Genomic DNA, 576,716 nt, shown 5'->3' on the forward strand with positions numbered 1-576,716 from the left:
GTTAGCTAGAATAATGTCTTTGTATTATTGGTCAGGCAAGGAGAGAAGGAGATAGACCATAAACCGAAACCGATAGGGGAAATTGTGTTTTTACACCAGGGAAAGTCTGGAATCAAGGTCAGGATGTTGCAGTTCTGGAACATTGCTATCCCGTGGAAAATTACTTAAGAGATTGTGCTCAGAGCGGATCACATGACCTGCAAGGACTCTAGGGAAAATACCTGTAATAATGCAATGCTAGAGTAGGGAAAGCGTCCATTTCTTCACTGCAGTTGGAGAGAGAGCAACTTAGAACGAACTCCATCTCAGTAGCTTTTTGCTATCTGACCCCTCAATGGTAGAGAAACTTCTTAGGAAGACTCCACACACGGACATCTTTTAGACCTTTCCTTAAAATGCCTAAGTTGGGATGTCATCCTTGTGTTAGTGTAGGGACAGACTCCCCAGACCTCAATGCAGTGAAACTTGGATTTGTGCTTCCTGATCTTTTGCATTATTTTTCTTGAATTCCTTGTTTTGTTTATGCTGCATCACTTACATTAAATGCAAAGATTTGACTTCAGGCCAATTCCAATGTATTTTTACACTCTCATCTTGAGGTGTCTTTGTGTCCAGTTGTTTTGGCTTTGTAATAAACCAATTATCTTTACGTAGTTGACTGTGGTTACTATGTGTCCAGAGAAATTCCAGGTGATGTGAATGGTGTTATTAACGATTTTCTCCTCTCTACGCTTGCATTCTGCTACAAAAGAACCATCGGCTTGTGATTCTAGAATAGGTCCAGAACTTATGGGCCTGGCCCTTTCAATATCCAAAACAGTGCTACATGTACCTTCACGATAAAACGCACACGACAACACAGGGACAAGCCCTGTCAGTACCACAAATGCTCAATAAATCTTTACTAGGGAATATAGAGGCTCACCAAAATGCAAAACCTGTTGTGCACAAGGTGCATGTCAAAATACCAAGCACAACATATCATGCAACTGAAATATTGTAGTTAAAATATCAGCTACCAAATTATTGTGAAGTATTCTAGTATTCTTTATAGCACATTTTCATACCTTGAACACATGTATATTGTCGAGGTACATATATGATACCATAAATCTACTTCCATGAGCCTCTCACACCCTCTCAACAGCATTTCTCCATAACCTGAGCAGGAACTTGCCTCTCAGAGACTACTATGGCAATGTGCGTTTTTTTAGACTAAATCAGGGGTGTCACGAACCCCTGCTTTAGCAGCCACAGTAGAGGTGGAGTTCTTGATGAATCTTTCTGTCTGCAGCTCAGCAGAAAAATACTAAATATGTGCGTGAAAGGGTTGGTGGGTAAGTAAGTGGATGGCTGATGGATGGATGGATGGTTTGTGGATTAGTGAATGGATGGATGGATTAGTGGAAAAGTGGAGGGATGGTGGATATGGGGTGACTGAGTGAAAGGGTGGATGGATAAGTGAAAGGTAGGATGAATGGATGGAGTTAAAGGGAAGATGGATGGATGGAGGAGCGAAAGGATTGATTGATGAGAGAAAATATGAATGGAGGGGTGGGTGAATGAAAGCATAGATGGATGAATATATGGATGAGTGTTGTCTTCATCTTCTTTCTATATGTATATTCATTTCTTTTGGCTTATATTTAGCCTTTACATATAGTTTGTACATATCAATAACACTTTTTTTATATTCTGTTCTTATGGTGTGGCCCCTCATTTTTTTAAATTGTTGTTGTTATTAGTTTTGTATATTCCAGGTTTGGACATTACCACTTATATTTGGCACTGCCTCTTATCGTCTCCAGTAAGACGTTGTTTGTATTCAATTTAGATGCAGGTAGGATTCTTCTTATTATTTCAATTGTTTACGTGTGTTGCCGATTCACTTCTATAAGATGGCGGCTGTTTATAAGATTTGGGCATTTCAACAAACAAGTTTGTTTGACGCTATTCAGTATATAGGTAGGTCAACCCGTATTTACACACCATGACTGGCCCATCTTCTTATTCATTCCTACTCATTTTAGTTCTCTATATGTTTTTGTTCCTCCCCATCAGAGCTATAGTTCCGATGGGATTGAGTTACTTTCCTTCCCAACATCCTCTCCGCCGATTGGTGACTTGGATTTAAGCAGTGGGTGCCACACGAACCTTGCAGTTGTGGCACAGTGCTCTAGTAACTTTATCCATTGGATATTCATTCCACAGTAGGTCCTACTTTTGCTTTATTAGAATCTTCTACTTTTACTCCTTACTCTATGTGCTATTACATACTCCTGGTTGTATTCATATCATGCACTATGTCTCTCTCTAGGTAGGCAATAGCCTGACTTGGACTGTACATGTGTTGTTCACCAGATGTACTTTGGTGTTACACTATGGTGTTTTTCTAATGGTGATGGCTTGCCTCATAAGACACAAAGTCCTCAGGTTGGCTCCTCCTCACCTATTCTATCTGTAGTGAATGTATCTAATTATTGAATTTTGTTTTCAGACTAGTGGTTGTGAAGATTGTGAGCCCCCTTGCCTAGTGCACAGATATGTATGATCTTAATTAGTATGGAAGGCCCCCTGCCACAGAAGTTATTTGGACAGACAGAGCCCTCCTGAAGGTTGATATCATCAATGACTAACTTCCGAAACGCATGTCAGCATTTTTCTGTCAGTTAGATTCAACATTCACTATGTTATTAATATTTACATATTGAGTAACTAAACTTATATATTGTGATTTGTTTACTGTTTGTGATGTAATATTGCTTTTTTCCAGTGTTCTGTATATTTGTTTTGATAATTGTTGTCCTTGTTATTATTCTATTGTGATTGATTATGTGTTTTTTGTTCTTGCTTGTGGAGTATTATACTTTAAATATGGACTGATTGTTTGTACTTGTGGGTGCTCACAACTACATCATTGTATGAACTTTTTTCCTTGTTTTTATAATAAAATATTCACATAAAAAGAATCTCTTTGTATTACAAATTGTAAGTATATTATTGTACTAGATGAATAAATTATACTTGTCTGATTCATGGCTTTCTGAATACTAAAGATGTAATGCATGTGATATATACAGTGTCTTGGAGAAGTTTCTATTCTTGTTTACTATGCTTTCTCCCCTAGCCATAACAGGGTGGGCTAACTCTGATCTGCTCTGGTAGGGTTGTCAAGCACTGAAGCAGAGCATTTCTTTCTTTAAACTTGCTAAATTCACTTTGTTTTCATTATGGAAAATTTACTTTTACCCTGAAATTGTGTTTTTTTCTGATAATAATATGAATATTTATTTAGGTACTTAATAGGTGAATACTATAAGAGTCATGGCTTTTGAGTAATGACCCTGCTCAAATAGTGTTGTTGTGCTATAGAGTAATTTGTCACAGGGCCATTAAGTTGAGCCAATAGGCCATTACAGGTTCCCTATCCTGTGACTGCATTGAGCAGACTCTTTTCCAGACCAGCCTTTGTCTGATGGAACCCTGACCAGGACCTGCAACAGTTTCTGTGGTAGCCACGCACAGTGAATGCATCCAAGCCTATAGTGCACCACAATGGTTTGTGGCTTCTTAGCAACTGCCCCCCGAGCCTGCAGTAATTAGTCAAACAAGCTTGACTCCTTTTGTGTCCTAAACAGCCCCAGCTTACCCATCTTTGCCACACACTACCAATCCCTGAGCTGGTGGCAAGCAGCTGATTGGAGAGCATTACTAGCTTCTATTCAGAAGCTCAGAAATTGAATTTCCATGTAGACTAGGTGCAAAACTGACATGAAGGTGGTGGTTTCTTCTTTTGCTTGAAAAGTGAATGCCATGAATTCCAACAAAGAGGCGTGGACAAACCTCATATACAGCGCCTTCTAAGATGGCGGTCTGTTCAGAGGATGCTCTCTGAAATCCGCAATCCAAGCAATGTACTAGAGTATTTTATGCAAAGTTAGTTCCTGTTTCAAACAAATATAAAAGAGGTGATCATGAGTGGAAGATGTGTTGTGATGCATTTGTTGCCTGAATTATCATGCATTCTTTGCTACCTTTTCTGTCCCTAATTGTTGCTTCCTGTAACTGGATTCTACTTATGGATTTAAGTCTGGCTCTTTTCTTACTCCTGATGTCTGGAGAATTCAATTACTCTGCGTTTCTCTTCATCTTGAATCAAGAGCTTCAACATTACCAAAGAGGATTTTGCCCTCTATGGGTTTTCCTCCTAAATGGGACCCTCTTACCTTCACCTTGCACATATACTGTTATGTGTAGGGTGGCACTTTGGCTACAGGGAGAAATCAACCTTTCCTTAGGTAATCAAGATGGGGACTCAACAGACCTTAACTCATCCATTCACTCATCCAGTGACACAACTATCTATCCATGCACTCACCGATCGCTGTACTCATCCATTCACTCATCCATCCACGCCTGCCTTCAATCACTAACTCATCTATTCATTCTTCCAGCCTTTTCCCTATCTCAATTTTACTGCTCACATACCCCCATACTTATACACAAGATCACCAATCGTTAAAGCTAATTTGCTAATAAAAATGAAAACCTACTGCCAATCATGCATTACCCAGGCTTCAGAACACAAACCTCTCCCACCTTCTTTCAGAGTCCACAACCATTGACAAGGAGCAAAGTCAGAGGAGTGACTTGACATTGGTACATGCACAAAACAAGTGTGTCCCTCTGTTAGACTTGACATCTTTTGGTGTGTTTCCCCAGTGTTTTTTGCTATCTGACCTCCTGGTTTTGACCTGTTTTTCCTGGTTTAGTATCTCTGCGCACTTTCTCACTGCTAAACAGTGTTAAAGCGCAAGTGCTCCTATTATAAATTGCATTATGGATTGGTGTTTCCATGATTGGCATGTTTGATTTACCGCTAAGTCCCTAGAAAAGGGCATTGAGAGGCCATGGCCTTTGAATCAAATGCTGCTAGTGGGCCTGCAGCACTGATTGTGCCACCCCCATGAACAGCCTCTCAAAGGGTTCTCAGACCTGCCACTGCAGTGTCTGCATGCAGTTTTTACTGCCATGCCGACTTGGAAAGTGCACCCACTTGCCAAGCCCTAACCTTCCCTTTCATTACATGCGAGTCACGCCTAAGGTAGGCCCACGGTACACCTGTGGTCAGAGTGCAGTGTATTTGAAAGATAGGACATGTACTGGAGTGTGTGACATGTCCTGATAGTAAAATATAAAAGTAAAATTTGTTTTTCACTTTTGACAGGCTATCTGTCCCATAGGATAGAATGGGGAATACTCTGTAACATTTTGCAAGTATATCTTCCCGTTGGTATAAGACAGAGAAATGGATTTTAGTATGCGTGAACTCATGATGTACAAATGCACCTTTTAGTAAAGGTGATTTTTATGTTCTGTGTTTGAAAACAGCACTTTTAGAAAGTAGGCCTTTTCTTGCTTAGCCATCCTGTGTGCCTCTGCTGAGTTGTGGATTGACTGTCTGGCTTTGGAGTGACAGGGGATGTGCATTCTCTTCAGACAGCCTCTGGGGGGTCGAGGTGTGTCCTGCCTTTTCTGGATGAGTCAGAACTTAGTTGAATACACATGGGCTGCATTTAAAATAGTGGGAAGAGATTTCCTTGCTCTGAATGGGCCTGGTCTGCCTTGGACAATGCTTCCTCCACCTCATGATAGGAAGCTGGGCCAGAGAGGACAAAACTGAGTTGGACTGAGCACAGACACTCTTTGTCCAAGAGAACAAAGAGAAATGCAGCATAAATATTTGGGCCAAGAACTTTAGAACTCACTTGGATCAAGGAACCTGCCAAGAAGAAGAGCTGAATGAACTGCCAGCCGGAGTTTTGTCCCATTGCTGTGTTGTTGCTTGGTTGGGTTGGCCTGCAGTTGCTGCTTCTGCCGTGGGCAGTCAAAAAGAACTGGACTGAACTTTCTTCACTTGTTGCTGAGGATCTCAAAGTGCTTGAAATAGAGCTGCCTCCTGTTCACGAAGTCTCAGGAACAGCAAAGACTTCACTTACCTCTGGAACTGTGGGTTTCAGTTGCCACAGAAGGGCAAAGCAGCCAACACGTCCTCGACACCGCTGCAGGTTGTGTGTCCTGAAGGCACCAAAGTGGGCACCACCGCAGTTTGCACCGCAACCCTGGTCTCACTGACAATGACGACCACCACCACGACTGAGCAGCTGCTACACCCTATCTTCTGGGCACTGCACTCCGCACCACCTCGCTCCACTCCGCCACCCTGGTCTCACCGACGACCTTGCTGCCCGCTGACCTCAACACCCGTGAACGCACCATGGTTTGGTGGCACAGTTTGTAAGTTACATGACGCACCGCCCCGTCCCACACCTCAGTCTAGGCCGACCGACGCCAGCTCCCATCAACCGGCACTGTCGCTTGACTGTAACTTGTCAGCGCCGCCACAAGCACTACCTAACTCCGCACTGCAGCCCTAGTCTCACCGATGCCGCTGGACACCTGTCATCGAGCCGCTGCCTGCACTATGTACCACACACTGGTTCTTTTTGGCCTATTTTTGATCTTGCCATTTGTTGAGAAATTGAACTTGCTATTGCATCATGCCTGAGTCAAGAGCATCATTTGTTGCATCCTTGAAAGTGGCTTTTTAGGAGGAGAGGTTAGAAACTCACAACTTGAAGGAGTTGATGGCTATTTGCAAGAACCTCTAAGTGTGAATGAGGGGACTTACCCAGAAAGAGGAGCTGCAAAAGGTGCTGAGAGCCTGGGTAGCAGCTAGACATGCCAGTGGGCAATCTGGAGATCTAAGTGTGAAGTCGGAGGAGCTTATTTCTAGGATGGATATGCTTTTGGGAGGGGGGAACCCTCCAGGCCAGGCAGCAGTGGCTTGTTCCCAGAGGAGCTGGAGGACAGGCGTGAGGCAAGGAAGTTCGAACTGGAAAAACTCAGGCTGGAGAATGAGAGGGAAGACAAAAAAATAGCAATGGAAGAAAGGAAGCTGATCTTGGATCATGAGCATGGTATTAATGAGCTGAAGCTCAGAAGTAGGTCCAGCACAGATGGTAGCAGCAATTCCTCAGTGTATGCAGATAGAATTGTGCACATCCCCAAGAATGTAGGCAAGGAATTCAAGAAGGGGGATGACATACAAAGGTGGTTTCAAGGTTATGAGGCATCTATACACATGAATTGGGTCCCTGAGAACAATAGGGGACCAACATTGTGGCCTCTTTTCCCAGAAGAGGGGAGGGACACTTTAGTGTCTTTGGGTAAGGGGAAGAGCCTGACCTATGCTGACACGAAGGAAGCCCTCCTCACCAGGTATAGTCTCACTCCTGACAAGTACAGAGATCAGTTTAGGTTCAGTAAAAAAACTGATGCAAACACTGGGTTGGAATGTGTGGATTCTTTTTGCAGGTCATTGGATGGTTGGATAAAGGGCAGTAATGTGACAGATTTTCAGGGTCTTTACTATTTGATTGCATGGGAGTCAATGTTTTCCAGAGCTGCACCAGCATTTGACTGATAGTAAGCTGACTGATCCCTGGAAGCTTGCTATGGAGGCTGACCACTGGGTGAGTACCAGGGTTCACAAGAAGGTGTATGGGGATGACTCCCCCTAAGGTGGGCAGGGTCCCCAGCAGAAGATTAGGGGGGACAAGGGTAAAGCACAGGAGTTCTCTAAAGGGCCCCAAACTAATACCTAGGGTAAAAGTTCCTATCCCCCAGGAGATAAGAAACAAGGGGTCTCTTCGGGGAAGCCTGCAGAGACCGGCCCACAAGTGCTATGCCTGTGAGCAGGGGGGCCACTCGAAGGGAACCCCAAATGCCCCAAGAGGTCACAGCCACCCAGCGGTGGGCAGTCCAAGGTGTTGGCTAGTGTAGCACTTGGGAAGGAGGGGTATTCACTGGAGGGTAGGGATCCCACAGAAATGACCCTTGTCTCACTAGGGGACAGTGAGATGGTCCCAAGAAACCAGGTGCCTGCTAACACAAAAAAATATAGTACCTGAGTGACCATCAATGGGAGAAAAGTAGAGGCTCTTGGAGATAGTGGGGCCAGTGTGACCTCAGTCAGGTGTCACCTGTTCTCTGAGGAGCAAGTAATCCCCGGGGCATTGCACCAAGTAGTTGCTGTGGACAACTCAAAGCACTAGTGTAAGGTGGTGAAGGTTCCCTTTGAATGGGGGTGGGTCTCAGGTCCCTTGAGGGTGGTTGTGAGTCCTTCCATGCCTGTATATTGTCTGCTAGGTAAAGACCTGGAGCAGTATTTGTGGAAGGATGTTGAGCTCAGGTCTTACTTGGAGATGCTTGGGTTGTCAGAGTGGGCATGCATGACCACTTGGTCAATGGCAGCCAAGAAGGGTGATCAGAAGGACCTAGAGCCTGAAACAGTGGCCTGGGTTCCTGCCAAGAGAAAGTGCAGGAGGGGCTGGAAACCCGCCCTGAGGTTCCCACGGTACGGGAGTAGGCTGACTTTGAGAGGGACTCCCCAGTACCTACAGGGGAGCGAGTAGCTGACTTACCCAAGCTGACCATTCGGCAGAAAGAAGGTGATCCCACCAGGAAATAATTCTGCAGGGAGCAGAAGGAATGACCTTCTCTGGAGTGTTTGTGGTAGGAGGCTGTAAACCAGGCAGCTGGTGATTTGTATGGATCACACTGGATCTACAGGGAGAATGGGCTCCTATACAGTGAGCCTAAGGTAGGTGAGCCATGGTATGCTGGTGGCACCCCAGCGCTTCAGAACGTTCTAACTGGGTCTGGTTCACGACATGCCTTTGGTAAGACATTTGGGGCAGGACAAGACCTTTGATTGTCACCCACTTCTTTTGGCCCCAAATGCGAAGGCAGTCAGAAGCACATGTAGGTTTTTCTAGACTTGCCAGGCTAGTGGTAAGAGTGGGAGGAAGCGTAAGTGTTGCTGTGTTGCTGCTTGGTTGGGTTGGCCTGCAGTTGCTGCTTCTGCCCTGAGCAGTGAAAGAACTAGACTGAACTTTCTTCACTTGTTGCTGAGTATCTCCAAGGGCTTGAAACAGAGCTATCCTCCTGTTCAGGAAGTCTCAGGGACAGCAAATACTTCATTTATCTCTGGGTACTGCCTCTGGAACTGTGGGTTTCAGATGCCACAGAGGGGGAAAGCAGCTGACACCGTCATCGACACCGCTGCGTGCTCTGTGTCCTAAAGGCACCACAGAGGGCACCACCGCACTTCACACTTCAACCCTGACTAGTAAGGAGGGTCCCTACTTGGACAAAGATGCAAACCATTGCCAACTAGAGATCCCCATTTCTAACACCTTCCAAGAGGAGAAGGGAGAAGGGTGGCCAAATCCTTTAAGAACAAAGATCTAAGCCGTGCTTATTTTGTCTTCCATGATAACCAGCAGACATGTGAGAAATATAAATCAGCACATGAGTGCCATTGACCCCTAAAAACCCCTGACCAGGCTAACTGGAGAGCGCTGACAGTCCAAGGGAAGACCTTTAGTGCTACTGTGCTCACTTTATGCTGTTCAGAGACAAATAAACCAATGTCAAGTAAAGAAAACAATTTGGTAAACTTTAAGTGTTTCACTCCCATAAATAGTGAGAATCAAAGCAGGTCAGGGGCTACTATTAAACTCCCTGAGCCATTTTACCAACTTGTTTACTAAGCATTAATAGTAAATATTGTGCATTTTCTCTGCCAAGGAGATCTGTTGCTGAAAAACGTGTGGTCATAGCTAGTGGCCTGGAAATATTTGCTATCTCTCAAAAAATGCCCTTCTGGTCCTGACAAAAATAACAGTAGTAATCACTTGCAAATGAAATAGGTCTGACTTTACTAATGCATGTAAACATCGTGGTGTTTGTATGTGTTAGCACATGAAATTCCGATCTATTTGCAGAAGAGCTCATAGTAAGGGGCATCGTCATAACCTTGTTTTTGTTTCTATAAAACAGAAATAATATCAGAACTATAAAAAAGTCTTTCTTGCCTTCCGAACGTGTCCCCACCGGCTGGGCCGGGGTCCGTTACTTGATGGTGGGACATGCTAATAGGCTTTGGGTGGTAAATGAGTCAGCCCAGACCTCATGGGGGCTATTTTCCGGATGGTTTTTGGGCTAGTAGCTCATAGTATAATCTGCCGTTTTTGCTGCCCCAACCACAGTTTTGGGAAAGTGACACTGTGGCAGGTGTGCAGCGAGCATTTTTCTAGTTAATTGGCGGTATTGTAATAGTGGCAGATAGAAGAGTGCAAGAAGCCATGCGCCTGTTGGCAGAAGCAGGATGCATGGACTTAATTATACTGAGTGCTCCTGGTGAGGCGGTAGCAGGTGGAGTGGCTGTGGCGGTTTTAGAATGCTCAGATGAGCCGTGAATTAAGGTGAGTGCATGAGCCACTCAAGAGCAAGGAGAGCGGCCCCTGGATCAGCGAAGGTTAGAGTTCCCCTCAAAGTATATGCATGCAAGGGATTTGAACAAGGCACCGCCCCTTCACAGCAGGGAGGTCACTCAGTGGGGGCGGTGCAAGCAGGAATGTGGCCCATAGGTGAGAAAGGATGCTTCATTTGTTGGTAGCTTCTCTGGCAGAGTTCACCAGGAAGTCATATGTACTGGGTTGGCAGGACATCATAGCTAGCGGGGCTAGACAGAGGGAGGTTCAGGATAAGGTGGAGGACATGGTTCAGTGCATTCTGTCCCTGACTGACAGAGGTTCATCGAAGATCACAATTGCAGGGAAGCTGGCGGGAATTACATTTATGGGCAAGCTCCTGTGGAGCCATGCTCCATCGACTGGGGAACTGGGAAAGAGGATGCTGGAGGGGTGGTCAAGGGAACTGGGTTGACAGTTGTTAGTGAAGAGCCAATTGTGAAGGCAAATGTTTGGAAAAATATTGGGGGGGCTACCGACTATATGGACAGGCAGGGAAGAGATGATTTTGTTTTCAACTTTAATGTCATGGATGTTTTTGGGGGCTTTCTGGGTGTCAGAACAGTTGGGCTCAAAGTGGTCTCAGGCTTGGACTGGAAGGATGTAGGGGGTATGACTGACAGGGTGGAATTGTGCCTTTGCCATTCTAAGACTGATCAGAGGTCTATCGGGAAGCCGGTCATTTTGCAGGCTTTCCTGGTTCTAGGCCTATGCCCAGTGAGGTGGCGCATGAAATTAAGTACCATTAGGGAAGCGAATGAGGGGTGGTATTTCACCACACTGATGGAACTTGGTGGCTTCTTGTAAAGCATTGACACCACTGGATGAATCTGCAGGGGAATATGGCTCCCATTCCATTTGGATTGGAGTAGCCACTGAAGCGGCACAATGGGGCTGGTGCAGGGGCAGGATCATACAACTGGGTTAGTAGTTGTCACAGTGCTTTCATCGCTATTTATTATTATTATGAAGTGACATTTATAGAGCGCGCTGACACCGTGAGTTTCCTGGCGCTGTAGAACAGAGGGGGAACAGACTGAGGAGGTTTACAAGGATTAGCAGGGTGGGGGGAAGAGGAAAGTTTTGAGCTGTTTCCTAAAGAGAAGGAGGGAGCTGCTGGATTTAATGGCCATAGGGAGGGGGTTCCAGAATTTTGGGGCCAAGGAGGCAAACCTTCGCTATCCGAGATTGGGAAGAGGTGATTGTTAGAGCTATCACGTTTTCTATTGTACTTCACATATCTTGTTCTTTTCAGGTGCGGTTGCTGGTTCAGAGTCGGTCGAACTGTCTATTTGGATGGTAGGACATTCTTTTGGAGGTGGAAATCCGGAAAGGTTGACGCACCAATCTTGGACTACATAACTATTTGTTTAAAGTTACCTGGCACAGAAAAGGTGGTATACGTATACAGTGGCACAAACTGTTGTACTGCTAGAATATGTTGTTGAGGCATAACAGATGTCCAGAAGTTTTGGTACTACATTTGGAGGAAAACAACATGGTGGTGTGTAAGGGACTGGCCATGTTGAAGGAGATAAAGAGGGCTCTCCTTGAAATTAAGCAACAGTAATTGGGAAGCTTTGTCATATTGACAGAATTCATCCTGAGAAGACAGTGGAGAGGGGCAAAAAGCAGCCCACCATTGATAAGGCCAGGTGCAGGATTAATAGAGACATGAGTGTTTTCTATAGCGTTGTGAGTTCTGGACAGGGGGCACACATGGAATTGAAATATGACACAGTGCATTCTTTTAAAGGGGACAGGGTTCACTTGTCTCGCTACGGGATGGAGTTCTATTGATGCAGGTCAAGAAAGTGTTGGAAAGGATATTGAATGCGAGAAGGGGATACAGCAATTCCTAGGGTGGGTCAGAAACATATTTGGGTGTGGTGGTGGTGGGGGAAGCCTTTTCTGAGTGGTGGTTGTCAGTTTAAGTTGCTATGGTTCTAGATTAAGATTCTTGTTGAGAATGTAGGTGAATCAGGACAATGGGGGTGGGGGGTAATAAAGTTAATAGACGTAGGTTAAAGTGTTAAGGAATTAACAGTCAATAGTTCAACATCAGGTTAAGAGTTACAAAGCTGCAAGATGAAGATGTAAACTGGGAGGGATTATTAGGGGTAGGGGAAGTGACCGTATGCGATTTGTTGTATAGTGAGGTCTAGTTTTGTAAGGCAAAGGCCTAGGTTTACTGTTGTAATGTGCATCTGTCTTCAATAAAGCGGCCTTTTCCACAATAAAAAAGTGAGCATGTACTCCCCTATTTGCCTAAATGCACACCACTGAGAGTAGTGCTGTAGGAAGCTGGTTCTCTATATAGTTCACTAGAATGAAGTACCCTGTGCAGAAAGTCCAGTGTGACCCAGATGGAATACAGAGGCAAAAGTAGATAATATAAACGCTCTTTTTGTGGTAGTGTGGGCGAGCAGTTAGGCTTATCAGAGGGTAGTGATAAGCATTTGTTGTATTCACAGAGGCAATACATGATACACACACCCAAGAATAAATCCAAGATTAATTTGTAAAAATAACATCGATTTTTATGTCATTTTTCAGACCAAGAACTTCATTCTACAGTAAGTACTCTTTTAGATATGAAGTTTGCAAAATAAATCTTTTTTGTGTGCAATTATGAACCATTGAAGATACTGGTAGAAAATAGAAAATTGCATTTAAAATCATACAGTTGGATTTTGAGGTTCACTTTCTGGATTTAATTAAGTAGGAAGGTCAGGTACAGTGTTTCACTAGCAGATTATTGGGAGCGTCCCGAATTTGACCAGGAGCAGGGTGCTGAGGTTATTGGTAGCTGGTGCACTGCGAAGAAGGGGGTCACCTGAAAACAAATTTCAAAAGGGGACTTAAAGATAAGTCCGAGGGGTCCCACTCAAGGGAGCAGGTCCCGAGCGACTCAGCATCATGGGAGAATGTTGGTTTATCTGTACCTAGGCCAAGCAGGCTGGATGCAGAGCAGAAGGGTCAGCTGGGTGGGGTGCATCAAGATGTCTTTGCAGTCAATTGCAGACAGGTTGCTAGGGTGATTCTGGACAGCTGGGCTACTCATGAAGTGGGTCTCAGGGGTCTCAACGTCCCTCAATGTGTACCTGCTTCCTGGGCAGTTGGAGTCCGAAATGGAATCTTCGTCTCGGTGCAGGTTGCAGGCAGTCTGGTACCATGGATATTAGAGTGGCTGGGCTCCAGTAGGTCCTGGTGTCCAAACTCGGTGGGGCGACAGATATGACCCTCTGGAGCTGATGTGCCTCTTTTTGCTTAGATGCAGCATCGGATTCACTGGGGAGCAGCAAGTCAGTAAACCAGGCTCTCTGGATTCGATACCTGCGGTCTGCAGGAGTGTAGTTCCCCTACCCCAAAAGGGGTCTCTGGCTGTTCATGAAGGGCTGGGGTTGCTCCGGGGTTCTTGGATTCCTCACAGAAGCTGCATGTAGGGTTTTGCTCCCAAAACTCTGTAGCAGGTCTCTTCTCAGGTGAGCAGCTCCTCTTTGTTCGTATCTTCTTTGCATTTATAAACTCTGAGGTTCAGGGTCTAGGGATGCCACTTGAATGCTAGATTTAGGGGTGTTAAAGGGGGTGACAGGTAGTAGCCAATGTGCTCCCTAACTTTAGGGTGTCTACACCCTCTAAGTGACCCTTTCCTGTGGGAAGTGGCCCTAACCTAGTCCTGATAGTCTAATTCCCTCTCAAATCAAGATGGAGAGAAATGAAAAGTGGGCTCCACATTACCTGCCCCTTAGGGGTGGTGCTGGCTGAATCCCCAATCAAAACCCACCTCCTAATTAAAATAATTTACCCGCCTGTCCTCCTGCCAAATGTGAAGCAAGACAGGGGATCTTGGCAACCTCCTCCAGCTGGAGCTGCCTGGGTTTTATTTCAAAGGCGGTATCGCCTCTGAAGCCTACCGCCCCGGAAGGCCATCCTGGCCTGGAGGAACTGTAAACCACCTCCACCCAGAGCAGGTTTTGTTTTGTTCCTGGTCTCTGAAAGCACCGGCTCTCTCCCCATGAGGTCAGAAACATGTCTGGTGGTGGCAGGCTTGCTCAGACTAGTCAGAGACCACACCAGTGCTTGGTATGTTTTTCAGGGGACCCTCTAATGCATGGGTACTCACTAACTTTCTCTTGGGGCCAAATTTACAGTGTGGTTTGTGTCCGAGGGCCGCACCGGTGGGGGTGGGGTAAGTGAGGGAGGGGAAGGGGCTAGAGAAACAAAAAAAACTGAGATTGAACACAGGTCCCTGCAGCGGACACCTTCGTCCACTGAGCCACCAGACCCGGCATACACACATCTCTCTCTCTCTCCCTCTCTCTCCCTCTCTCTCCCTCTCTCTCTCTCCCTCTCTCCCTCTCTCCCTCCCTCTCTCCCTCTGTCTCACTCCCTCTCTCTCCCTCCCTGACTCCCTCTGTCTCACTCACTCTGACTGTCTCACTCCCTCTCTCTCTCTCTGTCTCTCCCTCTCTCTCTGTCTCCCTCTCTCTCTCTCCTTCCCTCCTCGCTCTGTCGGCCTCCTCACTCTGTCGCCCTCCTCACTCTGTCGCGCTCCCCCTCTCTCCTCCCTCCCTCTGTCTGTCACCCTCCTCCCTCCCTCTGTCTGTCACCTCCCTCCTTACTCCCTCCCTCTGTTTGTCACCCTCCTCCCACCCTCTGTCTGTCACCCTCCTACACAGTGAAAAAAATATAATTAGAAAGATACAACCTCACTGGGACTTAGGAGTGGACGTGTTATCATTAATATGTCTACTATTGTGTAATTCGAGGAATACACTTCATGTATGCTAGGTGTATGTTTTATGGAGCACGTGTTGGAACCTAGTTCTAGTAGACATTGCCCCTATTTACGCTAAATTGGCTTTCCTCTACATGTTTTTTCTAGGTTCCCCCCCTAGAGTAGGACCAGTTGGCTTACTCCCTGATTGGCCCAGTGAGGTTGTATCTTTCTAATTATATTTTTTTCACTGTGTAGTACCCAACACTCGAGGTCCTGAAGAATTGCCAGACAGGCATGAAACATGTCGACCTTTTTAGAGGGTTGAGTTAGTTCACTGTAAATTAAGCAGTTCCCTTTCTCCCCTCCCACCCTTTTAATAAGGGAGTCAGCCACTCGAATAAAAGTCCTGTGTGGACTGACTCACCCTTTTTAACCTTACTTACCCTTCACGACTACACTTCACCAGACCCTTTACACGCACTCAAACCATTGGCTGGAACAAAAGATCTCCAACAAAGAGCGCCCTTTGGCGCCCGTCAGACATTGCAGCGCCAGTCTGACGAGGAGCAGGAGACCGATGATGAAGCCTGACACCTAGGTTCCTGGGTGTGTGAGGTCTCCTAGTTCCAACAAGGGAACACCTCGTTCCCTGCCTCTGATCTGTCTCCATATCCTTACACCTTCTTCCTTATCTTTTCCTGGGGAACTTGGTACTCCTTTGCCTATAAGTTGTCTGGACATGTACCCTGGACCCCGTTAAATATTGTCCACCATTGGTTCCTTGTTTTGTATTGTATTCTAAGCGTGGGTTCTCCCACGGAACCTTTAGGGTTACCTACAGTGACAATTTTCACTGTGATGACCAGTTGCCTGTGGAACCATCCTTGGTTACCCAATTAGGTGGCCTGATATTCAGTTTAATTTCTAAATTGCCTGAAGTTCAGTAGTAACTCTCACATACCGGTAGCGGAACTTCCTAATATGGAGGACGTTCCTGGTTTGAGCTTCGACGAAGAGGCTATAGCTGAGGCATTAAGATCAGCTGCTCCACCCTTTGGGGCTGGAGGGGCTACTGCTTCCAATTCCACTAATGATGACTGGTCTACACTAACTGGATTAAAAAAGGAATGGTTGAGGATAACTGTCCATGGTATCATGATGACGGAATACCTCAGGGCCAAAATAGCACCACAGGGTCTCCTGGTGACCATCTTACCAAGACTCTTCCTTGAGGATAGCCAGTTTAAGGGGGAGTGGTGTCAGGTTTCCTGGAAGTGCACCAAGGACCTTCTGTTCCTAATAGTTAAAACAGCCAAGAGATTGGCAGATACACTGCTAGCCAAGATCACGGCTTTGGAAACTGCCATCAGGGGTACCCTAACTAAAACTCCCTTCACTACTAAACTGGCGGAAATCAACCAAGAAATTTCCGACAGCCAGGAATTTTTGCTGAAACAGAAAATGACAAAACTCCAAAAGGATGTCTCTAAATTTGATAAAGAGAAGGTTTATCCTTATCTCAGGGATGGTTACACTAACAAAAATACTGGCTACTCTTCTGATGAGAGCTCTGAATTCAGTAACCGGAGGGGCTCCTCCAGCAGTGACTCCAGCGGGGGCCACCCAACAAATAACAAACGAAATCAGCAACAGCAGAGATGGAACCAAGGTTATAATCAAAGCCAAATGTTCCAAGGGCCACCGCAAATGATACCTCCTTGGCAATACCTGTTCTATCCCCAGGGTCCACCACCCCAGTTCTTCCCCATGAACCCTGCTTTTCACGACAGAGGTTGGGGCAGAGGAAGAGGGCGGAGGCGAGGAAATCAGAAAGGGGTACAATTCCAAGACCAACAAACAGCATCAACATCAGTGGAGACGAGGAGCACAACCCGAGGGAGAAGAGTTTAATAGTAAACCTCTCTAACAGACCACTGACCCCCACAGAGACGGTAGATCTTGAAAAGGGTCTAGGCTTCGTCCCCACTCCTACCCCAGATAATTTCAACGAAATCTGTGAGATTAAACAGCTCTTCAGAAAAATACGCCTTCGCGCTTATTTTGGAGATAGCCCGGTGAACGACTCATTGGACACTGGGTTGCGTAAACCATCTACGTTTACCCCTACTGATGGCATGGTCCCCCCGGATATTCTGGTTTTTGGGAAGGCAGTTCTCAAATCCTTGGAGATGAGGCCCAATAAACCTGTTTTCAATAATTTGACCAAAATGGAAAAGTTAGCTGTCCAGAGTCTGGGCAATGACAGCTCTATTATCATCAAACAAGCTGACAAAGGGGGCGCCACCGTGATTCAAAACACCATAGACTATGATTCTGAATGCAAACGTCATCTTGCCAACACAAGGCATTATAGACCACTAGCATCAGATCCCACTCCTAGACTCACCACCGCCATCACTAGTTTAGTGATGGAAGGAGAGACCAATGAATGGATTTCAAAAAACGAGGCTGACTTTCTGCTCACAAAGGACTCGGTCGTCCCCTATTTTTACACCCTTCCCAAAATACATAAGGGAATTACCCCAGTTCCCGGGAGACCGATAGTGTCCGGTATAGGCTCACTTCTTGAGCCGTTATCCAAGTTTTGCGACATATTTCTACAACCCATAGTGAGAAAGATACCATCCTTCCTCCAAGACACTAGGGATGTACTTCGCCTCATTGATTCCATCGAGGGAAAAGAGAATGTGGACCTCCTCCTAACTTTAGATGTGGAGGCCCTATATACAAACATTCCACAGCAGGCCACACTGGATGCAGTTGAGCACACCCTCCGGCTGGAGGATTGGAGCTCACCCACACCCATCTCTTTCATTATGGCATGTGCCAGTATAGCACTAACTGAAAACTTTTTCCAATATGGCTCCCAGATATACCATCAGATCCAGGGGACCTCTATGGGTTCGACTTTTGCCCCTAGCCTAGCCTGCATCTATATGGCCACTTTTGAAAACCACCACATCTACTCGGATAACAACCCTTACAACCAGAACATCATTATGTGGCGCAGGTATATTGACGATATCCTGGTTCTCTGGCATGGTAACCGGGAGAGCTGCGAAGCCTTCTGTGTGTGGATCAACCACCAAAACCTATTTCTTAAATTCACAGCTACGATATCAGATATCAAGATACCCTTCCTTGACCTCACAATCAGCCTAAATCAGGAAGGACTGAGTACCTCCCTATATAGGAAAGAGACGGACAGGAACAGCTTACTGCTCTTTAGGAGCCATCATCCTAGATCTCTACGGGAGAATCTCCCCTTCGGACAGTTTCTGAGGATTCGAAGGAACTGTACCGCTACCTCTGTTTACAAAAAAGAATCGATGATGCTTCAACACAAATTACAAGATAGAGGCTATCCCTCTAGACTGGTCAACAACTCACGCAAAAGAGCCCTCAATAATCCAAGAGAGGCACTGTTGGTGTCACGCCCAAAAGAGCCTGACGACGTGATCACCTGCGTGACTTGTTGCACACAAAATTCTACCAGTCTGAAGAAAACAATCAATAAACATTGGGATCTATTGAACACAGGGGATCTAGAAATAGCGCGCCCTCATTTTGCCTTTAAGCGTACGGCCAACTTAAAAGATTCCCTCATACACACAACCCCCAAAAAACAAATTACGACCAACCAGAGTACCCTGTGGAGGCTTCCACCGGTGGTTGGTCATTATCCTTGTGGGGGTTGTGTTGTATGTCAACAAACAACACAATGCAAAGAGATCAAACTCTCAGACAACTTCACCTGGCACCTGAACAAACATACAAACTGCAACAGCTCAAGATGCATCTATCTACTGACATGCCCTTGTGACAAACACTACATAGGCATGACGATGAGACAAGTAAAACTAAGAATTATGGAACACAAGAGCAACATCCGTTGTTCCAAGACCCACACCAGATTGTACGAACATTATGTTCAACACGGCCACCAAGCTGATAACATCAAATGGCTGGTTATTGAGTCCCACCCCTCCATCACCCACCAAGCTCTGTTCAGAATTGAACAGCGATGGATACATTGTCTCCGATTGGACACCCTTGGCCTGAACGACTCGGTGCCTTGGACATTACTAGCGAGATAACCTGACCCCTTAGCATAGAGTCATCTTCACTAGTGGTTACGTCATCTTGAACGTTAATCTTCAACGTGATTTACAGCCCTATAGGTTTGGTTTGTGGTTCATATTCCCCTTCACAACACTGAGAGCCACTGTGAATTCACTACATGGCTGCTACATATTGGGGAACATCATACTCTGCCATTACAAAGTGCACATATACTTTACAACACCATAGCTGGCCACTACAATATATGTGCACAACTTAGTACCATGGTGAATGCTCATTGGCACACACGCGCATTGCAAGACTACTCCCTTGCCATACCTCATTTTTGCCCTTGTTCCATGAGGGCTTCCCACTGCCCGTGCCATTACGCCTGTCCGTGGCTTGGTCACACCAGTCTTGGTCCCAGCATTAGGGGTCAACCCAACTGGTGTGCACTCCACTATACAGGACTTTTCCACCAAATCCAATCTCTTAGGGCCCCCACCAAACCGTGTTGACAATCAAAATTAAGTAGACCGGGCTATCCATGTTTCCCTTGGTAACGGGTATACCTCCCTCCCCCTTTTCAGGTATCCATACCCACTAGGGACGACGCCCTCTTATACAGATGTCAATTTACCTTGCTGACGAATACTGTAGTCGACACACCACTCACATGGTTTTGGGTCCTATTCCCCTTAAACAAATCACGCTGGGTAATACCCCCCTGTACATTCACCCCTCTTTAAGATGGCCGCCACTGTAATAGGGCTCTTTCCCATCTCGGACGTATTACACGCGTCCACGCTGATGCGCATGCGCGGCCGGGGACTCTCTGGCCACGCCCACTGATGGGGCGCCGCTCTGCGGTGTCACGGTCAAGCAGTATTTAGTCCCGATGGCCTCTCCGGGACGGGACAAGCTGTTCCGCGCCACCGGCTGGGGCGCCTCGCCTGTTGGGTAGGTTCTTCACCCAGGCTGTCCGTAGCTGCAGGTAAGCGTGGTCGCGGTAATGTTATCTGACTAGCAGTCATAACTGCGATGACGTGATTGGGTCCTCCGGGAGGGCACCTCTACGGGTTCCCCTCAGCTCTGTTCCATTGGACATGTCCACTACCATCAGGTGCCCTGCGGAGGATTTACACTTCAGGGCCGTGAATGGTCTGACTGTCCGGGCCTTGTTGCCGATGCTAGGGCGGGTGTGATCCTGACGGACCCGTCCGGCCGCCGTGCACGGAGGCGATGTGTGCAGTGTGCGCGCGGTCCTGTTGTAATTCACGCAGGACCCACCTCTGAGAGGGCTGTGCCGTGGGGCAGAGAGAGAGGGGGACTGTGATGGTTCTCCTTGGTCCCTCCATTCACTAACTCCCAGTCCTCTTAGCTAGGCCAAGTGTCCTCATTCCCAACTGGCCTCGCTGTAATAATAATCTACCTTACACGAACATACCCTCTGGGTGCCTGTATTTGTTTCTCCCTGACAGGTATCCTACCTTTCCGGACAGCCCCACGGGAACAGTCTGCGGGGCCCTTTAGGGTTGTTCTTAGGGTAAGCACACAACCAGTCATTATCTAGTGCTGTTTTAACCTCTTTGTTTTGTTTAATTTGTTTGTTCTTGCATCTTGCAGTTTATAAATTGTCGCAACCCTGTATTACACTGCCAAAATGTTAGGAGTGGACGTGTTATCATTAATATGTCTACTATTGTGTAATTCGAGGAATACACTTCATGTATGCTAGGTGTATGTTTTATGGAGCACGTGTTGGAACCTAGTTCTAGTAGACATTGCCCCTATTTACGCTAAATTGGCTTTCCTCTACATGTTTTTTCTAGGTTCCCCCCCTAGAGTAGGACCAGTTGGCTTACTCCCTGATTGGCCCAGTGAGGTTGTATCTTTCTAATTATATTTTTTTCACTGTGTAGTACCCAACACTCGAGGTCCTGAAGAATTGCCAGACAGGCATGAAACATGTCGACCTTTTTAGAGGGTTGAGTTAGTTCACTGTAAATTAAGCAGTTCCCTTTCTCCCCTCCCACCCTTTTAATAAGGGAGTCAGCCACTCGAATAAAAGTCCTGTGTGGACTGACTCACCCTTTTTAACCTCACTTACCCTTCACGACTACACTTCACCAGACCCCTTACACGCACTCAAACCATTGGCTGGAACAAAAGATCTCCAACAAAGATCGCCCTTTGGCGCCCGTCAGACATTGCAGCGCCAGTCTGACGAGGAGCAGGAGACCGATGATAAAGCCTGACACCTAGGTTCCTGGGTGTGTGAGGTCTCCTAGTTCCAACAAGGGAACACCTTGTTCCCTGCCTCTGATCTGTCTCCATATCCTTACACCTTCTTCCTTATCTTTTCCTGGGGAACTTGGTACTCCTTTGCCTATAAGTTGTCTGGACATGTACCCTGGACCCCGTTAAATATTGTCCACAATTGGTTCCTTGTTTTGTATTGTATTATTGTCCCCTTCCCTCCCTCCCTCGCTATCCCACCCTTTCTCTCCTTCCCTCGCTCTCCCTCTGTCTGCCTCCCTTTCCCTTCCTCGCTCTCCCTATGTCTGCCTCCCTTTCCCTCCCTCCCTCGCTCCCCCTCCCTCCCTCGCTCTCCCTCTGTCTGGCTCCCTTTCCCTCCCTTCCTCGCTCTCCCTCGCTCTCCCTCCCTCGCTCTCCCTCCCTCGCTCTCCCTCCCTTTCCCTCCCTCCCTCTCTATCTCTCCCTTTCCCTCCCTCCCTCGCTCTCCCTGTCTGCCTCCCTTTCCTTCCCTCCCTCGCTCTCCCTCCCTCGCTCTCCCTCCCTTTACCTCCCTCCCTCGCTCTCCCTTGCTCTACCGCCCTCCCTCACTCACCCTCCCTTGCTCTCCCTCCCCTTCCCTCCCTCCCTCGCTATCCCTCCCTTTCCCTCCCTCCCTCGCTCTCCCTCTGCCTGCCTCCCCTTCCCTTCCTCCCTCTCCCTCTGTCTGCCTCCCTTTCCCTCCCTCGCTCTCCCTCTGTCTGCATCCTTTTCCCTCCCTCCCCTGCTCTCCCTCCCTCGCTCTCCCTCCCTCGCTCTCCCTCCCTTTCCCTTCCTCTGTCGCTATCCCTTCCTTTTCCTCCATCCCTCGCTCTCCCTCTGTCTGCCTCTCTTTCCCTCCCTCCCTCGCTCTCCCTCGCTCTCCCTCGCTCTCTCTCCCTCCATCGCCCTCCCTCCCTTTACCTCCTTCCCTCGCTATCCCTCCCTTTCCCTCCCTCCCTCGCTCTCCTGCTGTCTGCCTCCCTTTCCCTCCCTCCCTCGTTCTCTCTCGCTCTCCCTCCCTCCCTCGCTCTCCCTCTGTCTGCTTCCCTTTCCCTCCTACCCTCTGTCTCCCTCCCTCTACCTCCCTCTGTCACCCTCTTCATCTCACCCTGCCTGTGTGTGCCCGGGCTGAGACAGCTTCTGGGCACACACAAACACACAGCCGCACCCGAGCACTTCACAGGTCTTTAAAAGACCATTTGTATGTTAATGAGGCTTCTGTATTTCACCTCTTAGGCCCCTGCAGCTGCACTCTGACTATCCCTGGAATGCCGGGCCTCCACAGAGCAGCAAAGTCTCAAAGTCGCGGCACGCAGGACACTTTAATTTTTTGTTGTTGATAAAATATGGCATGGGTAAATTGGCTGCAAGGTCCGCGGGCCGCCAGGGAAGGCTTGCCGGGCCGCTGCCGGCCCGCGGGCCATACTATGAGTACCCGTGCTCTAATGTGTCTCCTGATAATGATGATGATGAATGATTTATATAGCGCAACATATACCCTGAGGTGTCTAGGCGCTGCCTTTGGTATAGGTGCTCGGGGCACACACTGATGTACAATTAATCTGAGAACAGCCACATTTTAAGTCCCTTCCTAAATTTGAGGAGACTAGACTCTTTTTTCAGAAGTATGGGAAGAGAGTTCCACAGGCAAGCATTTGTAGCCGTCAAGCTCTTACCGCCCCATCTGGTCCTACTGACTCTAGGAACAAATACATTTGCCAGGTTAGTGGACCTGAGGGCTCTGGCAGGTGTGTAGGGCTTTAAACATTTTGTCAGCTGAGTTGGCCCCCTGTTAGTAAGGGATTTATGTGCAATACAAAGAAACAGGTAGCCAATGGAGTCAGGCCAGGGAAGGGGAAATTGAGTCAAATTTAGGGATACCCACCAGTACTCTAGCTGCCGCATTCTGCTGTACTGTTTGTAGCTTGTTAATGCTGCGCTTAGGGGTGCTAGAGAAGAGGTCATTACAGTAATCCAGTCTTGAGGCTATAAGCACTGTTACCACTGTCTTTCTTAATTCTAAAGGTATTACCAGGAGTATTTTCCTTAGCATTTTCAGAATGAAAAAATATGCTGAGGTGGTTACATTGATTTGTGCCTCAAAAGACAACTTGGTGTCAAAAATTACTCCAAGGTTTTTGGCCTTAAGCACTGGTTTAGGTAGGGCGCCAAGTTGATCTGGCCACCAACTGTTTGTCAGAAAAGTTGGATTATTCCCCAACAGCAGAACCTCAGTCTTAGCTGAGTTCAGCTTTAGGCAATTATCTGACATCCAGTTGGCAATGTGGCTCATACAATCATGGAACTTAAAGGCTCTCTGATCGGCTGGACTACTTACCGAGACGACAATCTGCATGTCGTCTGCATTTGAAACCAAAATAAATCCATAGCTTCTTACCAGTCTGGCCAAAGGGGTGACATACAAATTGAAAAGGGTAGGGCTCAAAGAAGAGCCCTGTGGGACTCCACAGGGCAGTTCAAAGGAAGCTGATACGATGTTACCCAGGGCCACCTCCTGTGTGCATTTATTAATACATCCAAACTGAAATCAGTAAGGATTTATTAAGACAAGAGTTTTGGAACCAAACATCTTAGGGTACAGTGAAGCCATCACAGAACTAGGAAACTTGTGATCACGTGTATTTTTTATGGCTAACCTGTGCACTTCTAATATCCACAAATGGACTTAGACGGTATAGGGTCACTCTGCCTTGAGGCAGGATGCCATATATTTCATGTGTGGACATATCTGTCCACACATGAAATATATGGTATCCTGCAATTCCTGCCTTAGGGCTGTAAGGCCTACAGTAGAGGTTTCTTACCTATACCTCATGCAGTATATACGGGGGTGGCACACAGATATGTGTATTGTGTCAGTTCTTCGGTTTTCTCTGTATAAGACATGCAGCCTGCAAAGACAGTTTGCACAGTCTTGGTGAGGGGTCTCTGGGGTAGCACAGTTTGTGCTGCAGCTCTAGTGGACCCTCTTCAGTCCCAATGACCTAGGTACCAGGGTTACGATTTACTAAGGACTTATAGGGGTTGCTGAAGTTGTGCCAATGGTGGTACCGTTTTTGGGAAAGAATACTGGTACTGGGAACCTGATCAGCACAGATCCAGGACACCTCAGTCAAAGTTGCATCAAAAACCAGGCAAAAAGTGCGGGGTGTGGAGCAACAAAAATCCAGTTTCCCACAGGCACTGACACCGCTGATCAGTAGCATTTGCAGGCACTAACTGCTAATGAAAAAGTAAATTCTGACTCACTAGGTAGGGTGCACCTTGGTAATGAAGAGAAAATTAAAATGACCAGAGCGACGAATGGGTGAGAAAGTGAATTTTCATACTGGCACCACTAAGACCAGGTTGTCCTGTATACCCACCAATCTCCACAGTGCCCCAGGGAAAATCCAACTAAATCAATTATAAGTCCAGCACAAAGGGTGCGTATATGAACCTATAACGATTATTGCCTGTTGTTGTTAGGTTCGGCATTGTGCAGAATATTTTTTCATCTTCTACACTAAAAGTACAGTCTAGTCAAGGATTGGTTATTTGGTTTCTGGATGTTGTGTTCAGTTTTGAACTTCTAATTCTACCCAATTTCCCTCAATTAACCCTTGGCCAACTCGACTTTACCACCTTAATGGTCAGTAGAAAGGGTAAGACTCCAGACACTAGTGATAAGTGACCCTGATTGACACAATATGAGCACAGTAACCCATGAATTCTTGGTGACTCATGAAAAAAGAATTGAGCAGGGCAATTACCAGAAGCTCCCTTGCAAGGAGTTAAAATTAGTTGGCCTATGCCCAACCGGAGATGAAAGAAACAAATTACTCTGACCCTGTAGCAGTGAAGAAAAGTTGATAGGAGCTTAAAAAAGAAAAAAAACAAGATGTTGGGAGACTTTGGATGGCTAGCTTGTGGTGATGTTACCCTGATGGTAAATTAGGAAATGCAATTAAGAGGCCATGATAGGGTCATGCTTAAAAAAAGTTTGACAAATTAATTTAAAAATGTCTTTGATTCAGGTGCTGCAGCAAAATAAAAATACAAATTCTGTTTAGAATCCATCAGTGACTGAGGTGACAAAAATGTGACAATTTATTGCAAGTGGCATTACACTTTTGAAAAGTAAAAAAGTCCCTTGTGCATTGCAACACAGCTCTCTCTAGGAGGTGCAATGCTACACCACACAGCCATTTACAAATGACGAGCGAGTCATTCTCCTCTGTAGAGTGTTTGTACATTTATAAAGAATTTGTAACACAACATATCTGTCTGAGAGACATCCAGAAAGTGACGGCTGGCATGACTCGTGGGTGGTGAGGTTGATGCAGGGGGCGGGGTGAGGGGGACACGGGGGGCGGGGTTCGGAAAACAAACAAAAAAATACAAACTTACCTTGCCACTGGGTCCCGCGTCAGAAACAGGATGCTAGGGACAACAGCCAGGCTCCCCTGATCAATCACAACACTGCAATGCAGCACTGTGATTGGTAAGTACCCAGGCTCCCCTGACCAATAAGAACCTTGCAATGCAGCGTTGTGATTGGTTTTCAGTGTGCTAGTTTGACCTAAGCTGGTCAGACCACTATCTGATCAGTTTTGAGATCCCTGTGCCTAGTCGACCTAACCTCCTACCGCCAGTATGGAGGATGGTACGGGACTGGCACAAGATAGAGGACGTCAGTTTGAGGGAGGCACTACATGAGACAGTTCCCCAGGGAAACAGTCTGGGGACCCGGATGTGGAGTATGAGAAATGTACGTACCAGTTGAGAACAACTATGGACAAGGTGGCTCCCGCCCGGAGGGAAAAGGTATTTAATAGAGCGAAGGGTGCCCCGTGGTACTCGGCTGAATTAAGAGGGGAAAAACAGGCCCTTCGCCAGTGTGAAAGGCGCTGCTGGAAATCGTACGATCCAAAAGCGCGGGAGAAATATAAAGAAAAATTAGCTCTTCATAAAACATCTATTATCGCAAAGAAATCTGCATACTATGAGCTGGGGCTCAGGGAAGCCACTGGTTCTCAGAAAGAGACCTTCAATGTGCTTAGGGAGTTGAGCCAGAAAAAAGAACAGAGGACTGTTGCCAACCCGGATGAATGCAATAAAATACAGGACTTTTTTCTAACCAAAGTTAAAGACATCCTCATAGAGATAGACAACACTAGTATTAGCCCGTGTCCCCTCTCTGTGTTAGATCCACCGGACTTCCAGGATGGGGCACTCGCAGGGTTTCCTGCTCTGGACTCAAACGGCTTAGCACACATCATGGACAAAGTGAAATCAGGGTCATCAGAAGACCCCTGCCCGCCGAGGGTACCCAAAAGGGTCCTTCCGATGATAGAGACAGAGACGCTCTCCTTGTTAAACCTCTCCTTGACATCGGGGAACGTCCCTCTTAAATTTAAGGAAGCTATGGTGACCCCACTGTTGAAGAAGGCTGGGGCGGACATTAACAACCTGAAGAATTTTCGACCTATTTCCAGACTTCCATTTCTGGCTAAAATACTTGAGCAGCATTTGCTCAGAGCACTGTCATCTTTCTTGGAGTAACATCAGCTGCTACACGTCCGACAAGCGGGCTTCAGGGCCCACAACAGCACAGAGCTGGTGATGCTCTCAGTGCTGGATAAGTTGAGGCTCGCAGCAGATAAGAAGGAATCGTCAGCTTTAATCCTGCTGGATCTCTCAGCCGCGTTCGACACAGTGAACCATACTCAGCTTTTGGCCCGTGTTCGGCGGCTGGGAATCAAGTCAAGTCATGTCAAAAGGTAAGTTTATTTAGATCATGATCTTTAAACCAATACATAGCACCTAATTGAGTTAAAATATTTCCCATCGACAACAATTCATACAAAATTCTAGTTAAAATCTCATTCCTTTAAAAGAAAGATGTAAATGGTCCTCCCCAAGTCATATAACATTTAAAACTGGGTGCACATATGATTGGTTCCTCCAAATGATTTTTATCCTAATAAAATTAATAAAACCGATTATCTCTAGACACAATTCTGTTTTAAAACATTTAAATCTATTTCTGACTTATTATAAAACTCTGTACAACCTTTATAAATTTCCCAAGTGCAATTGCAATGTCAATGCTGCTGTGAATCACTGGCAGAATCTTCCAATGGATCGCTTCCTTTCTGAAGGACCGGTCACAAAGGGTACAACTGGGGGAATGCTTGTCCGGGAAGGGCGCCCTGCCTTGTGGAGTCCCACAGGGCTCTGCACTATCCCTCCTGCTCTTCAACATTTACCTTCAGCCACTGATTGAAGCACTGGCAAAATTGGACTGTCAGGTGTTCAACTACGCCGATGACACACAGTTAATCATGTGGATTGACAGCTCTTCACAGGCACAGTCCAACATGCAAAATATTCTCCAGCTAACTATGAATTGGATGACCAATAACTCATTGAAAGTAAATCCTGACAAGACGGAGGTGCTTGCCATCACTGCAGGGGTTAACCTCTGGTCTAATGCCTTCTGGCCACAAGAGCTAGGCACCACTTCAACACCGGTGCCAGTGGTGAAGAGCCTGGGCAATAGGTTGGGCACCAAGCTAACACTGAATAATCAGGTGACCGCTGTAGTGGGGAGCTGGGTGAGCCTTCTGCGGCAACTCCGGACACTTGTAATCTTGCTGTCATTTTCCACCATGCGTACTGTGGTGTCGGCAATAATTGGGTCGCGTATGGATTACTGTAACACAGTATGTTTAGGGCTGCCTGACAAACTTTTGGGGAGACTTCAGGTGGTTATGAATGACTCAGCAAGACTGATTTTTAAGCTCCCAAGAAGAGCACATGCCACACCCCTGCTACAACAACTGCATTGCTCCCAATCAGGTATAGGGTCAGGTTCAAGAGGCTGTGCATTGGACACAAAGCCCTCCACGGAGCAGCACCCAGCTACATCAAAGACCATCTGAAGAAATACGTGCCAGGATGATGTCTTGGATCGGCTGAGGCAGCCTGCTGGCATGCCAACGCTTTGATAAAAACACTCTGGGGGGCATGCCTTCTCAGTTGTGATTCCTCAGCTTTGGAATAAGCTCCTGGTTAGCCTGTGCAGGAAAGCTATCTTACTCCTGTTTAGGAAGGGTCTCAATACCTTCCTTTTTACTCAGGCATTTGGATAGGCTCATCTGGAGATGTGAAGCTTTGGAAAGCATGTTAGGCTCCAGGTTTAGGGTTTGTCTTAGCGCTTAGAGACCTGCTGGTGATTTGGCGCTATGCAAATAGAAATTAACAATAACAATAACAAACAGTCATTGCGCACTTAGGAGAGGGCAAAACACTCCTGCCCTGCTCCGAGAGCAGAGCAGCCACGCCCACTCTCCCACCCCTCCACCCCCAAAGGAAACATAAAATGATAATAACTCAAAGTTATTATCATATTATATTTCCTTTGCTTTGCTCAAAAGCAGTGGGGTGACGCTCATCCGCCATAGCGGAGGATCTGCCACTGCCACCAGACCTGCAAAGGACCTCCTACAAATATTGATCATGAAAAGAGAGGAGAATAATTAAAATGTGGGGAAAATGCAACCTCTTTTTAAGACTTAACTTTAAGGCTCTGATTATGAATTAGCTGGATTGGGCAGAGTGTTATACCGCACCAGGTTAATTCTTGAAATTTCAGAAAGCAGAATTTACTGAGTGCAGTAAAGAAGTCTAGTTTTCCTAATGTAAATGATCAATTAATAACATTTAAAACGAGGTGCTTTTCACTGTAAATACTGCATATGGAGGAGTTTAACACATCTTTTCTCCTAGTAAATTTTGGCAGGTTTGACTTCCTGAAATTCACCAGGGGGAATTTGCATGTAGCGCAGTGTTTACCCTGCAATTTATAATTCCACCCCCTTCCGTAAGACTGGGTTTGTTCAGGGATTACAATTTAACCGCCCACTCGGAATCGGGACCATGTATCGATATGGAGTTGAAGTACTATAGGTCATATTTAGGGGAATGGTGGCGCAGGGCAGTGCAGCAAGTTACCTTGCTGTGCTGCCCTGCACCACATGGAAAGGGCAGGAATGCACCGTATTTATCCAAAACAGTGCATTCCTGTCCTATCCCCCAGCGCTGGGGCCTTTTTGGCAGCCTAGCGCCAACGCAGGAACTCTTGCACCATGGTGCAAGGGTGCCTGTGTTGTGGGCAGGATTGTTTTTGTGCAGGATGGGGCACCTTCCTGCACAAAAACAATCCTAAAAGGCGTTTTCCTCTTTATATGCGTGCTGCCGAATACAGAATGTAGAAAGAGGAAAAATGAGGAGAAAAAAGAAGTTTTTCCTTGTTACGCCTCTCCTGGGAGGCTAAAGATTTTGACGCATTCCAGATTTACAAGTCCTTGTAATTCTGGGAATACTTCAAAATCCAGGGAATTGCGTGGGAATACTCACCAGAATGCCCATGGAACGCGTCCCTTGCACAGAGCAAGGTAATGCAACCATTTGCGCGCCGTTGCCTTGCTCTAGATTTCTGAAGCCATTCAAAGCCATGCAATGTAATTTTCAGTGGCTACATCAATCTTACTTAGAGGCTTGTGCCATGCATGCGCCATTGTGCGTGGGTCCAAGTGATGCAAGTCTACTATAAATATGCTCCTATCTATTTAAAATCATTGAAGGCACTCTTTGACTAACTTGCTTTCTACTTCAATCTCTCAGACAGGGTTTAGATGTTTATGAATTGTACAGAAAAAATGCAACACTTACATGTCACATGGAGTTGTTTAGTAGTTGTGATTTGAGCATATCTCAAGGCACAAAAGTCATAAAAGCAGTATAATACGAACGTCAGGAAGGCTGCTCTGTTTACAAGGCAAGGCAGCCCTACTTATCTCGACTTATCAGCCAAGGATCAATGATTTAGTTAATTCAGCCAGACAGGAACATTTAGGAGCCGGTGGGTGATGCTCTGTAGCATTAATTAAACACAAAGTATAATATCAGAGAATTGCAGTGTTAGTGGTACACACGTTATCCTTTCAGTGAGCCAAAGAAATGCTGAGATGGTGTAGAATATCTTTACTCTTGGCTTTGCTGAGCAAACGCTAAGTTAGAACACTGAGACTTGGGCCTGAGGCATAGACCCATGACATGGATGGCTGCTTTCCCCTCAGATGTGGCTGATGGATCCTCACTTATGCACTTATGCCATGCAAAAAACTACCAAAAGAAATGTTAAAATACTTTTTTTAAATGCTGCATATTTCCTACCCTGTGGGCAGTTGCAATCTTTTACCCCCCCCCCCCCAGCTGTGTGAGCATCTCATGGGCCCTCCAGCTGTTCCATTCTTTCCCATCAATTATGGACACCACGTCCTTTATGGTGTAGAACGGCCGCAGCTTATACACAATATAGGCTGGCATAAAGGTTATCACAATGGCATCGATCATTAACATGCTCAGCTCTAGCCTATCTTGCTCTTCAATGTAACACATTCTGTTCATAACTGATTGTGTAGTGTACATCTCATCTTTACTGCATAATAATAACCATAACTTGTATAATCCTCCAATGCATCATCTTTAAAGTCATGACATCTCGTTAAGGGTTGTCATAAATCACTTTTGTATCAACTGCTGTGACAGCTCTCCTGTCGATTGTTTGGTACAGCCGGTCGCAGCTCCGAGGCTTCCCTGGCCACTGAATATCTACTGTTTGTAGCCTTGTGGATACGCCTGGGCTGCAAGTGTGGTGTCTGCTCAGCACTGACCATTTCTAACCCTTTTTTGATTGACCTCAAGTGTACCTCCTGTGAGGCATCCCAAGGACCTTGGGCAACTATCCCTTTAAGTTCTTGTGTGAAGATATTTATTGTTAAGACCTTGTGACTCCCTACCGCCTCCTCTTGTTATGGCTGCGAAGCCCCCTTCATCTGGAGTGGGTGGGTAGAATCAATTCTTCAATTCTTCCAGGTGACACCGCAATGCTGGGGACCGCTTGTACCGGTCACCTTTTTGGCTTTGCTCGTGGCCACGCCTCCTCCTTTGATTGTGCCATTCACAAGCAAACTTGTTTTGGTCACTAGCTGACCTACTTATTTGGCGTGCTTTCACCGCCCTGATGCTGCCTTGCCCTCTGTTTGCGGCACACGGTGGGAGTTGGCTACTCCTATTTTCTGCCCTCAAGCAGGGTACTAGGTACAGAGCATTAGCCAGTAGCGTCTGTGGGATACCCTACTGGTGTCTTTTATCTTTTCTGGCAGTTGGTTCCTTTTTACCTGCCTGTACTTAGGAGGCTTGGGGAATCAATGAAAACATACTCAGCATGCTCTTCATGATTCTGCAGTCTCACTTAGCAACTACTACTCCACAGCTCGAGTTAAGTGACTATCAAAGCAACCAAACTTCATGTTGTCTTTACAGATGAGACTTTCCCTGCTCAAGGTTCTCTCATTGATCAAAGGACCACGGGCCTTATTTATGAAAAGTGACGCATCGCTGCGTGAAAACAGCGATGCATCACTTTTCACTGCGCACTCCTTGCGACACCAATGATGCGTCATATTTAATGTATGACGCATCATGTTGCAAGGAGTTACAGATACGTCAGTATTTCTGACGTATCTGTAAGTGCAAAAGTGACGCATTGCTGGAGTGTGTCACAAAAGTGACGCAACTCCAGCAATGCGTCCTTTCACATGGGGAAAGCCCCATGTGAAAGGGCTTGCGTCAGTCTTACGCCTGCTGTGAGGCAGGCGCAACATTTTGACGCAACAGCGTCCTAAAAGTGACGCAGTGAAATCTCATAGATTTCACTGCGTCACTATTACGAGGCTTTTTGCGGGGGAACGCCCCCTCTGCATACATTATACCTGACGCAGGTATAATGTGGCGCAGGGGTTTAAAAAGTGACGCATCTACCTAGATGCGTCACTTTTTAAATATGGCGCAACAAGGTGCATGTTTTACGCCGCCGATGCGTCACAAAAAGTGACGCATCAGCAGCGCAAAACTGACGCAAGGTCTCATAAATGAGGCCCCACATTTGGGTGAATTGTAATGGTGGCTTGGAGAGTCACATATCCATCTGTGACTTTGCTAGCTGTATACTAGGAAGTAACTGTCTTTCTTTATGTGTTAGGACATTTATACTTTTTTATAGAGCTTAAAAGTATCCCTCATAAGCAAGTCATGACTTGGTCTTAGTGCTACAATAAAGTGTCCATTTTACTACAATAAAGACACTGGCTCTTCATATTTTAATGACATTCATCAATGTTGTTTAACTAAGCCCAGATATCACAAATGTCCAGCGGTTCAGAAAGACTTTTAATGTGTTTTCTTTTAGATTTTAGAAATGTATGACATAAATCAAAAGATAATTTACTTTGCTTTAAGTTACCTTTTCCCCCTGACTACTTGTGATCCAGGGGTAGAGTTAGATCAATTCTGATCCGGGTGGAGAGTGAGATCAATTCTGTGGGTTTCGCTGCCACCTTCATCAGCAAGTTTGTGAGTCAAATTTATGCCTGTTATGAAACCGGTGGAGTCCCGAGAGAGAGTGTGTGTGTGGGGGGGGGGGGGGGGGGGAGGAATGGAGGGGGGTGAGGGGAGAACTTCTTGTCAGCCCCTGCTCTTCCATAATGTAGTGCTCGGCAGGTGTCTGACAGGACCGACAGCTCTCACTTTATGACAATAAGATTGTACATTGGTCAGAAATCATGTCAATTTCAGGTTTGAATGTGATCCAATCACATATTATGCAGTCACTCTGCATTTTTTATTGAGGCTTCTGAATTTATTGAAGTAGCAATCTTTTCTCAAACTATGTTTTTTTCTTCTACAACTATCTTTTCTGGTAATCCTATTTTATGCCGTCTGAGAAAAGAACCAATACAGTGTCTCCAAATTGTTTTTAAATAACAAAGAAAACACACACTGCTCAAAAAACAGAAAACCTTCCTCACTGTATTACTGAGCAGACCTAGGCCATATGTATTACACAATCCATGATCTATATTGGGTAGATATGCCCCTCTCAGGAGCACCACAACAAATACCACACCAGAAACATGCATAAAGCTCTCATGGACCCCAGAACTTGTTGCAGTGGGTAAATGACAACTTCCTGTGATCTACAAAAGGCTTTGGCTACCCACTATACTTGGTGATGCATCATTGCTAGTCGCCTCCCCTCACTACATGGCAGAACCTATTCCAGAAACCACAACATCAAAGTCAGTGAAGACGGAAGGCTTGGGTCTGTGCACTGTCTGGACTAGACCACACTTTTAAATTTTACTAACAAACACAGTGTCCAGATAGGTCGTTTTTTAATTACTCATACCAGGCTTCAGTGCTTTGTTCTAAAGCCCATGTGTTTTTTATTTCCCTTTTTATACTTTTTTCAAACAAGATTATTCTCATGTCTTTTATCGGGTCACACAAATTTTTCACAAACATATTTACACATTCAAAACAATATATAGTATTGTAACATCACAAAATGCATAATAAAAATCACAGTGCAATACATATGTGTGTGGCCCGACAAAAGACATGAAGAAAATAGTTTAATCTTGTTTGAAGAAAGTATAAAAAGAAGTGGAATAGTAAAATAAAAAATACACAGGCACTTTAGAACAAAGCACCGAAGCCTCGTATGAGTAATTAAAAAACAACCTATCTGGACACTTAGGGGTTGATTAGGATGGCGGACGGATCCTGTCTGGGGCAGGGACCATCCGCCACAAGGGCGAAGGTACCGTGCCCCGAATTAGGATGCACCCGCCACAGTGGCGGGTGCATCCCGCATTTTTAACATTGCGGCGGACGGTGCTGAAAGCACCGTCCCCCGCAATGTCTAAAATGCATGTTGTGCGTTTCACAGCACGACATGACAGGCACCACGCGGTGCCTGCCATATTGTACTGTGACACGCAGGGGGGTACCATAGGTACCCCCATGTGCACCCCCCACCCCCTTCACCCTGGTGGCCCGCAACGGGCCCCCAAAGCAAAGCCCATATGCCTTTCCGTGGCGGCATTGCCAAGGCATCTGCATCCGGCCATCGTAATATGGCTGGCGGTGTCTGGGAGACACCGCCACCCGTATGAACCCTTTTACGCCCCGGCCGCAAGGCGACCGGGGCAGAAAAGCGGAGGACGGTGTTTCTTTCAGCCGCGGTCCCCCCCGCCATTGTAATGTGGCGGGGGGAAATTGGAGGCGGACGGGCACAGATGGTGGACGGATCGCCACCGCCTGCATGGCGGTGGCAATCCATCCGCCATCCGAATCGGCCCCTAAGTTTGTCAGTAAAAAAAAAATACAACAACAACATTAAAGTCAACATTTTGCATTAGTTAAAGCAACAAAGTCAGATATTGGGAATTGTTACTCTGTAGGTAGCCGTATTTTATTTATAAATAATGTTTTCGGAAAAAATATGAATTTATATCTTTTTTTATTTTTTTTATTTTTAGAACAAATAATAATATTAATAATAATAATATGAAGGCAATGTAGTGTGACCTGTAATATAAAATTAACCCTAAGTATATATAGAACAAGGTTGTATATAAGCATGGGCGGATTTTGCGAATTGGCAATCCGCGAACTTGCGTATTTACGGATTCGCAATCTGCAAAATCCGCGAACTCTCGCGAATTTGCAGATTTTTTTTTGTGTTCGCAAGGATTTCTGCCAGTTCGCGAGGGTTCTGTACCAGTTCGCAATTGCCAACTTACTTGTCGGCTCGCAACGGCCGCGACTATGTTGTTTCTACATCTGGTTCATCATCACAGGTTCACAGCACCCTCTGTTTCACCACTGCCACCCTGTGGTACACCCATGCCACCCTCTGGTACATCACTGCCACCCTCTGGTTGGTTTATCACTGTAGAGTATGGGGGTGAAAAAAAGCAAGCACACCTGCCCTGCTTCAACTGACATGAATTAATTTGGGGTTGATTAATGTGTCACTGAATTTAAACTTCCAGTCTGGCTGGCACCTGCTTCCTTATCTGTAATTTGCTTTCTGTTGCAGTGCAATTTTTTTTCACAGGACATTTGTGGCCTATAGTTGCAAGTAGGCAACTGAACTCTGAAGGGGCCCCTCAGGAAGCACTACAGGGAATGGTTACTAATGATAAGATTGAACTTTTGCACCTGCTGAGTGCTTTCAGTTTTGTCTGTAATTGCTTTCTGTTGCAGTGTAATTTTTTTAACAGGACCTTTGTTGTATACTTGTAGCTATTCTCTGAGCCTGCTGTGAGGGTCAGAGCAGGGTCATAGAATAGTTGCAAGTAGGCAAATGAACTCTGAAGGGGCCCCTCAGGAAGCACTACAGGGAATGGTTACTAATGATAAGATTGAACTTTTGCACCTGCTGAGTGCTTTCAGTTTTGCAAAAATCCAAATATCCAGCAGCATCCACAAAAAGTAATCCTTCCAGGTCAAGATCCAAATCAAAGTGACCAGCACATGAAGAAAGCACTGGGAGGAGCCTGGTGGACAGGAACAGGAAGTTGGAGACAGTGGGGCACTTCCTTCCTCCCACCCCCACCCCCCAAAATGGACTCCTTGCTAAGAAAAAGTGCAGGCAAATGTCAACCTGAGGAGTTATTCTGATAAAAATCATAATTTTCAAGGTTTATGCTGCCTGCTGGTGGATTTCTTGTGCGAAATTGCAAATTTTGCAATCTCGCAATTGCGAGATTGTCGTTGCCCGCCGCATCTACGTGTTCGCAAGTGTTTACTCCCGCGAAATTGTATAGTATTCTAGTTGGCAAGTGCGACCAAGCAAAAAATCCGCTTCGCACGGATTTTACGAATTTTCGGCAAGTTCGCGAGAGTTCGCGGATTGCGAATTTACCGAAAATCCACAAAATCCGCGAGCGGAACCGATTTTACGCCCATGCTTAGTTGTATATGCCTATACAATCTTTATAAAACTTTTAAATAGTATAGCTGTTTTTTAAAGTAACTGTTGAAGTATAAGCACTTTTTAATTATATATATGAGTAAAAAATGGATTTTTAAACTATAAAAATAATGTAGAAAAAGTATTTGTAATACTTAAATTATGCAAAATGGTTTTTCAGAAGCCAAGGAAGTATTAGAGATAGTCTTTTTTATGTTATTTAATGCCACCAGTTTTCTTACTTCGTAATCTGTACTTGTCATCCATTATCTATTTTGTCAGTCGCTGGAACATTGTGGTCCAGTACAGGAAGTTCCTGTTGTCGTGATTCAAATAACACTTTTGTACAGTTAACATAAAACCCACAATGAGTGGTAATAATAATTCAGTGGTTTTTAGGGTTGAATGTTCTTTTTTTGGGTGTGTCTTGTGTTGTTTGTTGTCTATTGGTGTAGTTATAAACCTACTGGAGCCAACACATGCTTCTGAATGGAGTGCTGTGTTTTTTAGGGAGGATGTTTTGGGGATCATCCATTGATTAACATATTCTCCTTTTCTTATTGTTTGGTTTTCAATTGTAGCTTTTCTTTTTTACATTTTTTAAAATAATTTTTTGGGGGGCATGGATTTTATTTGGATGGGTGAATTGGGAGATGAGGAAGTACTACGCTTTAAATGGGAATTTTTTGGGCCTGGTTTCTCCTCTGTTTGGATTCAGCAGGATGGTGGAGATGGATTACCTGAGAACTCTACGATTTTCAAGTATTTTCATGAGGTTTGGTTTATATTACATTGTATTTGTGGTAAATTTGGTTAATGGTGTAGTGATGAGGGTCATTTTGGGAGCATGATGTAATGTGGTAAGTTAGTAGAATGTAGAATATACATATTGTAGATTTAGAATGGTTAAAGTATTCTTTATTCTGGTTTCATGTAACAGAATGTTGATGTGTCAGATAAGGTGAAGCAGCGATCGTGCTCACACCTTTATACCAAGCTGTACGAGATTGCCAATAAAGGAAAAGTACACAATTTACCTGTTCCAGAGATGTTACTACAGAAGTTGGTGATGAGCGGAAGCTATCTCTGAACCCACATTTTTTTTAGACAAAGCACGCTAGATGGGATTTACAGCATGTTTTCCAATAGCAACGGCTTGGGTGTTTAAACAAAAAGAAATAACTGGAGGAATGGACCGCAACTTCGTGCACAATGTGGTAAGCACCTAAACTTTACAGAAAATAGCTTACTCACATTTGTGTTCTTCAGGATTTGCCTGCTGTGGTTTGTCCGTAGCCACGATCTGAAAACCGTCACAGCGTGAGGATATTGACTTTTGAAAGTCAAACGCATGGACAGAGATAGTTGTGTTCGACGCAAGCCTGATTCCTCTGGATTCTGCCTTCAGTGTGCTACGCCAGTTGAGGACGTGCAGGCAGCGCGCTACATCAATGACCTGCTGATGTCACAATGCGGGTCGCAACCCCAACGTGACTCCATATTGATTTTAAAAATAAAAAAAACCTTTATTGAATCCTCTGAAAGGAACTTCACAAATCTGAAGCTGACGTTTATTTACAGTTTGATGAGTTGTTTCGCAATGTACTATTTTTTTTCCTCATAAACAGCTTTTGGAGTAGGTGCACTGTTATTAGCAAGGATTTTGTTACAGTGTTTCTGAGCGGCTGCATTTATTTTTTCTCGCAAAGTTTTACGTGACAGACTTTTAACATGTCTACAGCAGAAGCACCTTCATGGAGTGATTCAGCATTACATCTTAACTCACCAAAGGATTTCTTATCATCACCAGGAGAGCCAGTAATACAATGGAGTGAATGGAAAGAGTACTTTTTAAATTATATAGCGAACCTAGAAGATTGCAGTGGATCTTTTTCGCTTGAAAAAAAGAAAAGAATCTTGATGTACTGTTTAGGTCCCGAAGGTCTCCGGCTCTTCAATCAACTACAAAAACATTATAGACCTGGTGATATAGATGTATTTAAAGTAGCATTATGAAATCTTGATGAACACTTTTCACCAACAGTTTGTATAGGAATAATGCACCATGCTTTCTTTCAAAGGAAACAAGAAAAGCATGAATCTATCAAAGATTACCTATCAGCTCTAAGGAAACTATCAATTACTTGCATAATTTATAAGGGAACAAACCGTTACGTATGCAAAAAACAAAGCTATTCAAGATAGAGTGTGGGTGGAGGGTGATTCTAGCTATTGCTATTGAATCTGGCTATTGTTAAGAAGGCTGAGTTGTCAGAGCGTTGTGCTAAAGTTACTCTAGCTAATGATAAAAAAGATAGTAGTGATACAGTCAACAACATTTCCAAAGGTAAAAGTAAGTTTACTCAAAGTTCTAATAAAAAAAATTAGAAAAGGAGAGAAAGAAAGGTGAACGTTTTATCAATACCAAAAATCCTAATTATGCTGGCTATCGCTGTGGTAGTAGTGTGCATTCTGCTAGATGTGACAAATGTCCAGCTAAATCTGCAAAGTGTTCAGAATGTGATATAATTGGGCACTTTGCTAGAGTATGCAAACGTAAGGACAACAAAAGAAGAGAGCATGTGTGAAAGAAAGTGATACAGAGGAATCCTCCTCTGATGACAGTAATGATGATACAAGTATCAAGTACAACTCAGAAACAAGGTGGCTTTGAAAATTTCAGGAGATGGGGATAGTAAACCTTTGTGTTGGGTTTCTTTTGGTGGTGTATCATTGCAAGTAGCTGCTGATTCTGGTTCGCCTTACACAATTATTGCTGAAAGTGTGTGGTTGCGAAATTTTTGAATGGCAATAGTGATCCATTTGGAGAGATCCGATATTAACCCAGAGAGTTACACAGGTGAGAAGATTGGAGTAAGACAACTTGTATTCAGGTTCAAGAGCAGACATGCCCTATGCAAATTATACATAGCCAAGGAATGACCATCGGGTGGAAAGATCAACGTAAACTCAACATTATTCTTGACCCAGTGCAGAACAGGTACTTGTAGTCTGTGAAGCTGAAGATACTAAAAATGGGTATTAGAGGAGTTTCTGTATGTATATAATGGTAAGATTGGTAAGTTGAAAGAGTTCTCTCATTCCATAGGGTTAAAACAAAATGCTATTTCTAAAGTACATAAAACGCGGAATATCCCATTCATTGTGAGGGATGAAGTGAAGCTGGAATTTATTGGATACACATATAATCAAACAAGTGGAAGCCTCAGAGTGGGTTTCTCCATTGGTCGTTGCAAGACGTGCCAATGGCAAGGACCGCTTATGTGTTGATTTGAGGGGACTAAATGACAACATCATAGTAAATCAATTTCCGTTACCTCGTATCGACAAAATGTTATCATTAACCCGAGATGAAGAATGGTTTTCCACATTAAATTTATCTTCTGCATATCATCAAATAGTTTTGAATCCTGAATGTAAACACTTGACTGCTTTTTGTACACCTTTTGGATGTTTTCAATTCCGGCGCATGCCGTTCGGTCTAGCGTCGGTGGCTGCTGTCTTTCAAGGACTTATGACACAGCTGTTTGGTGACATCCAAGACGTGGTATTTTTTTCAAGATGATATATTAATCTTGGGAAAAACTAGAAAGCACCATGATAACATTTTGAGAAAAGTCTTACCTGTATTGTGCAAAAAAGGATTAACTGCTGAATGTAATAATTATAAATTTGCTGAAAGAAAAGTAACGTATCTAGGACATGAAATTAGTCATTAAGCTATTAAACAAAAGGAAAGGTTGGTGGAAGCTATCGCTAAAGCTCCTTACCCTAAAAACAAGGATAAGCTTTGTTCTTTCTTGGGTTTACGGAGTTTTATTCTAAATTTGTTGAGAAGTTTTCAGAGAAAACACATGAAATGTGGGCTTTACTAAAAAATAAGAATAGGGTTGAATGGTCAAGCCAACGTCAAGGCTCATACTTGGACATTAAATCTGCAATCGCTAAAGCTCCGACTTTTGAAAGGATATAATCATTACCACAGATGCCAGTGGAAAGGGATTGGGTGGCGTTCTCACTCAAAAGAATGATTGTGGGGGCAAGATTGTTATAGCTTTTGCTTCTAGATCATTGTCACCCACCGAAGAGAAGTATTCGGTTATAGAAAGAGAGACTCTAGCTTGCGTGTAGGCTCTCGAGCATTTCAGAAAATCTGTGTGAGGAAGAAAGTTTGTTGTTAGAATAGATCATAAACCGTTAACGAAAGTATTAGCCACAGAAGGTTTATCTAGGGCATCTGCTAGAATTGCAAGACTTTCTAAGAGTTTACAAGATTTTATTTACGAAGTGCAATATGTTCACGGGAAAATTAATGTTACCGTAGATTTCTTAAGCAGATTGTATTTGCCCCTCAGGGAGATTGATTTAAATCCCTGGAATGATGTGTGCGTAATTAGTATTTCCTTGACGAATGCAAGGGTTTGCAAGAAAATTAGTGGAAGGATGCTCAAAAGGATAATAGTGTCTTAAAAATATCATAGACAAGGTGGCTTGGAGGGCGAAGATGGCGGTTGCAGCTTAGAGGAGCTCCCGCCGGCCCGAACATTATCCGATTATTATCCTGGCCCCCGAGCCCCGCAAACTGCCCTACCTGTGCTGGGAGTGTTCCGGGTGGCACCGAGACCTGTCCGGTGTGCCGCCCCGCTTCATCAGCGGCTCCAGTGATCCGCGATTGTTGGCGACGCGGTGCGGCCTACTGTCCACGAGTGGAGCCGGGGCCTCAATTTTCAGGACCCGGGGCCGACGGCCAGTGGTCGGGCCGGTCCGGGGGATTCCCCGCCCAGAAGCATCGGCGCCGGAGCTCACGAGACCCACTGGGTGTACCTGGGAAGTCAGAGGCTGCACCGGGGTGTTCCTGGGACGGAGTGGGGGCACCGCGGCCTGTGCGGACCTCGGGCGACCGGGGCCTCGAGTTTCGTGACCCCGGGCCGGTCCGAGTCGGAGGGACCGGGGGTCGCTGAGGCTTGCTCCTAGTGTCGGTGTGGCACCTACTGTGCGCGGCAACCGCTGAACACGTCCAGGAGGACCCTGAGGGGGTGAGTCGCGGCTCAGGGCCCGACTGCCCGGTGGCCTCGTATTTTGCCCATAACGTGCACTCTGGGGCGCGCCTCCCTTGGCCAGTTCCCGGGACTGCTTGGGGCCAGTGACACGACAGAGGGAGTCCCCGCTGGATCGTGCCTCGAACGCTGGGGCTTTGGAGTGACATTGAAGCCTGCCTGGCCCTGGGGACGCCGGGGCCTCAAGTTTGGTGGGCCTCAGCCGGACGGTGTTTTCCTTGGCTCCTGGTCGGGGAGGTGGGCTCAGTGCAGCTGGAGAGCTGGAGAATTGCACGCCACATCGGACTTGGAGGGCTGGAACGGGTGTTGCCTGGAGGGACGAGCCTACTGCCCGGATGGTGCGTGGAAGCCTCCCACGGATAGCCCGCGACAAACAGTGAGTGGCCCCCCTCCTCCTCCCCTCTGGTGGACCTACGCTAGGGCGCTGTGACGGGACTTGTGACCCGGGAGGTGATCTGGGCTAGTCAGTTTGAAGACCTGCGTGCCTGCCCTGCATCGTCAGCTGCTGTGAGACACGAGTGGGGTGTGGGGTGGCCAGGAGGACGACAGGGCTGGACGTCCCAGGTTGTTGGGACATTCCTGTGCGCGTCCTGGCTCGCAGATCCTGGGCGAGGTCCGGACCGGGGTTCCTGGAGGCCCTAACCTGGTGAAGAGACTATCCTGCTGAACGTTCCCGCTGGGGCTTGCTGCCCGGAGCTGGGCTGCGGTGTCTGTGATCTAGGGGTGCCCACTGGGGACGGCGTGCAAGCCCCGACGGAGTCTCCGTGGCCCCCCCCGAGTGGACGCTACTGTTGAATTGCTGTAGACGAGGGGCCCACCGCAAGGGCAGTGAGGCCCTCTCCCTTGCCACTGAACATGACGAGAGGTGGGGGCGGCACTGGGTCCACCAAGCAAGGGCCGATCGATAAATTCACAGGGCCCGGCGGAGGATCTGGGGCCTCCGGAGGTGGCCAGAACACAGGCCCTGATAACGCGGCCCTGATGTCCGCCATTACGCAGTCCAGAGACATGCTTGATGCCAAAATTGGGGCGGTTGGCGCCGATGTCATGCTGCTGCGTCAAGATCTCTGCAATGCTGTGGCCCGCATCACGGAAACCGAAACTCGGATTACAGGGGTGGAGGATGATGTGGTGACTCTGAAAAAGAAAGTGGAGGACATGGCCAGGATCCAAAAGGGGCTAGCGCTCCGTGTCGAGGATGCGGAAGGGAGGGCGCGAAGAAATAATCTACGCTTTGTGGGCTTTCCGGAGGATTGTGAGAAGGGGTCCATGGATGTATTCTTGACACGCTGGTTGGAGAGTTGGCTTCCCCCGGACGTCTTGTCGCGCTGCTTTGTAGTGGAGCGCGCCCATAGGGCCTTGGCGCAGAAACCGCCGGCAGGAGAGCGACCACGTCCAGTCATCGCCAAAATCCTCAACTTTCATGACAGGGATGTTATTCTTCGAGAAGCGAGAGCAAAGGAGGACTTGTTGTTCGAGGGTCACAGGATTATGATTTTCCCGGATTATACCAAGCTGGTGCAGCAGCAGCGCCGATCCTTCCAAGATGCGAAAGCCAAGTTACGTGGACTGAAAATTCAATATGCACTGTTGTACCCAGCTCGTCTGCGTGTTGTGTTTCATTCCAAGACCCACTTTTTCGACACCCCGGAGGCGGTGTTTAGCTGGACGGATGAGACAGTCAGGATCCGACCGAATGCCCAGCCGGGCCTGAACTCCGGAGCATCGCGTGGGTCGTCGCAAGAGAGGGGCGAATCTTCCAACAGGAGCAGGAGACACAGGAAGTCTAGGTCACGGCGACGCTCCCAATCCGGGGGTGACCTGCTGGATGGTGCACAGTCGGACACTGCTCGGTCTGGAACTGGGACCTGAGGGCCGTGGAGCCCCCCTCTTGTCTCCTACGCGACATTCGTCTCTGGCCTTTGCTGGTGGCCATAGGGGTAACGCTACTGATTGATGGGCCGGCGCATGGTATGGTGTGGTCTAGGCCATGGCTGGGCACAGGAGGGGCGTAATGTATGTTATAGTTCTGTCCCGCTGCGCTTAAGCGGTGGGTCACATGCGATTAATGGGGTTCGGGGTGCTGACCCATGGGCGGCCTATTCCTCTCATGTTCGAGGGGGGCCCTAAGGGGAGGTACTGTTAGTTGGGGAGTATAGGGGGATCCATTGGCTTGGGGGGCTTTGGGCGCTCTGTTTTGGGCCCGAGGCTCTTTATGCCGCGACAGGTACTTCACTGTTCCATGAGGTATAGGGGTGGGGGAGGGGGGATAGGCGAGGGTTTGGTAGTTGGGGATGTTGTGTTGGTGAACGGGGAGGGGGGGGGGTGCGGGGTAGTTGGGTAGGGATGCACGTGATTTTTGCTGCTGTGATTTCTGTACTGCAAGGTGCTTGGGCTAGGTCCGAGGGTTTCCAGATGCTCTCCCACCGAGACTATGGGTGATTCCCCGGAGACGGCGCCTGTTAGTGGCTCCATGAGAATTCTTAGTTGGAATGTCAGGGGAATGCTAGACAAAATTAAACGAGGGGCAGTACTGCGCTGGGGTAAGAGAGACTCGGCGGATGTCATGTTGTTGCAGGAAACGCATATGTTAGGAACGAAAGTACTGAGTTTACAACGTTTTGGCTATGCCCAGGTGTTCCATGCAGGCTTTACCAGGGGGTCGAGAGGGGTAGCTGTCCTCATTCATCGACGACTGTCTTATACTCACGAACGCCATTGGCTTGATCCCCAGGGTCGGTTTGTGTTTGTCAAGGGCATGATTGGTGTAGAACCTGTGGTGTTCGGCAGTGTGTATGCTCCCCCTCCCCTGCAATGGTCTCTGGCGGAGCGCCTGTTTGAATTGTGGGCCGAAATCCCGGACTGCCTGGCTGTGATAGGGGGTGACTGGAATGATGTGGTGGATGTGGGTCTGGACAGGCAGAGAATGCAGGTGGCCGCAGTGGCGCCTACCCCTACACGTCTGAAAGCGATGATTGATGGGTTGGGTTGGGTGGACGCATGGCGACATCTGCATGCCAGGACGCGTGAATACACGTATGTGTCAGCAGTGCATGGCTCCTTCTCCCGGTTGGACTGTGTGTTTGTACCCGGGGCCTTCCTCGATAGAGTGAAGCAGGCCGTGATTCAACCTCGAGGACTGTCGGACCACTCCCCGGTCGCAGTACGGATTGCACTACGTAAACCACATCAGCCGTTCCGTTGGCGGATGTCTTCGTGGCATCTCCAACGGACAGACTATACGACACACATGCGCGGAGCAATAGCCCAGTATTGGCGGGAGAATTTGACTGAAGGCATGGACAGCGTGACGGTCTGGGAGGCCATGAAACCCACGATGCGGGGTGTAGACATCGCCTGGTGTGCTGCCGCCCGTCGGAAGCGTCAGGAGGCCACTGTGGCAGCTGCGGCTAAGGTGAGAGCTTTGGAGGGGCAGTGTAGTGGAGATACAGGCGATGTGGCGCTCAGGCTACTCCTCCAGGCACAGCGATCATATGCTTCGATCCTACTAGACGAGGCTCGACAAGCCTGGCTGGCCACGCGGAGTAGGGTGTACCAATGGGGCGACAAATCATGCACTATGCTCCACCGGTTGTGTCAGCAAACTCTGCAGCCATTCGCTCTGCCGGGCCTTACGGACGGGGAGGGGATTGCCATGACGGACCCTGCTGCGCTTGCGGCGAGTTTTGCCGACTATTATAGGGTACAATACGCTTCGCGAGATTGTCTCCCACCGGAGGCAATTGACAAATTTATAGCTGACCTCCCCCCCCGGGTGATATCGGATGAGGCCAGGACAGCTCTAGACCTTCCCCTATCGGCGGAGGAACTGGGCGACGCGCTAGGACAACTTAACACGGGTAAGGCGCCCGGACCAAGTGGCTTTCCCAGTGAATTTTACAAGAAATTTCATTTGCAGCTGGGACCGCACTATCGGCAGGCTTTGGAAGCAGCTCGGGAGGGTGGTTGCTTACCGGTAGACTGGCGTCAGGCTGAGATTGTGGTGTTCCAGAAACCGGGCAGGCCCCCTGACAGACACGAGTCGTATCGCCCGATTTCTCTCATTAATTTTGAAGCCAAATTATTGGCTGAGGCGTTGGCGAATCGTCTTCTCCCATATGTAGCAGATCTGGTCCACCCGGATCAGGCGGGATTTATGCCGGGCAGAGCGACAAGGCACAACATCAGACGGGCACAGGTAGCGGTGGGTGCGATGGGGGCGACTGGGGAGCGGGCGGCGCTCCTACTGGCAGACATCGACAGAGCGTTTGATTCTGTCAGCTGGACTTACCTCTTTGCTCTGTTACCGCGCCTCAACTTGGGTCCAGTTTTTGTCTCGTACGTCAAACTGTTGTACACCGACATCACAGCCTCGGTACGTGTCTCCGGAGCCATTTCGGAGAAATTCCCGGTTGCTAGGGGGACCCGGCAAGGGTGCCCCCTGTCCCCGTATCTCTTTGCGCTAGTCATGGAGCCGCTGGCGGCCTGGGTGCGCATAGACGCGCAGCTTCGTGGCTTTGTATGGAGTGCGAGCCTCACAGACAGGATTGCACTGTATGCAGATGACGTTCTTTTCTTTTTGACGGACCTTGATCGTTCGGGCCCGCGTATTTTGGAGATATTGCGCTTTTTCGGGGACGTCTCGGGACTCTACCTTAACCCGCGCAAATCGACTCTCTGGGTGCTAGGGGGCCGGCGCGAGGTGTCTCCTTGGGCAGCGGATCTGCAGGTAGCGATTGGTGGCCTGAAATATCTAGGAGTCTTCCTATCAGAGTCTGCCGCTATTGCGTGGGAGCGTAACATACAACCGGTGAGGGACAGGGTTCAATCCGACGTCAAAACGTGGTCACGCATGCCTCTTAATATATATGGCAGATCTGCTATTTTTAAGATGGTGGCCCTCCCTAGACTACTATACCAGCTACAAAACCATCCGTACAGAATGGACCCGCAGTGGTTCCGGCGTGTAAATTCCTTACTAGGCAGGTTTTTATGGGCTGGGGGTGCTTCTAGGGTAGCACTGCGGACCTGCTTTTTGTCCACGTACTGTGGAGGTCTCGCGACGTCAGACATCTTGTCATACTACCAAGCCTCTCATTTATTGGTCTTAAATGAGTGGTGGTACGGTGGCCGTGACGATCCGGCGTATGCCCTAGAACATTTTCTGATGGGAGATGCCACGCTCCATACACTCTTGTATTCGGCAGGACGGCGTAAGACACTGCCACATGTGACTCAAGTGGTCTTCCTGATTTGGAGGCAGGCACTGCGTCGCATGGGCTGGTGGGGAAGGCTGACAGCCGATACTCCACTGTGGAACAACGGACGGCTCCCTGCACTGGCCTCATTGCAAGGGTTTGGAGGCTGGGACTCCATAGGGATCTCGTCGCTTGGTCATATACTTACCGGGACTACCCTTAAATCCTTTGAAGCGCTCGGCGCTGAGTTTGACATAACCAAGACCCAGTTTTTTAAATATCTACAGCTTCGTCATGCTCTGGCGCCGAGTCTGGTGGAGCTGGACCAGCTTCCAGACTTTAGCCCCGTGGAGGCTAAGCTTTTCATGGGAGACCTGGGGGATAAAAAAGTCTCAAAAATCTACCAAACACTGGTCACTCACTGCTCCTCTTCCCTGGTGTCGTTGAAGGCCTCTTGGGAGGTGGATGTTGGTCCGTTGGATGAGGATGACTGGCGGGAGGCGCTGGAATCCCCCCGAGGCACGGCTATAGCAGTGAGGTTGCGATTCATACAATATAAATACTTGCATCGGGCCTATTACACTAGAGAGAGACTGTGGAGGGCGGGCCTTATTGCTTCCCCAGATTGCCTGCGCTGTGGGGCCGAGAGAGGCACATTGGTGCATACTGTGTGGTCGTGTGTGGGCCTGGTCCGGTTCTGGGGTGGGGTGTGGGACTGCCTATCGGAGGTGCTGGGATGGGATCTACCTCGTACACCTAGGTTGGGTCTTCTTCATGTCCTAGATCAAGTGGGTGGTAACATTTATAAGCGCCATCTCCTTCTGCTAGGCCTTGTTGTGGCCAAGAGGGATCTAGCGAGGGCCTGGAAGAGTGACCGCGCCCCCCCGCTTAGCGCCTGGAAGGCGGGCTTAGACTTCCTCATGGGGCTGGAATTGCCAGTGTTTGAAGCCAGGGGCTGCCCTCGGAAACATTACAAGATCTGGAAGCGGTGGGCGGACTATAGAGACCTGACATTGGAACCTCCCGCTGAAACAGAAGATGGTCTATCCGCTGATTGAGACCTCGGGGCCTGGATAGCTCCAAGACACTTAGTTGTGTTTCCTTATGTATACTGCAGCTGATTGTGATCACGTGCATCGGGTTAGGGTGGGATAAGGGGTGGGTAGTGGGAAATGTTGCAGTTGTGGGGGGATAATGGGGCGGGTAGGGGCTAGTCAAAAGTTTGAGCTATAAGTATATTCTACTGTATTTTGCCTGCTGACGTGTTCTCCTGCTCTTGGAGGACTGTACACTTGATCTGCTTGAACTTCTAATAAATACGGTTATGGAAAAATATCATAGACAAGATTGAAAATGGTTGGGAAGAGTTTGTCAAAACTGAACTTCTTGGTGATCTTAGAGCACGCTGGGAAATAAGAGATGAGTTGGAAATTGAAGGAATGTTTGTTGTAAGAAGTGAAAAAATAATGGCCCCTTCAAAACTGAGAAGAATGATAATTGCACTTTGTCATGAAGGACATACTGGTATAGCACGGACAAAGCGTAATATCAAGTTGTGGCTAAAAATCAATGTTGAAACTGAACGTTTTGTCAGATCTTGTATGGAATGTGAAACAGCTCATAAATCTCCGAAAAATCTTAATCCTCCTTTAAGTTCTTTGGGCTCCCCTGATATGCCATGGGAGGATGTAGCCTTAGACATTATGGGACCTGTGTCATGGAGTGATGGTTTACAAAAGTATATTATTGTACTTATGGATATGTTTTCTAAATGGCTTGAATTGGAAATAGTAGTAAAGGTAGACACCGGTTCAGTGATTACATTTATGGAAAATATATTCCTACGGGAAGGTTTCCCCAAATCCTTACTTACTGACAATGGTGTTCAGTTTAAATCTCTGGAAATGAAAAACTTTATGGAATGTGCTGGCATTAATCATAAATTTGCAGCACTGTATCATCCATGGGGTAATGCTGTCATAGAAAGAGTTAACAGAGTTAATAAAGGTACTTTGCAGTTAGCTATGCAGAAGAAGAAGAATTTGGAAGTAGAATGAATGAAAATGGTATGGAACTAAGGAGGTACGATTCATGATTCAATTGGTAAAGGTTCTTTTGACATTATGAGAGGTAGAGTACCGTTCTCCAAGGTTAAACCTAGTTGGATGACTAAAGGAAAGAAAGTGGAATGACAGGTGGAGGATGTGAGAAATTGTATATTGAATTCTCAACAAGAGAACAAAAAGTATTTTAATAAAAAGTATGGAGTAAAGAAGGTGAATTTACAAGTGGGCCAATGGGTACGTGTGAAATCCAGTAGAAAAGTTGTGAAAGGGAAAAACAGATTTAGTTGCCCTAGAAAAGTTGTTACGGTAAATAGAAACACTGTGGAGTTAGAAGACGGTTCTATTTATCACATGAATCGACTAGCAATTGTGAAGAACCTTGTTGCATGTAAAAAGGATCGGGTTGAAAATGTTTGTAATAGATTTGATAAGTATTGGTGGATTACTATTGATCCCACCACTGATCTGGATGTACTTCCTGTTATCAATTCAGATGTTGGGAGGTGTTCTGATCACAGAAATGAGTGCAATCAAAGAATTGACTAGTGCAATGATAGTAATGTTAAAACTTGTTTTGAAAATCAAAAAAAGTGCATTTTTCAAAGAAATCGCAAATTACCACCAACTTGAAGTTGGTGGTAATTTCCGATTCCTTAAGGCTAAATTGCACTTTTTTGGTGCTTCTTACATTTTTATTTAAGGAATCGCAAAATGTGCGATTCCTTAAATGCAATCGCAAAATATGGAATCACAAATTTTGCGATTCCTTATTTTGCACGCAGATTTGCTTCATACATACCATTTAGCACAAATGCGATCGCAAACGCCGAAATTCTGTGAATTTCAGCGTTTGCGAACGCATTTGTGCTTGATACATATGGCCCTGAGTATATGCCACTTAGTTGATAATTTATAAGTAGCATTTTTAGCTTAGTAGTATTGCACTTAGGATATATTTATATATATATATATATATATATATTTTAATTCTTTTTAAGGGAGGAATATGGGTGCAAATGTAATTAAGGGAGAGGGGTGTGTAGTAATGTGGTAAGTTAGTAGAATGTAGAATATACATATTGTAGAATTAGAATGGCTAGAGTATTCTTTATTCTGGTTTGATGTAACAGAATGTTGATGTGTCAGATGAGGTGAAGCAGCGGTTGTGCTCACACCTTTACACCAAGATATACGAGATTGCCAATAAAGGAAAAGTACAGAATTGACCTGTTCCAGATCTGTTACTACAGATGGTAATGATATGCATGTATATCGAATTGGTTTCTGAAGGACACAAAAGGTAATATTTGCTAAAACGGCTAATGCTTTAGTGGAAAAGCTATAATTTCCCGATATTCGATACCTAAAAGTGTAATACATTGTTGCAAGGTTAATTGGTTGGTTTTGAGCATTGTTTTCCCTAAGTTGTTTTTTAAAGCATTGGTTGCAGGATTCCTGAGATTAACTGTGTTAGTCTTGTTTACTAGAAATGTGGTTCTTTTTGGGAATTTCCTGGAAATTGTAGACAGTAGGATGGGTTTTGGAAATGGAAGATGCCAAGGAATTATGCTAACCATTAGTAGCATTGTTAGCTTTTGCATCTCCCTGTAATCAGGTGGGGTAGTAGTTTGATCACTCAAATCAAATCAAATCAAACCAAATAACTTTATTCGATTCCACAGAGGAGTCATAAAAGTATACACCAATATCATAAAACCGCAATACATATGTTCATATTTAAAATTTACAATACATTAAAAATAACCTTAAGTTGATTTATCAACAGGGCGACAGAAGAAACATTTATGAATGGTTTACTTTGGGTAGAAGTCGTGTAAATCCCAAACGGATATAGGGCCGTCTCCTTTTTGGGGTGGGTAAGCTCGTAAAAGGGGGACAATGTTCCTATCTCTAAATTTTACTAGGACCAGATCCCCACTAATATCTTTAGTTAAAGACCCTAGCCAGCCTACCCTTCTAACACTCAGGATACCTCCGTCATGATCATGTGCAAGTGGTCTGTTTTTGGAAAGCCAGAATATGACCTTATTTAAAAGTTCCTGACGGCTTTCAAATTTCCCACGACAGGGTGCCGGTATTCCTGATAAAACAAGAACAAATGGGGCGGCTTCAGGGGGCAAGTGTATCGATTCTACGCTACTTGGACTTGGGTCCTCTCTGGCGGCAATATGCCTATTAAACCCTGGTTTAGGAACGGCTTTGGGTATGGTAGGTTTTTTAAGGAGCTGTGGGGAAGTTTGGGAGTATTTAGTTAGATTAGTAGACAAAGGAACTTTTGTTGAGGTGGACAAATCAGAGCCATTGGGTATTGCCTTCTTGAGGGTGGAAGGTGAATTAATTGTAGTATTTATCTCTTTTGTTATGGAGATAGCCGTAAGGGGTCTTCCCCCGTTAGATGGGTCATTATTAGGTGGTTTGAGATTGGCTAAAATAATTCTCTCAATCCCCGTTATCCTGTCACCCAGGGCGTTGATTTTTCCTACCTGTGGTGATACGATAGAATTAAATAATAACTCTATCTGAGACAGTAAAAGTACTTGGTCTACGTAAGTGCCACTCTCCGCCGTAGTTAGGGGAGGGGTCGGTGACTGGCGCTATAGGACCATCGCACGATTTTGGTGTGTTTAGATGATTCCCACTTTCAATAATCTCATCATGCTTCCTTTTCTCATTAGGGCCCTGAGACGAGGCAACACCTTGGGTATTGTCTATTAGAGATGGTAAGAGTAAGTCACATGGTTTCCTAATTGGGGAAGAACTGCTAGTGCGTTTAACATGGAATGGGGATGCCACTAGGGCATACTTAGTGCCACATAGAGAATTCATTTCCTCCCAAAAAGATCAATTCTGTGAGCTAACAAGGTTCAGTGGGGAAGATTGCCTAATGTCTATCAATTGTCGCGACTCGTTCGCATCTTCACGAAGAGTGGGCAGTGATCCATTGGTCACCGTAAAGTTTAGGGTCCCCTGTCCTGGGTCAAGTGTTTGAGAAGATTTCTTATTGATCCGCTTAAGTGACATAGTGCAACCTGCGAAGGAAACAGACACACTAACCAAAAAGTAATAGGGGTATGTATCAAACAAAGTGCTACCACAGGTTGCGGCGCCAAGGGGGGTGGCCCGTCCCGTCCTCCTCGGACCTATGAGGGCCTTAGAGGGCCCGCCCTTTGCCCGGGCTATGTCCCGCGCGCGTCCCGCGTCGCGGGGATAGAGGCGAGATTTAAACCTTACAGGCGGGGGGGGGCGGGGACGCCGAGGGAAGAGGCAGCAGCTGGGGATCAGAGAGCCTGCTGGTCCTCGCAGTCCCTCGGCGTCTGGTACAATCAGAGTCCTTTTCCCCTCAGCAGCACACCCCTCGCAGCCCTCACAGAGTCTCTTGCGCTGGCAAAAGAGCTGGAAAAGCGCTGGAAAAGCGCTGGAAAAGCGCTAGGATCCCCGTCGTCCTTCCCAGGAATCAGCACACTGTGAGTGGCACCCGCGGAGGGGGGGCCGCGATCAGTATTAGTAATGTCCAGGCGGGGGGGGGGGGCGGGGACGCCGAGGGAAGAGGCAGCAGCTGGGGATCAGAGAGCCTGCTGGTCCTCGCAGTCCCTCGGCGTCTGGTACAATCAGAGTCCTTTTCCCCTCAGCAGCACACCCCTCGCAGCCCTCACAGAGTCTCTTGCGCTGGCAAAAGCGCTGGGATCCCCGTCGTCCTTCCCAGGAATCAGCACACCGTGAGTGGCACCCGCGGAGCGGGGGCCGCGATCAGTATTAGTAATGTCCAGGCGGGGGGGGGGCGGGGACGCCGAGGGAAGAGGCAGCAGCTGGGGATCAGAGAACCTGCTGGTCCTCGCAGTCCCTCGGCATCTGGTACAGTCAGAGTCCTTTTCCCCTCAGCAGCACACCCCTTGCAGCCCTCACAGAGTCTCTTGCGCTGGCAAAAGCGCTGGAAAAGCGCTGGAAAAGCGCTGGGATCCCCGTCGTCCTTCCCAGGAATCAGCACACCGTGAGTGACACCCGCGGAGCGGGGGCCGCGATCAGTATTAGTAATGTCCAGGCGGGGGGGGGGGGGCGGGGACGCCGAGGGAAGAGGCAGCAGCTGGGGATCAGAGAGCCTGCTGGTCCTCGCAGTCCCTCGGCGTCTGGTACAATCAGAGTCCCTTTCCCCTCAGCAGCACACCCCTCGCAGCCCTCACAGAGACTCTTGCGCTGGCAAAAGCGCTGGAAAAGCGATGGGATCCCCGTCGTCCTTCCCAGGAATCAGCACACCGTTCTTCTTAGATCTCAGTTATCTTGTGTGACCCAACCTGTTTCGCTTGCTAGACCAGGTGTCCTTATAATAATTAAGTATTTGTGCTAATTTTTCTTTATTGTCACTGTAATATCCATTTTGAATTGCTGCAGTAATCTGCTCCTTTTCGTGGCTGGGAGTACAAACAAACAACAAAGATATTGTTTTGTTTTTTAAATCTAAATTACCAACTGACACCCAGTTACTAACTTATGGCACTTTTCTGTATTTTTCTCCAAATTGCTGGTCATATGTCGACAAACCACTGTGTATGTGTATGGATAGCTGCACCTTTTAATTATTTTATCATTGAGAGTTCAAAGGCAATTATGATTTTGCTTGGGAGTACTTTGTTTCTTTTAGCTACACAGAGGCAATAAATAAGACACATATTGAAGAAAAAAATCCAAGATTAATTTATAAAAATCAGCCCTGACTATTATGTAATTCTACAGGCCGAGAACTTTGTTCTACAGTAAGTGCTTTTTAAGGTATGAATTTTTCAAGTCCGCACCATTTATGTCAATAAGGAAAAAGGGAAAAATGCATATAAAATCACAGTTGGATTTCAAGGTTCAAGGTTGGAATATAAGTTAGTAGCAAAGCTAGGCCCAATGCTCCACCAGTGCTTTCTTAGCAGAATTTCAGATTCGGCCGTAAGCAGGGTGCTGAGGTCGTTAGTGACTGGTGCACTACGAAGAAAGGGGGCCACCTGAAAAAACACTGCACAAGGGGACTTAAAGGTAAGTCTGGGGGGGTCCCACTAGAGGGAGCAGGTCACAAGGGCTGCAGGACCACAGGAGCACAGCTGGATCATCGGTACCAAGGCCGGTCAGACTGGGTGTAGAGCAGATAGGTCAGCCGGGTGATGTGCATTAAGATGGCCTTGCGGTCCAGTGGCAGGCAGCTTAGAGAGGTGATTTCGGGACAGCTGGGTCACTCACAAATTGGGTATCAGAGGTCTTGGCATCCCTCAGTGGGTGCTTGCTTCCTGGGAAGTTGGAGTCCGGAATGGACTCTTTGTCTGGCTGTATGCTGTAAGGTGTCCGGTCTCCAAACATGATGGGGAGACAGATATGATCCTCCATAGCTGATGTACCTCTTTTGATTCAAGTGATGTGTTGGAATCGCCGAGAACAAAGTCGAAAAACCGGACTTCATGGGTTAGGTGCCTGCAGACTGCAGGAGAGCATTACCTCCACTCCAAGGAGGTTCTTTGGTGATTTGTAGAAGGCTGGAGGAGTTCTGGGGCGGGAAAACAACCATTTCAACGCACTACCTTTACAACAAATCTTTTACAACGCAAGATCCTTCACAACGCATGCTATTACAACGCATGCTATTACAACGCATCCTATTACAACGTAAGTATGGGTAAGTTTAATCTTATCTTTTTTTTTATAAAAGTTTTTGAATCTTTTTTGTTTATTATTTATTTTTAAATGTAATTTTAATGTGTTTTACACCCCCCTAATACCCTAATTTTAAAAACCCATGTAGTAAGAATAATACTCCAATACTATCCAGCACTTACCCTACTTTTACACCCCCCTGGAGTTAGAATAGTAATTAATACTCCTACACTATCCAGCTCTTTCCCTAATTTTACACCCCCCTGGAATTAGATTAGTAATTAATACTCCTACACTATCCAGCACTTACCCAACTTTTACACCCCCCTAGAGTTAGATTAGTAATTATTACTCCTACACTATCCAGCATTTACCCTAATTTTATGCCTCCTTGGTTTTAAAAAAGTAATTTAAAAAACTGTACTAGTTTACACTTACAATAATTTTATTCCCTATTTGAGTTTTAATAGTAAATAATACTCAACAGTATTCTAACACTTACCCTACTTTTAAAACCCCCTAAAACTATTGTTTGACATTCCAAAAAATACTTTTTAAATAACAAAGTATAATTAAAAAGGTTTAAATTCATTTTATTTTTTAGATATATTTTTATTTGTTTTCTAATGTACTTTATTTTAAAAAAATATTTTAAAAAATTTGACATTTTAAAAATATTTTAAAAAATGTATTGAACATATTTTCTCATGCTTTTCAATGTAATGTTTTGTCCTTCATTTATTTCCATTGATGTCTATGTGTTTGCCGGGTGTATCATTGTTGATTTCATTTGAAGATGGAACAGAAGCAAAAGGGAGCATCATAAAGGTAAGTACATTTAAAAAAAAATATTTACATGGTTAGAATATTACTAGTTCATTATAAAAAACAATTTTATTTAAAATAATAATTGCAATGCAAGACTGTTTTATTTTCATTTTTTCAAAAAAACGTATTTTTATAAAACAATAATTTTTAATTTTTTTTTTAAAAATATAAAAATAATTTTGATGTATTTCATTATATAACAAAATAATCTTTTAAACATATATTAGTTTTAATAATAAATAGTAAATAAATTGTCCTTTTTCATTTTTCATAGCTCCGGATGACGTGTACGCGTAGACGTGCTTCATCGCGGCCATATTGAGGAGCGTCGCTGAACAGAGCAGAAGCAAGGAGACCTGCGCTCAGGTAGGAAACTTTTAAAACTTTATTTATAATTTGAAAGTTGTTGAAAGTGACATATATTGCAAGGAGAGAAGAGGGAGGATTAGATAAGATGGATATATATGTTGTAGTTAGCTTTTTAGCATGTCGCCGATCGTGTTGTTAGAGTATGCCGTTGTCGGGTCACGTGTTATTAGTTAGAAAAATGAATTTATTGTTTGATTATATTAGTTACGTTAATAATACTGTAAATATTTGCTTTTGTATGTATTTTTTCGTATAATAATTTCTATTGTCAAAGACCGCAGAAAGAAGAAGATCGATTTCGTTGGATTGGATTTATTCTTGAGAAAATGTTTTTTTTTTCAATTTTTTTGAATCGATGAAGCTGTCTATTTTTTTGGGTATTCTTTGGATTACGGATTTTGAAGACTTGGATTTTTAATTGAAGAAAGAAGATGGATCATTGTTTGTTTTTGATTTTCATTTCTCGATAGTTTGGATTTGGAGAAGATTTTTTTGGGTGGATTTGGTTTAATCGATCTTTTTCAAAAGGTCTTTTTAAATTTCGAATGGATTACCAATTTTGGACAATGGATCTTTTTTTTGTTGAATTTATCTTACAGTTGAAGAATTCCCTATTGGATATTTTTTTTGCTGCTTTTTTATAATAGATTTCAAAAAGCATGGACATGGTTTGGATTTATAAAGAAAAGAAAAGAAAAATGAAGACATCTAAGGTAAGGTGACCCAACTTTTTAATTTGAAAAAATGTTTTTGAAAAATGCCAATTTCATTTGAATGTTTATTTAATTTAGGGCAAAACAGGAAAGTAATGGTGTAGGAAGAGTTAGTAATGTAGTATGTGAGCAACATTATCCAGGTAGTCTGAAGCCACACACAACGAAAATTGTTGTAATGCTCCCAATAGTCTTCCAGACATTTCTTTTGATCTTTTAGAAATGCGTGGGTATAGACTACCTGTTAATGCTTGTGACATTCTCATTTTTTGGAAACTTTGCTCCTTCCTCAAAGTTTCCAAAAATGATAAAAGTTAGGGTGAGGTTTCCCAATTGTGTGGTTAAAGGAGATGTGCCATCCCTCTATGGCATTGTTTGTCTTTGCTCCTCCTTCTAAACAGCTCGTGTAGCAGTTCCACCACTCCACATGGTAACGTGGCTTCCTCCGGCGACCCGACCTGCTTAGATGCCCAATCCATGTGTCTTCAAAATAATTTAGTAAGGTGCCAATTTTTCTTCGTTTGCTGTGTAAAAGTCTGATTCAGTAATTGCAGTGTAGTACTCGTCTACACTATCAGGAGGAACGAAGCAAAGTGCTGTTAGTTTTTTAAATTCGAATTGCAATTTGCTATCTGGAGAAGTGGAGAAGTGTGGCTCACTGGTTAGAGGAGGCAGACCTGGAAGCAGAGGTCAGCCCGGGACCAGGGTTCAATTCCAGGCTCGGCGGGGTCTTGAGTCCTAAAATGTCCATGGACTCGACAATTCTCGCTCCGGTGCCTACTCGATTCACGGGTTCACACTCTGCGACTCTGGGCAATAGCTTGCTTAATCTCCACAACGGCCCCTCGCGGCGGGATGCCTGGCTTTCACCTTGCGGATACCCTGCCGGGGTTATCTCACAGGGGAATACCAGGACGGGTTCCCTAAGCAAGCGCTTAGAAACCGCTTGGTGATTTGCGCTATATAAATTCCTGTACATTTACATTTACATCTGATGCATAATCCACAACAAGAGATGTTTTTTGTATTTTACGCCAAAATGCCTGGGAAAAATGGAAAAAACATCCCTGAATTTGGGTATCTGTGTATGTTTTTGTAATAACATTTATCATTGCGAATTCAAAATCAATTATTATTTTCCTAGGACTTTCTTTTTGATGTTTTAGATTTAATCACTGTCAAAAGTTCAGTGTACGTTGTGGATTGTTCATCAGGTAGCAAACTGTAAACTAAGGGGACTACTGTATTGTTAATTTTTGCATGAATAGTGTATATTTGGGTGAATGGATGGGGCGTGCTTTTAAATGTCCCATCCATCATCCAAATTTCACTATTCTCTAACTTGGCAAGATTACGGGGCGTGCTAAAGATAATTATTCGTTTTTGAGGGTTTTGATTATCATGCAGGATGAAAGGTTCGTTAGATATAGAAACAGAGAGTTCAGGAGGAATTTGAATATCAGAGTAGGTTTGAGGTGTTGTTCTTTGTGGGTTACTTGCCTGTTTTTTTCTTTGAATTATTCTCCTCAGATTAGGTATGATAGGCATACTGCTAGCAATATGACTAGGGACATGCTGAGCTACCTCCCTCATAGTAGAACCAGAGGAGTCATTGGAGGTGCTTGCAATATCCTTCATTTCATTAATTGTTTCTCTTACCTCAATATCCATTGCAGAGGCACAGTGGTTATGTTCAGATGCTTTAACAACTGCGTCACCCAGAATAACCGCTCTGCCTTTGCAATGGCTTGAGTAATATTGCACGCACCTCCAATGTCTTCTTGGTTCTGTAATTCTCTCCTTGCAATATATGTACCCTGCATGTTTCAAGAGTCGGTTTCCTTTGCCAGAAGTTATATATTATCTGTGGACATTATCTGAAATTAAAAGAATGTTTTTAGAAAAATATTAGAAATGTAAATGTTTTTTTTTAAACAGTCTGTTTTACACCTTTCTAGACTACACTACACATACTCTACTTTCTCACCCCCTTGGAGATAGAAAAGTAATTAATACTCTTACACTATCCTGCATTTTCACTACTTTCTCACCTCTCTGGAGTTAGAATAGTAATTAATACTCCTACACTATCCAGCACTTTCCCTACTTTTAAACCCCCCAGGAGTTAGAATAGTAAATATTATTCCTAGACAATTCAGCACTTTCCCTACCTTTTTACCCCTCAGGAGTTAGAATAGTAATTAATACTCCTGCACTATCCAGTACTTACTCTACTTTTACACCTCGAGGGATTTGGAATATAAATGAATACTCCTACACTGTCCAGCACTTACCCTACTTTTTCACCCCCTTTGAGTTAGATTATTAACTAATACTCCTACAGTATCCTGCACTTTTCCTACTTTTACACCCCCTGGAGTTAGAATAGTAATTAATACTCCTACACTATCCAGCTTTTTCACTACATTTTCACCCCCCTGGATTTAGAATAGTATTTAATACTCTTGCTCTATCCAGCACCTACCCTACTTTAACACCGACCTGGAGTTACATTAGTTAATAATACTCCTACACTATCCTGCACTTATGCTACTTTTATACCCCCCCTGGAGTTAGAATAGTAATTATTGCTCCTACACTATCCAGCACCTACCCTACTTTAACACCACCCTGGAGTTAGAATAGTAATAAATACTCCTACACTATCCAGCACTTACCTTAGTTTTACACCTCCCCGGAGTTAGATTAGTAATTAATATTCTTACACGGTCCAGCATTTACCCTAATTTTACACCCCCCTAGAGATAGATTAGTAATTATTATTCCTACACTATCAAGCACGTTCCCTACTTTTACACACCCCTGGTGTAAGAATACATTTTTTATTCTCCCTATACTATTCAAGATTTTACCTACTTTCAAACATATCTCGTTCTTTCCTTTGAAATTAGCTTTCTAAAAAATGTATTTGTATTTTTTACCTTTTTTAAAGTTGCTTGCTGGTTTTTGGGGATGTAGTTTTTTGATCCTCTGGTTGCTTTGTTGTCCTTTGTATTCGTTTAGCTGTTACAAAGTAAAAAAGAAAATATACATTTTTTGTGCTTTTTTGTGATGTAACTCTATGAGGAGTTCAAAGAGGTTAATTGATTTCTTTCAATATTTTTAATTAGTATTTACCTTGAGATTTTTAGTTTTGTTGTTTTGTAGATGGTGTCGTATTCAGAAGAAGATGGTCTTCAGCTGGTTATTTTTCGCTTTTTAGAGCTGATATTTATTTGATGATATCTGTAGTGGGATATAGGTATAAAAACGTGTTTATTTTCTAAATATTAATTCTCTATTTTAAGGATAAAAAATTATTTCATTAGTTCATGGTTATCCTGCTTTCAGATATTTTGTCCTAAAATTGTTTATCAATATTTTATTCCACATTTGTTATGTTATAGCTTGAAAACAGTTGCAAAATTAATTCTGGTTATTTTCAAAAATAATTTTAAAAAACATACATTTTTTACTTAAATTATTAATTCTGTATTCTCATTCATTACCTTTCAAAGAGATGTCTTTATACATTGTTCGTGTCCTTTCTTCAATCTTTTTTTCAAAAGGTTTGTTCCAAAATAGTTTATTTTTCCTGTAGTTTCGAATACGAGACATGGTTTTGCTTTGTAAATATGTTTACATTTTGTAGAAAAAAATATATTTGTGGCTTTCTTCTTTTCATTTTTAAAAAATACTCTTTGTACTTGTTTTTTTCTAAAAAATACAAATGTGCCTCTTATCATTGCTTTATTTGAATTCTTTTTAAAAGAAAAAATTCATTTTGAGTGACATACTACTTATAATGTTTTTAAAAAAATGTACTTTCTACTAATATCTTTATTGGCTTTTCAATATAATGTTCCTTGTTTTTTCGATTTTCAATTGTGTTCAAAACTGTAAATTATAATGAATCTTATTTTAAAAATGTTGAATATTAATTTATTTTTAGATAATATTAATACTTATTTGCGTTATTCTTACCTGTTTTTGGGAGAATTGTTGTATGGCATTTGTTAAGAATTCGTTCTTCTGTGAACGTCAGAGTGTGTGGAAAATCCGTCTGCTCACGCTGGTAGTCTGTTGACCACTGGCTTCAAAATGGTGTCTTACCCTTATTTATAGTTTTTTGTGTCTGTCAACATATTTTACGGGAAAAGATTCAATTTTATTCGTGTTTTTTTGTGATTCGTTTGATGTGAGAACCTGTATTTTAATTTTATTCTTTTAAACTTACTGTTTATTCTCTTCGACAGTGTTTACTCCTACATTTTGTTTTCTGTGGTTTAGAGTTCTCGTCATGAAAACTGTTGTAGGACTTGTTCTTCACGGAGGTTTTAAAATGGTGGCTCTTTTTTTGGTTTATTCTCTATTTTCTTGTTGACTTAGCTCTCTGTGAATTTTTACTGTTTCAAAATTAATATACTTTCCTCCTGGTGTTTTGATTATTTTTGTAAAAAAGAAATTTGTTAATCGATCAATACTTGAGTATTAATTTTAATACCGGAGTATTAATTTCTTTAAAATGTTCGTGATTTCATAAATATGTGCTCAGTTGCGTTACACTATTTAATACACTTCCCCACACAAAACCCCTATTTTCCCTGCACCCCCGTGCCAGGAGTTATTTTACAAAGTTTAATAATTCTATTTTTTTTTATGCGTTGTAATGGCATGCGTAGTATTGTTTTTCGTTGTAATGGTACTTTCAATGGTTTCTAATTATATTGCGTAGTAATGGTATGCGTTGTTGAAACATTCGTTGTAATGGTTTTGGGGTTGTGAAAAATGCGTTGTAATGGCATGCGTTGTAATAGCATGCGTTGTAATGACATACATTCTCTGGGGCTCTTGGAGACTTCACAGTTGCAGGATTAGACAGCACACTATGATTGTCGAGTCCTTAAGGCAGCAGGCAGGGTTTGGCACCAATTGTCTGCATCAGGGCTTCTGTCCTCGGGTCAGCAGTTCTTCTTTGTCCTTTTCTTCTTTTTGTCCATTGTATCTGAGTTCAGGGTCCAGGGATGCCACCAAAATACTACGTTTAGCAGTGTTAAAGGGGAAGGCAGTTAGTAGCCAATGGGCTACCTACCTTTAGAGTGTCTACACCCTCTACGTGACCACTTCCTGTTGGAAGGGGAACTACCCTGACTGTAATTGGCTACTTCCCTCACAAACCAAGATAGAGGGGAATGGAAAGCGGGTTCCACATTACCTGCCCCACCTTAGGGTTGGTGATCACTGAATAGGGACCCATCTTCTAATTTACCTAATTTTCCCACCTGTCCTCTCACCAAATGTGGAGCAGGAAAGGGGGTTTGGCATCCTCCATGAACTGGAGCTTCCTGGGACGCATTTCAAATGCAACATCGCCTTTGAAGCTTCCCGTCTCGGAAGGCCATTCTGTCCTAGGAGAGGTGTAGAGCGTCCGCCCAGAGCAGGTTTTGTTACTGGCCTCTGAGAGTGCTGGCCCTCATCCCATGAGGTCAGAAACATGTCTGGTGGTGGCAGGCTAGCTAACACTAGTCGGAGATCATACCAGTGCTTGGTATGTTTTCAGGGGAAACTCTACAGGGTCTTGTGTGTTAATTTATTAATGCATCCAACACTGGCATCACTGAGGATTAATAAGGGCAGGATGTTTGGTACCAAACATCTTAGGATCCAGTGAAGCCATCATGGAGCTAGGAAACTAGAAATGATAAGTACCCAGCCCATGTACTCTCTATGGCTTCCCTGGGCAATCTCCATGAATGGGCCTGAGACTGTAGGGTCATATCTACTCATGCAGATATGTCCACACATGGTATATAGTGCACCCTGTCTTAGGGCTGTAAGGCCTGCAGTAGAGGTGACTTGTCTATACCTCGTGCAGTGTATGTGGACATGGCACACAGGGCTTTGTTAAATAGTAGACAAGGAGTCGGTAAACTGCACTCCTTCCCTTTTATTTTCAACAAATTCTCAACAGTTTACAGATGCTGGTGGCCAATTTTTTGCGTGCATGCTCGTAAACGTGCTCTGTCCCGCTGCCACAAATTCAATGTCAAAAAGTGCCTGGTGCGTCGTCACGCACCAATTTAAAGCCGCAGTGCTTACTGACTATCCATAATCCCAGTAAACAATCCAATAAACTTGTAAGTAATACTTTTCATCCATTTTTGTCGTCTTCAATATAAAGTTCAAAGGAGGCGATGTGATGTAAAACCTTTTAATGCTATAAGAATGCCCATCCAGGCTTTTTCCAACAGCTCAGCATGTCACATTTCAGTTTGAGTAACCAGATTTAAAATCCACCTGATGCATTTTGGGCAACATGGATTATGGTTTGTCCGTAGGCAGTGCAGCTTTAACCTGGTGCGTGACGACACACCAGGCACTTTTTGACACAGGGCTTTGTGCCATGTCAACTATTCAGTTTTCTCTGCATCAAGACACACTGCCTGCAGTGGCAGTGCGCATCGGTCTTGGTGAGGGGTCTCTGAGGTGGCACAATTTGTGCTGCCCAATGGACCCTCTTCAGTATCAACGCCCGAGGTAGCAGGGGTACCATTTACTAGGGACTTACAGGCGTTGCTGAAGGTGTGCAGAACGGGATACAGTTCTAGCACTGGGAGCCTGGTTGGCTGGGACCCAGTGCACCTACAGTGCAAAATCACATTACGTATCAGCCAAAAATTGGGGCGGCTAACCATGCTAAAAGAGGCACTTTCTTACATGACCTCCCTCCCCCAAATGTCAAAAAGTCCATGGAAGTTGAGGAATGCCTGTCTGTTAGTAAACTGTATATTAAGGTAATGCTTGTGTGGGTAATTTTACTATGCACTGTGCAATTTTGGGTGAATGGATGCGGACAAGTTTTGAGCATCCTATCCATTATTAAAATATTACCTCTTTCAAGTGCCGACTGATTTTTGGAAGTGTAATTAGAATTCATGTATTTGAAACCTCTCCTTACTAAGGGTTAGTTTAAAATATCCATAACTTAATATCAGGTAAATAATGGGGGTTATTGAGGATGCTCCTTAGCTAATAGCCTTTTTCCTATAAAAGGCTCTTTTTAACCCGGGTAATGCTAGGAGTTAGCCTCCTAAATATTTCAACTTCGTACCTTGCTATACTTTTCATTTGTTGAACGGTCTCTCTCTAACATTTATTTCAACAGCTGAAGTTGAATGATTAGGCTGCCTTGCTTCTTCAATTCTGCCCTCAAAGTAATTTCCCTTCCCGTGAAATTACTTCAAAACAAGCTTAGAAACTTCCAGTTTGCCCTGATGTGGTTGCTATGCTCTTAACTGTATAAGCAACACACATAACCTCAACGATGTTTCCTCTTCTTGTAGTTGTGCATGTAGCTTCATAGGTATTCTCTATTCTAATTTATTCTCAACGTTTTAGTCAAATTAATTAGTGAGCTTGTTTAATTTGTTTTTTTCATATATCTTTCTATTTTTCTTCCTTACCTTCTGACGTTTTTTTTCTTGAAATGTCTGAAAAAACTTTTTATTGCATCTTTTTTTTAAACTTTGGCCATTAAAAGAAAATAGTTTTAACTTATATTTCTTTTTATTATTTAAAAAAAAAAAAAATTCCTAATCAATTTATTTTTGTGTCTGTGGCTTCTCAGCTGCCTGGGCACCCAAGAACTGCGCCTCTTTGCATTCCTGGTCTCAGAAGGTGGGGTAAGAAACCCTCAACTGCTGGGCTCCTCGCTGCGGCTCCTTCTTTCTTCAACTCTAAGATACCAAGTGCTGGATCTGGTCCTTTCTGCATAGTTACCCAAAACTGTTCCCTCCTCCTGTTTTGCTGAATTAATTTTTGTTGCTTTAAGAGTCCGTGTACTATACCACTGCTAACCAGTGCTACAGTGTTTGTGCTCTCTCATTTAAACATGGTACATTTGGCTTACACCCAATTGGCACAATTAATTTACTTATTTGTATCTAGTAAATTGGTTTTAGAGATACCTGGGGCATGGAAATTAAATGCTGCTAGTGGGCCTGTAGCACTTCTTGTGCCACTCACTTTTAATTAGCCTTTTAAAACTTGTCTCAGGCATGCCATAACAGCCCGTGTGTGCAGTTTTAAATTGCCATTTTGACATGGCAAAATAAATCTTTTGCTAGGCCTAAACCACCCTTTTTAGATCATATAAGTAACCCCTAGTTTAGGCCATGAACGGCCCATAGGGCAGGATGCAGTGTATTAAAAAGGTTGGCTAACATTGGGTTACCTTATTGCATTTAATAAGTGATACATTTGTTTCAGAGCAGGTAGTTTGTTGGGTGTCTATGGAACTGTAATTTGAAACCCTCTTTAATGGTAAAGCGGTATTTTTGTCAAAATTCAGAAAATGCCACTTTTAGAAAGTTTACATTTTCTTGTCCTAACCATTTGGTGTCTGCATCTTGGTTCCTGAGTCACATGACTAGGTGTAGTTGGCAGTTGTCCTTTGTGTATTCCTCTGAGACAGCCACATAATGGAAGGACAGGGTGGGGGCAGGATGGGCCATCCCGACTTGATATGAGGGGTGGAGGTGTCACCTGTCACACTTGTAGTTCAAAGACACTGCCTCAACACACCCATGATGAACTTCACACTAGGCCATTGCGGCTGGAGACATACTGGGACCAGGGCAGAGAAGCAAGACCTTTCAGACAGCGCTGTGGGGGGAATCTCCAGTAAAGCTTCTCTCACTTCAAAGCTAGCACCAGATATAAAACTAGCACTCTCAGACCCACTCTTCAGTACACTCCTGAACTTCTGGACACTACAGATAAAGCACTACCCTGCTGACTGAGGACAGTCCTGCTGCTTTAGGCATGTCCTGTTGTCTAATGAGCAAGACTAGACCTGCTCCCTTCATCTCAGGCTACCTTAGTGACTCCAAAGGCTATGTAGGTGGCCTCCTGTTTTGAGTTACAGGGACACAAACAGCTCCAAAAGTCTCCCTGCAACTGCCCAGTTGACCTGCCACACTGGACCTGCCTGGACCTCAACCTGACCAGCTTGGTGTAGGAGAGTAGGGTCTGCTTCCTATTGTTACCCCCACTTTTTACTGTGAGTCTCTGGTTTTTCGACTTTAGTGTGGCTGTGGACCTGCTAATCAGACCCACAGCTCAGGTGTTCTCTATCTAAATTGATACCATGTGCTTTAGGTACATACCAGATTGGTTACTGGGTCATCCTTGTGAGCCCCTGTATAGTGTACCATTGGTACCCAGGGCATAGGTACACCCTAGACCTACCAGGGACTGCTGCATGTATTGTGCCACCCCTGGTTTGCCTTTGACACTGACACCATAGGTCTGTTCTTACAGCCTGGGTAAGGTGGTGTAATAACCCCTTACTTAGATATAGTATACCTATATCTATATACATATATAGACAAATATACACCTATAAGCCACTCCTAAGGCAGACCTCGACAATCCTGGAGGTAGAGTGCCTGGGCTTATGTGAGAGGGTGCCCTAGCATGAGCTGAGCTCCTCTGAAGATTTTGGAACCATCTCCTTATAGCTGTTCTATGATATAGCCATACCATATACTCTTAAGTGCATTATAATCCTCGCAGTTAATGCTAACTTTGGTTTGGCTTTATCAAAACATGTCGTGTAAGGTGTAAAGCACTTTGGAATACTACCCCCCCCGCCAGTCCTGGCGGCGGGGGTAGCATTCCACCCTTCTAGAGGGAGAAGACATGTAGTTACTGGTTTACCCGGTTAAAGTTAAACAGAGCCTCAGCATCACAAAATGAATGCTGCTTCCACAGACAAAAGTCTGCCCTCCTACTGCTGGATGAAACTTCGGCAGTGGAGGCCTGGACAATAGGTTTCCTGTCCAGGGAGGTGCTGGCACCTCCCCAGACAGGCTCTTAGTGTATTGGGGCAGGGAGGGCTGCATTCAGTGAATGCTTTCCAGACACTGCCTGGGGCACACAAGGTGCTCCATGCATTTCCCAGTTCAAACCGATTGCTGGGGCACTCAGCCCCAGCTCTGGCTTGAAACTGGACAAAGGGGAAGGGGTGTAACCACCCCCACCACGGGTCCACCCAAAGGACGGACCTTAGAGTTAGTCCAACCCCTAAACTTACTATAAGTATAGAACCCCAGTCCCTAGGACTTTAGATTACCCTGGATGAAACTCTGCAACATATATCCTGGACCTTCGACATTCCATTTTGACTGGAAGACAGAAGAAATCTCCCTTGTGGTCAAGGAGTGACCACCCTGTTCAAAAAGGCACCAACAGCATTTTTGCCAGTCTGCATTTTCGAGGCTCCCGCCAGACCCTGTAGAATCTGCGACACAGGACATGGATTTCCAGACATCTCTGACCCGACCTTCGCTCAAAGCAAAGCTGAGACCCTTGGCGGAAATGAGAGACGTGGGACCGGAACTGTATCCTGCATTTTGCTACCTGCATCAACTTCCGGAGGTATCCCAAAGTTGTGCATTGGGGTGCTTGAAGCCCCAGCCCGAGCACCTTTTGCACCGAAGCTCAGAAGCCCACACTCCACGAGTGTCCCGTGGGCCCGCTTTGTGCATTTCAGCTTGGCCCGTCTTTGCGGTTCCTAGTCCATTGGCTAGTGAGCCCCCAAGAAGACCAACCTTTGATTTAACTTGCTCTCCTGGTTGCCCCAGGCTTGCTCCAACTTCCCTGCAAAGGAAAAGTTCCACAGACCTTGCTGGTCTGCACCGAAGCCAATCTCGACATCCTGTGTGGGTTGCGTTTGCCAAGGCTTGGTGGGTCCAATCCGGATACCAACACTGTAGTCAACGAGATCCTTCATGGGACAGCTCGAATCCAGCTCCTGGTCATCATCAATGCCTCCTGGACCTCATGGCTGAAGAGACAAACTTCACCTTTTCACCTGAGATCACCCGACATCTGGTGGCATCTTTCTATCACTGCCCTGGTCACTGGCTAGTGGCCCAGACTCTGTCTCCTCTGCTTTCAGGGTTTTCACATCTCTGATCCACCCTTGGATCTACCAGGACACTCTTCCTCTGGTCGCCTGCAGCACTTCTTCGCAGCTCTCCATTGGAATCAACGATTGAACCCTACACGAAAAGACACCTATGCACCTGGCTTCCCTGGGTGAGGTAACACGAGTACTCCGGTGCTCCGGTGGGTATTGACTCTCCAAGTGTCCTAGTCTAAAAGGGTTCCATCGTAGTTCACCTCCTTGTACCCTTAATCTTTAAAATTGTAACTTGTTCGTTCCCCATAGAAAGTCAATGGTAACCCGCGGCTGTTTTTAGACACTGCACGTGTCTCCCGTGGGCCTCCTACATCCTAACCTTTGGTTGTTCTGAGTAGCCCCAGTGATTCCACAGGCCCCAGGCCTGCTTTCTAATCCTCACATGGTTCTTATACCACTATTTTAGTATATGGTTTGTGAGGCCCCTAGGGCAAAACGTATACTGTGCAACTTATCGTATGCTAATTAAGTTCCTTGTATTGTACTTTTACCTCTGACCTCATAAAGAGTGCAGAGGGGTTGTGTTTAGAATAAATACATATATATTTGCTATATACCTTGTGTGGTGTGCTTTCATTTGGTACTCAAGAGATTATAAATGGTAAAACAACTTGCTTAACTCATCTCCAAGTCTTAGCCTGAAGGCTGCTCTCCACAGCTACCACTAGGATAGCTTTCTATAAGGTTGACTTCATAACTTACCATCAATAAGGGTCGATTAGACTGGTGCAAGGTGCCCACTAGAATAGTGGACATCATATACCAGGCTAACTTCTCAAATTGGTGTGCAGCGGATGGGATAAGAGCTTGCACTTGTTTTACCAAATAATCTTGAGAATATCATTTGAAAAATCACATTAAGGCACCTGTAGGGACATATAAATCAAGACTTATAATACATAAGTTCTACTGAACTTAGCAGTTGTACGTGGTAACGGCTTAGCACACCCTGACTACAACTTCTAGAGAGGTTCTAGTAGGTAACAAGTAGTGTAGGTAGGTGCACACACCACACTTCACCAGTCATGGCTTCAAAGGTAGGAGCTAGTGCCTCCATGCCAGATGTCAGCAAAGAGCAGACATCTAAATAAGACACATTCACTTTCCAAGAATTAAGAGGATTGTGTGCCATAAGGAAATTAAAGCAAGGACAGAGTCCAACCACCCAACACCTCATAGATATCCTGGTGGCAGATGACTTAGCAAAAGCATCAGATCCAGATACCCTAGGTAGTGGGGAGTGTGGCCACCCCTCATCTGAGGAGGATCCAAGTGGGGCACCCCACCAGGACTCTGAGGATGAAGAGGGTGCAGACCAGGAAGTGGTTGATGAACCAGACCTGGGAGACACAGGACTACCTAGAGATGGAGATGGCCATAGTAGGCCTTCCTTCATCTCCCCAAGTAGGCCTACTGGTAGACCTAGAAGACAGAGATCTCACTCAGGTAAATCTCACCATTCTAGTTCATCAACAGGGTCCTCTGCCTCATCTCACCTCACAGGAGGAGAACTTCCCCTGAGAGAAGAGAGCATGAAGCTAGAATGAGAGAAGTCAAGCTGTGGATCAAGAGGCAAGAAATTGCCCTTGAGAAAGACACCCTAACTCTTGAAAGAGGGCGAAAAATAGCAGGGCTAGAGCCCTCTGGTGGCAGCAAAATCCCTAGTGGTAGGGATAGGTCTTATGACCATAAAACCAAAGCAGGATTGTCCCTCCCTATCAGAGTGGGGATGACATCCACAAATAGATACCTAATAGGTGTTCCCGTAATTCCTACCTGAACTGGAGACCCTTCTTGTCTGTTCGTCAGCTACCTGGGGCACACGCCGAGCTACCGCCGACGCCGCGCTTTGAAAACATCAGCGGCCGCGGAGCGGAATCAGCTTCCCAGGGGGCCTTGCATCGGCGCACGCAGTGCGCGTCACTACCTTGCGCCAGGAGGCGCTTGAAAAGCCCGGGTCCTCCCGACCAGACTGTGTTCCCGTAATTTCTACCTGAACTGGAGACCCTTCTTGCCTGTTCGTCAGCTACCTGGGGCACACGCCGAGCTACCGCCGACGCCGCGCTTTGAAAACATCAGCGGCCGTGGAGCGGACTCAGCTTCCCAGGGGGCCTTGCATCGGCGCACGCAGTGCGCGTCACTACCTTGCGCCAGGAGGCGCTTGAAAAGCCCGGGTCCTCCCGACCAGACTGTGTTCCCGTAATTCCTACCTGAACTGGAGACCCTTCTTGACTGTACGTCAGCTACCTGGGGCACACGCCGAGCTACCGCCGACGCCGCGCTTTGAAAACATCAGCGGCCGCGGAGCGGACTCAGCTTCCCAGGGGGCCTCGCATCGGCGCACGCAGTGCGCATCACTACCTTGCGCCAGGAGGCGCTTGAAAAGCCCGGGTCCTCCCGACCAGACTGTGTTCCTGTAATTCCTACCTGAACTGGAGACCCTTCTTGCCTGTTCGTCAGCTACCTGGGGCACACGCCGAGCTACCGCCGACGCCGCGCTTTGAAAACATCAGCGGCCGCGGAGCGGACTCAGCTTCCCAGGGGGCCTTGCATCGGCGCACGCAGTGCGCGTCACTACCTTGCGCCAGGAGGCGCTTGAAAAGCCCGGGTCTTCCCGCAACGCGGGACGCGAGCGGGACGCCCGGACGAAGCCCAGACAAAGGGCGGACAGTCTAAGACAGTCCAAGACTGGCCACGACTGAACTGGACTAGTATTCTTGCCAATTTCTACTCCGAGGTATCTTTACACTGTTGAAACCTTCTAGTCTTCGCTATTGTCTGTTTAGTGTGAAAGTGAGATTGTACTGCAATTGGAAGTGGGTCATTTGCACTGTATATACTTCCTTACTGTATGTAGCTCCTGGCCATGTTAAGCAAAAACCACTTATCGCTCCCTCTAACACCATGGACAATTATTTAGTCCAGGTGGTGGCTAAAATAAACAACGAGCGAAGGTCTTCTTTGGGACTCAGCCCCATATCAACAGTCATCCAAATGGAGACGTCACCTGTGAATCCATTGGATCTGGATCCATCGAATGAAGCTGTAGTACTTTCTCAACCTGATTCTGATAGGCCTCTGCTAAATGCTTCTATCAATTCTAACTTAGATATAATAGTGGAGGATGACCTAGATGACCTGCACCAAGATCTAGAACTAGTTGAGGAAGTCTTTTCCCCTCCAGTGCCTGTCCCAGAGCCGAGAAAAGCTAGAGGGGCCACCAAGTCCCAACCGAAAAGAGGAGGGCTGCGCTCTAGCAGAAAAAGACCAGCATCCCCTCCGACCAAAAGCGTCATAGAAGATGCAGGGAGAGAAGACAATGATAGCATGGTGTGGGATGACGCCAATATCAAAAAACTCATGGGTATGTTGGACTCAAAATTAAGTCGGATTATTAAACCTTTGTTATCCAAGATTGACCACCTCACTGACAAAGTTAATAAACTCGAGAGCCTCCTGAAAAGCACCAATGATAATGTGGAGGATATACCAAATCTGGTTGTAAGTAAGATTGAGCGAAAGCAAATCAGGGAAAATCCACCAGGGGAGGGAGCAGAGTCAATAACTTCAATAGCTTCAAATCACCCCTCCACACCAAATTTAGGACTAAGTACAAACATCCCTTTAGTTGATGGTTCCACAGCTAGACCAGTGAGGTTTGAAGAATCTGGTTTAGGATTGGAAGCAGGCCCGGTTGAACTAATTGTAGAAGCCTCCCCTCTGATCCTGGTTCTCGCCAACGTTCCACCCTTGAAAACAGGCCAGACTGAATTTCCCCAATCTTTACTAAATAAAGCACTGCTCTGGTTGAGTAACAACATGCATATTTCTCCTAGGGGCAAACAAAAGTTATCAGAGGATTTGACATCAGCAAGAAGAGTGAAGTGGATAGGGAGTAGCCCTAAGAAATGTGTGGGCGACTGTGTGGTACTGAATCTCAAAGGCCCTGAAGTACTGCCTGAAATCCTATCTAACCTATTCCCCCCCCCCAACGTAGAACAGCAGAATTAATTCCACTCACACTGGACTTCTTCTATAGTCGAAGAGGTCTTGTAGCAAAACCAAGTGTATTAAGGACCAAGTGGTCAGTTGTGGGTAGCAGAAGGGCAAGGAGTGGCCCAACTTGTGACTGGGGGTTGAGTTTGGAAAACAGATATTCTGCTTTGTCTAACTTAAATGAGTGTGATTGACTCGAAGGGTCAAAAAATGTGCTAGGTAACATACAGGGGACAACAACAAACTTAACTGCTGTCAATATGGTGTGCATACAAAGTAACATACAGGTAGTAAGATGCAGGGAATCCCTAGATTCTAATGCAACGGGGGAGGATAATGTTTTAAGGAGCGATGGTCTGTTGACCGAACAGGATCTATCTGACCCAATAGATACTTCCGTAGCAACTCTGGAGGCTGGATTAACCCCAATAGCCGAGCCTGTAGAAAATGATACAGGGCTGGGCCAGGTAGGGTCAAATTTGGGTAAACCCAATCTGACCTTTATGTCATGGAATATCGCGGGTATAGCGAACAAAATCGTAACCCCAGAATGGTGCGATTTTATTGACCTTTATGATATCATTCTTCTACAAGAAACTTGGTCTTTAAGCTCAGTTTTTCGGCAGGGGTATATACATTTTTATATTCCAGCAACAAAAAATCGAACAGGTCGCCCTTCAGGAGGCCTGCTGATCTGGTTACGCCAGTCGTTGAACTGTACAATACGACAAAGATCACTAACATCTAATGATATCTTAGCACTTAATATTAGATGGGATAACGGCCAAGAGTTTGCTCTTTTCAACATATATGCCAGGGGGGTTGGGGGTGGGAAATCCTCAGAAGTAGTATCGGTCCTAGAACAGGAGTTAGAGCTGCTACACCTGGAATTACATATAATTGTAGGGGTGGACATTAATTCTACCTTTGAACCCTTGGGGGAGGAGGATAGGATTCTGTCTGAGGTGGAGGATAGTAAGTGGGGAATAACCCAGCTTGAGGTGCCTGCCATTAAAAAATGGAGTGCTGTGGCCATCCAAGTGAAGAGTCTCTGCTTGGCAAAAGGTTTAAGAGCGGCTAATGGGCGTACGCCCTCTGACCGCAATGGGAACAGTACATTTGACAACGGTCGGGCGTCCAGTAGAATAGACTATTTTTTAGTCGATGTGAGGGACTGGAGTAAATTGATAGATATGGCCGTGGAAATAAGAATGGAAAGTGATCACAACCCTTGAGTATGACTTTCCATCCATATCAGGGGGTTGTGGGGCATAGCACCAAGGTTGAGCGAGTGATCCAGGACGTAGTCTGTTCAAACGAGAAGTTAGATGTCCTCAAGAGAGCAGTGGTAGAGGAAATAAATAACATCAAACATCATATTGGGAAGCCACATTTCCAAGACCACATGATAGAGGCCCATACAAAATTCTTCCGCAGACTGCAAGGGCAAAAAATACCCACCAAAACAGGGATGGTACGACAAAAGCTGCAGATTGGCACGACAAAATTTGAGTAGTGAGCTAAGAAGGGGTAATCCTGATGCAGTTAGGAAGGCGAGGGATATGTAAAGACTAACCCAAAAACAAGCCAAGAGAAGGTGGGACGAGGAATGCTGGTGCGAGCTGAAACATGCTTGCGCAGCCAAAGATTCCAAGCTATTCTGGTCTACGGTAAAATGGGATAGGGGAGGAATAGCTGACAAACCACAAAATTATGTTGCCAAAAACAAATGGGTCGAGTTTTTCAAGCCACAATATGCCCGTAGCTTAACGCAAGTCACTGATATTCCCCCACCAACCGTTCACTTTAACCACAAAGTATTTAACGTAAACGATGTAAGCATCGCTTTGGACTGTGTAACGGGGGGAAGAGCTCCGGGTATGGATGGCATTCCGGCAGATTTGTTCCTAAGCGACCGGAATTCATGGTGCATATATTTTTCATGGCTGGCTAATGCAGTGGCCATGGGAGGGGAAGTGCCTCCCTCCTGGAAGGGAGCTGAAATTATCCCTATATTTAAAAAAGGCAACAAATCCCTTCCCAATAATTACAGACCCATCAGTCTCATAGATACAGCTCAGAAACTGATGGGCCGATTAGTACAGAATAAGCTGCAAATATGGATAGAGGAAAACAACATCTTGTCGCCATACCAAGCGGGGTTTCGCCCCTTGACTAGTTCCATAGACCAGGTCTTCTACTTTATTGCCATTTATTGGAGAAACGTAATATTGAAAAATGGCACTCTATACGCCGTCTTTGTGGACTTAAAAGCAGCGTTCGACCTAGTGCCAAGAGAAAAGCTGTGGAGGACTTTAGCTGAAGCAGGTATAAGTCCAGATCTTCTCACTCTTCTTGTGCGCCTACATGAAAATAATTATGCCAAAATTAGGTGGGGGGCACAGGGAGAACTGACTGATCCATTTCCTGTGGAGCGGGGGTGCGGCAAGGGTGTGTCCTGACCCCAACACTATTCTCCATCTATATTAATGGCATTGTGGACTACTTGAAAAAATCTCCAAGTGATGCTCCAATCATAGCAGGTTCACATGTTCCCGTCCTTATGTTTGCGGACGATACGCTTATACTCTCACGCACACCGAGCGGTCTCCAAAAGGCTGTCAATGCATTTGGCGAATTCTGTGATATCCGGGGCCTTGAGCTGAACACAACTAAGACAAAATGTATGCGTTTGAACCGACAATCCACATTCAAAGGTGTAATTACGTATACGGGTACTCCCCTTGAGAAAGTAGAGGCTTTTTCCTACTTAGGAATAATCTTACAGGGCAATATGAAATGGAAATCACATATCAACACGGCAGTACTAAAGTTTAACCAGCTTGCAGGCGCAATTGCACTTAAACATAGAGCCTCGCTGACAAAACCAATAAACTGTGCCCTTGAAATTTACAATATGAAAGTCTTGAGCGCCTGCTTGTACGGTTCAGAATTGTGGGGTTTTTCAAATTTAGCAGATCTGGGTCTAGCGGAAAATAGATTCTTGCGAGGGCTGGTAATGGCTCCGCAAAGCACACCTATAATCCCATTGAAACTGGATCTTGGTAGGAAAAGTTTCGAGGATATAGCTCGACTGCGGCCATTGTTGTACTGGAGGCGCCTGATGGTGACCCCTGAGCTAGCCCATTACGCTGCAGCATTGTCAGATGTTGTTAAGTTTGATTGCTTTCACTGCATTGTATGGCTGAAAGATCTGAGGGGTCTATTGGTAAAGTTAGAATTGGATCTTCTCTGGGGCAATAGGGATGTGTCTTGTTTCCCGACGAAAGCGAAATTGAAAGAAATATACTGGGAGATGGTGTATTCCACAACCTATTGTACAGGGCCAATAGCCAATTTGTCAGCCCGCTTTCTGGGCATTAAAATGGTTCCATCTTGCGAAGCCTATTGGGACATAATTGAAAGCCCGCATGACAGGAAGTTATATTTCCAATTTCGAGTTGGAACACTCCCAGTAAATGCTTTTAAGAGACATTGGTTCCCACCGCGGGATGAGCACTGTTATCACTGTAAAGAACAAACAGAGCATATCTCACATTTGTTGTTTTGTTGCCCCTTATATGCTAGCCCACGGCGGAAATGGCCACGACCAGTCTGTCTAAACATTGGCACTCGCAGTCAATCGACTGCTCTCAGAATATTAGAATCAGATTGTTCTCCACTTTTTGCGATTGCTGTAGCTAAATTTCTTGGCTGGGCATGGGTGATCCGCACTCGCACTTTACTGGCTAATGTAACATAAGGAAATACGGTTACCATGGCTACATTGTTTTTTAACACATTTTTAAATTAACCATGTATTTTTATCTGTGTAGTGTATTCGACTGTCATCTGTTTATATGTATTTTAATGTGATCATTTTAGATGTAGTATTTATTTGTATAGTGTTAGGGTGGAAATGCTTTTCTGACAAATGTCGAATAAAGCTTTGAAATTTGATTTGATACCTGCTTTGGTGAGGGCCTGCAAAGTACAGCAGGTACCCCAGATTCAGTGGGCAGCAATCCTGTGCCTCTCCTTTGCAGACAAAGGTAGAGACAAGCTCCTCACTGTTAGAGAAGAGGATGCTGACAATTACAATGTCCTGAAGACTGCTCTAATAGATGGGTTTGGCCTAACCGCTGAACAGTATAGGTTGCTGTTCAGAGATACCCAGAAGACACAGACTCAGGACTGCACAGACTTTGTAGATTGTGCTACTAAGGCTCTGGAAGGCTGGTTACTGGGCAGTAAAGTAAGTGACTATACCGGATTGTATAACCTTATAATGAGAAAACAGATTCTTAATGATTGTCAGAACCGGTTATTGCATCAACACCTGGTTGACTCTGATTTGACCTCTCCACAAGAATTGGGTAAGAGGGCAGACAAATGGGTCAGAACCAGGTTGAAGCAGAAGGTACAGAACCAAGGTAGTGACCAGAAGAAGCAAGACCAAAAGGGTGGGGAGAAAGCAAACGACCAGAAGTCTTCTCAAGGTCCCCAAAAAGCTTCTAATGGTAGGGGTCTCCAACAATCCAAAAAGAAAGAAGGTCCAAAGAAACACTGGTGCAAGATTTGTAAAGTTAATTCTCACAGGACCAGTGATTGCACCAAAAAGGAGACAGCTCCAGTCACCATTGCCCCTCAGGCAACTGTTCCCCCTAGTTCAGCTCCAAGTGGTGGTTCTCAACAGAAGGGTGTAGTAGGGTTAACCCTGGGAACTGAGATGGATTCTGGCCTAGTCAGAACACCAACTCAAGCTGTTTTGATCTGTGATGAAGGCATTGATATGACCTCCTCTGTGAGTCCCAGTAATCTGGGCAAGTACAGACAAACTCCTTTAGTCATTGAAAAAGAGGCTCAGGCCCACAGGGACACAGGTGTTAGTGTCACAATGGTGATGCCTGACTATGTGGACCCTGGACAGATCATACTTGGTGAAACCTACCAAGTGACTAATGCTAGCAATGTCACTACCACACATAGAGGCCTATTAGGATGGCGGACGAAAACGGGTTCCGTCCGCCATGGTCGCGGCAAAAATACTCCCGACCGCACCGCAGATAATTCGCGGTTGCGATTAGGATATTTCTGTCAGTAAACACCGACCGCGGCAGACGGATCACATCAAAAACCACCGCAAGTGGACAGTACCACAGAAACATCCTCCGCCGCGGACGCATTGACCACGGAAACAGGCCCAAACGCCGCCAGACCTGCGGAGGGTCCGGCCGCACGATTAGGAAAACCCCACAATCCCAACGGAACTCACCACCTTCCTCGACCGCCACGGGAAAAAAGCATCGACAAACGGAGCATGATTGCGGAAGGACCAAACAAACAACACCCCTGCCGTCAAACCAATAAAAAAATGGCGGACGGAAGTAAATAGAAAACACCAAAAACAGGACACACACCCACCTGAAACACCCACCCCCAACAACTGCACGCCCCAATGACACCCCCCCTAGCACAAACAAGAGCACCCAAGTCACCACACCCACAGAACACCTGGCTGGCAACAACCATTGGAACACAACCACCACACAGAGTATAAAATAAACCCCTCCCATTACCACAATCCTTTGCATCACAGCACAGCTGGAATAAAGAGGCAGAATAGCACAAACAGCAGACACACACAAACACACATACAACCTGCACACCAACACACCCACTACACAACCCCCCACAACACCATCCCTACATTCCAACACCTGCACACCCCACCCCACCCCACCAACACCTTGCACATCACACACCATGGCACCCAAGAAAAACCCCAAGTTCACAGAGAGTGAGTTGAATGTCATGGTGGGTGAAATCATCTGTGTTGAACCACATCTGTTCGGTACCCTAGTCCAGCAGACCACCATGGCAACTAAAACCACCATGTGGGACAGGATAGTGACCAGAGTGAATGCTTCAGGGACCGTGCCACGCACCAAACACGAGATCCAGAGGCAGTGGCACGACCTCAAGGCAAGGGTGAAAGGCATCAGGGCCAAGAACCACCTGCGGGCACAACACACTGGCGGCGGCACTCCCCCGGAGCCCATGCCTTTTGCGGAATGGGAGGAGAAGGTGCTGGGGATACTGCAACCTGATAGCCTGGAAGGAATCGAAGAGGGACTTGAGGCTGGTAAGTACAAACCAATTACCACTATCACACTGTCATGGTCTGCCTTGCACAACTGCCAAGACACATCTCCCAGGCTCCAATCCATGCATGTGGACCACACAGTCACCCAAATGTGAAGTCCTGGGCTCAAATGCACCCACCAAGACCAACCACAAATGTTGCCTCCTACGTTCCCAGGCTTGCATGTTGTCAAAGCAGCCAACACCACAACTCCCAACAGGCCCCCATGTCTACAGGGAGGGTGGGGGTGGGTGGGTGAGAGTCCAGCACTACAACTCCCAACAGGCCCCCATGTCTACATGGAGGGTGGGGGTGGGTCCAGCACTACAACTACCAACAGGCCCCCATCTCTACAGGGAGGGTGGGGGTGGGTCCAGCACTACAACTCCCAACAGGCCCCATGTCTACAGGGAGGGTGGGGGTGGGTGGGTGAGAGTCCAGCACTACAACTCCCACCAGGCCCCCATGTCTACAGGGAGGGTGGGGGTGGGTCAAGCACTACAACTCCCAACAGGCCCCTATGTCTACAGGGAGGGTGGGGGTGGGTCCAGCACTACAACTCCCAACAGGCCCCCATGTCTACATGGAGGGTGGGGGTGGGTCCAGCACTACAACTCCCAACAGGCCCCCATGTCTACAGCGAGGGTGGGGGTGGGTGGGTGAGAGTCCAGCACTATAACTCCCAACAGGCCCCCATGTCTACATGGAGGGTAGGGGCGGGTCCAGCACTACAACTCCCAACAGGCCCCAATGTCTACAGGGAGGGTGAGGGTGGGTCCAGCACTACAACTCTCAACAGGCCCCCATGTCTACACGGAGGGTGGGTCCAGCACTACAACTCCCAACAGGCCCCCATGTCTACATGGAGGGTGGGGGTGGGTCCAGCACTACAACTCCCAACAGGCCCCCATGTCTACATGGAGGGTGGGGGTGGGTCCAGTACTACAACTCCCAACAGGCCCCCATGTCTACAGGGAGGGTGGGGGTGGGTCCAGCACTACAACTCCCAACAGGCCCCCATGTCTACATGGAGGGTGGGAGTGGGTGGTTGAGAGTCCAGCACTACAACTTCCAACAGGCCCCCATGTCTACAGGGAGGGTGGGGATGGGTGGGTGAGAGTCCAACACTACAACTCCCAACAGGCCCCCATGTCTACAGGGAGGGTGGGTGAGAGTCCAGCACCACAACTCCCAACAGGCCCCCATGTCTACAGGGAGGGTGGGGGTGGGTCCAGCACTACAACTCCCAACAGACCCCCATGTCTACATGGAGGGTGGGGGCGGGTGGGTCAGAGTCCAGCACTACAACTCCCAACATGCCCCCATGTCTACAGGGAGGGTGGGGGTGGGTGGGTGAGAGTCCAGCACTACAACTCCCAACAGGCCCCCATGTCTACAGGGAGGGTGGGGTGGGTGGGTGAGAGTCCAGCACTACAACTCCCAACAGGCCCCCATGTCTACAGGGAGGGTGGGTGAGAGTCCAGCACTACAACTCCCAACAGGCCCCCATGTCTACAGGGAGGGTGGAGGTGGGTCCAGCACTACAACTCCCAACAGGCCCCCATGTCTACATGGAGGGTGGGGGGGGGTGGGTGAGAGTCCAGCACTACAACTCCCAACAGGCCCCCATGTCTACAGGGATGGTGGGGGTGGGTGGGTGAGAGTCCAGCACTACAACTCCCAACAGGCCCCCATGTCTACAGGGAGGGTGGGGGTGGGTCCAGCACTACAACTCCCAACAGGCCTCCATGTCTACATGGAGGGTCGGGGTGGGTCCAGCACTACAACTCCCAACAGGCCCCCATGTCTACAGGGAGGGTGGGGGTGGGTCCAGCACTACAACTCCCAACAGGCCCCCATGTCTACATGGAGGGTGGGGGTGGGTGGCTGAGAGTCCAGCACTACAACTCCCAACAGGCCCCCATGTCTACAGGGAGAGTGGGGGTGGGTGGGTGAGAGTCCAGCACTACAACTCCCAACAGGCCCCCATGTCTACAGGGAGGGTGGGGGTGGGGCCAGCACTACAACTCCCAACAGGCCCCCATGTCTACATGGAGGGTGGGGGTGGGTGGGTGAGAGTCCAGCACTACAACTCCCAACAGGCCCCCATGTCTACAGACAGGGTGGGGGTGGGTCCAGCACTACAACTCCCAACAGCCCCCATGTCTACATGGAGGGTGGGGGTGGGTCCAGCACTACACCTCCCAACAGGCCCCCGTGTCTACAGGGAGGGTGGGGGTGGGTCCAGTACTACAACTCCCAACAGGCCCCCATGTCTACAGGGAGAGTAGGGTTGGGTGGGTGGGTGTCAAGCACTACAACTCCCAACAGGCCCCCATGTCTACATGGAGGGTGAGGGTGGGTCCAGAACTACAACTCCCAACAGGCCCCCATGTCTACAGGGAGGGTGGGGGTGGGTCCAGCACTACAACTCCCAACAGGCCCCCATGTCTACATGGAGGGTGGGGGTGGGTCCAGCACTACAACTCCCAACAGGCCCTCATGTCTACAGGGAGGGTGGGGGTGGGTCCAGTACTACAACTCCCAACAGGCCCCCATGTCTACAAGGAGGGTGGGGGTGGGTGGGTGAGAGTCCAGCACTACAACTCCCAACAGGCCCCCATGTCTACAGGGAGGGTGGGGGTGGATCCAGCACTACAACTCCCAACAGGCCCCCATGTCTACAGGGAGAGTGGGGGTGGGTCCAGCACTACAACTCCCAATAGGCCCCCATGTCTACATGGAGGGTGGGGGTGGGTCCAGCACTGCAACTCCCAACAGGCCCCCATGTCCCATCCCAGAGCAAGATGGAGTCCGCCCACCATTTGCTGACCAGTGCTTCTCCTCCTTCAAACCTACAGGTAGGTAGCCATCTTCACAGGGGCACCATCCAATAGCAGGACCGGAACACACATATACAAGTACTGTCTCCCCCACCTCCACACCACCATAATGCCCAGTACTGTCTACCACACCAACATGATGACACCAAAAACCATGTCCTGATTCCCTAGAAATGTGTAATGTAACAACAACAAACCTGTCATGTCCACAGCATTGATTCTTAAATTCTTGTCCCTCGGGTGATCGCAACTTGACAGGCGAAACCAGGAACCGCCAGCACCAGTCACCCCCCTCACAGCCAGGACTCTCCGGCGAAGATTCCATGGACACCTAGGGTGCAGAGGACTATGCTGGCCCAAGCACACTCCCAGGGCCATCAGGCTCCCAGGACATCCCTGCCTCCACCACCTTGGCCAATGTAACAACACCAACACCTGCCATTGTGAGCTGTGCAGCTAGCACCACCACCACCACCACCGCCGCCACCACCACCACTCCTGCCAGTGCCACCCTGCCTGACCCATCATCCGATGATGGGCCATCAACATCTCAGGCTAGCAGGGAGAGTGGACGGGGGAGGACACAGGTGAGGCCACAGCTCACAAACAGGAGTGCAGGTGCAAGGCGAGGTCGGGAACAAGACCCAGCCCATCCTGGGACCCAGACCCTGGATGCCATTGCCAGAGTGCAAGCCACCTACGAGCGGTCACAGGCACAGGCGGATCGGGCACACCAAGACTCGCTACAGACCTGTCAGCTGTTGCGGTCCATGGACACCCGCATGGGACAAATTGTTGACCTCATGGGGCAGCAAACAGCTCTATGGAGGGAGTGGTTATCCCGCGCCACACCACCTCCCCCTCCCCCAAGTGGCCAGCGGGACAGGGCACCAACACCACCGCCACCATCACCTGAGGCCACTGACAGGGAGGTGGTACCTGAACAACCTGCCCCCACAGCTGGCTCCACCCTGATTCCAAGACGGAGGGGCCGTCCGAGGCTGGATCCAGCAGAGAGCAGTGGCAATGCACCACCCACCCGCTCGAAGAGGGGCCGCCACTGACTTCACCCTTCCTTGAGCCTGGCATTCACCCTGCGAACTATCTTGCCCCACAATGACAAGCATTGGCACACGTCTGTTGGACTAGGTGTACATCACACAATGTGGTGTCCCCAAGGTGTTGTCATCTGACATGACCTTCAACTCACACTTCCCCCCAAACACCTATTTGTAAATATGTACTGACAGTAATCCACACCCTGTAAATAAACACCACGGAAACACTAAAGGCTGTGTGACCTCCATGTTTTAAACACAGGTTTGTCTTAGTAGTTGTCATTACTAGGTGCAGGGATCAATGTTCTTCAGAATCATCGCTCTGTGGGAGTGACCTAGGGATAATGAGAGAACAACAAGCACAGGTCAGGAAACTGAATCACATCCATCACACCACACCGTACTGCAACATCCCACAAACAACACTCATCACTAATTAAGTGGATCACAGGACACACATCAGGGAGCATTGCATGTACACCATCTCACACACCCATTTGCAAACAGAACAGGCAGCATTCACACACCACATCCACACATCACCAGCTAACATACATCACGCATTGAACAGCAGCACAAGAGGTAGTTACTCACATTCAAGGAAAGTAGCGAGCAATGAGCTGACGCCTCTGGTCCACACCTTCTTCCTCCCCACTATCCTCATCACTGGACATGGGTGGTATGGGAGGCGGAGCAACCTGTTGGTCTGCAGGGTCCATGATCAGTTCAATATTCTCGTGTAAGGCCAGCTTGTGGAGCATGCAGCAGGCAATCACTATTTTGCATACTTTTCCGGGTGAGTATTGCAGGGGCCCTCCGGTTTTATCCAGGCAGCGAAACCTAGACTTCAGCAGTCCAAATGTACGTTCCACCACCCGACGTGTCTTCCCATGGGCCTCATTATATCGCATTTCACCAGGGTTAGTAGGATTCCGTAGGGGGCTTAGCAGCCACGGGCGGTTTGGGTACGCAGATTTGCCTAGGTGGGGGGATGACAGACATATACATCATTACCAGGATTGGTGGGAACAGCATGGCACACATACAACACAGTAGTCATCACAGCACACTCACCTACAAGCCACGCACGTTCTTGACGCAGATTAGCCATCATTTGGGGGACAATGCTGCTCCGCAGGATGTGGGAGTCATGTGCGGACCCGGGAAATCTGGCACACACATGGGAGATGATGTCAGCCAGGCACACCACTTGCACATTGATAGAATGGTAGTGCTTCTGATTGCGATAGATGGGTTCACGTGCCTGGGGTGGAATCAGACCAATATGTGTGCCATCAATGGCACCCACTATGTGTGGAATCTGGGCCTGGGCAAATAAGTCACCTTTCACTGCAGCCAGCTCTGCCGGACGTGGGAAATGGATGTAATCATCCTTGTAACGCAACATGGCTTCCAGGACATCCCGCAGTACCATGCTGAACATGGATTGGGACATCCCTCGGCATGACCAACTGTGTACTGGAAAGTGCCTGTCGCGAAGAAGTGAAGTGCCGCCATCACCTTTGCTGTGGGTGTAATTGCTCCTGGATATGGCATGCGTGGCTGCAGATGAGGTGCCAATTGGGCTACAAGGTCCTGCAATGTCGGTCAGTCAAGCCGGAATTTGCGGATTACCTCCTCTTCAACCATGTCCTCCAGCACAGTGTATGGTCGATGCACATTTGGAGCCCTCCTGTGTGGGAGTAGATGGGAGCAAATGTCAATTGACCAACACCGCACAGCTGTGCCACACTATCACATCTTGACCAACACAATACAAATAATACATGTTGCAGACACTGATTGTATGTGAGACGTGACCGAAATATAAGGCACTACAGCTAACTACACACACAATGTTCACCCAAAAACAACATCCTGTGTGCAAACATGTCCAATGGTACGTGCACACATGTTGAAAGAACAGCCAACATCACATGATTGAGGGCCCATGTGTGGACAAGCGTCCCCACAGACACACATGGACGTGCACACACAACACGAACATGGAACACACCCTCCTTGTCTTCATGCACCCATGACCCCACCTGCAATGCTGTGCATCCTCACATGACAGGCATGGGCATACAACAGGCCACACACAGACGCATACACAGAATGCATGTATACCCCCATCATTGCTACTTGCACACACAAGCCACACACTCACGACAGCTTCAAAATGTGGGTACACAGCCTTGATGTACTGTGTAGATGTGTACAATTAGAAACGTGTGACCTCAAAACCAAGACGTCACCACATAGCCATTCACATGTGATGCAACTTGGGCTCACATCACTGGCCTTTGTTAACCACTGGCAAGGTCAATAGTATGACCACACATGCAACTAATGGACATAAATGAGACACGTGGACACGGGCCATTGACATGAGATAAAGATTCTTGACGCATTCTGAACATGGCCTGACAGACATGTAAACCTATAAACATTACATGTGTGCGGAGACATGCAGTGTGTGTACACATGGCATCCGGGTACGCCTTCCGCCAACACAGAAGATGATCCTTGATACTGCAATTGTGCGTAACATTTGCTGCATGGTCATGGACCATCACGGTCACACCCCGCCAACCGCATGTGCGCACTACCGCGATGGTGCATCTTTTGAAAATCATCACTCACTGGCATCGCAATGGCGGAGAACGCATTCCGCGGGGGCGGGGCAGGCTAACACATACATTTGAATGTACAAGTGGAAATGGCAGTTGGTATCTCCCCTTTCAGTCATATAGCAGCACCCACCGCAGACCGCCGGGTGCGGGTGGTCACCCACCGCCGGGTGCGGGCGGTGGGTGACCGCCCTGTGTATTGATGTTACCCTGGCATGGATGGCCATGGCAGGTCACCCACTGCCTGCACCCGGCGGTGGGTGACCGCCCATGGCCATGCATGCCAGGGTAACATCAATACACAGGGCCCGCACCCGGCGGTGGGTGACCGCCCGCACCCGGCGGTGGGTGACTGCCTGCACCCGGCGGTGGGTGACCGGCCGCACCCGGCGGTCTGCGGTGGGTGCTGCTATGTGACTGAAAGGGGGATACCAACTGCCCTTTCCACTTGCACATTCAAATGTATGTGTTAGCCTGCCCCGCCCCCGCAGAATGCGTGCTCCGCCATTGCAATGCCAGTGGGTGATGAGTTTAAAAAGATGCACCATCGCGGTAGCGCGCACATGCGGTTGGCGGAGTGTGACCGTGATGGTCCTTGCACATGTAGCCAATGGAAACAGGTAACGCGGGGCGCAGAAGCGATTTAAAAAATAGCGGAAGCCGTGCACCGCCACAGCAGGGCCAGTCATTGGCTCATTTTGACTGAGGCAGCCCGGGAAAACCAATTGCTGCAGACGTGTGCCACTGATATCAGCTCAGGGCCCTATAAATGTGTGAATTTCAGCAGCACACATCCACTGCTTCCAGCCACTGCTGCCTGCACCCATCACCTCTACCTGCTGCTGCTGAGAAATCCACCAACTGCTTGCCTGCACCCATCACCTCTACCTGCTGCTGCTGAGCACTCCAACAACTGCTACTGTTGTGCCACAGTCCTGGACCTTGCCATGCCGAGAGTTCGAGAGATCCGGTCTCGTCCCTTCACCGCAGCGGAGCTGGAGGTCCTTGTGGACGGTGTGCTCCGCCACTATGAACGGCTCTACGGTGCCCCCGGACAGGTGGTAAGTGCAGTGGGGGACATGTTGGTGTGCATGAGGTGGTCACTGACTCCTGGCTTCTGCAATCTTGGCGGTGTGCTGTGGGACCTTCACATGTGTTGTACTGTGCATGGCTGCTGAAAGATACGTGTTGCTCCTATCTGTGTGAATGGCCAACTGTCCACTGACTTGCCCCCTCTTGTCTCCCATCATGGTAGGTCAAGCTGCACCTTCGCAAGGCCGTGTGGAGAACCATAGCACGTGATGTACGGGCAGTGGGGGGTGCAATAGGCGACACACACACTGCCATAAGCGCTGGGACGACATCTCCAGGCTCAGCAAGAATGTGGCGGAGATGACACTGGGGCTGATTCCAGGATCATCCCGGCTTGCATGACGTACCATGACCCCTCTAACGCTCCGTATCATAGCTGTGCCGCATCCTGACCTGTCTGCCCGGTTGAGAGGGGAGCAGTGGCAAACTAGCGGTAAGCAGACTGAATGTGTTTGTGACTTGTGAGTGCATGCATGTATTGCTGCTCAGACACAGTAGTGGCATCCGTGGTGTGTATGTTGTGCTGCAATTGCATGTTGGTGCCATTAGCGGAGTGAGCGTTAGCATCCATGTCAGCCAGGTGGACATACCAGTTGCATTGTAGTGCAGGGTCCCAGGACATGCAGTTGAGGTCCGTGGTCCCATGGCATCACATGTGTGGTGGTCTGCATGCACTTGCCCTGTTTTTTTGATGTACATGTTTCACAGGCACCCCCGGTTCTTTGACATGAGGATGTCTGGTAGGGGTGGTTCGTGTGCAGGATGGGTGCTACATGTTGGTCAGCAGTCAAGGAAGTATTGATTTTGTAATTTTCAGTACGTGAGTGTGGCACTTAGGTATACCTCTTTTCTCTCTTTATCAGCTTTGGCCGAGGGCACTGACCCACAAACGACGGAGCTCAGTGGTGGCAATGCATCCGGATCAGAGATCACACACACGCAGACTGAGACTGAAGAGAGCAGCCCCGGAAAGGGGGACAGAACTGTCCCTGAGGACTCACATGTGGAGACACCATTGTCCTCATCTTCAGACAGTGGTGGTGAGTCAGCACTGTTGGTAGACACAGGGAGTGGGCAATCTACACCTTCAGTCGGTACACAGCTCACAGGGCCCACACTGCCACCAACTACAGCAAGTACAGCTCATGCTCGCTAGAGTAGGGGGAGCAGAGTGGCCTTCGGTGCAGGCACCGCTGCCCCTGTGACACAAAGTGCCCTTTGTGCTGAGGCGGTTGATCTGCTGCGACAGCTGTGTGTAGGGCAGACCAACAAGATCAATGCATTCCTAGACCACGATAGGAAGTTGGGGCAGGTGGTAGCATTCATGGAGGGGATGCATGGCGATGTTGCTGGTCTCCACAGAACAGTTCAGTCATTATCCAACACAGTGTCTGCAGCCATTCAACAGTCGCATGGACAAGGTTCTACTTCAGTTCCCCCATCCACACCACTTGATGTCTCAGGGGAGAGGGACATTTCTGATCAGGCCTCATTTTCTGGGTATTGCACTAGAAGCAGGCAGAGGCAGCAAGGCAGGGCACAGAGGCAAAAGACACCATCCCCTAGGACAGGGAAATCTTTCACAGAACACGACATCAGCTACCCTGGAGTTGACACACATGATCCTCAAGGGGTGTTGGGGGACAGGGATAAACATGGAACACAGGCATCCCCCTCAAAAGGTACTCCCAAGGCAAGGGCACCTACCAAGGACAGGGACACTACAAAGGACAGGGCACCTCCCAAGGCCGGGGACACTCCCAAGGACAAGGACACTACACAGGACAGGGCACCTCCCAAGGCCAGGGCCACTCCCAAGGACAAGGACACTACAAGGGACAGGGCACCTCCCAAGGCCAGGGATACTCCCAAGGACAAGGACACTATAAAGGACAGGGCACCTCCCAAGGACAGGGACACTCCCAAGGACAGGGCACCTCCCAAGGCCAGGGACACTCCCAAGGACAAGGACACTACAAAGGACAGGGCACCTCCCAAGGACAAGGACACTCCCAAGGACAGGGCACCTCCCAAGGCCAGGGACACTCCGAAGGACAAGGACACTACAAAGGACAGGGCACCTCCCAAGGACAAGGACACTCCCAAGGCAGGGCACCTCCCAAGGCCAGGGACACTCCCAAGGACAAGGACACTACAAAGGACAGGGCAACTCCCGGGGACAGAGCACCGCCCACGGATGAGGCACATTCCAAAGACAGGACACCTCCTAGGGCGAAGGCGTCTCCCACGGCCAAGGAACCTCCCAGGGCCAAGGGTTCTCCCATTCACAGGACATCCACCAAGGACAGGCATGCATCACCCTTGCGTCCCCTGAAGCTGGTGTTGGTGAAGGAACGTACACCACATGTGTCAGAGGTGGAGTCCCCCCATACCTCTACTCCCATCCACACCCCGGGGAAGCAGAGGAAGGAATACACTGTTGTTGCATCCCCCATTACACATGATACAGAGGGCAGAAGGCAGGGCCAGAGCAAGCGTCAAGCAGGGTCCAGCACGTCCCCAGAGAGCAGACCACCACCAGCACATGATCCACCTTTGATGGGTGATGTTTCAGATGAGCCCGCACCACTTACCAGTCCAGTCATGTCCAGGGTGCCCTTACATATCCCAAAGAAACGGAGACACACACCAGTGACACCTGACCACCCCAATGTCACTCCAGTACAGCTGCCCCCAGCTCCCAGAGCCACCCTGCCTCCTGGCCCATACAGCCCTGTGGCTCATCATTTCAGTGGTCCTAGTGGGTCAGCTGCAGTTCACTCTCATGTGTCAGATAGTGGCACTGTGTCTGTTGTTCGCTGTCATGCCTCATGTAGTAGCACTGTATCAGTCGTGCCCTCTCCTGTTTCAGGTACTGCCACTGTGTGTGTCCGCCACTCTCATGTCTCAGATGCTGGCATGGTATTTGTTGGTCACTGTACAGGGACATGTCCCAGCAGTGTGTCTGGGTCTATGGATCATGTGTCAGTCACTAGAGCTGTGGTTGTGTCTCACACTCCTGTATCTGGTGCTGGCAGTGTGTCTGGGTCTATGGCTCATGTGTCAGTCACTAGATCTGTGGGTGTGTCTCACACTCCTGTTTCTGGTGCTGGCAGTGTGTCTGGGTCTATGGCTCATGTGTCTGTCACTAGAGCTGTGGCTGTGTCTCACACTCCTGTATCTGGTGCTGGGAGTGTGTCTGGGTCTATGGCTCATGTGTCAGTCGCTAGAGCTGTGGCTGTGTCTCACTCCTGTATCTGGTGCTGGCAGTGTGTCTGGGTCTATGGCTTATGTGTCAGTCACTAGATCTGTGGCTATGTCTCACACTCCTGTTTCTGGTGCTGGCAGTGTGTCTGGGTCTATGGCTCATGTGTCAGTCACTAGAGCTGTGGCTGTGTCTCACACTCCTGTTTCTGGTGCTGGCAGTGTGTCTGGGTCTATGGCTCATGTGTCAGTCACTAGATCTGTGGCTGTGTCTCACACTCCTGTTTCTGGTGCTGGCAGTGTGTCTGGGTCTATGGCTCATGTGTCAGTCATTAGAGCTGTGGCTGTGTCTCACACTCCTGTATCTGGTGCTGGCAGTGTGTCTGGGTCTATGGCTCATGTGTCAGTCAGTGGTACTGTGGCTATATCTCCCAATCCTGTATCAGATCCTGCCACTGTGTCCGAAGCTACTGGGTCAATCAGTCCAGCTGATTCTGTGCTGTGAGGTGCAGTTCCCATCACTCACATGTCATTGTACTTGGTGTCTGGATTGTCCATTGTAACCACCCTTGCATTATTAATGTCCATGGGACGGGGCGCATGACACACATCCTTGTGCTGCCTCAGATGTACCTGCTCTGTGCCATGGACTGTTGATGCACTTAGCCCTTCTCATGTGCTGCCTCAGATGTACCTGCTCTGTGCCATGGACTGTTGATGCACTTATCCCCTCTCATGTGCTGCCTCAGATGTACCTGTTCTGTGATGAACACTTCCCTGTTGTTGTTATGATACTGCATTGTGCCCTCATGTGCTGCCTCAGATGTACCTGCTCTGTGCCATGGACTGTTGATGCACTTATCCCCTATCATGTGCTGCCTCAGATGTACCTGTTCTGTGCCATGGACTGTTGATGCACTTAGCCCCTCTCATGTGCTGCCTCAGATGTACCTGCTCTGTGCCATGGACTGATGATGTACTTAGCCCCTCTCATGTGCTGCTTCAGATGTACCTGCTGTGTGCCATGGACTGTTGATGCTCGTTGCCCCTCTCATGTGCTGCCTCAGATGTACCAGTTCTGTTATGAACACTTCCCTGTTGCTGTTATGATACTGCATTGTGCCCTCTCATGTGCTGCCTCAGATGTACCTCCTCTGTTCTATCTAGTGCCTATGCTCGTGGCTACTCTAGGAGTCAACCCCTATTATGTGTAATAAAGCAAGTTATTCGTGTGTAGTGGTTTCTCTGTGTCATTCCTGGTTGTCTCCTTGCATTGTTGATATATTGGTGCTATCCAAAATGCTGTTTTCCCAACATGCCCCTCCCCCTCCGCACATCACGGCCCCGGCAGGTACTCCCCTTCCGACAGCAATTGGTGTGTTTGCGTACCTGCGTCGTCGGCGGCGACGGTCCATGACTTGCTGGTGGTGGAGCACGAAGAGGAGCGGAAATGCGTGTAGAGCTGGGTCCATGATGGCGATCTGCCTGTGGTGGGTATCTCTGCAATGTTTTGCCTCTCCGCTGTGGTGAATCTGCCGTGTTCAGGCTGGTGTTTTTTCCGCTGCAAATTGATGTGTCTTTTCCGCCATTGTGATTTAGAGGACGGTCGGAGACGTCATTCCGTATGGCGGTGTCTCTGGATTGGTTACGTCCGCCGCGGAGTCGGGTGTTTTTACGCGGCGGTGCATGTTCTTCCGCGGCGTATGGACATTTGACAGTGCTTCCCATCCTAATATGGCGGACGGACTGGCCGCGGCTGGCGGACTGAAAAAAGGCATTTTCCGCCTACTCAAGGCCGGTGGTCGTCCTTCCGTCCGCCATCGTAATCGACCCCATAGTATGGCAGTTGTTAATTTCTCCTGGGGAGGGGTAACTGGCCTTAAGAAGTTGTTGATAGCTCAGACCTCCCGGTAGAATGTTTGCTTGGCAATGACCTAGAGACTTCAGCCTGGTCTGGAGTAGAGTTTAGGACACATGCAGAAATGTTTTAGTCATATCAGCACATGTTCTTGCTGTGACTAGGTCACAGGTCAAAAATTGCAACACTGAACAGGCACTGGATTCTGGAATAATGGACCAGTTGCCTACCAGGAAAAGGAGCAGTAGGGTTAAGGCTGTGCCTTCCCCCCTGCCTCAGAATGAGGATCGGTACAAAAGGGGATGGTGATGGACAGAGCATCTGAACCAATCAAACACTCACACCCAGTCAAAAGATCTGGGTTTAATCCATCACCGTTCTTTAGCCCACTCTGCCACCTCAGTTCAGACATGGCTATATGCAAATCAGTCTGACCCTGTGCCTCATGGGAACAGTTCAGCCCGAACTGCCAAGCCATGTCTTCCCTGGACCGGAAACAAGCTTCCGAGGACCGGTTTCTGGCATTACAGCCGTCTTCAGCCCGGCTTGCTTGAATCCAGTGGCAAAGTGAGCAAGGGACTCACGTCTGAGCATACCCTGCCACACTTATGGCGGCCAAAAGCGGTACAAAAGGGGGTGGTGATGGACAGAGCATCTGAACCAATCAAACGCTCACACCCAGTCAAAAGATCTGGGTTTAATCCATCACCGTTCTTTAGCCCACTCTGCCACCCCAGTTCAGATATGGCTATATGCAAATCAGTCTGACCCTGTGCCTCATGGGAACAGTCCAGCCCGAACTGCCAAGCCATGTCTTTCCTGGACCGGAAACAAGCTTCCGAGGACCGGATTCAGGCATTACAGCCGTCTTCAGCCCAAGATGGTAAGAGAGAGATGAGGTTTTATGTAGACTACAGAGGTCTTGATGCTGTCACTAAGACAGATGCCCATCCAATACCTAGAGCAGATGAGCTCATAGATAAGTTGTCCTCTGCCAAATATCTGAGCACATTTGATCTGACAGCTGGCTACTGGCATATCAGGTTAGCTGATAAGGCCAAGCCAAAGACAGCATTTTCAACCCCTAGTGGGTATTATCAATTTGTAGTGATGCCCTTTGGTCTGAAGAATGCACATGCCACATTTCAAAGGTTGGTGAACAAAGTCCTCTCAGGCCTGGATGACTACTGTGCAGCTTATCTTGATGATATTGCTGTCTTTAGTTCCACCTGGAAAGATCACCTGATCCACCTGAAAAATGTTTTGCAGGCCCTGAAAAAAGCCGGCCTAACTATCAAGGCTACTAAGTGCCAGATAGGGCAGAGTCAGGTTGTGTTCCTGGGCCACCTTGTAGGTGGAGGCCAGGTTCAGCCACTACAGAGCTAAATCCATGCCATAATGGACTGGGTTGCTCCAACCACCCAGACTCAAGTCAGAGCTTTCTTGGGCCTGACTGGGTATTATAGGAGATTTGTCAAGGGGTATGGTTCCAGTGTGACACCCCTGAATGACTAAGAAAATACCTAAGAATGCTCAGTGGACAGTCAGCTGTCAAAAGGCATGTGATGACCTGAAGCAGGCCATGTGCACTGCACCCATTCTGCAAAGTCCTAGCTACTCCAAAAAATGCATTGTTCAAACAGATGCTTCTGAGTTGGGGGTAGGGGCTGTGCTATCACAATTGAATGAAGAAAGTCAGGACCAGCCAGAAGCTTTTATTAGCAGAAGGCTGACCCCTAGAGAGAAACATTGATCAGCTATTGAGAGGGAGGCCTTTGCTGTGGTTTGGGCCCTGAAGAAGCTGAGGCCATACTTGTTTGGTACTCACTTCACAGTTCAGACAGACCATAAGCCCCTCTTGTGGCTAAAACAGGGTGAACATCCGAAACTGCTCAGGTGGTCCATTTCCCTACAGGGATGGACTATACAGTGGAACATAGACATGGAAGTAACCATGCCAATGCAGATGGACTCTCCAGATATTTCCACTTAGAACATGAAGACTCAACTGGTCAAGGTTAGTTTAATGTCCTTGCCTTTGGGAGGGGGTGGGGAGGGGGGTGTTGTGTAGGAGGGTATAGAGTCAAAATATCGAGTTTTTATTATCGAGTAGACATAATATTGAGTAAAAAATATAGAATGGACATAAGATCGACTAGACATAATATAGACTACCAAAATATCGACTTGAAATTTTTAATATCGAATAAAATGGACATAATATCGAATCAAAAATATAGAATGGACATAATATCGACTAGACATAATATAGGCAACAAAAATATCGAATTTTAGGTAAGTTAATATTATTTTTTTTGTGTAATATAATTCTGGAGCGGGTTGTGGGTTTATAGGGGAATAGGGTGGGAAGTAATTTAATTATAAATAATTAAATATGTTATTTTATTTTTTGTAATTTATTTAGAATTAATTGTTAATGAATTATTAATTGGTAATTAATTAAAATATAATTGGTAATACATTTTAATTGATTAATTGATAAATATTTTAATTTTAGTAATTTATTTTCTGTAGCGGGTTGTGGGTTTATAGGGGAATAGGGTGGGAAGTAATTTAATTATAATTAATTAAATATGTAAATTAATTATTTGGTATTTATTTGGAATTCATTGTTAATTAAATATTAATTGGTAATTAATTAAAATATAATTGGTAATTAATTTTAATTGCTTAATTGATAAATATTTGTACTTTAATAATTTATTTTCTGTAGCGGGTTGTGGGTTTATAGGGGAATAGGGTGGAAAGTAATTTAATTATAATTAATTAAATATGTTAATTAATTAATTGGTATTTATTTTGAATTATTTGTTAATTAATTTTTAATTGATAAATAATTAATTCTTAATTGATAATTAATTTTAAATAATTGTTTAATCGACAATTATGTGAATAATAATATTTTATTTCCTGTAGTGGGTTGTGGGTTTATAGTGGAATAGGGTGGGTAGTAATTTAATTTTAATTAATTAAATATGTTAGTTAATTAATTTATTGGTATTTATTTTGAATAAATTGCAATGAATTTTTAATTGGTAATTAATTAATTGTTGATGATTAATTAATAATTATGTGAATAATATTATTTTATTAGTAGTAGCGGGTTGTGGGTTTATAGGGGAATAGGGTGGGAATAGGGTGGGAAGTAATTTAATAAAATTTATTAAACATGATAATTAATTAATTGGTATTTATTTTAAAATACATTGTTAATTAATTTGTAATTGGTAATTAATTAATTCTTAATTGGTAATTAAAATTTATTAATTGATTAATTTATAATTATGTGACTTAGATTAATTTATTTTCACTAGAGTGGGGATATTAAAATTTACCCCTATGCTCTCCAACGCTTTCCTTACTGTTGCACTCTCTGGAGTGGGAATAGTAATTTTTACCCCTATGCTATCCAACGCTTTCTCTACTGTTGCACTCTCTGGAGTGGGAATAGTAAATTTTACCCCTACGCTATCCAACGCTTTCTCTACTGTTGCACTCTCTGGAGTGGGAATAGTAATTTTTACCCCTATGCTATCCAACGCTTTCCCTACTGTTGCACTCTTTGGAGTGGGAATAGTAATTTTTACCCCTACGCTATCCAACGCTTTCCCTACTGTTGCACTCTCTGGAGTGGGAATAGTAATTTTTACCCCTACGCTATCCAACGCTTTCCCTACTGTTGCACTCGCTGGAGTTGGAATAGTAATTTTTACCCCTACGCCATCCAATGCTTTCCCTACTGTTGCACTCACTGGAGTTGGAATAGTAAATTTAAACCTCTCGCTATCCTACAGAAAAAATATTGTATATGTTTTGTTAATAATATGTATATATATTTTTTTTTGTAACCTGTGCTATGCGGCAGAGCGTTTGAATTAAATGGCTTTACCGCGCTAAAATCTGGCTTTGAGTGCTCTTCCTTGAGGCGAGTCCTGTTTTAATATTTTTTTTAAGTTACAATAATTATTTATTAATTTTAAGTTTATTTAAGTATTTTAAGTATGTTTAAATTAGTTATATTTTTTATTATAGTACTTTTAAATTACTTTTAAGATATTTAAAAAATCGATATTTTGACTGTCTAGATTTTTTCCTATCGATATTTTGGAGTCGATATTTTTGTACTTACCTGTTTGTAGATAGGAAGTCGATATTCTGGCATTCTATATTTTTACCTCGATATTTTGACTGTCGATATTTTGACTGTCGATATTCTGTCAGTGATCCGTGTAGGAGAGTAAGGTCTGCTTCCTATGGTTACCCCCACTTTTTGCTGTGAATCTCTGGTTTTTCGACTTTAGTGTGGCTGTGGACCTGCTATTCAGGCCCACAGTTCAGCTATTCTCTCTCTAAATTGATACCATGTACTTTAGGTACATACCAGATTGGTTATTGGGTCACCCTTGTAAGCCCCTGTATAGTGTACCATAGGTACCTAGGGCATAGGTGTACCCTAGGCCTACCAGGGGCTGCAGCATGTATTGTGCCACCCCTGGTTTGCCTTTCAAACTGACACCACAGGTCTGTTCACACAGTCTGGGTAAGGTGGAGTAATCACCCCTTACTTAGATATAGCATACCTATATCTATATACCTATATTGACACATATACACCTATAAGCCACTCCTAAGGCAGACGTCGACAATTCTGGAGGTAGAGTGCTTGGTTTTATGTGAGAGGGTGCCCTAGCATGAGCTGAGCCCCTCTGTAGCTTTCGGAACCAGCTCCTTATAGCTGTTCTATGATATAGCCATACCATATACCCTTAAGTGCATTATAATCCTCGCCGTTAATGCTAACTTTGGTTTGGATTTATCAAAACATGTCGTGTAAGTTGTCAAACACTTGGAATACTACCCCCCCGCCAGTTCTGGCAGCGGAGGTAGCCTTCCACCCTTCTAGAGGGAGAAGACATGTAGTTACTGGTTTACCCGGTTAAAGTTAAACAGAGCCTCAGCATCACAAAATGGATGCTGCTGCCACAGACACAAGTCTGCCCTCCTGCTGCTGGACGAAACTCCAGCAGGGGAGGCTTGGACAATAGGTTTCCTGTCCAGGGAGGTGCTGGCACCTCCCCAGACAGGCTCCTAGTGTGTTGGGGCAGGGAGGGATGCATTCAGTGAATGATTTCCAGACACTGCCTGGGGCACTCAGCCCCAGCTCTGGCTCGAAACTGGACAAAGGGGAAGGGGTGTAACCACCCCCACCCCAGGTCCACCCATAGGAGGGTCCTTAGAGTTAGTCCAATCCCTAAACTTGCTATAAGTATAGAACCCCAGTCCCTAGGACTTTAGATTACCCTGGATGAAACTCTGCAACATATATCCTGGACCTTCGACATTCCATTTCGACTGGAAGACTGAAGAAATCTCCCTTGTTGTCAAGGAGCGACCACCCTGTTCAAACAGGCACCAACAGCATCTTTGCCGGTCTGAATTTTCGAGGCTCCCACCGGATCCCGAAGAATCTGTGACACAGGACACAGACTTCTAGACATCTCTGACCCCGACCTTCGCTCACAGCAAAGCTGAGACCCGTGGCGGACATGAGAGATGTGGTACTGGAACTCCTGGACATCCTGCATTTTGCTATCTGCACCAACTTCCCGACGTATCCCGAAGTTGTTCATTGGGGTGCTTGAAGCCCCAACCTGAAGCACCTTTTGCCATGAAGCTCAGAGGCCCACACTCCACGAGTGTCCCGTGGGCCCACTTTGTGCATTTCAGCTCGACACGTCTTCGCGGTTCCTAGTCCGTTGGCTAGTGATCCCCCACGAAGACCAATTTTCACTTTCTTGAGCTTTCCTGGTTGCTCCAGACTTGCTCCCACTCCTCTCTAAAGGAGGAGTTCCTCAGACCTTGCTGGTCGGCACCGAAGCCCATCTCAACATCTTGCGTGGATTGCGTTTTCCAAGGCGTGTTGGATCCAATCTGGATTCCGACACTAGATTCTTCTTGGGACAGCTCAAATTCACCTCCTGGTCATCGGCGATTCCTCCTGGGCCTCGTGGCTGAAGAGACAAGCTTCACCTGTTCACCTGAAATCCCCCGACATCGACTGGCATCTTCTTATCGCCATCCTGGTCACTGGCTAGTGGCCCAGACTCTGTCTCCTCTGCTTTCAGGTTCTTCACATCTCCGATCCACCCTTGGATCCACCCGTACACTTTTCCTCCTGGCGCCTGCAGCACTTCTTCGCAGCTCTCCATTGGAATCGACAACGAAACCCGTCACGACAAAAAGACACCTATGCACCCGGCTTCCCTGGGTGAGGTAACACGAGTACTCCGGTGCTCCCGTGGGTATTGACTCTCCAAGTGTCTTAGTCTAAAAGGGTTCCATCGTACTTTACCTCCTTATACCCTTAATCTTTAAAATTGTAACTTGTTCGTTCCCCATAGAAAGTCAATGGTAACCAGCGGCTGTGTTGAGACACTGCACGCGTCTCCCGTGGGCCTCCTACATCCTAACCTTTGGTTGTTGTGAGTAGCCCCAGCGATTCCACAGTCCCCAGGCCTGCTTTCTAATCCTCACGTGGTTCTTATACCACTTTTTTGATATATGGTTTGTGAGGCCCCTAGGGCAAAACGTATACTGTGCAACTTATCGTATGCTAATTAAGTTCCTTGTATTGTACTGTTACCTCTGACCTCATAAAGAGTGCAGAGGGGTTGTGTTTAGAATAAATACATATATATTTGATATATACCTTGTGTGGTGTGCTTTCATTTGATACTCAAGAGGTCATAAAAGGTAAAACAACTTGCTTAACTCATCTCCAAGTCTTAGCCCGAAGGCTGCTCTCCACAGCTACCACTGGGATAGCTATCTACAAGGTTGACTTTATAACCTACCATCAATAAGGGTCGATTAGACTGGTGCAAGGTGCCCAGTAGAATAGTGGACATAATATACCAGGCTAACTTCTCACACTTGGGTCCTGTTGGCCTCTGCTGGAGTGAGTTCCTGATCCCCAACAGGTACATCCCGGGTTCTGGATCTTTGATGTGGCATCAGTTGAGTTACTCGTGAAAGGAAATGAGAAATCCTGAAGCTTTGGACTCTTTCTGACCACAAGCAGACTAGTTTGCACCAAATCTTGCCACCCACACCAGCCGCCAACATGCAACTTTGGTGAAACCTGACTCTTTATGCTACTGTGACCGCCAGCAATGAAAGATCTGCACTTTGCACCAGCTTTGATAGCCTGGGGCGACCCCCAATGCAAATCACCAGCTGCAACCATCCACGCTGCCCAATAGGATCTACGCGGTAAAGCGAAAACCATCCGCAATGCCCAATCTGCTCTTTGCAGGACAGCAACCACCATTCATGATGCTCTCCCTGCTCCTCGCGCCCTCCAGCACGGCAAATGGAACTCTTCACACTGGACTTTATAAGTAACTTTTCCAGCTAGACAAACGCCTACCCCTCTGTCCGGACCACGCTCCATCACGGTTGACTTAAAGTTGTGACTTTCACCGGGTCTAGTGCAACCATATAACCATGAGTGGCACTTTGTGCCTGTAGGTACTAAACTTACGTTAAATCTTTGAAATTGTATATCTCGGGTTCTACTGCTTAGAAGTTTGTCATTTTGGTGTCAATTAATTCACTCCATTTTACTCTATTTTCCTAAGTTGGTGTGAGATTTTTCCTGTCTTGTGTTTTCACATTCATGCTGTTTGAGTAATGCGTAAATATTATACACATTGCCTCTAAGTTAAGCCTGGCTACTTTTCTGCCAAGGTACCAGAGGGTTAAATAAATGTTAATGTAGTGACTACCGTGTTCTCCACCCTGGCAAGGATTGTGGCTGCTTCTTGAGAAGGGCTCACACCCCCTAAATCAGCAAGCCAATTTCTCACTTTGGTGTTCAGTGGTGGGATTCAGCACTTGTGCAGTGCCATAAAGTGAATTGTGTAATAGAAAAATCCTCTCATAAAATATTTGATACCAGGCTCAACCTTTTTTAATTCGCCTTGATTGGCCATATTTTCCCTCATTCCAAATGTAATTCATGCCTCACATGTTTTGCAGCTGTGACTCTTGCCTGCAAAGATGGAGTTGGATTATGACAGCCTTGAAAGATGAGGTATGGCTGAGCTGAAAACGTTGCGCAGGGAGAGCAGCACTGTGCTCTCCAAAATTGGAGTATGAGATGACCATCCGCACCTGGGGAACGTCTGCAGAATGCAAGCTGCAGCACAGTAGGAGGATGATGAAATGGATGAGGAGAAGGATGAAATAGCGGCTGAGGAGGCTAACTTGACATCATCTCCAGAGCTGGAAGGAAGAAAATAGAATCTTCTGCCCCTGACCCTAGAACCACCAGAGGAGAATGGGATGTCCACAAGAGTGAAGTACTCTACTGGATCCATCACAGGAAGTAATCTATGCTCCCATGCCCTGTCCCATGAGGAACTGGAGGACAAGAAAGCTGAAAGTGAGTACAAGCTGTAGCTTGCCCAGCTGGACCTGGTTATAAACACTGCAAGATCTGAGCCAGGGAAAATCCAGGAGAGGACTGGGGCAAGAGCAAAAGCTAGCTCTAGAGGAAAAAAAACAGTTGTGGGCTCCTGAAGTGGGTCTAAAGGTGCTTGACCTAAAGTTTAATCAAGCCTCAGAGTACATCAAAAATGGCAGCAACAGCTCAGTGTCCAGTGGAGACAGAAGGGTTTACATACCCAAATACCTAGTGCCTAGCCTGGAGGTGGAGGATGATATTGATAGGTGGTTTGCAGCCTATGAGGCAGCCATGAGAATGCATAGGGTCTTAGAGAAGTTTTGAGGGACTAATCTGAAGAGGCACATGCCAACTATTGTGAGGGATACCCTGTTACCTTTAGAGGTGGCTGCCCAGATGTCCTACACCCCCATGAAAGCAGCCCTTCTCAGAAAGTTTGATGGTTGATCTCACCCCAGAGGGACACCACTTAAGGTTAGAAACAGTGGAAAACAGTCTGATGAGTCTTGGGTAGATTTTCTGGACTTCTCCAGTAAGGCACTGAATGATAAGGTGAAGGACATACAAGTGAGTAGTTATGAGGGCTGTACAATCTAATTTTGACAGAACACATGCTCAGTAACTGTTTCACAGAGGTACGCCAACACACGGTTGACCGCAAACTCACTGACCCCAGGGAGCTTGAAAAAGAGGCAGACCTCTCAATTAGCAACAGAGTGTCTGAGAAGGTCCTGAAGATCCCAGCAGCGTGAGTGGAGGTCCACAGTGACCCAGACAGGTCCCAGAATAGTGTGGGGGTGATAGTTCCCATGACCCTACTAGGAATAGGAGGAGAGTTTCTGGTGGGCTGTGGCCCAGGGAGCTCAGTTTCCAACCCTGGCGCATTGATTACTCCCACATGGGGTAAAAGCAAAAAGACCTGGTCAGTGCCAAGAGACCATCCACTGGTGGAAGCTCCATAGGGATGGGTAGCGGCCAGGAGCTGAGGGTAGGGCATACCCTACTGTCCCTTACCTGGAAGGTGGATTCCAAGGTAAAATGTGTGATCCCCGAGGGGGGAAATCACCTCTTTCATCCAGTAACGGTTATGGGGATACCGGTCATGGTCCTAAGTGATACCTCTCCCCGTCTGACCATGGAGGTGGAAAGGCTGATTTCCCCTGAATAGTACATCAGACAGGTGTGTGGGGGTAACGTAGGCCCTTGTGCAGGACTTTGTCCACCCTATTGCTCTGATGTCCCTGTAATGGAGTGAGGAGGTAACTCAGATATGAGTCATTCTCAGTCCTCAGATACCCATTGACTGCATTCTGGGTAATGAATTACCACCTGTGTTAGCTGAGCTGGGAGAGGTGGCCACCCAGGGTGTCCTGAAAATTCAGGTTTCATGAGGCACTACACCCACATTTAGAGTGCAGGGGTCCAGATGGAGCAGAAGGAGGTGGAAACAGTGGGAGGACCAGTGGATCAAGGGTTGTTATTTCTGAGAACAGAACACCCCAAGACTGATGCTGGTGAGCCAATGTCTGACCTGTAAGTGCTCCCTTCGCGGCCACAGAGACAGAGGGCTGGAGAAGCATGCCAGGCAGGCCCCTGCATAACACAAATAATGTCATCCTTGAGAGGGGTGGTTCTTCCCTGTAAGTCCTGGCTTGCAAGACACCTGTTTAGCCTCAGGTTACGGACCCTGGGCTGAAAGGCCAGTCTCAGGGTACTATCCCTGAACTGGTTGAAAGTAGAGTGGCAGTAGCATGCCTAATACCGTGAGCTATTGCCCCCGCCTCCGAGGTCAGAGAACCCTGAATGGCCAGGGGCCTAGCTGTTGACACTGACATCTGTCAGTGGCCTCTGTTGGTTGCTGTCCTTATGGTCAGAGTTTTCCTTATGTTGGGGACAGAATTCTGACCCAAAAGACGAAATGGGCAACATCACTTTGCTGGCCATGGTGGAACTGTTTGCCTACTGGGATGTATCAGTGAGCAAGTTAAGGTGAGGGGCTTCACAGATGGGGTACAGGTGAAGTGAATGGTTCCTCATGGGTCAGTCCAGTGGCTCAGGAGGTTGTAGACAGAGGGGTCCAACTGAGTTCAGGGTCATCAAACTAACATGTGCCACTGCGGATGTATGACGTTACAACGCATGCTTTTACCACGCATGCTGTTACAACGCAAGTATTACAACGCACACCTTTACAACGCATAGCGCTTTGGGGTGCTGGATAGTGAATAGTTTAATTTACTATTCCAACTCCAGTCCCGGTGGACACTAAGGAAGGTGTTGGATAGTAAATTAAATCTATTCCCTATCCTAGAGCGCCCCCCAGCACAATGCGTTGTAATGGTTTTCGTTGTAAAACCTGTGTTGTAAAAGCACTGCATTGTAAAAGTTTCGTTGTAAAGGATGTTTCCCGCCACGGCAGAACAGGCCCATTGTCCTCATTCTATCTTCTAAGCAGGGGAGCCAATCAAGGTATTGATTAGCCGACCCAGGCTTTTGACTGGAGGGGTATCATGTTGGACCTGGCCATCTCTACATGTTCATCCCCACACCTTTTGCCTTCCCACCTCCTGTTTTGCTGAATTAGTTATTGTTGTCTTTAGGACGCTGTGCACTTTACAACTGAAACCCTGCGTGAAGTGCTTATTGCAAGTTGCATGTGCAGTTTTAAACTTCCATTTCGACCTGGCAAAGTAAATCTTTTGTCGGTTCCAAACCTCCCTTTTCATTACATATATGTCACCCCTAGGCTAGGCCTTAAACAGACCATAGGGCAGAGTACGGTGTATTGAAAAAGTTGGACATGTACTTTTAAGTTTCACATGTCTTGGCAGTGAAAAACTCAAAAATGTGTTTTTCACTACTGTGAGGCCTACCTCTCCGATTGGATAACATTGGGTTACCCTAATACTTTTAATAAGTGATAACTTTTGTTTGAAGTCCCTGCCTCTTTCCAGGATGGGAAAGTTGACAATCATAAAAATTATACAATTGCCTGATGCCTGTAAACCCTATAGCACACCTTCTATGAAATCCTGCAATCATATTTTACCTTGTTAGACAGTATAGTTGAATTACTGTGGGGCAACAAACGTAAGCGGGTGAAACTAGGAACTCTCCAAAGGAAATGGGCGGATGGTGGACTGGGGATCCCCCTGCATTACTAAAAAGCAGCTCAATTGCAACAACCACTACCCTGGCTGGAGGAGGATAGTACGAGGGAAAAAAGGCTACTGACGGGCACCTGCAAGGGGATTCCCCTTTCTTAGTTGCTTGTGATGGGCGCTGCGGTTCCAAAAGAATAGCCATACATAATTAGGCACGTAGCGTGGGTTTGGGAGGCCACGGTTAGGAGAGTCGTCAGGAATGCACGCTGTGCCCCAGACATGCCATTGTAGGTTATAAGATCCTTTAAAGAAATCGCAGACTCCATGTCCGTCCAACGATGGAAAGACAGAGGATGCCAAACTATGGGGAATTTGTATATTTGTTCCTGATGAGGGAAGAGGCTATAACTACATTTGAATTGGGAGTGGGACAATTCCTTCAATATGGGAAGATAGCAGCAGTGGCCCTGGAGCTGTGGACTCCCTTCCCAGAGGAGCCCCCAAGTAGAGCAGTGCTTACGACGTTATTGTCTATGGCGGGAGGACGACACTTAATTTCTCATATATATATATATATCTATATATATATTTATATATATACTAACGGCCCGTCCCGACGTTGTCCGGGTATTTAAAAGAATGTCTGTAATGGTTTGAATAGGTAGGAATAAGAGTAGAGGTAGGAAGTAGCACAATGGTAATACTTCAATGTTCACCTATTGCGCGCATTCTGGAGTTACATGTACTTAGTAATGGTTAGTGCCGTATACTTGTGGCAGTTGTTATGAGTAGCTGTGTGACACTGATTAGATAGTGCAAATTGCCTTCCCCTCAGCGGCCAATCAAAATCCCTGGTAAGTGGCTACCTGTGGCGTGCCGCACATTTCTGCCTCTGCATCCGATGATGACGACGCCAACATTCAGTGTGTGTGGCTGCTGTCAAGTCACTTGACCTCACAGTGTCCGGCTGCTGTCAAGTCCCTTGGCCTCACAGTGTCCCAAAGCAGCACTTCGATGCTGTGCGTGTCCCGTATTTCTCCCATGTAGACGGTGTGCAAAGGCGCCTCAGCCGTCCTGGCCTGCACAATGTGACCGGGTGCCTTCGTGCACATCTGAAACACGGCGTGGTGCACTGAGACGCCACACACCTAGACGCCACACACCCCGTCAACGCCGTACGTGATGGGACTCTATTCTCACGCTTTACAACTGATAAACGCAAACGCCCAACACAATGCTGAACGCACACGCTGCAGGCGGCGTTCTCTCGAACGCTATTCTCACGCTTTACAATCCATAAACGCACAAGCCCACCACAACGTTGAATGCACACGCCCACCTCAGAGCTGGTGCTACTTCCAACGGACTACTTTGTCCCACAACGCGCTGGTGTATAGCCTATGTCCATCTGCTTTGCCTCACCTCTCCAATGCTGCATGTGGTGTTCCGGTTGGCGCGGTGGTTCCGGAGCTTACCTGCCTCAAAGGTTTGGTCTCTCTCTTTATAATATAAGTATGGATATATATATATATATATCAAGAGCACAAGTTGCTCGAAACGCGTCGCCTGAGAGGAGAATAAAATCTACCTTACTGCAGCCTGGGGTCCGTGTCTTCTGTTGCTGAGTGTTTGCAGTGCTGAGGACTTGGTTTCTATATATATATATATATATATATATATATATATATATAAAGCTCTCTTCCCTGCCGAAGTGACGGGTCACTCACGAGTGGGTGCAGTCTGCGGCGGCGGGGCCCCGCACTCACATCACGCTCAATTTCCTCAGTGATTCTTTCAAAAATCAGCACTCGTAGACAAAAGGGTAATGCCTCTCCTGGGTTTATTTTACAGTGTCAACAGACGCGTTTCAGCTACAAGCCTTCGTCAGTGTTGTCTACGCGCGCCTGGCAGCCAAAGCATTTAAAGGGGCGTCATGTGATCGTATTCACATTTAGAAGAGGGACTGTGACCGATGTGCTAGGGGTCGCGCCATATTGGAAAGTGCAATGCTGTAATAGCGTCTATGCATTTCCCCGCTCTGCAAAGCATGAAGCCGTGGATCAGCCAATCATCCTAGTATTGGGGTTTACATGTTTAGCCATTGCCAATGTTATTACACATCCATATCATTATATATTAATAAATTGACATTTAACGATGAAAACATTCGTAGGTCTACGTATTGCCGTGTATCGGCAGGTCACCCCAAAGATGGGGGTTCTTATGGATGGTTGGCAGGTCCCTGTACCTAGGATGAAGAAAAAGGGCACAGCTTACCCTGGCCTCGGTCTCAAGATATTTCATTCTCTACCGCACTTAAACGCTTAAAGTTATGCAATCCATAATAACTCACTACTGCTATTATTCTGATGCCCAACCAACTAATCAACACAATGGTTTAGATGAAAATAAATCAAATTAAATTTAAAGTCATATAGTTCATCGTAAAGGTGGAAAAAGAGTTCATGGATGCTCTTCTCTACTCCCCATGAATGTTTCAGACAAGTCTCAAATCTTCAATTTAATTTGATTTATTTTCTTCTAAACCATTGTGTTGATTAGTTGGTTGGGCATCAGAATAATAGCAGTAGTGAGTTATTATGGATTGCATAACTTTAAGCGTTTAAGTGCGGTAGAGAATGAAATATCTTGAGACCGAGGCCAGGGTAAGCTGTGCCCTTTTTCTTCATCCTAGGTACAGGGGCCTGCCAACCATCCATAAGAACCCCCATCTTTGGGGTGACCTGCCGATACACGGCAATACGTAGACCTACGAATGTTTTCATCGTTAAATGTCAATTTATTAATATATAATGATATGGATGTGTAGTAACATTGGCAATGGCTAAACATGTAAACCCCAATACTAGGATGATTGGCTGATCCACGGCTTCATGCTTTGCAGAGCGGGGAAATGCATAGACGCTATTACAGCATTGCACTTTCCAATATGGCGCGACCCCTAGCACATCGGTCACAGTCCCTCTTCTAAATGTGAATACGATCACATGACGCCCCTTTAAATGCTTTGGCTGCCAGGCGCGCGTAGACAACACTGACGAAGGCTTGTAGCTGAAACGCGTCTGTTGACACTGTAAAATAAACCCAGGAGAGGCATTACCCTTTTGTCTACGAGTGCTGATTTTTGAAAGAATCACTGAGGAAATTGAGCGTGATATATATATATATATATATATATATATATATATATATATATATATATATATATATATATAGCTCATTCTAGACGACATGCCAACCACAGTCCTTCCAGGACAAACAAGGTAGGAGGAGAAATCAGAAGAACCTATAACAGAATGAGACTGGACAAGAGTACATGAGGGGATGAGGGAAGTAAGTTCAAATGCACAATTTACATTAATTCAATATAACATAGATCACCAAGTGTATTTAACCCTGTACAGATTAAGTTCAATGTACCCAGAACGATTGGATGCTTGCCCTAGATGTGAAGAAGCAGTAGCCCGCTTTGTACATTTGATATGAGCGTGCCAGAGCTTAAATATCTTCTGAGAGGGAGTGCTGGAAAATGTACACAAGGCTATGGGATGGGCCACGCCTTGGACAATACACTCGGTCCTACTGGACCTAATCCCCAGTCCAAAACATAAAAACCTCAGCACAAAATGTGTACTCCAGGGAATGGCAAAAAGAAGAGTGGCAATTTAATGGCTAAGCCCGATCTCTCCGCTTCTAATTAACTGGTTAAGAGATCTCAGTGAATGGGCGACGGCTGAATTGGCCCGGATTAAAACAATTAGAAATGATGAAAAACTCGAAGATGATGTTCAAGCTAGATGAGGAGCTGGAATTGGGGGACAATACACAACAAACCCTGGGTGCCGAAGAGAAGGGGGTAGGAAATGCTAAAGATAGATGAAATGTACTGCATTCAGGATGAAGATTATTGAGTTTAAAAAGAAAGAGCAGAGAGTGGCCTTAAGACACGAAGGGGATGGTTGGGGGAGTCAGGCGTTAAGTTTTGGTTTGAAAGGCACTGCCGACATTATAATTTTGTTACAAGGAGAATTGGAATCAGATAAGACAGGAATAATGCTATTAGTATGTAGACTATATGAAACACAATCTTGGATTAATCTCTGAAATGCCAATAAAGGTTGTTAAAAAAAAGTGCTAACTTTTGTTTGGGAGGAGGTAGAAATGTAATGTTGGATGTTTAAGGAATTGTAATTTGATACCCTCTTTAATGGTGAAGCCGAATTTTAAGTTACAAGTCTGAATATGCCACTTTTAGAAAGTTGCTATTTTCTTGTTCAAACCACTTGGTGCCTGTTTCCTGTGACACATGACTAGGTGTAGTTGGCAGTTGTGTATTCCTCCCAGAGAGATCACTGACACAATATTGACAACAATCATATTGTTTAAAAAAAAACCATTGTGTTAAAAGTATCGGTTACAAAAATATAATCTCCCTATACCTATAATTGTAAGTACAAACATATCGCAAAAAAATATTGTTTCACATCAATATCATTAAAAACATAAACATTTTGTTTTTAAACATGAACAGAGGACTACATTCATTGTGATGGCGATGGCCATCTTTGTTGAGGACAAACTGCCCACTCTCTATTCTGCCTTATGCTGCCTCTCAATCAATCAACCATCATTTGTAAAGCGCAAGACTGTCACCCCTAAGTGTATCTGGGCACTGAGGGTGCAATGTCTCCATTGAAAGCCAAGTTCTGAGTTTCTTCCTAAAGTCCACCAGGGAGGGTGCTGTCCAGAGGTGGAGGGGCAGGTTGTTCTAAGTCTTGGCAATGATGTAGGAGAAGGAGTGCCCCCCGCTGTGCCTGTGTTGGGTGCATGGGTCTGTGTGAGGGAGAGTGAGGTGGAATGCATGGGCCATGAGGGCAGATGGAAGTTCAGTCGGTGGTTGATATAGGATGGGCCTTGGTTGTGAAGAGCTTTTTAGGTGTGTGTGTGAGGATCTTGAACTGGCATCTCTTTTGGATGAGGAGCCAGTGGGAGTTTCTGAGGTGTGGAGTGATGTGGGTCCATTTGGGGAGGTCCAGGATGAGTCTGACTGAAGTGTTCTGTATGGCCTGGAGTCTTCTGAGGAGCTGGGTGGAGATTCTGGTTTAGAGAGCGTGGCTGTAGTCGAAGTGGCTAGTAACAAGTGCCTGTGCGATGGTCTTTCAGGTTCTTTTGGGCCTACTGGCAGATGCTGCATTGCACCACAATCTGTGCCCCGACAGATTTGCTGCTGTGAAGGTCCACTTGCAATAACATCTCTGCGGGGCCCAACTGGGAGACTGCGACCCTAGATACACAAGCCGAGGACAAGGACAAAGGGGACCCTACTCACTAGGAACCAGGTTAAGTCATATGTAACAAAAACAGTGGTTCCAGCGGAAAGTTAAGCTAATCTATAATGATAATAGTATGCACAATCGCAATCAAAAGATGGGTTATAGTGATGTCAGAAAGAAAGAAGACCTTGCAGACTTTTGCTTGTATTAACATGAATTCTTTTATAAAAATTGAGAAATTCAGACTGATATATACACAAACAAGAAAACAATGATGCTTTTGTGTCCCCAGGTGAAATGGAACCATAAAACAGAAAGTGAAAAAAATGTGATGTGGTCAACTTGGTTTCCACAATTTTCACAGGCGATCAAAAGTGACTTGGTAATAATTCCAGCTGCTGTATACAATAATCAGACCTGTTGAAATGGTTCGCTTTAAATTACAGTCAACGAAATTTCGACCATTTTTGCTTTATAGGGTCTCCTCAGGAACCGATGTTTCTGTTACACTAGATACACAAGCAGCACAAGAAAAGCAAAGGAACACTAATAACTGAGCAAGCCAGGTCCAGAGAACAGTGACACCTGACTTACTAGTGGAGTGGTGTGGCTCACTGGTTAGAGGCGGCAGACCCGGAAGCAGAGAACGGCCCGGGACCAGGGTTCAATTCCCGACGCGGCAGGGTCGTGGACCAGGGTCAGCAGACTCGATAATTCTCGCCTCGGTGCCTACTCTAACCAGGGATCACACTCGGCAACTCTGGGCATTAGCTTGCCTCATCTCTACAACGGCCCCCCACATTAGCCGGGGATGCCTGGTTTCACCTTGGAGATACCCAGTAGGGATCATCTAACAGGGATAGCCAGGACGGGTTCCCCAGCGGTCTACAGCACCACGACGCCTCAGGGCAGCAGTGCGCTTTACAAGACACATACACATACACATGAAGTGAACAACCAAGTCATCATGCGGGATTGACACCCGTGATGGAAGTTCGCACCATTTGAGAAGGAGGTATGGTCAATTGTGAACGTTCATTGGACCATGGTCACAGTCCAGCATGGTCACACCACCGTGACCAGAAACGTGCCCTGGTTCAGATGAGTGACAGCCCTGGAGGGGGAGCACAATGAAAAACCGGAGGGGTTGGAGGAGATGCTGTGGTCAATGACTGTGACACTCAGCCACCACAAAGGATATGCCGAAGGGCAATTTGAGAGTCACGGAGCCACATCAAGGCTTGAAAGGCCCATGAGTGCAACAGCCCCTCCCCACCTGGACACCAGTCTCAGAGCAGCTGATGCGACAACCCCCACAAAAGCGGCGGAAGAAGATGGAAGCCGGAACCAAAATAATGGACATCATCCCAATCCTGCGCCAAGTCTAGGAGATTATGTATGCATGTTGAAAATGTTTAGGAGCTAAGAGTTTTGAAATTAAATTTGGGAGACATGTAGAGTGCCTCCTAGCCTCTACTGTACTTTGTAATGTTCTTCCACTTCGAGGGTTGGGCGTCGACCGAGGGGATACACTAAAGGTGGGGTGGTCACTTGTGGCCACTCTGCAGACATTTGTGGAACGATCAGTGTGTGCATGATTTATTGTGTTTCAGCACCTGCGGCCTAACTGAGCATCTGCACGAGGCAGATGCTACACTGCCCAATCTTGTGCCCAATCACCTCAGCTGCTGAGCACGATAGGAGACGACACAGAAAAAACACAGACACTGCTCCTCGACTTGCACCGGTACTTATGACAACTGCCACATGGTGGCACTGTTTGTGTAATGTGGAGATGAGCACATGAGAACAACAGTTGTTTATTAATTAAATAGACATTAAAAAAAACAACTAATACTTGCTTCCCAAGCCATTCTTAAAGCTTTGGCGGCCTCAAACAGTCTGAACTGTCACACTTTAGCAGTGTGATGGTTAGTAGTTGAGTATGTACTGTTATTGGCAGTGCTCGCATGGGCAATGGGTGGTGCAAGCTGGGGTGGCCTCCTGACGAGGGACCTGCCACTTAAATTTTTTTACAAATTAAGCACTACGACCACCACTCTGACCCTCCACTCCAAAATGTCTATTTCCCACTCATTTACTGAAGCTTTTACAGTAAAAAAAAACCATCACACTGGCAGGTTTAACTTTGTTGTACCTGCAATTTATCGACACAAAATTCTACATATGGTCGTTCAGTGAATTAGCATGCGGACATTCCGAAGATAAAGTCAACATTTACCAAAACATCGGTGACACCTGCAGTCGAAAAAGCAGAGCTCTGAAGTTTCCCCTTTCCATGCGTGAGTAGCTCTCCGAGACCAAGGAAGTTTCTTTGCATTCTGGGACGAGCAGTTGTGGCTTATATTGGGTTAAATAGGCCTACACCCCAGCAGACAACTAAAAACCTGGCCTGAATAGGCACCTCAGACAGGGAAATGGGAATGTTTAGAGCTCTGAAAAACTTTGGTAAATAGAGCCCATGAAAGTTACTATAACGGTAGCATTGGCACTTCGTAAAATAAGTGCATCATTTACGCAGTCTTTACCCTTAGAGCCCCAGAATGAATTGTCAGTGGCAGCACAGAGCAGCACTCTTACACAAAATAATTGAAGACGCTTTATCTTGTTGCACACAATTTTATAAACTCTCGGGATAGAAAACCACTAATTGCTGCGGCAATTACCATGTCTCGAATTGTAGTAAAGACATGCGTGACCCTGGAGTCATTAATCACATATTCATACGTACCTCCCAGTAACCTGAACTCATGTACACCTACCCTATTCCCGCCCACAGTTTACTTCTCTAGCAATGTTCCCACAGCGGGGTTGGGGCCAGCGGAATGTGTGTCTAGGTCGGACCGCCACACCCACTCCGGTTTGACAGACTCGTGGCCTTTCCCCTTGCACGTGACAGACAGACTGTAAGGAGCTGTGTTGTTGCGCAGTACTCGGGGATTAGGTACAGACCTTAAAACTCATCAAGCCTTTTCAGAGAACCATGGGAAGATAATGGCTGCTGGGCCGTGGATCTTAAGCGGATATTTTGAAGGATTATTCGAGGCATTGTTGTCTCAGAATTTTCAAACAAAAGGCAGCCCAACCTTCTGGGAAAGTCAGGTTTAGTTTTTGACTTGAGTAATGCAGTCCGCCAATTTTGCTCGGCCTTTGTTCAGAGGCATGACAAGCTTGATGTGCCTCTTTAATGAAAAGTAATATAATGGTTGCAATGCAGTGTTAATGTGTTTCCTGTGGTTCGTTCAAAACCTTTATCTCATCAACAATGGGTGAACTTTTACTACTGGCGTGGGTACAATGTACCTGTCTCTTTAGAAGATTTCCACCAATGACAGATCTGGCCTTCCTCTTTAACAAGAGTGCGCCTTTTACCAAGAAAATCAAGACGATATACTTCTGATAAGTATGAGTAAAATGTGAATTGGCAAGTTCATTTACATTTGGACAACTAAATGGCCCATACGTTCGAAGTAGTGTTCTTTTCTTGTAGGCTATTATTACAAGTTCATTTATTGAAACACCTCTCCCTTTGTCATAGTGTTTGCTGCATAAGGATTTTGGAGTATGTGGAATGGTGAATGGAAATTGTGCAGGCACTTTTATGTAAACTACATTTATTTGCTACCACTACAGAGGCTTTGTTTTGAATGTAATACACATATGTGTGCTAAAACCTCGAGGGTGGAATTTAAAGTTGATGTGCCTTGACCTTCTTTGTTGGATCTGTGGTTAGTGGTGCTGTGCTAGGTCCCACTGTGCAATCCTTGCTCTGGGTCTAACTGCTGCGTGCTCTTGTGGGAGCAGAAGTGGCGACGTGCAATCCTCATTGGTTTGCACATCCCACTGTTAACAAAAGGAATGATATTTTGGGGCATATTCCGATCTCGTTCGGAAAGCAGTCTGACCAAATTGGTTCTTGAATGCTTTCCGAACGACTCAGATCTGGGGAGTCCGACCAAGCGAGTAAGATGCATCTGGATGCCTCCGGATTCTATTCGGTCGGGCTCCCATTGACTTCAATGGGAGCCTGTGTTCAGAACGAGAACACAGGTTCCCATTGAAGAAAGAGATGGTTGGGGAAAATCGTGCACCCTGTGGTGGGCACCCCATGGTGCCCTCCACACTGTGCATGTTTGGAAAAGGGGGGTCCCTTGGGTACTCCCACGGGCCTGATTCGGAGGGCCAGAGTCAAGGGGGGCGTGTTATGGGCCCCCAAAGACCGATTCCTGCAGCCGATTTGTTCCGAAGAAAACGATTCGGAACGGCTGTCCGAATCAGTCATCGTCATCGTCATCGTACTCGTTCGCTTGGAAAACCGACTCCATAGAGCTGTACGATTCGGCTCCAAAAGACGTGACTTTCCAAATGCCTTTCAGAACTGATTCTGTCAGCCCTGCCGGTTTCCAGGGATCATACTTGGTCGCTCGGAAGTGTGTCTGATTCGGTCAGATCCAAGGGCTCCGGATTGGATTCGGCGATCCCAAATCCGATTCATAGCCCTTCCGAACAACATCGTAATTGGACCCTAGTCTACAAACTAGCAGCCATCAGTCTGCGCAGATGCTCAGAGATGGCAAACACCCTCCAAAACAGCATGTCATTTTAATATATAGTTAGAAATGAAATAGACAAAGTATCCACAGGTTGTGCAAAGGGCTTCAACTTGGATGCTGGGATTAACTAGGACCATAGTTATAATTCGGTGGGCTTTACTCTAGCAGAATGTATCATGTGGTATTAGTTGAAGGTCAGTCCTCTTCCGAACGTTGAATTAGCAAAATATTGAGGAAAAACTATTGTCCTTCACACTTAGGTCAAGGGTGTTGACAACTCAAAGAGGCTGATTACGAGTCTGGTGGACCACGAACTGTCAGACTCATGGGGTGTGGCAACAGTGGCCCCCTGACCAATGATTAGGGCAGCCAGTCAGCCATTGCCATGCCACAGCCACCCTGGTGGTGTTGCGGCAGTCAGGCTGCCACAATATGCTTGCCGGGACTGCCATGGTCCCGCCGCATATTACGAGTAACCTCTCCGCCCACAGTATCATGGTGGTTCCTACTCCATCAACACCATGGTGGAGAGGAAACAAAGGAGAACAGGCAGGACCCTCTGTGCCACCTCCGCATGGGGATGAATGCAGGGCGTACAACATGTGCCCCTCTGTGTGCATCCACCCCAGTTCCTACCTAGCATTATCTTTTAAATCTATGCTGTGCAGGAACTGCTTTGGCGTTCCCATTGCGGTGCCTATTTTCTTAGGTACCGCCGTGGGAACCCCAAAAACCAGCCTGCCAGACAGAAGGAAACTCCTAATCTGGCAGGCGGTCTGACCACGGCTTTGGCAGTGCGGTGGTGGGGCGAACCTGGCGCTGCACCACCAATGTTGTAATCAGTCCCAAAAATGTTGCGGGCAGAATGTAGATGTTAAGAGTATTGTTTTTAGGTATATAATGTATTTGTTAAAATACCGCTGTATATAATATTGTTTTATTTAATACTGTTGTATGAAATATTGTTTAGTACAGTAATCTGATACATCTTAGTTATTGCATCATTAGAAGGCCTTCATTTGTTGATAATATTTATTTTGTATATTTAAAATTTACATTTAAAAAAATGTAATTAGATTTTTTATGGTTGCAGGTTGTTGGGTTTGTAGAGGATTTGGATGGGAAGTTATTCAAAATATAAATGATTGTTTTTAATTTATAATGATTTTTTAATGTGATTCAATGTATTAATTGATAATTACGTAAACTAATTATTTGTTGTTATTTTAATTACTTGCTATTTAATTGATCTGTTTATTAACCACTGTTTACATTGATATTATTTTTATTAATTATTTTACTTGTAGGTTATTATTTTATAATTAATACTGTTTAATTATTTATTTTTTGTATTCATTTCAATGGTTTGTTGGTGTCTGTTTTGGGGCAGTAGGCAGGGAAGTCTATTCATTTTAAATAATAGGAATGTTTCTATTTTGTATTTATTTGTAATATAAAAATGAATTTTTAGAAGTTACTTTGATTTATACTTAATTACTCAATTTTTTATTTTAAATATATTTATGATTGTAATTGTGTTCTATATATAAATGTATTTTTAAAACATTTAGGCATTGGAATAGTAAATCTAACCTCTGTAAAGTCCAACACTTTCCCTGCTTTTCCTTACGTGGGAGTGTGAATAGTAAATTTGACCCCTCAAATTCCAACACTTTCCCCACTGTTGCTCAGACTGGAGTGGGAATATTAAATCTAACCCCTCCAAAGTCCAAACTCCAGCAATTTCCCTACTTTTGGCTTAAATTGGAGTGGGAATGAAAAATCTAACCTCTTCAAAGTCTAATATCTTCTTTACTGTTGCTCAAATTGGAGTGGGAGTGGTAAATCTAACCCCTCCAAAGTTCAGCACTTTGTGCTTTTGCTTAAATTGGAGTGGCAATAGTAAATTTGACCGCTCCAAAGTTTAAAATGTTTCTTACTTGTTATTATTTTTATTTTTCATATTATTAATAGTTGTAATGTCATTTATTTTGTGATTAGTTACTTGTTGTTTAAGATTTTTAATGTGTGTGTGTGTGAATATGTACATCACTGATTACATCACTGATGGATTCTCTACTGACATCACTACAACATTACTGATGGCATCATCCAGTGTGTGTAAGTATTTCATAAATGTTTCTGAGACTTAAAGATACATTCTAAGCTACTGAATACGTTAAATTTCTACTATTTCTGTACTACTAAGTGATACTATTTTTAACTTATATGATGTGATTGGTTGTATGACTTTCTGTATCTGTGTGTGAGTGGGTTTGTAAGTGCCTGTTTGGGTGTGTGAGTGCCTATATAAATGAATAAGGGGATGTGTGAGTAGCTGTATGGGTGGATAAGTGGGTATGTGAGTAGTTGTATGGGTGAGTGAGTGAATGTATGGGTGGCTCTACTGGTGAGGGACTGGGTATGTGAGAGACTGTATTGGTGATTGAGTGGCTGTATGGGTGGATGAGTGGCTGTTTGGGTGACTGAGTGGCTATGTGAGTGACTCAATGGGTGAGTGACTGGGTGTGTAAGTGGTTGTATGGGTGACTGGCATTTTGAGTGGGTATTTGGTTAACTGAGTGGGTTTTGTTGGAGAGAGAGTGTCTGTGTGAGGGACTATACGTGTGAGGGAGTGGTTGTGTGAGTGCTTGTATGGATGTGTAAATGGGTATGTAAGTGGTTGTGTGAGTGGGTGCATGAGTGGTTGTATGCGTGAGCAAGTGACTGTTGAGAGGCTGTATGGGTGAGGGAATTGGTTGTGAGTGGCTGTCTGGGTGAATAAGTGAGTGGGTGAATAGCTTTATGGGTGAGTGAATGGCTATGTGAGTGGGTATATGAGTGGTTGTGTGGGTGTATGAGTGGATGTGTGAGTGGTTCTGTGGATGATATCACCAGTGATGTCCTCAGAGATATAATTTGAGATGTCATGAGTTATGTAATCAGGGATGTAGCTGACCATGTCATGAGTGAGGTGAGGTCATATGCAGTGCATTTCAGGGTGTAAGTTATAGTTAGCTTGTCATGTCCTTTAGGCCAGTTCCATTATGTATACCCCTTTTTACATACATTGTCCCGTCCACACCACAATAACGGTTCTGAACAGGTGACCTTTTACCTAGTAGCTTGCACCTGTCTTTTCAACACTAGCTTTTTTTCTTCATTGGCCAACAGCCAGCTGTGCATGATCGCATTGGTTTGGAAAAACATTTATGATTGTTTTCAAAACAGTTATGACTGTTTTCAAAACATATAGATTCCAGAAGAAACACTGGAGTGACTACTCTAGTACATAAGATCTTTATTCCCTCCCTGCAAATTAGAGGAGAATTCCTTCCAAGCTGACATGGTGTCCTGAATGCTGAATCTTCAACACGCAGGGGTATGGCATCTGTTGAAGCAGAGACGGGGTCCTTCGTTCTCAATCATCAGGTGAGGAGGATGGTTCTTCCCTAGGGGATTCTTGGCTACATACACGCATATACATGCTACACATTCAGATCTAGGCTAGGTAAATTTAGGGCGCACATTCAAGGATTATGCAAATGCTACTATTTTTATCTGAACTGTATATGTTTATCTTATTAGCATTATGGTAGAAATGTATCTACTGTTTACTATATTAGTACTTGTGATTTCTTTTGTATGCCTCTGTCTCCTGATTATCGCAGCAAATATGTTTTACACAAGACTGACGCTGGACCAACAAATCCTTATTGAAACGTCCTAATCGCCATCCTATGTATTTTCTGAGAATAAGTGAGCACGAATGTCGAAGCATACAGTACTGTACTGTTTTCCACGATCCCTTAAGAATCAGGGTTGTCATGTTCAGTGGTTGCAAGAAATACCAACACCACTGTAAGATGCAGGGGGTGGCAGTGGCACTGTAGAGCTAGCTGGTCTAATGGCTGACGTATCCTGGGTGGTGTTCAGAAGCGGTTGGGACACCAAACCCTCAGTTTAGGTCATCCAAAACTCGCAGGTCCTGGCGATTCCTAGGAACTACACAACAAGCTCAACTAACTATAACTGCTGAATTGCAATGGCTTTTGTACGAGTAAAATCTGATCGGGGTGTGGCCTGAGGCGTCAGAATGGCGGTCGCACTCTAAGAGTGCTCTGGACCCCGTCATCCGCCTTGCACCCATCGCCAACAGCTGCCATCCATCGGGAAATCTTACCGCTACGGACCAGCGGTCACCTCTGCTACACTTTGGGACAGTTTTCAGGCGTTTTGTAACCGTTGCTGCTCTGTTCCTGCTCCCCTGCCACGGCCGTGCACTGAAAATGGCAGTGCCGCAGGCGGCCCAGGGCTGCGGGCCTTGGATGCCGTTGATCCTCCCTTCGAGGCCCCTGTCACGGAGCTGGGAGTGTCCTCCTGTGGGCGTGTTGCCGAAATTGGCGAAGGGCCCGGTCACTGTGCTCGGGTGGCGGTGCAGGGGCTGTCTTCTGGCCCCCCAGGTGTGTCTCCCCCCGTGACTATTTCCCAGAAAGCCGGTGGCGGACGCAGCACCTGGGCCCTCTGGGATCCACCTGGGGCCCGGTGAAACTTTGTCTTTTGGCGAGCCCTTGCAAATGTTCTGGGAGCGTGGGCTGCCTTGGGGTCTGGAGAACCTGGGACTGGCCATCTTATCGGGTGGCAGGGTGGGGAACAGCCTGGTGCGCCCGCCCCTCCCAAACATTTGTCGCTCTCTGGTTTTCCCCTCAAGGTTCTGGGCCTATTCCTCGAGACCATCCTCGCTGGATGTCCTGAGCCCAGGCCCTCCCCGCTAGCCCGCACCGGCGTGGGGACGGCGGCGACCTGCCTCACGGTCATTTGAGACTTCCGGGCGGAGTGACGGTGCTGTACCGGTGAGTGGGGCCTGGGGTGGGGGACCAGCCATCTTGTTGGGTGGCAGGGCGGGGGGCGGTCTGGTAGCCCCGATCAACCTTCATTAAATCTCCTGACCCCTTCACACAGTACTGGGCCTGCCCCACCAGATCACCCTCACTGTTGAACACGAGCCAGCAATTAGTGGACCGCCTGGAGGCCTGCGTGGGGTTGGGGGTTTTCCGCAGTGGCGGCCGCCTGGTGGCGGGAGGCTGTGGGCAGGAGCTGTCCCGTCATCATACCCTATGAGGACACAAAAGCTTTGCTTATGCTGTCGGAGCGACTGGGCCTGGGGGTGAATGAGGTCCCACCTGTCGCCTCTGCCGCCGATCCACCGCTGGGGGAGTGGGAGTGGGGACCGGCCACCAAGTCGGGTGGCGACACGGGGGGCTGTGGTCGGTGCCTCCGCCCCCTCTTCCCCCTTCATACGCCATACCCCTCATTGGGGGGTGCCTCCGTGGAGGCAGTTGGAGGCCCTCTATTCTGGCTGACCGGTGACGACGGCGGATCTGCCACGGGACTTGGCTCCTTTTTTCACCTCTATCCGTTTCAATCTACCCTATAGGGTGGGAGGCCATATCTGCCAGAGGGGGAGTCTGAGCGCCGGACTTGTTGTTGTAGATACCGACTGATCCGGGCTGGTGGCCTTCCACTGGAGTACTCCGTGCGGTCCCGGCTCTGAGTCGTTGATTCCATCTTCCTGCCCAAGGCGGGCTTGGGGGGGTGGACCTGAGCGCCCGGGCCTGAGTATTGAAGGCCTGGGTGGCCGGGGTCCCCTCCCCTCCTCAAGACCACTGTGTTCCCTCCTGCCCGAGCTGGGGGCGGACCACACCCTTGGTGGCGATGGGAATAAATCGCACCTCACAGAACCCTGCCCCGCCAGTCCAAACCACAATAGACTGATCTCCACGACAGACCGGGATCATGACTGTGGGGCTTCCAAGGCCCCTGACCCCACCAGGGAGGATTTCTTCACCATCCTTCAGGCGATAGGTGCCTCACAGGCCTCCGTCGAGACCAAGATCAGTGAGGTGAGGGTGGATGTGGCTCTTATCCGTGCAATGCCGAAAACAGGTCAAGACGGAACAATCTGCGTCTCATAGGCTTTCCCGAGGGAACAGAGAAAGGTCACATGGACACGTTCGTGGAGGATTGGGTGCGTTCATGGATACCCAAGGAGTCCCTCTCACCCTGATTTGCCGTTGAGCGGGCACACCGCTCCTTGGCCCCCAAACCTCCGCCCGGGGCTCCTGCAAGACCCATCATCCTGAGGGTTTTTAATTTCAGAGATAGGGACGCCATCCTCAGGGCAGCTGAAGCCCAGGGCCCTCTGATGTTCCAAAACAACAAAATCATGGTCTTCCCGGATTACACCAGGAAGGTTCAGGCACAGCGTCGAACTTATGACGAGGTCAAGCAGAAGCTCTGCAACCTGGGTCATAGATATTGGCTTCTCTTCCTGGCCCAGCTCAGGGTGGTCTTTCAGGACAAGACATTCTTCTTTGATACCCCCCAGGCGGTGTGGACCTGGCTCACAGAGGACCGGCCCCTCCTGAGGCGGCCGACCCCCTCCCCAACCCGGTGTGCCCCCCTGCAGCCCCACCCAACCCTGCCAAAACCCCAAAGACGGCGGACTAGGTCACGTAAGAAGAACGACCGTCGGGGGGAGGCATCCTGCTCTTCAGGTGCACCATCTCAACACCCTCCCTCACACGCTTCAACACAGAGGTTTGCCACTCCCAGTCCTACCAACTCTCTGATCAACTTGAGCTGTATCCCGGACCCCTCCAAGGCCTTGCTCCCCTCCCTCTCTGACTCGGACCTATCTCGGAGTCCTGCACTTCATAGATCTGGAGCCTGAACTGCGGCCTACGCACACACTTTCCATTTTGTTCCCATTGGGGCACCTACACCTGCGAATGTTTGCCAATCTCTATAGTAGGTGCAATCCAGCTCCATGGTTACCACGGCTGGGTGAACTGTTTCATGTTCCACCCCCTGACTCTAAATGTATTTCTGGATGCATATTACTTTAAAAGTAACTACAGCTGTTGACAAATCTCTTATCCGGCTACACGGATGGGGGTCCTTCTCTTCCAAGTCTATGTTTAGCTAACCGTTTTAGCTTAGCAGTAAGAATCACTAATCGGTTGTTGTTTTGAACTTTTTCCTTTTCAGGGCGACAGATGCTTCATCTTCAGAAGTGTAGGGTGGGGGGAGTTGGGGGGTGAGCAAGGGTGGGTAGACCATTGTCTCCCGACTGTTTGTTGTTTTTAGCCGCCTACGGGCCGCTGTTTCTTGTTTTTATTGGTAGCACCTTAAGCATGTATGCCAGGGACGACGAAACGAGATTCCTTGTTCGTTGCACCAATTCTGCCACTCTACCTCTGGGTGATCGCATCCCGCACATTCTCATGACCCCATGTCCACTGGCTCTGGGCTCGGCCTTCTTCCCACCCGTCCCACCACGCGGGCCGATGGCTACCTTCACGGTCCCCTCATGTCCGGCGACTCTAGCGGAGAGTCCTTGCTCCACATCATGTCCTGGAATGTTAATGGCTTACTAGACAAGATTAAGCGCACTACTGTCCTGCAATATGCTCAGCGTCAGGCCGTGGATGTGCTCCTGCTTCAGGAGAATCACCTGCTAGGCAACCGCTGCCCCTTCTTTGCGCGCTACGGCTTTGGCGCAGTCTGGCATTCTGGATTTATTAGAGGTTCGAGAGGGGTGGCAATCCTGGCGCGCCACACTCTTCCCCTAATAGCGCGTAAAGTGACGCATGTACCGCAGGGTTGTTTTGTTCTTCTAGAAGGAACCCTTGGGGACCGCCCCCTTAATCTACTAGTGGTTTATTCACCCCCGCCCTGCTGGCTCCCACACTCCGTAGGCTGCGATCGCTGCCCTGCCCCTGGGACTGACCGTGGTGGGAGGTGATTTTAACGCTGTTATGGACCCTGACCTTGATTCTACGTCCCCTTCCTCCGCCTCCAGAACTGCCAAATCTGGCCTCCTCTCATCATGGGCCGCAGCCTGGGGCTCGGGGATGCCTGGAGACTTTGGAACCTGATTATGCGGCAGTACACCTACACCTCAGCTTCTCACCACACTCATGCTTGCATAGACTATATCTTCCTGGCAGTCTTGGACTGTCAGGCGACTCAAGCGGTTTCTATCCTTCCCAGGGGCCTTTCGGATCATTCTCCGGTGACGCTCCTTATAAGGGCCCTCCCTCCATCCCCCCACCCACTTTGGCTGCTCAACGCCTGGTTCCTCCAGGACGAAGAGTTCAGGGACAGCTTTGGTGCCGAGCTCCAACGCTATTTCGATACAAACCAGGGCTCAGTGTCCTCCTCTTGTACCCTCCGGGAGGCTTGTAAGGCCACCATCCGAGGATTCGCTAAGGGCCAGCTTAAACTCACCCATATGGCCCGTGACTCCCAGCTCACACTTCAGGAAACGCAGGCCGCCCAGCTTGAGACTCTTCAACCCGAGGACAGAGATGAGGCCCAAGACAGGAGGCTTACATTCCTGAGAGAAGAGATCAGGCAGACCTCCATGGAAGCTGGCAAACTCCTTTGGCGGTCTTCGGTGGCCAGAGTGTACGGCTGGGGTGATAAAAATGGGAAACTCCTCCATCGCCTGGCTTTTTACCCAATGGCCAGTCGTATCATACCGGAAGTGGTTGACGTAAGTGACGGAATTCATCGTACTCCGTAAGCGGTGGCTCAGTGCTTCGCTACTTACTATGCTACCCTATATTCGGCGCGGGTGCCTGGTCTTTCCCTCCGTGAGCTCCTCCAGCGAGAACATTTCCCCCTTCCATGTCTTAGTGAGTCTGAGGCGGTGGATCTGGATCTTCCGCTTACCCCCGAGGAGGTGACTGACGCCATCTCCCGCATGGCTGCTGGTAAGACGCCGGGTCCGGACGGGCTCCCTCTAAAATTCTACTTGGCCTACCGGGATACCTTGGTCCCGTCTCTCATTGAGATGTACAATGAAGCAGTGGAATGTGGCTCCTTTCGCCCTGAGATGGACCTGGCTACCATTGTAGTGATCCCAAAGTCTCAACCCCGCACGAGCTGCTGTTCGGACTATCGTCCTATCTCGCTCATCAATACCGAACTTAAGATCTTTGCCTCCATCGTGGCCAACCGCATACGACCCCATCTAGCCACCCTGGTTCATCCGGACCAATGTGACTTCAAGCCTCTCCGCGGCACTAGACACTGCCTCAGATGCCTTCATCTCGCTCTTGCAAACCGGCACTTGCTGTCTCCATACTTGTCTCGCCTGCTTGTAGACTTCGAGAAGGCGTTTGATTCAGTCGATTGAGGCTACTTGGAGGCTGTCTTGGAGCAGATGGGCTTTGGTGCTCCCTTCCGCAAGCTGGTGAGGATGCTGTACCATCGGCCCCGGGCGCAGGTCTTAGTCAATGGAGCTCTATCCCACCATTTCCCCATTCGCCCCCTCTCCCCGACCCTCTTTGCCTTGGTTATGGAACCACTTGCCTGCCTTATACGCAGCGACCACTCCCTCACGGGCTGGCGGTGGCCCGGCTTCGAAGAAGAAAAAATCGCACTCTATGCAGATGATGTCCTGCTGTTTTTGGCAGACCCAGCCCAGTCAGGACCCCAATGCCTCCGAGCGCTTGGCCTCTTTGAATGTACCTCTGGCTTGCGGCTCAACCCGGCTAAGTCCGTTCTGGTCCACCTGCATATGTCGCGGGAGTGCTTTGATTGGCAGTCGACGATCCCCCTTCGACGCAGTCCTTCAAGTACTTAGGGATCTGGGTGGCCCTTCTCCCTGAACTTGCATGGTCGCTAAACGTCACCCCGCTGGTCAAACGGGTCTGTGCGGACCTCTCTAGATGGCGTTCTCTGCCCCTAAACCCTTTGGGAAGGATAGCCGTCTTCAAAATGAAGAGGCCCAGGCTGGCCATGGCCCATTGTCGCATTCCACCTTTCGACGGTGGTATTGGTCTGACGAACCTTTATTTGTAATATTTAGCGACCCGACTCCTCACCCTGCATGACTGGTTCAACGGCGGATGGTCTGGCCCGGTGTATCGCCCGGAATTGCACATCCTGGGCTTCGCCTCCCTCCAGGGGATGCTATATGGTGCAGCTGTCCCTCGGACTCTCCCCGAGGTTACCCGTGGAGTGTTCCTGGCTTGGCGGGCCTCATTGCGCCACACCCGCTGGTCGGGCAGGCTGATTCAGTATACCCCCCTGTGGTGCGGCACGAAGAGGTGGCTTCCTTGGCAGGGTTCCGGCAGTGGGACCTCATTGGGATATCCATGTTGGGCGATGTCTGGAGCGGTACCTATTTGCACTCCTTTCAAGACCTGCAGGCCAGGTAATCTCTCCACTCCTCCCAATTTTTCCGCTATCTGCAGCTGTGCCATACCCACCGTTCATACATCCCGGACAGTACTTCCTTGCCGGAATACAATCCGCCGGAAGATCAGATTATGACCGGTGACTTGGGGAAAGGGGGGATTTCCAGAATATACCATTCACTTACCAATAATACTCCCAACTCCCTCTCTCAACTCCACGAAAAGTGGGAGGGCTGGCTTGGGGCTCTGGAGGATGCCGACTGGAGGGATGCCTTGAAGGGCCCTAAAACTATCACGGTCTTGGCACGGCTTCGGTTGGTTCAAGTCTACTTCCTGCATGCTGCCTATCTTACCCCGCTGTGCCTTCACAGCACGGGACTCCAATTGGATGCCCTTTGCCCCCGCTGCTCCAACCCCCGCGCAGACTTCTACCACATGGTGTGGCTCTGCCCTGTGATACAGAGGTACTGGGAGTCCTTAATAGGAGAATTGATGGAGGTCTTGGGGTGGACGGTTACTCTGGCTCCTGCACGGGTTCTTTTGGGCATCACTGATGGATTGGATGGTAGCAGGGCCGAAAACCTTTTTCTGAACACAGCCTTGGTGGTAGAAAAGAGAGATATCGCTGCCCATTGGCTGACTGCTACCGCACCAACATTGGCGCGTTGGGGCAGGGGGGTGGACTGGTGTGCCGCCCAGGAGCGGCCTCTTTATGTGGCATGGGGTTGTCCCGACAAATTTCGCAGAATGTGGAGGAAGTGGTTGGGAGTGATAGAGAGTGAGGATGGGCTGATTTGATCTACATATTGTCTCTGGATATGTAGACCTTAGGTTTGCATGTACGTCACTTTTCGTATCTTGTGGAATGTGCTTACCCTGGACTAATCTAATGCGATGTAATTCTGAATGGTGCTGTTTGTTTAGTTACATTGAAAACTCAATAAAATTGCTTATAAAAAAAACATGCAGAAGAGTTTGCCACGTGGACTTAAGACTTTGCCAAGTACATGCAGAGGTTAAAAAAGCATTGAACTGAGTTACACATTTGATCAATGAGGTATTTAAAGCAATCTGCACCTGTGCTTAATCTGTATCTATGCCCACAGTTTACTGGGGACTGTAATACAAGGTATTCCCTATCTGGAGTGAGGGTATAGCGCCTCGCTGAAGATTGCAACTGAGATAACGACCGTTATTTGCATTTCTATGAACTGTGTAGTATTGTTATGAGATACTTAGTTTTAACTAAAAGATAAGCACAAGTCTGCTCGATATGTTATCTCTTCTCTTGGATGACTCTTTATTTTGGAACTATTGCCCCGCACTGAGAAGCCTTGGACTTCTTGCCCTCACTACACTGAGAGTCAAGTGCGAAAAGGGTTGTACTTGGCCAACTCTGCAGCAGTGGTGTAACACAGGCCCCCACAGTGCCAAGCTCCAGGGGGCACCCTCAGCACAATACTCTGGCTGGAGAGCTCCTGATTGAGTCCGAAGGGAGCCCCAGCACGTTCCTTGCAGGTGGGGCCCCCTCAGGTATCATTATGCTGGTGCTCTGCAGAGCAACAGTAGGACTGACCCCATGACACCAGTAGCAAACAAAACCAACTGCTGTGGTTGGGGCCCAGTAGCCTGGTCTGCCCTTTGGCACACTGAACAATGGGTGGCTGCCATCTGATGATGACTGGGTGAAAACTGAGAATGGGCAGATGTGAGCGATTTCAAATGGATGTGAGTTGATGATGGGTGGCAGTGAGTTCCGAATGGGTGCCTATGAGCTGATGTGATGGCTGGCTGTAAATCATTGACTGGTGGTTGTTGGGTGATGGGCGGCTGTGAGCCAATGATGGGTAGTGGTCAGATGATAACAAGAGTGCAGGAGGTGTATATGGGATGCTGTCTTGTGGTAGCTATGCCGGTTCCAACTTGTAACTGTGACACTGCTGATTTGACTCAATGTACTATTGTTTTATGATGCTCTTTGTTCTTAATGCAAAGTCATGCACTATACTGTGTGTTCCGAAACTGTATCAGTAAAAACATAAAATAAAAAAAAGTGCAGGAAAAAAAATCTGATCCTAAATATAACGTCCCTGTAACCTTTCATTTCGTCAGTGAATTTTATAATATTTTTTAAATTCTATGTCATATCCCCACTGAATTCTAGGAAATCAGGAGGTCTGAATTTAGTACTCGACAGAAGTAAGTGTTCAGCCAAGAAAAGGCCGTCAATGGTCAGTTGGTCCCGGGGTTGGAATTCTTGAAATTCCAAAATGGCTACCGGAGACTCATAATCGAGTCAGCGCTCTAGTTCTTCAGAGCGTGAGACTGCAGGCGCTCAATCAGCATGTTAGCCTTTGCCACTTCGCACTTCACCTGAGGTGATCCCAGAGGTAACAGCATTCCCCCTACTCGCGTCGAGGTAGTTTAGTTAGGGTAGTTTCGTTGAGTGTTTCCTTCAACGTTTAGTCTTTGTCACATATCTTAGAAATTCTCCAGGATAGCAGCACGTTTTCGTAGAGATTCCTTGTCACTCTAATTTTGGAAGGAGTATTTGTACATGACTACATAGTTGAATTGCTTTCCTACTCAGTCAAATAGACAGAGCCAGTGCCAGCGATTACCCCTTAGTAGGAAAAGACTAAAAGCAAGTCATAAGTGTTTATGGCAGTATATCATCAGAAAAATACAAGAAGTGCAAGACGAAGCAGGTCAACAAACCTGACTTCCAGAGTGAGCAGCAGTCATCACAAATCCGAGGACCACGCAAGTACCTGTAAAAGTCAAAAAGAAAGAAAGGACTGTCTTCCTATTATAGTTTATAAGTGATGACTATAGCAATTGAGCGTGATAATAACTAATGATGAGTATTGCATAATACTACAAGATTAAATAGAGAAGACAGATTTTTTAATAGAAAGAGGAGGAGTATTCAACCGAGGATAATTTGGTAAAGATAGGAAGCAGTTTATAAAATGGTTTAGAAGTGATAGCAAGTGAAACATATAGATGATGTTTGAATGTTATTTTGTAGGTAAATTACACTCCTGAGGTGGACTAGGTGGCAAGAGTACCGGCTGTCTCTTCTCTCAATGCTATTCCCCTTTCCCCTCATTGGACCTGGTCATTTACCAAGTGAAATTCTGGTAACACGGGTTCGGAGTTGGGAAATTCTCATCGTTCTGCTCCAATGCTGACTGAGTGGTCCTGGCATTCTATTTCTCAATTATAACGTCCCTGTAACATTTGTTTTTTAGATGAAATTCAATATTTTTAATTGCTTTGTGAGTAGCTATATATGTCAGTGACTAAGTGTGTGAGTGGCTGTATGAGTCTGTGAATGGGTGTATACATATCTCTATGGGTGTATGAATAGTGTGTGAGTAGTATTGAAGGTGTGTGAGTGAGTGGATTTGTGAGTCAGTGAGTGCGTAAGTGACTGTATGGATCTGTGAGTGGGCCTATAACTGGCTCTGTGGGTCTGTGAGTGTTTGTGGGTGTATTTTTGTGGATGTGTGAGTGGGTGTGTGAGTGACTGTATGGGTGTTTGAATGAGTGAGTGTGTGAGTGGCCGTGTGGGTCTGTGAGTGAATGTGAGAGTGGCAAAATAGGTGTGTAAGTGGGTGTCTAAGAGTCTGTGTGGGTGTGTGAGTGATTCTCTGGGTCTCTGAGGGGATGGTGATTGTATGGGTATTTGAGTGGGTATGTGAGTGCCAATGTGGGTCAGTGAGTGACTGTATGGGTGTGTGAGTAGGTGTGTAAGTGGCTGTGTGGGTGTGTGAGTGCATGTGAGAGTAGCTGAATGGGTAGGTAAGTGGTTGTCTGTGTAGGGGTGTCAGTAGCTGTGTGAGTGCCTGAGCCAGAACAGAACCTTACCTGCCCCTTTATCCAACAAGAGTCTATAGTTTTACAGACAATGTCTAACCAACTGAGGTGCTTTGTATTGGCTACTTAGTAAGTGCTACCACGTTGGGTAAATGTCTAGTGCATAATCTACACTACAGCTGCGTAATGACCATGTGACCATGACCATGTGTGCGTAAAATTTCAAAAATGTGATTTTTCCTCGAGGTCTTGATCCACACATCTCTGAAAATATGAATCCTTGCTAACGAAGACGGCGAGACTACAAAGAGGGGAATCTTCAACAAACAAGGGTACTTTTCTTAACTTGATGAAGTAAGTGCTTCTGTGTTTGGTGGAGATGTCCTTGTATTCCTTTGCACCAAGAACTTGTTGCCAAAACACGTTCGGGGGCTTTTTGCTAAGCTGTCTATCAACATGAGAAAAGGAAGATTGACCTTTGCATTCTACTAAGAAAAGCAGGGTGGGCCAAATGTCTGGAGCCTGCAGATGATTGTGGGCATTTGCATACTCAGGATAATTAAAAGGGAGAGCCGTTGACTCTGCTCTCACCGGGAGATGACAAGGAAGAAACCACTCATCACAGTCATTACAGATCATATTGTGCTGCAATAGATCAATGATGCATTCACTTCCTTGAAGCCTCAATGCCCCTGTGGTCCCTGCTGGCTCCCCACCTCCGGCGGGAGCCAGCATTATTCGTGCATGCAGGGAGCAGCCAAAAATGCTGCTTCCTGCATGTGGGAGACATCATTCCATCTGTTATTCCGCTGCTCGTCAGCGGGCAGGAAAACAGATTAAAAATCTGCTTCCAGAAAGCACGAGCAGTTTTCCTGCTCCTGCCTGCTGGAAGCAGACTTATTGTTTGTGGTTGCTTGGCGGGAGCTGTCATAACCCCCCACCAAGCGACAGCAAACTACTATGTCTGGAGGGTGGGCACCTTCGGACATAGGCAGCCAGCCCTTAGGGGGGTGGCGGTCCCAAAAGCCAATAATGACTCTAGAAGGGGTCCACTCTCCCCCTCTCCCATTCAATTTGCAAGACCTGTGTAACAGAGGTGGTGGGCCCCTGTGCTGAAGACATCCTGGAAGGGGGCCATGTGGCCTCATTTATTTTGTATTTCTGGCCCCAGGGAGGCGATGGTCCCCAGGTCCATACAGGTCAGAGGAGGGGGGGTTCTGTGTGGCCTGCTCCAATGAACTTTAATAGCCCTGGGGAGGTGGTGGTCCCTGGGGATCTTAAGAGCCCTAGCTTGGGGAGTCCTTCCAATATATAAATTAAACCCTGGGGAGGTGGGGGTCTCTGGGGCTCCATGGAACCTCGGAAAGGGGTCCACGCAAGTCCACTACAATTTAAAAATCAAGCCCTGGGGAGGTGGTGGTCCATGGGACTCTTAGGAGCCCCACATATGTTAACTAGGAATGTTCCCGGGACTTTACCCACCCGGGGGCTTCATGAGAAACAAGTGCAGGAGACCGTGCTTGTTTTTTTTCTTAAGTTTTTGCCACAAATTCGCAGATCCACCCACGAATTTGCTGTGAAAATAAAAAGAAATATGCGTTTTGGCCCTGGCAGAGTGCCTAGGGCACCCAAGCACCAGACCTGGGGTGTCAGGGTATTCCAAACCTGCCCCATTTTATTTTTTTTATCAGTTTTTGGGGACTCGGCTGAGTGTAAATCCTGAAGTGGCTGCCAACATTTTGTGGTTGAAGTGTTGGCAGCCAATCAGAACTCAGCACAAGATCGGTTGGATTTGTGGTGGGCCTGCATCCCTAGATATACAAATTTGTTTAATTACTCCAAAATTACTAAATGGATTTACACAAAATAACAAAAAGTGCTCTTTCTGGACCAAGAGCTACATTTCTGCCAGACATGGTGAGAATCATGTAATTTGAGAAGTAAGTATAGTACTGGAATTTTCAAGTGGTCATATTTAAAAAATAAATACTCTTCCCACTCAAAAATACTATTATCTCTCCAATCAATTAACATATCTTCATAAATAACAATGGATTGGCTAATCTCCTTCTGGAAACATCTCTGATCTTGTAACCATCTCAACCCTTCATCCAAATATTTCTTCTTGTACATTACCACCAGGTAGATACAGGACACACAAAAGATTGTGACATTGGTTAACCAATAATAACGGTGTCCATGTTATAATGGGTTACAATAAAAGCACTAATATACTTTGCAGCATTATAAACTTCTGAACAACTAAAATAGCAATCACCAAAATACAGGTCATCAAATGCAATAAGCAATTTAATAATGTGATGCATGATCATTGAATATACTAAATTAATTAACCTATGCAAATGCAATAATTGCAACAAATTGTCTCACACACAATTGAAACACATGAAAAACTTTTAAATATTGTAACTTGTCAAATGTATATAATGATGAATGGCAAATCAAATTAGGTTGCCAATGTCAATCACATAGAACATGCTAAACTGATTGTGATAAAATTTCAATTAATCAATATGAAACACAAATCATTTTAAAGTGCAAATTTTGCAGGCAGATGTCCTATTTCTCCTCTTGAGACCAGTACTCCTTATTTTACTGCTTGTAGAGTTACTTTCAAGAGCAAGCACAAGAGCAAGCGCATTCCTTCTCAATCTAATTGGAACCTATATGTGGTTCTTCTTTCAATGTTATATTTTCTGACACCTGCTGCTTCTGAAATACCCTAATCTACCCAGAACTTTAGTTTAGCAGTACGCTGTTTCCTTTATTGAAATGAGACGTTGCTTACTTTGACTAAGGCATATTTGGCCTTTAATAACGTAACATTCATATTACTAATTGAATTACTTGAATTATATTCATGTATGCTGCATTCAGGTGAATATTTGAATAAAATCTAATTGGTTTGATTGAAGACTGTAACTTTACTGATTTGTTTTAAACCTTTATGGTTTGCTTTTTTTTTTTATTATTTTTTTTTGTTTGACTGGCAAGTCCAAATATGCAATCAGTATTCTTAAACATACAAGTAAAAAATCAAATTTTATTTTTTTATTTTTGCAGTTCATTACAGGGACAGATCATTTAGCAACATATACATCAAAATTAAAAGCCATGCCATTCTCCAAAATATCCTAAAGAAAGCCAGATAAATCTATAATGTAATATAAGACAAGAAATACAACTCAGTTCCTTTAAAGTTTAAACAAAATTAACCCAAATCTTTTCAAACTTGACTACCGCTTTTAGACTTCTACCCTTTGCAAGAGCCTTTTCCATAGTATATATTTCATGTAACAAATTCCACCACTCGATCGTATGAGGGGGATTCTGCGATATCCAAGCTCTGGCTACAACCAATCTCGCACAGGACAAAGCTATGTTTAGCCAACTCCTATTGTTAATGCCCATTGGATGTAAAGATAATAATACCATAGATGCAGTAATTGGAATATTAATCAGTTGTTTTTGAAGTAATACATTTTCAATTTCTTGCCAAAATTGAGTAAGCATGGGACATGAATAGATCATATGTGTGAGATCTGCTGCCACCAGATCACATTTAGGGCATTTTGTGCGATCGCTGCTTAAAATATTTTGTGTCCATTTCGATATTTTTAATGGAGTATGGTATATTTGGCTAACCATCCTATATAGTTGTAGCTTCAAGCTAGAGGAATTGACTAAATTATTAATATTAACAAAAGCATTTGAAATATTCTGTGAAGTCACATTAATTCCTAAGTCAGCAGTCCATTTTAGTGACAATCTTGGGCAGTCATCCGCTTTGTATTGACTAAGACAGCTATAACCCGCGCTAATTAGAGACTTCTTTTTCTTACTATATAAACAGCTCCAGATGTCCGAGCTATTTATTTTTTTCAATTTCATTTTCTGTATCAAATAGTCCTTGATTTGCATATATTTGTATGTCATAACTTCGGGCAAGTTATACAAAATTCGTAAAGTTGAAAACTGTAAGAAACCCTCTGAACCATACAGATCTCCTAGCGTCTTAATACCGTAGTTAGCCCCTCCCAGTCTTATCACTAAAAATTTCGGGAAGCCCAGGATTGTCCCAAAGTGGTAGTTCAGTATGAAAAAAAGAGGTGTCACAATAGGTCAAAATCAGGTGCCAAATACGAACCGCATCTCTTGCGGTCTTGAATTTTACCCGCTTAAAATAGTTAGGATCTTGCACTCTAGCTAAGAATTGATTTGAATGGGTGCCAAGCATAAACTGATAGAAAAAGAAATGTTGATTATTATCTAACAAACTCCTAAGTCGGCCTAAATATGATGCAAAAAAGTAAGCTTTAAAGTCCGGGAAGTCCAACCCCCCTCTTTCATGTGATAATTTTAGTATGGCCATAGACCTTCTAGCCTTTTTATAGCTCCAAATAAAACTGCTACAAACTCCATCTAATTTTCTAAAAAATAAATTGTTAACTCGTAATGGAATAGAACGAAAAAGGTATAAAAATTTGGGCAAAATATTCATTTTAATCAGATTAATTCGACCCAGTAAATTAAGTGGAATCTTATGCCATTTTTTGAGCAATATAGTCACTTCCTTCAGTAAGGGGTCATAGTTTAACCTATTTATTTCATTGATCTTAGAAGAAATTTTGACCCCCAAATACACTGCCGATTTGCAGAGTCCTGGTACTGCATAGTTAACTTGATAATTCATAATGATTTGTGTTTTATTGAGGTTTAATTTATATCCGGAAATAGCTCCAAAGTTTTTAGCTTCTTCTGTAATTCCAATTAATGCGTTTGTCACATCTGTAGTATAATTAGCTAAATCATCCGCATATGCAGTTATTTTAAGAGTTTTGTGTTCGTGTTGTATCGGTATTATCTTATCTTGGGTTTGCAAGGCATTGATGAAAGGCTCCATGGAGAGGGCAAAAAGAAGGGGTGAAAGCGGACACCCCTGCCTAGTCCCCCTTAAGATCGCAAATGTTGATGAAAGTGACCCGGCATAATTTATTTTAGCATTGGTATCTCTATATAAAGCCTGTATGCTTCTAAGAAACCGTTCTTTAATACCGAACTGTTTCAGAACCTTCCACAAGTAATCCCACCCCACTCGATCAAACGCTTTTTCTGCATCTAGAAGTATCATACCGAGTGGGGTGCGATTAGTTGATGCCACATCAAATGCCGTAATAGCCATATTATCGTGGGTTGTAGTATCCCTCCCTACTACAAAACCGTGTTGTTGGTCATTTACTGAATATGGCATAAGAGGTGCCAATCGTATTGGTAGCAACTTTGAATAAGCCTTAGCATCAGTATTTATTAAAGATATAGGTCTGTACGACCCGCAATCTGTAGGTGTTTTTTTTTTCTTAAAAAAAAACATAATTTTAGCAATTTTCCAAGATTCCGGAGCCTTGCCTGTAGCATTAATAGAATTGGCTACTAAACAAAAGAGGGGTAAGATTTCGTCTGCACAGATTTTATAAAGTTCAATTGGAAGTGTATCTTCTCCCGCTGCCTTGTTAGATGGAAGAGAAAACACTGCTAAACGTAATTCTTCTAGAGTGTAGTTCTCTTCCAGCTTATCCAGGTTTTCCTGATCTACATATTGTTTTGCTGGGAGTTTATCGTTTATGTAAGATTGAATCTGATCTTCTGCATTCTCACTCTCTGGGGTGTATAGTTTTTCGTAATAGGAAGCAAATTGTTCCATATTTTGTATGGGCTGCGAATATAAAATATCATTAGGGCCTTTTATAAATCTAATTAGCGTTGATGCTCGATCGTCAGCAACTTTGTAAGCCAAAAGCTTCCCTACTCTGTCTCCACATTCGTATTGAGAGAGTTTATATTTAAGTAACTTACAGCTATTTTTTTCCCTAAGTGAACTTTTAATGGTTGAACGCAAAGTCAAAAGTTTATTTTCCAGTTGAGCAATGTTTGACCTGCTCAGTACTTCCGCTCTAAGATTGTCAGCTAATTGTTTCTCAATCTGTAAGATATTGCCCATCGCTATCTTAGTCTCATTCCTTCTTATTGCATTTTGTTTAAATAAATATTGTTGTGCTATCCCCTTGATAGAGGCCTTACAGGCATCCCATACTGATAGAACATTGGCAGTGTCAATATTGTTTGTAATAAATTCCTTTATGTGTTCCTTCAGGGTTGTTACAAAAACCTCATCCGAAAGTAAATATCTTGGGAAAGTGAAAGGGCGTATTTCTTTTGACCTTTGGGCTAAACCAAATGTAAAAATAATAGGATTATGGTCAGAAGAGATTTTTGGCATAATCTCCATGTGTCCTGAATCCATTAAAGCATCCGATGCCCAAGCCAAATCTATTCGAGAGCATAATTTGTGGGGGGATGAATAGTAAGTATACCCTGGTATACCTGGGTGAAGGCTACGCCAGATGTCTTTCATGTTATATATCCTTGCTAGCTCCATTATTGCTGCTCTTGTTTTACGCATGCGTGAGAATATCCCTCTCTTTGTCACATCTTGTTCATAGTTTAATACACAATTAAAATCCCCCATCAAAATAAGTTCGCCCTCCCACAATAATAATTCTACATTCAACCAATCAAAAATTCGTGGCTCATCTCTATTTGGCCCATAGATAGCACAGAAGACATAGATACAATCTCCTATCCGCATTTGCATTATTCCCATCGCCCCCCGTTATCTGCAGCAGTTTTAATTACTTCTGCCCGCATTTGTCTCTTCTTTAATATTGCCACTCCTCTTATTGGGGCATTTAAAGTTGTGCAGACTACTACCTCGTACCCTAATTGAGCCAAAAGTTTTTATCTTTGAAACAAATATGTGTTTCTGTTAACATAATCACCTGTGCATCATACATTTTCAATTCTTCGTAAATTAAGCTTCTTTTAATCTTATTATTCAAGCATGACACATTCCAAGCTAAGCAGCTACAGTACGCCATTTCGAGAATACATGAAATCATAAATCTCTGTCCCTTTCTTATCAATCCCATTAATCATACATTGTAATTCTGCCAAATTGTCCTTAGTTAGACTTGTCATGTCATTTTTTATTTCCCCCCCGTACCCCTCTCCCACTCCCTCCCCCTCCCTACTCTGTCTTCCTCCCCCCCGTACCATAAGGAAAATCCCCCCTTTTGCACCTGCTGCCGTTGGTTGGGCAGCCTCTTGAGGGTGCAGCTATCCGTATGCACCTCACCTTCCTCATTAAGTATGCCGCTCTAGACTCCCCCTAAGACGATATCAATTTGTCATTTTTTATCAGCATCTTATAACCGTTAATAAGATTCAAGCAAGGTCAAGTCTCATAAGTCTTATACATTATGCATTAGTAATTTTTGCTAAGACCAGCTCCGCTTCTTTAACCTAATTAAGAAAATATGTATGACCAGCTTTTATAACTTTTAAGCAAGCAGGTTCCTGAAGAAAAACTTGAGCCCCTGTTGCTTTAAAAGAATCAATTAACTGACGTAAGTTCCATTGTCTCTCCATAGTCGTCTTGCAGAGATCTGACCTAACAAAGAAAGTTACATCTTTTGTGACAATCGGGGAGTTAGGTTTTGCTTTTAGAGAAACCGCCTGCCTCAATAAAAAATTTCCAAAGAAAATCAGGAACGGACGAGTAAATTTGTTTCCTTTATTTCTATTAACTAACGGTAGTCTGTGAACTCTTTGTAACTGAGAGTCCCAATCCCAGTCCGCCATATCTGGGAAAGCGCGTTGAAAAAGTTTAACAATATAAGCGCGAGGATCTGATCCTTCCGATCCTTCTGGAATCCCGAAAAGTCTAAGATTCTGTCTTCTTTGTCTATTTTCCATGTCCTCGATTTTGTATTGTAGAGCCCGGATCTCTTCATCATGACGAGTACCTTTTTGTTCATTATTCGCCGATTGTTCTTCAATTTGCACCACCCTCTGTTGTAATTCTTCTACTTCTTGGGTGATAGTATTCATTTTATTATTAACTTCAAGTAGGTAATTTTGTGTCTTTGTATTATCCTCTTTCAATTGCAAGAAGTATTTTTGTGCTTCAGATCGTTGCTCGGTCAGCGTATTCAGGATTAAGGCCAAGGAAGGAATCTCTGCCAATGGTGTGTCAGGTAGAGAGGCCCCCTGGGAAGTTGTTTTCGGGGATAAACTTAAGGACATTTGTGCTTCCTTTTCACAGTGACCAGTCCCGTCAATCATGTCTTCTCTAGTAGAGAGGGTAGGGTATACAACATCTTCATTTTCATTTTCATTTATCTCTTCCCTGCCACCACTTGCTTCATGAGAACTCATCTCCCCAATAGATTTGTCCAATATTGGTCGATTTAAGGAATTTACGCTGTCCCGCTCATCTTGTGGGGGAATGGGCAATCCTGTGGAGCTGTTTCCTGATAATCGTAGAGCCATTGTTTTTACCCCTCTTTTGGCTTGAATCCATTTCCTCAATGGGCTCTCATCTATTATAGGTTTGCCTCTAGTATTTGCATATGTTATAGCCATAGAGAGAGTGGAGGGATTAGTATTTTTCTTGTTCTTTGATTTATTTTTAGCCTTCCCTCTCCCTTTCTTCCGAGCCAGTGATTTCAACAGATCCTGAGAAGAATCCACCCCAGCATTGTCTTCATCATCCATCAGTTCCTCATATTCATCGTTAGACCCATCTTGTTTCTCGTTATTCCCCATTACAGAATCACCGGGGGGCCCGGCTGCTTCGAAACCCTCAATAGTATTATGTGCCTCCACCACCTGAATCTCGGCATCAGTTTCCAAAGTCACATAGTTCGTGTTAAGAGGTGCGTTATTTAATTCAACGCCACTTGATTCTGGCTCTGCATCCGTTATCGCCAAGCCCTCTAAGTCCAGCGCATGTAACTGTGACAGCGACTGTTCTGCATCGTTATCAGCCATTAATAATTCTAATGCCTCTTCAGCATTAACAGCGCATTCACCTCTCTCCATATCTTTAGAGTTATCTTTATCCATTAATAACCTTTATGGTTTGCAAGCTTATCTTCTCTGTTGTTACTGCGGGGCAAAATCTGCTTCAATACCAATGCAATGTAAATTAATTTGTGATATTTAGCCTCAGTGTGAAAAAGGCCCATTCTAGTAGACAGTGGAGTTCTGGGTTTGCGGCAAGTTAGTGTGGTGCAAATACCATCCTTATCTAACTTGCTATCAAATCTGGTAGGAGAGAAACGTTCTTACAGATGTGTAGGTAGTTGGAATTTGCCCCAAGAGCTGTCTAAATCAGCCTGAGTCCAATCCACATCCCTGAGATTCCTATAGTCCCGTTTGGGGGATTAGCAGTGTTTCTGTAATCCTGAGCAGTAGCAGAGCCCTAGCACTGTGAGTATAGTAGGGTTATACGTATTTGAGAGTGTTTTCAAGTGTTTGTGGCCTTTGATGAGTTAGTGTATTGCGCAGTGTAGTGTCTCTTATGAATCCAGGAGCACTCTGTGTTGTTTTAAGATTTGTGATGTTGCCTTATGTACATAGCTTCTGCTTCAAAAGAGAAACACGCTTTCTAAAGAGTTGACGTTTTGGGTATCAAACTCATCAAGGTCTAAGAACCGGGGATATATATTGAGTATATTACGTTGTTGCCAAATATTATGCTATTGTAAATCTGTCAAGCCAGAGCTGCTGTGACATGCTGCGAGTTGCGTTATAGGGTGCCACACTAGTATTGGTTGGTCGGTGTGTGTCCTGTGCTGGAATTGGTCATTATGTCAGATTGTATCATGCTGTGAATGGACTGCTGTGTGGTGTCGCTCTGAGACTGGTAATCAGTGTTGTTGCATGTAGAGTTTTGATTTGTTGAGAGCAGCCAGTTGTTTCAATTGACATTTTTTATTAATTTGCTTTGTGTCAAATATAGAGAAGAGGTGACATTTTGCAAGAAATTAAAGGCTTTTTTTTAGAGATGATGTGAGAATACGTGTCTGTGAAGGCGGGTAGACCCTCCCAAGAGTATGCCTGCTCATTACAAGACCATCAATATTGGTTTCTACCCTTGTAGTTGGCTTAAAAATGCAATAAGATCACTGCAAACAAAGGTTTCTTGCAGTTTCCTCCCCTTGGTACCTGTAACCTAAGAATAATTGAGAATTTGAGGCGGGTGTTGAAGGAAATGATGCTCCTACCTAGACCTGCTCAATATGAAGCCTTGAATGCATTGGAGCATGCAGCACTTGCAAAGGAGAAGGAAAACTATCAGAATAAGGCCAAGAGGATAGTTAAGCGCTGGATGGAAGCGAAGCGGATTGCAGGACAGTAGGCATGAAGGAAAGAGATGATTGAGGGAGTTGGAATGTACCCTGTCTTAACTAAAGGAATAAACTGGTAAAAAGAAAGCACAAGAGGATGGTGTGACTAAATGAAGAAGGATGAAGGGACTGATACTGACTCTAACAATTACTTTTTGAATGATTTATAGGCTTGTTGACTGTAGGACACCTGCTCACCATATGGTGCACTAAAATCAGGCCTGGGCAAAGTGACGAAAATCTCCACCAAGCTACGCGGAGTTCAACGAGCGGCGGAGTGCTTTACCTTGCGCCATTAGCACTGATTTTTAGTGCCTGGTGTTTGTCCCGCATTGTAAAATCAACTAGAACGGCCTCCCACACAGCACAAGAGGGTGCTGCTTCTTTCTGCCACTGGAGTAGAAGTTCTACTCGAGTGGCAGCTTTATCAACACAAACAGGATTTAAGTAAGTAGCAAGTAAGTAAGTAAGTAGCAAGGTCAGACCCAATGTTGCACTAACAGATTTTTTGGAGCTTACCAGACTCAGCCAGAAGCAATGTGCTGAGATCGTTGATAGTGCACTACGAAGAAGGGGGCCACTTGAAAAAACACTCCACAAGGATACTTAAAGGTAAGTCCAAGGGGTCCTACTTGAAGGAGCAGGTATCATGGGCCTCAGGACCACAGGAGCATAGCTGGTCCATAGATACCCAGGTTGGGCGGGCTGGGTACAGAGCAGATATGTTAGCCGGGCGACGTGTGTCAAGATGTCCTCGTGATCAGGGCCCACATCTTGGAGAGGCGATTCCCAGACAGCTGGGCCACTGACAAAGTGGGTCTCAGGGGTCTTGATGTCCCTCGATGAGTGCTTACTTCCTGGGCAGTTGGAGTCCCTTCTTGGTGAATGCTGCAGAGGGTCCGGTACTCCAGGTATAGGTATGGCACCACTCTGGTAGGTCCTAGTATCTCGAAACGTAGTGGGAATGCAGATCAGACCCTCCACAGCTGGTGTACCACTTTTGGTTTGGGTGCTGCATCAGGGTCACCTAAATCCAGATTCTGCATTCGGTGCCTGCAGGCTGCAGCAGAATAGTTTCTATACTCCAAGGGAGTAATTTGGTGATTTATAGAAAGCCAGAAGAGCTCTCTGGTTTTTGGAGGCCTCACAGTTGCAGAATTAGACAGCAACACCATGATTGTCGAGTCCTTAAGACAGCAAGCAGGGTTTGGTGCCAGTTTTCTCCAGCAGGGCTTCAGTCCCTGAGTCAGCAGCTCTTCTTTGTCCTTTTCTTCTTTGTGTCCATTGAATATGACTTCAGTGTCCAGGGATGCCACCTAAATACTGCATTTAGGGCCATTAAAGGGGGAGCCAGGTAGTAGTCAATGGGCAACCTCCCTTTAGGGTGTCTACACCCTCTAAGTAACCACTTCCCGTGAGAAGGGGCACTACCCTGACCCTACTTAGTTAAATCCCTCACAAACCAAGATGGAGGGAAATGAATAATGGTCCCCACATTACCTGACCAACCTTAGGTGTGGTTCTGGCTCAATGGTGACCCCCCATTTACCTAATTTTCCCACCTGGCCTCCTGCCAAATGTAGAGAGGGGAATTATAGTCTTTGTGCAGGGTCTTTGGGTTCACAATTTGTGCTGCAGCCCCAGTGGACCCTCTTCAGTACCAATGCTCTAAGTTCCATTTACGAGCGACTTACAGGGGTTGCTGAAGTTTTGCTAATCATGGTACAGTTTTGTAAAAGAGGTCTGGCATTGGGAACTTGGTTGACAGGGACCCAGTGCACTTTGAAGTCAAAGTCACATTATGCACCAGGCAAAAAAAGCGGGGACTAGCCATGTCAAAAGAGGCACTTTCCTTCTTCACCGACCACATCCATATAATGTAGTTTCATAAGCTGGGAAAGATCAACCATCTATGGGACTCCCGCCGCCCGCATATATACAGTGGCTAGTGCACCTGTTGATCAGAGCCTTCTCAATAGGGGAGTGTTGGGAACGCTTTCACCTCCATATTTGACACACGATCAACTCCCAAATCCACAATAAGCAGCTCTTCCACTTCCAGCTTGCTAGAGAATGCTTATTTCTTTACCACTTCCACTGACAATGCCCCAGCATTACTCTATGATTGATGTTATACCTGTCACACTTACAATTACCACTACCACTTTTCTGACTGAAATTTTTGCCTTTGCAGAGATGGGAGCAAGACCCCAAATTGGAGCAACTCCTGCTGTGAGAAGAAGACTAGAGAGATTGATAGCCCTGAGTCCTGGTCATCAGAGACTGACACCCATTTAAGTACACTAGTGTTATAAGGGTGAAGGTAAAGTTGGAAGAAATATTTAAGGCAACTCCTGATTTGGGAATCCTAAATTGGTGCAGTGAAGAGGAACTTTTGTATTAATGTAGAGAAGACACTTGATGTGCTTGTGTGACACTAGAGGCCCTTGAAGCAATAGCTACAGAATTTGGGCTAGACCTTTCTAAAAGTGCGACCCCAAGGAAACATTTTAGAATGTTCATAACTGAAGACACACTCAAGAATATGCAAAACCCTGGGTTAAAACTGAAGCTAAGGGAACTAATCAGTAACATTCAGTTGCTTACAAACACAAAAGTGTTTAAAGATAGATGGGCTCAGAAAAAAAAGATGAGGAAAGGGAGTCAACGGGACTGGGAGTAGGATTGATTACAAAGTCAAGGCTTATCCATTGGGGGAAGTACATGGAGGAGTGTATGTACATTTGCCTTGAAGTTGTAGTGATCTTTTCACATGTATTAACCAATTTCTAAAGTTGAGAGAAAGTCCTGATCAGTGGTATACTCAAGTTCACAGAATTGTAAAAGTTTTAAAATACTTTCAGAAGAGCTGGATACTTTCTTTGACATTGTTGTCCCCAGTGATTTGTTGGCTAAGTGCAATGTGGCTGTACACATTGGCAAACTGTAGAGCCACTGAGGGATATTCTAAGTAACTCTCTTTCTGCTGTGGTTACAGAGAAGTACCATGAGGTGGTTAACATTTTGAAAACTTAGGCTCTGCAGAAAGAGATTGATTAGTTGAAGATCTCAAGGACCACGCAAGAGACTAAAGAGTCAGTGCATGCTTATTACATAAGGCTTATGCAGGTTTTTCTCAGCATCGTAGTGACGCAAATCCCAAGCTGGGGGATCCAGGAAATTTTGTGTCCCATATCGTCTCTGGTTTGCCCCTGGAGATGTGCTCACACATCCAGTGGAAAGTGATTTTCCGGTAGTGAAAGCCCTTGGAGGAAATCCTACAGTATGGAAAGTATCGCAGTGAGGATCTGGAAGTCAGACAAAAGAGAACTGAAGAGATATTCATTTGGCTCAGGTGAAATTAGTAAGTGATCAGGGGGGGGGGCGAGAGAAGCGTGGAACCATTCAGCTTCTAATCAAAGGTAAGTACTGAAGGGGAGAATGGATCACATGTACCTGTATTACCAGGGTCATAAGTATTGACCAACTTAAAAACCCTCATTCACTTACAGAGATGATGAAGCAGTGTATCTTGATTCTCCGCTTGTCTAAAAACGTGAAAGCATCATCATTAGGTCTTTTTGACAAAATGCTTTCCTCCACCTGGAGGTAGACCAACTGGTGATAGCAGTAGTGATCAGTGATAACAATAAGTGAGGTGAATTAAAATTGCTTCCTATTCCTTCGCAACAGAACCTCTATGTGGTCGGGCGCAGAGGATGGATAGAGTGTCCCCCTGCAGGGGACATCCTATCCCTCCTCTTCACAGCAATCCCTCATCTTGAGAACAGTACTCCTTATTTTCATTTCAAGAGCAAGCACTTCCCTTCTCGTTCAAATTCAAACCTTTCTTTGGTTCTTCTTTGGATGCTATATGTGCTGACACCTGCTGCTTCTGAAATACCCTGACCTGCCCATTACCTTATCTTAGTAGCGGGGTTTTTTCCTTTATGAAAATAAAACGTCTCTATAATTGTGATCTTTAATAAAGCAATATTCACATTGTTAACTGAATTACTTGGATTATAGTCACATATGCTCTATCCAGGTCAATTTTGATTTATGTCTAATGGATTTGGAGATTATAACGTTACAATTTATTTTTATTTTTATTTAGGGCTAGTTCATCATTTCATAAATACAAATATAAAGCATTGCACAACCCCACATGGCTGAAGAATATTGTACAGTACAATACAGGTCCACAGACATGTATAACATTTCTTAAAATCATAATTGTTATATCTCTCACAATCCATCAATTGTATACCCCCCAACATATTGGATATCTTCTTGACATACTCATTCTTAGCCCAGATTTTTTCATTATTTCACAAACTTCCTATATGACACCAATCTTAATGCATATTTTTTTCACATTCCTTACCCTTATTTAATTTACAAAGTAAATGCTGAAAGGTAGGGATATCCCTAGTCCGCCACCTTTGAAGAATTAATGATCAAGCTAATAAGACCATGATATATATTCAATTTTTTTGCAGTGAATCGGCTATTCGATCAGGTGAATATCCTAGCACAGCAGTTCGGATGTCTAGCATCTGCTGAACTTTCCGTCTATTGTTACAGTTCAAATTAATTTCTCCGCATAAGTTGTTTAAATTTGGACATCCCCATATGAAATGTGTCCAATTCCCTCCTCCCTCCATATTACAACAAAAACAATTTGCAGATATCTGCGGTTTTATTTTATGTAAAAAGTCTGGCATTCTATATATGAGCCACTTAGTATAATATTGCATCTGTCATAAATTGGCCGCTTTCAAGAGGGAGTAGTTGAACTTAATAATCTGATCCCAGGCTAGGGTAGTGATCTGAAGCCCTTCCTAGGATTGCCATTTTTTCTGAGATTTCAAATAAAGTTTATCTGCACCCTGGCTTCGTAAGAGGGAAGTCCAACTGCTGATTGTTTTACAGTTTTTAGGGTCTAGCGACTGCCCCATGAGCTCCGTTGTTTCATTTATACGTATGGGATTAAGTTCCTGTAACAAATATCTGATCCTAATATAAGACCTTTGCAAAGTTGCCTTACTATGTTTAATATTCGGCTCTATTTCAGTCCAATTTTTCCAGTTCCCGTTTTAAAAATTCCCTATTTTGCTGAAACCTTGACTTCTCCATTTAAGTATGTCGTTCTTATGTATCAATGGATCTTGGCCTATGTATACATCTGATAGGAAAGATGCTCCATTAATATTGGGAATTGCATAGTAGCTAAAGAGTTGTTTTTTATGCTTAACATACCATTGTAGTGTTTTATATCTAACTTTGTAGGGTATTTTTGTTAAGCGCATAAAATCCTTAATATCATATTCTTGGTGGATTAAATCTGAAAAGAAATTGTCACATCTGTTAATATTTAAAACCTTAATTGATCTGTACATGATATGCGCAATGTTCGCAAAATAATATTCTTTCAGATCAGGGAGAGCTAAACCTCCTTCTTCATCTGGTCTAAATAGGACATCAATAGCTAATCTTGATACCTTATTTGCCCAGTAAAATGTGGAAAACAGACCCTGCATGTCCTTAAACAATTTCATTTGCACTGCATTTGGAATAGCTAAAAATAAGAAATTGCATAATGGTAAAATCATCATACGAATAATAGCCGCCCGGCCTAATATTAAAATAGGCAGATCTTTCCATTTTGTAACCATCCCCTTTATCTTATTAATTAGAGAAACATAGTTTAGAACATATAGGAACATTCTTACCAAGATATCTCTTAGGTCTAATTTTGACCAGTGGGCTTAGTTCGATTCTAAATGAATCAGGAGCGCGGTTACAGAGCAAAATCTCTGTCTCTGATTTGTTCATTCTATAGCCATCAATTAACTGATACTCCTGAAAAAGATTACATTTTTTTTTATTTTATTTTTTAAAAAGGGCGATATCATCAGCATACAACGTAATGTTTGTCATACCGGGTATCGGAGATGTCAAGCTACTGATTGAACAAATTTCTAGAGGCATGGGCTCCATGAAGCAAGCAAAAAGTAGCACCGACAAGAGGGCAACCTGGTCTCTTTCCTCTATAAACTCTACAACTACCAATTTTATTTGTATTGATAATTATTTGTGCCTTAGCTCCTTTGTAGATTTTATAGATTACACCAATCAATTCAGAAGGAAAACCAAATTCAGCTAAGATGTAAAAAAGACTCTCCCAGCACACAAGATCGAAAGCCTTCCCCGCATCTAATAACATAATTTGTGCTGGAATTTTATTCTGATTAAAATAATCCTTTCATTTCAGGCTATCAACCTCATGTCTAACTGGGTACATTGTTTCATAATGTTTTAAAAACATCTTCTGTATTTTCTCTTTGTTTGTAATACAAGTTTTGCTAGTTTTATGTGTCAGAGCGAGAATTCTATTCTGTGCTTGTCTGTCTTTTATCTGCCAGGCTAAAAATTTGCAGGTAAATTCGCTTTCCTCATACACCCTTTGGAGATAAGAGGAGGTAGCCATATATACCTTGGTATGGTAATAGTCTTCCATAGTCTTATGCTCTGTCTCTAAAGCTGATTTATCTTCTCTGCTTTTCTCCCTTAAATGTTACTCATTTGTGTGCCTAACTTCTGATTCCAAGTGTCTAGTTGTGATCTCTTTAGAGGTTATATATATCCCCGAATAGTGGCTTTAAAAGCCTCCCACACATTTACTATGTTATGTTATGTTATGTTATGTTATCTGCTCTTATATAGCGCTCGAATCACCCTGGGGCATCTCGGCGCTGCCTAGAGAAACATCACTGATCACGGCACCTGAGCTGAAGTGGAATTCAGTACAGGAAAGCTTTTAGTGGTTTTCTGAAGGTTGCGTACCTCGGAGTATCCCTCAGGGGTTTAGGTAGACTGTTCCAGTACTTGGGGGCACGATAGGAGAAAGCCATCCCTCCAGTGCGTTTGAGACGGATGCGAGGTATGTGGAGCAACCTTGCAGAGCCAGATCTCAACAGCCGTCCAGGGATGTATTTGTTCAGTTTCTTTTGTAAATATTGAGGGCCTCTGCTGTTTAAAGCATTAAAGGATAGGCAGCAGATTTTAAAAATGGATCTTTTTTTTATCGGTAGCCAGTGTAGGGCTTTTAACAAAGGCAGTGACAGAGAGCCTGCAGGCATATTTAAAATCATTCTGGCAGCGGTGTTTAGAATGACTTGAAGCTTGTTTAGAAGTGTTACCCCTACCTCAGCAAATAGGGCGTTGCCGTAGTCCAGACGACTGATCACCATCGCTTGGACCAACGTTCTGCGGTGGTCTGTTGGTATGTATGGAAGGATTTTTCAGAGTAGTCGGAGGCTATAATAGCAAGAGCCTGTGGTGGCTGCTACGTGATCCTGCATTGATAGTGAGCGATCTAGTTTTACACCCAGGTTTTTGCCACTCTGTTTTGGGACAGGGGGAAGGCCATCTGTGAAGGCCACCATTCATTGGACCAGACGGCAGAGGCCTTTCCCAGTAACATTACTTCCGTTTTTCCGGGATTCAACTGGAGGCAGTTGTTTGTCATCCAGTTGGATATTGCTAGTATGCCTTTGGCAAAACGGAGCCTGTCTGATTCTGGGTTTGGGCCGATGATAAACAGTAGCTGGGTGTCATCAGAGTAGGAGATTGTTTCAAACCCAATGCTTCTACTGCCTCAGCCAATGGCGTCATATAAATGTTAAAGAGGGAAGGGCTGAGGCAGGAGCCTTGTGGGACCCCCTTGTCCCACGCAATTTTGTCAGAATGGAAAAGGCCCATGATAACTGTTTGGGATCTATCCGTTAGAAAGTTTTGAAGCCATTTAAGGGCTAAGCCCTGGATGCCATAGGATGTTAACCTCTCCGCGAACCTAGTGTGCGAGATGGTATCAAAGGCTGCGGAGAGGTCGAGAAGAATCAGTATGGCTGATCCTCCAGCATCTACAGTCATCCTCAGGGAGTCCATTACGGCTAGCAGGGCAGTCTCCGTGCTGAAGCCCGGGCGGAACCCTGATTGCGAGGGATCCAAGATGTTATTTGTTTCCAGGTAGCTACTTAGTTGTCTGTTGACAATGCTTTCCAGCGTTTTGGCCAGCAGTGGGAGCAAGGAAATGGGGCGGTAATTGCCGAGCTCTTGTGGGTTTGCCAGGGTTTTTTTTTAGGATAGGACGGACGAACGCTTCCTTCCAAGAAGTAGGGATTATTCCCGATTCAATGGAATGGTTGAAGATTTTTTTAATAGCCGGGGCACAGCTGTGTCACAGGAGAGTCATAATTTTAGGAGGGCAAGGGCCAATAGGGGAGCCTGATTTGGCTACATTTAATGCTTTGGTTATTTCTTCAAGTGTGGCAGGGGCAAAGCAGTCCAGTGAGCAGGTTATCCTATTTGTAGATCCTTCAGGGCAGAGCAGGGCTTGCGGATGATTCATATCAGGTGGAGGGAAGTTGGATAGATGATTGGAATTTTCTCCTGAAAGAAAGCGGCTAGGGAATCACAAAGTTCCTGGGATTTTACGAGCGTTTGTTTGCATACTTCCGGTGATACAAAGTCCCTACCGATGTTGAAGAGGGCTTTAGAAGAGCTACTAGCATTCTCAATTTGATTCAGAATATACAGGCGTCTCGCTGATTTTAGATTCCGGTGGTAGCTGGCTAGGGCTAGTTTGTATTTTTGTCTATTTTGAGAGGACTTACTCGCTCGCCAACGTCTCTCTAATTGTTTGCAGGAAGATTTTTCCTGCCTTAGTTCTGTGGAGCACCATTGTGCTGAGCTTCGGTTGGGGATTGGTCTGGAGTTGTTGCCTATTGGAATAGTCATGTCTAGAGATTTTACAAAAGCCTTATTAAAGGAGGCCAGCATGGCGGATACGTCTTGGTCGTGTGTTAATGGCTCAGCATGAAATGCTTTGTTGAAGGCATCTGGCGTTAACTTATGCCAGGGCCTGCGGGAAGATGGTTTCCTGACCGCTGTCTGTGTGGTCGGCTTAAGGCTGGTGTTGGGGGTAGAGAACTTAATCATGGAATGGTCGGTCCAGGTAAGGGGCCACAGGTGGTCACATACAAGCTGGTCAGTATTGGAAAAGATTAGGTCCAAAGTGTGGCCCGCCTGATGGGTTGGACCAATTACTCTTTGAGAGAGGCCTAGCTGCTCCAGATCTACGAGGAGTTTATTGACCTCCTGTGTTGTATGTGATTCGCAATGGAGGTTGAAATCATCTAACATCAGAAATTTATTAGACGCAAGGACATGAATCGCTATATAGTCTACTAGTGTATCCACGAAGTCTGCTCTTGGGCCAGGGGGCCGGTAGACTAAGGCTCCTAGCCAACTTTCCGTAGGGGATATGATAACTTTAAAGATGCCTATTTCTAGGCTCTCGTCTATTAGAGTGGATATCCAGGATATACTAAGATGGTTTTTAAAAGCGATGGCTATTCCACCTCCAATTTTCCCCACCCGATCAAGGTGGATGAATTTGTAGTCATCTGGAACAGCAATGTTTATGATGGGATGGTTCAAGGGATTTAGCCATGTTCCATAAGGAAACAGATCTCTGGAGAGTGAGAGGTGATCATATCCCAGATTTCATAGGGGTGTTTGGCTAGAGAGCGCACATTGCATAAAATGTAAGATGTGCCCTCCGAATAGAAGAATCTCTGAAGTCGAGCTGGCAGCACATGAGATATATGCAGATTGCTCTGAAAAGAGCAGTGTCGGCAAGCCACCAGACCTTCCAGTAGGTCAGGGAACGTGTTTAAACAGCTAATGGTTGAGCGTTGATTGGTAAGTTCTACCGCTCTAATGTTGTGTAGGAAATCAGATGAGTATGATAAATGAGTGGGGAGAGTAAATATTACGAGATTTTGAGCACAGTTCTAGGCTCATGTGGGCTCGGACGGGCGCAAACGGGCTTTCCTTTGGCGTTCCTTCGGCACGTTGTCGGCGCGTCCGCTGCGCGGAGGCATGCCCGTCTTCTTTTATGCTTGCGCAGAGCGCGTCACAAAGACTAGCCCGCCACCCTGCGTACCTCCCCAAGATGGCCGCTCGATTTTGCCGGCAGCCTCCGTGGGTATGTAGCAGCTCAGCGCCTACTCGGCTGAGTGAGAGGGGTGATTGCGGCGATGGGTTAAAAGGTGAGCAAATTGCCAAATTATAATTCAAGATTTAAAAGTACGAGGTACAAAATCACAACACCGCTCCCGGCTTCCGCATCAGGATTGGATCTAGGTCTAGTGCCTGCGCGGTAGTTCCTTCTTTTATGCTGGCGCAGAGTGCGTCACAAAGACTAGCCCGCCACCCCGCGTACCTCCCCAAGATGGCCGCTCGATTTTGCCGGCAGCCTCCGTGGGTATGTAGCAGCTCAGTGCCTACTCGGCTGAGTGAGAGGGGTGATTGCGGCGATGGGTTAAAAGGTGAGCAAATTGCCAAATTATAATTCAAGATTTAAAAGTACGAGGTACAAAATCACAACACAGCTCCCGGCTTCCGCCTCAGGACTGAATCTGGCTGTATTTCTATTTGATTGGAAGAATCGTTCGATTTCATTTTGTATCTCCTTATACCAATCTTCTTCCTGAAGATGGACTCTATTAAATGACCATTTAGAAGATTGTTTCCTCCCCTGTTCTGTATGTATGAGCAGTTGACTAAGCTTAGCTTTCTAGAGATTAAAAAATAGTCCAATCTAGTGGCTGTTTTATATTTGGCTAAAAACATGCCAACTATCTACAAAATCCAATTTTTCTATGCATTCCAATAGCGCCTATCCCATTTGTGGTTTGTTCAGTTTCCGTACCCTAGAAGATGAATATAATACAGGGTTCTGTAAGAAAATAAAGTCACCCTCAATTATTAACATACCAAGAAGCAGCAAAAATGTGTGACATTGGTCTAACAGAGGTGTGGGATTATGTTCAGCTGGAGCATAGATTGTAGCAATGGTTAGTCTATTGTTATTAATTACACTATTAACCAAACCTCATCTCCCTTCTTTATCCACTTGGGAGTGTATGGTCTGAAAAAGGAAGAATCTATTACAAAATACTGCTATCACCCTTTGGGCAGTGTCTGCTGACGAGAAGTATCTACTACCTGCCCAATTTGAAACATGTTAAATGAGAATTTCTTCTTATCAACATAATGCGTTTCCTGAATCAGTATTATGTCTGAGGTATTTCCTTTTAGGTTTAAAGCATTTTATTGCAAGTTTGTAAACGAGAAAAACAATACATACAATGTATACTGTCGTCAGAAAGGTGCTCTTCAGAGTCTCTGTTCCATGAGCGCCATCAAAATTACAGACATTACAATGAGAACATGTTGTAGAGCCACATGCTAGGCGTAAGGGTGACGACGACCGATACCAAAAACCCCAACAACCCCCCCCCAACTGCCCCCTCCTTGCCCTCCCCCCAAACCCCCAAACCCCCCCTCCTTTTCCCCTCCCCTCCTTTCCCCCCCTTCCCCCCCCCTTTGTGCTGAGCGAATGTCTCACACCTTCTACAACTCTGCGGCGGAACCACACCTCCCATCACGTATATCTGTCAGGTAACTAGGCCTGCGGGGTAGTCAGGGATGTCAGTCGCATGAGCCTGAGGTATCGGGGGCAAGTAATTTCCTTGAATTCCGACTGTAGTAAGGTGAGGAAAGGCTGCCACAATCCCTCAAACTTATCCACCTCACCCGCCACCGTAAGGGACAATTTCTCCATACCCAGAACGTGCCATAACCTGTGTAGCCAGCCTATAATGTTGGGAGTGGTGGTGGTGCGCCAATATATGAGTATGTTCTGTAACGCTGAGCCTAATGCAATCGCTATCTGTCTACCTCTCCTGGACCTCAGAGGATACAGCAACCCGTTAGGTAACCCTAATAGGACATAGGCGGGGAAGCGAGGCAGTTCAATGTCAAAGCACTGGTCTATCTCATCCAAGACGTGCGCGGTAGGAGATGTCGTCCCATTCCTTGTGGCTTAGTTCCCTCCCCAATTCCCGCTCCCAGTGATCCCGGCCGGGGTTGTGGATGTGGAAGGTGGGGGGCTGTAAAAGTCGGTACAGGTCTGAGATGAGCTTGGCATCTGAAGAGCGTGTCGCCAGCCACATCTTGTAAGGTGTAAGTTTCCGGTCGGCCAGGGCCCTCACTTGCCGCTGCAGCGCCCCGTGGCGAACCTGTAAATACCGCATACGTTCAGTCTCGGGTAGGTGGTAATCTCGTTTGAGGTCCTGGAACGACACGACTCCCTCCGCACCGTACATGTGGAACAAAGCGCAGCACTTGGCAGCCCGCCAGAGCGAGAACGCGCCAGGTTCCATCCCAGGTTGAAAGTAAGGGTTCCCAATCAATGGCGTAAGTGGCGATGGGAAGGTGGTAAGTTCATGTGTAGCATTCACGGCATCCCATACTCTGAGCGGAACTTGCGTGACAAAGGACGCGTAAAGATTAGGGGGGCGATGAGCTCTCCGCATGAAGGGTATCTCCTGTAAGGTTCTGCCTGCCACCGCCTGGTCCTGAAACAGCCAGTGCCTGTCAGATTCCCATTTACTCCACTCCACGAAATACCGTAATTGCGCCGCTTGAAAGTACTTGTGGAGATCCGGTATGCCAAGGCCACCGGATTCAGGAGCCAGCGTGGACAGAATTCTCTTAAGTCTGGGTTTGCGGATAAGTGGGTATGTGAGTAGTTGTATGGGTGAGTGAGTGAATGTATGGGTGGCTCTACTGGTGAGGGACTGGGTATGTGAGAGACTGTATTGGTGATTGAGTGGCTGTATGGGTGGATGAGTGGCTGTTTGGGTGACTGAGTGGCTGTGTGAGTGACTCAATGGGTGAGTGACTGGGTGTGTAAGTGGTTGTATGGGTGACTGGCATTTTGAGTGGGCATTTGGTTAACTGAGTGGGTTTTGTTGGAGAGAGAGTGTCTGTGTGAGGGACTATACGTGTGAGGGAGTGGTTGTGTGAGTGCTTGTATGGATGTGTAAATGGGTATGTAAGTGGTTGTGTGAGTGGGTGCATGAGTGGTTGTATGCGTGAGCAAGTGACTGTTGAGAGGCTGTATGGGTGAGGGAATTGGTTGTGAGTGGCTGTCTGGGTGAATAAGTGAGTGGGTGAATAGCTTTATGGGTGAGTGAATGGCTATGTGAGTGGGTATATGAGTGGTTGTGTGGGTGTATGAGTGGATGTGTGAGTGGTTCTGTGGATGATATCACCAGTGATGTCCTCAGAGATATAATTTGAGATGTCATGAGTTATGTAATCAGGGATGTCGCTGACCATGTCATGAGTGAGGTGAGGTCATATGCAGTGCATTTCAGGGGTGTAAGTTATAGTTAGTTTGTCATGTCCTTTAGGCCAGTTCCATTATGTATACCCCTTTTTACATAAATTGTCCCGTCCACACCACAATAACGGTTCTGAACAGGTGACCTTTTACCTAGTAGCTTGCACCTGTCTTTTCAACACTAGCTTTTTTTCTTCATTGGCCAACAGCCAGCTGTGCATGATCGCATTGGTTTGGAAAAACATTTATGATTGTTTTCAAAACAGTTATGACTGTTTTCAAAACATATAGATTCCAGAAGAAACACTGGAGTGACTACTCTAGTATATAAGATCTTTATTCCCTCCCTGCAAATTAGAGGAGAATTCCTTCCAAGCTGACATGGTGTCCTGAATGCTGAATCTTCAACACGCAGGGGTATGGCATCTGTTGAAGCAGAGATGGGGTCCTTCGTTCTCAATCATCAGGTGAGGAGGATGGTTCTTCCCTAGGGGATTCTTGGCTACATACACGCATATACATGCTACACATTCAGATCTAGGCTAGGTAAATTTAGGGCGCACATTCAAGGATTATGCAAATGCTACTATTTTTATCTGAACTGTATATGTTTATCTTATTAGCATTATGGTAGAAATGTATCTACTGTTTACTATATTAGTACTTGTGATTTATTTTGTATGCCTCTGTCTCCTGATTATCGCAGCAAATATGTTTTACACAAGACTGACGCTGGACCAACAATCCTTATTGAAACGTCCTAATCGCCATCCTATGTATTTTCTGAGAATAATTGAGCACGAATGTCGAAGCATACAGTACTGTACTGTTTTCCACGATCCCTTAAGAATCAGGGTTGTCATGTTCAGTGGTTGCAAGAAATACCAACACCACTGTAAGATGCAGGGGGTGGCAGTGGCACTGTAGAGCTAGCTGGTCTAATGGCTGACGTATCCTGGGTGGTGTTCAGAAGCGGTTGGGACACCAAACCCTCAGTTTAGGTCATCCAAAACTCGCAGGTCCTGGCGATTCCTAGGAACTACACAACAAGCTCAACTAACTATAACTGCTGAATTGCAATGCCTTTTGTACGAGTAAAATCTGATCGGGGTGTGGCCTGAGGCGTCAGAATGGCGGTCGCACTCTAAGAGTGCTCTGGACCCCGTCATCCGCCTTGCACCCATCGCCAACAGCTGCCATCCATCGGGAAATCTTACCGCTACGGACCAGCGGTCACCTCTGCTACACTTTGGGACAATTTTCAGGCGTTTTGTAACCGTTGCTGCTCTGTTCCTGCTCCCCTGCCACGGCCATGCACTGAAAATGGCAGTGCCGCAGGCGGCCCAGGGCTGCGGGCCTTGGATGCCGTTGATCCTCCCTTCGAGGCCCCTGTCACGGAGCTGGGAGTGTCCTCCTGCGGGCGTGTTGCCGAAATTGGCGAAGGGCCCGGTCACTGTGCTCGGGTGGCGGTGCAGGGGCTGTCTTCTGGCCCCCCAGGTGTGTCTCCCCCCGTGACTATTTCCCAGAAAGCCGGTGGCGGACGCAGCACCTGGGCCCTCTGGGATCCACCTGGGGCCCGGTGAAACTTTGTCTTTTGGCGAGCCCTTGCAAATGTTCTGGGAGCGTGGGCTGCCTTGGGGTCTGGAGAACCTGGGACTGGCCATCTTATCGGGTGGCAGGGTGGGGAACAGCCTGGTGCGCCCGCCCCTCCCAAACATTTGTCGCTCTCTGGTTTTCCCCTCAAGGTTCTGGGCCTATTCCTCGAGACCATCCTCGCTGGACGTCCTGAGCCCAGGCCCTCCCCGCTAGCCCGCACCGGCGTGGGGACGGCGGCGACCTGCCTCACGGTCATTTGAGACTTCCGGGCGGAGTGACGGTGCTGTACCGGTGAGTGGGGCCTGGGGTGGGGGACCAGCCATCTTGTTGGGTGGCAGGGCGGGGGGCGGTCTGGTAGCCCCGATCAACCTTCATTAAATCTCCTGACCCCTTCACACAGTACTGGGCCTGCCCCACCAGATCACCCTCACTGTCGAACACGAGCCAGCAATTAGTGGACCGCCTGGAGGCCTGCGTGGGGTTGGGGGTTTTCCGCAGTGGCGGCCGCCTGGTGGCGGGAGGCTTTGGGCAGGAGCTGTCCCGTCATCATACCCTATGAGGACACAAAAGCTTTGCTTATGCTGTCGGAGCGACTGGGCCTGGGGGTGAATGAGGTCCCACCTGTCGCCTCTGCCGCCGATCCACCGCTGGGGGAGTGGGAGTGGGGACCGGCCACCAAGTCTTGTGGCGACACGGGGGGCTGTGGTCGGTGCCTCCGCCCCCTCTTCCCCCTTCATACGCCATACCCCTCATTGGGGGGTGCCTCCGTGGAGGCAGTTGGAGGCCCTCTATTCTGGCTGACCGGTGATGACGGCGGATCTGCCACGGGACTTGGCTCCTTTTTTCACCTCTATCCGTTTCAATCTACCCTATAAGGTGGGAGGCCATATCTGCCAGAGGGGGAGTCTGAGCGCCGGACTTGTTGTTGTAGATACCGACTGATCCGGGCTGGTGGCCTTCCACTGGAGTACTCCGTGCGGTCCGGCTCTGAGTCGTTGATTCCATCTTCCTGCCCAAGGCGGGCTTGGGGGGGTGGACCTGAGCGCCCGGGCCTGAGTATTGAAGGCCTGGGTGGCCGGGGTCCCCTCCCCTCCTCAAGACCACTGTGTTCCCTCCTGCCCGAGCTGGGGGCGGACCACACCCTTGGTGGCGATGGGAATAAATCGCATCTCAAAGAACCCTGCCCCGCCAGTCCAAACCACAATAGACTGATCTCCACGACAGACGGGGATCCTGACTGTGGGGCTTCCAAGGCCCCTGACCCCACCAGGGAGGATTTCTTCACCATCCTTCAGGCGATAGGTGCCTCACAGGCCTCCGTCGAGACCAAGATCAGTGAGGTGAGGGTGGATGTGGCTCTTATCCGTGCAATGCCGAAAACAGGTCAAGACGGAACAATCTGCGTCTCATAGGCTTTCCCGAGGGAACAGAGAAAGGTCACACGGACACGTTCGTGGAGGATTGGGTGCGTTCATGGATACCCAAGGAGTCCCTCTCACCCTGATTTGCCGTTGAGCGGGCACACCGCTCCTTGGCCCCCAAACCTCCGTCCGGGGCTCCTGCAAGACCCATCATCCTGAGGGTTTTTAATTTCAGAGATAGGGACGCCATCCTCAGGGCAGCTGAAGCCCAGGGCCCTCTGATGTTCCAAAACAACAAAATCATGGTCTTCCCGGATTACACCAGTAAGGTTCAGGCACAGCGTCGAACTTATGACGAGGTCAAGCAGAAGCTCTGCAACCTGGGTCATAGATATTGGCTTCTCTTCCTGGCCCGGCTCAGGGTGGTCTTTCAGGACAAGACATTCTTCTTTGATACCCCCCAGGCGGTGTGGACCTGGCTCACAGAGGACCGGTCCCTCCTGAGGCGGCCGACCCCCTCCCCAACCCGGTGTGCCCCCCTGCAGCCCCACCCAACCCTGCCAAAACCCCAAAGACGGCGGACTAGGTCACGTAAGAAGAACGACCGTCGGGGGGAGGCATCCTGCTCTTCAGGTGCACCATCTCAACACCCTCCCTCACACGCTTCAACACAGAGGTTTGCCACTCCCAGTCCTACCAACTCTCTGATCAACTTGAGCTGTATCCCGGACCCCTCCAAGGCCTTGCTCCCCTCCCTCTCTGACTCGGACCTATCTCGGAGTCCTGCACTTCATAGATCTGGAGCCTGAACTGCGGCCTACGCACACACTTTCCATTTTGTTCCCATTGGGGCACCTACACCTGCGAATGTTTGCCAATCTCTATAGTAGGTGCAATCCAGCTCCATGGTTACCACGGCTGGGTGAACTGTTTCATGTTCCACCCCCTGACTCTAAATGTATTTCTGGATGCATATTACTTTAAAAGTAACTACAGCTGTTGACAAATCTCTTATCCGGCTACACGGATGGGGGTCCTTCTCTTCCAAGTCTATGTTTAGCTAACCGTTTTAGCTTAGCAGTAAGAATCACTAATCGGTTGTTGTTTTGAACTTTTTCCTTTTCAGGGCGACAGATGCTTCATCTTCAGAAGTGTAGGGTGGGGGGAGTTGGGGGGTGAGCAAGGGTGGGTAGACCATTGTCTCCCGACTGTTTGTTGTTTTTAGCCGCCTACGGGCCGCTGTTTCTTGTTTTTATTGGTAGCACCTTAAGCATGTATGCCAGGGACGACAACACGAGATTCCTTGTTCGTTGCACCAATTCTGCCACTCTACCTCTGGGTGATCGCATCCCGCACATTCTCATGACCCCATGTCCACTGGCTCTGGGCTCGGCCTTCTTCCCACCCGTCCCACCACGTGGGCCGATGGCTACCTTCACGGTCCCCTCATGTCCGGCGACTCTAGCGGAGTGTCCTTGCTCCACATCATGTCCTGGAATGTTAATGGCTTACTAGACAAGATTAAGCGCACTACTGTCCTGCAATATGCTCAGCGTCAGGCCGTGGATGTGCTCCTGCTTCAGGAGAATCACCTGCTAGGCAACCGCTGCCCCTTCCTTGCGCGCTACGGCTTTGGCGCAGTCTGGCATTCTGGATTTATTAGAGGTTCGAGAGGGGTGGCAATCCTGGCGCGCCACACTCTTCCCCTAATAGCGCGTAAAGTGACGCATGTACCGCAGGGTTGTTTTGTTCTTCTAGAAGGAACCCTTGGGGACCGCCCCCTTAATCTACTAGTGGTTTATTCACCCCCGCCCTGCTGGCTCCCACACTCCGTAGGCTGCGATCGCTGCCCTGCCCCTGGGACTGGCCGTGGTGGGAGGTGATTTTAACGCTGTTATGGACCCTGACCTTGATTCTACGTCCCCTTCCTCCGCCTCCAGAACTGCCAAATCTGGCCTCCTCTCATCATGGGCCGCAGCCTGGGGCTCGGGGATGCCTGGAGACTTTGGAACCCGATTATGCGGCAGTACACCTACACCTCAGCTTCTCACCACACTCATGCGTGCATAGACTATATCTTCCTGGCAGTCTTGGACTGTCAGGCGACTCAAGCGGTTTCTATCCTTCCCAGGGGCCTTTCGGATCATTCTCCGGTGACGCTCCTTATAAGGGCCCTCCCTCCATCCCCCCACCCACTTTGGCTGCTCAACGCCTGGTTCCTCCAGGACGAAGAGTTCAGGGACAGCTTTGGTGCCGAGCTCCAACGCTATTTCGATACAAACCAGGGCTCAGTGTCCTCCTCTTGTACCCTCCGGGAGGCTTGTAAGGCCACCATCCGAGGATTCGCTAAGGGCCAGCTTAAACTCACCCATATGGCCCGTGACTCCCAGCTCACACTTCAGGAAACGCAGGCCGCCCAGCTTGAGACTCTTCAACCCGAGGACAGAGATGAGGCCCAAGACAGGAGGCTTACATTCCTGAGAGAAGAGATCAGGCAGACCTCCATGGAAGCTGGCAAACTCCTTTGGCGGTCTTCGGTGGCCAGAGTGTACGGCTGGGGTGATAAAAATGGGAAACTCCTCCATCGCCTGGCTACTTACCCAATGGCCAGTCGTATCATACCGGAAGTGGTTGACGTAAGTGACGAAATTCATCGTACTCCGTAAGCGGTGGCTCAGTGCTTCGCTACTTACTATGCTACCCTATATTCGGCGCGGGTGCCTGGTCTTTCCCTCCGTGAGCTCCTCCAGCGAGAACATTTCCCCCTTCCATGTCTTAGTGAGTCTGAGGCGGTGGATCTGGATCTTCCGCTTACCCCCGAGGAGGTGACTGACGCCATCTCCCGCATGGCTGCTGGAAAGACGCCGGGTCCGGACGGGCTCCCTCTAAAATTCTACTTGGCCTACCGGGATACCTTGGTCCCGTCTCTCATTGAGATGTACAATGAAGCAGTGGAATGTGGCTCCTTTCGCCCTGAGATGGACCTGGCTACCATTGTAGTGATCCCAAAGTCTCAACCCCGCACGAGCTGTTGTTCGGACTATCGTCCTATCTCGCTCATCAATACCGAACTTAAGATCTTTGCCTCCATCCTGGCCAACCGCATACGACCCCATCTAGCCACCCTGGTTCATCCGGACCAATGTGACTTCAAGCCTCTCCGCGGCACTAGACACTGCCTCAGATGCCTTCATCTCGCTCTTGCAAACCGGCACTTGCTGTCTCCATACTTGTCTCTCCTGCTTGTAGACTTCGAGAAGGCGTTTGATTCAGTCGATTGAGGCTACTTGGAGGCTGTCTTGGAGCAGATGGGCTTTGGTGCTCCCTTCCGCAAGCTGGTGAGGATGCTGTACCATCGGCCCCGGGCGCAGGTCTTAGTCAATGGAGCTCTATCCCACCATTTCCCCATTCGCCCCCTCTCCCCGACCCTCTTTGCCTTGGTTATGGAACCACTTGCCTGCCTTATACGCAGCGACCACTCCCTCACGGGCTGGCGGTGGCCCGGCTTCGAAGAAGAAAAAATCGCACTCTATGCGGATGATGTCCTGCTGTTTTTGGCAGACCCAGCCCAGTCGGGACCCCAATGCCTTCGAGCGCTTGGCCTCTTTGAATGTACCTCTGGCCTGCGGCTCAACCCGGCTAAGTCCGTTCTGGTCCCCCTGCACATGTCGCGGGAGTGCTTTGATTGGCAGTCGACGATCCCCCTTCTACGCAGTCCTTCAAGTACTTAGGGATCTGGGTGGCCCTTCTCCCTGAACTTGCATGGTCGCTAAACGTCACCCCGCTGGTCAAACGGGTCTGTGCGGACCTCTCTAGATGGCGTTCTCTGCCCCTAAACCCTTTGGGAAGGATAGCCGTCTTCAAAATGAAGAGGCCCAGGCTGGCCATGGCCCATCGTCGCATTCCGCCTTTCGACGGTGGTCTTGGTCTGACGAACCTTTATTTGTAATATTTAGCGACCCGACTCCTCACCCTGCATGATTGGTTCAACGGCGGATGGTCTGGCCCGGTGTATCGCCCGGAATTGCACATCCTGGGCTTCGCCTCCCTCCAGGGGATGCTATATGGTGCAGCTGTCCCTCGGACTCTCCCCGAGGTTACCCGTGGAGTGTTCCTGGCTTGGCGGGCCTCATTGCGCCACACCCGCTGGTCGGGCAGGCTGATTCAGTATACCCCCCTGTGGTGCGGCACGAAGAGGTGGCTTCCTTGGCAGGGTTCCGGCAGTGGGACCTCATTGGGATATCCATGTTGGGTGATGTCTGGAGCGGTACCTATTTGCACTCCTTTCAAGACCTGCAGGCCAGGTAATCTCTCCACTCCTCACAATTTTTCCGCTATCTGCAGCTGTGCCATACCCACCGTTCATACATCCCGGACAGTACTTCCTTGCCGGAATACCATCCGCCGGAAGCTCAGATTATGACCGGTGACTTGGGGAAAGGGGGGATTTCCAGAATATACCATTCACTTACCAATAATACTCCCAACTCCCTCTCTCAACTCCACGAAAAGTGGGAGGGCTGGCTTGGGGCTCTGGAGGATGCCGACTGGAGGGATGCCTTGAAGGGCCCTAAAACTATCACAGTCTTGGCACGGCTTCGGTTGGTTCAAGTCTACTTCCTGCATGCTGCCTATCTTACCCCGCTGTGCCTTCACAGCACGGGACTCCAATTGGATGCCCTTTGCCCCCGCTGCTCCCACCCCCGCGCAGACTTCTACCACATGGTGTGGCTCTGCCCTGTGATACAGAGGTACTGGGAGTCCTTAATAGGAGAATTGATGGAGGTCTTGGGGTGGACGGTTCCTCTGGCTCCTGCACGGGTTCTTTTGGGCATCACTGATGGATTGGATGGTAGCAGGGCCGAAAACCTTTTTCTGAACACAGCCTTGGTGGTAGAAAAGAGAGATATCGCTGCCCATTGGCTGACTGCTACCGCACCAACATTGGCGCGTTGGGGCAGGGGGGTGGACTGGTGTGCCTCCCAGGAGCGGCCTCTTTATGTGGCATGGGGTTGCCCCGACAAATTTCGCAGAATGTGGAGGAAGTGGTTGGGAGTGATAGAGAGTGACGATGGGCTGATTTGATCTACATATTGCCTCTGGATATGTAGACCTTAGGTTTGCATGTACGTCACTTTTCGTATCTTGTGGAATGTGCTTACCCTGGACTAATCTAATGCGATGTAATTCTGAATGGTGCTGTTTGTTTAGTTACATTGAAAACTCAATAAAATTGCTTATAAAAAAAACATGCAGAAGAGTTTGCCACGTGGACTTAAGACTTTGCCAAGTACATGCAGAGGTTAAAAAAGCATTGAACTGAGTTACGCATTTGATCAATGATGTATTTAAAGCAATCTGCACCTGTGCTTAATCTGTATCTATGCCCACAGTTTACTGGGGACTGTAATACAAGGTATTCCCTATCTGGAGTGAGGGTATAGCGCCTCGCTGAAGATTGCAACTGAGATAACGACCGTTATTTGCATTTCTATGAACTTTGTAGTATTGTTATGAGATACTTAGTTTTAACTAAAAGATAAGCACAAGTCTGCTCGATATGTTATCTCTTCTCTTGGATGACTCTTTATTTTGGAACTATTGCCCCGCACTGAGAAGCCTTGGACTTCTTGCCCTCACTACACTGAGAGTCAAGTGCGAAAAGGGTTGTACTTGGCCAACTCTGCAGCAGTGGTGTAACACAGGCCCCCACAGTGCCAAGCTCCAGGGGGCACCCTCAGCACAATACTCTGGCTGGAGAGCTCCTGATTGAGTCCGAAGGGAGCCCCAGCACGTTCCTTGCAGGTGGGGCCCCCTCAGGTTTCATTATGCTGGTGCTCTGCAGAGCAACAGTAGGACTGACCCCATGACACCAGTAGCAAACAAAACCAACTGCTGTGGTTGGGGCCCAGTAGCCTGGTCTTCCCTTTGGCACACTGAACAATGGGTGGCTGCCATCTGATGATGACTGGGTGAAAACTGAGAATGGGCAGATGTGAGCGATTTCAAATGGATGTGAGTTGATGATGCGTGGCAGTGAGTTCCGAATGGGTGCCTATGAGCTGATGTGATGGCTGGCTGTAAATCATTGACTGTTGGTTGTTGGGTGATGGGCAGCTATGAGCCAATGATGGGTAGTGGTCAGATGATAACAAGAGTGCAGGAGGTGTATATGGGATGCTGTCTTGTGGTAGCTATGCCGGTTCCAACTTGTAACTGTGACACTGCTGATTTGACTCAATGTACTATTGTTTTATGATGCTCTTTGTTCTTAATGCAAAGTTATGCACTATACTGTGTGTTCCGAAACTGTATCAGTAAAAACATAAAATAAAAAAAAGTGCAGGAAAAAAAAAATCTGATGCTAAATATAACGTCCCTGTAACCTTTCATTTCGTCAGTGAATTTTCTAATATTTTTTTAATTCTATGTCATATCCCCACTGAATTCTAGGAAATCAGGAGGTCTGAATTTAGTACTCGACAGAAGTAAGTGTTCAGCCAAGAAAAGGCCGTCAATGGTCAGTTGGTCCCGGGGTTGGAATTCTTGAAATTCCAAAATGGCTACCGGAGACTCATAATCGAGTCAGCTCTCTAGTTCTTCAGAGCGTGAGACTGCAGGCGCTTAATCAGCATGTTAGCCTTTGCCACTTCACACTTCACCTGAGGTGATCCCAGAGGTAACAGCATTCCCCCTACTCGCGTTGAGGTAGTTTAGTTAGGGTAGTTTCGTTGAGTGTTTCCTTCAACGTTTAGTCTTTGTCACATATCTTAGAAATTCTCCAGGATAGCAGCACGTTTTTGTAGAGATTCCTGGTCACTCTAATTTTGGAAGGAGTATTTGTACATGACTACATAGTTGAATTGCTTTCCTACTCAGTCAAATAGACAGAGCCAGTGCCAGCGATTACCCCTTAGTAGGAAAAGACTAAAAGCAAGTCATAAGTGTTTATGGCAGTATATCATCAGAAAAATACAAGAAGTGCAAGACGAAGCAGGTCAACAAACCTGACTTCCAGAGTGAGCAGCAGTCATCACAAATCCGAGGACCACGCAAGTACCTGTAAAAGTCAAAAAGAAAGAAAGGACTGTCTTCCTATTATAGTTTATAAGTGATGACTATAGCAATTGAGCGTGATAATAACTAATGATGAGTATTGCATAATACTACAAGATTAAATAGAGAAGACAGATTTTTTAATAGAAAGAGGAGGAGTATTCAACCGAGGATAATTTGGTAAAGATAGGAAGCAGTTTATAAAATGGTTTAGAAGTGATAGCAAGTGAAACATATAGATGATGTTTGAATGTTATTTTGCAGGTAAATTACACTCCTGAGGTGGACTAGGTGGCAAGAGTACCGGCTGTCTCTTCTCTCAATGCTATTCCCCTTTCCCCTCATTGGACCTGGTCATTTACCAAGTGAAATTCTGGTAACACGGGTTCGGAGTTGGGAAATTCTCATCGTTCTGCTCCAATGCTGACTGAGTGGTCCTGGCATTCTATTTCTCAATTATAACGTCCCTGTAACATTTGTTTTTTAGATGAAATTCAATATTTTTAATTGCTTTGTGAGTAGCTGTATATGTCAGTGACTAAGTGTGTGAGTGGCTGTATGAGTCTGTGAATGGGTGTATACATATCTCTATGGGTGTATGAATAGTGTCTGAGTAGTATTGAAGGTGTGTGAGTGAGTGGATTTGTGAGTCAGTGAGTGCGTAAGTGACTGTATGGATCTGTGAGTGGGCCTATAACTGGCTCTGTGGGTCTGTGAGTGTTTGTGGGTGTATTTTTGTGGATGTGTGAGTGGGTGTGTGAGTGACTGTATGGGTGTTTGAATGAGTGAGTGTGTGAGTGGCCGTGTGGGTCTGTGAGTGAATGTGAGAGTGGCAAAATAGGTGTGTAAGTGGGTGTCTAAGAGTCTGTGTGGGTGTGTGAGTGATTCTCTGGGTCTCTGAGGGGATGGTGATTGTATGGGTATTTGAGTGGGTATGTGAGTGCCAATGTGGGTCAGTGAGTGACTGTATGGGTGTGTGAGTAGGTGTGTAAGTGGCTGTGTGGGTGTGTGAGTGTATGTGAGAGTAGCTGAATGGGTAGGTAAGTGGTTGTCTGTGTAGGGGTGTCAGTAGCTGTGTGAGTGCCTGAGCCAGAACAGAACCTTACCTGCCCCTTTATCCAACAAGAGTCTATAGTTTTACAGACAATGTCTAACCAACTGAGGTGCTTTGTATTGGCTACTTAGTAAGTGCTACCACGTTGGGTAAATGTCTAGTGCATAATCTACACTACAGCTGCGTAATGACCATGTGACCATGACCATGTGTGCGTAACATTTCAAAAATGTGATTTTTCCTCGAGGTCTTGATCCACACATCTCTGAAAATATGAATCCTTGCTAACGAAGACGGCGAGACTACAAAGAGGGGAATCTTCAACAAGGGTACTTTTCTTAACTTGATGAAGTAAGTGCTTCTGTGTTTGGTGGAGATGTCCTTGTATTCCTTTGCACCAAGAACTTGTTGCCAAAACACGTTCGGGGGCTTTTTGCTAAGCTGTCTATCAACATGAGAAAAGGAAGATTGACCTTTGCATTCTACTAAGAAAAGCAGGGTGGGCCAAATGTCTGGAGCCTGCAGATGATTGTGGGCATTTGCATACTCAGGATAATTAAAAGGGAGAGCCGTTGACTCTGCTCTCACCGGGAGATGACAAGGAAGAAACCACTCATCACAGTCATTACAGATCATATTGTGCTGCAATAGATCAATGATGCATTCACTTCCTTGAAGCCTCAATGCCCCTGTGGTCCCTGCTGGCTCCCCACCTCCGGCGGGAGCCAGCATTATTCGTGCATGCAGGGAGCAGCCAAAAATGCTGCTTCCTGCATGTGGGAGACATCATTCCATCTGTTATTCTGCTGCTCGTCAGCGGGCAGGAAAACAGATTAAAAATCTGCTTCCAGAAAGCACGAGCAGTTTTCCTGCTCCTGCCTGCTGGAAGCAGACTTATTGTTTGTGGTTGCTTGGCGTGAGCTGTCATAACCCCCCACCAAGCGACAGCAAACTACTATGTCTGGAGGGTGGGCACCTTCGGACATAGGCAGCCAGCCCTTAGGGGGGTGGCGGTCCCAAAAGCCAATAATGACTCTAGGAGGGGGCCACTCTCCCCCTCTCCCATTCAATTTGCAAGACCTGTGTAACAGAGGTGGTGGGCCCCTGCGCTGAAGACATCCTGGAAGGGGGCCATGTGGCCTCATTTATTTTGTATTTCTGGCCCCAGGGAGGCGATGGTCCCCAGGTCCATACAGGTCAGAGGAGGGGGGGTTCTGTGTGGCCTGCTCCAATGAACTTTAATAGCCCTGGGGAGGTGGTGGTCCCTGGGGATCTTAAGAGCCCTAGCTTGGGGAGTCCTTCCAATATATAAATTAAACCCTGGGGAGGTGGGGGTCTCTGGGGCTCCATGGAACCTCGGAAAGGGGTCCACGCAAGTCCACTACAATTTAAAAATCAAGCCCTGGGGAGGTGGTGGTCCATGGGACTCTTAGGAGCCCCACATATGTTAACTAGGAATGTTCCTGGGACTTTGCCCACCCGGGGGCTTCATGAGAAACAAGTGCAGGAGACCGTGCTTGGTTTTTTTCTTAAGTTTTTGCCACAAATTCGCAGATCCACCCACGAATTTGCTGTGAAAATAAAAAGAAATATGCGTTTTGGCCCTGGCAGAGTGCCTAGGGCACCCAAGCACCAGACCTGGGGTGTCAGGGTATTCCAAACCTGCCCCATTTTATTTTTTTTAATCAGTTTTTGGGGACTCGGCTGAGTGTAAATCCTGAAGTGGCTGCCAACATTTTGTGGTTGAAGTGTTGGCAGCCAATCAGAACTCAGCACAAGATCGGTTGGATTTGTGGTGGGCCTGCATCCCTAGATATACAAATTTGTTTAATTACTCCAAAATTACTAAATGGATTTACACAAAATAACAAAAAGTTCTCTTTCTGGACCAAGAGCTACATTTCTGCCAGACATGGTGAGAATCATGTAATTTGAGAAGTAAGTATAGTACTGGAATTTTCAAGTGGTCATATTTAAAAAATAAATACTCTTCCCACTCAAAAAGACTATTATCTCTCCAATCAATTAACATATCTTCATAAATAACAATGGATTGGCTAATCTCCTTCTGGAAACATCTCTGATCTTGTAACCATCTCAACCCTTCATCCAAATATTTCTTCTTGTACATTACCACCAGGTAGATACAGGACACACAAAAGATTGTGACATTGGTTAACCAATAATAACGGTGTCCATGTTATAATGGGTTACAATAAAAGCACTAATATACTTTGCAGCATTATAAACTTCTGAACAACTAAAATAGCAATCACCAAAATACAGTACATCAAATTCAATAAGCAATTTAATAATGTGATGCATGATCATTGAATATACTAAATTAATTAACCTATGCAAATGCAATAATTGCAACAAATTGTCTCACACACAATTGAAACACATGAAAAACTTTTAAATATTGTAACTTGTCAAATGTATATAATGATGAATGGCAAATCAAATTAGGTTGCCAATGTCAATCACATAGAACATGCTAAACTGATTGTGATAAAATTTCAATTAATCAATAGGAAACACAAATCATTTTAAAGTGCAAATTTTGCAGTCAGATGTCCTATTTCTCCTCTTGAGACCAGTACTCCTTATTTTACTGCTTGTAGAGTTACTTTCAAGAGCAAGCACAAGAGCAAGCGCATTCCTTCTCAATCTAATTGGAACCTATATGTGGTGCTTCTTTCAATGTTATATTTTCTGACACCTGCTGCTTCTGAAACACCCTAATCTACCCAGAACTTTAGTTTAGCAGTACGCTGTTTCCTTTATCGAAATGAGACGTTGCTTACTTTGACTAAGGCATATTTGGCCTTTAATAACGTAACATTCATATTACTAATTGAATTACTTGAATTATATTCATGTATGCTGCATTCAGGTGAATATTTGAATAAAATCTAATTGGTTTGATTGAAGACTGTAACTTTCCTGATTTGTTTTAAACCTTTATGGTTTGCATTTTTAAAAAAAAAAATTTTTTTTGTTTGACTGGCAAGTCCAAATATACAATCAGTATTCTTAAACATACAAGTAAAAAATCACATTTTATTTTTTTATTTTTGCAGTTCATTACAGGGACAGATCATTTAGCAACATATACATCAAAATTAAAAGCCATGCCACTCTCCAAAATATCCTAAAGAAAGCCAGATAAATCTATAATGTAATATAAGACAAGAAATACAACTCAGTTCCTTTAAAGTTTAAACAAAATTAACCCAAATATTTTCAAACTTGACTACCGCTTTTAGACTTCTACCCTTTGCAAGAGCCTTTTCCATAGTATATATTTCATGTAACAAATTCCACCACTCGATCGTATGAGGGGGATTCTGCGATATCCAAGCTCTGGCTACAACCAATCTCGCACAGGACAAAGCTATGTTTAGCCAACTCCTATTGTTAATGCCCATTGGATGTAAAGATAATAATACCATAGATGCAGTAATTGGAATATTAATCAGTTGTTTTTGAAGTAATACATTTTCAATTTCTTGCCAAAATTGAGTAAGCATGGGACATGAATAGGTCATATGTGTGAGATCTGCTGCCACCAGATCACATTTAGGGCATTTTGTGCGATCGCTGCTTAAAATATTTTGTGTCCATTTCGATATTTTTAATGGAGTATGGTATATTTGGCTAACCATCCTATATAGTTGTAGCTTCAAGCTAGAGGAATTGACTAAATTATTAATATTAACAAAAGCATTTGAAATATTCTGTGAAGTCACATTAATTCCTAAGTCAGCAGTCCATTTTAGTGACAATCTTGGGCAGTCATCCGCTTTGTATTGACTAAGACAGCTATAACCCGCGCTAATTAGAGACTTCTTTTTCTTACTATATAAACAGCTCCAGATGTCCGAGCTATTTATTTTTTTCAATTTCATTTTCTGTATCAAATAGTCCTTGATTTGCATATATTTGTATGTCATAACTTCGGGCAAGTTATACAAAATTCGTAAAGTTGAAAACTGTAAGAAACCCTCTGAACCATACAGATCTCCTAGCGTCTTAATACCGTAGTTAGCCCAGTCCCTCCCAGTCTTATCACTAAAAATTTTGGGAAGCCCAGGATTGTCCCAAAGTGGTAGTTCAGTATGAAAAAAAGAGGTGTCACAATAGGTCAAAATCAGGTGCCAAATACGAACCGCATCTCTTGCGGTCTTGAATTTTACCCGCTTAAAATAGTTAGGATCTTGCACTCTAGCTAAGAATTGATTTGAATGGGTGCCAAGCATAAACTGATAGAAAAAGAAATGTTGATTATTATCTAACAAACTCCTAAGTCGGCCTAAATATGATGCAAAAAAGTAAGCTTTAAAGTCCGGGAAGTCCAACCCCCCTCTTTCAGGTGATAATTTTAGTATGGCCATAGACCTTCTAGCCTTTTTATAGCTCCAAATAAAACTGCTACAAACTCCATCTAATTTTCTAAAAAATAAATTGTTAACTCGTAATGGAATAGAACGAAAAAGGTATAAAAATTTGGGCAAAATATTCATTTTAATCAGATTAATTCGACCCAGTAAATTAAGTGGGATCTTATGCCATTTTTTGAGCAATATAGTCACTTCCTTTAGTAAGGGGTCATAGTTTAACCTATTTATTTCATTGATCTTAGAAGAAATTTTGACCCCCAAATACACTGCCGATTTACAGAGTCCTGGTACTGCATAGTTAACTTGATAATTCATAATGATTTGTGTTTTATTGAGGTTTAATTTATATCCGGAAATAGCTCCAAAGTTTTTAGCTTCTTCTGTAATTCCAATTAATGCGTTTGTCACATCTGTAGTATAATTAGCTAAATCATCCGCATATGCAGTTATTTTAAGAGTTTTGTGTTCGTGTTGTATCAGTATTATCTTATCTTGGGTTTGCAAGGCATTGATGAAAGGCTCCATGGAGAGGGCAAAAAGAAGGGGTGAAAGCGGACACCCCTGCCTAGTCCCCCTTAAGATCGCAAATGTTGATGAAAGTGACCCGGCATAACTTATTTTAGCATTGGTATCTCTATATAAAGCCTGTATGCTTCTAAGAAACCGTTCTTTAATACCGAACTGTTTTAGAACCTTCTACAAGTAATCCCACCCCACTCAGTCAGACGCTTTTTCTGCGTCTAGAAGTATCATACCGAGTGGGGTGCGATTAGTTGATGCCACATCAAATGCCGTAATAGCCATATTATCGTGGGTTGTAGTATCCCTCCCTACTACAAAACCGTGTTGTTGGTCATTTACTAAATATGGCATAAGAGGTGCCAATCGTATTGGTAGCAACTTTGAATAAGCCTTAGCATCAGTATTTATTAAAGATATAGGTCTGTACGACCCGCAATCTGTAGGTGTTTTTTTTTTCTTAAAAAAAAACATAATTTTAGCAATTTTCCAAGATTCCGGAGCCTTGCCTGTAGCATTAATAGAATTGGCTACTAAACAAAAGAGGGGTAAGATTTCGTCTGCACAGATTTTATAAAGTTCAATTGGAAGTGTATCTTCTCCCGCTGCCTTGTTAGATGGAAGAGAAAACACTGCTAAACGTAATTCTTCTAGAGTGTAGTTCTCTTCCAGCTTATCCAGGTTTTCCTGATCTACATATTGTTTTGCTGGGAGTTTATCGTTTATGTAAGATTGAATCTGATCTTCTGCATTCTCACTCTCTGGGGTGTATAGTTTTTCGTAATAGGAAGCAAATTGTTCCATATTTTGTATGGGCTGCGAATATAAAATATCATTAGGGCCTTTTATAAATTTAATTAGCGTTGATGCTCGATCGTCAGCAACTTTGTAAGCCAAAAGCTTCCCTACTCTGTCTCCACATTCGTATTGAGAGAGTTTATATTTAAGTAACTTACAGCTATTTTTTTCCCTAAGTGAACTTTTAATGGTTGAACGCAAAGTCAAAAGTTTATTTTCCAGTTGAACAATGTTTGACCTGCTCAGTACTTCCGCTCTAAGATTGTCAGCTAATTGTTTCTCAATCTGTAAGATATTGCCCATCGCTATCTTAGTCTCATTCCTTCTTATTGCATTTTGTTTAAATAAATATTGTTGTGCTATCCCCCTGATAGAGGCCTTACAGGCATCCCATACTGATAGTGTAATGTAAGGACGTTCCTACGGTGGCCTTATAATTCAATTGTGCAAATACATCTGTAAATATCCCAAACAGATGACAAAAAACGAGTTAAATACTAAATTTATTCAAAAACATGTAGAATTTTATTTTTTTATTTTTTTTCCTCTTTTTTTCAGTTCATATAAATACTGTTATCAATCAGAAATCACAAAAAGAATATCTCAATTTATATCAAAAGATCAAATAGTACAGTTAGGTCATAAATATCAACAACAAAAATAATATATAAAAATTACCCCTTGGTAACAACCATATCTATCAACATACTCACGTGCTAACAATCATACCACACTCAGACCTCATACTAAGATGGAGAAAGGAACTGAATTAATGATTAGCAGGATGACAGTGCTAAAGAGTGGGCCACAAGATGTAGCTATTGGCCCTCGCAGCAGGTCTACGCGCGTTTCGGCAGCTTTAGGCCATCTTCATCAGGACCTTTTTCATCGTAATTGTGCAGATACCAGGGGATCTGAAAAAAATATATACAAGGAATAACCATTTTGTCACCACTATAAAAATTCAAAACAGATTCATTCACTGTATTGTAAGACAACAGGAGCTCATCAACATGACCACAATGAAGAGAAGGCATAAATGCGTCAAGCTAGCTGAACCCTAAAAGAAGTATATCAGTGCCAGTAAGTTTACACGATATCCTGATTTCAGTAATAGTTACATGAATAAGCGATTAAACAACAGACATTGTTATGTTTTACAACCGGACAGGAGGGGGAAAAAATTACTCCTAATTCTTAAAAGGTATGTAAAGTCTAAGTCTCAGGAAGTTCATAGTACGGCCTCAAGGAATCACATCCAATCGACCATGGGACATATAGATTCATGGTAACTACATAAGCGAGTTAGTTGTACTTATGAGTTGAGTATATCAAAGGACGCTTCTGAGGCTCACATTCAAAAAGCCAAGGAGCTTACCAATGGCACCAATAGCGGTGGAGTCACAAAAAACGTCTTCAATAAATATCAGGGGGCAGGACGTCCTATGTTTCCTTGAAGTAGCTGTGAAGGAAAGATTTCTCTTATTTTATCAAAATAATCACTCAAGGTGAGACTAGTTGGAGATACTAGAGTCAAGTCTATATCCAGTGTGGATCTGCTCCTTCAAAAGAAAAATACCTTTTAACGTTGGTAAACGTGCTGAAGTAGTAATCAAGTACTCGATTTCGCAGCTGGTTCTTTGGTGCTTATAGTCAGGAAGAGGCTTAAGACATAGACGGTCAGCGGGGAATTTGACTTGAATAAAACCATGATCTATAGTCATAAAGAGATGAGGAATCTAATTAGGTCAGCAAGCATACAACCGTTATGTCAGAACATGAAAGATAAGTGCATCCTAGTATAAGACGTAGTCTTACTTAGATTTGCGAGGGATGTCCCGTGTATGAATAAAGTTGCTTCACCATCCAGTGACCCTGCAATATGGAATTACAACATATTATTCCAGGTTGAAACGAGGGGCGGGTCAAAGCACACAATCACCCAATAAAAAAGGGATTGATGCTGTCCCCCTATGTTACAAGGTGAAAGATGCCATAGGTAGCTGGACTAGATATATTCCGGTTTTGTTAAAGCGTTCTGAGCCGGAGAGTCCAGAGACCTACGCGCTACTCTAAACATACGGTAACCTTATCAACCTATCTCATAGACGACGGGGGTATCGATACATTTTTAAAATAGGTCTTTTCCAGTTACCTAAAGGCGTTCTTGCCCCAAACGGCCAAAGACATTTGCGCAACTGTTGGGCGGCCCTGTCTATGCCAATAGATAAAAAGCAAATTCGGCATCGATTACTGCAAAGGCCCTCGCATCCCCTAGTTGTGGAGGCTTGCTTACCTTGTCAAAACAGCCGTTGCGACGTGGACCCGCACCGTTAGCAATTTCTTCCGACAGACGTTTTGGGCATGGACTCTGCCTTGCTTTTAAACGGGTCACACGGAGCCAGATATCACGTGAGAGGTCGCTTTCCGTTGACGTATTGCCGGCGCCTCTAATAATAGACATAGACATGAGACTATGTGGCGGACTACTTCAGTCGCTGTCCGTCAACGTAATGCAGATGCCTCTAGTAATGGACATAGGCATAGGACTATGTGGCGAACTGCATCGGCCTCGAAAGACATATTGAAAATAAACAAGGTCACAGTAAAAGAGTGTCAGGATACTTATATCTTAAGAAGGATATGTCAAATAGGCCAAAAAGGTTTATTAATTTGGGGGTTTGTAAAAATTATTTCATAAAGAAAGAAATCTGTGAAAATGAGGCAATTAATACTGAGACCAAATTTATATAGGAAGGGCTACAATTGCTTAAAATAAATGAAAAATGAAACAGAATATCTCCAAGGGTGCAAAAAGGTGGAGTATCAGTATTAGAAAAAAGCAACCCTGAGATAAAATCAGAATCAAAAAACCATCCCATAAATAGTACGAGTGTGTCTCAAGTGAAAAGGTGAATTATTCACTTGGTCACATACCAGGATAGTTCTTCATTCAATCCACGTTTCACACTGTCCAAGAGATAGATCCAGAAAGTTTCGCATTTTTTGCGCGTGATTTCATTCGCCTGGCCCAGTTTGGGTGTCACTTTTTCCAAAATGCACCATTTAATCTCATTTTCTTTATGAGATTTCTCCAGACAGTGTTGGACTAAGGGGGCTGACAGCTTCTTAGTCCTGATGGCAGACTTGTGTTCGCTGAAACGGACGCGGAACTCGCGACCAGTCTCACCCACATAAGCCAGACCACAGCCACAGAAAATAATGTACACGATATTACTGCTGCGACAGTTTGTCAAAAATCGCAGTTTGATATGCTTTTCATTGTATGTTATCATGTCAGATACAATGGCTGAGTCACAGGCGTGGCAGGAACCACACCTGTGATTGCCCACAACCATAGGTAAACCTGTGATAGAAAGCTGGTTATTAGACTGAGAGTTTCTTGCAAAGGGTCTCGAATGAACCAGCATGTCCCGTAAGTTTCTATTCCTCCTATATGCGAGCATGGGGAGAGGGAGTGCGGGGACGCTCTCATCGGTGTTCAAAATTCTCCAATTTTTATTGATGATATTGCGGATCTTAAAGTTCAGAGTCGAGTGATCAATCACACATGTAATCCGATCTTGTTTGACCCGTGTGTTTGCTCAGAAGGAGTACAGACCTATCATAGTATTTGGCTCTTTTAGAAGCATGTCGCACATACTAACCTGCTCTTGGTCACAACTGTATAATCCTTTGAGCAGTGTAAGGCAACCCACAGCCCAATATGGATAGCCTTCAGACTTTTGGGTTTACTGACGATGATTTTAACACATTGATGGGGAAACTGGCAGGAGACAGCGGCCCGGTCCCCCCCCATCAACTAGGTAATAGTGAGTGGCAGAATCTCCTTAATATGCGTAAGAGATTAAAACGTATAGAATCTCACGCATTCTACATGTTTGAATACCTCAAAGTGGGTGTCATTCACTCAGGCTTGAGAGTTCGGAATGCTCCTGCACTCTTTGTCGACATCAAAAAGTTCCTGGAGCGGTGGTCATTTATCTCTAACCGCTGCTCCAGGGACTGGATGATGTTGATAATTGAAACAGCTAAAGATGTAGCATCCACACTCTTACAGAAGATCAACGACCTTGAGGAAAAATTGAATACATCAACAGCTGTAGAAGAAGGTAAGAACTGTCTTGAGAAAATCAAAACGGAGATGAAAGACTTTGAGACTTATCTCACCAACAAAAAGATGGATAAATTAAAAAAGGACGTTAGGTGGTTTACTAAAGAGAAAGTTTATCCCTACCTAACCCCTAGTTACTATCAGGAGGTACCACAAAGTAACTATAACACCAACTATAATGGGCACTCAGGAAGGAGATATACCAACTTCTCGGACTCAGGGTCTTCTGGCTCCGAAGGAGACAACTATCAGGATACGAACTATGGCCATTCAAACCCTGGGCCGTTTAGGGGCAGACCTAATCAACGTCCATTTAATGGGAGGGGTTTTTTACCCCGGGGCCAGCTCAGAGGGAGGAATGTCCGCTGGCAAGACCAAGCAACACATGCCCAAATGAACCCTCAACCTCCACAGCAATACGTGAGAACTCGCAATCAGCAGTATTGGTGGTAGAAGGCCTAGAGGAGTCCATTATTGGACTGACCCATGATTTACCTATTTACAATCTGTCTACTATGACTCTCAAGCCTGAAGATGTAAAAGTATTGAGTAGGGGTCTATCTTTTGTCCCCAGCATCCATCTTAATAAATTCAAACTACATCAGGATCTTTTTGCTTTCTTTCGTAAAGTCAGACTTAATAAATTCTTCACTGACCGTCCCCTGACTGAGGATGACAACAACATGTCAGGATGCAAACCACCATCGACCTTCACACCTACGTTAGATATGGTGGGCACTGAAGTCCGTATCTTTGAAAAGAACGTTCTCCAAGACATTGCACGAGTTATAAAAAATCCTTACAAACTAACATCCAACCTCTCCACTTTGGAAACCACTTCCTTGAATGAATTAAAAACTAATCCATCAATTGTCATTAAGCCTTGTGACAAAGGTGGGGGAATTGCTGTGTTCGATAAAGGGAGTTATGACGATAAAATGTTGGAAATGTTGGCTGTGACTGAACATTATAGACAGGCACAACGTAAGGAAGTGGAAAGACTCAATAAACAAATTCAGGAAATGACCCAGATGGCATTCACAGATGGTTTTATTTGTGAGGGTGAATATGACTTCCTTAACAAAGCAGTTCCCACTACCTCTGTGCTGTATGGTCTCCCTAAGACGCATAAATCGGAAACTAACCCTCCTATGCGTCCCATTATTTCGACTATTGGGTCTAGTACAGAACCGTTGTCGAAATATGTGGACAGGTTCCTGTGTCCCTTAACTCAGAAATACACCTCATATATCCGTGACACTGGGGATATTATCAACAAAATAGAGGCCCTCCCTTTTAACCCAGAGACGGACATCCTGGTGACGCTCGACATTGAGGCATTGTACACCAACATTCCTCAGTGTCGGGCGTTGCAGGCGGTGTCCGATCTCTTGAGGAGATATCCATCTGACCGCCCCGATGCTTTCATTCTCCAATGTCTGGAGATTGTGTTGATGAACAACTTTTTCGAATACAACGGCAGGGTCTTCAAACAAATCAAGGGTACATCAATGGGGGCCTCTTGTGCCCCTAGTGTGGCTAATACATTCATGGGAGAATGGGAACTCAGGAATGTCTATAACGAACTGGCCCCATTTTTTGAGAACATTTTTGTTTGGAAGCGTTTTATTGATGATATGTTTTTTATTTGGAGTGGACCGGACGAGCTTCTACAAACTTTCTTCCTTTGGCTTAATGCGAGTGACACCAATCTCAGGTTCACCATGAACTCCAGCACCTGTAAAGTAGATTTTCTAGACATCAGCATTGAAGGAACCAATGGATACCTGACAGTTAGCCTATATAGGAAAAGTACTGCAAAAAATACCATCTTGGAGTACAACAGCTATCACCCGAACTGTCAAAAGGATTCTGTACCCTTCGGTGAATTCTTACGAATTCGCCGAAATTGTACAGATATTGCTTCTTTTCACCAACATGGAGATGCACTTAAGGAAAGACTGCTTAAGAGGGGCTATCCGCATCGCCTTGTGCGACATGCTTATAAAAGAGCCAAATACTATGATAGGTCTGCACTCCTTCTGGGCAACACACGGGTCAAACAAGATCGGATTACATGTGTGATTGATCACTCAACTCTGAACTTTAAGATCCGCAATATCATCAATAAAAATTGGAGAATTTTAAATACCGATGAGAGCGTCCCCGCACTCCCTCTCCCCATGCTCGCATATAGGAGGAATAGAAACTTACGGGACATGCTGGTTCATTCGAGACCCTTTGCAAGAAACTCTCAGTCTAATAACCAGCTTTCTATCACAGGTTTACCTATGGTTGTGGGCAATCACAGGTGTGGTTCCTGCCACGCCTGTGACTCAGCCATTGTATCTGACACGATAACATACAATGAAAAGCATATCAAACTGCGATTTTTGACAAACTGTCGCAGCAGTAATATTGTGTACATTATTTTCTGTGGCTGTGGTCTGGCTTATGTGGGTGAGACTGGTCGCGAGTTCCGCGTCCGTTTCAGCGAACACAAGTCTGCCATCAGGACTAAGAAGCTGTCAGCCCCCTTAGTCCAACACTGTCTGGAGAAATCTCATAAAGAAAATGAGTTTAAATGGTGCATTTTGGAAAAAGTGACACCCAAACTGGGCCAGGCGAATGAAATCACGCGCAAAAAACGCGAAACTTTCTGGATCTATCTCTTGGACAGTGTGAAACGTGGACTGAATGAAGAACTATCCTGGTATGTGACCAAGTGAATAATTCACCTTTTCACTTGAGACACACTCGTACTATTTATGGGATGGTTTTTTGATTCTGATTTTATCTCAGGGTTGCTTTTTTCTAATACTGATACTCCACCTTTTTGCACCCTTGGAGATATTCTGTTTCATTTTTCATTTATTTTAAGCAATTGTAGCCCTTCCTATATAAATTTGGTCTCAGTATTAATTGCCTCATTTTCACAGATTTCTTTCTTTATGAAATAATTTTTACAAACCCCCAAATTAATAAACCTTTTTGGCCTATTTGACATATCCTTCTTAAGATATAAGTATCCTGACCTCGTTTACTGTGACCTTGTTTATTTTCAATATGTCTTTCGAGGCCGATGCAGTTCGCCACATAGTCCTATGCCTATGTCCATTACTAGAGGCATCTGCATTACGTTGACGGACAGCGACTGAAGTAGTCCGCCACATAGTCTCATGTCTATGTCTATTATTAGAGGCGCCGGCAATACGTCAACGGAAAGCGACCTCTCACGTGATATCTGGCTCCGTGTGACCCGTTTAAAAGCAAGGCAGAGTCCATGCCCAAAACGTCTGTCGGAAGAAATTGCTAACGGTGCGGGTCCACGTCGCAACGGCTGTTTTGACAAGGTAAGCAAGCCTCCACAACTAGGGGATGCGAGGGCCTTTGCAGTAATCGATGCCGAATTTGCTTTTTATCTATTGGCATAGACAGGGCCGCCCAACAGTTGCGCAAATGTCTTTGGCCGTTTGGGGCAAGAACGCCTTTAGGTAACTGGAAAAGACCTATTTTAAAAATGTATCGATACCCCCGTCGTCTATGAGATAGGTTGATAAAGTTACCGTATGTTTAGAGTAGCGCGTAGGTCTCTGGACTCTCCGCCTCAGAACGCTTTAACAAAACCGGAATATATCTAGTCCAGCTACCTATGGCATCTTTCACCTTGTAACATAGGGGGACAGCATCAATCCCTTTTTTATTGGGTGATTGTGTGCTTTGACCCGCCCCTCGTTTCAACCTGGAATAATATGTTGTAATTCCATATTGCAGGGTCACTGGATGGTGAAGCAACTTTATTCATACACGGGACATCCCTCGCAAATCTAAGTAAGACTACGTCTTATACTAGGATGCACTTATCTTTCATGTTCTGACATAACGGTTGTATGCTTGCTGACCTAATTAGATTCCTCATCTCTTTATGACTATAGATCATGGTTTAATTCAAGTCAAATTCCCCGCTGACCGTCTATGTCTTAAGCCTCTTCCTGACTATAAGCACCAAAGAACCAGCTGCGAAATCGAGTACTTGATTACTACTTCAGCACGTTTACCAACGTTAAAAGGTATTTTTCTTTTGAAGGAGCAGATCCACACTGGATATAGACTTGACTCTAGTATCTCCAACTAGTCTCACCTTGAGTGATTATTTTGATAAAATAAGAGAAATCTTTCCTTCACAGCTACTTCAAGGAAACATAGGACGTCCTGCCCCCTGATATTTATTGAAGACGTTTTTTGTGACTTGGCTTTTTGAATGTGAGCCTCAGAAGCGTCGTTTGATATACTCAACTCATAAGTACAACTAACTCGCTTATGTAGTTACCATGAATCTATATGTCCCATGGTCGATTGGATGTGATTCCTTGAGGCCGTACTATGAACTTCCTGAGACTTAGACTTTACATACCTTTTAAGAATTAGGAGTAATTTTTTCCCCCTCCTGTCCGGTTGTAAAACATAACAGTGTCTGTTGTTTAATCGCTTATTCATGTAACTATTACTGAAATCAGGATATCGTGTAAACTTACTGGCACTGATATACTTCTTTTAGGGTTCAGCTAGCTTGACGCATTTATGCCGTCTCTTCATTGTGGTCATGTTGATGAGCTCCTGTTGTCTTACAATACAGTGAATGAATCTGTTTTGAATTTTTATAGTGGTGACAAAATGGTTATTCCTTGTATATATATTTTTCAGATCCCCTGGTATCTGCACAATTACGATGAAAAAGGTCCTGATGAAGGTGGCCTAAAGCTGCCGAAACGCGCGTAGACCTGCTGCGAGGGCCAATAGCTACATCTTGTGGCCCACTCTTTAGCACTGTCATTCTGCTAATCATTAATTCAGTTCCTTTCTCCATCTTAGTATGAGGTCTGAGTGTGGTATGATTGTTAGCACGTGAGTATGTTGATAGATATGGTTGTTACCAAGGGGTAATTTTAATATATTATTTTTGTTGTTGATATTTATGACCTAACTGTACTATTTGATCTTTTGATATAAATTGAGATATTCTTTTTGTGATTTCTGATTGATAACAGTATTTATATGAACTGAAAAAAAGAGGAAAAAAAATAAAAAAATAAAATTCTACATGTTTTTGAATAAATTTAGTATATAACTCGTTTTTTGTCACCTGTTTGGGATATTTACAGATGTATTTGCACAATTGAATTATAAGGCCACCGTAGGAACGTCCTTACATTACAGTGTTTTTTGCTCCCCCCTGTTCCTTGGCCATAATCAGCTCTTTTGAGGGGGTCCCTACGTACATGTTGCTGATCCCATACTGATAGAACATTGGCAGTGTCAATATTGTTTGTAATAAATTCCTGTATGTGTTCCTTCAGGGTTGTTACAAAAACCTCATCCGAAAGTAAATATCTTGGGAAAGTAAAAGGGCGTATTTCTTTTGACCTTTAGGCTAAACCAAATGTAAAAATAATAGGATTATGGTCAGAAGAGATTTTTGGCATAATCTCCATGTGTCCTGAATCCATTAAAGCATCCGATGCCCAAGCCAAATCTATTCGAGAGCATAATTTGTGGGGGGATGAATAGTAAGTATACCCTGGTATACCTGGGTGAAGGCTACGCCAGATGTCTTTCATGTTATGTATCCTTGCTAGCTCCATTATTGCTGCTCTTGTTTTACGCATGCGTGAGAATATCCCTCTCTTTGTCACATCTTGTTCATAGTTTAATACACAATTAAAATCCCCCATCAAAATAAGTTCGCCCTCCCACAATAATAATTCTACATTCAACCAATCAAAAATTCGTGGCTCATCTCTATTTGGCCCATAGATAGCACAGAAGACATAGATACAATCTCCTATCCGCATTTGCATTATTCCCATTGCCCCCCGTTATCTGCAGCAGTTTTAATTACTTCTGGTCGCATTTGTCTCTTCTTTAATATTGCCACTCCTCTTATTGGGGAATTTAAAGTTGTGCAGACTACTACCTCGTACCCTAATTGAGCCAAAAGTTTTTATCTTTGAAACAAATATGTGTTTCTGTTAACATAATCACCTGTGCATCATACATTTTCAATTCTTTGTAAATTAAGCTTCTTTTAATCTTATTATTCAAGCCTGACACATTCCAAGCTAAGCAGCTACAGTACGCCATTTCGAGAATACATGAAATCATAAATCTCTGTCCCTTTCTTATCAATCCCATTAATCATACATTGTAAGTCTGCCAAATTGTCCTTAGTTAGACTTGTCATGTCATTTTTTATTTTTCCCCCCCGTACCCCTCTCCCACTCCCTCCCCCTCCCTACTCTGTCTTCCTCCCCCCCGTACCATAAGGAAAATCCCCCCTTTTGCACCTGCTGCCGTTGGTTGGGCAGCCTCTTGAGGGTGCAGCTATCCGTATGCCCCTCACCTTCCTCATTAAGTATGCCGCTCTAGACTCCCCCTAAGACGATATCAATTTGTCATTTTTTATCAGCATCTTATAACCGTTAATAAGATTCAAGCAAGGTCAAGTCTCATAAGTCTTATACATTATGCATTAGTAATTTTTGCTAAGACCAGCTCCGCTTCTTTAACCTGATTAAGAAAATATGTATGACCAGCTTTTATAACTTTTAAGCAAGCAGGTTCCTGAAGAAAAACTTGAGCCCCTGTTGCTTTAAAAGAATCAATTAACTGACGTAAGTTCCATTGTCTCTCCATAGTCGTCTTGCAGAGATCTGACCTAACAAAGAAAGTTACATCTTTTGTGACAATCGGGGAGTTAGGTTTTGCTTTTAGAGAAACCGCCTGCCTCAATAAAAAATTTCCAAAGAAAATCAGGAACGGACGAGTAAATTTGTTTCCTTTATTTCTATTAACTAACGGTAGTCTGTGAACTCTTTGTAACTGAGAGTCCCAATCCCAGTCCGCCATATCCGGGAAAGGGCGTTGAAAAAGTTTAACAATATAGGCGCGAGGATCTGATCCTTCCGATCCTTCTGGAATCCCGAAAAGTCTAAGATTCTGTCTTCTTTGTCTATTTTCCATGTCCTCGATTTTGTATTGTAGAGCCCGGATCTCTTCATCATGACGAGTACCTTTTTGTTCATTATTTGCCGATTGTTCTTCAATTTGCACCACCCTCTGTTGTAATTCTTCTACTTCTTGGGTGATAGTATTCATTTTATTATTAACTTCAAGTAGGTAATTTTGTGTCTTTGTATTATCCTCTTTTAATTGCAAGAAGTATTGTTGTGCTTCAGATCGTTGCTCGGTCAGCGTATTCAGGATTAAGGCCAAGGAAGGAATCTCTGCCAATGGTGTGTCAGATAGAGAGGCCCCCTGGGAAGTTGTTTTCGGGGATAAACTTAAGGACATTTGTGCTTCCTTTTCACAGTGACCAGTCCCGTCAATCATGTCTTCTCTAGTAGAGAGGGTAGGGTATACAACATCTTCATTTTCATTTTCATTTATCTCTTCCCTGCCACCACTTGCTTCATGAGAACTCATCTCCCCAATAGATTTGTCCAATATTGGTTGATTTAAGGAATTTACGCTGTCCCGCTCATCTTGTGGGGGAATGGGCAATCCTGTGGAGCGGTTTCCTGATAATCGTAGAGCCATTGTTTTTACCCCTCTTTTGGCTTGAATCCATTTCCTCAATGGGCTCTCATCTATTATAGGTTTGCCTCTAGTATTTGCATATGTTATAGCCATAGAGAGAGTGAAGGGATTAGTATTTTTCTTGTTCTTTGATTTATTTTTAGCCTTCCCTCTCCCTTTCTTCCGAGCCAGTGATTTCAACAGATCCTGAGAAGAATCCACCCCAGCATTGTCTTCATCATCCATCAGTTCCTCATATTCATCGTTAGACCCATCTTGTTTCTCGTTATTCCCCATTACAGAATCACCGGGGGGCCCGGCTGCTTCGAAACCCTCAATAGTATTATGTGCCTCCACCACCTGAATCTCGGCATCAGTTTCCAAAGTCACATAGTTCGTGTTAAGAGGTGCGTTATTTAATTCAACGCCACTTGATTCTGGCTCTGCATCCGTTATCGCCAAGCCCTCTAAGTCCAGCGCATGTAACTGTGACAGCGACTGTTCTGCATCGTTATCAGCCATTAATAATTCTAATGCCTCTTCAGCATTAACAGCGCATTCACCTCTCTCCATATCTTTAGAGTTATCTTTATCCATTAATAACCTTTATGGTTTGCAAGCTTATCTTCTCTGTTGTTACTGCGGGGCAAAATCTGCTTCAATACCAATGCAATGTAAATTAATTTGTGATATTTAGCCTCAGTGTGAAAAAGGCCCATTCTAGTAGACAGTGGAGTTCTGGGTTTGCGGCAAGTTAGTGTGTTGCAAATACCATCCTTATCTACCTTGCTATCAAATCTGGTAGGAGAGAAACGTTCTTACAGATGTGTAGGTAGTTGGAATTTGCCCCAAGAGCTGTCTAAATCAGCCTGAGTCCAATCCACATCCCTGAGATTCCTATAGTCCCGTTTGGGGGATTAGCAGTGTTTCTGTAATCCTGAGCAGTAACAGAGCCCTAGCATTGTGAGTATAGTAGGGTTATACGTATTTGAGAGTGTTTTCAAGTGTTTGTGGCCTTTGATGAGTTAGTGTATTGCGCAGTGTAGTGTCTCTTATGAATCCAGGAGCACTCTGTGTTGTTGTAAGATTTGTGATGTTGCCTTATGTACATAGCTTCTGCTTCAAAAGAGAAACACGCTTTCTAAAGAGTTGACGTTTTGGGTATCAAACTCATCAAGGTCTAAGAACCGGGGATATATATTGAGTATATTACGTTGTTGCCAAATATTATGCTATTGTAAATCTGTCAAGTCAGAGCTGCTGTGACATGCTGCGAGTTGCGTTATAGGGTGCCACACTAGTATTGGTTGGTCGGTGTGTGTCCTGTGCTGGAATTGGTCATTATGTCAGATTGTATCATGCTGTGAATGGACTGCTGTGTGGTGTCGCTCTGAGACTGGAAGTCAGTGTTGTTGCATGTAGAGTTTTGATTTGTTGAGAGCAGCCAGTTGTTTCAATTGACATTTTTTATTAATTTGCTTTGTGTCAAATATAGAGAAGAGGTGACATTTTGCAAGAAATTAAAGGCTTTTTTTTAGAGATGATGTGAGAATACGTGTCTGTGAAGGCGGGTAGACCCTCCCAAGAGTATGCCTGCTCATTACAAGACCATCAATATTGGTTTCTACCCTTGTAGTTGGCTTAAAAATGCAATAAGATCACTGCAAACAAAGGTTTCTTGCAGTTTCCTCCCCTTGGTACCTGTAACCTAAGAATAATTGAGAATTTGAGGTGGGTGTTGAAGGAAATGATGCTCCTACCTAGACCTGCTCAATATGAAGCCTTGAATGCATTGGAGCATGCAGCACTTGCAAAGGAGAAGGAAAACTATCAGAATAAGGCCAAGAGGATAGTTAAGCGCTGGATGGAAGCGAAGCGGGTTGCAGGACAGTAGGCATGGAGGAAAGAGATGATTGAGGGAGTTGGAATGTACCCTGTCTTAACTAAAGGAATAAACTGGTAACAAGAAAGCACAAGAGGATGGTGTGACTAAATGAAGAAGGATGAAGGGACTGATACTGACTCTAGCAATTACTTTTTGAATGATTTATAGGCTTGTTGACTGTAGGACACCTGCTCACTATATGGTGCACTAAAATCAGGCCTGGGCAAAGTGACGAAAATCTCCACCAAGCTACGCGGAGTTCAACGAGCGGCGGAGTCCTTTACCTTGCGCCATTAGCACTGATTTTTAGTGCCTGGTGTTTGTCCCGCATTGTAAAATCAACTAGAATGGCCTCCCACACAGCACAAGAGGGTGCTGCTTCTTTCTGCCACTGGAGTAGAAGTTCTACTCGAGTGGCAGCTTTATCAACACAAACAGGATTTAAGTAAGTAGCAAGTAAGTAAGTAAGTAAGTAGCAAGGTCAGACCCAATGTTGCACTAACAGATTTTTTGGAGCTTACCAGACTCAGCCAGGAGCAATGTGCTGAGATCGTTGATAGTGCACTACGAAGAAGGGGGCCACTTGAAAACACACTCCACAAGGATACTTAAAGGTAAGTCCAAGGGGTCCTACTTGAAGGAGCAGGTATCATGGGCCTCAGGACCACAGGAGCATAGCTGGTCCATAGATACCCAGGCTGGGCGGGCTGGGTACAGAGCAGATATGTTAGCCGGGCGACGTGTGTCAAGATGTCCTCGTGATCAGGGCCCACATCTTGGAGAGGCGATTCCCAGACAGCTGGGCCACTGACAAAGTGGGTCTCAGGGGTCTTGATGTCCCTCGATGAGTGCTTACTTCCTGGGCAGTTGGAGTCCCTTCTTGGTGAATGCTGCAGAGGGTCCGGTACTCCAGGTATAGGTATGGCACCACTCTGGTAGGTCCTAGTATCTCGAAACGTAGTGGGAATGCAGATCAGACCCTCCACAGCTGGTGTACCACTTTTGGTTTGGGTGCTGAATCAGGGTCACCTAAATCCAGATTGTGCATTCGGTGCCTGCAGGCTGCAGCAGAATAGTTTCTATACTCCAAGGGAGTAATTTGGTGATTTATAGAAAGCCAGAAGAGCTCTCTGGTTTTTGGAGGCCTCACAGTTGCAGAATTAGACAGCAACACCATGATTGTCGAGTCCTTAAGACAGCAAGCAGGGTTTGGTGCCAGTTTTCTCCAGCAGGGCTTCAGTCCCTGAGTCAGCAGCTCTTCTTTGTCCTTTTCTTCTTTGTGTCCATTGAATATGACTTCAGGGTCCAGGGATGCCACCTAAATAATGCATTTAGGGCCTTTAAAGGGGGAGCCAGGTAGTAGTCAATGGGCAACCTTCCTTTAGGGTGTCTACACCCTCTAAGTAACCACTTCCCGTGAGAAGGGGCACTACCCTGACCCTACTTAGTTAAATCCCTCACAAACCAAGATGGAGGGAAATGAATAATGGTCCCCACATTACCTGACCAACCTTAGGTGTGGTTCTGGCTCAATGGTGACCCCCCATTTACCTAATTTTCCCACCTGGCCTCCTGCCAAATGTAGAGAGGGGAATTATAGTCTTTGTGCAGGGTCTTTGGGTTCACAATTTGTGCTGCAGCCCCAGTGGACCCTCTTCAGTACCAATGCTCTAAGTTCCATTTACGAGCGACTTACAGGGGTTGCTGAAGTTTTGCTAATCATGGTACAGTTTTGTAAAAGAGGTCTGGCATTGGGAACTTGGTTGACAGGGACCCAGTGCACTTTGAAGTCAAAGTCACTTTATGCACCATGCAAAAAAAGCGGGGACTAGCCATGTCAAAAGAGGCACTTTCCTTCTTCACCGACCACATCCATATAATGTAGTTTCATAAGCTGGGAAAGATCAACCATCTATGGGACTCCCACCGCCCGCATATATACAGTGGCTAGTGCACCTGTTGATCAGAGCCTTCTCAATAGGGGAGTGTTGGGAACGCTTTCACCTCCATATTTGACACACGATCAACTCCCAAATCCACAATAAGCAGCTCTTCCACTTCCAGCTTGCTAGAGAATGCTTATTTCTTTACCACTTCCACTGACAATGCCCCAGCATTACTCTACAATTGATGTTATACCTGTCACACTTACAATTACCACTACCACTTTTCTGACTGAAATTTTTGCCTTTGCAGAGATGGGAGCAAGACCCCAAATTGGAGCAACTCCTGCTGTGAGAAGAAGACTAGAGAGATTGATAGCCCTGAGTCCTGGTCATCAGAGACTGACACCCATTTAAGTACACTAGTGTTATAAGGGTGAAGGTAAAGTTGGAAGAAATATTTAAGGCAACTCCTGATTTGGGAATCCTAAATTGGTGCAGTGAAGAGGAACTTTTGTATTAATGTATAGAAGACACTTGATGTGCTTGTGTGACACTAGAGGCCCTTGAAGCAATAGCTACAGAATTTGGGCTAGACCTTTCTAAAAGTGCGACCCCAAGGAAACATTTTAGAATGTTCATAACTGAAGACACACTCAAGAATATGCAAAACCCTGGGTTAAAACTGAAGCTAAGGGAACTAATCAGTAACATTCAGTTGCTTACAAACACACAAGTGTTTAAAGATAGATGGGCTCAGAAAAAAAAGATGAGGAAAGGGAGTCAAAGGGACTGGGAGTAGGATTGATTACAAAGTCAAGGCTTATCCATTGGGGGAAGTACATGGAGGAGTGTATGTACATTTGCCTTGAAGTTGTAGTGATCTTTTCACATGTATTAACCAATTTCTAAAGTTGAGAGAAAGTCCTGATCAGTGGTATACTCAAGTTCACAGAATTGTAAAAGTTTTAAAATACTTTCAGAAGAGCTGGATACTTTCTTTGACATTGTTGTCCCCAGTGATTTGTTGGCTAAGTGCAATGTGGCTGTACACATTGGCAAACTGTAGAGCCACTGAGGGATATTCTAAGTAACTCTCTTTCTGCTGTGGTTACAGAGAAGTACCATGAGGTGGTTAACATTTTGAAAACTTAGGCTCTGCAGAAAGAGATTGATTAGTTGAAGATCTCAAGGACCACGCAAGAGACTAAAGAGTCAGTGCATGCTTATTACATAAGGCTTATGCAGGTTTTTCTCAGCATCGTAGTGACGCAAATCCCAAGCTGGGGGATCCAGGAAATTTTGTGTCCCATATCGTCTCTGGTTTGCCCCTGGAGATGTGCTCACACATCCAGTGGAAAGTGATTTTCCGGTAGTGAAAACCCTTGGAGGAAATCCTACAGTATGGAAAGTATCGCAGTGAGGATCTGGAAGTCAGACAAAAGAGAACTGAAGAGATATATATTTGGCTCAGGTGAAATTAGTAAGTGATCAGGGGGGGCGAGAGAAGCGTGGAACCATTCAGCTTCTAATCAAAGGTAAGTACTGAAGGGGAGAATGGATCATATGTACCTGTATTACCAGGGTCATAAGTATTGACCAACTTAAAAACCCTCATTCACTTACAGAGATGGTGAAGCAGTGTATCTTGATTCTCCGCTTGTCTAAAAACGTGAAAGCATCATCATTAGGTCTTTTTGACAAAATGCTTTCCTCCACCTGGAGGTAGACCAACTGGTGATAGCAGTAGTGATCAGTGATAACAATAAGTGAGGTGAATTAAAATTGCTTCCTATTCCTTCGCAACAGAACCTCTATTCGGTAGGAGAGGAGGCAAGTTTAAAAACTGTCCTGCAGGGGACATCCTATCCCTCCTCTTCACAGCAATCCCTCATCTTGAGAGCAGTACTCCTTATTTTCATTTCAAGAGCAAGCACTTCCCTTCTCGTTCAAATTCAAACCATTCTTTGGTTCTTCTTTGGATGCTATATGTGCTGACACCTGCTGCTTCTGAAATACCCTGACCTGCCCATTACCTTATCTTAGTAGCGGGGTTTTTTCCTTTATGAAAATAAAACGTCTCTATAATTGTGATCTTTAATAAAGCAATATTCACATTGTTAACTGAATTACTTGGATTATAGTCACATATGCTCTATTCAGGTCAATTTTGATTTATGTCTAATGGATTTGGAGATTATAACGTTACAATTTTAATTTTTTTTTATTTAGGGCTAGTTCATCATTTCATAAATACAAATATAAAGCATTGCGCAACCCCACATGGCTGAAGAATATTGTACAGTACAATACAGGTCCACATATATGTATAACATTTCTTAAAATCATAATTGTTATATCTCTCACAATCCATCAATTGTATACCCCCCAACATATTGGATATCTTCTAGACATACTCATTCTTAGCCCAGATTTTCTCATTATTTCACAAACTTCCTATATGACACCAATCTTAATGCATATTTTTTTCACATTACTTACTTAATTTACAAAGTAAATGCTGAAAGGTAGGGATATCCATAGTCCACCACCTTTGAAGAATTAATGATCAAGCTAATAAGACCATGATATATATTCAATTTTTTTGCAGTGAATCGGCTATTCGATCAGGTGAATATCCTAGCACAGCAGTTCGGATGTCTAGCATCTGCTGAACTTTCAGTCTATTGTTACAGTTCCGATTAATTTCTCCGCATAAGTTGTTTAAATTTGGACATCCCCATATGAAATGTGTCCAATTCCCTCCTCCCTCCATATTACAACAAAAACAATTTGCAGATATCTGCGGTTTTATTTTATGTAAAAAGTCTGGCATTCTATATATGAGCCACTTAGTATAATATTGCATCTGTCATAAATTGGCCGCTTTCAAGAGGGAGTAGTTGAACTTAATAATCTGATCCCAGGCTAGGGTAGTGATCTGAAGCCCTTCCTAGGATTGCCATTTTTTCTGAGATTTCAAATAAAGTTTATCTGCACCCTGGCTTCGTAAGAGGGAAGTCCAACTGCTGATTGTTTTACAGTTTTTAGGGTCTAGCGACTGCCCCATGAGCTCCGTTGTTTCATTTATACGTATGGGATTAAGTTCCTGTAACAAATATCTGATCCTAATATAAGACCTTTGCAAAGTTGCCTTACTATGTTTAATATTCTGCTCTATTTCAGTCCAATTTTTCCAATTCCCGTTTTAAAAATTCCCTATTTTGCTGAAACCTTGACTTCTCCATTTAAGTATGTCGTTCTTATCTATCAATGGATCTTGGCCTATGTATACATCTGATAGGAAAGATGCTCCATTAATATTGGGAATTGCATAGTAGCTAAAGAGTTGTTTTTTATGCTTAACATACTCCTTAATATCATATTCTTGGTGGATTAAATCTGAAAAGAAATTGTCACATCTGTTAATATTTAAAACCTTAATTGATCTGTACATGATATGCGCAATGTTCGCAAAATAATATTCTTTCAGATCAGGGAGAGCTAAACCTCCTTCTTCATCTGGTCTAAATAGGACATCAATAGCTAATCTTGATACCTTATTTGCCCAGTAAAATGTGGAAAACAGACCCTGCATGTCCTTAAACAATTTCATTTGCACTGCATTTGGAATAGCTAAAAATAAGAAATTGCATAATGGTAAAATCATAATACGAATAATAGCCGCCCGGCCTAATATTAAAATAGGCAGATCTTTCCATTTTGTAACCATCCCCTTTATCTTATTAATTAGAGAAACATAGTTTAGAACATATAGGAACATTCTCATCCTCCGGATCATCCGAAGGGTTTCCCGTTTCTTTTCTGCCGCTGCACTCAAACTCATTCTCATGGCCATGGTGCTCTCGCGCCTCGACTACGGGAATGTTATCTACAACGGTGCGCCGGCCTACCTGATCCGCCGACTCCAACTGATTCAAAATCAGGCGGCCCGCCTGATTTACGGCCTCCCCAGGTTCAACCACACGACCCCCTTGCTACAGTCCCTCCACTGGCTTCCAGTGAGGGAGAGGGTCCTTTTTAAGCTGGGCTGCATCACCTATCAGGCAAGATCAGGTACCGCCCCTGTCTTCCTGTGTGAAGCTATCTCCCCTTACCTCCCTTCCAGAGAACTTCGTTCCACTCATCTGGCCCTCTTGCCAGTTCCACGCTTCAGGAAACAGAAGTCCGGGGGGGGCCAGATTTGCAGTGTTGGCTCCATCCTTCTGGAATTCACTCCCATTTGCTCTTAGGACGTCATCCTCCTATCTGGAATTTCGCAAGCAACTCAAGACCTTCTTGTTCTCCAGATCTGTAGCAGCCTAGTCCTCTTCTCCGCCTCCTCTGATCCATAGCTATCTAGCGCCATGAAACCGTTCCTGGTATAAGAGCGCTTTACAAATATTTTAAAATTTAAATTCAAATTCAAATTCTTACCAAGATATCTCTTAGGTCTAATTTTGACCAGTGGGCTTAGTTCGATTCTAAATGAATCAGGAGCGCGGTTACAGAGCAAAATCTCTGTCTCTGATTTGTTCATTCTATAGCCATCAATTAACTGATACTCCTGAAAAAGATTAAAAATTTGATTTTTTTTTTTAAAAAGGGCGATATCATCAGCATACAACGTAATGTTTGTCATACCGGGTATCGGAGATGTCAAGCTACTGATTGAACGAATCTCTAGAGGCATGGGCTCCATGAAGCAAGCAAAAAGTAGCACCGACAAGAGGGCAACCTGGTCTCTTTCCTCTATAAACTCTACAACTACCAATTTTATTTGTATTGATAATTATTTGTGCCTTAGCTCCTTTGTAGATTTTATAGATTACACCAATCAATTCAGAAGGAAAACCAAACTCAGCTAAGATGTAAAAAAGACTCTCCCAGCACACAAGATCGAAAGCCTTCTCCGCATCTAATAACATAATTTGTGCTGGAATTTTATTCTGATTAAAATAATCCTTTCATTTCAGGCTATCAACCTCATGTCTAACTGGGTACATTGTTTCATAATGTTTTAAAAACATCTTCTGTATTTTCTCTTTGTTTGTAATACAAGTTTTGCTAGTTTTATCTGTCAGAGCGAGAATTCTATTCTGTGCTTGTCTGTCTTTTATCTGCCAGGCTAAAAATTTGCAGGTAAATTCGCTTTCCTCATACACCCTTTGGAGATAAGAGGAGGTAGCCATATATACCTTGGTATGGTAATAGTCTTCCATAGTCTTATGCTCTGTCTCTAAAGCTGATTTATTTTCTCTGCTTTTCTCCCTTAAATGTTACTCATTTGTGTGCCTAACTTCTGATTCCAAGTGTCTAGTTGTAATCTCTTTAGAGGTTATATATATCCCCGAATAGTGGCTTTAAAAGCCTCCCACACATTTTCTATGTTATGTTATGTTATGTTATGTTATCTGCTCTTATATAGCGCTCGAATCACCCTGGGGCATATCGGCGCTGCCTAGAGAAACATCACTGATCACGGCACCTGCGCTGAAGTGGAATTCAGTACAGGAAAGCTTTTAGTGGTTTTCTGAAGGTTGCGTACCTCGGAGTATCCCTCAGGGGTTTAGGTAGACTGTTCCAGTACTTGGGGGCACGATAGGAGAAAGCCATCCCTCCAGTGCGTTTGAGACGGATGCGAGGTATGTGGAGCAACCTTGCAGTGACAGATCTCAACAGCCGTCCAGGGATGTATTTGTTCAGTTTCTTTTGTAAATATTGAGGGCCTCTGCTGTTTAAAGCGGTGTTTAGAATGACTTGAAGCTTGTTTAGAAGTGTTACCCCTACCTCAGCAAATAGGGCGTTGCCGTAGTCCAGACGACTGATCACCATCGCTTGGACCAACGTTCTGCGGTGGTCTGTTGGTATGTATGGAAGGATTTTTCGGAGTAGTCGGAGGCTATAATAGCAAGAGCCTGTGGTGGCTGCTACGTGATCCTGCATTGATAGTGAGCGATCTAGTTTTACACCCAGGTTTTTGCCACTCTGTTTTGGGACAGGGGGAAGGCCATCTGTGAAGGCCACCATTCATTAGACCAGACGGCAGAGGCCTTTCCCTGTAACATTACTTCCGTTTTTCCGGGATTCAACTGGAGGCAGTTGTTTGTCATCCAGTTGGATATTGCTAGTATGCCTTTGGCAAAACGGAGCCTGTCTGATTCTGGGTTTGGGCCGATGATAAACAGTAGCTGGGTGTCATCAGAGTAGGAGATTGTTTCAAACCCAATGCTTCTACTGCCTCAGCCAATGGCGTCATATAAATGTTAAAGAGGGAAGGGCTTAGGCAGGAGCCTTGTGGGACCCCCTTGTCCCACGCAATTTTGTCAGAATGGAAAAGGCCCATGATAACTGTTTGGGATCTATCCGTTAGAAAGTTTTGAAGCCATTTAAGGGCTAAGCCCTGGATGCCATAGGATGTTAACCTCTCCGCGAACCTAGTGTGCGAGATGGTATCAAAGGCTGCGGAGAGGTCGAGAAGAATCAGTATGGCTGATCCTCCAGCATCTACAGTCATCCTCAGGGAGTCCATTACGGCTAGCAGGGCAGTCTCCGTGCTGAAGCCCGGGCGGAACCCTGATTGCGAGGGATCCAAGATGTTATTTGTTTCCAGGTAGGTACTTAGTTGTCTGTTGACAATGCTTTCCAGCGTTTTGGCCAGCAGTGGGAGCAAGGAAATGGGGCGGTAATTGCCGAGCTCTTGTGGGTTTGCCAGGGTTTTTTTTTAGGATAGGACGGACGAACGCTTCCTTCCAAGAAGTAGGGATTATTCCCGATTCAATGGAATGGTTGAAGATTTTTTTAATAGCCGGGGCACAGCTGTGTCACAGGAGAGTCATAATTTTAGGAGGGCAAGGGCCAATAGGGGAGCCTGATTTGGCTACATTTAATGCTTTGGTTATTTCTTCAAGTGTGGCAGGGGCAAAGCAGTCCAGTGAGCAGGTTATCCTATTTGTAGATCCTTCAGGGCAGAGCAGGGCTTGCGGATGATTCATATCAGGTGGAGGGAAGTTGGATAGATGATTGAAATTTTCTCCTGAAAGAAAGCGGCTAGGGAATCACAAAGTTCCTGGGATTCTACGAGCGTTTGTTTGCATACTTCCGGTGATACAAAGTCCCTACCGATGTTGAAGAGGGCTTTAGAAGAGCTACTAGCATTCTCAATTTGATTCAGAATATACAGGCGTCTCGCTGATTTTAGATTCCGGTGGTAGCTGGCTAGGGCTAGTTTGTATTTTTTTCTATTTTGAGAGGACTTACTCGCTCGCCAACGTCTCTCTAATTGTTTGCAGGAAGATTTTTCCTGCCTTAGTTCTGTGGAGCACCATTGTGCTGAGCTTCGGTTGGGGATTGGTCTGGAGTTGTTGCTTATTGGAATAGTCATGTCTAGAGATTTTACAAAAGCCTTATTAAAGGAGGCCAGCATGGCGGATACGTCTTGGTCGTGTGTTAATGGCTCAGCATGAAATGCTTTGTTGAAGGCATCTGGCGTTAACTTATGCCAGGGCCTGCGGGAAGATGGTTTCCTGACCGCTGTCTGTGTGGTCGGCTTAAGGCTGGTGTTGGGGGTAGAGAACTTAATCGTGGAATGGTCGGTCCAGGTAAGGGGCCACGGGTGGTCACATACAAGCTGGTCAGTATTGGAAAAGATTAGGGCCAAAGTGTGGCCCGCCTGATGGGTTGGACCAATTACTCTTTGAGAGAGGCCTAGGTGCTCCAGATCTACGAGGACTTTATTGACCTCCTGTGTTGTATGTGATTCGCAATGGAGGTTGAAATCATCTAACATCAGAAATTTATTAGACGCAAGGACATGAATCGCTATATAGTCTACTAGTGTATCCACGAAGTCCGCTCTTGGGCCAGGGGGCCGGTAGACTAAGGCTCCTAGCCAACTTTCCGTAGGGGATATGATAACTTTAAAGATGCCTATTTCTAGGCTCTCGTCTATTAGAGTGGATATCCAGGATATACTAAGATGGTTTTTAAAAGCGATGGCTATTCCACCTCCAATTTTCCCCACCCGATCAAGGTGGATGAATTTGTAGTCATCTGGAATAGCAATGTTTATGATGGGATGGTTCAAGGGATTTAGCCATGTTCCATAAGGAAACAGATCTCTGGAGAGTGAGAGGTGATCATATCCCAGATTTCATAGGGGTGTTTGGCTAGAGAGCGCACATTGCATAAAATGTAAGATGTGCCCTCCGAATAGAAGAATCTCTGAAGTCGAGCTGGCAGCACATGAGATATATGCAGATTGCTCTGAAAAGAGCAGTGTCGGCAAGCCACCAGACCTTCCAGTAGGTGATGGAACGTGTTTAAACAGCTAATGGTTGAGCGTTGATTGGTAAGTTCTACCGCTCTAATGTTGTGTAGGAAATCAGATGAGTATGATAAATGAGTGGGTAGAGTAAATATTACGAGATTTTGAGCACAGTTCTAGGCTCATGTGGGCTCGGACGGGCGCAAACGGGCTTTCCTTTGGCGTTCCTTCGGCACGTTGTCGGCGCGTCCGCTGCGCGGAGGCATGCCCGTCTTCTTTTATGCTTGCGCAGAGCGCGTCACAAAGACTAGCCCGCCACCCTGCGTACCTCCCCAAGATGGCCACTCGATTTTGCCGGCAGCCTCCGTGGGTATGTAGCAGCTCAGCGCCTACTCGGCTGAGTGAGAGGGGTGATCGCGGCGATGGGTTAAAAGGTGAGCAAATTGCCAAATTATAATTCAAGATTTAAAAGTACGAGGTACAAAATCCCAACACCGCTCCCGGCTTCCGCCTCAGGAGTGGATCTAGGTCTAGTGCCTGCGCGGTAGTTCCTTCTTTTATGCTGGCGCAGAGTGCGTCACAAAGACTAGCCCGCCACCCCGCGTACCTCCCCAAGATGGCCGCTCGATTTTGCCGGCAGCCTCCGTGGGTATGTAGCAGCTCAGTGCCTACTCGGCTGAGTGAGAGGGGTGATTGCGGCGATGGGTTAAAAGGTGAGCAAATTGCCAAATTATAATTCAAGATTTAAAAGTACGAGGTACAAAATCACAACACAGCTCCCGGCTTCCGCCTCAGGACTGAATCTGGCTGTATTTCTATTTGATTGGAAGAATCGTTCGATTTCATTTTGTATCTCCTTATACCAATCTTCTTCCTGAAGATGGACTCTATTAAATGACCATTTAGAAGATTGTTTCCTCCCCTGTTCTGTATGTATGAGCAGTTGACTAAGCTTAGCTTTCTAGAGATTAAAAAATAGTCCAATCTAGTGGCTGTTTTATATTTGGCTAAAAACATGCCAACTATCTACAAAATCCAATTTTTCTATGCATTCCAATAGCGCCTATCCCATTTGTGGTTTGTTCAGTTTCCGTACCCCAGAAGATGAATATAATACAGGGTTCTGTAAGAAAATAAAGTCACCCTCAATTATTATCATACCAAGAAGCAGCAAAAATGTGTGACATTGGTCTAACAGAGGTGTGGGATTATGTTCAGCTGGAGCATAGATTGTAGCAATGGTTAGTCTATTGTTATTAATTACACTATTAACCAAACCTCATCTCCCTTCTTTATCCACTTGGGAGTGTATGGTCTGAAAAAGGAAGAATCTATTACAAAATACTGCTATCACCCTTTGGGCAGTGTCTGCTGACGAGAAGTATCTACTACCTGCCCAATTTGAAACATGTTAAATGAGAATTTCTTCTTATCAACATAATGCGTTTCCTGAATCAGTATTATGTCTGAGGTATTTCCTCTTAGGTTTAAAGCATTTTATTGCAAGTTTGTAAACGAGAAAAACAATACATACAATGTATACTGTCGTCAGAAAGGTGCTCTTCAGAGTCTCTGTTCCATGAGCGCCATCAAAATTACAGATATTACAATGAGAACATGTTGTAGAGCCACATGCTAGGCGTAAGGGTGACGACGACCGATACCAAAAACCCCAACAACCCCCCCCAACTGCCCCCTCCTTGCCCTCCCCCCAAACCCCCAAACCCCCCCTCCTTTTCCCCTCCCCTCCTTTCCCCCCCCTTCCCTCCCCCCCTTTGTGCTGAGCGAATGTCTCACACCTTCTACAATTCTGCGGCGGAACCACACCTCCCATCACGTATATCTTTCAGGTAACTAGGCCTGCGGGGTAGTCAGGGATGTCAGTCGCATGAGCCTGAGGTATCGGGGGCAAGTAATTTCCTTGAATTCCGACTGTAGTAAGGTGAGGAAAGGCTGCCACAATCCCTCAAACGTATCCACCTCACCCGCCACCGTAAGGGACAATTTCTCCATACCCAGAACGTGCCATAACCTGTGTAGCCAGCCTATAATGTTGGGAGTGGTGGTGGTGCGCCAATATATGAGTATGTTCTGTAACGCTGAGCCTAATGCAATCGCTATCTGTCTACCTCTCCTGGACCTCAGAGGATACATCAACCCGTTAGGTAACCCTAATAGGACATTGGCGGGGAAGCAAGGCAGTTCAATGTCAAAGCACTGGTCTATCTCATCCAAGACCTCCTTCCAGTAGGGACCTAGCAACGGACAGTCCCACAAGACGTGCGTAAGTGTACCAGTCTGTCCGCACTCGCGCCAGCAGGTGTCTGGGATGTTATGATTCATTTCATGCAGTCGTTGCGGTGTGTAGTACCAGTATGTGGTTATTTTAGTGAAAGTCTCGGTGAGCCCAGTGTGGTAAGCCGAGTGACGTGCGCGGTAGGAGATGTCGTCCCAGTCCTTGTGGCTTAGTTCCCTCCCCAATTCCCGCTCCCAGCGATCCCGGCCGGGGTTGTGGATGTGGAAGGTGGGGGACTGTAAAAGTCGGTACAGGTCTGAGATGAGCTTGGCATCTGAAGAGCGTGTCGCCAGCCACATCTTGTAAGGTGTAAGTTTCCGGTCGGCCAGGGCCCTCACTTGCCGCTGCAGCGCCCCGTGGCGAACCTGCAAATACCGCATACGTTCAGTCTCGGGTAGGTGGTAATCTCGTCTGAGGTCCTGGAACGACACGACTCCCTCCGCACCGTACATGTGGAACAAAGCGCAGCACTTGGCAGCCCGCCAGAGCGAGAACGCGCCAGGTTCCATCCCAGGTTGAAAGTAAGGGTTCCCAATCAATGGCGTAAGTGGCGATGGGAAGGTGGTAAGTTCATGTGTAGCATTCACGGCATCCCATACTCTGAGCGGAACTTGCGTGACAAAGGACGCGTAAAGATTAGGGGGGCGATGAGCTCTCCGCATGAAGGGTATCTCCTGTAAGGTTCTGCCTGCCACCGCCTGGTCCTGAAACAGCCAGTGCCTGTCAGATTCCCATTTACTCCACTCCACGAAATACCGTAATTGCGCTGCTTGAAAGTACTTGTGGAGATCGGGTATGCCAAGGCCACCGGATTCAGGAGCCAGCGTGGACAGAATTCTCTTAAGTCTGGGTTTGCGGCCCTGCCAGACAAAGCGGGCGATGTCAGCCTGAGCTTGTCGGATCCAACCCTTCGGTGGCTGAAGCGGTAGGGCCTGAAACAAATACAGGACCTGCGGCAAGAGAGTCATCTTCACCGCGGCGACCCGTCCTAGCAGCGACAATGTGCCCTTGTTCCAACGGGACAGTTCCTCCTTCATCTTTCTGCCTAAAGCCGTATAGTTCGCTGTTACCATGGCGGGCAAGGAGGGTGCCAACAGGACGCCCAAGTATGGGATCAGATCTTTAGACCATCTCATGGGGAAGAGTCTCTGTAACTCAGATCTCGTTGCGGTGGAGAGCGAGAGGTCCAGGGCCGCCGATTTCCCCATATTCATTTTGAAGCCCGTTGCCATGGTGAAGGCGTCCATCTCGGCAATGCAGGCTGGGAGCGCATCCTTCGGGTCATCAAGCAGGAGGATCACGTCATCCGCGTACAGACTAATGGTGTGAACGTAGCCCCCCATCCGGACGCCAGGCACCTTTGGGTTCTGACGAATCCTCTGGGCAAACGGCTCCATGTAAAGGGCGAAGAGAAGCGGGGACAGCGGGCACCCTTGTCTGGTTCCTCTTTCTATCGCAAATTGGTCGGAGCTGCACCCGTTCACCCGTACCACCGCGGCCGGGTATTTATAACAGTTAAATATGAGGGTTCGAAATTTCTCCCCTATACCCATTTTGCAAAGCACTCTCTCGAGGTAAGACCAGCACACTCGGTCGAACGCCTTCTCCGCGTCGACCGATAATAGCATGCGTTCCCCGGGGACACGGGAGGCCTTCTCTAGGACGTGGACTACTCTCTTAGTGTTGTCCACCGTTTGCCTACCGGGGACAAACCCAGCCTGATCCGGGTCCACAAGTCCCGGCAGATATTGCGCCAATCGGGTTGCCAGTATCCCTCTTGAGCTTGAGGTCCACGTTCAACAGTGAGATTGGCCGGTAGGAGCTGCAGTCAGTCTTGTCTTTCCCTGGCTTGGGAATGACTGATACCGTCGCCCGGAGCAAATCCGGAGGGATAGCTCCCGGTTCCGCGAAGGAGTTATAGAGTCGCGTCAACAGTGGGACCAGTTCTTGGCAGAACGTTTTATAGAAAGTGGGGTGTAACCATCGGGTCCCGGGGCCTTCCCATGCTTAAGCCGGGAGATAGCCGCAATCACCTCTTCTGGTCAAATGTCCCGCTCCAGGTGTTCCGCTTGTTCCGGGGCGAGAGCGGGGAGTTCGACCGATTCGAGGTAATCAGCCTCAGCCAATGCTGAGGGAGGGTCGCCCGCGTATAAGTCGGCATAATAGCGACGGAATCGGGGGTCTTCCGTAGCCGTGGTCCCGCCAGGGATCGACAGTTCCGCAACCCGCTGACCCTGATGTTTCATCCGGAGTTTGTTCGCGAGGAGGCGGCCGCACCTATCGCCGCCAGTGTAATACGCATGTTTCAGGCGCAGCGCCGCGTACTCCGCCCTGTCCATGTCCAGCGCGGAGAGAACTTTCCGGGCAGCCTTAAGCTGCCTCCAAATTCTGGGGGCCCCCGTTCTCTGATGCATCTGTTCCAGCTCCCGTACCTTGGTCGTAAGCTCATCCCTTTTTTGTTGTTGTTCTCTATTCTCCGCAGAGGAGATGGCGATGAATTCTCCACGGAGCACCGCCTTCAAGGCGGCCCACTGTGTCGCTCGGGTGGTATCTCCATTATCGTTATGGGACCGGTATTCAGCAATCGCGTCGCGTATCTTCTGCACCACCGACTGCCTATGCAACAGGGTGTCTCTGAGGCGGCAGACCCCCCGTGAGGGAGACACCGGCGGCGGCTGAAAGGAACCCGACACTGGGGCATGATCCGACAACGTGAGAACCCCTATGTCGGAAGCCGTCGCCAGTGCGGCCATCGGTCCCGTAACCAGGAGATGATCTAATCTCGCGTATGTCTTGTGCGCGTGGGAGTAGTAAGAGTAGGCCCGGGTGGTGGGGTGTAGGCGTCTCCAATAAGTCATGCATATCGAGATCACCAAGGCGGGAGTGACTCAGTTGCGAGAACTCCCCGGTGTGCGGGTGTCATTGCGTAGATCTGTCCAGGAGTGAATCAAAGACCATATTCAGGTCCCCCCCAATGACTATGTGTATGTCCGGTGTAGTCGCCACGTCTTCTAGGGCTGAGTGTAGGAACAGGTTTTGGCGGTCATTCGGGCTATAGATCGATCCCACAGTAAACAAGAAACCCCCAAGCTTGACCCTGTAAGCTAGGAGCCTCCCCTTCTGCTCTGCAACTTTGTGCAGGACCTCTCCTTTAAATTTTCTAGATATTAAGATTGCGACCTCTGCTGTCTTAGTAGGCCCTGAGGAAAAAAGCTGTACTGGGAATTTCGGTGATCTCATTCTAAGGCAATCTCGGGCCAGGAGGTGGGTTTCCTGTAAAAGACAGATGTCTGCCTGGGTGTTCTCCAGCAGGGACAATATCGCTCTACGCTTGACCGGGTTGTTCAGTCCCTTCACATTAAGGGTGACTACTCTAAGGGCCATGTATAGTCGTCTCCAGGAAAGCGTTCAATGAGTATGTGTCGGCCGTGACCGCCGTAAGCGTCAGCGGCGTGAAGCCGAACATTTGTAAGAGCCCAGTAGCACGATACCCGCAACCCAGCGCTCGCGGCGTGAGGTCAAAGCAAAAGCAGCAGTAAAACATGATAGCACAGCACAAATTCCAGAGTCCCCCCCAAACGTTCCACAACCAGCACAACTCCCGGCCGCCCCCCCCCCAACTTCGGGACGCACACTCCCCCCAAACCTTCCCCCCCAGTTCCAACCACCCTCCTCCCGCACTCCACCTGTTCCCCCAACTTCTCCCCCCCAACGTCTCATGAACGAGGATCAGTGTCCCAGTCCGGTCCATATCGGGCAAGTCTGTGGTGAGTTATTCGAGTGGACGTCCAGCCACCTCCTGCACCCCCCCGCCGCCCCCTCCCCCCCGGAACCCTCGTACCTGCTGTGAAGATGAGGCCATCAAGATCTCCTCCCGGAGTGTGCTCAGGCCGTCAAGGCCACAGCACCAGACGACGTGTCTCTGGATACCTCCCTTATCGCGCTGTCCATTTCTGCTCTGACCGTGGGCGAGTCAGGTCTCGAAGGCAGGTTAGCGGGCTGGCGCCGTCGAATATTCTGCCACCCATCTCTAGTGGTGCGTCGACGGGAAGGCGTGGGGGTGTCGTTATCCGTTGCCGTGATCCCCAGCACCTCACAGGTATCCTGAAGGGATCGGAGCTGATGCAGAGTTCCGTTCCAGCGGAAGATTAGCCGGAAAGGGTGACCCCAGGAATACTGCGTGCCATGCTCTCTCAAGAAGTCCGTGGCGATTTTAAAGGATTTGCGCTTTTGAAGTGTAATCGTAGATAAATCCTGAAACAGCGCCACCGGATGATTCCGGAAAGTCAGCGGCTGACAACGTTGTGCCTCGCGTAGGTTTCGTTCCTTCAAGGGGAAGTCCGGCAGCAAGGCTAAGATGTCCGGGGCTGGCGCCGAAGCTCGTCGCTGCAAGCCCACTCTGTGTGCTCTGTCAATCCTCACTGGGAAGTCTCCAGGCTCTCCCAAGATGTCCCGAAACATATCTCCCAGGTATGCGGCCACGTCCTCCCCTTCTTCTCCAGATGGGACGCCTCGGACTCTGATGTTGTTGCGCCTGGACCTGTTCTCGAGATCTTCTGCGTGGGCCTGGAGGTCAATTTGTTGGTCTCTGAGCCGCAGTACCTCCTGCTGCAGATGCACCATCTCATCGTGACGGGTGTGGCCAGTTTCTTCCATAGCGGATACACGCTCACCAAGGGAATCGACCTCCCTTCTCACCTCGCGGACCTCCCCGGCCACCTCCTGCTTCAGTGTTTGGAAGTCCTCCCTGAGGGTGCTAAACAACGACTCTAGAAACGATCGGGTCACCAGAGGTTCCCCTCCCTCTGCCCCTCGAGAGCCGGATGGGGGGCTTGGGGCAGTCTGGCTTCTATCTTGTCTCGGGGCAGTCCTGCTCAACATGTCAGGCAAGGTGTGTTCGCCTTTCTTACCCCCTCGGTTGCCTGACATCGTAGTAGCGGGAGCGGTCCGCGGTGGAGAGGGCACTGATAAGGTCCTGAGCAGCGTGGGGTCGGGATGCACGTGCCAGCACTCCCCAGCGCGCCACTCCGCGGCCTAGTCGTAGCTGTAGGGCCTCACAGACTTCTGTGTCTTCTCCTCAAGGGTGGGTGTAATTATCCGCCACCGACAGCAGGGCACCCCTTCTGCCCCACCTCGCGGAGGAAAGCGTCCAGGGTTAATGGCAGTAGGGCCCCTCCGCCGTGCCCACGCCAAAGTGTTGTGTCGCCCGGTCTTCCTCTGTACTTCCGGGGCAGCCCCAGCAGTATAGTCCGTTCGGAGGGGTCTGGGTAGCCCCCCTCCGCGCCATAGTAGGAATGGCGCAGGCTGACCCCCCTGGAGGCCGGCGCCCCTCACTGCAGTCCTCGTGCCACACAATGGACGGCCCAGGCAAGTGTCTCGGCACCAGAAAGGCCTTCGCTGGGGGGCCCCAGCGGCACGTTCAAGCTCCGGTGTCACGGGTGGCGAGGGGGGGCCCGAATGGAAGGGCCCTCAATCTAGGCGTTGCTGCCGCTCTGTAGGCCCACGTAGGTCATGTTGGGGCGGGGGCTCCGCTTCACGCCCGGGCTATTCAGGGCTCCCTGGAGAGCACTCCGCTCCCCGTATCGATCCTCCGGAGTGCCCGGGGCGCTGTGGGAGGCTCCGGAAGCCGGCGCTCAGAGGTAGGCCTCTCGGCCCTCCGGATCTCCGGGATCGCGTAGTTGGGCCTCGCCGGGTCCGCCTCACAAGGCTTCGGTCGGAGTAATGGCGGGTCGCCGCGGGATGGTGCTCCTCCGCCTCGCAAGCGGCTCGCACTGGGGGCGCCTCACCTCCGACAGCCCTCACAGCTCCGCGGGGCTCCAGGCCACTCCACCGGCGGGCTCCGCAGTTCGGCCCTCAGGCTTCCCTCGGCTGGGCGGTAGGCCACCCCTCCTGAGAACGCTCCGGCTCGGTTTCTCTGCGTCCGGGAGGCCACCGGGGATCCCCAGGTCGCGTCGTCACTCGTCTACCGGTGCCGGGCACTGCCTCCCGCCCGATCCGGGGGAGATCAGCGTTGACGGGCGGTGCAAAGGCTCCGGGGTCTCGGGAGCTCACGAGGAAAGTGTCCTCCTAGCTCGCCATCTTGGCCACGCCCCGAGGTATTTCCTTTTAACTATTCTTTGATTGCCTTGGCATTTATTTTGTTATTGAGGCCATTGGAATTTAGAGAAATAATTCTTGCAGAGTCCTTAACTACCTGCTGATGGGGAGCTATCAAGGGAAACAGATCATATTCTAAGTGTGTTGTGCATGTTTCATGGGGGGGCTCTAGCTGTAGGGTGGGCGTGGGTGGCTCTGGTCCAGCTGTTGGGTTCTAATTGGTGCACTAGCACGGAGACACCCTGTTGGAGTAACCAGGCGCTCTATAAGCTATATAATAATGATAACAATATAAACATTTTGAAGTACCTGAAGGTACTTATTTTACAGTACATGATTTAACTATTAAAGTGTCTGTGCATAAGTAAAAAAGTAACTTGGCAGTGTAAATATCCTATAAAGTGCATGGTAATTTTTAGTACGAATACAGCTACATTTATCTGGAGAGATGAAATAAGTTTTCCGCCAACTGACCTTTCTTATCTCATGTTGGCTCATAATTTTTACCAGTGTCATGTGGGCGTACCGGCATTCAGTTGAACCATCCATTTATTTCTACTGCATATCCCTGTCCCTGTCCCGAGACTAACCTTCCCCTAACCTTAGTGCCCCATCAACACCCTGCAATAGTTGTGGGAGACTATTCCACATCTCCTTCGAACCCCCATTTGGTACTCTGGGTGCCATAACTCTGCACCCCCCCCTCCTGTGTGTACCTCCCTTTCCTGAAGGAGTCCAGTCCTCTTGGCCTCGGTCATCTCCCCCCTAAAGAGAGAGAGTAGGAAAGCAAAGAAAAAAAAGTGTTTTACTATAATTCGACATGCATCATACAGGATTAGATATAATTAGATTTTTTCTGTAGCAGTTCTTTTGCTTTTGCTACATTGTCCAGTATGTGAAATTTGCCATTTTACAAGAATCTTTGACTTCGATTGTTGGAAGATGGCTGCCAGCACCCCTCTAGTCTTAAAAAAGATCAATCATTCAAACAAATGCCTTCCGCCTTTCTGCTGCCACTGCAGACATATCCGCAAAAGAAATTAAATGGTGGAACTTCTGAAGTTGTCAATGTTCTTTTATCTATTGCTTTGATTAAAAAAATCTTTGAAATTCATCAAAACAGTACGAGGATACTTCATGTTATTAGGGCGCTGGAAAGGTTCCCTGTGAGTTCTTGTGATCCTTAAATCCCCTGATAGTTCTGGGATTGCTTTTCTCAACAGGGATTCAACCCAGTGCTGCACCTGTGGCCCCTCCATTGCTTCTGGAGTCCCTACTAGCCGTAGATTTTACTGTTGATTGTAATTTTCCATGTCTTGTAGTTTTGACCCAAGAGCCTCCATATTTTGTCTTATTTGCGTTATTTCCTGTTCACAAATTGCTTCCTTGTCCTCAAGGCTGGATACTTGTTTAACTTCAGCTAATTGCTCTGGGACTTTTACCATTGAGTTTTCAATTTGCGACAGCCTTATATGCAGTGAAGCAATCTCTTGTGATTGTATCTTTTGTAGCTCCATAATCTCAGCTAAGATCACGTTGAACATGTCTTTAACTGTCGGACTGGGGTCCTTTTCATTTTCCCTTGAGAGATTCCTCATTTTCTGTGCACCTTAAGATCCATCCTTGGCTGTGTATTACTTGGAGTGCAAGAGTTGCCCAGTGCTTTCTCTGGGCCACCCTTATTGCGTGACCTTTAAGTAAGGGTAGACTGGCTAACAAGAAGAGAATTGGATGTTACAGGCTTTCGCATAAATGTGGGCATGCGGGGCGTGGCTAAGCGTGGATCGAAGATGGCCGCGTGGTATGTGAGCTCCGCTGCCCGAGTGCCTCTTCTTCTATCCTGAGAAATCATCCGGCCGTCCTGTACGCAGCCCCTGATACCTACGGTTCGCGGAACGCCTCCAGCCTGCTCCGGTGTTTGTAGCGCACCGGCTCGAGGAGATCCGGTCATCGGAGAGTGCGGGCCTGTACGAAGCTTTGATGCCGGTGTTCACAGTAGCAGGCCGGCCCAACAGTGACGCCTCCCAGTCCGGCATTGCACTGCGGCCGTGCCGCAACTTTGGAGCCGCCAGTCTACCTTTATTTCTGGAGTGCCGAACGAGACTGCGAGCTGCGGCAACGGCGGAGACACCCGTGGTGAGGCCTCAGAGGCCCGGACAGGGGCATAGGGAGCGTGGCATCGCCTGCTGAGAACATTGCTGGTGGCGAGGCATCATTGAAGGCGGAGACCAACCTACCATCGGCCGAGCCATCTCAAATCCTGTTGGCCCCTTTGGAGCCTCGGCCCGAGGTAGGGCCAGATCCCAGGGCATGCAGTAGTTGCTCCCTACTGGACAGAGGCCCGGGGCATCCTGTTCCTCTACGGTGGGGCGGCAGTGACTCCCCGATATCGCTGCTCTTCATCTTGATCGCGATTGTCCAGGGGGAGGAACATCAGGGCGCACGATGGAGGTAGCAATTCCGCGCCAGCAGAGGTGGACTGCGGGAGACTGGAACACCCCGGACTGTGGCACGGTAAGGGGTGCTGGAGGCGGGACGCCCTGATCTGGAATTACCTAATGACTGCGTGATCGCTAATACCAATCTGTGGTGCTTTCCCGCCCCGTTGTGAGGTGTGTAAGGGTGTGGGACCTGCTGAGACACCAGCCCTAGAACCAAATTGGGGCAGTGCGTGGTGACACACTGTATCACCCCAAAACATTTTGACCCCGACTGAGTCCTGCCCTAGCTGGTACGATGGATAGCGTCAAGGGGATTAGAACCAGGGGGTTGAAGCCGATCCAGACAAACAAACTGGACCGCTACACGATTGCCAAGGATGCGCAGCGGGGCCGGCTATCCGAAGAGACAGCGAGGGGGAACGCTGATGAGGAGGAACAAGTGCTTTCCCTGAAATACATCATGGAAGCTATTACTGGGGTGAAAACCTCGCTGGAACACAAAATGGACTCCATAGCCATTGACATTAATCTTATCAGTGCTGACATGGGAAAGCTTAATGAGAAGGTGAAACAAGTAGAGATTACGGCCACCACCCTGGTGGGAGATGTCACGCAATTGCAAAGAGAGGTCCGAGAACTTCAGGATTCCCGTAACTCCATTGACCTCAAACTGGATAGCTACGAGGGCCGCCTCCGTCGTACTAACCTCTGTATCCTAGGAGTGCCGGAGAGATCAGAGGGACAGGCTCCTGATCTGTTTGTCGAGGACCTCATTCTCAAGCACCTTCAGCCCAAGGGCCTCAGTAAGTTCTTTGTGATAGAAAGAGCACACAGGGTCCCGGGCGGCCGTCCCAAGCTGGGCGCTCCCCTGCGACCAATGTTGCCTGGGTCCTAAACTATCGAGACAGAGAAGTGATCCTCCAAAACTCGAGAGCCAACGCCCCGCTCAGGTATGAAAATGCTACTATCTCCTTTTTCCCAGGTTTCACACAAACAGTGCAAAAGCGGAGGAGATCTTTCCTATCAGTTAAACGTGGCCTGAGGCAAAGGAGCTTGAAATACTCGTTGTTCCCAGCCCTTCTCCGGGTCGAGGCGGAGGGACAAACTTAGTTTTTTGATCAGCCGGAGGCAGTGGCAGAATGGGCTGAATATTGAGGGAATCAGGACCCAGCAGATCGTGGAGCTGGTGAAAGCGCGGACAGTCAGCCATCCTGAAGCGGAGGCCTGGAGGACAGCCAGTTTGCACACGTGGGGGGAATCTTGTTGCGGGAGGGGGTTGGGGAGGGTGGGACTCTTGCGCTAAAAATAAGAGGGCTGTGAGTTAATTTACAGTTTTATAATCCTAGTGCTAGAAGGACGGGATATTAATTCTGTTTGGGGCATGGGCATGGAGCACCTAATTTTACTCTTTCTTTGAATTTTTCGAGGGCGACAGTCACTCTGCAAGTTTTTCGATGGGCAGTTCTGAGCCCGGAGGGCCGGGCAGCGGGGTGGGGGGGTGTTGGGCAGGGGTGTTTGGTTCACCTGTTTGGTGATTTGTTGGTTGCATCGGCACAATACGCACCTGACAGAGAAAATGTGGAGGATTATCAACTTTACAGTGTAGACGATGGCGGATAAGGAAGTGAAGGTTTTGAGTTGGAACGTTAACGGGTTGGGGGATAAGATCAAAAGGAGTGTGGTTCTCCAGTATGTCAAGAGGCATGCCCCGGACATGGTCCTGCTTCAGGAGACGCATCTAGTTAGCAGCTCATGCAAAGCAATGCATAGAGGGGGGTACAAGATGGTTTACATCAGGATCCAGGGGGGTGGGCATTCTGATTCAAAACGCGTTTCCATTGGCAGTGACCTCCACTTGGGAGGATGATAGAGGCAGATACACCGGGGTCACAGGCATGTGGGAGAGCAGACGCATAACATTTCTATCTATCTATGTTCCTCCAGGACTACAGGGCACAACACTCGCTGATCTGGGGGCGGTCCTGCTCTCTGTCCCAGAGGGGCTTTTAATCCTGGGAGGTGACTTTAACGCAGTCGTCTCTGGCGTGTTAGACAGGCATCCCCCGGGAGACGGGACGGGTGGCGTGATGGCTACCAGATTTCATAGATGCAATGGGACTGGTAGATAGCTGGAGGCTCCATCACCTGGATCAAATGCAATATACATTTCACTCTGGGGCTCACCATAGTCTCTCAAGGCTAGAATACTGCCTTGTCCCTGCTGCACAAGCTTTAATACATAGCAGAAATTAGGCACTTAGCTAGAGGCATCTCGGATCACTCTCCACTGTGGGTTCACTTGATCGTAAGTCAGGGCACTGCCGGGAGGGTGGCCCTAATCAACCCTTGGTATCTGCGTAATCCCAAGATTCGCAAGGACCTCATTAAAACTATGGACAAATACTTTACCAATAATGTAGGGTCGGTATCCTCCTCTCAGTCCTTGTGGGAGGCGTTTAAAACCGCCATCAGAGGTCAGGCTCTGTCCTTGATAGCAGGCTCTAAGGGGGAGAAGCAGAAGGAGGTGGTGGAGCTAGAGGCTGAAATTTACAGGTTGGAGGGTGAGTTGGAACTGGGGATAACGCAGGCTAAACTTCACCTGTTAAGCCTGAAACAACACAACTATAAGGCACTGGTTTTGGACAGGGCTAAAGCTCTTAGCATGGAACTACAGGGCAGGCTGTATGACTTGGGAGATAAGGCTGGGAAGCTTATTGCATGGCTGGACAGGAGAGAATGGGCGAGCCGTCTTGTCCCAGAGCTCAAAATGGGGGGGGGGGGGCATTACTTACTGAACCACAGGAGATAGTGGACAAGTTTGCGGACCACTTTCAGACAGTTTTCAAGTCGGTGTCACCTCATTCGGAGACTGACTCCCAGGGATTACTCCGCGACATCAAGCTCCCCTGTCTTTCCCCTGAGGACCGTGTCTATATGGATAGCCCACTCGCTACGGACAAAATTGCCCAAGCAATCCGCTCGTTAAATTCTGGGAAGGCACTGGGTCCCAACGGGTTTCCTATCGAGCTCTACAAACTCAGGCCAGACAAACTCGGTCCTTACTTAAAAGTGATGTTTGTGGAATCCAGAGACAAGGGAATAACAGAGAATAGCCACTGTTGTCACGATCCACAAGGAAGCCAAGGTTAGAACGGACTGTGCCTCGTATAGGCCTATCTCTCTCTTAAATGCTGAGCCGAAGATCTTAGCCAAGCTCCTAGTGAACCGATTGGTAAAAGTGATCAGCGGCCTGGTACACCCCGATCAATCTGGCTTCATGCCACATAGGAACACAGCCTTAAACTTGCGCAAACTGCACGGGCTGATAGATAGAGTCCACACCCTGCGGGAGCAAGCCATAATCGCTTCGTAGGCGCAACAATGGCCTTTGATACAATTGAATGGCCCTATTTGTGGGATGTTCTTGCCAAGTTTGGATTCGGTCCCAAATTCATCAAGTGGGTACGTCTGCAGTATGCGGAGCCCCTCACCCAAGTGGTGGTAAACAACAGAGTTTCGACCCCGTTTTCGCTTGGTCTGGGTATCCCGTCAGGGTTGCCCGCTGTCCCCCTTCTCTTTTCTTTAGCCTTGGAGCCTCTTGCAGCCTGGATACATTGGGAACCAATGATCAGAGGGTTGTGGTGGTCCCCCTGATGGGAGGATTGCATATCACTGTATGCAGATGATACACTGCTTTACTTGGCTTCCCCCCGTAGGTCCCTTATTGTGGTATTAAATGTCCTGACCTCTTTTGGGTAATGAAAAAAGGATTTGCGACTGTGCACAGGCTATTGATTCCAATTTAGTTCTGGTGCAGCGTGCCGCAGAGGTATCACCTCATACTCCTTGAGGTGTTCAAGTTAAATAATCACCACTGCGTCCCTGCGAATTAAGGGACGACCCTCTGGGCGCAGCTTGAAGTAGAAATCGCTTATGCGATATTTTCAATCTGGTAAATATAATCCAATCGTTGTATTCAATCAATAAACATCAGCCAATTTGGGTTGTAACTGGTATATTTATTCCATCTTCTATAGTTTCAAATTGTCATGTTGTACATCACATTCAATTTATATCCGTTAGTTCATATTCTCGCAAGGTCCCAATGCATTTCGTGCCATCAGGCACTTCATCAGGGGAATCTGTAAATTAATGTATATGATGAGGACCCACATTCTAGAATCACGTATAACAAAATACTATAACATCCTGTTTAAACAATAGTGAGAATCTACCTCTCAAACATGTCTCCAATGATTTATAATTACAAAGTACAATGCGTATTGAATAAAGCATTAGTGTGACAGTAAACTGTTGTACAAATTTGCAGTAAGTGAGCAGCAACGTCGTAAATGAAAATGATAATGCCTGTTCAAAAATCGTAAAAACGGTATAATCTAAATTCATTCACTATGAGTATGATTACGGGGTTATGACCAATGAAGTTCGTCGGGAAAACAGTGTTTCCACAAGACGAGTACATAATAGGTTAGTGGCGCATAATTTTGAACTATAGATGCTAGTGACGAAATGAACTCGGATACCATATAGGTTCAGAGTGTCAAATAAGTGCCAGAGCTTAAAACTAAGTCTAAAAATGGGTTCGCTCTTACCGGTTAAACTGCAGTATGACTGCGTTTGGTGCGGAATGCTCTCTCGAACGCCGAAGCGTTATGCTTTCTTTCCACCATTAAATCCGGTGTTCCAAGTTTAGAAATAAACGATGTCGCGCTGAACGCTATGAAAACGTTCAATAGTCTGGCGGCCATATTGAAATATAAAATGTGTATGGAAAGAGTATGTGCCACTATTCACTAAGTACACCACATGATGGAAATCAGGTGTATAAAATCTTGAGTAATGTATGTGTATGAACTTTAGGTGATATCATAGGTTATACTTCATTCAACTAAAAAAATAATACAAAATGACATTTATCATATAAACATCCCGTAATTGCTACTGTCAGATCGGTATCAAATCATTCATAATTATAACCGATAGCACGAGAATTCCGTGCGGTCATTAAGCCCATGGGGCTTCAAAGCATCTAATCTGAAAATCCATTCATTTTCTTTCTGCAATAGTCTTCGGTTAGGATGAATATATTCATCATTCTCAAGTGTGTCTAGAACTAGAAATTTCAGTTGCGAAACATTATGTCTGCGTTCAATAAAGTGTAGTGCAACAGTTGACTTTTCATCATTCCTTCAATATTGCTCTTGTGTTCAAAAAGTCTGGTTTTAATCTTTCTGATGGTTTTCCCAACGTACTCAAGGCCACATGGGCACTTCAATAGATAAATTAAAATTTTAGAGTCACAAGTGGCTGTCACTTTCAGTTCTATGGCTCTTCCACTTCGTGGGTGATTTATTGTTGTTCCTTTAATAATTGCATTGCAATTGTTACAATTTAAACAAGGCTGTGTTCCTTTGTATTGTTTAGTGAGTTTTAACATTTTTGGAGTTTTTAGTAGATCTAAAATGTTGCGGCTCCCAGTGAAAGCAAATCTGGGATTCTCTTCAAAAATACCTTTAAAGTCTGGCTCAGACGCCAGAATCTGCCAGTGTTTCAATATTGTTTTTTTAAACACATGACTTTTTGTCGAGTATTTTGAGACAACAACCATCCTTTTGGTATCCATTCTATGAACTGATTGTAAAAGATCACTCCGCGTTTTTGTAGAGCATTTGGATCGCATATCACAGTATGCAGATGATATACTGCTTTACTTGGCTTTCCCCCGTAGGTCCCTTATTGTGGTATTAAATGTCCTGACCTCTTTTGGGAAATATTCGGGACTCTCGATCAATTGGGGGAAATCCTTGCTGTTTGTCCTGAGGGGAGATCCCCCTGTCCCTCCACGAAACTGCCCTATACAGGTTAACACTGAGGGGTTCAAGTATTTGGGAGATTTCATCTCACTGGATCCTTCGGTTAGGTATGCCCGGAATCTTCTTCCCCCTCTACAGAGGCTCAAGAGCAATATTGCCAACTGGAGGAAACTCCCTATTTCGCTTCTGGGTAGGACGGGCCTCTTCAAAATGATGGCCCTGTTTTGATTTCTCTATGTCTTACAGAATACCTTGGATGTTCTGCCAGCCGGCCATTTCCGTGAGATTGAGGGCCTTCAGAGGAGCTACTGTGAAATGAAATGAAATGAAATGAAATGAAAAATTGCATTTGTATAGCGCATAACTGCCCTGAGGCCTCGCAGCGCTTGAAGATAAAATGGTTTAGCGCAGGCTCAGGGCAGATCAGCAGGATTTAGCAAACAAATGCGTTTTCAAGGCCTTTCTGAACGAGAGGAGGTTGCTATTTCCTCGGATGGCAAAGGGGAGGGCGTTCCAAAGTCTGGTCGCCGAATGGGAAAAAGAGCAGCCACCCCAACGGGCTTTGTTAATTTTAGAGGAGGTGGCCAACTGCAGGGTACCAGACCGAAGGGAGCGTGTTGGGACATAAGGCGTGACCAGAGGGTGCAGAATCGCTGGGCCTACACGATGAAAGGATTTGTGCATAATGCACAAAGCTTTGAACTGCACTCTGGCAGCCATTGGGAGCCAGTGGAGGTCCTTCAGAGCCTTCCTCGCCGACTGCCGACGGGACAGATTGAACAGTAGGCGGGCCGCACTGTTTTGTGTGACCTGGAGCCTCTGAAGAACCGAAGCCGGTGCTCCCAGATAGAGAGCGTTCCCATAATCCAGGCGGGAGAGAATCAGGGCTTGTACCATGATCCTCCTCGCCTGGAAAGGGAGCAAAGGGAGCACCCGCCGGAGCATCCTCATTAGTCCAAAGCAAGTGGCCGCAGTCTTAGTAGCCTGGACCGAGAAATCAAGGGCGGTGTCAAGCCAGATCCCGAGGCTCTTTATCTGGGACTTGGGGGCAGGAGGAGCGCCAAGACATGGTGGCCAGACGGGTGCAAGAGCAGACGGGGAGGGATTTCCGAGGAGAATGATGTCTGTCTTCTCCCCGTTAAGCTTGAGACAGGAGGCTTGCATCCAACTGGCAACAGCCTCTAGACAGGGGCCTAAGGTGTTGGATGATCCATCTGCGTGGTCTAACGAGACCACCAGCTGCGTATCATCCGCGTAGGTGACTATACGCACACCAAAGGGATGGACTATCCTGTCCAGAGGCTCCATGTAGGCGTTAAAGAGGGTCGGGCTCAGGGAGGAGCCCTGAGGGACCCCACACCTGAGAGGATGTTTAGGAGAGACTATCTCACCCTCGAAGACCCGGAAAAAACGCTCACTCAGAAAGGAGGTGAGCCAGTCCAGAGCCGCGCCCGACACGCCCATGCCCGCCAGTCGGTGTACTAGCGTGGCATGGTTCACCGTGTCGAACGCGGCGCTAAGGTCTAACAAGATAATGGCCACCTTTCCTCCCCGATCCAAAGTCATTCTTGCTTCCTCTGTGACCGCCAACATGGCGGTTTCTGTGCCATGTTGAGGGCGAAAACCTGTCTGGGAGGCACGCAACAGACAGTTGGACTCCAGATAGTCTGTTAAGATATTGTTGGCGTGCCTCTCCAGCAGTTTACTCAGCCAGGGAAGCAACGAAATGGGGCGGTAGTTGGACAAGTTGTTCTGGTCCAAGGAGGGTTTCTTGAGAAGCGCCCTCACCATGGCACACTTCCAAGCAAGTGGGACCGACCTGGACACAATGGAGGTGTTTAAAGCTTCCAGGATAACAGGACGAATAACGTCCAGTGCCTTGACAAGGATCCGGGGGGGTGCCGGGTCATTAGGAGAGCCGGAAGAAACTTTGGAGATTAATCTATCCAGGCTGCCGGCATCAAGAAGCGGAATTGTATCCAGCTTGCAGAGAGCCGGAGAGTCACCTGGCTCAGAAGGGACGGAGGGGGTGTTGACCATAGGATTACTAAATGAGGAGTATATGGTCGAGATTTTCTTAGAAAAAAAGACAGCTAGTTCATTACAGCGGTCTTGTGCCCCTTCAGCAGAAGGACGCTACTGTGGGACAGCAGACCCCAAATTGCACTAAATAACCTAACACTCAGCTGGCATGATGGGGGCATTAGTCTCCCGGATATCAGGAGGTACTATTGGGCCTCCCAGCTGGCAGTGATCAACCATGGTACATACGGTCGTGTAGATGACCCAGGCAACACCATGGACAGGTGGCTCCTCCCAGGGGGTAAATATAGTAGGGCTTTGTACTCCCGACTGAAGAGACTGGCATTAACAGGACCAACGAAACAGGCAAATCAGATTTGACATGATGCAACGGGTTCTCTAGGATGGAGGCACAGGCTAACTTTAGCCACCCCGCTTTGGGACTCCGAGAAACTTGGCAATTTCTGGAAGACGAAAGGTTTTGACAAGTGGGACCTTAAGGAAGTTCCACTGTCGGGGATATATGGGGAAGGGGAGAGTTAAATCCTTTGAGGAGATGCAGAGAGAATATGAGCTAGCAGACGCGGAATATTTCCGCTATGTGCAGGTTCGGCACTCACTTCTGTCCACTTTGCCCAGATGTATTGATCCTCCAGAGGCCTCTCCATTAGAGGACAGAGTATTGGATGGTCACCTTCCCGAAAAGACAATCTCATTAATTTACAAAAAGCTAATCAACCACATGGCGGATCCCCTTCGGGCGTTGAGGGACAGGTGGGTGCAGGATGGGATAGACGAAGAAGATTGGCAGACAGCGGTGTCATCCCCCAGGAAGGTTGCAATACCAGCTCTCCTGAAATTAGTCCAGCTTAAGATTCTACATAGGATCTATATCACAGGACCTCGACTGGTGAACATGGGGTTGGTGGACACAGGCCTTGGCAAATGGCAATGTGGTCTCATGTGTACATTCATGCATACCATCTGGGAGTGTACACATATAACCACTTACTGGCACAAAGTACATGTCACAATGAGCAAGGTATTGGGGGTCTCCCTGTCCCCGCTGGCGAGGAGGTACCTCTTGAATATATGGGAACCCTCCGACTTAAACACATTTCAGACACAATGGGCCACACTAGGGTTTATGCTGGCTAAAAGAAATATTGCTCAACTGTGGTGGGCAGTGCAACCACCAACCCTGGAAACGTGGGAAAGCAATTTGGATTGGTGCATGTTTAGGGAGAAATCGGTGTATCTTGCAAGGGGATGCCCCAGGAAGTGGTCGCTTGTTTGGGGCCCTTGGAATCGCCAAAGAGGGGAGATTTGTACACCGCCCAGGAATGCTGCTCAGGATGACCCCCTCCCCGTGAAGTTCCTTTTCAGTTGTATTTACTGACTATCCAGTAACCCCCAGATGTAGGGTCTACAATTTTGAACAATCCTCTGTATAGAGTTTTTGCTGATGTTTTATTTCAATAAAAATAATTATTTAAAAAAATGTGCGCATGCTCAAATCTTTTATCTTCAGTTCTTCTTTCCACCCCTCCTCCTTTTGTAGCTATATCTAACTGATCAGTATCTTGGGGCCAGATGTACGATGGTTTTTTGTGTGCGCAAATGGGTTTTAGACCCATTTGCGCACTCAAAAGACCTGTGGCCTATGTACTAATCCTATTTTGTGAGTTGCTCATTAAATAGCGACTAGCAAAATATGGTTTGCGACTCGCGATAAGGAAGGGGCGTTCCAAGGGCATCCCTTCTTAATAGCGAGAACAACACCTATGTAAGAACATTTTGCAACCACATTTACAGTTGCAAAACACTCGCAGTTTACCACCCTCATCAAGAGGGTGATAAACCGTTCACAAATAGGAAGGCATCCCCCGGGGACCCCTTCGCCTTTGTGAATAGGTGCACAAACATTTTTCCAGAGCAGGCAGTGGTCCTAGGGACCACTACCTGCCATTAGAAAATGAAACAAAAACGTTTCATTTTTAAAAAAAATGCATCCCCTTTTTCTTTTAAGGAAAGCGGACTGCATTTTAAAAAAAAATTCTTTATACAGGCAGTCCTAGACATGGAGGCCTGCTGTCCCCAGCAGGCCACCATCCCTGGGAGTGCCAACCATTCCCAATGGGGTCGCAAATTGAGACAGCCTCATTATTATGCATAAGGCATGCAATATGCGACCCCATTGTGAATCGCAAACAGTGTGTCAGATACTGTTGTGCATTCCAATTAGTGAGTCGCAAATTGCGAGTCACAATTACAGAGCAATTTGCGACTCGCTAATTGGCAGGTTGTACATCCGGCCCCTAGTGTCCTGAAGCCTTATGCTCTCTCTCCCAATTCTACTGCTTCTTCCCCCCTCTGTCTTCACCCTCTCCTTCTCCTTACTGTGCCTCTCACTTCCAGCGTCAGGCCAATCTATATGTCTCAGAGAGGAAAATTAGCTGTAACCTCCAGGTGCCAAATTTCACGTTACAGCTCTGGGAGGAGGGACCTAATTGATGCTTTGTATTGCAGGGGAGTTGACGGCAGATTTCTACGGAGAAGTGCAAGAACAACACACAGCACAGCTTCCCAGGCTGTGTGGTCTTACCTCCTCCTTCCTGGGTCTTAGGAGCAAGATGTCGATGCCGCTCAAGTGTCGCTGCTCCTCATCACTGTTCGAATTAGAGAGGCTATTCCTTCTCAAAATCAGGGAAAACCACAGGAAACCAAATTGCTTCAAGCCACCATAGCATCAACATCTCCTCCTCCACTTCCTGGGGCATGACCGGTGAAGAACACTACCCGTGACACATGTGGGTAGCGTCCGGTAGTTGGCAAGTGGTAACTTTACCAATTTGTTAATAAACCTTAATGGTGAGAATTCTTATTCATCTCTGTTTTCACTGTGGGGCAAAATCTGTTTCACTGTGAATGCAATGTAAATGAATTGTTTGTTCCAGCCTCAGTTCGAGAAAAAGATCCATCCTAGTAGACATAGCAGAGTTCTGAGTTTGAACCAAGTTAGCGTGGTGCAAATACCACCCTTATTTATCCCACTGTCATTGGCAGCCTATGAGATGCTAAAGTTGAGGAGTTGAAGTATTCTCACTCCTACATATGTGAAAAGTGTTGTGATATAGAAGGATTGTATGTGGACTTAGATTGGCAAATAACACGAATACAAGACGATTTGTTAAAAACACTGCACCCCATTCAGGAGTGGGATTATCTCATCAATCATGGCTATGATGAAACATTCTCACTTAATACCCTTGGAGAAAGCAGTCCTGGTTGCTATCTTTTTTTATTTGGCCGACTCATGACTTGTACCTTGACACTTGTTGAGTATTTTGGTCTTTTTACTGCTTCTGTAGCACTGTGAACACTTGTCCACTCATGTGAAATGGAGTTTTCAGCAGTATAGTCTTACATATTTGAAACTGGGTTTTATATACTGCGTAACTGCTTACTCGTTGACTGATCCCATGCTACTGAATATTTCTTTAAATCCTCGAAGATGCCCACTACCCCACCTGCCTCATATTCATGGCAAGGTTGACGAGTTCTAGTTGTTTAGTACAGACAAAGTGGTATGCAGCTTTCAAAAGTGGCTTGTAGGGGCACTGGTTGATTCCTTACATATGTGTATTTTCTAATTTGTACTGGTGTTTGCTTTGGGCCGGCTAGTGTGGGCTATATTGCTCATCAGGCTTTATGTTCATGGTATTTGTTGGAAAATAGCCCTCTCTGAAGGCTCACCCAAAACTGTATGCCTTCTTCCTCCTCTTTTTCTGACCTTGTGTTTGTTCACTTTAGGACTCTGAGCACTTTACCATTTCTAACCAGTTATAAAGTGCATGTGCTGTCTACTTTAAACATGGTAACACTGGCTTATACCCGATTGGCAGATCTAATTTACTTATAAGTCCCTGGTAAAGTGCACTACTTGTGCCAAGACCTGTAAATTAAATGCTAGTAGCGGGTCTGCAACACTGATTGTGCCACCCACGTAAGTAGGTCCTTAACCATGTCTCAGGCCTGCCACTGCAGAGCGTGTGTGTGCATGTTTAAAGTGCCTTGACGACCTCTTGCCAGGCCTAAGCCTTTCTTTTTAATACATATAAGTCACCCTTAATACACACCCCGGAAACCCCAAGGGCAGGGTGCTTTGTATTTAGCAAGTAAGACAGGTAGTTTTAAGTTTTACATGTCCTGATAGTGAAAAACCCTTAAACTCTTTGTTCACTACTGCATGGACTATCTCTCCCATAGGATAGCATTCTTATGGTGAAGTTGGATTTTGAATTGCAATACTGAAAATGCCACTTTTAGTAAGTTGTCATTTTCTCACTTCAGGCATTTTCTGCTACTGCCTGTCACTTATCACTGTCAGGGTTGGGTAACAGCTGGACTTTGTGTATTTCCTCCAGACAGCCACACACAAAGACAACTTAAGTGTGACTTGAGGGGTTTTCCTGGGAAGATGGGGGGGAGGAGCTGGGCAAAGCTTCACACTTACAAATGAATAGGCTGTGTACTGTCCACACACAAAGGGCTGCATACCCCTGTAGTGAATCCAGAGCCAGGGCAGGAGGGGGGACCTTCGTGCACTTAAAAAACAAATATGTCTCTTTACAGCGCGAATCATTACAATGCGTGCTTTTACAACGCAAGTCGTTACAATGACTTGCTCTAGATGGCGCGCTGGACTTAGGAATAGAATAATTTACTATTCCAACTCCAGTGGTTGCAACAGTAGGAAAGGTGTTGGAATAGTAAATTATACTAGTCCTTAGTTTAAAGCGCCATTACAACTTGCGTTGTAATGGTACTGCGTTGTAACAACGCCGTCGTTGTAACAACGTTGTAAAGGTATAGGGGTGTAATGACCGCTTTGTAAAGGTTGTATCCCTTCAAAAACTCTTCTTTGAAGTCTCCTCCACTTCAAAGGTACAACTTGATATAAGTACTGGACCTCTGACGCCACCACCACAGTTCACTTCTGGACCTCAAACCACTCTACCTGGAAGAAGAACTGCTGTGATTAAGGAATTCCAATCTGCTGACTGCTGCTCTGAAAGACTGCTGCCTTTTGCTGCCCATCTGCCTGCTGCCCTTTGACTGAATAAACATTGGACCTTCATCACCTAAACCCAGGTGTCTTGCCTCCTGATTTGAAGATTCAGTGACGTAAAAGTCTTTCATCCTGCTTCTGTGCCTGGCCCATTGAAAGTTGACCCAGGTGCCTACTCAGTGGAACCAATGCATCCTCCGCCGCTGTTGCAGGAACAGGACCTGTGTATTTCAATCAGAAAAAACGTATCGCCTTCAGAACCGACACTTCGGAACACACATATCACTGCCACTGCGTGGGGGAGAGTGACTCATCACCCTCTACTGCGTGGAGAAACCCGGCGCATCATCTTTGGAACTGTTGCATCGGGGAACAAGGACATAGTCCTCTGAATGTATGCTTTGCCACCTTTGTGGGGAGAAAATCGACGCATCACCCCAAAGCGAAATTGACACCTACTCATCACTTGTCTGCACCCCTCATCATCATTTTTACGACCAGGATCAAGGAACGTTTGTTCAGCTGGCCTTATAGGGTCCCTGTATCTGGCCAGCGCTCCATCACTGTTGGCTTGAACTCTTGACTTTGCCCCGGTCCAGCGGGGCCAGATACCCCCAAATAGGTGCTTATTGCTTCTAAGCATTATTTTCACATTTAATCTTTAAAAAATCATATCTCGACTTCTACTTATTGAATTTTCTGTCATTTTGGTATTGTTTTATTTATTAAATTAAGAGCTATTTTTTAACTTGATCTGGAAGCTTTTTGTGAGGTGTTTTCAATGTTTTACTGCTTGATATGTTGCACAAAATCTTTAAATTTTGCTTCTTAAGTTAAGCCTGACTATTCTGTGCCAATTTACCAAAGGGTAAGCACAGGTTAATTTAGGGTATGTTTGTGAATTGCCCTGACAATGGTTGTGGTTCCTGCTTGGACAAGGTGCATTCCTCTGCCCACCAGAAATCCAATTTATTACAGTGGCGTTTGTGGCAATAATTAACTATGGGCACAAAATGGAGAATAATACATGCAAACATTATTTGCACCCACTTTGCTCTTGTTATTGCAAGTTATTAGCCCTACCACCCTCAGGTCCTGCTAGTAACTGCGTGTGGAAACACAGGAGTGAACACTTCCTGGCTCAGCTCCAAACAGCTGCTAGCAGAAGAACATGCAACAATTTCATTTTGAGCCATCTTTTTGATCCTGCGCCCATGGGTGTAAATGTGTTAAACTGAATTAGTGCTGAATATTACATCACCAAGAGGAGGCTGGAATGCCAGTTCACACATATGGAAAAAAACTTGAATAGTTTATATACAGTACTCCTTTTCATTAGATGATTCATTTTAGCAAAAGATTTATCTTACTGTACATTTTATATACTTACATGATGAATACTCCAGACATTTTTCAGGGAGAGTTGCTTATATTTATTTAATCGAAAAGGTTTACACTACATGCCCTAAACACCCACTTCAGAACACTAGAGGCCTCTTAGTTACAGTGATGTGTGGTTACAGGGAGTAATATTTGCAGACTTCATATTGTTACACTGTTGTTTGCAAATGCATAAACTATATAGTTAATACATATTGTTATACAGACTTTGCATTTCAATGGGCATAGTGATTATAGGGTAGTAATAAAGGCATGGATGTTTATGGTTGTTAACAGCGGACGTTACAGCAGTGACCTGAATCTCGCTTACCCCCAGTCTCAACCCTCGGTAGGGTTTTAATGTTAGAGTTTGTGTAGTCAACACCAATATTGTGAGCTCCAACTTCAGTGATCAGATTCCTCGACCTTGATAATCAAACCAATTTTAGTTTTAGACCAAAAAACACTTCTTCAGTTTCACCGATTTTAGTACAGTCTCAAGCTTCAACCATGTAAGATATTCCTCATTCTATGCAGATCTAGTAGGCTCAAGCAGCAACCTCTCTTATTTTCTCCAGAAAATGTATAGGATTTGGAAATAGAGCTGCTGCATGGGTTACAGAGATTTGGACCTCAGAGAGCAAAGCTATTGGGTGTTACATAGATTTCTCTGGCTATGGACAGCATATCTAATCCTCGGAGTACTCAGACTACAAGTCCCACAGGGCAAATTATCAGTATCTCACCAGCTTAGTCTTGATAAGGTAAAGATGTCCATCAAGTTACACATCGCACAAGTTCAGCCATCTTTCAGATTGCAAAGTTCTTGTATGCTTATAAGCTTGGAGATCAGAGTCCCCATGAGGTATCAGCATCATAGGTGCACATTTTGTGCCACATAATAAGTCATGGGCGTTTGTTATTTTTTTTAAAGAAGACGGTTTTGATTAGTGCGTAGCACAGCTGCAGGAGGCTAAAACCATAAGTATCTCTAAAACTCACAGATAATTTGTAGGTGTCCACTTAGATAAGTGCAAAGGTAAGTTCAACTTGTCAGCGGTCAGACCCCTTGGAAGGTTGTGCTCTAGGCAATTGCCCACACTGTCCATGTCTTAAAATGGTTCTGCAGTCGAGCCAAGGCCTAACCAGTAATCTGGCTCATCCCTAAGTGGCAAAGTACATGCAGAAACTTCAAAATATTTGGGATGTAAATTACACAAGTAAAATATCTGAACGGGATAATTTGTTTGTAATGTAAGAAGTATTTCCTTAACCTATGGTAGTTTTCTCCTCTGTATATAAAAAAATTTGATCCCAGATTGAACATGGGAACCAGTTACCTTTCGATACCTAGAGATTAGCATCTTCTATTCCCCCACTGATTTTCAGGATGAAATCAGGGCAGAGCGACACAGTCCATCTGAGCCCAGTTTGATTTTTGGTCTTCTCTTCTCTTTTCAGTACTGACGATGGTGGTGTGAACCCAGTTATTGTATTGAATTATTTTGCAACCCTCCCCTGCTCATACCTCATTCCTTCTTCAGATACCTTGTCACATTCTACATCTGATTTCAGGGCCACAGTGCCGTCAGGTAGTCCCTTTCACTCTAAAGCATCCTGTGACTTGCGGGTGGATTAGCCCTTCCAGACTTTGAACGCTAATATTTAGCTGCACAGTTCCAATGGGAGTTTCTCTGACTGTCTGGCTGCCCTTGCATGAGTCTGTGTTTACCCATAAAGATTTTAAGGAGGGCTTACTGCACTACTTATTGTTTCCTACTGACCATTCAACCCAACGACACCAATGGTTATTTTACACAACTTCCTCTTGCCTTATTAGAACTCGTAAACCCAGTAACATGAGGAAACCCTACGCTCCTGCACTAGCTTTGCATGGGGGGCCCTCTTGCTCAGGATGGCTTCACTCAGGGCACCTTTATCAGTGGCTTGCTGCAAGCCTCTCAAAATTGAGGATTTGTTTGTTGAGGAGGAGCTACTAGATTTCCAAACACTTATGGCAGATTACAGTCTTCCCCCGCGTCAATTCCTTTCTTGTGAACACCTTAAACAATCATTAAATGCCAAATTTCTTGTACGCAACCTAGCAACAACCATACATGAGGAGTACCAGATGCTCTACACATTCTTTTAAACTGCCCCAAGGTTCCCAGAAGTATTTTATAGCTGTCCGGTGTACTCTCCCATAAGAATTGCAAGACTGAAACCAGTTCATTATTTAAAGGGGAAATGGAATGCTCAGAACACAATAGTTGAATGGAATTATAATGATGAAAATAAGAGTTCAAAGTTGATGGCCTATGGGATTTTTGTATGGCTTCTGCTAGATATCTTGGAAACCCTTTACATTTGAATCACCTCCTTTCAACTTCTAAGCTGAAAGGGATAATGTTATTCATAATCATGCATTCCAGATGATATAGATGGGATAGGTTCATTGGAATCGTTCAGTACTGGCATATTAACATCCTCTAAAAAGAGATAAAACTAACACCTTCTTGGCCTAATGGGGACTTCCATAATTATTACTCTGTTGACCCCTTTTAGATGGCATGGTACTTTTGGAATCAGTAGCAAGGGCATACTAGAATTCCTGAGGACAGACCCTGGTCGCCAAGCTCCCTTCTCCTGGTTCTGGGGGCACTTTTGTATTGGTGGGAAGGCACTTAGTTCCAGGAGCAGAATCTCAAACTATTGACATCTTGCATGAAAAATCACAGAGTTTATGGTAGGCTTCTGAGAGGATATACCAAACCCCTGCAAGCACCCTACCCCCTGCACCACACAGCTTGTGGCCAGGCCCTGCACCCAAACCATCACTGGCACCCAACCACCCCATTCTTTTGGCGTGCACAACATGTAGTTGGGCACAGGGCCTGGCCCTTGTGCTCAACCCTCACGGGCTGACTATGTAATTACAATATAAAGGGTGCCATTTTAAGAAAGGCAGACCTACTGACTGTGCAAAGGATCAGAACATCAAAATATACAAAGTGGCCTATTAGCTTTATTACAGGATTAGCATATCAACATATATAACACACAACTACTGTCTAGAAATAACCAATATTTATGATAAAATATATATTTCATTGATTCACACAGTGCAATGTTTAATAAAAGTGATTGTCATTAACAAAATATTAATCAAGTATTTAAAAAAATCAACATGTCTGAATATTCCTCATTAAAGTACTTCATTTCGGTTGTTTGACCATTAAAGTGCAAGTACAAATGAATATTTAAATACATAAAAACGTTTTTTTATTTACATTTTTCAAACCACAAAGTGCAGTCATTGAACCAACCTCAAGGGGGCCCTTTACTCCAGCTGACGGGCCGGGACCTGGGGCCATCCACTCTGCCTCTCGCCTGGTTTATACTGCTGCCCAACTTACTGCACTATCTGCCTTTCCCTCTCCTGCCCCTCTCCCCCTTCATCACCTACAATCACTTGGTATTCTCTCCTCTTCTTTACTTCGCCCGACTCTTGTTTCTTCCGATTCCCTTCCTCTCCCCCCTATTTCCCCTCCGGTTACTCGTTCCCCTCTGGCCCCTACGGTTGCCTCTGCCTACCTACTCAACACCCGGTCTGCAGTTAAACACCAGACAGCGCTTTTTAATCTTTTAACCACTGATTTTCCAGACTTTTTATTTTTGACCGAAACCTGGTTCACTTCTGACTCTCTCCCTGATCTGCTAGCCATCCTCCCTGACACCTACTATGCTCTCCGAGCTGACCGCCCGGATGGCAAGGCTGGCGGGGGGGTGGCGATGATTGTCCGGTCGCCATTTAAATTTCAGCTCCTTCCTCACCCCCCCATTCCTAACGTGGACTACCTGGTGGCCCGCTCCCTCAACCTTCCTTCCCCCCTCACTGTGGTTCTTGTCTATCGCCCCCCTCAATCGATGCCTTCCTTTGTAGCCTCCATCCAGGAGTTGCTGGCCACCCTTGTGGTCAACAACTCCTCTGTGCTCCTTCTTGGTGACTTCAACTTCTGGCCAGGAGACCCTAAGGAAGACCTTTCTTCAAAAGACTTCTCTGTCACTCTTCAATGTTTGAACTTTACCTCTTATGTCACAGCCCCGACCCATGTGCATGGTCACATACTTGACCAAATTTGGTCGTCTTGTCCCCTTGCTTCACCTCCCTCCATCTCTCCCTGTGTCTGGTCTGATCACTTTATTATTTCTTTTTCTATTCACTTAGGTATGGTTGTCAAACCCTCTCCCCCTAAAAACCTTCTAGCCCGCAACTGGAACCAAACCGATCTTGATTCCCTTTCACTCTCTTTGGTATCCTCTGCTCCTGATCTTACTTGTCTCCCCCTTGAATCTCAGGCCAAAGCCATAAGTACATGGCTTGCTGCTTCGTGTGACCGTGTGGCCCCGCTTAAAAAGATCAAAGCGGTTCGCCCATACGACGCGCACAAATGGTTCTCCACTGAGCTCAAGGTACTAAAACTTGATCTCAGGCAGGCGGAACGCCTTTGGAGACGTCAGTATTCTCCTCCTCTGCGAGTCCAGTACAGACAACTCCTTACCAACTACAAAAAAGCAGTCCTTAATGCCAAAACCTCTTACTTCACGGAGAGAGTATCGCTCTCCTTGAATAAATCTCGTGAAATCTTCTCTTTGGTTCGCAATCTTGCCACTTCTGATCGCTCCACCCCCAGCCTGGTTCCCTCCCAACCCCTCTGTCTGTCACTTAATAATTTTTTTATCGACAAGATTGCGAAAATTAAAGCTGACATTCCTATTGTGCCTCAGCCTACCCTCACCAGCCCTGTCACTCCCCCTTCTTCTTCCCTCGACACTTTCCCCCCCATCTCCCTTGACTTGTTTCACAACTACCTGTCTAAAGTTAAATCTGGCTCTCCTTTGGACGGTGTTCCTGCACGGATCCTCAAAATCCTCTTCACTAATTGTCCTGGTCCTCCCCTCTCTTTTCTCAACTCCTCACTGGCCTCTGGTGCTGTCCCCTCCTCCTTTAAATCTGCTGTTGTCCTCCCTATTCTAAAAAAACCTGGTTTAGATCCTTCCCTCCCCGCTAATTTCCGTCCCATTTCCCTTCTTCCCTACCTGGGTAAAATCCTAGAGACCCACGTCACCTCCTGCCTCTCCTCATACATCGAGGACAATGGCCTTTTAGCTTCCCACCAGGCGGGCTTCCGCCCTGGCCATTCTACAGAAGCGGTGGTTCTAGCGGTCTTGGATGAACTCAAGGGCAAGGCAGATGTTAACCTTCCCCAAGCCTTGGTGCTTCTCGACTTGTCCGCTGCGTTTGACACGGTCGACCATTCCATTCTTCTCGACCGTGTCTGCGCAGCGGGCATTCGGGGTGCGGCCCTCTCCTGGCTAGCATCCTTTCTTCAGGATAGGCATCAGGCTGTTCATCTCTCTGGTTTCTCTGCCCCTTTCTGTTCGGTCACTTGTGGTGTTCCTCAGGGCTCTTCTCTTTCCCCTCTCCTCTTTAATCTGTATATCTGTCCCCTTGTTTCCTCTCTTCTCAAGCTGGGGGTCTCTGTATATAACTACGCAGATGACCTCCAGCTTGTCTTTGATCTGTCCTCCTCTCCTGATTCTATTCCCAAGTTCAGTTCCACCCTTATCTTTATCTCGGAGTGGATGAGCGCCAACCATCTTGAGCTTAACCCCGATAAGACGGAACTTGTCCTCACGGGTGGTCCCTCTAACCCTTGGTCCCCTGCACATTGGCCCCCCTCTTTTGGCCCCCCCCCCCACGCCCTCTCCCTCTGTTCGCACCCTTGGCATTAAAGTCAGCTCTGACTTAACCATGCACAGCCAGATCAGTTCTGTTGTGTCTTCATGTTTCCTCTCCCTCCGTCTTATTCGGAAAATATCTCGCTTTTTCACCATCGACGCGCTTAAAACCATAGTCTTGGCTTTAGTCATCTCACGCCTCGACTATGGCAATGGCCTGTACGTGGGTATCCCCTCCCACGAATCCCGACGTTTACAGGCCATTCAAAACCAGGCTGCCCGTCTCATTCTCTCCCTCCCCAAATCCTCTCACATTACCCCGGTTTTGAAATCCCTTCACTGGCTCCCCATCCGCTTCAGATCCCTCTTCAAACTTGCTTGCTTTGCCTTTCGCGCCCACTCCCGCTCTGCCCCTGCCTACATCACTTCCCTCATTTCTTCCTATGTTCCCAGTCGCACTCTCCGCTCTTCTTCTCTCTCCCTTCTTCACATTCCCCGCTTCCGCAAATCCAGATCCGGGGGCACTCGTTTTTCCGTCTTGGCCCCCCAGTTCTGGAATAGTCTCCCACTTCATCTTCGCTCCATTCCTATTTTCAGCCACTTCCGTAAAGCCTTAAAAACTTTTCTTTTTTCTTTGGCTTTTCCTTCTTAGGTCCCCTGTGTCCCCCTCCGTGAGTTCTGACCCAGGTCCCCCAGCGCCAGGAAGCCGCTTGGCAGCAGTGCGCTTTATTAAATATTGTTTTCATTTCATTTCATGAAGAGCATAGAGCTCCAGCAATTAGTGCTTTTAAAAAATATGGTATGGTCTCCTGGGGTCAGAAATGTAATGACTCAGGAGACTTACTATTTTTTTAAATATTGTTAGGGGGCTGCTGTACTTCCTGTAGCCCTCCACAACGTTTGAAAAATGCTTGGTGGTGCCCCTGTCCCTTCTACAAACACCACCAGGCTCTAACAAATATATTTAGAAAGCTCTTGCAGGCCATTATTGGGAGCTTGTTACATAGAGCAGTGACTAATAAATTAGCGGTTCTTTATTTTTAGGAGTCCTGGTGCCCACCTAGGACATCTACATGTTTAATGTTTGTTGGGGACCCATAGAATTCTCCAGGGCCCCACAACTTCATCAACTCCCTGCAAGTGGCCCCATATTCAGTGCAAGAGCTGGCAATCTTTTTTATTTTGTTTCTTTAAACGGGGGCGCCCAAGTGCCCACCCCACAGTTTCTATTATTTTGGGCTGCAGGGGGAGCCCCACACTTGGCCTAAACCTAAGAAGTAGTGAAAAAAGTGAAGTGCATTTTATTTCAAAAATATTCCTTTGGTATTTGGGAACTTAAGTCTACACCAAGAACTCAGTTACTAACAACTGCTCCTACCATTCTAGGTTCCATAACGTAAACTAGCAACGTAGCTCATACAGTCTAAAGTGCAGGAGACTAACTTTAGTAAAGGACTGGGGGTTTAATGCTTATTACGCTGCTCTCTAATACTACTCTGATTTCATCTCACAGAAATCATTTTTAAATAGTTTGAATTTGAATGTGAACAATATGTTTTTCTAATTATATGAATCTGACCTAACTAGTTTAAACTTGCTGCTCTGTGTCGCCTGTGAATCTCGTTACACCTCCCAGTGTAACAAGCATAGCCATTTTTGTGCCACAAGTACTACAGTATAATATTTGCCGATATTGGCACCAAACTTTAAAAAGCATTCTCACCTTGTCCCAATGTCATTATTACCCCACACATTCTGTACCTGCTTCGAAACACATGGTTTGCAGAATGTGAGGAGAGGCCGAAGTTAGAGGTGGGGTTCTGTCCACTGCGAGGCGCCATCCTTGATGGCAGCACTCAAGTGGTTCAGGGACCCATAGCTTTTACCCTATTTAAGGATGACTGCTGCACTAATGCATGCAATAGGCGTGCCGCTGAGGTGCTAAAGGTGCACCTAAAGCAGGCCCATCTGCACCTGTTTGCATCCCGACTGCAGCCAGCGCCAGCCGCTATGCCAGGAAAACTCAAAAATGAGCTCTCATATCTCGTAAACCTTGGAGATTCTATTGAAGTTACGGCCTCCACCTATAATAATAATAATCCACATTTGTAAAGCGCACAATCACCCGTAAGGGTCTCTAGGTGCTGGGGGCCGTTGGGAAGATTAAGCAAGCTATTGCCCAGAGTCACAAGGTGCTGGGCTAATCTGCCGCCGGTGCCGGGGATCGAACCGTGATCCCCAGATTCCGGAGTCAGTCGCCCTAGCCGCGGCGCCACACCTCTTCCGGTACCTGGCATTGAAACAACCATGGGCTTTTATAAGCAAAGGACCATCTCTGCTGCTGGGTCTGTAAAACACTACTCCAACCTTGAAAACTTGGAGTCTGTGAGAGAAATGAGCACAAATGTCCTTATGACTCTTAAAGTAGCACTTATTGATGTCCTCTCTCTGCCCAAGCACGACTTGGCTATTTGCAACTTGATAGAGGAAGACCAACTCTATTCCCTCTTCATGACAGAAACATGGTTAAATGAAGACTCGTGGGGAGCGTGGCTTGCTCGCCGGCCGGTGAAGACGCACTCTCCGTGAGCTCCGCGTCGGACTTTCTTCACGGATGCCGTGAGAGCGCTAGTCCCAGCTTTCTGGACGTCTGAGGCGGCTCCATTGTCGGCGGAAGGCTTCGCGACCCTGATGTTGCCGACAGAAGTGCATTTCATGCTGTGTGGCGTCTCCATGCTTAGCGGTAACTTTCCCTTTTGAAACGACGCAGGCGGCCGCCATTTTGGTCGCGGAGCCCGTGTCGTCGTTTTCCTAACCGCTTCGACTCACAGCCACTAATTTGGCAATATCCTTCTGCTATGTCCATCTTCTTCACCAATATGGCGTTTTTCTTGCTGTTACCTGCCATTTTTTGCCACACATTGGTTTTTAATGACTGACTCAGTGCTCTCTGGCAGAAAAGGGTGCCGCCATTTTACTAATGCTGCATTTGGCCTGACTGACTTTTTTCTCTCCCCCATTATGCCACAAGTATTCTGCCGCTTGCTGTTTTGACCATATCGCTTAACTTTCTTTATGCCCTACTTATTATATATGCACTTTATGAGGATGAATATTAGTTTTTTCACGTTTTAACACTCCATCTCGCTATTGTATCTCCTCATACCTCAGTGCCATCTTTTTTATGCGACCTGCGATTTTCATTCAGCTGGCTCAGTGTCTCTATTGCTATTCATAACTACAATCTACTGTGCAGTATCCTTCTTGCGGTTTATTCCTTGCCACACCCTTTGGCTCCTACTCACACTCTTACCATGGCCACTGACTCCAAATTGTCTCAGTCTGGTACCAAACCTAAGAGGCCTAAGAATGACCCGCCCTCTCCCATTAAGTCTTCCTCTAATCCTGTCCTGGACTCAATCCTTGAGGAGGTTCGCGGCCTCCAACCGTTTATGAGTGCGACCAATGACAGGCTTAAACAGATTGAAGACCGTTGGGTACTTATGGAGGGCAAAGTCTTAAATTTGGAGCAAAGGGTTAGTGACATTCAAGATGTCTCGACTAAAATTCCTCTCCTAGAGCAAGAAATCCACAAACTCAAGCTGCATACGGAGGATTTGGAAAATCGTAATCGGAGAAAAAACCTACGCGTTTATAGTATTCCGGAAAATTTGGAAGGTCCTGACATGGTGTCTTTTTTACAAAAAGTTCTACAAGAACTTTTGGATCTCCAACCTGCGTCACACCCTCTGAACATTCAAAGAGCTCATCGCCATGGCCGTATTAACTCTGCATCTAACAAACCTCGTGGCATTATCATGCTCTTTTTAGAATTCACAGAACTGATGACTGTTTTAAAAGCTGCCAGGCTGAAACGCCGTCTCCAGTGGTCTGGTCACAACATCTTCATCTCACAAGACCTCTCGACTGCGACTAATGCCAGACGCAAAGAATTCTTGATTCTACGGCCTCTTATGCGACAACTTCACATTCAATATGGAATTCTTCATCCGTGCTTCTGCAAGATCACGCATAATGGCCGGACCCGCTCATTTGATGATCCTCAAAAGCTCCATGCTTGTCTCCAGAGTGTTTCTCCTTTGACGATGGACACTGTTGCTTAATCTTATTTCTTGTTCCCTCTCTTAATGTTCTTATATGTTGTTTTCTGGTTCCTTCTCCTCGCTATTAATCTGCACTTTTCCCCTCTGTATCTGTTTTGACTCTTCTCTTTCGTCTTTTATTCATATTCTCCTGTTTTTCGCTCTTACAATCTTCTCTTTACCCTTTTATATGTCCTTTTTCTCGGTTGCTCGTGGGGATGTCTCCCCTACCCGGTGTATCCTTGCCCATGATGTTTTTGTTCTTCACTATCTCTCCGATCTGGCTGCTGTGCCTTGATCTGTTTACTTTCCTCTGTCTTTTCTCTGTTCTTTTCTTTACCTCTCCTCTTATCTCTTTTCTCTCTTCTCTTCTTACTGCGTTCCGTTTCCTCTTCTTCACTGCTCCATATCTTTCTTTTCCTCTGCAATCTCTTTTTCGACTATTCTCCTTTATGGTGTGTTTCGTTCTTTTGACCAGATCTTCAATTTGTGCTATGAGTATTTTAAGAGCTCTCTTTAAACGTATATTATGTCTTTGTTGTTTCCTTTTTTGTAGTGCTTCTCTTGCCACGTGTTCCCTCCACGTGTCGCCCATCACCCCTTTCCTCAATGGTGTGTAATTTTGTCTCATGGAATGTGCGAGGTCTTGGTCACCCTGTCAAGCGTCAAAAGGTATTGTCTCATTGTTCCGTTGCCGACCGGCCCAACACCGCAGGAGTGAAGAACGTCCCAATCCTCTACCCTCACCGTGACCCCCAACACCCGCAATCAAAACGGATGGTGGAGAACACGACACCGGGAGAAGGTGGGTAACAAAACAAGGGAACCCAAGGTCTTGGGGAACACAACTCGTCTCCTCTGGCTTCTTGGCAGCTGACAGCTTGACACAGACGAGACCGCTAAAATGAAAGAAGGAGACAAGATTAAACACACCCCTACTACTATTACCAGTGCCAAGTACACACACGAACCACCGACCTCCCTGCTTACCCCAGATAACAAACGGGAGTGGCTTGATACGAAACAGGAATTCTTCCACTGCAATCGTATTGGTTGTTTCTTGCCTAACCACAGACCAACCACGCCCCCTCGGGAAACACCGAGAATGACAAAGGGGGTGGAATTCACAATTCGTAGGACAAAAAAGGACAGGGGAAAAATGGTATCAAAGGGAATACGAAAGACACCCAAAAAACCCCTGGAATCTAAAAAAGAACACGAAGGTAGCACAAAAACGGCCGTTATTCAGCTCCTTCGTGAAACCACCCAAACACAGCGTATAACAAGATGGTTTGGATACAAAAAAGGGATAATAACGGGACGTTAAAACACAAAGGAAACGCAGCCGCGAATCCCAGAACGTCACCGAAGATCAAAAACAGGTCCCCAATAAAGGGTTCTGAAATGCCCAAGGGAATAGGAAAACAAGGGAGCAGGGGGAAAAGGGGATCAAAACCCAGCACTAGAAAAGACCGCTGGAACTGAGCTCGAAGGAAGGGAAACAAGGTAGAACCACAGGAACAGGAAACACACGGCAAGAGACCAATAAAGAAACCAAGCACCTGTTTCCTGTTGGCAGCCCCCTTTTAAAGCGAGCTCTAGGGAGCATCCATAAATTCGCATATGCACTTGGCACTTTTAAGAAAAACCGCTAACGGGGAACTAGACAGAAGGAACCAGGCCCCCTTGAACCCCAACAGTACCCCCTCCCGAAAGCCTCCCTATAGGCCTTGGCTTCCCAGGGTGCAGGCGATGAAACAGATGAACTAACCGGGCAGCATGAACCCTACTTGCCGGAACCCAAGAACAGTCCTCTGGGGGATAACCCTTCCAGTCAATTAGGTAATACAGCCGTCCCTTCATCCGCTTGGAATTCATAACAGTTTTAACCTCATACTCCACGTTATCATCTATTAAAACGGGAGGAGGAGGTGGCAACTCTAGAGAAGTGGTGACGTATGGCTTCAACAAAGAGGTGTGAAATACAGGATGAATACCATACTCAGCCGGTAAAGCCAACCTGATCGCAACTGGATTCACCACCTTCTGGACAGGAAAGGGACCTACAAACCGAGGCTGTAATTTTCTTGGTCCTGGCAACTTCAGATTCTTCGTTGATAGCCAAACCCTATCCCCAACTGCATACAGAGGAGCTGGCCGTCTATGCCTATCTGCCTGTACTTTCATGGCTTTCTTGGACTCAAATAAATGCTGTTGGGCTTTCTTCCAGATTTCAATCAAACCCCTACTCAGGGAATCCACTGCTGGTACCCTCTCAGATGGCTGAATAGGAATGGTCTTAGGATGGAACCCCATTGAACAGTAAAATGGTGACATGCCTAAAGCTGAGTGCATGCTGTTATTATATGCAAACTCAGCCACAGGAAGGGCTTGTACCCAACTGCACGTCAGTGACGTTAGCAAACAGCGCAAATACTGCTCCATGGTTTGATTGGTACGTTCTGTTTGCCCGTCGCTTTGCGGATGGTAAGCTGTTGACAAACGTACTTCCATCTTTAATGATCGACACAGGGCAGTCCAAAAATGTGAAACAAACTGTGCCCCTCTATCTGAAACGATGGCAGTAGGAAACCCATGCAGTCGGATCACTTGGGCCATAAACACATCAGCCAATTCTCTAGATGTAGGTAACCCTGGCAAGGGAACGAAGTGAGCCATTTTTGTGAATAAATCCACAACAACTAAAATGGACAGTAAACCCTGAATATAGCGGCAAATCGGTCACAAAGTCCATACTGACCGTATGCCAGGGGGAAGGAGGCACTGGCAATGGGTGCAACAACCCAGACGGAGACATGTGCGAGGCCTTACTAACAGCACACACCAAGCATAAGGCCACAAATACATGTACATCATGGGCCAGAGACTTCCACCAAAACCAACGCATACACAGCTCTTTGGTCTTATTGACACCCGGATGCCCAACCAAGGACAATGAATGACAATATGTAAGAACCAGTGTACGCAATTCGGGGGGCACAAACAACTTCTTTGCCTGATACAATAACCCATCCTTTAACGTGATTCTAGGTTCCGTTAGCCACGGAGCCAGATCTAACTGCTTCATTTCATCCTGCACTTTAACCATGAAATCATCCATGGAAGCACAACCAACTATCTTATCACCAGGAATCATAAAACAGGACTCCTCCGTCTTGTTTCCTTGTGACGGATCCGCATAAATCCGAGATAATGGGTCAGATTTCCCTTGTTGAGCAGCTGGCCTATACGTGATGGTAAAATCATATTCATTGAAGAATAGCACCCATCTCATCTGTCTGGGAGTTAAAGCCCTAGCGGACCGGAAGAACTCCAAATTCTTGTGATCCGTATAGATGGTAATGGGGTGACGAGCCCCCCAAAGGTAATGGCGCCATTCCTCAAAAGACAGCTTTATGGCCAATAGTTCCCTTTCGGCAATCGTATAATTCTGCTCAGCAGGTAGTAGTTTCTTTGAAAAGTACGCAATTGGATGCATCAACCCAGATTCATTATCACGCTGAGACAACACGCCCCCAACGGCTAGCTGGGACGCATCCGCCTCTACATAAAACGGAAGAGCAGGATCAGGATGCATCAACACAGGAGCAGATGTAAAAAGCCCAATCAATCTTTCCAAAGCCAACTGTGCCTCAGGCGTCCACTCAAACACCACTCCCTTCTTCAACAATGAAGTCATAGGCGAAACAATGTCAGAGAAATGACTGATAAAACGCCTGTAGAAGTTGGCGAAACCAAGTAGCACCTGTATATCCTTAACACATGCGGGTATGGGCCAGTTAACTATAGCTTCGATCTTCCGGGGATCCATCTTTATACCATCCGCAGATATCAGGAATCCCAAAAACTCAACATGTGTCGCACCGAAAGTGCATTTATCCAGCTTGACAAATAAACGGTGTTCCAACAACTTAGACAAAACCTGCGAAACACGAGCATCATGTTCCTCAAAGGACGGGGAAAAAACCAAAATATCATCAATGTAAACAATCACACTAACATCCAAAAACTCACGCAAAACCTCATTTATAAAAAACTGAAAAGCGGCAGGGGCGTTACACAAACCAAAAGGCATAACACAATATTCAAACAAACCAAACTTAGTACGGAACGCCGTTTTCCATTCGTCGCCCTCGCGGACGCGAACAAGATGGTAAGCACCTCTTAAATCAAGCTTTGTGAACACCTTGGCATGTCGCAGCTGGTCTAACAACACCGGTATAAGAGGTAATGGGTACTGGTTCTTTATTGTGACCTTATTCAACGCTCTGTAGTCCACGCAAGGGCGAAGATCACCCTCCTTCTTCGGTATAAAAAATATGGAGGAAGACACAGGCGAAGAAGAAGGCCGAATAAACCCATTCTTTAACATCTCATCCAAATACTGCGTAGATGTTTCTCCTCCGGCTCCGACAACGCATAAACCCTACTACAGGGCAAAATGGCCCCCGGAACCAAATCAATACGGCAATCAAAAGCCCTGTGTGGTGGCAATACACACGCCTGATCCTTATCAAACACCTCCTTATATGCCACAAACGAAGGAGGCAAACCGTTCTGATCGCAACCACTCGCTGCACAAGACAACGGAGACACCCTATCAGTCGCCTCACAATAACAGTGAAGAAGACAATACTCCGAATCAGGCGTAACCAGCCTCCGCGCCCAATCGATTCTGGGATTATGGTCCTGTAACCAGGGTACCCCGAGTACCACCCCAAATGCTGGTGCGGCAATCAGATCGAAACAGACCGTCTCAGAATGCCCATTATCAAATGTCATCAACAAAGGTTCGGTTTGTCATACAATCGACCCAGACGTTAGCTCCGTGCCGTCAATAGCCCTCACGGGTTCAGGTTGTTTCTTCATCACACAGGGAACCATCAACGACTCGGCCAACCCATTGTCCATAAAGTTCCCTGTGGCCCCACAATCCAATAATACCGACAAGGAAGCTCTACCACAAGATGAGTAAGCGAAGCAAGCCGATACCGTGAAATGATGCGGGACTCTTTGAACCGCCCCTTGTACGTCATATGGGTTACAAAAACCTCTTTCATGGACTAAAGGACTCTCGCAATCCCTTCCCACGAAAGCCACATCCTTATTCTCCGGGATCCGGGATGGTTCCACTGGACACTCTCGAGCAAAGTGTTCACCCCTCCCACAATACAAACACAACTGCAACAAGCGCCTTCGCTCCTTTTCCTCCTTGGATAAGGGACCCCGCACCCCACCCAAAGGCATAGGTTCAGGATCTATTTTCACGCCCCCATTCTCAGATGTTTCTCTCTTGGTTACAGTTGTCCTTGGGGGTTGAAACCTGATCTTTTCCCCTTTTCTTTCACTCATACGATGGTTGAGTTTGACAACCAAATCGATGAACTCAACACAATCTTCAGGGGGGTCTACAACCTGAGAGACTATATCTTTTAAGTCCTCGCACAAGCCCTGATAAAACAAAGAGGTTATTTTTGCCATGGGCCATTGTGTCTCTGCTACTAGGCGATTGAAAGTAGCCACATAACCCAAAAGATCCTGCTTACCCTGCCGGAGCTTTAACAATTCAACATCGCTTGCCTGCATAAAAGCATGCTTAGCAAACAGACTATGCATCTGGTTCTTAAAGGCCGGGAAACTATTCAACACAGCGTCATTGTTTTCCACTAAGGGGACCGCCCAACTAGCTGCAGTACCCGAAAGATATGAGATCACAAACGCTATTTTAGTAGTGTCGTCAGGAAAAGCGGTTGGTCGACACATGAAGTGCAAATGGCACTGGTTCATAAATATAGCATATCTGCTACTATCCCCGGAAAACCTCTCTGGAGCTGCTAGAGGCACCGGCACGGGAGTGTTCACTGTAACGGACAAAGGAGAAGGAGACCCACTCTGCCCCCCACTCCTCTCATATTGAAATGTGGCTAGTTGAATCAATGGGGGCTTAGCCTTAACTGAGGGATCCCTCCCTCTTCTTTTAGTGCTTTCCTTCACCTCACTCAGTGTCCCCCGTAACTCCTGATTCTCCTGACGCAGGGATTGGACTTCACCCTGTATGTGCGCTAAAGCCTGCATGATTTCCTGCATCGAAGAAGCCCCCCCTGCTGCCTCCTCAACCATTCTTCACTCGGGCGGTGTGTTAATTCGTGGGCTTGGTTTTCTGTTCCGTTGCCGACCGGCCCAACACCGCAGGAGTGAAGAACGTCCCAATCCTCTACCCTCACCGTGACCCCCAACACCCGCAATCAAAACGGATGGTGGAGAACACGACACCGGGAGAAGGTGGGTAACAAAACAAAGGAACCCAAGGTCTTGGGGAACACAACTCGTCTCCTCTGGCTTCTTGGCAGCTGACAGCTTGACACAGACGAGACCGCTAAAATGAAAGAAGGAGACAAGATTAAACACACCCCTACTACTATTACCAGTGTCAAGTACACACACGAACCACCGACCTCCCTGCTTATCCCAGATAACAAACGGGAGTGGCTTGATACGAAACAGGAATTCTTCCACTGCAATCGTATTGGTTGTTTCTTGCGTAACCACAGACCAACCACGCCCCCTCGGGAAACACCGAGAATGACAAAGGGGGTGGAATTCACAATTCTTAGGACAAAAAAGGACAGGGGAAAAATGGTATCAAAGGGAATACAAAAGACACCCAAAAAAACCCTGGAATCTAAAAAAGAACACGAAGGTAGCACAAAAACGGCCGTTATTCAGCTCCTTCGTGAAACCACCCAAACACAGCGTATAACAAGATGGTTTGGATACAAAAAAGGGATAATAACGGGACGTTAAAACACAAAGGAAACTCAGCCGCGAATCCCAGAACGTCACCGAAGATCAAAAACAGGTCCCCAATAAAGGGTTCTGAAATGCCCAAGGGAATAGGAAAACAAGGGAGAAGGGGAAAAAGGGGATCAAAACCCAGCACTAGAGAAGACCGCTGGAACGGAGCTCGAAGGAAGGGAAACAAGGTAGAACCACAGGAACAGGAAACACACGGCAAGGGACCAATAAAGAAACCAAGCACCTGTTTCCTGTTGGCAGCCCCCTTTTAAAGCGAGCTCTGGGGAGCGTCCATAAATTCGCATATGCACTTGGCACTTTTAAGAAAAAACGCTAACGGGGAACTAGACAGAAGAAACCAGGCCCCCTTGAACCCCAACAGTATCCCCTCCCGAAAGCCTCCCTACAGGCCTTGGCTTGTCAGGGTGCAGGCGATGAAACAGACGAACTAACCGGGCAGCATGAACCCTACTTGCCGGAACCCAAGAACGGTCCTCTGGGGGATAACCCTTCCAGTCAATTAGGTAATACAGCCGTCCCTTCATCCGCTTGGAATTCATAACAGTTTTAACCTCATACTCCACGTTATCATCTATTAAAACGGGAGGAGGAGGTGGCAACTCTAGAGAAGTGGTGACGTATGGCTTCAACAAAGAGGTGTGAAATACAGGATGAATACCATACTCAGCCGGTAAAGCCAACCTGATCGCAACTGGATTCACCACCTTCTGGACAGGAAAGGGACCTACAAACCGAGGCTGTAATTTTCTTGGTCCTGGCAACTTCAGATTCTTCGTTGATAGCCAAACACTATCCCCAACTGCATACAGAGGACCTGGCCGTCTATGCCTATCTGCCTGTACTTTCATGGCTTTCTTGGACTCAAATAAATGCTGTTGGGCTTTCTTCCAGATTTCAATCAAACCCCTACTCAGGGAATCCACTGCTGGTACCCTCTCAGAAGGCTGAATAGGAATGGTCTTAGGTTGGAACCCCATTGAACAGTAAAACGGTGAAATGCCTAAAGCTGAGTGCATGCTGTTATTATATGCAAACTCAGCCACAGGAAGGGCTTGTACCCAACTGCCCGTCAGTGACGTTAGCAAACAGCGCAAATACTGCTCCATGGTTTGATTGGTACGTTCTGTTTGCCCGTCGCTTTGCGGATGGTAAGCTGTTGACAAACGTACTTCCATCTTTAATGATCGACACAGGGCAGTCCAAAAATGTGAAACAAACTGTGCCCCTCTATCTGAAACGATGGCAGTAGGAAACCCATGCAGTCGGATCACTTGGGCCATAAACACATCAGCCAATTCTCTAGATGTAGGTAACCCTGGCAAGGGAACGAAGTGAGCCATTTTTGTGAATAAATCCACAACAACTAAAATGGCCGTAAACCCTGAATCAAGCGGCAAATCGGTCACAAAGTCCATACTGACCGTATGCCGGGGGAAGGAGGCACTGGCAATGGGTGCAACAACCCAGACGGAGACATGTGCGAGGACTTACTAACAGCACACACCAGGCATGAGGCCACAAATACCTGTACATCATGGGCCTGAGACTTCCACCAAAACCAACGCATACACAGCTCTTTGGTCTTATTGACCCCCGGATGCCCAACCAAGGGCGATGAATGACAATATGTAAGAACCAGTGTACGCAATTCGGGGGGCTCAAACAACTTCTTTGCCTGATACAATAACCCATCCTTTAACGTGATTCCAGGTTTTGACAGCCACGGAGCCAGATCTAACTGCTTCATTTCATCCTGCACTTTAACCATGAAATCATCCATGGAAGCACAACCAACTATCTTATCACCAGGAATCATAAAACAGGACTCCTCCAACTTGTTTCCTTGTGACGGATCCGCATAAATCCGAGATAATGGGTCAGATTTCCCCTGTTGAGCAGCTGGCCTATACGTGATGGTAAAATCATATTCATTGAAGAATAGCACCCATCTCATCTGTCTGGGAGTTAAAGCCCTAGCGGACCGGAAAAACTCCAAGTTCTTGTGATCCGTATAGATGGTAATGGGGTGACGAGCCCCCCAAAGGTAATGGCGCCATTCCTCAAAAGACAGCTTTATGGCCAATAGTTCCCTTTTGGCAATCGTATAATTCTGCTCAGCAGGTAGTAGTTTCTTTGAAAAGTACGCAATTGGATGCATCAACCCAGATTCATTGTCACGCTGAGACAACACACCCCAACGGCTAGCTGGGACACATCCGCCTCTACATAAAACGGAAGAGCAGGATCAGGATGCATCAACACAGGAGCAGATGTAAAAAGCCCAATCAATCTTTCCAAAGCCAACTGTGCCTCAGGCGTCCACTCAAACACCACTCCCTTCTTCAACAATGAAGTCATAGGCGAAACAATGTCAGAGAAATGACTGATAAAACGCCTGTAGAAGTTGGCGAAACCAAGTAGCACCTGTATATCCTTAACACATGCGGGTATGGGCCAGTTAACTATAGCTTCGATCTTCCGGGGATCCATCTTTATACCATCCGCAGATATCAGGAATCCCAAAAACTCAACATGTGTCGCACAGAAAGTGCATTTATCCAGCTTGACAAATAAACGGTGTTCCAACAACTTAGACAAAACCTGCGAAACATGAGCATCATGTTCCTCAAAGGACGGGGAAAAAAACAAAATATCATCAATGTAAACAATCACACTGACATCCAAAAACTCACGCAAAACCTCATTTATAAAAAACTGAAAAGCGGCAGGAGCGTTACACAAACCAAAAGGCATAACACAATATTCAAACAAACCAAACTTAGTACGGAACGCCGTTTTCCATTCGTCGCCCTCGCGGACGCGAACAAGATGGTAAGCACCTCTTAAATCAAGCTTTGTGAACACCTTGGCATGTCGCAGCTGGTCTAACAACACCGGTATAAGAGGTAATGGGTACTTGTTCTTTATTGTGACCTTATTCAACGCTCTGTAGTCCACGCAAGCACGAAGATCACCCTCCTTCTTCGGTATAAAAAATATGGAGGAAGACACAGGCGAAGAAGAAGGCCGAATAAACCCATTCTTTAACATCTCATCCAAATACTGCCGTAGATGTTTCTCCTCCGGCTCCGACAACGCATAAACCCTACTACAGGGCAAAATGGCCCCCGGAACCAAATCAATACGGCAATCAAAAGCCCTGTGTGGGGGCAATACACATGCCTGATCCTTATCAAACACCTCCTTATATGCCACAAACGAAGGAGGCAAACCGTTCTGATCGCAACCACTCGCTGCACAAGACAACGGAGACACCCTATCAGTCGCCTCACAATAACAGTGAAGAAGACAATACTCCGAATCAGGCGTAACCAGCCTCCGCGCCCAATCGATTCTGGGATTATGGGCCTGTAACCAGGGTACCCCGAGTACCACTCCAAATGCTGGTGCGGCAATCAGATCGAAACAGACCGTCTCAAAATGCCCATTATCAAATGTCATCAACAAAGGTTCGGTTTGTCGTACAATGGACCCAGAGGTTAGCTCCGTGCCGTCAATAGCCCTCACGGGTTCAGGTTGTTTCTTCATCACACAGGGAACCATCAACGACTCGGCCAACCCAATGTCCATAAAGTTCCCTGTGGCCCCACAATCCAATAATACCGACAAGGAAGCTCTACCACAAGATGAGTAAGCGAAGCAAGCCGATACCGTGAAATGATGCGGGACTCTTTGAACCGCCCCTTGTACGTCATATGGGTTACAAAAACCTCCTTCATGGACTAAAGGACTCTCGCAATCCCTTCCCACGAAAGCCACAGCCTTATTCTCCGGGATCCGGGACGGTTTCACTGGACACTCTCGAGCAAAGTGTCCACCCCTCCCACAATACAAACACAAGTGCAACAAGCGCCTTCGCTCCTTTTCCTCCTTGGATAAGGGACCCCGCACCCCACCCAAAGGCATAGGTTCAGGATCTATTTTCACGCTCCCATTCTCAGATGTTTCTCTCTTGGTTACAGTTGTCCTTGGGGGTTGAAACCTGATCTTTTCCCCTTTTCTTTCACTCATACGATGGTTGAGTTTGACAACCAAATCGATGAACTCAACACAATCTTCAGGGGGGTCTACAACCTGAGAGACTATATCTTTTAAGTCCTCGAACAAGCCCTGATAAAACAAAGAGGTTCTTTTTGCCATGGGCCATTGTGTCTCTGCTACTAAGCGATTGAAAGTAGCCACATAACCCAAAAGATCCTGCTTACCCTGCCGGAGCTTTAACAATTCAACATCGCTTGCCTGCATAAAAGCATGCTTAGCAAACAGACTATGCATCTGGTTCTTAAAGGCCGGGAAACTATTCAACACAGCGTCATTGTTTTCCACTAAGGGGACCGCCCAACTAGCTGCAGTACCCGAAAGATATGAGATCACAAACGCTACTTTAGTAGTGTCGTCAGGAAAAGCGGTTGGTCGACACATGAAGTGCAAATGGCATTGGTTCATAAATATAGCATATCTGCTACTATCCCCAGAAAACCTCTCTGGAGCTGCTAGAGGCACCGGCACGGGAGTGTTCACTGTAACGGACAAAGGAGAAGGAGACCCACTCTGCCCCCCACTCCTCTCATATTGAAATATGGCTGGTTGAATCAATGGGGGCTTAGCCTTAACTGAGGGATTCCTCCCTCTTCTTTTAGTGCTTTCCTTCACCTCACTCAGTGTCCCCCGTAACTCCTGATTCCACTGACGCAGGGATTGGACTTCTCCCTGTATGTGCGCTAAAGCCTGCATGATTTCCTGCATCGAAGAAGCCCCCCCTGCTGCCTCCTCAACCATTCTTCACTCGGGCGGTGTGTTAATTCGTGGGCTTGGTTTTCAGTTCCGTTGCCGACCGGCCCAACACCGCAGGAGTGAAGAACGTCCCAGTCCTCTACCCTCACCGTGACCCCCAACACCCGCAATCAAAACGGATGGTGGAGAACACGACACCGGGAGAAGGTGGGTAACAAAACAAGGGAACCCAAGGTCTTGGGGAACACAACTCGTCTCCTCTGGCTTCTTGGTAGCTGACAGCTTGACACAGACGAGACTGCTAAAATGAAAGAAGGAGACAAGATTAAACACACCCCTACTACTACTACCAGTGCCAAGTACACACACGAACCACCGACCTCCCTGCTTACCCCAGATAACAAACGGGAGTGGCTTGATACGAAACAGGAATTCTTCCGCTGCAATCGTATTGGTTGTTTCTTGCGTAACCCCAGACCAACCACGCCCCCTCGGGAAACACCGAGAATGACAAAGGGGGTGGAATTCACAATTCTTAGGACAAAAAAGGACAGGGGAAAAATGGTATCAAAGGAAATACGAAAGACACCCAAAAAAAACCTGGAATCTAAAAAAGAACACGAAGGTAGCACAAAAACGGCCGTTATTCAGCTCCTTCGTGAAACCACCCAAACACAGCGTATAACAAGATGGTTTGGATACAAAAAAGGGATAATAACGGGACGTTAAAACACAAAGGAAACGCAGCCGCGAATCCCAGAACGACACCGAAGATCAAAAACAGGTCCCCAATAAAGGGTTCTGAAATGCCCAAGGGAATAGGAAAACAAGGGAGCAGGGGAAAAAGGGGATCAAAACCCAGCACTAGAAAAGACCGCTGGAACGGAGCTCGAAGGAAGGGAAACAAGGTAGAACCACAGGAACAGGAAACACACGGCAAGGGACCAATAAAGAAACCAAGCACCTGTTTCCTGTTGGCAGCCCCCTTTTAAAGCGAGCTCTAGGGAGCGTCCATAAATCCGCATATGCACTTGGCACTTTTAAGAAAAAACGCTAACGGGGAACTAGACAGAAGGAACCAGGCCCCCTTGAACCTCAACACTCATTTATCCAAAATTGGTTATCAAGTTGTTTTTCTTCATGAAACGCATTGTTCTGATGTCGAATCACTCAAGTTAAAGAGTCAGTGGGTGGGTCAGGTTGTGTTTTCTCCGGCTCTTCTTAAAAAAGGGGGGGTTGCTATTTTATTTCACTAAGCCTTGAATGTACAGAATATCTCCTCTCAACATGATGATAAAGGACGTTGGGCATTGGCTAAAGTTATTATCCATAATAAGACACTGGTTCTGCTCATAATTTATGGTCCAGTACGTCCTGACCCTAAGTTTTGGAATGCTATTAAAGCCCTGGTTTCTTCCATTGACTGCCCTGATTTTGGGATTGCAGGTGATTTTAACCAATGGTTAGACCCTTTCTCTGTTAGATTATCTTCCAGTAAATTTCAACCTGACAAATCTCATAAGAGCTTCCAATCTGCCATTGCCTCACGTCCTTTGTATGATTCTTGGAAGTTATGTAACCCTGATGTGTTGGAGTATATCTTCTTCTCTCCTGTGCATCACACCCGTTCTAGAATCGATTACATTTTGGTTAGTAAATCCTTACTCCCCTCCATTCAAAAATCTGCAATAGGCTCCATTTTTATTTCTGACCATGCCCCTGTTTCTACCTCACTTGATCTTTCCCTTATCTCCTCTAAATTTAGTCGTTGGAAATTTAACGCCTTTCTCTTATCTGATACAGTTTTTTTGAAGGAAAGTGCGGAATTTTTCCATGAATTTTTTACCTTTAATGATCCCTCTGATACCTCCATTCCTAACAATTGGGATGCTTTTAAAGCTGCGTTCCGAGCATTTACCATATCCTATGTTGCTAGAAAGAAGAAACTCAATAGGGAAAAATACGATGACCAACTTCGTAAAATTAAACACCTTGAGCATTTGTATTTCTCTTCTAAATCCTCCTCCTCCCTTTAAGATTTAATCTTAGCCAAAATAGAACTCAATAAGATTATTACCAATGAGGCTTGTAACACCCTCCTTAAAATTAAATCCATAATTCCATGGTGGCCAAAATAAAGCGAAGAAAATGTTGGCAAACTATTTGAAAATTAAATCTGAACTAAAAATGTAGGCCCCATTTTCAATGACTCTCTAAACAAATTGGTTACAGCAGATGAGGACATCGCTGACGTATTCCATTCCTATTATCATTCCTTCTATACTGATGACACCCACCCCTCTGATGTTAACTTATCTTCCTTTTTTGAGGGTCTTCCCTCGCCCCCTTCCCTCCCAGATGAGTCTGCTATCCTGGAAGCAGAAATTACACTACAGGAGGTAACTCAAGCCATTCACTCACTCAAACGATCAAAGGCTCCCGGTCCGGATGGCCTACCTGTAGAATTTCATTCCTCATTTCATACCTTTTTTGCTCCTAAACTCCTTCAACTCTTCAACTCTTTTATTATGAGTGCGAAGGCTTCTGGGTACTTTTTGGATGCACAAATTATCATAATCCCGAAACCTGATAAAGACCACACCCAATGCAAAAATTATCGCCCTATATCCCTAATTAATTATGACTGCAAATTTTTTGCTAAAATTCTTGCTTCTCGCCTTGATTCCCTTATCCCCCGTTTAATTAAAACGGACCAGGTGGGTTTTGTGAAGGGTAGGCTTGCTGCGGACAATGCTCGTTTATTCTCTAATGTCATTGCACACAGCAAATATCTTAAAGTTCCTTTAGCAGCACTATCCTTAGATGCTGAGAAAGCTTTTGATCGTATCAACTGGCAATTCCTGCTTCGTACCCTACACTGATTTGGTTTTGGTCCCTCTTTTATTTCTATGGTCAAACTTCTCTATTCCTCTCCTCGTGCCAGTATTTTTGTTAACAACCAATTTTCCAAGTCGTTCTCCTTATCTAGAGGCACTCGTCAAGGCTGTCCCCTCTCTCCCTTATTATTTATTCTTTGTCTCAAACCCTACTTAGAAAGAATTCGTTCTAATCCTAACATCACGGGTTTTAAATTGTCTTCTAATGAAATTAAATTGTCTGCACATGCAGATGATGTGCAGGTTTACATGTCAAATCCTGAAACCTCCCTTCCCCCATTCATGGATGAGGTCCGGTTATATTCCTCTGTTTCGGGATATAAATTGAACCTCTCCAAAACAGAAGTTCTCCCACTTAATTCGCTTTGTTACCAATTCATGTTTAATAATACAGATTTTGCTTGGTGTCCCTCTAAAATTAAGTACCTCGGTATTTGGTTTGCACCCTCCTTGAGAGACACCCTTAAATTTACTTTTGATTCTCTCATAAAGAAAATCAACTCCCTTCTTCAAATCTGGTCCCCATTATTTCTTTCCTGGTGGGGTAGATTAGACACAATTAAAATGATGATTACCCCACACGTTCTTTATACTGTATCTATGCTCCCATTTAAAATTCCCCTTTCCTATTTCTCCCGCATAAACACTATTTGTTCTAAATTTTTATGGAATGACAAACATCCCCGAATAGCACTGCAAAAGTTGATTCGCCCTAAATCTGAAGGTGGAGTTCGATTTCCCAGCTTTAAAATGTATCACCCCGCTTTCCTGATTAAACAATCTTTTTCTTTGGCCTATGATTTTAATGACACCCCTATACCTACCTGGGTTCTTCTAGAATGCTCCCTGCTGAAAGACCTTTCCTTTCAACATATTGTTTTTATGTCAAACTGTTCCTTTTTGACTAAATACCCTATCTTAAAATACCCTATCTTAAAATACTACAAACGGTATTACACAATGTCTTCTCCTCTAATCGTTCCTTGTTGCAATGTTTTTTATTATCTGTTGTATGGTATAACAAATTCCTTCGATATAAAGGCAAATCATTTTATTTCAAGCACTGGAAAGAAAAGAATATTGTATTTGTTCATCAATTTTTTGATAATGACTCTCTCATTACTTTTCCGAAATTACAAACTTTATTTAACTTACCTTCGTCGTATATTTCTGAATATACCAATATTACGTCTGCCATTCAGTCACACTTAGCTTCCTTTTCAATGCCTGATACCTTACCCTCTTTTGTTCCTACCTCTTCACATTATCCCTTATTTTCCACTCAACAACCTAAGGCTGCCCTTGTTTATACACTATTATTGTCAACTGGTTCAGATCGTCCTAAATCAGCTGTTGAGATGGCATGGGAATCTGACCTTAATATTTCTCTCTCTGTTATGATGTGGGATCGTATATGGTCCAAACTGTTTAAAGTATCTCCTGCTGCTCGTATTACCCAATCGTTACTGTTTATTTATCACAGAGTTCTTATCACTGTCATGATGCTGTATGAAGCCACACGTATGTATGGCTCAAATTCTAATTTGACACTATTGCTGTAAAAACCCACCCCTTTCCCGTGCACCTGCACTCCATAGGTATGTATATGTAAGGTGTGAAGGCGTGTTTGGTGCAATATGTGATGTATAAACATTGTGACCTTGGTTGGTAGCATTTAGGAATATAAAGCCACTGATTGCCGTTTTGTTTTGGTATTACATGATACTCCATTGGATATTTATTGTGCCACTTTGTTTTCCGACCCTTGAATGGCCCTCAAGATGTATATTACAGTATTGTTTCAGGATAGATCTTTTGAGTTAGTCTCTCGCGTGCGCCAGTGTAAATCTGGCTGAGCGCACGCATACATGGCCAAGCGCACGCATACGTAAGGTGCGGCTGGGTGCGGTCCGGTATTTAAACCGCACCCAGCCTTCTGGAAGGCACTTTGCCTTCCGCCAGCGCAGAGAAAGGACGTGTGAAATCCCAGTGCAAAGAAGACGGCGACAACTTACCTGATTAACGACCTTGAGGCCTTCAGTCTTCCCCGGAGTTCAAGCCTGGCATCTTCTTTCTTCGTGAGAAATCTGCAAAGACAAAAAGATAAGTTTATTATTATCTAAGTTAAGGCGCCCTTCGTGAAAGGAAGTCAGAACAATTTTTGGAACACTTCTTTCTTCAAGAGAATTTACAGAACTTCAGGATACAAACATTTAAAAACTTGATTTAGGTATTTTAGAGTTTGTTAAATTGAATCAAAGGTCGGAGGTGATTTGGAAAGGTGTTATTTCCGAATGTTATGTCTTTGATCCCATGTGTTAGTGCTTGTTTCTTCTTGCCATAAAAGCCTTCTATTTTTAGATCTGGAAACCAAAGAATTCAAGACACAGAAAGCAATCTAAGTAAGTCAAGAAAAGGAGATAGGCACTAGTTTATTAAAGTAGGAAAGGGGGATTTCCGAACAAGAGAAAGAGAACAAAAGTATTAATCTTTTATTTGTTTATTACAGAAAATAACTTTTAAAGCTTGAATCCACAACAAGACTACACAACAAGACGCGATAACAGAACCCCTCCCGACAATACAGAACAACAAGACAAGAAAGACATACTGGACGGAAGACTGACAACAGCTGATCGCAGGTAGGCGAGAGGTAGAAATTATGGCAAGAGAGATAGGAATCGTTGGAGAAGTGTCTATAAAAAGATTAGAATCAAGGGGAAGTAATTTAGTTATTCGTGTTGTTTCGCAGGTCGACAGCAAGAACAACTACGTCCAGTACCGGCCCTCCTCCCCTTGGTCTAGCTCATATCTTGTAGTGTTTTATACTTCCTCCAGGAAGGGGTTAGTCTTTAGGGAGGTTGGTCCCTTGCGTCCCTGCGAATTCACTACGCGTCTCATATCAAGACAAGGTAAGGGACGACGTTTTTAAGACCTTGACAATCACCCCTGTAAGTGTTCATAAGTTTTCCCCAACATCTTCTTTATTATGTTGGTCATGTGCTACAGAAACTGGGTCACTTAAGCACCTACTATACGAATGTCTCCCTGTTTTATCATTTTGGAAGAAAGTTTGGAAGATATGTATGCGAGTTTTTAATTGTTCTGCCCAGTTATCTTTACAAACTATTTTCCTGGGATCGTTGTCATCTGATATTGATATTATCTCTTCTTCTGCGAGATTGTTGGACCTGTTTATTTCTCTTGCATTTAAAGTCATTTTATTATGTTGGAAAGATAATTCTAAAATTTCTATTCACACCTGGTGGAATTTTGTTTGCGATGAACATAGGATTGCCATCGCTTCGTCATCTTCTGTCCCCCTGAAAATTAAATCCGATCTCCTCTGGCTCCCTTTTACCACTTATCTTTCCTCCAACTCTCTCCCTTGAATGACTCTCAGTTTCCCACTTAGTTTTTCCTTTCCCCTCTCTCTCTTCTCCCTTTCCCGCTTTTGCCCCTTCTTTCTTTTCTTTCTTTCTTCTCTCCTCCTTTCTATTCTACTTGTATCTCCCTTTTTTCTTTTCCTTCTCTCTATATTCATTTTCTTATATGGCTTATTGCTCATTGCATATGTTTTAGTACTCCTTCTTGATATTCTTATTGTTCCAAATTTTTATGACATATGTATTGTGTTTAATCCAAAATGCTAATAAAAATTTCTTAAACAAAAAAAGAAATGAAGACTCGTGTCCTGACCACTAACTAGCACTGCTTCGTGACTACTCCTCCATACATATAAATCGTACTGGCAGGAGAGGTGGTTGAGTGGCCATTATGTTTAGGAACTCTCTCAAATGTACCACTTTACAGGCTGAGGAGTTAGTCGGCGCTGAAACCTTAGGCTTCATCATTTTATTCAGTGCTCAATGTTCCTTTGCTGGTGTCCTTGTAGACCTCCTCCAAGGCTATGCGGGAGAGTTTATTAACTTGATCCCCTATGCCTTGGGCCATAAAATTATTCATTACCCTAATTTCACTATCCTATGCAATTTCAATGCCCAGCTAGACAATCCAAAGGACTCTATGGCAGCCAAATTAACTGAGGTGCCGATTGATGCGCAGCTCTCACGACCACTAGTTGAGGCCCCACACATAAAGCTGGCCATTTGATAGATGCCATCTTTACGAACACCTCTTTGGTCCTAGAGAGTCCAAAAAAGGTAATATGGTCTGATCACTTTTTTTTAACCTTTTTTTTGTTCCTTGGCCCAAGCAAATCAGTCAGAGAGAACATGTCACTCTACCACCAAATGAGACTAAAAATAATATTAATAATCCTCTATTAAAGGAAACTCTCATAGGCACTAGGCCTACCCTAATCTGTGACACTACCCCTGACATAAATAGTGTCAAAACTGACTCTCTGAGGCCTGCTATATAGCTGCTCCCACAGCCACCATTAGAACCCCCAGAGTCAATCCTCCTGCTCCCTGGTTCACTAGCAAACTTGCAAAGCAGAGAAAATCTTGTAAAAAACTCCAACACACCTGGCGGAAAGAATATAGTGCCTCTGGCAATATCAGGTCAAAATCAAGCAATTCAGCCCCCCCCTCAGTAGAGGGCATAGGAAAACGAATCACTAATTCGAATCTGGCTCGCTCCTTGACCCACTTCCTCCTCAAGTCCTGAGTCTGTTAGCAGACTGCCTAGGTTCTACATTCCATTAACCATTTACCACTTCCCTACACTCATGAATAGTACCCTCAGCTTGGAAAAAAGCAAACGTGATCTCACTACCAAACAAAACATAGGCAGACCCTGACAATCTAACTAACTTCCAACCCATTTCTCTGCTTCCCTAAGCAGTTAAAGCCATTGAAAAAATGGCGAATCTCTAAATAACTCATTTCCTTGACAGGAACAATCTCCTACACCCATCTCAATCTGGCTTTAGAGCTCACCCCAGTACGGAGTCTGCTTGATGGAAATCACCAATTTAATCAAATTCACTCTGGACGCAGGTCAAAATGCAATGCTAATTTTATTAGACATCTCAGCAGCATTTGACACAATCTCTAATAAGACCCTGCTTCTTCTCTTCCAGATTAGAGTAGAATGGAAGGCATAGTCCTGGTTGAGGTCTTTTTTTGGAAGAAAGGGGACAGTCAGTTTGGCTAGGCCGTATTATTCTGATGCCATAAAAAATGGAGTATTATTGGGCCATATTATTCTGATGCCATATAAGTATGGAGTGCCTGAGCCCTACGTTTTTCAATGTCTATATGATACTATTAGCACATCTTATAGATTCCTTTGGCATCTGTTTCATCTAATATGTGGACAGCATACCACTGCTACTGACCTACAGTAATAATAAGCCAGGAGAAATTATCAACTTTACCACCAGCATATCAGCTGTGATAGGATGACTGAGGGCTAATACCCTACAGTGCAACCCTGATGAAACAGAGGCCCTAGTATTTGGTAACAATCCACTGCTGGTCGGATCCATTGCTTAGCCTCCTGATTGTACAGACCCTCCACTACTCTCACGGCCAGGAACCTGGGAGTTCTTGTAGACACTAAACTATCTCTTACGCCCAAGATCACAGCTATATTCAAAACCTCTTGCTGCATTCCAAGGATGCTAAAGAATTTTCAAAATGTCTGCCCTGGGAGGCCCACCCAGAAGACCGTTGTCAAAACTCTGATTCTATCAAGACTTGACCATGCAAATATCTTGAAATGTTGTTTACCGGATTACCTGATACAAAAACTTCAACAGGTACAGAACATTGCCATACGCCTCCTGTTTATCCCGCCTAAATGCACCTCATTATCTCACTATAGTAACTATTTACATTGGCTGCCAGTGAATAAGAGGGATGTAATAAAAGGACTGATAGTAGCACATGGTGCTTTTTACAGAATTGTCCCTAAATATGCACGGGACAGATTGATCCCTTACTGCCCCAATAGATCTCTGAGATCTCAATCATCCCCTCTGCTGTGTAACACTCCTACCAGAAGAAACAACATTGGGCGGCTCAGCCTGCTCAGTATTAGCTGCCAGATATTGGAATGCTCTCCCTGTAGCCCTGAGAAGCATCCAGGATAATACAACCTTTAGTAAACATCTGAAAACTCACCTGTTTAAAGATTAAGTTGGTCCTCCTGCTTTTGGGCTCAGCGCCGGGACACTCTAGTAGTTGCTGCGTGCTTTATAAGGCCCTATATTCTTTCATTCATTCATTCATTCAAAGACAGGACATGAGTAAAATGTATTTCTGTTTTGCTAAGAACTGCAAAACATGGCAAACAACCACAAAAACAATGCGAAACAGAAACTCTCCCAGAAAGTAAGACCTACTTGACCGGTAGTCTGAGATTTAACCTCACAAAATTATTGTGTACACGAAAATCACTCAACTTTCCACCATTGACGAGAGCCAAGACTAACTAAACTCCCTTTCATTTCTTGAGCCAAAAAACACCATCCAAAATTACAACAATATTTTATTAATGGAGTCTGTACCTTAATCCTAATAAAATCACCCGCCATCGTAATATCGCTTGAATGTACTAAAGTGATATCTAGCCTTGCTCCGACAGCTTAAAACTTTATTTCTAATACCAGCATCAACCACATCCAACGTGATTCTTTCCTCACTGCACTTTCAAAACTTACTGTAAGAAAATATAGGGATCCCCTGGATTCTCTTCACAACCACACAATTTCCCAGTCCCAGTAGAAGAGTTAAAGGTATTGCTGTGGGGCCAAAACACAGCCTCCTGCAAGGAAAGCATTGCCACCCCAGTGCATGTCATCACAAATCAGTCTTTTGACATACTCTCTCACGAACTTTTTTTTTGGGGTGGTATAAGAAGTCTTTTATGATCCACCCAAACTATTTAGAATATCTACATTCCCTTTGAAATAAACCACATCCCATTTAGACGGCACAGGAAATTTGGGAAACTCGTCATGGAGAAATCATGTTGTAAAAAACTCCTCACGATACGATATTTCATGTTACTCTTTATGACATACTTTAAATAAAGCTATATTTTCTGAAACTTAGAAAACTCCTCACTATCCTGGTTTCTTCATTGTGGGCACATCACACATCAATTCACATAGAGAAATAATCTATTAGAAATAACATCATACTTAAACTTCGCTTCCAAGTGATGAAAAGGACACTAAACCTCAATTTTCACATTATTCCCAGGTCTTTCTGTGATTTATTACCTGCCTCAGGCTGGTTGTTCACAATAAACTCTTGTCACTAAATTGACAAATGACGCATGACTCGTCGACTTCGTCTTCTGTTTTCTACGTTGTCTCTTATTCTGGGTCATTCACAAATGGCCTTTTTTACACAAACTCATATTCTAACATTTGTTTCCTCCCCAAAACAGAAGGGACTAGCCTCCTCCCAACATAAGAATATTTTCAGTTGATAATCCTGGAGCAACCTCATTAAAAATCAGTAAACCACCAGCAGCGCATATCTCTACTTTTACCATCCCTGCTGCACATAATAGGTCCCTCTTTACGAGTGGCCGAAAAAGCGGCCATGTTTTCTCCACCCCCGGATTTGCCAATAGTAGGGTTGTCGGTAACTCCGGAGGTGGGGAAAATATAAGCTGTTGGCCCCTGAAAGTCCCCTTTAAAATAAGAGATTACCAGGGAATCGGTAATTTGGGTACTGGTTTCACAGTAATTCCTAATTTTCCCAGAATTTCACACAGATACTTCGCCTGCTTTCTTCATGTGAAAATGTCTAATCTGGAAGAAAAAGCTGATCCTATATATCTGGTGGGGCAAATAAATATTGTTACTATATCCATCGAAATTTAGAGACCACTCATAATGAGAAGCTTCCTAATGAAAGACAGTTTTGAGACAGTTCTGTACCATCGCACTCCTCCTTTCTATTTTGTAATTCAACCCTTACCAACATCAATATCAACAAACACTACCAGGCATTCCAAATTCTCGTCACCATCATGAATGTCCTCAATCAGTGCTATATCCTGTAAGGGTCTACCCTTTCATTCTCTCCACCATGTATGAACTTAGTATAGAAATGATACCCAAAGAACTTCGGTGGATATGACATTACTTTATTTCGATTTTAAAAATCACAAAAGTCAGCACAATATATATAAAAATACAGAATACAAAATCGGGGGATTAATCAGAGAGCATTACATCGCACTATTCCAATACACAAGTCTGTGAGCAGAGTCCCAAAATAGCTCATTTAAAACTATAAATATTATAAGATATGGATAAAAACCTTCCTTTTCTGTAGACCAGAAGCAGTTCATAGTTAGAAATACATCAAGAGATTAAAACGACAATTAAAAATATGTACAAATCTGAATAGACAATAAAGACTACAGGTACTTTCCTTCAACCCAACGAGTGACCCACACACGGCCCAGGAACTTGGCTAAGGCGACCACATAAGGGCAGTCCACAGCAGATTTAAATAGTCTAAATGCCTCACTGTGATCCCCAGTCCCCATCGAGATGCAGATGGGTTTAATCCAGTAGCGTCTCGAATTGTGGTAGGCTGGACATGCAAATAATATGTGGCCACCGTTTCTACCCTATCTGGGCAGAATGTGCAATAGCTATTGCTATTTGAAGACCCAAACCATTTGGAACTAAAGGCCTTGGTTGGTAGGCTGCCAATTCTGAATTGGTGAAAAAGCTTGCGGTCACGAGTAGAAGCAATTAGGTCCCAATATTGCTCGAATCGAGGTTCCGACTTTAAATATAAGAAGGTGCTAGAGAGAGTGGGGCTACTGGTAGATGCAAACTGGCAAGTATAGATCCAGTTCCAGTATAACGTCTTGAACTCTTTTTTTGTGGGAAATACACTTCCCTCAGGGTGGGACCACAGGCGAACCAAACCCAGCTCATTAAGGGTAGATTTGATGCCTCTAAACCACTCAATTTTATTGTACACATCCAAATCACGAATCTCCTGGGCTGCCAATGCATAGGAGATTAATTCCGGGGTCACCCAAAGTCTTCTCCAATATAAGACTGATCTAAGTCGGGCGACATCTCTTAGTGTGTGACAACCCAGGTCAAAATAAAGCGGGATTAGGGGGGTAGATTGCGACAAACCAGTTACAGATCTTAGGAATTTGTTTTGACTTACTGCTAGTGCGTCTAAGTTCGCATACGCCCACAACTTGGAACCATACAAAATGGCCGCACTAACTTTAGAGTTATATATCTGGAGAACTGGGGCCACCGGTTTGGTGTGGGAACGATTAAATTCCCTAATCAACGCCCCCGAAAGTTGGGCGTGTTTAACCAATAAACAATCAATTTGGGGTTTCCAGCTCATCTTTTTATCTAGTGTTACTCCAAGATATGTAAATGTCTCCGTTAGTTCCAGTGGACCTTCCCGCATCCTTACTGGTAGGTTTTGAAGAGCTTTGGAGGACCATAAACTTAGTTTTGTCAACATTGACCACAAGGTCATGGTCCTCACAGAACTCTTCAAAGCGAGACAGGGCACGTTGGAGACCCTGTCATGTTTTTGATACAATAAGAGTATCGTCGGCAAACATCAGGAGTGGTATCTTTTTCCCACCTAAACTCGGGGCGTCCGTTGGATAATCTTCATAATATTTCAAAACCCCATTTATGTAGATAGAGAATAGGGTGGGTGCAAGAACGCACCCCTGCCTAACCCCCTTTTCAACAGAGAATTTGTCTGTAGTATGACCGGTCGAATCCCACCTAACCTGGGCATAGTTATCAGTATGTAGTTTAATTATAAACTACAAGATTTCCAGGGGTATACCCAGCTTTAACAGACTATGCCACAATTTGGGGTGAGGAACTAGGTCGAAAGTGGATCTTAGATCCACAAATGCTGCGTAGATAGCACCTTTCCCCAGAGTAACAGTGCGCCAGTAGATAAGAATAAACCTTAGCACCTGGTCCACTGTACTAATACTTTGTCTGAAACCAGCTTGAAGGTCTGATAAGATGTGACAATCATCCAACCATGTCTGTAATCGCCCTAGTATCACTCTAGCTACCACTTTTTGAATAAAATCAATCAAACTGAACGGTCTATAGTTTCCTGGCAGTGACTGATCCCCTTTTTAAAAAATTGGGAGAATAACAGCACCAGCCCAAGAACTAGGAACCGCACCCCCATGATCAATGGCATTGATTAGAAGCTGGATATATTGAGTCCACGGGGCCGGGTCTTCGAGAAAAAGATCTGCAGGAATGCAATCTAGACACGGAGCCCTACCTTTTGGAACTTTGAGCAATGCTACTTCTACTTCCTTGCTAGAGATACTAAGTGGGGGGGGGTGACGATGGCATCACAAAAGTGTCCTGAGAATCCGGGTTATTTGCAATTTGCCTTTAAAATGTGAAACCCACAGGTCCGGGACCACATGATTGATGGGGGCTTTGGCAGGAGCCCCGCTCCCCCATTTCACCAGATGCCAAAATTGTGACATGTCCCTACCAGACCAGGCATTTCGGAGTTCCGTCCAATGTGCTTCGCCCCAATCCCGTTGTGCCTTGCGTTTGGATAACTTATAGCCCTGCTGCTGTTCTCTTATCCGGGCCTGATTCTTACTCCTTATTGCAGTGGCTAGCAATTTGTGAGCAGCGCGACAGTCTGAATTGTACCAAGGTGCTGCTTTACTCCTGACAGGAGTAGGGCCTTTTGTGTTATGTGTGATGAAAAAATCCTTTAGTTGGTTAAAAAGATGCTCATGTGTATTAGCAGCTCCGCCCCTAAACAGCCCAGTTGCAGCCTCAGCCTGAAGGGTAGTAGTGTAATTTACTACTAGAGAATTCATTGCTTGCAGCTTAGCCGGGTCTAATACTACCTTACACCATTTAAGACGTCTGGTGTCGTTCGTCAACTGGGCCTCTAGGTTATCAAGTCTATTAAGCTGTGCTTCCGAAATATTAGAGGCGGCATCCCGCATAGACACTACAAGGGGATTATGGTGGCTCTCAGGCCGGGAAACAACCTCCATATCAATCAAATCTGGCCATAATTCTAAATTAACCAGAAGGTAGTCTATCCGACTGGAGCGATCCCTTGTGCTAAATGTTGCGGCCCCCTGCTTATCTGACTTCGTGGGGCCATTGGCCGCTCTTAACCTATGTTCTAGGGACAGAGCTTTTAACTGGAGCGCTGCTCTAGTCCACTTTTTAATAGGAGTAATGTCCAGTGAAGGAATTAGCCACTGGGCATCCTCCTCCTGGCTAAAATTAGAATCCTCACAGTCTAGTGGTTCGAAAGTGCAATTAAAATCCCCTGCGATTATGATATTACAGGACCCTTTGTGGTGAGTTAAAAAGACATCTAGTAAATCTACTGTGTCGGACATCTTCCCAACTTGTAAACCCCTCGAGTAGACATTAATAAGAAGAGTATCCCGAGTGTTGCCATGGGATAGCTTGAGGGTGAGAATATCCAAAGAATCAATTATAATCTCCTCAAGATGGTATGGGAGGTACTGCCTAATCCAAATTGACTACCCCTTTCTCCCTGTACAGCGGGCTTAGAGAAATTAGAATATCCCCAAGAAACACCTTGTCCACCGCCCATGTTTCTTGTAAGAATATGATATCATGTTCTTCAATGAAGGTGGTCCACTCTGTAGAAAATGATTTACTTGTAAGCCCTGCCAAGTTCCAGGACACTATTTTTAGGACTGCAGATGGCATCGTAGATAAACTTTGTATGGGACCAATGGCTATGTTTCACAGAGGTGGTGGTATGACATTAATGCTGGGAGAATTGATTCCAACTAAATCTAAAACTCCGGACTTCGGTGTAACCTTACTACCCAAACAAAGACTTTGGGATACATTGGGATACCTGCCACAGATACAAGGTACCTCATGACCTCTATATGCGTTAAACCATCATCGAGAATCATTGGTTGGCTCGGACGCTATACCCAGTCAGTCAATGTCCTCCAGGTTGGTGAATGAGTCCAATCTATTGAAGGTTGGGACATTGGACTCATAGCACCCCTGTGCTAAAGGAACCCGATTGACAGGACCCGCAGCCATATGCGTCAACTGATTATCTCTGTAGAAATACCCCAGGGGTAAAATGTTGATACTTTCCTCACTCAAACGCCATGAGCCAGCAACTATCCAAGATGGACTTAACTAAATGGGGAGACCCAAAGTTGACCACCACACAGTCACCTCAGCTAGTTTTATTAGAATATCCTATCCAGGGAACTCTACGTGCCATTTTGTAGCCCCTGAATAATTGACCTCCCAATCCTGTGTTAGAATCTATAAAATGGAGTGCCTTATTCCTCAGTGACACCCAATTTTCCTCAATACCATGTTGGAGGTGGGGAACATTAGAGAGAACTATTGAATAGGGTGTTACCTCAGGAGGTAGGTTTAGGATTTTATTATGATGGGAACTACCCATACCACCCTGTCGAGCCCTTTTATCACTAATAGGCCCCAATGATACCCCTTTACCTGGTATTGGCAAGTTATGATCCTGTATAATAACATTCGGAACCTGGGGGGTACTACCACATGGGAACTTGCTGACACATTGGGGATGATAGGTAAACCAAAAGAAGCATTTAAGACAGTTGGACCTAAAACTGGGGCATTACTAGTAGCTATAGAGCAACTAGGACTACTAGCCAATAACTGATGTTCTATTTTACTTAGTCTCATGCTGATGTCTGTCAGCTTAAATGCCAATGGGTCAAGCTTTGCCTGCAGTAATTCTTCGAACTTAGCAATAAGTCTCACCTCCACATCAGTGGACAACGGGTTGGAGCAAACCGTGGGATTACTTAATGGCGAGGCTAAAATCTTAGGTATGACAACCTCCTGTACGCTCCCTTTTTTCCACGTGGGGCCCTTTAGTTTTAGCCACTTTGTTAGCTTGATGAAGGGTGGTCGGAGCCCCCCGCTTTCCTCTTTTTGGATGCTAGTGAGGCCCGCCCCTCACCCTTTTTAGCCTGGGATTGACGTTCCTGGCGAGTTAGAATAATATCGGGGGAAGAAATACTGGAGTTATGATCACTTGCTATAGACTAGGAACCAGGTAAAATTAACACTGATGGAGAAGGCCTGGGGGGTAGATGTACGGAGTGATCCGTTGCCGAACCAGCCCCCTCTTGCTCACTGGTATGAGGAGCCCCAACTGATACCCTCCGTGGATCCAGTGATAACCGTCTTTGGGTAAGCTCAATCTCTTTGATGAGAACGGATTCAGCTCTCAACAGAAAAGCATCCAGAGTCCCAACAACCCCCTTTTGGGTAGTCTTGCTCATGTTACAATTATTGGAGCAAGGGCTAGTTACAAAAGATACTCAAGAGTTCAACAGGTAAAAAGTTAGCAGTCACTGACCAGCTGCGATTTGGACACTAATGAGTGGTTGTACAGGGGATGGCCCAGCCCAGCCTCCTCCGGGCAATGACTGGCGCGGACGGGCCCGCCCTTGGCCCGGGCATGCCCGCGCGCGTCCCGCGCCACGGGAGGCGCCGTGTTCTTTTAAGCGCCTCCGGGCGCTTGGGTCTGAAGTGTAGTGTGCGCGACCCTGGGCGCACTGGGAATTGTAGTCCTCAACTGGCACTCGCGGCGGACCTGGTGTCGCTGTAGCTATGTAGCGAGACTAGAACAGCGCAATAGTCCCCAACATAAATGCCCCCAACAAAGGCAGGTAAGGGCAGGCACAAAGATTAAGGCGTCCCGCGCCACGGGAGGCGCCACTTTCTTTTAAGCGCCTCGGGGCGCTTGGGTCTGACGTGTAGTGTGCGCGACCCCGGGTGCACTGGGAATTGTAGTCCTCAACCGACACTCGCGGCGGACCTGGTGTCGTGTAGCGCTGTAGCGAGGCTAGAACAGCGCAATAGTCCCCAACACAAATGCCCCCAACAAAGGCAGGTAAGGGCAGGCACAAAGATGAAGGCGGTGGATATGTATAATGAAGTGGCGTAGTGTATGTCGTTAACCTCCTGGGCTTAATGACACGCTCCGCCACTTCGGAAACACAAGGCTGCACCATATTTACAAGAATTTGGCTCAGCCTTGCATTTCCCCCCTGCGATGGCACTAAGTTTAACAACTTAGTGCAAAAGCAGGCATCCTTGCACCAGAGTGCAAAGGTGTCTGTGTGCAGGGGAGTATTGGTTATGTACAGGAAGATGTCCCTTCGTGCACATAAACAATTTTAACATGCAGCACATATGAAAGTTACAAAATGGCATTTTTTTCAAAAGGTTTGTTTATGTACAGGAAGGGACACTTTCCTGTACATAAACAAGCCATGGCATTTTGAAGTTTCCATGTGTGCAGCATAAGGTAGCACACATGGAAAAAGCAAACACGAGGAGAAGTAAAGCATTTGTCCTCACTTTGCCAACTTAAGCCCAGGATTTTCCTGGCCTTAATTTTGGCGCTGCCTCCTATGTATGTCACCCTTGTACATAGGGGGCAGGTCAAATATAATGGGTGTTACGCTCCTTTCACGTTAAACATAGCATGAAAGGGTGCCTTAAGTAGCTTAACGCTGCCTTGTACATAAGGCAAGACCCCTATTGCCACGGGAACGTCACAAATAGTGACGTTCCCGTGGCGATAGGGGCTTGTACATATGTCTCTTTGTTTAAAACCCACTCTTTAGGCAGGTAGTCCTGCTTGTGCTCTTGCTTAAAAGGATATAAATAAGAGGTGGTTGATCCACACGAATTATAAATGCAGTGGCACAAATGTTACACTTAAGTGCCTCCAATGCCTAGGCACAAACTACAATTTCCATTTTGATGATAGAATGTTGCTGTTCTGGGGCCCCAAATATGCAAAAACATTCGCCTTGCAACAAAATGATGTATCTGAGAACCAACCATCATAAGCTACCCAATGCCCTCTAAATACTTGCTCTGTTTTCTTTCCAATATATCTGTAAGGTTTTTTTTCTAAAACACAACAGTCTATGGCGGTTCTCCTTACGTTATATTAAGTAGCACTGAGACGGATCACTGGAGAATATCCAGGTTCCCAAACAACTATAGATCTATTTCAGGACGCCGTTTTATAGCTCAGTTTCTGTGGCGAATTCAGGGACTAACTTTGAATACAATTCAATAAGCCCACAGAAAGACACTCACAGCTCCCTTTGCCTGAAGTGCACGAGTGCATCTAAAATGGCTTTGGTTGTAGGTTTATTACTTCTTAAGAAAGTAAATGCCATTGGCAACCCTGCACCGATTGTACGATGTAGGGGACAAATCCGGCAAACTCCTGGCATGGCTCAGCAGAAAGGAAAGAGCGGCGAGGTGGGTAGAACAGGTCACGGCGGCAGATGGAAGGCAGATGCACGCAGGCGAAGACATTGCGGAGGTCTTTGCGTCCTACTTTGAACGTTTCTATGAGGCCAGGGACCTGGGCACGGATGACGACGCGCAGTACTACTTGGGCGATGCAGAGGTACCGGTATTGTCCGCCGAGGCCTGCGAGACGCTGGAGGCCGAGGTCACTCTGGAAGAGATAGCAGAAGCCATAGCCACTCTGAAGTCGGGGAAAACGCCCGGGCCGAATGGCTTCCCAGCGGAATTTTTCAAAAAGACAGCCGATCTATTGACACGACACTTAAAAACCCTGTTCTCGGAGGCACGCCGGGAGGGGTGCTTACCACCAGACCTCACGTTGGCCACAATCGTACCGATTTACAAGGAGGGCAAACCGAGGGGAGAGTGTGCATCATACCGCCCCATATCTCTCCTTAACATGGAGGTGAAGGTCCTGGCCACCATTCTAGCTAAACGTCTGAGGACTGTCATAACGGACCTTATCCATATGGATCAGTCGGGGTTCCTGCCGATAGGGCGACTAAGTTGAACCTCCGTCGTACTCATAACTGGTTGCAAGAGGTTAGGGGGAGGAAGGAGCCCCATTGGTTCCTCTCCCTCGACGCGGAGAAGGCCTTCGACGCGGTGCATTGGCCGTTCCTAATGGCGGTGTTGCATAGATTTGGATTCGGCCCCAAGTTCCAACAATGGGTCCGACTTTTATACACAGCCCCAAGAGCGCGGGTTCGGGTGAACGGGAGGCTGTCTCGCGAATTCCGAATCGGCAGGGGAACCCGTCAGGGATGCCCGCTGTCCCCCCTCCTGTTTACACTCACCATAGAAATCCTAGCGATAAGGATTAGACAGAATCCGGAGATCCAGGGCTTTTCACGGGGAGACCCCGGTGCTACCCAGGAAAAAATATCCATGTACGCAGACGACGTGCTGTTGTATGTCACCGACCCGGAGACTACAATTCCGGAGCTATTCAGGGAGCTGGGCGGCTTTGGTGCCAAGGCGGGCCATACCATAAACTGGCACAAATCAGTCCTCTATGACCCTCAAGGTCGAGAGCGAGGGGAGTACCTCCCGGGGCAACTAATACATACTCCGGTGGGATTCCAATACCTGGGTCTTTACGTTACCCTGGACGAGGACCTCTCGTTTCACAAAAACATAAAACGGATCATGGATAGCACGACGACGGAGATGACCAGATTGGAGACATCTGCCGCTCACCATTTTGGGACGAGCGGCGATGTACAAAATGATTGTCCTTCCGAAGTTTCTGTATGCGCTCCAAAATGAGTACTACCAGCTGCCGGTTAATACCTTAACCAAAATCCACGCGGACCTCCGGGCGTTCCTGTGGCTAGGGAAACAACCACGAGTGGCCTTGTCGACCTTACAACGCCATCAATACAGTGGGGGGATCTCACTCCCCAACCTAGAGGCATACTACTGGGCGGAACACCTCGCCCCGATAAATGAATGGCTACACGCGCCTGCTGACCACCACACTTATGCGCTGGAACGCTCCACTATGTCATCCAGGAATTTTTTCTATTATCTATATGGGGGGCGCTACGGACATCGCTCTTACCGGCCACGGTGATCACACTAGACGCCTGGAACAGGGCTACTAGACGTATGGGGTGGGACAAGAAGCCTACCCGACAGACGCCATTGTGGCACTGCCAATGGTTGAAAGAACTCAGTAAGCTACGTGGTTTCCAGAGATGGGACGACATAGGAATATCCACCATTGGGGATGTAATTGCAAGGGGGGAGTTGAAGTCCTTTCAGATGCTTAGAAACGAATTTGGGTTGCACAACACGCAGTTCTATAAGTACGCTCAATTGAGGCATGCATGGAGGGCACAAAACATCGCGCTCACAGAGATCCCAGAATATGCACCGCTAGAGGGTAGGCTACTCCAAGAGCAGGTTATGGGAAAAGTGGTATCACTCACGTATAAAACCCTGACGAACCACATGCTAGGCGACTTGGCAAGGCTGCGGAGAGTGTGGGAGGCAGATGTAGGAGAAATGGAAGATTTAGACTGGGAGATTGTCTTGATGCATCCCCGGGAGGTGGCGATTAAATCAAGGCTACGCCTCATCCAACTAAACGTGCTGCACAGGACCTATTTTGATAGGGTACGCCTCCTCAAAATGGGAAGAATAACAGACCCGGCGTGCCTTAGGTGCCACCACGGTCGGGGAGATTTTTTCCACACGATCTGGGCTTGTGACATTATACAGACATACTGGGGACACATATTCACTGAGCTGGAGGAGATCCTGGGATTGGCTTTGACGCGTGACCCTAAATTGGCTTTACTAGGCATGACAACTGAGGTCGACCTACCGCGCCCCCTGCTTATCTTCTTGGTACTTGCCTTGGTGGTGGCAAAGCGCGACATTGCGAAATATTGGGGTGCGGCGGAACGACCGGACATTGAGGAGTGGAGGAGAGGCATGGACCTGTATATGGCAGCTGAAAGAGTGACTTATAAATCGAGGGGCTGCCCCAAAAAGTTTAAGCGAGTGTGGACAAAATGGAGACAACACCATGGACTAGAGGGAGGCCTAGGAGGGGGGAACTGAATGTCGGGAGGGCTCGGGACACAACAGATTTGGTAGAAGCTACGATGTGGAACAGGCGCAGCTCGACTGCTCATACTCTTGTGTGGGGATAACAGACTGACGTGAATGGGTGGAAGGGAGGTGGGGCTGGGGGATGGGGGAGGGGGGGGAGGTTGGCTGCTTTTGAAGTATTGTTATGATGTTAAAGTTATGGCTATATATAGAATAATGTGACTGATGTAATCAAAAGTTGCGCATACAGCGGACGGGGGTGGAATGTTGACGCCCTGCTGGCTGCTGAAATATCTTACTGTTTCTTCTTACCGATGCAACAATAAAAATAAAGAAAAAAGAAAATAGAAAGTAAATGCCAATGTACTTTACATTTTCTTAAAACACACAGATGTCATGAGCTGTGCTCCTGTGCTGACCGTGAAGCCCCTCAGCCAACTCCAACCGCTGACGAACCTACAGCTGGTTGTGAGACCCTCGGGCTTGCCTGACTAGACCCTCCTGTATCCCTCGCCTGGAGATCCCTTTTCTAGACTGCCTAGCCCATGGGCCAGCACAGATGTGTGGTCCGTGTGTCGCCTCCTGCTGAGCATCCAGAGCCCGCCCCATAGGACCCCGCTGGTTTGTCGACGCTCACTAGATATCAGTTCACAGAGATATGCTTCCTGTAGACACAAAACCCAAGAGAGCAATTCACACCAGTATCCAAACCCCAAGAAACTATTCAAATTCAAACGTGATGCATAGCACACTAGGGTTAAAATGGATGCATAGCACACTGCGCTAAAAATGGATGCATAGCACACTGTGATAACAATTGATGCATAGCACAATGCGGTAATAGCACACTGTGGTAAAAATGTATGCAAAGCCCACTGCGGTAATTGCACACTGCGGTAAAAATGGATGCATAGCACACTGCGGTAATAGCACACTGCGGTAACAATTGATGCATAGCACAATGCGGTAATAGCACACTGCGGTAATAACACACTGCGGTAAAAATGGATGCATAGCACACTGCGGTAATAGCACACTGCGGTAACAATTGATGCATAGCACAATGTGGTAATAGCACACTGCGGTAAAAATGTATGCAAAGCACACTGCGGTAATAGCACACTGCGGTAAAAATGAATGCATAGCACACTGCGGTGATAACACACTGCGATAAAAATGGATGCATAGCACAATGTGGTAATAGCACACTGCGGTAAGAATGGATGCATAGCACTCTGCTGTTGAAATGAATGCATAGCACACTGCGGTAAAAATGGATGCATAGCACACGGGTAAAAATGGATGCATAGCACACTGCGGTAACAATTGATGCATAGCACAATGCGGTAATAGCACACTGTGGTAAAAATGTATGCAAAGCCCACTGCGGTAATAGCACACTGCGGTAACAATTGATGCATAGCACAATGCGGTAATAGCACACTGCGGTAAAAATGTATGCAAAGCACACTGCGGTAATAGCACACTGCAGTAAAAATGAATGCATAGCACACTGCGGTGATAGCACACTGCGATAAAAATGGATGCATAGCACACTGCGGTAATAGCACACTGCGGTAACAATTGATGCATAGCACAATGCGGTAATAGCACACTGCGGTAAAAATGTATGCAAAGCACACTGCGGTAATAGCACACTGCGGTAAAAATGAATGCATTGCACACTGTGGTGATAGCACACTGCGATAAAAATGGATGCATAGCACAATGTGGTAATAGCACACTGCGGTAAGAATGGATGCATAGCACACTGCTGTAAAAATGGATGAATAGCACACTGCGGTAAAAATTGATGCATAGCACACTGCGGTAAGAATAGATGCATAGCACACTGCTGTAAAAATGGATGCATAGCACACTGCGGTAAAAATGGATGCATAGCACACTGCGGTAAAAGTGGATGCATAGCACACTGCGGTAAAAATGTATACAGGGCACGTTCTCAAAGAGAGGTCAAGTCAGTCCGGCGGAGTTTGTCTCCAGAAAACAGAATCCTGCGAAGCAAGGCAGCGCTTTGAGCGATTAGGTAATATTCCCTATAAAACACCCTTCCAGGAATGCAGCTGCAGGCATTATCACCTAGTGAGCAAGTATACCATCACTATTTACATCAACCTCAGGCACATGCAGCTTAGGGTTGACATGGACTTGTCGTCACGAGTTCGCCCTGGATGCTGCTCTTCATTAATTGTGATCTGGCAATCATCCTTTGCTGGGTAGTAAAAAGCGCCATGGTTGCTGCATTTTCGAGCCCATACACCCGTTCATGCACCCAAGCGTCCTTCAGTCCCACCCATCGCCCTCCCTGAAAGCTCATTTATCTGACTGATATCCAGGGCCGGTCCTAGAACTTCTGGGGCCCCGGGCGAAAGGGAAGATGTGAGGCCCCTCAAATTTGCATGTAAAATCCAGTCGCGGCCAGCATGACTCGCGGGTGGGAGGTCTCGCAGGGGTTCACGCGGGGGTGGGGAGGTAATTTAAAAATAAAATAAACTTACCTTCCCAGGTCTCGCGTCATCTCTGCTCCTGACCTGCTCTCTTTCTTTCTTGCCTCTGGCAGGAACAGGAAGCAGGCAGCCTCCCTCCCCTAAGCCAATCACAACGCTGCAATGGCAGCATTGTGATTGGTTGGGACTCCGACCAGCCAGGCGCCTATGGGGAGGCCATTTCCTCCATGTAGGGTGCCTTGGTGCCTACATGGAGAAAGGCCATAGTGTGCATGACTGGTTAGGTCGGTCCCGGAGGGCCGACCAAACAGTCAGGGCCCTTAGCAGGGGGCAAGGCACTCCTCCCCTGACCTAAAGCAGACCCGCTGCCCTCAACCAAACACTTCTGCTTCCTTGCAGTGCGAGTAGCAGAAACATAAAATGGTAGTTTTAGCATTTTGTGTTTCTGCTTCTCGCACTGCGAGAAAGCAGTGGGGCAACGCTCCTCCTCCCTAGTGGAGGAGCCGCCCTTGGTAACATCACAAGAAGTGACATCACAGAAAGTGACATCGAAGGACTATTGATCTAATTTGGCATCCCTGAAGAGACCTAACATGGATATCAGTAACATGGACAAAAAGATAAATATACAAATGAAGTAAGTCTATATATTTTAAAACTGTAGTAAATAGTTTACATTTGTCACATTGGATGGAAAAGCTGGATACAGGTCTCACAAAGATGTATATTATTTACTCCTCGTTAATTGATTGTTTCCAGATGAGTGCATGATACATTTCCAGTTCTGCCTCATAAAGGGGGGAGATCCTATGAGGTAATGAGGGGCGGGATCATTCAAAATATAAATTGACACAAGAGAAAACCTCTCACACTATGGATATAATTGCACATTTCAAAAGGCTCTCTTATCTTTCTGTGCCATTATTGTGCTACCTTAGGATGACATTAATACTTCGTAATTTGTTTGAACATAAATCCTCTCTCTCACCAGTATCCCACAAGCACATGCTAAGAGACGTAAGACAATCTTTTTTATGTGTAGGCTCTTTACTCGCCAGAAATATGTTAAGTGTAAAACACAACACATATATTAAAAAACATAAGGCCCAAGGGAGAGAATGATATTTGGACATCGCAGAGCAGGATCATGGCTGAAAGGTGTAGGAGAGCAGGCCAGCCGTCGTGCAAGCAAGGCGAATTGTGACTCCCTACTACTCTCTGGTCACTGACTGAGCAGTAAAATACAGCCATAATTTGGGTGCATTGAACACATAACCCCACAAGACCATGGTCCCATTGCACTTTCTACACTATTGATAGCTATGCCCTTCAGATGTCGCATCTTGCCCTAACCATGGAATTCATGAATCTGTGCTGCCTCTCAGCATTGGACGATGACGTTGAGGCCTAGGGGAGGGTGGGCCTTCCGTGAGCTGCACAGCAGTACTGGATCATGGCTGTGTGGTGCAAGGGAGAAGGAACCAGTGACATAGTAATGTTGCCATGGACCCTGATGCCACTGCACCTGCTGCATTATTGTTAACTACACCCCCTGAGAGAGGAGCCATGGGCCTCATAGCCATGTTCCAGTGCTTCTTATCTCATAGGAGGGTGCCTCCTCTTGTGAGTGTCGAACCATGGCTGTGATGCCCATGGGAGGAAGGGCCTCTCGCAGGCCTCACGGCTCTGTAAAATGGCTGTGAGGCCCATGAAAGAGAGGGCTGTAGCACACCAGTGGTGCCATGGTGCAAAGTGAAAGCATCTCTCACCGACGTCCACTGGCTGCACAGTACAGTAAAGCATAATATGGGAACATTGAGCTCTTTATATGCCTGAGCCTGGTGCCATGCCACCTGCTGCACTACCAACTGCTATTCCTCTGTTAGAGACACATACACAGGGCCAGGGTCCAGCACTGTGAGAAAAATTTTATTGGACCCAGGGGTGGGGGCCCACACAATGCGCGCCCCTCTCCTGCCTATCAGCCATAGTTTAGCAATGAGAGGATTAGGATAGACGGATGTATGACGTTACAACGCATACTTTTACAACACCTACCTTTACAACGCATTTTTTACACCGCAACATCCATTACAACGCACACCATTACAACGCATACCATTAGAACGAATTCTTTGAAACTACCTTTACAACGCATTCCACTACAACGCATACTACATTTACAACGCATACCATTACAACGCATTACATTACATTGCATGTAAGGTAAGTGTTGGATAGTGTAGGGGTAAAAATGACTATTCTAACTCCAGGGGGTGCAACAGTAGGGTAAGTGTTGGATAGTGTAGGGGTAAAAATTACTATTCTAACTCCAGGGCGTGCAACAGTAGAGTAAGTGTTGGATGGTAAGTTATGCGTTGTAATGGTATGCGTTGTAATGACTGAGTTGTAATGGCATGCGTTGTAGTGGTGCGCGTTGTAGTGTCATGCGTTGTAATGACTGCGTTGTAAAAACATGCGTTGTAATGGATGTTGCGTTGTAAAAGTTTCGTTGTAATGGTAGTGCGTTGTAAAAGTTGCGTTGTAAAGGTTGTTTCCCGGATATACCCATAGGCCTAACAGCACTGAACCATGGCTATGCGGCCCAGGGGAGAGGGGCCCTCTGCAAAGCCTTTCAGTGCTACACCATGGCTTCAAGATGTGGACCCCCCCACCATGAGCCCAAGCTGTAAGGCTCAGGGGAGGGTGGTTCCATCCCCTTGCATGCACAAAGTTACGGGCCTAAACGCAAACTACAACAAATAGCCAAAAAAAGGCTTAGCACAGGGGAAAGGCCTAGCAGCAAAGGGAGTTAAGGACCTTGTACCGCCCAGCAAATCACATTAGCCAGTGCTTGAACATGGGTAATGGAGTCCAAGCTCTAGACTAAGAATTTGTACTGGGATAGCAGAGCTTAGGCTACAAACTTTTTGTAAAATCTTCCCTTTGTATACATTTCAAATAGGCCAATTAAAAATGGGCATATACTCAAGGGCATAACTTGGGGTAGGCAACATTTTTATTTTATATATTTGCATTCAATGTTTAAAGTGTTTTTCTCTCCATAGATTTGTTAAAAAAAAGTTGTAAAACGTAACCTATGGCTAAAACTACTAGACACGGTACCGCCCAAATAGACATAATTTTTCACAATCAAGTTTTTTGTAACTACTAATTAAAAGGTAACTATTTTTCCCCTCAAAGCTTTGGGGATGCCTAACATTCATGCACGACTGAAATGAGGAGTAGAACACTATGAACTCTCCACCGGTGGAGCCTGACAAACATTTGCAAAACACTAGACATGTTTAGGTCTCGCATAGGCAGCGCATGCGCTGCCTCTACGAGGCATCAAGTAGTTAGTATTAGTGGTGAAACTCCACCCATTGTGTGTATATTTGTTTCTTAGCTTCCCATTGGTTAAATCTTGCATTGCTCTTTTTATGGAGCTCATTCATTGGTTGGTGGTCCGAAACATCACTTCCCTTTTGCTTCCATTTTGCAGGAAGCAGCACCGACCAACTACGGTATCCTCCCACTACTCAGCATTATCTACTGATTTAGGGACTACTTTCTGGTTTATTTTCCACCGCTATTCACCACTAGCTGCCGAGTTTGGAAGTGTTGGCTTTTAAGTTTCCTGTTCCCGCCCCCCTCCCGTTGGCCATGTTGCACATCTTCCCGCCCCATTTCCTGTTGTCCGTGTCCCGTTCCCTTTGTTCCTGCCCTCCTTCCGCTGTCTGTTGTCTTGCTTTCCCGCCCCCCTCCAGTTGGCCGTGTTGAACATCTTCCCGCCCCTTTCCTGTTGTCCGTGTCCCCGTTCCCTTTGTTCCCGCCCCCTTCCACTGTCTGTTGTCTTGAGGCTTGTGGCGGTGCGGCTGCTCAGGGGTGAGTTTCATTCTTCATTTTTGTTACTGTTCCGTTTGTCCCCGCCCTCCTCCCACTGTCCGTTGTGTTGCTGTTTGTGGCGGCCATGGAGTGCCTGGGTTTTCGGGCTGTCTATAATCAGTGTCTGTGCAGTTCTCTTTTTCTTATCAAAGCCTCTGTTTTTACTGTCTTTGATCCGTTTCTCACTACCAGAGGGGTCTCGGATCCGTGTCTCCGTGTCTCCGTCTGCTGACTCTCCTTCTCTGATGCACGTCTCTGTAGCCTCGCCTGTTTCTGATCCGTGCTTCTGCGCCCGCAGCATCTGGGCTCTGTCACTTCCGGCTTCCCTGTCTCGGGTCTGTGTCTCTGTGCTTGGCTTCTCGAATTCTGGTCTTCCTCATCGCTTGTCTCTGTCCCAACTCTCTGCAGTCTCTGATCACTATCTCGGTATCTAATGCTTTGGATCTGTGTGCATAGATAGGGGTACCTACACTTGTTCAATTGGAATGGGATTGTACCTGTGCTTCTCAGCAGGCAGGGGAACAATACTTTTATTGGGAGAGTACTGTCAGTTCTCATGCACATACTGGCCGCCTATTTTTTTTTAATTTAATTTTGAGGTCGCCAATGCTTGTTTTGATGAAGTTCTCAGCTGGCTTGAGTTTGCCTCTTCTACCATCGTCTCTGACTTCCTCCGTTGCCAAGTGCCACCCGGCTAATACTTGTTTCACGTGTACATCACCTCCTGTGCTCCGTCCACCACCCCCACTCCTTGTTGTTGCGCTTGAGTTGGATTACTCATCCACCTAGGGACATCCCGTGCTGGTGATCGGTGTCCCGGGTAAATTCAGAGGTTTCCGCCCCAGGGGCCCTTTTCTGTCCTCCAGTCACTACGCCTCCGCTTGGGGTCACTGTGCTGGTGGTAAGTAAGACGTACGTGACTTACACGCCCGTAGGCGTTGTGAGCTCACACCTGCTTACTCTTCAGGTTTATTATTCTACGCTGCACACTAATCCTCGTGACCATCCCTGCTTTTCCCCAAAGCAATAGAATACGTAATGCTTAATATGAGAGAGTTGCCTCGTTGCTATGTGTTTGGTACATTTGATATGAAACTGAGTTTCATTTTTTTCTGTAAGGCAGATGTGGCTTTGCTTGCTGATACTGCTTTTCCCAGGTTTGCTTGTCTAGTTTAGGGGTGTTGGTGTGATTATGCTGTATGCTGTATCCCACCTTGTTTTTGTTAGGCGCCACACTCATGAGTGCATTCCAAATGCGTGCTGTGGACCTCGACATACTATGGGCGCTGTTCACCAGAGCTGCCTCTTAGCGCTATGGAGGGGCGCCCACGTGGATGTTTCGGTACTCCGAGAGAATGAGTCAGTGTCAGTCGATGCCTGAGGATCTGCCCCATGCAGACACCCATCCTCATCTTCACCGGATGTTCGCTCAGTGCAAGCGGAACCTCACCGCCCTCACCTTTTAACTTTCGTTGAAAATGTTTTTTGTTTTTTAACTGTAGTCTTCTTATCGCTATAAATGAGATAATTACAATATGAGCACCTACTGCATGTTTAAGGAATCACAGTGATTAAATACTACAATGTTAGTATGACCGTTATACCAATCTTACGGGAGGAGTATTTTAGCAGCCCTTTTGGCAGGAGTTCCCTTGCATGTCGCTGCATTTTCATTTAATTCTAAGTATGATATAAACAGGCGATTGGTAATTCTTCTTGGGATTCAGAAGCTCGCGCACTGTACGCCCTGCATCGTGTTTCCCTTAGTTTTCCCTCGTGTGATGTTTTTTGTGTGCGCCTCACACTGTCTTCTCCCTCCTCTGTCCCTCACTGTCCTTCGTCTCCTCTGTTCTTCACTGTCCTTCTCTCTCCTCTGTCCCTCACTGTCTCTCTTCTCCCTCATCTGTCCCTCACTGTCCTTCATCTCCCTCCTCTGTTGCTCACTGTCCTTCTCCTCTGTCACTCACTGTCCTTGTTCTCCATCCTCTGTCCCTCACTGTCCTCCTCCTTCTCTGTCACTCACTGTCCTTCTTTTACCTCCTCTGTCGCTCACTGTCCCTCTCCTCAGTCCTTCACTGTCCTTCACCCTCCTCTGTCCCTCACTGTCCTTCACTCTCCTCTGTCTCTCACTGACCTACTTCTCTCTCCTATATCCTTCACTGTCTTTGTTTTCCCTCCTCTGTCCCTCACTGGCTTTGTTCTCTGTACCTCACTGTCCTTCTCTCTCTCCTCTGCCCCTCACTGTCCTTCTTCTCCCTCCTCTGTCACTCACTGTCCGTGTTCTCTGTCCCTCACTGCCCTGCTCGGCTGTCCCTCACTGTCATTCTTCTCCCTCATCTGTCCCTCACCCTCTTGTTCTCTGTCCCTCACTGTCCTTCTCTCTCTCTCCTCTGTCCCTCACTGTCCTTCTTCTCCCCCTCTATCTATCGCCCTCACTCTATCTATCGCCCTCACTCTATCTATCTATCGCCCTGACTCTATCTATCTATTGCCCTCACTCTATCTATCTATTGCCCAGTAGCAGTCGGCAGTAGGTGTTTCTGTAGGGCGGTGACGTGGGCAGGGGGAGGAGCAGGGTTGGGGGTAGTAATGTATGGATTACGGAGTTTTACAGGTAAGTAAACATTTAAATAAATAAAACGAATTTTGTTGCGCACACTGCATCACCAAATGTAATGCAGTGCGCGCAATGAAATTTGTTTTATTTATTTAAATGTTTACTTTACTGTAAAACTCCGTAATCCATACATTACTACCCCCCACCTTGTCCCTCCCCCTGCCTACGTCACCGCCCTATAGAAACACCTACTGCCGACCGCTACTGCTATTGCCCTCACTATATCTATCTATCTATCGCCCTCACTCTATCTATCTATCTATCTATCTATCTATCTATCTATCTATCTATCTATCTATCTATCTATCTATCTATCTATCTATCTATCTATCGCCCTCACTCTATCTATCTATCGCACTCACTCTATCGCACCACCACAGCATCACTCAGGGGCACAACAACATCACTATGCGCTACCACCGCATCACTGAACGTCACAGCATCACTCGTCGCCACCACAACATGACTCAGCGCCACCACAGCATCAATCTGTGCAACCATTCAACAATTGGTTATGTTCTCTCAATGTTTCAAGCTTTATTACAAATGTCACAAAAAGATGTTAATAATTCACTTCTGTTCTTGGATTTTCGTCACAATAAAATACACTGAACATAATCTTCACAAAAGTTATTTACAAAAGTTTAAGCTATTGCCATTATAAATTACAATAACTTTTATTTTAGTGTTAATTATTAAAAATAAATAAATGCCATTGTTATTTGTAATATCAATACATCTAAGTCACGTAAATACAACACATATTGTATTACAAATGCTATAGGTGTCACATTTGCAAAAGTTAAAACTATTGGCATTGTAAATGACAAAGCTATTAATTTCACTATTTTCAAAACATGAATACAAAATTTGTCATTTACAAAACCAATAGCTCAAACTTTCCTAATGCGAGACCTATTGCATTGCAAATGCTTGTTAACTTACCTGACACACAGCCCCTGGACTGAGAGATCTCTTTGGACCCCAGAGATTGAAAGCTATTTGCATCTAAATTACGGAAGGTGCTCCTGACCCTGCATGGTGCATGCCCCCCTCCTGTGCTACAACGCCTTCCTTTCTGCCACTGACCAGCATCTCTTTCGCAGCTCATCACCATCTGAAAGCGTGAAAGTTGCTTGTCTTTATAAATCGTTACAAGTGTCAGGCCCCAAAATGCGTGCTAATTGGCACTGGAGTGGGAAGTGGACAGCATCCCCAATTACAGGTCAAACCTGCAAAGGCAGACGGGCCTCGCAGAACATGTGGGCTGCACAGCCCAGGGGAAAAGGGGCCCCCTCCCTGGGTGTTAACAGCCATTTCCCTGTGCTGCGAGGCAAGGGGAGGGGGGCCACATGCCTGAGAGGCAGCCCTTCCCTGGGCCACGCAGTGCTCACCACAGGAACGAGGCCGGTGGGGAAACACTTTTGCGAGGCCCCCTGTTGATGGGCTGAGCTCGGGGCCCTGGGCAGCCGCCCATGTTGCCCATGCCTAGCGCCGGCCCTGCTGATATCCACAGACAAGTTTCACCAATACGTGCGGCGGGAGGTGCACACACATAATCCACGCACTTGGCTACAGGGGGAAACTGCACAACTGTATATAAGGGGCAGGGACATTAGGCAGACATTATCACAACTAGACAAGCGCTCATCGTCCGGACATTCAGAACGTCTTGCGCACATTTTGAGAAGAGTTCATGATGAGGTGATTCTGTGCCCTTTGCCAGGATCATCTAGACACTTTGATTTTAAGCTTTGAGGATGAATTGTCTGTGTAATAGATTTCACGCACGGACTAAGGGGCAGATTTCTGAAGGCCTTGCGCCGCCGGTGCGTCACTTTTTCCCATGTTAAAAATGACGCACCGGCGGCGCAAGGCCTTCATAAATCTGCCCCTTATGTTTGCTGGATCCTGTGAAGGGAGAGGGAGTGCGCAGCGCACTTTTGGGACACGGCTTCCTGTGTATTGCCAAATTTATATTTCCAATTTGTGCCAGGATTTGCACTTGTTTGCATTTCTACTCAAATGTTCCTAAATGTAGAAAATACACATTTTTCTATTGAAAAACAGTCTTTTTAATTTTGGTTAATGTAATTTACTTTCACTTAGTTGCCATAGTTGTAAAAATATTTCTGCTCGTTGTAGCTTGTCAATCTTTTTAACGAAGCAGTGGAAAGGAAATGCAGCTGGAATTGAGCATCTGCCTGTGGACCTCTTAGTGACAGGAGCCCCTTTAACAGATGCTATTTGATAAACACGTGTTTGAGGGAACTTGTTTTGTCCCTTAAGCTGGTGTTTAGTACCGCCTTTGCATATGTTTTTATATATAATTTGTTGCTGCAACAGATGATACCACAACCTACATTATGAGTAATTCTATTTTGGTGTAATGTCGATGAGTGATATGTATAGATCTGGTGTGTTTACACACATGTAAGCTATCCATTGTCACTTCTGCCTTCTCATTTTCAAGCGTTACAGCCTAATTTAGAATTGGGTGGTAATGGGCAACATTTTCTGGTTTGCGGCAGAAGTGCTAAATCTTAAGGAAATAAAAACGTGTGGGATTTATTTCATACTGGGAGTAGTATGGCGAAGGGAATTGTGCCGGTCGATTCTTCTTCACATTTCTCCCTTTCTCCTCAAACAGGTGAACTCTAATGTTCGTGTGCATCATGACACCTCGAATTTTGGCCGCTTGAAACCCAAAGATGGCCAATTCCTTTTAGGTGGCTTTTAGGGCCAGACACTGTGTTAGTGTAGCCCACGGTGCGCCAGGTGCCTGATTGGAGATTGCTGGGGATTTTTTTATCAGGATTCTCTTTGGTTTTATTATTATTATTATTATTAACCGAATTTTGTAGAGCGCAAACAACCCGAAGGCCTCGTAGCGCTAAGTACCGTCATACTAAAAGAAAGGAAGGGATCAGATGAACAGATGGGTTTTTAAATTCTTCCGGAATTTTAAGAGGCTAGGTTCACTGCGGAGGGAGGTGGGCAGAGAGTTCCATTCTTTTGCAGCGTTCCATGAGAAGGAGCGCCCGCCCCATCTGGTCCGTCTGATTTTATTGACAGTAGCCAGGAAGGCAGTGCTGGATCTTAAGGACCTGTGAGGAAGGTAGGGTTTTGCCAGGGAGCAGATCATAGTAGGGGCATTTTTCCACATGGCCTTGTGCATAAAGCAAAGAGACTTAAACAGCACTCTGGCCCTGACCGGAAGCCAATGCAGTTTCCTGAGGGCAATGCTAGCTGAGTCTCGTTTATTGAGGTCTAACAGAAGACGGGCTGCAGCATTTTGGGTTACCTGTAGCTTTTTGATTGTAAAGGCAGGAGCACCTAAGTATAGGGAATTCCCGTAGTCTAGGCGGGACAGAATGATGGCTTGAACCATTATTCTGCGGGCTTCAAAAGGAAGAAGGGGCAGCACCTTTCTCAGCATACGCATTAGCCCAAAGCATGTAGCAGAGAGAGTAGTAGCTTGCTGCATGAAGCTGAGGTTGGAATCGAGCCAAATGCCTAAGCTCTTTATATGGCATTTTGATTGAGGCATAGGGCCCATACATGGTGGCCAATCTAGCAAAGGAATGGGAATGGTTGAGTTGCCTAACACCATAAGCTCAGTTTTCTCGCCATTTAATTTTAAGTGCGAGGTTGCCATCCACTGAGCCACAGCTACCAGGCAGTTACTTAGATTGGATGAGGACGGGACTGCCTGATTCAAAGACACGACTAATTGCGTGTCATCGGCGTAGGTAATTATGTCCAGACCGAAAGAATGGACTATATCAGCCAACGGCTGCATATAAATATTAAAAAGAGTAGGGCTCAACGAAGAGCCCTGAGGTACACCCCGATCCAAGGGCCAGACTTTGGAGTAGGTGGTACCCTCAACTACCCTAAAAGAACGGTTCTCCAGAAATGACTGGAGCCAAAGCATGGCCTTCCCCGAGATTCCCATCTGGTTGAGGCGATGAAGAAGAATGCTGGTGTTAACGGTGTCAAAGGCGGCACTGAGGTCAAGCAACATGATTGCTGTAGTGCCGCCTTGATCCATTTGCTTCCTGGCCAGCTCAGTTACCGCCAGGAGAGCCGCTTCAGTTCCAAGTTTTGGACGAAAGCTAGCTTGGGAATCGTGGAGGAGATGGTTGTTCTCTAAAAATTGAGTAATAACCGAGTTAACATGTTTTTCAAGGAGTTTGCTGATCCACGGAAGGAGGGAAATAGGCCGAAAGTTGGCCATATTTTCCGGATCCAGAGTGGGTTTTTTCAGCAACGCCTTAACCTGTGCACATTTCCATGCAGTAGGTACTGAACCTGTGGAAATGGAAGTGTTTAGTATGTTAAGGATTACAGGTTTGACTATGTTCTCAATTTTTGCTATCTGAGAGGGGGGGGCAGGGTCTGTGGGGGATCCAGATTTTATTTTCATCATGATAGCCGCAAGTAAGTCTTCATCCAGCAAAGGGAACTCAACTAATTTTGGAGTCGTGAGGTTGGATGGACTGGTTCCCATGTCCTGGGGTAGATTAGGTGGCTGAAAGACAGAGGCAATTTTTTGTATTTTCCTGTAAAAATACTCAGCTTGACTCTCACATCGAGCCTGGGCTTTACTAGGGTCAGCGGGAACCAGGGGAGGATCAATCAGGAATTTTGCTATTTGAAAGATTTCTCTAGCGGAGTTGGAGGCGGTTGAAATTTTTTCCTCGAAGTATAATGTTTTAGTCTTTCTTACCTATATTCATGAATTTTCGGGTCTCCATTGATGTGAAAAGTGCCACAAAAGGGAACTAGTAGAAGGTTACCATTTCTGAGGAGGTATCGCACAAGCAAATAGCATCGTTTTAAGAGCAGACAACATATTGGGTGAGAGCAACACTACAAGGGCTTGCACATATCATGGCGTCGGGCCTATTGCATGGGCGTTTGTGTGAGCTTTAGTTTGTCAGGAGCATTTGATTTCTTTTAAATTTATTTTTTACATTTAAATAATTTATAAAGCGCCTGAATCACCGCTGGAGGGGTATCTCCGTGCTAATGGGGGGGGGGGACACAGACCAGAGGGAATTAGTTACAGAAGAGTTCCGTTTTAAAATAGTTTCCTAAAAAGAAACTGTGGCATGGCACTCTTACTTCAGCGGCCTGTATTTGATGGGCTAGGTGGAGGTATTTCTTTCATAGCTTCCAGAACCTTGGGTATTTCCTGGGATTTGTTCCAGGGTTTATCTCCAAAGGCGGGCACTAGTCTGCTTTGACTCATGAGCACAAGCGGAACCAGGTAGAGGTGAACCCTCATGCTGCATTGCTTCACCCTGACATTATGCTGGTGTAACAGAGCTTGTTGCTGAGGTTCTGACTAACAACAGTACTCACATGAACTCCCTGATCTGACCCTAGGCATGTCTGTGGGGAGTCTGGGTTCAACCTCTAAAAGCTCCAATGCTTTGGTTTCTGGACCTCTGTGTGTCTAGACATCTAATGTAATGTTAGCCCCCCCACCCTACCCCCGCCCTAGTTAACTGTCAACATCTATAATGCTCTATTTGACTGGTATTGGGCAGCGTGTTTTAGTGCCTACCTTTTATAGTTAGGTCCGCTGCTGTGCACAGCTGGGGAAGGGGGCAGGCTCTGAACAGGTTGACATGACATGTTCACACGTGTGCTCATATGCAGCCTGAGCTAAGGAGGCAGCGGTCTGACTCAGCCCGGTGTTAACACATGGGTCGCTTCGTGGCATATGAGTCACAGTCTAAATTGTTGTAATTCAATCACGTACGGAAAGGAACTGCACTATTCCTTCTGGGTGAAGTGTTTAAGTTGTAGCGTATTTTTCACTTTCTCCACTTTAACACTTATTACGAGTGCCCCGTGTATTCTGATGGGCCTGGTAACAAAGTGACCGCGACATCGGAATTATGGGCCACATCCATCATTGTTCCCGTTTGCGATTTCTTAATTGCGAAAATTAAGGAATCGCAATTAAGAAATCGCAAACGGCTATGCATCAAGAAATCACAATTTTTTATGCGATTTCTTAAAATTCCTTAATTGCAATTCACAATTTGCGAATCACAATTAAGGAATCCCTTCCCATTGATTCCTATGGGCCTAGAGGCCCATAGGAATGAATGGGAAGTCATTCTCAATTTGCGATTTGCAATTTGCGAATCGCAAATTGAGAATGCAATTTCAAGGGTGCAAGGGGGGGTCCAAAGGACCCCCCGCACCCCTGAAATATAACTTTAAGTGCATTTTTACACACACATGCCCCAAGGGCATGTGTGTGTGTAACATGAAACTTTCAAAAATGCACTTTTGTGCATTTTTGAAAGTTTTCGCAAATTACCATGAAGGTCGACTTCATGGTAATTTACCTCTCCCTATTTGCGAATTCGCAAATTTAAATGTTCATGCATTGCATTTAGGAAATCACAAATTGCGATTTCTTAAATGCAATCGCAATTTTAGAAATCGCAACATGATTGCGATTTCTAAAATTGCGAAAAACATGATGCATCCCAATTTTGTCAACTGCATTCGCAAACGGCCGAAAATTGCGATTTGCACCGTTTGCGAATGCAATTGATGATGATGCATGTTCCCGTATGTGGTTTGATTTTTCACACGAAGATGCCAGCCACTGCAAAGCAGCTGAGTTCTTCATATAAAACTCCGGTATAAGACGTGGGAATCGGCACTGAAACACTGATTCCTGCATGATGTTCCCTACAAACTTGTAATCCTTATTATTTCTACAGCCACGGAATTACTGGGGCCCTTAGCACAGTTTACTAATGGGCCACCGTAATCACCGGTAAAGGGGCCCTTTATTTTTAAACTGTATAACACTGTAACTTTGGATTGGCTCTTAATACAAGGGGTTGAGTCACTGCGTTATATACATTTTGTTGGTCTAGGAATTCATATGAATGGGCAAATTTACTCTATATGAATTCCTCGATATAGTTGTAGAAGAGCATATTTCTCTGAGACAGCTCATTATGAAATCCTCCCTTTGACCTGCTTGACTAAGTAAGTCTGTTAGTGTGCTCCACCACCTAGCAGATCAAAGACCCCAGTAAAACAACGAGGGCCCAATCGATTTGCAAAGGTGTAGTAAAGTTACAAGTGCAGAGTCTCCCAGTAATGGTGTCAGGGAACAGAGGTGGCGGGGTGGGGGGGGGAGGAGGTAGGGGAAGAGGTAGTGGGAATAGGGTGAAAATACAAACAAAAAACACTTACCTCCTCTCAGCTGCCGTGACCATCTCTCCACCTTCTTGTCGCCTTCTCTGGTGAGTCCCGGAAGCAGGAAGCACACAGGCTTCCCTAGGACAATCGCAACGCTGGTTAGGCTTCAACATGCAATACCCTTACAAACCCCAATCATGGTCTTTGGATTTCTGCTAATAAATGTTTAGCTCAGTCCTGGTAGTGTGACAAAGAGAAGTTAGGCTTTACTAGAGGAACATGTGTTAAGCATTTCAGGCATCTGGATGGAAACATCCAGTCAGGAAATGTGAATGTCGGTAGCGTCTGGAGTGATTCTGGAGGGGGGTGCGGGGGGCTTGCTCTGAGTTGGCAACACCCACTCAGTATGTTTCCATCCGGATGCTGGTTGTTTTAACCATGCCCTTCCCTAGACCTCTGCCACGCTACCAACGCATTTCAGAAGCCTGGACGTTCATGCCGGCTCTTACAGGATCCTTGAACCCCTTGACACATGCTTCCTAACACATCCCTTGGGCATCATCATCCGGTACTAACTCCTTGTGATACTGTGGGTGCCTACTTAATACCACCCTGGTTGGTCCCTTTTCCCACTCTGTGACAGCACTGACCAATACTGTTGTAACCTGGTCTTGTACATGACCTGAATTGATCACAGGTCGAAACACGGTCAACCGCTCAGCACAACTTTTGGCCCATCTCTAATCCTTGAATTCGTTGATGATGATAAATGTCCTTCATAATTATATTGGACCTTTTTTGTAAATTCACAACCATTGAAGTAATTGTAATTGTTTCCTCCTGTGCCATTTTTCCGCTGTTTTCTTATCCCTCTTGTCACTTGCGCCATTCTCACAATTGCACGAGCACTGTTGTGCACAAGATCCTTAGGGTTACACCCTCATTCAATGTAGTTAGTGTTGATATTTCCATCTGTACCCTCTTTTCTTCCTAATTACATGCTTGCTCTCTATTAAATCAAATTATAATTGGCATCTCCCTGTTTCCCTCCCTTTGCAATTAATGTGCATGATTGATACAAATTGTCCATGATTATTACCTGTTGAGACATTGTTGTATGTTATGTCACAAGACACCCAGGTCTCACTAAGGTTTACTGGTATTCTCTTGTTGTGGTCTACTGTTATAATATACCAGAGCTGCACCAACTGCTAGTATAGCTTTGTTCCCCACTAATGATGTCAATGCACACAGTTTGACAACTATTGGGGTTATTGTAGCTCATCACCAGATGCACCCACTGGAGCTGCTCATTGATGCAGCTTTAAAGTTCTGGAACACTTAGTGGGTCTTTTGGATGGTTATGCTCTTTATGTAAGAGTTGAGCGACCTTGTGTAAATTCATCCAGAAATTTGAGAACCCCATAGGAGATAAGTACAGCCTGACCTAAGGGGTACGGTCTCTGGTTCTTTTGAGTGCTGGGAAACAAGCCACACAAAAGTCCCTAAGACACAGCATTCCAGACCATATGGAACATAAATCTAATATTCCTGTTACAGCAAAGGGTCAGTGACAGGGAGTGTTCGTTCCATCATGTTTCTGATGCTCAGAGTCTTGATTCAGCATCAGGCTGCTGCTGATTGGCGAGAACAAAGAATTAACAGTTCAGTTTGGAGACATATAAATGTGTTTAATATCTGAAGACTCTTCAAATGATAATCCCTCTTGTGGTTCTTGGGCATTTCAGGACCTCTTGGAGTTTGCTGAAGGCCTCCTTTCCTGTTCACGTCGGAGTTCAACATTGGTACCTTCATTTGCTGCCTCAACTTCGTTAAAACCTGTGTGCTGTCCTCATGTGCCTGAAAGCAGCCCTTGGGTCTTTACAGCAGTTCCAACCTTATTTGACACATCCCGCACCAAGGCATGGTCATTTGTTCTGCTTGGGATGGAACCATGAATAACTTTAATGCCACGATCTCTTGACCAGTGGAAGAGCAGAGGCCCAAGCTATGCCTTAGTCACACCCAGTTTTCAACAAGGTGGGATTCAGATGAAACTTGAATACTGCTTTTATTTTTGAGAAGGGGTGAGGAGTTAACAGCTGGCCTTATCAGCCGGTTTTTGAGCAGTCTACGAGTCTTGGGTCCTCACTTTGGTGCTGAAGGCTCTTCTGGTGTATATGCTTTTTACATCTGTTTTGAAATTACTGCTGGGGAAGGCTGTCTTTGCTCACTATACCATCCTAGTGAAGTACATGTTCTGCTTTGCTGTACTGAGAATCGTTGATGTTGCTCTTTTTTTGTCCTGTGGTAAGCGCCTTTCCCTACTGGACAAGCGAAGTCTTCGCCCATCCTTACTTGACTACTCCTGCCTCTGTGATGAGCCACAGCTGGCAGCGGGTGGTAACCAGGAGAGTAGTAACCACTCTTCCACACATGTCGAGGAGGTCTGAAGATCGTACACTTGGGTTGTGACCTGTCAAAGTCAAAGTCAAAGTTACTTTATTCGGTTAATTTTAAAATCATCAAAGTACAAATCACAGAGACTAAAAATTCAAGCACAATACATTGATCCAAAAAGTTCGATCAGATGGTCCCACCTTTAACAGATTTCCCATAAGCCATCATATGTTAAAACATTCCTACCCATCGCAATGTCCCTTCGGAATTTGAATAAATATAAAAATAAAAAGTTTGACCTAATCAAAAGTCCACCATTTACAAAACATTTAGAGAAAACGGGATAAAAACATGATGAATTCATTTAATACAGGGTCCATAATATGGTTCAGTGAGTCTATTCCTGCGCCTGATTGCTCCTATAATATAACTGGCAACCCCAAAACACACTACTGGAGATGCCAACATTTGCAGGTATGCCAGTGCTGGCCTGACTTGCTCAAAATTACGCCCTCTTAGGAGTGAAATGATACATTTCCTGCGTAACGAAACATAAAAGTCGCAGAAAAATATCATATGTAGGGTATTCTGTTCAGAGAAGTTGTCACAAGGACAGGGACTTAATGTCCCTTCTTTAAAAAACCCTTTTGGGAAAGCTAGTAGCCAGGGCACCATATTGTGCTTAAATCTAATTAAAGTAAATAGATGATAAGGTTTATTTATGTATGTTAAATATGGTTGCAACTGTCTACCAGCGCTCAACATGACAAAACTTCTCACAGTGGGTTTGGCTAATTCCCTTTCCTCCCTTATTAACATGGATCTATCCAAAAACTGCCGCTTTTGATCTCTAATGGCCGACTTACCGAGAGTTCTAGGGCTCAGGAATAAGTCAAGACAGCCAAGAGATTCCATTTGAGTCTTGATATAACGGACCCAAGGTATGTCTTGCCCTTTATCCAAGGAGATACAGTCTTGAATGATCAGCTGGTTCGAGTTGGGGGACGGTTGAGCCCAAATTCTCAGCCAGCACAATAGGGGGCCAACCGCAATCTGGTCTGAAATAAACCCAGCTCCAAGATCCTCATGAATATTAAAAACTGGGGTAGAGGGTGGAACAGACAGCAATCTACGAAAAAAAATGTTTTCGGCTGCCTGGATATCACCAGTCTCTATATATCCCCGTACATCACTCCCATAGGTCACCATAGAGAGACACTTAACATTATAAATCTTCATGAGACCCGGGAGTGGTTTGGAGCCAATTGTTTTTGCAAACTATAGGATGGCACCCGAAGCTCTAACTAGTGTGTTCTTTTTATGTGCGTGCTGTGTGGTCCACGAGCGCCTATCATCGAAGACCACACCTAAATATGGGTAGGCTGGGACTTTTGTTAGTTCCATGCCCTTACAGTAAAATGTGGCCTTCCTTGCTCTACCTGAACCAATGGACATTGAGTGTGACTTCTTAAAATTTGTAATTAAGTCCAGAGAGTCCATAAAATCAATAAAATAATCTAAAAGGGATTGCAGCCCTCTCGCGGTCCTCGCCACCAAAACCGGGTCGTTGGCATAGAGTAATGCCGGGATAATTTTTGCGTCAGCTTTTGGGACGTCTTTACAGCAGGAAGTCAAGGCGTCCCCTAGTCCAAGAGTGAGATCGGCCCATAACAGGTCGGATCATCTCTGGCTCCCTTTTTAAAGATCGGGATAATTACCGCCTTGGCCCAAGACGAGGAAAAGCCGACCTGGCTTGCAGCATTAAAAAGAAGGTTAAAATCTTTGCCCAAAAAATAGGATCTGCTCTGTAAAGATCAGCCGGTACACCATCGGGGCCTGGGGCTTTCCCCCCTGAAGTTGACTTAATTGCCTCGATGACTTCATCAAAAGTGAAGGGCAGAGCATTTGAAACACAGGCAATATCCCCAGGCCGTGTAGAGAGTTTGTGACTCACATCACTATATACACCACTGAAATGCTGGACTGGTATTAAACACCAGCTGCAAGCCCTCTCACTTCCCCCTTGATCTCTCTACTCTAGAGTCTAACATCACTCTCGAAGAGCTGCTTGCTGCACTCAAACACCTCAAATTAAATAAGGCTCCCGGACCTGATGGCTTCACCGTCGAATTTTATCTCCATTTTTCCAAACTTCTCCTCCCCAAGCTCTATTTACTTATTAACTCCTTCTCTGCCTGCGGAGGCTCCTCTGGCACCTTCTCAGAAGCACACATTTGCCTGATTCCCAAGGAGGGAAAAGATGCCCAACACTGCAAGAACTACCGGCCAATCTCGCTGGTGAATATAGATTACAAGATTTTTGCCAAATCTTTAGCTGCTCGGTTAGACTCCCTCCTCCCTGATCTTTTGGGTGAGGAACAGTCCGGCTTTGTTAAAGGTCGCTTTATCACAGATAATACCAGGTTACTTTTTAACATTCTCACAAAATCTTCACGTATGCAATCCTCACTTGCTGCGATTGCCTTAGACGCAGAAAAAGCGTTCGATAGAGTGGAATGGTTATACCTCTTCCATGCTCTCACATGGTTTGGATTTGGCCCTAATTTCATTTCCTTGGTTTCCCTTTTATACTCTCGCCCGCGTGCTGCAATATGTGCTAATGGCAAGGTCTCTCCCTTCTTTGACTTAGGTAGAGGAGTACGTCAAGGTTGCCCCCTTTCTCCCTTCCTTTTTAATTTGGCCCTGGAACCATTTCTCTCTAGGTTACGCCAAAATCCCAATATACATGGCTTTCACTACACGGATTCCCACGTCAAACTTGCTGCATACGCGGATGACATTTTACTGTTCATTTCTGATCCTGATTCCTCTATTCCCGCTTTTATGTTAGAAGTACAGGATTATTCCCTAATCTCAGGATACAAGCTTAACCATGAAAAATGTGAGATATTGCCATTGACCAAATTTACTTTCAAAGCAGACTACGCTGCCTCAAATTTTGTCTGGAATTCCTCTCACATCAAATATCTCGGCTTGCACATCACTCCCTCCATACCCGATACGATTTCCTTATGCTTAAATAAATGCATTCAGAAAATCTCCGATCTCACTGCTCGATGGCATCCTCTCTACCTCTCATGGTGGGGTCGCCTCGACACGATTAAAATGATGCTCACCCCAATTATCCTTTACACCATATCCAATATTCCTATACCTATCGCTGCAAAGTTATTTAAAAAGATTAACTCCCTTCTATCAGCCTTCCTTTGGCACAATAAAAAGCCACGAATGTCCATCGCACGACTGATTCGCCCTACTTCTGAAGGCGGGGTCAACTTTCCAGATTTCCCCTCATATCAAAAAGCCTTCCTACTCCGGCAAGCATCGTTCTGGCTACAGGATCCTGACGACCCATGCCCCTTGTGGGTCAAGTTGGAACGTCTCTTCCTTTCCCCCTTCTCCTTGGCAGAATATCTCGCTTTTTCCCGTAAACCCTCCTCTGTTTCCACACCCATTCACAGATTTACAACCAAACTCCTTTTGGCTTCCTCCCCCACCCCTCCTAGCTCTATTGCGGATTTTCTCTCCTCCCCTTTATGGCACAACACTCACCTCCTCATTCGCTCTAAACCCTTCTACTGGAAGTCCTGGAGGCAGAAGGGTCTTTTGTGGGTTTCGCAATTGTTCTCCCATTCTACATTTCTCTCTTTCTCAGACCTTAGAGCGAAATACGCCCTACCTGCTTCTTTCGCTCCTAATTACTCTCGGCTCAAAACAGCGGTATTGACTGTGTACACATCACTTGCACAGACACAGACACCCTCCATTCCCCCTCCTCCTACTTCACGCCTACACTCTTTACTTCGCACAACTCCTAAAGCTTCGGCCATTTATAAGCACCTTCACGTGACAGACACCCCTAGACCCAAATCCACGGTGGAACTACAGTGGGAGCACGACTTTGACATGGTTTGGCCTTTGCTCACCTGGGACAAGTTATGGCTCAAGATACGCAAATCATCCAGAGCGGCATCTCTCACGCAATCCATGCTCTTCATTTACAATAGATTACTCCTTACCCCCTCTGCCCTTCATAGAAGGTTCCCTTCCACCCAAGATATATGTTGGTCATGCTCCGCTCCATCCGCTACCCAGTTCCACATGCTCTTCTTATGTCCCTATGTTCACGCTTTTTGGCTTAAGGTGTGGGCTCAAATCAATGTAATATTTCAAATATGCATTCCTTTCTCCCGTGCTCACATTTTTCTAGGCAGCCTTTCACCTTGCTGGGACACATTTCAGTTTGATATACGTATTGTGGATCTATTGCTGGCTGTTGCGTTTCAACAGATTACCACTCATTGGAAATCCTCATCTAACCTTTCCTTCCAAGCATGGTGGAATAATGTTTGTTATAATCACAGACTGGACACTACCTTTGTTTCCCCCCCCCCAGCTAGCTACGAAGAGAACGACCCTATGGCTTCCTATTTTTCTATACCTAGACAGATGTTCTGCTACCTCCCATTGTCCTTTACCTGCCCAGCAAGAAGTTCTCAAACCCCCTTGATTGCCTTATCATTCCCTCATTGTTAAATTTCCATATGTACTCATTCACTCTTTTTTGCATTTTGTTAATACGGTAATCACTTTTATGCCTAGACTAACTTGCGCCTTTTTTTTATTCATGACTATTATGTATCATTATATTTATTGTATTTGCAAATGTATTTGTATTCCTTTTTTTTATTTTTTATTTTTTTTTAATACTTTTTCCCCTTATTGTCAACCCTTTTCCCCCTCTTCTCCTCTCTTTTTATTTCTTTTTATGCCTACTTCTCTGCCTAATAAAATCTTTTTGAACTGAAATGCTGGACTTATCTCTTGGGGGAAATAAGACAGTCTTTAACAGAATTAGAAGATTCATCAAATGTGGGACTGTTCATCACACTCCAAAACCTGGAGCTGTTTGCCAAAACGCTCACTTGGCTAAGTTTGTCACATAGCAACTCTCTTAGCTGCTTCTTTCTATTAGCAACTGCATCTTTATAAGCCCTCCTGGTTTGCCTAACCCTGTCCGCAACCCTTGGTTTTCCGTTAAGCTACTCCAAGAGCGCTCTGTGGGTGCTCATGCAGGCTTCGTCAAACCATTTTTTGTGTTTCGTGGGCCTTGATTTGCATGGGACCGTCAATTTGACAGCTACTTGCCTAGTTATTCGGTCAAACGCATCTAATATTAGTGATTAATCGGAGTCCTGGGCCATACAAATACCAAACTCCTCAACACACTCATATAAATTCTCCAAAAAACTGTCCGGAGTGATTACTTTCCAATTTAACCTGCACGTTTGATCTTTTAGAGCGATGATAGTATTCATTGTATGCGCCAGGGGTTTGACTTTCTTTGTAACGGAAATGTTAATGTTCAATATCAGTGGATTATGGTCCCTTAGGCAATATTAGGTTACACTAAATGTGCCTAGTAAGTCCAACAGTTAGCCTGAGACTAAAATATAGTCAATGGTACTTTGGTGACCTTGGCCAATATATGTAGGTATAGGATTTAAAATATCTGACTGCACAGGGCAGATCAAATTATGGGTTGCTAAAAAGCTCTCTAGAAAAGACAGATACCCATCCAGAAAAAAGGATTCTGTAGAGTCCCAAGTTTCCTGCAGGACTATGATCTGGTGGCTAGCAAGGAAGGATTCGCAATTCGAATCCCCCCTCTTGGTCCTAAGACCTGCTATGTTCCAAGATAAGATTTTTAAATGGGGTCCACTGATTGACCGCCAAGTGGAATTAGATTCGGCAGATCCAGCAGAAATGGGACAGGGCTCAACAATAGAAGGGTTTATTAAAGCTGTTGGACCAGTCATGGGGAAAGCTGTTTCTTCCTCTGCCATTTCCCCCGTATTTACTGGATCCGTTATAGCTAGGTTAATAGCAGGTAGTCAGCCTTGAGCATCTAATCCAGACAAAGCCTCAAACCTGTTTGAGACCGGAATATAAAATGCTGTCTCCTTCTGTATTCTCAGTGGGGGCGTATAAAGTAACCAAGAGGCAAAGCTCAAATAGAAGTGGCAAAGAGCAGGTACTAATCCTGGGCCTTAAGGATCATTTGGGCCACTGCGGGGCTTCGGAAATTGACAACAACACAATCCCCCCCCCCCAAAATTCTTTTGCGACTGCCCCACCCATGCAACTCTTCGCACCATCAAAATGTTATTACTTATGGCCACCCTAAAACCTTTATGTCTGGATAGCCAATCGCCGGTTTTGTTTCTCAGTTGGGTCCAGGATTCTGTTTGCTCAGACCTAAGCGGGGGAATACCAGCCAAGACCACAACAAGAGGTCAAGCCGCCGGCGGCATATCTAAAGTGTCTCGCGCTGGCTTAGTGATCACTTGATTTGTAATACTAGGACCATCTCTAGGGCGGTCAGGATCAACAGCTAATACCCTCTGAGGGCCCTCCGACATGTGCAAATTCTGAATACCTGGACAAGGCACAATTGCCTGCCCACCCACCCCTTGAAATGCTGAACTCAGTTGTGGGGAAGACCCCCCTGTGCCTGATATTACATGCGGCACTTGCAATCTTAATGTGCGCATTTCGCCATTATGTTTTTTTACCGCTCCACAAGTTGTATCTCTATTCTGATAACTAACCGGACCATTACTCCATGACCGTGCCGGCGCCACGGATCCCATGCTTCTCCCAACGATCCCAGCTACCTCTGGGTTAGCCATCGGTTCTGTGCGTTTAGAAAGGAGAGTTATTTTTTATTTGATTGCCCCTAGTTTATTCCAAAAGGGTGCGAGGAAGGTAGTAATTAAAGTCTCCAGGCGCTTCCAATAATCCAGAGTATCTTCAGGTACCCCCAACTTGCTCAAGTTAGTATTAATAGTTAAGGGCAGACCATTGTCAGATTTCGGAAGCGGCTTCCCATTTAGGTGTTTACGTTTTTCTCTAGCTTTACCCCTCGTTACTGCTCCACCCCTAGTACGTTTTGCCGGTGGTTCCCAAGATCCTCCCTCATTGTTAATGCCTAACCCCGATGTGAATGCACTAGCCACTCCTTTGAGGTAACGGGTTTTTAGGAACCCGTTTGGTGCCAGGGGATAACACCCGAAGACCTCTGAGTTCTCCCTGTTCCGGACCACAGAAACACGGAGTCTTCTAGTCGAGTCAGAGATCGAGTTTTATTGATAGCTACCAAGTAACAGGTGTCCTAGAAGCACGACAAACACGGGTCATGTGTTCTCAGGAGACTGTTCGTTTTTACAGAACCAGCCTATTCCTTATATACAGAAATAATAGCTGCAAGCAAGAATTCTTGAGTTTATGATATGGCTATACACATATTTCTACAATAATACGAAAGAGCGAAGTCATGTAGGCAAGCCCGTATTTTAGATGTCCAATGCATGATAGATTACTCAGCCAAGCCCGGAACTCCCATCAGATATCGATGAAACCCCAATAAAGGAAGGCACCTCCTAGTCATAAAACTGGCCATAAACGGGAAACAGGACAGGTGTGTGTTTGTAGAAAGCATGGTTTGTATGTAGTGAATGGTTTGAGGAATGTTATGTATCGATGCTATCGCATTTGGCCACTGGGCGAGGGGCTGCCCAAACAGGTTTGGCTAAAGGCAATGGAGTCAGTTGGGACAGGTCAGGGGGAAGTCAGGGAAGGAGGACGTGTCCTTTTAGATCAAGCTCGACCTTTAATTGACTTATCATGAGGGCAAGACGTAAGATGGATGCCGTTCACAAAATGGAGTCTAAGGGGTTGGGAAGGAAACTACGATTTGGGGGTATTGGCGACCCTCGATTATGACGCAAATGCATGGGAATGATGCCCTAATCATTATCGGTTCGCTGACACCAAATTCGTCATGGTACGTTGATATTTTGTGACACGGGTATTGGACCTCGATATCGGGATGACAACAGGGTCCAGATTTTTAGAACCACAGACCCTCCTTTTGTCTTATGTAAGGCAATAAATCATATCAATCGGAGTCCAAATCTGTATGAAGGAATTCGTGGAGATGCTGCTGTAACATCATTCTGTTGCTCAGTTCGTCTCCTGACACAGGCTTCCGTACACATGACGTAGCACAGAGGCCACATAGTGCAGGAGCGCACTGTATACACAGGCAAAACATAAACAGAAGTGCTAAGATCATCCCAATGAAGATCAGTGTTTTCCATCCCCATGTAGCGATCAGTTCCCAGAACCACCCTAGTAAGGACCAATCTCCTTTTTCCACGTGGAGGGAATCAGATATTTCGTGTAGTTTAGAGATGGCCTGGTATACTGTCGGTGCGTTATCAGGGATGAAAATGCAACAACTGGATTGGATCACTCTACACACACCACCACGATCGGCGAGTATGATATCTAGGGCAACTCGGTTCTGGAGGGTCATAAGTCGATCCGACTGAAGTTCGGTCGTCAAATTTCCAAGGGCTCCGGCCGTTGTAGTCACGGCGGATTCAACTATCCTCGATAACTGGCGAATATTCCTGCTGTTTACCATAGGCCCCCAAAATGGCAGAAAACCCTTTGCGAAGTCAGTGAATTCCTGACCCGCGGTGTCGTCTTTACTCACGACACCTCTAGCTGTCCTTGTCCGATGGTAATCTGCTCTGGCCGTGTAAGTGGGAGGCAGCAGAAATGCAATAAAGCATGTACCTGAGAAGTCAGGGGGCAACCACGTGTAAGCTTGGTCATGGCAGACGAAGTACGTGCCTTTGGCTGCTAATAATATAGGGGAAGTTCGGGAAGCGAACACGTATGTTTCCGCGCATATACTCTTCCCTAATTGAGCTTTGGGATCCCTGCCGATACCCTGTAAACATAAGTGACCTCGGTTGGGTACTATCCAAACTGGGCGGGATTTCTTTGCTGTCTGGCTCTTACTCAGGTAGACCCCATATTTGGTTACGTTCCAACGAGTGTACGGAGTGAGTTCATCTTTGGGAATCGTAAGATAGGTGTCGAACTCTCTACTCATATTTCTTATCCCTGCTACTAGTGCCTTGTTACTGGAATCACTTTCAGTAGAACGTGTCGGGTATGGTTCTAGGGCGAATAGGAACATGGTTTGGAAAGCCCACAGAGAACCATAATAACTGAAAGGCAGGATGAAATATGGGATACCCTTATCCGTCGTGTGTGGCATGAGTCCACATATCCAACAGTTCGATGTGTTCACGATGGACTGGTGTTGGTGTAGGAGTTGAATAAATGAGTTATTTACAAATTCGAGTCTTCTGACAGATTCGTGTTCAGGTAGAGGGTGAAAGTAGTGTGGAGAGATAGTAGGAGGAGGCTGTGGCTGGGTGACATTCGAAAACGTAACTTTAAACACGAATAGAGTATAACCAGTCAAAAACATCGTTATGCTACACAACATTAAAATACATGTTATCAGAAACTTTCTTTTGGCCAGTACAGTGCACAATTGTCTTTCAAAGTTTGGGAGTCTGGTAGGTCTCTTTACCCTAGGAAACTCCATCCTCTAGTTGCTGCCCGCGGTGGTAGATTGATTCTCCCAGGGAGTGCGCTCTGTTCAGTCCGGGGTAACTCCCGCGGACCAACCAGAACCGTGGACCTAAAACTTCCCAGTTGCACTCCCCAGACTTCAACCGCGACCCTAGCAGCAGAACCGGATGGCGGTTCGAAAATCAAAAATGAGCACGTTTCCTGAGAGCGAGAGAGCTGAAAAATCAAAAATAGTTCTTGGGGGAAGGGAAAATCACATTCGTTTGTGTGTCTTTTTATTAGTCTCTTTGTCTTGACCTTAGATTATACTGTTCTTTCCCAGGTACGGTGTGGTCTTCAAACAATGTCTCAGGTTCGGTAGTGTCCAACTGCATAGACTGTGGCACAAATCCTTGTAAAATATGATCACTCTCCTTTTTGGTACCAGTTTCTTTTAAACGTGCATCGCTGAAAGGGATGAAGCGAGGTATGGATTCTGTCTCGGAGTCGGCAATTCCTTCGTTGACCCACCGGTCGTATGGAAGGGGCAGAGGGACCCGTTTACAATGGGTCCCGTGCACCCAGTTCTTTTTGCCGTCCACCCGAACCGCTGACCTCGTGGAAAGAAGTACCAGGTAAGGTCCGGTCCACCTCGGCTGTCCGTTGGTGCGCTGGAAGTTCCGCACCAAAACCCACGTGCCGGGTGTGATGGAGTGACCTGGATCGTCAGAGGCTGGTGGAGAGGAACTGTGAACCTGTTGGTGTAAAACACGCAATTTAGTTGTCAATTCGCACAAATAGTCAAGCAGTACGGGGTGCTCTATTTCGCTAAGTTTCTTTGGTCTTGGCACGCCCCAGACGTTGGCTGGGCGGCCAAACACGATTTCGTGTGGGCTAAGTCCTAATCTGGAATGGATTGTCATTCTCGTTGACAAGAGTGCTAGGGGCAAGGCGTCAGGCCATTTAAGACCTGTACTGGCTTGGATTTTGGCTAATTTGAGCTTTAAAGTGCCGTTGTAGCACTCTACCAATCCAGCTGATTGGGGGTGATTCGCAGAGTGGAATTTTTGCTGTATGCCTAAACATTCACACACTCTCTTCATCACGCGTCCTACGAATTCACTTCCATTATCACTCCAGACAATTCTAGGCATGCCAAACCTCGGGAAGAACTCTTTGACAAGGGCTTTGGCGGTTGACAAGGCAGTGTTGTCTTTAAGGGGGTACGCTTCCACCCACCTGGAGAAAGCGCAAACAACAACGAGCACATACTTCAGATTGTTGCATCTCTCCATGTGAATGAAATCGAGCTGCAAAACCTCGAACGGATACGTTGGAGGCGCAAAATGACCAGCTGGAGTTGGGGTTCCCCTACCGAGATTGTACTTCAAACACACCATACAGTTTCTGACCACATTCTCTGCATATTTCGGGATATTGCTATTTTGCCATACTGGGGCCAATATCTTACAGATTCCTCTCGAACTGATGTGTACAAATCCGTGGGCCATTGTTACTACTGCAAGTACATAGGCGTTAGGCAATAACCATCGCTGGTGTTCTGACAATTCAACCCAACAACAATTCGTGTCTAATCTACCCTTACTTTCTCTCCATTCATTCACCTCTTTCTCAGTTGCCTCGGCTTGTATAGATTTCACGCTTTCAATGGTGTCCTCACACATTCCTACATCAGTAATCCATCTAGCGGGACCTACAACATACATCCGACTCATTGTGTTCCTTGCAGTCTCTTTCGCAACCTCGTCTGCAAATGCATTCCCGCGGCCAACATCATCCTGAATCTTTTTGTGTGCACTACATTGTATAATGGCAACTTGTAGTGGCAAGGTCAGTGACTGGAGGAGCTCATTAACTAGCTGACCATGTTGTATCTTTGCACCATGTGACGTAAGAAACCCACGTTCACGCCACAATCTCCCAAAACTGTGAGCCACACCAAAGGCGTATTGGCTGTCAGTGTACACATTCACTCGTTTTCCTTTCGCTAACACACATGCTCTGGTAAGCGCAATTAGCTCTGCAGCTTGTGCAGAATTATGGGAAATGCGCGCAGTCTCTATAATGGTGTGTAATGTCGTTACGGCATATGCTGCAGTCGTATCACCATTCGGCAGCTTGAAACATGAACCATCAACCCATAAAGTATCATTGCATTCAGGAAGGGGAGTGTCCTGTAAGTCTACTCTCCCTTTTGTCTCTTCTTCTGTCCTAAAGCAGCAGTCATGTTTATCAATCTCGTCTGTTCCTGTCGGAATGGGTAATAACGTTGCGGGATTCAGTGTATCGCACCTCTTTATGTGGATGTGACTTGCTAGCAACGTAAGTTCGTAACTGGATAGTCGAGTGCTAGTAAGGTGTTGTGTCTTCGTCCTGTTTAGTAAAATGTCTACTGCATGCGGAACCATAACGATCAGAGTATTATTCATGACTAATCCAGCGGACTGTCGGATGCAGACAGCTGCTGCGGCGGTAGCCCTCAGACAACTTGGTAGGGCTTTAGCCACAGGGTCTAGAGTTGCCGAAAAATACGCGCATGGGCGCTGTCTGTCCCCAAAATGTTGTGTTAAAACTGATAATGCACAACCTTCCTTCTCGTGGACATATAATGTAAAAGGCTTACTGTAGTTGGGGTTTCCCAACACAGGAGCCGAACATAATGCATCACGCAACTCGTGGAAACTCGTCTGGCAATCTTCAGACCAGGGCATAGGATTGGGCGTGTCTTTAAAGAGTAGTGCCAGCAAGGGTTTAGCTAGTAGTGAGAAATTCGGTATCCATTGTCTACAGTACGATGTAATGCCCAAGAAGGCTCGAACCTCTCTCTGTGTCCTTGGGGCACTTAGTTCTGCGATTGCCTGTATTCTTTCTGGTGTCATTCTCCTTCCCTTCTTCGACAAGATGTGACCTAAGTAGGTTAATTTTTGTCGGCAAAATTGTAGTTTGGAAAGAGAGACTTTGTGCTTCATGTCACATAAGTGATGCAATAATGATAACGTAGCTTTCTTGCAAATCTCTTCAGTGTCTGCAGCGATCAGTAGATCGTCTACATACTGAATCAGAGTTGAACCATTTGGTAGAACAATCGTGTCTAGTTGTGTTTTCAGGGCCTGACTGAATATTGATGGGCTTTCGCAGTAGCCTTGAGGAGCGCACTTGAAGCGGAAACTTCGTCCTCCTAAATTAAATCCGAAAATATCTCTACTCTCCTCAGCAATCGGGATACTGAAGAAAGCGTTCTTCAGGTCAATCACAGAAAACCAATTTGCTGAAGCTGGAACCATCGTCAATAAAGCAGTAATGTCGGGGACAACTGGAAACTATGGGATAACTATCTTGTTTACTTCTCTGAGGTCGATCACGAACCTATACACAAGGGGTTGTGAAGGATCAGTACGTTTTAAGACGGGCAAAACTGGACTGTTACAAACATTTCCTGTTGTTTCTTCGATGACGTCTTTATCAATCAGGTCATAAACAATCGTCAATAACGCCTTTTCACATTCGCTAGATATTTTGTATTGGGGAATACGTGGCAACCTAACGTTGGCTTTCAACGTTATGACATATGGTGCTATCTCCAAACAACCTACATTATTAGAACCATTTGCCCAGAGTGCATCAGGAAGAAACGACAATTCAGTTGCAATATTTTCTTTCGACACATACATTGGGGAAATGACTTTCTTACCGAAAGTAAGTTGTACTCCTAATGGTGAACAGTACAAAGTCGCATATAACCTTTTTAGCAAATCCAATCCTAACAAATTTTCACCACAACCTGTTGTAAGAATGAGGGGTGCCTCTAATTTGCATGGGCCAATAGAAAGAGATACAGGACTGGAGATCGGGTTTCTAACAGGGGCGCCAGAGAAACCTACTGAGACATTCATTTCGCCAGACAAAGGTGCGCCAGGAAGTTTCGAGTGCATGATAGAACTTTTTGTAGCACCAGTATCCAGCAGAAATGGCTCTGACACTCCTGAGGCTATTACCTCGACATAAGGTCCATTCTGATCTACTGGAACTGAAACAACTCCCTCTCTTTGTCCATGGCTGTCCTAGCAATCGTTACCCTCGTATTCATGTTCGGTGTAATAGTCGTCAGCATAGTACTGAGCTGACCTGGTCGACGCATTATTCTGTTGGTCGAAGCTGTTCATCGAATTCTGAGGCGTAAAAGAAGTTGTATTCTGCGTGGAATTTCCACGGCCCCTACCTCTAGGGGCATGTTGAACACCTCTTCCCCTTACACCCGAAGCACCGCTCAAACGTCGCGCAAGAGCCGGACAATTACTTTTAAAGTGACCCTCTTCCTTGCAATATGCACATTGATTCGGGCCATAAGCAATACGCTGGTGGGAAAACTCGTTTCCTTGCGCGTTTCTCGAATACTGATGTTGCGGTTGATAACTGGGCTGACTAGCCGTACGAGGCGGATAAGCTTGCTGGAGAAGAACTTTAGTTTTTAAATCTTTTGTCTTTCTATCTACTTTATCTAGCTCGTCTTTGCGCCTATTTTCATAGTACTGGGCTGTAGCTAAAATTTGAGCTGACGTAGAGACAGCCCAAGCACTCTCTGAATCTTTCAATTTATTACATAGTTCAGGGATTAAATTATGTACGAACTTGTCTACAAACAATCTTTGGCCACCCTCGGTAGCCATATCCTGACCACTATGATCCGTGAAAGTCTCCTCGAATCTTGTGAAAAAGTCAGACACATTCTCATCTTTCTTCTGCTTGCATGCAGATAGCTTGTCCCAGTTTACGCGTACTTCAGGCATTATTGTTTTCATGTATGCAATAATTCTACCGGGAAGTTCAGCTATTAACGGCTCAGGTTTAGAACCACCAATTTGTCTAGCATCTATAGCGGCAATGTTCGCCCATGAGTCACCTAGTTCTTGGGCATGGTTCGTATGGCGTATTTTGCTCCATAGAGGGTGTGGAACAACGTTCCCAAACAGCATGTCTATGTCCGCTAAATTCATTATACATGAGCTTGCAGTTTGCGATAACTCCTTATAATACCCAGTCGGGTTTTTACGAGGATCAGGCAATGTCTGCTTGAGCGCCAAGACTTCGGATCGTTTCCAGGGGACATGTACCCATACACGCTGGAAATGAGGCAGAATTGGGGGTACTACATTTGCATCGCCTTCCCTCCAAACCGGAGGAACCTCTCTCATGGGGTACTGTCTCGATCTTTTCCTATCTGATACATCGTCTTCGTACAATGATCTAGAGACGTTTCCTTTACTCCTATAAGAGAGTAATAACTCTATCGCTTTCTCAACATCTCTGCCTGTAATCATACCTTCGTGGAACTTAAAGCGTGTACGCCATAGTTCGTTCATTGTGTATGTGGGATCATTTGTCTCCAAATCTTCGCCCAGATATACACACATTTCTTCTAATACGTATCTCTGAGTGGGTGCATTCCATTGACGGAAAACTTCCATAAATGACTGAACATCATATCTAACAGTATCCGTAATCCATTTACGGGCTAGTTCATTTAGCACTTTTCTTTCCTCGTAATCAGGCAGTTGACTACGTAACTGTCTATCTTCTGTTTTAGGGGTCGTCTTAGGCGACCCGAAGAAAGGTGAAAGCAGACCAGTGACGGTACCTGTCACTCTTTGTCTAATAGAAGGAGAAGCTTGCGGAGGAGCAAGTGCATCGGAAAAAACAGGCTGAGGCAAAGAAGAAGTAGAGGCAATAGTAGAGGAAGGTGAAGTAGTAGCAGACGTAGCATCATAGACAATAGCTGGAGCTGTAGGCAAAGTCGTAGAAGTAGATGGAGTAGGTAGTAAAGATGGCGGCCCTTGAGAAGGCTGCGCTGGAGAAGTAGGAACCAGCTGAACAGTAGCTGGCGTGTGTGCAAAAGCTGTGTTTCGTGCGCCGGGGCGTGGTATAGAAAAACACTTTGGCGTTGTAGTAGCGTCTAACGCATACGGTGGAGGTGAGCTTAATAAGTGGGACATTAATGGATCTTTCTCAGATCTTTCCTCTTGACCTTGTCCCTTATTTGGTAACATCGGGTAGCATTTATCTACTGCTAGTTTCTTGCTCCTAAGTATTTGTTCGCTTTCTTGCTCTTCCTCGTTATCCCTGTATGCAACGGCAGCTTGCACCATCGACATACCTCTTTTATTCTTTTTCGCTAACTTTATTTCTTTCTGTTTGGCTTCTTTGCGCCATAAGCGAAAAGAGTCAAACATCGCCGGCCGGGCTTTTCTCTTAAATAATTTGACCTCTAGGTTATCTAATATTTCTGAGTCGAAACTACCATATTGGGGCCATTTTAAAACACCATCCTTGCGGGTGTATTTTATCCACACTTCATTATATGTGATAGGGCCTACGCTGTGCTTTACGTAGAGTTCATATGTTGGAGTTCCAATCGGAGGAACCGGACAGGAATCCTCTAATCGGGAGTCCTTACTATAACCAAGACAAAACAAGTTTCCAAGTCTGCTAAAACCAGGCATCTTTGCTCACTAGTCTAGCTTCAAACTTCAAAGGATTATCTGTTACGATATTTCTCGTGAATACACAAGTCCTTCGGCTTTGGGGCTTGCAAGTACCAAATCAAGGCGTATCTCAAGGATACCAAAAACTAAGGACAAACTAAGGACTGGGAGACGCTCCACTTATACTTAACTGAAGTATTTGAAGATCGGTGACGTCGCTAGAAGACTCGTCTATCGTTTCGCTCTACCAAAGATCACTGGGTCCAAAACAAGGCGATAGTCAGGGCAGCAGTCCTTCGTAGCCGTCGGGACGCGGGGAACCGCGCAGCAAAGACCTTCGGAACCACGTCGACATACAGGGGTCGCTGAAGTGGCTGGCCGTCCTCCGGAATTTTCACACGAAGCTCCTCACGAACATCTGGCTTGGACCGTCGCCGCTTGATACCGCCCCGAGTTGGGCGCCAACTGAGGTAACAGGTTTTTAGGAACCCGTTTGGTGCCAGGGGATAACACCTGAAGACCTCTGAGTTCTCCCTGTTCCGGACCACAGAAACACGGAGTCTTCTAGTCGAGTCAGAGATCGAGTTTTATTGATAGCTACCAAGTAACAGGTGTCCTAGAAGCACGACAAACACGGGTCATGTGTTCTCAGGAGACTGTTCGTTTTTACAGAACCAGCCTTCTCCTTATATACAGAAATAATAGCTGCAAGCAAGAATTCTTGAGTTTATGATATGGCTATACACATATTTCTACAATAATACGAAAGAGCGAAGTCATGTAGGCAAGCCCGTATTTTAGATGTCCAATGCGTGATAGATTACTCAGCCAAGCCCGGAACTCCCATCAGATATCGATGAAACCCCAATAAAGGAAGGCACCTCCTAGTCATAAAACTGGCCATAAACGGGAAACAGGACAGGTGTGTGTTTGTAGAAAGCATGGTTTGTATGTAGTGAATGGTTTGAGGAATGTTATGTATCGATGCTATCGCATTTGGCCACTGGGCGAGGGGCTGCCCAAACAGGTTTGGCTAAAGGCAATGGAGTCAGTTGGGACAGGTCAGGGGGAAGTCAGGGAAGGAGGACGTGTCCTTTTAGATCAAGCTCGACCTTTAATTGACTTATCATGAGGGCAAGACGTAAGATGGATGCCGTTCACAAAATGGAGTCTAAGGGGTTGGGACGGAAACTACGATTTGGGGGTATTGGCGACCCTCGATTATGACGCAAATGCATGGGAATGATGCCCTAATCATTATCGGTTCGCTGACACCAAATTCGTCATGGTACGTTGATATTTTGTGACACGGGTATTGGACCTCGATATCGGGATGACAACAGGGTCCAGATTTTCAGAACCACACCTTCTCTGTCTTTAGCAGATCGTTTAGATCTGGTGGCTCGGTCACCTTGAACTGCCCGAAGTGTGGTAGGGGAATGGGTTTGGACTTGGGATGGGACTAGGACAGCGGAATTATCTAAGTTCTGCAAATGGTTAAGGCCCACTGAAGCCCCATGGCCACTCGTCCTTGGGGAATTAGTACATTCCGTGGCACTCGCGTCAACCTCCTCTACTATTCCCACATCAGAAATAAGATCCGTGCCAACAATGCTGACCCTTGCCACTTCTAAAGGCTCTATATTTAAGTGAGTCACGGTTTGTGGGACAACCACTGGTGATTTAGCTGTTCTTATCGCCCCCAGAGATGATCTTTTCTGTGCCACATACGACCCCAAAGACAATCTTTTCTCAGTGAGCTGTATTTCATCCTGGAGAACTGATTCAGCCCTGGTTAAAAAAAGCATCCAGCGTGTCCACCACCCCTCCTCCTCCCCTCTGCCCTGTAATGTTATGTTTAGTGGCCATTTTAGATGCACAAATTACTTCAACCAATAATTGTCAAAATTAAAATAATGCTAGAACAGTCCCCCACAAAGCCTACAAGCTTATGCAGAAAAGTGGTGATACCTGGCAACTTTTAAATTTAAAATCCAGAGTTCAAATACAATTAGAAACAGAGCCACTAACCAAGTCCTCAAAGATAAATGAAGTCCGATGAAAGGGGGGTACCTCCATTACTTGCTGATGATGTTCATTAGTAAGGACGATTAGGACTAGGATTAATGAACATCACAGGTAATAATCAGGGCGCTGCTTGGGGTGGTATTTTATGGCCGAAACACGACGACATCCCTGCTTCCCCAATCTGCCCATGTGGTGATAAAGATATGCTTTGATTAAGGAATAAACATGACATAACGTGTATTTTTAAAGAACTCGAGTCATAGAATCCCTATTGAAAAAGGTAGCGAGCTTTTATCAAATATATAATGTAATATACATTTTCTACACTCTGATATTCATATTTTGAGTACCATTTTTCAGATATAATTTAAATAACAAGATGATCAGTTATAATGCGGTGCACAAATGTTTATTACTGTCCGGAATAAAGCACACCTGCACATTTATTATACATTCAAGGTGTAGCCCTGTTTCATTGAGTCCTTTTCCTGCTCGGTGGCTGATGAATTTTTATGCATTATTCCCTCTTATTTCCAAAAATATGTGCTTAAGGAGCCCTGCCAAATATCCGTGCCCAAGATTCTCTCATTTTCACGGGCCCCGTTGAGGCTGCTGTTGAGTTTATATGTTGTCTGACCGACTGGAGACCGCCAGCATCTCATGAAGCCCTGAGACTGAACACCCCACAGGAGGGTGGGCTGCCCAGTCTGGGGACTGACTGCTAGCTATGGTGCTGCCAGGCAGCAGGTGCGGTTCAAGGCCCTCTGTACCGCCCATCCATGCGCCTGCCCTCATCAGCGACTGATTTAAAGATATCCCACCGGGAACTGTTGGATCATCCACGGCGAATTTGTTAAGTTTCTCAAAATTTAATATAGTGAGACACGGAGCCTGAAGTTCCTCGGCATGCTGCACAAAACTCTGTAACTCCTTATCCAACAAACCTTGTTACAACAATCTATAGTCACGGTAGACCCTCACTGAAACCTTGGCTAGTTTATCACGCCTTTTAAATTGTCAGTAGGTAAATCTTCTCTTTTATTGGACTTAACACCAAGAAATAGTATTGGCATCTGACTTGTACGTAGGGCTTCCTGAACTTTAGGAAACGTGCACTAGTTAATATATTGCCAACATTGTAATCTGCGGGCCCTGCCTTCACCGGATTGGCACTCCATTGAAAATGGGATTCAGGATAAATCATTCACCCTTTCTGTGCTTAAAATGTAGATATGTCTTTTGTAATGTGTTTATCCTTTATGATCTACTTGGTAACATCGAATAAAGATTATTTTATTTTAATAGATATGTGAACTACAACTCTAAATTTGTCAATTTTAATGAAATTGTGCAATTTAAAGAAATTAAAACTCCCAACTTTATATACACGATTTTGAATCTCACCCAACACCCCTGTAAAGTACATACAGCATTCAATGTTCCCTAAATAGGTTTGCACTATATAAATCCCAATTCATACATCTGCTCTGCTATTTGTTGATCTCAGTTGAGGCCTGGATTAAATACAAAATGTTACTGTTTTTTACATCTGCTCTGATTCCTAATGCCGAAAACCCACCCTCATCTCACCCTGGACTATGATAACATAAATGTGAGATTTGTAGGGTACGGCAAAATATATATTCATGTATGGGTACTTCCAATGAAGAGAAAGCTTGGGGGATTGCCTTCCATGTCACTTAAGCCCAGAACGTGGGAGGCTGATTGTTTTGCGCTTTTTCAACACGTGTATACAGATCAAATTTCCCTGAAGTTGCTTAAAACAAATCCCTCTAAACCACACAGTGCTGGAAAATCCTTTTGTGTTTATCAGGGAATTATATTGATTGTGCTCATATATGTCCGCCTGCCTGAAAAGAACATAAAAACAACCCCCTCATTCAGCCTGAACGGGAAAATCTGTTAATGCTGCTGCGAGCTTGTCAGGGCAGCACAGGCGGAAAAAAGCTCGCATTGCTGGTTTACTCTATTAATGCAGATCAGAGATGGAGAAAGAGAGGTGTGGGTGTGTCGCTGAGCCGTGCTGATGCAATGGTGGGCCAAGCAGGGGGCGTAACCAGGTCCCAGCAGCCCCTGGGGCGCAGAGGGAACCTCAAGCCTGTAGGGGGCCCCAGGGGCGTCTCATCACAATCTGCAGGGGCAGGGCAGCATTTTGCGTTAAACAAATAAAAGAAGTGGTGTGGGGGATCGTGTGGAGCATAGATGGTCTGGAGGGGAAGCTCTAACAAGAATGGCGATACAAGACTCGCATTGTTAGTGAGCCCAAGGCCATCCAATGGATTTTGGGTGAGATCTGGAAACCTTTCAAGCTCTATAGTGGTAAGCTGCATCTCCTGGAGGCATGCAATGTGAATGTGCCTATGCCTAAGGTATGTATATGCTCTGTGTCACCATGCCTCTGATGTTCCAAGTCAGTATATTATATGTGGTAGCCATATGTACCCAATGGAAACCAAGAACAGGGACTTTTAGTGAGCCCCACCGTACTCTCCATCACCCCCCATCCTTCAGTGCCACCCTGACCTGTCTGAACACAAATTAGAAACTGTGACATAACAACAACTCCCACACCCTTGACTTGGATGCATACAGGAATCGTGCCACAATGTCCCAAACAACACAATAAGTGATTAATGCATGTGTTTAGTGCTAAAGAGTCCTTGTGAAGTCTCTTGTGGGCCGGGCCTAAAGCGATGTCTTGCAAGAACAGTCCACAAGCTGTTCATCCCGGTGCTCAAAATCGGAACTGGTATATCAAAGAGTCCCATGCCTAATGTACGGAAACATCTGGGGACTTTCAAATCACTCCCCACCCATCACAGGCACTTACTGTGGTGCCCCTGTGCACTCACCATCCAATCAATGGCCTGGATCAGCCTCTCCACGCGAGGTGATCCAACTAGTGTGATCATGATCTCTCCTTCATGATGTCACGTAGCTGGGGGCCCCCAGATCTGAAATCTGTTAGTGCCATGAATAGAGACCACTGCCACCACCTGTGCTCGCTCCTTAGTAGCCTGTTCCTCAGTGGGATGTGGTCGTGGTCTGGCCGGATATATACTGATTTGCATATGGCCATGTCTGAACTGAGGTGGCAGAGTGGGCTAAAGAACGGTGATGGATTAAACCCAGATCTGTTGACTGGGTGTGAGGGTTTGATTGGTTCAGATGCTCCGTCCATCACCACCCCCTTTTGTCCTGGCCGGATATTGCGACATTTCGGCCTCCTATCAGAGCAACCCAACAGACCATCTTTAGTCACCCCTGACGAATCATGCACCCTCTTGGAGTGCAGCCAATTCCACGCCTCTCACTGGGAGGGGAAGAAGGATTTGTGTCAGCATCCACAACTTGATGCTTGGCAGGGAAAAAAGAGTGCATATAATAAACCTAATGTACATAGCTGTGCCTGGACCAGTAGCGGTAGGTGGTGGGAGTGCTGCCGGGCAGTGACGTGAGGCGGGGAGGGGCAGGGTGGGGGGTAGTAAACTACGGAATACGACCAAATGCAGGTAAGTAAACATATAAATAAATAAAACAAATGTAATTGCGCGCACTGTATCGAATTTGGCGATGCAGTGTGCGCCCCAAAATTTGTTTTATTCCTATACATGTTTACTTACCTATATTTGGCAGTGGTGGAAGTGGGCGGGATCGGAAGGACATGGCGTGCCCCTACTTTTTAAGGAGGAACTCATGACAAGTGGCTTGGGACAATCTATCATTTCTGTCTCTCTCCATGCATGGCAGCTGGAGCTGTCTTAATTTCATTAACGCATATATTAAACCTCAAATAAACGTGTATCTATTGGTTGTATTAAATAACGTTCGTTATAAGATGTAACTGGTCAGTGATATGCCAAACATATTAAACATATAAAAAATTGGTATGTTTTGCTCTTTTTAGCCACACCTCTGACTCCGCCCACTGACCCAATCCTCTGTTATTCCCACCTCTTGATGCTCCGCCCACAGTTCCCCTACTTTTTTTCCCCACTTCGCCCACTGGTATTTGGCCATATTCTGTAGTTTCCTACCCCCCACCCTGCCCCTCCCCTGCCCCACGTCACCACCCGGCAGCACTCCCACCACCGACTGCTACTGGCCTGGACCACTCCAAAGGTCTCTGAACTTCCGCTGTGTAGGGCGAATACACTGTGATATTGTTTCTGTTATAGGTCCAGTGGCCTTTTGCTCGGAATATATGTAGTAAGAGATCCCGGTCCCTGATGTTAAATAAGTGCACTATCACCGGGTGCAGCAGAGCCCCCGGGTGCGGGCGGGTGACCAGGAATTCGGTGTACCCTCACAATAGAGAAATACTTCGGAATCCAGTTAGCCAGGACCGGAGTCATCAGCCAATCTTCCAGGAAAGCTTGACATTGGGACCATCCGACCTTTGAGGAAATCACAGAAAATGGATATTGTTGCACAGTGAGCACCCATCAGAGTCCTCTGCCCTTGCCTTGAGGTCCCACACCTCAGTCTGCGATGCTAAGAGTTACCCCTGCATGACTGCCAAGGAGGGTCGCATAAAGGTCATGAAGGATTCCTCAACGTCCACCCTCTCCGTAAGTTTGGCATGGTTGGCCCACAGCAACTCAATCTCGACCTCAAGTTGGACCTGCATGGTAGTTTTGATGTCTTGAACGGCGTGTAGGACCTTATGGAACATTTAAGTTTGTTTTCTAGGGTGCATTCCAACAGGTGATTCAAGTCCACCGGCGTGGGAGAAGCCGTTAACATGGCCATAATCAATTCCTTGATTGGAGGCTAGGGAGTTTTGCTGCACCATGCACCAATAGCTGCTGCCTATGGCGAAGGTGAGCAGGTGCTAGCCCCTGGCCTCATGCTGCACCAACTGGGATGCACCTGGCCTCAGGGGGAGTATTTATTTATTTATTTATTTATTGGCATTTCTAAAGCGCAGCATATACCCTGGGGTGTCTTGGCGCTGAGTAATTTGCCGGCCGGATGAAAAACTGCCTTGCTCTGATCACTTTTCTATACCAGGAATGAATTACTAAATTATCTATTAAACAGCCAAGTTTTTAATTTTTTGCGGAATTGGAGTAATGTGGGACATGCCCTAATGTCCTGGGGTAAAGTATTCCAAAGTTTGGAAGCTGCCACTACAAACCGTCGGTCTCCCCACATCACGGTTTTGGTGCGTGGTACCATAAGTTGGTTACTGTTGGTGGAGCGCAGTTGGCGTGTGGGTTGATACGGTCGTAGATGGTCTTTAAGGAACTGTGGGCCCTGTTTATTTAGGACTTTATACACAATGCACTGGGATTTAAATCTGGCTCTATTCTGAATCGTCAACCAGTGTAGTTTGGAAATGGCATTGGATAAAGGAGCAAACTTTGGAATTCCCAGAATAAGACGTGCTGCTGCGTTCTGTATAGTCTGCAGTTTTTTTAGGACTCTTACTTGGGCATTGATAAAAAGTCCATTGCAATAATCTAGGGATGTCAGGACTAGTGAGCTCACCAGAGTTTTAATGGCGGTGGTAGGAAGATAGGGGCTTATCTTTCGGATCATGCGCAGTTTATAGTGGGCTACTGAGGCCACTTTGCTGGCATGGTCCATGAAATTCAGATGGTTGTCAAAAATTATCCCTAAGTTCCTTACTTTAGTCACTGGATCTGGGGGGGCACCAAAAGTTTGGGGCCACCACGAGGTAGGCCATTCTGGTGAGAGTTGTCCAAAAATCATAACTTCGTTTTTTTCCGAGTTTAGTTTTAGGCAGTTTGCTGCCATCCATTCACCTAGTTCTGTCAGTCCTCTCTGGAATCTTTTAGCTACCTCCTCTCCATCACCCCTTATAGCCAGCACCAATTGTGTGTCGTCCGCGTAGGAGGTTAGGCTCATCCCATGTGCCTTGATGACATTGGCCAGGTCCGACACATATATATTAAAAAGTGTCGGACTCAGGGATGAGCCTTGAGGTACCCCACACGGTTGTGACAATTTGGCAGATTGATAAGGGCCCAGAGAGACAGCCTGCGTTCTCTCCGAGAGAAAGGAGGCGAGGAGAGCTCTTGCCGTGGAGGAAATGCCTATTTTTCCGACACGGTCGACCAGAGTACCGTGGTCGACCGTGTCGAAAGCTGCTGAGAGATCCAGCAGTACCAACACCGCTGTTCCGCCTTGGTCTCTTATTATTCTTACGTCTTCAGTTGCTTTAATAAGGGCAGTTTCAGTCCCATGGTATTTCCTAAATCCATACTGAGTATCATCTAACTTCTTGTGGGTTTCTATATACTCAGTTAATTGTAGGTTCATGGCCTTTTCCACCACTTTGGCCATGAACGGAAGGCTGGCGATGGGTCGGTAATTTTTTAATTCTGACTTATCAGCTCCTGACTTTTTCAACAGTGGTTTGAGCAGTGTGGTTTTTAGATTAATGGGATATGTCCCTGAGAGCAGGATGGAATTACAGACTTGTGTCAACACTGGTATGATTGAATCCATCACCGGTAAGAGTGCCGATAGTGGGCAAGGGTCCAACTTGGATCCTGCTTTAATTGTCGATACAATTTGTAGTACTTGATCTTCTGTCAGTGGTTGAAAGTCTGTGAAGGATGAAGTCCCTGTTAGTGTTAAGTCTTCCTGACTGTTATTGAGATCATTTGAGTGCGTGATTTTTGCCAGAAATGGTTGATAAATATCATCCACCTTCTTAAAAAAGAAGTCGGCTATGGCGTCGCACATGTCTTGGGTTTGAGGTGGGGTCAGGTCTGGAATATTACCCGAGAGCACTTTAGTTATATCATATAATTTTTTGCTCGAGTTCTTTGCCTGCTCAATTTGCCTCATATAGTACTCTTTTTTTGCTTTTATAATCATGGCTTTGTATCTTGCCAAGGCCGCCTTGTATTTAGTTTTACTTGTAGGATCATAAGACTTTCTCCATTGTCTTTCCCAATATCTGTTCTGTAATTTTTGTGTTTTTAGTTCATCCGAGTACCATGGTGCGGTAGGGGTGGTCCTGTTCATGGATAATTTCTTAGTGGGGGCTAATGAATTCATGGCATGTCCCAACCAGTCATGGAGTTGTTGTATAGCCAGGTTGGGATTGGCCGAGATTGACGGGCGAGAATCATCCAGATGGCTTTTTAGATCCTGCTGATTGACATTGTGCCAAGCTTTAAAGGTTATAGGCTGGTGAGGGGAAGTGTCTGTAATAGATTTTTTATCCATAGCCAAGGTGCAAAAAACTGCATAATGGTCTGTCCATGGCAGTGGACAGATATCATTTACTTGGAGCCCCTGGGCACTAGAGAAGATGGCGTCCAAAATGTGTCCCGCTTGGTGAGTGGGGGAGGTAACCAGTTGATGTAACCCCAAGACTTCCATATCTGCAATGAGAGCTTGGGTTTCTTTGTTGTTGTTATCGTCTAGGTGGAAATTCAGATCACCTAATACTGTGATCGAATCTTCTAATGCTAGAGATTCCAACTGTGTGCTAATACTTGTTAGAAAGCCAGTTTTGACTCCTGGGGGCCTATATATAAGAAGCCCTTTAAAGTTGACTTGTTGGCTAAGTCTAATAGAAAACATCATGGCCTCACACGAGGTGTCCTGTATTTGAGTCACTATTACCTCCATGTTTTCTCTAGCTATAATGGCGATCCCTCCGCCTCTCTGTCTAGGTTTATCATTCTGTCTTGATCTATCTTGTCTGTATGCTTTGTAGCCTATGGGTGTGGCAGAGACCATGTCCGGGCCAGATGATTCATCTGTCCATGTCTCAGTGATGAAAAGTACATCTAGCTTAGAATCTGCTATTAAGTCAGCGATTTCTTGGCTATGTTTGCATAGGGACCGTGCATTAATGAGGGCAAAGACTGCTTTATTAGATGTAGGTATACGTTTTAAGGGGTTCTTTACACCTTGCGGCAGAGTTGTATAGCGGCAGTGAGGACAACACAGTTGGATTTCTGTCTGCGTGTTGCCAAGATCAAATGTGACGCAAGCGTGGTTCCTTGGTATTCTAAGGTTAAGGAGAACATCCCTGGGGTAGACCGAGCTAGCACCTATCAGAATCGGGCCAGGGGTCGTGGCCCTCGGCCCGGTCCCGGCGCGGACGGGCGCAGACGGGCTTGCCTTAGGCGCGCCTTCGGCGCGCCGTCGGCGCGCCCGCTGCGCCCGCCCGCTGTGCGGGCGGGATGGTGCCATATCTTTATTCGTTTTTGGGCGGAGGAGGGTGGGAGGGTTCTATGGACTGCAGCGCTGACCTTCCCTCACCAAGATGGCGCCTCGGGAGGGTCAGGTGAGGTCAGGGCGCCTTCCTGCAGCGCGCTCTGCCTGCCAAGTAAACAGCGACCTCTGGTGAAGTAATCTCACCTTCGAGGTAAAAGTAGGTTAAAATAGCGCAATTAAAATATTCTACAGTTTTAAAAACAGACCGTCCTTTAAAGTTGCGAGGAGGTGTAGTAATTCTGGGCTACAAAGGTATAGAGAAGAATCCCCCGGCTTCCGCCTCAGGGGAGAGCAAAATGCAAAAATTACCTAGCCAACCCTGTCCCTGCCTTAAGTATCCTGGGAGGGCGGGAGGGTTCTATGGACTGCAGCGCTGACCTTCCCTCACCAAGATGGCGCCTCGGGAGGGTCAGGTGAGGTCAGGGCGCCTTCCTGCAGCGCGCTCTGCCTGCCAAGTAAACAGCGACCTCTGGTGAAGTAATCTCACCTTCGAGGTAAAAGTAGGTTAAAATAGCGCAATTAAAATATTCTACAGTTTTAAAAACAGACCGTCCTTTAAAGTTGCGAGGAGGTGTAGTAATTCTGGGCTACAAAGGTATAGAGAAGAATCCCCCGGCTTCCGCCTCAGGGGAGAGTAGTGCGGTTCCTTGTGCAATCCCCTCACTGTTGCTGTAGTATACCCCCCCCCCCCCCCCAGCAGCACAACAGGTCAATAAAGGCAGCTAATTTGCCAAAGCAGTGGGGGAGTGGGGGGGTTCAGTTAATCCAGGGGAGAGGGTACCCACTGCTGCCAAGAGTCATGGAAGGTTGCTACAGAATGACCTAACCCTCATGTGGCACCTGGCAGTGCCACAGCCCAGCGAACAGTCAACTCTAGATGCCATCATCAAAGTTATACCACAGGTGATATGAGGGAGAAAAGAAACAGGTGCCCACTGCTCCCAGTGCACCCACTGCACTCACCTGGATGTTCCAGGCCCAGTGGCCTCAGCGCGTCGCTCTAATAAACCTTCCGGCAGCGCGAAGAGGATGAGTAGGCCGCCAGGCTCCCGTTGGAGTAGCTCTCATTACGGTGGTCCTGTTCAGGGTGGGACTGTGCCCCAGGGCCACTCGTTGTTGAGCCTCCTGCAGCATGCAGCAAGACTGATGCAGCCCCTGGGGCAAGAGAACGGCACGTCACTGCTATTGGGTCAACTTAATTATTAAAAATGTACTCACTGTAGGGAGCAGGTTTAAAACAATGTCTTGCCCTTCCAGCTTAGATATGTGCACCCAGTAGGCACCAGCCTTTTTTTTTGCAAAATCATTTTTATTGGCATTTCTTAATTTTCAAACTGTACATACATTGCATTTACTTCGGGATTGGTCATTTTACAAATTGTAATCCATGTAATTTTGTAAAGCGGTATTTCAGTTTTTGACACATACATCTTTTACTTAATTGTCACTGTCGGCATGGGAAAGCATATTGGTTCGAAACATTTGTCCGTAGGTGAGTGCATATAGTATGTACTGTGAGCTTAGCAGTAGGCAACAGCATTACCAGTTTAAAAGGAAAGTTGTATGGTTCAATTATCCATATGGTTGTTGCGTTTAGCAGTGACTGGATTTAACCTGAATGTAAATCCATTTATGTTTTATGCATTTATTTTTTGTGTAAACTGTTTGTTTAGTAAATCTAATTGTTTGTGAAGGTGGTGTATCTTATGTAATGACATGCTTTACAAAACAAATGAATACGTTAAAAAAAAAGTCGTAAAAGAGAAGCTAATAAATTAGGAGAGAATTGCTTCTTTAACAGTGTACGTTAGAAAATTAATTAACATTTTCCTTGGCTTCTGCTTAGTCAGGTTCCTTTTAAATGGATTGCGATGCACCCGTTGTATCTCCTGGGCAAGGTCTACATTAGGGAAGTTTTTTAACACAGTTTCTTTAAGCAGAGAGATTACAAAACCTCTTATATCCGCACCTTCAATTGTTTCTGGGACATTAATAAGTATCAACTTATTCTTCCTAGAGTGGTTCTCAAGGCGCTCAAGATCTTCCTTCAGTTCTTTATTCTTTAGAAATAACTGCGGACACAGGAATTGAAGATGAGCAGTTTATTTCGTTCTGGCCTCAAGCACGACAGCCTCATCACAACATTCTAAGGTGAGCTCCTCTTGAGCATTCCACCGTCGGCAATACCACTCTCAGGGAAGGGGAGGGGTGGAGGGTTCATACCATTATGCAATAGCGATAATTACATGTCTAACAACAGGTTACAACACATCTCCCTATGTAAGGAAACAAAGAGATAGTTACAGCATACATTTCCTCCGGAGAAGGCAACTATATACAACACCGATTATTTTACGTAGACCTCCTGCCAACGTGGCGGGCGGCGTACTCTGGACTCTCTGGGCAAATGGTCATTGGATAGCATATCCTCTTGGTTCTCATCACAACTGGGTACAGGAACGCACACATTAGGGCAACAACTTACATTGTCCATGCTCCATGTGCTGCCATCATCCAATACAACAGAGTTCTTGCCTACCCTCTGGATTCTCGATGGTTTGGAGAAAGAGGAGACTTTCGCACGACCAATACCAGGTTTTTTGATCACCACCCATTGCCCCACATAAAATTTCCTGTTGGAGGTTCCCCATTTCTGGTCATTTCTAGTTTTGTACTCTGCTTGATGTTGGACCACTTTTCCCATAGCAGAATCTCTATCCACCCATACTGGACTACCCCCATTAAGCCATTTAGGAGTGCGTTTAGATCCTGGATTTCTCCCCTTAAGGGACACAAAAGGAGAAACTCCAGTCACAGAATTAGGGGAAGAGTGATATGACTATAATGTTTTCCTGATGGCTTCCTCAATAGGTTCGTGCATAGTGACAGCCATCTGGATGGTGTTTTTCAACATTCTATTTGCTCTTTCCACCATTCCGTTAGCTTTAGGACAGTAGAAAGGTGTTTTCACATGTGAAATGGCTAAATCAGCTAAGAATTCCCTCATTACCTCGGATGTAAATTGAACACCGTTGTCCGTTACAAGAGTACTAGGTACTCCTTCTTTTGAAAATACCTCCTTCAGGAACTCAATTAAGACTGATGTAGTTATTGAGGGCACCAGTTTAGTAGTAACCCAATGAGAATGATAATCAATGAGTACGAACATAAACCTTTGGGAGATGCTAAGATGGTTCAGGGGACCTATAATATCAAGGCCAAGCTTATCCCAAGGTTTTGACGGCACTACCACAGGAATGAGGGGTGCTTTCTGTACCACTTTTGACTTGTCACACATCCCACAGGTAACACAATCTTTCACAGTACTTTCCACCAACCAATCCATTTTAGGAAACCAATAATGTTGCCTGATTTTACTCTTGGTCATACTTCTTCCTGGATGACCTTCGTGCGCGATTGCAATCACGCGCCCTCTCATGTTACCAGGGGGAATAATTTTTGTTCCCCTGCACACCTGGCCCCCTGTGATAGATAACTCGTCTCTCACAACCCAGAAGGGTTTGAGAGCATCTGAAAGCTCGTTACAAGTCTTAGGCCATCCCTTCTCAATCAACAATCTCAACTCCCTCAATATTTGATCTTCCTGTGATTCCTTCTCCCACTCCTCTCTGTTGATGGCAGGGTATTCAATAGACAAAACGAGTTCATCAAGTGGACTGCACTGGGAATCATCACCAGGCATAGGTAGCCTCGACATGCAATCAGCAATAGTGTTTTTTACACCCGCCACATAACACATTGTGAAATTGTAACCTTGCAATGCCAAAATCCATTTTGAAATACGTGGAGTGGCCTTCTCAATATTTTTTGTAGAAAATAATGGAATAAGGGGTTTGTGGTCGGTGCGTAATGTAAAAGGGATTCCCCACAGGAAATATTTGAAGTGATTTATCGCCCAATAGCATGCTAGGGCCTCCCTTTCGATTGTAGAATAATTAGATTCTGCTTCCTTCAGAGCTCTGGATGCGAATGCAATTATTATCTCACTTCCATCCACCATTTGAGTAAGGGATGCACGCAAGCCTTTCATGTTAGAATCCGTGGTAAGAGTAGTTTTTACATTAGGGTCAAACATACCTAGTGTGGGTGCTTTAGCAACAGCTGACTTGACATACTGGAAATCCTGTTGACACTCCGAACTCCACTCAAAAGGAGAACCCTTTTTTAAGAGCTCTCTCATGGCACATGTGTGACCAGCCACATTTTCAACAAATTTGGTCATGTACTCCACTAAGCCCAAAAAAGATCTAAGCTCGTCTTTATTCGATGGAGCGGGAGCTAAAACAACAGAATCCACCAGGCTATTCTTGGGTTTGATTCCTTCTCCTGATATGGTGTGTCCTAAATAAGTTGCGGACTTGACACCAATTCTACACTTCTCTTTATGGGTCGTAAAACCTGCTTTTGCTCAGTTTACCCAGAACATCTCTGAGGTTCTTGTTATGCTCAAGTTCTGAATCACCGTAAATCAAAATGTCGTCTTGGAAACACAAGACTTTTCCTAGACCCTCAAGAATGTGCTGCATAATCCGTTGAAACACGGCAGCTGCGGATGCCAATCCAAATGGCATCCTGTTGTATTGGTATGCCCCAAAAGGTGTTATAAAGGACGTCAGGTGTTTGGACTCAGGATGAAGGGCAACCTGATGATACGCAGCTGAGAGGTCTAGGACGCTAAAGTACTTGGCTCCCTGTATGACACTGAGCATCTCATTTATCTTGGGGAGAGGATGTCTCTCCACCCAGATGTTGGCATTAAGGTCCCTGAGATCTACACATAAACTAGTTCCTTTTCCTCCCCCCTTAGCAGCAACCACTATGGGGGCGAGCCACTCTGAACTCTCAATCTTCTCAATTACCCCCATAGATTCCAACTTCTCCAGTTCTTCCTTGAGAGAATCTCTCACCACCAAGGGTACTGATCTGGCTTTATGTACTGATGGTTTGTAATGTTTTTTCAATTTTATTTTATGGAGGAAACCCCTCAGCAAACCCAGTTCATTAGAAAATACCTCAGGAAACTCCTCACATACATCCGCTCCTGTGCTGGGTCGTTCCACCAAGTACACAGGCTCTGAAGCATTAGGATCCAATTTAATACCAAGGTCTTTCTGGTGTTTCCACCCTAATACATTTGAACCCTGCTTAGTTATGTATACCTTTCCAACCGTAAATCTATCCTTGAAGTTAATCTGCATAATCAGCATACCAACCAAAGGTATAGAGTTCCTGTTGTATCCCCCCGGGTTGATGTCTGGAGGTAATAACACATACTCCTATTCCCCGGAATTAGTTTTGAAAGACTCTTCACTTATGAGTGTATACGGAGTACATGAGATACATTGTCAAGCAAAATTTTGCATTCAGGGTAATTGCAATTAGAGCCTTCGAGAAGTTCATTCACCTGGAACACAATATCACCTCTGTGTACATCTTCCTCATGAATAACATGGGTTATGTCCTTTTTCCCATCATGACACACCTTTGTAAAATGACCACGTTTGTTGCACGTTCTGCACATAGCATTTCTTGATGGGCACGTTACACTATTAGCTAAGTGGTTAGGATTACCACAGCGGTAACACTTAGGGGTCCATTATGATGTCGGGCGGATTGCCTCCGCCAGGCTGGCGGTAGCCACCGCTGGCCTGGCGGAGGCAATCCGCCCGACATCCATTGCCCAATTCCCCCCCGCCATATTAGGATGCGGGGGGGACCGCTGCAGTGAAAAACACCGCCCGCCTGTTTTCCGCCCCGGTCGCCTTGCGGCCGGGGCGGAATGTGTTTAATATGGTGGTGGTGTCTGTTAGACACCGCCAGCCATATTACAATGAGCATATTGTCAAGCCTTTCCGTGGCGGCAATGCCGCCACGGAAAGGCAGGCGGTCTTTGGTTTGGGGGCCCCCTGCGGGCCCCCCTGGTGATGGCCGAGGTGATTGGTGCAATGGGGGGGTACCTGTGGTACCCCCCCGCATTTGCATACACCAAGCAGCAGGCACCGCCTGCCGCTTCATGTATGCAAATGCGTGCATTTGATTGTAAGATTGTGGCGGGCGGTGCAGTCAGCACCGCCCGCCACAAAGTTAAAATGAGGATTGCGCCCGCCACTGTGGCGGGCGCATCCTAATGCACATTTCGGGACCCCCGCCCTCGAGGCGGGCGGTCTCGTTTCCCGATAGGGTGGCGGGCGGGTAAAGCCCGCCCGCCATCCTAATCGCCCCCTAAACTTTTGGGTCTCAGACTTCTGATTAGAACTTCCCACAGATACACTCCTGTTCTTATCTCCCTCCATAGATACCTTGAACACATCCCCCTCGCAAACTTGTTTTACCTCAACAGTGTCCTTCATTTCGTTCATACAGAACGCTGTGTGCTCAATGATTTTCGCTATGTCTGCAGCCTGCTTTAAATCAGGCGCATCCGCTAGCAACTTCTCTTGAATTTTTTTGTCGGATGTGCACCTCACCAACTGATCTCTAATAAGAGAATCAGTTAGTGTTCCGAAATCGCACGTGGATGACAAACCTCTTAACACTGCAATATCATTTGCTACTCTTTCGTTTTTTCCTTGAGACCTTGAGAAAAATTTGTGGCGTTCAAGCACCACATTGAATTTCTTACCAAATTGGGCGTCTAATTTCTTCAAAGCCGTTTGATAAACATATGGAGGACCCTCACTATCACCCCCTTCATTTCCCATTTCAATTATAGTATCAGGTAAGTTGTCATAAATTTCCCTGGCATGTCTTCCTAAATTATATAACAATATGTGTAGTTTGCGCACCGATGAAAATCTGTTGCCTCCTATAGCGATTAAATAAGACTCAAATATATTCACCCAATTCTTCCATGGAGTGAGGGGTTCTCCGTCCTCACTCAGGAAAGGAGGTGGTTGCGACATTGTCATTGAAGATGCCATAGGTAAGCAGGTAAGATGGAATTTTAAACAGTAGCTAAAGATGTATATTAGGAGGAGACAGAAAGAATGGAAGGAGATAGAGTCAAAAATGGGATGTGCTTGTACGATTGAATAAATACAGGCTCAAAGTTCTTAACATTCATATGCAGCTGAGGAAGTAATAAAACAAACAGGTGGTTACTCCCAAGCTTGCTTGTCCCTGGTATGCAGAATAATATACCTCATCACCCTGAAACACACTGCAATGCTTCTGGGACACTTTACTCCTGCAGTTAAATTAAGGATACTCCTGTGTTTATCACCATGAAGGCATCAGCAGTCCAAGTCCTTTACATCTGTCTATTTCTACATAAAGCTGTGCCTGTCAGCGCGATGGATACGATAATCCCTTGCTGGCAGGCTCTTAGCTGCTATAATGCTGAGCCTATCAGTGCAAAGAGGCAAACGGCGATCCTGAAGTAGTCCTCCAAAACTTTCATTTATCAGCTTACTATACTTGGAAGTAGAAACGATAACCACACACCACCTCTGTTGAGCGGCAGAGGCTATTCGCGGAGAAACGGTAGTCGGGAAGATTGCCCTCTGGCGCTCATGATGCGAAACGCGCCACAAACTTCAGCTGAGGGAGAGCAGATGGCAAGATCTGTTCGCTGCGTCAGGAATTGACAGATCCCCGTTCGTGTGACGGAATGATAACAGCGCTTCGTCCGAAATGCTCAATCCGTCACGCGCAACAGACTCATCAAAATACTTCCCCCGATCTCTGAATTCCTCGAAAGAAGCCACCACTCTGCCACAGAATTATTCCAAATGCGAGCGACAGTTCCGTCCTGCGCTTCCTTCCTGCGTGCTTTAATCACACGGAACTGTCAATACCTACAATGTTCATCAAGTTAATCCGTTCAGGCAGGATGTTATAATTCTTTAATCAATTTCACTCCACTTCCTATATTTTCTTTTACTGTTCACAGCTGATAACACCACTCGGCATCACTCTCATTACAGTCCGGTGCCTTTAAGATAATATAACACGGAGCTATCGATTTCTCATGGACACCCTACGTTCAGCTATGCCTGATGCCACAACTGTCATTCATTACTTGCGCTGAGAAGGCTTCTTTCACGCCAAAAGCGCACACCGCCGATGGTTAACTCACTGTAACTTTTCCGCGAAGAACAGAAGCTTCGCCGGCTCCTGCTGAAGAAACAGGGGAAGGTCCAGAAACTGCCCCCTGCGCAGCCCCGTCGCCAATTTGTTAGAAATAACTGCGGACACAGGAATTGAAGATGAGCAGTTTATTTCGTTCTGGCCTCAAGCATGACAGCCTCATCACAACGTTCTAAGGTGAGCTCCTCTCGAGCATTCCACCGTCGGCAATACCACTCTCAGGGAAGGGGAGGGGTGGAGGGTTCATACCATTATGCAATAGCGATAATTACATGTCTAACAACAGGTTACAACATTCTAATTTGCTAATTTTGTCATCTCAGTTGTTGACAAGTGGATTGCCTCCTTAATTTTCGGTAGTTCCTGCTCTAATGCATCCGTTCTCAAAGAGACCTCCTCCAATTTTTGGGCTAGCACCACACATGAGGCTTGAATCGCAGCTTGATTGGTCGCAGATACTGTAAACCTATTTCTCATTTTGTCCTTCAAAGATAATAACATTTCTGCCAGGGAGCCAGAGGAGCCCACTGGACCTGAGCTTTCTGAAATAGATCCAGGATCACCACTCGCCACGGGAGAATCTTGTTGACCTTGTTGATCTTCACAGACCTCACTCGGCTCAAAAACAGCATACCTATTTGAGAGGCAGACCGCAGGGTGAATACCAAAATTTGAGTTGGAGATTCCTGATGCCCCGGAACTCTCTGCGTCCATTACCAGATCTCCTGGGACACCCAGGCTACTAGGAATGACTGCGGATTGCATGACTACTCGCGGAAGAACTTTACTGCCCAAAAAACTGGGTTGTGAAGGATCTAATATGATAGCAGACTGTGGCCTCTCAGGAACACCCTTATCTGGAGCTATGTCTGGAGCCAATATCATAGAGGAGGAAGAAGACAAAACCTTATAAAAACGATTTTAGGGAAGGTGTTATCTTCACATTTGAACACACTACTTTCATGCCCCTGCCTCTGCCCTTCCCCCTTCCTTTAGGCTCAGCTGTGGTATCTGTGCGAGGTCCTTTAAGCTTAGCTTGCTTATCTGATAAATGCACTTCCACCACTGGTGGGGAAACTCTAGGGAGAAGGGAGGACTGAGGGATATCAATAACACCTCGCGCCCGTACTGCCCTAGCATGCAACGTATATCGGCAGACTATGGAAAGCGGTGAATCAAATTGCTGGTGTCTTGCCCGCTGCTCGCTTGCCTCACTTGTTTCCATGCAGTAAAGAGGCTCTATGGGTCTACTTTGAGTTTGATTGGGCAGAGCATGAGAAATCACTTGAAACCCCTTATTGGGAACTGTAGAGTTAATGTCCCGCAAAAGTCCAAAGTGGCTCTTACCTTCTTGCTGAATATGAGCCACAAAATACTTGCTGCAAGGTCCAAGTTCCAGACCTCTTACCTGTGAGATTGCCTCCCCCAGCAGGATGCTGCCAACTCCACCTTCGTTACAGGGAGTCAGACTGGAATAATCCCCAGTGCTGACTCTACCGCCGGAGACACAGACCTGGAAGCAGGAAACGACGCTGCGCCTCCACTCCCGAGCCGCGCCTTCCCAGTGGAACGCCTGAAGTGCCGGCAGAGTCCCGCGAATCTCCGGGGCCATACGAGGTTGAAGAGCGGATGAAAAGAAAAATGCCCGTAGGACAAGCACCTTGAAGTCTGGAACGAGAGAGGGTAGATATTGGAACTATTATTCAATTGTAGTCGGGGGGATGACCAGGGAGCCCTGCTTGAAACTAGGCAAAATCCATGGGAGCAGAAGCCGCGACCAGCTAGCTTGCAGCCGCCATGTTTCCCCGCCCCCCAAAAATTCCAGAGTGTGTTTATTAATAAATTATTTGCAAGAAAGGTTATGTGCATCATCACCATCAACTAGTTCCAACTAATTTGGTTCATCGACCGAATGGAAAGAACTACAACAACAACAAGTGTCTGACAGAATATCGACGGACAGGAAATCGACCTACAGACATATCGACGCAAGAATATCGAATTCAGGAATATCGAGTTCCTATCTACATTATGGAAAGTACAGAAATATCGAAAAAATAATATCGATTTCTAAAATATCGTTGTTAAAAAAATAATGTAAATAATACATATAATTAAAATAAACAGTTAAAAGTGTTTTAAAATGTTTAAAAATTATAAGTAATATATATAATGTAAAAATAAATTAAACATATACATTTAATATATAATATATACTTTCTAATAATTTTTCATAATTACTTACAAATAATTAAAAAAATTAAATATATAAATTATAAATGCATCTATACACATAAAACAATAATATTTAAAAAAATACATACATATCTATAACAAATGTTTACAAATTAGTTTTTTAACACTTTTTAATATTAATTATATACTACATTAACTAAAATAATACAAAAAATATTACATAGCAGAGTTAATAAAATTACTATTCCAACTCCAAACAGTGCACCAGTAAGGAAAATGTTGGCTAGCTTAGGGGTAAAAAAGACTATTCCCACTCCAGAGAGTGCAACAGTTGGGAAAGTGTTGGATAACGTAGGGGTAAAAATTACTATTCCCACTCCAGTGAATGAAACAGTAGGGAAAGTGTTGGATAGCGTAGGGGTTAAATTCACATACTTATTAATTAAATAATTTTTGAAAAATAAATAACATATAACAAATGTAATTAACTAAGAAACTAATAATAAATAACAATAAAACTAATAATTACTTAAATAAAATTAAATTACTTCCCACCCTATTCCCCCATAAACACACAATCCGCTACACATAAAAATAAACTTAATTAATTCAATTATCAATCAATTAATAACAATTAATTGCCAATGAATAATAAATTAACAATAAATTAACAACAAAAACAAATAATAAATGATAATAAATTAATTCTAATTCATATATTTATACATTATTCAATTATAAAAAATGAATTACCAATTAATAATTAACAATAAATTCATTATCAATACCAATAAATCAAAAAAAAATATGAATTAATTTATGATAAGTAAATTACTTCCTACCCTATCCCCCTTTAAACACACAACCCGCAACACATAAAAATTAACATTATTAATGTCATTAATGTCATTATCAATTAATACATTAATAAAATGTAATTACCAATTAATAATTAATTAACAATTCATTAATTAACAATATCAATAAAAATGTTTTAATTATAATTAATATGATGATACATTGATAAATAAATAAAAATTAATTACCAATTTATAAATAATTAACAATACATTAATAATAAATAACAACCAATAAAAACATATTATTTAATTAATTCTAAATAAATTACTTCCCAAACCTACTCCCCTATAAACCCACAACCCTCTCTGATACTAAAACACAAAATTTACTTTTAAAAACATTTAATACATATATTTAAAAATAATAAAACTACATTGCAAAAAATGTTAAACATACATATAAAATACATACAACTAATATCAATATTATTCACAACGAGATTTTTGCTAACAATATCACTTACTTTGATATTATTAACATCGATATTGCTTACTTCGATATAAAAAAAACATATTCCTTCAGGTCGATATTCTGGTCAACGATATTCTTGACATCGATATTCTGTCCCTAGGATATAAAAAACTCGATATTACTGTATGTCGATATAAAAAAAATCGATATTTTGACTGCTCACCATAAACAACAAACCCCAGCGGTTAACCAAGGGAATTTGAGTGTAGGAGTCATTGATGGGCCTAGGTGAATATATAGTATTGGAGTATCTGTTATTGGTGCGCCGCAGGATCAACATTTTACCTCATATCTTACACCAATACACCATTGGATGTCTGATCAATTTCTTCAGCTCAATGTCAATAAGACAGAGCTATTGCCGGTGGGAAATTACGTGGTTAGGTGGCATAAGTGCATTTGGCCCAGCCGTTGTGTCTTGCTCTCTTACCTTCCTCAAAAGTCAGGTCACTTTAATTTTACCTAGATGAACAGCTTTCTTTAAAACAGCAGATTTAATCATTCTCCTCAGCTTCTTTCTTTGAACTAATAAATATTGGGAAATTCTTGCCACTCCCCCCTAAACCTCTGCATGATCAGGTAGTTTGTCCTGTCTAGATTAGGCTACTGCAATCTACTTTATCGATGCCTGCCACAATCCTAACTAATATTTTTACAGAGGGTTCAAACTTTGCAGTCAGATTAGTATGTGGACTGAAAACAAATGATCATGTTTCACTGCTAGAATAAAATAACATTGGCTTCCAGTCAAGGAGAGAATGTTTTTAAAGACTTGTACATAAAGTGTAAGATTTTTTATGGTATCACAAGGTCTCCATTAGCTGCCCGATTTCAGTAGTATACATCTTTGTTCTAATTCGCAGCTACTGTTTGCTGGAGAGAAATTTAAATTATGCCACCTTACACTAACCCATGAAATTCCTCAAATGACTCCATCATGTCACTTATATAAATTAGCGGTATTTCCTGTAAAAACCTACCGTGGATGTGCATTCATTGTAAAACCTTACCACACATGAATGGGAACAAAAGAATACAAGTTTATAGTGCTTCTGTTTACGTTTGTCTTTGCACTAAAACCTGACATAGGGACCCATTCCATAATAAAATATAGCACAAAATGACAGATATGTATTTCGTGTAATACAAGCAATTTTCGAGATTTTGCTGAAATTTCACATAATTACAAGAAAGCAAATTATGCGAATTTTGTCACTCCTGCTACTGTTCTGAATGCCACACATAAAGTTGCTTAGGGTAGGAGGCAGGATGCTGTCATATCTTGAACCCCTACTGTGGACTAGATTACCATTGGTGGTCAAATCAATTCATTATTATTTATCTTACAGGGAAGCATTAAAGGTATATTTATTTTGCCAACTGTTCTACATTAAAAAAAATCAGCATGTCAAGATTCTGTGTTTGTCTTTTAGTGGCAAGATGCAGTTGAGTGAACTTGCACTCTACAAGCGTCATTCTATTCCATCAAATACGTTACCCAACCTGTCCATAGCCAAACCTAAACCTAGCCCAAGTTCTGACATTTGAGACCTTACCTAACAGTCAATTGCTCCCTAACCCAGGAATAATACATTTGTTGTACTGTAATGAATTAGGGTGGAGTGGGTGGTGTGGGGGAATTGGACTTGATGTGAAAGGAAGGAGTAGGGAAAGAGTAAGCAACATTAGTTATTTTAAATTATGTGGCAATAGTTTTCCAGAAATCATGTCACTCACCAGGTTAGCCTGAATAATATTGTATGGCATAGCCAAATAAATGGTGCAACATAAATCTATTGCACCATAATATTCCATGGCAATGTATGTAACAGTGCAGTTTATAATTTTTTTGAAACACAGGTTAATTGTATGATGAAAGTGTCACCCGATGAATTCATTTATTTACACTTTCATCCACTATAGCAAAAAACATTTTTTAATCATGCAGGTGTTATTAATTAATGAATAGCATGTATTACTGATAGTAGTATGTGAATGTATGTGTAAAAACACAAGTTCCAGGTAAACACAGAATCACATGAAAAAATTACAGTGGCCTAGAGAACAAGCAATGTTATGTGGCTGTCTGACTATACCTATGTGCTTGGAGATGGTGCTACAAGTCATGTTCTTTTCTTCTTTATTCAGACCATTCGGCTGTCCCTATTGGAATTCTGACCCCAGAGTGATGACATAAGGTCCCAGGATGCTTGTTTCCGATCCAGGGAAGACCTGGCTTAGCAGTTCGGGCTGGACTGTTCCCATAAGTAACAGGGTCAAGGCTGATTTGCATATGGCTGAGTCTGAATGAGGTGGCAAAGTGAGCTAAAGAACAATGATGGATTGAACCCAGATCCGTGACTGAGGGTGAGTGTCTGAAAAGTTTCAGCGCCCCGTCCATCATCTCCTTGTGTTTGCTTTGTAAGGAGAACCAGCACCAAAAGGGATATCCTTCCAGCTGTGCCGCCAAAAGATGGAGGCTATAGCAGTGGCATTTTGTCGGCTGGTGATTCTTCAGGAAGAGAGGGAAGAGGAGGCAGCAGCGGCTACTTCTTCCAGCGCCCAGCCATGAGATTACAGAAAGCACCTCCATCGTCATAGCCACTGCAGGTGGCCAAGCCTACCATCCCGCAGAGCTGCCCACTCAACTACAGTGGTTCTCCAACAAAAGGTTTGGAAAGCCTGGCTGAAGTGTAGGAGTAGAGAAATTGGACATTTTATAAGGCCATTTTAATTAGATGGGGTGAACTTGTTGCAGATGGTGTGTGTAAGATTAGTTGGGGAAGGGGTAGGTTATTTGGTAGTTTGGGAGTAGATAGGCTCAGTAGGTGTGTTGTGCGTGGTGTGGGTGAGAACAATTGGTGAAAGCATAACAAATAGCAATTATAGTAAGTGCTGATAGAGTTTGGCAGACAGAAAACTGTCACAAATGTAAGGGAGTATCCTGTCTGATAAACTCTTTAACCGCACACCCAATTTAGAATCAGGTAGACCATCAGCTTTCTGTGGCGGAGGCCTCGTTTGCTCTGTTGATGGAAAGCTCACTCTGACGACCTGATGGAGTGCTGGCCTTTGGAGTAAATGCATTAGCCCTCCTACACTATTTAGGATGATCTGTCTGACGTCCTTTCTTTTTGTCCATCACTGGGGTGGGGGGGGGGGGCGTTGGGGGGGGAACCCTGGTGTTGACAAACAGAAAATAAAAATAATGACCCAGGGCCCCCCATTATTTTTTTGTTTTCAAAAACAAACTCCCACTTTGGAAGTTTGTTTTTGAAAAACAAAAGACTTAGATGGATGCAGGTCAAAACTGACAGCGACTGTATCTAAATGTTTAGTGCCTTCAGAGGATCCGCTGAGGATGGTAGTTCCTCTGAAGGTAGAGAGACCCCTGCTGGTCCACCAGTACTCTCTCAATTTGATGGGTTGTGTCCGTCATGGTTTCATAAACAATCACCTTGGCCACCTTGACTGATGAACTACTGCCAACCAAAACTGGGGGAGGGGGGTCTGTCATGTATGGAGTGGGTTTTGTTTTGTATAAAACAAATACTTTTCTCAACGTATGGGTTTTTGGTTTTATTATTATTAGGTGTTTCATTTGCTTTATTTTTATTGTATCAGCTCTGTTAATTAAAACCAGCATGCTCCACCTACCTGCCTATCTACCAAGTGAGGCTGGATCCCAAATCGTGCCTGTCACAAATATATTGTCTACTCTCGTTGTCCTCTCTGTAAACTGCACTACACTTCAAGGCTAAACCTAGGGCAGGCATACACCCCGACCGCTTAAATCAATGGTGGAAAACGGTCAATGTATAACATGTGCCTTCCCACTCTGTGGCTTTTACAACACCTGAGCCCCTACCTTTCCATCAGTAGTAATATCTGTATATTGTCCTACTCACTGTAGCCACTCACTGCTCACCACTAAGGAATACTAATTGCACCAACCTATGGAATAGAGATGTCACATAATCACATTAAGCACACTGCAAAGTCCAACCCTAAATCCAACCACCCCTCCCCCAGAACTTATCTGAGCAGAAAGGTATTGCCTGACACCTACACCAATCCCTCTGGTTATCTGTTTGTTGATGCAGGGTTTTGAAAAAAGTGACCAACTACTCGTGGCACTGTATGTAAGAGTTATTTACTAAAGTAAGTTTAATGAACATTAATGAACATTCAAGTCTCCGGAGGAGGTTACTTTGGGAGAATACTCAGGTACATTGATTCTCTATGGGGCAACGGTTGTGGAAACAAAGTACACACAGCCAAACTTTGGCCTAACATTATTATAATTTTTTTCTGCACAAATATTTCCTTGTCTAGTCAGGGTAAGGGGGGGGTGAGCAAATGTGTATTCATTTGTAACACCACCTTAATGCAAAGTAATATAAAGCAGCAAATTATGTTGACTCAACTTAAAAACTTGAAAGTAAAATTTGAATGTGAAAGTAAATTACAATCAACCTTTTGTGCTGTTTTGCGTCCTTTTTGTGACACAATCCTAGTGCAAAGTATTAGTAAATCTGCCTCTAAGTGTTAGTTCTATTGATGTGGGAAATAGATAATAGCAAAACAGATCACAATACTTGGGTGAAGAGGGGGGCTAGAAGGCTGATGACTGGAAGGGTACAGGGAATTAGGGAAAACGTTAGAAAGAGACATCACAGCATTCAGCAACTCCATGAGCGTGACACATCTGTCATTGAGGGAAGATGACAGTTAAGCTAACCTTCTCAAATAACCTTTAGCAGCCAACGGACTACCAAGTTAGTTACAATTATCTAATATAGAATCAAAAATGGCAAGGAGGACACACACAATGCAAAAATATTTATAATAAAAAAGAAAAATGATACTGTTTGCAAATGGTGTAACTGCATTCTTTTGACATTGTTTGGGAGCAAAGATGAACCACGGAGTAGGAGTGTCATGGACATTCCTTGGAGAAGAGAAGGTCTGAGGAAAGACTGGCTGTGGTTTTGGTGACAGCAATGGAGAAGGTGGTAATGATAGGGGTAAATGAAAATGATGGTGTTAGTGGTAATAGGGGGATTGGTGGTAAGTGTGAGGGTTGTTGGTGGAGGTAGTAAAAGAGCTGGTCCTGATAAACCCGGTGGTAGAAAAGATGGCGGTTATAGTAACGGTAATGGTGCTGACGGTAATGTTAGTGATAGAGTTGGTGGTAATGGTGGCGGTGGGTAAAGTAATGGTAATGGTGCTGTTTGTGGAACAAATGGTCACATGTTAATGTAGTCGTTTTGTAACTGGTTGTGGTTAGGGTGGAAAGGCTGATAGGAAGGTCAATTGTGGTGGTAAGGGTGGTTGTGGTGATTGTGGTAATGATGGTAGTAGTAATGCTGGTGGCCATGGTAATGGGCAGGGATGAAAGTGGTGAAAATCATGGTGGTCAATGTTGGAGGTAATCATGCTGCCAATAATAGCTCTCCTCAGTTGTTTACAATCCCATCAAGTAACTGTTTTAAAAAATACCTTGATGTTCACAAACAATTAAAAAAAATTGCCTTGTTGACTGGTGAGGTGATTTTATAACACCCCCACCATCACAACGTTGAGCTTATATTAATCTCTCACTATGGCAGGTGTCACTGGCACAGGTAACAGCGGTGGGGCGTTGTGATGGGGCGGGATGGGCGGTGGGGGGATGTGGGCAGACAATACGATAGGATAGTAAAATAAAAAAATATTAAAACCACTTACCTTGGGCTCACCGTATTGCCGACTTGGCGATATGGCAAGGTAAGTGTTATTTTTTAAATGTTACTTTCCCTATCCCATTGTCTCTCCACTTACCCCACACTGCCCCACCTCATCACCCCACTGCTGTTACCAGTGCTGGCCGAGCCTGCTCTATTCTCGCCTACATGGTGGGAGACCTGAAAATGCTATAATTTAATCTTGGGTTTTTATACATTAACCTTTGGTGAGGTGGGGGCTTTACAGGCCACAAACACTTCCCCATGGCGGGGGTTATAAATGAACTACTCTGCCTTGCCTTGTGCTTTCCCTTCCCTTGCAACATTAGGACCCTCCTGGATCTGTCTGGCTGATGAGTCTTGGGATGCTCACGCATGCTTGATGTGGTACTTTCCCTGAGAACATATACCTAGCATTTCAAGCACCCCCACACAATAATGGATAATTCTGCAAATGCATGGCAGTGCCTAATAAACAATGTGCTAGAGAAGCAAGCACTGACTTTCCTAACACTGATGGTAAACACTTTCTACATGTGATTATTTAAACTACTATGAAAACTAGAACAACCAAAATGCATGCTTTCTTCTGCCTCCAATTGTTCTGTCCCGGCAGACGTTTCTTCAATCCAACCAATCAAAACGGCCGCATCGGTGTGGGTTCATGAAACTGTCACAGCATGGCATGGCCAGCTTCAGAGAAGCCTTGTGCCTCGCACTGCTGCGTCAGCCCGCGCTGGCATCTCCCGAGCGTAGCGTGTAGTTCAGTGATGACATTCTTTAGCAGAATTGTTATTACAAGGAGCCCACTTGAGTCAACACTTCTCTGCTTAAAGGCTCTGCAGAGCTCAGCCTGTCAGACTGGAGCAGTGAAGTGCAGCGCTGGCTGCCCATGGACAATACCATCTCAAAGAGTTAATGCACTGTGTTGATGCCAAGTGGGCCAGTCTGCCTCAGTGTTTTCACAGAGGAGGGTTTGAAGGGGTATCTGCAGACGAAATGAAATAAGTCCATTAGTCACAAGTTTAAAGGATAACATATTCTGACAAAGTCAGACTTATGCATTCGTAAGAATCTGAAAATGTATTTAAATGTAATTATTTTAAAATATGATCGACACTTCATATGTAATGAGAATCATCATAAAACATCAGTTGGTCTACAACATGATGGTTTTCAAAAGAAATATGCCTTAAAAATATGGGGCATATTATCAACAACTAGCGATATTTATCGCTAAATGAGCTTAGCGATATTTTTTTTATCGCCACGCATCGCCGGATTTTATCGCAGAGATAACGTGCTGTTTGCAATGTTTATCTCCAAAGCGATAAAATATCCGGCGATAACGGCGAAATGCGTAAATATCGCTGGAAATCCAGCGATAGTCAGGCATTATCGCTAAAAGGGTCTTAACTTGAATATCCAGCACCCATTGGATATAGAGGTGAAGAAGTGGTCTGAGCAGGCGTTAAGGTTTTGGCGATATTCGCGCTTAGCGCAATTTTTTTATCGCTTCGCCTGCCTTGCTAATAGACGATAGCATTGTTAGCGACTGCTTTTAGTCGCTAATAGGTTGGGTACGCCAACTTTGCATGTCATTACCGATAAATATCGCTGACATGCAAAGCGGGCCCCAAACCGGTCGCTATCGTCTACAAGGTGTCGCTAACTGCTGTTAGCAACAGCTTGCTAATAGGGCGATAAAATTATCGCAAAAGCGGCGATAATCTCACATCGCCCACCTTGATAATATGCCCTTCTATCTTTAGATTTTACAGCCTTCTCTGTGTTTTTGAACTGCAAAAAATAACGGTACTGCAGTCTCGCAAGTCACCTCAGCCGGAGAGAGCCATCAGTACAGCCAACTTACTCAAATAGACCTCAATCGTTTTTCTGGTGAATTTTAACTTTCGGTTATGGTCATGAAATGTCACTATTGTTTCCTTTCTCTCTAGTAACATTAATTGAGAAGCATGAGCAATGGCTAAGAGATCGTAGCATATAATGTAATGGCCTACATAACTAAACATTAAACTGGGTGTAGAGAAAGGTTTACCCTAATAGCATATTTAGTGCTTCCCTAACTGTGGTCACATTCCCATTTTTGGTGAGTTGGGAAAATCCAAGCAATATATAAAGAGACCTTGAAATTCTGCATTTATCTTTTCACATTTGTTGAGCTGCAAAGACAGAAGTCAAATGTCAGGTAATGACTTCTGTGAAAGTGCACTTTTTTAACATTGGAAATAGTGTTTACAAGCTCCTCTCACTTTGCAGTCAGAGAAAAAAAAGTTACGTTGAATTATGTAACAATCTTGCTGGGATACAGGAAAAGCTGATGGTGAAAGGAAAGGCTATAGGATGTTATTTTTCTAGCACACAGCAAAATGTAAATACCTGTAAATGAACTGTCCACAATCAGCAGTTAGGTGAGCAAAAATTAAGCACTTTTTTTTGTAATTATGAAGTGTGATGGAAACAAAGATTGTCAGTGGCGACTGCCTCGGAAGAGGGGTGGTGTGGCGGGGGATAAAAAATAATAAAAAACGAAACTTACATGTCGACGTCCCAGCCACTGCTGCCACCTCTCCTCCATTACAGACCTGGAAGCACCCAGGCTCCCTGCCTCTTCCAGCCAATCACAACGCTGCATTAGTAGCTTTGTGATTGCTCTGAGTGGCCAAACAGGCTGCTCAGGCAGTGCCTGGGAGCCTGGGCATGTTCTCCACTGTGCTGTGCAACATAGCCAAGTGGAGAACATGGTAAGTGCGCATGACGGTTTGGCCGGCCCAAAGAGCTAGCCAAACCATCATGCACACTTAGAGGAGTGCAAACCACTCCTCACTCTGTTCTGACAGCGGGGAGCCTAGCCGCCCCCGACTCGACCTGAGTCCGAGACCGGCAAAGAAAAAGACAATGATAATAACTCTTGTTAGTATCTTTTTTTTTTTGCACTCCACGCTGAGCAGTGTGGCGACGCTCCTCCGTTTTAGCTGAGGTGCCGCCACTGAAGATTGTAATAGGATCAAAACAAATCAATGCACTTCACTTGGTATTACACAAATTATAAATATTTACTTAAAACCGATTTCAATTCATTATTATTTGTGTGCAATGTGGTTTTATCAGTAAAACTGTAGGTCTGTGCAAATTTAGTGGCCATTTCAAAGGAAAATGTACGTTTGTAAATGACAGTAGGCTACCATGTGATGCTTTAGTTACATAAGAAAATACCCTGCCTCTTATCCATTAAAGGTAGGTGGGTCACAGTTCTATAAACTGGGTCATGGTTTAGATAAATATATACCAGTTTGAGAAGTACTGGTATACATGTATCTGAACACCTGGGGATCACATAGGTGTCAGCCATGCCAGCTAAGAAACATAGCTAAATTACATGTGTGCTTTGAAAACATGTCATGCTCTTTTTCTCCAGGATCACATAGATTTCTTCTTACCTTTTATGGTATGCAACAAGAAGAGACTACTCCAGCAGTGTTGCAATGTTACACTAGACCCTGGTACAAGCAAGCAAGTAAGGTGCCACCTTTGAATGCTGTTATCTGGGATCAGTGTGACCTCCATGCCTCTGGACACCAGGGCCATTGCACCTGCGGTACCAATGGTAGCTATGTCTCTGGTCTGCTCCCCTTCTAATCTTTGTGTTCCTCTTATTTTCCTCGTTTGTGGGAGGCAACGAGGCGTACTCACCATTCCTCTTTTTTCTCTCTTATATTTGTCTCATTTCATATGTTCCAGTCAGATTCTCCCCCTTCTTTCTGAACTACATTTTCCCCTTACCTCTGTCCTTGACACCTAGGTGGCCCTCCCACTATGCCACTACACTTTACACCATTCCACTGTATGCCACTCCACTGTGCACTATTCAACTCTACGTCACTCCATTCAACATCACTCCACTGTATGCTATTGGACAATGTGCCACGAAACTGTACCTCACTCCACTGTACACCACTCCACTCTATGAACTCCACTTTATGCTATTACACACTACAACGCTCCACTGTACATTGCTGCACTCTAGCACACTTCACTCTATGCCACTTGTGAGAAACTGGGTACTTGTTGCATTACCCCCCCCCCCCCTCCCCCCAAATTTTGTGTTTCGATTTGCGCAGGGTATTGCTTCCTAATTCTCCTTTTTTAATTAAATCTCTTCACATGGTGGCTTTTTGACAATATAGTCCCCATGTCTAGTGTAGCTTCACATTATTAGAGCTACGTAATCCTAAGTCTCACACGTTTTTGCGATGTCCACTTTCTCAGGCTTTCTTTCTCTGGGGTCCTTTTTCACACCATTCCTCTTTTTTTCAACTCAAGACACTATTTTCTATGTTTTAGCTTTTTCTCTGGATATATGTGTCAACTACTGTCCTCATGTTTATTCTTCACAGCCTTGAGGAAGTCACGGTGATGACGAAATGTGAGTTGGCTGTTTCCGTGCTACAAAGACAAGGAACTGGAATTCGAACTACATTACAGAATTTGTACTTTGTCATTGTTTAGACTGTTGGAGACATAACCTATATGTTTTTTGAGAAATAAATCACCCCTGAATTATACAATCTTTTTCTGTACACCAATGTCCTGTGACAGAAGGTCTCTCTCACTATCTTATAGTGTTTTCTTTGCTATAAACATTTCTCTACAAACTATACATGTAATATTTAGAGTGCCGGGGTCCTGTCTCCTTTGTATTTTGAATAAGTCAATTGTGCCTTGTTCTAACTGCTACTCTGGGTAGTGGGTTTTCTTACCCCGAGTGGCACCTACCAGGTTTGATTTAATAGAAAGAGGTGACAGCTAATTTGAACCTACTTCTGATAACACTTTTTCCACCACTATCGTGTGTGTTTTTCTCTTTTATATCCAATGTGTGATCATATCTGCATAAGCATATATGACCCTAAAATATCAAGTCCATTCTTGGATGTTGTAAGTGCCCAGGAAACCATAGAGACTACATGGGCTTGATACTTGTCATAGTGTGATTCCTAGCTCCATGATGGTGTCACTGTACCCTCAGATGCATGGTAACCAACATCTTGTCTTAATAAATCCTCACTGATGCCAATAATTGATTTCTTGATAAAGACACACAGGAGACCCTTTGGATCATCCTCATAAAACCTACCAAGCACTGGTGTGGTCTCTGACCAGTCTTGGCCAGCCTGCCAACCAGACATGTTTCTGACCTCATGGGGTGAGGGCCAGCACTCTCAGAGGCCAGGAACAAAGTGTGCTCTGGGCAGAGGTACCTCACACCTCCCCCAGAACTGGATGGCATGCCAAAGCGGGAAGCTTCAAAGGTGATGCCACCTTTGAAATGTGACCCTGACAGATCCAGATAGAGGAAGATGCCAACCCCCCTTCCCTGCCCCACATTTGGTGGGAGTACAGGTGGGAAAATTAGGTAAATTAGGAGGTGGGTCGCCATTTAGCCAGCACTACCTCCAAGGTGGGGGCAGGTGATGTGGACCCCACTTTTCATTTCCCTCTATCTTGTTTTAAGGGAGAATCAGTCAAGTAGGGTCAGGGTAGTTCCCCTTTCAACAGGAATGGGTCACTAAGAGGATGTAGACACCCTAAACACAGGTAACCTGTTGGCTACTACCTATCTCCCTCTTTTAACACCCCTAAATGTAGTAATTAGGTGGCATCTATGGACCCTGAAACCAGATTTGATGGACAAAGAGAAGAAAAGGAGAATGAAGAGCTGCTGACCTGAGGACTGAATCCCTCATACAGAACATTGGCACCAAACCCTGCCTGCTTCCTTAAGAACTCGAAAGTCATGCTGAGCTGACTCATCCTGCAACTGTGAGACCTCCTAGAACCCAGTAGCTCCTCCAGCCTTCTAAAAATCACCAAAGAACTCCCTTGCAGTGGAGGTACAGCTTCCCTGCAGCCCATAGGCACTGAACAGCAGTATCTGGCATTAACAACTTGCTGCTTCCCGGTGACTCCAATGTTGCACCTAATTAAAAGTAATACACCAGCATCAGAGGGTCAGCTCTGTTGCCTCACCAAGTGTGGAGACACAAGGACCTACCTTAGCAGTGCTACACCAATACCTGGGGTACAGGACCATCACCAGCATTCACCAAGACTAAGGGGCCTATTAGGATGTCGGTCGGATTGCCACCGCCATGCGATCCGCCCGACATCCTTGCCCGCCCGCCACCCATTTCCCCCCAGCCATATTATTATGGCGGGGGGACCGCGGCGGAAGGAAAGACCGCCCGCCGCTTTTCCGCCTCGGTCGCCTTGCGACTGGGAGGAAAAGGTTTAATATGGTGGCGGTGTCTATCAGACATCGCCATCCATATTAGTATGGGTACCGGGAGATGCCTTTCAGTGGCGGCAATGCAGCCAGGGAAAGGCAGGCGGTCTTCACTCTGGGGGGCCCCTGTGGGCCCCCATGGTGAAGGCGAGGTGGGGGTGCACATGGGGGGTACCTGTGGTACCCCCCTGCATTTGCATACACAATGCGGCAGGCACCGCGCGGTGCCAGCCGCTTTGTGTATGCAAATGCATTACATGCATATTTAGCATTGTGGCATGCGGTGCTGAGAGCACAGCCCACCACAATGTTAAAAATGCAGGATGCGCACGCCACTGTGGCGGGCGCATCCTACCCCCCATGGGACTCCCGCCCTTATGTAGGGCGGTCCCGTAATCCGATTAAGTCGGACTAAGTCCGCCCGTCATCTGATGACCCCCTAAGTGTTCATTTCGGACTCTTACTACACATGTTGCAAGAAATCAGCAATTGACTTTGAGACTCCTGAGAACCATTTTGTGAGTGGCCCACCTGTCCAGAAATCACCTCTCCAATCTGCCTGCTCCTGACCACGTGTACATCTTGACGCGTGCTGCCCGGCTGACCTATCTACCCTGCACCTGTCCTCGTTACCCACAAACCAGCTGTGCTCCCATGGTCCTGAGGCCCTTGTGACCTGCTCCCTTGAGTGGGACCTCTCTGACTTAGCTTTAACTCCCCTTGTGCAGTGTGTTTTCTAGTAGCCCCCTTCTTCATAGCGTACAACCTACTAACAACCTCAACACCTTGCTCTTGGCCTAATTCGAGGCATTTTTGAGAATATGCTGGTGGAAAATTTCACCTGGCCTTGAAACGTACTTAAATCCTGGATGTAAACCTTAACATCAAACTGTATGATTTTATAAGATTTTTTTAATTTCTTCCCACGTACTTCAATGGTGCGTAATTGTGCACAAAAGTAATGCATTTTGTGAACTTTGAAAATTGACATTCTAAAAAGTACTTACTGCACTATCCTCTGATAATTCTAACTGTTCGCCATTGCTACCACAAATAGAGCGTCAATGTTATCTACTTTTGCCTCTGTATACCAATCAGGGCCTCAGTGGAATCTCTGCACAGTGTACTTAATTTTAGTGCACTATATAAAGAGTCACCGTACTACACCACTGCACTGTACACCACTCCACTATAAGACAATCCACTGTATGCAGAGCAACCGTACAACACTCCAGTGTACTCTACTCCACTGTATGCCACTGCACTATACAGCAATCCACTCTCCACATCGCCACTGTATAACACTCCACTCTATGGTATTCCACTCTATGCCACTCCTCTGTATGCCACTCTCATATAAGCTATTCCACTGAATGCCACTCCACTCTACACCACTCCACTGTATGCTATTCCAAATATACACTACTCCACTCTATGCTTTTACACTCTACACCACTTTACTCCACCCCACTCTAGTGTACACTATTCTTTGTCACTCCAGTGTAACCCACCCCACTCTACACTATTCCACTGTATGCCACTACTCTGCACCTCACTCCACTCTACGCAAGTCAACTCTACTATACTCCACTGAATACCACTCCACTCTAACACACTCCACTTAATGGCACTTCAATGTACGCAACTCCACTGAACGACACTCCATTCTATGCTAATCCTCTCTATGTCACGCTACTGTACGCCACTCTAATATAAGCTATTCCACTGTATGCCACCTACCTCTATGCCACTTTACATAACTCCTCTCTATGTTACTTCACTCTGTCATTCCATTCTATGCAATTCCACTGTATGCCAGTCCCATCTATGATACTGAACTCTGCCCTACTCCACTCTATGCAACTTCACTCTATGCTATTCCACTGCACACACTGCACACAACTCCACTCTCGGCACACCACTGTATGCCACTCCACTGTACACTATTCCACTCTATTGTATGCTATTGTACTGTATGCCAAGTACAATGTACCTCACTTACCTGCATGCCACTCCTGTGTATGCTGTCACACTGTATGCTACTCCACAATACTCCACTTCATGTTATGTCACTCCACTAAATACCACTCCACTCTATGCCACTTTACTTTTGGCTATTCAAAATGTACGTCACTCCACCTTATGGCACTGCAGTGTCTGGCACTCCACTAAACGCCACTCCACTCTATGCTATTCCATTGTACGCTATTTCAGTGTATGTTACTATACTGTATGCTATTCCACTGAAAGCCACTTTGCTCTACGCCATTCCACTCTACACTCTTCAAAATATATGTCACTTCACTGTATGCCACTCCACTCTCCGCTATTCCAAATCTACGCTTCTCCACTGTACGCCACTCCACTCTATGCAACCCCACTCTAAAGCACTCCACTCTATGCCAATCCAATCTACCCCACTACACTCTACGCTACTCCACTCTAGTCTATTTCAATGTATGCTGTCCACTCTTGCCACTCCACTCTATGGTATTCCACTCTATGCCGCTCCATTTTATGCCACTTCACTGTATACCACTCCACTGTACCCCACTCCACTGTATGATATTCCACTCAATGCCACTCCACTCTATGCCACTGTACGCCACTGCAACTCTACAACAGTCCGATGTCTGCTATTCCACTGTGCACCACTCCACTGTGCACCACTCAACTCTATGCCACTACTCTGTACCTCATGCCACTCTACACTACTCCACCATATGCTATTCCACTGTATGCAACAACACTCTATGACACTCAACTCTATGCCGCTCAACTCTATACGACTCCAGTGTACACCAATCCACTCTACGCCACTCCACTGCATGCTATTCCATATTTACGCCACTCCACTTTACCCCACTCTTGTGTATGTCACTCTGCTGCACTTTATGTGACTTCACTGTATGCTATTACACTCTCCCACACTACACTCTACACCACTTCAATCTTCACCAGCAACTGTATCCTATTCTACTGTATGTTACTCAACTTTTCACCACTCCACTCTACAATAATCCATTCTACTCTATTCCATTCTACACCTCTCCACAGTACTCCTTTCCAACCTAAGCCACTCCACTGTACCCCACTCCAATTTAAACAACTCCACTATATGCGTTTCCCCTGTATGCAACTCCACTCCACTGTACGCCACTACTCTCTATGACACTTTACGATATTCCACTTTATGGTATTCCACTCTACCTCACTCCACTTTACACCAATCGACTCTACACCACTCTACTGTATGCTACTCCACTATACCTCATTCCAATCCATGCCACTCCATTATGCTCTGCTCAGCAACACTCTACTTCACTCAACAACAACCTCCACCCCTCCACTGTACCACATTATACTCCACTGTATAACACCACACTGTACAACAATGTACTCCTCTGACTGCCACTGTATAGCACTCTACTTTTCTCTGTAGCACTTTACGGCACTTTACTCAACTCTATGACACTCTACACAACTCCCTCTATTCTCCTCCACCCCAGTAAATGTATACTTCATTCTATGAGACACTTCTCCCCTGCCTTCCTCTGTACTCCACCACTGCACTCTCTGACCCTCCACTGTGTGTTAGTCTATGCCACTCAACTCAATGACAGTCCATCTAACTGCACTCTATCATTCTGTACTGCTTTCTACTCCACTCCACTCTACTCCACTCCACTGCGCAACACTTTAAACCACTCTGTAACACTCTACAAAACTTATGAACACTTCACACCACATCAGCTCACTCCACTGTACCACACACCATTCCACCCTACAACACTTTACTCCACTGTATAATAAGTCACTCAACTCTACTTACTCCACGCCACTGTAATCTGAAACATGCTATTCCACTCTATGCTACGTCACTCCAATGAATTCCACTGCACTCTACTCCACAACACTTTACCCCACTCTATGGCACTTTACAACACTCCACTGTGCACCACTCTACTGTACCACACTCTCTTCCACTTTATGCAGCTCCACTATAGAAGACTCTATTATACTTTATGCCACAATATATCACTGTACTCCACTCTATGCTACACTGCACAAACCTCTTCTCCACTCTATGCCCCTATGCTCCAGTGCACAACACTTTACTGCTCTAAACACTTTCAAATACTCTATGGCACACCACTCCACTGTGCTGTACAAAACCCCACTACAATTTATAACAATTAGCTCAACTCTTTACTATGCCTGTCCACTCTAGTGCACTCCACACCACTGTACAATAGAACATGCCACTACACTACAGAGCAATTTACTCCACTGTACGCTATGCTACTCCACTCTACTCCACTCCACTCTACACCACTCCACTCCCTCAGGCCATTGTATCTCACTCCACCGTACAACAATCCACTGTATTCCACTGCACTGTATGCTAATCTACTGTAGGTCACTTCACTATACAACATTCCACTCTACTACACTCCGCTCTACAACACAATACTCTATGACAGTACACTGCACAACCCTCTCCTCTACTCTTCTTTACCGTGCTCCACTTCATGACCCTTCACTCGTCAACAGCAAACTCTACGATTTCAAATACATTTTATTAAAAAATTAAAAAACATTGAAATTGAATGAAATAACCAATGGTTGAACCTTTGTTATATTTAGGAAAACTTTATTTCTTTTTTCAATACAAACCACACTTAAAATACACAAACATTCCAAATTCTCAAGTGATAGTTATACCTTAAATTTATAATTTCCGCACCACCTGTAAATTGATATCATTGTATTTATTCTTTATCTACAAACAGAGCTTAAACTACAGAAACATTTACATTTCTAAACTTATATCGTTAATGTATAATTTATGCAACACCTTCAAATTATTATGACCCTAACTCGCGCACCTCCATACAGAGTGTTTTCAACTCTGGAGCCACACTATATTAAGTATAGCTTTCCCCTTCTCAATGTACTAATTATAACATTTTATATTATTTCACTTGCACCATGTAAAATAATAGTATTAACATGAAGAGTTATGACATTGCAAATCAAAACTTTTGTGAGAACAGAGAACATGGTAGGATGGTGAGTAATAGTTATTGTAGTAAATTATAAAGTTAAGATAAAACTATAACCTAAGAATTGGTTATGTGTGTGTATTTTAAGTTTGGTTAGTATTGAAAGAATAAATAAAGGTTTCCTAACTAATACCAAAGGTTTAACCTTTGTTTTTTCCCCCTTGAATATATGTGTATGTAGTTCAATGAGACGAGTTACCTTAACTCCTGTTAATTAGGAAGTCTCAATTCACCTAAATGAATTTGTATGTATAGGATTTTTGTATATCCAGCATAAACATGTTCCCTGCTTTTTGGTTGCCCAGAGAAGGGCTTCTTTTACCAGAGCGACTCGGCAAATGAATATTGACTTCTTTCACAGTCTGGGGCAGTACAGTGGAGAAGTGTGGCTCAATGGTTAGAGCGGCAGACCCTGATGCAGAGTTTAGCCCAGGACCACGGTTCAATTCCCGCCTCGGCGGGTCTCGGGCTCAATATCCTCGGACCTGATAATTCTCGGCTCGGTGCCTATTCTAATCATGCATAATCTCCACAACGGACCCAACAATGCTAGGATGCCTGGCTTCACCAGTGTGGGCACGTCACAGGGGAAAAAAGCCAGGAAGGGTTCCACAGTACAAGTGCCAAGATGCCTCATGGGTGATTTAACAAGTACTACAAATTTACATTTTTACATTTTACAGTAGCCCAAAGTCCTTGAGAGTTGGAAGCTGGCAGCCGACTTTTTCGGCAGTCTGCTGTTTTGTGCTCGCACAGGCAGGCATCAACTTTCAAAGCAACACACACCAGGCAGAGAGCTTCTCACCTGCCCCATCCACTGCAACTATACAAAGCTTCAGTAATATGGCAAGCAGCATTCAACAGCTGCGTGTGTCATTTATCAGTCCTTGCCTTGACCATCGTGCACACATTCCAAGGCCGGCAATCAAGCGAGGCAAGCTCAACAAGACACTTTATACTTATTTATACTAGAACGCTGAAATTGATTCAAATAAGATAGAACAATTGAAATGTCGTGGGCACCAGGAGGATAGGATCCATTTAAGAATGACATCAAAAGGAAGAAAATTGAAAGGATAGTTTACTGCAGACAACAATCAACTCAGAAAAACATTGATAGGGTGACATTGAGAAAAAGCAGACTGGGTGATAATATATGGCAGTAAGACATGAATAGATTTAAATCAAATACAAAGAGAGGTCTGAGAATAAAAAAGAAAGCTACTGCTCTACAGCAAAGCAGAATTGAAAGGATAGTTTACTGCAGACAACAATCAACTCAGAAAAACATTGAAAGGGTGACTGAGAGAAAGCAGACTGGGTGATAATATATGGCAGTAAGACAGGAATAGATTTAAATCAAATACAAAGATAGGTCTGAGAATAAAATAGAAAGCTACTGCTCTACAGCAAAGCAGAAAGAAAAGAAATAAGTGATAATGAGAGGTAAAACAAAATGAATAAGAGCAAGAGAGGAGTGACAAGCAGAGAAAAGGCGTGACAGGGAGACAGCAGTGATCTCCATAGGAATCAGGGCCAGACAGGCCTTTCATTACATCGGGCATATCCCCGGTAGTCTGGTCCCCCTGGATGATGGTTTTGAAAGCGCAGGGCCGCTCCTGGTGCCTCTTGTGCATTTCCCAGTTCCCCAAGGTTAACTGCAGCAGGCAGGGGGGGAGAGAGAGAGGGCAGGAGAGAGGGACAAGGAAGAGAGAAAGTATCAGAGAGGGAGGGAGGAGAGAGGAGAGTGAATGGATGGGTGGGAAGAGAGATTGCACAATAAGATTGAAGGAGCGGAGTGGTTTGACATTCTTGCTAGGGCTGTTTCGGTTCCTCTGTCCAGGCCTGATAGGAATGTATGTGTGCTCCTTGTTTATCCCACTATGATGTCGTATCACCATTTTAGGACGTTTGCCTTTTTTAAGACGTGGAGGAAAATAGGCGTGCATTAGCTGGTGTGCAGCGAAGCTTCCAAACTTCTTTTGTCGCTTGATGGAACATTTTATATATCTCTGAGAGCCTGCCCAGTCAGTAATGCAAATGTATCCTGGTTTGTAAACATTCAAAAGGGCGCTCTGCTGACATTATCATCCAGATTGAACCAGAGAGGAGAAGTTGGGTTACCTCTCTGACGACTCAAGTATGTAGGCTAGGACCCGAACAAAAACATTAAGATAAACAAGGAAACAGAAAGTCTTTTCATATTCATAAGATGCTAAAGATAACTTTGAAATCAAATAGCAACATTCACACTAAAAAGCATTACCAGCAGATAACATTGGAATGGACATGAATGTTGGTGAAACTCACATAAATGTCTATCAAGTCAGTCCATAAAAAGAATATGTGAAACAACAATTCTGAGGTAACGACACTAGAGAGCGTCCTTTTCAATATTGCCAAATTCGAATAAACAATATTTTAAAACCCAGGCTCTGGAGGACTGTGGGACATTTAAGGGCCTTTTAAACATTGCTAATCTGTTTTTATTTATTTTCACCGTCGTAATATTTCAGTCGTAACTATTTTTACAGTTTAAAAAATTATTTTTTTAAGCACCAGATTTTTGTGTGACTGCCCCCTGTAGCACCACATGTGGCAATATTACTTGACACTGAGCTTCTTAGCTGTCAAGAGATCTTCAGAGAGCCTTTGGCTCATCTAAGCCGACGGTATTTTGACAGTTGTCATTAATAAAGTACACATGCCGTCTTTATTATTCCTAGGCCTGTCACTGCCTCTTATCTCCCTTCAGAAAAACGTTAATTTTTGGACCCAATTCTGTTTTTCGCAGTTTATACAAGTCCCTCAAACAGCATCGCCGCACCCGGAGTTAATTGTACATCCCCGCAATTAGATTCTGGAAGATGCTGGCACGTGTGCTACACCTACGAATCTGTTCCATGTTTCTGTCTGGACATGTGCGGCAATGGACCTCTGATTCGGGAAAACAATATCAGATATCGTATCTGAATTCGGTCACACCCATTACGTCAATGGGCTCAAGGGCGGTGACGCGACTCCCCGGTGGTTGCGTGGAGAATCAGGGATGGGAGGCGCTAATGAATTCAGGGTGCGTTCATTTGGTGTGTTTAAGATCATATTTTCAGAATGTGTTCAAGGTTTTCATTAATAATAAAGTAATGCACTGTGACAAATGCGAGAAGATAATCCCTTAGCCGTGCAGACTAAACAAGTTTACCAAGAACCAAGATAAGTACAACTATGAAAAAGTAACCTGAAAGTGAAGGTAGCCACACTGTGGCACAAAAAGATGTTACAACTTTACCATGTGAGGAGAGAACAAGGTTCATGAGCAGTAGCAATAGAAGTGTAGTTCACGAGTATCTTCTTTGCCAGCAACTTACTTATTCATCAAAGAAAGAGCAGTTGTGGGTCCAAGAGCAAGAAGCATGTCTCTCTTGCATGGTGGTCAGAGAGCTCAAAGGAGCTCTGGAGATTATTCAGAGAAAGGAAGCCAGCTCAGCAGCACGCCACTTTGGTAGAGTCCACAGAGCCCCCTCCCTCCTCCCAGCCGAGGTCCCACCACCCCCACGTTTACAGATCCCTGGATGGCATGGCAGGGATCTTTTTTTTAATCTAAAGTATTTCTGCCGAAATGGCGGCAGTCCTGAAAGGCCAACAAGCTGCCCTGTCTTGGGCTGATATTATTTTTTGGATTGCAGAAACAAAGTCTGAAAACCAATGGCCTTAAAGTACTGGACGTGTTCACACTGCACAGGTGGACCAATGGGGATTTTCCCTGCTCAGGTGGGCTGGACTCAGGCTGGGAAACTCTGCATCAGTAGACCAATTTGGCAGGCCTTCTGACGCGGCTAAGGTGGTGCTAGCAATTAGTTTACCCTAGCAAACCCAGCTGAGGCTCCACCTGTGACAATCAGTGGCTCCCTCGGCTACAAAGGTGGTAGAGGAACTGCATGTTTGACAGAGCAGATTTATGGTGGATCTCCAACTTGTTCTTAAACAAAAAGAGAGTAAGGAAAAAGTGAACCTGTTCTCTTCCCCTAGTAATTTGTTTGTAAACACAGTAGAAAAGTCCTATGCAAGGTCGTACAGTCTCTGACAAGAACCTAGGTAATAGGGAGATCTAGAAGAGCGCAAACAACTGCACGATGTTTTAGGAAACCCCTCACCCACCTACCTGGTAGGTGGCATGCTTCATCATCGGGGCCCAGCTGGATTACCTAGCGCAACCCAGCTGTGCTTCAACGCCTGAGTTACAGCGGAGCAGGTTGTTTGTGTGAATACAGTGAAGTGCTATGTGAAGTGCAAGTTATCTGATAAAAATGTCTATAGGGAAACCCTTTTAAAAGTGAAGGGCCCTAAGACATGAGTAAAAAATAATTGGGGGATCAGCTTGAGGTTTTAAGTACCTCCGTATCCCTTTACAAATTAATAGGTCTACTAGTTTCAGCCCTTTGAGTAGTTAAGAGGGCTTTCGTCAGGACCAAAAAGTGTGTGACCCAAAAATAGCTGGTCACAGGTGAATGAGTATCGGCACACACCCTAAAGTGTGCTGTGAGTGTAGTGGATTGTTTTTACTCCCAAATCCAAGGTCTGGAGTACTTTGACTCTATGTTAGTTGTTCCTCATGGACTTGATCATGGTCTGCTATCCCTCCTGACTATTTTTGTCGGAGAAGTAAATCATTCTGACCTATGCAGCCGATCGCGTCCCGCTGGAGTGTTTTTGCGCTAGGTAATCCAGCTGGGCCCCGATGATGAAGCATGCCACCTACCAGGTAGGTGGGTGAGGATCTCCAACTTGTTCATACTCTCAGTGATCCAATATCTATTTCTCTGCTAAAGGCTGCAAGCCTCGCTGATTTTCTTACCTGTCAACCATTTTCCTGAGTTTTTCCCAGTTTACTTAATTGTTTCTTTCATTCTCCTTGTCTGCACCAGTCTGTTTCTTCATCGCTGTCCCACTTCTGGTTTCCTTACAAGCTCTACAGCCCAAAGAGGCCATTCACATATCTTTGAAGTCTTTACACACCTCACATCACAGAAGTCTTACTTACAACTAAGGCTTGAGAGGAAAGTCTGCAGAGCCCCCTATGCCGTTTATCACAGCACAACTATGCAGATGGGTAGCACTGAAAATAACAAGCATAAGTCAGGTGAATGTGTAAGTGAAATTTCTTCTTCATTGACTGGCAAGTTTGTAGATGCCCAGTGAGTGAGAGAGTATGTCAAGGGATGGAAGGATGAGTGAACAAGTCACTGATGAGTGCATGGATAATAAAAGGGTGTTTGAATAAATGAATGGACATTTCAATTAGTGTGTGAATGGATGAATGAACGAATTAATTTATTTGGTTACTCAAAACCATTACATTAAAAACAAGGTACAAAAGTTACAAAAGTTAAAAGAAAAGATCGTCATATTAAAAGAAAGAAGAATTAGTGTGTGCCTGCATGAGTATGTGAGTTTATGGGTGGGGGCTCGAGGAACTGGCCAGTATATTAATTCATGGTTAGATACAGACATGTTACACCACCCTACAAGCTGAAACATCAGATAGCAAAAGTGATGTCACACAAATGACAACAAATATCAATAATATGCAGGACTAAGCATCACCAGTACAGCAATGCTCAAAACATATGAATAACCAACATTATGCCAGAGCAAACAGTATGCAAAAGTCTGCAACATCTTGCCAACAATGCCAAGAACAATGTAAAGAATTTGCACCATCGCGCATGTTCAGATTTTGAAGCGCATAGACTGCCACTGGGAGAAAAGCAAAAGATAATCAATAGCAGGAGAGAGCAAAGGAAGGAGCACAGATGGCATACTGCCAAATTTCCCAGGTCAATGCATTATCAGTTAGGCCAGTCTCATTTTTGTCAAAGAATTCTGGGACTTGTAGTCTTATTTAACCCAGTACGAAACCAGTATTCAAATTCCGAAATTTTTAAGAAAACAATAGGACTGATCCAGGTTTGGTCCTGGGAAGATGGCAGGTTGCAGGAGAGTGAAAGAGCAGACAGCAAGCGGGAGGGGCGTAAAGTGGAAGGTAGGGTAAAGGAGCAGAGACAGCAGTCAGAAAAAGAAGCATTACAGAGCGTATCGGAGGAGGAAGAAGCAGCCAGACAGTTAAAGCTGCACAAACAGTGGGAGGAGAGGGAAGGAGCATCAAGAAGCATGTGTTTGGGAGCAGAGTTATGGTGAGTTAACAAGGGCTGGACTCTACTGAGAATTCTGTAAGGATGCATAGGGTCTGCAGGTTGTACTTCCCTCTCTGGGTGACAGAACACACTTGATGAAGGCACAAATAAAATGTACTGGCATAGTGGGTGTAGAGGTGGGCTATATCCTCTTCAGGCCTCACTTGTCTAGTGCAGAGGACACACATGTACGGGACACACTGCACCGGTTACATGCTGGATCCAGAGCGATCTATGCACCTTTATTTATCCCCTTGACGCTGTGCCCGGCCCTCAATGTGTGTGCTTATGCAATGTATTGTAGTGGCCGGCTGGCTTGCTACAGTGGGTATAAGACTCCCATGCCAAGATGAGCTTGCTACTGTGCATTGCACCTGACACCGTAACCTGTCCACTGATGCCGCTGTGCCACCCAGGAAATTGGTTTTATTCACGCCACCGCTGCACTCAGCAGTAATTTCACCTCATACACAGTCTTCCTCCCTGGGCCATGCACATGCCAGTATGAAGCTGATGGCATTGTGGGCAGAAGTGAGTCAACTGTTATGTCAGTTCTAAGGCATTGGCTGCTTGTGTCACTGCTCCTTAATGTGGCAGTCAACTTGAAGTGGTTTACCAAAGCGTGAGTCAAAAGCTACAATAATACAAGCCTAAAAATGAGTACATTTAATAGCAGAAAGCCTAGATACATAAGGCGAATAACAAAATACTGAAATAAGCCTCCAGAGGGGAATACACCAAAGAAAGGCAAATGGTGTCATAAAATAAAATTAAACATAATTATAATGAGCCCTAAGGGGAATACAGAAAAATCATGAGAGTCATGAGCTAGGAAGAACTGATCATAACGTAGTAATGATGGTGATTAAGCAAAATAAACATTTCTTCTGGAACATACTAGTGAAGGCAAAAACAGATGGATAACCTTCCATCATCAGCAAAAGGATTGCCCATAATCAAAGTAAAGATACTGGGGCATATTATGAAGAATGGCGATAAAATTATCGCTGCTTTAGCGGCAGGAAACTGCCGCTAAAATGGCGATAATGGGCTTGATAATATGTCCTTGTGAATTCCCATAGCAGCCAAGGTTCTGGTGTTAACCTGGGCTTCTATGGTAATTCACAAGGGCATATTATCAAGCCCATTATCGCCGATTTAGCGGCAGTTTCCGGCCGCTAAAGCGGTGATAATTTTATCGCAGTTCCTAATAATATGCCCCTCTGTTCGAAGAGCTCGAGTCAATTAACCAATGAGAACTAATGGAAGCAGCTTTTAGGATGACAATGACATAAAACAATCTTTAAGATCAGACACCAAGAACATCCAAAGACAGGGTGATAACATTGAACACTGAATAAACACTGCACCGTATAAAAGACAAATAGTGGGCTTCACCAAAAAGCAAGAGCTAACATTATCAATTAGAGAATTTAAATACATAGGCATCCGTAAAGCGCAGTTTATAACAGAATTTTGCAAAACAAGGAGAAGAGGCGCTAGGCAGTATTATAAAGGCAATTCTGAACCTCACAAAAAACTTGTTAAAAGCAAAACAGAGACGACACAAGACTCCTCAATGTGTACTTCCTCAACCCTTCAAGACAAGAATCTAAACATTAAAATATGTGTGGCATGATATCACAACATATGCATGTCTATAGGTTTCTTAATAAGATAAAGCACCTTCTAAACTCAAGCCTGGTGTTTGGAAAGTTAAATGAAAGATAATAAACGGATCAATCCAGATTCAAAGAGGACGTTGGAAACAATGGCATGTAAAATTAAGTTTTTTCTCGAGTCTCTCTAGCTTTTTAGATTATAATAATACTGTTAAGTCGAATTGAAAGAAACGGTTAATAGTGTTAGTCATCATATTCTGTCTAAGACCTGGCTGCTTCCAAAGCCTTATCAGTCTTCTCGCTTCTAGAGCTCGATTTTATCCCTCCATATGAATTGTATTTTATAGTATATAGAGGCCATATTGGTGGAAAGTTAGTCTAACATTATTTGTAATAAATGCAAAAATGGTACAGAGCTTCAGAAAAAGAAATCTATCTTTCTGTCTCTCTCTCTGTCTGTCCGTCCATCTGTCCGTCCGCCCATCCGACTGACCGTCCATCCGTCTATCTATCTATCTATCTATCTATCTATCTATCTATCTATCTATCTATCTATCTATCTATCTATCTATCTATCTATCTATCTATCTATCTATCTATCTATCTATCTATCTATCTATCTATCTATCTATCTATCTATCTATCTATCCATCTACCTACCTATCCATCTATCCATCCATCCATCTATCCATCTATCTATCCATCTATCCATCTATCCATCTATCCATCTATCCATCTATCCATCTATCCATCTATCCATCTATCCATCTATCCATCTATCCATCTATCTATCTATCTATCTATCTATCTATCTATCTATCTATCTATCTATCTATCTATCTATCTATCTATCTATCTATCTATCTATCTATCTATCTATCTATCTATCTGTCTATCTGTCTATCTGTCTGTCTGTCTAGCCATCGATCTATATTCACTGAAAAAGCCAAAGGTTAAATGGCAGTAAAAAAGTATGTTTTTAAACGTACAAAGTCATTGAAATTCAGCAGTTATAGTCCTCTCAAGTAACTATAACTTATGCCCTAAGGTAACTATAATTCCTGCCCCTCCCATGCACAGTTTGTCTTAAATATTAAATTGTAAATGTTGTAGTGATATTATCAATAATGTCTTAAAAGATGTCACAAGTGATGTAATGTGTGGGGTATTTAGCAGTGCATAGCGAGGATGTGACAGTACAGTACAGTGCAGTGGTATGGACGGCAGTGGTGCAGAGTTGAGTATAGTGGTGCAGAGTGAAGACTAGAGTGCAGTGGCGTAAATTGGAGAAGCATAGAATCGACTGGTGTGGCGTAGAGCAAAGTTGCATACAGTAGAGTGGCTTACAGTAGACTGCAATGGGATTGAGTGCAGTGGAGTAGAGTTCAGTGCCATAAATTACAGTGCAACGGCATACAGTGCAGTGCCATGGTGTGAATGCAGTTGGATAGACTCCTGTGGTGTTGACTTTATTATAGTAGTGTAGAGTGCATATTTGTAGTAGAGTGCAGTGGTATACAGTGGAGTGGTGTGGAAGGTAGCGGCATGGCATAGAGTAGAGTGGCGTAGAGTAGAGCAATGGAGAGTAGAGTAGAGTGGCATAGAGTACAGTGGTAAATGTAAATGTTGGATACTTGTAGAGCGCACTGTTACTCTACCCGAGTGTCCTGGCGCTGTAGACCGCTGGGGAACCCGTCCTGGTTTTCCCTGTGAGATGGTCCCTTTCTGGGTATCTCCAGGGTGAAACCAGGCATCCCCGGCGTCTGTGGGGGGCCGTTGTAGAGATGAGGCAAGCTTAATGCCCAGAGTTACCGAGTGTGTTCCCTGGTTAGAGTAGGCACTGAGGCGAGAATTATCGAGTCCCTTGACCCTGGTCCAAGACCCTGCCGCGTCGGGAATTGAACCCTGGTGCAGAGTAGAATGGCATAGGGTGGAATAGCGTACAGTGCAGTGGCATACAATGGTGCGTATGGAATGAAGTGGCATGGCATAGAGTAGAGAGATGGAGAGTAGAGTATCATAGAGTAGTGTAGAGTGCAGTGGCACATAGTGTAGTGACATACAATGTAGTGACATACAGTGCAATGGTGTACAGTTCAGTGGCGTAGAGTGCAGATATGTAGAGTTCAGTGGCGTAGAGTACAGTGGTGCAGAGTAGAGTTGTGCAGAGGACAGTAGCGTAGAGTGCAGTGGTGTAGAGTGCAGTGGTGTAGAGTGCAGTGGTATAGAATGCAGTGGCATGGAGTACAGCGGTGCAGAGTGGAGTGGCTCAGACTACAGTAACATACAGTGCAGTGGCATAGACTGTATTGTTGCTGAGTTGAATATAGTGGCATAGAGTACAGTGGTGCAGAGTAGAATGCAGTGAGGTTCAGTAGAGTGTCATGGAATAGTGTGGTGTGGCGTAGAGTAGAGTAGAGCTGCATAGAGTAGTGGAGAGTACAGTGGTGTATTATTCAGTGTGTAGAGTGCAGTGGCGTACAGTGCAGTGACAAACAGTGCAGTGGCGAAGACTGAACTGGCGTAGCGTACAGTGGTGCATAGTCGTATATAGTACAGTGCTGTAGAGTATGTTGGTGCACAGTGGAGTGGCGCAGACTGCAGTAGCGCAGATTGCAGGGACATACGTTGAAGTGTTGCAGAGTGGAGGGATGTAGTCTTTAATAGCGTAGTGTGCAGTGGTTTAAAGTGCAGTGGAGAGGATGTGGCCTTATGGCTGGTGCGGTTGACCTCAACGCTGGGGAACCGGGCTCGACTTTCGACAGGGACGTTCAACATCCTGTGATTCTGGGCAAATCACTTAATCTCCACGTGCCTCACAAAAAAAATTAATGTGTCCATCTGTAGCATAACTGGTGCTCATGTAAAGTGCTATAGTGCCTACGGGTCAAGTTTGCACCATACAAAACTCCGGGGGAAAAAGTGGTGTAACGTGCAGTGGGGTAGAGTGCAGTGACATATAGTGTAGTGCCATAGCATCAACTGGCGTGTTGAAGACGGGATTGGCATGCCACAGAGTAGAATAAAGTGGTGTATCACTAAGTGTTAGACCTGGCATCATTGGCTTGGGTCTCCCTTCCATTTTTTACTGATTGCCTCCTCTGTTTTTTTATATATTTTGCTGGTTAGATGCTTTGGGCACTGTGCAACTGCTATTCAGTGCCACAGTGCAAGTGCTCCCTATGTTAAATTGATGTATTGATTAGTGGCTCCATGACTGGGTTATTTGATTTACTTGTCAGACCCTAGTACAGTGCACCATGTGTGACCAGGGCTTGTAAATCAAATGCTTCTGGTGGGCTTGCAGCACTGGTTGTGCCACCCACAGAAGCCGCTTGCAAAGTGTGTCTCAGGCCTGCCAATGCAAGGCCTGTGGGCATTCTGTGACTGCCATGTCAACTTGGCAAGTGCACCCACTCGCCAGTCCCTAAACCTTCCCTTTTCTTCATATCAGACACCCCTAAGGTAGGCCCAAGAGCAGGGTGCATTGTAAGTATAAGGTAGGACATGCCCTGGTGTAAGTAGCATGTCCTAATAGTGAATTACAGCCATTTTAGTTTTTCACTATTGCAAGGCTACCTGCTTCCCATAATCCTAATTGACTCAGGGAACATGGTAGAAATTCGAATTTAGTATGCCTGAACTCATAATGATGAAATACATCTTTTAGTAAAATTGGTTTTAACATTCTGTGTTTGAAAATACCACTTTTAGGAAGTAGGTATTTTCTTGCCTAACTATCCAAGCCTACCTCTACTTAGTTGTGTATTCCTGGTCTGGAGTTTGAGTGACAGGTGCTGGGGGATTCCAGGAGACAGGGTGAGCCAGCACAAGGCAGAAGAGAGAGATCTGCATGCAGATGGGAGGGAGGAGTTGCACCTGGGAACTGAATAAGGCTGTGCCTTCCCTCCACAATGATGGCTCCACCTCCTGTGGTGTGTCTGATGTCCCTGGCCTACACTCTGAAAGGAAAGAAGGAGTCTTGCCAACAAAGTGCTCCAGGACTGACCAGAACGGGTTTGGACTAGGCAGATGCCTCTCTGCCTCCAGAGAACAAAGAGAATCTAAGTATAAATATGGGGACCCAGTCCCCAAGACTTTAGATCACTTCTGGGAAGAAGACAAACCTTTTGCAAAGTAGAAGAAGCAAGGAAGCTGCAGGATTTTGGACTGCCCCCCTGCCAGTGTGCTGTGTTGCTGGGTTGGCCTGCAGTGGTTTCTTTATTGCCAAGGAAAGGAAAAGGAGCTTTTACAGAACTTTCATCGTCTTGCAAATATTGCTCCAAGGGCTTGAACTTGTGCTTGGTTCCTGCTGAAGTCTCAGGGACAAAAGACTTCACCCCCAGCTCCCCTCTGAATTTCCTTGCTGGGAATTCCGTCTGCAGAAGCCTGAGTGTCGCTGGGAGCTGAAAGCGCAAAGCATAGAGAAGAAGCGTGGCGCAGTTGCGTCGCCGGAGAAGTGTGTCGCCGCTGCAGAGGTTGCCGCTGCATCACCAGAGAAGCGTGCCTTCGTCAAAGCTGTTACCTGACGCATCAACGCAGAAGCGTGTCACCGCCGCAAGTTCACCGTCGCATCACCGGAGAAAGGTGTTGCAGGGCCTGTCGCGGCTCCAAAGCTACAGAGTTCGCTGCATAGCCACCGGGCGTGCACGCACCGTCTTCACGTCATCGCATCAAGGGCGCCATCTTATCGCATCGCACCGGATCGTCGCATCGCATCGAGGCGCCAACTTGCCGCATCGGAACCGGAACGTATCGCGAGAATCTACGCATTACCTCCTCTCCGGTAAGGAACAAGACGCATTCCCTACTCTGCTCAAGCATTGAGGCGCGATGCATCGCCTCCCCCAAACAAGGAACCAACGCATCTCCCTCCCTGCAAACGTTTTGTTTGTTTTACGTTACGTATCCAGGTACTTTTGTGAGAACTTTGTCGCATTCATCACCAACTTGAATTAAGTAACTTCTACCATCTTTAAGCCAATTTTAGGTACAGTATTGTGGATTTTTGTTGTTTATTGTCTTGTGTTAAGTCTATATAAAGAATACTTATTTTTTATAAAAACCTGTGTGGTGTCCATCTGAAGTGTTTTCACTGTATTATTGTATGTGTTCACACTGCCTCTGAGAGATGCCTGTCTGCTCGTGCCAAGCTACCAAGGGGGTGAGCAGGGGTTATCCAGTAGTGTAATTCCCTTTCCCTGATTTAGAAGTAAGGGTCCCTATTTGCTCAAAGGTGTATACCATTGCCAACTAGAGACCCCCAGTTCTAACCCTAAGTGTCTGTTATAAAAAAAAAAATACATAGGTATTGCAGGACCTCCTACGTAGTACCGTGGTACTCCATAAACTTGTTTTATTTTTAAATATGTACAACATAAAATAATATGTATATCCCTGCCTGTACAAAGTTTGCTAAAGTGCCTCATGCCTTCACATACATTTAAAACACACTACTAATGTAGATATTACATTCAACCCTAGAACAAATAAAAAGTATGGTTGAAACTAAATGGTTGACTTTAATCTTTAAAAAGGCTTGCAGTAGCCAATTCCGCTATGGCCAGCCCCAAGCCCAGCTGAGAAAGAAGGAGGGCTATGCTTGGGGCTAGCTACACCACCATGTAAACAATGCTAGTTTTAGAAATGTCAACCAAAAGACATCCTGGCCTTGGTGAAAGAGGAATCTCCTTCGCGGAGAGCTATGACACCATATGGTGAAAGCCAGAGATCCCTGGAAGTCACAAAGCTGATTGACCTGCCTTCGACCAAGACCATCACCATCGTGACATGAAAAGGAAGGACCATGCAAGAGACAGGCAAGGCTGCCCAAGTGGCAGTGGAGATGGAAAATATCAAAAAAACACACAGGTAGTAGTGTAACCTCACAGGGAAGTATCTGCACATTCACTAAGCACAATGTAATCCGTAACTATTACGCGTGAATTGTCAAATTGTTATGCTGTAATACAGCAACCGGGTGCTAGATCAGCCCCAAACACCTACTACCTAAAGATGTTGTCAGCACAAACAAATGTGCAACCAACTAAACAAAAAACTGAAGCTCTTTCAGCACACCATTAGATCAAATGTTAATCAAACATAGTAACGGTCTAATCTGTTAGACCCTTAGGTATGTACCACTATACTGAGAACGAGAAAGATACAACAATATTAATAAAAAAACAAAGATCCAGAAGGGTCATCGTTCATGCTATTTAGCATTCTTTATTCGTGTTTTGTCAAAATAAAAATTCCCAGCACACGATTAACCGACACGTGTTCCGTCTTTGCTTAGACTTTTTCAAGGCATAAATGTAGTATTCGCAAAAAACGTGTTTAAAGAGGCACAGTCCGTTCTTGCGCTCTAGTACAAAACAAGAACCCCAATCTGGATATCCCGTCCACAGCTCAGCTCAAAGTTGTCACTGTGCGAAAAAATCCTGGCATCCAACACCGTAATTGAAAAGTACGCTGTGTTGCAGAGCTATATACAGGGCAATAATTCGGCCAATGCAATCGGTCACCGCAGTGCCTCTATATGTGTCTAAAAACCCATTCTACTAATACATTTTCCTACCTAGGCTTGCTAGGACTACTGCTACGATTCTTCTTATTGCATTTTCATATAGCTGTGGACACAAGGACAGATGTGGGCGGTATAGGTATTTATGAGGTTACAGTTCGTACTTTGGGAGGTGCTATAATGACTGTCCTGCAATACCATTTTCTATTACTGTGCCAGTTGGATACTCGGTTGTGGAGTACAATGGGTTTTTAGACACATGTAGAGGCACTGCAGTGACCGATTGCAGAATAAAGAATGCTAAACAGCATGAACGATGACCCTTCTGGATCTCTGTTTTTTTTATTAATATTGTTGTATCTTTCTCGTTCTCAGTATAGTGGTACATACCTAAGGGTCTAACAGATTAGACCGTTACTATGTTTGATTAACATTAGATCTAATGGTGTGCTGAAAGAGCTTCAGTTTTTTTGTGGAGATGGAAAATACAACCATGCCCTGCTTGGCATCATCGAGACCAGATGGACACAGTCCGGATAGAATAGATTAGCTTCAGGAGGAATTCTCATGTATTCTGGACGTGAGGAAGAAAACACCCCACATGCTCTCGGAGTAGCACTGATGCTCACACCAGGACCCAACAATTCTGATTAGATAAAAGCCCACAGTTCCAGAATCATCACTGCGCCCTTCCACTCAAAGATACAAAATATCAATATGAATGTTATCCAGTGGTATGAGGCTACAAATGACAGCAAAGATGAAGAAAAAGAACAGTTTTACAACAGACTCCAGTCCATCGTGGAGAAATGCCTTGAGAGAGATATTACCATGATGATGGGGCATCTCAATGCCAACATTGGTTGCCACAACATTGGGTGCGAGTAAGTCATGGCCAATCATGGCTTTGGTGACATCAACAAGAATGGTGAAAGGCTCTCAGATCTCTGTGTCCTCAACAGTCTGGTGATATGCAGTAGTGTATTCCCACACAAAAGAATACACACAAGGCAACATGGGTGTAACCAGACCATTTAACAGAGAATCAGAATGTCCATGTATGCATTGGCAAGAAGTTCCAGAGGTCCCTGCAGGATGTGAGAGTGATGGGAGGAGTGGACGTGGCATCAGATCATCACCTTATCATGGCCAGGCTAAAGCTGAGGAAAGCATGGATAGAACCGACGAATCAATGCCAGGGATATAACACCACCCTCCACACCACCCTCCTCACCACCCTCCTCCAAGGTGCACAGAAATGGAGTGAATACTCAGTCGACCTCTGTAAAAAGTTTAAAGTCCTGCCAGAACTAGAGGACATCAAATACCCTTTCTAGGTTTACTAGCTAGTGCTGTGGCCTCCACCAGCGGTTTAACAAAAAGGGGTTTGGCTTAAACGCAGTAAGGCTGCGCCTTATTAGTGGTCAACAAAACAAAATGCCAATACTGCTCAATGGATATTCTAAATTAGCAGGATAATGGAACCACAATTATTCTGAATGGACTACTCTTTCAGTCCTGAATTGATCATGACAAAATGTATTTTATTTTTGGTAATCATTAGTCAATAAATAAATTTTGGTAACTTTTTTTACAATTTTTGAAAAATAGTAAGAACATTATATCTAACATTGGGCGCTCCTATTTACACAAATGATCTGTGAGTTTGTGTATGAAAGAAAGATTAGAAAAATGAAGAGAGTGATGAATGAAAATTCATAAAATATGTACAAGCTAGTCACATTTGTGGCGCATCCATCCTGTTTCACTCTGTGCCACATTCACACCATTTTTTACAGAAGAAATAGAAAGGAAGGGGAAGTGGCAAGTGGGGTAAGAAAAAAAGAAAGTGTCTTTTTAGACTGAACTAGTCTTGATCAGTTAACAAGAGAATTTTTAAATTGAATTTTTCAAAAATTAGGCCATCCTAATAATCACAAATTATTGGACAGTTCATATAAAACAAACAACGTAAGTTTTTGATTGGCCTAAAAATAACACGACAGAGGGGTCGGCGCGTTTCGAATCCCCAAAATACGGGGATTCTCCTCAGGACCACGTGAAGAGAGAATCTGTTACCTTGCGGAATCCATTCTGAGACCGATAGAATGAAAACCAGGGTTTATCCAAGATTGATGCAAAGATGTTGGAGGTTTTTTTAAAATCCAGCTTTGGGATCTGATGCTTCGAAAATCTGATCGTATTCTTTTGAAGGTAAATTTGTCTTTAGACGATCTTATTCGTAGTCCAAGAGCTCTCATGCACAATGTCTCAGTTAAAAGACCGTCCTGTCTCAGACATACAGCCAGCTGACAAGGACTTGCCAATCGACTGCCAGGGATGTTTGCTCTAGCCTTTTATCTTCCTACTGGTCATGGACTGGATCATGTAGACATCCACAGCATGGAGAAGAAATGGTAACCACTGGACACCCTGGATGCAGCTCGATGACCTGAACTTTTCAGACAACTTTGCCCTACTCTCCCATAACCATCTGCAAATGCAAAAGAATGCTGACAATGTGGCAGCCACACCAGCACAACTTAGCCTCAGCAACCACAGGGCAAAAACTAAGATCCTGAAGGGTAACACGGCCAACACCATTTTAGTCATGCTTGCAGGCAATGCACTAGAAGAGGTTGAGGCCTTCACCTACCTGGGCAGTGTCATAGAAAAGCAGGATGGCACAGATGCTGACACAAGGCAAGAATCAGCAAAGCAATGGCCACATTAATTCTGCTACAGAGGATCAGGAGCTCCAAGGACCTAACACTGCAAACCAAGATCAGGCTTTTTAACACCACCTAAAATCGGTCCTTCTGTATGGAGCAGAAACTTGGAGGACAACAGTGACCACCACCAACAAAGTCCAGACCTTCATCAACACCTGCCTGCGGAAAATCCTCCAAAACCGCTGGCAAAACACCATCAGCAACAACGCCCTACAGCAGCAGACATTCCAACTCCCTGCTCATAAAAACATCATGAAAAGATACTGGGGATGGATAGGTCACAAACTCCACAAGGCTGCATCAAACACCATAAGGCAAGCCCTCACCAGGAACTCCAAGGTAAAAGGAACACCTGCCACTGAGGCCTCAAGGTTGATTGCAAGGATATGGGTTACGCCTGGAGTCAGACTGAAAGAAAAGCCCAGGACAGAGATGGTTGGAGAGTCCTGATTGATTGCCTGTACCCAGGAGGGGTAGTAAGCACAAGTAAATAAGTTGCAGTATCCAAATAATATGTGGTTTTGAAATTTTGGTCGTTACTTTGTACTGAGATATTCAGCAAAATTACCATGATATACAGCAGACTAATACATCACTATGGTTTTATACCATAGAACTTTAAAAATACTGAACCAATTTTCCTTGATTAACAGAAAGGACCCTTTCCACACCATCGTCTACATGCCAACTTTCATATAAATCCATTCAGCCATTTTTGCAGCTACGTTCCCTGCAAAAGTCTATAAATAATGCATTGATGAAAAAAATATTTTGAGATTCCCCCTTTTTTATTTGCACCCCCTTAACAAGTCCATGAACCGTGCATTGTCAGCAAATGTAGAAAAAGTGAAAGGATTTCAAATATTCTTGGAGATTCATCAAACATTGGCAAAGTTAATAACAAACAAATATCTCAGGACTTTCTATCTCTGGGAATCCTAACTATAACTACAGAGTATCTACAGCACTGGTTATTCCCAACTATACATTTTACATAACTTATATAGCATGTGAAATCATACCACTTATAACAATACTTATGACATTTGAAATGACATAATTTCTGAGAACTCAGTGCATGGTGAAGTGGCGAGTTATAGTTAAGGTAGTGAGACTAGTGAGGTGAAAAGACTGTGTGAATTAAAGATACATTTAGGTATAATTATGACTTTAGTTTTTCTAATGTTTGTGTAGTTTAAGTTTGATTTGTATAGAACAAATAAAGTTTTCCTAACTATACATATGTTTTAACCATTGATTTTTTTATTGAATTTCAGTGTTTTTTATCTTTTGAATAAAAAGGTGTTTCATATCGAAGAGTTGAGTATCGATGAGTGGAGTGTCATTAAGTGGAGGGTCGTGATGTATAGTGGAAGAGTGTTGTGGACTGTAGTGTCGTACAGTGAAATGACATAGCGTGGAGTGGCGCAGAGTGGAATAGCCTATATTGGAGTGGCGTAGACGGAGGTTGCATAGAGTAGAATGGCATAGAGGGTGGTGGCGTACAGTGAAATAGAATACAGTGGAGTGCTGTACAGTGGAGTGACTTACAGTGGAATAGTGTAGAGTGACATACAGTTGAATGGCGTCACAGAAGCTACCAGCAAGCCCATGGTGACATGCCAATGGAATTGTAGTGGTTCCTTTAGGCTTACTTTATTGACCTAACTGTGTGGGTGAAATGGGGCATTTGATATCGCAGTTTGTTGAGGGAATGGCTAATGGTCAGTTGCAGTGCCAATCCAGAACTGGTTTACCACTCTGAATACCATTAGGGTTCAGAATTGGCAGATAACTAGAAAGGCAAACACTAATAAAGATGGTAGTGGGGATGAAAGTATGGAAGATGGCATAATATTGTGTAATAGTGAGCCATTAGGGGAGGATGCCAGCATTTAATACTAGGTTGAAAGTGGCAGGAGTAAGGAACAAATTAGATAATCCTGAATGGGTTAAATTTATAAAATAGTATTTCTTTATATGTCTTCAAGAACCCTGGGGGACTGACCTGTTTTACATAGATGGTTTTACTTTTCTTTGCTTCCTGGCTATTAGCCTAATGTATAGAGAGCTAGGGGAGACCTGTCAATTTTAATTTCTATAACTCTTTCAGGGAAGGTTTGTAAGAGTGTATAGGATTCTCCATATTATCAACTCCTTAGGTATGATCTTAAGGAGAAGCCAAGGCTCTTGTGAATATTAATTATATTAATTACATTTTTACTTCTGCTAGTATTAGTGTTGTTCTGGTGCATGAGAACTATTTTAAAGAATTCCTGGAGATTCAGGATGAGGAGTTTTATATAATAAGGCTTGGAGATTTTAACGTTTGTTCTTGTGTACTTGATGCTAAGGGGATTTATGGTATGACCAACAATGGAGGTAAGCAGTTGAAACACTTTTTTCCATAGTACTTATGTGGAAGCTCTGAAAAGACTCCTTATGAAGGAAGACCTACTTTTTGTAAGGTTGCTTATCCCCTGCCGCTATCGACACCCCGACTTTTATACGGAATGGACATAGCAGTACTATAGATTTTATATTAATATCTGAGAACCTTATCACTTGTATTGGTAAAGTCCAAATACTTTCATCCTTCCTGAGTGACCATAACCTCTTGGCTGTGACTCTCAACCAGCTATATGTAGAGGATAAATCTGCAAGGCATTGTCAGGAGATAAGTGTGTAGAGGAGAAATGGGATTACTTTAAAGTGGGAAGCTGTGGAAGCTAACAGGCTGTTTATGGACATAGGTGGGACCCATGGCCACATCAGAGGGTGAAGCAGCTTAGGCAGGCTTTGGGGAGCTAACAGTTTATATTAAAATGGTTTGACAAGACAACCAAGTGTATCTCAATTAAAGAGTACAAGTTGGTTTGACACATAATGTAGTAAGGCCAACACAGCACTAAAGAGGGCAACTAGTTGCCTGTCAAGGCGTAGAGAGCTGACTTGGAATGTAGAAGGGAATACAAACATACTATTGCCAGGAGGAAAAACATAATTAATTAGAAAGTATAGGAAACTCTTCAAGAAGCAAGTGCCCATTCAGATAGTGCAGCATTCTGAAAACTGATCAATGCAATTATTTTAGTGAGATGGCATACCCATCCGTGGACACTGTAATACACAACAGAAGAATGGGTTATGAATTTCCTTGCAATCTATTCATTGGGGAAAGATGATGGGAGGGAGAAGGTCTTTGAGCACCTGGGCTCTCCACTTATGCCTACTGAGTTTAGTTTAGGCGAGGTGACTGAAGCCATAAGGTCCAGCAGGAAACAGAAAGATCCGGGCCCAAATGGAGTCTCTTTAGATGTTTTTATAGCAAGTATAGATTTCTGGGTTCAACTGGTTGAGAAGGTGTCAAGGCCAATAACAAGATGCAACCCCATGCCTACCTGGTCTCAATCTGTAATTTTGCCAATTTTTTAAAAAGGGTGTACATCTGAGACTATCTGCTACAGACCCATCTCTTTGCAGGATTCTACCCTTAAAACCGGGGGTTGCATAGTATTGGCTAGGTTGGAAGAATGGGCAAAGGAAAATAATATCATTTGTGATATACAATATGCCTTCCCTAAAGAACTTTGCACTGTGGAGCAGTGTCTGTATTTACAACATTTGGTCAATAAATATACTACAGTCAGAAAGGGAGCTTTTTATATGACCTTTATAGGTCTCTCATCTGGTTTTGATTGTGTAAATCAATCCATTTTATGGGGGTTTCTGTCAGGCATGGCTGTGGATAAGCCATGAATTGATTTCCTGTGCCAAGTCACGTCTATGATGATACTAATGCCAGAGTATGTTACAGCAGACAAAGTGAATGCAGAGTTGTTTGGTGTTGTAGATGAGTTAGGCAAGGGTGCATTCAAGTTCCCTTTCTGTTTACACTATACATTAATAATGTAGAAATATTTTTGGTGGAAATAACACAAGATATGCCGCAGGCAGGATGCCGCCCCCTCCCAATACTGCGCTATGCAGATGATGCAGTCCTGAGGGCAAAGATAGAACATGCACTCCAGAGTTTAATTGATTATTGTTCTCATTGTATTAACAAACTGGGCTTGAAGGTAAGCAGAAGGAAATCCTTTACCATCTATAGGGAATCTGGAAAGAAAAGAACTGGTTTTCATTTCTTGAATGGCAAAACATAGACTACTAATACATTTTCCTACCTAGGCTTGCTTTTTCGTGCACAAAACAATTGGACATCTTTGTTGGTGAACAGAAGATTTTTTTGATAAAGCCATTTCTGATGTGTTCAGATTTTACTGCGAGGTTGGGCACTAAGGGCCAGATGTACGACTATAGTAAATTGCGACTCGCAATTTACTATATACTACAGTGTCAGAGACACTGATTGCTATTCCCAATGGGCTGGGCTCAGCAGACCACCATATCTGGGATTGCTTTTAAATAAAGCAGTTTTTTTTAAAACAGCCTGTTTCCCTTAAAGGAAAACGGGATGCATTTAATAAAAAAAAAATGGAACAATACCGTTTCATTTTTTAAGGGCATGCAGTGGTCCCAGGGACCTCTGCCTGCTCTTAAAAAATATTTTCGCATGCATTTGCAAAGGGGAAGTGGTCCCCTGGGGACTCCCTTTCCATTTGCGATTGCAATACCACCTACTTGTAGTAAGTGGTAATTTGCGAGTGTTTTGCGACCGAAATTGCTGGCGCAAAACATTCATACATGGCTCATGAGTCTCTATTAGGAAGGGAATGCCCCTTCCTGATAGCGAGTCGCAAAACCTATTTTGCGAGTCACTAATTGATTAGCGACTTGCAAAATAGGTTTTGTACATGTGCCTAAGATTTTTAGCGTGCGCAAACGGGTCTAATGCCCATTTGCGCATGCTAAGAACCGTCATACATCTGGCCCTATGCCACTTAAAGAAATGAATATTATTTATAGAAGAAGGAGTGTGTCTGGGGCAACCTACGGGGATGGCATCTGGGCGTATTTTAATGTGGATCTGAATCAGTAACCTGAAAATAGGTGTATGGAAATGATGCTTTCCGTCAGCCACAGTTGCTCTAATTACATTTATGTATGCTGAACTGGCGTTTTTTTAATTGGAGATAACATTTATGCAGCCCCCTCCTGCTTTGGAGAGCGGTATGGATAGAAGAGGCTGCCTCACTGAAAAGAAAAATAACAGGCGGCTTCTCGGCTTAGGAGGAAGCATTACAAATCCATGTCTGAAATATATTAAGAACTCATGAGAGAGTATAGGTATGCCTAGCGATTTTCAGGACCCGGTGTCCATGAGCGAATTAACTTGAAGCAACCTCACTACCATGACTATTAAGGTGAGAACAGACGAGAGGGAAACACGAGAATGACCTAGAGCCTCCGTGGTAGTGGTAGCTCATGGCTCTCTGATAATAGCTCCGGCAGTACAGCCTTCGCTTAATATGGTACAGAATGTGCAAAATGGGGTTTTACTGACTAGTTTTCGAATGAATACCATACATTATTTATATAAAATGCAAATTCCTTTTATAGGCAATACTTCCTTGCCGATGTGATGCATTTTCTGAAAATTGTACCTTTAATTTAACCTTCTGTGACTTTGATGCTGCTCCAAGAAAACTATATATTACAGCACTGTTAAAACTTTTGCATCTTATACAATGCAGGCCGGCATGGATATTTTGAATTCTTGTCACAGTTGTTTCTCTATTGTGAAATTTTTAATGCAAGTTAAAAAAATAAGGAAGAGGTATTGTGCTTTATGGAGGGTTTCTTAATGCTTTATATATGCATGTGTATTTATAGTGCTTTTGCTGACATTAGGAGATTAAATATTTTCTTTGGAGCGGGATGATTTTAACTAGGTATATTCTTATTAAAAAACTTCAAATTATATTATTGCATGCACCAGGAGAGTTATTTGTGAGGCTTTTGAGAAGAAATTATGGTAATAACTTTGGGGCATATTCTCAAGGAGCCATCGCCGAGTTATCAGCACTTTATAGCAGCCAAATTGGCGATAACTTTATCGCCCCCATTCACAAGCTGGTGCAAACAGCTGACATCACCAGTTTTCCGGCGATAGCATCCTCAAAAAACATCGCCAGCGATGACCAGGCACCTATCGCTAATAAGATAAAGAGTAGGCGTTCCTGAGAAAAAATCAGCGACAACACCACACCTCAAAATGCTCAATGACCAGCCTGATCTGCGATAAGACCACAAAACAGGTGATAAGGCACATTAGCAGCAGGAAATTAACACCTGCTTGACCTGGTGCAAAGTCGGACTACAGCCGGCACTAGAAAAGGGAGCACAGACCACAGCCACACCTGACGAACAATAGATGCCATGGATCCACTGATCATGCAGCTCGGAGCCCCAACAGGGCTACAACACCCTCCGCCACCAAACCCAGGACCCCCCCGGACCCCACCCCGCCCCTTTGAGGACTAACACTGATGTAGCGCAGACAAAGACAGCGGCCTACTGAAAACGCATCAACCTCACAGACCCAACACCAGGGAATGCCACTGCCCACCACAGGCTCAAAAGGACAATCATCCTTCGCATCCTGACCACCTTTGCCCACAGGCTGATGGCACCAACACAGCCGACAACCAACATCCCTCCGCAGAAAAAGCTACTGGCTGTGCTTCACCTGTTGGCCTCTGGGACCTTCCAATCAATAAATGCCAGAGTCAGATGAGTCCCACAGCCAGCACAATCCCAGTCCATTACAACTGTATCGATGCTATCATCACCTTGGTACCCCAGTACCCATACTCCCCCCACACTGCGCATGTACAGCTTGAGACCAAGCAAGGCATCTACGCCATAGCTGCTTTGCAGCACATGTCAGGGGGCAATTGACTGCAAACATGTCCTACTTGTGCCCCCTGGTGACACTGTACACAATTACCTCAACAGAAAGCACACACATTCCATCAATGTGTAGGCAACAGTGGACCACCTGGGAATCGCCACCAACTTCGTCGCCAACTACCCAGGCAGTGTGCATGATTCCTACCCCTAACCACAGTCCATCACCAACCAGCGCTAACAGGATGGCACCCATGAAAATGCACTGCTCGTTGGCAAGTACCAAAGAAACACACCACACCCCCTAACTCCACAATCATGCAAATCACAACTCTGGGAATGCACATGTCACAGACTAACATCCAACATGCCAAACAACATGCCCACACACCAGACACGACAGCACAACTTACTGTGGCAACCTGGGCTAGCCATGTACATGAGCCATCAACTGCATGCACCTCAGCCACACACTAGCGGAATGTGGGGAGAGGTGGAACCAGGCATGTGCGATGGAGGCAGGTGATCCATGAATGAGAAGGTACACAATGCCAAGTGTGGCGGACATGTGCTGGACAGACTGCAGTATGCAGACCACAGACATATCCATATCCACATACACTGCTGGTGTATGGAGTGTAATGGACAGTGGACGCAACCATGTCACTCCAGCCAGTGGTGAAGATTGCGGAAATGTAGCTTGTGAAGTCCCCCCTGTAGGTGTGTGGTAATGGGCTGGCCTGGCGCAAGCTAGGCCATCATATGGGTGTGAATAAAAAGCACGTAGATCTGTGCGTGGTCCTCTTCCGTAATGTCCAACGTCTCTGCCAGGTCTGCTCTGCCCAGCCCGTCACAAAGCCGTCGCCGTGTGCAGTGTTGCCTGGGATACACTGCGCCTGCTGCACCCCAGCCCACTTGTTCCTGACACGTCATGGCCACCTCCGCGCAGCCAGGCCTCACTGCTCACCTGTCGACACCGGCATGTGTCAAGGAGGGCCCACCACGTGCCGGGTCAAGCCCCAAGCCAGAGGCCCGCAAGCTTAGCAGCCTCCTCAGACCAGCACAACACAGACCCCCAGTACTCCTTTCCCGTTGACATACTCCATCATCCTACACAGCTGCCAGGTCGGTCACACATTTGGAACTGAGTCTTGATTGCGCAATGACAGAGCACACACGTCATGGCTGCTTTTATATCACTATACTCCCTTCGATGTGGTGCTACAAACTCTGTACATAGCATCCTGCACGACACCTGTCTGTGGTCCATTTCTGACTACTGCCTTCGGCCTACACTGCGATCGAGTAGGTCACACATTGGGAACTGAGTCTTGATTTATTTATGGCAGTTTTCATATCAGTGGACTGGCCTCATCGCAGACTACATACCCCCACTGCCCCTTTGCCACCAAGTCTGTTCCCCCATAGCCATGGACACTTTCTAAATTGAACTTTGGTGGTGACTGAGTCTATGTACTGGGGTTGTCTCCATCATCATATCGGTGATAAAGATTTTTGGGCAAAAACGAGGCTGTGGCATTCCACTCCTCATTTTGCCGCTTCTGGATGGCTACTACCCTCTGCGTCATGCCCTGCAGGACACCTTCCACTGTCCCCCGCAAGCCTCCGCCACATTCACCTCAGACATCGGTGAGGACCCGCTCAGCTCACGTGACCCATCTCACTGCACTGCAGGTCACCATCCCGTGGCGGTGTGCCTGTGCCGGCCGCAGTGCATCCGGGGCCACTAACTCTGTGCTGCTCAAGTCAGGGACCCTGTCCAGTGAGCTATTGGATGGCCTCTGAAACGATGGCCTTGGGGTCCTCAATGTGATGTGTCTGTGGCCCTGCGCTGTCCGCTGCTTCCGGACTCAAATGCAGTCCATCAGGGCTCACACATCAACTCGAGTCCAGACCGGCCTGTACGACGCATCACCTCAGGATGCACACGCCACCAACGACATGACCACCTCCAAACACCAAATGCCAGAGTCAATACAGCCGTACTGGCAGACCAATGGAGTTGTTCACACCTGTTGTGGATGCCATCATATGCCTGATACCCTGCTCAGCACTCTAGGTGTCACTGACTCAGTGCACCATGACTCATGGGCCATTTCTGAATGAGTTGTGTGCTGTGGTGAGCTCACGCAGCAATGTCACCTCAGGCAGTGTGGGAGACATGGGACGATGATGACGAAGGTGATGCATGTGTAACACACACCACAGCAGCTGCATCAGCAATAACCCGAAGGGACACAATCCTCCACATTTATTTCACATGAGCACGCTCATCTCAAGTGCCCCAGACTCAGTGCAGTAAAATTACGTAAAATCCTGTTGGGTGACCTCAGTACTTGCTTCGGCTACCACCATGATGCTCCACAGTTGTCTCTGTAATGCTGTTGTTTTCTGTTTCTGTTTAAATGGTGTTCACTGTACAAGTTGTTGCCAGCACCAACCACTCCGTGCGGGCTGGCCTACACTCACCCAACACCCATCCAGCACAGGCGTCACTGTACAAGTGACCCTGCCAATAAATAGGCCGGGGGCACGTGCCCGTAGCCAGTTTCAACTGTCTGCGTTTGTCCGTGTGGTCATGATGTATGCATTAGGGCCCCGGGCCTCCAACATCTCATTGTGCTGAGTACAGTGGACGCAACCATGTCCATGCTGGCAGCGAGTGAGACCTTGGACATATAGCTTTGTCGTCAGTCACTCGATGCTTCAGAGGAGTGGCCTGGGCCGTCATACGGTGGTCCAGCATGGTGGTGTGGATGATGATTCCGTGGCTCTGGGCATGGTTCATTGTAGGTAATGTGCACATACATGTGTATCTGTCGTGGTGGGGGTCTCCTTTGTGGAGTGTAGTTGGTCCCTGATGGTACTTGAACATCCACGTATGTGATCTAGTTCGGCTCCTATGAGCTCTTACCGCACCTGCGCATGTTCGGCCACCTCCTCTTGGCATTCTGATAACTGCCATTGGGATGCAATGTGTGCCTAGGTGAGGTGTTGGAAGCCAGCCGTGGTGGTGGGTGCTTCCTGCTGTGTGGTCTATGCAGGGGCTTGGGTCTCCTCTGTGTGGCTTGCCAGCCCTGCTCCTGGGGGTGGGTTGCCTGAGATGACCATGGGCTGTTGTAGGGCGTCTTTGTCGATGGTGTGGTGGTCCCCTCCAGCATCACTGATGAGTGGTCTGGGCGGCTCTGTAGGAGGTGTTGTTTGACCATCTGCAATGTGAAGGGGAGATGCATGTTGACATTGTGTTGTAATGTAAGTTGGCATGTTCTAATTTGCATGCAGACTGTATGTGAGGTGCTGTATATTTGATGCAGGACAGTGGGCATTTGGATTACATGCGGTTGTGTAGTTGTAAACGTGCAATTCTGTCTCACAGTTTCCTGCTATGTTAGATGTGATTGGCCTGTTTCTGCGCATGAGCGGACCTAGTTGTGTCCTCTGTTCTGCAGTGTTGGTGTTGCACTTTGTGCCACATTGTAGTGGGATGTGCTGTGATTGCTAGGTGTGTGTGCTGCAGAGGGCCACGGGGATCAGGAACATGATCCATGGTCTTTGTGGGTGTGCAGTGTGCTACACATCTTTGTGCATGTATGCCATTTTGCCCATCTCCCCCGTCCCCACAGTCCCTGGTCATTACTCACCCTGTTGATGTTGTGTCAGGTCCTCTCATGCTGTGTCCTGACTCCTACCTTCTGTCGCCATTGCTGCCTTCCTGTTGGCAGCGGGTTTGTGCTTGGTTTTGCTTTTCACATCATGCCAGCGCCTCGTGGCCTTATCCATTGCCTTCCTCGACACTCCGACTGCATTCACTTTGGTCTGATTGTATGTCAGTTGATGGTAGTGTTCTGTCACCTCCATGACGCTGTTCTGCTTTTCCTGCAGACTGCCCCTGGCTTCTTCTTCTCCTTGGCCTTCCCCGACACCAATGTTCCTTGCTGGTGGTCTGTGGGGCTTGTGGGGTTCGCGTTGGCCTCTGCACTCGGTCAGGGTGCATCCATGGTGCTCCGCAGTTACTTTTTTCTCCCTTTTTTTTCGTTGCTTTTATGGTGCATTTTCCCTCATGACGTGTGGGATTTGAAGGCCTGTGGCTGGTTTTCGCTGGTTTTTGTATCGCGATTGGCCTCATCGCAATTTTGTTTGCGTTTGTGTTTCGTATTGTTGCGCTGTCGCTTTGGCTTTATCGTGGAGATTTGACACGTTATCCTGGGCCTATTGCATGGTACCGCCAACTTGGGGTTACCACAGTGTTATTTTCCCGCGATTGACTGCGATGTGAAGAGTTACATTAATTTACTTTTGCGGTAGTTATCACTCGTTCTTGAGAATATCTCCCTATGTATTTTGCATCTGTAAAAGTTAGATTCTAAGGCCTAACTACGAGTCTGGCTGTTTGAGGACTGGCAGACTCGCGAGAGCGAGGCAGAAGCCATCCAGCCACCGTCCCACCAGCACTCCAACCACCGCCCTGTTACAACTAGGGTGGTCGTACCACAGAGGTGCGGCGGTCTCGAGGCAGCAGTATGCCTGGAGGGACCACAGCATCCCGCCAAGCATATTGGAGGTTTCCTCTCCGCCATGGTTTTCATGGCAATTCCTCCTCCATGAAAACCATGGAGGAAAGAAAACAAAGGGGTCCTTGCAGGGCCCCCTGTTGCCTCAGGGCCATGGGATGCATGCAGGGGGGCACAACAGTTCCAGCGTGACATAGTCTTTACAGTCCATGCTGTGCAGGAACTTTTAAGCATTTCCATTGTGGTGTCGCTGGCATGGCAGTCCGCTTCCGCACCGCTAAAGTCATAATCAGGCCCCGTTATCGCTGCCCAAGATATCGGACGCTGACAAACGGACACTGGACGCTAAAATTGCTCCCGCAGACATTACCCAAGCACTGCATGCCTTGTCCCGTAATAAAGCCCCGGGTCTTGACGGCCTCACGCTGGAATACTACCTGACGTTTTCCTCCCTGGTGGTCCCTCGCCTGGCTCAAGTGTTCGCGACAGCCCTTGATTTGGGAGTGTTGCCCTGTTCCTTACGAGAATCAGTGATTCTTACCTTCCCCAAACCACACAGAGACCCACATCACATGGGCTTGTACCGCCCCATCACGCTCCTGTCGGCGGACTGTAAGGTCCTCGGGAAGATACTGGCTGACAGATACGCCCAGGTCGTGTGCCCACTGATCCACCCTGACCAATGCGGGTTCGTTCCAGGGAGAAACACCTCACAGAACATCCGCCAAGTCTTCCATGTCCAGGACCAGGTGCGGGACAGATACCCTCGAGCCGCCTGCCTCATCTTAGATCTGGAGAAGGCGTTCGACACCCTCACCTGGCCGTACCTTTTCTCGGTCTTACACCGTCTCAACATCGGCCCGATACTCGCAGCATACACACGCCTTCTATACACCGATCTGACGACGCGCGTCCGGATTGGGAAATACATTTCGCCTGCATTTGCGGTCCGACGAGGCACAAGACAGGGGTGCCCCTGTCACCTCTTCTTTTCGCCCTAGCCACCGAACCGCTAGCGATCAGGCTGCGTCAGGAGGGTTTGCACTGGGGCATTCCGCTTGCGGATGTCACACACTGCGTCTCCATGTACGCAGATGACCTCCTCATCTATGTCCGGGACATCGAAGCTGACCTTGCCCCCATTGGGGTGGCGCTCACTGAGTTCGCAGATGCCTCGGGACTCCGAGTGAACTGGGACAAGTCCACGATCTACCCCTTCCACCCGGAATTGCCGCCCCGGGATGTTCAGCTAGGGACTCATAGACTCTTGTGGTCCGCGGAGGCCCCCCGGTACCTAGGTGTCCGCTTGTATCATTCTCTGGCTGACATCTTCGACGGTAATCACCGCAGAGCGCTAGGTAGCCTTCGCCCGGCGGTTGCCTTCTGGACCAAGCTCCCACTTGCCCCGATAGGGCGGATAGCCCTGGCTAAAATGGTGATGCTCCCCCGGCTCCTCTATCATTTCGCTAACCTGCCAGTGGTGCCACCTAGGTCCTTCTTCCGAGACCTCAACTCCCTCCTAAGCACCCTTATATGGGGCTCAGGTCGGCCTAGAGTGGCCCTGAAAACCCTCCAACTCCCCCCAACGCAGGGCGGGCTCGGAGCTCCCTCCTTTGAGTCCTATTTCCTGGCGGCGCAGCTCCAATGGCTGTCGTATTGGACGGCGGACCGACATACCCGGGAGGCTTGTACCCCGGCCCGCAGAGTCACGACCCCGGAGCTTACCCGACTTCTCCTCCCGGGCACCAAACCACGACGTACGTACCCCCGCCAAGTCGCGATAGCGCGTCAATGCATAATGCGGATCCACCGGATTTCCTCCGGAAGGACCCCATACTCCCCGTTACTGCCGCTGGTTGGCTGCCCCAGACGGGAATCCTATTTCTCGGCTCCTATGCTCGCCGAATGGACGCACTGCGACATCACGGACATGGAGTCGCTCTTTGAGGAAGGTCAGCTGAAATCGTTCGACCGGCTGGTCGCTGAGTTCGCACTCCCCCCAGGTCAATTCCTCAGTCAGGTACCGACAACTACTCGAGGGTTTCCGTCCTTACCAGAATCTCCAGGCCGGCGCACCCGACACACATCCAGTTATACACACTATCCTGCGTATGGGAACGGGACGCTGCTTAGTCACCTGTCTATATAAATCGATCCAAGAGCTCTCGTACGACCCCCTGGCTACCCTGCGGGCCACATGGGAGGAGGACATCGGGCACGCATTACACGATTCAGAGTGGACCAAGGCGCTCGAGGCCCCGAAGCGAGTCTCTAGGAACGCCCGTTTCAAAAGCATCCAATACTACATACTACACAGGGCATACCTCACACCGGCACGACTGCAAAAATCTTATCCCACAACGCAATTCCTCTGCCCCAGATGTCATTCCCCCGATGCGGATTTCCGCCACATGTTTTGGAGCTGCCCCGGCCTCCAATCCCTGTGGCAGACGGTACACGACACACTGAAGGACCTCACAGGCCTCGCAACCCTAGCCTCCTGGGAATCCAGCGCGTTAGGCATTTTTCATATCTCTAAACGGGTCCTGGCACACAGACGCTTTGTATCCTTAGCGCTGCTACTGGCGAACAGATGTATAACTATGCATTGGCGATCCCCGGAGGGTCCCCCCATAGAGGCATGGACAGGGGCAGTTTGTAAATCGGCGGCGGCCGAGGAAGATGCCCTTCGGAAGGAGGAATCCAGGGGTGCACGTAAACATCCCATATCTATGGAATGGGCCATGCTCCTCCATAGCTTCCGGCAGTCCTTGCGCACTGATGACCCGCCCACATCTACACCTTCCCCCCCCACTCACGGGCCCAGACTGTTTCTTTCCCCCCCCTTCACAGCCAACCAGTCCGAGTGAACCCTTAATCCTAGGCTGATGCCCTAACTCCTGCGCCGGATTCCGGTACTCCACGCCCCCCTCGTCAACGCCCCGCCCCCATGTCGACTGTCCCGCTACCCACATGCACGGGGCATCTCCGCCCTTTGGCCGCTTTCCCTCTCTGTGAGCGAATACTATGGACCCCCCTGCTACCCGGCACCCGACACCTGTCTCCCTTTGCTACGCTCTTGCTACCGCCTACATGCCCCCTCCCACAGTTCCGTCCCCCCAGTTACTTGGCACCACCACTCTGTGAACTGTACAGGCCCTGATCCAAAGACCCCTCTGGTGGGGACTTACAAGACTATAATTAATCTCCTTTCTCCCTTGCGGAGCTGGTTTCCTGTACCCTAACCTGATTACTTGTTTGATTGGTCTGTAATGTTTTGTCGGATGAAATGCCGAATTGCACAAGTTTATGCACAGAAAAGTTGTGCGAACGGCTGACCGTGGCTGAATGTTGACGCCACGCCAGCAGATGATCTACCTTGTACGAATGATTGATGATGCAACAATAAAAACAAGTTTAAAAAATAAAATAAAAAAGTCATAATCAGGCCCTAAGTGATGTGATATTGACTGACATGTAGGGCTTGCTAGGCAGAATAAATTTTTACTTGACCTCAGTAGCTTGTGGTACAGTAGAGTGGAGTGCTGTAGAGTGAAATTCAGTAGAGTGGAGTCGCATACAGTAGAGTGGCCTAGAGTGTAATACCGTACAGGGGAGTGCACAGATTGGAGTGGTATACACTAGAGGAGCATGTTATAGAGTAGAGTGGGGTGTCATACAGTGGAGTGGCATAGCTTGTAGTGGGGTAGAGTTGAGTAGGGGGCCTTGCAGTAGAGTGTAGAGTGGAATACTGTAGAGTGGAGTGACAGAGTAAAGTGGCATACAGTGGAGTTACATGTTGTAGAGTGGCGTGAGGTGGCATACAGAAGAGTGGTGTAGACTGGAGTGCCCTAAATTGGAGTAGCATGTCATACAGTTGAGTGGAGTGCCATAGAGAGGAATACTGTAGAGTGGAGTGGCGTAGAGTGGAAAGGTGTACAGTGGAATATCATACAGTGGAATAATATACAGTGTAGTAGTGTACTGTGGAGTGCTGGAGATTGGAGAGGCATACAGTAGAATAGCGTAGAGTGGAGTGGCGTAGAGTTTCATACAGTGGACTGGTGGACAGTAGAGTAGCATAGAGTGGAGTGAGGTAGAGAGGAAAAGTGAAGCATGATGTACCGTATAGTGGTATACAGTGGTGTGGGGTAGACTGTAGTCACGTGGAGTGGCCTAGAGTGGGATAGCGTCAAGTGGAGTGGTGTACACTGGAGTAATGTAGACTTGAGTGGTGTGGATTGGATTGGTGTAGAATGGAGTGCAGAGAGTGGAATACCATACAGCGGAGTGCATAGAGTGGAATGGTATACAGTGCAGTGACTTGTGCTAGAGTAGAGTGGAGTGGCATACAGTGGAGTGGCATAGGCTGGAGTGCCGTAGAGTTGAGTAGCTTGTGGTACAGTGGAGTGGAGAGCGCTAGAGTAAAATACTTTAGAGTGGAGTCGTGTACAGTGGAATACTCTACAGTGGAGGGTGTACACTGGAGTAGTGTAAATTGGAGTGGCATTTCGTAGAGTAGAGTGGAGTGGAGTGGCATACAATGGAGTGGCATAGACTGTATTGGTGTAGAGTTGAGTGGCATGTCATTCAGTAGAGTAGAGGGCCATAGAGTGGGAAACTGTTGAGTGGAGTGGCATACTGTGGAGTGGTATAGAGTGCAATACCTTACAGTGGAGTACGAAGTGTGGAGTGGCGTACAGTGGAACAACACACAATGGAGTGGTGTAGAGTGTAGTGGCATAGAGTGGAGTTCCATAGAGTGAAGTGGCGTACAGTGAATAGCATACAGTGTAGTGGCATAGAGTGGAGGGCCGGAGATCGGAGTGGCATGCATTGGAATATCGTCAAGTGGAGTGGCGTAGAAGTTCATCCAGTGGCATTGTAGTGTAGTTCCTATATTCCCAATAGGCTCTGCGCATTGGAATAATATAAACAGCAGTGTAGACGTAGGACTGAGGTCGACTAGGTCTCTACTGACTATATTAGACTTAATTAGTTTTGCCAGCTAGCTCAGAGGTCACTAGAAACTTTCTCGAATAAACAAGGAGGAGTTTAACTTCACAGGATAGACAAGAAGGGATTAGCTTCTGACAACCATATAACATGACAACTTTGCTCCCTCAGAATAAGAGTGTATCTCTAGAGTCGTGTGAAAACAATAGACAGCTATTTCACTCAGTCAAGTGTGCATACTTAGTTTCACCAGAGTGCAGAGAAAAGAGAGACGGGCGTTTTCAATAAAAGGTGTTATTTATTGAGCAGTCTTCTTTCTCATGCTAGAGAAATAAATTGCCACAATTGAATACTTAGAGTAAAGTAAAGTGCGTACAGTAAAAGGAGTACTATGAAATAATACTGTAAAAGCATTGATATGGTTTCTTAGCCATATGTTACTTTAAAATAGATAAAATATATACATACACATATACATTGACTAACGTACTCAACTGGTGCTTCTAAATACGCCTACCCCGGTGTACCTGACCTAAGCCTAATACGTGGGAAGGAGTAAGTAAGTAGCAGTTTAAGTTAAGTTGGTTTTGCCAAGGAATCTGAATCAATAATTCTCTTTAAGGGTTTAGTCAGCTCCGTACCTGGGTAATAGAAAGCAGGAGGTCTGGTATATCTCTCTCAGGACTCGATATCCCAGTAACCCGCGAGGGTATCTGGAAACACCGGAGCTGGATTTCTCGGCAGGAGAAAAGACAGCGTCTCTCTCAGTGCGTCAAAGGGGAGGGGCGGCGTCCGTGGGCTCTCGCATCAGCTGGGCTCTCGGGCAAGTAGATAGCCGCTCTGCTCCAAAACCACTGTGTGTTTGCTTAAGGCAACGTTGGTATATTTATACCTGAAAGGTGCCGGGTTTGACGTAAGGTTGGACATAAGACGTCAATAAAGATGTCACTAAGAACTGGCCGTTCTTACAGTGCTCACAGGAGTTCTAGGACGAAATCAAAACAAAAGCAATGGGGAATTCCCAGGTTGCTGGAGGTTTGGTTTGTTTACAGAACTCATTGTACTTTCTAGGAGCCTGGGGAAGTAGCCTTGCTTAATTTGGACAGCATGGGCTATGACTAAATATGGATATGATTCTTATGCCTTTATAAGGATATTATTTATTATAACCACATAAGGGCATGAATCAGGAATATTGAATTAGGGTCCTAGATAGAATTACAACACCCACTCCACGATCTAATGTCCCTCATTACTTAAAACTAAGCAATAGTAAACATATAATGATGCATGTGTTTTCCAACCCACCCCAAAATTCATAAATGTGCATTTGAAAATGGTATATGGTAAATACACGAAAATGAGTATTGGTACTGTACGCTTTTCAAGCAGTGGTATCATTCAGTTAAAAAATCCATATATATATCAGCTGAATGAATTGCGAAAACTTTCACATGAAATGGCTCTTAATACAGAAAAGAAGGTCGAGACCATTCCATCACATAATAATACAAATTCTGTACATATGCTAGAGGCTGAGGTAATATATTGTCTCTAGAGTTCCTAAAATAGAAGCTCTGTTCTCTAAGAATAGTTCTACTTTAAGCAGAGTACATGTGCCAGAAAAAGGTAAATATTTTGTATTTGGGAAAAAAAATTTTTTTGCATTCAGGCGAAAAACAGTTCCAAATATTTTCAGTAGCTTTTGTTTATTAAAGCTGAAGGCCGAATTCAGAGTTCAGGGAACGCTGTGTGCTCGTAGCTTAAAAGTTATTCTTTCTGTTCAGGGGAGAACATCATTTCAGACAGACTCTCAAAAATTTGGTCTACGGCTTCAGGTGAAAGTTCGACCAAGTTTGAAAATGCCGCAACAGTACAGTCGTGAGAATGATTGCTATCATCGATGTCAGGATCAGCAATGCTCACAGAAGGTCGTACCTGGGTGATGCTGCTCTCACCTCGTACTTCACTGCCACCTAATCATAGTGGTGAAGTCTCAACGAATGCCGTCATCAGAATGGGTAGCCGCTGGGGACAACACGATGCATGAGCCGTTACAGGACTTAGCAAAGTATCTGTATCCAATGATACTGCTGATGGTAGTGTAAGACAGACGTCCAACATGCATTCTTCTCCGCATAGCATATATCGAAGCACAGGTAAGATGCAATTCTGCCAGATGGGTCTGAATGAAAGAAACCAGGTCATATTCAGATCTCTTAGCCGTGCTAATCCAAGGACTTTAGTTATGCGGTCCCGATAGCGTATAGCTAGGATCGTTTCTTCCATCGTTGCTGGAGTCATATCTGTGACTCGGTTTGCCATATCGGAGCAGAAGGATCAAAAATAGAATTCCTGCTACGAGTCCCAAAAGAAGTGGTAGGCCGCCAAAGACAGAATGGCCAAAATCAGGGAAAATGCTCAGAACTGTTTCGAAGGGTGTTAACAGTCCCGAAATAATTGTCTTAAATATATGTGGGATACCACTGGTATCTGACATATTTAGGATTTGTCTTAGCATTTCTACGAAATGCACGGAGCAATTTGTTGATAAAAGGGTATGTATCTCTGCCGTTGTCCTTGCGACTTGCAGATCATATGTTTCTTTTGATGACATTAAGGGCACAGTTGTCTGTAAAAGAACAGACTTTATTCTGCTTAAAGTATCAATTAGAATAGAAGAGATATTCAAAGAAGGCCAAATTGTTGCCTCCGTATCTGGAGTGCTGTTTGGATACAATACTTGCATAAAGCAAGTGACCATGGAACTCACGCTGACGAGATAGGCTTTTCCTGGCACCATGCCACAACAGCTGTGGTCATTTATTAGAATATAACTCCCGTTAGAAAGTTGTCTAAAGAATGGCTCTATCTGTGTTGTAGGAGTGCCGTGCAGGTGACATGAAAGGCTATTTGAATACCCATCGCAGGCCCGTGCAAGTTAATGCCTTCACAAAGGAGTGTACCGCTCAGTGATCTTTTACATTTGTTACCACTAAGAAATACATTCTTTTTCTTTTTACTGTAGCATGTGTGTGTATAAGGTAAATTCCATGTTGACTTGATGTACCCTTTACCCAACCTTTCATACTGGCCCGCTGGTATATACTCTTGGCAGTATTTAAATTGGAAAGTTGTTATCGGAATTGTAATTATTCCGTGTATTATCCATTCAATGACAGGTCTTTCTGACATTGTCAATGGTAATCTCTCAAGTTTTTCAATGCTCAGAATCATATAGTCTGCTCCTTTTTGTGCCAAACTGATTTGTTTATCAGTAAGGTTAAAGATAGAGAATAATGACGTTGTGTTGATTAAACGCCATGGTACGTAGCCTGAACGCAGATTTTGCAACGTCCAGCCAAGCTGTACAATAGAACGCAATTGGGACTGACCGTGTTGTAACATTAGTAAGTCCTGCTCTATTATATCAATAGCAGATGATACAATACTGTCCAGTGAATATATTCTGGAGGACAGAGTCATTAACCCATTGTCCACAACAGAAAGTGATTTTTCCAAATTAATACGATCAATTTCTTGTATTTTTTCTGCTGTTTCAATTTGCATTACTTTCCAAGCTTCGTTGTACGCAGCGTATATACCGGCCACTATGAAACGTTTTTGACGCTGTTTGCGTGGTCCCATTATGAAATCACGCAAGTCAGCACTGTCTTTAAGTAAAGTCAAGTGTTGCTTAATTTCAGCCAGTGTGGATTTTTGTAGCCACTCAAGGCATAGTTTGCCTACACTGTATGTTGCAACTACCCTGGATGTTGTCTCTGGGAGTATCTTGGGTCTGGCCTGGTCATTTTTAACCCCTGTATTTTGTTCAGGAATCTATCTTGACTGTTATTTGTGTCTGTGGGCCAGATCAACCATTTTTTCCAATCAGGATGTGTTCTGTTTTGGTTTAAAATTTTAGGTACGTCTATCTCCATGTCTGTAGTGCTATCAGTTATGGGCTTTGCAATAGACGGTTTGTTTAAGTCTTTAATTTTGGCTAGGCCAAGACAGGTTGTCTGTTGAATGGTGTCATTCAAGAATATTATTTGTTCTGGGATCATGCAGGCTCGAAATAATGCTTCTAAACCTTGTACCTGCCAATCTTTTGAACCCCAGATGGTTTTTGTTTCAATATTGTTCTTCCAGAAATCAAAACCGAATGTATTCATTTTTTCATAAAATGTTTCAGAATAAATCAATTTAGTATTTGTCAACATTGTTTTCATTCCTGTCTTATTTAACATTTTAAAATAAAACGTTTCTGCATCACTTGTGTTAAACCCTGAGAAGTGTGGGAATTCCGCATAAAATGTTTTCGAGCTGCTTTTAGGTGGAGTTGCACAATGTTCCCATTGATTATAATTAAAAACATTTCTAGGTTGAGCAGATTTATGCAAATAGTGATGTGCAAAGTGATTATAACAATACATTTCTTCATAATTTGATGAACCCTGTAAGTAATCATGTTCTGTAAATTTTGCTGACATTACTAAATCTGACATCAAATCATTAATACTTTCAAAGTCCCAAACATCAGAGAATGTACTCTGTTTTACAAAGTCACTTAATGAAACCTTGAACTGATGTGGATATTTCAAGAGCTCAACCGGGCCATAGATTTCATAATCCGTTTTGTCCCATGCTACCCCACCGGGTATTGGATTGGCTGTGACGTTCACTGATGATAATTCTCTTTTCTCGATGTGAGATGACTTGTGTGGCTTTAGGACCAAGTTGATGTTCTGACTTGCTGTGTCCATTGTACTGTATTTTCCTTCAATGATTTTTCCCAAACAAAGAATCATGATGAGCCAAAGCAGGAGGAAAAGTACACCTAACACAATCCAAAATTCAATCCATGGAGAAATCAGGTAGGTTTCTTTGAGTTGATGAAAGAGTTCTGTTACGTTGTCTTTAAACGTTTTTATTGCTGGCGTTTCTTCCTGTTCGCTTGGATCTTCAGAAAAGTTATCGAAATTGATGAAGTAGCCAGATGCAGTTCTGTCAATTGTTGGAATTGCTTCAGAATTTTCATTTACTTTTGGATTTTTCTTTGTTTCACTAGCATAGTCTGAGGCTACATCGTGGTAGACTGGTGTTTCTTGACGAACTGTTCCAATTTGGGTTTCAAGAGGCACAAGTTCCATGGCATTGTTGCATAGTCCTTTTTTATTCACTGCAGGTTTATCAAATGTGATTAGTCTCTCAGTTTGAACCTCTTGTATTGTAGCAAATTTTGGTACTCTGCTATTTCTTGGGAGTCCACTGGGCCTACTACTTATTATTGGCCACATGATTGTGGTTTTACCAGGTCGATGGATACAACTCGGTTCTCCTTTTTACCAGCAAGGGGCGGTAGTACAACTGATCTTGTTCCCTGACAGCTAAGACAGGTACTGCTTTTCTGTAAGAAGGCCCAAATTCCTTCTTCACCGCGATCTTCTCTCTGACCAGATCCCCAATCTTTGGAATCCAGACAGGCCTTGCTGGGACAGGTGGTTTATCTTCAGTGGCTGTTGGCTGCTGTTTTAACTTTACGTTGCTCAGGCCTTTTCTTGTTTCATTTAAGTCCTGTAAAATAGCCAAACGATCTCTGATATCAAAGCATTTTTCTTCTACCACTGAAGTCTGACTATCAAGGTCCTGAATATGCATTCTAGTCCCGAACAATAGCTCGTACAGACTGAAACCTTTTAGAGAATTTCTTGGCAGATTATTAAGACTACGTTGGACACTTGTTAAATGTTGGACCCACCCATCACCCGAACCTAATACCCTCACCGTTATAGATTGCTTTATGTCCCGGTTTTTTCTTTCCACTACCGCATTTCCCTCAGGATGGAAGGGACAAGAGTACCGCAATGCAATGCCCATGCTGGTCATGGCCTCCTTATAAGCCCGAGAGCTAAAAGCAGGACCCTGGTCAGAATGTAGCATGCCAATTGCGTATGTGCCGATAAAGACTCCCAAATTTTTTATAACAGTTCTGGCGTCAGCTGTGTGCTGGTGTCTGCATTTTTAGTGAATCTAGTCTTAAACATTAATGGGACGCATTTCTCCTATCGGATGTCTGCGTATAGATAGCCTTATGCTTTCTAAAAGAAGGGTCCTGGCAATACTCTGGTCGGTTCGCCACTGCGATCTCTGTTGCAGTTTGGACAGCCCATTGCAAATTTGTAGTTTTGCAGGCTCATCCCCGGCCACCAGTATTCTGATTGTAATTCTTTAAGAGATTTCAAGATCTCTTGGTGCCTTAGACCTAATCCCATATGTGCTTCTTGAATCAAGAAGACTCTCCTGTTCGTGTTTGGAATTACTCTATCCCCCACTCCAGGGATTCGAGCAAAAGGAACGGAGTTTGCATCAATTATGTATGTATAATTGAGTGGATAGTTCTGAGGTAATGCTGCATAGTCGCCTTTTAAAGACGCTTTTACTGCCAGCATAGTTTCTCCGTCTATGTATTTATCTGTACGCTTTTTTGTGGCTACGGAAGCCGGTTCAGCTGTTTCCCTGTGGCTGTGTCAGCCAATGAATTCCCTGCAACGTGAACGCCATCACGTTGATGACTCAGTGTATGGATCACGTGAGTCTTTTGTAGTTCTTTCTGCAAAAGAACTACCTGTTTCCAAAGCTTCTTATGCTTTATTGCGGCATCTGTGTCATCTTTGTAATCGTTTTGAACCCAGTTCTGCAAGTCATTGTTGTAAGATTTGACGCAGTAACGCGAATCCACACTATTAGTGTGGGGAATTTGCGATCTGCATTTTCAAGCGCCATCTTTAAAGATCTTATTTCAGCTCGCTGAGTTGAACAGTTTCTGAGTGATTCAGTTTTGGTAATTAACGGTCTGAATTTACCCAAGCGCCAGCGACCTTTAACAATCGCGCGTTGTAGGATTTTTTCTCTACATCGTAGTGTTGTGCAAATCTGTCCATGTAGATTACACATGTGTATTGTTCGAGAGGCAGAATTTCGATTGGCAGAGGATATTCTTTTTCATATGTTAGATCTTTCAGTTTTTTCATTTTCGGGTCAAAATAGTATTTCACGTCTTCTGCAGCAAGAGAATTTTCCCATTGTATCCATTTTGGATCTAATGCCACACTAGTCAAATTGCGTGGGCTTGTTAATGCCTCAAAGGCTGAGTCTGCTGTTAAAACAGTTATCCTTTTGCCTTGTGCTTGGGCTCTTTCTTTTGCTACAGCAGTTTGAACCGCATTTACAATATTTTCTGTAAGACTGAATGTCTTTTCAGCTTGTGTGTACAAGTGTGATTTGTATGCCGTTGGTACCGTTTCTCCCTCATTAGAGGTTAGGTACGTAAATCCGCATCTTCCTGGGATGACTCGGATTACAAGGTTGCGAATTTTTTCATGAGTTTGTAATTTTGTTTTAGCTAACATGTCTGTTTGCAATTATCTTAAAATTTCTGTGTGTTTCTGAGTCCAATTGATTGGTTTGAAATCAGGTTTTATTAATTCATAGAGAGGTTTAACCCTCTCTGCATAATTTAGAATGTACATTCTTCCGAAATTCAGGAAACCTAGTATCGATTGTAAGTTCCTCAGCGTTTTAGGTGCTTGGAGTACAGCGCACTTCTCTAAGAAGTTGTCTGCTAGGCTTTTGCCTTCACATGATAATTCATATCCTAAAAACAGGACAGTTAGATGGGCAATTCGTGACTTTTTAAAGTTGAATTTGTAACCCTCAGCTGCGAACCCAAGTATTATGGTGTTCACTCTTTTCAAGTGAGTATCCAGGTCATCGTCTGTTAGGTAGATGTCATCGAAATAAGATAATGCTTCATCATCATATATTTGTAGTAACTCTGTTACTCTTGCTGAGAATAATCCTTGGCTATTCTTGAATCCCTGTGGGAGTCGACAGAAATTTCTGTGACCCCATTATTGAGAAAGCGGTCAAATACCTGCTTTCAGGTGCAATGTTTTGACAAAAGAATCCATTAGAAATGTCTAATGTTGTTTTGTATTTTTTGAGCACAATGTTATTCATTAGTGCCGCACTGTGTGAGTTTTGTACTGCAAATGTTTTGCAACATGAGCTAAGGTGTCTGTAGTCCAAAACTAGACGATATGAATCGTCTGGCTTGGAGACAGGAAACAAACGATTGTTCATTTGTGAGGTGCATGTTTCAATCACCCCCTGGTATTTAAGTTGATCTAAGATCTCCCTGACTTGATTTTAGCTTCTTGCTTAATTGGGTACTGCCTTTGTGCAGTGGGTTGACATTTTAACTGGATTTTGTGAGGAGGAGAGTCCTCATCCCATCCTACATGATTTTTGTATAATGCAGGAGCTTGGGCTACTGCCCATTTTCTTGCATATGTATATTTTCTATGAATTGGAATATGATTTGAGAAGGCAGGCATAATCATTTCTTCGCCATGAGGGAACTCCCTGACAAACTCTGGTGGCCAGTCTTTCTCATCTAAAAGGATGTCATAGCCTTTCGAAAGATTATCCCAGAAGAGACCTCTTACTTTCCTGGTCTTATCTCCCTCTATAGGTAAAGTTATCTCGTATATTTTATGAGGTTCGCTAACCCTGGTATCCGCAGTTTCCACCTGAATGTATTAATTCGTGTCCACTGTCTCCAGAAGATTCATCAAGATCTTGCGAGCTATGGTCACTTCTGCTGCGCTGTCTAGCATTGTCTGGGCCCACTCTCTGTTTTTCAGTTGTGTCCTCAGTATCCTCGGCATGTTTAATTATTTTAATACTGGCTACCTTCTTTCTTGGAAATTGTAACTTTTTACTTTGATGAGCAGGTTCCTTGTCTTTGGACTTGACGTGCTCTTCCCTGTGTTCTGACCGTCCTCTTCTTTCCGATTTCTGCGAGGAAGTCTGAAAAGATCGAGAGGGACGTGTATCAATATCTTGATATCTATCAGGTTTTTTCAAATTATCCCTATTTCTAAGGTTGTATCTTTTCTCAGAGGGCTCCTTCTGGGGAGACTTGTTTCCTTGGTCAGGAGATCTTTCTCTTCGTTGAGGAGACCTTCCTCTGGACTGGAATCTTTTTTCTTTGGGAGTGGATTGTTTATTTCCATCCCAACTCTTTTTTGGAGTGTTTAGATTATTTTTAATAAATGTTTTTTCAGGATTTTCAAGTAGTTGGAGTTTTACTGTTTTCCCACCCAAACTATCTCTACCTAGTTCTTCATAGGACTTTTCTATGATTCTGGCAAGTTCAAATGGCTGTTCTGCTATATCTGTTTCTTTCAATTTCTGGCGGATCGCCACAGATGCTGCTTCTCCTTTTATGTTGGCTAATAATATAGCCGAGACCTGCTTGAAGTCTTTCAGTAATTTCATACCCAGAGTTAAAGCAGGTTCTGGACCGTATTCATTTTGAATCTGTCTTAGCACATCTGGTATTACCACCATGGACGGAACACCATGTGTTATTGTGTAAATGGAAGCAAAGACTGTGCCCCAAGTGTCACAGTCCTCCACATGTGGTGCGATCCCCATTGGAAGACAGATAGTCAGAATTCTGTGTTTCTCAGTAGGTGTAGTATCAGGAAATACTGCCTCTATTTGAGTGATTTTTTGTGCTAACCAGAATGGAATTTGTTCCCGTTTTGCGGGTGTTTTACCAAGACAGGATTGTATGTTCTGTGGTGTTATTTTGTTTGTGTTCCCCTGATGAGGGGACAGATGTGGAATGTTAATTGCTGGTTGGACTGTTGACGTCCGCATTACATATTGGACTAACTGTCTATGTATTTTAATTAGCTGTTTTAGCTCAGCTAAAAGATCCCGATCTGTCATTGTATCAATGTCGGGGTGTGGTGTGTAGCTGGCTAGAACCGGCCACGTTGCTCCTGGTCTACCTAGTGGACCGAGCCTGGTGATGTGATTGTGATATTTTAGGGCGCCTTTAAACCAGAGCAGGTGCTCTTGGTAATTTAATGGGATTTCAACATCCTCGAAAGGAGTGTATACATCCGGAGGTTCCTCTATTTTGTAATAGTGGAATTCGTGTGTTACAGCGTTTGCTGCTGGAAAGTTTATCCATGAATAGAATACCTCTGTCTGCCGATATTCATGCGCCTCTACCACGAATATGACTATACCACCTCTTGATGTCAGTCCATTTTCTATAAGTTTGATAGTTATAGTTTTTCTTACATTTACCGGAATGATTATAACATTCGGGTCGTTTTCTCGGAGATTTGTGTCATCCGCTAGTTATTTCTTCATAGAGATTATATAATAAAACGGAGTCAGTTGGAATAACTCCTGTATTTTCCTAATACAGTCCTTCTAATGTTTGGTATTGACAATACGCAAGGAGAGGCCAGCGCATTTCGAACCCCCTATTGCGGGGTTCTCCTCAGGACCAACATGTCAAAATCCTGTAAAGGTGTCTCAAGGGCGGGGTTTTGTGGTGTTGTCCCAATCTTCTGATCTGCGTTGGGCGTGAGCCGGGAGTGTCCGGTCTGTATTTTGTTGACGCCCACCGGGGCTGAAATTTCCTGCCGGCGTATCCTTTCATCTGGTAACCAAGTCCGGTAACTTTTGTATTGCGATCAGAGTTGTTTTCAAGCAGCGTCTTTAGAGCACATCGAAACCGCAAGTTTCGATGTGCTCTAAAGACGCTGCTTGAAAACAACTCCACAAAACCCCGCCCTTGAGACACCTTTACAGGATTTTGAAGAATACATGTTGGTCCTGAGGAGAACCCCGCAATAGGGGGTTCGAAACGCGCCGGCCTCTCCTGGCGTATTGTCAATACCAAACATTAGAAGGACTGTATTAGAAAAATACAGGAGTTATTCCAACTGACTCCATTTTATTACATAATCTCTATGAAGAAATAACTAGGGTTCATGTATATGTACAATTAAGTATTCTTGTTGACAAAGGGCTAGACCTCAGAGGTATATGTTGTATGATTGTGAATGTGAGTAGATTGTATGGAGTGAGCAAGGTGTGTTGTGGATGTGGTGTAAATTTGTACAGATATTGATGTTTTTGTAAAAATTGTATTGATTTGTATATATTTTGTATATGCACCAAAAAATGTCTTTGAGAAAAATGAAAAGGAATTAGAGCAGTCAGAAAAAATGTAGTGACGTTAGTAAAAACGGACCGGTATGTTTCATTCATAACAGGTTCTTTTGTTAAAAGGATTTAAGCCAAGTCCAGTATTGGCAGTTGTGTTGTTGTTCACAACTTCTCACAAGTGGCATGCAGTGGAATACTGTACAGTAGCGGGCGTATGCTGAAGTGGCATTTTGTAGAGTAGAGTGGAATGGCGTACAGTGGAGTGGTGCAGGTTCTGATGGTGTAGAGTCAAGTAGCATGTCATATAGTGCAGTAGAGTGTAATAAATTGGAATACTGTAGAGTGGAGTGGCGTACTCTGGAGAGGTTCAAATTAAATATCTTACAGTGGAGTGCATAGAGTGGAGTGGCCTAGAGTGAAGTGGTGTACAGTTCAGTGGTGTACAGTGGATTGGGCTAAAGTGGAGCAGTGTGCAGTAGAATAGTATACAGTGGCGTAGAGTTAAGTGGCATAGAGTTGAGTGCCATAGAGTGAAGTGACATACAGCGGAATAGCTTATAGTGTAGTGGCGTACAGTGGAGTACAGCAGAGTGGAGTGGCATACAATGGAGTAGTGTAGAGTAGATGGGCGTAGAGTTCTAAACAGTTGAATGGTATACAGTGTAATAGTGTTATAGAGTGGAGTGGGGTAGAGAGGAATAATGTAAAGTGGAGTGGTATAAAGTGAAGTTGTGTAGACTGTAGACACCTAGAGTTGAGGGGCATAGAGTAGAATAGCCTTGATAGGAGTGAGGTACACTGAAGTAACAGAGTGGAGCGGTGTGGAGTGGATTTGCATAGAGCCGAGGGACATACTGTGAAGTACAATATGGTAGGGTAGAGTGGAGTGGTGTACAATCGAGTGGCGTAGACTGGAGTGCTGTAGAGTTGAGGAGCTTGTGGTACACTAGACTGGAGTGCAGTAGAGTAGAATACTGTAGAGTGGAATGGCAAAGACTGGAGTGGCTTTTTAAAGTTGAATTTGTAACCCTCAGCTGCGAACCCAAGTATTATGGTGTTCACTCTTTTCAAGTGAGTATCCAGGTCATCGTCTATTAGGTAGATGTCATCGAAATAAGATAATGCTTCATCATCATATATTTGTAGTAACTCTGTTACTCTTGCTGAGAATAATCCTTGGCTATTCTTGAATCCCTGTGGGAGTCGACAGAAATTTCTGTGACCCCATTATTGAGAAAGCGGTCAAATACCTGCTTTCAGGTGCAATGTTTTGACAAAAGAATCCATTAGAAATGTCTAATGTTGTTTTGTATTTTTTTAGCACAATGTTATTCATTAGTGCCGCACTGTGTGAGTTTTGTACTGCAAATGTTTTGCAACATGAGTTAAGAAATAATGTAGAATTAAGTGGGGTACAGTGAAATAGTGTTCAGTGGGGTGGCATACAGTGATGTGGCATGAAGGGAAATAGCATAGATTGGAGTGGTGTAGGGTGGAGTTGCATACAGTGGAGTGGCATAAAATGGACTGGGCTAAAGTGAAGTGGCATGCAAGATAATACGATACAGTATAGTGGGGTAGAGTGTAGTGTCCTAGAGTGGAGTGCCATATAGTGGAGTGGCGTACAGTGAAATAGTATACAATCACTTCCCTTTACAGTGGTCAACTGACTTGGGGCGCTATTTAGGCACACAAATCCACACAGACCCAGGTAAAGTGCTACTGGGTAGTTATGGGAAGGCTATTCACAAACCAGAGAATGACGTAATTTGCTGGAATAGGTTGCCCCTATCATTAATCGGCTGCCTCTTTATCATGAAGATGATCATGCTCCCCAGATTCCAGTTTTTATTCCAACATATTCCAATGCTCTTTCCGCTCTCCATGTTTACTATTCTCTGTTATTTGATGATTAAACTAGGCTGGGCAGGGAGGCAGCCAAGGGTAAAGTGGGAGACTCTTACCTTGCCCTATAACATGGGTGGACTTAACGCACCTGACTTGGAACTTTATTACAGAGTGGCGCTGAGCTCACACGCTCATTATTGGGTACATGGACCTGGAGATTTGCCGCATCTATACATTGAGAGAGCTGCTGCTGACCCCAATACACTTCCCCAGGTAATCTTTGGGTACCCGGGACAGAGACATAGTACCTTTGACTCCCTAAACTCCACGGTACATGCGTGGAAGAACCTCCTGGAATGACAGGCCCGAGCCTTGCTGTAATCCCAGCACGTGTTGCTGGAGTCTTGCTCATGGTTCCGGACCAGGAGAGATAGAGATGTTGCCTGCGCACTACAGACCTTAAGTATACGCAAGGTGGGCATTTTTTTTCACAATGGTGTAGTTCGTGGAGCGGCGGAGGACTTTGCAGAACTTTTGTTTTTACAGCGGACGTCATGCTAGGTGCGCGAATCCCGCAAAAAGAAAATTAAAAAAAGAAAGCTGCACTTTGTTTTCCTTAAGCCTCCAGGTGGGCCAGGTCCCAGGGCTATGTGTAATTATATGGCCCCCACAGCCACAGGGACGGCCACCTCCACGGGGCTTTATCCATAATGTGCGGGGCACGTAGCCCCCCCATGGCCCCGGGGACTGTCACCTCCCCGGGGCTTTATTAAAGTAAGGGCGGGGCCTAGCGGTCCCCCACAAGCCCTGGGGACAGCCACTTCTCATGGGCTTCATTGTAATATTGGCAGAGGGCCTCCCAAACCCTGGGGACCGACACCTCCCCGGGGCTTTTTCAAAATAGGGTAGGGGGCCCCCAAGCCCCGAGGACACTCACCTCCCCGGCTAAGTGAAATAATTAGTGTGGGGGATCAAACCCCCCCACTCTGACCCGAGGACCACCACCTCCCTGGGACATTAAATATGTAAATTCGGGGGTCCGTTGCACACCCTCGGCCCCGGGGACCACCACTTCCTCAGAGCTATTTTCATGAAGGGGGGCTGTGTGGCCTCCCTCCCGGAGCACTTCATGGCGCTGGGGAACGCCACCCCCCCCAGGTCCAGCTCCTACAATGTCCCCGGGTGCCCACCCCCAGGATATTGTTGTTTGCTTTGGCAGGACAGGAGCACAGCTCCCACCCTGAAATAGCAAACTCTGATTCGCTTCATGGAAGCAAGAGCAGGAAACCTGCTCTCGCTTCCATGAAGCGAAGCAGACTAGCTTTTGAGCAAGAGGAGCTGCATTTTAGCAGCTCCCCTTGTCCAAAAGCAATGCTGGCTCCTGCAGGAGGTGGGGAGCTGGCTTGGATCATGGGGGCATTGGGTCCCCAACCTGAGGGCCAGCCCTGGGAGATGGGGTCTCAGGGGCCATTATTGGCCTGAGGAAGGGGGCTACGCCGTCTCCCTCCTTATTATTATTTTCTTTTAAATGGTGGCAGGCCCTGGGGGATGGGGGAATGGGGGGGATGGGGTCCGTTCTGGGGTGAATAGTGAATAATGGAAGTGGGTCATTTTTTTTTCTTTCGAGTTTGGATTCACGACTCCAACAAGGCTCTCAGAGCAGCTCCCCGTGTAATTACGATGGGTTTACGACTCCAGGCAAAATGAAAAAAAGAGTATGTATGTTTTTTAAAAAGTAAGATTATATTTTGAGTTATAGGGTGGCTCTAAAATGAGCCCTTGTATTCACTATGAGTTTCTTGCAGCTACTTGTAGGTGCGGATGCACAGCCTTCGGTTGTTGAGAAAGACTCTGTGAAGTGCACTCCATCACTTCTGTAGATGCTGTCCATATCAAAACATAGATTGTTGTTATAGATGGACCCCATTCTATGATCTCTGAGGTATGCAGAAACAGCTTGATTGATATTTTTTCTAGCTTTCTCAATCTGTGGACAGAATTGATTTGACTACTTCCATTTCTGACTTTGGCATATATTAGAGTATACAAAGACAGTTTGAGGTAAAAGGAACATCAATTGTGAAAGGTGTCGTTCATTAGCATTTCCAGACCCACCCCAGTCAATGTACCTAGGTCATTGCCACCACAGTGCACAATCATGAGGTCAGGGGGTTGGAGATGGAAAAAGGTTTTAACCAAAGGCATACATTGGTGCCACTTTAATCCTCTCTGTGCAATCCATTTAATATCCACATTTTGCAAAGCTAGTTCTTTGCCAATACCTCTGTGTTCAGCATACCTTTTGCACCAGAAAACATAGCTGTGTCCAACAATCCATACTGTAAGCATCTTGAAGGGATGTCTGGAAGTAATGAAAAGATGTCTGTAGCTGAGGTAGTCAGTTGGTAGAATGAGTGGTATCTAAAATGATGGACAAGATGCAGTTTGTTAGAGAATTGATTGGCTGTTTAAGAAGATTGTATACTCAAAATTAGGGTGCATGTTACTTTCTTTAAAAAGCATGGTCCGTATTGGTTAGTAGAAAATGTTTGAAAGGTACAGTAGATAGGATACGGATATATTTTGCAAACGTCAACCACACCTGCTGTTTGCTTTTGCAACCTTGTGTGCTGGATTCTAAAATATGGTGAACTTGTGACCTGTCAGTTCAGTTGAATGTTCCATGAACTGTTACTATGGAAACTGGCATTAAGCAGAACGGGGGAAGGGTTTAAACTTAACTGTGGACTGTCTCGCAGATAGAAAAGTATCTGATAATTGTTACAAAACCTTTCCATTGTTTTCTCTTAACTTGATTTCGCCTCAATCTCATTCATTATTTTTTAGCATATCTACAGAGATGGCGTAGGCTAAACAATCTAGGCCCTTGTACATGTGATCATTTCTCGACACAGGGTACCATGCATTTTACGATGTTTTGTGATCATTTTAGCTCCATGCGAAGAACATTTTTAATTGCTATTCTAAAGGGGAAAGGTTTTATGCAAGTCAGACCTGCCTTGTTATATTGGCAGATGTTAAATGATCCTTGGGAGATTTTTAATGTTGCAAATGTTTTAGAGGTGGCTGTTAGGCATAGGAAAAAATGGTGCTAGACATTTTAAACTATGGCTGATCATATACTCTGATACAAATTTGGCTTATAATTTCGTTATCACAATTGTTAAAATGTGTATAAAAATGACGGAGTATGATGTATTATCGATGTATTTGCGGTTTGATATATGAATTACTAGCGATCCTTTTTATTTGTACTTTTTATTGTTATGAAATTGGTATATTCTATTTACTACAGAATGCATTATGAATGTTATCTATTTATATTGCTGTTTTAATAATTGTTGTTTGTTGTGTACTGGTATGGCTTCTATTGGCCGAATACAGTGGTTTTGACTGACTGACAAACTGTGGACTTAAAATGTGAAATTGTAATTAATATATAGGTGATACGTTATTAAAGTATAATTTCCCAAGTCAGTACTATCTTTAGAAGTGGTGTGTTGTTAAATATTGTAGTATTTCTATTTGTAATATATTTTTGAACTCCCGTACGGATTCGTGGCTCCATCGCGTTGGTGCAGGGTTGAGTCGCAACTCCCAAAAAACCCAGAACCAGTTTGTGCACTTTTTGAAGTCAGTTGGTAAGGGTTAATATATGTAACCAATAAAAATGTGTTTTATAATTTGAAATAATGTAGGAAGCAATGTGATTTGTTTCTTACATGTATTTGTGTGGAGAAAGAGAGGGGAAGTTTGCCATTACTGGTTTTACCTTGCTGAGAGTGGTGCATTACATTGATTGTGTGCATAAGAAATGTTTTATGAGTTTGTGATATTTTAAATTCTACAAATCAATTTGGAAGGTGAGTTAAACATTTGTGAGGTATATTATGAATTAGGTTTATTTTTAATCTTTAAAAATTATTGATGAACTGTGATGTTTGAAATATATTATTAAATGTAGAGATGTGTATTGTAGTTTGTCTTATTGTAGTTAAATGTTGTTTGAAATAGATGTTGTATAGTAATATGTGTATATTGGAAAATGGATTAGTGAATATGTTAGTTTATTTAAGTGTGTGGATATGTAGATGTGCAGTATGCAGCATAATTGTATGTGTTGCTTTAAAATTGGAGGTGGAGTGTGTAAGTGTTTAAGGTGTGCATGGACTTCTGTCTCAAGTGTGTCTCTACTTGTATATTTATTTTCATATGTCTAATACATTTGAAGGTGCATGATGTATGATAAAGAGGTGTTATTGCTTTTCATGTGGTAGGCTCAAGACTGTGAGTAGTAGTGGAATGGTGAAGATGTAGGATAATAGTGTGGTTTAAAAGATGTTGACATAAGGTATTAGTGATTAGGCTTCTTTTTTAAGTTTCTGGAGAGGTACAGTTGAAGTATGCCACATCATTTTGGGTGATAACTTGAAATTGGAAGTTTGTTCTGTGAATTTTTAAGGGTTGGATAGTGTTATGGTACAGACATTCATGTATGCTTGTAGAAATATGGTGAGACATTTAGTAAAGACATGTGAAGGGCTCCTGCTTAGTATTTGGGAAGGTGTAACATTATGAGTTGTTGTAGAATGGTAAACCAGCAGCCCAAAAGAGAGGTTTGAGATATGTTTGTAGAGATGTTATTTATTAGAGTAATCTGTATCATGTGTGGAAAGGTATATTTCACACGTATCACATAATTTGCGGTGTTTGTTTGAAAATTGAACTGTAGTCTGTGAAGCTTTGAGCTGTGGATGGTGTTGTGACTGAGATCTGTTTCTACTTGCACATATATTATGGTATGTGTTATGTATCTGAAGATGATAGATGTATAAAAACACAGGTATACATTCATGTGTATATTACTTTTATATATGATGCTGCTAGAAAAAGGCACAGACATATGCATGCATGGTTTTAGAAATATGGGGAGACTTTCATCAAAGATAAGTGAAGGGTTGCTTTGCTGTTAGCTATGCTCAATACCAGATTAGTACTAGAATAGTGAAGCAGTAGTAGTATAAAAGTGATGTTTATGATATGTTGGGAGAGGAATTATTGACTATGGTGCCGCGAAGCCTGAACTTGCCGTGAGGGGAATGGCTATCATCATTTTCCCTGCCATGAGCACTCGGGAGACAGTGGAAGTCTCCTGTATTCGCGCAACCTGACACCTGCCACAGCCTCTGATACTCGCACTGCCGCAATTGCCAGCGAGGCCGCGAGGAGACCAACGGACCCAGGACAACAACTCCCAGAGGGCTCGGCGGGGGCGCAGAGCCAGTGACATTGCAAGAGGGCGCCGGAGGCCCTCAAAATCGGCCCGGCCCTCCCGCAGAGCGGGATGCCGCGAAGCCTGAACTTGCCGTGAGGGGAACGGCCATCATCATTTTCCCTGCCAGGAGCACTCGGGGGACAGTGGGAATCTCCCGCATTCGCGCAACCCGACACCTGCCACAGCCTCTGATACTCGTCCTGCGCAATTGCCAGCGCGGCCGCGAGGAGACCAACAGACCCGGGACAACAACTCTCAGAGGGCTCGGCGGGGGCGCAGAGCCAGTGACGTTGCAAGAGGGCGCCGGAGGCCCTCAAAATCGGCCCGGCCCTCCCGCAGCGTGGGATGCGCACGGGCGTGCCCAGGCAAAGCCCGGGCCAAGGGCGGGCCTGTCCGTGCCCGTCCGTGCCCGTCAAAGTCAGGAGAAGGCAGGGTAGGGCCACATCTCTTTCGGGTTGCTTTGCTGTTAGCTATGCTCAATACCAGATTAGTACTAGAATAGTGAAGCAGTAGTAGTATAAAAGTGATGTTTATGATATGTTGGGAGAGGAATTATTGACTATGGTGCCGCGAAGCCTGAACTTGCCGTGAGGGGAACGGCTATCATCATTTTCCCTGCCAGGAGCACTCGGGAGACAGTGGAAGTCTCCTGTATTCGCGCAACCTGACACCTGCCACAGCCTCTGATACTCATCCTGCGCAATTGCCAGCGAGGCCGCGAGGAGACCAACGGACCCAGGACAACAACTCCCAGAGGGCTCGGCGGGGGCGCAGAGCCAGTGACATTGCAAGAGGGCGCCGGAGGCCCTCAAAATCGGCCCGGCCCTCCCGCAGAGCGGGATGCCGCGAAGCCTGAACTTGCCGTGAGGGGAACGGCCATCATCATTTTCCCTGCCAGGAGCACTCGGGGGACAGTGGGAATCTCCCGCATTCGCGCAACCCGACACCTGCCACAGCCTCTGATACTCGTCCTGCGCAATTGCCAGCGCGGCCGCGAGGAGACCAACAGACCCGGGACAACAACTCTCAGAGAGCTCGGCGGGGGCGCAGAGCCAGTGACGTTGCAAGAGGGCGCCGGAGGCCCTCAAAATCGGCCCGGCCCTCCCGCAGCGTGAGATGCGCACGGGCGTGCCCAGGCAAAGCCCGGGCCAAGGGCGGGCCTGTCCGTGCCCGTCCGTGCCCGTCAAAGTCAGGAGAAGGCAGGGTAGGGCCACATCTCTTTCGGGTTGCTTTGCTGTTAGCTATGCTCAATACCAGATTAGTACTAGAATAGTGAAGCAGTAGTAGTATAAAGGTGATGTTTATGATATGTTGGGAGAGGAATTATTGACTATGGTGCCGCGAAGCCTGAACTTGCCGTGAGGGGAACGGCTATCATCATTTTCCCTGCCAGGAGGACTCGGGAGACAGTGGAAGTCTCCTGTATTCGCGCAACCTGACACCTGCCACAGCCTCTGATACTCGCACTGCCGCAATTGCCAGCGAGGCCGCGAGGAGACCAACGGACCCAGGACAACAACTCCCAGAGGGCTCGGCGGAGGCGCAGAGCCAGTGACATTGCAAGAGGGCGCCGGAGGCCCTCAAAATCGGCCTGACCCTCCCGCAGAGCGGGATGCCGCGAAGCCTGAACTTGCCGTGAGGGGAACGGCCATCATCATTTTCCCTGCCAGGAGAACTCGGGAGACAGTGGGAATCTCCCGCATTCGCGCAACCCGACACCTGCCACAGCCTCTGATACTCATCCTGCGCAATTGCCAGCGCGGCCGCGAGGAGACCAACAGACCCGGGACAACAACTCTCAGAGGGCTCGGCGGGGGCGCAGAGCCAGTGACGTTGCAAGAGGGCGCCGGAGGCTCTCAAAATCGGCCCGGCCCTCCCGCAGCGTGGGATGCGCACGGGCGTGCCCAGGCAAAGCCCGGGCCAAGGGCGGGCCTGTCCGTGCCCGTCCGTGCCCGTCAAAGTCAGGAGAAGGCAGGGTAGGGCCACATCTCTTTCGTTTGGTCATCAGTCTCCTTGCCGTCGTTCAGTGACATTGGAAAGTGGTTAGTGACTATTATCTTTTGTCCTGGCTATTCAAATATTGGTAGTTACCTATGATCATGAGTAAAAGCGGTGATAAGGGGATGGGGGGCTCATGGGTAGTGGGAACCCTTGATGCCTTTTTGATAAGAGCTGAGTCTGTTTTGTGTCAGGAGATTGAGCTAACTCAAAGGCGCCTTTCTATGGAACATCACTGTTCCTCAATTGGTGTTCCTGCTACTGGTCCAGTGGTGTTGTTAGAGCCAGATGGATCTGTGATCAATAGAGAAGGCCAGGTGGATGCATCATTACCTCAGGGTCCAGCCATGCCCTCACTGGAGCTACCTGAAGTTGACTTTCACGAAGAAGGAGATACACCCCTCCCCCCCCTCTCGCTTCCCCACCCAAAATATGGACTCGTCAACAACGTTTGAATAAAGCGACTGGGGGTACCACTCGGTAAAGGTAACCTCAGTTAAGAGGAAAGCAGGTAGTATCCGGGCCACCTTACAACAGGCCAGTAAAGTGTCCAAAAAGGGGGGCGACATACAGGGAAAGAAGGGGTGTGCGCGTGAGGTAGTTGGTTCAAGTGCACGCAGTTCGTCGGACAGTAGCTCTCAGGTAGGGTCAGAGCAGATGTTATGTGACCTGGAGAATCGAATTGTTTCAAAAATTGAGGAGAATCTATTAGAATTATTGAGACCTATCTCTCTCAAACTCTCTGAAATAGACTCTAGGCTAGATAAAATTGAACACCAGTTGCTCTCCCCTGCAGGTAACTCACAGAGTGGAGGCTCTAGCAAACCCATTGCCCCGACTGGGTCCATGGGGCCCGTGCCTATGCAGATCCCTACAGTGGTTGACGCGGGGGGCAATGTAACCTCTGAGGCTCCCGCGCCGAACGTGGGCGGTAAGCCGGTCCTGCCTCCTAATGTAAGATCAAGGGATGGCTCCAGGGTCGGGATAATCAAGGCACCGGGTCGGGGGATTCATGTAAATCAGTTTACAACAGATAGGCTAAATCTACCCCCCGAGGCAACCCCATATTCTGTCATTTTGACAAATGTTCCCCCTATACAGAGTGGCGTGGATGAACTTTGGACGTCTTTGCGTAATAAGGCGCAACACCATTTAAATATTTTGACTGGTCTGGGGGGTCGTTTATTCAAAGAATTTAAAATGACACGTAGAATCCCCTGGGTAGGGAAGTCTGCTAAAACCTTTAGAGGAGATTGTGTAATTTTGAACTTTGCCTCACCACAGATTGCTAAACTGATCATGGAGAGGGCGGGTTCGAGGCATGGCTCAGAGGATGGTATTGGTATCGTACCCTTAGGATTCTTCTATAGAAACCCCCCAGCTGTGACAAATGAAAGGTCAGAACGCAGGCATTTAACCCAGGCACGAGGCCCCTGTGACTTTTTTGTCCCTGTCCAAAATAGATTTGAGGTATTCTCAAATCTGGAAGAAATTGACTGACTACTTACTTCAGAGGCATCTACCATCGCTGTCCAGCCGACTGGGCCTCAAAGGAAGGAATTACTAGAATTAAGTACTTCCCCCAAAGAGAGGGTGGGTCTAACTGATATCAAAGAAGGTACCAAGATTCTAACTTGGAAGATTGCAGGCCGAAAAAACAAACTAGATGATGTCCTTTGGAGAAACTCCTTATGTAGGGCCAACATTATTGGGTTGCAGGAAACATGGGACACTGAGAACTTGCTATGTTTAGACGGTTACACAACCCACTTTACTCCAGCAATTGCCTCTAGTATGGGGAGGGCAAAGGGTGGGTTAGTGTCTCTGGTTTCTGCTAGCATCTCAGGTACTCACACTAAATTGGACACAGGGTCACCGCACTGTTTGGCAGTGCAAATTGCCTCTAGTAATGTGGGAACCATCTTGATTATTAATTTTTATAATTCATTCGACAGGGCCACTACTATAGAACACCTTGTTAATTTAAACAGTTTTCTCGATAATAATAGAGAAGCCCACACAGACTCTTTTTCGGTTATTGTCTTAGGAGATTTTAATATTCACGGCTGCCCTGAGAACTGTCAGGTTATGGACTGCTTAGGCCCTATGGACCAGGGTGACACCCATTTTGAGCACTTCCCCCAAGGACAATTTCTGGAAACTGTAATGGCTGATAATGGATTAATACTCCCATGTACATGGAAGGAGGCGGTACCTACTTTTAAAGGGAACAGAACTCCATCAATTATCGATTATATTTGTATTAGTTCGGTGTTGGGCGCCAAGGTCTGTGGATACTTAGCTATCTGGTCCCCATTTAGTGACCATAACCCAGTGGTCTTGACCATGGTGGACCTGGTCGATAAACCGGAGACATGTAATAGGAGGACAGATGAACTGGACATCCGGCCGGTAGATCAGGCCCGTAGAATCAGATGGTGCCAAGTAGTACCTGGAGATTTTCACACCAACGTATTAACTAAGGTTGGAATGGAGATGCATACTTGCATGAACGAGAAAGCTGGGGACAAGGAGGTTCTAGAGGCATACATTAAAATCTGTTCACAGGTTGCGGATGATCTTAAACGGCCTGCCAAGGTGCATGATCTAACCGGGGAGGGTTGGTTTGATCACAATTGCTCGCTAGCACATCGGAAACTGATGGAGGCCCTGAAACAAAATCCAGTGGATAAGCCCATTGTAACGGCACTAAGGAAAGCCTATAAAGTTGCCCTGGAAAATAGAAGACGTGAAATCAGAGGCGAGGCATGGGAAGAGCTAACATCAATCGATGTCCTTAAAAATAGCTCCAAATTTTGGGCAGTGGTCAATAAACCTTTTTTTAATGATTCCTGTAACGGTGAACTAGATTGTGGTATACAGGAATAGGTGTGGCGTTCCCATTTTAAATCAGTTTAGAAAGGGGCTGACTTGGGAGGGGTGGTTATATCCCTACTCATGCACGATCCTTATACTTTGTCGGTCACTGAGATAGAGGTGGCAGAGGGCATCAGTCAGATGACAAGTAATAAGGCTCCCGGACCCGATGGCGCAACAGCGACCTTTTTAAATCGGATGTCAAGACATGGTCAAAGGTTTTATGTAATGTTTTTAATAGGGTGTGCAAATCAGGTTTGCCGAGGAACCTGGTTTGAATCTGTTATTGTACCCATTTTTAAAAAGGGAAATAGAGGGGACCCAAGTTGTTACCGTCCCATTTCCCTCATTGATTCTGCTGTTAAAGTCCTTGGTCGGGTGGTTTTAGGTAAACTTACAGGGTCTGCAATTCGGGTTCAGGAAAGGGCGAGGCACAATCGATCAAAGTCTCAACCTTCAATTATTAATTGGGAAGTACACAATCGCCAAAAGGGGTACCCTATATTTAGCTTTTATGGACCTTTCCTCGGCCTTTGACCGTGTGAATAGGTCCAAACTATGGGTGATGCTCCGTCACTTAGACGTGGACAAAAACATTGTGTACTTCCTTGCTGACCTTCACAGGGACCTGTCTACCACAGTGAGATACGACCGCAAGGGTAGTTGTTCAGGGAAGATTTGTATTGCCAATGGTGTTAGGCAGGGGTGCATCTTGGCTCCCCTGCTCTTCACCCTGTACATTAACGACTTAGGCACTGTTTTAACGGAGGCTTGCAAGGACATACCGAGGGTAGGCAAACGTTTAATTCCGGCATTGTTATAGGCGGACGATGCCGCCCTTCTAGCACGCATAGCGGTAGGACTGCAAAGTCTTCTAAATTCATTCTCTGTTTTTATGAAATCGATAGATCTCAGCGTCAATTTTTCTAAATCTCATGTTATGATGGTGGGCACTAAAGTGAAAGGGGTAAAAACTTTGCATTGTGAAGGGAATATGCTGTACAGGGTATCCACTTTTCTTTACTTAGGCGCTATCTTTGATGATAAGGGCACATGGTTGCCTCAGATAATAGCTAAACGTAATGTTCTAGCGAGATCCATCTTGGCTGTTCTGGGCTTTGCCCGTAAACTGGGCGTTAAATCATTTCAAGCTCTGTTAAAGATATACGATGCTAAATGTACCTCCCTTGCTATGTATGGGGCAGACCTCTGGGGTTTTAAGAACGTGAAGGCCATTCAAGTGGCAGAGGATAAGTTTCTGAAAACTATTCTATCTGTTCCTCAATCCACATCTGCTTACATTGTCCACCAGGAGTGTGGAGTGGGTTTTTTGGAAGACCGAGTTGCCATAGCTCCTCTTATAAAATGGATTTCTATCTGGCTAAACCCTCAGTTGGAGCTGAATCAAGAAATCCTTAGAGATTGCCTAGCACTTGATTTTGGCCATCGCATCCCCTGGCTGAGTTATGTTCATAAATTAGCTGTCAAACTGGGCCAACCAGAATTGTTTAACTCGCCTGATAAGCTAGTGAAAGGGGACATTAAGTTGGCCAAGGACTCTTATAAGTTAGCGGCGTGTTCGGCTAGAGAGGACAGAGAGCTGGGTAAACCGACCGTAAGGGCTCATCAACTATTAAAAACTACAGGGGTGATTGAGCCATACCTGAATATTGTAAATAACGCTAATCATCATTTTTTATTAACTAGATTCAGGCTGAATCAATTCCATCTCCTTTTTTCTGAATCTCCAGGGTGGATAAGGGAGGACGAGTTGGGGGTCTGCTCATGTGATGGCTTTTCCACAAAGGACACTACGCACTTTATTTTCTTTTGTGACCACTTTCACCCCATTCGCAAGCGTTTCATCATCCCTCTTATAAAAGATAAAGGTTTTTAGGCAAGTTAATCCGGCCCTTCTTTACTTGCCGCTACTTTCTAACATTTGGGAGATTTTTAACATAGCTAATTTCATTGCTGTGGCTGTAAGATTAAAGAAAAAAATTGATTGGAATTACCAGTTTAATGATCTTTGAAGAAATGAATTGTGACTGAGCATATCTGTTTCTTTACTTAATTGGTTTTAAAGGATGTTCTTAATTGATGTGATAACATGTACTGTATATATTGCTAGTTTGCACTTTCACTTTTTTTTAATCTTGGTCTTGACATAAAATGTTTAGTATACTTTTATGGTTTTTGTTCTGAACCGAATTAAGTAGTTTTGACTGACTGACTGACTGACTGACTATGGTGCTTTATAAGAGTCACTGTAAAAGTTCCCTTGAAATTTGCCGCATAAATCGAGGTGTGTGTTGAAATGTTAAGCGTACTCTGTCTAATTTAAGGCGTTTATGGTCTTGTGAGCATGGTTATGTTTCTACTTGCACATGTATTCTAATATGTTTAATGCTTCTGGCAATAGGTATAGATAGAAGCATGCATGCTTTTAGGAATATGGTTAGAGTTATGGTAGAGACATGTGATAGGTTGCTACTTTATGTTTGACTAGGTCCAAAATTCGTCGAATGGTGAATCTGTAGAATAAAAGTGAGTTTTAAGACATGGTGGCATAAGGGATTACTGATTAGCCTACTTTCTATTAGTCAAGTCAAGAATTCTTTATTCGATGATTAAAAATCACCATAAAAGCACATATATATATACATCTGATTAAAATCCAATTAAATCATTATCAGAATCCTGCTTGTTATGCTGTCTAATTCTTTAAAAAAGGAGAAAAGACAAACTAAAAAAGTACAATAGAAGTCTAGACAATCATTCCCCCCACTGGTTACCCTTAATCGGACCGCCACTTTAATAAAATTCATAATGCAGCACAATGTCAACGGGTCAGTTGCTTGTTGTAAATAAATTAAGGCCTCTCGAGCATGTTTCATTTTACCTTGTTTTAAAATATTTACCAAGAATCTACGCCTAGGCATTGAATAAAAAGGACACAACAATACAAAATGAAGGGAATCCTGCTGAGACCTATTGTCGCAACCGCAGGTTCCCTTCTGCTCAATTGTAGTTAAAAACCCTGCAGGTGACGCTAATAAATAAGGTAATAAATTGAGCCTAAAACGACACATTAAAAACCTGTCCTGGGCATTATACATGAGATATAAATATGGCTCCATTCCCTCGGTGCTCTTAACAAGACTGTGAACCCTCACAGTCTTTTTTGACCCTTCGGCCTCAGCTCTCTGTGTTATTTTCTGGGCTAAAAAAGCTCTCTTTACGATCACTTTATGCTGAGGTACTATTGCTACCGGATCGACAAAGAGATTCTTATAGCCCAGGGCTTCTAAGGTGGCCTTTACATAGTTGATCAGAAGAGGGGGGTGAGAGTGCACACCTGTTCATCCAATTTCAATCCTCTATATTTTTTTACTTTCATCCATTTGCGTGCAAGCCCGGTTATCCGTGATCTGCCCAAACACGTGTTTGTAGAAATATCAAAGAAATGAAGCGAACAGACGCCTCAATCCAGGTGCACAGCGTTGCTTACTTTTATCAAAAAAGTGTCATACATTTTTCCTTTTTTCCAAAGTTTTATTCATATTTGGTCCTTTACTTCTCAGAACATCTTTGTAATTACTCCAATCACATGAGAGACACTTATACACATTTTCCTTAATGTTTACGAAATGCCAATCCAGGCCTTATTCCGAATCATGGAGTGTGCGTAAGTCATCCTCAAAGGTCAGTCTATGTTTACCCAATGCATTTCGAGCCGTACCAGGCTCTTCATCAGGGGTTATCTACAAATTAAATTAAAACATGCCTGTTAGACTGTAGTCGACCAAAATCTAGAATATGGTTACAAGTGTTTCTATAAAATACATCCCATCAAAAGTGACTAGCCCAGTACATAACGTCTGCCCTCTGAATTCATTATTATCCACTGTCTTGGAACCATCTCTCCCCAACTGACACAGTGCCACATGTACCTTTATCTTTATTCAAACGGTCTCATTATATGCGCATTAATTCCTCCGCAAAACCCCTTCTACTATGTGTTAACCCTCCCGTCTAGGTTTTTTCTGAACGAACACGTACCTCAACAAACGGACCAGCCGATAGTTTTCCCTCGTGTTAATGATCCTTCTAGTGAAACGCTCTCCACTCCACTTAGATACCTTCATCTAGTCTCCACCCCTCGACTATCTAGCCAATCAACATTGTTGTTCTTTAAGCTACCTGTAGATTTAATCCCTTTTAGAGGTAAACACCCACTCCCTGAATTTCACTAGCCGCTTTCTATCGATATTGGCCTTGCGCGCTGACTGTTTTTTAATCGCTTTTTTCTCCATCCAACGAACGCAGCAACCCTGTCTGTACCTTATTTTACCATACTCGTGTATCTACCCAATCACCACTATCGTCACCTCAGCATCTGTAAAAGCGTGTCTCATCAGGAAAAATCAGCCCTCCATAATGCTCAATCCTACCAATCCCATAATGCATCATATGCCCGTGCCTCTCGTAATTCACTCTAATGCCTGTGCATAATTTATCTGTGTCCAAATCATTCACTTTGTTCCGATACATTCACATGAATTCACCGCCCACCCATAATTGCAGTTTGTGACAGTTATTACCTGGTACATTAAAGCGCTTTTAACGTGAGCATTCTCCAACATCATCCGTTAGTCGATGAATGTTTCAAACAGTCCTCCATCTTGTTTCTCAAAAAGTAGTTCATGTCAATCTCTTTGGGGAACAGTTCTTTCTTAGTCTCTCATGTGATTCTCTCATTTTTTTATATTACATCATCTTCATCCGTGGGTGCAACTCTTCGATAGGCAGAAAGTACTACATCAGAAGAGGGGGGTGAGAGTGCACACCTGTTCATCCAATTTCAATCCTCTATGTTTTTTTACTTTCATCCATTTGCGTGCAAGGCCGGTTATCCGTGATCTGCCCAAACACGTGTTTGTAGAAATATCAAAGAAATGAAGCGAACAGACGCCTCAATCCAGGTGCACAGCGTTGCTTACTTTTATCAAAAAAGTGTCATACATTTTTCCTTTTTTCCAAAGTTTTATTCATATTTGGTCCTTTACTTCTCAGAACATCTTTGTAATTACTCCAATCACATGAGAGACACTTATACACATTTTCCTTAATGTTTACGAAATGCCAATCCAGGCCTTATTCCGAATCATGGAGTGTGCGTAAGTCATCCTCAAAGGTCAGTCTATGTTTACCCAATGCATTTCGAGCCGTACCAGGCTCTTCATCAGGGGTTATCTACAAATTAAATTAAAACATGCCTGTTAGACTGTAGTCGACCAAAATCTAGAATATGGTTACAAGTGTTTCTATAAAATACATCCCATCAAAAGTGACTAGCCCAGTACATAACGTCTGCCTTTACATAGTTGAGCCATGGGATTCTCATACATTTCTCTCTTCCTAGGCAATCATTTAAAATTTCCCTACTCAGGGACGCCTCGGGATTAGTCCAAATTTTCAACCAAGCCACTATGGGTCTAAGCTTCACCAAGTCTTCGAGGTATGGCCTTCCTAATTCCCTATGGACTATTACACCAGCGGTACTTAGTGGAACTTTCAAGATAGATCTTAGATATTTGTTTTCTTCCCGCTGAAGTTGCGAGAAGTTGGCAAAGCCCCATACCTCCGACCCATAGATGACTTTGGAGCAGCACATAGAACCATAAAGGTTCATCACCTGTTCGGGACACCATCTACCTACCCTCCTCCCATAGCTTGCGATAGCGCCATTGATGGCAATCATTTTACAACAAAGCTCCTCTACCAGTGAGTTAAATTGTAGGGACCCATCGAATAGTAAGCCTAAGTAGGAGAATGTTTTAACCTTTTCTATTTTGTGACTTCCTATCATGTATGTTGATTTGGTGCAAGGTTTATTGCCTGCCAACAGCACATATGATTTGCCCAGGTTAACGGACAGTTCTAAAGAACCCATAAATTTAACAAATCCGTCAATCAAAATCTGTAGACTCTTTGGCGTACGTGCGAGCAGGACCACGTCATCCGCGTAAAGTAAAACAGGGATGTGACGCAACCCTAGTCTTGGACAATCCGTCCTCAAATTTAACAGAAACTGCTCTAAATTATTTATGTAAAGTGAGAATACAAACGGGGCAAGAATGCAGCCTTGGCGAACCCCACTCCTACAAGAGAATGATTCAGTCTACCCACCCTCCATATTGTACCGGACTTTTGCTGAGGTGTCACTGTGAAGTTCCCTTAAAATGTTAATTAGGCCAACCTCAATCCCCATGAAGGTCATCATGTCCCAGAGCTTATCCCTATTCACGTGGTCAAAAGCAGCTGCCAAATCCATGAACCCCATATAGATGGCTTCGTTGCTGGCCTTAGTGTATTTGGCAGTCAGCATATAGAGGTTCAAGCATTGGTCACTAGTGGACCTCCCTATCCTGAAGCTGTACTGAGTGTCCGAGATGATGGTATTTTCCTCGGTCCACTCAGTCAGTCGGTTAAGGATCCCCCTACCCAAAAGTTTAGCAGACACATCAATCAGTGAAATAGGGCGATAGCACTGGGGATCGTCCCTATTGCCCTTTTTAAAGATGGGGACGATTATGGCCGTTGACCATGAGGGCGGCAAACCACAGTTAATGGCTGCTTTTATGATCCTAGTCATTATAGGGGCCCACAGCTCCACACAGCTCAAAAACAAGTCAGGCGGGATCCTATCTGGGCCAGGGGCTTTATTTTTTGTCAAACCCTCAATTCCTGCAGTAATTTCTTTAGTAGAGAAAACTACAGGCTGGCCCTGGTGCACCTTCCCTACCTGATCTTCAGTTATTCCTGCTTCGTGGTTATACAGCCCCTTAAAGTCGGAGACCCACTGGTCCGGCAGAATATTCGCCCCTATTTCGGGGACATTGTCATCCTGGAAACTTGGTCTGTTAATAATTCTCCAGAATTCAGACATCTCCCCTTTTCCCCCCACTTCTCTTAAGTCTGCCCATGCTTCACCCTGTAGGACTAATTTCCTCCTCTTAGTCTCACTCTTATATTTTTTCCTACACAATGCAACTTGTTGGGGGTCCCTTGGTCTGGATTTAAGGCTACTTTTAAGCTCCCTTAAAACCTGGGAGCAATCACGATCGAACCATCGTGGGTGACAGTGTATCCTTGTAGGCGCCCTTGTTTTTAACAATCCATCTACCAACTTAGCATTCTGTCCAAATGCCAAGAGTAGCGGGGGACCTTCTACTGCCATATCTAAACAATCCTCGAAAACGGATTTCCCAGTATCCATCAAGGATTTATAGAAGGTTTCCCCATCTATTTTAGACCACCTCAGTCGTCTACCCTGGTCCGTTACCTTCTCAATAATTATACCAGACTGTCTCCTTCTAGGCCGAGCCAAATAAAGCAACTCCAATACTAGGGGATTGTGATCACTGAAAGAGCTCCATTCTATCCCTACGCTAGTGATTCTGCTTTTTAAAACTCTGAAGGCTAGGATATAATCGATAAATGAGGAGCACCCTCTGCCCTTAAATGTCGGTGGTAGACTGCCATCCCTCTGCACGACCATCATATTAATTGTATGCTCTAAATCATGGTTGTGTAGGAGTTTACTAAAGGCCAGACCTTCTGGCGTATGGTCAAAGTGCGGCCCGTTCTCCACGGGAGAGTGAGACCATTCCGTGTCTATTGGGACTAGGGCCGGGCATAGGTGGCAATTAAAGTCTCCCATGACGAATATAGCAGGTGCATGTGCCCCCATCCTAGCTGTGGTTTCTTGGTTCAATCTGTCATCCAATTCCCCTACAAGAGTATTATAGTCTCCACCCGCCCCATTGTTGTAAACATTAAACATAGTCAACCATAACCCCTTGCCCTTAAATCGTACGGCTTGAATGGCATACGAGCGCCAGTCCGTGTTAGACCATGTTCCCTGGAGGTTCAAGTCTACATATATAGATAGTCCTCCCATGGCTCTACCCGATCTGGATTTTTGTGCTGGGACAAAAAAACATTTATACCCCTGGATATGAAAGGTGCTATTGTCGACCGCCCATGTCTCCTGGAGGCTAATTATCTGATAGCCATTAATATAGTGGCGCCACTCAGTGTTATTGAATTTGGATGCCAAACCCGCTATATTCCAAGAGATAACTCTTACTACTTCCTGAACTTCCCCTGTTCCCCCAGTACTCCGAATACATTCCAGGGTTTCGGCATGGCCAGATTCCAACCCACTAACCCCTATAGGATGTTCAGTAGCTCTGGTCCTGGTCTCTATTGTGTCTGCGCCCCTATCCCCAATGGAGGTGGTTAGCTGTACCAATGGGCTTTGCAACCCAGTTTCCACTGGTAAACACCCTCTATTTGCATCGCCTGGACACACCCTACCCTGAGCCCAGATATTATCATCCTCAAGTCAGTCGTTAGTGTCCAGCGAGCTCAGGACCTCATATCTATTGCTTGTTGTGATTAAGTCAATATGGGGAACTGTTTCCAGGCTAGACTGACCCTCACAACTAGCACCAAATTTATGAGGGGGGTGAACGAACCGCAGCGGAACTACATTTACATAGTCGTGGTGAATAATAGCTGATCCCGCCTGCCTCAAAATGTCATTAACCAGACTAGGGTATCTAAAACTCACCACAACACAATCACCCTCCATACTTTTCTTGGATTTACCCACCCAAGGTACCCTTCTCACCATCTTAAAATTATTGTGCAACTGATCGCCCAGCACGGTTTTAGCGGAACGGAAATGAAGGGCTTTATTTTTTAGTGTGGTCCAATGTTCTTCGCGACCATCCTGGGTTTTCGGGGCATTTGCCAGGATTACTGAATATGGGCAAGCATCCGGGGGAAGGTGCAATGAGAAATTATTTTTTCTAGTTGGCTGGTCCAGTGGGCTTAGTCTCCCTACAGGCCCCCGATGCCCTTGTTTCGCTACCTCCCTGGGTCCTACAGCTGGGGAAATCGGAGTGGGTGCTACAGCTTGGGCTATGTCCTGAGGCAAAGAAGTTATCATAGAGTCCACCAGGTCGTTTACTCTAGTTTTAATTGTATTCAAAGGGTGAGCCGCTATTAGGTCATTCTCCGGTGATGGGCTTTTATGTTCTAAGAGATGTTTTTCAATAGCATTTAATCTACCATCAATATGCTCGAGTTTGGCCATTAGTGGCAAGTTGAGGGACCTGAGTCGTTCGTCCATAATTCTCATGAACTCGGTCATATTGCATCCCTGGTTAGCCACTACTTCTTTCACCGACTGCTCATTACTACCTGGGGTTCTGTCTTCAGAAGCTTTAGGAAAAACTTATTTTGCTGCCCACCCAACCCGGGTAAGGAATTTAATTTCCTAGGTTGTTTAGCTTGTTGCTGGCTACCTTTGGGTGTATTACTAGCCTTTCTTTATCCCGTTACAGTCTTGGCCTTGCCCACCGGCCTGGCCCGCTGCTGCCTATTGCGTGTTACCGGGGGCGAAGGGACTAAACTGCAAGCAAAAGATGGAGAAGATGGAGCCGAGCTGATAGATAAGCTACCATCTAAGACTGACCCATTAGTAGCCTGCGGGAGAAGTATAAGAGCAGGTGAAACCGTAGGGGAATCCATTGTCTCTGGAACTAATATTGGAGGTACAATGTGACAGGATGGATCCAGGGAACGCCTCCTTTCCACAAGTTGAATTTTTTTTGCCACAACGCTTTCGGCTAATTTAAGGAAGGCATATAAGGTTCCAACCCTGCCAGCCCCAGAACACACTTTAGGGTTAACTTTGATCATAATAATGCAATATTACACCCCTAATGTACATTACCGGGTCTCTTAACCCCGCTGTAACAATACAATTAGCCTGGTTTAACAATGTCTGACAATGTCCCGGACCCTCCTTACTACTGTCTCTAATGCTGGTCAACCATAGATGTAAGAGGGGTGGCCCGACCCGGCCTCTTTCGGCCCCGGACGGCCACAGACGGCCCCGCCCTTGTCCCGGGCTTCTCCCGGCGCGACCCGCGCGCGACCTCGCGGCAGGAGGGACCAGACGGGGCTTTATGCGCCTCCTGGCGCGCGCCAAAAGTGTTCCTTCCTGTGGGATCGTGGGGGTTGTAGGCAGGGACAGCGTGACCGGCGGAGCAAAGCCCGGCCGGTCAGTGTCCACAGAAGTCCCGGTGATTGCAGTCAGGAGCAGGGGGGGCGGAGCCAAGCCCGGCCAACGGGAGAACAGGAGCTACGGATTAGCCTACTTTCTATTAGTCTGGGGAAAGTTACACGTGAAATACATTGCAGAAATGTATGTGTGTCTTTGAAATATAAAGTCCAGTCTATTTGATTATTTCTGTTATATATGATGATGATTTCAAAATGTAGACATATATGCATTTATAGTTTTAGGAATATGGTGAGATTTATAATAGACTCATGTGTAGCTTTTATGCTTTATTTTCAGCACGTTCAACACCTTGAGTAGTTACAGAATTGTGAAGCTGCAGTACAAAAGTGTACACCATGTCATAGACCTGACTTTTGTGCTGCAGTTTCAGTATTCTGCTACTACTTAGAATGTTGCTCTCCTTTAATCACTCAGGCACTATTTCAGTACTACTCCAATCACTCAGGCAGTACACATGCACTTATAAAATTACTCAGGGACTTCCTATGTACTCCTGTAATCTCCCAGATATTATCCCAGCAATCGTGGAATCACCAGGCATTACTTATGTACTTCTCTAATCCCGCAGACATAACTCCTGCAATCATGCAGTCACAAATGTGTTAGTTATACACTGGTTTAATCATGCAGGCACTACCCTTGCACTCCTTCAATCACCCTGTCAGGATCTATGCACTCCTCCAATCACTTATCTAGTGCCTATGCACTTATAAAATTACCTAAGTATTATCTTACAATCACTGAGGCACTACCACCTTTTTACTGCAATCACCCAGGCAGTACTGATGCACTTATAAAATCACCCAGGCACTTTATATGTACTCCTGTAGTCCCCCAGATATTACTTCTGAACTCATGCACTCACCAATGGATTAGCTATACAATGGTTCAATCACCCAGGTAATAAATACCCTTGCACTCCTCCAATTAACTTTTCAGGATCTATGCACTCCTCCAAACACTTAGCCAGTGCCCATGCACTTATAAAATTACCCAGGCACTACCTTTACACTACTTCAATCACTGAGGCACGACCACAATAGTACTCTATTCACCTAGGCAGTATTGATGCACTTATAAAATCACCCACTCACTTCCTATGTACACTTATAATCCCACAAATCGTATCTCTTAACTCATGCTATCACCCAGACATTACCTATGTACTCATGCAATCACCAATGCATTAATTACACAGTGCTTCAATTACCCAGGCACTATCCTTGCACTCTTTCAATCACACAGACACTACACTTATGTAATCACCCTGCCAGTAGTCATGCTGTTATAAAATCACCCAGGCACTACCTTTGCACTCTAGTAATCACTCAGGCAGTAGTTTAGTAGTTCTGTAATCAACCAGGCAGTACTCATGGACTTATAAAAGCACCCACTAAGTTTCTATGTACTCAAGTAATCCTCAGATATTAACCCTTCAGTCATGCAATCACCCAGGCACTAGTTATGTACTACTCCTGTAGTCATGCAATCATGCAGGCTGTACCTATGCACTCATGTAATAACCCAGGCACTGTAGTGTAGTTCCTATATTCCCAATAGGCTCTGCGCATTGGAATAACATATCCTATAGATATGACGTAGGACTTAGGTCAGTAGGTCTCTATCGAATATATACTAAACTTAATTGTGAGTGCCAGCTATCTCAGAGGTCACTAGAAACTTTTTCGAATTCACAAGAAGGGATTAGTTTCTGACAACCGCATAAACATGACAACTTGTTTCCCTGGGAATGGAATAACTATCTTCAGAGTCGTGGAAAAAATAGATAAGTATTTCACTCAGTCAATCGTGCATGCTTCGTTTCTACAGATTTGCAGAGAAATAGTGAGACAGGCGTTTTTAATAAAAAAGGTTGATTGAACAGTCTTCTTTCTCATGTAATAGCATTGTATGGTTTCTAAGCCATATAAAAATACATACATAAATAACAAAGGCTAAAATACTCAACTGGTGCTTCTAAAATACGCCTACCCCAACCCAATGTACCTAATCTAGGTCTTGTACGAGGGAAGAAGTAAGTATGGTCTTTAGCATAGGTTTAGTTTTCACCAAGAATCTACCAAAGGTTTCTCTAGATTCTAATCAGCTCCATACCTTAGAATGAAGGAGGTCTGGTATCTCTGTCTCGGGTCTCGATTTCCCAACACCCCGCAAGGGGAGTCAGAAACACTGGAGCTGGATTCCTCAGCAGAGGAGGGCAGCTTCCTGATCAGTGTGTCAGCTGGAGAGTTGGCTTCCTTCAGCATTTGCTGTAGCGAGCTGCATCGGGCAAGTAGGTCGTCGAACTGCTCTGAACCACCATGCTTAGCCATAGCAAGTGAAGGTATATTTATACCTTGAAGGTGTTTAGGAATGCCATGTTTGACATAAAGTCGGGCATATGAATGTCATGAATGAACCCCTAAGGAATAGATGTTCATTGCAAAACTAACTGAGTTCTTGGAGAAATCAATATTCAAGCAAGGAGAAGTCCCTAATGGCTTAAGCTGGTTTTCCAAGAAATCGTTGTGACGTTTGGTGAACGTATGGAAGTAGCCATGCCTGTATTTGGGTTGCTTGGGCTATGCCTAAATAAGGGCTTGATTTATACGCCTATATAAAGGCAACATGAATTGTAACTATATAAGGGCATGAATCAGGAAACTCCATTTGGAATCTAAAATGCCGTACAACAGCACTACCCTTGCAGTCATAGAATCACCCAGGTCCTACTGTTGCACTCATCTATTCACCTAGGCACTACTGAATGAGTCATCAAGTCGGCAATCACTACGGACCGAGTGTGAGCACCGAGAGCTGAGAGGAGAATGAGAGGAGCGCGGCGCAGGAAATTGGCGGTTGGCAGAAAGTGGACGGCCGATGGTGGAAAGGAGAGTGGAGTGAAACCCTGGGTTGCCAACACTGGGGCTTAAGCCATCTAGGTGAGGAGCGGTGAAGAAGCGCCTGATCGCTACTTACCGGGGACGGTGATCTTTGGAGGGAGCGGAAGGAGTGAGATCAGGTTGCACTCTGCGTCCTGCCAAGCACAGTTGGGGAAGCAGAAAGTGGAAGGCCGGTGCTGGAGTGGCCCCTATAGACAGCGACATGATGGATGAGGGAGCAAGAGGCACTGAGGTAGCCCATGCAGTAATTGGCTGAGGATGGCAAAAAGAGCGCGGCAACTCTGCCAAGGGAGAGAAGGTTTGATCGAGCAGAAAGAAGAAATAGTGGCCCCCAGGGACATCACTGCAATTACAGGCTCTGAAAGCAGCAGGCACCAGTAGTACTGCCACAGACCCGTAACGGAGAGAGTGGGAGGATTGAGAAACCCTGGTTAGAGACGCGTAATACAGGGGGCCGCAGAGACACAAAGCAGAGAGACCGTGGCCCAAAGAACAGCAAAGGGAAATGCAAAGGACCAAGGAGGCCCCCCTCGTGGAAGATCAGAGTTGCTGAATAGAGCACATGCCCCAGGCAGAGGCATTAGTAAAGTGCCACGTGGGAGCAGGGGAATAAATAAGACTGTAATGTGCCAAAGAGGGACCACACGGGTCTCCCTCTCCCTCGGTCCATTGGACCTCTTCCTGCCGACCCTCAGACATTGCCCCTCGGCTGGACTGCCTTATCTCTTTCTCCCCCCCAGTCCCCCGTCTCTTCTATCACCTATCTCATCTTTCCCTCCCTCCCTCTCTCTACCCCCTTGGATGTCTTGTTTCTCTGTTCACTCGATAGATAAATATGATATAATCGTTTTTAGCCTAATCATTGTGATAATGGAATCCTGAGTGAATTTTCTATCTGCAGAGACACAACTCTAACCAACAATATATATAGTAGTTCTTTGTACTTTCTTTCACTATTTTACGATTTTGGGCTTACCCGTTTGCATCTCTCCACTGAGTGAATCCATAACTTATACATTTCCTTTTCTTCTATTTGTATCTCTTCCTTGTGGGACTCTTGCTGACTCCCACCCTTTGTCTCTTGGTTCTCCATGACCTTTGCCTTTCGAGGACCCTGTCTTTTTCTGTCCTATGTTCTCCCTCTGTTGACCTGCCAGTTCTGACCCTCCTCCTAAACCCCTGTCCCTTGTGCCCTTTGTCTAAACACTCCTTCTCCCCTTGTTGGGGATAGATCCAATATTCATACCCTGGAGTCTCAGTGACCCCTCTCCTCTAAGAGAGTCATCAGTGCCAAGGGAGCCACTCAGTTGAGGTATGGTATGGCACCCCTTGCCAAAGCACTCCCTCCCCCCTTGTTGGGGAAGGATCTCTGAGAGAGTCAACTGCATAAAGGGAACCTCTCGCAACCGAGATGTGGGAGTAATACCATTTACCTTGGGATCACAGCTTACGGGACCCTGGATGCAGCTTTTCTTGTCTACCAGTTTTTGCACCCTCCATCCTCCCCTTCCTCTTTCATGCTTTGTCTCTCATCCTCCCCTACCTCTTTCCCTCTTTCATTCTTTGTCTACTTCCCCTGCTCCTAGTCCCTCTCCCCTGAATCTCTCCCCTTGCCTGCTTTTTTCCTTACGTATATGTCTTTTTTTTGTTTCTTGACGTAACATGTATCTACGCCGCCTAGCCCCCTGTCCCTTGTGCCCTTTGCCTAAGCACTCCTTCTCCCCTTGTTGGGGAAAGATCCAATATTCATACTCTGGAGTCTCAGTTACCCCGCTGAGAGAGTCCACAGCGTCAAGGGAGCCACTCACAGTTGAGGTTATGATATGGCCCCCTTGCCAAAGCACTCCCTCTCCCCTTGTTGGGGAAGGATCCAGTAGTTAGGACTTGGAGTCTCAGAGATCCCTCTGAGAGAGTCCACTGTGTCATGGGAGTCTCACACAATGGAGATGTGGGAATGATTCCACTTCCTCTGGGATCACAGCTTACCGGACTTTGGACGCAGCTTTTAGTCGTCCACCGGTTTGTGCCCCCATCACCCTCCCCTCCCCTTTCATAATCTGTCTCTCACCCTCCCCCACCTCTTTCCCTCCTTCATTCTTTGTTCTACTTCCCCTGCTCCTACCCCCTCTCCCCTGAATCTCCCCATACCTGCTCTTTCCCCTACGTATATGTCCATATTTTTTTTTATCAACCTAACATGTAACTATGCTTTGAAACTGTGTAATCTTGTAATGATGTAACCTGCAATTATGTTTTGATATTCATGTGAAGCGCTCTAATACCTTTGGGTCTAGCCAGCGCTATATAAAACCTTTAAAATAAATACCTTTAGGTGCTATTCATACAGTTATCCATGCACTCAACCTTTATGTGTGCACTCATGCAATTAGCTAGTCACTATCCATCATCTCCTACAATTACCCAGCGACTACTCTTGCACTCATTCAATCACCCAAGCAATACTCATGAAGTTATGCAATCCCTCAGGCAGATCTATTACATGTTTTAGTTGTATGTTTCACTATATTCGTGAAAAATTGAATACATATTTCTTTTAGATATGATGATGATTTGAAAATGTAGAGATATATGTATGTATGCTTTTAACAATATGGAGAGAATTATAGTTGAGAATGTAATAGTGTGCTGCTTTATATTTGGCTAGGCACAACACTCATGCCGTTATAAAAACACCCAAGTACTACCCATGTGGTCTGCCAATGAAACAGGCACTACATATGCACTGCTGCAATTACCCATGTTATTACCCATGCACTCTTTCAATCACCCAGCTATTATCCATGAACTTATATAATCTCTCAGGTATTACCCTTGCACTCCTTCTATCATGTAGGTATTACCCTTGTACTCATGTAATCACTCAGTGAGTACTCATGCAATGTAGCTGGTATTGATGTGTCTATGGTTTAAAAAATGATACCCTCTATTTTAGAGAGGGTGTATCAAAGGTTATATTAGGGTGTGAGGAGGTGCATTACATGTTCACGTAGATGATGTCATCAGTGATGTCATTTGAGATGTCATCAGTGATGTCACTAACCATGTCATGATTGATGTAACATGTGATGGCATCAGCAGTGCATTGTGGGTGCACGAGTTATAGTTAGCTTAAAAAACTATAACGGACAAACTTCTCTAGCTTTGTACGAGTGAAATGTCCAACTAACTATAACGTCCCTGAAACCTGTGTTTTTTTCAGTGAATTTCTAAATTTTTTTAAATGCTAATTCCTAATTATAACGTCCCTGAAACCAATGTTTTTTCATTACATATCTATCTATCTATCTATCTATCTATCTATCTATCTATCTATCTATCTATCTATCTATCTATCTATCTATCTATCTATCTATCTATCTATCTATCTATCTATCTATCTATCTATCTATCTATCAATCATCTATCTATCTATCTATCTATCTATCTATCTATCTATCTATCTATCTATCTATCTATCTATCTATCTATCTATCTCTCTATCTCTCTATCTATCTATCTATCTATCTCTCTATATGGAAAGTTTTGGGCTGATTTTTGAAGAGGGGGCAGAGAAAAGGGGGTCAAATAAAGTGTGTTTCCCATCTTAATTCCCATAGGAATTTTAGCCAGAGCTAGATCCAGAACCACTGGACAGAATTGCACCAAATTTGGCAGAAAGCTAGCTCTTTGTCCAGAATGAGTCCATTTTGTTATGTGGTGTAAATCCGTTCAGTAGTTGTCAAGAATTTAAAGGAAATCCAAATTTGGATATTTAGGACGTGGATCCTCTGAGGATTCGACAGCCTCCCTGCCAACACTTCAATCAGGAAGTGTAGGCCGCCATCTTGGGACTCCGCTTCAGCTGAGTCCCAGAAAAAATGTTAAAAGAAATGAAAAGGGGGCAGGGTAGGAGTAGCCTGACCCCTTCACCTCTGGCCCAGAGGTTACAGAGGGACCCCACCAAGGCTAAAAGGCTTTCTTTTTTACATTTTACTGAAAATTGTGGTGGACCTGTGACTCCGGTAAAAATGTAAAAAACCAAACAAGCGTGGGCTTCTTTTGAACATAGTGCCCAGGTGGGCTAGGTGCTGGGGGCATATGTTGTTAAAAAAAGAGGGGGGCACATGGGCCCCCTCCTAAGGCTCTTTGAGCCCTGTGAACCACCATCTCCCTGGAGCTTTATGTGCAAAATGGAGGGGTGCCGTGTGGACCAATCCATGGGCTCTTTAGGGCCCCTGGGACTGCCACCTCCCCAGGGCTTTGCACCAATAATTATAGGGGGCCACATGGAGCCCATTCCTCATGGACCATAACCTTCCCAGTGCCAGCTATTCAAATACATGTTGAAAGGGATCCACGGGCCCCCCTCCTGGGATCTATATGGCCCCAGGAACCACCACTTCCCCGGACCGGCCCATGAAAACAGAAGCAAGGGGGCCCTTGGCACCCCTCCTGGAGCCAATAATGGGCCTGGTGATGGAAAGTTACCCTCAGGACCAGGTACTGCAATGTCCGTGGGTGCCCACCCCTGGGACGTAGCTGTTTGCTTTTGCTTGGTGGGAACTGTGGCAGCTCCCAACAAGCAAAAGCAAACACTCAGCTTCTAGTAAATGGGAGATGTCAAAGTGCTCCTGCTTCTGTAAGTGGAGGTTCCAATTCTTTCCCTGCTCACTGGCATGAGAACAGCGAAAGAGATGAAAGATTGCTCTCACACACAGGGAACTGCATTTCCAGCAACTGCCTGCATGCAAAGAGCAATGCTGGCTCCAGTAGGATATCAATCAAAATGGGGAACTCAATCTACCCTTGACAGCTTGGGCAAGTAGTATTAGCAGGTAAAGGTGCCTACAATGGATTTATTTCAATAGATATTTCCCTTAAATTATCAATTTAATTCAGACATGCTCTCTCAATTTGCTTGTCTCTAAACATTTATAACAGAAGATATTATTCACAATTTTTTCAACATGTATTAGTCTTACATAACCAAAAGATGAATATTGGCACACAGGTGCATATTTTCAAAATTGTTTTTATATTGTTGCAAAAAAGATTATATAAAAAAGGAGGGTACAATAACATTTCATAATACAATAAGACCGGAAGTTGCGGCTTTATACAAATAAATGTATTTCCTATTCACTATTGTGACCACCTTTTCCTAAAAAAATAATACATACATGAAGAAGAAAAAGGTGTATATGTCGACATGTTGGTCTATTTTCGGCTCAAGTCCATTAGACCATCTCCAAGACTTTAAGTAAAAGAATGTTTGACCCCTGCAATGAACATGGAAAATTCACTTATTACCATGTACCATTTGAAACAATTTGAATAAAATAAAATATCACCCGTGTGGAAAACAGAGTAGTGCCTTGCTTAAAAAAGAGAAAGGATTTCAGGAGAGAGTGAGTCAGGAGATTTTCACTTCCACCGATGTAGAATGATTTGTGCCAAATAAAAGAGTAACTGTGCAACATCGTTCTTCACTAACATTATTATTTATGAGAATGGGCTCTATCAGTCTTATTGAGTGACTGATATATGTCTTGTGTGATTAGCTGAGATTTACAGTTGGTGTATATGTGTCTGTGCGGTTGTGCTGAAAGGAGAAAATTTGGTATTTAATGGCCATCTCTCATATGATCAATTCAATTCAATTCATTAGTCTTTATTCGATAATTAATAATCATAAACGACACATAACATGCATAACAGTGTCAGTAAAAAAAGTGTCAATAAAAAAAGAGGCATCATTAGGAACAAACAATCCATACAATAACATACAAAATTTGATACCAGACATTATCGAATCTTGACAAGGTATATAAAGCTAAAATCATATAAAATCTTGTCCCCAAAAAATCTTTTAAGATATACTATTTACAATATCACAATCAAGAGCTCAATCTGATTCCTCAGCAGCCATCAGTTTTTTTTCCTCAACACCCATGCCCAGTTCAAAAATGTTGCAATAGCAATGACTATGTCTGGACGGGTATTTGTTACCAGTATACACATCGCTGTCATACAGGATCTCGTACCAAGGTTTGCACAGACTGGCTTATGCCACCTGCATCTTGGATCCTGATACACCGGGCACACGAAAAGCAGATGTGTTATTGTCTCTACACTAGAGTAGCAGGATGGACAATTGATCGATAAAACCCTGTCCCATTTAGCTAGCAATGATCTTAATGGCAGAGTACCCACACGGAATTGGTGATATAATTTTCTATCACCACTTTTTGTAATTATATTCCAGTATGGTTCTGCTTTTGGTAGAAACTTGTGGTCATAGAAGATACCTGTAAGTGACATACTGCTCACCTTTGGCAGGTTCTTCTTGGTTATCATATCCCAGTAAAGCTCTTTATAGTCATTTTTGGGTCAACCAACAAATGGCTGAGGCCCATTTCAGACAAAGTGTACTTGATTTTCTGGAGCCATTTTATTTTGGACGCCAAATCTACATTCCTAAGATGCAACATTGCGTTAGCGTAAGTTGCCAATTCCGCAGTGGTCCACAATCTCCTCCAATAAGCTAGAGGTCTAAAACCTGCTACCTCGTCAATGAAGGTGCATCCTAAGTCTAAAAACAGAGGCTTGATTGGGGTTGATCGAGGGAGGGCAGTCAGGGATCTTAGAAACTTATTTTGCGCTTTAACTAGGGGTGATAGGTTTTCGAACCCCCAAAGTTCAGCAGCACCATAGATAATGGAGGATCGGATTTTCCTATTATAAATTGCTACAGCGGGCCCTATGGGCTTTGTATGAGACAACCTATGTTCCTTTAATAGGGCCCCCGCTAGCTGGTTATGCCTAAGAGCTAGAAGCTCAATTTGTGGTGCCCAGTTCATCTTCCTACCCATGGTTACCCCTAGGTAAGTAAAAGTGTCAGTTTTCTCTAGGGGTACATTATCCATAGTTACCTTGCCTTTAACTAATTTATGCCTATGCAATACCTTATACTTTGTTTTGTCGACATTTACTGCCAATTCGTGGTCATTGCAAAAGACTGTGAATTGATCAAGGGCTCGTTACAGACCAAACTGTGTTTTTGTTACAATCAGCATGTCGTCCGCAAACATTAACAGTGGGACCCTTGTTCCGGCAAGGGAATGAGCATCTGTTGGATAATTAGAATAATAAGCAAGAACCCTATTTTTCACTAGGAATGCATCAGTCAATTCACCTTGCTGTCCCCATCTTACTTTCGCATAATTTGCCTCGTGGAGCTTAATGATAAAAGCGAGGATTTGTAAAGGCATCCCAGTCTCCTTTAGTGAATCCCACAGCTTAGAGCAAGGTACTAAGTCAAATGCTGATTTTAGATCAACAAATGCTGTGTATAATGTTCCTCCCGCTATTATTACTGTGGACCAATAAATCATCGTAAATCGGAATACTTGATCGTTTGTACTTACATGGGGTCGTAAACCCGCTTGGTAGGTAGATAAAACATTCTGCTCAATGATCCACTTGTTAACTCTACCTAGTACAAGTCTCAAAGTTAATTTCTGGAAAGTATCGATTAGGCTTATGGCCCTATAATTACTGGGACTAGCGCGGTCTCCTTTTTTTATATATGGGTATAATTTCTTCGGCCCCCCGCCAGGTGTCTGGTAAAGATGCACCTTTGGCAATAGCATTTACGATGATAAAGATGTACTCAATCCAGATTTTCCTGTCCTGTCCTGTTTATAAAGGTCGGCTGGGATACAATCTGGGCCGGAAGCCCTCCTTGCTGGCACCCTATCTAAAGCTCCATCTATCTCGCTTTTAGTAAAGTTGAGGACTTCCTCTGCCTTGACCTCTAGATACTCGGTAATACAATTGAGTGGGGAATCAAATTGACCCTTGAAATGCTGGACCCAAAGTTCGGGAGGGACATTATTGTTAGGTGTTTTATTACTCACATGATTGCCCCACTTAACTTATTCCCAAAACTTGGTCCAGTTCTTCCCTTCCGAGGCCTTAGTTAGGCCTGCCCACCTATCTTCATTGAAGTCTTTCTTGGCATTATTTTGTGCTCTTTTATACTTTACCCTTGCCTCTTTAACCTGTTCGTGGTCTCCCAACTTTATAGTTTTAGAGAGGTTTCAAAATGCACTGCCACAGTCCTCATTATACCATTTATACCCTCTTATGGGCTGGGGTTTGGATGGTTTCCTCCTTTTTGTTAACAAGGACTTTAGTTTTAAGAAGTGGTCCTCATGGGACTTCATAATATGTGAAAGGGTATTGCCCTCAGCATCTAGCGAGCTCATTCGAGCAAGGGTCTCCTACGTGGAGGATCTAATCTGGTTCTGTAGGCCGTCATCCCCCACAACCACTGCCCATTTTAGCCGGCGGCAATCCTGAGATAGAGTCACCTCTCCTATCTTGGATGCAACATTCATACTTGGCCGAGCTGTACCAATCCTTGCTAGGGACAATAGTAAGAGGTCATGATCACTTTCAGGTCTTTGGTGAACTTCCATATCCTCTAGTCTGCCCCAAAGTTCGAGACTTAGAAATATGTAGTCAATCCTACTATTTCTAGTCTCGGTAATATATGTAGAGCAACCCTCTGGATCTGAAACAGTTCTCCCATTGGTAGCTCTTCTCTTAAATTTTCATTTGGAGTACCTCCTCAGTCCATTTGGTGATTGGTGATAATGACAATGAGGGCACCCCCCAGTTCGGGTCCTCTTCCATGGTGAGACTACAATCGTCTATGCCCAGTGGCTCAAATGTGCAATTGAAATCACCTACAATACCAAAAACACATGGGCCAACTAAACCATTCATAAAAGTCTCTAATTGGGCAATGACTGGTGAGGCTTTCGCACCTAGTAACCCACGCGCATACACATTGATCAGGATGAAATCTAGCTCACCCCTGGAAGAGATCCTAATGGGGAGAATGTCTGGGCTATCTACTGGTAATACCTTTACTTGGATAGATTGCTGTTGTTTGACCCATATAACCGCAGGCTCTCCCCTTTTTATTCGCAATGGCCTCTTTACCATATGCCAGGTAACCTGGATGACAAATCGTATCTAGCGACCAGGTCTCCTGTAGAGCTATGATGTCTTGCCCTTCAACAAAGTTCACCCAATCAGAGGACATGGTTTTGCTAAGAAGCCCAGCAACATTCCAAGATAATAAAGATAATGGATCCTTGTGCGAATTCCCCAGATTAATACTAGGTGGGGGCAGGGTCATAATGTGATTCTTAGTCTCCGCACTATGGGATCCATCGACTATAGTTAAGTCAGCAGTAGGGATAGAAGCAGAACATGCTGCCATTGGCGAAGTAGGGGATTGTAGTCAATCACATAAATCCAAGCCGGAGCGGGGGGCAAATCTATTGGATAATGGGAGCTTGTGTGATTTGTTGCTAACTCCCGGCTGTACCCTGGGGCATCCGCTCATCTCCAGATGGGTCTCAGGGTAGAACTTGTTAGGCCCTGGTTTATAAAAGTACCCCAGGGTGATGCTGTGGAAACATTTCTGGGCCCCTTACCTCGTGTGGATGCTGTTGGGCCGAGCTACGCTCAGGAAATCTTTCCTGTGCTGAGTCTGCTGCCTGTCGCCGCCGCATCTCTCATCCACGCGGCCGCCGAGTAGAGGGGGGCATTAAACTACATATCCCGCCAACCCTTGCGGCGGGAATCTCGGCACCAGAGCACGCCAGGCGGCGCTGAAAAGGCGCGTCACCCCGGTGGTGCGGGTGACGCTGTGGAAACATTTCTGGGCCCCTTACCTCGTGTGGACGCTGTTGGGCCGAGCTACGCTCAGGAAATCTTTCCTGTGCCTGAGTCTGCTGCCTGTCCCCCTCTCGCCGCCGCATCTCTCATCCACGCGGCCGCCGAGTAGAGGGGGGCATTAAACTACATATCCCGCCAACCCTTGCGGCGGGAATCTCGGCACCAGAGCGCGCCAGGCGGCGCTGAAAAGGCGCGACACCCCCGCGTCACGGGAGCGCGCGGGAGCGCGCGGGAGCGCGCGGGAGCGCCCGGGGCTAAGCCCGGGCAAAGGGCGGGCCCTCTGTGGCCCTCGGTGACAGAGGTAGGCTGGGCTGGGCCCGGTTATTTACATTTTACACCTACCATTATATCGGTGGAGAACGAAGTGTCACCCTAGAAGGCACAGCAAACTCCTTTATCTCCATAGTTATTGACCGGAGATCATTTGATCGTTCCTCTCCATTTTCTACATTATTTTATTGTTCATTCATCATTGCTTATATCACAACTTCAGTGGAGTTACCCTCTTTTTATCGACGATACCCCTTGGAAAATTAATCCCTAGGATGACAAAGAAACTCCGCTCGGGGAGATTAGTGGGGGGAAGGACCTGTGCAAAAACAAAATCTAACCCCTTGAGAAATAAATCAGTGAATAATTACTCCCTAAAGGGACAATGCCAGCTCTTCGACCTGTGGGAAAAAGCAGTGGATAAGAAACTATATGCTGACGCAAATGATGTCTTATCTTCTATTACACAGGTTGGTCCATCTCAAGTGGTTGATAATATGGTCTCGCCTCCAACACTGATAGATCCATCTCAAATAGAAATCATCGCAGGGACCAGCCCTGTTCTTTCTGTTTCTGATGATCCCACTGGGCCTCATGATCACTCTATGGAAGGAAGACAAATTAAAAACTCTCCTGCCCCACAGACTTCTACTGTGTATGTTAGGTCAGGTGAAGATCTTTCTTTGTCATCCATTGGCATTGACCTGGAACTTTGTGGCCGATATGTGGGTGCAGGAAGTCTGAAATCTTCAGAAGATATCCAGCCAAAAATGGGCGCTACCCCATCTGGCCTATTGTTATATAGTAGCACCCCTTCCATAAATGTGCAGGATATGTCTGCATTGTTAAACATTTCTGCAACCCCTGAGCTCAATCTATCTGGTATTTGTCCTCCTGTTGCTACTGGAGAAAAACCAATATCGGAGTCTTTGATTGCCCTTGAACATTTGTTATCCTCTATATTATGTCTTTTGGGCAAATTTGTGGGCAGCTCGGACTGTATCCTGGATTCAGTTACTAAAATATTGAATGCAATGCTGCACAAGGCTCCTCTAATGAGGAGTGCTTCTTCGACCACGACTGATATTGGCCTGGTAACGGGGGATACAAATGTGCCTCCAGAGAAGCTCGATACAAAGCCTTCAGCTATGGATCAAGAAAATAACAGCACAGCCCCGCCAGTTACTGCGGCAACTAATTGTGTAAAAAACTCTGATTTTGAAATAGAGGAAGAAAACCTGTCTGGTGCAGTAGGTACATCGGTACTAGAATTATTCCCAATTTTCAAACCTGGAAAAATAGAGCAACAATAAGATGAGGATCAAGAAATTACAAAAAAGACCCGGAAACATAGAAATGATAAAGGGAAAAAAAGAAAACCTTTGCGCAAATACAGGAAGAAAAGACAAAGGCAGATAATCTTCCAAGATTCTATCGTTCTAATTGATAATGAGGAGAATGCCATTGACTCTAACTTGGTGACCACTAAAATGGCAAGTGAATCCTGCCTCTTAAATTATGGTCCAGAGACTAACTGTAATACTCTGCCTTCGACTTTGGAAAATTTTCCGCAGAAGGATGGACATGGCCCGACTGCCCCGCCTATGGTAGAGACTGGGAGCATTACTCCGGTTGCACTGGGGGATCTCAACCCTTTGTCTCCTTCTTTTGCTCCTTTGGTTGGGGCTAGCAAAGCCCTACTCCACTCTCCCCAGGCGAACAAAACAATGACTTATGTGGACACCTTTGTTTTGGACTTTGTTCCTCTATTTGATGTAAACTTGCCTCTAAATAGATCATGGCTGCTTAAATGTTTCAGTGACCAGGAAAGTCTTCACCTTATTCAATCAAGTGACATCGAATTAGTTTCTCTATTAGGTGAAGATAGTGTAACCAGTATAAGAGTCAAATTTTATTCTAAATTCATTGCAAATTTGATACTACAGCAAGTGGAGATTTTCCAATGTAGAGGTATCGATGTTTTGCCTATTCTCGGTTCTGTTAAGACCCCTTCTCCCCACGGGATGACCCAAAAGGGTGATAAGTTGCAAGGGGCATCTTCCCCGTTTGAGGATCTAAAGATTTGGGCCTCAAAGGGGAAACGGTCGGTCTCTAAGGCATTGCTTCTTCCACTAATCCAGAACTCTGCGCCATTAGAGGAGAATCACCGGTGGAATTGGCTACATAGTGCCCTTGCATCTAAGAGCACAGATAATTCCAAATTATTCCATCATCTTTAATAATCAATTAAAAATTATCTCCTGGAATGCAGCCGGGATACATAGTAGTCCTGAGAAGCTTAATTTTTTTTTCTCGCTGGGACCAAATGTGATATGCATCCAAGAAACATGGTGCACCGACAACATCTATGTAGGGAAGGATTACTATGTGCTGGAAGCACCTGCTGCTCCATCCAGGAAAGGTCATGCTAAAGGGGGAATAGTTTGCTTGTTAACTAATAAACTGTGCTGGAGATTTACGCATTACATTGATCCTAGTAATCTATTTCAAGCGATAACAATAGCAAATCTCCCCAGTTTTCCAAATAAATCGGGTGTCGTAATTATCAATGTGTATATCCCTCCTGAAGAGTGTTATAATATTTTACTGAAGCGCGTATTTCAATATATTGGACAGATTAAGAATGTTTCTTCTCCACCTGATGTTATCTTAGTTGGAGATCTGAATTGTAAAATCTCTAACGCTAGTTTACATTTATTCAGAAATACACCCAAAGAAGAGGCGCAGTTCATCCCACAATCGCTGTTCCCTGATAAAATAATAACTAATAAAAGAGGGAAGATTCTCCTGGAGGAATTATCCGCTGTTGAGGGGCTCATTCTAAATGGGAGATTTCCCTCTGACGTGCCCGCGAAATTTACTCATAAGTCTCCTTTTAGTGCCTCTATTCTCGACTATGTGATCTCTGACTATGACATCTTTCCATATGTCCAGGATCTTATGATATCTCCTACATCCTTAAGTGATCATAGCATAATTACTATAACTCTCTCCTTCACACCTCAACCCACTGAGTCTTGGTCTCTTGGTAACAACGATGTCACCTTCCAGGGATCTGCGGGTAGGTGTTGTTGGAACCCCACTACCATCAGAGGTGTGCATGATATTTTATGCAGAACTATACTAGAATTAAATGGCTGGTATGGTTCGGAAATTGCTAATTTTGAAAAATTTATGAGAAAGATCACTTTAGATGTAAAAAAGATTAGTGGCTCAGGGAAAAAGGTATTTGTTCCTAGCGAATTGCGCACCCTGAATAAGGAAATAAATAAATTAATGCGGGTGCAATATCTAGGCAGATCAGGTGCACGAGCCAAAGAAATATCGAGGTTAAAAAGAAAGAGAATCAGATTAAAAGCGAGACTAAAAAAGGAGAAGGAAGACCTAGTATGGATAAACGTACGGGAGGCAGTTGTGCATGGCAAAACTAGAGAATTTTGGTCAATAATTGGGAGGGGATGCGGCACCAGAAGCACCCCTCTTCCCATTCCTATCTCTGAAGAGGTATGGTCCGCTTATATTAGGAAGTTGTATGCAGGGAATGTAGCTTTGGCTGTAGATAGTGTCCCTGATCTAATATCTGAGGATCTGATTAATTATCCCACAGAGAAATCAATAGAAATGGGTATAAAAAACATGCGTTTGTCCGGTGCAATGGGACCTGATGAACTCCCTATGACGGTTTTAAAGCAGGAACCTTCGCTTTGGAGTAAGATTCTCTACCCTTTGTTCAAATCCTGCTTTGACACTAAAATGGTCCCTGCCTCCTGGAAGGGAAGTATATTGGTCCCTATTTTTAAGAAGGGAGTTAGGGACTGCCCCATGAATTACCGTTTGATCGCTCTCCTCGACTCAGTTGGAAAGGTTTTTGCCAAATGTATTTTAAGCTTGCTTGAAAATTGGGTCGAGGAGAATAATATTCTTCCCTGTGAACAAACGGGTTTCCGTAGGGGTCATGGTACGTTAGAGAATCTTACCACCCTGCATATGATTTCTGATAAATATACACGTGTAAGAGGAGGAGTGGTGTTCGCCGCGTTTATTGATTTCTCCACGGCGTTCGACAAAGTTGATCGTCGAACGTTGTGGAGAAAGTTAGCAGCCCTTGGTTTACCACTGTATCTATTGAATCTGTTACGAGTACTTCATTCAGAAACGTGGTGTAGTGTTCTCCAGGGGGGCGAGAGGGGACTCTCGTATAAAATTCCTTCTTTGAACGGCCTCAAACAAGGCTGTCTGCTGGCACCACTACTGTTCTCATTATACACCACAGATCTTCCCGCTTCTTTGTCAGCTTGTGTGGGTATAGCCCCGGTGGTGGGGGGGACCCCTATCTCTTGTCTCATGTATGCGGATGATGTTCTGGTGATGGATCTAACCCCCAAAGGTCTCGCTAATCGGTTGCAAGCTTTACACGTTTTTGCTGATGCTCATTTTATGAAGATTAATATATCTAAAAGCAAAATTATGTGTATTACTGGAAAAAAGAAATGCCGTTCTGAAAATTTTGGATGGCTGATTGGTGGCCAGAAACTAGAGGTTGTTAAAACCTATACCTTTCTGGGTAAAATCATTGCGGCCAATCTGAGTGAGAGACCCCATATCGAGCACATTTCACGCAAAGCACATGCGCATGGCAAAGGTTTAAATGCTCTCTATTCTGCTACTGGAAAGAGACACTTTGCTTGTCTTCTTGAAGTATTTAGGGCAAAGATCCCCCCTACGATACTATATGGCATAGAACTTATTGAGTTGAAGCATTGGGTTTTTTGTAATAAAATTGAAGGGAAACTCTTAAGATCCCTATCCACCCTTAATACCTCGTGCTCCTTGGCAGCATGTAGGCTTGATTTTGGCCTTAGGAGCAGCTGGGTTCAGGGACTATGTGCCCTGGTAAGATGGGTGGCTTGCTTGGCTAGAGCCGAAGTGGGGTCGTTGAGAGCCCTCCTTAAAAAGGAATTGTTGGGCAACTTTAAAGAGTTCTCACGATTAGTAAGGAGTTTCAGAAGAGCTGTGTCACTCTTAAAGCTTGATGAAAGTGTTTTATTCCTCCATTCATCGTCTCAGCTAAAACTCCTGCTAAAACAGGCATCGTGGGAACTAAGTTATCAAATAGATAAGAACACAATACAAGAAAAAGGGGGTTGTGATCTTCTCCTTAATTCTTATGCTATGAAGTTGTCCCAACCTTATGCCACATGGAACATGCCACATGGTGTTCGTAGATTATGGTTTCTTTTACGATATGACCTAGTGCCCTTAAATTCACTTCTATCTAAATGGAATGGAACCTCGTCCATGTGTAATTTTTGTAATTTGAGTATCCAGGATCGTATGCATGTCTTATTGATTTGTCCTGCTCTTTGTTCATTGCGGTTTAAATGGTTAAAATCGATATGTCTCCAATTGGGTATTACAGATGTGAATTCTTTTTTACGATTTTTATACTGTCCTCCTAATGAAATGTTTTGCTTCTATATTTTTAACTTTTTTAAAGGTTTTTTAGCTATTTATTAAGGAATCTGGAGAGGTCTGACATTGTTTTCTCTTGTCAATTTCCCTATGGATGAAATTTGTTTTGTATGTATGATTGTATTTTCGCTTTTCTTTTGTTTGTATTCCTTTTGTGAATTTTATGTGGCCCTTACCAAGAGCCAAAACATAATAAATAAAAATTGAAAAATTGATACCCCAGTGTAACTACAGATATCCCATCCACAGCCCTGCTCCTTACCCCACACAGATTATCCAGCAAAAGTTTTGTTGTATGCACATTATTCAAATTAATGACAATGCAATCCCCATACTCGTCCTTCCTAGAAGGACCAATCCAAGTTGCACGTCTGACCATAATCATAAACTTATCAACTCCCTCCCCCAAGAACCCAACCTCCCTAATTCTAGCATTTAGCCAATGTAGAACTTTACACAGCAATTGTTCTGTGGATTCAAGCTGATTTTCTCGTAGCGGTGGAACGTTTTTTAGTACAACTACTAGGAGTTTGGCATCAGTAGGCAAGTTGATTGTTGAAGAGTTTGATTGGGCTACACTACCTCCCGGACCTCTCCGTCCTTCTGGTCCATTAGGTATCAAGATTTGCCGATCCGAGTGATGTCTGAGGCGGGTGTTATCCCTTTCTAAGGCTGTTGAGTCTCTGCCTTCCCCTAGGCTGTTTGCTATGCACTGAGCAAATTCACTAGATTGGTTCCCTAAATCCTTATGTGCCCCGGGCTCATTAGCAGATCTTGTAGTTACTACTCCCACAGGATTGGATGTTGATATTGCCACTGATGGTTTCATAGTTGCCTTACTTGTGGCTTGGACATTTGGAGGATCCGATGTTACCACCTCATTCCCTTGCTTGGCATTTTAGTCCATACAAATTTGCTTGCTTTGCTTAGGTTGTGCAAGTAAAGCCTCAAGAGCAGCAAACCTTGACCTTGCCAAAAATTCATGTTTGTCCAAGCGTTCCTCAATCTTAATTAGTCTGCGTGTAATAGGGGCTAACTGAATAGTTAAAATACTTTCAAGTGCCTTCCCTAGTTCTATATCGCAGTTTGACTTAATACCTTTTCCCCTGTCATATTCATTTTACCGTCAGCCGGGTCGGAGCTAGTAATAAGGCTGCCTTCCTCTGATTGAACACGGACGCGGGGTTTGTTCGACCTTGCCACTTTTGCTGTGCAAGGCCTCTGCGGTCCTCCTGCCCACTTCCTTTTTGTTGCCGGTTCCAATATTGGCCGTTTAGTTGCATTTTTTTTATTAGGAGACCGGGCTGATGCATGTGTAGAAACACTGACTGATGTACTATTTTCGGTCAATGCCGATTTTGATGTGACCTCTGTGCCTCCAAGGGAATTACCAGCTTCAGTGCCGGCTTCGTTGTTAGTCTGGGAGACAATACTAAATGCATCTTGGTGTACTGGAGACCGAGCTGTGGCTATTGACCCTAAGGAAGATCTCTTATTTGAAATTGGGTCCATGGACAGGCGTCGCTCGGTCATCTGGATCTCCTTCTCCAGTACCGAGGTCGCCGTAAGGATAAATTGATCAAGCGTCCCCGCCACGCTACCACCATAAGAGGCGCCTGTTTTGTTTCTGTCACGTTTACTCATCCTAACGTCCTGAGAACACGCAATCTGAGCAGACAACAGGAAATTAAATAATCTTAGATCTTAGCAGATTGCCCCTCGTTATTAGATGCAGAATATGAAATCGACTGACCTTCCAGGCGATGAAAGTAAGAGGGGGAACCCAGCCCGGCCTTGGCGGACTCTGACGGGCTCACACGGGCCCGCCCTTGGCCCGGGTTTCGCCCGGCGCGCGCCCGCACGGGACCGCCTAGCGGGAGCGGCGATGTCTTTTCTAGCCCCCGCTAGACACAGGTGAGGGCGACTGTGCAAGCAGGCTCCTGGGTCCTGTAGTCCCGGCAACAGCAGCAGGCAAGGTTGTGGCTCGACGCGGGATATGGTCACATCAGTATTCAAATTCAAATATTTGAGCACATATCCCGACTGATATCAAGCTAATGACTATTATGCTTGAAAAACAAATCCTAGAATCACCAGCTATATTAACATGCCTGTTATTTTTTATCCAGAATTCCATTTAGTTCTTGTATTTTAAGTTGGTTGATACAATTTAGCAAAAATTTGGAGATTAAATAATCCATATAAATATCCCAAGGCATCTTGATTGGGTATGAATTACAGTCGTAAGAGTATATTATAGACTTGTCATCAAAGATTGACTTACATTATTTATCGAATCATCACAACAAAATCAGTGGCCAATATCGGTCCAAAGTTGTGTGAGGAAAGATTTAATGATTCCTGGAACAAAATAAAAAATTTACGTCTGATTTATTTGCAAATTGGTCATCTAGAAAATATTTTGCAACCATAGCTTTTCTTATACTAGTTTTGCCTTATCTACTAAGCAGTGGTGGTTTCTGTGCATGTGTACGGGGCTCCGCCCCCCTTACATTCACGGAAAAATGAAGCAATCATAGATAGCAATGGTTAAAACCAGCTTTTTAATTAAAAACATACATTTCCATGTAAGTTTGAGTTTCTTGAATGGGGGCACAAGTCTGCCCTACTCACGGACATCAGCGTTGTTGCTGTGCTCCACATCAATGCGTACACGTGACACGCTTTAACTACTTGCTACCCTGGCCCTGGGCAGGCGGGTATTTGCCGGGCTGACAATCTCTCAGCCCTGAGGCCTGTGAGGTCATCAGCTCAGCAAAGACCTTCCATTAAGGCCCAGTTTCCACCCCCTGATGATGTTTGATGCAGAGTTGGCCCCAGGCGTTTTAAAAACAAGCCCGGTTTCGTCAAGCCTCCACGTCAATCAGGGAGTGGAGAGCATTGTCACCCCTCCCTCCTCTAACTAATTACAGGGTGTGGGTGGGACCACACTCTGTAACATGTTGGAAAAGGTGTGGCAGACAGGAAGACCAGAAATTGAGTCTGTGCAGACACGACTTGTGTGTCTGAGACTGGTCGCTGCACTCGCCTATTCATTGTAGAGTTGGACGCCATTGGAGGAGAATAAAAGAGAGTAGAAATGCGCGGTAATTTATTTGTAGTCTGTCTCATCTAATGATATTAGCCACTTTGCTAATTACCGTGGGCCTTATAACTCACAAATGCACATTGCTCATGCGTTCACATAGACACAGCCCTCCCCCTTCCTCCCTATTGTCGCTCGCTCTAGCACTTACATGTTAATGCGGAGGCTTCCTGTCTAAGATGGCGCCCCAGGACTGAGGTCTCAGCAGCCGCCATATGCTGCCCTTTCAGGGAGGGCTGCATTAAAACACCTCACCTCACCATGAGTCATTAGTGCTCCCCAAGGAATTGTCCAAATGGGGCCTGGCATGATTGATTAGGCAGAGGCGTGCAGCCTGTTAACGGCTGCACAGAAGGACATAAGATGTATTCTTACGTGCCCACACGGGCAGCCCAGTTCAGGCCTGGCAGGGAAGCACCTGTGGGCGAAGGACAAGATGTCTCAGTAAAAATACAAACGTTGCAAACAAGCACAAAACACCAGCGCAAAATGCGGAAGTCCAATCAGCGCTAAAGTGCCAAGGAGAAAGCAAGCCATTCCGCACTCCAGCTGGCATTTCAGACAGAGAAAAACTGCTCTCTGCGTTTTGTTTGATTTGGCTTAGAATAGAATTCATTCTGCACCTGATCAAGTCAGGGCGACTCGTACAGCTCTGCATCGGCGAGGCCTAGAAGGCCTAGGACAGAGTTCTTCAATCTGTGGGGGGCGCCCCCCTGGGGGGGCGCGACACCATCCGAGGGGGGGCGCGCACTCCACTCCAATCTTACCTTTGTTTGGAGAACTCTGGTATGGCTGGAGGGGGGGTGCGAGGGGAAATCGATGGGGCACGACTTGCCCGTTCTTATGTCTGGGTAACTCTCACAGCAGGGGGTTAATTCACGGAGCTGACAGCTTCATCTGCAGTGCAGGCAAGGAGTCTCCTCTGCTAAAAACTTTGGTTTTAGCAGAGGAGACCCCTTGCCTCCCACTGCAGCTGAAGCATTTCAGCTCTATGAATTAACCCCCTCCTGGGAGAGTTAGCTCTTCCCAGAAAGGAAAAGTTTCCTGAGAAGTTTTAAGGCAGCCCAGGGCCCCAGCCTATCAAAGGGGGTGGGAGTGAGGGGGTGGGGGGGGGGTTGAAAGAGCAAGCTCTGTTCTCCACAGTCTTGCCCTCATGACCTTGAGTAATTTTTAAACACAATGTAGTAAATAGCGTTTTTCTATCATTCATATTTAATGTGTAAGAGTCTATTACAGACATTTTGCAGACAAAATGTGTTATACAAGGAAGCCATAGTTGATACTTTTTTCATTTTATGCAACTAACATCCATTGACAAAGCCTATTTTCAAGGATTATTGTAGGTCTAATGTTACTGGATGCAAAGATAGAAACAGCAAAATACCAGTCGCTGCACATTATGCTCAGTACATATTTTTAGCTTCAGTTTTTTAAGACACGCCCTTTATTACATCAGACAGGCCACTTGGAGAGACCCTCAGTTTTTTCATCCCACTTAAAGCCTTGGAAACAACACCATGTCACAGTCACCTGAGGTCCTGGCACTGTGCATCATGCATGACTTCCAAGTTTTCAGATTGCCTATGCACAGGGGTATAGTGAACCCTCACCCCACCCCTTGCTTTAGGGAATACAGCAGGGGCTAAGTTCTTGATGGGCCTCTTCTGTCTGCAACTCTGCAGACAAAGGCTTAGCCCATCATTAATGTGAAAAGAGGGGTGAGTAAATAAGTGAAGGAATGGGTGAATGGTTGGATGGATTAGTGAAAGTATGAATGGATGAGAGAAGGGGTAAATGGAAGGATGAGAGATAGGATGTATAGATGAGTGAATGAGTGGAAGGATGGATGAGAGAAAGGGTAAATAAATAGATGTATGGGTGGAATGGTGGATGTATGGGTGAAATGGTGGATGTATGGGTGGAATGGTGGGTGGAATGGTGGATGTATGGGTGAAATGGTGGACATATGGGTAAAAGGGTGGATGGATGAGTGAAAGAATGGATAGATGAGTGAAAGGGCGGATGGATAATGAGTGAAAGAGTGGATGGATAATGAGAAAAAGGATGGATGGATGCATGAGTGCAAGGATGGATGGATGCATGAGTGCAAGGATGGATGAGGGTAAATAGATGTATGTATAGGTGGAAGGGTAGATGGATGGGTAAAAGGGTGGATGGATCAGTGAAATGGTGGATGGATCAATGAAAGGGTGGATGATGGACGAGTCAATGGGTGGATGGATGAGAGAAATGATGGATGGATTGATGTATTCATAAATGAAAGGGTGAATGAATGAATAGATAGATGGATGGATGAGTGAAAGGGTGAATGTAAGGATGGATGAGTGAGTGAGAGGAGGGTAGATGGACAAAAGGATGGATAGAAGAGTGAAAGGGTGGATGAGTGGTCAATGGGTGGATTCATGAGTGGATGAGTAAATGGATGAGTGGGTGGATGGGTGAAGGGCGGATAGAAGGATGGGTGGATAGAAGAGTGAAAGGATGGATGGGTGGTGAAAGGGGAATGGAGAGAGAAAGGGAGGATGGATAGATGGATGCGTGAAAACATGGATGAATGATTGGCAGAATTGATGGGCAAATGTGTGCATGGATGAGTGAAAAGAAGAACATAAAGATGGATGAGTCAAAGAATGCCTACATGAGTGAAAGGGAGGGTGGAGAGCAGGAAGAAAGGATGGATGGATGGATGGCTGAGTGAAAGGTTGAATGGGTGGATGGATGAGTGACTGGGTGGATGGATGAGTAAGTGAAAGGATTGCTGGATGGGTGAAAGGGTAAATGGTTGGATGGATGAGTGAATGGATGGATGGGTGGAAGAGTGGATGGATGAGTGAAAAGATAGCTTGGGTGAAAGGGTAAATGGTTGGATGGATGAGTGAATGGATGGATGGGTGGAAGAGTGGATGGATTAGTGAAAGAATGGATTGGGTGAAAGGATGGATGGATGATGGATGGATGAGTGAAAGGGTGGATGGAGGGATGGATGAGTGAAATGATGGATGGAAGGATAGGTGATGGATATGTTTTCAAACGGTTGAAAAGGTTTGGATATGGATGGGACACAGATGGAAGGACAGAATGAATGGTGAAAGACTGAATGATGGATGAAAAAATTAATAGATGACAGAATGTACATGATAAATGGGGAGGGTTGTGATGACTTACTTTGCTTTCTTGGTGCCATAAGAGCTGTAGTTCAGAGTGGGAGGTATTTAAATTGTCTGTCTTCTCCCTTGCCTATGTGTTACTATTCTGTAGTCTATGTGTGCTCATTTGTGGGATCTATACATCATACATATGACATTTTGCCTGACATCCAACTGCTACTTGAATGCAAAGCCCCCATAAGCAAAGTCAGGTTCCATATTTTAAGTTCCACTTAATGAAACACCCATAATGTGTTCCCTATAGTGGGTTCATCACAGCAATCCTCCCTTTAGTTCACTTATGCATGGTGCTTTACATCTTACAATTTATTTATTTATTTATTAAGGAGTTTGTGAGATTGGGTTCTCAGCACTTGTGGTATTTAAGACTAAGTTCCGTTCAAGACTGGATGTGGAGCACACCCTGAGGATGGCAGTAGCAAAAATCCATCCACAGATTGATAGTCTAAATGTGGCTAAACACCGGCACACCCGTCACATTCATGTTGCTGGTGTTATTATTAATTTATGTACTGTGTAAAACAAAGAATCCTAGTAAAAAGACTTTGCGTGCATTTTATCTTGGAAAATTATGTTTTGAGCTGTGTAATACGCCTCTGTCATTTCACCACACCCGCTCACAAACCTGCAGTTTACTAAACACTCTTATTGTGCTGAACATTATTTGCCGGATATGGCCCATAATATGCGCGTGGCAATCGACCATGTAGTGTACCAGATTCCAGAAATTTTTGTCAGGTGATGGGGGGGCCTAACATCTAAAAAAATTCAGGTGGGGGGCTCAACCTAAAAAAAGTTTGAAGACCTCTGGCCTAGGAGGACAGCAGAAAGAGATGACTTAATTGTGTTTTCGCTAGCGTTCACACTGTCGGACACAAGAATGATTTAGTGCATACCTGACAGCTTGTGAGCAAGACCCGTATGTGAATGAGTCAGCAGGCAGTTTACAAAGTAAGGAACTGCAATTATGCAATGGGGCAGTCGCAGAGTGTATGCTAAGTGCTTTGTGGAGTGCATGTGCATCCAAGCTGCACGGGCTGATGGATTTGCTACGGACCCGTCCTGTACTGCCGAACTCACACTGGTGCCAGACTATTAAAAACAGGCTCCGAGACCCAAATGCACTTTTTGTAGTTTTGGGACTGGGCTCATCTCAAGCACCCTTCGCCTCAGCAGGCACCTACAAAGGTCCCGATCATTCTTGGCCTCCCCTATGGGCACGTCTAATGCAGGCCTAGAGTCCGGTAGGCATCAATCCCCAGCAGGCCGGACCATTTGCACCAGGGCTGACTGCCCTTCGATAGCCGCTGTGTGGTCACAGACCACGGGTGAACCCTTGTAGCAGTGTCCACTACTACAATGGGTTCAGTGGAGACAAGTACTCCCGTTATGAGTAATGTGGTAACTCCAACTCTGTTTATGTTGTAGGTTTGGCTGCAAAGAGAAATATTCTGTGGACTCATAGGAGTTTTGCTACATCAAACAAAGCTACCTTTACCTATTTTTAAGCATTGCAGGACCTTACGACCTTGATTCAACCAGAGTCCATGTGTTGTTATGTCTTTAAACTCTGTATACCTGTGTACAACGGAGCCATGATCTTAGAGTCTCCATGTGTTCTGTCACACTGAGTTGAGTTGTTTGTATATTTTATTGCCTTGAGGCTAGAATCATTATAGATTATCTGGTCCAGACCCCAAGATGACAGCATTATGTGGCTCTTCGCTCGCTTAGGGTTCTTCTTTAGTGCATGTCAGTAAGCACTGAATGCATGTGATTCTTTGTGGCCCACATTTTATGTGAATTTCGTTCTATGAGTTCTCGAATACGGGGCCTTCACTGCGCCATAGGTGAAGGGTGTGATTTTGTATGTCATGCATGTTCCCACCCTGCCATTTATGTAAACCATTACTTTGTGAGTTTGTAGGATTTCCTGTATGGAGAACATTGTTGTCATTTATGCTCTCACTCTCTCTCTTAGTTAAATATGCTGTGTGTAGAGAACTATTGCCTTGGTCATTTACAAACAGTGATGTAAGTGAAGCACAATTGGTGTGCATTTTCTGAGTGCCCCAAATGGAAAATACTTAGTCAGGTCAATTACCTTATTTCCCTGTATGACTTGTGAACCAGGGATTATCATGGCTATTTCCAAATGTAATTGCTGGGTATGTAAGAGATTATTGCAGTGTGATATTGCTCCTCATCCAGGGCGCAGTACCCACTCTCTCATGCGTGGCACAAGGCAGGAAAGGTTGGCAATCTGATTTAGGAGTCAAAAGGTCACAGTGACTTGGCCACCTGGTTTAGGTGTGCAGATCAAGAGCAAACAGGTGGACAGTGGCAGATTATGGCGACTAACCTCCTGAAAAAAATGCTTTAACACCCCTCCTTCCACCCAGTCCCTGCCACACCACTCACAGACCTCACCAGCCGCCACTGCTACTAAGTCATGTAGAACGTCGTGTAAAATAGCCTAGGGGTCATGTGACTGATATTCAAAACCATTGTGTCACAGTAGCTGTTTCTTTAAAAAAACCTTTAAGTATACAGCGACGTGCTGTTTCTAAATTGTTCTGAACTAACAGCTAGGCACAATGACTGATTCATTTGCCCTATGAAAAATGGCATCAACTCAAATTTACTTTTAATAAAAAAGCACTTATGAGATGTAACTTACTTCTAAATTGCATTGACAAGTTTGCAGGCTGATATTAGGTATTTGAGAATTCATCTGCTGTGTAATGCACAAACCCATGCTGCCACTCTCAGGCCTACTCAGACCATCACATCCCTACTCACAGACCCACTTTGACACTCACACATCCACTCACAGACCCATTCAGAGATTCACACGCCCACTCATAGACCTACTCAGACACTCACACACTTACTCACTGACACACTCAGACACTCATGCATCCATTCACACACCCAATGAGACAGTTATGTAGGTACTCCCAGACCCACTCAGACATTCACACACCCACTTACAGGCCCACTCGGGCACTCTGATACCCACTCACAGACCTACTGAGACACTCATGCACTCACACACTCACTGTCAAAGGTTACTATGTACAGTTAGGAAATAAAATTATAAACCTGAAGAAATTACTTAAAAAACGAGAGGTTAAACTCAGACCACTAAGAGACTTATACACACACTCACAGACCCACTCAGAGACTAATGCACTCACTCATAGACCCACTCAGACACACACACATCCACTCAGAGACTCATGCACCCTCTCACACATCCACTCAGAGACTCACACATCTACTCAAAGAACCACTCAGAGACTCATGCACACACTCCCAGACCCACTAACAGACTCACTCACTTAAATACCCATCCAGAGATTTATGCCCTCACAGACCCACTCAGTGACTCATGTACTCACTCACAGACCTACTCTGAGACTCATGCACTTACCCACAGACCCGCTCAGAGACTCATGTACTCACTCACAGACTGACACACCCACTCACATACTCCCTTAGAGACTCATACACCCACTCACAGACCCACTCAGATAGTCATGCACCCACTCACACACCCAGTCAGACCATCCTGTACCCATGCACACACCCAATCAGACACTCATGCACCCACTCCCAGACCCACTCAGATACTCACACATCCATTCACACACCCAATGAGACAGCTATGCAGGAACTCCCAGACCCACTCAGACATTCAAATACTCACTTACAGGCCCACTCGGACACTCTGACTCCCACTCATAGAGCTACTGAGACACTCATGCACTCACACACGCACTGACATTATAAACCTTACAAATTCACTTAAAAACCAGAGATTAAAGAGATGTTATAGTTAGGGAATAACATTATAAACCATGGCAATTCATTGAGGCAGTAATACATCCACTCACAGACCCACTCAGATATTCATGCACCAACTCACACACCCAGTCAGACCCTCCTGTATCCACTCACGCACCCAATCAGACACTCATGCATCTACTCACAGACCCACTCAGATACTTACATATCCATTCACACACCCAATGAGACAGTTATGTAGGAACTCCCAGACCCACTAGACAGTCACACACCCACTTACAGGTCTACTCAGATACTCTGACACCCACTCACAGACCTACTGAGACACTCATGCACTCACTGTCAAAGGTTACTATTTTCAGCTAGGAAATAACATTATAAACCTTACAAATTCACTTAAAAACAGAGCATAAAGTGATGTTATAGTTAGGAAATAACATTATAAACCATGGCAATTTACTGAAAAAACAAAGGTTACAAGGATGTTATCATTATGCTCAGATTTCACTCATACCAAACCATAGAAATTCAGCAGTTATAGTTACCTGAGCTAATTATAACTTACGCCCCAGTAATGCACTGCTTATGACCTCACATATTACATCACTCATGACATGGTCAGTGATATCACTGATGACATCATCTACAGAACCACTCATACACCCACTCACTACCCTATAAAGCCTCTCATATACCCAGTCACACACCCACCCAACTAAACACATACCCATTCACAGACCCATACAAGTACTCACACCACCACTCATTCTTCAATAGAACTATTCACACACCAATCCACTCACTCATGCATCCACTCACACAACTATTCAGTCATCCATAAAGCCACTCATAGAACCAGTCACACATCAATGCAGCCACTCACACATCCATACACTCACCCATACAGCTACTTGCACATACACTTAGTCACCTATACAGCCACTCATATACACACTCAATCACCCATACAGCCAATCACTTAACCATACACACACTCACACACTTACTCAAACACGCAAACCCCTTACCAGCATATTCACACATCCATTCAGGCACTCACACATCTGCTCACTCAGCCATTCATCCATTCACACAGAAACTCATTCTGCAATACAGCCACTCACACACCAACCAACTTAACCAAACACTCACTGAAACTGCCACTCACTTCCCCATACAGCCACTAACACACCCAGTCACTCCCTCGTACAGCCATTCAGACACCCATACAGTCACTCATAAATCCACTCACCCACCCATGCAGAAAGCCACACCCACTCATACACCCATACAGCCACTGCCATACCCACTCATACACCCATACAACCAGTCACACACCTACTCACACACCCACACAGCCACTCATGCACCCACTCATACACCCATACAATCACTCAAACACCCACTCACACACTGATATAGACAGTCACACAGCCACTAAGATCACATATGGTAAAATAGTATCACTCATTAGTAGTGCATCTAGTATACTAATCTAACTTTTGTAGTAGGTTAAAATGTATGTTTGAAACTCAAACACCTCGTAAACACAAACTAACCTGATGATGTCACTGTCAGTGATGTCATTTGACATGTCATCAGTGATGTCCACAGTGATGTTACTGACCATGACATGAGTAATGTAAAATGTGAGGTCATCAGTTGTGCATTGTGGGGGCATACGTTATAGTTAGCTCAGGCAACTATAGCTGCTGAATTTTTATGGTTTTGTGCAAGTAAAATCTGAGCCTAAATATAATGCCGCGGTTAAGGCGTTAACCTGAGTTCTCCTTTAATGCTTGAGTGTGGCTCTTCTCTTGCGCGACAACGACGCAAGAGTGTTTGCTAATTGAGATATATTTATATATATATATTACCTACTGGCGGTTGCTAGTAGGTAGTTATAGTTAGGACCTAGTTACATAGGAAAATGGCAACATTCTATTCCCAATAACTTTGGCGCCGATTGACGAATCTTTGCGAAATTTTCAAAACTAATTCTTTGTTGAGATCAGCTCCTATGTTGAACGTTTGGGGGTGACTCGTCAAGGGGGGGCAGAGAAAAAAGGGGGGTCCCAAAACATGTTTTCTCTATGTTAATTTCCATAGGAAACTTTAGACAAGGCTACAGGTCGAACGGGTGAACGGAATCACCCCAAATTTGGCAGGGAGAAGGGTCTTGGTCTAGAAAGCACGCTTTTGTTTATTTGGTGTATATGTGTCCAGTAGTTTTTGAGAAATATCGAAATTTACAGATATCGATATTTGGGACTTCTACCATCTGATTGGCTGAGGCGTTACGAGGACGAGCTTGTTGCTGATTGGCTGCGAGCGGTGCGAGCAATTGCAACTAGGAAGTGTTGGCAGCCATTTTGTGATTCCGTTGAAGCGAGTAAGGTGTGAAAAGGGGGAAAAAGTGGGAAATAGGAGGGTAGGAGAACTGTAACCTCTGTGGGGTGTTTAGGGTGTGCTATAGAGGGGGTGCAAAGCGAAGCATTTACCCCTACCAATGTGTAAGTGGTGGACTACGAAAATTAAGTGAGGTATTGCATAGAGTCTGATGCGGGTAAGGTGAGCTGGTACGGGACTCGGGAATTAAAGCGGGAGCCCAAATTGTGTTTCTTATGCTGTGAAGTCATGTGCTGTGGCCGCTGCACTACAGTTGTGGAAGTAGTGTCCGGATGTGTTTAAAACTACTAGGACGAACTACTGACCCATACTGGTCTGAAAGTCCTGGGGTACGGAAAATATGTGAGGTAGTGTCTAGAGTCTCATGCTGCTAAGCTGTGCTGCTGCCGGAGTCGGGGATTAAAGCGTGAGCCTAAACTGTGTGTCATATGCTGTGAAGTCATGTGCTCTGGCCGCTGTGCCACATCTGTGCAAGTACTGTCAGCATGTAGTTATAGCTACTTGGATGAGCTTTTGTTTAGAACATTGTAGCTTGTATATGGTGCTTAGGTGGTGTATAGGGAGTGCGAAGGTAAATCAATATGGTATTTGTAAAGGGCAAACTACTCACCCCTATGGGTGAGTAGAGCTGGGGATCAAAGCGAGAGGTCTGTGCTGCAAAGTGAGATGGTCTGGCCGATGCGCCACAGCTGCGTGGAGAATACATTTTGGCGAGGGTGCGGGAGTTGGTGTTATGTAAAATGTAAATGTGTAAATGTACATGTGTTATATTTGAAAAGGGCACGGCTGCCCACACGATGGGGCGTCCCGGCGCTGCACTCATACCACTGTGGAACCCTTCCTGGCTTTTCCATGTAAAATGTCCACTCCTGGGCACCCCCAAGGTGAAGCCAGGCATCCAAGCGCTGCTGGGGCCGTTGTGGAGATTAAGCAAGCTATTGCCCAGAGTCACAGTGTGGGACCCATGATTAGACTCGGCACCGAGGCGAGAATTATCAGGTCCGGGGAGATTGAGTCCAAGAGCCGCCGAGGCGGGAATTGAATCCTGGTCCCGGGCCAGACCTCTGCATCAGGGTTTTCCGCTCTAACCATTGAGCTACGCTTCTCCACAAGATTTATGGCCCTAAAATAGTGGGCCTAAGTTGTAAGTTATAGGGTGGCTCTAAAAAGAGCCCTTGTGTTCATTAGTTGGAGCTACATATAAGTGCGGATGCACAGCTTCAAGTTATTCAGGAAAAATCGGTTTCCCTGATCTGTGAAGTTTACTCCATCACTTCTGTATACATCCGCCATATCAAAACATATGTTGTAGTTGTATATGGACATTTTGTGGTCTTTGAGGTATGCAGAGACAGCTTTGTTGACTTTTTTCTGAGATTTTTCAATCTGAGGACAACATTAAGATCGCGGAGCGCCTGGTCAGTAGATCCCTGTCCCTCTTCCTGGAGACAAATAATATACTGGAGGAGGAACAGTTTGGGTTCAGACCGGGGCACGGGACAGAATCAGCTCTAGTGATGGTACTGGACAGCCTCAGAATGCGAGCGGACAGGGGCGAGTCAGCAATTCTAATCTTGCTGGACCTGTCCGCCGCGTTCAACACGGTGAACCATGATAACCTGCTAACATGGCTTGAGACCTTTGGGGTGAAAGGGATGGCGCTTAATTGGCTGCGATCCTAACTGTCTGATAGATGGCAGGTGGTGGCACTCCCGCCGTACCAATTTGAATTTATCAAAGTCTCACACGGGGTTCCGCAGGGATCATCTATCAGTCCCATCTCGTTCAATGCCTATATGCAAACCCTGCTGGGAATCATCAAAGCCTACAACATCAGCATGATTAACTACGCTGATGATACACAGCTTCTGATATCCTTGGATGGTGCTCAGGCAGATCCACTAGATAGCTTTCATGCCTGTATGAACGAAATGGCAAAATGGCTAAAAGAAAACTCGCTGCAGTTTAACAGCGGGAAAACGGAGATCCTACAGTGCAAGGTGGGGGGGATACCCCGAAGCCTGCCAGACGATTTCTGGCCGATAGCATCAGATGGCCCATTGACATCGGTGAACACAGTGCGTAATCTGGGGGTCAGTTTCAATGGGAATATAAATCTGGAGACCCATGTTAACAAACTGGTAGGAAGCTGCTTCACCCTAATACGAGGCATTCGGAGGCTGCTGCCTTTGCTACCTGTACAGGCAGGAACAACAGTAGTCAGGAGTATCATTCTTAGCCGCCTGGGCTACTGCAATGCCCTGTTATTGGAATATCCGGGATATTTGATTGCCAGACTACAGAGTATCCAGGCGGCAGCAGCCAAGTTAGCACTCTCACGACCTCGCCGATCCTCAACTACACAAGCACTGGCAGACCTACATTGGCTCCCAGTACCTCAAAGGATCCTATTTAAGTCCTTATGCATTGTGTTCAGAGCATTGCATGGTCAGGGTCCAGGGTTGGATTGGGATAGAAAATCGGGCCGGCACGCAAAAAAAAATCGGCCCATTTGCATGATGCCTTTCCTCAAATCACTGCTTCGGTGTAATTGTATTAAAAAGAAGGGGGTAAAAATTCCAACAATAGACAGGGCGGCCCCAGACTGGTAAAAAAAGCAGCCCACAGCAGGTACTCAGATACCGGCCCCTCGGGCATTGCCCGAATGCCCCCGTTACCAATCCGAGGCTGTCAGGGTCCCAAGCCACTTCAGAACAAGTTCCAGTGGTATGAGCCCACCCGGGCCCTCCGCTCCTCCTCCACCAACCTTGTGAGAATACCCAGGGTAAAGAAAGTTACCCAAAGCGGAAGAGCGTTCAGTGTAGCAGCTGCCCGCCTTTGGAATAGTCTCCTGCTTGAAATCAGGAAAACCAATGAATTGCTGTTGTTTCGCAGGAAAATCAAGGCCTGGCTTTTTCCGAGGGCATAACACCCCAGGTGCAATAGTAATAGCTTCTGCTGGTATGCCTTCTACTTGTTTTTCACAGCGGACCGCCTCTTTTAGACCTATCTCTCAGCGCCAGGATGCCCGCAGGGTTACAGTGCGCTCTACAAATGATATAAAAAAAATATATATATTGTTTGGACCATTTCCACTTCCGTCTTTGGCATATATTGGAATATACAAAGACAGTTTGAGGCAAAAGTAACTTCATAAGCATTTTCAATTCTACCCTAGTCAATGTGCCTAGGTCGTTTCCACCACAGTGCACAATCATAAGGTCAAGGTGTTGGAGATTCAAACAGGTTTTAACCAAAGGCAACAATTGGTGCCACTTCAGTCCTCTCTGTTAAAAACATTTAATGTTCACATTTTGTAAACCTAGGTCTAAGTCAATACCCCAGGTGCAATAGTAATAGCTTCTGCTGGTATGCCTTCTACTTGTTTTTCACAGCTGACCGCCTCTTTTAGACCTATCTCTCAGCGCCAGGGTGCCCGCAGGGTTACAGTGCGCTCTACAAATGATATAAAAAATATATATATATTGTTTGGACCATTTCCACTTCAGTCTTTGGCATATATTGGAATATACAAAGACAGTTTGAGGCAAAAGTAACTTCATAAGCATTTCCAATTCTACCCTAGTCAATGTGCCTAGGTCGTTTCCACCACAGTGCACAATCATAAGGTCAAGGTGTTGGAGATTCAAACAGGTTTTAACCAAAGGCAACAATTGGTGCCACTTCAGTCCTCTCTGTTAAAAACATTTAATGTCCACATTTTGTAAACCTAGGTCTAAGTCAATACGTCTCTGTTCTGCATACCTCTTGCACCAGAAAACCTAGCTATGTCCTACGATCCTCACTAGCATTTTGAAGGTATGGCTGGAAGGTATGGAAAGATGTCTGTAGCTTATGCAGTTCCTTTGTAGAATGAGAGATATGTTTAAAGATGGGGAATTAGTTTCTTTTCGCACACAAAACGGTACCAGATTGGGAGATGAAAAGCATTGTTTTTTAAGAGTAGGGTGCACATTCGTTTTGTGGAAAAGTATGTTTGTGATTGGTTAAGAAAAAGCAGTATGCACGTGGAGTACATATTATAAGATAAAATTTGCTCAACTCAACCACACCTGCTACTTGCATTTGGAAGGCACTGTTCGAACTTAAAACAATTGTGAACTTTTAACCTGCATATGCTGTTAAATGTTCGAGAAAATGTTGCAAAAAAATATCGCTAGGTTTAAAAAAATTGATGAACTTTTAACCTCCACGTGTTGTACAATGTTCTAGAAAGTGTGTTGATAGAATACGTTGCATTTCTGACTTCGATGTGTACTTGAATATTAAAAAAACTATATATATGGAAAAGTAGAAAGACAGTAATAGAGAGAATTTTTGAAATCTAAAAGAATCAAGGAACTATTGTAATTTGTTCTTGATTACCTACTGTCGGTCGCCAGTAGGTAGTTATCACTGTTAACGGTCTGAAAGTGCGGTGTTGCTCAGATTGGCTCTGGGCGGTGTAGAATACTAGCCGCTGTAGTATAAGTGTGTAAGTAGTGTTAGTAAGCATTTATAGTATATAGGGAGTGGGAAGCAAACTACTCATCCCTACTGGGGTGAAGACTCGGGGATTAAACCGTGAGCCTAAATTGTGAGCTCATTGCTGTAAAGTGATGTGCTCTGGGCGCTGTAGCATACTTTTGGAAGAAGTGTTAGTTTACGTTTATACAATATAGGGTGTGGGAAGCGAAAGTATTACCCCTACCGGTCTCAAGACTCGTGGATGAAACCATGAGCTCATTGCTGTAAAGTCATGTGCTCTGTGTAGTATTCCATTGTAAGTCATAGTAGAATGTTAGTATGTAATTCTACTAGAATTTAAGGGGCATATTGTCAAAGAACTGCAGTTTCCTGCCACTAAAACAGCAAAAAATTTAACACCATTCCTTGATAATATGGCCCTCAGTATGTAATGTTAGAATGTAGGGCTGTCATGAGGGGAACCTTGTGGAGTTTGTATGCGGTGCTGGATTAGACGGTTACTTTGCTGTCTGCTCCTGTTGGTGGTTGTTTCAGGTGTCTTGTTTTCTTGTAATAAATCTACTCATTGGATCCACTGCTGTCTGCCTCTTCACTACATAAATTTGGCAACGAGCGGGAGAAGGGAAAATGAAGGCACCACTCACCAATATTTCAAAATTGCTTGCGTTGTGCTGAAGACCCGTTTTCTTCGTATTGCTGTTTCTACCCATGCCAGGGTCGACAGCTCATTGAACTATGTCATCCAACTTCTGGTAGGATTTATATTTTTAGATTTTGTGCTTCCTCCACTTCTTCACTACATTCTTGTCGCTCTACTACACGTGTGTAAGTAGTGTTAGTATGGGTTTATACTAACAAATGCATCATGGTAGTAGGGAGGGCGATCTCTCAGGTGCAGCTCATACAATGTCCCGGGCTGTGCATTCGCTGGACATTTGTGTTTGCTATTAGAGTGTGGTGCATGACTTCCACCCTGTTATAGCAAATACTTGTTCGGCTACTTGAAGCGAGAGGAGGAAAACCTCGTATCGCTGTAATAGAGGGGATGCGGATGGTAAAAATGGAGAGAAAAGAAAAAAGAGCAGGATAGCACCTGTTCTTTTAAATGAGGCCCCTGGTGGGTGGATAATCTTCCATGGCCAATCCAATTATTATATTGCGGGGTCTCTGTAGGACTGGGGATCTTAATGTCACATGTAAATTAGGCGCGGAAGGGCACAGAGTCGTTTTGCAGCCTAGGGGAGTGCCACCTTCCAGGGTATTGTTTACTAATTGTACGGGGGGTTCAAGGCCAACTGAAGTCTGGGGATCACCACCCTCCGGGTCTTTATTTAAATATGCAGTGTGGTCCTCGGCAGTCCCTGAAGCCTCAGTGGTCCTAGGCAGTGCCCTATTTGTTCTGTAATCACACGGGCAGTACTTATGGTGTTAAAAAGTGATACACTCATACAACTCTTTCAGTTGTACAATTACCCAGGCTTCATTTGTCTAATAGGCAGTTAGATTATGTTTGGTAGGTGCACTCTAATATTAAATAATGTTGTCGTTAAAATCTCCTATAAACAGATGATTTTCACAATAAATAATAGACAAGTGTTGTCAGAAAAAGAAGACCTATACACTCAGTCAAGTCAAGTCAAGTCAAGTCAAGTCAAGTCAAGTCAAAGTTATATTTGCATAATTAGTTAAAATTGTTACAAAATTCGCATAATAAAATAACGATATAAAGTTTATTAAAATTTGGTAAAATTATTGTCTCTTGGCTTATTGTTTCGTTTAGGGACGGGTCCTGTGTGGTCCTGGGGTTAGGCTGGCCCTGTTTGCCCACCAACTGGATGGTCCTCCTGTTCTGTTGGTTCTAAAAGTTTTCTTGCTACTGCCAAGAATTTGACTCCACGGCATGCTAAAATTATATTGGAGCCACCGAGCCAGCTTGTGATTGCGTGTCTACAGGATCGAATGTTTAGAGCATTGAAGATGGGTTTCAATAAGAGTCGTCTCTGAGTTATCAGGGCCGGACATAGGCAGAAGAGGTGAACAAGTGTTTCAGTTTTGTATCCACAAAGGCGACATTGATTCGTCTGGTGTGGTGATTTCCAGGACGGTAGTAAATCCTTTGTGACATGCATCCCCATCCGGTAGGCTGTAAAAGACTTTTTTAGATGACCACTAAAGTGGGATGTTAAATATGCGTGTATTTTTGGGGTTGTGAAGCTGTTCAAGATGGTCCAGGCATGCCGCCGTTTTGCCAGTAACTCTTTGTCCTCAATAAAGGATTTCCATTTTGCTGCCGCGTTTGCTAGTTTTTTTAGACTTAAAGTATCTGTCCCTGATTTCCAAACGACTTCTAGCTCTAACTTTTCCACGCAGAATGTCAGATACTTTCCCCAATTGTTCATGGTTTCGGTTTCCCCCCGTTTTTTTATTTCCTCCCAATTTAGCCAGTCCAGGGAGTCTGGGTCTGCAGATCTAAGTTTGTGGCAGAAGTTCACGAAGCCGCTCATGCTCCGGAATTTCTGATTTTGCAGTCCAAATTCAAGCCTGACTTGTGCGGCTGAAGCAGATTTGGGAAGATTGAAGACCGCTTTATAAATTTTAATTTGTAATTCATTTAAAAGGTCCACCTCCTTGCCACACCACGTGACTAAACCATAGGATAGGGTGGGCATAATCTGTGCTGCCATTGTTTTTAATAAGTGATTGTAGTTGGGGCAATCCATTTTTTCTTTTAGAGAGCGATACGCGAAGATTAAGGATTGGACTTTCGCTTTAAGTGCTATTTTGTGGTCCTTATAATTTGCTCCTTTTGTTATTGTAATTCCCAAGTACTTATAGTGGTCTTGTTCTTTCACTGGTGCCCCTTGGGCCATCCATTTGTCAACTAGGCGGACCACTTTGGTTTTCTCTTTGTTAAGTGCTAGGCCTTCCCGTACTAGATACAGAGTTAATTTATTAATAGCTCTTTGTAAGCCAATTGGTGTCTTGCTCAATAATACAATATCGTCAGCATATTGTAAGTAATGTATTGAGTTGTTTGCCAAGAATGAAGGATGGTGATCTGGTTATTCGATCGCACTTGTGAGGTCAGAGAGAAAAAGGTTAAAAAGGGTAGGGGCTAATACACAGCCTTGCTTTAAGCCTTGGGGCGTTTGGATGCTGCTGGTGGTACTGCTTCCGTTTCCCAACTTCACTCTTACCCAGGTACGGTGATGTAGGGCCTTGATTGCTCTTAGGAGTTGGTAAGGCATCCCCCAACTCTCTAGTTTGCTCCACAGGCGCTCTCTGTTAACCCGGTCGAAGGCTGACTTGATGTCTATGAAGCAGGCGTACAACCGTGTGCCATTTGTTATCGCTTGATCCGTTAGGATAGACAGGCAGGTTAGGTTGGTTGTTGTTCCCATTCCTTGCCTGAAGCCTGTTTGATATTTTGGCATAATCTTTGTGTCTGATATCCAGGCTTGTAGTTCACGTAGAATGCAAGAGGCGTAGAGTTTAGCCTCTACGTCTAGTAAGGATATCAGTCTAAAATTTGCGGGATTGCGATGATCGCCATGCTTAAAAATTGGATGGATAATACTTCCTTCCCAAGAGGAGGGTATCTCAGCGAAATTGTATATTCGATTGAACAGTGGCATTAGAATATCTGCCCACAGGTCCGGGTCATGCTTGAATATCGCGTTCGGAAGCCCGTTTGGGCCTGCTGCACCCTCTGACTTTAGTCTTGAAATAATAGACCTTAGTTCAGTTTTAGTGATTAAGTCTACTGGGTATGTTGACCCCTTCAGGGGTTTTTCCTGGTTGGGTTGCCAATGGTCCTTCTTCATTACTCCTTTTGGTTCCTCGGTGTTGGCTTTAACTGCCCCTGAATCGTTAACAAAACCTGAATCTGTATTGCTATATAGGATTTGCACATGTCTGATCCAAGTTTCTGCTCCAACCCCGGCTTCTTGTCGGATTTTTGCCCCTTGGTTAAGCTTGTTTATGATGCCCCAAAAGACCCTGCTATTAGGTTGTTTTCCCGCAGTTAGCAGTTTGTTCCAAATAGATTCTTTGTATGAATACTTTGCGGCCCTCAAAGCCTTCCTGTAGGTGTTCCTAGCTGCCCTCAAGTTAGATTTGTTTGCCACTAGCCCCGACGTTTTTTGGCTTGCGATGGCTCGGACCTCCTTAGCGACCTTTCTTTTTTTGGCTCTTAAGTCCATATTGAACCAGGGCTCCTTCTTGGTGTTGAGGTTACTGTGCGTCCCTTCCCTTGCAGGGAACTTTTGCTGCAGAACTCGAATCATTTGCTCCCAGCTTATTACGAGGTCCTCTTCCTGATGAGTTCCGAGATTGGCTATATGTGCTTTTACTGAGTCCGTAATTTTGCCCAACCCCTCTCCGTACCATTTTAGTTTTTTCAGATTGAACTTTAGTGCGTGATGCAGAAGTGCGGTCATTATTGGCGCCGTACTTGGTGAGATGTTCAAGGTTAGTATTTGTGGGAAGTGGTCGCTTTCTACCCGATGATCTATGCGGAATGATTTGATGTTGGGGATTAATTCATTACTTACTAAGGAGTAGTCGATTATTGAATGGACCCTGCCGCTCAAGTATGTGACCGCTGCCGGCATGTCCCCCTTAGTGTTGCCATTCATAATCACCAGGCCATGATCTTTTAATCTGGATGCTAGTTTTTTTCCGCTACTGTTTCCCGTCATCTTCGCCTTTGCCTTGTTTTGATCAATAAGGGCGTTGTTGAAGTCCCCGGAAATTACCAGTGGGTATTGCGAGTAAGTTCTTTGCATGGACTTGATAAGTGACAATAACGTTGCGTGTTTTTCTTTTTGTGCCTTTTTGTCAGGATGGATGTAGACATTGAATATTAACAGTTTCCATGGGTCAATCCCCGGTGGCGATGCTTCGGTGATTTTGATCACTTGGGCCCACTTCAAGCTAACGTCTATCTCCTCAGATGCCCAGTTATATTTATGAGTTACATAAGTTGATAGTCCGCCGCGGGGATGGCCATGCATGGAGAGTCTTTCTGCATATATTTGGTGTTCATGGAAACCTTGGACTGAGGTTGATTGCAGTATACACTCAGTCATTTATTTGGGAAAAAAAAGTAACCTTTATTAAAACAGAAATACATAGAAACGTAACTTTAATAGAACAGTATAATAAAAAAAAACGTGGATTGGACTCCAGTGGAAGCAGCGTAGGAAACCTGCAAGACAAAAATGAAACACAAGTATGTGTGCTATGTGGAAGAGGTAAAGAAAGGTAGTCCTAATAAAAGGACCATAGTGAAAATTTGGAAGGGAGGGGGAGTGGGTAGAAGGGAGAAGTTGAGGGAGAGTCAAAAGAAGAGATGGAGGATGAGACAGAGCCATCGGCCTATTGCACTCAGCCCTTAGTGTTTACCCTCTGTCACCCGTTTGTCTAGGATGCTGGGGTCTGCAAGAAAGAGTGTGGTTCAGCAAGTCCTTAGAATTAAATACATGAGGCCAGAGATTATGAGGCCATATTATGAAGAAAGGGCGATAACATTATTGTCGCTTTAGCGGCAGGAAACTGCTGCTATAGCGGCGATAAGGGGTTGATAATATGCACATGTGAATTCCCCTAGAAGCCCATGTTCTGGTGTGAACCTGGGCTTCTATGGGAATTCACAAGGGCATATTATCAACCACTTATTGTCACTTTAGCGTCAGTTTCCTGTTGCTAAAGTGGTGATAATGTTATCGCCGTTCTTTGATAATATAGTCCTACATTATTAGCTACGGGAAAATGGCTTGCATGCACCTGTGCACCCAGGGTGCTGCATCCCAACTCCTTCCCCCGCACTTAGCTTAATTATAGGTCTTGCACACCGAGGCTTCACTGCTCACCTGCCACCACTGGTGTGTTCCATGACGTGTTAGTGCAAGCTCCTAGTCTGGGGTACGTTTGTACGATAGACCAGGTCTGCGGTCGGGGAGGGTGTCTTGATACCACGATGGAAGGTGTCAGAATTCCAGGGCATCATTGCTGGGTCAGCTCCCGCTCCACCCTTCTTGTGGCAGTCAATGGAATGTCTAAAAAGGGAGAAGTAATGTAATGGTGGAAACGTCTGGAGGTAAATGAAGGTTTATTTCAAGCTTGATAGAAAATAGGAGTTGAGTGCATCCTTCCTTTTTGAAGTACGATCTACCAACTGTTAGTGGTAATCATGGTTCAAAGAGGAATGGGAGTGCAGTAGAATACACAAGGTCAAATAATAATATGTTATGCTAACGTTAACATAGAAAGGAACAGAGCACATGCTAGAACCATAATGTGCACGTGTAATGCAGTGGCGGGAGCCTGTGTGCATGTACACTTAGTAAGGAGCTCACTACAGACCAAAATGGTGAATTTTACAGCACATTTTTCATTACATATTCAAATTGTATCAACTTTCACAGCACAGTAAACAGTAGATGATTACCTTAAAGAACATCAGCTTACCCACCCACTGGTGAGGAGAGAGAGGGGAGAAGGAAGGGCGAGAGAGAGAGGGAGACAGAAGAAGAGAAAGGGAGAAGTAGAGGGAGAAAATGAGGAAGAGAATGAGAGAGAGGAACGAGTGGAATGACAGAAAGATGGGGAGAGGGATGGAAAGAGATAGGGAGAGGGAGGGGGAGATAGAGGGAGAGAGAAGAGAGATAGAGAGAGGGAGGGGGAGATAGAGGGAGAGAGGAGAAAGGAGAGAGAGAGGTAAGAGAGGTAAGAGAGAGAGGGAGGTGTAGAGAGAGGGAGAGGGAGAAGGGAGAGAGAACTAGAAGGATAGAAAAGAGAGAGAGGGAGGGATAGAGAGAGGGAGAGAGAGAAAATGATATAGCGAAAGGGATAGAGAGTAAGAGAGATATGGGGATAGAGAGGGAGAGAGGGGGGATAAAGGGAGGGAGAGAGAAGGGGAGAGAGTGAGAGGGGGGTAGGTATAGAGAGAGTGAGAGGGATAAATAGAGAGCACGTGAGGGAGCGAGAGGGAGGAAGGGAGGGAGCAAGAGAGGGAGAGTGAGAAAGGGAGACAGGGGCGAGAGAAAGAAAGTGGGAGGGAGAGATAGTTAGAGAGAGGAGAGATAGAGAGAGGGGGAGAGATAGGGGGAGAGAAATACAAGGATAGAAAGCCACGCGAGAAAGAAAGAGCGATAGAAAGAGAGAGAGAGAGAAAAAGAGAGAGAGATAAGGAGCTAGAGAGAGATAAAGAGATAAGAGAGCGAGAGAGAGATCACACTGTTCCCTTTTCTGTCTGCATTTGTCTTTTCTTCTTCCTTTCATCTCTACACCCCGACTGGCTCCGCTTCAGCCACCTATGGGGCAACCTGCATGCCAGACTGTGCTACCTGTACGTTCCAATATTGACAGCAGGCAACACTTAAACCAAAAGGTCCATAGTCATAGAGACGTTTTAAGGTTATGGACATGAGATAAATGGACATCCACCAAGTCTGAAATGGAACACATTACACAGTCTGTGCTTATCCCAACACCAGCCAAGGATCCAGCCTTCCTGGACCAAACTTGGACGCTTCTGAGTCAGCATTTCAAAACGTGTTGTAAACTGCAGCAGATCCAAAGGAAGAGACAACTTTTTTTTACATCACGTTTGTCAGCCTCACTTTCCTTTGGTCCTCAAAGTGCAAACAAATGTGTGATCATACGATTAACTCCAAGGTTTAAACACAACTGGGTTTTTAGCCAAAAATAAGTAGATTTCACTGTTAGGAGTTATCACTAAGGCACATGATATGGCAATTTCAATGGACACCATGGGGTCAGGTTTGCAGGATGCACCACCGTGTACAGTTGTACTACAAAGATGGCCTTTCTGGCTCTGCAAGTGATTTGCAACAATAAAGTGTGTCTGCGTCTCACTGAATAGTTTCTCAAACTAAGAGCAAAAATAGCTCGGTGCAGCCTACAGATTCCATGCCCAATCCCTCAAAGTTACAGCAATTGCTGATCACTAATATTAATCCAACCCATGCATAGGCCATGATTAAAGTAGGAGAACGAACAAATCAGCCAGCCAGCCTGCTGCATTAGCTTAGTTCAGTTCTCCTACTTTAATCGCGGCCTGCCGGCCTGGCCGCCCGCACCATGTGCACCAAAGCAAAAATCGTAATCATGATAATGATTGATTCATCATCTTAATTACAAATGTTTGATTTATTGCCTGCACCCGCGATGGTCCTGTCATCAACATGTACACACATAGCTGTGTACATGCCGAGCCGAGCCCCTCAGCCTGAGTTGTGCGCTCAGCTCAGCCTCTCACAGGAGTCCTGTGAGAGGCTGAGCTGAGCGCACATCTCAGGCTGAGGGGCTCGGGCCCCCTCCATATATGCACAGCTATGTGTGTACATGATGGCGTGTATTTTCGCCGGTTGCCGCCCCCTCGTGGCAAACGCATTGAGGAGCGGGGTGTTGCCACCCCGAGACTGTCGGCAGATGATAGATGAGGGAGGCCGCTGCCCCCAAAACGCGTTAACACTCTCTTTTGTCACCTCCCAGTCCCCACCCCCTGTCTCTTTCTATCCCTTCCTCGCCCCTCCTGCGCAGTCTACAGTCACACTGATGTGTTAGCCATATTGCAGTTTAGTTGTTAACAAATCAATATCTTTAGTAAGGAACAGTATGGATTGCAATACATACACTACAAGTTTTTCTAACACTCCAGAGGCAGGAAGTCCGTTCTTACGCTGAGCTGTGAAATCAAATAAATGCAGGAGGAGGAGTACGGCATGCTGATGCCAGTCGCCTGCTAGCGCCTTGTTCTGTCTTGCTTCAATGAGCTACCCATTCCTGAGCTGAGCGCACAACGCAGTGACTTTGGCCCGCACCTGGTGCTGCTTGAGGCTATGTGACAGTCTAGAGCCTTGTTTTGACCTCCCGTGGCCCAACAGTGGGCCCTGGATTGAGCAAATGGGCCAGCTCCCCAATGACCTCTTTGAGCTGTTTGCCACCCGCGCTTCTTCCATGAAACTGCCAACAGTGTGGCAGACAGTAGTCACTGCTGGTGAGAGGTGGGAGTTGTTCACCTCCTTGTTGGAGATCCAGAGGGTCTGGTGCACGGTGGTGGCATTTTTTTGGCTGGAGGTCAGAGCTCCGAGACTAATATTGTATACCCCCTCTCATTTGGCTCACATCATTTTAAAAAGCAACATTTCCCCCCACAACTATATCTGCTGTGAGCAAGGTTTTACAGGCTGTCTGGTACAAGACAAGCAAAATTTGACAAGCAGTAGTTTAGAGATTACGCTAACCCTAATAAACATCTTTTAATTCTCTCAAAAAGTTATAACTTTCTTTTCAATCTTTTCAAATCTTTTATGAAATTCATGAAGTAATTGTTCTAGTATTCTCTGTTATTTGCACATAACATATGGTTGGGATTTGCACAGATTCTCTATTGAGGGGGACCTGCACTGGTTTAGATCCTATTTTATAGTTGCTCTGATGTTTAAAAATTGCTCTGGGACATTTGATATTTACGTACCATTTTGTCACACAACCCAAGTCTATGATTTGCACAGATCATATATTGGGATGGATCCGCAATGGTACAGATCTTATTTCATAGTTGAACCGATGTTAAAAAATCGATTGGATTACTTGCTGTTTTATGTACTATTTCAAAACTTTACATTTTGTTATTTTTATTATGTGTGCACCTGCCCTTCCTCCATTATTCGTGTTGACCTCCCACACGTCCTCTGTCCACTGCCTATGTTGCCCTAACCTGCTCGCCCACCAATGTCCATGTTCATCCCACCTGCTCTCCCTTCATTGTCCATGCTGCGCCAGTCCACCCTCCCTCACTTGTCTCAGTCTGTGTTGCTTTCCCTCCACTCACCAGCCCCTTGTTCTCCGTATTGACCCCCAACACACCCTCCACTCTGATGGTTGTGTTGTCTATCCATTTTCTGCATTGCCACTGCACTCTGTTGTCCATGTCTCAACCCCTCACCTGCCCTCTCTCTGTTGCACGTTAGCCATAATAACCCGCTCTACCTCCATTGTCCATGTTGTGCCTGCTCCTCCGTGTCTGTTTTGCTCCTCCACCCACAATTACAAAAAAAAGCACTATAACGCTAGCGCTGCTGCCCGTATCCTATCACTCTTTTCTCACGCCCTGCATTGTCTATGCTGCCCTCCATGCTCATCCATCCTCCCTCATGTTGTCTCGCTTCCTGCCCTATCTCTCACAAAAATAAAAGCACAATTTAGTATTGCTTTATTTATTTTTTTACTTTCAGTCATGCTGCCCTGCAGCCACGCTGCACGTTGAGAAAGCCAATACCTCTCACAGGCGATATTGTCTCTATATTTTTCCATCTTAGATACGTTTAGTGAAGATGTAGATAGTATCACTTAAATTGCCAGGTGACAGGTATCATCAAAGGAGGTCGAGGCAGTGGCCTTGTCAAAATTATGATCATTTTGATATCATTAACAGGTTGATGTAGTGACCGTCGAGGTAGCAACACAGCAAAGAACCATTGTAGGATGTTGTTTTATAGGTAGTATCTCAACAGTTCTACACATTAGGCCGTCATCAGCTGCTGTAAGTCAGATTGGTAGCATGAGCCCCGACTAGAAGCACCGGAGTCCGCATTGTGCAAGTTAAGACGATCATTCATCATGAAGGAGGCTGGCGCGGTGAGTGCAGGGGATGGGGCAGGTGTGAATAGTGAATACTGATGGCGGTGGTTTGGCAGGGCACAGATGTATTGAGGGGTTGTATTGTGCTAGTAGATATCAATCTGAGGTTTACTGTTTTGTTTGTCCGCGTTTGTCATTATGAAGCGCTCAGAGGCAAGCACATCCTAAAAACGTCTTATCCCTAGTTAAGTCCTTAGGATTTAGGAGAGCACTTTCTGAACCGAATTGGGGTGATCATGTGACTTGCGGGCACCCGGTTACTGTTTCCGGATCTGAGAACCACCATACTTCATTAGGCTGGGTTACCGTCTGCTTTGTACACAAGCAACCTGTCCACTTTCTGGGTTTCAGACGTGGAAGTATTCACATAGCGCACAGTACTAGATTCGGCCCGTTTCTAAGCGTTTCTGGTTGTGGTATATAACTATATACAATTAATGAAACAAGGCACAGAAGGTAAAGTAATCTGACCAATAGCACAAAATGCTTATGAAAATGTGAAGTGTGGAAGCAGCTGACAGAGCGCAAGCGTCCCTGTCCTGCGGTCCACAATTTAGGCGCTAGACCATACCTTCCTGTCTCGCTGTAGGGAACTCGAGCATGTCCAGAGATGAGAGAATGTTGAAAATGGGAGTACTCTGTAACTAGTGTGTACACTCCTACTTCAATTTTGGGTCACATCCCACTGTGAAAACGATAATTATTTATGAACCAAATGAAAACATATATATTTATATTATTGCAGAAATAAAAGCATGTGCTTTTTCCTACGTGGACAGGCTGTTTGAATAACACTAAACGCACTCGCAGCCTTAATGTTCGCACTACTTAAACATCCTTAATATTGTTTGGATTATTAATTGAATTCTGTTACGTCGCTGTTTAAATCACGGTTCCACTCTGTAAGTAACACTGGTGCATTCCTGTACTGCGGGCATAGACCTCGGCCAATTGTCACATGCTAATTTCACAAGAATCACTGCACTGTGACAGCGCACTCGATAACCTGACTGGATTCCCTCTAAGCTAGGCGCTAGATTTTGTTAACCGGCCGAGTCTGCAGAGTGTTTCACATCTGTGGCGCCCAGTTCCAGGCAGTGCTCCGCAGTAGATCTTCCTCCCGTACTTTGGGAAACACCTCTGCAGCCAAGGGCTTGCGCCAGAGCTGAAGTACAGTAAGACGACCAGGGCGGGCCCGGAGATGACAATGAAGGCATAAGCAGCCTGTTGCCTGATCCAGAGAATGTAACTAGCTTATTGAAGAAGCAAGCAGCAAGGGCAAGGCTGAACAAGGCTCTAGCTGACGAGAGGCCTCATGTAACATACAGAGCTGTGCTGTGCATATATGATCAGGGGTAACGTACCACTGAGTGGCCGTATATGCACAGCACAGCTCTGTATGTTACACACTGGTAACGCGGTCGGATTGGAATCATTATCTTTATCTCCCTCCGTCCAGACCACCACAACTGCGCGACGCCCCGCCCACCCAACTGTTTGTGAATACATTAAGACAGTCATTCATGAGTCATGAACAGGTCATGATTAATTGATTTGGTAGCGTAACCGGGGCCAGGGCAGAAACACTTACTCACTGCTGTTGGTGGTGGCAGACACAGGGGGGCTACTTCGGCTGGCTAGCGAGGACCAATAATTAAATTATGGCCGGCCGCTCCGGTGACGGTCTCTACTCCTCTCGCTCTCGTCACTCGTGATGCTGGGTCTGCAACCTGTAGGGCAGACTGCACAGTTAATTGTCCAATGCACATACGGGAACATCAGCCGCACCCTAGAGGCGCGCAGACGCGCCGGAGGAGGAGGCAGGGCATAATTCTGCGCGCTGCGCACAGGCACCTCCTCCTCCTCCACTCCTCCTGAAAAGTTTGTTTAGGTTGTCACCTCACCAGTCAATCAGGCTTGCGGCTGGCGCTATGAGTCACACAACACCTCGTGACTTCTTCTCTCTGAAGTGAGAGTGACTGACGCTGTGACGGTCGGACCGAAAATCGGCCCCCAGACACAAAACCGGCCCCCTGATCCAAAACCGGCCCTCCACCCCCTCCAGCCGACCGGGGGATTGCCCGGTGCCCGAAAGCACCAGTCCGGCCCTGCCAGCAGGTCCTTAAAATTAGACCGATGTGACTGAATGAGAGATGACAGAGATCACATTATTACGCATGGCAACAGCGTTTTTCGCACCTGCGCTCTCAGGGTGATGCACCCCACCCCTGCCGCAAAACCACCCTCAACAGGTGTCTGTAGGGCTGCGCTGCCCGTAGGCTCCAGCCTACCTTATGGTACTGCAGGTCTTTAAATGAGACAGATGTGACTGGATGAGGTCAAAGATGATATCATAACACATGACAATATCGCTTATTCACACGTGCGAAGTCTGGCTGATGTATCCCACCCCTTCCACAGCACCGCGCTGAAGAGGTGTCTGTAGGGCAGCGCTGCTCACTTGCTCAGGCCTACAGTACGGTCCAGCAGGTCTTTAAAATGAGACAGAGATGAGACTGAATGAGGTCAGAGGTCACATCATTACACACAGCAATATCGTTTGTTTACACCTGCGCAGCCAGGGTGATGCACCCCACCCCTCCAGCCGCACTGCGCTCCATTGGAGGCCCTCTGCACCCAGGCCACTCTGCTTACATGCTGTCATTGTTGTGTGAGCAAACACTGCGGGCAGCAGTGCTCACAATTCAGATGGAGTGTTGATTGCAGGAGAGTGTACACCTCATGGATCCCTTTTGTAGACGACAGGCAGTAGGGCTCACAATTTAGAGCCCGTGTTGATTGCCAGGATGGTGTACACTTCATGGATCCATTTCTTTTTTTTATTGTGCATTGTGATATGCGCGGTGGATGGGGCATATCATTTGAGGTAGTGTGGAAGAAGAGGGACGTGTGACGTTGTGGTTATCCTATTTATACGTACGCAAAGTGGGCTGGGCTTGCGTATGCCAGGCCAGCGTAGGGGTGTGAATAATTATTCCGGGGACCTGGGCGTTGTTCAGTTCCTGCTTGGCCAGGAAGTGTGCTTATGTGTTTTTCTGTTACAGTTTTGGCGTTGCAGAATGCGCAATTTACATTAATGTAGCATGTACCGGGAGGGCGGCAACTATCTCTAATGAGATGCTGTTCGAAAACATTGAATGACCAACATCACATTTCGTTGTCAAGCTTGTGGATATGCGCAGACATGCATGTAAATGGTGTGCGTTATTATTGAAAGTGTTGCTATCGCAAAGCATACAGAGGTGAATGTGCTCGGATGGAGGGAGGTTCAGCAGTGAGGCTACGTCATACATAGTGAAAACGCTCATTACAGTCAAGCAATGCATGTCAAACGTGAATCTGAAAGTCTCACATATGACACACTACTATACTAGTAAAGCCCGACAACAGCGTATACTGCAACTCAAATCTACACATTACTCTTTACTGTTTGTCAAATGTGATCTAGCATGTGCACTCTGCCCGTAGCTGATGATTCCCCTTCGAGCCACCAATACCCAGGCCGAAAGGCAGCACAACAATGCGCACACACACACACACCAGGGGCATCGTGTAACACACATTTGTTTTTTGATGTAATGTTTCAAATGCATTGCCATCACACACAGAAGGCTAATGTACAGACCATGAATATTGATCAAGATGATCATTGCATATTCTGTGTAATATAAGATATGTGAACATAGCAAAAAACTTTCCAAAAAAGCTCTCTAAGCAGAAGGGGTGTGTCTCATCAAAAGCTGTAGAGAGAATGACTAAAATGGGTGGGGTCCTCCAACTGTTACAATGGGAAATGTTATGAACTAATCAAATCGCACGATTTATTTATCATAATATAAGTTTATTACAGTTAGAAATATATAAATTTTTAAAATATTTTAGATTATCGCTTGCTCTCATATACACGTAAAACTTATTTAGATATAGTTTTGAAATGTAAAAAAAAAAATGAGGGAATGGCGTACCCGGCGCGACACCATACGGCTATGACGTAACACTGGGCCTGACAGCGTGGTCTCGTCACATACGCAACGCACAGCGGGCGCTACCCCATACGTACATGACGTAACGCGTGGCTTGGTACTGCGTAGCCGTCGGATACCAAAGTAGCAGCTGGCGCGACTTCATACGTATATGATGTTACGCGGGACGCTGTGCCACGAACCCTTCGGATATGAAATGTGCATCATTTATGAGTTTAGCAATATGGCGGATAGGATTCGCGTGGTGATGGAGCTTGGTACACTACCGGTATGGGACTGCAGTTTTCCCCCCCAAAAAATATATATATACATATTTTTGGGAGAAAATAGAAAACATTACCTAATTTTTAAAGTGAAAAAAAAGATAACAGAGTTCCAAAATGTTACAAAAAAATAGAAAAAATATAGGTTTTATAAATAAATATGAAATTAACATTTAAAAAACCTTTGAAATTCACTGAAAAAAACCATAGGTTTTACAGGCGTTATAGTTAGGAATTCGCATTTAAAATACCTTTGAAATTAACTAAAAACAATAGGTTTCAGGGATGTTATAGTTAGTTGGACATTTGACTCATATAAAACCAGAGAAATTCACCCGCTATAGTTAGTTGAGCTAACTATAACTCGCGCGCGGAGTTGGACAGATACAGTGGTTCGGTGGGACTGGGAATTCTCTACTGAGATTGCCTCTTGTTCCTACTGCATAGCAGTACTTGAAGATAAAAGTAGGTGCAGGTTAGTAAATCATATTACACTTGTTTGCAAATGTGCTTTTGTAATCATGTATTTCTGTAACTTCTGGTTGTTTGTAAATGTTCCTGTCTCCAATTTTTTCTGGAAAATGCAGGTCTAATCAGCTGATAAGGATTTTCACTCTCTTGGCGTAATTCAGCAGATATGTTCTGCCGATATTCAAGAAACCCATTAATGCTTGAAATCATCTTAGAGAATTAAGGGCTCAAGCATCACACATTTCTCCAGGAGCCCTGATGTAAGTCCTTTTTCTTCACTGGATAGTTCATATACTAGAAAAATGACATAAAAAATGCATATTTTCGATTTTTTTAATTCAATTTGTAATTTGCATCTGCCAGCAGGGTAACTATGTTCTCTGTGCTGCAAATATTTTTGGAAATAATCATTTGTTTTGTGTATATGATCGACATAGGAATCTACACTTAGATCAAGTTGTAATATTTTTATTGTTCTTGCAGATAACACTCCAGGGCTATTTTTATACCCCTACTAGACTTGGTGTAATTATCAGTGTGCTTATTATTTTCATCATTAGTCATATTTTCTGTGCATTTTTTGCTGCCTATGTTTTGCAATAAAATTCAGATTGTGGCGATCTAATACGATTCTCCAAGACTTATCTGGCTTTAATTGCTAATGGACATGGGGCTACTATTCCTTCAAATTGCAATTCACTTAGAATTTGTTTAGGATCATTCTTTACCTCTGGTTTTATTGGATATTATTTTTGTTTTATAGTTCACACCTCAAAGTAATTGCATGCAGAATCGCATCCTGTTTGGTTTAGTGCAGGAGCCAAATGGAGCACCACTTTGTGGCATATTGGTCTTTGAGCAACTTGGAGACCCAGGGAATAAAATGTTCCATTATAACTTCCTCCTCTCATTGAAACCTAATTTATAACTTGTGAAGGTCAAACTTCTTCTGTTAATATCAGAACATTGGTATGTCGGGAGCTCTATTGAAAACAGTGGAGTACTCCAGGCATCTAATGGCTAGTAGAAATTCAGAGCTCCAACATTCCAATGTTTGTTCAAAGCTCTTGCTGCGAACAAAAGGCCTCACAGAGCCTGGGGGGATTTCAATACCCTCGGCCTCCGTGAGGCCTTTGTTTTACAAATTAGAAAATTCTGCCCTCTAGGGGTAGAATATTCCAATAGCCTTGGAGCCACCGTAGTGGGTTCTACCGGCCCATAAACGCCTGCTCCTTTGTTAACTCTGGAACGGGCATTTAATGTACAGTAGTGCCTGCTACATTGGGCTCTAAGGCTGTACTATATCACACAAATCAATTAAACAAGTCCAATCAAAATTCATGGATGCAGCTGCTACCTCTGTCTTGCCCCTTGCGACCCCTGGCACTGCCTTTATGACTCCTGTCCTCAGAGGTGACAAAACTAGTGCCAGGATCACTGGGGCAGCTGTATGTTGGTCGGGGCTCCACTTTCCATGTTTTATGTACATTTTTATTATTACACTAATAATTAATTATTTCATATTATTCAATATTAGTGTAATAAAAAAATGGAGTACAATTACCTTAAATATGATCCTCCCTGGTAGCTGAGGTAAGTAAAACTGGTTTTAAATATATTTTGTGCGCATGCTTGGTGTGAGAGTGCATTTTTGGGAGGGACAGTGTTTTATGTGTAAATGTGTGTGTGTGTGTGGGGGGGGAAGTGTGTGAGTGTGTGAAAGTAAAGGTCAAATGGCGTGTGGTAACACCTCTGCTACCCCAGGCCTTTTGGGGAATTGACGTCCATGAACAAAATCAAAACCGTTTAAACATGTTTGTTCAGCATCTCATCTATTTGCACTAGAACTTTGTGCATTAAATCTAGTTTATTTAAATCCCTGTCATACATTTATATTAGTACATAATAACTAGTCTCCTCCACGATAATGTGGGGGCTGAGTTTCTGATGGGCTTCAGCTATTTTTGCTGCAATGTCTGTTATGACCACCACCCATATTTCAATCCTCAATATAACCCTCTTTCTGTAAGGCCTCTTATTTCCTTGCTGCTTCTGAACAGATGATTTTGAGAGTCCTGGACCTTGGCTGTCTTCTTTTTCCTGCTGATAGGTGTGTCCCTTGTCAAATCCTGGGGAATAGTGACCAGATTTCCTGAATTTTGACTTCTTGTCTCAACTATCCTCTGAAGAGTAAGAATAATGTTCATCAGAGGATTGTTTCCTCTTTGGATAACTTGTTTACCTTCCATCTCCCAGGTTAGATCATCCCTACTTTTTATTTTTACAATCAAACAGTGGCTTGTTTTTAAAACCACCTAGGAATTTCTTACTTTTCCATTGAGATTGTTGTGGCTTCCACTTTCCTTCTTTTCATACTCTACCTTGGTTTTTATTTGAGATCTCTGTGGTCTCTCCACATGGAGACATAAGGCCCAATTTAGAATTTGATGGACAGGGCATTCTGTTGCAAACAGAACGGAGCATGCTGTCCACCAAACTCTTGGTCTACCCTCCGTATTTAGACAGAGTTGGACTGTAAGGTTTCTGTCAGTGGAGCCTCTGCTGGCTCCGTGGATGGAAATTTCCTCTAATGGCCGAAGGAGTAGGGGCAATAGGAGGAAGGACATTACACTGCTCAACTTTTTTAGGGTAGGCTGTATTATGTTGTTTTTTTCTGCACAGTTTTGGCTGTGAGGGACTCAAAAAGCAAATATTAACCCCACACCCTAGCGAAGAACTCTCAGGATGCAGGGAGCATTAGTTGTGTGTTTTCACTAAACAAACTCCAACTTTGTGGCAGGGGCAGAAGGACTGTGCATGTTTTTAGGAGTGGGAGAATGGCCTAATGCTAGGGTGGTCTAACACCACCTCCTTTTTTAAGCAAAGAATATAAGTTGCTTTGATTTACATTCTGCCCCCTTGGGGATCAGATTGGGGAATCCTTACTGTTGGGGGCCATTAGGGGTGTGCAAATGGCCTAATGCCTGGGACAGCCGCCTCTACCCCATATTTTAATTTATTTAAAGAAAAAGTTAATACTAGGTATCTAGCGGGCTTTCTGCTATCCAGGGAGTGGATTGGGGATTTTCTCTAAATGTACCTCTCAGGGGGATAGAAAGACTGTTGAGACCACTAGGGGTTGGGATAAAGTCTGATGCCTGGGTGACTGCCCCAACTGATTCTCTGTTGAAAAAAAGCATAGCCCTGACTTGTAGTGAACCTTGTGCTCCCCTGGGGGACAGAAAGTCTTTTGGGCACTTTAGCGGTGGAGGTGAGGCTTGATTCCAGGGCAGGCAGTCCAGCTCCTTGGAAAACACATAATCCCTGGGTCTAGTGGGTCGCTAACCCTTCTCCCTCAGGGTGGAGAAAGTTTAGTTTGAAATATAATTTTAGAGGGGGAGCACTTGCCCATGCCTGGAGGGCTTCTATTACCCTGTGCCAATCCCTCACCTAGAGATCCACTAGGGAGAAGTACCATTGGAAAGTGAGCATAGTCTCCTTTCCAACTATACCACTCCATTCTTAATGGGTGCTCGAGGGGCTGAGATATGCTCCCATGTGCTTGTGCGGAAGTAAAAGCAGCCACCACCTAATGCGCTGACTGCCTTCATTTTCAGTCGACATTCTGGGTCTGCTACTCATCACACTGATTAAAAAATATTCTCAAGCTTTGAGGGAAGCTCTTCCCTTGCAGCTTGAGATTATTTCCCACTTAGGCAGAGGATGAGATATTCATTTTCTCTGTACTGTGGAAGTAATGTGGACATTGGACGTTTATCCTGTTTTCCGATAAGGCTTCAAAAACCTTATATCTGCAACAGGGATTATTGTATCACTTTTGCCTTCCAAATGCAAACATTTTCTGGGTACGTTGAGTAAAGATTTGTGAGCCACCAACTATCTTTGCTTTGAATGGTAAATTCGGCACCTGTGCTTGCTTTAGGAGATTGATACATAAAGTCAATGAAACTTACCATGAATGTTTTTGTAAGCAGTCCAAGGTAGTTCTGCAATGTTCAGTGCCACTTCATGTACTCTGAACCCAATGTTTGTGGATTGAACATGTGGCGTGGCAGAAGGTGCGAACACCTCAGGATCCAGGAACAGATGACCACTTTGCCAGCCATCAATTTGTGTGTGTTTGGGGAAGAGGCATAGAGCCTGTCGCACTGAACATTGGTGCACCTCTACGGATAGTCAAAGGCAATGGAATATCTATAATTTCCCACTGATTGCACATGCGTAAAACTAAGGAGGGTGATTTGTTGCGTCAGATATGACCGTTACACTGCAACGTACTATTAAACTGCCATACTTAAGCAGTCTCAAGTGACTGGGCCTATCTCTTAGATGCCAGTCCAATTGGTCGCACACTGCTTGTCCTATCAGCGTGTTGCCCCAAAGCATTGTGGTCCATGAAGTAAGCATCAGCGGGTGCGCCTCTGCCAGGGTCTTGAGCAAAAAATCACTGTTGCGTTGGCCATCCCTGGACACGTGTATCGAGGTTGTTACCTCTCGTCAGCAGGGAATAGGCATATATATAGGGGTGCTGCGTAGGCTACCAAAAAATATCCTCAGGTCCGGTACCACTCGTGGCACGCAGGTGCGTAACCCGGGCTCGTCAGCCCCACCAGCTCAAGGGAGCTTGAATATAAAAGAAAGTCCAATTGGTCGCACACTGCTTGTCCTATCAGCGTGTTGCCCCAAAGCATTGTGGTCCATGAAGTAAGCATCGGCGGGTGCGCCTCTGCCAGGGTCTTGAGCAAAAAATCACTGTCGCGTTGGCCATCCCTGGACAAGTGTTTCGAGGTTGTTACCTCTGGTCAGCAGGGAATAGGCATATATGTAGGGGTGCTGGGTAGACTGCCAAAAAATATACTCAGGTCCGGTACCACTCGTGGCGCGCAGGTGCGTAACCCGGGCTCGTCAGCCCCACCAGCTCAAGGGAGCTTTGGGGCAACATGCTGATAGGACAAGCAGTGTGCGACCAATTGGACTTACTATCTTTTAGATGCCAACCAATAATTTCAGAAATCGTTGGCTTGTACCTGGAGACCAAACCTAAAACTACTAGACACCTAACTCAATTAATCGTCTTTTCTTGTTCTGTGTTGGGTCTGCTGCAAAAATGCAAGCTGTAATATGTTGTAGTATTGCTTCTGACCTAAACATCTCAAGCTTGAACCTGAAGGGAGTGTGCTGAAATTACCCCTTGTCATTTGCTTGACATAGCCTGGGACAGCAAGTGCAGATGCCACAATTTACTGCCGAGTACACCAGCCAAGAACCAACCATTCCAAACCACTAATTACATTGCCTGCAATGTTTCAGGTATCCGGTTTACTTTCTGTGCCGACTTGTTATAGCAAATATTAATTTCCTTTCATCAAACCTTTGTTACAAAAGGGTGTTTTGAAAAAAACATGACTTCTCAGAAGTAAACAATCTCAGCACTTCAGTTCAAAATTCCGTTAACACCCATATTTTACTATCGTAGTCCGGAAATGTGTGGAGGTCTCATGTACATGTCTGCGTGCAATCAGTGCTCATAGCATGAAAATACTGTGGCCCTCATATCTTCTGTCCTGGTAATTCTACTACAGGAGCGAGCAGGGTTTTGTGCACTTTTAGTCGTTAAAGCAGGAAAGCTCAGAACTGGGAGGTACAAGCACTGTGGCGAAATAATGCAAAAATGCACAACATCCATATCGGTATGCTCAGATTAAAAACCTATTGGTTTTAAGTATGCTTCTTTTGTCACTTTATTGATAAAAACACATCAGGGCTGTTTGTAAGATGAACATTTATGATAAATAAGAGATATCAGAAAGTGGAGAAGAAAGCTAGAGAAAAATCAGAACAGAGTGGGACAGAGAGCAGCTTTCAAGACTGCAAGAAGAGTCTTCTGCTGATTCAATCAATCAATCAATCAACAAAATTTGTAGAGCGCGCTACTCACCCATAGGGTCTCAAGGCGCTGAGGGGGGGGGGTCGCTACTGCTCGAACAGCCAGGTCTTAAGTTGTTTCCTGAAGGAGAGATGGTCCAGGGTCAGCCGTAGGTGGGTGGGGAGGGAGTTCCATGTTTGGCTGCCAGGTAGGAGAAGGATCTTCCTCCGGCGGTGGATTTGCGAATTCGTGGGATGGAGGCGAGGGCGAGACTGGCGGATCGGAGCTGGCGGGTGGGTGTGTAGAATGTGAGGCGGCTGTTGAGGTACTTCGGGCCCGTGTCATGGAGAGCCTTGTGTGCATGTGTGAGGAGTCGGAACGTGATCCTCTTGCTGACGGGGAGCCAGTGCAGGTCTTTGAGATGGGCAGAGATGTGGCTGTGGCGAGGGATGTCCAGGATGAGTCGAGCTGAGGCGTTCTGAATGCGCTGGAGTCTTTTCTGGAGTTTGGCTGTGGTTCCAGCGTAGAGGGTGTTCCCGTAGTCCAGACGGCTGGTGACGAGGGCCTGGGTGACCGTCTTCCTGGTTTCGGTGGGGGTCCATCGGAAGATCTTTCGAAGCATGCGCAGGGTGTTGAAGCAGGATGACGAGACGGCGTTGACTTGCTTGGTCATCGTGAGGGAGGAGTCCAGGATGAAGCCCAGGTTGCGTGCATGGTCCGTTGGCTTGGGTGCGGTGCCCAGGGCAGGGGGCCACCAGGAGTCGTCCCAGGCCGAGGGAGATGGCCCGAGGATGAGGACTTCCGTCTTGTCTGAGTTCAGTTTCACACGGCTGATCTTCATCCATTCTGCAATGTCTTGCATTCCTTCCTGGAGGTTGGCTTTGGCGGTGGCGGGGTCGTTGGTGAGGATTTAGCGACGTATCCCTGCATGTGATCAGTACCCTGCCTCACTGCCCCGTAACTGGCTGTGACTGGCTGTGGCTCCCTCAGCAGAGGGACAATACAATTATGCTTTAATTCTTTACCCGGATGACTTAATACAGAGGTCAGTGCGCAATTTGAGCAGGTGGTTTCTGGTACTCATCGCCGGCACTTAATTGTGGTTGTATGATGGAACCAAGCATGTGTGTACCACGCAGTCTGAACAACGACATTCTTAACCACGAATATGCCTTTACAATCAATCATGCGTTGTTAAGAGATATATGGTAAACACATATCTGAGGTTAAGACTTCATAGGTTAGTCTTAACCCCCCAACCCCTGCCCCTGGCCTGAGTTCCTAAACTTCCCCACTCCCCCCTAGCCCTAGTAACTTTTTCACCCTGCCCACCGTATATCCCTAAAAACTCCCTTCCCCCTATGTCCTAAGAATTATTACAATCCCTTTCTCCCGCCCTGAGCCCTAAAACCACCCCCAAGCTATGAAAACTACGCCGAACTCCCCCCAGCCCTGAATACTACACTGAAGCCCTTCAGCCCTGAAAACTATCCTGAACCCCCAGCCCTAAAAACTCCCCCGAACTCCCCCAAGCCCTAAAAACTTCTTTGACCCACCTCAGCCCAGAAAACTACTCCCGACCCTACCCCAGCCTCACTTAAAATTACCCTGCCTCAGCCCTAGCCCACAAAACATTCTCGACTCACCCCAAGTCCACAAAACAACCCCTGACCCCCAGCCCACCAAAGTACCCTGATCCAGCCCAACTTTAAATAATCCTGACCCACCCTCCAGCCCAACTTAAAACAACCGACCCCCCAGCCCACAAAAATACCCCAACCCAGCCCAACTTTAAATAACCCAACCTACTTCCCCTCCCCACTTAAAACAACCCCGACCCACCCTCCCCCTCAGCCCACAAAACAACCTGAGCCCTCAGCCGCACTTAAAATAACCATGACCCCCAGTCCCACTTACCTCACCGAGATCTCTTCCTGCTTCCATCCATCTGCAAGCCCTACCGTGCATATGCCTTAACCACGCATATGCGCAGTAGGGCTTGGGTAGTTCAGCCTTGTAAAGGCTGTTTGTTGTTTAGCCTTCGTGGTGATGGAGCAGGATTTTGCAAAAAAAAACTGCTCGAATTAACACCCCCGTAATACATACTAACAGTGTGCAGTGAAAAATTAACATGCAAAATCACAAGAAACACGGGGAAACGGCTGTGCGCATGTGTGCACTAATGTGAACTAATGCATGAAAGAACTATGCAGCATTTTGTGCAATTGTGTTTCGAAAGAAACAAAATGAGTGCATGTCTAAGCCGCTTTTCGCATCTTGCTTTGAAAATAATAATGAATAATGCCACTTTTGATCAAAGGAAATATATTAACAGAGGATAGTGCAAAGGTGGGAGGTAAACAGTGAAAAGTATAGTTCCATATAATTAATGAATGTATATGTTTCATTCGCCATAGTTCGCCGAATGGGTCTGCAGTTTGATTAAATTGACCGGCTAGATGAAGGGCTGGAAAAGTGAGCAAGAATGACCTGACAAAATAGACAGAAGCGCTGAGTGCTGCAAAAGAGGGACAAAAGTCCAAGGTTGTCCAGCTCAAAGAGTATTGTTCGCCTGCCAAAAGATGAGACTGACTGTGGGACCCAAGACTTCTTCCGCAGACGTGGCTGAGAACCTACTGTGAAAATAATGAATTGTAATGGATACTGAATTGTATAAACTGGTGAATAATTATGTAATGTAAAAATGTGTAGAACAATGAGCATGTTAAATTATGAATGAAATCGTGGTGGTGGATGCACCACCTCCCAAACTGACCAATAGAAAGTCAAATCCTGTGAATTATTTCAACTAATGTGGGTTGGATATGCAGATTTTAGGGTATAACTGGGGTGCCTTTGGGGGTGTGGTTTTAATGCATCAGAGGCTTAGCTTTGCTCTGACTAAGTGCAGAAGAGAGAGGGGTGACGCGTCGCTGTCCGTCGGTTTGCAGAGAGGCCTAGCTGTTCCTGTCCCTGTCCTACTCCTCATTCTTGGAAACTTTTTGTTCCCTGACTCTATTTCAGGGGACCCCCACCATCTCCTTGGCCAGGGGTTGGTATTTCAAAGATCCTTTGGGTTTGTATTATATTTCTGACTCGTACATTGCATAATTACTTGCAAATGTATTTTTGTCTCTGAAACTTATGTATCTTCATCTATCCACTCCGTCATATTTATATCGTTTTGCATTATTATGCTGAAACTTATGTCTCTTTATCTATCGACTCCTTCATATGCATATTGTTAATTGATGATGAGTATGACAATGTTTGCATTTGCTGATTATTTTCCTCTCCATTTGTGAGATTCTTTGTTTGCATTTCTGCACACTGCAGAAGTACTTTGTCTGTTGTTATGAATCTGTATGGCGGAAGGCTGTAGGTGTTATATTTAGGGACAATTTTGTATGTGAGTAGAGTGTCTGAAATAGCGAATGGTCCACTTCTGAAACTCTTGCCTTATCCCCAGGGGAGTAACAAGACCTCTTTTACACCAAAAAGTCCTCTTGCAGAACTTTGGCCTTATCCCTAGAAGTGTACCAAGTTCACTTGTAGCTTGTTTGGGTGTGAAATAGTGCTAGTCGCTATTCTTATTCGAAGTGAAAGAATCTCGTTTTGAAGTGAAGACTATCTCTTTATTTAGTAGAACAGAGAAGGTAGCATTGTTTTCTGTTGTTTCTAACAAGAAATTTGATTACAAAAACCTAGAAATACATTGCTGTAATATTTTGTAAAGGGAGGATCTGCCCAGAAGTAATACTGTCGTCAGAAAAATCTACACTGGCATTGGTCAGACAGCGAGTGTGAAGTAAGCTCAGATTGGCCGATTGGTGTGAGCCGGACTGGTATTGGTTGAGACAGCAGATACGTAGAGAGCTGTCATTGGACGGTTAGTGTGAGTCGCAATGGTATTGGATGAGAACTGACACATAGAATTGGTAAAATTACGAAAAGGTTTCCATGTCTATTTTGCTGAGATACAAAAGTGTAAAAAGTCAGAGAAATTAAGTTGCTTAAGAAAATAAAGAATTTCTTTAAAAAGGACAAACCAATAGTGACTAGAGAGGGAATTCCTATTCCACCATCAAGAACGCTTGCTGTCTATATGATGCATATTGTCAATTGATGATGAGTATGACACGGATTGCATTTGCTGATTGTTTTACTCTTCATTTGTGAGATTCTTTGTTTGAATTTGTAACCTGTATGCAATGAGCATACTCGCGCTTCAGCCCCTCTTTCACGCACTGTAATAGTTTGCTCACCGCACTTGGCGGGTCCCGCGTCCTCGTCCTGTTTGGCGGCCATCTTGGGTTGGGGGTGGTGTTAGCACGCTCTAGTCCTCTGTCTAGGAGGCGAGCATTGTATAAATTGAGGTAAAATCTGGCAGTTCTTCCCTGACAGCCGAGCGCATTGCCAGCAGCGCTTTACTTGCAGCGCGACCTGCTACTAGCTAACAGCTATTTTTAAGTACCCGTTTTTGTCTTCTGATTTAATTATAATTTTAAGCATTCTACCCTGATTTTAATTCAGACGGCCACGCATACTCGCGCTTCAGCCCCTCTTTCACGCACTGTAATAGTTTGCTCACCGCACTTGGCGGGTCCCGCGTCCTCGTCCTGTTTGGCGGCCATCTTGGGTTGGGGGTGGTGTTAGCACGCTCTAGTCCTCTGTCTAGGAGGCGAGCATTGTATAAATTGAGGTAAAATCTGGCAGTTCTTCCCTGACAGCCGAGCGCATTGCCAGCAGCGCTTTACTTGCAGCGTGACCTGCTACTAGCTAACAGCTATTTTTAAGTACCCGTTTTTGTCTTTTGATTTAATTATAATTTTAAGCATTCTACCCTGATTTTAATTCAGACGGCCACGCATACTCGCGCTTCAGCCCCTCTTTCACGCACTGTAATAGTTTGCTCACCGCACTTGGCGGGTCCCGCGTCCTCGTCCTGTTTGGCGGCCATCTTGGGTTGGGGGTGGTGTTAGCACGCTCTAGTCCTCTGTCTAGGAGGCGAGCATTGTATAAATTGAGGTAAAATCTGGCAGTTCTTCCCTGACAGCCGAGCGCATTGCCAGCAGCGCTTTACTTGCAGCGCGACCTGCTACTAGCTAACAGCTATTTTTAAGTACCCGTTTTTGTCTTCTGATTTAATTATAATTTTAAGTATTCTACCCTGATTTTAATTCAGACGGCCACGCATACTCGCGCTTCAGCCCCTCTTTCACGCACTGTAATAGTTTGCTCACCGCACTTGGCGGGTCCCGCGTCCTCGTCCTGTTTGGCGGCCATCTTGGGTTGGGGGTGATGTTAGCACGCTCTAGTCCTCTGTCTAGGAGGCGAGCATTGTATAAATTGAGCCATGCTTACGCGCAGCGGTCACGCGCTGCGGGGACGCCAGATTGACGCCGGAGTTACGCCAGAGTTCAGCCCGTCTGCGCCCGTCCGCGCTGAGGACGGGCTGCAGGTCGGGCTGGACCTGGTCTCTGCTCTTCCTCACCCTGGTAAGTCTCGCTTGTGCTATACATTTTCGTCGCTTTTGGCTCTTAGACCACGCGCATGCCCCTCCTTACATGGTCTTACCCCGCTAGGGATACGACACTCGCTATGTTGTAGGGCCTGCTCTTCCCCATTCCATCCTCTCGCTATCGATACGACTCATCCTTGTCCCGTGTCCCCAAGGTCTACTATTATTCATAATACTGGATTTCTGTTAAATGCGCGTTCTTTAATCAAACACAATCTTGCCTTTCACGATTTTGTGGATGAAAGACAGCCTGATTGGGTATTTATTACAGAGACCTGGGCCTCTGACTCTTCTGGCCATGACCTTCTTCTAGCCATCCCGGAGGGCTATTCCCTGCATAGGCTTGATAGATCAAAACGCCGAGGAGGAGGTATTGCTATTCTTTTTAAATCCTCCTTGCTATGCACGGTTAAGCCACTTTCCTCGCCCCAAGATCGCTTTGAAGCTCTCTACTTCTGTATCACATGTGCCCCTACAGTCTCTTTTACGGGTATATTGATTTACAGGCCGCCTGGATACAGAGCTGATTTTGTCTCAGATATATTGAGGATTATTGAACCCTATTTTGGAAAGCCCTCCTTTACCATCTTAGGTGACCTCAATTTCCATCTTGATGAGGTCCACGCTAAGGATACGTCATCACTGGTTGAATCGCTTGGGGCCTGCGATCTTATTCAGCTTGTTTCCAAGGCTACTCATACAGCAGGTCATATTCTTGATGGGGTTTTCTCTAATGATCTTAAACTCTCCTGCGGGACACCTCTACCGCTGGTGTGGACTGATCATCTGGCGGTCCCCCTCAAACTAGCCTTTTCCACCTCTAATTTGAGCAAGAAGGGGACTAATCCCTTTGTGTCTAGGAGAAATTTTAGAGCTCTCACCAATGAGGCCATTGCTCCTCTTATTTCTACACCAGAGGCCCTCTCCCTAAAAGATGCGGATGAGGCAGCACAAGATCTGCAGGACTCCATTACTAAAGCTGTAGAAAATCTTGCCCCCGCATCCCTACAATATGTAGCCCGGCTGAAACCATCGGCGCCATGGTTTTCTGACCGTCTTAGACTACTTAGACAGGGCTGCAGAAGTAGTGAGAGGAGATGGAGGAAATCCTGGGATCCCATAGACAGGGAGGCACATAAGTCTGTTCTGCGGGAGTATAAGCAAGAAGTGGTAATAGAGAAGCAGAAATACTTCTCTAATTTGACCAGCTCACTCACTTCTTCCAGGGAGCTGTTTAAAATTGCGGATTCATTATGTTCCCTTCAACTCCCTGATCCCGTAGTCAGTTCTCAACGGCTATGTGACGACATCGCAGACTTCTTTCATAAAAAGATCTTTGATATACATACTTCCTTAGAGGCTCAACGTCTTTCTCTGGATGAAGATAGTCTATTGGATATTCGCTCCTCCGAGTCACTGGCTACCACTCCTCCTAGCCTCCTCTCTGATTTTCCCCCTATGTCCCGGGAAGGATTGAATCTTCTCCTTGACAAAACGAAGTCCTCCTCTCCATTGGATCCACTGCCTCTAAAAAAGTTAAAGGAGTGCAGGGACAGTCTCCTGCCCCCTCTACTTGAGGTGATGAATAAGGCCATAGCCCAGGGCATTTTTCCATCAATTTGGAAGAAGGCCATCGTGAGGCCGCTTCTTAAGAAGCCCTCCCTTGATCCTGGTCTCTTGAAAAATTTTAGACCGATTTCTCTGCTCCCTGCACCGGCTAAAATTTTGGAAGCACACTTGAATTGCCACCTTTCTTCCTTTCTCGAAGCTGCGGAGTATCTGGATATTACCCAGCATGGATTCCGAAAACATCACAGCACAGAATCTGCTCTCACCTCTGTAGTCGATAACATCCGACGCAAGGTGGATGCGGGACAGACCACTGTTCTTGTGCTATTGGACCTCACGGCCGCATTTGACACCTTGTCTCCTGCCATCTTAACATCTCGGCTTGGGGAGGCAGGTGTCACGGGCTCGGCCCTGAGTCTCCTTCATTCCTTTCTCCTTGATAGGGAACAGAGAGTGATGCTCGGCAACCACCTCTCCCCAGCCACATCCTTGCAATGTGGGGTGCCACAGGGGTCGGCATTAAGTCCGACCCTGTTCAACATCTATGTGGCCCCCCTTGCTAGGCTGGTAAGATCTCAGGGGATGGAGGTGGTATCATACGCCGATGACACCCAGATTATGGTTTCATTTACTCAGTCTTCGGTCGTATCATCTGCCTCTAGCTTCAGGTCCTGTATGCAATACGTTGCTGATTGGATGGTTGCCAACTCCCTGAAGCTAAATGGCGACAAGACTGAGGTCTTGGTCTTTGGAAAGGACCAAGATATTTGGTCGAGTGAGTGGTGGCCCACTTCTCTTGGCACCTGCCCCACTCCCTCACAATCTGCCAGAAATCTGGGTGTGATATTCGACACTTCACTCTCGATGTCCCTACAGGTGAACCAGACCGTCTCGACCTGCTGGGGCGTGATTAAGACGCTCAACAGAATCCGCAGCTATCTGTCACTCCAAGCACGCAAGCAGATTGCAGTTGCCCTTGTTGGTTCCAGGTTAGATTATTGCAACTCTCTCTACATGGAATCCAACAAGGGCCTCATACATCGTCTGCAAATTGTGCAGAATGCTGCTGCACGTTTTGTCCTGGATCTTTCCAGGGCCTCTTCTGCTACTGCTGCGAGGAGAGATTTGCATTGGCTTCCTATTCAGCACAGAATTGATTTTAAAATTCTGTGTCTAACTTATAGAGCTCTCGAGGAAGGTTCTAAGAACGCTATCAGTCATCTGCTGACTCGCTATCACCCTACAAGGTGTTTGCGTTCATCGGGACTTTTTCAACTTGTTGTCCCTCGTTTCAAGCTTACCAGATGGGGAGCCAGGGCCTTCTCCATCGTTGCGCCACAGCTCTGGAACATCTTGCCGATGGAGCTGAAGGTCCTCCCCTCTATAGCGCTCTTTAAAAAGGCTTTAAAAACGTGGTGCTTTGCGAGAGCTTACACAGGTTGAGCTGCCTGGTTTTGGTCGTGAGCTGGATTTGGAATTAGGCGCCTTGATGCCCATTGGGCTAAGTCCGCGCATTATAAGATCCCCTTTATTATTATTAATTATAGACAAAAACACTTAAGATAATAGTATTATTACCATCAACTACTCAACTAATTGGTCCATCGACCAAAAGAAAAGAGGTTTGAGATATATATATATATGTATATATATATATATATATATTACCTACTGGCGGTCGCCAGTAGGTATATATAGTTAGGATTTTTTCTCTATGGGTTTTTTGAAAATTCTATGTCTAATAACTTTGGCGTTTGTGGACGGAATTGGCTGAAATGTTCAGGAAAATGGCACATTTTGTTTCTGAGCAGCCCCTGGAAATTTGGGGGGGGGGTTCGTCAAGGGGGGGCCGAGAAAAAAGGGGGGTCCCAAAACGTGTTTTTAACATTGAGTTTTCCATAGGGCGGTTGGCCTCACTTTTAGCCCGAACGGCTGAATGGATTTGCACGAAACTTGGCAAAATTGTAGGGACTGGTAACCCGATGTGCCTTTGCTAGGTCTCAATATATGTGCTCCAGTGGATTTTGAGAAATTAACGTTCAAAAAAAGATATATATCTGTAACAGCGGACCGGGCAGCGCTCCGGTTCGCGGACTTTTCGCGGTACGGAGCTTTGTGAAGCGAAGCTGATTGGTTCTCCTGCGTCTGTGAACATTCCAAACAGTCCGTAGCGGCCGCCATCTTGTCTCTCGGTAGGATCGAGAGACAAGAGGAGGCCAAAGCGAAGGGGCAAATGACCATAAGGGGGCATAGTAGATCCTCGCTGACCCCCTAGGTTTGATGTGGAGGTTTTAAAAGGGCCCCGCGGGGCAAAAAAAATAATAATAATAATAATCGAACGGCTGATTGGATTTGCACGAAACTTGGTAAAATATTAGGGACTGGTAGCCCGATGTGCTTTTGCTAGGTCTCAATATATGTGCTCCAGTGGATTTTGAGAAATTAACGTTCAAAAAAAGATATATATCTGTAACAGCGCTCCGCTTCGCGTAACGGAGGTTTGCGAAGCTGATTGGTTCTCCGGCGTCTGTAAACATTCCAAACAGTCCGTAGCGGCCGCCATCTTGTCTCTCGGTAGGATCGAGAGACAAGAGGAGGCCAAAGCGAAGGGGCAAATGACCATAAGGGGGCATAGTAGATCCTCCTTGACCTCTTAGGTTTGATGTGGAGGTTTTAAAAGGGCCCCGCGGGGCAAAAAAAATAATAATAATAATAATCGAACGGCTGAATGGATTTGCACGAAACTTGGCAAAATTGTAGGGACTGGTAGCTCGATGTGCCTTTGCTAGGTCTCAATATATGTGCTTCAGTGGATTTTGAGAAATTAACGTTTAAAAACAAGATATATATCTGTAACAGCGCTCCGCGGTGATAAAATTATATCTGTATTACCTAGCTGTTGCTAACACCAGTTAGCGACGGCTAGTAGGAGATAGCGACCATCTTGGGCGCCACTTTGCATGTGAGTGATATTTATCACTAATGACATGCAAAGTGGGCATGCCAAGATGTTAGCGACTGGAAACAGTCGCTAACATCGCTATCTCCTATTATCAACTTTTGGAAATATTCGCGATAAGCGCGAATATCTCCAAAAGCTAGCACTTGCTCTGAGCAGTTCTTAGCCATGTTATCCAATGGGAGGTGGATAACATGGCTAAGAGCATTAGCTCGGTAATGCATGAATATCGCTGAGTTTTCAGCGATATTAATGCATTGCGGTCGTTTTTTATCGTATTTGCGATAAACCTTGATAATAGCAAGGTTTATCTGCGATAATTTCTGACGATGCTTAGCGGTAAAAAATTCGTTGCTAAGCATCGTTAGGGATAAATATTGCTTAACTTTGGTAATATGCCCCAACGTCTGTTAACGTTCGATTCGAAGGAAATCAGGAAGTGTTGAAAAACATTGTCTGCGCCATCTTGCCTTTTTTCAAATGCCACACTTTTGTCGTGCACGGCAGTCATTTTAGATGCCTTGACCAGACCCACTCTGTGCACGCTGTCGATCCTTAGCATGGCTCCCCACCCTCGCAAGCATCTCCCCCAGGCAGTGGTCACCCCCGCTCTCTGTCTTATGCATGGGTAATAAACCACCCCCCATCTGCGCTGCTCTTCCCTGAGAATCACACCCTGTGCCCGCCCGACACCTCCCTTTCGCCCTATTCACTACCGCACCCTCTGACACTCCTTTTCCTCTGTGTCCGATTGTCCAGGCCGGTCCTAGGGTATCAGCTAGCCCTGCAGATGTAGTTTATGGCCCCAGCTGTAAAGAATCACCCCTCTTCAAAGGCGTTATAGTAGATCAAGGCCCACACTCGATGAGATCCGTCACAGCAGACGCGTTCCTATTATCTGAAAACCATCCTGTATTGTGATTGGGGAGGGGACCGAGCCTGAAGCGGAAGATTCCAGGGATGACTCTTTGTACATCAAAGTTTTTACAATTATGTGTCACATTAAAAATATATAGCACTCCAACAAAGTAGTAAGATTATAAAACTTTAATAACTTATAAATATATACAAGAAAACAAAAACAGTAATAACATATAAACATTTTTAGGGAAAAACAACGAAGTAGCGGTCGGCTGTGCGAATAGTCCCAACGCAGCACAACGTCCAGATTTCTGGCGTGGGGCGTCGCGGGGGGTGGGTCATCAGTAGCAAACTGTTGTGCGAATAGTTCCAAGGCAGCAGAACGATGGCACCAAGGTGATGTCCAGTAAGTTGCCGCACTGGTTTTGGTATCCTACAATGCTGCTCCGAATAACGGCGTGGGGCGCCCCGGGGGAGGCGGCGTGAACGGGCGTCTCCAGGTGGAGTCTCATCTGTTGTAGTGGGGCGCCCCTTTACCGTTTCAGTTGCCATTCCGTCCGCTTTTGGTCCACTGTGTCAAAAGCCGCAATTCAGCTGAGTTGCGCCCACTCTTGCGGTGCAGCGATAGGCGGCTGTCACAGGACTCTCAAAATGGCGGCAGGCTGTTTCCTTTTTGGGCCTGGTCCACTGAAATGGCCCTGGGACACCTTGGAAATCGGACGCTTGTCTGCTAGGTCTTGGACCCCATTCTCGAAAGCGTCCCCTCCGCCTTGAGGATTCATCAAAAGTTTTGGGGGCCCCCGACTCCTGTAGGCTTCTGGTGGGGAGCGGCTGCCATGATTGCTCGCGGAATGACCACGACGGAGCTACGAGATGGTGGTGCTCTCATGCTGACGCCAGCTTCAGTCTGAAACATCCAGAAACAAGGTGGGGCTTTCATCGTTTGGGAAAAAAAAAAAGTTTTCATCCAATGAAAAGTGTTGTTTTTAGGTCATATGATCAAGCCTTCCATCATTAGGAAACCAAAAGTAAAATGAACCAATGAAAAGTTTTATAAACAAGTCACATGACCTGTTATGCGGCATAGGGTATAAAATGCGGAGAAAATACGTTGGCACGTGAGGCGGCGTCAGTAGCGGACCGATGTGCGAATAGGCCGAAGGCAACACAACGCGCCAAGATCCGGATGGCACCGAGGTGGTGTCCAGCAAGTTGCAGCACTGGTGTGGCCATCCTACAATGCTGAAAGTCGGCGTGGGGCGCCCCGTTGGCCTGTGAGTTTGCGTCAGTAGCGGACCGATGTGCGAATAGGCCGAAGGCAGCACAACGCGCCAAGATCCGGATGTCACCGTGGTGGTTTCATAGTTGAGAGGCACTTCATCTGCAGTGGGGCGCCGAGATCCGGATGGCACCGAGGTGATGTCTAGCAAGTTGCTGTACTGGTGTGGTCATCCTACAATGCTGAAACTCGGCGTGGGGCGCCCCATTAGCCTGTGAGATGGCGTCAGTAGCGGACCGATGTGCGAATAGGCCGAAGGCAGCACAACGCGCCAAGATCCGGATGGCACCGAGGTGGTGTCTAGTAAGGTGCACTGGTGTGGCCTTCCTACAATGTTGGAAGTCGGCGTGGGGCGCCCCGTTGGCCTGTGAGATGGCGTCAGTAGCGGACCGATGTGCGAATGGGGCCAAAGGCAGCGCAACAATGTTTTCTGAATAAAAGACACCACAAGGCGCTGAGATGTCAAGATCCGGATGGCACCGAGGTGGTGTCTAGCAAGTTGTGGCACTGGTGTGGCCATCCTACAATGGTAAAAGTCGGCGTGGGGCGCCCTGTTGGCCTGTGAGATGGTGGCATGTGCGAATGGGGCCAAAGGCAGCGCAACAATATTTTCCGAATAGAAGACACCACTAGGCGTTGAGATGCCAAAATCCGGATGGCACCGAGGTGGTGTCTAGCAAGTTGCTGTACTGGTGTGGTCATCCTACAATGCTGAAACTCGGCGTGGGGCGCCCCATTAGCCTGTGAGATGGCGTCAGTAGCGGACCGATGTGCGAATGGGGCCAAAGGCAGCGCAACAATATTTTCTGAAGAGAAGACACCAAAGGGCGCTGAGATTCGGTTACCACCGAGGTGATGTCTAGCAAGTTGCCGCACTGGTGTGGCCATCCTACAATACTGCTCCGAATAACGGCGTGGGGTGCCCGAAGGGGGGGGGGAGGCGGCGTGAACGGGCCTTCCTAGGTGGAGGCTCGTCTGCTGTAGTGGGGGGCCCCTTTACCGTTTCAGTTGCCATTCAGCTGAGTTTCGGCTGCTCTTGATGCTACAGCGACAGGCGGCTGCAACAGGACTCTCAAAATGGCGGCCTGTTCTTTGGATTTGGGCCTGGTCCACTAAAATGGCCCTGGGACACCTTAGAACTCGGACGCTCGATTTTTTTTTCCTTTCCTGTACATGCAAAAAAAGGTAAATGCCCGGTACGTTACACGCTTCATCTGCCACGATGAACTCTCCAGAGGAACCGAAAAAAAATATAGTTATGGTAACTATACCATGCATCGTCATATGGAGAGGTGGCACCAATTAATTATAGTGCTGCATAAAAGAGAGATTTGGAGGAGAACCCCTGACCTGCTAGTACATTCATCAAAGAAGTGGCACTGACAGCATCAGAGGCAAGGGAAACGGTCCCAAATATTTAGAAGAACTTTGGAAAGATTAAAATGACATGTATAGATTGTGGCAAATTAATTTCATGTGGACAGATGAGTGTTACTCTAATAAATACAGCATATGAACATCATCATAGTCGATGGTTGGTAGAGACATTTTGACTATATCCTGGACCTGCCCGTCCTCGCCCAAAATGGCGCCGGAATAAATGGGACTCGTAACTCCTTGTTGTGTACTGGTTGCAGAACCTTGAAATCACGAGATACGTATGCAGTTTTGAAGCATATGGCGGGCGGGGACGAGAATTGATTGAATATTTCGACATCCCTATTGATATTAAGTTCTGATGTGTTATTGATTACTGTACTATTGAATGTTCGAATTAACGTCACTCATGGTACTTGCCCGCAAATGTATATCTAGATCATTTTATTGTAACTGGCCCTGTCGTATTTTAATTATAAAATGTACGTCCACCGATTCCGTAACTGTTAGACACCTTAGTTCTTGCAACCTAATGGCCCGCCCGTTACGTTCCTCTACAGTGTAAATGTCTACTCATCATATACGATTACAGTTTGCTCCGTGGCCGGCCCACGTGGTTATAGGCTCGTATTTGTATAATGAAATTTTCACAATAAAGGTTTTTAAAAGAAAACATGGTAGTAGTATATACATTGGTAAAGTTTTTAATAATAGTCACTGTTTTAGAATCATTAAAAGGCAAGTGAAATAAAGCAGACCAATTACATGAAGGGTAAAAGGTATAATACGAAGGAACGCAGTAAAGATAAATGGTCAAGGGCTGTTGTGTTTTCTATTCCTGCAACATAAAGTGATCGATAAGAATCTCATATTCAGGCGTATCGGCGACTAAGACAGCAGGTCGACCCTCTTTTGCTCAACGGCTCCGTCATGGGACGAAGAAACGCTCTTTTTCTCGAAAAAAGAATATATTTTACTTGCAGGACAGTTGTAAATTTTCCGGGAAAGTACATTAGCCTGGAACATTATAACATATATTTAAGAAAAAATAATGTTCGGAAGTAATAAAAAGCGTAATTTTTAGGTCATATGACCAAGCCTTTCATCATTAGAATAAGAAAAGTAAAATGAACCAATGAAAAGTTTTATTAACAAGTCACATGACTTGTTATGCTTACGTTACGCGCTGCGCGCCCCGGATGACTTCCGGATGCGCTAACGCGGCGCGTCATATGACGCATTACGCGACAACGCAGGTCCAGAATATAGTCAAAATGTCTCCACCAACCAGCGGTCGGAACACAACCCCTTTCAGCAGGCTAAATAGTTCTGTTAAATGACAACAGAAGGGACAGGCAACAAGAACCATTAGTCAAAGAGGGGAGGGCTAGTTCTTCTCTACCGGGTTACATTGGGGCGCTACCGGAACTGATCGAATTGGTAGTCTACAGTGTTTCTGGATGTTTCAGACTGAAGCTGGGGTTAGCATGAGAGCAGCACCATTTCGTAGCTCCGTCGTGGCCATTCCGCAACCAATCATGGCAGCCGCTCTTTATCGTTATTTTGGGCGGGGTGGGTGGCGGAGCCGAGCTGTTTTGCTGCCATCATTGTGTGGAGTTCAGTTCATTTCACTAGTTTTGTATTTGTCATGAGGGGTTGTTCCTAACGTTTCTATTTTAGCGAGGTCAAAAAGAGATCCCATTAGTGGCCTACTGATTTTGCTCGATTCCTTTTCTTTTTTTTTTACACGATTTTTCGTTATCTGCAAAGACTAAACAGAGTATTGCGACTCTGTGTTTGTTTGTAAATAGAGAATGAACCAAAGAGAACCAATTCTAAAACAGTAAATACTTGGATAACAATCAATCAAATGGAGAGAGAAGCAGGCACGACGTATTACAACGGGGGCAAAGGCCTGCGTTAACTACCCTTCACTATGTGCAAAGAGAGAGTACTCCTAATAGAAATGAGGGGGGGGGCACCATTCAAAGCAGATCAGTGTGCATAAACACGAAAATGTTTTCACTTACCACGTACTTGACATTCGACAGCTTATGATATTTGCTATTAAAAAACCATTGAAAGTCACTGAAAAAACCATAGGTTATAGACCATATATAGTTAGGAATTAGCATTTACAAAACCTTGAAAATTCACTGAAAAAACCATAGGTTATAGACCATATATAGTTAGGAATTAGCATTTAAAAAACCTTATTGTACTCACACAAAACCATTGAAATTCCATATATAGTTAGTTGCACTAACTATATATCGCGCACCCGCAATCCACTGCTGATGATGTCACATATTACATCATTCATGACATGGTCAGTGACATCACTGATGACATCACTGATGACATCTCAAATGACATCACTGATGACATCACTGATGACATCTCATTTGACATCAATGACCACATCACTGATGATATCATTCATGTGACAATACAATGCATCTCCTCACATTTTAATATAACCTCTGTTTCACCCAGTGTTAAATACAGAGTATAATTTTTGAAACCATTGACACACCAATACTAGTTACGACATACGTATTCACTGATTCCTACGTCTACACACACATTCACTCATTCACCCATGCAATCATTCAGACATACAATCACTCATCTTTACAACAATATCATATGCACTCATACACCTATACAGACACTCACACTCTGCCACTCATCCATGGAGTTACTCACACACCTAGTCAGTCCTGTAAAGAATCAATCACACTTCCATTTTCTTGTCTATACAGTTAAACATAGAGCACCTTACATTTTCAAACATATACTAACACATACTTACTTTCTTATACAATCATTGATACAAGTACACATTGATCTGCACAGAGTCACACACCTCCCAGCCAGCCACACACACACTCAGTCTCCCATACAAATACTTGGACAATCAATCAATAACCCATATAGTTAATCATATAGCTACTGATCAACACATGCAGCAGTTTACAGAACAACAGACATAATGATGCACAAATTAAGACAGTTTAGTCACTAACCCATGCACTCAGTGAGACACATTTAATCACTCACTCATACATTCAGTCATGCACCTACTAAATCCTTCGTCCAGACAGTTATACATCTACTCATTCTTCAATATGTAAAACATATTTAAACTTTACAGAAACACACAGTCACTGGATGATGTCATCAGTGATGTCATCAGTGATGTCATTTGAGATGTCATCAGTGATGTCATCAGTGATGTCACTGACCATGTCATGAATGATGTAATATGTGACATCATCAGCAGTGGAGTGCGGGTGCGCGATATATAGTTAGTGCAACTAACTATATATGGAATTTCAATGGTTTTGTGTGAGTAAAATAAGGTTTTTTAAATGCTAATTCCTAACTATATATGGTCTATAACCTATGGTTTTTTCAGTGAATATATATATATATATATGCAGCTCCAAACGCCAGGTCTCAAACTGCCGCGGCTCCAGACCGAAGGGTGCGTCGTGTTCAGCGAACTCACCAAGCAAAAGTCCGCAATTAATTGCCAAAACCTATACCAAAGTACAGGGAGACGACGCCATATCTTGCACAAAATGGCAAAGTTTATTTACAAAACGGCTGCTGGACGCGTTTCGCCTGTGTTAACAGGCTTGTTCACCACAAAGTGAATAAAGTTTGCCACCATTTAAAACCAACTGCAACAGTATCACATGATCGGAACTACACAGTGAAAGCAATGGAAAACAGACTTGTAGTTTTTCGCTGCTTGGTTTTTACGAACATGCATATGATGTCAATACAATCCATTGTTCCATAATTAATAAGCTCATATTGCCATACTAATAATAATACTTCACTAGTGATTGCTGATAATTATTCTACGACAGTTTTAGCCTAATTGTTTAAACATAGTCAGCTATATCATGACCACGCCATAACACTTTTAAATATCTCTGTTTACATATACTAGGCAAGTGCCTAATTTATTCAATGTTAATTATCGAAAAAGTCAGCATTCCATGATTGCAATTTTACGAGCAATTAGAGACAATATTTTGGATTTCTTGATAATAAGACCAACAACCAAACATCTTTGTGGAGAAGTGTGGCTCACTGGTTAGAGGAGGCAGACCCTGATGCAGAGGTCAGACCTGGGACCAGGGTTCAATTCCTGACGCGGCAGGGTCTTGAGCTCAAAATGTCCACGGACTCGATAATTGTCGCCTCGGTGCCTACTCGAATCATGGGTTCACACTCTGCAACTCTGGGCAATAGCTTGCTTAATCTCCACTACGGCCCCACTGCGATGGGATGCCTGGTCTTCACCTTGGGGATGCCCAGTAGGGGTTATCTCGCAGGGAAAGCCAGGACGGGTTCCCAAAGCAAGCGCTAAGAGACCTGTCGGTGATTTGGTGCTATATAAATCGAAATTAACATAACATAACATATATAGCCCAAGTGGGCAGTTCCATTGTGATAATTCTAAATGTGTTTTCCTACTGCGCCTAGGTTTTAAAAGAATCCCTAAAAACAAAGTGCCAAAATAAAACATAAGAATAAAACATATGGCAAACAGGGATGGAGGGTATCTTTTACATAATATTTACAGATGTGTATGTAAATCTTCTTCCATGTTTAGGCCTCCCTGGGTTTTGCTATTGAGCTTAATTATATACATTGATTCTAATTTTCTCAGTTTCTTTTCATGGTTCCCACCCCGTATGTTCGGTTTAACCGCATCAATTACAAAGTACACTAAGCCAGATATATCTTTTTGATGCCATTTGTCAAAGTGTCTTGCCACTGGGTACGTCTTGTCTCCCTTTTTGATAGCTCTTAAGTGCTGCAAAATTCGCATATGCACTGGCAATGTCGTGCTACCCACATACTTCAGGCCACATGGGCACTGAAGTATGTAGATAGCATGATCCGTTTTTCAAGTGAGATGACCCTTGATCTTAAATTCTTTGTCTGCGAGGTTAGAAGTATAGGTTGAGGTGTTTTTTCCATGAATGCACGCTTTGCACTTCGTGCATTTAAGGAAACCTTCCTTCTTGTTTAGCCACATTGAAGCTGATTTTTTCATAGGTGGTGCTTTTAATGTATTGCTGACCAACATTTGTTTGAAGCATCTGGCTTTCCTAAATGTCAGTTGGGGTCTCCTAGCTACTATTTTGCCAAGAACCGGATCACTGCGACTTAGGTACCAATGTTTGTTTAAAATGCTTCTGACTCGATTGTGTTCAGTATTGTATGTTGTTATCATCCTGTAATCGTTCTTATCACCGCCTTCTTTTCTTGTCCTGCTATTGTCTTTGTTGAAGAGAATCTCCTCCCTAGTGTGCTTCTTAGCTTTTATAATAGCGGAATTGATACAAGTATTAGTGTAGCCTCTAGCTTTGAATCGTGTTTCTAATGTTTGCAAAGCTACCTCACAGTTCTCATTATTGCTGCAATTGCGAATAGTTCTCAGACTTTCCCCATAGGGGATACTCATAATAAGTTTTTGGGTATGAAAGCTTTTGCCGTGTAGCAAAGTATTGTCCGCCGTTGGCTTGTGAAACAGTGCAGTCTCAAGTTTACCATTCTGGATGTAAACTGTCAGATCTAAGAAGTTTACCTCTGTTCTGCTGATGTTGCTGGTGAATTTTAAATTCAAGTCATTACTTTGTATTGTTTTAATAAAGTTGACTAACTGAATTTCTGGACCTTTCCATACGATGAAAAGGTCATCAATAAATCTGCTCCAATGCATGATGTTGTTCTGCCAAATGTCTGGGTACTGCTTCTGGATCACCTGCTCCTCCAACCAGCCCATATGCAAATTAGCTTTATTTTGGCACTTTGTTTTTGGGGATTCTTTTAAAACCTTGGCGCAGTAGGAAGACACATTTAGAATTATCACAATGAAATTGCCCACTTGGGCTATATACAAGATGTTTGGTTGTTGGTCTTATTATCAAGAAATCCAAAATATTGTCTCAAATTGCTCGTAAAATTGCAATCATTGAATGCTGACTTTTTCGATAATTAACTTTGAATAAATCAGGCACTTGCCTTGTATATGTAAACAGAGATATTTAAAAGTTTTATGGCGTGGTCATGATATAGCTGACTATGTTTAAACAATTAGGCTAAAACTGTCGTAGAATAATTATCAGCAATTACTAGTGAAGTATTGTTATTAGTATGGCAATACGAGCTTATTAATTCTGGAACAATGAATTGTATTGACATCATATGCATGTTCGTAAAAACCAAGCAGCGAAAAACTACAAGTCTGTTTTCCATTGCTTTCACTGTGTAGTTCCGATCATGTGATACTGTTGCAGTTGGTTTTAAATGGTGGCAAACTTTATTCACTTTGTGGTGAACAAGCCTGTTAACATAGGCGAAACGCGTCCAGCAGCCGTTTTGTAAATAAACTTTGCAATTTTGTGCAAGACATGGCGTTGTCTCCCTGTACTTTGGTATAGGTTTTGGCATATATATATATATATATACATAGTTATGTATTTAGAAATGTTAACCCCTTCGCTGCTAGGCCTTTCCCCCCCCCCCTGTGCTTTGCTTTTTTTTGGCTATTTGGGGTAGTTCGCTCTTAGGCCAATGTAACTTTTTGACCACATAAGGTATCCACGCTAAATTTGCATACTTTTTTCCAATATCCTGGGGATTCCAAATGTACCCAGGGTTTGTGGATTCCTCTGGAGGGGAGCCAGAAAGTAGCCAAAATACAACTACATTTTGTTTTTTGGGGAAAAATGGGAAAAGGGTGCTGCAAATGAAAGCATCAGGGTTTTTACCTACAAATGGTATCAAAAAAGGGTTTTGTGGGGCTGAAATAGCCATTTCCCCAGATTTTAGGGAATGACAGACTTTTGCTTTAAAACCAAAATCTTTTACACAGTTTTGGCAATTTCTGGGACATAGCCTATTGTTGCTATTTTTTGTGCTTTCAACCTCCTTCAAGTTAATGGTAGACATTGGTATGAAAACAATATTGGATTCAAGAAAGTTGTACATTTTTAAAAAGTAGACCAAATTCTGAATTTATCAAGGGGTCATTTGTGTAGATCCTTCAACGTTTCTTTATATAAACTAACAGTTAAATATAGAAAAAATTGAAGCTTTGTTGAAAAAAACTGCCTTTTGTGTCAACATTTTCACCTGTAACTTCTTCCATTTATGACAGATCTTTGAAGGCAATATACCATTACATCCTCTGGACCTTACTGGTTGTGGGGATATATAGGACTTATAGGTTCACCAAGAATCCGACGAACCCAGAGTCAAAAACTGAGCAGCGACTTGCAATGGTTTTTTATCATGTACCGGGTATATAGCAATTATTCTGGGCAAATGTATACATGGAAAAATCGGTATGAAAGTCACCGATGTATTTCTGAAATGGGAACAAAATATAGAGTTTAGAAACAGTAGATATTTGCACATTTCCGAAATTGGGAATACTCATACTAGCATGAGAATTTCCAAAGATTTGTTCAAAATGACTTCTTTTTCACACATTGTCTTTCATCTGGAAGGCAGAAATGCATCAAAAGTCAATAGGTAATAACAGTTGCTTTACTAATCTGAATTACCCTAAGTCCCCCGATGAAAATGGTACCTCAATTGTGTGGGTAGGCATAGTGCCCATGACAGGATACGGCTCAAAACACAATGTGAACACACCACAATTTCACAATGAAAAATTACCCTATTTTTGCAAAGTGCTGAGCTGTAGTTTTTTACCCCCAGCTCTGCCGGCACCTAGGGAAACCTAGAAAACCTATACATTTTTTTAAACTAAACACCCAGGGGAATCCACGATGGAGTGACTTGATGGGCTTTCACAAGGTTCTGTTACCCAGAATCTCTTTCAAACCTAAACAATTGTCAGAAAAACACATTTCCCTCACATTTCTATGGTGGAAAGTTCTGGAATCTGCGTGGATCCACAAATGTCAACCGACCCCGCGTTCCCCAAAGTCTTTAAAGAAAAATTGTACCTCACTTGTGTGTGTAGGCCTAGTGCCCGCAACAGGAAACGGCGCAAAACGCAACATGTACACACCACAATTTCACAGTGAAAAATGACCCGTTTTGGGCAAAGTGCCTAGCTGTAGTTTTTTAACCCCTTCGACGCTCATGACGAGCTGGGCTCGTCATGAGGTAGCCTCCTCGCACGCTCATGACGAGCCCAGCTCGTCATGAAACATGGGAATGAGTAAATCCCAGCGTACGGGCGGAATTCCGCCCGCATGCATGAGGTTAACCCTACCTCTGCTGGCACCTAGGGAAGTGTGGTATATAAAAGATGTTCTTGAGTCATGGATATATTTATGGTTTCTTTATTCAAGGTAGTTACAGGTCCAGTTCTTATGATGGTAATTAAGAGACCCCACCAGGAGTGACCTCCTTGTCACTCAGCCAGCCTCCAACTGTCAGTAGGCTTATGCAATTACTACAACATTCTATGATGTCATCAGGTAAATATACAGTGACATCAAGAGAGTATCAAGGAAATACAAACCTGGGGAAAAGAGACAAAGTCCATGTACAACATATCTCCTTTCTTTAGGGAAAAGAACAAATAGATGCAAACTAGTATAATTATTAAATGAGTAAATTGAAATAATTAATACAAACTTATTTCAATGCTAAATAAGTGAATAAGTTATGTTGTTATACAGGAAGATATAAACATGTAAGAAGCCATAAGAAAGAAAGAGTAGTGAAAGAATAAGGAAGACACCCCACCAGGAGTGACCTCCTTGTCACTCAGCCAGCCTCCAACTGTCAGTAGGCTTATGCAATTACTACAACATTCTATGATGTCATCAGGTAAATATACAGTGACATCAAGAGAGTATCAAGGAAATACAAACCTGGGGAAAAGAGACAAAGTCCATGTACAACAGGAAGTCTAGCAAACCTATACCTTTTTGGAAACTAGACACCTAGGGTAGTCTAGGATGGGGTGACTTGACTGGCTCTCACCAGGTTCTGTTACCCAGAATCCCTTGCAAACCTAAGAAATTATCAAAAAAACACATTTTCCTTACATTTCTGTGATGGAAAGTTCTGGAATCTGCGTGGATCCATACATTTCCACCCACCCCAAGTTCCCCAAAGTCTTTCAAGAAAAATGGTACCTTACTTGCATGGGTGGGTCAAGTACCCGCGACAGGCAAGGGCCCAAAAGCTATTGAGGCTACATCAAAATGACCTATCACAAAACAACCTGGTTTTGCAAGTGAGGTCCCATGACTTTTTGGCCCGGGGTTCGACGGCCACCTAGGGAAACCTACCAAACCCACATATCTCTGAAAACTATATACCCTGGGGATTCCAGGGAGGTATGGGTGTGTGGATCCCTCAATGTTTTCTTACCCAGAATCCCCTGGAAACCTGAAATTCAGCTGAAAGAAATCACTTTTTCACACATTTTTGTGGAGAAAGTTGTGGCATCACCGGGCTGACACAAATTTCCTACAACCCAGTGTCCCCCCAGGTCTCCCGATACAAATGGTGCCTCACTTGTGTGGGAGGCCCAAGTACCCGCGACAGCAAGGGCCCAAAACGTATTGAGGTGACTTCAAAATTGCCTCTTCCAAAACGACCTGGTTTTGCAAGGGTGTCCCATGGTTTTTTGACACGGGGCTCGGCCGCCACCTAGGGAAACCTACCAAACCCATACATCTCTGAAAACTAGACACCCTGGCTTCTAGTGGGCTTTTTGCCCCCCCCCCCGGTGGGGCAGATTGGGGGCTGCTGCCCCATCTGCCCCCCTGGGGGGGCAGAAAGACTGTAATGTTTACGGCCTGGGGTTGGGGGCATTGCATGCCGGCTTTGGGCAGCCCCAACCCTAATTTAATTTGACAATAAAAAAATCCCTGGCATATACTGGGCTTTTTGCCCCCCCCCGGGAGGACAGATTGGGGCTACTGCCCCCATCTGCCCCCCTGGGGGGGCAGAAAGGCTGTACATTTTGCAGGCGTGGGGCATGGACATGCCCTTTATGGGAAGCCCCCTACTCTAATAATATATGCGCAGAAAAACAAATTCTTGGCATCTAGTGGGCTTTTTGCCAACCAGGGGGGGCAGATTGGGGGCTACTGCCCCCATCTGCCCCCCAGGGGAGGCAACAAGACTAAATGATGATACCAAATGTATTTGGGGGGAGCAAAGGCCCATGCCCAAGGGGCCGCTCTCCCCTCCCTGGTGTCTAGTGGGCGGATCCCTGCTTGGGGATCACCATCCTGGGGCAAGCTGGGATCCACTTGGGAGGGGAGATTCAATCCTTTCCAATCATACCTCTCCCGTCTTTCTACATGCCCAGGGGGCTTAGATAGCCCCCTGAGCACATAGAAAGTGAAACTGAAATGAGCCTAAAGGCTCATTTCAGTTTTGGTTTCTGTGCAATGACGACAGCGCGACGTACTCGCTGATCGTCATAGCACCAAAGCGGGGGGCCTCGGGAGCTGGGGAAGCTCTTCCCCAGCTCCTGAGGCTTTGGGGGAGAAAGAGAAATCCCTCTGCTGTCTGCAGCAGAGGGATTTTGTGCCCCTGTCCTCATGACGGAATGGTTCCGTCACGAGCACATGAGCACCAATGCTCATGACGGAACCATTCCGTCATGAGCATTGAAGGGGTTAAACATGAATCTCTGAAGGAAACAAAGGGCATATTTGCAAGGACGGTGATAAATAAACTCAAAGTGAGCTTTGCGCTCTTTTATTTATCGGCGTCTATCGCTGTATTATATCGCCCTGTTAGCGCTTTATTTACAACGCGTTTCCCCAGGGTGATATAATTACCAGCGATAGTGGGGAAATTGCTGTTTTGCAGGGAACATCGCTGGTTTTCCAGCGATGTTCCCTGCAAAACGGCTTATAACCTTGCTGATACGACCCTGTGGTTGTATCAGCACAATCCACCCCCAATGTTAAGCATAGGTAGGTCAGGATTTTAGCAGACAATAGATGTTGGCGAAAACCGCAGTTTTCGCCAAAATCTAACGTGTGCTAAAATCCTGTGGGCTGCCTTGGAAATATCATGATGTGAACATCAGTGATATTTACAAGGTAGTCCATCCAGGGCACGCCCAGTGATGCCAACTTTGCAAAGGGAGGCATTGGGAAAGAGGGTACTAACATGCGATTATGCATGTTAGCACCCTCTTGTAAATAGGGCAATATTTTTATGTCCACTTTTTTTGGGCTTTTTAAGCCCAAAAAAGCGGAGATAATGCCCTTGTAAATATGCCCCAAGTTTCCACGTCATTAAAACGTGACCCCCAGCGCAACAGGGATTTGTGAGTTGGGTGAATGTGTGTGGGCAATTTCTATGAATTAATCAATGAGTATCGATCCCTGATAAACCGTAGCGCTGGATCAGTGGTTAAGGCTGTTTCCCTTTAATTGTCAACACCAGGGCTTGTACTAGTCTGCCACATGGTAGCGCTGTTAAAAAGTACTATTGACTGCCGCCCTAGACACATTTATAGCTTTGGGGGACTCTAGAGTAGGCTGAATTGTCACACTTTTAAGAGTGTGATGATTAGTAAATGTGTTGGTACTGCACATGGCAGTGCTGACAGGGGCAATGTGTAGTGCAAGCTGCTGGCGCCTATTAACGAGGGCCCTGGCACTTCTTTTTTTTTTTTTTTTACAAATTTAACACTGACAGAGGTATTACCAAATCTGTGTTGGCCTCGAGGCCTTATGTGTCTCGTGCCTTCTTTCCATAGTAATCTTCTCTACTTTGACCTTGTCCTTCCTCATTTTAGGAGTCACTATATGTTGTGTGTGAATTTCCTTCTTACACTTGACTACTGTTTAGCCCTCCGTAATACCCCTCTGCTCATAAAGGAACAGTCCTCCTATAATTCCTGGAATGTATCTGCCCTTTAGGTGCTATCATTAGGTTTTATATCTATCTATGTGTATCCATTATTGGGTTCACTGCTAAGGTACACTCTAGATGGATTATGTGTTATACTGTGAAAGGACTGCAACGAAGCAGGGAGAATCGGAGTAATGAAGATTTTTGGAAAATAAATTGGGCTTTCTGCTTTTCCTTTTCACACTTTAAATGATGATATACCGAAGCAGCATGATGTAATATGAATTCAAAAATTAAGCAACATAAATATACCTAGAACATAGGGAATATTTACTTTAATAAGCAATCACACGGGGAATTAAAGCTGGGTCATGCCCACGAACAGCTTAAGGGATCCATACTCCCAATTTAAGAGGGGTCTTATTTTCCAACTTCAGCGCATAGAAGGATTTGCAAGATGACATGGTATTCACTGATGTTCCCTGCACCTATTCAAAGAGTTTCACCTCTGAACAAATGTATCTACCTGCATGAGGTATCAGTGCAAAGTTTCACCAACAAGGCTTAAACGTCCGTAATAGCATGGTTGTGGGGGAGTATCGGGGGCTTATACGCTGAAATCTTTTTAAAGTGTGGACCCTAATTAATCTTCACTTGTTGGGAAGTTTTGTTTTGGAGTTAGCAATATTTATTTATTTTTTATTTATTTATTTATAAAGTTTTATATAGCACGGACTATATCCTGAAGGATATCAGAGCGCTTTACAGTTATAGGGAAAGGTAACAATCAGATCATGAATCAAACATGGGTAGTAAAATAATCATAAGATCAAATAGTTCACACATAACAATGTAATTATAAGTCCAGAGTGGGCAAGGAGGGGGCTATATGATGTAGTGTGGTGATATAAGGGTAGTAAGTGAATAATCATATACAGGAATAATAGTCAATACTCTAGTAAAATCTAAACATGAATAATATGGGGCTTCTACTAAGCATTAAACCAAGTGGTGAACAACTAATAGAACATTATACAGAACTGGGTGAGCGCAGGATGGGCAAGATGATGTCGCATAATAATTTAAGGGGAGCAAACACAATAATCATGTACAAAAATAAAATCACTACCAAATAATAATCATATACAGGAATGAATCATACTATACAATGTCCGATGCATTTCGGGCGCAAGATAAAGTACAAGAAAGGTATAGATAATGTCCCTCCTATTAAGGTAAGAACTTCTTCATGAGGAATTTTTTTGCTTCCAATTTGAAAGCTGCCTTGGAAGAGATCCTCCGAATTTTGGGTGGAAGAGACTTCCAGAGTTTAGGAGCAGATCCAGAGAAAGCTCGGTGGCAAGTTCTGTTTTTGCAGAAGATCTGTGGTTTCAGGAGGAGGGAATTGGCACTCCTTGATGATCTACCTCCTCCAGATAGTTCTAGTTTTTGTGCGAGGTAGGTGGGGGTTTTGAAGTGGAGGGCTTTGTGTGAAAGGCAGGCAATCTTCAGGTGAATTCTAGCTTCATAGGGTAGCCAATTTAGTGATTTTAAAACCGGAGTGATGGGTGTATTCGGCTTGGTGCCCATGATCAATCTGGCTGCTGCGTTCAGTGAGGCCTTTAGGGGGGCCAAAGAGTATTTAGGGAGTCCACATTGCGTGGCATTGCCATAGTCAAGTCTCGGTAGGACAAGCGCTTGAACCACTTGCTTGAAATCTGCTTGCGGTAGGAAAGGTTTCAGATTCCTGAGTGTTCTTAGAAGGTGGTTAGTTCCCTTGCACACATTGCTGATGTGAAACTTCATATTCAAATGCTTGTCCAGAGTAATTCCTAGGGATTTAGCTGAATCGATAATGCAGGGGGAGCAGTTGAAGGCGGTTAGTTGGTTCATCCATAGGTTGATTTTAGGAGTATATTTCGGAGGAGAAATGAGGAGTAATTCTGTTTTTGAGGTGTTTAGCAGGAGGTGGTTCTTAGTCAACCAATTTTGGGTAGTCAGGAGAGTAGAGTTGAGTGAAGTGATGTCCTCCGGAGAGGAGATTTTCAGATAGAATTGGTTATCGTCTGCATACATATGGAACCTAATGTCCAAGGAATTTAAAATGTTAGCTAATGGCTCCAGGAACAGATTGAAGAGAATGGGAGATAAGGAGGATCCTTGGGGAACACCCATGCTGACAGGGGACGGCTGGGAGAGAGAGTGTTCGCTTCAACTCTTTGGGTTCTGTGTTGCAGGAAGGACGCAAACCAATGCAGCACCTGACCTGAAAGGCCCATACTATGCTCCAGAATGAATAGGAGGTTGTCATGGTTGACAGTGTCAAATGTGGAGGAAAGGTCGAGTAGGATAAGAAGGAAGGATTCATTTCTATCAAGCATTGTTAGGATATCATCAATCACGTGAGTGAGGGCTGATTCAGTGCTATGTCCACCAAGAAAGCAGATTGATGTTGGTCCAGGAGGTGGTAATTTTCAATGTGTGCACATAGTTGTGACTGGACGCATTTTTCCAGGAGTTGGGCAAAGGTAGGTATACTGGAGATTGGTCGGAAGTTGTTAAGATCTGTACTATTGGCTGTGTTCTTTTTTAATATAGGCGTTACCTGTGCCTCTTTTAGGCATTCTGGGATCATACCTTGTGACAAGGAAGCATTGACTATCTTTTGGGGGTGATTTTGTCCTTAACTCATTTTAAGACGTTAGGTGGTAATGGGTCATTGAAGTGATTAGAAGGGTCCGCAGTACATTTTTTATTTCATTTTCATTGAGGGCGGTAAAGGTGTCTCAGGAAGCGTTGTTCTTGATACCCCAGCTAATTGGTGTTGTCTTGTCAAGAACGGCCAGTAGGGGTGCAGATTCATTGGGTGGCAATAGTTCCTTCCTGGCTTCCAGATCAATGTTGATAAGCCTAGTTTTCTCTGTAAAAAAGGCAGCCAAATCAACACAAGAGGGAGGTCTGATGGCTGAGGCTGACTGGTTAGGGGCTGCTACCGATTGTTGTTTAACCAGTTCGAATAGTTTCTTGGGTCGATTCGCCGCATGGTTAAGTTGGGTTCTGAAATACTCTGTCTTGGCTGTCTTGATTTGTTTGGTATATGCACTTCTTGCTGCTCTAAGGTTTTTTAGATTGTCAGCGGATGGGGTGGTTCTCCTGGACCGTTCAATGGCCCTTAGATTATGTCGTTCAGAGTTTAGGTTACCATTGAACCATGGTTTCGAGATTTTTGCAGGTGCATTTTTTTGTTGGAGTAGGGCCATAGAAATGGAAGAGTTGTAGAAGTTGGTGAGAGCATGGACTTCAGATAAGTCCAAATGTGGAGAGAGACCCTGATTACAACGGGTTGCTAGTTCAGCTGTATTGAAATCTCTGAGATCCCTTTTCCAGATCTTTGGTTTGGTTTGTGGTGTTTCACTCCAGTGAACCTCTAAGTTGATATTGAAGGAAATGATGTGATGGTCTGACCAATCACATGGTGTGATGGAATCCACTGAGATGGAGTGATCTTTGGAGATGATGAGGTCTAAGGTTTCCCCTTTAGTGTGAGCAGGCTGGTCACAATGTTGAATCAAATCGTGGTTCAGTAAGAAGGATTTTAGGCATGAGACTGCATGATCATTAGTGTTAGACCAGTGGAGGTTAAAATCTCCCAGGTAGATGTGAGACTGGGCTGAGTCGACATTGCCAGAGATCATTTCCATTAATTGTTCAATGAAGGGGAGATTGTCGCCTGGTGGGTGGTAGAATGAGTGTAGTTTGCAAACCAGATGATTGTGAGAGGAGATGCTGAGACAGAGGTATTCGCATGTTACCGGTGAAGATGACTCTGAAAGGGAGACCGCAAGAGTACTACAGGCTAGGCCACCACCCTGCTTCTTGTCTCTGTCAAGGCGAATTATGTCATGGGTGGGGGGTACCAGGAGGTCGAGAATTGGAGTGGACGAAGGGTTGAGCCAAGTTTCTGTGAGGATAATGATGTCTATCTCATTCTGTTGAATGAGGTCGAAGATCTTGGAGGCGTGCTTGCTAGCAGACCTACAATTAAGTAGTATGCATTTGGGTGGAGCCGCACTATGGGGGGAGGGGTCTGTGAGATATTGACTTGCTTGAGGTTATCCTTATTTATGAATCTGCAGTTGAGGTAGGATTCTCTGTTAGGGTTAGGATGAATGGTGTGGATTATTCTGTTTGGGTTTGTGTTAAGGACCGCATTGGACGAGTAAGATTTGACCAGATTGTCGATTTCATTGGGTGTGAGACCGGACGTGCTTCTTGGACTGCGTTAGGTAGAGGAACAGATTTGGAGGTGGTAGGTGACAGGGGATGGTCGCAGGGAGGTGTGCCAGTGTTCTTGGCGGGGGCTTTGGGCCTGATCGGACTAGCGAGGAGGGGGCTTAACAAGGGGAGATATTCAAGTGAAAGAGTTTTCAAACCGTGGAGTTTGAGGGAGAGACGCTGCAGCTGTAGGGAGATATCGTCCAAGCGTGCCAACAGTTCTGGGTGTTGGGAGAGGGGAGGACGGTGAGTGTGGAGAGGAGACCTGAAGAGGAGGGCAGTGGCTAAATGTGTTAGAGGGGTCCTAATCGGTAATGGGGGATACACTGGGAGAGGGAGTATCCCTGAATATGGGCGGTGTTCCGGGAAGCATGGACCAGGAAGTTGATTGAGTGTGGGGAGCTGCGGAGGGTGATGGGTGCTGATGAGTGTTACCGGGGATAGTGGCAATAATGGGAGAGTCATGATGGGGGGTTGGTCACTGAATGTTAGAAGTGTGTTGTAGTGTAGTTCCTATCTTCCCAATAGGCTCTGCGCATTGGAATAGTACCTACAGCAGTAAAGGCCTAGGCCAGACGTTAACTAGGTCTACTACTGTTGATACTAGACTTAAGTTTTGGGTTTGCCAGCGTAGCTCAGAGTTCGCTAGAAACTTTCTCGAATGTTCAGGAAAGAATTAACTCCCCTGATTAGACAAGAAGGGATTTAGTTTCTGACAACCATAGAACATGACAACTTTGCTCTCCCCTAATCAAGAAAGTATCTCCAGAGTCGTGTGAGCACAAGGCAATTATTTTACTCAGTCAGTACGTGCATTCTTAGTCTCATCAGATTGTAGAGAAAAGGAAGAGACGGGCGTGTTCAATAAAAAGGTGTTATTTATTGATCAGTCTCTTTTCTCGTACAAGAGAAATGGATCGATATTATTGCAATACTTATAGTTAAGTAAAGTGCATACATTAAAAGCAATAGTATAAAATAATACTGTAAAAACATTGATATGGTTTCTGAGCCATATGATGTTTAAAATGATTAAAATATATTACATACGCATATACATTTGACTAAACGTACTCAACTGGTGTTTCTAAATACGCCTACCCCGTGTACCTGACCTAAGTCTAATGCGTGGGCGGGAATAGAAAGTTACAGTTTAAGTTAAGTTTGTTTTTGCCAAGTGAATAACTAAAGAATTCTCTGTGAGGGGTTATTCAGTTCTGTACCTGGAAGTTAGGATGAAATGAGGAATGGTATCTCTTTCTCTGCTCTCGATATTCCAGGCCGCCTGCGAGGGCTGCCCGAAAGCGCCGGTGCTGGGTCTCTCGGCAGGAGATAGCAGCGCGTCTCTCAGCGCGTCAGGAAGGCGGGGCTGCTGCCAGCGGGGTCTGCTCTGCTCTTGGCTTCGGCAAGTATGGCTGCTCCGTCTCGTCACCACGCGTGTGTTTGCATAGGGCAAGATCGGCAATATTTATACCTTAAAGGTGCCGAGATTGACGTAAGGATGGACATAGATACGTCAATAAAGATGTCATACGACTTGCTCGTTAGCACATTCTTTTACTGAAGTTCTCTGTGAAATCAAAACAATGGCCGCACGGATTTTCCAGGTAGTCATAGGTTTGATTTGTTATGAGAACGTCGTATGCCTTATCAGGGGCTGGAGGAATGTCGCTTGTCTAATTAGATCTCAAGCGTTATGACCTAATCAGATAACACGTTCCTGTGCCGTAGTGTGACTGCGTCAGATAACGGTATCTGCATCATGGGGGCTTTTCTTGCCTCATGGGCTGACTGTTAGTTAACTTGATAGTTAGTTTAACCAGAATAGGGTCAGGAATAGGGAGATCGATTCAGAACCTATAGGAATACATGACACCCACTCCACGCTAACTATGGTCATATTTACTAATCTATGCATAGTATAACATAGTACAACATACTATAGAGTATAGTGTATACCTTACCACCCCAAAATACATAAATGCATTTTGAAACGTTCAAATATACTGAAAAATTGCAGTCATATGTATCGTATGCACTCAAGCTATGAATTAAATGCCGAAGTAAACACGCATTTGTATACATTATTGCTTATATGGTATATGAGAAATACACATGAAATGGCTCTTAATATGGCTATACAGAAAGAAAGTTCGAGACCATTTCATCACATAATAAAATATTTGTGAACATACCAGCGGGCAACTAAAGTTTATAAAGTATCTAAAAATAGAAATCTTAGTTCTCTAGGAATAGTTTCTTACTTTAAGCAGAAGATAAGTGTCCCGAAATTTTTTGAAAAAATTAATTTGGGGCTGCTAAAAAAATTGCTGTCCGTGAACTGGTGGGAAAAATTGTTCATGTGACTTTATTTTCAAAGTTGAAGGCCGAATTCAGGGAACGCCTTGTGCGAGCTTGCTCAAAAGTCTCTATTTCTGTTCTGGAGAGAACATCATATCATTAAGGCTTTCGAAAAAACTGTCAACAGCTTCATGGGAAAGTTCCACTAAGTCGGAAATAGGTGTAACCATGCATTCGTGCGCACGATTGTCTCCATTGACATTCTGATTCGCATTGCTGACAGAAGGTCGTACCTGATCGATGCTGCTTTCATCTTGAACTTCACTACTCTTCAATCGTAGTGGTGAAGATTCCACGAATGCCGTCATCAGGATTGGCAGCCTTTGAGGGCAGCACAAAGCGTGAACCTTGGTAGGAACTAACAATGTATCTGCATCCACTGGCGCATCCGATTGTAGCGTCAGACAGGTGTCTAACACGCATTCTTCTCCGCATAGCAGACACCTTAATACAGGTAAAACACACCTTTGCCACATTGGTCGAAATGATAGAAACCAAGTCATGTTCAGGTCTCTAAGCCGGGAGAGTCCCAGGATTTTTGATATCCGGTCCCGGTATCCAATGGCTAGGATTGTATCTTCCATTGTCGCGAGAGTTTGATCTGTGACATGGGTTGCCATAACGAAAAATAAGGACTAAAAATAGGATTCCTGCAATTAGTCCCAGGATCAGGGGAAGTCCGCCAAAAATCGAATGGACGAAATCTGGAAAAATACCCAGTATGGCTTTGAATGGTTTTAATGCCATCGAAAATACTGTCTTAAATACCTTTGAGACCCCAGTGGTATCAGAAATATTTAAGATTTCGCTCAGGATTTCCGCGAAATGTACGGGTGAATTAGTTGATAATAATGTATGTATCTCTGCAGTCGTCCTTGCGACTTGTAGATCATACGTTTCTTTTGATGACGTGAGCCTTGTAGGCGTCTGAAGAAGCACTGTTCTCATTCTGCTTAAAGTATCTATTCGAATAGAAGTAATTTTCAAATTGGGCCATGCCCTTGCCTCCCTGTCTGGAAAGGAGCTGGGGAACAAAGAACGTCCACAGCACTTGACCTTCGCAGTCGTAGTTACTAGATAAGGAGTCCGGGGCGTAAGACTACAACATCTGCGGTCTACAATAAGAATGTAACTCCCATTATAGAGTCTTTGAAAGAATGGTTCTATTTCAGTTGCAGGTGCGCCTTGCTGGTGACATGAAAGGTTGTATGAATTCCCTTCACAGGCTCCATGCAAACTAATTCCGTTACACAGAAGTGTGCCGCTTAGTGACATAGCACAATTGTTGCCACTAAGAAACACTTTCTGTCCTTTATTACTGACACTTGCATGTGAATAGGGCAGGTTCCAAGTTGTTTTAAGGTACCCCTTTCCCAATTTCTCGTACATGCCAGCCTGTATATATTTTTGGCAGTATTGAAACCTGAAGGTTGAGATTGGAATATTTATGATTCCGTGTATTATCCATTCACTGACAGGTCGTTCTGACATTGTCATTGGTAATCTTTCTAGTTTTTCAATGCTCAAGATTGTATAATCAGCACCCTTTTGCGCCATACCGATTTGTCTATCAGTAAGGTTAAAGATTTGGAATAGTGACGTTGTGTTGATTAAACGCCAAGGCACATAGCTTGAACGAAGATTTTGTAACGTCCAACCAAGCTGTACAATAGAACGCAATTGTGACTGACCATGTTGTAATAACAGTAAGTCTTGCGATAATATATCGATTGCTGAAGACACAATGCTGTCCAATGAAAAAATTCTGGAGGACAGAGTCATTAACCCATTGTCCACTACAGAAAGTGATTTTTCCAAATTAATACGGTCAATTTCCCGTATTCTCTCTGCTGTTTCAATTTGATTAACCTTCCAGGCCTCATTGTATGCTGCATATACAGAGGCTGCTATGAAACGCTTCTGACGCTGTTTGCGTGGTCCCAAAATGAAATCACGCAAGTCAGCACCATCAGTAAGTAAAGTTAGGTGTTGCTTAATTTCAGGCAGTTTGTAGCCATTGAAGGCATAATTTGCCCACACTGTAGGTTGTTATTATCCCTGGGTGATGTCTTTGGGGATATCTAGGGTCTGGCCTGGTCATTTTGAACCCCTGTGTTTTATTCAGGAATCTGTCTTGACAGTTATTTGTATCTGTGGGCCAGATCAACCATTGTTTCCAATCAGGATGTGTTCTGTTTTGGTTTAATATATGGTTTACGTCTATCTTTTCATCCGTATCAGAGCTATTGCTAAACATTGTTGGCTTTGGAATAGACGGTTTATTTAAATCTTTGATTTTGGCTAGGCCAAGACAGGTGGTTTGTTGAACAGTGTCATTTAAAAATATCATTTGTTCTGGGATCATGCAAGCTCTAAACAAAGCTTCTAAACCCTGTACTTGCCATTCTTTTGTACCCCAAACACTTTTCAAATCAACATTTTTGTCCCAATAATCAAATCCAAAAGTATTCATTTGTTCAAAAAATGAGTCTGAATATAACAATTTTGTGTTGGTTATCATGGTTTTCATCCCTGTCTTGTTTGACAATTTAAAATAAAATGTTTCAGCATTACTTGTGTTAAAACCTGAAAAATATGAATATTTGTCGTAAACGGTTCTTGAGCTCCCTTTTGGAGGTGTTGCACAATGTTCCCATTGATTATAATTTAACACATTTCTAGGTTGTGCAGATCTATGTAAAAAGTGATTACCATAGTGGTTATAGCAATACATACTGTCATAATTTGTAGAACCCTGCAAATAATCATGTTTGGTAAATTTAGCAGACATTACTAAATCAGACATCATGTTATTAATGCTTTCGAAGTCCCAATCATCAGCAAATGAGTTTGGTTTTACAAAGTCACTCAAGGAGATCTTAATTTGGTGTGGATATTTCAGGATTTCGACCGGACCATAAATTTCATAGTCAGTGTTGTCCCAGGCTACCCCACCAGGTATTGGATTGGCTGTGAAGTTGGCTGAAGAAAGTTCTCTTTTCTCGACGTGTGAAGATGTGTGTGGTTTGAGGATCAAGTTGATGTTCTGACTTGCTGTGTCCATTTTAGCATATTTTCCCTCAATGAAGCGTCCCAAAGTTAATACCATGATGAGCCAAAGTATGAGGATAAATGCACCAAAACCCACCCAAAATTCAATCCATGGAGAAATCAGATATGTTTCTTTCAGTTGGTTCAAAAGTTCATTAGCTTTTTCTTTAAAGGTTTTTGATGATGGCTGTGTCTTTGATTCACTGAGGCTTTCAGAGGAATCATCGAAGTTTATGAAGTAGCCGGATGCAGTTCTGTCAATTGTTCCAATTGCTTCAGGATTTTTGTTTCTTGCATTTTCACTTGGTACTTCATTATAGATTGGTGTGTCTCTGCTAAATGTTTTTATTTGGGTTTTCAGAGGTCTTAGTTCTATTGCATTGTTGCATAGTCCTTGTTGTTCTTCTGTAGGCGTTTCGAATGTGATGAGCCTCTTCGTTAGGACCTCTGTACTGGTAGCAAACCTTGGTGTTCTGCTACTTATTGGGAGTCCACTTGGCCTACTGTTTGTTATCGGCCACATGTTGTGGTTTTACCAGGTCGATGGATACAACTCGGTTCTCCTTTTTACCAGCAAGTGGCGGTAGTACAACTGATCTTGTCCCGTTGACAGACAAGACAGGAACTGCTTTTCTGTAAGAAGGCCCAAATTCCTTCTTTACCGCGATCTTCTCCCTGACTAGATCCCCGACTTTTGGAATCCAGACAGGTCTTGCTGGGACAGGTGGTGATTCTTCAGTGGTTGTTGGCTGTTGTTTCAACTGTATGTTGCTCAGGTCTTTTCTTGTTTTGTTTAAGTCTGCAAAATAGCCAAACGGTCTTTGACATCAAAGCTTTTTTCTTTAACCACTGAAGTCTGACTGTCGAGGTCAGAGATAATCATTCTAGTTCCAAATAATAATTCGTACGGACTGAATCCCTTCAGAGAATTTCTTGGCAAGTTATTTAGACTACGTTGGACACTTATTAGATGTTTGACCCACCCAGCTCCCGAACCTAATATCCTTTCCATTATAGATTGCTTTCTGCCTTGGTTTTTTCTTTACACCATCCCGTACCCTCAGGAAGGAAGTGAGAAGATTCCCGCTGGGCTGTGCTCATTTGGCCATGTTTCCCCCCCGGCCGGAGGGCCAGAGTGAAGACAATGGTCAAACGTAACATGCTCTTAGCGTATATGCCATTTAGACTCGCAAATCTTTGTATAACAGTCCGGACGTCAGCCGAGTGCTGAGGATCGACATTATAAGTGAAAACTAGCCTGTATATGTTAATCGCAAGCCCTTCTTTTTACTGGGGATATTATCTGCCGTAATACGACGAGGTATCAAACTCTTTCTCTCCCCACTGCGATCTCTATTGCAGTTTGGGCAGTTTTTTACAAACATGGTATGATGTAGGCTCATGCCTGGCGACCAGTACCGTCATTGTAATTCTTCCAGAGAATCTTTTAATTTGAGGTGTCTGAGACCCTCGCCCATATGTGCATCTGCGATTAACAAGTTTCTCCTGTCCATGTTTGGAATCACTCTATCCCCCACTCCAGGGATTCGAGCAAAAGGGACGGAGTTTGCATCGATTATGTATGTATAATTGAGTGGATAGTTGATCGGTAACGCTGAGCAGTCGCCTTTTGATGACGTTTTCACCGCCAGCACTGTTTCACCGTCAATGTATTTTAATGTACGCTTTTTTTGAACTACGGGAGCCGATTTAGTGGCTGCCGCTGCGGCTGCTTCAGCCAATGAATTCCCTACAACGTGAACGCCATCACGCTGATGACTCAGTGAGTGTGTCACGTGAGTCTTTGGTAGTTCTTTTTGTAAAAGAGCTACTTGTTCCCAGAGCAGTTTCTGCTTTATTGGTGCATCTGTGTCATCTTTGTAACCGTTTTGAATCCATGTCTGCAAATCGCTGTTATATGATTTGACGCAGTAATATGAATCTGACACTATAAGTGTCGGGAATTCGCGATCCGCATTATCTAGCGCCATTTTCAATGCTATTATTTCAGTTTGTTGTTCTGAATTAGTTTCTACTGAGTGTGATTTTGTTAATAGAGGTTTCTAGTTTACCTCCGCGCCACACTTCTTTTGTAATCTCACATGTGGGGTTGTATGCTTGTTCTCCCCAAATGGGGGGTTGAGCATGTCCGTCTGTATAGATTACACAGGCGTAATGTCGTAGAGGCAGAATGTCGATTGGCAGAGGATACGTCTTTTCATACTTTAGATTTTTTACTTCTTCTAGTTCTGGATCAAAGTAGTAGTATACTTTGTCCGTTGTGATTGAATTCACCCATTGTATCCATTCCGGATTCAATGTTGTTGTTGGTAAATTACACGGTGTTGTTAGTGCCTCAAAGGCTGATTCTGCTGTTCTGACTGTGATATGTCTACCGTCAGCTATGTCTTTTTCTCTAGCTATTGCGGTTTGAACTGCACGAATGATTTTTCCTGTATTACTGAATTTCTGTTCAGCTTCTGTGTACAAGTGTGATTTGAATGCAATTGGTACCTTTTCTCCCTCATTAGAGGTCAGGTATGTGAATCCGCATCTCCCTGGGATGACTCGAATCACAAGATTGCGTGTGTTATCACGTGTTTCTAATTTTGTTTTAATTAGCATGTCTGTTTGTAAGGATCTCAAAATTTCTGTGTGTGTTTGAGTCCAATTGGATCTTTTAAAGTCTGGTTTAATTAGATCATAAAGGGGTTTGACCCTTTCTGCGTAATTTGCAATGTATGTTCTTCCGAAATTTAGGAAGCCTAGAATTGACTGTAGGTTTTTTAGTGTTCTAGGTGCTTGGAGTACGGCACATTTCTCTAGGAAATTGTCAGCCAGGCTTTTGCCTTCACTTGATAATTCATATCCTAAGAATAGGACTGTCAGATGGGCAATTCTGGATTTTTTAAAGTTGAATTTGTAACCCTCTGCTGCGAACCCAAGTATTATGGTGTTCACTCTTTTCAAGTGAGTCTCCAAGTCATCATCTGTTAAGTAAATGTCATCGACATAAGATAATGCTTCATCATCATATAGTTGTAGTAATTCTGTTACTCTCGCTGAGAATACCCCCGGGCTGTTCTTGTACCCCTGGGCTAACCGACAGAATTGTTTTTGAGTGCCATTTACCGAGAATGCAGTTAAACATCTGCTCTCTGGTGCTATGTTTTGACAAAAGAATCCATTGGAGATGTCCAAGGTTGTTTTGTATTTTTTGCGCACTATGTTATTCATTAGTGCAGCACTGTGTGAGTTTTGCACTGCAAAGGTTTTGCAACATGTGTTAAGGTGTCGGTAATCCAAAACTAGACGATATGAATTGTCTGGTTTGGAGACCGGAAACAAAGGATTGTTCATTTGTGAGGTGCAAGTTTCAATCACCCCCTGGTATTCTAGCTGATCTAGTATTTCATTTACCTGTTTTTTAGCTTCTTGCTTAATTGGGTACTGCCTTTGTGCAGTAGGTTGTGATTTTAACTGGATTTTGTGAGGAGGGGAGTCCTCATCCCATCCTACATGATTTTTATATAAAGCAGGTGCTAGAGCCACTGCCCACTTTCTGGCAAGTGTATATTTTTTATGAATCGGGATTTGATTCGAGAAGGCAGGCATAATTATTTCTTCGCCATGAGGGCACTCCCTAACAAACTCTGGTGGCCAGTCTTTTTCAGCTAGAAGGATATCATAGCCCTTGGAGAGATTATCCCAAAATAGTCCCCTTATTTTCCTAGTCTTATCTCCCTCTATACGTAATGTTATCTCGTATATCTTGTGGGGTTTGCTAACTCTGGTGTCTGCAGTTTCCACTTGAAGATATTCATTCGTGTCCACTGTCTCCAGATGATTCATAAGGACTTTGCGAGCTATGCTCACTTCTGCTGCGCTGTCTAGCATTGTCTGAGCCCACTCTCCGTTTTTCAGTTGTGTCCTCAGTATTCTCGGCATTGTTAACTACCTTGATACTGGCTACCTTCTTTTTTGGAAATTGTAATTTCTTTTTTAGCTGAGCAGGTTCCTTGTCTTTGGACTTGGCGTGCTCTTCTCTTTGTTCTGATCGTCCTCTTCTTTCCGATTTCTGCGAGGAATTCTGAAAAGATTGAGAGGGACGTGTATCAATGTCTTGATATCTATCAGGTTTTTTAATATTATCCCTATTTCTAAGGTTATATCTTTTCCCAGAGGGGTCACTCTGGGGTGACCTGTGTCTCTGGTTCGGAGATTTCTCCCTTCGCCTAGGAGACCTTCCTCGGGACTGGAATTTCTTTTCTTTTGGATTGGATTGTTTGTTTCCATCCCAGTTCTTTTTTGGTGAATTATTAAAAAATATTTTTTCTGGACTTTCAGTCAGTTGCGGTTTTACTGGTATTCCCCCTAAACTATCTCTACCTAGTTCCTCATAGGATTTTTCTATGATTCTGGCAATTTCAGCTGGTTGGTCTGCTATATCTGTCTCTTTTAACCTTTGGCGGATCGCCACGTTTGCTGCTTCACCTTTTATGTTGGCTAATAATATAGCCGAGACCTGCTTGAAGTCTTTCAGTAATTTCATACCAAGAGTTAAAGCTGGTTCTGGACCGTATTCATCTTGAATTTGTTTTAGCACATCTGGTATTACCGAAATGGATGGAACACCGTGCGTTTTTGTGTAGATTGAAGCAAAGACTGTACCCCAAGTGTCACAGTCCTCTATGTGTGGTGCGATTCCCATTGGGAGACATATAGTCAGAATCCTGTGTTTTTCTAGCGGGGTGGTGTCAGGAAACACCGCCTCTATTTGGGTGATTTTCTGTGCCAACCAGAATGGTATCTGTTCCCGTTTAGCCGGAACTTTACCTAGGCAGGATTGGATGTTCTGTGGTGTAATTTTATTTGTGTTCCCCTGGTGAGGGGTCAGCTGTGGAAGTTTAATCGCTGGCTGAATTGTTGAAGTCCGCATTACATACTGGACTAATTGTCTATGAATTTTTAGTAATTGTTTTAGCTGTATTAACAGCTCTCCTTTAGACATCCCTTCGATGTCTGGGTGTGGTGTGTATCCGGCTAAGACCGGCCACGTTGCTCCTGGTCTACCTAAAGGACCGAGCCTTGTAATGTGATTGTTATGTATTAGGGTGCCATCAAATAAGAGCATATGCTCTTGGAATTTGAGTGGTACTTCCACCTCCTCGAAAGGAGTGTAAATGTCAGGTGGTACCTCTATTTTGTAATAGTGGAAGTACTTTGTTACAGCATTTGCTGCTGGAAAATGTATCCATGTATAGTATACCTCTGTCTGCCGATATTCGTGTGCCTCAATTACGAATATGACTGTGCCACCTCTAGGTGTCAGTCCATTTTCTATAAGTTTTAAGGTTATAGATTTCCTTTTGCTGACCGGAATGAGTATTATATCCGCGTCTGCATCCTGTAGTGCAGTATCTGCTGCTGCTATTTCAGCTGCTAATCTAACTGCCTCTCTTTCTTCATCACTGTCTCCCATTTTACCGACAGGATGGTATTATGTTTGTTTGCAGATCAGGTTTCTTATGGAAACAGAGATTAGATGCACAATATTTCGGAACAGTGTATCCTTCAACGTTGACTGTACCAAGAACCATACATAGGAGTTCCCTCCTGCGAGGTTTTGGAGGATATTACCTTTCACCCACTCCAGACGTCTTTGGAGTATTTGGGAAAAGGGGTCTGAGTGAGAAAGCACGACTGAGTTACTCTAAATGTCTTACGTTAGTTTTATCGCCCTTTCCAAACGCGTTGGGCGCCATGTAGTGTAGTTCCTATCTTCCCAATAGGCTCTGCGCATTGGAATAATACCTACAGCAGTAAAGGTCTAGGCCAGACGTTAACTAGGTCTACTACTGTCGATAGTAGACTTAAGTTTTGGGTTTGCCAGCGTAGCTCAGAGTTCGCTAGAAACTTTCTCGAATGTTCAGGAAAGAATTAACTCCCCTGATTAGACAAGAAGGGATTTAGTTTCTGACAACCATAGAACATGACAACTTTGCTCTCCCCTAATCAAGAGTGTATCTCCAGAGTCGTGTGAGCACAAGGCAATTATTTTACTCAGTCAGTACGTGCATTCTTAGTCTCATCAGATTGTAGAGAAAAGGAAGAGACGGGCGTGTTCAATAAAAAGGTGTTATTTATTGATCAGTCTCTTTTCTCGTACAAGAGAAATGGATCGATATTATTGCAATACTTATAGTTAAGTAAAGTGCATACATTAAAAGCAATAGTATAAAATAATACTGTAAAAACATTGATATGGTTTCTGAGCCATATGATGTTTAAAATGATTAAAATATATTACATACACATATACATTTGACTAAACGTACTCAACTGGTGTTTCTAAATACGCCTACCCCGTGTACCTGACCTAAGTCTAATGCGTGGGCGGGAATAGAAAGTTACAGTTTAAGTTAAGTTTGTTTTTGCCAAGTGAATAACTAAAGAATTCTCAGTGAGGGGTTATTCAGTTCTGTACCTGGAAGTTAGGATGAAATGAGGAATGGTATCTCTTTCTCTGCTCTCGATATTCCAGGCCGCCTGCGAGGGCTGCCCGAAAGCGCCGGTGCTGGGTCTCTCGGCAGGAGATAGCAGCGCGTCTCTCAGCGCGTCAGGAAGGCGGGGCTGCTGCCAGCGGGGTCTGCTCTGCTCTTGGCTTCGGCAAGTATGGCTGCTCCGTCTCGTCACCACGCGTGTGTTTGCATAGGGCAAGATCGGCAATATTTATACCTTAAAGGTGCCGAGATTGACGTAAGGATGGACATAGATACGTCAATAAAGATGTCATACGACTTGCTCGTTAGCACATTCTTTTACTGAAGTTCTCTGTGAAATCAAAACAATGGCCGCACGGATTTTCCAGGTTGTCATAGGTTTGATTTGTTATGAGAACGTCGTATGCCTTATCAGGGGCTGGAGGAATGTCGCTTGTCTAATTAGATCTCAAGCGTTACCTAATCAGATAACACGTTCCTGTGCCGTAGTGTGACTGCGTCAGATAACGGTATCTGCATCATGGGGGCTTTTCTTGCCTCATGGGCTGACTGTTAGTTAACTTGATAGTTAGTTTAACCAGAATAGGGTCAGGAATAGGGGGATCGATTCAGAACCTATAGGAATACATGACAGTGTCAGGCAGTATTAATAAGGAGGTTGGAAGTGGTGATAGGGCTAGTGATCGTGAAGTAAGATTCAACAATGATTCAAACCCTTCTGCAGCCTTCAAGGGCAAGGGAAGGGTGGTGAGAGAGGAAGGGTGTGAATCTGAGGGGGGAGTGTGAGCATTGAATTGGAGTGACCTTGGAGTGGGGACCCGGTTAATGTGGGTGGAAAGAGGCGTGGATAGATAGATAGATAGATAGATAGATAGATAGATTGATAGATAGATAGATAGATAGATAGATAGATAGATAGATAGATAGATAGATAGATAGATAGATAGATAGATAGATAGATAGATAGATAGATAGATAGATAGATAGATAGATAGATAGATGATTTTATTGCACAATTAATTCAAATCATTGCAATCAAACTGGGTTAAAAGGAGTGTCAAGTGCATAATTTCCAATGTTAAAATGGACTGCAACAGTATGACAGCCCGTTAATATAATAATATATTTTTTAAAATGATTAAACATCACGCTGTCTACTGTAGAAACATCAAGGTTAAAATAATTTGCACAGCATTGAGCATTATGATTCTATAGGATTGTCATTGTCCAGCGGGGTTTTTACAGCAGTCAGAAATTTCATGAAATGTGCTGAGTTGTCTTTCATGCACTCTACCAGGGCTGCCTGACATGTCCTTATGTTTAGAGTGCGCCAGATGGAACAGAGCCCATAAATTCTCAAGGGGTGTAGTTTCTCACAGATACACAATATGTGAGTTAGTGATTCCTCTTCTCCCTCACATGCTCAGCACTGTGTGACTACCGTTTCCTTGTACCGTTGGCTGTATTTGTATGCCATTAGTGAGATCAAGCAGAACCAGAGCCTCATTAGTTGACGCTTCATTATTGGCTTTAAGGGGGAAGACAGGCAATGTGGCAGGCCCCCAAGCTAATTGTTGTTTTACTGTGTTTGAATCTGTTTTGTCATTTAATGCCGGTCGCAGCGCAGGAGCCGGCAGTATAGGATACTGCTGCGGCCTTGCGGAAAGCTAATTGTTGTTTTATTATGTTTGAATCTGTTATGTTTTTAAACTAAAGCTCATCATTTTAAATTGACTTTTACCCGATTGACTTGGGCAGAGGCTTGCTCAGTGACTCGGCTGAGTGCCAAACTTACTTACTGGGGGCACGCCTAGTGGGACGGTCTATCAGCAAAGTGGGAGGAGGAATCAGGCTGTGAACCGACCATTTAATGCCGGTCACAGCGTGGGAGCGCCGGTGGCGCGCCGAAGGTGTGCTAAAGGCAATCCCGGCTGCGCCCATCCGGGGCCAGGGGTCAGTTACTATGCTCAATTCTTAAAATGCACGATGAGGGAGCTCAAGCAGCTCCACAAACCTCCATTTGAATCCCTCCATGGTCCTCAAACTGATTAAATCAAATATCATGAAGCTCAGGGACGTTTTCCCCGAATTTGATAACTGCTCCCCTGCTAGTACATATACACAAAGGCAAGTTAGCCAGGGGACACATGAACTAATAATTACGTACCTAAACACACGCTCCTTAGTAAAACCTTAACTAGGCATATTTCGCTTCCCAGACTACATAGCCTGATATTCTTCCTCTAACTGAAACTTGGCTTACCCCAGAATCAACCCCAGACATCTTGACCGCTCTCCCAAAAAATGTTTACATTAATTAGGCAAACCGACCAGTCGATAAAAAAGGTGATGGGGTAGCCGCTATAATTCATAACGATTTTAACTTTGCTAGATTTACCACTCTAGACATAACCTCAGTAGATAATCTAGTTATTAAACTAGATTTGGCTTCAACATCTTTAATCTGCTTTACTGCTCTTCAGAGCCCCAGATAATGTTGCTCTTTCCTCAAAAATTGGGTGAACAGATGGTCCATTTTACCAATAATCGTGCAAAAATCTTGCTCATTGGCGATTTCAATTACTTGGCCAACGATATGGCGGGCGGCCCCCATTCCGCCGAAATGACTGATCGACTCAACGGGCTGAATTGTATTCAGCATGTAACATCCCCTACACATATTATGGGGCATATCCTAGATCAAATCTGGACATCCAATCTCACAATATCTGATTTGACAGTGTCCCCATGCACCTGGTCTCACCATTTCTTAATACAATTGGTGATTTGCAATGCAACTATAGGTAAACCCTCAGTCAAAGGAGGCCTGAAGGCACAATGGAACAATATCGACATTAATGCCTTTTGCAATTTATTGACAGATACAGCTCACATTAATCAGCCATCTGTTGACCTCGACCTTAGTGCAGGAATTATGACAGACTGGCTAACTGCAGCTTGTAACAAACATGCCCCTCTCAGGATAATTAGAGTAGCAAGGCACCATGAGGCACAGAGATGGTTCTCTGAAGACCTAAAAATCCAAAAGTTGGCCTTGCGCCAATTAGAAAGAAGGTGGAGACAGAACTATTCTCCCGATAAGAAAGTCCCCTACTTAGCGCAACTAAAGGACTATAAGAAATCGATCCAAGTCACTAAGGCTAGTTACTTCTCTATGAAGATTATGAATTCCACTAACAAATCAAAAGACATATTCTCAATTGTCAATGAGTTATCCAACCCTGATAGAGTTACATTAAAACCAGTGCAATCCCAGTCACTCTGCAACTCAATGAATGTTTTCTTTGTTGACAAAATTGCTAAGTTTAAAACCAGCATTGTCGCAAGTCCTGCATATGAGGCCCTGCCTACTGCCTCAATGAACCCTAACTCCTTATAATAATTCCCATTGATAAGCAGAGAAGCCTTCCTGGAACTCATGATCAGAGTTAAATCTGTTTTCCCCACCAATAGCTGTCCGCCACACATTCATAAGGAAGTGTTCACAGCAAACCCTGCCCCCACCCTCCATCTTCTGAATGAATCACTAAAGCAGGGCTGTATCCCCAGAGCCTTTAAAAAAGCTACCGTAGTCGCCCTTTTGAGAAAACCTCGGGCTGACCTCTTGGCCCTACTTAACTATTGTCCCATATCTCTGCTTCCCTATCTGACTAAGATATTGGAATCCCATGTAGCGATATGCTTATGCTCATTCATTCAACAATCTCAGCTCCTTGACCCCCACCAAGCGGGATTTTGTCCATCTCACTCTACGGAGATGGTCAGTCTGACGTTTTTGGACGAATTCAGAAAGGTTACTTATATGGGCACCCCTCAGGCCCTGGTGCTGTTAGATCTATCACTGGGGTGAATGTGTGACATTGATCTACATTCTGTCCATCATTGTTGTGTTTGCAGTTACCGCTCTAAGTGTACTGGGGATGCTCAGACGTGAGTCCCAGGCACTCCACACCACTGGAATCAAGCTAGCCGGGCTGAAGAGAGGTGTTACCTCGAAACCGGGCCGGTCCTCGGATGCTTGTTTCCGTTCTGGGAAGGACATGGCTTTTGTAGTTCGGACTGGACTGTTCCCATGGGGCACAGGGTCAGCGCTGATTTGCATATCGCCATTGTCTAACCCAGGGTGGTGTGGAGTGGAAAAACGATGGATTTGGGCCCAGATCTTTGGACTGGGGTGAATGTGTGACATTGATCCACATTCTGTCCATCATTGTTGTGTTTGCAGTTACCGCTCTAAGTGTACTGGGGATGCTCAGACGTGAGTCCCAGGCACTCCACACCACTGGAATCAAGCTAGCCGGGCTGAAGAGAGGTGTTACCTTGAAACCGGGCCGGTCCTCGGATGCTTGTTTCCGTTCTGGGAAGGACATGGCTTTTGTAGTTCGGACTGGACTGTTCCCATGGGGCACAGGGTCAGCGCTGATTTGCATATTGCCATTGTCTAACCCAGGGTGGTGTGGAGTGGAAAAACGATGGATTTGGGCCCAGATCTTTGGACTGGGGTGAATGTGTGACATTGATCCACATTCTGTCCATCATTGTTGTGTTTGCAGTTACCGTTAGATCTATCAGTGGCATTCAACTCTGTCGACCATGGAATTTTGGTAGACCGGGTCAGAGACGCAGGTCTCCAGGGCCCAGCCCTTGACTGGGTCACTTCCTTTCTGTAAAATTGGTCTCAATCTGTTTGTCTGTCTCGCGTTATTGCTCCTGAGATTATGACCCGTGGTGGAGGGAGGGATTGTCACTATCCGCGCATTTATTTAACCTATTCCTACTCCCATTGATCCGATCCTTAAAGGAATGCATGCTGAACACATTTAACTATGAAGATGACCTACAACTTATATTCACCATTAATAACACACCTGAGTCCATCTCTGACAATCAGGCTACCTTTCTGTACATCAGTAACTAGATAAATAGCAACCATTTAAAGCAAAATCCAGATAAAACGGAACTGATCTTGACTGGTGGCACTCAGAGCCTGGATGTCACACTTTTGGCCTACAGAGCTGTGCTCTCTTCCAGTTCCTTCCCCTTTAATGAAGAGCCTCAGGGTCACAATAAACAATGGCTTTGTCAATGAAGTTCCAGATTGGAACAGTAGTCTCCACAACATTCTTCCAGTTACGGAGGATTAGGGAAATCAGTAGATTCCTTACTAGAGAAGCACTGGTGCAGGTTGGCCTAGCCCTTGTCATTTCCCACCTAGACTACGCAAACTCCTTATGTATCGGGTTACCTGCGTATTTAGTCAGGAAACTGCAGCTGGTGCAGAACCAGGCTGCCAGACTGATCTTCCATCAACCAAGATGGCAACATGCCACCCCTCTTATGCTGCAACTTCACTGGCTCCCAATACCACAATGCTGTGCTTTTAAAATTGGGTACCTTATCTTTAAATCCCTACAGAATGTGGGCCCAAAACTCAGAAACATGTACCCACACGCAATCTGAGATCTGCCCACATGAACCTATTGGTCATTCCTCCTTATAAATGGAAGAGACTTGGTGGCAGCAGGTTCGCAGTGTTGGCTCCCCACTTCTGGAATGCCCTCCCCTATGAAATCAGATCCTGCATAGACTACCTGCAATCAGGAGACTTCTTAAGTCATGGCTCTTTATTCAGGCATATAAATAGATCTACAGGGGCTCAGCTACTCCTATACTAGCGCCAATAAACCAAACTGTGTTTGTGTGCTCAAGAAATAATTTTAACATAACATAACTGCTGCATAATTCTGATGCCCACATCCATGCTTTCATTTTTTCACAGTTGTTGCATCGCAGTCCACCAACATTATTTTTTCTTGGTTTATTAAATGTTTTGCTGCTACCGGTATGGATATGGGGCGGACAATATTTCACAATCTGCCAATGTTTCAACAGAGTATGTTAAAAAGTCATTCCAGGTTGATCCAGGGTCATTTATCATTAGCTAGATGTGCTTCTTCAGCGAAATGTCCCGACCTTGTTCGGTGTTTAGGCAGTATGCTATGAACCTGGCTTTTAGTATCTACTTTTGGGATGTCAGGCCTAATTCCATGCAAATTTGCACGTGGGAGGTAGAGGTCGGTAAGAGCAATGCTTTACGAAAGCAGGCTGAATGAGCGCTGTCCAGCCACAGCAACATCTTGTCTTTAAAGGCTAGTGCTCCTTGGACCACAGATGGTATGAATTTTGCACCCATTGCTTGGATTAAGGGGGTAAAATCTGGTGAGCCCATGGCATTTCTTGCTCTGCAGAAAGCCCCCTCCAGCGAATGTGCCAAACCTTGCTTGCTGTGATGTGGGTGGCCTGTCTTCCTTTATGATCAATCCAAACTCCCAGGTACTTGTATGCTGTAATTATCTTGATGGGTTTACCATCAACATGCCATGAGCCTCTCCTCTTTATGTGTCTGGAGATTATCATTGTCTTTGTTTTTGCCGTGTTTATTTTCAGGTTGTTTCTTGTACAATATGATAACAATGCATTTAGGAGTAGCTGCAGCCCGATAGGAGTTTGGGCGAGCAATATGGTATCATCAGCAAATTGCAGCGATTGGATTTTGATTCCAGTGAGTTTGGGGGAAAAGGTGCAGGCAACAGCCAGATACTCAGGTAAATCCGCCAAGTACAAGTTAAAGAGCATTGGGGTCAGTATGCATTCTTGATCTAAACCTTTGTTGGTTGTTATTTTTTTGGTCGTGGATCAGTCAGTAGACACTCTGATCTTAACCCAGGTTTCCGAAAATAGGGAAGAATCCTATACTCGATTGAGAGCCTCGCCTTTTTGGGCTTCACATTTTGTTTACATTTATGATATACTATCTCCTTTTTTACACAAATTTTTAATACATTTTTAACTGAGAGAATTACCTCATTATAAAATAAATGTTCTTTTTGTTTGCAAACTTATTTATTCTTCTGGTGTAGACAAACACATTCAGATGTATTTGTTTAACAGCCATTTAAAAGTAGAGTATACACTTCATACAATTAGAAGTATAAATTGACATTGGATATTCTGTTCTTACCATTAAATTCCTATGTCGTCCTCACCACATTATTTGCTGACACCTCTAGTCTAAGGTATTGCTAACCTTGACTGTACATACACTGTAAAGCCATGCAAAACACTTTATTTTCGCCACTACTTCAGCCCACATGAAGTGCTGCTAGGACACAAGTAACATCAGATTACAGGTCCTGCCTATATTGATTTGGATTTTCATGGACAATTAAGTGTCAATGTGATATTCCAAATTGGTGTAAGGCTAATGTGTGTCGCATGTTATTTTGAACTTGGATTACATAGGGAAAATATCTCTAACATGTGACAAGCATCTTGAGATAACAGGAGAGGTAAGGTAGAACATTTATTGTGGCCACCGTCCGAGAAGATAAAGAAAACATTAAATAAACAATGATATAAATATATATATATATACATATGCACACTGTTAGAAAGGGGGTAGCATGGTGCAGAGCGGGCAGGCCAAACTCCTGAGGACATGTGTGAAGCATCCACGCAGTACACACAGACGACACCCACGCCACACCACAAAAAGAGGCCACACCAGATTAGGTAAAAAATAATACCTTTTGTATTGAGTCAAATATGCAATAGTAAACACAGTAGTCACAATGCTGTGCCAACTGGCGCCAGGGTAACATATACAAGGGGATTATTTACAGGGTAAATGGATAAAAAAGATACGTCCGTCAGTGTCAATAGTGTAATTAAAACGTAAGCATTAACCTTGGGCATAACACGTTTGGCAAGAAACACAGTGCGCATAAAAATGGCATAAACACCCTGGGCATAACCTTATGCAGGTAAGTACATCATACCTAATACCCACACCAGTACCTTGGGCCGCTACTCACTGGGACCATTAGGCCTTCCAGTCGTGCCAGGCATCCAGCATACAACAAAAACATTAGGCACGAATCTCAATAACAGTGGGCATCCCCCTTAGGGAAAACATCAGGCACAATAGTGTAGGCAGAACACAGGGCCTAAAAACCTTCCCTGGCATGCACACCTCCCACATGGGGGCATACACCGTTAGCAGGACATTAGTAATCAGCATCCGCATCGGCACAGCAAATCACGAGCATGGGGCCTACTCACACAACCATGAGGCCCCCTGACAGGGGACGTCTCAATATATACCTAAACCAGGAGACATCACCTTAGGCGCACAGCCCCCCCTGGCGTACGTGCATGAACATGGGGAATGAATCACCTCCATACTTTAATACACATCCTGCATAGTAACCCATAAGGCCTAAAACACCAAGCATAAAACCATCAGGAAGGATCGCCTTGTACCTAAACCTGGGGGCCACAAGGCTTCTTCATCAGTGTCTTTGGAGCCCCCACCCCGGGACCCCCTTAACGTAGGCCCAAAGCTGTGAGTCAAAGGAGACCCCGTAGGCACAAACCCTAGAGGCCCCAACTGTTGCAACTGCCCATTGTCCGGAGGGGCAGTTGAGTGCAGGCGAGTCAGCCCTGGTCTGATTTTTTGTTTGAATATGTTTATTGCATTTTTCATCACATCACAGTGTTACAGAAATGAAGAAATGAAAATGAGCAGTTATGTCTTAATACAAATATCAGATCAGTAGCTACTGCATACAGTCACATACAGTATTCAGCATGAACGTGAGGGTCAATATATAATCAGAATAGCAGTGTAGCGTGTCAATCTTGTGTACAACTGGCATACAAACAGTAGGTAGGAAGTTACATGGGTGGTGGTAAAGCAAGTGTTACTTCCCGCCATCTCCTCAGATTCTTGTTCAATCCAGAACATGGGGTGTGCTTTGATAAAAGTCCAAAGTAGGTTGGGCACATCCATAATACAATATACATTCAAAGCTTTATTGCTAAACAGTCAAATATAAAGAACAATCTGAAAAGATAGATGCTAGAACCAGAGACTGGGTGGTGTTTAACAGTGAGTGTATGCGTCTGTGTGGGGTGCGTAGGCCAGGCGGGCGGAGACAGGCCCGCGCCTCGCAATAGCAGCAGAGAAGATCGAGATATAAGGGCCGCCAAGTGCTTAGCAGGGGGGAGAGAGGGGGAAGGGGGGCAGGGGGGAACGGAGCCAGACAGGAAAGGGGAGGGGGGAGAAAATATTAATCAGAGTCACGCAGGGGTAGGCAGCAGTGCTTAAACAATGCCACTTCGCAGGCACGCTTGATGAAAGGTCGTCAGAATGCTGTCCCAGTCCAGCGCTATGGGATACTTGCGGAGTCCGGCTGTTTCTTCGCTGTGCAGCGTAGTGCTTTCCGCCCGTGCCCAGTTGTCAAAGGACGTACGCCAGTGTAATGCTTGGGGGGGGTTGTCATTTTTCCAGCGCTTGGTAATGAGGCGTTTCGCCGTTATCAGCCCCAGGTCCCAGAATCGTTCTCGGACCTTTGTCTGCTTCGTCCGTCTGAACAAACCCAATAAGCATGCCTCCCATGTTTAAGGTAGTCTTCCTCCCGTTGCCTGTGACAGGGTATCTATCACCGCCCGCCAGTAGGCGTGCAGGGAGGGGCATGTCCAGAGTGCATGTCGGAACGGTGCATCTACGAGTTTGCACCTGGGGCACGCCGACGTAGTCAGTCCAAAGTATCTATTTATTTTGTCAGGCGATAGATAGGCGCGGTGCACTATGTAGTTGTGTATAATCTTAAAACGGGCATTGCGTGGAACGTGTAACATACCAGCCAGTATCCGCGACCATTCCTTGCCAGTCCAGTCCCGGCCCCTATCAGCTGTCCACTTGTCGCGCAGCCGCTGTGACGAGAACTGTGTGTGGGTGTGCAACGCCTGAGCAAGCCAATGCACCACGTGAGAGCCGTTCCCCATCACATGCAGATATTGAATCAACAGATGTGTTGGGGGCTCCTCCTCTAGTGGCCCCCAAGCTTGTGTCAATACATGCAGGAGCGTCGGGTGCGTCAATAATTGTCCAGCCGGTAGGCCCGCGTCGTCCGTCAAAGTCGCGAAAGGAAGTAGGGCGCCATCCTCCAACAAGTCGCCCAGGCTCTCTAGATCAACTGCCGTCCAGCTGCTCAACGCAGGTCCCGTGAGAGCCCCCCCATCCCAAGGTGTACCCAGTAGTGGCAGGTTGGGCGCATATGGTTTGGTGGCGCTCGTGAGTTTCAGGGATCTCAAATAGCACTTTCTGGCCACCGCAAGGTGTAGTTGGTCAGGGGAGCGGGATTTAGACAAGGGGTGAAATAATGTATGTACTTGCGGGGCCATCATTATCTCATCGATTGTGGCAGTATCCCCCAAGTTCTTCCCACGCAGCCAATATGTGACCTTTTGCAGTTGCGCCGCCAAGTAATAGAGCTCGTGGTTAGGGACCGACAACCCACCGCTCTCCGTTGCAGCGTACATGGTTTTCAACGCCACTCTGGGGCGCCCCTTGTTCCAGATCAGGCGCCTGATCAGAACTTCCAGTTCTCGGAAAATACGAGTGGGGACATACACAGGTAAGTTCGCATAAAAGTACAGTAGCCGAGGCAGGGCAATCATCTTTGCCAGTGTGATGCGACTGGGGACGCTCAACGGTAGGGAGGTCCAAAAGGTCACTTGGGCTGTAAGCGACGAGATTGTTCGTGTGATATTGTTAGCCAACAGATCAGCGGGATCGCAATAAACTCGAATTCCCAGGTATCTGAAGACGGTTGGATACCAAAGAAGCCGCTCTCCCGCCACCGTAATGTCGCACTCCGGGGTGTCCGCGGCTAAAGAATACACCCCCGATTTCACCCAGTTGACTCGCACCCCCGATACATCGCCAAAGGTGTTAAATATGGCAGTGAGCGCATGCGGAAAACAGGTCAGATCTCTGACATAGATCAGCAGATCGTTAGCGTACAATGACACTGAGTGCAGCCCGTCTGCCAGGGGGATGCCCCAATCCTCACCAGAAGTACGCAACTGGGCAGCTAAGGGTTCCATCATCAGCCCAAAGATCAGAGGGGAGAGGGGACATCCCTGCCCGGTGCCTCTACGCACTCGGATAAGATCCGAAAAGAGCCTGCCAGTGCGTACCCGTGCCACTGGGCAAGAGTAAAGGAGTTCCACTATTCGGATGTAGTCAGCACCAACGCCAAATTTTTCCAGAACCTGCACAAGGAAGGGCCACTCCACTGAATCGAACGCTTTCTCAAGATCCAGTATAACACATCCCGACCGCGGCCAGCGGGACACAGCCAGGCTCTGCACACGGAACAGTCGCCTGATGTTATAAGATGTGTTGCGGGTGGGCACAAACCCGTTCTGGTCCGTGTGTACCAGTGTGGGGACCAGAGACGCTAGTCTCTGTGCCAGTGCAGACGCCAGGATCTTGTAATCCGTGTTAAGGAGGGCTAGAGGTCTATAAGATCCCATATTGAGCCAGTCTCTACCAGGCTTCAAGAGTGAGATCACATTCGCCTCGTTAAGGGTGGGTGGGAGAATGACATCAACCACCGCCGCTCGATACATTCGTAGGAGCTCGGGGATGAGGATCGTTGAGTAGGCCTTGTAAAACTCCGCAGGCAAGCCGTCTGGGCCTGGGGTTTTACCGTTTGATAGGGAGAAAATAACAGTCCGGAGTTCCTCCGCCGAGAGAGGCGCGCCCAGTTCATCGCGTTGCGAAGCAGTAGCCGCTGGCAGTGGCAGGTTCGACAAGTACTCTGCGATATCGTCCCTAGTGGCCCGTAGTCTGGAGCGGTACAGATCTGTGTAGTGACTAGTAAAAGCCTCGTGTATGGCCCTCTGCGTGTACACCACCGTCTCTTGTGCAGTGCGGCTTGACATTATCGGCAGTGTTTGAGTGTCCTGTCTAATCAGCCAAGTCAAAAGCTTGCTTGGTTTGTCGCTAGCGTGGTGTGTGCACGCCGAGTGTGCGGCATAATTCAGATTCTTGAGTCTATCCAGGAGCTGGGAATGTTGCGTGCGTGTGGCTATAAGTCGTGTGTCATTGCCTTGCGCTGCTTCCTGTTCACAATCCAACAGGGTAGACTCCACCTTTGTCAGATCCCTATCTACCTGACGCCTCAGTCCCGCCTGTGTGCCCAGACAACAACCCTGTGTGACTACTTTGAATGCATCCCACTCAGTCTGCGGGGAGGATGCAGTGTCAGTGTTATCTTCAAAGTACTGAAGAATATGAGACAAGAGTGTTTCCCGGAATGGGGCGTCCAGTAAGACATCTGGCTGAAGTCTCCACGTGGGGATTGGTGGGTGTGGGCGTTCCCAGGCAAAGTCAAGTGTGTGAGGGTTGTGATCTGAGTGAGTGCGGCCTAAATAGCAGGTGTCCGTGACACGAGGCAACAGGTCTCTAGACAACATGTATCTGTCCAGTCTGACGTGCAACATGTGTGCACTCGAATAATATGAGTACATTCGTACGTTGGGATTGCGAGTACGCCAGGCATCGTGTAGATCCCACTGAACCACCCAGTCAGCAAATGTTCGCGAAGTACAGGTTACCGGTGCGCTCGCCAGAGGGGGGAATGAGCGGTCCAGCACGCAGTTATAGTCCAGTCTACCCTGCAATATCACATATCGGCCCTCAGGGTCTAGTGTGCTGTGAGTGAGAACAAAGGGGACCCCCGGGCGAATCCATATCAAAGTTCCACGCGCATAGGCTGAGAAATCTGTGGCATGCAGTGGCCCTCTCCATCTGCATCGCAATGTGCGTGACTCGCGTTCTGTCAAGTGTGTCTCCTGCAGCAGTGCTATTTGTACTTGGTGTCTTTTGAGATATGAATATACCTGATAACGTCGCGAGGGGGTATGCATGCCACGCACGTTCCAGGTGCAAATATTAATAGGAGACATTGTATTTCCATTCCCACCCCCCCATCCCCGCCACCCACCCCCGGCACCCCACCCAACAGCCCAAAGGATCAGTGTGTCACACCATGGCCACCACAGCACCCGCACAGCCCCACCACCCCGCCGGCACACAGCATAGGGGAAGGGAAAAAGTACCAGTCTCAGAAACATGAAAAACATAAACAGAATTCCAAAAGGACAACAGCTGAACATGTCGCCGTCCAAACGCTCTAGTGAGCACTAACAGTTTGTGTCTTCAGGGGGAGTGTACTGAGGTTGTAGTATTGAGCGTATCAAGGATTCATGCAAACAGGGTGAGAGTATATACTCCCTAACACAGGCAGTTATTGTTTCAATGCCCACAATCAGCGAAAGTCACCAGTACATAGTGGAGGAAGTCTAAGTGGGCTAAATACCAGAGAAATAACAGTGGGAGTTGGCGGGGCGCATATAGGCACTTACCTCTAGGGAGGTATGTCCCCCTCACCATACAAACCCAGAATGCGCCACCGTTCGGAGCAGTCAAGGAGTACCAGTAGTGCATGTTACTTCACACAGGTGCACAGGAGGCAGATCCAGATCCTGTCTCCGTAGCAGGGCACTGTCCCCAGTGGTACAGCAGTAAGTCTAGTACCGTGCAGGACAACCTCTGGAAATATGATGTCACCTTTCATGTGTAGGTCGACCAGTTGTAAAATATTATCAATGAAGCAAATCAGCAGTTTGCGGTGTAACGTCAGGAAGGTCTCCTGACACCTGGGAGTCCGGCAGTCCGTAAAGGTATTCATCGACGCTCAGCTGTTGTTCAGGACTAGCCCCCCGAAAGCGATCCGCTGATCTCCGCAACCATTCGGAGAGCCTCTTGTTGTTCAGTCTGCTTATGTTCAGGGGTAGGGCCCACATCTGTTTCTGTATGCGTTGAGGGCGCCGTCGATGGTCTCCTGCGCCGGCGCCGCCGGGTCCCTCTGTCGCGGCGCATCCACGGGGGCATCTCGCCAGGTTCGGTGCCAACACCCGAGTCGAGCCAAGACTCAACCGCCTCAGGGGTGGATAGCGTCGCGATCACGATAATTCAATACACGAATCAGCAATGGTCTCGGGTTGGAGCCCTCAGGGGGAGGTCGATTCGGCACTCGATGGGCTCGCTCTACAACAAAGTGCTGCGAGAGGGTGCCTTCCGGAAGAATGGCCCTCAGCCAGCGCTCCACATGCTCAGGTGCCGCCCTAGGTTCCCACCGCTCCGGCAGGCCCACTATGCGAATATTATTCCTTCGGACCCGGCCTTCCGCGTCCTCTGCACGGTCCTCCAGAAATTCTACACTGTTAAGAAGGTCCCGAACATGTGTATCTAGTTGGGTGACCTTAGGAGTCAGTTCTGTCACCGTGGATTCCAGGGTGGTGGTGCGCTCAGAAAGCTTCTTGTGGTCAGCCCGGAGGTGGTTCAAATCTATAGCCACACTGTCAATTTTAGTCTCTAGAGAGGTGCAGGTCAATTGCATAGCTTCTTCTAGTCTTTCCATAGCTGCCAGCATTGTGTCTAGCTTGGAGGCCGTGGGATCCTGCTCAGACGGCGTCATTGTTTTGCCTTTCACCTGCACGCCACTGGCCACAGCTCTCGTTTTGGCCCCGTAGACATGAGAGGCGCCGCCTAGTATAGCCAAGCGTATGTTGCGAGGTAATATGTGCATATACGGCTGGGGAGCAGCTCTCCGTGGCGGGCAGCGTTATGTGGTTGCAAGGAAAAGGAGACACCTGTGTTCTGGAGGTACGCTGCAAACAGGTCCATGGCGGGAGTCGGATCCACTGACAAGTGACACAAGCCCAGTGGAGCGCGCCACATCCCAGGCGCAAGCAAGGAGCCACAATGCCAGAGGGCGCCCGGGGTGAAGGATCTCGTGTAGGAGGGGGGGAATTCTATCTCTCAAATGGCCACTCGTCCTCTTTCGCAGGTGGTAGTTGCCGTGTACCAGGTCGCAATCCCCTGCGGTCCCCCCGTGTCACTAGGCACTCGCCGGTCTTCTCAGGCGCCCCACCATCTCGTCCACGTACAGGGCACGGGCAGCAGCACCTCAGAGGGGATCACAGTGTGGATGGGTAGGTATCGGGACAGCTCAAGAGTGCGACGCTGTCTCCACAAGGCAGAACGTGGTGGGTGAAGGGCACAGTACATAGAGTAGGTCCGCAGCAACGATCTGGGCCCAGAGCGGGCATGGGGTCGGGCGGTGAGTGGGCCCCCGCAACAGTCCCACAATGGCATCGCCCACTACAGTGCCAGCACTCAGGGGGAGCCGTACTTGCGACTCGGCGGGGGGGGTGCCAGGCGCAACTCACTGTGTTTTCCGCCTTCTCCGGGCCAGGCAACAGGAGGCTCCGGATTGGAACCGTGGGGTAGGCACCAGTGCTCACCGTCCGTTGAGTACAGCCTTAGGCAGGATCGTGGCCAAGGCGCCGCAGATTCCCTCGTTCGCCGGCTCCTCGCGTCTCCGCAGTATCAAGCAGACAGGGCCTGTCCCCGGACTCAATTGGCCTCAAGCGCCGGCCGGAAGTGATCGCGGCCGGGGGGTCCGCTTCCAAGCTTCTGGGACGGAGGTTATGCCATATAGTCAATCGCGGCCCCCGGCAGGCAAGTGAGACTCACCGCTAGGCACTCCTCGGCAATTTACAGGTCAGAACTGCCTCGGCGGTGGGGGTGTTCGCGGGCGGCAGCTCTGCCTCGTGGGCTCCTCCGCGTGGCAAAGCAATAGGTGGGGGCGATCTCGCCTCGCCTCAGCAGGTCCTCCGTTGACCCTCAGTCACAAGCTCCTGTGGTGGAGCCGTTGGATGTTCCGAGGCGTCGCTCCTCCACACAGGGCCCAGGCAGTCGGTTGGATCCCCGGACTCGAGTGCCGCACCACGCCGGTCAGGAACGCCTGTAGGTAGGGCGGGTAGCAGCCTTCTCCGCTGGAGCAGTTCTGCAAGAGTCAGCGGCCCCAAACTTCGCCAGGGGAAAGATGTGCACTTCATGCACACTCGCCGTCGATTACAGAACGAAGCGGGCAATATTCGCGGAGAAATGGCCTGTGGTAGGGGAGCCACTTACGGAGCTCTACCCAGGCACGTCTTCCACCATTGCGTGCTCAGCCACGCCCCCGTCAGCCCTGGTCTGATGCCGTGTGGGAGTCCCTCTTCTATTGCAGCTGCCCACTGTCCAGAGGGGCATCTGTGATCATTAACTCAGGCCAGGCAGTACAGCTCACGGGGGAGCCCCTCCCCGGACTCTAACGCCGGGGCGGGCACCGGCTGTGCCCCGACACGCACCCCCAACCACCACACATCTGAGCCCCACTCACTGGGCTCTGGGACTCTGCTCCTGGCTCCGGGCTCTCCTGCGGTCCTTGGGAACTTCCACGCTGTGCTGGGGAGGGGGCAGGCACCGACACCGTGCCTCGATGCCCCCTCTCCCCCTCTCACTCACTCAGCAGCTGCGGGCACTGCGAGGCTCTGACTGGCGGGGTGGGCTCCTGTTCCGGTCTCTCAACACTCCGGGGGCTCCCTCGTCACCACTGGCTTCCGGCATCACTTCTGGCCCCACAGCCAATCCGTGCATGGCTCTCGCGGGGTGCGCAGCCTCCGCCAATGGCTGCACAGCTTCCCCGGGGGTCAGGCACCAGAACCAATGAGGTGCCGGCTTCAGGTGGGCGCGGCCATAGGATCCCATGGGGCCGCGCCTACCACCAGACGCGGCCAATGAGGTCTCCCGGAAGAACGCTCCGGGCCTTCTGCAGCCTTTCCTTTACCCCGGCGGCAGTACCAGGCTTCGTGGGGACCGCGGCGGGGATTCGCAGGGGCGCCTCTTCCTCCTTCCGCGCAGCGAAGTCTGTCCCTGCTCTGTCTGAGCACATGGTAGCACAGTCCCCTTATTTATGCACCCTTCACCCCACCTACCAGACAGTGCCAGCAGCTCCTAGAAGCCTCTGGGAAACTGGTTCTAGCTGCCTTAGGGGGAGGAGTAGAGCACCCTGGGTGCCAGGCTTTCCCTCCAAGAGCAGGGATGACTGAGAACCGAACATCTAGACTGCTAACCTACTGCAGTCAGGTGGCATCACACACAGCCATGGCATCCATTTTAAATGCAGCATGTTACCAGGGTACATTCTTTCAATGGGGGTTAACAAGTGCGCACACCATTGCATTACATTTACTAGGGCATCTCACACCACACATGGCCTATACAACTTTCCACCATGGGGGAGACATCCTAAAACAGGGGGGAGAAAAGCGAAAAAGTTTGGAAAATGGACCAAGTCCAACAAACACACACAATAAACATGATATATTAATACATATATTTATTGTGTGTGTATGTGTAAGTGTGTGTGTATATATATATATATATACACACACACACACACACACACACATATATATATATATATATATATATATATATATGTATATGTATGTATGTGTGAACAAGGCCTCTGGGCATGCCGAAACGTTATGCTGATGGCGGATATCATGAATAAATAATAATTTTTCCACCTGTAAGTTGGGTCGGCTCTCGTCTCTTCCTCCGGCGTCATCCCGAAGATTGTGGGACTGTCAGAGCTTTGGTTCGAGTTGTTTGAGCATATCATGTGCAAGCACTGGGCATTGATCCAGAATGACCCCATTCTCAAAATGGGCTCTTATAGCTCACCCACCATTACATACAGGAAGGCAGGCTCCATGCAAAATAGCCAAGTGAGTAGCAGTCCAGAGGTCTTGGCTAAGACTAACTGGCTCAGCTCTCGCACGGGCTTTTTAAAATGTACGTCCTGCAAGGCGTGTAAACATGGGGTTAACACAACATCGTACTCCACACCATTTTTTGAGAAGCAAATTCCAATCTCTAAATATCTCATATGCAAAATTGAGTATGCCATTTATGTGCTGGAGTGCCCTTGTGCCCTCAGATATGTAGGGAGCACCAAACTTCCAGTGCACAAAAGGGTGCTCCAGCACATGAGGGCCATTACCAATTGCGACGAAGCATATCCTGTCGCCAGGCATTTTAATGAATGCCACAAAAGAGATTTGAAACTGATGCAGCTTTATGTAATTGATGCAGTCATGCCCTTAAGAAGAGGTGGCAACAGAGAGGGAATCCTCCACAAACTTGAAACTCACTATATCTTGAACCTAGACAGTAAACATCCGGCAGGTCTCAATGCGAGTGAGGATTTCCACACATGCCTATAAAGAGTTGGTTTTTGAATTAATGGTTGGCCTATTTATTATGTTCACACACACATACAAAAAACAACTAAGGAGTGAATTATTGGAGCCTTAGACATAAAAATAGAGTTAGACAACCCATAGGGCTAGAAATTCTTCCACCTCCTAGTGATAAACCGATGTTGGAACCAGACAAAGGAAAAAAGTGAATACACATACACCAGAAACAATTAATGAATTATTAAGAAGAACCCTCACTCACCCTAGTGGTGACATGCTTCATCACGGGGTTCCCACTGGAGGAACCGAATGTCCCTCCAGTGTGCTTCGACGCCTGGTTTACAGCGGAGCAGGTTGTTGTGAATTGGACTTAGTGTATGTGATTGAGTGCAGGTGATAGTGAATTAAAAAATATTAGTTGTACCCAAAATCTATTTTATTCAGCGGTCAACCAATATTGTTAAAAACAATGTGTGGGATATTAAGGGTGGTAATATTATTGACCACTTCTATCCCTTCAATGGTAGGTCAAATTATTATGTTACTCAGTATATCAGCAAAAAGTATAGGTCTGATTCGCATGGTTGGTTTTTTAGCTTAACAATGAAATTTATCTTTTTTAACACAAGTTACTTTTAAGATATGTATTTGTTATTTGATGGTTAATACAATATTGCATATTTTTGCACACTTTTTTGGTAAATTTGCACAGGTTTAATTGCACTTTAAGAAATTAGCACATTTTGCACTTTACTATGAGCAGCATCGACTAGCTACCCACTAGGGTTGATATTTGAGAGAACTAGTGAAAGTCGGTATCTGAAACATCCTGTTCACTTAATGGACAAAACATTGAGTTTGGTTCTTAAGCATGTATTTTACATTTATGTCCAGGAGCAACAAGCACAATTGTGTATTCAGGATGTCAATATATGAATTGTTTTAGCTTGCTATTTTAGCAGCAATTTCTAATTTTACCTATCCTGCTTTTACTTATGGTCATTATTTATCATGTGTAAATAGATAACATATTTTAAAACAACATTTGTTTTTTAAAATGTAAGCGACTTGTTGTTACATAATATAACTTCTATGTCTATGATGACGCCTGCCAAAGTAAATTGCACTGTCACTTTAAAAAGTCTGACATCACTCCATAGCGTGTCATGTGATCAAGGGCCAAGGGGGCTCGAAACGCGTCATGGCAGAGGTGCGGGGAATTTGCACAATAAAGAAATAGCACCTTGAAGACTTGGGTCCACTGTCGTCCTTTTACTGTATAAGTTGTCGACTTTCTGCTGCATATATATATATAGTCAGTGACACTGACGAAGGAATTGTTTCCGAAACGCGTTTGTCGATTAAAATACTGCTGAAACACTGCTGAATGAGATCCCGGGAGTGCTGTCTTCTCTTTTTCAAAATGAAAAGGGTTTGTGTAGCAGGAACATATATATATATATATATATATATATATATATATATATATATATATATATATATATATATATATATATCAGATTCCACAATCCTGCAGTGCGAGCAACCAGCCGGCAGCACCAACACAAACACAGGTACAGACCACAACGAGGGTTTCGTGATGAAGTGCTTTTATTCCATCGATGGGAACGGCAACATGACGCGTTTTGTCCGGGGAACCCGGACTTGATCACATATATATAATTGACTCTTTCCTGGCATGCGGGAAAAAGAAATGCACACTCCAGTTACGCTTGCTTGTGAAATTGAATCCATTATTTCAAGGTACCTGTATGAAAAGCACATACATATTTTTATATATATATATATTCACTGAAAAAACCATAGGTTATAGACCATATATAGTTAGGAATTAGCATTTACAAAACCTTGAAAATTCACTGAAAAAACCATAGGTTATAGACCATATATAGTTAGGAATTAGCATTTACAAAACCTTATTTTACTCACACAAAACCATTGAAATTCCATATATAGTTAGTTGCACTAACTATATATCGCGCACCCGCAATCCACTGCTGATGATGTCACATATTACATCATTCATGACATGGTCACTGATGACATCTCATTTGACATTACTGATCACATCACTGATGACATCATTCATGTGATGATACGATGAACCTCTTCAGACTCTTATATAACCTTAGATACACTCAGTGTAAACAGACACTCACAGACTGTCACTCATCCATGGAGTTACTCACACACCTAGTCAGTCTTGCAAAGAATCAATCACACCTCCATTTCCTCAACTATATAGTTATACACACCTTACTTATTGGAACATATAATAACACATATTTACTCTGTTATACAATCCCTGATACAAGTTCACAATAATCCATACAGCCACTCACACATTCACTGGCTCTTATGCACAGTTATTTATATATGTCAACTATCACATGTACTGTGTTTTACATATGTACTTACTTTGACATGTAGCACTGAGATATCCATTCACTCACCAATACACTCATGCACACAGTCAACCGCCCATACAGCTGTTTCCACATGCACTTTTGAACCCATACATCTAGTGAATCAACTGCTCACACATCTATGCACAGAGTCATACACCTCCCAGACACCCACACACACACTCAGTCTCCCATACAAATACTTGGGCAACTAATCAATAACCCATATAGTTACTCATATAGCTAATGATCAACACATGCATCAGATTACAAAACAACAGACACAATGATGCACAATTTAAAACAGTTTAGTCACTAACCCATGCACTCAGTGAGACACATTTAATCAGTCACTTATACAGTCAGTCATGCACCTACTAAATCCTTCATCCAGACACTTATACATCCACTCATTCTTCAATATGTAAGACATATTTTAACTTTACAGAAACATACAGTCACTGGATGTTGTCATCAGTGATGTCATCAGTGATGTCATTTGAGATGTCATCAGTGATGTCATCAGTGATGTCACTGACCATGTCATGAATGATGTAATATGTGACATCATCAGCAGTGGATTGTGGGTGCGCGATATATAGTTAGTGCAACTAACTATATATGGAATTTCAATGGTTTTGTGTGAGTAAAATAAGGTTTTGTAAATGCTAATTCCTAACTATATATGGTCTATAACCTATGGTTTTTTCAATGAATTTTCAAGGTTTTGTAAATGCTAATTCCTAACTATATATGGTCTATAACCTATGGTTTTTTCAGTGAATTTCATAGGTTTTTTAATAGCAAATCTTTATAGTTTGAAAAAATAATACATTTTAAATTGAATTTTATATTGTATAATTATGTCATTTTTTTTTTAAATTCTTTTTGGTGCGCTCCCGGGGCACGGACCGGTGAACGCACGGGTAAGCGCAATCTTGCGGCGCGCCCCGGGGCGCGTACTGATGAGCGTCCCGATAGCGCTATTGCCGCGAACGAAAACAACATCATGACGTATTGCGTAGCCGCCACGCCTTGCGTCATAAGACACGTATCGCGTAGCCGCGAGATGCGTCTTACGACGCACCGCGTAAGCGCACCCGGAAGCGCATACAATCGCGCAACGTAAACGCCCTGATGCGCTTACGAGACACGCCCCGGGGCGCGTAGCGTAAGCGCGTCAAACCATGTGACTTTAAAATAACACTTTTCATTGGTTCAGAACTTTTTTTTTTCCAAATTGTGTGAAACCCACCCATTTCTCTCACTATTGCTTTGTACTTGGAGAGAGCAAGAGCTGTTCTGTGTACTTTGTTCATCTCCTACTTTTCTGATCTACAGCAATGGCTGCAAGAGAGTCATCCAGCAGTGATTCAGACGGATTTTTAGATGAGGACCCTCCTCAGCAGAAGAAAAAAACCCATTTCATCTGGAAATTTTATGACATCCCTGAAGGACAAAAAAAAGTCAACGCTCCAAAAGTAACCTGCAAAATATGTGGTAGTAGTTTATCCAGAGGCAATCCTCTGAAAAAATATAGTTTTGGAAATGCTAATTTAATCAGGCATGTGAAAAGAAGACACCCTAACAACTTTGCCAGGGAGAGTGTCAGAGAGCTGGCACGGAATTTACCCACAGATGGCGGCAGCACCTCCACTGGTGGAGCAACACCTTCGGGACCACCCCGTGGAAGAATGGTCCCTAACATTCAGCCGGTGTTTGCAGGCATCAAATTTCTGTGCACGGAGTGTGACGAACTGCTCTGCTATGGGGAGCAGAGTGTTGAACTCATTGCCATAAAGAAACAGCAACACCGCTGCCCTGCCAGTCCCTAAATTTTCACATTTTTTTGCTCCTGTTGAGCAGTTTTGGAATCCCTGTTTTTGTTTTTCCCCTGACAAAAATCCAAAAAAAATATAAAATCGTTTTAAAAAGTCTAAAAAAATATAAAACAACAAAAACAAAAAAAAAGTTCTTTTCAGAACTACCTCCAATTTATAAAAAAATGCTATTTTTAATTTTAAAAAGTGTCATTTTTTATCTCCATGGTACGCTCTCCGTACGCTCCCCGGTGCGCGTACCTGGCGCTCCCCCTGCGAAAATCGAATTTTTTTTAAAAATTTTTTTTTACTCGCGGGACCCTTTTATGGTCCCCACATCAAAACTAGGGGGTCAGGGGGGTGTACCCTGCCCCCTTTTGCTCATTTCCCCCTTTGATTTTTGCCACCTCTTGTGTCTCAATCCTACCGAGACACAAGATGGCGGCCGCTGCGGACTGTTTCGAATGTTTACAGACACCCGAGAACCAATCAGCTTGCCGTGCGCAAGTCGCGTGGCGCGCCCGGAGCGCTCCCCGGTACGCGCACCGGGGCGCGCCTCTAGATATATATCTTTTTTTAAACCTAATTTACTCAAAATTCACAGGAGCATATATCTTGAGACCTAGCAAAGGCACATCGGGCAAACAATATCTACAATTTTGCCAAGTTTCGTGGAAATCCATTCAGCCGTTCGGGCTAAAAGTGAGGCCAACCGCCCTATGGAAATTAACATGGGAAAAACACGTTTTGGGACCCCCTTTTTTCTCAGCCCCCCCTTGACAACCCCCCCCCAAATTTTCAGTTGCTGCTCAGAAACAAAATGTTCCATTTTCCTGAAAATTTCAGCCAATTCCGTCCACAAACGCCAAAGTTATTAGACATAGAATTTTCAAAAATCCCATAGAGAAAAAATCCTAACTATATATACCTACTGGCGACCGCCAGTAGGTAATATATATATATATATTTTTTTTTTTTTGAAACACCGGTCCTGTTCAACGCCGTCGCTCCTCCATGTCAATGATTGTAGTTTCGGTCTTTTGGCTTTACAATGGCGTCATTTTACAAACACAAACTGACACTGACGAAGCTGGATTAGCGAAACGCGTCTGTCAGGGGTGAAGGGAGGTTTGCATTAAAGAATTTTCATAACGGATTCCAGTGTGCTTGCCATTTCTTCAACTGGATAGTTGGATGTGTTGCAATATATATATATATATATATTCACTGAAAAAACCATAGGTTATAGACCATATATAGTTAGGAATTAGCATTTAAAAAACCTTATTTTACTCACACAAAACCATTGAAATTCCATATATAGTTAGTTGCACTAACTATATATCGCGCACCCGCAATCCACTGCTGATGATGTCACATATTACATCATTCATGACATGGTCAGTGACATCACTGATGACATCACTGATGACATCTCAAATGACATCACTGATGACATCACTGATGACATCATCCAGTGACTGTGTGTTTCTGTAAAGTTTTAATATGTTTGATATATTGAAGAATGAGTGGATGTATAAGTGTCTGGATGAAGGATTTAGTAGGTGCGTGACTGACTGTATGAGTGAGTGAATAAATGTGTCGTACTAAATGCATGGGTTATTTATTTATTTTTTTTATTTATTTTATGTAGTTTGTAGAGCGCGCAGCTACCCGCGAAGGGGTGTCCCGGCGCTAAAATCCAGAGTTTACCAAGGGAGAGGGGGAGTGAAGCAGAAGGAACAGTGGAGAGACTAAAGTCCGGAGAAGAGCCAGGTTTTAAGTTTGGCTCGGAAGATGGATTCAGAGGGACAGAATCTCAGCTCAATTGGGAGGGAGTTCCACAGTCTGGCAGCAATGACGCTGAACCCTCTGCCACCAGTTCTAGATAGTCTAAAACGGGGCGAGATCAGAAGGCGGAGGTCATTAGATCTCAGGGATCTGGTGGAGCGGGATATCGAAACCCGTTTTTTCAAATAGGTAGGTCCGCAGCCGTTGACGGCTCGATAGGTAAGGGTGAGGACCTTAAACTGAATGCGGCTAGCCACTGGAAGCCAGTGGAGTTCCCTCCGATAGGCAGAAACAGATTGGCGGTACGGGATATTACCGATCAGTCTGGCTGCAGCATTCTGGATAATCTGCAGCCGGCCTATCAGGTACTGGGGGGCCCCAGCATAGAGACTATTGGCATAGTCCAAGTGGGACGTGATGAGGGCTTGGGTGACTGTACGGCGGGAATCCAGGGGGAGATAGGGAAGGATTTTTCTGATCATGCGTAGTTTCATAAAGCAGGCGGAAGTGACTTTATTCACCTGGGTTTTGCATGACAGGGAGTCATCAAATTGAAAACCAAGATTCCGCGCCGAGTGCACGGGGGACGGGGCAGGATCAAGCGCCGTGGGCCACCACCAAGAGGAGGGGATGGAGGTTTTCTGATTGAAAAACAGAACCTCCGTTTTATCTGCATTCAATCTGAGGTGGTTCGCGGTCATCCAGACACTGATGTTATTGAGGCATTGGCGAAAATTGATGAATGCAGAGTCCGAGTGGTCCCTGAAGGAGAACACCAGCTGTGTGTCGTCAGCGTAAGAGACCACCCTGACTCCGCAAGACTCCACAACGTCAGCCAAGGGAGTAAGATAGACGTTGAAGAACAGGGGGCTGAGGGCGGAGCCCTGCGGCACCCCACATGTCAGAGGTTTTTTCTCTGACTTAAAGGGACGCAACAATACCCTTTGACTTCTGGATGAGAGGAAGGACTCGATCCAGCTGAGGGCAGTGCCACCAATGCCTATCTGCTTGAGTCGGTCAAGAAGGATGTGGTGATCGACCGTGTCGAATGCTGCGGACAGGTCGAGGAGAACCAGCATGGCCTCCTCGCCCCTGTCCACGCATTCTCGGATGGTTTCAGATACTTCCAGCAGGGCCGTCTCAGTGCTGAATCCGGCTCTGAATCCGGATTGTGATCCATGCAGCAGAGAATGGTCTTCTAAGTATTCCGTAAGTTGAAGCTGCACGGCTTTTTCCAGGACTTTGGCGGGTTTAGGAAGAAGGGAGATGGGACGGTAATTAGCGAAGACAGTGGGGTCTGCGTCTGCTTTTTTTAGAATAGGGATCACCAGAGCCTCCTTCCAGGTAGTAGGGAAGAAGCCATGGTGAAGGGAGGCATTCCAGACGGAAAGGAAGGGGCAGGCAAGTGAGGGCGCCAGTTCTCCCATGATTTTTGCGGGGATTAGATCAGAGGGGGCACCGGATTTACAACGAATGAGTAGTCTGATAGCCTCGTCCTGGTTAAGTTTATTAAATGAAAGAAAGGACGGTAACTCTGAGGGACTAGTGGGAGAGGACAGGGTGACAGACTCTGTGGGGAAGGAGACACAGAGTTTGTTGATCTTTTCAAGAAAGTAGTCTGAGAGTCCCTCGCAGAGAGCCTGACTAGCGGTATTCTGGGGAGCCCTGGCCGGAGGGTTAGTAAAGTCTTTAACAATGCTAAAAAGCGTTTTAGATGAGTTTTTAGCTTTATTAATTTGAAAGGCAAAGTGGTCTTTCATCGCGCTTTTTTTATGTTTAAGGAATTGTTTTAGGGCCGTCCTATATAGATGTTTGGCTTCGAGGTCGTAGTTGAGTCTCCACTTACGTTCGAGAGCCTTGCATCTACTTTTCTCCTCCCGAAGGGAAGTGGAGAACCAGGGAGCAGAGGGTCGCGACCTAGTGGAGGTGATAATTTTCTGGGGGGCGATAGAATCAATCGCTTCAAGGAGAGTGGAATTCAACCTAGAAACATTTTTATCAATGTCCGGGGAGAGGTACTCCGACTGAAAGTGGAATAGCGGGTCCAAGGTGGCGCAAGTAACCTTGTGCCACTTTCTTCCCAGCTCCTTCCTTGGGGCCATTGGGGCAGATTTTCGTCCCAGGGTGAGAGAGAATGGAATGAGGTAATGATCGGTCCAGGTCAGAGGGAGAGGCTGGAGAACAGTGATGAGTGGAAAATTGGCGAATATAAGGTCCAGAGTATGGCCTGCCACATGCGTGGGACCTACAACTAGTTGCTTGAGATTGAGGCTCTCCATAGTATCCACCAGGTTGGTTGCCTTCGCACAGAACAAATTGTCTATGTGAAGGTTAAAATCACCCAGGACAATGAAGTTTTGATGTTTAATAGATAAGTCAGCTAGTTGGTGGACGAGGGCAGTGAGGGAGGGGGAGGTGGCGGGAGGGGGATTATAAACTAATGTGCCAGCCAGAATGACTGCCGCAGAGTCGGAAACGGAGAAGTACATGGCTTCGATTGTACCTATATCCGCAAGTTTAGTGAAAGTCAGCTGGAAAGAGGATTTAAAAATGACGGCTAGACCGCCTCCAGACTTACCTCCAGCCCGGTTTAAGCATTTGATGTCATAACCTGGGGGGATAGCCAGATAGATATCCGGCGAGGAGGAGTCTGTGATCCAAGACTCAGTGAGAAAGAGAATATCCCATTCATCAGATGAGATGGACATCCAGATGTCATTGGCGTGACGGGGAAGAGAACGGCAATTGATCAAACCTGCTTGCAGGGTGTACTGATAAGAGGAGGATAGCTGTAGTGGGGGGCATGGGAAGAGACATGGTTGGCATGGCGGGAGAGAGTGGTCTCCAGGTGGTTTGGGATGCAGCGAGAGCTGGTCGGGCAAAGGCGCGTATTAAGTAAGTGAAGTTGGGCAGGGGTCCAGCAGGTGCGGACAGGGCTAATGGAGGAGGCAGGGGGACTGGCCCTAGGCCCGGTCAAGGCCCGGACGGGCCCAGACGGGCTTGCCTTAGGCGCGCCTTCGGCGCGCTGACGGCGCGCCCGCTGCGCCCGTCCGCTGCGCTTCCTAGCGAGACACATCTTTTATGTACGTGGGAGAGGAGACATGGGGGCGTGGCCAGCTGAGGTGGGCGTGTCCGCCGTGGCGCCTCGCCCTCAGTAATGGCGACAGGTAGTGACTAAACTGTCTGAATGTGTGCATCAGTATGTCTGTTGTGATGTAAACTGCTGCATGTGTTGATCATTAGCTATACAAGAGGCTATATGTGTTATTGATTGGTTGCCCAGGTATTTGTATGGGAGATTGAGTTTGTGTGGGGGTGGCTGGGAGGTGTGTGACTCTGTGCATAGATGTGTGAGCAGTTGATTCACTAGGTGTATGAGTTCAAGAGTGCATGTGGAAAAAGCTACATGGGCGGTTGACTGTGTGCATGAGTGTATTGATGAGTGAATGGATATCTCAATGCTACATGTCATAGTAAGTACATATGTAAAACACAGTACATGTGAGAGTTGGCATATATAAATAACTGTGCATGAGAGCCACTGAATGTGTGAGTGGCTGTATGGATCATTGTGAACTTGTATCAGGGATTGTATAGGAGAGTAAATATGTGTTAGTATATGTTTGAATAAGTAAGGTGTGTATAACTGTATAGTTGAGGAAATGGAGGTGAGATTGTTTCTTTGCATGACTGACTAGGTGTGTGAGTAACTCCATGGATGAGTGACAGTGTGTGAGTGTCTGTATACACTGAGTGTATCTAAGGTTATATTAGAGTCTGAAGAGGTTTATGGTATTAGCACTAGAATGATGTCAAATGAGATGTCATCAGTGATGTCATCAGTGATGTCATTTGAGATGTCATCAGTGATGTCATCAGTGATGTCACTGACCATGTCATGAATGATGTAATATGTGACATCATCAGCAGTGGATTGCGGGTGCGCGATATATAGTTAGTGCAACTAACTATATATGGAATTTCAATGGTTTTGTGTGAGTAAAATAAGGTTTTTTAAATGCTAATTCCTAACTATATATGGTCTATAACCTATGGTTTTTTCAGTGAATTTTCAAGGTTTTGTAAATGCTAATTCCTAACTATATATGGTCTATAACCCATGGTTTTTTCAGTGAATTTCATTGGTTTTTTAAAAGCTAATATCTGTAGCTGTAAAATGTATTCTTCTTTAAATCCAAAAATATATTTTATATGTTTATTAATAATTTTTTTTTAAAATATTTTTTTTTCTTCGCTCCTGCTTCGCGAATCGGGAAGCTTCCCGTTAGCTCACCTTGATGCCGCGAACTAGTCCGCGAACCGGTAAACGTTCTTTTAGCGCAACTGCCGCGTTAGAAAACAACATCATGACGCGTCGCGTCCGCATGACGTTTCGCGTTGTCGCGTGATACGTCATATGACGTGCTACGTTAGCGTACCCGGAAGCGAACTGGTACGCGAAGCGAGGCGCGAAGCGCAGGTTCCCGGAAGCAAACCAGGAGGCGGCGCAAAGCGCGTAACGTAAACACAGCAGGTCATGTGACTTGGTAATAACACTTTTCATTGGTTCATTTCACTTTTGGTTTCCTAATGATGTAAGACTAGGTCATGTAATCTAAAATTAACACTTTTCATTGGTTGAGAACTATTGTTTTTCCCAAATGATGAAAACCCCTCCTTCTTTCCTCACTCTGACTTTCATCTTTGTGAGAGAAAGACCCTTCGTTACAGTGAGCAATGGCTTCTTTAGTAGCTTCAGCTGGTGCTTCCCCACCACCTCCACCACATCCAAGGAAGAGAGGACCACCTGCTGAAGTTATAATTCAGCAAGAAGAGGAAGAAGAGGAAGAGGAGGAAGAGCAGGAAGAGAGGCATTTTTTGCCTGAGGAGCCCAGGAGGTCTCACCTGAAAGAAAATTTTATTTGGCAATTTTTTAAATTTGAACTTATATGAAATGGGACTACATCTAGCCCCAAAGAACCAGTCGCACAGCTTCATGCCGCCTCTGGCGTGCATGTTTTCACCAAAACTTTTAACCGTTTCTTTTTGATATGCCAACGTTCATCCAATATTATTTCTTCTCTTGAAACATTTTTTTCTCACTTTAATCCAAATCCACAAACCGGATCAAATGCCAATTTTCAATTTTCTGCCATTCAAAATGTGCCAATCCAGGCCTCTTGTAAGAATGTGAGTAATGCAAAATTCATCGCAAGCAGTCTTTATTTCATGTTAAAAACCCAATGCATTTCGGGCCTCTTGGTGCCCTTCTTCGGGGGTCACTACAATGAATAATAACAGAATAATTATTAACACCACTCTACTCGAATACATAAGAGATTGCAACAAAGTTTCATTAACGTTACATGTTTTTCAACACTGTGTGTCTGCACATTGCATTTTATCTTTCCCCTCTCACTATCTACTTGATACTGTGCACGCTTGTCCCTCCTACTTCTCCCTTTCTGTCTTTTCCCCTCTGTCCCAATCCAACTATAGACACTTTCCAGGTCGTCCCAGTTTCCCTCCCTCCCTTCACCACTAACGTCCTCAGACCCTTCATCGCGCATTCAACAAAATCCCAAAGTAAAAAGCATCTCAATTGGAAATTAATGATTATTCAAAACAAATGCTGAGGTTTATACTGACGTATATCGTACGTCCTGTTTGCACTTCTCTCTTACCACTTAAACCTCGGCGTCCCACTCCATCTCCCCCATTCTTTTCATTTTGAATCAAATCCTGTTGTACAAACCACTTCCCTACATACCTGCTATGCTAGTCGTTAAGAGCCCTTCGTTATCGCCATCTTCCTCAAACAGTAATCCTTTACCTATTCCCACCTACTTATTTGAAACTCTCTACCTGTGTGTTCTCCCTCCCAATTGGCTGAGACTCCAAAACTCCCCGCCCTTGCGTGCCTTCTTCATTTTATGAAACTACATTTCCCGACATGCATGTCTGTAATCCGTCAATTCATTGCTGTGTGTAATTTATTGAAAAAAGTGCCGAACTCTTCAATGTGTCCATCCGTGAATTACTCTGTACAACATCTTTACCACTTGCGGTGAGCTCCGGTTTTCTGTCAACTCTTGTGGATTCCAAAATCTCCTTACGTTTACTTTCTGTATACTTGTTTATCCAACGGGTGCACTCCCTGGGTAGGGGTATAGTTATGAATATCACATAGATGAAGGGATGCACACCTTGCTTTCCACATTTCTTTTTTTCTCCAAATTTACTCTTGCATTTATAAACAATTGCGTGCAGATCGGTTTTTAGGCGTACCCCACTGCCATTTTAAATTTCCCAAAGGCCAGAAAAAAGTAAATGCAAGATACGTAACTTGCCTTATATGTCAAGATAGACTGTCCAGAGGGACCGAGAAGAAATACAGTTACGGAAACTACACAATGCATCGCCATATGACTAGGTGGCATCCTAACAACTACAGTGCTGCACAGTTACGTAACGAACTAGATAATCCCCCTATTATGGCCAGAAGATCTGTTGTACCGGAAGTGACGGGACCAGAGGGCAGGGAGATGGTGCCAAATATACAAATGAGATTCGGGGAAGTAAAGCAAGTCTGCGTACATTGCAATGGGTTCATTTGCTACAGAGAAAGTAGCATCACTCTGATCAACAGAGCTATTGACAATCATGCTTATGTTTGTCCGAAACGCCCCAAACAATAAATTCTTTTTTTTTTGTTGCTCCTGTTGAGCCCTTTACAATGAATCGTTTTCGTTTCCCCCCCAAAAAAAACCCCAAAAATATATAAAACCGTTGAGAAAAATTCAAAAAAAGTAAAAAAATGTTCAGAAAAATAATAAAAAAAATATAAAACAACAAAAACAATAAAAAAAAAGTTCTTTTCAGAACTACCTCCCCGTTATAAAAAAATTGGTAGAATATTTGGAACTCTGCCAACCTCTATTTCTCTTGGTTCGCTTCCCAGTTCGCTCGCCGGTACGCGAACCGGGAGCGAACCCAAATTTTTTTTTTTAAAAAAGAACAGTAAGTATAAGGGAAGGAAACAGACAGTTATGTTAAAAGAAAGACAGCTATAGGGAAGTAAACTAGAGATACTGTTACCCGTAATCCACTGCTGATGATGTCACATATTACATCATTCATGACATGGTCAGTGACATCATCAGCAGAGGATTGCGGGTAACAGTATCCCTAGTTTACTCCCTATAGCTGTCTTTCTTTTAACATAACTGTCTGTTTCCTTCCCTTATACTTACTGTTCTTTTAAAAAAAAAAAATTTAGATCAGTCAGAAACAGTGAAAGTAATAGAGACAGAGTGAGTGACCAAGAGTGAAGAAGTATGAGAAGAGAGGGACTAAGAAAAATAGTGAAGGAGTAGAGTAATTAAGTAATAGAGAAAGGAATGAGGGAAGTAGCAAAGGCAGGAAAGTGATGCTTAAAGAAATGAAGCAGTGGAACTAATAGAAGTTAAATGTGATAGAAATATAATGAAAAGAGTACAAAACATTTACCTTATAATTGTCGTTAAGTTAGTCATTTGTTCTTTTTATACTTTCAATCTGTGAAAGAGAGAACAAACATTTGAAAAATATTAAAACATGTTTTTAAAAAATTAGAAAAGACAAGGGAAAAGATTGAAGGACAAATAGTTTTTCAAGAACTTTGACACTTACAGAAGCCTCTGCTTCTCCATGCCCCTACACAGTCCTAAAAATATACCTTTTAAACTAACAGTATCTTGATGCAGATGAAGTGAGTCCTATCTTGCAACATTGTGCATCTTTTGCATGACTGCTGCATCGGTTTCATGTGGCATTGTTTTTTTACAGCATGACACATCTGCCTAGATGCATCATTTTATAATTTTGTCGCCTCATAGCAAATCTTTTCAACCGCGACTGCGTCACAAAAGTGACGCACAGTGGCGCAAAAGAGGCATACACCTATCATAAATCTGTCCCTAACATGTTAAATAATTGATTCAGGATGACAATAAGGTGTGGCCTATCCAGAGGTTTGTTTAAGGTGAGGCCTACTCAGGGTTGCAGATCAAATTTACACTTGTTGAAGAATACAGAGGAGATAATACATGTGAAGGCCTACTAATGAAGTAAGTCATGTCCACTTCACTCTTGAACAAAGGCCAGACCTCTTCTGTGTCCGTGGACAGACCTAAACTTCATCTGCACAATGTCATTCGTAAACTTAGGAAACACAGGTGATGTAATTGAAAAATGTGGAGTTTATTTTCCTCATTTCACAATCACATCACCTGTGTTGCCTTTGCTTAGGTATCTCATAGTGCAGATGGAGTCTAGCATATCAAACAGTACACAGAAGTTGAGCAGTGTATACAACAATTTTGACACTTAGAAAAGCTTCAGCTTCTGCATGTCCCCTACACAGTGCTAATTATATACATTTCAAAGTGATGGTATCTTGCTGGAGATGAACTGAAACCTATCTTGCAACATCTTTTACACAAAAGTGACCCACAGCGGAGCAAATGAGACGCACGGTCATCATAAATCTGACCCTAACATTTTAAATCATTGTTTCAAGATGCCGATAAGGTGTAACCTATTCACAGATTTGTTTCAGGTAAGTCCTACTCAGAGTTGCAGATGAAATGTAGGTTTGTTGAAGAATACAGAGAAGAAAATACATGTGCAGGCCTACCAACCAAGTGTGTCATGTCCACTGCACTCTTGAACAAATGTCAGACCTCCTCTGTCTCCAGGAACAGGCCTAAACCTCATCTACACAATGTGATGTGTAATGTTAGGAAACACAGGTAATATAATTGAAAAACGTGCAATTTTTTTTGCTCATTCCACAATCATATCACCTGTGTTTCCTTTGCTTAGGTATCTCATTGTGGAAATGTAGTCTATCATATGAAAGACTACGTAGAATATGAGCACTGTATGCAACAACTTTGACACTTACAGAAGCCTCACCTTCTCCATGCCTCCTACACAGTTCTACATGTACATCATAAATGCAAACAGAACAGAATTAATTATACATGTTAAATGGTTTATTTTTGCTGTTCTCAGAATGTATCAAATTTCACTAAAAACAGTGACTTGAAGGTATTCATCATATAACAGCGGGGAAAAAAAAACACAATCAAAATGATTGTGTTTAAAAAACCCATACAACATAACAAATCAGAATTCAGAACTCCTTAAAGTTAACTTACTTTCCATGACGGCGAAGGATGTCCTATGAACAGCTTACACTCTGTTGTGCTGTTATTACTTTCAACCCGCCACTTTCTGAAAGAAAACCTCCATCGTTTTCAAAAACATGTTACATACAATAAATGACTTCTCGCTCTCTACCACACGTTTCCACAAGGCCAAATCGTGTCAGAGCCATTTATAACTCTTGGAATTCTTGTAAGCCAATCCCGTCATGTTGTATTTCCGCAACTTTCAGAATTAAAATGTTGAAGATCATTTTCACAATCCTGGATTACTAATATCTTACCTTTCTTGCTCACTCATGTTCTACATTTCCTATGACACTGATACTGCTTACTATGAAGCAGACTTACACTATCTCTATGACTACTACAATTATTAAATTCTCTACATCACTTTTAATCACAAAGCAATATAAAACAGTAGACAGCATTGCAGACTTACATTCCCTCTACTCCATGTTTTGATTGGCTGCTTGAATTTGCTTATGAAAAGAAACAGTTTTTCTGAATTCATTCAAAGTGCAGTTATTTCAACATGACGTCCAGTGTTATGGTAAGAAGTTATGTCTCTGTACTACACTTATCCTCAAGGCCAAATCGTGTAGGAGCCATTAGAACTTCTTGAAATTCCTCAGAGCACATCCCGAGATTCTTTCCCTAAAATTTTGGTTTTAAAAACACCAGGTAAGAGTTTTTAAGGTCATACGGCAATTTTTTTTTGAAAATTAAAACAGAATCATTGCAGAATGACCAGCCGTTTCTAGACTTTAAATAAGCTGTGTAATGTCCTTATGTTATTGAAGGACCGTCATGATATATAATTGCTGCAGTTACAAAAGTCCTTCCTGATATTGACAACTGTGAAGCCACAACATTTTTAATTAAAGTTGTCAATTTTGTTCCATCAGGCCTACATCGTTGGAACATTAAAATAACATACTGGCCATATGTTCGTATAAATAATGTGGACATCATTTCAGATTTACATTGGCTACACTCCATGTTGTGATCAGCTGCTTGTACTAGTTTATTAAAAGAGACTGATTTACTGTCTGGCAAAGTTAAATATATAAATCTTTCTGAGTCTACACTAGTACTACTTGATACCCTACAGTTCTCGCAGTCATGCTGCCATTGATAAGAAAGCCCAAACAGGTGATCTACATCTACACCTTCAGCATGCAATACATCAAGTATATACATTAAAAACTCCCGACAATCTTGCTGAATATTTTGAGAGAATTGTGTTTGGCCTGAACATCTGTCTAACAGATTTCGAATTTCAGACACACTTTCTATTTTTGTTCTATCTGTGCTACATTTCTCTAACACAGAATTTAACAAACTGCAAAATCTTTGATCAGAATTGACCACAATCTCTTCTTTTACATTTTCTAGAGAAAACAAAACATTAACCACTACATTAGCATAGCAGTTGACACCAGAACTGTTTTCAAATTGAAAACCAACAACATCTTCAACAGAATCCTTTTTGTTTCTGCTTATAATTTCAGGTTCATCGACTTTTCGTCTTTTTGCTGCAACCTCCCTAGTATTTGTCACATGTCTTCGTTTCCGGCCTACCACACGTTTCTCAAACAAAGGATATTGAGGCAAATGTGGCGCATACTCTCTTCTCAACCTATTGTATTCCTTAACACAATCTAGATCCGCACAAATGTTTGTGACATCACACTCAATCAAGTACAATCCCGATAAAGTTCTAACTCGTGACAATGCCACATATGCCATACCCTCCTTGAACACAGAACTGCCAATATTCACCAATGCACTGTCTACACTTAAACCTTGCGATTTATGGATTGTCACCGCATATGCCAAGCAAACAGGAAACTGCTTACGGCGAACATATAAGTCTTTTACAAGCAAAAATCTAGCAGAGCAACGACCAATTACCTGTACTTCCTCAATGCCATCAAATTTAATTTTTAAAAATTCAATTCCATCTCTATTTCTGTATTTCACAAAATCAACAACATTACCCATTGATCCATTTACCAGACCTCTTTCAACATGTAAATTCCTTCTTAAAATTATACGGCAGTTCAAGCACACATTCAGAGTCTTTTCAAAACCTGCAGTTTTAGATATAGTCTTCTCTAATGAATCCAATTTTGATTTCAAATTCTCAGACAAAATAATTGTTGATCCCATATGCTCTACTCTGTCAATAGCTTCTAGTTTCACAATCTCCTGCTTTTCCAAATGCAACATTTTGTTGTTGAATTTGGCACATTCTGCAAGAGTTGGCATCAAACATATTCCAGATTTCTTCTCAGTAATTTTCTGAAAAATATTCTCAGGCACAACATCTTGTTCTGGATATAAATTTGACAGTAATCGTGCATGTAAAGCTTCTTTCCCATGCTCGGTCACTTTTCCAATTCTAACATCTTGTAGAATACTCTTGTAAACTTCATCCTTAGCCTGACGCATATTTTCATGCAGTTCAGCATAATTGAAGTTTAACCATATATTGACGTTGCCAATGCTCCCTAGGCACTTCCTGGTATCTTCATGCGTGAGCATTTTGAACACAGGTTGCCCTTTCACTGGTGTCAGCTACAGAAGATCTCCGAAAACAATGATGTGTTTGCCACCAAATAACACATCATACTCTGTTTTGAGAACTTCTTGCATTCTCAAATGCACAAACGCAAGCATGACATTGGAAACCATGCTTACTTCGTCAATGATAAGAAGTTTCATTTTCCTCAAGATTCTTGAAACTTCAAAACAAGCATCTCCAGATAGCTTGTGATATTGTAATTTGTTGTCATGCTCCACTGGCAGCATCAGTAAACGATGTAAAGTAATCCCTTTAATGTTATGTGCTGCCAGTCCAGTTGGAGCGGTGACAACACAAGAAAGCGATGACTCTGTCCTTTCCTGCAAATAGCATGAAATTGCTTTAATAAGGAAACTTTTTCCAGTTCCCGCTTCTCCACTCACGTACAGTCGGACAGGCTTCAATGACGTACATGAACACTCTTTCTTGTCATGACTTAATCCATGATCAATTTGCATGGTAACTTCGTCATATATTTTCCTCTGCTCAACGTTGAGTTGTCTTTCCAACTCTTCTAAGTTAACCGCATCCTCCTGAGCATGTGCCATGGCTCTTTCCACTTCATTCATAGCAGTGACAGCTTCATTTTCGATAACAGGTCCTCCTAGTGGATCCTGACTCAATGAAACAGAACTCTGACTGTCCTGAGAACTGTCTCTGGCAATCTCGGCTGCAATCGTTGCTTCCTGCTCAATTTCCGCATTCAACATTTCTACATATTTGGGAAAAGCAGGACATTCTATGGTCTCCTTGGCAGCATTGAAAGAGTCTTCGTAACAGAGGAAATCTCCAAGCAGTTCCTCTTCTGCACGCCAAGGCTTGAAAAGTTGCAAAAGTGCTAAATAGAAAAACTCCTTTTTTTCAGGAGATTCGCCACTCAATTTTCGATGGTTTACCAAGTGGCATTTTCTTTGCTTGACCAGACATCCCTCACTTCCTATTACAGCATACACTCCTTTCTTAGTATCTTCTTTGATGTTCCTCTTGAATATGTAATTTTGAAGAACCTCATACAGACAAACATTGTCGAGGTGTTTGCTCCGATTTGGATAATATGTATCCAACATGTTGGTCTTCAAAATGTCGGTACTGTTTGGCTCCTTTTCCGCCAAATACTCAATTTCCCGCACAGGTTTCAGAACTCGATTACGCGTTGCAGCAAGACCAAGACTCGCCCAAACGATACTCCTGGACTTGGCATAGAGACTTGCTGAAGACAACCGGTCAGAGCATTCGTAAGCTCCGATTTCTCGATGCGACAACATCTTCAGACTGAAACTGTACAACTTCTTGCTGAGGCTCTTTTCATGGGAAATGTCCTCCCACATATCCTTCAATTCTGTCTTCTCTTTTTTGGTGATGTAAGATGTCACATACCGAGCCACAGCCATACAGTTATCAGCCACAAACTGTATATCCATGTTAGCATTCCACATGGACAAAATCACCGGGTTGTAGTCGTTGATGTACTTGGACTCTTCGTTCCTCTTCAAATTGTATGTGTTTTTAGGTGATTTCTTCATCACATTATGTCGCAGCGAAGACATCAAACTGTTTACTCTTCCTTTAGAAATCACCGGTCGTGGAAAGCCGAAACGACATTTGGTGTAGAACTTGTCCTTGTTTCGGAATTTACGACGACAGTACTTTCCACATCGATGGCTTTGGAAACGTAGAACTTTTTCTCTTAGGCTTTTCTTCTCCTTTGCGTTTGGAACAGCACACGTAGAATACTGTTGTATGAAACTCATCACTGAGTCTTCTGGATCCGTTCCAAATTTAGGTGCATCCTTGATCCACAGCAGCATATGTATATGAGGAGCATCTCTTGCTTGGTACTCCTTTCTCCAGAAGAAATCCAACACCTCTCCAAGAGGTGGATTCTTCTTATTCATGATGAAAGACATCATAGCTTCAAATCTATGATTGAAGTACCTGCATACATTGACTGGATCCAAAGAGCACAGTTCTCCGGGTGTCTTGAATTCGATGTTTTCGATGTTTGCATTTGCCTCTCGTAGAAATTCAAGTAAGTCTTCCCAGCCATACTCGGCACAGCTCAGAGTGAGGAACCATGTGGGAGTTCCTAAGTTCCTCAGCATACATTTTAAATCACCATGACGACGGTACCAGTACTCATTAGTACCACGCTGACACGCCATGAGATTAATCAGGTGAGAATCCAAAATACTGTCTTGGACATTGACTTTATCCATAAAGTCACTTGCCGAGATGTTTTGCATGTGTATACCACTTTTCAAGATGTGGTTCACTGCATATGACAGTCCAGACAGATCGCTTTCAAACAGGAGATGAAACAAATAGGGAATGCATTGTCGAAACCTAGCATCTCCTGCATACAATCGCAAAGTCCGGCATTCAGAAGCAGGAATTTGATGAGGTCGCTCATCATATCTTCCTCCCTGACCTGTTGGAAAAAGCTGTGGGAAACACCGAGCTTCCAAACTTTCCTCCCAAACACTAATGGGACTCCCTTTGGCTTGTTTCATTTGAAACAACTCAATAGCATTCCCCATGACTTCCTTGGAATGCAAAGGATGAACACTATAATGTTCATATATTTCTTCACTAGTACAGGGTTCTACTTTCTCAATTTGACCAGTACACAAATCGCTATCCTCTTCCTCACTTACTTCCTCTTCTGCAACATATACATTTTTATAGTATTTATTATTTTTTTTCAAATACAATGTTGCCTTTTTGACTTTCCTAACATCCACTAAATCTTGCCATATTTTCTTATTCTTTGTCGGAACCCCATTAACTAAGATAACCAGAGGTTCCTCTTCCACTTTTTCTACTCCAATTGTGTTAATGTTTTTCTTCAAATCTAGAGGCAAATAAACAACTCTTCCCTTTAATCCTCTCTGTAAATCTGATGGAGGCAATTTCCCTGTCTTTGGCTCCATTCTTACAATAGCCTGAAAGGGATGGATACTTTGAATCAAAATAGATTCATAAGTATTTAAATCCTTCAATTCAGAAGGAATCTCAACCAATTCCAGATTATTATGAACTGCTCTAGCAGGCATCTGGTTTTGATTTAATTTGTTACAACAATAAGTACACACACGTTGATCCAATCCCAAATCAAAACAGTTTTCTACAATCAAGTATGTTGTAAAATCCTTCCATTCACTATTATTTTCCCTTTCACTTTTTGCATAAAAATCCACTAACTTAGTCTGATTCTTATAATAAGTGCGTCGACAACACACACAAGTGAAATTTGGCCTCTCACTTGATTTCACCTCAAACGTCGCAATTTCCCTCTGGAAATGATCTGTACTGGAAACCTGTACACTATCTTCCACATTACTCTCTTCTTCTTGGTCAATTTCAACATTCTCCTCTTTACTTCCAAAGTAACAAAACTCAATTTCTTCACATATATTCTTCACATCTATTTCAGAACCATGCAAAAGAGCAGCGCATAATTGTTTAAGCATAATTGCTGGACTCTTAGCATAATACAACATTCTAACTAATTTCCTCACTTTATTATGATGCACTGCTAGCATCCTGAAATGATGAAAAACACTCTGGCATACTCTCCTGGAAAGACAAGCCAGTGAATGACCATGCAAACCTGTCACTTTTCTCACTCTGCAAGGATCTAATTCTTGCAACAACTTCATTTTCTGCTTCAAACTTTTCTTATTAAATGACCGTATAAAATCACAAAGCAAATTGATGGAATCCTGTCGTACACTGCAAATACTACTACACTTCCAGGTGTACACAGGACCCTTAGGACGTCTTCCTAAAACCTCATTACCTAACACCTCTTCTATCTCTGTTGTCACAAGTTTTTCTTTTTCAACTGGACAACCATCTTTCACTTCATAAGCTCGACCACTGGTGTCAACTGCATGCACCAAATCATTATCCTGGAAATAACTCTCCTCATTAAAAAATGCCTCAGAGCTTGAACTATGCATCCATTCTCCAGAAAAAACTTTACAAAAATTACTACGATTAACTATTCTCTTCCATCTACTATTTCGTTTGAAATCATAAATTGCCTTGTTTAGCTTCCTAATTCTATTGATTATCAAAATAAATAACTTACGTTTAATTTCAAATGCCTGATCAATAACTTTCTCAACTATTTTTTTTCTCTTATAAAAAACCACTTTCTGTTGACCTTTCTTAATATTTTTTAACAAATTGCCAATTATCCTGTTGCGGAACATTCGTTTACGAATGTCCCTAAACTGTTGTTTCCTTCTACTATCATGCACAGAGTTATCTCTTGCTCTAGCAGTAACATTTTTCATTGGCCTTTCCTTTCCGTTTGAATTGCTTCTCCTTTTCTGGACTGAAACATTTTCTGTAGTATGAATGTTTTTGTACTCTTACCCGGTGCTTTCTTGGTGACTTGACAAATATTTTTGTTAGAGGACTGCTGCTTTTTTTCATTGACCTGCTGTCTTTGACGTTTTGCAGCCTTTCTCAGTCTTTCTTTGGTTGGCATGCTGAAATCTTGAAATGATCTGCAGTTGAATCTGTGGTAAAATATAATAAAAAATGTTATTAACCACTATTACCCAACAGTAAATCAATAACAGTCATCAAAAACTTAACACACTACTTAACATTTTTACATAGAAGATTTTTTAGTGCTTGGCAAATTTAGAATACAGAAATAGCAGAAAAGAAATGGAATTTATATTCATTTTTACCTGTGCTGTTTTATATGTGAATATGATCTAATTTTATGAGCATAGTTTAATATTTTATTGAAGACACTACACATAACCTGTTTCTGAAGGTGTCTTTATTTTTAAATTAAACGGTTTACATTTTTACTTTTTATTTATTATAAATTATTTAAATAGATGTTTATAGTTCCATAGGCTCAAGCACGTCAGCTTCCCATCCTATGTCATACAATTCTGACAAATCTGCATCCTCATCACGTTCTTCTTCATCCTCAGGATTTAAATCATCCAAGGGATCAACATCCACTGATGTTTCAATTACGAGTTCAATGATGAGGTCGAAATCAACTGATTGCTGATTGTCGCTCATGTTGATGTTGTCTTTATCTTTAAAGAAAGATAACAACAATGAGATGTTCCAGAGTAAGAGACAAATCTCAGAGATTATAATAGTAAAATTGTTTAACAAGAGTAACATTTTGCAGCTATTATTTAGCCATGTCCAGCGATGCTGAGGAGGTGAAGCCTATGTCAAATTTTTCAGTGAACAGGACTCATCTCTTCTTAACCTTGGATAAGCCTCACCGACTCTGTGTCCCCTGCACATACTTAAATGTAAAGGGGCAGATTGATGTTAACTAGCACATCCCCAGGGATGCACCAGTTAACGTGCACCGCTGCTCTGCCACCCATGGTGTGCCGCATTTACAATCAGATAGGACAAAGCTGCGTCAAAACCCTGCGCCTGCTTGAAGCAGGCATAGGTCTTAACGCAGGTAGGCTGAAAGCTAAAGCAACAACTAAGTGTCGTGTGCAGAAGTTGCAAAAAAGGAAAAATGGCGTTTAAACCGGTAATGAGCCCATGCTAATTTAACACGGTGTAAAGATATCCAGGATCTACATCAGTTTGGGGTTCACAAACCTGGCAGGTACAAGGCACTGAGGCTTTGCACCGTGCATGTCTCATCCCGAATCATATGTTGTTTCTGAATGAAACAATTTCCCAGACCACATGCTTTGGATTGGCTACTTCTAAAAAATTAAACACCCCTACTATCCCGGAGTTAGAGGAATATGATGGTCGAGTAATTTTACTCGGTTGTCCATTAGTGATTTACAGGCCCTACTCCGTAATTCTTCCTTTAACATTTCCAGTATAAATCCAAAAGGTTGGCTGCTTTGGCAACGTAGTTCAGATTCTTGCCAGAATCGATTTTTGGGTTTAACAGAAGGTTTTAAAAATGTTAGATCTGATCCCCGGTTTGACTTGGTCCACACTGTCACGACTTACTCTGTAGGAAAATTGTGTCAGAATTGGCTGAAGCATTCAACTTTACTTGCAGTTAAAAGTCACCTTTCTAAACTGAATGCAGACGTGGATTTCATTAAAGGCCCGGCTAGTGGCAGGTCGAAAAGGTGGATATATGCAGCTTACAATGAAATTTGGAAAGTGACTCAGATTGAGGCTGCTACACGCCTTAGGGCTATTGATCAAGCGAATCTTGAAAAAGTGCTTGCAGTTGTTGACAATAGTATTAGCGTTCTTTCATCTAGAATTTACACACTAGATGACATTGTGTCGTCAGTTGTCGATATTGTGCATGATGAAGTGTCAGTGTTATACCATGGTCAGAATCAATTAAGATCAATCATGCAATTTGCTTGGACCCTTCAAACTCTGAAAAATGGTAAAGTTCCCTGGGGATACATGAACGTTTCTTCTTTATTTGCCCCATTCAATTTGACTGACAAACAACGCTTGCTGTCAATGCGTGATGCTTCCTTTTCTATGTTACATATTGAAAGGTTAGAATCTTTGCCTTTTTCCGTGGCAGAGGCCACTGCTGCAACGTGGCTTATCCACGGTTTAATAACGCTGCCTTTTGCTTTATATAAGTTTTCAAATTGTATGAAATATGTACCAATAGGTCGTTATGAACCTTTAGGTAGTGGTTTTCTTCATGAGGTCTGGTCGCTTCCATACACATACAGATGTTTCAAAGATGATCAAGAAGTTTATCTGAATGGAGAGGAATGCACTGAGACGCCAGATCATTCACTAATGTGTAGGCACATACAGTTACACGGTTCATGCAACAAAGACCGACCAAATATGGCTTTCGTGTTGCAAGGCACACCAGTTCCTGCTATCATCCCCACGTTCAAGTTGTTGGAAAATGGTAGTTATTTGATGCTCAATAATGAAGATTGTTGTGGGTTAATTAGAAGTATTCCTTTTATCGTAACAGTAAGTGAACGGGTTATTTGCTGCAGAAATGTTCTATTTCCTCCCACACATGAACATAGGGAGTTTTCAATCTGGCCACAAATACCAACCTTGGGAGCAGATTTCAACGGCATGGCAAGAATAAGGGCTCTTTTGTCTCAGAGAGAGGTGGCCTTGAGTTCGGCCCGTGAAACTTTCGTGCTTCACATAGCGAACACCCGTACAGAGGTGCAAGCCCTTTTAAATACTGATTCGCCTTTGCATTTCAGCGACATGGTTCGGACTATCTTTAACGCGTCCTCCACAAAGGGCCTGGCGCATTTTTTTAAAGTTGTTAGCAGTGGTCTCGTGACTTCATTTGAGAAAATCTTTGGAGTCATCCCTGCTTTCTTTCATTCTATTTTTTCCACTTTGTTTCGTGGATTCCCAGTTTTACTTGCATTAGCAGCGGGCGCTCTTGTGGTTTTTTACATTTTTAAATATGGATGTCCTTCCTGTGCAAGGTCCCGCCCTGCAGCTGCTGACGCTGTTCCGCAATCGCATGCTTGAATATTATGGCACAATGCCGTTGGCGATATTAAGCACGGCATATGGATTATCTTTTCGATTCTCCTACTTCACCTGTGTCCAGCCTGTATTTCACTGCCTGACCTGTGATTTCGATTGGGCCATTGATTTGTGTCTCTGCGGACCGGTTTCTCCTGACGTCGACTTTAATCAGCTGATGAGTCCTATCATTACTCACGAGTTGGTTTGTCCTAGCGAAAGGATTATGGCTGTGGCATTGATGCATGGACTAATTGGTCCCTGGAATTTACTGGCGGCAGCAAGTCTTTCTTGGAACAGAGCTTTCTTGAAAACCCACCGAGCTGTCCTCTGATGGTGATAGAGGATCCGGTGCTGGGAGAGCACGTATGTTCTTTTCCGCTTTTAAGTTGGATGGCTGAACTGTTTTCGGATGAAGACGGTGACTTCCTATTGGAGGCTGTTGCAGCTTATTTTGCATACACAGTTATGTCATAGACCTTTTTCATGTTTGACATGCTGAGTACTAGCATTTCATTGACAATTCATTGACTTATTTGTCAAGTTTTTATTATTTAGCTTGCCTATTGGCTTAAGCCTCGATAAAGTAGTTGGCTGTTTTATTTTTTTTTAGCCTTACATTTTGCTAGTTTTTAATGTTTTACCTTGCGGACCGTGCACATATAAAGTTGCAATCTGCTCTCATGAGATGGCACTTCTATTATCTTATTCAGTTCGTTTCCGGATCATGGGGGGGTGTCATGTAGATCCTGGATATCTTTACACCATGTTAAGTTAGCATGGGCTCATTACCGGTTTAAACGCCATTTTTCCTTTTTTGCAACTTCTGCACACGACACTTAGTTGTTGCTTTAGCTTTCAACCTAGTAGTTCATCGTGGTTTACATGAGAATAATATGTTATTGCTCTACTATCTGCTTTGCTTGTTAAACTATGTCTGTACAGGGAGTGCTGAAGTTTCAAGAACAACACGATACAGAATTGTTATGAGGTCTGATCTCCACGACTTCATAGTCATAACATAAGTGCAGCTTCTGCCAATTCTGGGCATGAGGCGGTTTTTATATTGCTTTGCCGAACACACATACACAACACTTGATGCGGTTCACATGAAGAGAGAGCTGGTGTATGCTGATGTGATTCCTTCAAATCTAGGACACTAAGGTATGGTCCCGTCCTAAACCAACCCAAAGAGACCTTCTTAGCAAATAATATAATATGTGTATTAGGGAGGGTGAGATATAAGTGTTGCTAACTCTTATTCATTTACAGCATGTTAACATGCTGTCACCATTCGCTTTTTATGTACTAGTAACTATGCTGGTAATTTTGCTACTGATAATATGTGTACTTGTATTATCTAAGATACTACGCCTGAGAAGACGGCATTAGTAAATAAACATTTCAAATGCACATGTGTTCTTCTTAACTCCATGTTCTGGTTTGTAATGAATATATAACGACCGAGTGTTCATGAGTTCCACGTATCCTGAGGTACTGTAAGTTCATGTTCTGGATTGTCTAACCATTGGGAGTTTGTTATATCCAATGTGACACTGTAGCTAGCTTGGTAAGGGGTTTTTGGGTACTAAGGTGAGTTTTGGGGCACCCTAATTCGCCGAGGTTCCAATCCTCTGTGCACAGTTCTGTGTGAGAACAGAAACCCTGCGACAGGGGCACCCCTGAGCCTTGCTGGAGCTTCATCACACTTGCGATACAACTCCAGCAATGCGCCACCTTTACGGCACAGATGCGTCACGCATCTGTGCTGTTTTTGCCCCATGGTGCGCCACATTGTAAATGCAGCACACCATGGGTGGCGGAACAGCGGCGCAGGATGACTGGCACATCCCTGGTGATGCGCCAGTCATCATAAATCTATCCCTAAGCTTCTTATCTTGTTAGAGATGAACCGCCATATGTATCATCAAAGTTTTTTGCATTTACTAAATAGCGAACTTTAAGGAATAAATAGCGATTCTTTACCATTCCTAATTTGCAATGAGCAAATTGCTAATTGCAAATTACCCATTCATTTCCATGGAGCAGGAGGCCCATAGGAATGAAGGTGCAATTTGCGATTAGCAATTAGCTCATCGCAAATTAGGAATTTTTCCGAGGGTGCAGGGGTGTCTCAAGAACACCCTGCTGCACCCATGAAAAACAAATTTGGGGGCATATGGCGCACATAAATTTTAAAAACATTCCTTTACCTCAAAAACGATTTTCAACTCATAATTTGAAAACACTGCCCACGGGGAAATGACTTAAAATGTCCTCAAGACACATGAAAGTGTTTTTTTAAAGCCTTTGCAACTTTTTTGGGTCACTTTTAACATGGCTATGTAACTCAAACAGTCAAAATCTAAATTTACCATGCACAGGTGGGAGCATATTTACAAGGAATTTGCTCCACGGGGAAAGGTCTTTTAATTAAATATTGGAAAAATAACATCAGAGACACTGAAATGCCTTATAAAGAAGCATACACCATTATGTCCTTGTCATAAATTTTAAAAGCATTCCTTTTCCCCAAAAACGATTTTCAAGTCATAATTTAAAAACACTCCACATGGGGAAATGACTTAAAATGTTCTTAAGACACATGAAAGCGTTTTTTGATTGCCTTTGCAGCATGTTTGGGTCACTTTTAACATGGCTATGTAACGCAAACATTCAAAATCTAAATTTGCCATGCACAGGTGAGAGCATATTTACAAGCAATTTGCTCCACAGGGAAAGGTCTTACATTAAAATGGGAAAAATAACATCAGAGACACTCAATTGCCTTATAAAGAAGCATACACCATTATGTCCTTGTCATAAATATTAAAACCATTCCTTTTCCTCAAAAACGATTTACAAGTCATAATTTGAAAACACTCCACAGCTCCTATGCACATAAAAACCCTGTCAGTACTAATACTTCACATTTTCTCCAATTACAATTTCTCAAAGAAACAAAATCTATTTGTAAAACACTTGAGACAAAGCAACATTTGAAAAACACAACTTTCTTCATAATTTTCTCCTTAAAGCACACTATTCTCTATCTAAATTAAAGAAATCTTTTCTCACCTTAGCAAATACTTTGAGTTTCAAAACAGTCTCAGAAACACACCAATTTGTCTTCAGCAGAGCAAAAGGTATACACTCCAGAGTCTGCAGCTATCAAAAGCACAGAAATGCTGTAATTCTTCACACATATCTCTCATGTCACCCAATCAAAACTCTTCCCTCACTTTTTTTCAAATCAAAACCCTTCCCCCCTCTGCCCTCTCTGCTTTTTTTGCATAGCAACCACCTCTTGGAAGACCTCTGGTGTTTGCAAGTTCACACAACAATGTTGCAATTGAACTCTGAACTCTCAGTGCACCTGCATATCCAGTGCATTCTTTCATTTAATGATTTTTTCTTGACCACTCAAAATACATCTTTCAAAGAACTCATCCATGCACCCTAACTTTCTGTTTTCAGCAATCAAAATCCACCAATCACTCTTACTGCTTCATTAACACAGAAACTCCACAGTTTTTTTCATTTTAAACTCTTATTTTTTCAACTGCCATTTCATTGCCACACTTCATCTGACTGCAGCAGAACCTTCTCTCACCATGTTTTCTGTCTGGATTGTTGGACATAGTTACATCTACTGGGCTCAGAGGTATGCTTATAACAGAAATTTTCCTAACCTCAATTTACAAGATGTGGAAATTAAGTGGTTTGGCCACAGAGGATTAAAATGTCACCAATTGATACCATTGGTGAAAACCTTTATGCATTTGCCAAAACCTGACCTGTTAATTGTGCACTGTGGAGGGGTAATGACTTGGGCACTTTGACTGGGGTAGGTCTGGAAATGCTTTTAAAGGACACCTTTGAGCAATTAATGGCACTTTTTCCTCAGACTGCCTTGGTATATTCAAATATATGCCAAAGACAGAAATGGAGGTGGTCGAACCAATTTTGTCCACAAATTGAGAAGTCGAGGAAGCATGTAACAAATCTGTTTCAGCTTACATGAGAGACCATGGAATGGGCTCCTTGTACAACAATAACCTGCGTTACTACATGCAAGATATCTACAGAGGAGATGGAGTTCACTTCTCAGATGAGGGCAACAGAATTTTCATTCTGAATTTAAGACTGTGCATTGGTACCTACTTATAAGTACCTAAATGTACCATAAACCCAAAAGCTCTTCTCAGAGCTACCCTACATCTGATCACTCACAATTATTATTTTACTCTAACTTTTTTCACTAATTTTCAACAAAGTCCGCTCCCCAGAGCGGGGCCCTTTTAAAGCCTCCACATCAAACCTAGGGGGTCAGGGAGGATCTACTATGCCCCCTTATGGTCATTTGCCCCTTCGCTTTGGCCTCCTCTTGTCTCTCGATCCTACCGAGAGACAAGATGGCGGCCGCTACGGACTGTTTGGAATGTTTACAGACGCCTGAGAACCAATCAGCTTCGCTTCACAAAGCTCCGTAACGCGAAAAGTACGCGAAGCGGAGCGCTGCCCGGTCCGCTGTCACAGATATATATCTTGCAAGGACAAAGCAATGGGGAAGTGAACCAAGCCCCCCTAAGCGATCATGATTTGTGCTTAATAAGCTCTCAGCCCGCCGCTCAAATCATGACCATGACGCGTAGCGTGACTCAAGTGCCATCGGATGCCATCAAACCAGAGTACGCCGAAAACACGCCATCTAACAACGGCCTGCCCAGCTTACCGCTTACGGCGGCTTTCCAGCAGATAACAGGGACACCAAAGCAGGCAAACGCTATTCCACCTGGCGCGGTACAGCCACTACTAATCGGCTCCCAGGCAAAAAAGTGGAAGGATGCGGACTCTGCCAGATAACTAAACCATACACAACCCCAGGACCGGAAAATAATGCTGTACCCCGACTATGTTTCACCGGGAAAGTGGGACATCCTCAATCGCAGCAACCTCCTAACACTCTGCGCAAACATCCCAGGGCTGGAAGGGACAAAAACTACAGGCATTGAGACTATCTCTTTCCTGCCGCCAGACCCGGAGGAGAAAAATGAAACCACTGAGCTAACCTTTACCAGCTCAGACATGGTCGAGGCACTGAAAAGTCAACAAACGCTATTGGAAAGCTGGGGTATAAAAATAAAGCCCAAACCTGTGCAAAAATACCCCCTAATTCTAAAAACTAATTTCCCGCATCCTCAGCCGCAAAGCCCGGAACAGCTAGCTGGAGGGCACCCATGCTCGAACGCCCCCTCTACTCACGTGCCAAATGCGGCGTTCATCCTTCAGGGGTCCAAAGGCGGTACAAACACAGGCCTAATCAACGGAACCCCAATCAAGACAACAACCAACTTGAGTCAAGGCAAACGTCTATGCGTAACAAAGGGATGTGCGAGCAAAGAGTGGTCTTGGCTGCCGCTAGCATTAAATTCTAGCTCCTTATAGGTATCGCCCTGAAGACACGGGCCAATTTTATCAACGTACGACCAACGAGCAAGCGAAATTCTTAAATAAAACCCGGATTTCTAATAGCCTGAAAATCATGACCTGTAATGTTGCAGGGCTCAAAAAGCTGCTCCAAAACCAAGACATAATCTGTATACAAGAATCTTGGCTGATCAACCCCCTTTCACTAAGAGGATATGCAGAATATGGTAAACCTGCAAAAAAGACTAACATTTTTGGAAAACCATCGGGGGATATGCGTCTACATAAAGCATTCGTTGAAACTTGAATTCGCGGAAATAAACAATCTTCCAGACACCCTTCAGGTGGGTATTTTGAAAAGGCCGCCATTCGATTAATGGAAATTTTTCAATTTTACTAATCAATATTTATCATAATTCACACGGGCCTACAGCCAACTCGCCCACGCTAACAAACTGCTTAGAGTCCATATTGCTCCAATTCGCCTCATTAGAATGTATTATCCTTTGTGACTTCAACATCCACAACATGGGGTGCTAACCACACAAAGTCATCAGTCTAGGGCCATTAACGCACTGAACGACCTACTAAAATCTTACAAACTGGCGACAGCACATTCAGTTCATTTAAAGAAGAGCCCAGGGGCCTTTGTTGGTCCTACGTATAACAAACAAACGACGATTGACTATATCATCTTAAGTGATAAACTGCAACCCCTAATGTCAAACTTCTCAGTTCATCCGCGTAGCGACAGTGATCATGCCGCCTTAACCATCACGCTGAACCTGACAGTAAATACACGCCACAGGCTAGAATGTCTTGGAGCAGCCGACGGCGAAGAACTGATAAAGCTACCCAGAAGAATTAAATGGGGACAGACTGCAACTACTACATTTAACAACTGGGCAAACTCGTGGATAGGTTGGACACCGAGCGAACAGAAGAAGGGCGCAATAGCAACTTGGAACAGTATAACCGGGACCCTGGCGGCGACACTTCGTGGAGACACAGACAGAACATCTCATTGGCACCCTCCAACCGCATATGGATATAATGAAGCAATCAAAAAAATCGCCAAACTTCTAAACACGAAACGAAAAGCCTCAAGCTTAAATAAAAAACAATTACAAGAAGACACAAAAAACCATTCCAAGAAGGTGTGGGCTGCTAAACGAGACCATTGTGAAGCACAATGGCTGAAAATCTTCGACCTGCTGAGCCCCGGGAAATCGCAAGAGTTCTGGAGTAATCTAAGCAATCTTGGACGAGGTATAAACCACCGAGAAAATTCTCTCGAAGCCTCCATCTGGGTTGCTCATGTAAAAGCACTTTATAACCAACACGGATCTGCCAACCAGCAAAATGATGCACCCATAGCAGGTGATGACCCAGACTCTGTCATGGAAAAGTAGGCCTCGCCCGGAAAATTGTTAACGTCTAAAATCCTAAAAAACATCAGGCAAAATGGCGCACCAGGCCCTAATGGCCTTCCTGGTCACTTATTTAAAGCAAACATCGAATTCTGGTCTGAAAACCTGACCCACCTGTACGCTGAATGCTGGCTCTTGGGGGATGTGCCAGACTGATGGAGAGGCTCGCTTTTACATCCAATCCATAAGAAAGGCCCCAAAACAGATCCATCAAACTACCGCATGATCGCCCTCCTGAACATCGAGGGAAAAGCCTACGCTAGTGCTATTTTGAGGGACCTTGCAGATTAGACGAGCGAAGAAGGCCTTCTCCCATTTTGCCAAACCGGATTCAGACCTGGGTCTGCCACAGTAGATAACATTACCGCACTTTTTTCTTTGGTCCATCAAGCGCGGTCACGCAAAAGTCCCCCCCTATTCGCCTGCTTTATTGACCACTCGGCTGCGTTTGATGGGGTAGACCGCGCCATCCTGTGGAGAAAGCTGGCTCAATGGAACATCAACCCATCCCTGCTAAGAGCGATCCAGTCTTTGTACCAAAAAACGTGGGTGAGAATCAAACTCTCGAGGGACTACGCATCTGCGAAGATTGACACAGATCGAGGTCTAAAACAAGGGTGCGTTTTGGCCCCACTGTTGTTCAATCTATATACAGCGGACATGGAGAGGGCCTTGACTGGGGCAGCCTTAGTAACCCCAAAGATTGGAGGGATCAAAATTCAATTCATGCAATACGCTGATGACTTGGTTCTCCTGGACCATACCAAAATTGGGCTACAAAAGGCGCTGACGGCACTTGCAGCATGTAACAACAAAAACAGGCTGGTAGCAAATCCTTCCAAGTCAAAAGTAATCATCTTCGGACACTATCCAAAGAAAAAATCAGTAAGATGAAGGCTTGGTCATCTCTTCTTGGAAAGCACACAGCGATACACCTACTTGGGCATCTGCTACCAAGAGTCGGGGCTTTCAGGTGTCCACTTAAAGAAAATTCAAGGCAATGGTAAAACCATCACCTACACCCTCTACAAGTTACAAGCCTCTTTATATAGCCCATCTACAACGGCTATTCAAAGAGTACTCAAAGCTAAGCTAATGCCGGCCCTCAATTACGCTCAACAAGTGTTCCCGGGCAAACTTAACAAGGATCTAGAAAAAATCCATTGTAGAGCTTACAAGAGACTATTCCATTTACCAAGGTGCACCAGAAATACCCTCGTCCGCTTAGAGTTCTCGCTCAACCAGCAAAACCTGGAAGAGATGGCCGCCCTAAGTAAATACTAATTCCTCACAACAGCGGCACACGAGAACACACTCAAGGCAGTTCTGAAACACATCTTCACGGATCCCGGGAATCCGTGGTCGGCCACTCTTAATGCGGCAAAGGACCTTCTCAATCTTGCCACCGAGTCTTGGAACCCCGAACACGTTAACTACACTGCCATTGAAAACGCGATTAAAAAACAAGTACACGCACGTTGGCGGGAACTGGACTTGGAGTCACTGGCAAAAAGATATTTCCATGAGTCCTTATGCCTGTCGCATATTGTGCATAACCCCAAATACCATCTTTCGCAGGCCGTGGGCCACGCTGCCCTTCACAAGATTTTAGCCTACAGACTACACCCCCTGCCCCTAAAAGAACTATATGCCTTTGAACAGGCTGGATCAGGAGCTCGGGAATGCAGGCTCTGCCGGTACAAACTAGAGTCTCTGGCCCATCTTCTATGTTGTTGCCCGGCTCTGCGTACGGCCCGTAGTCTTTACCTCAGGCCCATCCTAAGACAAGCGGGGTCACGCACTGCAAAGGAGGCGATCTACCATCTATATACACTGACTATGGTAAAACAGATGGCCTCTTTTGGAAAGTTTATCTATCAGTTACGGACTAAGCTGATGGATGACCAGGGCACACACGAATAGAGACTTTGCAGACGTACGTTGGGCTGTCTCACCATAAACCCTATTCACTGTGCCCACCGGTGCCCCGGGAACTACTACACAGACTTGCTTGCCGACACACTCTTGGTTTTAACTTTTGTAATTTTGTATTCTGTTTTTTTTTTAATGTAATGGTTTTGAGTAACCAAACAATAAAGTATTCATTCATTCATTCAGTGAAACTCAACAGCAAAATAGCACCTGACCTGCTACCCCTAATTATTATGTATATACTGGGAAGTACCCAAGGTTCTGTGTGCACACAGTTAGCGCACCCACTGTCACTGTGCTATCCAATACTGGAATTTAACAATTTCGAACAAGAGCAAAGGTGCACCACTAAAAGATAAACAAGCACACATAGAATTATCAGATCCGTATCAACAATAATATCTGGACTTACCCTGCCTTTGACTAAATCTCACCCACGTGAAGCTTACTTCACTCTTTTTTTTATAGTGGACGGGATTCGCCATCTTCCTTGCTGTTTTCATCCACCATGGACACTCAGACATTATATTTTAGGAGTGCCTCATTGATGCCCTGAAGACGTCCATCTGTTTGGACAAAACGCGTCAGCTGTTCATTTCAACCAAGTCTTTAATTTTTTGAATAAACAAAGAACTTAAAGAAACATCTTAGGACACGGATCTGATAATTTGATGTGTGCTTGTTTATCTTTTAGTGGTGCACCCTTGCTCTGTTAGAAATTAACAAAATATGTATATATTATATATATACACATATAGTAACCACTAAAAAACAATTTCACTGCAGAATTCCCGTGAGTGCTTTCCTTTTTTCAGTTGACCTGGATCGTCTCCCGTCGTGGTAACATATATCATGTGATCAAGGGAGGGATCTCCCGAAACGCGTTATGGTGGCAATGGCTGAATAAAGAAAGCACGATAATTATCGGGTCCACGCTCGTTTGTTCTGCAGGAGTGGGAGTGAAAGCGAGCAATCAAGGATATATATCTATATATATATATATATATATATATATATATATATATATCAACGCGCTTGACTATCGAGCTCCGTTTCAGCTTGAAGAAGGCAAGAGCAGACCCAGATTCTTTCCAAGTGATTTTATTTCGCGATCACCTTGTCGCCATGATGCGCTTCGGCTGATGGAGATGGCCTTGATCACATGACAGCGCAAGGGCAGCATTACCTCCTTTTAAAGTGCAATGTATATCAGCTATAGAAATAGAAAACATACTACACATTTTATAACATTCACATCAAGTACAGCATAAATGCTAAAATCATGTTAAAAATGAGCGTATGATATTGCAATGACCACCGGGGAACAGATCACTGTAGAATACAGTAAAATACATAAAAACTACCCAATAAATATATATATGGATAAAATCCTATATATTATTTTAAGCAATATTATTCGGTACAGGGATATAATACAGTCTAAATTCCACTCAACCCCTTCATCATGTGTATATTTCTGTTGTCCCGGTTGATGTTTAAAATGTCCTGCTGCTGTAAGAATAAAGTAACTAAGTGCTTAAAAAGGTTACACCCCATTATCCTAAAAAAAAAGAGACCCCTGTATGTAAATATTCTGTGCAAATGTGCAAAAAAGTGCCAAAATAATTCTTATGTGCAAAGAGAACGCAAGCAGCATAGGTATTCTAGGTATGGACAATGCCAATTACCATAGAGTGCCTGAATGCAACTTACATCACAGTCAGTATATAAGAGAGAGGAGGACAAAAAACTGGTAGTTAATTAAAGAAAAGGTCATTAGGCTGATTCCCACAAAATGATATATACAATGTAAACATTGTTATAAAATCATTTCAACCTAAAATCTCAATAAATTGACTAAAATCCTCCTGTTGTGCAGTGTTTCTCAACAAGTTTGTTCTTAAAATGTATACAAGTTATTAGGTACCTCTATTCTGGTGTCTAAGATTTAGGGGCACAGATCTTGTCTCAGTAATACCTCTATTTGATGAGACAGTTTTACAGCCCATAATCCAACAATGTGATGCAAATACCAAATTTTTTAAATACATACTAAATAAATAAGTAGATAAATAAATAAATAAATACACACATGGATATTTTTTAAAAATGTAGAATAAATAACATGGACATAATTGTAAACATTTGCTGATCGTATGAATCATAGATATGTATGTAAATCTTCACAGGCATTAAGAGTAAGACCCTTGGGTTGTTTGGTATCTAGTTCTAATATTTACCTAGTCTCCAAACACCGCAGTCTGGCTTCTCTATTGCCACCCCTTTTATTAAAAGGCACTGTGTCTAACACATAATATTTCAAATGTTTGAGGCTACTCTGGTGTTGGTCCTTAAAATGCCTCGCCACAGGGTAACAGGGGTCTTTATTTACAATAGCACAGGTGTCTTGCAAATTTTTTTTATGCACTGGTAGTTTAGTACTACCTATATATGTGAGATTACAACTACATAATAGTGCATAGAATGTGTACTCTGTTTTGCATGATAGATATTTGGCTATGGTGTGTTGCTTGGGACTAAAGGCTGTTTGATAATTTGTTGTATTCACACCAAATTGGCATGCTTGCAATTGGAACACTTGCAGAAACCTGTTCTAGGGATCAACGTGTGTTGGATTCCACATCTTCTGGGTTATTTTTCATAAGTGCATTAATGTTGTTTTTCTAAACGTTATAGATGGTAATTTAGGTAATGCTCCACCTATGACAGGATCTCCCGTTAGTATGGGCCAATTGCGTCTTATTATTGCCCTGATCTGTCCTTCCTGTCTACTGTACCCAGTATCAATCTTGTTGGTTCCCTCGGGGTGGCACCCATCGTTGTGTTTGACTTGGATTTATAATGCAATAAATCCTGCCTTGCTCGAGATCTAGATTTGGATATTGCTGCTTCTATAGTGCAGTTCTTGTACCCACGTTGTAAAAATCTATTTTTACATTGTTCTTGTTTTTCCCGCATATCTTGCTCCTCACTACAAATTCTCTTAATTCTCAACATCTCCCCATAGGGGATGCTGTCTGCTGCTCAGGGATTCACTTGCAGCATTGGTGTAGTCTTCCGGGAGTGTGCATTTCCTTTTTAAATGGAAGGAAATGGAGGAAAACCACCTCCTCGACTCCTCCCAAACAGGTTTTCGTACCAAACATGGGACAGAGACGGCTTTACTGGCTGTGACTGAGGAGGCAAGACGGCTCCTGGATTGAGGAGGATCAGTGGCAGTGATCCTCCTCGATCTAAGTGCCGCATTTGACACGGTACATCACAAAATCTTGCTAACCCGCCTTGCCGACTTAGGAGTGACCGGAGATGCCCTGACATGGTTCAATTCTTTTTTGTCCGACAGAACCTTTCAGGTCTTCGATGGCACATCACGCTCATCCACTTGTCCCCTGGGATGCGGAGTCCCCCAGGGCTCCTCCTTAAGCCCTACGCTCTTCAACGCTTACATGAGGCCACTGGCTGAGGTTGTTCGTCCGCATGGTGTAAAGATCATCTCCTATGCGGACGACACCCAGCTGGTGGTCTCCCTGGCAGAGAAGAGCGGCCTCCGGGCACCACCAGACCTAGCGGCTTGTCTGGAGGACGTAAAGAAGTGGATGATGAGCTCATGCCTAAAGTTGAATGACGATAAAACTGAGCTGATGATCCTGGGCACAGCCTCCCCCGTCTCCATAGAGCCGATTTGGCCATCAAGCATGGGAGTGGCCCCACCCCCCAGAGACAACATCAAAAGCTTAGGGGTCTGGCTTGACAAGTCTCTGAGCCTTAACACACAGGCCACTAAGATCTCAGCCACCTGCTTTGGCCTCCTTAGAGTGATCAAGAAAGTCCTTCCCCTCCTCTGCTTCGAGTCCAAACAGATAATTATACAGGGCCTTATCCAATCCCGTTTGGATTTTAATAACGCCCTATACCTGGGAGCCCCGGATTACACCCTACAGAAGCTCCAACGCACCCAGAATTGTGCTGCCAGAGCACTGCTGGGCATCCCCCGGAGGACCTCAGTGAGAACCAGCTTAAAGACCCTGCACTGGTTACCTGTCAGGGACAGAGTAAAATTCAAATCGCTCTGCATTGCCCACCAGACTTTCTGGGAAACGGGCCCAGACATCAACCGGCCCCTGATTTCTCCCTACAGGCCTAATAAATCCCTCCGCTCTTCTACAGCATCCCTGGCCGAGATCCCTAGAATTCGCAGAGCCAGAGCGGGAGGACGCTCCTTCTCGTATAATGTTTCCAAACTCTGGAACTCCCTCCCTCTGCAGCTGAGGAACAACCCCAATCTGACTACTTTTCGCAAACAGCTAAAAACCCTGCTGTTTAATGCCTAATAAAGTAACCTCAAGAGGGCTCCATCTGTTTTTAGCGCCTGGACGCCTCAGGGCAACTGTAGCGCTCTACAAGTCACATTTTCATTTCATTTCATTTCAAATGCAGAAACTCCCCATAGAGGATGCTGTGAATCAGACTTCCAGAGGGCTGACTTTTAAAGAGCAGAACTGTATTGCCTTCTGTGGGCTTTCTATACAGTTTCATGCAGATCGTATCTTCTGCAAAAACACTAAAAGACCCAGAAAGGGCACTTCTACTCTGCTGATGTGACTAGTAAACTTAAGATTGAGTGTATTGGCATCAAGTATTCTGATATATTCCTCTGCTTCTTCAATGGTGCCCCTCCAGGCAATGAAAAGGCCATCTATATATCTTGCCCAAAGGATGATTTTTTCAACCCACCTCTCATTGTCCTCCGCCCAGGCCACATGCTTCTCCCACCAGCCTACAAAAAGATTTGCATAGCTTGGGGCGAAGCACGGGCCCATCGCGCTCCCCTCAGTCTGTAGGTAGAGCTGGCCCCAAAGAGAAATATATTATTGTGCAAACAAAATTCTGCAATCTCAAGCACCATATTACTGTGAGTCTTATACTTTAAATGCTAGTTCTTAAAAAATATCTCAGAGACATTGAACCCTGGTTGTGTGCTATACACGTATACAAACTAGTAATGTCCATTGTGATGAAGAGAAAATCTGGTACCCATCGGATATCTTGTATCCGTCGTATGAAATCCGTGGTGTCCTGTGTAAATGAACTTAGATCTTTTACCAGAGGGAAGAGAAAATGGTCCACATCAATAGACGCTTTTTCCAGCAAGCTTTCCTTACTCTAAACTATTGGACGTCCTGGTGGTTTCAGAGCGTCTTTATGGACTTTTGGTAAGTGGTAAAACCTGGAGAGTACTGGATAGTCCACTTTAATGGACTAAATAGAACATGTACCCCTGAAAATACTGAAAGTTCCAAGGACAGGGACCAATGGTTATAATAGTAACATTCCTAGGCAACTAGGGATCTGGCGAAAGTCAGATCTAGTACATAATGAACGATAAATAAAGGCTCAGTGCACTACCCATAAGACTGTTAAACCAAATCATTTTATTCGTACAAAAATGTGTTACTTTTTTTTACTATAACATTTAGAATGACAAAACAGTAACATCATAATCAAAATAACATCACATATAATAAATAAATATACGTATTAAAACCAATAACTCAACGACAGATTCTGCAAATATTCATGGTAAGATGGAAAAAACAAAGGTGGCAAAAGCTTTGTAGATATAGATGGTATTCTCTACGCGCTTTCCGGCATAACATACGTCTTCTTCAAGAGAAGCCACTTGAATCTCTCTGCAAAGAGAGTTATAAAACAAGACAACGATTACATAACAATACAACACAGTGCATTGAGTCTGAAACAGGATAAACAATGTACACCAACTATACAACTATACATAAGCTAAACTCCATAAATATGTATATATATATATCTATATATATATATATATATATATATATATACATATGAAACAAGTGGGGAAGCTGCCTCCTCCTGTCCCCCCCCCCCTCGCCTGATTTTTTGGGTGTTTTGCTCTGGTGGGCGTGTTCTCTGGGGGTACCTTCTCCACGATTCTTTCATTAATTGATATTCCTTTGGAAAATTTGGTTCACAGCTTGCACCGGTTCCTGCATCTCTCCCAAGATTCTCAGCTTCAAACAGCGTCAGACAGATCTGATTCTGATGTGTCCATAGGGTCACATGCTTTGGAATTTGCTGTTGTTGCTTGTAAAGCTTTTCGCGGTGGTTCGTAGTTTTCAGCAAAAGCAAGTGCCTGCCAGATTCATTATCCTGTTGATCTCTTGCACTCTTGTTTTCTTTGTGTATATATATAAATATATAGCCACAGCTTTCTTCTTCCCACATTAAGTAGAGTAAAGACCACGGCACAGCAACAGATGAGTTTCAGCGTTTTATTTACACACCAGTGCAAAGAATAACGTGCATCAAATGGACGGTCTACGCGTTTCGGCTCCTGCCTTCCACTGGACCATAGAGTCCCTGGGTCTAGACCTTACTTATATAGTGCAATTCGTGTAAGTACCCTCTACCATTTCCATGGTCATCTAGACCAACCCAACCCAGCAAAGTTTATATACATGGCCAGTACATGTTAAAAGGTATATACACAAATATGAACAATCAACGTAAAGTACATTAGTCAAATTCTATGACCATACATAATAAAGTATTATAGGGTTTCATGGTCTATTTTACATATCAATGCGCAAATTAATGTAAAGGTATATACATAATTATGTACAATCAACGTAAAGTACCTTAAACAAAATTCTATGACAATACACTCAAAATAAAGTATTATCAAGTCTCATGGTATACACATAATTATGTACAATCAATGTAAAGTACCAAAAAGTAAAATTCTGTGACCATACACTCAGAGTGAAGTACTATCAGGTTTCATGGTCTCTTATTACATTTCAAAATGCGCAAATGAAATGTGCAGTACCCCTATATGGAACCGAAGATTCTTTATATAAATTAAAGTATGTACAAAAGATCATTGTCTACATTTCCAATCACCCCCTAAAGAATATTAAAGTTTGAGGATTACTTAATTTGAGATGGTTATACCTTGTGGAGAAACGGTCAGTTTCTAAGGTTTTACGAGAAGAATACTGTGGTCATTAATCTAAATAAGTTGTTGCATGATTCACAATAAAGTATCTACAATATATCCAAAGGAGTTAAATCCAAAACAGTATACAACGTCATTATCAAGGTACTACATGACCTATCGTATATAGTTTTATATACCATCTTGACCAACCTTCTTATGCAAACAACCATAATTTGTGTGAGGTGCTTATATTTCCAGCTTCTTCTCTTCTAAACATCCAACTATTAATAAACTATAAACCATCATATCCTTCATTCATTAGCTTCTCAGGAAGGGATACTTGGGATCTTAAATGATTTATCGGTTCAGAATCAATTATTCATAACATGTACTCATTCCAGTATCAAAGGGATAACATTCTCCACATTCTGTAAAGTTCCACAGGTTTGAAATCAAAGTCTCATTGAATTATCTTAAAAATCAAATCACAAATGTACATATAATTCGGCATCCAAATTATGACCAAACGGTGCTTCAGTTCCCATACTTAGTATCATTCTCGATTCTAAGCGTCTCAGTAGTTGTAACTGATCACCACCTCGTTCTGGAAGTTTGCACAATTTTATTCCAGAATATTTCAAGAGGGTGGTGTCACTCTGGTGGTGTTGGGCAAAGTGTGTGGCCATTGGGTAACACGGGTCCTTGTTTTTTATCGCCCTCAAATGTTGTAGTATTCTCAACTTGAGTTTATTTACAGTGCTCCCAATGTAGTATTTGCCACAAGGGCATTGAAGCCTGTAAATCACACACTTCGAGTCACATGTGATATGGTCATAAATGGTTTCTTTTCTGCCATCTTGTAGTAAATAAGATTTGATGTTCACCCCATGTTCACAGGCCTTACATTTATGGCATTTCCAGAAGCCAGGTGTTGTGAGCCATCTCTGTTTTTTCTCCTCCCGCACTACTAAATGGCTTTGTGTTAGTATGTCTCTCAAGGAGGAGGTTTTCCTATATGTTATGCTGGGATGTTTTGTCAAACTCTCATTTAGGGTGTCATCCAGACGAAGAACTTGCCAATGTTTTTTGTAGGCTTTTCTCATTTGTGGACTTTGATTGTCATAGTCAATTATTAGTCTGGTTGTCTCTCTGCTCTGATCTATTTCTTGGTCTTGGTTTCTTTTTAGTTTCTTATTTTTTGGGGACAAGAGTTCTTCTCTTTTCTTCAGGTGCATCCGGCTTTTTGCAGTGGTAATGACTTCCATTGGGTATCCTCTTTCAAGGAATCTAGAACCCATGTTCTCTATTTCTGCATTCAAATCATCTCCCTCGGAGCAATTTCTTTTTGCCCTTAGCATCTGGCCATAAGGGATGCTCCACTTCAGTCTTGTCGGGTGTCCACTGTTGGCATGTAAAATGCTATTACATGCTGTTGGTTTTCTGTGGATTTTCGAGCAGAGTTTATTGTTCTTAACAAAAATTTCTACATCGAGGAATATTAGAGAATGAGGGTTGATTGTCGATGTAAACTTTAAGCTGAATCGATTGTGGTTCAGAGATTCAGTAAAGGATTTCAATGAGTTCTCATCTCCGTCCCATATGACGAACAAGTCGTCTATGAAACGACACCAAAATTTAATTTTTGGCCCATCCGGATTCTCCTCATCTCTCTTCAGCACCTCACTTTCCCATTGCCCCATCAGGATGTTCGCATACATGGGCGCAAAAGATGTCCCCATCGCTGTCCCCTGTTTCTGGAGATACCTCTCCCCTAGGAACAGAAATGCATTATGGGTCAGGCAGTATTTGAGCATCTCCAGTAACATTTGAGAGTGTTCTAGGAAATTTACAGACCGTGCCATTAAGGATTCTTTGACAGCCTCAATACCATCCTCATGACGTATTGAGGTGTAAAGTGAAGTGACATCGATGGTTGCCATTCGATAAGTTGATTTCCATACAACTGTGGATATTCTCTGCAAAAAATCCATGGTATCTCTTAAAAAAGAGGGTAAGCTAGTTACATAGGTCATCAAGAATATATCAATAAATCTAGAGGTGGATTCCAAAAGGGACCCTATTGAACTCACAATGGGTCTCCCTGGTGGACGCTCTAGTGACTTATGAATTTTTGGGAGGAAGTATATAGTTGCCATTATCGGGTTGTTGGTCTTAAGGTAACTATATTCATCAAAATCCAGTAGACCCCTATCCTTCCAGGTTAACAACATCGAGTGATATTCATTGGTCCACTCCTCCATTGGATTAATGGTCAATTTTTCATAATGTTCCTGGTTAAGAAGTTGTCGATTTGCCTCCTCAGTGTAGTCCTTGACATTTTGGATTACGAGGTTGCCCCCCTTGTCAGAAGATTTTATAATTATGGACACATCATTTTTTAAATCCATCATTGCCTTTTGTTCTTCCATGGAGAGGTTGTATTTTTTAGTTTGTCCGTTTTTTCTGGTTTTGTTTGAGATTTTCATTATTTCCTCAACCATAAGCTCTTGAAACAAGTCGACTTTATTGCCAGGTGGTAGTTGTGGGCAAAATTTGGAATTCCTTTTTAGACCGCTGTTTCCACTCATGTTGGTCGGTAGACCAATGCCTTCACAAAAGTTAATTTCCATTTCCGGTGTAATTGTGTTGTCCTCTTGGCTACAGGAGGGGTTTTCTTTGATCGATGTCAGGGTTATCATGGCAGTTAAATCCTTCTGTGTAATTGTTGATATTGTTTTTATTTGAGATGCCCGGGCTTTTTTGATATTCCGATTTCTTTCAGCAAAGTGTTTCTTTAGTTTCACCTTTCTGCAGAATTTGTAGAGGTCAATGCGTGCATTTGGTACGTTCATGGATTTTGTCGGGCAAAAGGAGAGACCTTTATTTAAAAGTTTTAGATGAATGTCCGAAAGTTGTTTATTTGATAGATTTACCACTATGTTGGGTGCGGACAATTGTTTCTTGAGTTTTATTTTGGCTTTCCTTTGCTTCGCTTTGCTTTTACTTCTTTTGCCACCCCTTCTGGTTTTTGGTTTGTCGGGCGTTTCTTTGGTGGACGTTGTTCCCTCCCCCAGGCATTGGATCTTCCTCTTCCTCTTTGTCGCGTTATCATGTGTGCCAGCTTGATCTCCCCCTGAAAATCCAATGGCGTTGTACTCTGTTCCCCCTCAAATGAGCTTACTTCGGAGCTGTCTACTTCTTCAGTTGGATCAGTGGATCTGTCCATGTTTTTGTCCATGGCCACATGGCTCCTTAGAGTGTCGTATTTTCTTGCGAAAGTATAAATTCGGCCATTCATATAGTCCAATCTGTCTCTCATGAACTTGTTGGCCTTCCTTTTTTCCACCTCCATCTCATGTTTAGCTATTTTCTTTTCCATGTTATCTAATGCTTCCTTAATCTCCTCAGATGCGGGGATATCTGCGAGTTCTGCTTCTATAGTTACTATCATGCTCAGTATTTTCTCAAGTTTTCTCTCCGCATGGATGATGAGGGTCCTCATAAGTTTATATGAGCATTCATTTGTATCCGTTTGCCATAGCTTTATAAGATCCGTATCCAGGTCATTCAAGGTCGGCATAATCAAGATCCTCAAACCTCGAGGAACTCTTTTAAATTCAATATATTTCTCTAGTGAGGTCTTCTCCCACCATTTATTTATTTCCTGAATACGTAGGTTCTGAAGTTCTTTGACAATATTAGCAAATGTTCTCTCCTTGTTTTTCTCTCCCCCATCCCTTTTGGCATCTGTGATTGCTGTTAGTGCATTGTCGTCATTCAGAAGCTCGCTTGCCCTCTGCTGGCGATTTCTTGTTTTCTCAGCCATGTTATTATGTGTTTTTGTTCGTTTCTGCTGGGTTGGGTTATTTATTTTTTCTTCTTGATACACTGTTGCTAATTTGCTTTGGTGTTTTATTTGCTCGTATTCAATTGGGGTACGTATTAAAACCAATAACTCAACGACAGATTCTGCAAATATTCATGGTAAGATGGAAAAAACAAAGGTGGCAAAAGCTTTGTAGATATAGATGGTATTCTCTACGCGCTTTCCGGCATAACATACGCCTTCTTCAAGAGAAGCCACTTGAATCTCTCTGCAAAGAGAGTTATAAAACAAGACAACGATTACATAACAATACAACACAGTGCATTGAGTCTGAAACAGGATAAACAATGTACACCAACTATACAACTATACATAAGCTAAACTCCATAAATATGTATATATCTATATCTATATATATATATATATATATATATATATACATATGAAACAAGTGGGGAAGCTGCCTCCTCCTGTCCCCCCCCCCTCGCCTGATTTTTTTGGTGTTTTGCTCTGGTGGGCGTGTTCTCTGGGGGTACCTTCTCCACGATTCTTTCATTAATTGATATTCCTTTGGAAAATTTGGTTCACAGCTTGCACCGGTTCCTGCATCTCTCCCAAGATTCTCAGCTTCAAACAGCGTCAGACAGATCTGATTCTGATGTGTCTATAGGGTCACATGCTTTGGAATTTGCTGTTGTTGCTTGTAAAGCTTTTCGCGGTGGTTCGTAGTTTTCAGCAAAAGCAAGTGCCTGCCAGATTCATTATCCTGTTTGTCTCTTGCACTCTTGTTTTCTTTGTGTATATACATAAATATATATATATATATATATATATATATATATATATATATATATATATATATATATATATATATATATAGAGCAGTGGGTTTCCTCCCGGAAAGATTGAAGCAGAACCCGGAGGGGAACATGAAGGGTAGACTTTATTGTTCTTAAAGCCGTAGCGGTGGCGGCAAATGCATTTCGGCAAGGACTGCCTTCTTCAGTGCCCAGCACCAAATGTGAGTCTAAAATGTTCGTAATCTCCTGCTGCCTGTATTTGACTGGCGCAGGTCCGCCCCTCCCCTCAGTCAATGCTGTGCACCTGTGAAAGTTCAAGGGTAAATCCCGGACTTCAACTCCCAGGATGCCAAATGATGAGAGCGCCCTGGGCCGGTGTAATGGGGAAGACGTGGGATGGAGTATCCATGGCGGCACTAAGACAAACCAACCGCTTTCCAAACAGCAAGTCCGCCCTTCGGTCCCCTCACTCCGCCGCAGCCCCTAAAGTCAGCGGGTCCGTGTAGCAGGGACATGGTGCCCAAACAGAGGTAGGATTCCTCAACTGCTGAGGGCCCCCTGAAGCAGGGACGGGTGCTGGATATTCCCTCCAGGGAACGTGTGTGATGCCGTGAAGCGTTGAGTTATATATATATAGTAGTAGGTAGTTATAGTTAGGATTGATTTCCATAGAAAATCCGCAACATTCTATTGGGAATAACTTTGGCGCCGGTGGACGAATCTTCGCAAATTTCTCAAAGAAGATGGCCAGCTCCGTTCTGCTCCTTCCCTGAAAGTTTGGGGGGGATTCGTCAAGCGGGGGCCGAGATAAAAGGGGGGTCCCAAAACGTGTTTTCCCCATGTTAATTTCCATAGGGCGGTTGGACTCCCTTTTAGCCCTAACGGCTGAATGGATTTCCACAAAACTTGGCAAAATTGTAGGGACTGGTAGCCCGATGTGCCTTTGCTATGTCTCAAGATATGTGCTCCAGTGGATTTTGAGTAATTTAGGTTAAAAAATATATATATATCTGGGCGGAGCCTAACCACACATCTGATCTGATTGGCTGTCAGCACTTCATCCAATAACTGTTGGCAGCCATCTTGGGACCAATATACATGATAGCACCTCATTTAAAAGCATTGTAGTTAATAGAGGGTTTTAGGACTTTAGTTACATTATAAATCATTTGTTGATGGTACCATACTCATTTTAGGAATTGTGGTGTGTTCTAAGGTGATTTTACCATGTGAAAAAGCCTTCTGCTGTGATATCATGAATCATGTTTGAAAGAAAACTAATATCTCATGATTTTCCCACAGTGGTTTGGAAGGGGATCTATAAGCTAAACTGAAAGCATATGTTCTGTAAATTCACATTATCTTTCTCAGTCATGTGAAAATGAAGTCTGACATTCTCAGTAAAACATGTACATCCAACAAGGACAGAGACTGTCAGTTGATTCCTTTGTGTTCTACTGCAGCCTCCTAGAGTGTTCTAAAGAAAAACTAGAGCGCTAACAGTCCTACTTATTACAAAGGTATAGCACACCTGAAGCCATCGTGATGGGAATAAAGGGGTAACTCTTAAAACATTGAATTTAAAAAGGAACAAAATGAGGGGGTATATTATGCCATAGAAAGTATTATTAGTGCTGCAAAAAGAAAAATTAGGGCACATTTTGAGTGACTTCTCAAATCCTCTTCTATTTCATTAAAAAATTCTGACATGCAGTCTCCCAAGATGGCCACCAGAGACAAAAGAGCCCAAATGTAGGCCAAATATCACCCAGATGTAGCCCAAGTATAGCCCAATGACAAAATGTCCCAGAGTGTTCTAAAGAACAACTAGAGCGCTAACAGTCCTACTTATTACAAAGGTATGGCACACCTGAAGCCATCTTGATTGGAATAAAGTGGTAACTCTTAAAACATTTAATTTAAAAAGGAACACAATGAGGGGGTATATTTTGCCATAGAAAGTATGATTAGTGCTGCAGATAGAAAAATTAGGGCACATTTTGAGTGACTTCTCAAATCCTCTTCAATTTCATTAAAAATTCTGACATACAGTCTCCCAAGATAGCCACAAGAGACAAAAGAGCCTAAATGTAGCCCAAATATCACCCAGATGTAGCCCAAGTATAGCCCAATGACAGAATGTCCCAGAGTGTTCTAAAGAACAACTAGAGCGCTAACAGTCTTACTTATGACAAAAGTATGGCACACCAGAAGCCATCTTGATTGGAATGAAGTGGTAAGTCTGAAAACATTTAATTTAAAAAGGAACAAAATGAGGGGGTTCATTTTGCCATAGAAAGTATGATTAGTGCTTCAGAAAGAAAAATTAGGGATCATTTTGAGTGACTTCTCAAATCCTCTTCTATTTCATTAAAGAAATTCTGACATGCAGACTGAAACATGCACTTTGAATACCAGCAGCAGACTACCCTGGTGAGCAGTAGATTTACTACAGTGATCTAATGAGCAACTAGAGTGCTAACATTCAGAATTTATGGCAAATGTGTGACACATCTGAATGCCTTCTTGATGGAACCAAAGGAAACAAGCATTGAAAAATGCAATAGATCTCGCCCTCGTTTAAGTTAAAGCCATTCTGTTTGTAATGAGGTGGCTTTTTAGCTTTGCTTTTATTAGTGTTTTTTAAACTTTCATGTAAATAACATGCATCTGTATGCACATATGTATATGTATGCATGCATTTATATTTGTATTTATATAGATATACAGATTATATATGTTTATATATGTATGTGTGTATATATATATATATATACATACACATACATATATATAAATGCATATGCATATATATGCATATATATATATATATATATATATGTGTATATGTGTGTGTGTAGAGAGAGGTAGAGAGGTAGAGGTGTAGAGGTAGAGAGGTAGAGGTAGAGAGGTAGCAGTAGAGAGGTAGAGACTAGTAGAGAGAGAAGTAGAGAGAGGTAGAGAGGTAGAGAGTAGAGAGTGAGTAATAGAGAGTAGAGAGTGAGTAGTAGAGAGCAGTAGAGAGAGTAGCAGAGAGTGAGTAGTAGAGAGTAGTAGAGTGAATAGTAGAGTGAGTAGTAGAGAGTAGTAGAGAGTGAGTAGTAGAGAGTAGTAGAGAGTAAGTAGTAGAGTTAGTAGTAGAGAGCAGTAGAGAGTGAGTAGTAGAGAGTAGTAAAGAGTGAGTAGTAGAGAGTAGTAGAGAGTGAGTAGTAGAGAGTGAGTAGTAGAAAGTAGTAGAGAGTGAGAGAGAGAATAGTAGAGAGTAGTAGAGAGTGAGTAGTAGAGTGAGTAGTAGAGAGTAGTAGAGAGTGAGTAGTAGAGAGTAGTAGAGAGTGAGTAGTAGAGTGAGTAGTAGAGAGAGAGAGAGTAGTAGAGAGTGAGTAGTAGAGAGTAGTAGAGAGTGAGAAGTAGAGAGTGAGTAGTAGAGAGTAGTAGAGAGTGAGTAGTAAAGAGTGAGTAGTAGAGAGAGAGAGTAGTAGAGAGTGAGTAGTAGAGAGTAGTAGATAGTGAGTAGTAGGGAGTGAGTAGTAGAGAGAGAGTAGTAGAGAGTAGTAGAGTAGTAGAGAATGAGTAGTAGAGAGTGAGTATTTGAGAGTAGTGGAGTAGGAGAGAGTAAGTAGTAGAGAGTAGTGGAGAATATTCCAAAGTTTGGCACAGCACCACTTGCACAATAAGTCCAATCAAATCATATCACTTAGAGTCCTTATTGAAGCGCTGAATCTTGGTGTATATTCAAATGTTTTTATTTTCCTTAAGTTTATGTACCACGGCCAGCCGAAACGTTTCGTTCTGTACAACAGAAGTTCTTCAGGGCGTTCTTATTTCCTTCAAGTTATGTCGGTATCCTGTTGTCATATAACTAGATATTTCTTCCAAATGTTAGACGAGACGTAAGTACATTCTTATTCAAAGTGACTAGGTATCAATTTTACCCACACAATTCGGGCAGACTTGAGTAATTTATAGCATCCTCAAAGTCAGTCTTTCAAAAATTCCAAAGTATAGGACGTGATAATCCAAATCCAAATGTTTCTCAAGAAAAGTCATTTTCAATCAATCGGAATATCGGTGTTTGGGCAGATATGACCCAGGGACCCCCAGCATGCAAGGGGAATTAGTTCCCCTCTGCAAACGCGCCAGTGGCCTGCGTTGCAGAGAGGTGTAAAAAGGGGCATAGCCTCATTACACTTCTGTGCAATGCAGCCCCCTGGCGCATACTGGAGGTTCCAGGTGGGCTAGTTGGCCCCCAGGGACCCCTAGTATGCAAGGGGAATTAGTTCCCCCTCTTAAAACATGCACGGGGGCTGCGTTGCAGAGAGGTGTAAAAAAGGGTGTGGCCTCATTACACCTCTCTGCAATGCAGCCCCCTGGCGCATACTGGAGGCTCCTGGTGGGCTAGTTGGCCCCAGGGACCCCCAGTATGCAAGGGGAATTAGTTCCTCCTCTGCAAATGCGGCAGGGGGCTGCGTTGCAGAGAGGTGTAACAAGGGGCATAGCCTCATTACACCTCTGCAATGCAGCCCCCTGGCGCATACTGGAGGTTCCAGGTGGGCTAGTTGGCCCCCAGGGGCCCCCAGTATGCAAGGGGAATTAGTTCCCCCTCTTCAAACATGCACGGGGGCTGCGTTGCAGAGAGGTGTAAAAAGGGGCGTGGCTTCATTACACCTCTCTGCAATGCAGTCCCCTGGCGCATACTGGAGATTCCTGGTGGGCTTTCAGGTCTTATATAGTTAGGAATTAGCATTTAAAAAACCTATGAAATTCACTGAAAAAACCATAGGTTTCACACCAGTTATAGTTAGGAATTAGCATTTAAAAAACCTATTAAATTCACTGAAAAAACTATAGGTTTGACACCAGTTATAGTTAGCTGGAAATTTTACTGACATAAAACCATTGAAATTCCCACGTTATAGTTAGTTGGACTCACTATAACTTGCGCGCCTGCAATGCACTGCTGATGACGTCACATATTACATCACTCATGACATGGTCAGTGACATCACTCATGACATCACTTTCAGTGAATATATATATATTCACTGAAAAAAACATAGGTTTCAGACATGTTTGTTATAGTTAGGAATTAGCATTTAAAAAACCTTAGAAATTCACTGAAAAAACCATAGGTTTTAGGGATGTTATAGGTAGCTGGACATTTCACTCATACAAAACCATTGAAATTCCTCCGTTATAGTTAGTTGTACTAACTATAACTCGTGCGCCCACAATCCACTGTTGATGATGCCACATATTACATCATTCATGGCATGGTCAGTGACATCACTGATGACATCACTGATGAAATCTCAAATGACATTACTGATGACATCACTGATGACATCATCGAGTGAATGTGGTTTGCTTCCATATTTAAATAAGTATTATATATATGTAGCAATCTGCATTGAAGACTCAGTGGATGTATAAGTGTGTAGATGGAGAGTTTAGCACCACTATGATTGACTTTGTAAGTACCTAATGTAAAGTGTGTCACTAAACATATGGCATAGTGATTAAACTGTCTGAATATATGTATCACGTTCTCTCTTGTTCTGTAAACTACTGCATAAGTTGGTTACTACCTATGAAAAACTGTATATTAGTTTTTAATTAGTTAAGTGAGTATTTGTATGAGAGAGTGAATGTGTGTGTGGTTGGGTGGAAGGTGTGTGACTGTCCAAAGATGTGTAAATAGTTGTTTTGGTATGTATATGATGTTAATACTGCATGTGGAAACAGTTGTTTGGGTGAGTGAATCTCTTAATGGGTGTGGTGAAGAGTAAATATATTTCTTAATGATACATGTCCAAGAATATTGAAATTAAAAAGGCACTGTATGTGATACTTGGTGTATATAAATAAGTATATATAAGAATCTATGGTTATCTGCATAACTGTATGGAAAACTGTATACTTATAATAGTGATTTTATAGCTCACTAAGTATGAGTTATTTTCTATACCAATAAAAAAACGTATGTTTATTTAAGTGTGTAGCTGCGTAAATGTATGTATGATCAATTGTTTGCATAAGTGAGTAGCATGACTGCATAAGTGAGTAGGATATGTCCTGCTGTGTAATGTTGATATAGGTGTACAAGTATATTTAATATTGTTCTATTGATCTTTGTCAGCATATATGAGTGAATGTGTAGGTAAGTGTTTAGATGTGTGTGTAGATGTAGGAATCACTGAGTGGGTTTTTAGAAACTTATATTGGTGTGTCAATAGTTTAAACATGGTACTCCATATTTTATAATGAGTGTTGAAAGGTTATGCTACCTTATGATGAGGTGTATCAGACTGTCATGTGGATGATGTCATCAGTGATGTCATTTGAGACGTCATCAGTGATGTCACTGACCATGTCATGAATGATGTAATATGTGACATCATCAGCATTGGATTGCGGGTGCGCAGGTTATAGTTAGTATAACTAACTATAACGGAGGAATATCAATGGTTTTGTACGAATGAAATGTCTAGCTAACTATAACACCCCTAGAGCCTATAGTTTTTTCAGTGAATTTCTAAAGGTTTTATACAAGCTAATTCCTAACTATAATTATCTGAAACCTATGGTTTTTACAGTGAATGTCAAAGGTTTTGTAAATGACATTTTTTAAATGTATTAATTGTTATATTTATTTGCTGGATACTGATTTACTACATTTATTAAACTATTTATTTGTAGATATTTTATTTGAAAAATTACATTATAATTACATTATACATTACATTAGAAAATATACTTTCTCAGAACGAATTACTTTAGTTTAAATACTTTGCAAAGACGCAATAGACTTTTAAGTACAGTAGTTACAGTTGTCGCAATGGGCAACTCAATTTCAAACACAATGCAACATTGAGCTCAGTGTGAATTTCTAGTTAAATGCAATTAGTTACTTTATGGATTACTTTTCTAACCACATGACTGGATCCTAGATTCAGTCATGGGACATCTCCTGTAAACAGTTGAGTAAAAGCGGTTTAGCTACAGTAGTGATTTTTAAGGATTATTATTGTATTTTAAAAGTTGACACTTTGAAACTTTTTCACAAAGAATCACCAATGTTATCCTATGGTAGGGAATTCACTTAGCAGGTAAGTAGTGTTATCGTTATTTTTTCTTCCTCAGTGGTGTATCCTGGATCCAGCACTGGTGCATCTCCTGTAAACAGTTGAAAGATTGCGTTTAAGTCATACAGGCGATTTTTAAGGAATATTTGTAGTTTGTGAAAATCGACACAAAGCATTAAAAAAAAATCGGCAAGATTCGCACACCCAGTGCGAATTTTGGCTGACATTTAAAAAAAAGAAGTGTGGGCTTCCACGCATCTTTGGTTTTTAGCCCGGGGCCTTAAAACTATGTACGGGGGGCTCTCAGGCCCCCCCAGCCCCGGGGACCGCTAGCCCACCCGGGCTTATTAAAATTGGGTGGGGGCTCTCAGGCCCCCCCAGCTCCGGGGACTGCCATCCCCTAGGGCTACTTAAAAGTTGGTTTGGGGGGGCTCTCAGGCCCCCCAGCCCCGGGGACCACCACCCCCGGGGCTTTTGAAAATGATGTATTGGGGGCTCTCAGGCCTTCCCAGCCCCGGGGACCACCACCCCCAAGGGCTTATTAAAATTGGGTGGGGGGCTCTCAGGCCCTACAGCCCCGGGGTCCGCCATCCCGGGGCTACTTCAAATTAGGTGTGGGGGCTCTGAGACCCCCCAGCCCCGGGGACAGCCACCCCCTGGGGCTTCTTACAAATGTGGGAGGGGCCTTGTACAGACCCTGGGGACCTCCACCACCCAGGGCTGGCTCCTGCAGTGTCCCGGGGGGCCCACCCCCGGGACACTGCCGTTTGCAATGACAGGGCGGAAGCCTCGCAGTTCCCACCCTGTCATTGCAAACTGCTTTGCTATTTGGAAGAGTCCAAATAGCAAAGCAGATTGCTTTCCCACATGGGGAAGAGCATGTTAGCTGCTCCCCAAGGAGGAATTCATTCTCTAACTTAAAACGCGCCACAGGGTGTGTTTGCAGACATATCACCTCAGGGCACGCCCCCTCCATTCACTACTGTGCAAACGTGCCCCGTGGCGCATTTTAAGTTGGGGGATTAACTCCCCTTCAATACTGAGGGTCCTTGGGGTGCAACTAGCCCACCAGCTACCTTCAGTAAGTGCCACAGAGCTGCGTTGCAGAGAGGTGTAAAAAGGGGCGTGACCTCAGAACGCCTCTCTGCATCGCAGCTCCTTGGCGCGTACTGGAGGTACCTGGTGGGCTAGTTGGCCCCCAGGGACCCCAGTATTCAAGGGAAATGTGTTTCCCCTCTGCAAACGCACCAGGGGGCACGTTTGCAGAGTGGTGCTATAAGGGTGCGTGGCCTCCGGCCCGATCTTGTTTTTTAAATGTATTTTATTTTTTGAAGGGGGGCTGTGTAGCCCCCCTTCTTTTTCAAATTTTTTGGCCGGGGGACCCCATCCCCCAAGGCCTTCCCCAATTTTATTTTTAACTATTTGAAAATAGGGAAGGGGGCCACGTGGCCCCCCTCCTAAGGCCATAATCTACCCCGGAGACCTCATCCCCAGGGGAATGGGCCTTTTTTACTATTATTTTTTATTTGGAGGTGGGCTGCCTTGCAACCCTCCTGTGGCCACTTTTGGCCCCGGGGACCCCATCCCCCGGGGACTGCCCTTTTTTCATTACTTTTTTTTAAAATTTCCTTTGGGGAGGGGGCTGCGTGGCCCCCTCCCGGGCCACTAATAGCCCCGGGGACCCCATCCCGCAGGGCTGGCCAACTCCGTTGGGGACCTCCCCCCACGGTCCCAGCCAGCTCCCCGCATCCTGCGGGATCCGGCATTGCTTTTCCACTTGGGAAGCAGCTAACATGCTGCTCCCCATGTGGAAAAGCAATCTGCTTTGCTATTTGGAAGAGAGAGCAGGTTTCCTGTTCTCTCTTCCAAATAGCAAAGCAGTTTGCAATGACAGGGTGGGAGCTGCAAGGCTTCTGCCCTGTCATTGCAAATGGCAGTGTCCTGGGGGTGGGCACCCCGGGACACTGCAGGAGCTAGCCCTGGGGGTGGCGGTCCCCAGGGCCTGTACAAGGCTCCAGGAGGGGGCCACATTTGTAAGAAGCCCCGGGGGTGGCGGTCCGCGGGGCTGGGGGGGCCTCAGAGCCCCCCACACCTAATTTGTAGTAGCCCCAGGGGGTTTTGGTCCCCGGGGCTGGGGGGCCTAAGAGCCCCCACCCATTTTTAATAAGCGGTCCCCGGTGCTGGGGGGCCTGAAAGCCCCCCCCCAATTTTAATAAGCCCCGGAGGGGTGGTGGTCCCTGGGGCTGGGGGGGCCTGAGAGCCCCCATACATAATTTTAATATATATATAATATATATATATTACCTACTGGCGGTCGCCAGTAGGTAGTCATAGTTAGGACCTAGTTTCCGTAGGAAATTCACAACATTCTATTTAAAATAACTTTGGCATATAAATAAATAATACCGGATCTAGGTTTGTCTGGACATAGCAATAACAGATAGCTCAATAAATAAGAGTCAAGATTCGAGGTAGTAGGAGTTTGCAGGTTTAATACAGCATAAAGGACAGGAACAGGACAACCTGCACGGGGACAGGATGGCAGCGCTGCCGGGGGCAGGATCAGAATCGGCGTAACATTTAATAACAGTGCACCAATATATATACTAAAACAGTTACATTACAATGAATTACAGTAGGCGGAGCAGTGGGTGTGGTCAATAGCAGTCGCGAAAGATAAGGGTGAAAATGGGTGTAACAGGGGCGTATACATAGACATGTGATGCAAACGTAACAGAATATGTCATAAATGGGGCGGAAACATGGAGGGGGCTACCTAAGGAGCCGGGACCTCTAACCTAATGGTGCGCGCAAACTGACAATGACGTGTTACTAGGAGAAGCTGGGGGCTATGAACTCTGTGCTAGGAGCAGAGACTGAAGTCTGGAGAGTCAGGGCGACATGTACCTAAACAGTATCTAGTATCTGATGTTTGGAGAACATGTTGATAGAATCCAAAAGTTATCGGGGTAAAGGCTAACGGACACTAAGACTGGAGCATGCATTATTCTACATGTAGTGCGTGATGAAGAATATTAAATGACCATTAAATGCAGTATTTCTCTTACATGGAGACGTAAAGGCTAGACAATGACGGAAACTATTGATGCGATTCAGTAGCTTAGGAATGCAGAGAAGGAGGGCTGGACTGATAACTAGAATCATAACATACTCTTGGCAGACTCAGAGGCAGAGCCAGGCTGAGCCGGGCACTGTGAGGCAGGAAGTAAGTGAAGGGTCGAGGATACAGGTGGGGGCTGTATCGCTCCTCAGCGAGGACTCAGAAGACAGGAGCTGAATCTGGTGTCCGGGCCCTTTTGAGGCCTAGAAACGGGGACTTTACAATGAAATAACGTGCACACTGAGAAACGTGGCAACGTAACTTTACATAGGCCTGATACTCGTAGCTTTCACGAGAACTGGAAACTGGCATACTAGAGATGGACACAACTGTAATTGCGTCTTTAATCAAACATGGGGATACATATGCATATTTAATCATGCACACATAACATAAGATGGAGGACACGTAGGGACACAGAACATGGCAAAATTTACTTTTCCACATTCCCTCCTTGTCACTACGTTTCCATCAGGAAACATCAATATTCATGATAACATCTATCATTTCATACAGTATCATTTGCTCGTCTCGAATTTTCTTGGAACGGGATTTAGGACGGGACTTGGGACTAGGAATACAAGAGGTAGCACAAATGCCGCAAATCGCAGGGCCACATTGTAAACAGAGGCAGCAACTGAATATGATCGCTACTGCAATACCCAGAAATGACAATACTTTCCATCCCCAGGCGGAAATTATATTCCAGAACCAACCGGACCATGTCCAGGTGCCTGGATCTTGGTGTAACATATGGGCAATTTTATGGAGTCTGGTTATAGCTGAATAAACAGACGGTGCGTTATTAGGAATGAAAATGCAGCAACTAGATCCGATGACTCTACAGGCCCCGCCCCTATCGGCCAGTATGACGTCAAGGACGAGACGATTCTGGAGCACGACAATTCTCATAAAGGATTGTTCTTCGGTTAAGTTACCTAGAGCAGAAGTAGTCTCAATCACTACTGCTTCAAGTGTTCTGGTTAATCTACGTATCAGTTTACTATTCACGACAGTACCTAAGTAAGGGAAGACACCTTTATTGATATCTATGTATTGTTCTAGAGCAGTTTCAGTATAATCGACAATCGGGAAATTTCTCTTGTGTCTAGTATGTACTAGGTGGGAATTCCTATGATAGTCAGGTGGGGCTAGGAAAACTGGTGGCAGTAGGAAGGCAATGTAACAGGTTCCCTCCCAATCGAGGGGCAGACGAACATATGCGGTCTGACCACAAACAAAATAAGAATGACGTGAAGCTTTAAAAATAGATTTCCCACTGTCACTATACTTGACGATAGTAGTACAATCACTATGGCCTACATGTACGGAACCATTATTTCGGACACATAATTCACCTTTGACTGGTAATACTGAAATAGCAGGTAAGTCTGGAGTAGAATCAGACTGAACATTCAGGACCATAAAACTCGAAGAATAATTACCTAAATTATAAACTTCATTTTCTAGATCTAACCCTGTTCTGTGGGGAGGACCTTGCTTGTCTGGGAAACATGTACTGTTCAGAAAAGACATATCTGTTGAGGATGACGTTAACGTGGACCATGCTCCACACGAACCGTTATGTGAAAATGGATAAGGAAAGAGTGGCAGAACTCCCTTCGGTGTCTGGAAAGGGGGGAGTCGACCACACACCCAACAATTTGTGGCATTGCTGGTCTGGTGTGAATAATGTAACATGCGGATAAAAGAGTTATTACGCATAGCAAGACGATAAGAGAGTTCATGAGGAGGCAGATCACTAAACGTGTGCTCTACTGTAACATTGGCAGACTTATTTACATGAGAAACTGAAAAATACAAATAAAATGCATAACTGGTGCAGGAAATCATAATGCTGAAATATAGCAGAAAACATAAAATAATAGTGCAACTTCTAGAGTTCTCACTAACTCTCTCTCTATGGGGGTCTATTATATACATGTCAGAAACCGGTCTAACCGTTTCACCTAGGGGAGGACTTAGACAATCAAACTGGCTGACTTATTTTACTAGACCTTAATTTAAACTTATACTCCTGCTGCGGAGTTTTCTCTAACAGGGAAGGGTTCGTAGCAATGTCTTTTGCGGGACAGTCCTTAAGAATAGTACTTTGGCAGTCTTTAGAATCCTCGGAAATGTTCTTTGAACAGGTTTCAATCCAAAAAATCTTTTCACATGTGACAGGTGGACCCAGCCCTTCCTGCCTTCCAGCTTGACGGCAGTACGGGTGGCCAGGAGGACCTGTCGGGGTTCCTTCCAGCGAGGCTCCAGCGGACTTGAACGATCAAAATTTCGGACAAGAACCATGGATCCGGGAACGATTTCATGCGGTGCCACCTCGGTATTGTCTGGAAATGCGGCAGCAACCTGTGAACGACAAGAGTTGAGGGCAGACATCAAGGAAGCTAGGTAATCTGTCAGCATATTACTTGAAACATCGGTAATACTTCGGGGTCTAGGTGTACCCCACATATTAGGGGGGCGGCCGAATACGACCTCATAAGGGGACAGACCTGATCTGGAATGTGCGACCATGCGCATATAAAATAAAGCGACTGGCAGAGCTACTAGCCAGTCCACACCTTTCTCTTTACATACTTTTGCAATTCGGATTTTCAGGGTCTGATTATGTCTCTCTACGAGACCGGCTGCTTCTGGATGGCGTACACAATGGAACTTCCACTGGTACCCTAACAACAGGGAAATATGTTTCATGAGCTCAGATGAGAATGGCTGGCCGTTATCAGAATATACGACTCTAGGGAGTCCGTAGCGGGGGAAGAATTCACGAACCAACTGCTTGGCAGTGGTCGCGGCTGTGTAATCTGGGACTGGATATGCTTCTGTCCACCTGGACAAAGCGCATACAACTACAAGGACATACTTGAAACCTCGGCATCGCTCCATCTGAATATAATCCATCTGGAGGACTTCAAAAGGGTGGTCAGGGGGCTGGAATCCACCTTGTTCCACCGGGACATTTTTACCTGGATTAAACTGGCAACATATCATACAGGTACGGACTTTCTGCTTGGCTGCAGCTCGTAAATGCTTGTTGAACCAAATGTTCTGGATACTATCTAACATAGCTTTTTCTCCTAAATGTGCTGGACTATGTGCGGTATTGATAATGACTTGAACCATAGAGTCGGGGAGAAACCATGTGGCTTTACCCTTCGTTACCCATCCCTGATCTGTCTGGACCCCTCCTTGTTCGGACCATTTCTTGATTTCATCGGGAGTAGCATGTAACTGAATATCTATGACATCTTGAGTAGGGTCCTTAACTGTCATACATGTAGTCTGTTCTAGAGTGGATGTCGGTGTCTTGTTAACTGGAATGTCCTGTGTCTGTGCTGTAAGCTTGGCTGTGCGATCTGCTAGATCATTACCTTGGGAAATAGTGTCAGTAACTTTCGTATGTGCTTTGCATTTCATGATAGCAATGGATGTCGGTAAGTGTATGGCATCTAACAGAGCTTGAATAAGGAGACCATGCTGAATCTTGGTTCCATGAGAAGTCATGAAACCTCTCTCCTGCCAGAGCACTCCAAAGTCGTGTACGACTCCAAATGCGTAACGTGAATCTGTGTAAACATTAACTTTCAGGTTCTTGGCGTGTATGCAGGCTTGTGTCAGAGCAACTAGCTCTGCTGCTTGAGCAGACAGGGTGTCAATACGATGTGTTTCAATAACTTCAGTGTCAGTAGTCACTGCATACGCGGCTACTAGTTCTCCTGTACTTGTTCTCATACATGAACCATCCACATAAAGTGTCAGGTCTGGATCTGGTAATGGAATATCTGTCAGATCTTGTCTTGGCTTTGTCATAATGTTAACTACTTCCACACAGTCGTGTGTGGCAGGATTTGAATTAACTGATGGTAACAGTGTTGCAGGATTTAGAACGTTGCAGCGTCTGATTTCTATGTGTGGCTGGAACAGTGTCAATTCATAACCTGTTAAACGTGCAATTGTCAAGTGCTGAGTCTGTGTTCGGTTTAAAAGAACTTCCACGGAGTGTGGAACTTGTACTGTCAAGGAATGTCCTAATACTATGGAATCACTTTGTCTGATAGCTAGTGCTGTGGCTGCAACTGACTTGAGGCACGCAGGCAGAGCCTGGGCTACTGGATCTAATGTGCTCGAAAAATAAGCACAGGGCTTGTATTGTCCTGCTTGATCTTGTGTGAGAACAGATAATGCTGTACCTTCACGTTCTGTGACAAAAAGTGTAAAAGGCTTACTGTAGTTCGGTGTAGCTAGAACTGGAGCTTGGCATAGAGCCTTCTTTAATTCATTGTAACTAAATGTATGTTCAGATGTCCAAGGGAGGACAGTCGATACGGCTGCCTCCTGTGTCGTTAACTGTATCAGTGGTTTAGCTAGAAATGCATACTGAGGAATCCATTGTCTGCAGTAAGAAGTGAGGCCGATAAAAGCACGTACCTCCTTCTGGGTCTTGGGCTGAGGAAGACTCGCTATTAACTGGATACGGTCAGGTGTCAACTGCCTACCCCTCTTGGACAGTAAGTGGCCTAAGTAGATCACTTGCTGGACACAGAATTGAAGCTTAGAAGGGGACACCTTGTGCCCCATCTCGGCAAGGAAATACAAGACTGTAAGGGATGCTCGCTCGCAAGCACATTCAGAACGGGCTGTGATCAGTAGATCATCGACATACTGGAGCAGGGCAGTGTCAGTTGGCATGTGAATATTGTCTAGTTGTCTCTTAAGTGCTTGACTGTAAATGCTAGGACTTTCTGTGAAACCTTGAGGAGCTCGTGTGAACATATAGCTCCTTCCATTTAAACAAAATCCGAAAAGAAACTGGCTGTCTGGATGAATGGGGACACTAAAAAATGCGTTCTTGAGGTCTATGACTGAAAAAAATGAGGCTTCAGAATCAATGGCTGTCAATAGGGAAGAGATATCTGGGACAACTGGGTACTGGGGAATAATACATTTGTTGAGTTCTCGAAGGTCAATCACTAATCGATATACTGGGGGTGCATTTGGATCAGTACGTTTCATGACTGGAATGATCGGAGAATTACATACATTGGAGTCAGTTTCTACAACTACTCCTTGAGCCATGAGCTCGTCAATGATTTGGGATAAGGCTGCTACAGCCTCAGGTGGCAATCTGTACTGTCTGATTCGGGGTAACACTACACCTGGTTTGAGAGTCACACGATGGGGTGTGATTTGCATATAACCTACATCAGTTGGACCTTGCGCCCATAGATGCTGCGGAACATTAGACAATCTCGGATCAAAATCTCGTAATGCATAGTGACCCTTGAAGTCACGTAGGAACAATCGTATTCCCTCGGGGGAGCAGCAAATAACTGCACCTAATTCTTTCAGTGTTTTAATACCTAACAAATTTTCTGGGCATGACTTCGTAAGTAACAGATCAGTAGTGCGGGACAATGGACCTACTTCTAGAGTAACTGGCTTAGATATCTCGTTTACAATAGGCTTTCCTGAAAATCCAAGGGAAACATTTCTAGAGCCTGAGAGCGGAGCCCCTGGAACTTCGGCGTGACTAATGGTGGTCCTACTTGCCCCTGTATCAATCAAAAACTTTCTGTCTTTCCCTAATACTTGACTATGAACATAGGGACCCTCTTGATCTACAGGTATCTCGATGAGAGGCAAGCCTACCTCCCTCTCTAGGCTGTTTCATGAATATGGCTGATACTCTGGATACTCTGACTGGGCATACTGGTACATCTGCTGTGTAACATGCTGTGTTGCAGCGATAGGCTGCGGTGCTGGAACTGTCTGTTGTGCATTCTGTGGCTGAGAAGTCTGTGAAACTTGTTCTTGTCTAGGCGGACGTGGTCTTTCTTTAGTCTTACCAGTAGCTATATTGTGTTTCAGAACTGCACACTCGTTTATGAAATGACCTGGCTGTTTACAATAATTGCAGTTCCCTTTAACGGGAGCTGCAGGATGACTGGCTTGATTCGGACCCCTCTTCTGACTGTCTTGTGGAACAGATTGTGCAACTAGTACTTTCATTTTCGTGTCCTTCATACGTTTTCTCTCGTGTTCTTGCTCTTCTCTGATTCTATTCTGGTGGTATTGGAGCATCTGTAACATCTGGGACGGGGTATTAGCTTGCCAGGTACTTTCGACTTTCAAAACTCGATTCTTAACTTGTGGACTTGAATTCTCGACTAATTTAGTAACAAAAAGATGAGGGTATGACTCGCTACTCGTCTTGAGGCCACTGTTTATACTAAAACATTTCTCGAATCTAGAATAAAAATCACTAGTGTCTTCGTCTTGTTTCTGTTTACAGGCTGAGATTGCATCCCAGTCTTCCTTTTTAGTTGCTAATAATCTGGGCAAAACTTGTATTAACAGTTCAGGTAATTCTTTACATTTCTCTCCTAGACCGGTACCTGGTACTCGTATCTTATCTTCAGCTTCTAGAACTGCCCAATCGATCTTTTTCTCTCCCACCTCCCAATCTTTTTCCTTGAGTTTCTCGTATACCCCTGCGGGCAATAAGACTTTTAACATTTTAATTATATCTGGATACGTGTATTCTCCCATACGGAGCATGTCTTTTAATTCTCGGTGGAACCCTGCTGGATCTTTGTCATGACAGGGAATTAATTTCTTCATCTCTAAGAGTTCCATCTTTGTAATCGGAGTGTAAACAAACACTCGTTGCATTTCACCATCTGTTGTCCTGACTGGGTGTACTTCTCGTAACGGATTCTGTCTGTCTATGTAAAACGGTTTACTTTCTGGAGGTGAGACATGAACAAAATGCGGGTTCAAAAACGTTCTATATTTGTGGCGCTGTTCTAAAATAACACTAATTAAATCGGTACCTAGACCTTTCCATCTATACTGGAGTAACTCGTTCAGGACATCATGTAACGGACCTGGATCAGAATGTTGACCCTCATACAGAGTAATGAGGTGTTGGATCATATACATACCCACCAGTCGTTGCTCGGCTGGGGGCAATTTCAGAAACATTTGTGCCACTATTTCATCTGGAAAAGTGGTAGAATCAGTAATCCATCGGACTGCTGATCGGGCTAGTTCTTGTTCATGCATAGTACTTAACTCACTGTAACCGATTCGTGATTTCAGAATGTGATCGGTAGCTTGAAATACTTGTTCCAGAGAACCTTGTTCTGGTGCTGGATGATGAAAAACTGACTTGTGTTCTAGGCGTAAATGACGGTCTGGAAATCTAGATTTTCCTACATACGCTATTCTGACGGGATTCTCGTCCTCTACCTCTTCAGTAGAAGAGTCATTTTCTTTCTCGCTTACTTGTACTGCTTTACGTTGTTCCTGTAAC

The sequence above is a fragment of the Lissotriton helveticus genome, chromosome 2_1, assembly GCF_964261635.1.
Source record: "Lissotriton helveticus chromosome 2_1, aLisHel1.1, whole genome shotgun sequence".
NCBI lineage: Eukaryota > Metazoa > Chordata > Amphibia > Caudata > Salamandridae > Lissotriton > Lissotriton helveticus.